Source organism: Vicugna pacos, chromosome 10, assembly GCF_048564905.1.
Source record: "Vicugna pacos chromosome 10, VicPac4, whole genome shotgun sequence".
NCBI classification, from domain to species: domain Eukaryota; kingdom Metazoa; phylum Chordata; class Mammalia; order Artiodactyla; family Camelidae; genus Vicugna; species Vicugna pacos.
In genome coordinates this window covers 68,998,952-69,467,603 of record NC_132996.1, presented here as the reverse complement: position 1 = coordinate 69,467,603, position 468,652 = coordinate 68,998,952, and the positions used below count along the sequence as shown (strand labels likewise).

Genomic DNA, 468,652 nt, shown 5'->3' with positions numbered 1-468,652 from the left:
TCATGTAGCCAGTGCTGGCTCATCAGAGCACTGCCAGGCCTGCCTGCTGCCTTAATCTTCTGGTTTATCTCCTGAAGAGATTCTGATGGGTGAGGGGTCCTGGCCGGGTAAATCAGCACAACCAAAGGTCGTGAGATGGAGACTGGGGCTCCCGGTAGAGCAGGCAATGATAGGCCAGTCTAGGACTGATCTCATTATCCCCATTTTACAGGTGAGGAAACAGGCTTGTTATGAGGCAAAGCACCCAGACCAGATTCCACAGAGCTTTGGGTACTTCAGTCCTCCAAAACAGAAGGACCCGTTTACTCATCCACTCAGCAATAATCTATTGTGTCCGTATAGACCAAGTACCAGCCAGAGGATGACAGGTGGGATCTGGGCAATAACGGTCTACTGTATGCTTGGCTTGTGTACTGCCTCCCACTCCCACCAATCTTGCCTCCCACCTCTGGCCTTCTGGAAGAGGAAGTCAAGGCTCTTAGAGGTGCCATGTCTTACCCAGCGTCCACTGCTCCAGGTCAGGGCTGAAGCCCTGACATTTGGGTCTTTGCAGGAGCAGACAAGTCATTTCCTCACTTGAGAATGTACTTAATCACGTCACAGTAGTTCTATGTGTGTTTGTTTATTGTCTGTCTTCCTCACTAGAAGGCCAGAACCAAGTCAGCCTTGTTCCCTGATAAGTCCTGGGGGTCTAGAACAATGCCTGGCCCAGAACTGACACTTCGGAAGTGTATGTGGAATGACTGACTCAGGAAGACAGCCTAAACCGTTCATCCGAGTTCTTGGGAAGTGGTACTATGTATTCTCCATCAGTGCCACCAGGGGGCGAGTGTGCCTGTTCCCAGTCACTTGCCAGGTTTTCTTCTCTCCTGAGGCCACCTAGGGACCCAGGACTGTCCTGCTAATGGAAGTTGGAAAGGGAATGAGGAAAGGGCCGCTTCCCACTCCAGGGCCCTCTGGCCAGGCAGGCTTAGGAGCCAGGCCTGTAGGGTGGCCTGAGACGAGACCCTGCGAGCGGTAAGGAGGAAGGCCGTCACTGAGACCCACAACAGCATCCTGATCCACCTTCAGCACAAAGCGTTTAACACCCTGCCACGGCCTTGTGACCACGTTCATGCCCACAGCTTAAACACAAACATCCTGACTCATTTACACACAGGGTATGTGATGCCTGGTGTGCCATGGTCAGGCACAGTAACACCTGGCCACCACCACACTTAACAGGAACACCCAGAGTGTGAGGAACACCCTGACACTATTAACCATTCATGCCCTGCGAGAATGGGACATGGTGACACACATGGGCCTCTTTGCCTCCGAGCCACACCCTGAACAGACATCTCTAGATCTGCAAACCCTGAGATACTCCCTCAACACCCTCCCCCTGGAGTTCAGAATGTAACTCCCTGACACACACACGGGGACAGGCCCACCCAGAGATGTGCAGTGACCTGCTACACGAGGACCCTGTGCACGCTGACACCTGCCCATACCAGACTGCCGCGGACACCCCCAGCCCCCGACTTGGTCAGGCTTCCTCCTCCGCACGCTGCACAGACATGGAAGCACAGGCATACTCCCGCACCCACAAAGACATACAGACTTTTTGTATTTTTGATCATGCAGAAGAGGTCCGAACCCTTCTGATGAATCCCAGCCCCAGCCCTAGCCTATCCCTGCTACCACTCTGACACCCCACCCCATGGTGGACCCTGGTGGGGGCTGTGAGTTGCTGAGAAGACCCTCGTTGTCGGGGGTGGGGGGGAGGCGACCCCACAGGCCAGGCAGGAGGCCGAGGCCGGCAGCACTGGGTGGGGAGGCCTGAGCTCATCAGATTCCAGCCTGAGTGATTCACGGGAAGTGCCTGGGGAAGGGGGGGTGAAAGGACTAGTCCAGGGGCAGGGGCTTTGGAGGCACGGGTGGGCTTCAGACCAGAGGGCCTTGGGTCCAGAGTAAGCCTCTCATCTGGGAGGGGGCTTCCTGAGGGGGTGGCCCAGCCTGAAGGGGTATCTGCTGGTTCTGGCTCCTGGGAGGGGCTTAGGACACAGAACTGAGCCTCAGGATGAGACAATAGGCCCCTCCCGCAAATCAGGCCCAGGGCCTGGGCCCCTGACCCCAGGCCTTCCCGGCCCCAACAGCTGGGTGTCTTTAGCAGGGGTTAGGCCAAGGGTGGGGGGCAGGGGTGGGGTGACCTTCATGGCATCATGGCCCCTTAGGCCCTTGGGCAGGCAGCCCGAGTGGCCCCCAGACGCCCTGAGGGGCTGGACCAGCCTGGCCCAGTTGGGGCCGACAGGGTTACAGACCCTTGCTGCCCTGCCAGGCAAGGCCTCTGCCAGAGAACTGAGAACGCGCCTGTCCCAGCGCCAGGGATGTTTTCTCGCTGAGATGGAGCCCTCTGCTCCTGCTCCCCCTGGAGCCCTCTGCCTCCCAGGCCAGGCTGATGATCAGAGGACCCAGCTGCTCCTGCAGGACGACAGGAAGAAAGGATGGGGTTGGGGGCAGGACGGGAGTGCAGGAAGTGCCTTTCTTGGAACTTTGTACCAAAATAGCCCATTCTGTTCCTACTCTGGGTCTCAGTATCCCACGGGGGAGGGGTGTGTCACCAAGGAGACCCTCACCGGGGAGGGGCCCAAGCTGACCTCAATGTGGCTTTTGCTCACCACCCTCCCACCCCTCGGCAGCCCTCACCAGCCCCCCTGCCTTGGGCTCTGCTCCACTTTGAAGTCCCAACATAAATATCATGTCTGCTTGGGTTCCCCTTCCCGGCCCGGTCACAGCCCCCAGACCTGGCTCCCACCCCAGCCAGCCCTAAGGGTGCAAGCCGGGGGAGAGGAGGGAGGCCTAGACCACCCAGGGACCCAGGTTTAGAGACGGGGAGACAGAGGGGGCAAGACTTCAGAGACAGAGAGGGGAGACACAGAAGAGGCAGAGAATGGAGACAGACCCCTGAAACCAACAAGGCAACAATCCTGGTGACAGAAGAGGAGACAGAGGAACCCCAGAGACAGACAGGGGAGCTAGAGACCCCGACAGAGAGGGAAAAGAGAGAAGCAAGGAGGAAGAGACCCTGCAGTCAGAGGGAAGGACAGTGAGACCCAGAGGTCCCTGGGGAGTGGAGGCTGTGAGCGGGCTGGACGAAGAAGACACTGGGCCGGAAGAGAAGGGGAAATTTCCAGCGGGCACTGAGACTAGGGTAGCAGTGAAAAGGATGTGGTGGAAAAGAAGCGTCCCTGGCGACAGGGTGACCAACCATCCTTGTTTTCCCAGGGCTAAGGGAGTCCCAAGGACATGGGACTGGTAGGGCTTAAACCATGAAAGTCCTCAGCAAACCCGGAAGAGTGGGTCACCCTAGGTGGCAGGCCTTTGTCAGACACCAGAGGGGTGAGAGTCCCCTCCCATGGGTACCCCTCACACAGCGTGGAAACCCTGTCCTGAGAAGAGCCAGCCAGGATGTCCCTGGAGCACACAGCCAGGCCAAGCCAGGGCCAGCATCATGGCCTCTCCACGGAGACTCACAGCCAAAGGGCAGCAGATGGAGGACAGGAACAGTGGGGACGGGAGGGCACCTGTCCAGGCCTGGGATCCCCAGGCTTGGGTATAGTCTCCGCTCTGCCTCCACCTGTGTGACCTGGGACAAGCCATGCCCCTCTCTGGGCCGAGTGAACCCCGAGGGGAAAGGCTGGGCCCTTCTAGCTCTGCTGGGGGCTCCAGGATTCCTGGCCTCGTGGGCAGATGTGGCCATATGTTCAGGTCAGGCATCTGCCAGGGGAAGGACTGGGGCTCCAGCTGGACCCAGGTTGGGCAATCCAGGGCAGCCACGTGCTTCTCCCCTCACAGCTGTGGGCACAGGTGCAGGCCCTTGGGGACACATGTCACCCAGCTGTGCACACCCACAGCAATGCCAGGCTTGTGCAAACACACACAGGTGTGCACATGGTCACACACAGGTGTGCACATGGTCACGCACAGACACTGAGGCACCCCCACGAACACACAGTCTCTCTCACAGTCCCTCCAGCTGTCAGACTGCTTTACCCCCAGGGGCCAGGCCTGGACGACTCCCTTTCTTCCTGGGCCCCACCTTCCCCAAGCCTGTCTCTCCTACCCTGTCCATCCCGCACCGCCCCCCTTCCTGTGGGGCTCTCCCATCCAGAAGCACACAGGGTGCGGCACCAGCACGTGGGGCGGGGGAGGGGACAGCCAACCCCCTCCCTCCCAGATTCCCCTCCCTCCCCAATCCTGCCCTGGGACCTCTCCCACCTCCTCTCCTGTGGCTCCCACCCAAGGCCAGGCGCCTCCCGCCCACCCGTTGGCCCTTCCTCCTGAAGCCTGAAGGCTGGGGTGGTTTGGGAAGAATTTAGAAAGGTGGGGGATGGGGACAAAGGAAAAAGGAGGAAAGGAGGTGATTTGTACACAAAACAATGTGCTGGCTCAGCGGCCAGTCGTGCCAAGGCTCTCTAGGATGCCTGCCTGGGGGGCGCCCCCCATCACACTCAGCCCCTCCATCCCGGCTGTTCCACTGGGCCCTCCACAGGCCAGCCCCTCTGCGAGCTGCCCTCACCCCCACCCCCATGGGCCCACACACTGCATCCAAAACCACCATCTGGCTTATCCCATAGCTGGAAGACAATGTTCCTTCTGGGGAAGTGGGCTTCTGTTTTCATACCCCTCCTGAGGTGAGCTCTCCCTATAAGGGCCATTGTCACAGCAGGGAACCCCAGCCTCCTAACCCCCAGTATGAGCCAAACATGGCATCCTGAGCTGTCTCCACTCCAGCCAGGGAGACACATTGGCCCCAGGCCCCAACAGAGAAAACAGGCTATGTGGTAGCAGGGAAAGGTCACACAGGATCCCTACCAGTGGTGGCCCAAGCTGTCCCGTCCTCCTGGGCTGCACTATTGCAGACCATCCATCATGACGGGGGGCTGACTATAAATGAGCACTTCTACCTGAATCTCTGTATCCAACATGCATCTAAACATCTTCTCATCCACACACCCATCCACTTAGCTGTCCATCCATCTACTTATGCATCCCTACATCCATCTATCTATCCTTCTGTCCACCCATCCATCCATCTACCCATTCTCCTCCCTAACTCATCCTTCCACCTACCCATCCACCCACCTATCCTCCAAGCATTTATCGCATCAGTCAGCATCTTCTCCATGCTGTGGAGGAACCAAGATGAGTCAGTCTGAACAGGACTCGTAGGAAGACCCCCAACGAGCTCCTCTCTACTCCCTCACCCCAAGATCCATGATGCTGTGTCTGCTACATCCTGACTAGGGTAGGAAATTCTTAGGCAGCTTCCACCCCATCTCTCTCAACCTGGACTGGGAGCAGGTGAGTGCTAGACATCCACCCAAACTGGGCACCCAGGTGCATCTCCAAGTCTCATTCTCTACCTACAAAACACTTAGTCTTGTTGGGATTGGGGTGCCTCACTCCTCCCTCTCTTCCTGGCTCAGGCTTCCCTTCACTTGCCCAGCAGGCCATCTGGAATTTGGCCTTTGACCCTTCTCCCCTTGCTTTGCTTGCCTGCCCCCCAGTGCCTTGCCCCGACTGCTGCTATAGTCCTGACCTCTCATCTGACCCACCCACTTGCCAGACGGCCTGCAGCCTCCCCTCAGACGCCCCAGCACTGGCTATTGCCCGAATCATGACTGGGCCCACCACACCCTTGGACCAGGCTCTGGCCCGCCCCTAAGGAGCCTCCAGAGGCTGCCTCCCCCAGCCTGCCCCGCCCTGCGGCCTGGCTCTCCAGCCAGCTCCCTCCCCTCTCCCAGACTGTTGCAACAATCTCCTGACTGGTCCCTGGACTCCTGTCCCCTCCTCCACCCACCACACAACAGCCACAGGGTTCTCCCATCAAGCCCCATCCCCAGGGCCCCCATGATGGAGGCCAGCCTTCCAAGCCAGGCCTCTATCCTTTTCTGCTACTTTCCATTTTCACTGTTCCTCTAACCCTTACCCTCCCTCCAGGCCCGGTGGAGCCCTTTGAATCCTCTGAACTATCTTGAGCTCTCCCGGCTCGCTAACTTGTTTAGGCTGTGCCTTCTTCCTGAAGTGCCTCCCTCCCATCCTCCTTTCTTGACTTCACATCCAACTCTTAGACTGCTCCAATGACCCCTCAGGGCGCTGCAGCAAAAAGAACTAGAAAAAGAGTCCAGAGGCTTTGGTTCTTGTCCCAGCCCTGCCACCAACACACTTTTGAGACTCCCTGGGCCTCAGTGTACCCACCCACTTGCTGATTTCCAGGGACCTCCCAGTTGTAGGATGTTAGGACTTCGGGGGAAGGCTGGCTGAGTTTGGGGAGCAGGTGGGCTTTGGCTCCAGGAAGAATCCCAGCACTCCCCCACTGTGTTGCCCGGAGTCTTATCTGAGTCTCATTTACTCATTCATTCATTCTTTCTTTCATTCAGCAAACCCAGCTGAGCAGCATCTGTGGGCCAGGAGGTTTCCAGACTCCAGGGATACAGTAGGAAACAAGACCATGACCCTGACATAGTGGAGCTCTGTCTCCCAGGGCAGGAATTCTCCACTAGAGGCAGTGCTGCCCCCAGGGGACACGATGTGTGACAATGTCTGAAGTCATTTTTGGTTGTTCCAACTGGAGGGATGCTACTGGCATCTAAAGAGAAGCCAGGAATTCTGTTAAACTCCTTACTCTACAAGACATTACCCAGCCCTGGATCTCAATAATGCCAAGCCTGAGAATTCTGATTCTTGGGGAATTCAGGCCAACAAGTAAATATATACCATGTCAGATAGTGGTAAGTGCAAAGGAGAAAAATAGAACAAGACCAGGGGGCCAGGGAGCCCTACGGCATGGTGGAGGAGAAAGGTAGTCTGGGACTCTGATGCTTGAGCTGACACCCAAAGAAAGTAAAGTAGCAAAGCATATGAATCTTGCAGGAAGAGTGCCAGGCAGGGGAACAGCCAAGCCAAAGGCCCTGAGGTCAATGTGTGCCTGGTGAGTTCAAGAAATGTCCACAGGCCAGAGTGGCTGGAGCAGAGGCAGTGAGGGGAAGAGAGTGGGATGAGAAGTTTGGGGGGAGATCACATAGGCCTGGGGGCCAAGCATGGGAAAGACTCTGGTCTTTCTTCGGAGCAAGATGAGGGCTTCGAGGGTTCTGAGTAGGGGAGTGACTGGCTCTGACTTATGCTTTAAAAAGATCCTTCTGGAAGGATGGAGAAGGCAAGAGAGACCAGAGGAGAGGCTGTTGCAAGACTCTAGATGGACCGGTGTGGCATGGACCAGACTTCGGTAGCAACGAAGGTGGTGAGATTCTGGATCTGTTTTGAAGGTGAAGCCAATGGGATTTGCTGAGAGATTGGACATGGGGTGTGGGGGAAAGAGGAGTCAAAGATGATCTCAAGGCTTTGGGTCTGAGCCAGTGGAAGGATGACTTGCCCCATATTGACTTTCCTCTCATGAGAAGGACTAATTCTAGATGCTTTAGGGATGTAAATCATGAAAGAATGGCCTTACTGGCATATAGCAAGCAATTCTAAAGTCCTGGTTCTCAGGGGACTGGCCACGTCTGCAGGGCCAGCCCCCGGCACTGCAAGAAGGTTAGCAAAGCCACCCTGGCCCCACCCCCCACCCAGATTTGCTCGGAAGACTAAGGAACATTTGCCTCATTCTTCGCAGCTGACAAAGCACATCTGCAAACCCTGCATGTTATGATACAATAGCCCTGCTGGGCTGAAAGGCCCCTGTTTTGTAGATAAGAAACCTGGAGACCCAGAGAAGGTCAGTGACTTCCCACAGTCACACAGCAGATGGTGACAGAGGGGGAAGCTGGACCAGGGCAGCACACTGAGGGGCAGAAACTCTCCTCCACGTCCTCACCCCTGGCTCAAGTTTCTGCTAAGAGTGCAGTGGGTATGCAGGGGTTAATCTGACAACCAGCTCCCCAGGGACCATCCTGAATGATGGCCTCAGTACACAAGCCTCCAGAGGCTTCCAGGAGGGGTGGGAAGAGGACCCTGGCCAGGCCTATGTAGCAGGCCCTGGGGGCAGGGAGGGCTCCAGACATGTGATGCCTGTGTCACACATGCACGTGTGTGTCACTGTGCACCCCATGCCCATACAAGGCCTCTCACCAGACCCCTCCCAGCCAGCCCAGCCACCCTCCCCAGCCCCCTCCCACATGCACTCTGCCCTCCAGCAGTAGGAGAAGCATTTCCTGTCTGTGGGCTGCCTCCTCCCCCTCTAAACCCAGGTTCCCAGGGCCCCAGGCTGAGCAGAGGTGAAGGGAGGGCAACACTCAGCCCCTCCCTTCCCACCCCACCCACCCCGCCCCTCACACAGGAGGCTTGAGGGCAGAGGTAGAGGCAGGAGCTCAGTATATAAATGTGGGTTGAGGATGCCCATTCCCGTGTGACCCTAAGGTGGTTCCCACATCCAGGGCTTGCATGCAAACCTCAGGGACTTCATGCGTTAGGGCATATAGAATGCCACACCCCTTTTATATGTACACCTCAGGGGCTTAGCCTGTCAGATGTGCAAATCTGAGACAAAGGGACAGAGCGTGTAGAGAGTGCTCTGGAGTGGGGAGAGAAGCATGCACGTGTGTGTGATGTGAAGGGCGTGAGTCAGAGCACGCTTCCACACGTGTGACAAGCAGCTGTTCACGGGTGTGATGAGGTCGGTGTGTCCCGACTTGGGTCTCTGTGAATCTCTGGGAAGCGACGGCATCCCATTGCCAAGAGCCCCAGACTGCGCTGGAATTTTCTGAGGGTCGTCCAGCCTCCTCTCCTCCTCCCCTCCCCCGCCCTCACCTCCAGCACCCCCAACCCCTGCCCCCCGCCCAAATGCTTCCTGCTCTGGCGGCCCCGGGGAGCGGGAGCAGGGAGCTGGCAGCGGCCCCAGCCCACTCCTTACAAGGCCTCAGCCCGGCCCGGGCCCGCCCCCCGGTCCGCCCTTCGGAGGCCCGGGTCCCTCCCCTTGTCAAGAGCAGCCGCCGGCCGGGCCCGGGCCAGTCGGGGGGCGTCGCGATGCTGCTGCGCCTGCTGCTGGCCTGGGCGGCCGCGGTGCCCACCCTGGGCCAGGCCCCCTGGGCCACGGAGCCGCGCGCCGCCTGCGGCCCGGGCAGCTGTTACGCGCTCTTCCCGCGGCGCCGCACCTTCCTGGAGGCCTGGCTGGCCTGCCGCGAGCTTGGGGGCGACCTGGCCACGCCGCGGACCCCCGAGGAGGCCCAGCGCGTGGACAGCCTGGTGGGCTCCGGCCCGGCCAGCTGGCTGCTGTGGATCGGGCTGCAGCGGCAGGCCCGGCAATGCCAGCCGCAGCGCCCGCTGCGTGGCTTCACATGGACCACGGGGGACCAGGACACAGCCTTCACCAACTGGGCCCAGCCAGCCACGGGCGGGCCCTGCCCTGCCCAGCGCTGTGCGGCCCTTGAGGCAAGTGGCGAGCATCGCTGGCTCGAGGGCTCGTGCACGCTGGCTGTCGATGGCTACCTGTGCCAGTTCGGCTTTGAGGGCTCCTGCCCAGCGCTGCCTGGTGAGGCGGGCCAGGCCGGCCCAGCAGTCTACACCACGCCTTTCCACCTGGTCTCCACCGAGTTTGAGTGGCTGCCCTTCGGCTCCGTTGCTGCCGTGCCGTGCCAGGCTGGCAGAGAAGCCTCCCTGCTCTGTGTGAAGCAGCCTGACGGTGGTGTGGGCTGGTCGCGGGCTGGGCCCTTGTGCCCCGGTACTGGCTGCGGCCCCGACAACGGGGGCTGTGAACACGAGTGTGTGGAGGAGGTGGATGGTCAGGTGTCCTGTCGCTGCACCGAGGGCTTCCGGCTGGCGGTGGATGGGCGCAGCTGCGAGGACCCCTGTGCCCAGGCCCCATGTGAGCAGCAGTGTGAGCCTGGTGGGCCACAGGGCTACAGCTGCCACTGTCGCCTGGGTTTCCGGCCAGCCGAGGATGAGCCACACCGCTGCGTGGACACAGATGAGTGCCAGATCGCAGGCGTGTGCCAGCAGATGTGTGTCAACTACGTCGGTGGCTTTGAGTGCTACTGCAGTGAGGGCCACGAGCTTGAGGCCGATGGCATCAGCTGCAGCCCTGCTGGGGCCATGGGTGCCCGGGCTTCTCAGGACCTTGGGGACGAGTTGCTGGATGACGGGGAGGATGAAGAGGATGAAGATGAGTCCTGGGAGGCCTTTGATGGTGGCTGGACAGAGATGCCTGGGATCCCGTGGATGGAAGCCACGCAGTCATCTGACTTTGGCCTGGCCTATAGACCTAGCTTCCCAGAGGATGGAGAGCCACGGATGCCCTACCTGGATCCCACCTGGCCACCCCCGCTTAGTGCTCCCAGGGTCCCCTACCTCTCCTCAGTGCTCTCTATCACCCGGCCTGTGGTAGTATCTGCCACACGCCCCACACTGCCTTCAGCCCACCAACCCCCTATTATCTCTGCCACACGCCCACCCCTGGCCCCTGCCCCTCAGCCCCCTTTGATCCCTGCCATGCATCCATCTTTGCCCTCTGACCAGCAGTTCCCCATGATTTCAGCCAAATATCCAGATCTGCCTTCAGCCCACCAACCTCCTGTTATCTCTGCCACATACCCAGGACCAACCCCTGCCCACCAGCCCCCAATTATCTCAGCCAAATATCCCGAACTGCCCCCTGCTCACCAGTCCCCCATGTTTCCAGATACCGAGGCCATTGATACCCAGACCACCACTCATTTGCCTCGAATCCCAGCTAACCACACCCTTCTGATCACCACCTCCAGTCCCCATCCACCCAGTGTGACTCCAGATGTCCCAGTCCTCAAAGCCAAGGCCCCCCACTTTCCCATTACTTCTACTGTCCAGCCTTTTCTGACCACTACCTCCAGGTTCCCTGTACCCCCTGCCCATCAAGTCCCTGTGCCTGCTGCCACCCAGCCCCCAGCCTTCCACACTCCTCTGCCTGGTCAGAGCCCCACTAACCAGACCTCACTCACCAGCCCTACACACCCCCATTCCAAAGCCCCACAAGTCCCAAGGGAAGGGGCCCCTGACCCTAGTCTGATCCCATGGCTGCCCTCAGCAGCTCCCACAGCTGCCCCGACAGCCCTGGGGGAGGCCAGTCTAGGAGGCCGCAGTCGGAGGGATGATCGGTGGCTGCTGGTGGCACTCCTAGTGCCCACATGTGTCTTCTTGGTGGTCCTACTCGCACTGGGCATTGTGTACTGTACCCGCTGTGGCCCCCACGCACCCAACAAGAGTGTGACCGACTGCTATCGCTGGGTCACCCACACTGGGAGCAAGGGCCCGACGGAACCTGCGCCCCACCGGGGCAGCCTCACAGGGGTGCAGACCTGCAGAACCAGCGTGTGATGGGGCACAGCACCCCTTCTGCGGGGTGGGGGAAAGAAGCATGTGTTGGACACATGTCTCAGGCTGCACCAGGGACCCATGCAGGCTGCCCAGCTGGACAGAGTGCTTCCTGCTCCCCTGGGCCCAGCCAGACTCCTCTGTCACTCAACCACTAGACTTGACTCAGGAACTCTGTTTCCTGGCCCAGCACTCACGACAGAGGAGATGCTGAGGCCTCCAGGACCTCTGGGGGTGGGTGCTGGGATCTTCTCCAATAAACGAGGTGCCAACCTCACCCAGATCTCCTGACCTCCATTAGTGCCTGAGGGGAGGGTCTGGGAGGACTCAGGAAAAAGAAAAGGACCTTCTTTCAGCTTGCTTGGGCCTGCAAGGAAATAAGGTAAGACCCCTTGAGGGAGTGTATGCACTAGAGATTCTCAGGGAAACAGGAACCCGGAGGGCAGGACCTTGCCCAAGGTCACACAGCGGGCCTAGGAATGGGAGCTTTGGCATGGAGAGAATTCCATATTTGTTCTTCTTTTTACCAAAACTCTAAGAAGGTGGGACTGAATCTGGAGGAGGGTTCTGGAATGAGGGCTTCTGCTGAATTGGAGCCAAACTGGGGCTTAGGAGGTCAAAGGTAAGCTCTAGGCCTGGTGACTCTGGGGAATGAAAGGGGTCTAGTGGGTGAGCTTCTCCTTTCTTCCAGTATTTCCCTTCCTATCCCCAAAGGCTGCCCAGAAATTGGTGGCTGAGGTTCAGGTCACTCAAGGGTACTGCCACCCCTCTGGGTTGTAGGTGCTTATGAGGCACGCCTCCTCTCTGCTCTGGGGAGGAGGTGGGAGTCAGAGCCCAGCAGGCTGGGTTGGGGAGAGCAGGGAACCCAGGAGGGGGATCCCATATTCAGCTCCCTAGGCAGCCTCCTGAGCAAGGCCTTCCCATCTTGGGCCACACTGTGCCCTTCTATGCATGGACGGTGCTGGGACAGGGAGAACCCAGATTGAGTGATGGTTCAGGGAGCTCCAGGCTGAGGTGTCCCATGAACAGGAGGAGAGGCTGGTTAAAAAAATCACAGCCTGGGGATACCCAGCAACCTCCCTCATCCTACACTCACATACTTGGGGAGAGGGAGAGGCGGGACCTGGGAGGGGGAGGCGCCGGTTCCCACCACCTCTGTAATTTTTCAGTTACAGCTTCTAAGGGACCTCTAATTAGGACAGAGCAGAACCACCACGACCACCCAGCAGGCGAGGACGGATGGCCCAGAGCCCCTTTCCCTAAGCAGTACCCTTTGCCACCCCCTGACCCCAGGGGCTAGGCCTGGGCTAGAAGATTGAGCCGGGCCCCAGAGGACGGGGAGAGAAGGGGCGGGAATTAGGGACGATCGCGGGTGCAGGGTAGGGTGCGGTGCAGAGGGGGCGGAGGGAACATTACGCACCGCCCCCCTCCACTCTCACGTTCCTCTAACTCAAACCAGACGCCCCTGCCAGATCCCGCCCAAGCTTTTAACGTCGGAGGTGCAACCAGAGAAGTTCGCTGGATTGGGAGTGGGGGTCGCGAGATGGTCCAGAGCACTGGGACTGAGAAGGTGGGGGCGCAGCTTAGGGGGATGGTGTGACAAAGCCTGCCATGATGGGAAGGACTGGAATTCCCTCCAGTGACCCTGGGCTGGAGATTCATAGCGCCCCGAGGGCAGGAAGGAGTTAAAACCACTGCTGTCAGAGGGCGGGGATGGGAGTGGGGAAGAGCGCCCAGAGCCGGCTCTTTGTCATCCCGTAATGAGCACCAGATGCAGAGCTGCGTGCGGGCCTAAACAGACGGCCTCCCAGGGCAGAGCCCCTACTTGCGCTGAACTGGGGCTCCGCCCAGGCTCAGTACTGCGTTTCAGGCTCCGCCCACTAGCTCAGGCCCCGCCTCTCCAGGCTTTCAGCCTGGTCTCTCTGAGCTACGAGCCACGCCCACCCACTGCTGTCAAGCGTCCCCTCGGGACCTCTCCAGAGGCCAAGCCCACAAAAGCCACAGCCTCGCCTTCTGTCAGCTCAGAGATTCTCGCGGAACGATTGCCCCACCCCTCTGTTCTATCGGCTCCGTCCCAACCAAGGAGGTACCAATGGCACAGACCACCGGGGCCATAAGCCCCGCCTCCTAGGCGCAGTTCTCTCTAGGAAAGTAGCAGAGCTAGTAGTTTCCTCTTCCAGGAGGTATAAACTCCGTCCAGTATACATATTCTCCTCCTTTACAGAGCTGAAGACTCAGTCTACAAGTGCAAGGAATCCCGCAGAAACATTAACTGTGTCTGGGAGGGATGCAAACTCAGCCCTCCAGGAGCTACCGCGTTCCCTTCAAGCACCTCTTCTGGCCACGCCCCCAGCCACAAGCGCCGCCCCCTCACCGCATCCCCAGTCGCAAGGGCGGCCCTAGCCCGGTCTCACAAAAGAAAGAGCTCCGCTCACGTATGGCTAACACACTTTTCCTTAACACTGAAGTAATGGCCCACCTACACAGAGCCTCAGGGCCCTCCCACTAAGAATGCCCAGAAGCCCTGCCCGTGATGGTCCCTAAGCCCCGCCCACCCAGAGCGCTCCTCCTGGGGCTTTGAGCACTAGCTTCAACCACGCAGAGAACATAACCCAACCTCTTCTCTCAGGCTCCGCCTTCTGTTATGTGTAGCCCCGCCCACCCTTAGACCCCACCTTCCCGGGAAGCAAGCCGAGCTCGCTCTGGACCTCAGCTCTCTAGGTTGTTCACTGCCTCTGGGTATGCTCAGACAACTGGGTGCGCACCCCGTTGACCAGGATGCCCCTGAACACGGCCGTGGAGTCCTCTCTCTTCTCTACCCACGATTTCCGTTCAGTTTGACTAGATTGCGGGTTCTCTGGAGGCAGCTCCGAGACGAAGAGCCCCGCGGAAGGCTTCCATGAATGCGCCTTTGGCGCCACCTGCCGTCGGCGCCGTGGCTTGCGGCCACCGGGAAGACGCAGTCCAGCCTCTCTCCCAAGGCACACTAGGGCTCAATGAATAGTTCCACAATTTATTAAATGTTTGTGTTATTCAAATACATGCTGAGTACCCCCTGCCGGCAAAAACACAACAGATATGCTCGCAGGTGCCCTCCGTCGTATTTGGAAGACCCCAAGGGGGCTTCACACAGGCCATCAAGCTGAGGCGGTCCCTGCCAGTCTTTACAGCAGCTGGTGGGACTTTTGCTGAATCTTCCTTTTGAATCCTGTTTCCCAGGGGCAAAAGCACAGCCTGTCACCTGGGGGACAAGAATTGTTAGTGCTGGGTCCTCCCTTCTCCCAGTTGGTGCTCCAAAGTGTGGACGTCTTTCCTAGGGTTGTGTGTTTGGCGGGAGGGAGTGGGTTTGTGTTCAGAGGTCCTCAACTGGAATTTGAAAGTCACAGTTTTTGGAGTCAGATTAATCTCAGGGCTGACCTCCATATCAGCGCTCATCACTACATTTGAGCATATTAGCCTGCTCACTTCCACACTAGACAGGGTCTCCAGGAGACTGTAGTTCAGCACTAGGAACTCAATAAAATGTTCTTCAAACATTACTGGGACAGACTGGGGAGCTAAAGTTAAGGGGGGCAGAACTCACACCTACTGAGCTCAGTTAGGTGCCAGCACTTCAGAGCCACCCCTGACAAACTCGGGCCTGGGGAGTGAGATGTCTCCTCGAGGAGATTCTAGCTCTGGTCCCCTGGCCTCTATGAATGGGAGCAAGGTTTGGTGCCAAATAATAATGAAAATAATAGTAGGTGCTTGCAGAACTTATTATAAGTCTAGTCCAATTCTAAGGGCTTTACATTTAAGAACATTTTAAGAACCATAACATTTAAAGACCATTTAAGAGCAAAACCGTCTCCACGAAGTGCTGTTTTTACCACAATTTATGGATGAGGAAGCTGAAGACACTTGCCTGAGTACCTTGTGTTAAGCTATCTGTCCTATTTGACCAAGTTAGTTAGTGGAGGTTTGAACCCAGGTAGATTCTGTGATCTTTGCCCCTAGAGCAGAGCCAGTCCATAATGATAGCCATGTCTCTGATCAGAAAATGCCCACCTCCCAGGGAACTTGAGTTTAGGGGTGAGGCTGCAAGATGTGGGCTCCCAGGATGATCACACTGTGATTGGGGTGGGGGGGCAGGTGAAGCCTTCCTTATGGTCAGTTGTTGTGGTTTTGGTGGAGGATGATGCTAAGTGAGGCACTGCCTGTAACCTCATGGAATCTAGATAAGGGGCCCAGACCAGAAGTAGTTTTAGGGTCCCTGACAGTGGCCATGCTTTAGCGTGGTTTTAGTGAGTTTGGGGATTTCTCACCAGGAGACCAACTAGCAGTGGTTAAGACCAGGCACCCTGCACTAGACAGCCTTGCTTTGACTCCAGCTCCACTACTTGAAGGCTGGAGACCTTAGGCAGGTTCCCTAACCACTCCTCATTTGAAAAATTGGCAGACTACAATACATTATAGTCAAGATAATCTGTTGGAGAGGGGAAAGGACTCTATAAGGAGAGAAAGGTTTCTAGCTGGAAGCCAATGAAGATCTTCCAGGTGGCTGAATGAACCTGCTTCAGGAAGTGCTGTCTGCTTTAGCCTTGAGGATGGGAGTGCAGAAACTGATCACGGAAGAGCTGAATCTGCAGAAACTCACATGCCACACCCACCAAGTCCTTGTCACAGAGGTTCCCAAACACTGTCAGTTCACCACATCCTGAGTGTCTCAGTGATTTTTTTTCACGGCATCCCTTGGGCAAGAAAAAATTAGCCAACAGTTCAATTTAATACACAGTTAGGTTCAAACAACATAAGAAGTACTTGTGTTTCAATACTTCAGTAGTCATTTGAGAATACATACATTGAAAGACACAAAGATATTTTATTTTATTCTTAAATGACCACAATCACTTGCTCATGGGGTATGTGCATCCCTTCTCAAAACTTGGAATCAGGTTGGACCTCATCACCTTCATTTCCTGTTCCACATTGACTTTCCCTGCGGTACTTGCTTTTTATCATGGTAGGTGCCAAAAATCCAGCTGTGCAAAGATATTACATCATCGAAAGGAAAGCAGTCCAATCCGATATTGAAACTGTGAACTGCCTCAAGCTAGCAGCTTGCCAGTTGTCTGAAATATCCCCAGTATCTCTGTGTTTTTAATATTATCAAAGTTTTATAGTATTTCATGGCGACCCTATGAGTTTGCTGAAGTACATGGAGCCCTACATCAAGGGAAGGAGCTTGTTAGAAGCCAGGCTTCTGATGGAGGATACCTACAGGGACTGGGAAGAAAGTACGAGATTGAGGGGTGCCTATAACCCCTTCCTTCCCCCTTGCTCTACTCCATTGCTAGGTTTGTCCCATGGTAGCTAATGAGAGGTGGAAAATGGAAACAAAATGGGCCAGTATGTGGTGGGCAAAATCAATTTAAGAAGACGATTGCACACCCAAAATGAACGACAGAAGGCTGTGGAGCACAACCAAATCTGGATTTGGGGGCTGCACTACCAGGCAGCAGAAAGTAAATATTTAAGTCTCGATGTGTGGATGGTCTTGGAGGGCCTAAGGGGAGGCTGGATTTTCTTGCTCTAATGCAGGCATCTGGACAGCAGCTTTTTCACAGGGCTCACTCCAGCCCCGAATTGGCACTGGGTCACCCAGGAGGAGTCAGACCTCCTTGGAATAATGCAGAGGAAAGAATTCCAAGGCTTTAGGAGAAAGGAATGGTAAAATCAGTCTATCCCACCTGTTAGCTCCCCAGCCCACAGACTAATGTTTCACCAGTTCCCAGAGATTCTCCATTCTCAGGGGCGACTGGAAATAGGTTGATTAAAGAAGCCCTGGAAGGACTAGTTGAGGTCAATGCTTCACCTGGATCTTCCAGGATACTAATCTCCCCCATTTCAAGGACCTTAACCATAATCACAACCGCAAATCCCCTTTTCCATGTAAGGCAACATACTCACAAGTTCTGGGGATTAAGATGTGGACATACTTGGGGCCATTATTCTGCCAACCACACTTAGGGATGGAAGATGGTTCTAGATTGATGTGAGAAGCAAGCAAACTCTGCAGTGAAGAGCCCAGTAAGACAGATGATAAGATTTTCTTTTTATTGTCGGCTAATAGTTTATTAGTTTATTAGTGAGAGGTTGTCAGCCGCTTTGTGCTGCTATCCGGACAGCTGAGAGAGTTGATGTTGCTGCTGATTATTACACAACAGTCATTCCTGGTCATGTGGCCATGGGGCTAGAGGGGACAGTGTGCTGCCACAGCTGTCACAGCCACTGGAGTGAGGGGCTGGGTCAGGAGGCGTTTCCAGCTTTGGTCCTCATCCAGGAAGCATCCAGACCCTGGTACTGAATCTGTGTCTAGCTTCTACCTCTTGGGGGCCTTTGAGGTTCTTCCCTGACATCTGATCTCAATTCAGGTCCATCTCCAGCCACCTGGGGCTATTTAATCACTTTAAACTCCTAAAGGAGAAGAGGTATCAAGTGTTTGCCTCACAGGGGCTTCTTGGCCTCCAGCCAATTAGCATCTTTCGATGGCAAGCAAAATAAAAGGGAATCTTTGGTAGAACACAGAGCTGTGTGGTTAATGTGGGTTGAAAGTCAGACCTGGAAACAAGCAGACATTGAGGGAGTTTGGGAGGCTGAAGCAGGGACGGGGAGCAGCGTGATCAGGCCACTGCCGGATGCTAGTTCACAGCCACTCTCAGAATATTTGAGACTTTGCCTAAAACTTACATTCTGAGTAAGGATCATCCACTTGGCCTTTGTTGGATCACGGGCCTGCAATTTTGTTGGTTGAAGAGGAGGGGACGGCTCCTGATTACAGACCCATCAGCTGGTTTAAAGCAGCAGGCAACTTCTAAGTGGCTGTTTCTCTCACTAATAAGGATATAATAAAAGAGTAGATTTTATTTTCTTCCTCCACTGCAGAACTTGCGCACAGAGGACCCACCGCGGGCTGTTGTCCTGGTTCCTATGTGTGTAATTTCAGATAGTTCGACACACACACACACAGAGCCCGTATCCCCATGGGAACAAGGGCTCTTACAGGGGGAGGGGTCAAGTGGAACCTCTGACCACTAAAACAACAAACTATTCACTCATTTATTCAGTATTTATCAAGACTCGACTATGCATCGGAGACTCCACAGGAGATCAGGGCTCCAAGAGTAACCAGACAGGGGATTAGCAAAAATACATACAGTAAGGAGTGGGGTGGGAGGGGAGAGAAATAGGCGGGGGAGATTAAGAGGTACAAACCTTCAATTAATGACATAAATGAGTGCTGGGTATGAAATGTACAGTGTGGGGAAAATAGTCAATAGTTATGTAATATTTTTGTATGTGACAGATGACAACTTAGCATGCTAATTATTTTGAAATGTATAGAAATATTGAATCACTATTGTGTATCAGGAAATAACAGAGTGTTGTAGGCCAATTATACTTCACAGACAAACTCAAAAAAGATCAGATTTGTGACTATCAGAGGTGGGGAGTGGGAGGAGGGGGAATTGATGAATGTAGTCAAAAAGTACGAATGTCTAGGTACGAGATAAATAAGTACTAGGATGTAATGTACAACATGACGAAGACAGTTAACCCAGCTGTACATTATAAATGAAAGCTGTTAAGAGAATAAATCCTAAGAGTTCTCATTACAGGGAGAAAATGTTTTGTTTTGTTTTTTAATTTTTTTAATTTTAATTTTTTTACTTATCTCTTTGAGGGGAGGTAATTAGGTTTATTGATTTTTTAAAATTGTTTTTTAAATGGATGTACTGGGGATTGAACCCAGGACCTCATGCATGCTAAGCATGTGCTCTATCATGGAGCTCTACCTTTCCCCAAGAAAAAATTTTTTTCTATTTCTTTAATGTAGTAAGTTCAATCATTATGTCGTACACCTTAAACGTATACAGTGCTGTATGCCAATTATATCCCAATAAAACTAGGGGGGAAAAGGATTACATAAAGTGAGACCACACAGGACCCTGGCCCAGGCTGGAGAGGGTGGTGACCTGGACAAGGCAGAGGCAGAGTTGGGATGGGAGCAGACAGCAAAACTGAGAAGTGGCTGGTGAGTGAGTTTGGATGGGACCCAATGGCCGGCTGAATGTGAGGAAGCGGGGACAGTGGCTGCTGGGTTTGGCTCCCCAGTGATGCCATTCATGGAGGAAGAGACATGGGAGAAGAAGCCACTTTGGGGAGGTGGATGGTATGGTCAGTGTGGGATCCGCTGAGCTTGCCATGTTTGGAGGTCACCCAAGTGGGCTGCTCAAGGAGGCACCTGGATGCCTGAATCCAGAGTTCAAGCCAGAGGCCCAAGTTGAAGATAGAGATTGGAGTTTCCATTCTACCCATGGCTGGGGATCCCAGAAACCACCAGCGCTGCCACCCTCACTGGTTAACCCTTCACGCCCCACTCTTTGCTTTCCCAGCGAGCCTGGGAAACAGACTGAGCAAATCACACCGTGCGCTGGGGGAGTTCTGTCTCCTAACTTCATAAATGTCCATAGTGTCTGAAGTTTTCAATGCTCTTATGTTCATTTTATAAGTTTTTTTTTAGAGATTTGAACTTGATCTTTATTAAAATATTAATCTTTACCTTAATGCAGTCTTTTATAACACACTGTGATTTATAACACAAATTGAAACTCTTCTACTGAAAAAAAATCAGTATTTTTATTTTGGTTAGTTTCATTTTATAAGTTTTAAAACAGCAGCCAAAAAGAAGAACACTACATCTGTTTTTCTGCGTGTAACCACGGGTTATGGAAAACTAGCCGATTGTGGTCTCAGCTGACATTCTGGACAGAAACTCCTCCTTGGAGCAGAGGTAATGCGGCACTCGGTGTGCAGTTATCAATCTGGCCACTCCATTCTTCTTTGTTCCTGCTGAATCTGACTCCCAGGAGCTTTTTGCCTTCACCCAGCAGGGTAGCATCACACCTTCCCCACCCTGACTCAGGGATGTGTTCTTGTCCTTTCCAGCCACCTCAGCAATGACTTCATACTCACGGGCTCTCGAGGACAGAGGGCAGCATGTGTGCCCTAACAGGGAAGATGAAACTCACGAGAAGTGCAGGGGCCTGCCACCCTGGGGAAGCTCTAGGGGCCCAGTAGTCCTGGGTCCAGATCTGCAGAGGAGACTCAAAACCTCATGGGTGGCTCTGGATGGAAGAAGCAGCCGACACTTCCCTGGGTGCCCTTCTCAGCCCATTAATTGTAAAGTGAGGCTGAGTGATGCAAACTCCTTTGGCTGGTCTGGGCCACAGGATAAGGTGGGCCACCAGCCCATCCTCAGGACTTTAGCCCCAGTAACCTCGGAGGTGTTGGTAGGAGTGAGGAATCATTTACTTAACATGTATTCACTGGACAGCTATTGTGTGCCAGGCACCGTGCTTGCTGCCTGCTGGTGTGTGTGTGTGGTATGGAGTGCCTGTTTGTTTATATTTTTATTTAGTTATTTTGTTTTGGCAGGGGGAGTTAATTAGATCTGTTTATTTTTGGAGGAGGTATTGGGGATTGAACCCGGGACCTCATGCATGCTAAGCATGCGCTGTACCACTTGAGCTATATCCTCTCCCCTGGAGTGCCTGTTTATAATTAATAATTGTAATAGTACAAATGATGATGATAGCTAAGTTTACTGAGCACTTACTCACCCTGTTTTAAGCCTGATGGTCTATTATCTTACTTAATCCTTATGACAACCCCTGGAAGTCAGCAGATTCTATTATTATCCACTGTTTTGTAGCTGAGAGGTTAAGTAACTTGCTCCAGGCCACTCGGGTCATAGTGGCAGAGCTGGATCTCTGTCCAACTAAAAGATCTGCACCTGTGACCATTTGCCTCCCAAAGCTTTAGTTCCAATAGGAGAAACAAATAATGACCTCATCTATATATAAATAAAAATAATTGCCACTACAGTGAGTGGCAGAAAGAAAATGCAAAGGGAGCTGAGGTAGGTGAGTGGATGGCTTCAGACAGAGCAGTGCAGGGGCCTCGGGAAGAGTTGGGGAGGAAGAGGGCTCAGGAGGTGGACAGCATCTGCAGAGACCTCGAGTGGGGAGGGGCTTGGCTTGTTGTAGGATCAGGCACTGTGGCTGGGGCCCGAAAGGCAGAGGGAGCTTGGGGACGTTTGCAGACCTCACAGGGGTCTGAGGGCCAGGGCAGGAGTCTGGATTTTACTTGAGGCACTGGTATATTTTAAGTGAGGTGGAGATGCGATTTGGTTTAGATTTTAAGGTGATTCTGCATGGGCTGGAAGGGATGCAAGGAAGTGAGAGTTCAAGGTTGTCACTAGAGGAGGGCCCCCGGGGGCCTGGAGCAAAGTGGTGGCTTGTGGGAAGAGGACTGGGGGTATCTAGAGAGATGTATTGTAGGCAGAATCTTGGGTGTAGATTTCATGTAGGGGTGAAGGAGCTGTTTATGGATCACATGTGACAACTTCTAGATCTTCAAAATACTTCAGCTGGAGAGGTGAGGAGAGGGGGTGAATGGGGGTGAAATAAGGATGGTCTCGGTGGGCGATGGCCACAGTGCTGGGTACTGAAGACAAAGGGCCTCTTTGCACCAATCTCTCTACTTTTGTGGTGTTTGAAGTTGTACATAATATAAAGTTTAAAAAAAATGAAGAGGAGGAAGAAGATGATTGTTCTGTAAGTGCCTGGTTTAAGCAGCAGTGGTGACACTACTGAGGTAGCAAAGACAGAGAGGAGTGGGGTTGGGTGGGGGTGGAAACCAGGCACCCTGTTTCGGCTGTGCTGGGCGGAGCCCTCTCAGGCCTCGGTGGGAGGGCAGGGGCAGAGGCCTCTGGGATTTGGGGACCAGGCTCTGCCCTCTTCCTCAGTCGTTACAATGGAGCAACCTTGTTCTAATAGACACCAAACACGTGAACAAGAGAAAAGGACCAGGAGATGGGAGCTGTTCAGCACACACTGGGGTTTCTGGTTCCACCTGGCTCGAAGACCCAGTGACCCTCCGTCCTGAGGTGGAAGTGGGTTCAGAGCCTTGTAACAGCTCTCCATTGCATGTAACAAACCACTCCAAAACAACAAGGATTTTCTTATTTCTCACCATTCAGTAGGTCAGCAATTCGGGCTTCGGGATCAGCTTGGTGGTTTGTCTGCTAGTCTCACCTGGGGGTCACTCTTGTGGCCACAGTCATCTGTGGCCCCGCTGGGCCTGGCGTGTCCAAGATGGCCTCACTCTGGTACCTGGAAGCTGCTGTTGGCTCTTGGCTGGGGCCTGAGTTCTCGCACATGTGACCTCTCATCTGTCTGGAGGTTAGGCCGGGCACCTTCACAGCATGGTGGTCTTGGGGCTGCGAGAGAGCAGAGGTGGAAACTTCAAGTCCTCCTGTGGCCTGGCTTCCACAGCTGCGCAGCCTCACCTCTACCACGCTTTACGGGTCAAAGCAAGTCACCAAGCCACCCCAGATTTAAAGAGCGGGGAAATAGATTCTGCCTCTTGAGGGGAGGAGCTACAAAGAATTTGTGGTCATATTTAATCTACTATCAGCCTGAGGGCCCCAGTAAATGACCAAAACATGTCATTCTGCCCCTACATGTGACATACCACCAACTTCTTCCCTCAAACAAGCATCATAAAACAGCCGATGTTCATCTTTTTGCAGATGTTGATCGGTTAGGAATGGCATTTGGCTTGTTGCATTTCTGAACATGGCCACTAATGTATCTCCCATCCCACTGTGCTAATCTCACAATGTGATGTTGACAAGCCTCCATCGAGAGGTGGGGTCTTATGTTCCCTCCCCTTGAAACTGGGTGGACCTCTGTAATTGCTTTAACCAACAGGAAGGGGCAGAAGGGATGTATGAGACTTCCAGAGCTAGATCACAAAGGACAAAGCAGCCTCCACCCTCTTGGTACACTTGTCCTTGAAACCTAGACAAGTTGTGAGGAGGCCCAACCCACATGGAGAGGCCCTCTTTGGGGGTTTCAGCCGGTAGCCCTAGTTAGGCCCTCAGCCCTCAGCCAGCGTCAACTGCCAGGCGTGTGAGTGAACGAGCCTTTGGATGATTCCACTCCCGGCTTTCAATTCTTCCAGGAGAGGCCCTGGACATCACAGAGCAGGGATAAACCATCCTCTCTGTGCCATGTCTGAATTCTTGACCCACAGAAAGCAGGAGAGATAATAATGGTTATTGCTGGTTTAAGCCACTAAGTTGTGGGGTAATTTGTTATGCAGCAGTAGATAATAATATAGGCTGCTGGTAACAGAGACAAGAACAAACACTGGCTTAAACAAACTAACAGTTTATTTCTCTTTGTCACTGAGAGAGTCTGGAAATAGGGAACCCAGGGATGATATGGGCACGCCTATGGTGGTGTCATCAGAAGCTCAGGGTCTTTTATCTTGCTGCTCTACTATCCTCAGCACAAGGCAACAATTCTCAAGGTCACCTCCTCATCCAGGGTAGCTACTGGAGTTCCAACCATCACATCTGCATTCCAAGCTGAATGCAAAATGAAGCAGAAAGTACAGAACTAGCCCTCACCAGTATCATTTCTATTTCAAGGAGCATGTTTAGAAATCCCTTCCAACATGTTCTACTCATATCTCATACCTTAAAATTAAGTCACAAAGCCACACCATATGTGCAAGGGAGGCTGGAAATGTTGACTTTGAGCTGGGCTCATCACCACCTAAAATATTGGGATTCTGGTATTGAGGAGGGGAGGAGATGGATAATGGCTGGAGCGGTGATAGAGAAGGACAATGGAAGAGGGAAATCTTCCCCATGGGGAGAACCTGGAGCCATACATTGGCCCCCGCCTGCTGCAGCCTCCTTGAATGTTTGAACACCGTGGAGTTGTCCACCTAAGTTACATCTGAACAAAGGATTTGACTTCACGGCCTGTGAGGCCATGGGCTGGTGCACAGGGAAGGCTCTGGTCTCTAATTCCACCCTCCCTACGTGGCCAGCAGGCTGCTGGACTTTCGCTAAAAATCCTAAGATGCTGCCCTGAGCTTATCACTTCCCCGCTCAACCACCTTCCATGGCTCCAGTTTGCTCCAGGTTCCCCCAGTTGAAGGGCAAATTCTGGGAATTGGTGTTGAAAGCCTCAGCCAACTCTTCTGTAGCTCTTCTTCTGCCTCATTGTCATGCTTTTCTTCATGCCCTGCATCCAAGCCTTGGTGCAGGCAGCGGCTGCTGCACAGAACACCCTCTGTCCTGCCTCTGCTAGGAGGAATCGCACCCATTCTCAACACTCTTCTGGGGCCACTACTGGCCCTTCGGTGCCTCTGCATGGATTAGAAAAGGGTGCTCTTTAGTCAGGTGGGTGGAGCTCTGTGTCACATCTTGAGGAGTGGCCCACTGGTGGGATTCCACCCACCCTAACCCCTTGCACAGTGAACACCCCGCACAGCTGTACATGTGACTATGTCACGTCCAAAGATCTCTCTAGCTCCATCAGTGAGTGAGGCCCTTCCTTTGCCCTCTTCTGTCTTGACCCCATGGCTTGATCTGGGGCTGGCTGTTTTCAGCTTTGAGTCCTCTAAACTGCTCAGTGTCCATTCCCCACCGATCGATGACACCAATAGCCATCAGGGGAACTGAATTTGTGCCACAGACCACACCTCTTTCTTCCCACTCTGGGGACCAACCACACTCCCTTAGCCCTTGGCACACCCAGCAGAAGAATAGAAACCCCTACTGGGCTGGAAGAGGCACCACTGGGACAGTGCCTTAGAAGTGACCCAGATACAAGTCAGTTGGATACCAGTCTGTTGGAAACAGCTGCTCAGAGCAACTCAAACCTGAGTCTCAGAGATCCCAGGCCGGGCAGGGAGGTTCCCCCTCAGCTCACCCTCTCCTGGGTGCAGCCCCACCTGCATCCCCTCCCAGACCCAGCATGGCCCATTGCATTTCTTGTGGCGCCCTTGAACCCACCACCCAGGAATGCACATGAGAAGACCTTCCATTTCATACCTTTTATTTTATCTGCATCCTCTCCCTCCTCCCTCCCCCACCGGCCCCTGAGAGGGGTTGAAGCCCCAGTTGGAAGGGAAGGGACTATTCTCTCCTCCCTAGGGGAGGGATGTTGTCCCCTGGGCCAGGCCCCACCTATGGGGGAAGCTGGGACCTCCATGGAAGAACAAAGGCATCGTCCAAGAGGCTGTGGCTGAGACTGAGGCCCCTCAGATGCCCTGTAGCCCTGAGCCCCGTGGGTCATCAGGAAGGCAAAGAGCAGAGAGGTTGGGGCGGGGTGGGGCAATGAGAGGACATAGCCTGGAGGGTGTGTGCGTGGCTGACAAGAGGCAGACGTGGACTTCAGAGGGCAGAAGCAGAGACCAGAGCATATGGAATTGAGGTGGGGCCATGAGAAGGAACCCTGGGTTACAGGGGTAATTGGATGTGGCAGAGGGTGTACCAGGGGAAACGGTGGGCAGCAGAGAGGGCAAGGCTGTGCTACAAGAACCAGGCTCCCAGTAGAGCAGCTGCGCCACAGGGTCTGATCAGGGACTGGCCCTGAGCAGAGGCCAGAGGGCAGGCCGGGAGGGGCCTGTCAGGGAAGGAGGATGGGGACTTTGGGAGGGTAGTGGGGCTGAGGCCGCGGTGTTGCCATAGCTCTTCAGGTTCGCGGATGCCAGCCAAGCTCGGCACAGCCCCAAACCACCAAGTTGTGCTTCTGGGTTGCCCGAGGGCCCCCAATGTGGCCTCAGCCATTCAGGGAAGAGTCCACAGGCAGCCCTCTGCTGCAGGAAACAGCTGTCCCCAGGACTCCTCCCCCTTCCCAAGCTTTCTGGAAACTTCCTTCCCTGCCCTGCCTGAGAGGCCCCCAAGCTAGATCGTCTGCCATCACAGGGGGTGGAACATGGCGGTGGTGGTGGAGAGGGAGCCATGCTGGGACGGTTCATAGACTCAACTTCGGTGGTGTCCATTTGCCCCCAAAATGACCACGATCACTGCATGTTAGTCTGTTTAAGGGCTCTACCCCCACCCCCACCCATTGTGTGCTGGTCTGTTTTCCCTCCTGTTTTGGACAACAAGTACTCAGGCATCAAAGCCGGTGGTGGGGCGGTGGGGAGAGGGCCACTCAGGGGGCCACGTGGGTCTCAGAGTGCACCCTGCCCATCCCCCTGGCAGCCGCTGTCACCATGGACAATGAGCACCGGGAAGTAAAGGGCGTCCTCATAGCACGGTGGGCTTTCCAGGGGCTCCGTGTCCTCCCCACGGCGCCCCAGTGGCCCCCCGCTCAGGCTCCGGAAGACCCCCGGTGTGGCCCTGCCCCCAGCTCCCAGTGAGAGGCGGCTGCGGCTGAAAGGCAGGCGGGGCCCGCTGGGCCGGGCTGGAGGCAGCGAGTTGCTGCTGACAGAGCGCCGGCAGCGCTGGCAGCCACGGAGGTAGGCGCCCGAGCCAGCGCCCATGACCACAGCCTCTGAGTAGCTGGGTACCAGCTGCCGGTTGGAGCAGATGTGCCACTCGAGCTCGGTGAAGTCCACCGTGGCCACACGCGAGAGCGGGGGCCCGCTGGGCATGGCCCCGGGCGGGGGCGAGCTGGCGCCGAAAAGCTTCTCCACCTGGTAGTGCACGTGGGCCGTGCCGTAGGCCGCCACGACGCGCAGCGGCCAGGACAGCGTGGCCGCCGACACCAGCCAGAAGACCCAGGCGCGCGCGTACCAGGGCGGGCTGTGTGGGTCGGCGAAGACCATGAGGGACTCGCGGAAGTCCACATCTTTCAGATGCATGCCCTCCCGGGCCTCCAGGTAGTCGTCCAGGCCCTCGTTGGCGCTGAAGAAGCGGGCCCTCTGGGTGAGGTACGAAGCCTCGGCCTCGGCGCTGCCGAAGCTGAAGCACTTTGTGAAGCGCAGCCGCGTGGCCGCGTGGTCAGCCAGGCCCACCAGCTCCTTGGAGACATCGCGGACCCCGTGGGCTGAGTAGTCAAACTCGCCACGAGCAGTGCGGCTGTCGGCCCTCTCATGGTAGACCTGCGTGGTGGTGTAGGCGTCGCCGTTGCGGTAGCGGGTAATCTGGCGGGTGCGCCGCACGTAGTGGTAGCTGGTGGCCTTCCACCACACACAGGGTGGTGCCTGCTGCAGCCGGCGGATCAGGGCAAGTACGGTGTTGGCGTCAGTGCGCGGTGCCTGGCATGACCGGACATGACAATGCCAGCATTCGGCCAGGTAGAGGAGGTAGAGGAGGGAGACAAAGGCCAGTGGGATGTACAGGTAGCCATCAGAGCAGGGGCTGGCTGGGTAGGTGGGCGGTGGGCCCCCGGCCCCTCGGGCCAGGGCTGCCTCGGGCCCCAGGACCAGCCGTGGCACTGTGGCCAGGCGACACCAGGCCACCACGGCACCGCAGGCGTGGATGAGCAGCGTGAGGAGCAGGCACTTCCAGTGCGACTCGCGGCACAGGGAGCTTCCCAGGGACTGTTTCAGGGGCCGCTGCTGCAGAGTGAGCAGAGAGATGGGAGGCTTGTGTCAGGACGGGGCCATCACTTGCACCTGACCCTCCGCTGAAGCCCCGTGAAGGAGGTGGTGCTACAATCCCTGCTTTGCAGAAAAGGACACTGAGCCTCTGAGGGACTGAGCAACTTGCTCCAGGCCCCACCATTCTAGCTAACTCACAATAGAGCTGCAGGACCCAAACCCAGGCTTATCTGCCCTGAGCCTGTCCTCTACTGTGCCCTGTCATCTCTCAGTCAAGGGCACATAGGACAAAGTAGAACCATCTCTGCCAAAAGAGGGAAGTACACCCCTCTTACCCCAACAACTGTCCGCTGAGAAAACTGAGTTCTGGTCCTGACTCTGCTCCTGATTTGCTGTGTTATTGTGGCCTTACTTCTGCCCTCTCTGGGCACTGATTCCTGGACCTGGTGGTTTGGGAAGCCAGGGTGGTAGGGGTCCTAGGGATCAAGAGCATGGGCTTTGGAGCCTGACTGCCCAGCATTTGGTGCTGGCTCCACCACTTACTGTATGACTTGGGCAGTTCCCTCATCCTCCCTGGACCTCAATTTCCTCCTCCCGAAACAAGTTGTTGTGAAGATTCAACGAGATCATATGTGTGAAGATCTTAACACAGGGTCTGGCCATGGGAATAAATATTATTACCATTACCCTGCAACTCCCTCTGGTCCCTTGGTTTCACTAGGGACTGCAGGAGACTTGGGAGAGGCTTTTAAGTAAGTAAGAAAGAGGAAGAGAGAGAGGTGTGAGTCTAGGGGAGCAGATGGAGCGCCGGCCTCCACTCCCCATCTGTGCCAAGGGAGGGGGCGGGACACAGCTGCTGGGCAGCAAGGACCACTCCCTGGCCCTGGGGGTTGGGCACACCCTCCCTGGCAGGCTGCCAGCCTGGTCCTCACCTCACCCCCAGGTGCCTTTGGAGAGAGAAGGGGGAAGAGGGAGGGAGGAGTGGAAGGGTGAAAAGGGGGAGAAGGAAGAGGTGGTCTGGAGGAAACAACAGAGGTGGGGTTAAGGGGCCATTTTTTCCTCCCACAGTCGCACTAGGGCTTGAGAGACCCAAGAGGAGAGGAACTACCCCACCCCAGCCCAGGGCAGCCACCCATCACAGGTGCATGCCACCACCCTGACCTGCAGCGTCAGTCAGGTGCACATACCCTCATCCATGACCCCCACCCCCACCTCACCACATGTTCATCAAAGACCCACCGACCAGGAACACGCAGATGCCCGTTTATCCAACACACACCAGCCCCTCACCTGTGCCCAGGGCACGACATCCTCCCCCACTGTAATATGGTGCACAGGTGCGTGCACAGGCTCACACACCCACCCACCACAGGACACACAGGTGCACATACATGTTACATATTCCCTGAAGCCCAGGGATATACCAGCCCCTTATCTACCTCAATGCACATCCCCCACCCCCACCCCGACTGCAACCTGACACCCACACCCTACAGACTCTACAGGGAGAGACCCACCCACAACAGGACGCACTAACATGCACTCACACATTATCACTTCACCCAAGTCAAGGGACCCATCAGACCCTCACCTGACTATAGGGCGCATATGTCCCACTCCAGGTGTGCGGAGCACGTACTGACATTCACACACCCACAAGCAGGCTAAGTTCACCCAAACACACACATAGATCCACTCACCACCTATCACTCCCAGCACCCCAAACTGGGCCCCACACCCCTGCAGATCTTCTTCCCAGCTGGCACTGAGGAGGGGCCATCTGAGGGTCCCAACCGGCAGCACGATGGGGCCTGGGGCCTCACCGCAGGGAGAGGGAGAGGGGGTACCAGAGGCCACCTCCCTTTCTTTTTCCCATTCCCCGCCCCCCAAGTCACTGCTACCGCTGCTGCATTGCAGGCTCCGCCCGGGCACCTCGTGAGCTGCTGGGCCAGGTTGGTGGCCTGACCCTGGGGCTCTGGGGGTGAGGGGCAGCGCTGCAGAAGGGGGATGCGCAGGGGCCAGGTGCTGACGTCATAGGAGGGCAAGGATGGATGAGGGGGCGTCGGGATTGGGAGTCGCCCCCCACATCCCTTCCCAACCACCCCACCCCTACCCCCACGCGGGGCCCTAGGCCCCGGGACCCCTCGCAGGACGCAAGCTACCCCAATGACGTCATTGGCCACAAGGGCTCTGGACTTCCCTTCTCAGCCCTCGCCCCGGATTCGCCCTTCCCTTGCCCCCTCCCCGCCTCCAGTCACGGCTCCGGTCCCCACCGCACAGCGCCGGTACCTCTTCCCTCAGAGGCTCGCCGTCCGGCATGAGCGCTGGCACCTCCCCGCCGTCGCCACCGCCACCCTCCGGCATGGTGTCCTGGCTGCTTGGGCGGCCGCCGCCCGGGCCCGGGGCATGATAGAGGGGAACGCTGAGGGCTGCGGCGCGGCCCCGAAGGGCGTCCGCTCGGCTCAGCGGCCGCGGAGGGAGTGCGCGGAGCTCGAGCCCGAGCGCGGCGGCGGCGGCGGCGGCGGCGGCGTTGGCGGCAGCGGTGCCCGGCGCCCCGCCCTCTGCTGACCCCGCCCCCGCGGCACCCGCGGCTCCACTGGCAGCGCCCGGCACCACGGGCGCTGCCGCCGCCCCCAGAAGCCCTGGCTGGGCGGACGGACGCCTGGGTTCCCCTCCTGCCGCGCTCTAGCTTGCGACCTTGGACGAGTCCTTGCTCTCTGGGGTCTGAGTTATCCCTGCAGTAAAATGAGGAGAGGGAACTCATAGATGGGTAAGGATCCGCGGGGTCTCATCTTTGAGGAGTAAGTCCAGGCCTAAGCCCACCTAGACCCCACCCCTGAAGCCTCCCTTGTGGTAGAGGGGGCAGTTACAGCCCTGAAAGGTATGGTGAGTCTCATCGGCTTGACAGAGGAGCTGGACTCCACATACAGCAGGCAAACAGGAGGCCAGGACACCCGAGCCCTAGGCTTTGTGGCCTTGAGTTGGCACGCTGCCCCCCAAACCTCAGTTTTCCCACCTGAGAAATGGGGATGGAAAAGTGTTGGGTTCAATGCACATTCATCATGCAGGATTTGTCCTGCATGAGAGGACTCCCTCCCAGGTACTGGTGGCCCCAGTGCTGCTCCCTGGTCCTTAGGAGCCTCAGATCATCACATCTGCCCCTGGGTCAGGGCCTAGCCCCCAAGGTAGACAATCAGTGGGTAGGACATAGGCAGCTGCAAAGCTAGGTGGGTTTTGTTTTGTTTCGTGATTTTTTTTCCCCAAAGAGCAACACATAGACAATTTGGTTCAATATCCCTACCCATTTAAAGATGGGGTAACAGAAATGATAGATAGAGGAAAGGACTGACCCAGAGTTTCATCCATTTATTTTTTACTTATTGGTCACAGATGTTTATTGTGTGCCTTCTATATGCAAGTACTGTGTTTGGCATTGTGAAGATAAAGGTAGAAGTGGAGAATGACAAACCACTGTACTGAGAGGAAGCCTAGAATCTGGCCTCCAGCCTCCTCCCCAAGCCGGATCAGGACTCTGTTCCCTTTATCTCTCTAAGAGACACAAGTTGAACTGACTCTTAAAGGATTTATCTAGGTTTTAGATAAGTGGATATGGAGGGGAAGGGCACTTCAGGAGGAGGGAACTTCTGGGCAAAGGCACTGTGATTGGACCACATGGATTGAGTCTGAAGAACAGGTAGGTCACCTGGTGTAATTGGACACTGGGTAGCTAACTAGAGGCAGGTTGCAGAGGACCTGCTCTGTAGAAAGTGGCTGGAGGTCTGTGAGAAGGGAGGCCCCCAAAGACTGTCTTCGGGGAAGGTGGGAATGAGAGAAAGGAGCCCCTGAGATTACGAATGAGGCTTGGGGGTCTCACTTTGAGATGACTGCAGGGCTGGCAATGACTCAGGAGTTTCAACAGCAGCTTCAGGAGAAGAATCAGCACACCTCCACCCACAAATCACCTGGACTACAAGAGAGTTAAAGGGCCGAGACTGGTGCAGGATCCTATCCCAACTATTACCACTCAGTTTCTGGGACTTCAGATCTGAACCTCAGGTTTTCAGTATGTGGCGTGTGTGTGCGTGTGCGTGTGCGTGTGTTCGCGCGCGCGCGCTCGTATCGAGCTCAGCAGCAGGTCCCAGGGTCTGCAGAATGGCAGCAGTGGCGGTAGGGCATTTCAGCACCAAGACAACGGACAGCACCCGAGCCGAATAGAGGGGTGGGAGGCGGGAGGAGGAGTCAGCATCCAGGAACTCGCTTAGCCGCGCTGTGACTGCTCGGCCCGGCCGCCTACCAACACCCGCCCGGATTACCCGAGCTCTGCGCCAGGACTGGGAGAAATATGGAGGGCAGAGAAGGAAAGCTAGCATTAAGAGAGAGGAACAAGAGCCCAGAGGGACAGGGCTTGGTCACAATGGGGCCCCACCACCCCCATTCCCTCCTGGAGTAAGTCCTGCGAGTGACGCTTCCTTCCCGGATTCCAGCCGCCGCCTGTCTCCGCCAGGTCTCTGCCTGCTGTAGTCGTGGCACGGCGAGCGTCAATTGCCCCCACTGCGCAGGCGCGGAAATAATTCTCAACACCCTCCTACCTTAACCCATCTATTGGCTACTCCGGCCGCGAACTAACAACCATTATCCAATCCGAGAGTGCCTCAAATTGCTCCGCCTATTCCGCTGCCCGGAAGTTGACTATTACCGAATCCGCTTCGGCGAGGGCGCGCCAGTAGCCAATTGGGAGAGGGGAGTAGGGAAGCCTGTGCCTCTGAGGAGCCAATGGCAGGCGGTAGAGGATGACGCTACCGACATGGCTGCTGTGGTCCGACAATTCGGGGACGTGTCGGGCTGTTCGGTAACCTCGGTCGGTGCTTAGGAAGCGGAGCAGCTGCCTCACTAGTATTCGTACCCACAAGGCGGCGCAGCGGGCCCTCGGAGACAGCGAGCGTCGGGGCCATGGCTTATCACTCGGGCTACGGAGCCCACGGTGCGTGAGGCGCGGGGTGGGCAGGGCGCGGACCGACCCGCCGAAGGAGGGTCGGCGGCGCGGCCCGCTCACCCCAAGGGAGAGGGGCGACCGCGAGCACTGCCCAAGGCGGCAGATGTCTTTCGGGTTCCTGCCGGGTGAGACTCGGCAACGCGTCCCGGGCTTTGCCCTCTCGGCCCAAATGAGATCAGATCGGGCGGTGACAGCAGTGCTGGGATCCCCGTGCCCGACTCGGGCATGGATGGGGCCTGCCTCCCAAACTTCCTTCCCTGTCATGACTCTGGTAGGATTCTTGACCGCTGCCCAGGGCCTCCGAGTACCCAGCCGTCGCCTTTCCCACATCGTTCATGTGAGGATGCCCTCCCTTCTCTCTTCCACCTAGCAAACTTCTACTCAAGTCTCCAAGGCTCAGTTCAGAGATCATTTCCCTTGAGGAGGCCCCCAGGAACCCTCAGGCGAGGATCACTTCCAGGAGCAGCTGCCTCAGCTCTTTCTTTGCCCACATTTAGCACCACTCCAAAAGGATCCCTCATTAAAGTTCTTCTGGGTTAGCTACCCAGCCCCCCATCCAAGCTAGTTTCCCTCTCTGATTGCTTGGTGCTCCCAGGACCCATACAGTGCTGCCCAGCTTGGGGAAGGGATGGTGGCTTAGACTCATGCTTGATATTTCTGTCACCTACTCTGGTACCTACAAACCCACAGGCTCCAAGCACAGGGTCCGGGCAGCTCCGGATCCCCCTCCCCTCTTCGATGACACAAGCGGTGGTTACTCCAGCCAGCCAGGGGGATACCCAGCCCCAGGAGCTGAAGTGGCCTTCAATGTCAACCACTTGCTTGGGGACCCAGTGGCCAACGTGGCTATGGCCTATGGCAGCTCCATCGCATCCCATGGGAAGGACATGGTGCACAAGGAGGTGTGGCCCACCCCCGGGGCAAGGGTGGCAGGATTTCTGGCCAGGGCTGGGGCATCACGGGATCCCACCTAATCATCACAGCAGCTCTCAGGGAAAGAGCACACAGAGGAGCACCTTGAGGTTTGGGGTGCAGCTTGCCCACAACCTCTTCTCTCCCCTCACAGCTACACCGTTTTGTGTCTGTGAACAAACTGAAGTATTTTTTCGCTGTGGACACAGCCTATGTGGCCAAGAAGCTAGGGCTGCTGGTCTTCCCCTACACACACCAGGTGAGCCACCTACCAGGTGAGCTGGTGGGCCCCCTTGCCTCCCTCATCCTGCCCCACAGTCTGACTGCCAGATCTCAACCCCCTTCTTTCCTCTCTTCTGGTCTTTTCCTCCTAAACTGGCTGCTGCTGCTACCACCAGAACTGGGAAGTGCAGTACAGTCGTGATGTGCCTCTGCCCCCACGGCAAGACCTCAATGCCCCTGACCTCTATATTCCCAGTGAGTCTTTGACCTGGGTTGGGGGGTGTGGAGGGACATGTGCCTTGAGGCACCAGTGAGAAGAGAGAGTCTCACACATTTATTCAGCATCTGCTCTTTGTGCTTTTGTGTGTGGCTTTGGTAGTGTCACTAGACACCAGGCAGACCAGGTAGACAGAGTAGGGTGATCAGTAAGCAGCTTCCTGGCTGTGCCTTCAGTGCCCTCAGGGTCCTCCCTTTTGAGACCTTCCTGCCATTTAGACTTAGACCTTGTCCTTCCCCAGCCTGAAGCCCTGGGTTTAGACCTGGCCTTTCACCTTCCAGCTATGGGACCTCAGGTGGCTACTTTCATGCTTTTGAAAAACCAGAATAACAACAAGTCCTACCACAAAGGATCGTTGTGGAAACTCAGTGAGGTGATGTGTGCTCAGCACAGCACCTGGCACCCAGGAAGCCTGCAGTAAATATTAGCTATTACCATTGTTATGACTTGTCCCCCAAGGACTGCTCCAATGTCCCCTCCTCTGAGGAAGTGGTTACTCCCTTCTGGGTTCCCACAACTGCCTGTTCACATGGCCTGGGTCAGGCTGCCCACCCTGTGCGGTGGCTGGCAGACTCTGCATCTGACTCCTCTGAGTCCTGGGGCCTGCACAAGGCGTGGCCCATGGGGGACACGCTGGATTAGGAGTGAGTGTGCCCAGACCAGCCCTCAGAAGGGTTTCCAGGAGGGCAGCCGGTGGTAGTGAGGGCAGCCAGCCAGCCCACGTGCCCTGGGAGGGACACAAGTTCTTCTTCCTTCCATTCTGTGTCCCTGTCATAGTCACCACATAAGGCAGGAACTGCCATCCCCAGCTTTGACATTGTTGAAGCCAAAGCTCAGATTTGTGTATCTTTGAGGACACACACTCACACACACAACTTATAGGTGGTAGAGCTGGTTTCCTGACTGCCCTCTTGTGGGCACGTCAGTTCTGGTGCTTTCAGGGAGCAGAGGACAGGACTGATGAGTTGAAATTGCTATGAAAGCCCAGTTCTCATCTCAGGTTTTGTGAAAATAGCAGACATAAATGTGGAGCTCTGCATTGGCAGTGTGCCCAGAACTGTAGCCAGTGCCAATGGCCAGGCTTAAAATTCCTGGCTGAGGTGAGGTCATCCCCATGGCCTGGACTCAGGGACAGCACGGGTTGTCTGCTGAGCCTGCATTTCAGTCCTGTAGTCTTGCCTGAGATCACTTTGGCCCCTACCTGTTGGTCTTCGATGAGCAATGACCTTGGCCTGTGATACAATTTCTGAGATACAAAAGGAAACTGGTGAGTTTCCTAGTACAGGGACAGGGAAGGAGGTGGTTTGGTGGTCCTGAGAGAAGGACCAGGTGGCATTTACACAGGAGGAGAGGGCTGAGCTGGGAGAGGCATCCCAGGCAGGGCTGAGTGTGGAGGTTGGGCATGTTGGGATCCACAGGGAAGGAAGTATGGGGGGGAAGTTGGAGGTGTCAGTGGCTCTGAATACCTGGGGTTGGAGGCTCTGGTTGAGGAAACTAGGCTGATGGCATCTCTCTGGTTCTTGGCAGCAATGGCCTTCATCACCTATGTGCTGCTGGCTGGGATGGCACTGGGCATTCAGAAAAGGTTAGTGCCAGCCCCTTCCCCATTCCCACCACTTCCTCACTCCTGACTCCTCACCTCCCTAGGGGATCTGTGCCAGCTCCCAAGTCCACCCCATGCCCCCAGCCTCACACCTGCCACAGGATGCCTGGTTTTAAACTCACCTCACCCCACCCCTACGTGGTCACAGGTTCTCCCCAGAGGTGCTGGGCCTGTGTGCAAGCACAGCGCTGGTGTGGGTCGTGTTGGAGGTACTAGCGCTGCTCCTGGGCATCTACCTGGCCACCGTGCGCAGTGACCTGAGCACCTTCCACCTGCTGGCCTACAGCGGCTACAAATATGTGGGGTGAGCACCTGTGGGCCAAGCGGGAGGCTGATCTGGGTGGGGGGTGCCTGCCACCCTGGGTTGCCGGCCTGCATAGCTGTAGCCTCGAATTGTGACCATGGACACCCTCTGATCCCCTCTGGGCCTCCAGCTCTTCTCCAGTATAGGGCCCATCTGTTTTCAGCACACTCCCCAGGAACTGTGTAGTGCTGTGCAAGGTCAGGGATGTTTATTGAGAGTCACCCTGGGAGCACAGGGGAGAGGGGCCTTGAGCTGGGGTAGTGAAGGAGGTCTCAGATCCAGGTCCTTGGGCTGAGTCCTGCCCTTCCAGATTCATTTTGAGTCTATGTCCCTATAGGGGCAGATTGGGAGTAAAGGGCCCTGGTGATGGTAGGTGGGGTCTAGGCTAGGCCCTAGGGCCTGACAGGTGGTGTCAGTCTCAGGCCTGGACCCTTGAGAGGTCTCCAACTTTCTCTTCCTCCCTCCCCCACCCCACCCCCTGCAGGATGATCCTCAGTGTTCTGACCGGCCTGCTCTTTGGCAGTGATGGCTACTACGTGGCACTGGCCTGGACTTCGTCTGCGCTCATGTACTTCATCGTGAGTCTGGGGTCGGCCCCTCTTCCCCTGGGGTTGGAGCTGGGGACAAGTCCCCCTGTCCTGAGCCAGCTTCAGCTCTCTCCTGTCTTCCAGGTTCGCTCTTTCCGAACAGCAGCCCTGGGCCCTGACAGCATGGGTGGCCCGGCTCCCCGGCAACGTCTCCAGCTCTACCTGACTCTGGGAGCTGCAGCCTTCCAGCCCCTCATCATATACTGGTTGACCTTCCACCTGATCCGGTGACCCCGGGTCCCCACCAGCACTGATTTTTCCATACATTGAAGATTTGATTTCCTTGATTTCATTTGACCCTTGTTTCTGGGGCTTGAGAGGGGAATTGCTACCACCTCTGGACTTTTGCATTGCCCAGGGGACCAGACTTGGGCTTTCTCGGAGCAGTGGGACCCAGGGAGGGCTTTCTGGATGAACTTGATACTGCCTTGGAAGGCAGATGGAAGTATTTCAGCAGAAATAGCTGTTTACCTGTGCCAGGAAAGTGAGGATGGAAAGGGGCAGCTGCTAAGGAGACCCCGAAGGCCTCTGATTCATCTGAGGGGGTCTGTGGACTAGTGGGATGAGCCTAGCTGTGCAGAGGATTTAGCCCAGGGCTGCTCCCTATAGCGTTCCTTTGCCCCCATCTCCTCTTTAAGCCTTTCAGGAGTAGAACCGGGGCCCACATGTTTGCAGGAGTTTATTCATATTTTGTCACAAATGGCCAGGGAAGGGGTGCCGGACTCCTCCAGGCAACATAGAAAACAGGTCCAAGAGAGACAGGGTAGGCTGGGGTTGGGGCAAGTGGGGATAGGGAGGGGTCTGGAGAGAGCCTGGGGGAGGGGAGAGGGCAGACTAGGGGTGGGGCTGCCCCCCTGCTGAGCCTGCTCATTCCCGGTGTGGGTACCCCCCCACCTGCAGGGGGAGCCTCAGGGTGGGGGGTGGAGGGGAGCGGCCCAGAACTTACAGGGTCAAGCCCTACCCCTTGGCAGGGCCTAAGTTCCCCCTGAAGTGGACAAGGCCGGAGGTCCCGCCCCTTCCAGGACTGACTGCCATGCCCACAGGCTGGCAGAGGAGCTCCTGCCCCTATTGAGAGCTCTGCCCAGCCCTAGTCCAAGGGAAGGGGGCTCTGAAGGCGGGAAGTCCCCGCAGCAGCAGTTTGGGGGGTGAAGAGGAGGCTGGGGGCACCAGTGCCCCCTCCCTCCCCAGGGCTGTGGCCTCTGTGGCCCAGGGGAAGGGCTGGGGGTGCACAGGCGTCCGGTCCGTTCTGGGCTTGCTCCCTGGCCGGCTTCCCCCTTAGAAACTCACCAACGTATAAACCATACTGTGGGAAGATGAGGCAGTGAGCCAAGTAATGAGTAGACCGGGCTATTGGCCACCCACCCTGTCACGCCCTAGGTTGCCCTCAGTCTTCAAGGGCAAAGGGCAGAAACTTGGAGCCCAGCCACTCCTGGGATTGGAGGGATGGTGCCTGGAGCATCCCTTCCCAGATTTCTGACTGCCATGGGCAGGGTCTCACCTGTACAGGTAATAGAAGAAGGAGAGCAGGTAGAAGGCGAGTTTGCACCAGGACTCCTTCTGGCAGTAGTTGAGGATGTCGGCATTCATGATGGAGACCGCGTCATACATGACCTCAGAGCCATCCGCAGGGCGGTGGAAGTACCTGGGGTGAGGGAGTGGCCTGAATGCCCACTCTCAAGGCTCACACCCCTGTCCTGCCCCCTAGCCCCCCATCTCACCCTCTGGTGCCAGCTGCTACTCTCACCTCCAGAGGTGGTAGAAGAGGAGGGGGATGTTGAGGCCCAGGGTCACCCACTCTGCTGCACACAGAAACATCAGACAGAAGAGGCCGTGGATGGAGTATTCCGGGACCACCAGCTGGAGAGTGAGGGTGAGAGGTCAGTGGCCAGGGGCTTGGACAGACCCAAGCTTTAAGGGCACATGGGAGGTGCCCACCCCCATGACCTCTGTGAAGTAAAGGGCCTCTAGCCTCCCACTCCTTCCCACATGGGGAAACGAATCAGACGGGCCCCAGAGGAGGAAGGCCCGGCTCTGGGTCCCTGAGAGTGAGGCCGACATGGACTAGGAGCCTCCTGCCCCAAGCCCTGACACTGACCTTCCTCAGGAGGCAGCAGATGCGTTCGATGTTTTTTAAACGCTCGCGCTGTAGGGGGAGGAAAAGACCGCAATGGAAGAGGCAGAGGAGCGGACATTGGGGGCGCCCCCCCAACTCTCCTGCGCCCCCCACCGCCCTGCACGTGGCCGCCAGGGGGCGCCAGAGCAGATTCTGCAGCTTGTCGGCGCGGTAGGGAAGCAGCCGCGCCGTCCCCATGGCAACAGTCACCATGGAGGGATCTTCACCCGCGTCTCCACGGCAACGGCCTAGAGCCTGGCAACGGCCGCCCTGCCAGGAGGAACCCGAGCCCTGAGGCCGCACCAGGTGTTTGCTGGGGGCGGGGACACAAAGAGGAAGGGGTACAGCCGCTGTCCCGCCACCCGTCTTCCTGTCCCCCACCACCCTTCGCCCACGACAGATGGAAAGACAGACAGACGGACACACCTCAGCACAGCACATGTATCACTTACTGCCCGCGCTGGGTTCCCCTGGTCAATGGGGTTCTTGAAGTCGGTCCGCAGCTCGTCAAAGGCTATAATCTGGGGAAGGGGTGTGTGCTTGTCAGGGTTGGGGCAGCAGCTTATGACGCCCCCCATTCCTCTGTGACAGGGTTTCACATATGGGGATCAGATCAGATGGAGCTTGCTGCGAAGGTGGAGAAACTGAGGCCCAGGGAGGGGAGGGGCCTGGCCCAAGGTCACACAACAGTCTGGAATGTAACCCTAGTGTGCTGATGTCCAGTTCAGGACATGCCCACTACACCTCCATCCAAAACATCCCAAGAGATGGTGTCTTCTCTGCTGGGCCCGGTACTGAGCACTGGGGCTCCAGAAGCCTGGGACACAGCCCCTGCCTGAGAGGAACCCCAGGCTTGGGATGAGAACGGTGAACTACACTCTGGGGTGATCAGCGCTGTGGAGTACAAGAAGAACCTGGGATGGGTGCTTGATCCAGCCTGGGGCTCGATGGGGAGTTCAGGCTGGACTTTGAGTAGGTGTTTGGTGAACAAATGGGGGAAGGGCAGTCTGAGCAGCAGGAACAGCAGGTACAAAGGCAGAAGGTTGAAAGAACAAGGAACATTCAGGAAGCTGCAGGTTCCACAGGGCAAGAGTGAAAGTGTGAGGCATGTGAGAAGAGAGAAGGGAATGGTGAAAGACAGGCTGGAGAGGTCAGTGGAGCCAGACGGGGGTGCCTTGTGAGGCTAGAACAGATGTTCAGACTTTAACACAAAAGTAAAAGGGAGCCATTGAGGGATATAAAGTGGCCGAGTGGAGCGGGCAGTTTGATGAATTAGGGTTGACCGAGCAGGGCGTAGAAACTAACAGTCCCAGCCAAGACATACAAGATGCTTCCTCTATGCCAGCAGGCTTTATTAACTCACTTAATGCTCGCAACAACCTGATGACGTAGGTATTGGTGTTACTGTTTTCGTTTCGCAGATGAGTAAACAGATTAAGTGACTTGTCCAAGGCCACATACCTAGTTAGTGGCAAGCCAGGATTCAAACCCAGTTAGACTCCAGAGTTAAAAAATTTAACCACTTTACTATACTCAGGCCAGATCAGTGTAGGCCCCCGCCTGAAGGCTCTAGAGAATAAGCCATGGGCTAAACTGATAAACAAGCTGTGCCTTCAGGCGGGGGTCTACAATCAGTCAGGGGATTGTTGGACTGTTGTGGTGGGGGCGGGGGAGGAGGCGTGGTGATGTGAGTGAGGAGAGTGGCATTGGGGATGGAGAGGTGTGGACGGATTCCAGAGCTATTTAGAAGCCAGACTCGAGAGAGCTTGAAAGGCAGTGATGTGGATGGAGGCAGAGGTGACTTTGGGTGTTGGGGCATTTGGTGGACGGCAGTGTCCTCACTGGGACAGAGAACTCTAAGGTAGGACAGGAGAGGATGGGATGGACCTAGGGGGAGCTGACAAGGGAGGAAGTTTGGTAGATGAGACTTCTGGGGTCCCCTCCCCTCAGCACCAGTGCTAGGATGAGGCAGCGGGCCCACCCCCCCCAAGCATCCCAGGCTCAAAGGGAGAGAACATGGGCTTCCTGGAGGGAGCTGGGGACATCTGGAGCAGCACCCCCCTACACTCCCCATTGACTCTGGGCAGCTGCCTGCCTGCCAGGCACAGCAACAGGGTCCAGCAGGGAGCGGAAGGGTGCCGTCTGTCTGCCCCAGAGCTGGCATCACCAGCAGGCGGCGGGTGTCGCGCCTCCCACCCCCCAGGCTGCCTGGCGCTGATTCAGCCCCATGGAACAAACAATCCCCCACGGTGACAGCTGACACACGTCACTCACCACCAGGGTTGCCTAGTGACCAGGGCCCCGGCTCAGGGTCTGTGGTGGGATCTAGGGTCTTGCCTGTGAAGGTTCTAGTTCTTACCAATTTGCATTGAGGACCACACCGCCTCTCCTCACCTGCACACCCCTTGGCAAGCCTTGCTCAAGGCACTCTGATGTATATACAAACCTACTTCACCAGTAAGGAAACAAACTCAGGACAATAGACTTACTACGATTGTCCAGCTAAACAGCTGAGTGAACACAGTGCCTGACATACAGTAGGTGCTCAATAAATTTTTTTTTTTGAGAAAGCTTGGGCATTTTCTCCCAGGCTGGGAGCCCCACAAGGGCAAAGCCTGAGTCTTATCCATCCTTGATTCCCCCAAACCCATCCAGAGCCTGGTTCTCGGGAGCACTGATTCAGGTGTGTTGGATGGAGAACTGCTCTGAGGATCCCCTGAGGACAAGGAAACCCCCACTAGAGACTGTTGGAGGCCTCTGAGTAGGAAGGGGCCCAGAAAGGGACTTCCTGAATTCCAGGAGGCTTTCTCCCAGGAGCTAGTTAGCTTTGTGTTCCCAGCCTGTGACCCTAAATTCCTTCCAGCTCTCAGGACTCCAGCCCTCATGCCACCACCCCACAGGATTGTCCAAGGCCATGGGATAAGCTAGGAGGCTCAGGGAGATCCAGATGGACCCAGGGGAGATGAAAAGTGGGAAAGAGAAACAGAAGGGAGGAGAGAAAAGAAAAAGCAACTGAGAGAGAGAAAGAGAGAGGCAAAGCCAGGGAGAGAGAGAGCTGGAGATGGGGCGTATGTGCTTGAAGGTACCTGTGGGGCTCACTCCTCACACAGGAGGTGTGCAGTCAGAGTCCAGGGAATCCTGATATAAAAGAAACAGGCAATGGAAGGACATCAGGGGATGACAAAGGGAGAGATTGGTCAAGAGCCAGGAAGGACCACAGAGCAGGCAGTCAGTTGGTCCCAGGAAGAGTGAGAAAGTGGGGAGACCAAGAAAGAAGCAGGTAAGGCAATGGAGAGAAAGAAGTAAGAGGGTATGAAGAGAGCAGGAGGGAGATCATGGGATGATCAGGAAGGTGTGTGCTGGATGTACAAGCAGAGGATGCTGAGCTGAGTGGACCAGGACCAAGATGAACAGGCCATGTGGAGGGGATCGGGGTGGTGGCTGAAACCCCAATATAGAAGAAATGTCAGTAAAGGGGGGCCAAAGGCCCCAAACAATGAGCTGGAGGCTGATGATAGTTCTGTAGTGAACAGAAGAGAGGCAGGCAGGGGGACCACTGAGGAGAGGGCCCCAGAGAATGGGAAAGAGGGACCCTCTCTAAGGGCAGGCAATCAGGATAAGGGATAAATGGATATTTTGAAGAACCAGGTGTGAGACAAGGCCAGAGTGAGGAAACAGAAGACAAAGGGGAAAGTGGGGGCAGGAAGAGGAGGGAAGCTGGTGGGGAGGAAACCTAGTGGGGGGAAGCCCTGACAGGAGGGGGCAGGGAAACCCAAGGTGAACTGGTGGTAGGCTGCTTACAGCCAGTCGCTGATGGGTCGGCGCGCGGGGGGTTGGGGGTGGGGGTTAATGGGCTCTACGATCCGTAGGTCCTGTAAACAGATGCAGTTGCCATAGCAACCGGCTCCATCACTCCGGCTGGAAAAACCCACGGTGGGGGGGGGGGGTGGCGAGCAGACAGACAAACTGCCCGACAGACAAACGGGGGCGATTGGATTCGGGGGGAGTAGCAAGAGGGAAAGAGCAAGGATCCCAGAATTCCTCCCCACACCCCAAGGCTTCATGGGGCAGGGGAAGGGGGTCAGGGACCGACTGACATACCCACAGACAGGCGGGGGCGGTGGAGGAAGGGGGGCCCCCGGGAAGGAAGCCGATGATGGGGGCTGTTGATGGGGCGAACAGAAGGCGACCGATGGGGGATAGCAGAGAGGAGGCTCTTAAGTTTCTCCCGGCCCTGAGACCATCCGTCCGGCCCCCTCCCGCTCTGTGCAACCCCTGCCCCCACCCCGCCCCCAGCCCCAGCCCGGCCTTACGTGCCAGATGACAAAGAAGATGAGGGAGGCGCACAGCACCAGGGTGAGCATGTAGCAGAACGCGGCGAAGGTGAAAGCCATGGCCCCCGCGCCGGGCGGCGGCCCGGGGGGCGCCAGCGCGGGGCCCAGGCGCAAGGGGACGCCCCCCACCCGGCCCGCGCTTAGGGCCGGCCGTGCATGGCCCGCAGGGCTCGGGCGCGGGCTCGGGAGACGCGGGCGGCGCGGCCGGGATCGGGGCCGCGGGGCCGTGGGGCGCGCGGGGCGCGGGCCGGTGGGCTCGGGGGGCGCGACCGCTGCTGGCTGCCCGGGCCCCGATCGCTCATCCTGCGATCCCTCGCCCGCGGCTCTCTCTCTCCAGCCCGCGAAGCCCGCGGGGCGGAGCCGGGGGCGGGGCCGCCGTGCGAGCGGCCTTGGGCGGGGCTGGGTCTCTGTGCGCCCCTCCGCCTGCCGGCCCGGGTGCCACCCCCGCCCCAACCTCAGGGACACGTAAGCATGGACGCATATTCCTGGCATTACCCTCCCCACCCCCGGCCCCTCACCCTCCCACTGCATAACACAACGCACCCATCACAATCACACTCGGTCTACCAAGACGGGCACACACCCCTGCCCTTATACACTGGCTATGGAGGTTGGACCGAGGTCCCACGGGTAAAGCACTTGTCACCACCCAAGGGGGTACAGACACCTGGCTTGAACCCTGAATGAGACCGGGAGAGGTGGCTGAGCCAGGGGGCTGACGGGGATGTGGGCCAGGCACCATGGGCACATTTGCAGCCCCGCGGCGCCTCTAGCCGCGGCCCAACTCCACGTCCTGGGTCTGTGCCGGTGTGGGTGTTTGCGGGGCTCACCAGGTACTTGCTGATGGCGGCCTGCCTTCCTTCCTGCCGGAACCGTGCTGGGCCCGTGGGGACAAACCACAGAAGCACAAGCAGGCAGCTCTCCTGGCTTCAGGAAATGGGTCAAGGATTTCCAACAGCAACCTTAGGACACAGCCCAAGCCAGGACCCCTGTGTAGCCCACCCAGTCCAAGGCTCCAGCCCTCCACTCCTCTCAAGGCGGCTCCCACCACAGACCACACTCAACCACCACAACTTCCTTGCAAAAACCCTCGGCTCACCCGAGGGCCAGTGGAAATTTATTTATTTTTTTGTCCTTTCCATCTCTCCCCAAGTGGCTTTTCCTTGCAAAATGCCTGACACGACACCAGAGGGGATCCTGGGGTTGGGGGGGCACCCCAAGGGGCAGCCCAGGGACTTAAATACAAGCTGGAGGGCAGGGCACGGGTGGGACAGGCAAGAGACAGCACAGGTACATGGCTTCTCAGGTAGAGACCAGAGGTTTGTTTTTCTGCAGGAAGAAGCTGTGTCAGAGGGCAGGGGGCTAGGATCCCAGGTGGGAGGGGGTAAGTGGAGAGGCCCCCCCCAACCCTGGGATGCACCCGCATTCCCAGAGAAGTAGCGACAGGCAATGAGGATCTGCCCTCACAGGCTCCAAGGGACGGAAGGGGGAGAATAAGTCAGATGTGCTGCCTCAGGGACAGGGAAGAGGTGCCGGCAGAGTGAGGGTTAAGGCTGATGCCCAGCCTCTGGCACGGTGGGCCTTCCGCCTCCGCCTGCCTTGGGGACAAAGGGGCATGGTGGGCAGGCAGCACATGGGCCTGGCTCTGGCAGGGCAGGGGGTGGCAGGAGCAGGCTTCCTCTGGGCTCAAGACACAGGCCCAGCACGGCTGCCCACCCACCTGCCCTAGATGTGCTCGGACCCCACCGCAGCTGGACGGCTAGAGGGGTGAGTGTGGGAAGGGTGGGAAGGAGGCAGGGAGGAGAGGAAGTGGGCTGCTGGGCCCCTGTGGCCCCACGCCCGTCCTGAGGTCCAGCCCAGGGCCCTGGATCCCAGGCCCTGGATGCCCTGGTCCCATTCCTGGCCCCATGCACTGACTGCAGCCAGGGGCAGTAGAGGCCAGGGAGGCCCATGGCTCTTGGGGAAGGGGTGTGCAGGGAAGAGAAGGGAGAGGGTAAGGAGAGAAATCCACTGCAGCATACATGGGGGACAGGGGAGGGAGACAGAGGAGCCCTCATCCCAAAGAAAGGTGTGTGGTGGGGTATTGTTTAAAGTCACCTAGAGGCAGCAGCAGAGCAAGCCCACACCCCTACCCCAGCCGCAGGTCCTGGGTGTCCTCCCTTGGGGGTCCTGACAGAACCAGAGCTTAGGGTGGCAGGCAGATGGGCCAGAGGGAGATGGGAAGCCCAGGACACCCCAAAGCCACAGATTCAAATGCCCCAGCATAGGGAGGCACCTCTTGCCCCCCTCTCCAGGGGCATCATCTGGAGAAGGTGCCCCCTCCTGTCCCACCCCACAAGCCCCTCCTAGCAACAGCCGCCACCAGCCTGCTTCACGGGGGTGCTGTCAATCTTGAGGTTGGGCCGCTCACCCCCCGAGGCTGCCCCAGGCCCCATCCGCTTTTTGATCTCAGCAGCCATGGTCATGAACGCCTGCTCGACATTGGTAGCATTCTTGGCACTCGTCTCCAGGAAGGGGATGCCCAGGGAATCTGCAAACTCCTAACAAGGGGAGAGGAGAGAAGAGGAGGGGAGAGGGGTTGAGAGGCAGCAGGCCCCAGCGCACCCAGGGCAGCCTGACTGGGGCCTGCTCACCTTGGCCGTGGTGTTATCCACCACCTTCTTGGTGGTGAGGTCGCTCTTGTTGCCCACCAGGAGCTTATTGACATTCTCGCTGGCATAGCGGTCGATCTCCTGTAGCCACTGCTTTACGTTGGCATAGGATTCCTAGAGCAACCAGGTCAAAAGTTATTTTGCTCCCAACTCCCACCCCACCCTAGGCCTGGAGAACAGGGGCTTTGATGGGAGGGGAAATGTCCTGGACTCCTGAGAGAGGCAGGAGCCCGGGCCTCAGGAAGCCAGAGGAAGCGCCTCCAGGCTTAGCGTGCCTCCCTGCCTTCCTGTCTGAGACCCCAAAAGCCAGGTCCCGTGGAGCCCCGGCTGTCTGCCCACAGCCCCAACACTAAACAGCCTAGGCCAAGGACCAGCCAGCTCTGCTTCCTGCAGCTGCTCATCTCTCCCTAAGACACAGAAAAGGCCTAACCACACAAAGGGAGCAAATGGCATCAGAAGAGAGAGACAAGCTAGAGAGAAGACAGAAACAGAGGGTTAACAGTTTAGCAAGAATGGCAAAGTTCCCACAGTGGCCCTGAAGTCCCTTTAAGGTTTGAACTCTTGGAGCCCCGTGATCGGTGGAGGGTCCTCACAGAGGAGAACCTGGCCTGTGTGAGAGACTGGTATCTTGGGAACAGGGGCTAACATTCGTCCTACTTCTGGCACCAACAGCCTCCTCACTCAGCCTGGCTCTCTCGGCAGCCTGCCACTCCCCACCCCCCATCCCTTGGCACAGAGACAAAGGACAGAACTTTTAGGAACACATTCAAGCTAGAGACACTTTCCCTTCTTAGGAACCCGAGGTCTGGTGATATCACACTGGGTTCAAACATATACCTCCTGCCATGTCCCAGGCTGGCCCTGTGCTGGGCACTGGGGACAAATAATGGAATCATGCCTGGGCCCTGCCCTAAAGCACTCAAGTGGACAGTGGAGGACCAAACTAGGATACACACAATGGCCAGACAGGGTGATCAGGGCTCAGGGATAGATGGCAGGAGCTGGTGGAGCTCCGAGACCATCTCTGCCTGGGAGGATACAGATGACCTATACCTACGGGGATGAACCACCCTTGTGTGGGTACAAGTGGAGGGACGGGGAAAGGTGCAAGAGGAGGAACTGACATACACCAGGTCACAGAAAGGGAGGGGTGTGGTGTCTCTGGGGAGGAGGAGAAGCTCAATGTTGCTGGGATGCAGGCCCTGAGTAAGGAAGGAGAGGGAGAGGAGGCAGGCCCCAGCATGGAGGTGCTCAGCCTGGCTAAATCTTAGACAACCAGGAGCCAGTGGAGGTTTTCTTAGGAAGGGAGCAGCAGGAGCACACCTGTGTTCTGGAAAGATAGTCCTGGCAGGAGTGCAGAGGCCAGATCAGACCAGCAAGATGGAGACCAATTGGGAGGTGGGTGGAATAATCCAGGGAAGAGAAGATGTGCCCTGAACCAGAGAACAAGGTAGGGAAGGGCACAGGATTGAGAGTCAGACCACCCAGGGTGAAGCCCTGCTTCTACCATTTACTGTATGACCTTAGATGGGTCACCTGACCTCTCTGGACCTCAGTTTCCTCACTTCTATAAAACAGTACCTCCCCAGGGGGCTGTTGTGAGCATGAGATAATGAATGCAGGCCTGTCTCATAACAAGTACTTAATTAGCAAAAGCTGCTATTATTCTCATCACTGCTATTATTACGAGGGGATGGATCTGAGAGAGCTGATGTAGGGAGAACAGAGGGGCCCCAGGACTGATAGGATGGGGGAGGGAAGTTTTCTAGGCAGGCTGACAGGGATGCTGTTAACAAAGATGAGGATGTAGGAGCTAGTTCAGGAAGAGATGGTGAGATCAACACCGGACATGCTGGGTCTGCAGATGGTCTGGAGCCTGCAGATGGCCTAGAGGCTATCTAGGGGCAGGAATGGGTACACTGGGAAGTAAAGAACTCTGGGTGCAAACACTGGCTTTGCCTTTCCTGGCTGTGAAATCACAGGCAAGTAACTAAACACATCTCCAAGCATGTTTCCTCATCTGGAAAATGGTGACCCCTCCACTTAGTTCACTGGGTAATACTGTGAAGATGAGAATTAACACAGACATAAAGTGCCAAAAGAATGTAGTACACAGAGGAGACCCATGGTGATAACTGTTTAGACACAGAAATCACAAAACACAAAACAAAAGCTAAACCACAAAGTGGCCAGGGAGTCAGGAGGAGGCTGGGAGCAATAAGAAAGAACAAAATATGGGGCTGTAGGGGTCAGGGGGCAGTACACGACGAACCAGTAAAAAGCCACTGAAAAGAGAATCTAATGCAGCAGGTGGAGGTGGGACAGCTAGAGATAGTAACTTTTTCAAGGAGAGTGAAGAGAACGGAGTTAAAAGCCACGAGAGATCACTCATGCAACAACTGGGATGAGGTCACGGGATCTGGCAGTTAGAGGTCCTTGATGACCTCTGTCTGAGTGGAGCACAGTTCACCCACAGCTTGCTGTCCAGGAGGCATCACCCGTCACTGGTGAGCCGAAGAGCCCAGCTGCCCCTCAGAGAGGGGACTCCTCCTGGCCTGAGCATGACACAAGCATCGCCACGTCCCCAGGGCCTGGGCCCCATTAAGCAACAAGGTTTAAAAAGAACATAGCAGACAGAATCAGTAGACCTCGGCTTTCTGTCTCTGTCACTTAACTAACTGCAGGGCCTCAGTAAGCTCACCCCTCTGACCCAATTCTTCATCTGTAAAATGGGAATATAAAGTAGACCTCTTTAGAGTGTTATGAGCATCAAAAGGCTGTGGCAGAACACGTGAACTACACGGCATGTCAGGACTGTTTCTGGCTGTTGACATCACCACTGCTGCCAATGACAGAAGACTAATGCCTCCAGAGCAGACACAGGGCTCCCAGAACTCTGCTCACACTGGGCCCAGAGCACTGGACTCCCTCACTTTCTTAGGTAAGGCCCTCCAATTGTTTCTCCACAGTGTCTTTACATAGGAGGCTATGGGCCCAGCCCAACAATCGATCAGCTGACTAAACTCCCACAAAACACAGGTGCCTGGAAGGTCGAGAATAAGGTGCCAAATCTGACAAGGAGGTGTGAGGCCTGGTTCTGCTAAGGACCCACATCAGGGCCTGCAGAGCTTCCATTTTTATAGCTAGTTCTCTCCTTACGATATGAGTCTGAGAACAGTCTCCTTTCCAGACAGTATCAGGAAAAGAGGACGGGAATGTTAACAAAGGAGCAAAAGCCAAATACCATGAGGCTGAGGAGGCAAAGCTGGGGATGGTGAGCCCAGGAGTACCTGGTCAGTGACGTCATACACCACGATGATGCCGTGAGCCCCCCGGTAGTAGCTGGAAGTTATGGTTCGGAACCGTTCCTGACCAGCTGTGTCCCACTACAAGACAGCAAGAGAGAGAAGCAGGTCAGCCCTGGGCTCCATGCCCAGAGCCCCTTCCCTCCCAAGGCAGATGCCTCTGCACCAGGGACTTCGGGAGGAGGAACACTCACGATCTGAAGTTTGATGGTTTTGCCATCCAGCTCAATGGTCCGGATCTTGAAGTCCACGCCGATGGTACTGATGTAGCTTTCTGTGTACGTGTCATCCTGGAAGATCAGGGGCCAGTGAAATGGCCTGAGTGAACAGGTCTGAGGCCCATATGGAAAACTCCCTTCAGTTCCTTGCCTCAGATGAGCTCCTAACTGCTGAGACCCAGTTCTCAGCACCCCAACTTGCCAGCCCTGTGCCCTTGTTCAGTTAGACATGTTGCTGGCAGCTCGGGCAACTTCATCCTTGGCCTCCCAGGTCTTGCAACCACTGTGCTCTGGGTTGCCCCCTCTCCCTCCAGCCACCAGCCAGGACCCCAGATGGATGGTATGGGAAGCTTCTTACTCACAGCAAACCGCAAGAGCAGGCATGACTTGCCCACGCCCGAGTCACCAATCAAAAGCAGCTTAAACAGGTAGTCACTGGAGAGAAAGGATGGGAAGGTATGAAGGCAGGCAGGGAGCCCACCTGCCATCATCCTGGAGTCACAACTACAGCATTCTCCCACACCATGAGCTGTGCCTCAGATTAGAGTATTAAGACACTTGTAAGACCCTCCCACAAGTCTTAGGATGGGGAGGGCTGATCACTCTCCATAACACAGCTGGCCCAAAGTGGTGAGTCTGAATTCCCACTTTACAGACAAAGAAACTGAGGCACAGAGAGGAACATGACTTGCAAAGGTACAGAATTGGTTAGGTGACGGAGCTGGGCATCTTACCCTGCCTCCTGATAGACTCCATGGTTCGGGTCCAGTAGGGGCTAGAGAGAAACCCTCCTACACTGCCCTGTGCCATACCTGGCTTGGCAGGAGAGACCTCAGAAGTGGAAGCCAGGGCCCAGCCTAGAACTTCAGTATCTATGTGAAAAGCCTGGTATGAAGCCTCTAAGAAGAGCTGATGAACCAGTGGCAATGATAACAGCAGTTAACATGTATTGATTTCCTCCTTGTGCCTGGCCCTGTACTAAGTACTTCAAATGCATCACTTCACTTAAGGTTCCCAAAAGTCCAATGAACTGTTATTTCCAACTAAGGATGAAACCAGAGGCCAAAGAAGGGAAGCAACTTGCCCTAATCTGTGTAAGTTGTTAACTTTAATACTGGACACCAGGTTCAGACTTTATAAAGTCTCTGTGAGAGCCTGTTGGTTTCCTTCTCTGTTCCCCCTTACAATCCAGTTCAGAGCTTCACCCTTCCCCAAGGAAACCTGAGGTCTGGATCTGGAGAAGAAAAAGGAAGTTGCAGAAGAGGAAGAAGATAACTGACACTTAGGGAAAACTGGCAAGGAGAAGTCGGGGCAGAGATCTGGGCCACCTACCCGTAGGGGGAGTGACCAAGAAGTGAGGAGAGTTTGAGAAACAAACAATCCCACTGGAAGGTAGGAAGCAATGGCCACATTCATCTAAACTTCATCGGCAGCGTGACGGCGAAGGGAAGAGGTGTGACCGTGGCGCTGGGGGCCTGCGCAAAGGTGAGGGGAGGGCGGGAAGGGACTGGCCGCCGGGAGTGGCAGGGCAATTTGACTCAGGCAAGGGGCAAAGCAGCAGCCTGGGAGAGGAGGGGCTGCGGGAGAGCTATCCAGAGCAGCCCCTGGGGCCTCCCGCGTCTGACCAGCCCCTGGGCTAGCCCAGAGGAACCGGATTCCGGGAGAAGAGGAAAACAGAATTTAAGGCCCGACCTAAAGGGCCCGAGTCTAGACCGAGACCAGAAACCAGTGACAGGTTCCAAAATGCCGGGACCGTCGTCAACACTAAGACCGCCACTCTCAGGCAGCAGGTGGGGAAACTGAGGCCTGGAAATACCGGAGCTGCGGGGTCACCTGACCGATAAGGCCTGGTAGTGCCGGTGCCTCGGACTCCAAGTTGTGCCCCTCAGGGTCGCAGTCTCCGGACCCGGCTGCGAGAACTCGGGGTGTCGAGCCGGGGTCCTGGGGCCCTCGGAGGAGGGGCAGGACCCGGATGTGAGGGGGGGGAGGTCAGCGGAAGAGGGACCCGGATGTGGGGGCGCCGCGCAGTCCTGACCCGAGCCAGACAACCCCGGTAAGCGTACAGCCCCGTACTCGGGATCGAGGCTGCGCCGGACGGCGCGGGCGGGGCTCACTCACTATTCGGGGTTCATGGCGGCGGCGGCGGCCCGCTCGGTTGCTCCCAGTCGGCTCTGCTCCGCCTCCCGTTCCAAGATGGTGGCAGCTCCGCCCCAGAGGCCACGCCCGCCACGCGCAGACGCAAACACCGCCGACTGGGGCTTCGTCGCGTTGCTTCTCGGAACTTGTAGTCTCCTTGCATTGTCCGGTTCACCCACCACTGCGCAGGCGTACACCCGAGTGCCTGAGCTGCGGGGCCCACGCCGCATCATCGCCGCGCATTGCCTTCTGGAGCTTGTAGTTCGCTCCCTAGAAATACCTGGGCTTGAGGACCGCGCTCCGGAGCCTGACGGCGTCCCGGACTTGGAAGCTCAGTTTAGTGCTGGGGTTGACACGCTTCACGTCTGTCTGACAGAGGCATTCATACTAACCCTCCCTGCTCCCGGAGTTGTGAGCATTAGTAAAAGTTTATTTATCCAGGGTCCTTGGTGTGCTGGCGCTCCTAACTCCCAGCCGCAACCCCAGGAAGGTGTCAACCACGGTTTATAGACGAAAAGATCGAGTCTCGGTAACTCGCTCAAGGTCAGACAGCTTGGTACGGAGCAAAGCTCAACTAAAGCCTGCGGTCTCTAGAACCTCAGAGATGAGGTTGTTAGAAAAAAACATCCTGACCCTTTGGGCGCCCAAACAATCCCAGGATGGGAGAAGCCCATCTGGGCTCAGCTGCGCGGGACCAGACATGAGCGAGACACACAGAGACACACACACCGCCCCCACTCACTCGCAGCCTCTCCTGACCCCAACCCCAACCTAGAGACCTACAGACGCTAGGAGCCTTCCGCCTCCGTCCCAAAACAAGCCCAGCTCAGAGTCAAACCGTCTTTATTTCTACAGCAACATCTGAAAATAGAGAGCGGCCGCCTCGCCCCCCACCCCTAACTGGGGCAGCCCCTCCTGCTACAGGGGGCCTTCACTGCCCCTCGCAAGTAGCTGCAGGCGTGGGAAGAGACGTGGCAGGACGGCTCTGAGGGCGGTGCCCGGGGCGGGGTCAGGCCGTGCCTGGTGGGAGGGGCAGTGCATAAGGCCGGGCTGTGGGGCAGGGCCCGGAGGTGAGAGGACGGGCAAGGGGCAGGCTCTCCGTCCTGGGGCACAGGGCGATGGCGGGGCAGGGCGCTCAGAGACCGGGAGGAACCCTTTGGGGAGGCGCCGCCCCGGGAAATGTGGAGCCTGGGAGATACCACCGCGCGGAATGGGGGTGATTAAGGCCTGGGCGGTACCACTAGAGAAGGGCGGGGTGAGGGGAGGCCCGGATAGTACCGAGGACTGAGGGGAGGGGTGCGGCCAATAACTTATTTCTCTATATACAGATGCAACGGCCTGGGGAGGGCAGGAGTGCTGAAGGGACCTTAGGTGCTTAGTGTTCTTGGCTCCCGGGTCTGCGGAGGGCGGGCCACTGAGTCTCTACCTGGGAGACACTGGCCAGCCCCTCCTGCTGGCCCTGAACCTATGGAAGAGGGGCCCTGCTGGAAGGAATAAATAAGGGGTAGAACTGGAGCGGGCAGGCCCAGCCTCCAGCGCTCAGGCTGAGATGACAAGGGAGGAGGTTACCCTGAGATTGAACAGAAAAGACAGGGGTCCTTGGGAGACACAAGAGGGGCAAGCAGCAGGCCCATGCGCAGGGCTGGGGTGGGGACAGTGCCCGGTGGAGGCTCTGGTGACGGGCTGCCCTTCAGGATTAGCCCACGAGGGAGCTTCGTCGAGAGAGGTCCATGGAGCTGGAGCTGAGGGTGCGGCTATCAGAGAGGCCTGTACCTCCAGGCTGTGGGTAGAGGGGCAGGTGGCTCAGCCTTGTGCTGCTGCCACTTTGTGCTTCCCTGGCCTGAAGGGGCCTGACTAGCCAGAGTCCGTGGGGCTCTGACATGCCCACCCACCGCCGCAGTTACTATGTTGGCACTGGCTGCTGGCAGGCAGGAGCTGGTCTTCCCTCATTTGTCTCCCCAGTGTCCAGCCCAGAGCCAGGCCTGGGATAGAGACAGGAAGTGTTGCTGGATGAACAGACATGCTTGAGGAGAAGCTCAGCAGGTACACAGGACAGGCAGACCTTGGGCCCTGGGGCCTGGGCCTCAAGCTTCCCAGTGCTGACAACCACCCACTCATACCTGGACTGGCTCTTCCACACTCTTGTTGAGGAAGTTGAGGGAACTGGCTCGCTTCATCCTGAGGGAAAAGGACAGTCAGGATTTGCCCACAGTGGAACTGGAGGAGGATAGGGGAAGGGGTCAGGTTGGGGTGGGGAGGGAGGCTGATGGGAAGGGAACAGATCTGATGGGCGGTAGAGCTTCAGAGGAGGGAGTTCACCCTGGGTCAGGAGCTCAGCTGGGGTTGGCAGGTTGTTGGGTGGGGGCTCACCTGGGGTTGGGGGGCTCCTGGGGGCCACTGCCCTGCAGCTTCTTCACCAGCATCTCACTGCTGCGCCTCAGGGCATCTCGGAGCTTCCCAAAGGAGCCGCTGCGCCGCAAGGCACCACTGCCGTCCTGTGGGGTGGAGAGGCTCATCTCTTCGCCACACCGGCTACACAGCCTCCTGGCCCAATCTAGCCCCTAGACTCACCCCACTCCACTCGGCTGCAGGCCCTGCCTCCTCGAGGTCAGACTCAGACCTAGCTCCAGCACCGCCAGGTGTGTCTCGGCTGCTGCGGCGGTCTCCCCGCCCACCACTGCCATCTTTCAGCAGTTCCACCACCTTGGTCTGGCTTGCAGGGTCCAGGCCCTGAGGGAGGACCGGGTCCATCAGGTGGAGCAGCGGACCCTGACTGAAACACACACCACACAGGGCCACAGCAGGTCCCTGCCCACACGCCTCGTGCCTGAGCCCTACCTGCTTGCGGCTGCGGCTGGCACAGTCCTCCAGTGTGTGTGCAGCTTCTAGCTTGCCCTGGCGCCGGTACAGGGCCCCCAAACTGCGCAGGGTGGTGTTGACCGTGGGGCTGTGGACGGGGAGCAGGAGAGTCTCAAACTCCGTGTGTTCCCTAGAACCAGGGACCATCCTGACACCCAGTCAACACTGGGCCCTGAGGAACCATTCAGCCAACCAAAATCTTGTGTGTTGAGCCCTGTGCTAGGTCCAACTGGATCCACCTATCCTGGGGAATCATCCCAGGGTCCTAAGTGAGATGTTGCCACCAGAACTAAAAGCTGGGAAACCCAGGAGCAAGATAACCAGGCTATCCCAGTACAAAAGGCCTTCTTGGGACATGAAGCCTATGACCTGGGCCTTGAAAGACGAGCTGACAGGGAGGAGGTGTCTGTTTTGGGGCTGAGCAGTATGGAGGTGGAGCCTCACTGGGGCCCCCACCCAGGATGCTATCTTCCTGCTCTCTGCTCTACCAATGGTCGGCCCTGCCCTGCTGTCCTCACCTGTCTACTTTACAGGCCTTGTACCAGCTGCCATATTCCCCATAGGGGGTGCTGTCCCGGCGCTTATCCTAGGGGAAAAAATGGTCAGAGGAGGTGGAGGGAGGCCCTCCCCTCTACACCTCCCTAGCCTCATCCTCCCTGCACAGACACCCGCCCCAGCCCTGCCCCACAGAGCTACCTTGCTCTCCTCCCGTTCCTCTGCGTGCATCCAGATGGGCTTGTTGTCCCCTGCGGGGAGAAAGGGGGCTGTCATCAGCCACCACTAGAGTAGGCCTCTCCTGATTGGGCTGGACACAGGACTGGGGTCTGGGGAGGTCATGGGGAAGGGAACCCCAGGAGGACCAGGGTTGGGCTTCACTGAGTGAATGAATGAACAAGAAACAGACCCAAAACATCACTGACCCTCCTCTGCAACAAAGATGAAGGTGGCACAGGCCTGTTCTAGAGGGGCTTGTGACAGGAGGTTGGGGACTGCAGACCCCACAGCCTGAGATAATGCTTGGCCTGAATGATGGGCTAGGTTGAGGAGTTCCAGAGCAGGAAATGACTGACCACTAGGGGCCAGAAGGTGGCTTCCCAGAGTGGGAGACATCTGGGCTGGGCCCCCATGGAATGCATGAATTGCCCAGTGGAGAAAAGGGAAGATGCTCTGGGCCAAGAGCACGGGGCTGCAAAGGGAGGGTACTGCGTGGGTTCTGCCTCCTGAGAGGCTGCATCAACTGGGTGTGTGTGCTCACGCACACGCAGGAGTGGTGGCCGATCAGCCAGCTAGACCCCAGGCATGAGGCCTGCCCGGCTGAGGTATTTGCCCTGGATACCGATGGCTGACAGGGCCTAAGCTGGGTGAGCTGGGGCACAGGGCAGCTGTGCTCACCATTGACAGAGCCAAACTCCTTCTCGTGAGCACGGGTGAGAATCTCCTTGTACAGGGTCTCTGCATCCTGGTACTTGCCCTGCTTCAGGTAGCAGGAGGCCTGGAGGGGCAGGGACCAGGGGGTGAGCAGGAGGCAAGGAGTCGAGCCTTTTCCTTTCCTCCCTCCACCTCCCCCCAAGCCCAGGACACCAGGTTGTTCTTGGTCTTGGCCACATTGGGGTCGTCAGGCCCAAGGCATGTGGCGTAGATCTCCAGTGCCCGCCGGTAGTAATATTCCACTTCCTCAGCTTTGCCCTGGTTCTGGCACAGCAGGGCCAGGTTGCTCAGCTGCTTGGCCACATCTGGATGGAACTTGCCCAGAACCTAGGACAGGAGCAGAAGCCAGTGGCTGGGCTCAGGGCCAGCTGAGGTCCCCCTGCCTGCCCAGCTCACCTGCCTGCACAGCCCTGCCTGTGCCCACCTTCTCCCGGATCTCCAGGGCCCGCTTGCACAGAGGCTCAGCCTCCTTGTACTTGCCCCGCTTGCCATACAGGACCGCCAGGTTGTTTAGTGTCGCAGCCACCTAGGAGGTGGGAGAATGGAGGCTCCGTGACCCAGGACCCTGCTCGGCAGTGTCTCTGGGACCTGGGAGCTGCAGGGGTTAGGGGAAGCCCCCACTTCCCAGCCACCCTCACTCACAGCTGGGTGGTCCTTGCCCAGTGTCTTCTCTCGGATGGCCAGGGCATCATTGAGCAGGTGGGCAGCCTCCTTGTATTTGTTCTGGTCCCTGGGGGCAGGTGGGAGCAAAATGAAGGTTCTCCTCCTACCCAAGGCCCGCCTCCTGGAGGCCCAAGATCCCTGTGTTCACACTCCTCCCCTATTTACTGATAAGTGAGTGTGTTGGGGTGGAACCCAGTTGTGGGGAGATGTGGTCAGCCCCTGTGCTCCAGGAGCCTGAGGGGGGCTTTGAGCAGGAAGGGCATGCCATGCTGGGGTACAGGCCAGACTCCCCCGATCCCACCCTCCCCACCTGGTGCCCAGTGCCCCCTGTCCTCTATTCACCAGGGCCTTTGCTCATGCTGCTCTTTCTGCCAACCCTCTCGTGTCCTGGGCAAACTCAACTTTCACCAAAGGCCCTCCTTAAGCCCTGGTGCCTGGAGAAGCCCAGCATCCTCATGGGCGCCCCCTCCCTGGTTAATCCAAGCCTTTCTCGTCCCCTAGACCGAGGCTTACTCACATCTGTAGCCCAGGCACCCTGTAGGTTCAGCCCTCTCTGGGGATAAGATCCTCCTCCCGCTGTCACCCAACTGGCTGGTGGAGCCCAAGGCTGGCCCACCATAGTCACTGAAGATTTGTGTCCCAGGGCTGGAGCCTTTGGGCAGAGAGCTCCCATGGATGACCATAACCAGAGGAGCCCTCACCGATAGACCAGCGCCAGGATGTTCAGCATGGTGGCCACGTCAGGGTGGTCATGGCCTGATGTCTTCTCCAGGTCCTCAAGAGCCTGCTTGCAGAGCGGCACAGCCACCTCATAGCGGCCCTGGGAGGCGTACTGGATCACCAGGTTGTGCAGGGTACGGAGCCGTGCCGGGATTTCATAGCCCCCATGCTGGGCAGCTACATCTCCTCCTCCGGGGCTGGGAGCTGCAAAGTCAAGGGCAAGGTGTCAGATGTCCCAACTGGCCCCTCAGCTGGGCTGGCACATGCCAGCCGTACCTTTGACCCACCTGGCAAGTGGTTCTGGGCGAGTCACTAACCCTCTCTTAGTTTCCCCATCTGTAGAGTGGGTCTTGTCACCCCCCAGAAAGCTGTGCATCCCAGAGCAAGTCGCCTAACTTCCGAGCCTCAGCCTCCTCAGCTGCAGAAGGCAGGCTCCAAGATGCACTTGACACGATCAGTAAGGCTAGCGCTGGTCCAACACTCAGCACTGCACACACATCCTCCTTTAACCCTCATGGTATACTCAGAGAGGGAAAGAAACTCTACCAGAGGTCACAGAGCAAACAGTGGCAGAGCAGGGCTCACACCCAGGTTGGGCTGCTCCAAAGCTCTGAGCTGTGATGCCTGCTCCTCGTAAAACTTGAGGGGATGAGAGGCAACGTGTAAAAGCTGCCTTTTAAGCTCTAATGCTGGGATGTTATAATCAGACACAAGGCAGGAAAGAACATGGCAGCCACTCAGACCCCGTTTCTTGTGCCCTCTGGGTCCCAAGGACCAGAAGCTTCCACAGCCCTCCTTTCCCCGCCCCCAGAGCCAGCCAGCTACTCTTCCACACCTGGGTTCTGCTCCTCTTCATTGGGGAAGAGGTCATCCAGAGAGTCTTTGGGGACATCCCCCTTCTCCTCCTGGGGAGGAAGACAGGATGAGCATCAGGGAAGGAGGCAGCCCAGCATCCACCCCCTGCCACCCCTCCCTGCTCCCAGGCCCCCCTGCCCAGTGGCCTAGTAGCAGGGCTCACGCTGGGGGAGGTGTCCTCATCCAGCTTGCGGATCTGGCTCATGAACAGCAAGTGCTGCTTCTCCTCCTCGAGCTGGGCCACAGCCTGCTCGCTGCGCTGCAGCTTCTGCTGTGTCCCCGCCAGCTCCTCTCGCAGCCACTGGTTCTCCTGCACCAGGCGCCGCACCTGAGCCCGCAGCTTCTGCTTCTCCGACTCTACAGCCCCAAGGTGGCTGGACAGTGCCAAGATCACCTGTGGCAGCCAGCCGGACGGAAGGTCAGGGCCCTGTCCACCCTGCAGCCTGCACAGCAGCCTGGGCCTCCTGGGGCACCCGCACCCAGTGAAGAGCCAGGCCCAGCTCTGCCTGTGAGGAGCTGCAGGACTGAGGGCCTCAAAGTTCTCCTCTCATCAAGGGAGTTGTGCCCCAGGGCCCCAAACAGACCATACATAGTCTGAGACCTGAACCCAGGAGGCCTGGTGATCTCCACCTCCCTTCTGGAGTCAGGAGCCCTGGGCTCCCAGGCTGGCTCTGCTAGACTCACAAAAAGTCCATCCCCTTTCCTAGGCCTCCAGCTGGTCTTCTGCATGGACGATCATTCTGATCATGATTAGCACTAGTTGCGGTGCTGCCCCTTCCCCGAGCTGTCTGTTCTCTTTCTATCTCTCCTAGGGGCTGTACTCAAGCCCCTGCAGCCACAGCCACTGCACCACTGCCCCTGGCCCAGGGCTAGCGCTTTCCTAAAGAATCCTGATTGTGGCTAAAGGGCTACCAAAAGGCCCCACCCTGGCTTCTGTCAAGGGTCCAGGGCAGCCCCAGAGCTGCCCTTCTGCAGCTCTCAGAGAGGGAAGAGGTGTGTCCCAAACCCCCAGATTATCTGGGGAACCACAGAGAGAGGTAAGGGGATCCAGAGATCTCAGCCTCAGCCTCTATCCCTCTCCCCAAGCTCCATAACTACTTTTCTGAGCTTCCACGCTCTTCCTGCCTGGAGGCCTTGTACAGGCTCTGCCCTTTCACCATCCTTCATGGTCAGGGTCATTGCTGCAGTGAAGCCTCTTTCCTCTTATGCCCTCTGCCCCAGGAAAGCAGGGCACCTCCTCCTCCCTCCACACCATCCTGTTGTCCATCTGTGCTGGTGCCTGCACACTGGGAGGGGCCCCCATGTGTTCATCTCTGTACCTGGGAGTCAACTGGCAGAGGAGTGAATGACCAGCACATTGCCCTTTCAAGGGGCCAGGCAGTCTGGGACCCTGTGCTTTCCAGTTGATTAGCAAAGGCCTCAGTAACAGGTGTTTTCACAACTACTAGCTTTAAAAAAAAAAAATCCCTCAACAGCCTGGAAGTATATATGACAGATGGCACAATCCTTACTTTAAAGACAAGGAAACCAAGATGATACCACCTGCCCAGGATTCACGGAGCCAGGCAGTGTCTCAGCCAAGATCTGAGTAAGCCAGGCCTCTTTCCCCGAGAGCCTAACTCCATGTCCACCTCAGTGCCTCCTGGACATCTCCACCTCCATCTTGGCAGTCCCACCTTAAGAGGCTGAAACAGAACTCCTGATCCATCCAGTCTCTCTCCTCCCCTTGATTTGTTCAAACCACAAACCTGGGAGTTACCCTGCCCTCCTCTCTCTCCCTTATTCTACCCCCAGGCCCTGCTGGATCTGCCTCCGTAATGTCCAGAACTGGGACCCTCTTCACCACCCTCATGGCCACCCCTTTACTCTAAGCCATTTCTCATTCGAATTCCAACAGTGGCTTCCTAACTACCTGCTACCTGCTTCCACCCTGACCCACAATGGTTCATTCTCCACACCTCAGCCAGAGAGTTTTGAAAATCTAAGTCAGACTGTGTCCCTTAAACCTGCCAAAGGCTTCCTGATTTCCTGAGAATAAAACCCAAATTAAGAAGGCACAGCATAGTCTGGTTTCTGCCTTCTTCACAGGCCTCTTCTGTCCCTCTCTCTTACCCCAGGAAGCTCCAGTCAGGTCTTCTCACAATTCTCCCACCACAACAAGATCTTTTCTTTTTTTTAACAAGATCTTTTCTACCTCAGGACCTTTGCACATGCAGCCTCTCACTTGCCTCCTTTTTCTGGCATGATGCTCAGGTCTTAATTTAAATGCCATTTCCTCAGAAGTCTTGCCTGACCAATAGATAAGACCTCCTACTCTAAGCTGTCACAAGATCTTGCTCTTTTCTTTGGAGAACTTATCATAATATTGAACAAATGTATGTGTGTTTCTGACTCTCTTCCTGCTGGACTAGGGCAGGGCTCTTGTCTGGAGGGGACTCTCGAGCTCCCCCACGCACACAGTCTGCCTTGTTGGACCTGTATCCCTGCACCGGACATATTGCCTAGCACATAGTAGGCACCTGATTGTTTTCTGTTAACAAATGAATAAAAGAATGAATGGGGGTAGGGTGTTTCCTAAGGATTTTTTGTTCTTCTAGGCCTTCAGTCTTTGGTACCTAGTAGAGAAGCCAGGGACAGGTTCCGCCTGGGGGCTAAAGGATGATCAGGCTCTCCTGGGGCCAGGCAGGCTGCATCTCCAAAGCCCATCCATTTTTTCAACATATATTTACTAGGATCCTACCATGGGGCTCCAGGGCACAGGTGCTTCCCTGTTCAGATTCTGTTACTACATTGCCAGGATTCCTCTGAAAGGCTCCATCCCTTCCATGACCTCCCACCTTAGCACCCCAGATCCGCCTACCTGGGCCTCCCCCAGACCCAGCTCAATTGCCTCCAGGGAGCGGCGCAGAAGGACACAGCGCTCCTGTGAGCCGGGCTCTGCCTCACCAGCTTCATGAGCGACCAGGGGAGCAAGAAGGGCACGGTGCTCCCCGCGCAGGGTCTCCAGTCCTTGGATGACGGCCTTGGTGCCCAGCACGATCTCATCCTGGCTCAGCTTCTCCTCCCGAGGAAGCACCATCGTGGCCATGGCCGTGCCGCCTGTGAAGGCGAGAGGACGGGCAGGGGGGTGCCGGGCCTGGGGCCAAGCCGCCGTCTGCCCCGGATTAGGTAAACACTTAGGGTCCCTGGACGCCTGGGTCCCCCGGGTGCCCGGGTCCCCCAGTCAGCAGCCCCCACCGTGCCTGCGCTCGGCCTACAGGGGGCGCGCCCGGCTCATCTCGGCCGGGGAGACGCAATGCGGCGCTACCGGCGAGGCTGGACCCGGATTCGGCCCAGACCACCGGCTTAGGCCGGCTTAGGGGACTCAGTCTCGGGGCTTCCCCGGAGACTCCTTTAGTCAGAGCAGGGCGCGCCTGAGGACGGGTCCTACGAGAATCGTGGGGGAGGAGGTTCACTCTCGTGCAGAGATTCTGATTTCTCTGGGAGATCTGGCCCCAGCCCCCTCGGGCAGACCCCTCCCCAGCAGGCAGGCCGAACCACTGAGCCCCTCCTCCTGGGCAGGCCGACTCTGGGAAGACCCTCCCCCTAAGGAGCTGAGTTCTCCGGTTCTCCATCCTCCCAAGGCCGCGACCACAACGGCCCCTCCCATAGGCTGGCAAGACGCTCTGCGGACCCCTACCCTGAAAGGCCGAGCTCCCGCCCCCGGCCACCCAAGACCGCGCCCCTTCCCCGCGGGTGGGCCTGGCCCTGCCCCAGGCCTCGCCCACGACGACCCCACCCCTAGGCCGACCCAGAGCCCCCTCTTCCCCGCCTGATCGACCTGTGCGGACCTGCGCCTCCTGTTCGGGCCCGCCTCCCGCTTGGGCTCCGGATCCCGCCCCGCTTCACCCAGACCAGCAGCCGTGAGCGGGTCCCGCCGCCTCCATCCCGCCGGCCTTCCCAGCAGTCCCTGCGCTGCCTTAAAGGTGAAGCCACTACCTTGGCGGCGTCGGAGGAGGCGAAACACTTCTCCGCCCGCTGGCTGCCTTAAAGGAGCACGCCGGCTGGGCCTGCTCCAGGCAAGGGGGAAGGATCTGGGGCGTGGTCAAGGTGGTGGGCGTGGTCATCGAGGGCGGGGCGTGGGCTCGCCAGGGTGTAGATTCTCTACCGCTGCCTCCCACGCTTCTGCGGCCTCCGCTGCCTCCGCTGCCTCCGCTGTAACCCTCCCCGAGGACGCAGGGGTGTGGACGCGCTAGGGAGGATGGGCACCCGAACTTACTCTGTACCGCGGCCAGAAAGGACAGCGGGACTAACTGAGGCCGGGGGAGAAGGCTCAGCCCCCTCGGAGTCCAGAGCGGGACATTTGACATTTACTGACATTTTTTGAGATAGTTGCTACTTTCTGAGAGTTTACTATGTGCCAGGCGCTTGGATGCCTGAAGTGCTTTAACTCATTTAATGCTTACAAAGACCGAATAAAGAGGGCACTGCTGTTGTCCGAATCTCCCAGATCAGACCCCAGATTCATTTGCCTCTAGAGACTGGTTATGCCCCACCCAGCTATTTCGGAGCTGTCCTCCTCATGTAGGGGATTCGTGGCATCTTAGGGCTGCTTCTTGGGGAGAAGGGACGGAGGCTTCTGGCCTTAAGGGAGAAAAGGGGGCCAAAGGGCAACCAGGCATAGGCTGAAACAGACCCATGACCCTGTGGGTGAACCACAACGTATACTCTTGGTCGGATGATCAAGACAAGGTGATGATGTTATTTGGAGCTCAGATGAGATGTCTCCCTCAGAGAGCACTTCCTTGATTCCCAGCCCCTATGTAGAGCAGCCCTCCAGCCCATCACATGCACCCATTCAATTCTCTCTGTAGCATTTATTGCTTCTAACATTTTCTTTGTCAGTTTCTTTCTCCTCCCCAGAATGCAGGCCAAGATCTGCCTATCTTGTTCACCTCAGAGTAGCTCCTGGCCAGCCACATAGCAGCACTCAGTAAATGTTGGTTTTTAAAGAAGGCAGAAGGGTGCACCTGCTGGCCCAGGTTTTGATCTGGTGCTCTGCAGCCCTGGGTTGCTGGCTACCCTGGTCCTGCTTCCACTGCTTCCAGGTCAACATCCTAGTGGGTAACAGCAGGATAACCACCCTGAGAGACAAAACCTGCCTGGCACTTGTACCCAAGTATCTGGGGAATTCCTCATGAGTCGGGCTGGGTTCAGACTCAGACTCTACCAGGTTCAGTGTCCTGGTGGATATGAGAATCCTCTCGGTGTCATCTCTGACAGAGAGATGGTCCAGCATCCCCTCAGCTCAAGTACGTCCTGTGACACAGAGCTCACTTCATTCTGCTGTGAGATGGCTCTAAATGTTAGCAAGTTTTTCCTTAGATAGCCCCAAAGTACCTGCCTGCAGTGCTCAACCACACCAAACTGAAGCTGTGTCCCCAGGAAAGATAGTCCACTCCCTTTTGCCAATGAAGATATTTGGAGACAGTGATGGTCCCCTGCCGCTCCCCACCCACCCAGTGTTCCCCCTACCTGGGCTGGCAATCCTGGTCCCTTCACCCACTCCTGTGCGGTTTCCTGACCCTTCCCCCTCCCAATTCCTCTTTTCTGGGTGTGGTTTAGCACGTCAGTCCAGACACTGCCTCAGGATGTGGTGCTCAGTCCAGGGCCCAGGAATTCAGGCAGGGAATGAACGGCACAGATCACAGAGGGACAGTCTTCCCCCCTAAGAAGCACACCACCTGTCCACCGTGAAGCCGAAAGTCAGGCTGACTTTGACAGCCACCACACTGAATATGCACAGGGTAAGCTTGTCAGCTAAAACCCTAGATTGCATGCATCCCAGTTATATCCAGCCAGGTTCTATTCCCTGATCCTATGCTTCTGCCAGTGATTTTTTTCCCAGTGATTTTTAAAGGTAGTTTATACATTCATATGATGCAAAATTCACAAGGCATATGCAAGTTACGGTGAAATGTGGTTCTCTCTCACTGACCGCGGTCCTCAGTCGTGCAGCTCCCCTTCCTGGAAGCACTTGCTGTTACCTATTTCTTGTGTCCATTGATTATGTTGTTTGCATCAGAGCAGAGCTTGTTTTTATCCTTGTCAGTTTCGCTGGGTCAGTTTTCCTCCAGGGCCCTGAAGGTTAGCGTCTTTTGCATTCAGGGTCTGTCATCTAGCCTGCACGTCAGCCCTGTCTCCCAGAGTCACACTGGCTGCAATGTGATAAGCCAGCCTCTGTGCAGAGACTCCATCAGACCATCACTGCACTCCCAGCTCGCTGGCAAGTTCATGGGGAGGAAATGGAGTCTGGAAATCCAGTATTCTTAACAATCTGGGTTTCGGAATCAAGCTCTTGAGAAGGAACTTTGTTAGAAGGCCTCCTGCTAGAGATTGGAATTCAGTGGTGCCAGGGCGGGTCTTGGGCCTCTCTTACTATTTTAAAACTTCCGTGGTGCCTGTGATGTGCACCCTGGGTTGAAAGCCATTGCTTAAATGTCTTTGTTTTCAAGGTAAGGAAAGTGAGGCCCAAAGAGGGGAGGCAGCTGCATGATGTGACCACTGTGTCCTTCTTTAATCTACAGTCCAGGCCATTTTGTCCCAGCATGGAAGGGGAAACTGACCACACAGAGTAGAGGTCACAAGAACCGAGGTCAAGTTGCTTGTTCACAGCCACAGGAAGCCCAGTCCCACACACCCTCAACACACAGCCTCAGAGGCACTGAATGCCTGTGCCACATGCACACCTCCACGTGTGTGGGTTTACAGGCCCATGTACCCAGGTACCACACCTACCCAGGTGCAAACACACCCACACCTGAGTCTTTCTCCTCTTGCACTTTTTCTCCATCTAATAAAGGAGCACATTCCTTTTATCACCTTTTTCTGGGTAAATGGAAAGAACATTTTTCAGTCTCCCTTTGTGACTTTTGCTGGGTTTTTGCTCCAGCCTTTCTGCTAGATCTCTGCAGGCTGCCGTGGTTTCTTTGTGGTTCTCTTTAGGCATCTCGCCCTGCTCCTCCCTGCGTGCCGGGTGGAGGGAAGGCTGGCTTCCCTGCCGGGTTCTCTGGCTCTTATCTTGCTTTCAGTTCATAACCTTGCATGTGTTCAATCTTTGCAGCCACTCAGCTTTTTATCTTGTCTCTGAGGATTATACTGTGCGTTCCCCAAGGAAAGGGACTGTTACTTCGCCCTGCTCTGTTCTGTGCTCCCCTCACCACTGCTGGTCTGGTGCCAGGCTGCCGCTGGGTGCTCAGTTAATGGGGAGGAGAGGAAGGAGTCCATGCCCGATGGTGATTCAGCTCCTTATGCCATCTTCCACAGAGCTCATCAGCTTGCCCCCACCCTCCCCCCAAACCCATGTCTGGGATAGTTGTTCTTGCTACTTTGAATATTGTTCTCTGCCTGAAAATCACTCCCACTGCTCCCACCCCTTTTCCTTGGATCCCCGGATGCACTCATCCCACTGAAATCTGCTTTCTTAAGTGAATCTTTTTCCTTTGGCTAGCTTCATTCCTTTTCTTTGAAGGAGTGGTGGGGGTGCATTTTTGCCAAGCGTATCATTCCCTTTGAAAGGTCAGCGGATTCATCCCGAAGGGCTCAAGTTTGGAGGTTCCTTAAAGACCATGTCTCCCCCACGTGATGGGCAGCTCATCACTTCCTGAGGGGCCTGGTCTCCCGTGGACACCTCTGGTTGACAGTTTTTCTGCCATTGAGCCAAGAATCAAGCTCCCCTGAGAGTCCTGGTTTCTATCCTGGCAGCCACATGGTAAATCTGCACCCTACTTTCCTTGTGGCCTCCCAGCCAGATCAGAGGGGTCCCTGTCCTGCTCAGCTGGAGGCACAAGGGCTTTGAGGGACAGTCTCAGCCAAGTTCAGAGCCATGTTTCTCCATTTGGCAGCTGGGGAGCTTTCTGCATGCACTCTTACTTCCTCCATTTCTTCATCTGTAAAATGAAGTTCCTAATACCTACCTCATTGAGTCCTCGAGAGAATGGAACAAAATAGCAGACTTAAGATCTTAACATTACACCTTGTACATCGCAGACACTCTTACTAGTAGTTATTTATCATCATCATCAAGCTTACTAGTTGACAGACCGGGTGCTAGTGAATGAAGAGCAAAGAAAAAAAACGAAATATAGGGCAGTCTCTGCTTACGGTGTCATTGGAGAGAAAATGCATTCAGAATGAAAGTGAGCAACAAATGAGGAGGCAAAAAGAAAGGTGAGTCTGAATGTAACAGGTGCTAAGATGTTTGGTGCTGGCAATAGGTGCGGCACATGGTCTGGAAAGAGGAAGCTCAGCCTGGCTGGGAGTGATCTCACCCTCTCCCTGGGGTCAGCTCTTCTATAGTTAGGGATGCCCAGCTCCTCATCCAGTCCAGAGAACTGCCCTGAGCTCCATCCAGACCTACATATTCAACTCCAGCTGGACGCCTACCTCTGAAGAGCACACCACCCCCCTTTGCCCTAAACCCACCATCTTCCACCCGGATCTCCTCCAGCGATGCTCCACCATCTGCCCATTCACCCAAGGGGGGCCAGTCCCCACCCTCAACTCTCTCTCCTTCAATCCTGTTTTCTAACCAGTTACCTGCGCCTGTTGATTCTGCCTCTTAAAAAGGACTCAAGTCTCCACTTTCTTCCACCTCTTCTACCCTTAGCCTATGTCTTCATCACATCCTGTCTAAGTTACTGTAACACCCTTTGAACTCTTCTGGTCTTCAAGTCTTATTTCTTCCAGCATGTTGTAGCAAAGTGATCTTTCTAAGTTCCATCGTCTCACCTTTCTACCTGAAACCGTTGATTGGCTCCCATTGCTCTCAGGGTGAAGCACACAGCACGGAGCAGTAGTACTATCTGCAAGCTCCTCAGTGCCCCGACCGCTTCTCTCCTGGCCTGTCACCCACCATTCCACTCGCCATTGTTTTTTAGCCACACCGTAACCACATGTGAGTCTCAGAATAGGCCAGACTCTCTCTTATCTCTAGTTTTCGCTGCTTCCCGTAACAGAACATCCGTCACGTCAGGCATCTTTTGCTCAGACATCATCTCCTTTGAGACATCTTCTTGGACACCCATTCCAGGCTGGATTAGCTGCCCCTCCTGTGTGCTCCCAAGCAAACTTTCATGCCGTGTGGCAATTGTCTATTTGTCTGTCTCCCTGACTAGGCTCAGAGTTTCCATATAGGTAAGGACACAGCCCTGTATTCATCCACGTGTCATCACACCTAGGACAGGAACTGGCCCAGAGCAGGAACTTAATACACTAGGGCGGCTGGATGATTGGGAAGTCGGGATGTGAGTAAGACCTTGAGAGATGGTCTGGAGTCTGATGACCTAAGTTAGAGATTTGGCTCAGTCTGTGTGTGTTGGTCAAGGTTGGGCTCACCCCAGCTCACCCCTTTGTCTAGTCGTTGAGCGTTTGCCATATGCCCACGTGATGGGGGTTGAGGCACAGCCATTAGGCAGCCCCTGTGCCTGCCCTCCTGGAGCTCATACTAACCTGGTAAAGACGTTTCCTGCAGGTGACAGCGGACGTCCCCACTGAAGAAAGGGCTGAGGCAGAGATCACAACAGGGTTGTGGCCAGGGTGGTTGGGAAGACTTCTCTGAGGAGGTGACATGTGGGCTACCCTCCAAAGGAAAGGGAAATGCTCTGTGGGGTGGGAGAGCAGGTAAAGTGGGGCCCCTGTGCGAGGAGGAGGGATCCAGTTACTGAAAGATCAAGTGTGGCCTGAGGGTGGTGAGCCCTGGGAGTGGGGAGGGGAGCAACTTGACGTGAAGATAGAGGGATAGCAAAGAGGTGGGGCGGGCACGCAGGCGACTGACTGGGGATTGGGTGGCTGTGCTCAACGGCATCAGGAAGCCGCTGAAGGACTCTAACCTGGGAGGGAGGTGCTCTGGGCTCACCTCGGGATCCGCGCTGGGGAGGCAGAATGGACAGCAGTTGCTGAGATGACCTGGGATGACTCGTTGGCTTCTGGCTTGAGTAATAGGATGGATGCTGATGCTACTAAGACTGTGGGGGATGGAGGGAAGTCAAGAGTTTTGTTTTGTCTGTATGAGGGTTTGAGATGCCTGGGAGCATTCAACTCAAATAAAGGAATGAGAGTTGGGAGACAAGGCTCTCTGATTTCTGGCTTCCTCCTGGGTAAAAAGGAAGTATCAGCCGAATCGATTTCCTAGAGCTGCTCTAAGGATTCAGTGAAATAAGCCCCGAGAAGCACTCTGAGCGGCCTGGCTTAGAGAAAATGCCCGCAGGTGACCTGAAAGGGCAACCCCCGCCATCCGTGCTTAGACACAGCAGTGGGTGAGGAAAAATGTAGCAGTTGCAAACACCCATCTGAGGTCTGCTGGACACAAGAATTCTGGGTAATGAAGGGAAAACTCCTCACTCCCTAAGGGTGGGCTGTGCCTGGTGACTTCCTTCCGAAGAGCACAGTTTGGAAAGAGGGTGACACTGATATCACTGTCTCAGCCAGGTCATCAAGGCTCACATCGTTGGGGATGTCATGCCCTGACGATGGCATGTACTCTCTATAGGATGCACTGACAAGTCCCGATCTGGGGGCATCCTACAAAATTCCTGACCAGGACTCCTCAAAACTGTCAGTGTCACCAAAACAGGGAAAGTCTAAGAGAATGTCACGGTCCAAAGGACTAGACGGAGTGTGGTGTCTTGGATGGGATTCTGGAATGGAGGAAAGGCATTAGGGAAAAACTAAGGAATCTGAGTCAAATATCGACTTTAGTTAGTCATGATCATTAGACAAACGTGGACACTGATGTAGCACGTTAACAACAGAGGCAAGTGAGTGAGGGGTGAATGGCAACTCCTGGTTCTATATTTGCAACGTTTCTGTGAATCTAAAACTATTCTAAAATAGTTTATTTAAATTAAAGATAGAACCAGGCTGGAGTTGGTGTGTAAGGACAGCTAGGAGTTCTTCCACCTTTGGCATCAAATGCCACCCCTTCGCCTGTAGAGAATGTTTCTGTCTCTGGCAGCTCCACGGGCCGCTCGGCTCTGGTCCGGCCTTCCCCGGCGGTGACTGGCCAAGCTGTCCCCGGGGGACGTCGTCCACCTGAGCTGCCTCGCATTTCAAATCCTGGGAACCTCACCCTTCTCTCTTCTCAGATTAAGAGTCTGCCTTCCTACTCCATGCATATGAGAAAATCCAGGTGTCCTTTGGGCTGAGGCATCAAAGTGTCTGAGAGGCAAGTTGTGAATTAAGGACCTTGTACAGTCCAGCAGCACAAAGGCTTCTCGTTCATTCTGTCAGCAAATATGTACTGTTTACCTAAGATGAGCTAAACGGTCTCCTGGGTGCCAAGGATAGAGCAGAGGAAAAAAAAATTAAGTTCCTGTTTTCTAGGAACTTATATTCTAATGACAATGAGAGACAAAGAATAATTAAATGCCAGGGAGTGGGAAGTGCCAATAAGAAAAATGAAGGGTGAGAGAAAAGCAAGGTGCTATTTTAGACAGGTTGAACAGGGAAGGCTTCTCTGAGGTGACATTTAAGCCAAGACTAGAGTGAGGGAGAAAGCCACGTGGACAGAAGGGCAGGAGCAGGATGGGCAGGGGGGATGGCTTGTGCAAAGGTCCTGAGGCAGGATGTGCCCGGGGTGTCTGGGGAATGTAGAGGAGGCCAGTGAGCAAGGTGCAGAGTGAGAGGAGGTAAGATCAGGCTGCTCCAGGGAGGGCGGATCAGGGAGGCCTTATAGGTTATGAGGAGGGCCTTGGATTATATTCTTAGTGGAATGGGAAGCCATTGGACAGTTTGGATCAGTAATTTAATGCGATCTACTTAACGTTTTAAAAGGCTTTCTCTGGCTATTGTGTGGAGAATAGATTACAGGAAGATGAGGTGGAGGCTATTATACTATCCAGGCGGGAGGGAACAGCGGCAGTAAGAGTGGTGAAGAGCGGCTGGGTTCTGGATCTGCCTTGAAGGGAAAGCCTGCCGATGTGCTGCTGGACTGGATGCTGGGTATGAAAGAGGAGTCACGGATAACTGCAACGTTTTGGGTCTCAGCAGCCAAAGAACGAGGGAAGAAGTCTGTGCACAGGGAGCATCTGCCCCCCAGGGCTGGATGAGGGGCTGGGGGCGCAGAGATGGAGCCCCGAGTTCAGTGTTCTTCCGAGGCAGGGAAGGTAAGGAGGATACGAGGGAGGCCTGGAAAGAGCAGCCAGTGAAGCGGAGGAGAGCAGGGTGCTGTCCTCGGGCTGGACCGAGGGGAGAAGGCCGTGCTAGCAGGGAGTGTGTGCATCAGCTGATCCTGGCCAGTCACACAAGGTCCTCGGTGACGTTGGTAAGGGAACTTCTGATGGGGTTGTGAGGAAGAAAGCCTGAAGCAGTGGGAGGTGGAGACTGGGAGCGGAACAGCCAGCTCTTTTGAACCATTTCGCTGTAAGGGGAACAGAGACATGGAGACAGGGAGCTATTAGTGCATTTGCACGTGGATGGGAAAGATCTGGTAGGAAGGGGGGACCGATGATGCGGGAGAGAGTGGGCAACAGCGGGAGTGCATCCTGGAGGAGGTGGGAGGGACCCTGGGGGTGGGAGCAGGGGCTGCGTTGATGCCATAGGCAGGAGGCTGAGGCTGGGAGTCGACGCTGGTCAGCAGGGAGTTCCTGCGGACTCCTTACTCTCACCCCGCCACCTGTTCCCCTTCTTGGTTCTGAGCTGGGACCCCAGTCTACTTGTCCCACCCCATCCTGCTGGGGACTCCCACCGGCCCCCAGCTCCCCTGGCCCATCCAGCCCGAGCTTCGCAGGTGCTGTGTCTCTGGCTCAGGCAGTGTGCACGTCCTCTCCAGTTCACCCCAGACTCCGTCTGCTTCTTGTGGCATTTCCCTCATCAGCCTGATCGTACACCTTATTCGGTAACTAACATGCAGACGACATTTCTGGGACACCTTCTGATACCTCACTGGATTCTTCCCCTTGGGAAGCAGCCTGAGTTCCATTTTCCCAGCCCAGAGAGCTTGGGGAACCAGTGACAGGCTGCCCCATTTGGCCATCCACGCCTCTGTGGCCGTGTCCTGCGGGGTGGGGATGCCAAGCACCCACCCCCACCCCGATGCAAGCCCCACTTCTGGGCACTTATTCACTAGAGGAGGCTTGGCGTGCAGGCCTCTGTCCTGGGAGCACGTGAAGAGCCAGGCGTCCAGGGAACAGGGCTCCGACTGTTTGCCACCTCCAAGGTGACGGATGGACAGGAAAGCGAACTTGATGATGGACCCCAGCTCACCTTCTCCACCTGGGCCCCAGACTTCTTCACCAAATTCCAGAAACTATAGCAGGATGCCAGCCTAGCAGGGGGAGAGAAGCCAAGTTCTAATCTTCAGTCAGAGTGGACACCACTGCCACTACCTTGGGAGGTGGGATTCGGGGATGGTGGGGCCCAGAGAAGAGTGGGGTTTCAGAGCGGGAATGGCGTTACTTCTGTTCCTGACTTCTGCTTGCTGCAAACTGGGCAACGTACCTCAGGCCTTTGTTTGTACAATCAAGAAAATGGGAATTTGCTTCTTTCCAGCCAGTTCCTAGTTGACTTTGAGTGGAAGTGGCTGCACTGTGTGGTGGGAAGGGAGTGGGACAGAGCCCGCATCACAGTGAGAGGCACAGAAGCCTGAGGCTTGCTCGTTGGTAAGAAATCACCAGTTTATTGAATGAAAAATCCAACATCCACTCAGTCCCTCCCATCCCGCCCCTCTCTCCGGCCAGAGAGCAGCACAGCCCAGGAGACGCTCTGGACAGCAGGGCTGAGCCGGGGGAAGGGCTGGAGGAGTTCGGGGGAGGTATGGAGAATGAGAAAAACACTTTTCAAAATGAAGTTCTGTGCAAAAACTTCTAGAAGGGCTGAGGGGACAACGGCAAAGCTCTGGAGGTGCTGGCGGGACAGAGGGCTGGCAGGAACTCCACCCTCTGTGCTCAGCGCCTCCTGAGAAGGTGGATGGTGGGGCTGAGGAGGGGCTCAGACCCCCGAGGCCGCAGAGAGAGGGAGGCCTGGCTGGGAGGACCACAAGTGAGGAGGGCAGAACAGACCAGGGAAAGGAGACAGATGGACACGTGGGAAGGGGCTGGGAGACACAGACAGTATGCTGTTGGTAGGGATCTGCTTCCCGAGTCCAGAGTTTCAAAGGCAGATCTGTGCTGGGGAGGAAAGGGTGGGAGGCTGGGAAGGAGGGTCACCCACAAGGGGGAGCCCCAGGGACGGGACCGCTGCCCAGGTGAGTCACACGGAACCACCAAGAGACTGGCTGTGCAGAGAACCAAAGAAACGCTCAGGGACACTCGCGGCATCTACAGGGGACCTGGGGGCGGTGAAAGCCGTGCACAAGGGAGGCCACGAAGGCCCCTCCATCCCAGAAACACATGCGTTGTCACAGAAACGCTGTCCTTGGTGTAAGAAAGGGGTAGGAGCTGCCCCTGTGGTTGGGGGCAGGGGTCTGTGCCCCTCTCACCCCACAGCAGTGGAAGTGGCCCCGGGCCCCACTGGACGGGGGGGCAGGCTAAGTAGCGTCTGGCAGGTGAGCTTTAGAAAACGAGACCCTGGAGGCGGTTGGGGGGGAGGGGGAGGCCAGGACTCCAGGTTTCCTATTTCCAGGAGGGGAACCAGTGCCATGTGGGGAGGAAGCTGGAAGTCAGGTGAAGGAAGGCCCAGAGAACTCGATTCCAGGGACCGGGAATGAGCGCCGAAAGGCAAAATCAACATGCCTTGGGCCTGGAGTGGAGGCACAGGACGAAGAGGGGTGGGGAGGGGGCTGCCCAGGGGTGGGACCGAGCAGTGAGCAGGGGAGCAGTGTCCCCAGTGGCAGTGTCCTTCAGGACTGGGCAAGGGAGAGGCAGGCCCCCAGGCCAGGAAAGGGGACACTGGGCCGGGGCCTGCTGGCCTCCCCCTGCCCGCAGGCGGTGAGGCTGATGGCAGTGCCAGAAGGGAAAGTGGCCAGAAGACAAGCGCCCTCAGGTGGCCTTGCTGCCACTGAACAGTCCCACGGGGAAGTGCTTGACGTGGGTGGGCCACTGGGACGCCAGCTGGAAGAACTTGATGTCACTCCACTCGACTCCGTCGATGGACACTGGGGGTGACAGGGGAGGTGAGGGGGTGACCAGGGCTGCCAAGGCCATCCTCCCAGGTTCCCTGCCCCCGCAGCCCCCGCCCGGTGCCCCACGCCCTGCCTCCCCCGCACCTCTCAGCATGGTCTGCTGCTGCTTGGCAGAACAGATGAGGCGGCTGATGCCTTCGATGACCTGGCTCTTAGAATCCACCTCCTTTTCTCGAGGTTTCTTGCTCAGGAAGATGGTGGGAACTGGAAAGCAAGCAGGAACCACCTCTGTCACAGCCCCTGGAAAAGCAGCCACACCCTCTCCCTGCCCACTGCCCCCTCTTCCCGCGGGAAGGGAGGTGATTTGCAGAAAGCCGGTGTTTCCTCCCCTGCTCCCTGGCTCCGGGCTGTGCATCAGGATCTCCAAGCTCCTGCCCAGCCCCTTGCGACTTTAGCTAAGTTTCTGCTCCTTTCCCTGGACCTCGATATCTTCTCTGAATAACAAGGACCTGCGGCCAGGTGGTCTCTGAGTCCCTTCCAGCTTAGAGGCTCCTTGCAGCCAGTAGGGCAGGGGGTCTCCTCCCGGCTCGCTCGCCTGTGCAGGGCCGAGTCTGTGAGGCTGTGTTTGCAATAGCTCTGCCGCGGGACGCCCTAGGCAGGTCTCTGGGTGCAATGGTGCAGCCCTGCGCCCCCAGGGGACTCTGGGAGCAGAGGCACGAACAGAAAGGCTCAGCTGCTTTGGAAGGGCCCAGAAGAGGAAGGAAGGGTCCAGCAGCTAAGATAGCCCCTTCCTGACAGCTGGGGGTGGGGCTGGGAGGGCCCTAGAGTCACCCCGCCCTGCTGCTGCAGGTGCACAGCCAGACGTGCGGGTTTACGACGGGAACTGACTACAGCGAGGGCTGCCCCTGCGTCAGCCGGCTTGTGAGATGCCTGGCTGCCTTTCCCAGCAGGGGCCCCGGGGCCACCCCAACTCCACTGCTGGTGTTGAAGCCGCCCTCTCACCCAGGATGGGCATGATTCCCCTTAATTCTTAAAAATAACTGTGCCCTTTGCTCATGAAAGCTTGCGTGGCCTCCAGGGCTGGGTGTGAACGCTGTGCTCCATGGGGCCAAGGTGCCCACGGGGATGTCCTCCTCTGTCACACAGCCCATCCCTGAGGGCAGTGGCTGGAAAGCCTTCCTTCTTCCCAGCAGCACTAACTGCCTCGGCCCCTCGGGCACTGACACTCAGCAGGCAGCGACCAGTGACCCCCTGAGGACCTTGGTTTCCTCTGTTACAGAAGGAAAGGCCTCGTCCCACAAGGTGAAGCAGGACCCCTGTGGGACCCCAGGACACAGGTGCTGTTTCGCCCTCATCCAAGGTCTCCCAGAAGCAGATTCTGTCCCAGACCCTGAGAGAGGAGACGGGGAGGCCTGGTGGCCCTAACTGTCCCTGGCCCCAGAGGTCACTTACCTTTCTTGTTCTTCTCTTTGGTGACCACGGTCATTGCCATGGTGCCGGAGAGCTGGGCCTCCCCACCATGCGGCAGGCGGGAAACCTGCACTGAGCGGAAGACACTCTTGAGGGTGTTCTTGGAGCTGGCGTCCCTCTTGTCACCTTCCCTCCTCCGCTCCCCAGGGTGGCCCAGCCAGTAGTCCACTTGGAGGCCAATCACATCCCCATATGGGCTGTTGGGGCTCCTGGAGAACGGGTGACAACAGGGAGGAGGCTCTGCCCTCAGTTCCCAACCACAGGGTGATGGGGTGGGGCGGGCACCACGGGGCTCAGGGAGGGGCACCAGGAGGTGCCAGGGAAGTAGCACCAGTCACACAGAAGTGGCTGGTGTGGGAGTGGAGGGTCAGGCTGATCCGAGGACAAAGCCAGGAGAGGATGAACACCTGAGTCTCCATGAGGGAACAGTGTAAAAAGAGGGAAGCAGGAAGGAAGGAAGCTTTACGAAGGAAAAAATCACGTATGCACACACGGACACACACACAGATACGCGCACACACACACATACACACAGACACTCGCATACACCCAGCAAGCAGGGCCAGGGCAAAACCCCACCGGGACGGGGGAGGTTAAGAGGGCAGAGGCGGAAGCACCTTGGCGGCTCTGGAGCAGCCCCGGGAGAGCTGATGGATGCCGGCCTGCGGCTTTCTCTTATTTATGGCACTTCTAGCTCAGGGATAATTTTAGCTCCGAGGGGAAAAAGAGCCGATGTTTCCTTGAAAGGAGGCGTCAGACACAATAGGTACACAGGCTACAAAAGTCATCTGACATTTCTCTTTCTGCCTGGATTCAGTGGTTCTGTTAAAAAACAAGCTTAAACTGGATGGGAAAGGAGGTCGAGGTAAGCTGGTCCCCAGGACCCCAGGACGCCTGGATCGTGAGGTCACAGCCTGACCTGCCGGAGATGGGGACACTTCCTCCTCCTCCTGCGCTTTAGCACGTCAGTGGGAGACCCCGGAGGGAAGTGAGGTGGGAAGCCTGGGCAGGGAGGGTAGGGGTTGGGATTTGGGCTCCACCCCCGAGAACACTTGGTATTCTGCAGGGACCCTGACACTGCCATTGGGGTTCTGGAAAAGCCACTGGCCAGTCCCTCCCTTCCGCTCCTACACGGACCATCACCAGAAGAAGTGAGGGAAGAAGGAAGGGAAGGATGGAGGAAGCAGCCCCAGGCTGCTCTTTCCCACCTCGGAACCTCTCCCCTGGGCCTCTGGGGATTGCCCTGCCCCAGCCTCCCCCAGCCTTCCCCGGCCAGCTCCACAGAGGCCTCCTGACCACCCGACTAAACTGGCTACTTCAGATCCTACAGAAATTCCCTCCCCTCTTCCCGGCCTCCCCAGCTAGAATTTCTCTGTGGCTTTGGCACTGCCAGACCGTAGACCAGGGCTCTGCCCGGCTCGCTGGCCACAACAGCGCTCCAGTGATGGGCAGATTGAGCGCCTGGGGAGGCCAGCCCTCCACGGTCAGGCACCAACACACGTCCTTCTTTCTGCCTCACAACAACACTGACATGGCCATTTGACCTTTACTTTCAGGGAGTCAAAAGGAAGCTTGGCAACTTGTCCAAGTGACAGATTCTTTGCTTGACCACTTTAGTCAGGCTCCTGAACCTTTTCTCAGGCTCATCTGTGCACTTCCTTGTAAAATCCAGGTGTCGCCAGAACCCCCCGCCCTCCATTTCTGGTCCCCCGGTATCTGATCAGACTCCTCCACTGCCCTCAGGAGTGTCTACAGCAAGAGCTGTTTGGTCAGAATCAGAATTCCCCTCACCCCTGTTTCTCCTAGTGATCGTCCAGCCCCTGCCCCTGCCCCTTGGCTTGGCTCTCACTTGCTCAGGCTGGATCTGGGGTTGAGCCCCACCTCTCCCCCCCATTACTGCGGTCCCCATACCTCCGGCGACTGTTCCCACTGTGAAGAAAGTCTCCCTTACTGTGCTTTAACAAGTGCCACTGAATAATAACTTGTTCTTCAACACAAGCCAACACGGTGGACACCACACAAACCACGACTCAAATCCAGATGTGTCTGACTCTCCTGCCCACACTCCTTCTACAAGACACACGCACAGAACTTTACAGGCTACAAAAGGCCTCTCTGCCCTTTCTTTTCTCTTTCTAACAAGGGCACTGGGGATTGAACCCAGGACCTCGTGCTTGCTAAGCACACACTCTACCACTGAGCTCTACCCTCCCTCATCTCTGACCTTTCTCATTCAACCTTGTAACTGTGAGACAGACAGGGCGGATGGTACCTGCACTGCAGAGCTGTCTGGTGACTTGCGTGGCTAGTGGCCCACCTTTACTGTTCTCACCACCCCGTTACTATCCAAGCCCAGAGTGCCGTCACTGTGCTGTAGGCTGCAGGGAAATTTGAGTTTGCTGCCCCGACGGAGGGACGGGGAGAGAGCCTTACCCCATGACGGCGAGGGCGCTGCTCATGGACGGGGAGGAAGGAGGGGTGGCCGTGGCATCTCGGCTCAGGCCCGAGCTGGAGGGCGGTGATGTGGAGGGCACAGTAAGACTGACCACAGGTGAGTCATCTCCATCGCCTGCCAGGGGGACGAACACAGTCGGCCAGAGGAAAATGCCCCTGACCCGCTGGTGGCAGGGAGTCGGGGTGCCCTGCCCATCTCAGCTGCAGCCTGCGCTCCTTCCAGCCTCTGACGCCTCACCACCACCCCGGCCACTGCGTCACCTGGGGAGCGCAAGCTCTAACTTAACCTAGGACACCGGAAGCCTTCGCCTTCTGGCCTGCTGGACCAGAGAGGAGGCCGGGAAGGCACCACCCTCCCCCCACAGAAGCAAAGGGGCTCCAGGCTCACCTGCAGTGGAAGGAGAGTCTTCAACCAGACCCACCTTCACCACCTGGGAGGGACAAGAGGCACTGCATTAGGTCTTCCCACCAAAGCCGGACTCGTCCTGATCCAGCTGGAACGGACGGCGGGCTAACGGCCACGACTGCATGTCATTTGATCACAGGCTTTAAAAATCCTTGCCGATCCAGAGCAGCCCAGACCATTAAGAGGTGTGAAAAAACCCAGTTGCAAATAGTGAGGTGGGGCGCAGGAGACCTCAGCTTTTCTCTGGGGATACGGGCAAGGCCACTTTTAGGACAGGAACCATTTTCGTCTCCTGATTTTACTTTTAAGATCACATGGGCAGGAGGCCATCTTCTCATGTTAGAGAGAGAGAGACGGGAGGACTGAGAAAGCCCAGGCAGACAGGACTGGGTGGTGGGTGGGGCTGCATGCTGCATCAGGCCCAGCGAAGATGCTCGCGTGCTGACAGCAGGTCCCTCCTTTCCAGACTTCCCGGAATCTGGAGGGATACTGATGAGGCGGGGGCCCTGGGTACTGGCCCCCACCCCATGGCAGGGGTGTCGATTTCAGCTTTCCAAACAATTTGCAATTCCTTTTAGAGAATTCTGGGAAGGATAGAGGGGGCCCTCCAGTGGCCAGCAAAGGGCACAGCTAGAAACAGACAATGTCGGGGCTGGGGCCTGAGGTGACAGGTGACTCCTGTGACCTCCCAGGCCCAGGCCCAGCACCGGGCAGAGCCAGGAGGTCACGGAAGCTGGACCCTGGGAGCTGGCATGGAGTGGAGATCACACAGATGGCTCCCTCAAGGCTGATCAGAGCACAGTGCTGCTATTCACTGAAATTTGTCCCAAATTCTCTACACATCCTTATTTTAATTCCCGGAAAGTAACACACTGATACTGTGAACTTTCTGGATACGACTCTCCTCTCTCCTGGCTCCCCTGGTGTTGCACAAGGCTGCCAGCTCCTCTGTTGGTTTGTCTGAATTTTTAATTTTTTCTCTCTCTCTCTTGCTGTGAGGCCGGAATGGCAGAGACCCACAGCTCCACAAAGATGTGGGTCAGACTGCCAGCCCGGCCCAGGCTACAGCCGTGGTCTGGGGGCCTCCGACATGGCTGTGGGAGCAGCCCTAGAGGCCGACAGGGACTAAATGATCAGCCAGACAGGAGGATTTCCAAGGCAGGAGAAGGGGCTAACAAATCCCCCCAGGCTCACGCATCTCCCAAGATCACTCGAGACACCCAGAATCTGGGACAAGCAGAGAACAGGGACAGTGGAAGCTGGGTCCTTCACCTGCACGTGCCCTGTGTCCCCTAGAAGCTGGGAGGGAGCCTCAAGGAGGCTGTAGGAAAAGATACAAGCTGACTTGGAAGAGAAACTCAATTGTTTCATAAATGGAAATCTGAGTTTTCAGCTGTGCTTCCGTGTTGCATTGTGGCCCCAGGAGGGCATCAGCTCTGACCCCTCTGGGGTCCTGCTCTTGGTCGGTTTCTGCCTTGTAGCCCAGCTACAGTCGCATGAAACAAACGCCAGTACCACCTGACACCAAAGACACCCAAGAGGTTTTCCCTTAATTTTCAAAACCCACTCATGTAGAGATTCTCCCTCGACTCAAAAGGGGGGAAGAGGAGCCCCTTTCTCTCAGTGGGCTGCTGGACCTGGGAGACAGAGACACCGATTTCTCAAGCCCTCTCCTCAGAACATGGTCCATCACTGTTCCTGATTTCCCTGGCGCCTGCAGAACCAATGCCCTGGACATTGCTTCCGAGGCCAAGGCACCGAGCTCAGCGCCTGGTGAAATAAACACGAAGTGCCAGTGGAGAGCCGGGGTGGCCCACGGCCCAGGAGCAGACACTCAGAGAACAGCCTAGAACCTGCCTGGCCCAGGGCTTCGCCAGCTCGGCACTCTTGACACTCAGGGCTGTTCTGTGCACTGCACTGAGCCTCCACCCACTAGATGATGCTGGGAGCACCCCCAGCCCTGCCGCTGACAACCAGAAGTGTCTCCAGACACAGCCAGATGTCCCCTGGGAACAAAATCACCTCCAGATGAGAACCACTGTCTAGCTGAGTCGTGTGTGTGCGCGCAGAACAGGGAGGCCAGAAGAACGGTGGGGCACAGAGTTGGGGTCGGTACTCACGCCAATGAAGGGGATAAACTTCTGATACGAGTCTTCATCAGGGCTGTTGGGAGAGACAAGAAACTACGGTTGGTAGGTGAGAGCTGGGGACACAAACTTTCCGTACTTTATTGTGGCTTTAAGGGAGACCAGACACTGCATGACATCTTCCCATCAGGCCTCAGGATGGCAGAAGGAGCCACCTAATAGAGGTAAAAGACCTGAGTCTGCACATCCCACCCCTGCTCTGCACCGAGGGGGCACCCACACAGGTCGGGGGGAGGCCCAGGGCAAGGAGGGGAAGGCCTGGGTGGGAGGCAGTGAAAAACAGCCTTTCACATTCTCTTGGGTTCCTCCACAGGGAAATGGGGTGGGGAGAAGGAAAGTGTCAAAAAGCAAAGAAAACCCAAGATTTAGCTAGCCCCACCACCATTTTTAAGAATCCCCTCAGTCAGACATACAACTTGTGCCTGCAGGTCAGCATGGCTTCGGCCACAGGAAGCTGGTGTGTCACGCCCGCCCCGTTGACATACTGCATCACCCGCCCCACCACGTCCAGTTGCTCTGCAGAAAAGCCAAGAGATGAATGAATGCTGATTCATTTCAGCAGGAAACCCTCTTAGAGAGCCCCCTTCATAAGACTCATCAGAAGACCCTAGGAGCTGAGGCAGAGACAGGGCTCGCGGTTTCCCAGGCTTGCCACGCTCCAGCCTCTGTCTTTGCTCAGAGCAATTTTGGAACCAGTAGCAGCCCCTCCACCCCTTGCCGGTCACTTCCTGCGAGGTCTGGGAAGCATCACCACCTCTCGGCCTTGCAGAGCCCGAGCTGGCTCTCATCCCTGCCGCCCTTACTCTGTATTTCAGGAAGAGACATGGTTGGTGGAGTGTTATTCATTTATCAACAGACACTTAGAAACTATTCTCTGCTTCTTATATTTGATCTCTACAACCAGATATTTCCTGCCACCACCCCCTCACAGCCTCCCTTGTTTCTAGATGTGCAGAGCAAACGGCAGAGACTAAACACAGCCAGAGCGGAAGGGCTGCGCTTAATGGGCCTCCTCTTAATAAATACTGAAAAAATGAGCTTGCAAAGTGACAGGGAGGATGAATCACAGTGGGGAAGAGCAGCATGTGCCCAGGCCTCTGCCTGCAGCCAAGCCCGCTCTCCCTGAATCAGGCCGCCTGCTGTCTCCTTCCCTTAGGAGGGGCGCTTACCTGACACCGGGGGCTCTGAACGACTGAACAGATCTCTCCAGCCAGAATCAAGGAAGGTGCTGCTATATCTACTGTCCACGGAGCCCAAGTATTTTGCCACTGGGTGAGAACCTGGTAGATGGAAAACAGAAAGGCGGGCTAGTTAGGGAGTGGAACGATGCCCCGGCACCACCATCCCGCTTCAGGTGCGGGCTCTGCCGCATCTTTACCGAGGGGAATGATGAGAAAGCGCATGTAGCCCAGCCAGTCAGAGGTCTTGCTGGCCAGCGACTTGACAAAGAACCGGAGGATGGAGCTCAGGTAGCTCTGGCCGCCCACTGCCGCCACCTTCACCGGCTTCGGCATGGAGGAGTTGCAGTTGCAGCTGGGGAGCAAGGGGAAAGGCGGGCTCACGCTCAGGCTGGCCAGCATCCTGCTCAGAAGGATGCCCTAAGCTCAGACTTTACCTGGTCTTCACAGCCCACAGGGGAAAACAGACCAATAAACAAAAAATGCAGAGAGAGGCAATTAACCAGAGTGCTTCTGCAACTAAGACAGAAATCCAGAATCAGAGAGGACAGGGAACTATCTGGAAGGAAGACAGAATTGGCTGAGGCTAAAGGGGAGACAACTTGGCAGTACCCCTGGGGGTTGGCAGGGGACCTGAGCCCAGATACCAGGGATGCCCGCGGCTCTTTTTCCCGCGGGCAGGGACCTGGGGCCCCGGAGGGCCTTGGGAGGGAAAGCCCCAACTCTGGGTAGTCAGAGGGACAGGAGTTAAAAGTCTTTGTAAAGCCTTGAGCTCTCTCTGCCTGGCCTTCCTCCTCGTGGGTTTAAGAAGAGGACGAGACAAGTCAAGGTGTGGCAGGAGACCAGGCAGGGAGGCAGGCGGACATTTTCACCCCGACCCTCTGGGGCCAGCACAGGCGTCGGAGCACCATGGCCTGCCGCTGCCTGACCAGGTACCCACTGCAGATCCATGGTCTGATGAGGCCAGGAAGTCCTGCCACTGCTTGGAAATCGGGGTGGGAGGATGAGGTCAGAGGGAGCCCCAAAGAGCAGGAGAGAAGCCAAGCCCTTACTAGCGCTGGATACGGGTGAGCAGGGCGGACAGCACAGCCTGGACCTCCACCGTGGAGCAGGTGCAGACGACGGGCTTCCGCTGGTCCTGGAGCAGCTCCGCCACATACTGGGGGCCGGGGAGGGAGAGGAGCAGGGACACAGGTGAGGCCAAGCAGGAGGGATACTGCTTCCCTTCAGTGCCAAGAGGGCAGGCAAGGCCCAGAGTGAGCTGCAGGGCCTGGCCTGCTGTCCTTCAGGCCACAGCTGGGCACAGGTCAGGCTTCTGGCTGCCAGTGAGGAGAGGTGGGGCCAGACCCCATGGAGATGGGTGCACTAGGAAATGCAGGGAGACTTAGGAAACAGATTCCACATCGTCTCTGCGGCCCACACTCAGGGGTGGCGGGGCCCCTGGGGGAGAGGGGTTCTGGCCCTGGGACCTAACCAGGTGGACGGTGGGGAGCGGAACAGCCAGGGGGCTGCACTGTTGCTCTGCCCCTTCTGAAGGACCTTCGTGGGAACTGGGGCACCTCTGGCATCTCCCAGCACTTTGTGCTTCTCCAGGTACCTTCCTTCCATCATGCTGCCTGACACGCACGGCCAGGGAGGAAAGTGTGATAAGAAATATTATTGCTTTTTTACAGATAAGGAAACAGGTACAGAAAATTAGTTATTTAAGGTCCCCTAGGCTGGAAAGTGATGGAACTGGGACTAGAGCCCAGAGCTGTGGGCTCAGTTCAGGGGAGGAGGGGTGCGAGACACGGGTGTCACTTCCCATTTCCACACGGCCTGCCTTTCTAATCGCACACCCTGGGGTGTCTCTTGCTCCCCTGAATCTCTCCTCCCCAGCTCTAGGGTCCTCAATGCCTTACCTGGCCCTGCCAATCAGCAGTATTCACAAGGATGACATTTTCTGGGAGGGCTGCATCTGACACCAGGATCTGATTCAGTTGGTCATACACCACCTTTCTTGGAATCTGCAGGGACAAAAGTGTCTGTTGGGCAGTCCCCAGGGAGCCTGAGGGTGAGGCTGGCCAGCAGAAGCTGTGGAGGAGAGCTGGTATCCCACTGGCCAGACTGACTAAGCAGAGAGGGGCCTCAGAGCACAGGCTCAGCACCCCGTTCTGAAGGGCCTGGAGGGTGACGATGCGGAGGGGGCAGGAGAGGAGGAGGGAGGTGACGGTGAGCAGGTGTTCACAGGACTGGAAATGAGGGCAGCCGGGAGAGAAGTAATGAGAGCGGCAATGAGCGCTGTGTGGCAGCCCTCCTGTCCCGGGGAACAAAAGTATTTCAGAAACAGTGATTAACAAGAAGGAAGGACAATGTCTCGCCCCGGGCACCGGGCTATTCTAGTCTCGGGCTCGTTTTCAGCTACATGAGAGCGTCAGCTCAGGGAGCCACGCTGGCACAAACCGTCCTCCCGGGGATGTTTATCAGGGAAACGGACAGGCCTGCTGTTCACTCGAGAAAAGCAGGAGCCGCGTAAGGCCCGTCGGGCGGGAGCGTCCTCCGCTGAGACCCTGCCTTCCCGAGGCCCGGTTCCTTCTGCGCTCCTGTTCCGGCGCACTTTCAGATCTTCCAATCAAAATGCTCTCACACTGTCGAGGTGCCAGCTTGAACCCTTGTAACCGGCCCACAGCAGTACTAAGGGTATCAGGGCTCCGGTCAGACGTCTGGCGAGGTCTGATGGGGCTGTCCCCTAGAACCACTGTCACCACAGTCCCCAGTCAGGTCTGATAGAGGCAGTACCAGCCAGAGGTGTGGACCTGCCACTGCCAGCATCTCCAGCTCCCTCCTCTGCTCCCCGCAATCAGCAGAGGTCGATTCCACACTAGTAGTATGACCAGTACGTCAGACTTCTCTCTTTAGGTCTGTCTTCAAGACCTTAGTCAGAGCAGTTCAAAGCACCCCCCCCCCCGTCCTCTCCCCCTCACCGCCCAAGGAAGAGGACAGAACAGAGCTGAAGTCCAAGGGTGCCCGGGGGTCCAGGGGCTGGGGTACCTGTGTGCTGTGGCCCAGGTCGGGGGACCGCTCGCTGTCAGAGCTGTTGGTCCTCTCACTCAGGGGCTTGGAGAGCTGCCGCTCCTTCAGGGGGGTGCTCCTCTTCTGCCGGGGGGTGTGCACCCCGTCCACTTTGCTGCCAGAGATGTGGAAGGAGGTGGTTAAATAGCCCTCTGACCCGAAGCCAGCAGTTGCCAGCCCCCTTTCCAAGGCCACCCTTGCTGGCCTCAACACCACCCTGCGCTTCAGTCTTCCCCACATGAGCACCTGGGAGAGGCAGAGCCCTGGAGGTCGGTTCTGCTGGACTTCATGGGAGTTTTGACTTTCTCCGGCACAACCAGACTGGCACTCACGTCTCCAAACGTGTCCTGGTCGGTGATCTCCTGCCATGGAAGAAAGGCAGCGGTAAGGGTTTTACTCTGAACGCAGGAGCCACGAGGCCTATTGCCGTCAGGAGGGAGTCAGTCCCTTGGTCCTTGTCAGGAAGCCCGTGGTTCTAAAACTCCCTCACCCGATGAGGACACCATCACCGTCTAGTTTAACTCGGTGCATCCGCCGTGCTGGGCACTGACTCTTGCTACTCAATCCATCCCCTAAATCTATGAACCACCTGTTGGCGGGCAAATCAGGGCTGATGATCTAGCATCTCTGTGGGAAGGAGAGCATTTTACTCAGGCGGTGAAGTGGCTGGAATGCCATTTTGAATTGTCCACTGTGCAGTGCGGACCAAAGTGGGGACAAGAGTGGAAGCTGGGTGACTCGGATTACGGGTAAACTAAAGTAATCTTGAATCCAGCCCAAGGATTTGTCATACACCAGACCCTGAATGCAGCATTATTTACTACAGGAAATGTAAGCCTAAAGCAATTCTTCCTCGGGCCCCATTCGACTAGCAGCTCTCACTGTGAGGTGATGCACTGCATACCACCAGACAACGGCATCCGGTCAAGCTCTATGCTCCCTCCCACCCGCTGGGCGTGGCCTCCACTCCCACTGGATGAACTTCCGCAGAACCTCATTGTCCTCCCCCCATGGAATCGCTCTGTCCTCCTGGGCCTCACAGAGCCTCTGCCCCGGCTGCGCCCCGGCTGGCTGTCCTCCAGAGACCAGCATCACACATGCAGCTGCACAGCCAATGTGTGTGGGGTTTCCACTGTTGTGGCATGGAATCGGCCACTGCACCGATGCATCCTGTGTGCTCCTGAGCAGCAACAGGAGCTCTTAGAGGAAGCAGCTGACTAGTAACCACTTGGAGGTTTAACGCTGGGGGCTGTCTGGCCACTGTAAGAGCAACACTGGAGGAAGGGGCGGTTTTGTAGGGGAAGATACTGGCCATGTTCTCTCAGAAGTAAATGAAGGTGACAGAGAGTGAGAAATTATCCAAATTAGCATTTGACCAGATCTAATTAAAAGGCAGAATGGGGACACTTCTGGGTTGCTGGTCTGGGGAGAAATCTTTATTCCCTGGGTAAGGATTTCAGAAGAGAGTGCAGGACATGCCCAAGTCCACAGAGTCAGGCACAATTTTCAGGGTGGTCCTGAGGGGGTTTTGCCTTTATTTCTAAAGGTACAAAAAACGATTTTAAACAGCTGAAACAGGAGACTGAACCATACATACCAGAGTGTCTGCTTCAGTCAAGCTGTCATCTTGATTTTTAATCCAAGCAGATTTGACTTTTTCTAGAGCAGCCAAATCCATCTGCAAAAATTATAATGATTAGTCATCACCAAATAACTACCACTCTAACTTGTTTTCTATGTCCCTTAGAAGCTTAAAATACTTTCACTTAATCTGAAGACCACATAACATCCTTGGGACTTTCATCTTATAAGCAGTATGTTTTTGTGAAAACTGAGCTTCAGAAGACTGTTATTTTGCCATCATTAAATCAATAATAACACAGTGAGATGCAGAACCCAGAAATTCTGACTCTCACAAGATGTCCCCAGGGGAGAGCAGCTCAAAGTTCAGATGGCTTTGCTGTGCGATCCGTCAGTCTCAATCATGGATTCGGGAAACACCTCGCCCAGGAGGGGCATTGGGGACTCTTCTACTGTCAGGGTTGCTGGGAAGAAGGGGGGATCTCACAGTTCAGGTCTTTGATTTCGAGACTAAAGTCGCCCATAGTAGCCAAATGCTTTTTGCTTGGTAGAAACATCTAGAAAACCCTCAAACAGAATATACTAAGCCATTTAGGTGTGAGATAATTCTCCCTTTGTCCCCAACTCTTATTAGCATTTCTCATAAATATTAAAATTTCACTTTGCAAATACAGATACATAACCAGATTTTTCATACTTGCTAGTACGGCTTCTGGCCGTGCAGATACCAGTATCAAAATCTGAAGCACTTGCGGGTTGTAGGTCTTAGCCGGTGGGAAGGCATGGGCCTCAGTGGGTCTCTCTGGTTCTTGTGGGGAACCAGGGAGTCAGAATAGACCAAGGATATTTTACTTCCTCCCAGTGACTCAAAGCCCTTTCTCTGAGTAAATGCAGAGCCTGGAGAAACGGCAGGCTAATAAGCTCAAGGGGTCACCCGGCAAATTAACGAACAAGGATCGCAAAAGTAGGCCTGTGTCATACGCTAAAAGCACGGTCTCTCCACCTTGGCACCACTGACACCTGGGGTGGCTCCTTCCTGGCCGTGGGGGCATCCTATGCAGGATTTGAGCCGCACCCCCTGCCCCTATTACCCCCGTGGTGAGAACCAAAAATGTCTCCAGTCACCGCCAAACGTTCCCTGTGAGGCAAAACCCCTCCTTGGTTGAGGACCACTGCTCGGAGCTGATTGCGAGATGAACCCAACACATTTTAACCAGACTCTGTGATCCCAGAGTGTGAGATGGTTCGGCTCAGAGCCACACAAAACCGGCTGCCTCCAGATTGCACAACCAGTTCATTTACACGTTGTCGATGTGAATAACCGACATTTAACAGTTCAGAATCATTGAGAACTCTCGGTCAGACTTAAGATTGAAAATGGTTTCACTCAGTTTTGGATCTTAGTGTGACAAATGAATTAAACGCGTTTTAAAAAGAATGAATTGGTGCAATAACGCCCATCGGCTGGAAGGTTTTAGGGTGGCCCTGCCATCAAGCCCTCCGACAACCACAGCATCGTTTCATGGTACAGCTGCGGCCTCTGCTAAGGTCTGTAACTTGGATCGGGGGTGGTGGGCACCTGCTGGCTGCTGACTTCTCCAGGTCCCAGTCAATCCCACTGGGAGCAAACTCCTGATTCTCCAAGTTCCTATTCCTGCTCCTATAAATACTTCAGGCTCTTCTCACCCCAGCAGTGCAGAAGCTGTGTCTGTCTAATTGTGCGGCACCGAGGCAGATGCTGGCAGCCTCACACACTGCGCCCGGGGGGTGCACACGCTCCTGTGTGCAGGGAGCGGGGGCTATCACTTTTATGAAGCACTGGTCTTCAACACCATTTTTTTGCAGTGCTATGGAAATAGCAACTTTAGCAGCAGGCAATCTCGGCTCAAAAGTCCTCATCTGGCCGCCCCAGGTGAAGCGCTGTCAGGAAGAACCAAATTATGTTGCTACTATATGCTCAAGTCTTGGGAAACTCAACAACTGTAATAATTTGTAACAGCAGAAATTCCTTCTGGTTCTAGTGATGAACTGAATCCTCTGAAATTTGGGGAACAAAAAGGAAGATGAAGAAAAATAAATGAGTGACAATGCTAGGAAATCAAGGAAGAGAGGACAAAAGCTGGGCGGCGTGTGCTCGCCTGCCTACGGATGCACCATCTCAGTATGTTTTCCGTGTACGTTCAGAAGTTCTCTGTGTAAGAGCACAGCCTCGCTCTGGAGTTCCCGAAGTGTCTTTCATACTAAAGGATTCCAAAGTTCCACACCCACATCAAGACATATGGGGCTTTTCAAAATAGAAATATCACAGAGAACCAGCAAAGCCTGAAATCTGGCCAAGGGAACCAGAATTTGAAGGACTCACTAAAAAGACATCTAGTCTATTAATTTCGGGAGCCCAGAACTGAAACGGCTGTAAGAGATTATAACACGAATAGCAAAGCACCTTAGGTTTACTGCAGGCCCCCCCCCCGTGGTAAATCCATCCATCCATCAATCAAGCGCCATGATGGGAGGTTTTACCTGCATTCTCCCACGGGACCTTCACACTGCCTTGTAAGGTATGCCCTTTTTACATGCAATTTGTAGATGAGGACATGAGGGCTTGGCAACTGCCCAGAATCATGGAGTCAGTGGAGTGATGGAGTCAAGAATCAAACTCAGAAGTCTGAGTCCAGAGCACATGCTCTCAATCCAGCCCTCCCCTGCCCCAAATAAATGTTTTGCTTAAACAGGGACCCTTAGGCCATCGCATTGTAAAGACTGATACTCAATTGACTTTTGAGCTAACCGGGCTCTTATGCCAGCTCCTTTACCTTTTTACAAATAAGGCACCTGAGGCTCAGAGCATAAAGGTGATTTTTCCTTCTAAATTTTGTAAGCCATGCAAATTGAGATGAGAAGTAGAACCTGCAGACAAATTCTATCAACCCAGAAACAGCTTCATTAGTATAAAATATTTATCTTACTGATTGAATAACAACGATCCCTAACATTTCTCGAGCATTCGCCGTTTGTCAAGCGTGATGCTCAGTGCTTCCAGGGCATTGTCCCAGTTAATAATCAGTTGCACTGTGTTACAGGAAGGTCCTTGTTCTGCATTCCTAGGACACCGCGAGACAGCGCCCCCCGCCCCCTGGCCAGGCCCCAGGTCTCCCTCTAGAAGAGTCATCCCTTACATTTATGTTTAATATGGGATCTGGCTCTAGTGGCCAGTGGTCTGTTCACGTGGGCAGTGGTGACTCAGCAGGGCCACTCAGCAGCCCCTGTGAGAAAGAGCAGCTACAAGCCACATCCTAAACATGACTAGTCAAGTGAGGCTCTTCAGCTCCAGAGCAATGAACCAGGGCTGGGAAGGCTGAGAGTGCAGGGTCAGCAAGCAGCAGGCCTGCGGTTTCTCTGTGGAGGGATTCTCCTCGTGGGCTGCAGTTTTTCGGCCCACGTTTACTCACTAACGCCACGTGGTGCCGGCGCATGGTCTAGGGCCAGACCATGCCTGCAGCGCCTTCAGCATGAAGGATAAGGTAGTCGACAGCCCCACCTGGTGGCAGCAGGCAGTAAGGCAGCCCCTGACCTGATGGTTGGCAGACAACTGGGGACAGGCGGCAGCCCTTCCACATATCGTGCTTTTCAGGGAACGGAGTGCCTCACATGCTTCATATCATTTCCTTACAGTTAATACCTATTTCCAGGGAGAGTTTTGTATTCCCTCTGTTAAAGAAGCAAGAGCAGGGGACTTAAGGGATTCAGTTTCTTTGAGCTACAGAAAAGACAACAGCTTTCCACAGCAAACCGCACACTGCACTAAAACCATGCATACGCCTTCTTGCCTTTTGTCGTAAATGAGGGGAAGGATAACTTCCCAGGACCTGAAGGCTTGCAGCAGCCCAGCTTCTTGCCTCTGCTCCACTGCTGGGGGGAGCCTTCCCACGTTGGGGCAGAGCATGGTCCTGGGGTGGTGCTGGGCTCTTGGGGCGCTGTGGTAGACAGCTCCTTTTCCCTCTGCCTCACCAGGCAAGATGGAAACCAGCCCACCGAATTCTGATTTGCTGCGGGCACTGCCCCTTCTCTGAATAAAGCCCAGTAGTGTCTCCTGAACAGACGGTAGGGACTTCCTGCCCCTTGGCACCCATCCTGTCCCCAGCCTGGATGCAGAATCACCACTGCTGGCTGATGCCACACTCCCAGCTCCCATGCGAGGGGTGGTGAGGGAGAGGTTTGGAGGCACTGTATGTTCTGGGAGATAAGGCTCCAAGCCACAGGAGGAACAGACCAAACAGAACACAACCCAGCCGGAGCAAAGCCCCTGGGGCACTAAGCTCCGGCCAGCACAGCCGAGGCTGGAACAAGATGAGACTGCTCGTAGGTCCCAAATGAGCCAAGAGCAGAGGGCCCAAAGTGTCAAGCCCCAAGTGTCCCCTGGTCCTGCTCCCACCCCAACAGCCACAGGTCTTGCTCACGGGGCTGGTGGTGTCCTTGCCGAGGCTGCCCTTGCTGTTGAGGCTGCCAATCTCTGTCTGTGAGCTGGACTGCGACATCCCCTCGAAGAAGGGCCTGTGGCAAAGAAGCACAGCCAGGGTCAGTGCCGCCAGGGCCCAGAACGGCAGCTCACACAGGGCCGGGTAGAGCTGCTGCTTAAGGCAGATCGACAACCCGGGCTTCAAGGATGCTGGTGAGGAGGGACACAGCAGAGGCTGGACAAGCGGACTTCAGGAGAGTCCTCTCAGGGCTTCTGTCAGCTAGAGGCTCACACAATCATCTTTATCCAGACAGCTGGAGGTTCGACAAGGGTGAGGAACCAAGAGTCCCTGGTAGTGGAGGGGAGGGGAGGGAGGGGGGCTGAGGAGATCGCTGCGGCCTAGCAGGGAGAGGTGCAGGGGGACCACGTGACAGCGGGGGTCCGGGCCTCACTTGAGCTTGGGCTTTGGTGTGCTGAGGATGCTCTCCGTCTCCTCCATCTCGGGGCCACTGTCGCTGGGATTGTACATCTCCAGACTGTCATACAGCTCATCCAAGTCCTCCTCTACCTCTCGTATCTGCTCCCGGGACACATGCTCCAGCCCGAAGCCCACCTATGCGGGAAAACAGAATCTCTGAGTTTGGGGTCCCCCATTAACAATATGGTGGACATGCAACTCCTTCCTCCTGGACAGGTACCACCAGCCTCCCTAACTAGTCCCCTTTGGGGACATACTGCAGCTTCACACTCATCAGGGCAGTCTTGGTGTCCTTTCTGGAACCCAATCCTGGGAGCAGGGATGTGGTGAGGCATCTTCCCCTCTCAGTGTCTCCCCAACACTCCCCATTGGGACTTGGCCTCGGGAAGAGAAGTGGGAGTGCTACTGTATTTCACCAAAGAATGGGCACGAGAAAACCCAGAAGACTGGAACCCTGGCAGGCTAGTGCTACCTTCCTCTACCTCCCACAGAGGGCAAAGAATTCTCTTGACGATTTTTATCTCCAGATGATTTTTATCTCCATCCCCTTTTCAGTCCGCTGAGAAGAGAACCTGTGAAAACTGGCACCGGGCCTGCCAGAGTCTGGGGAAAAGACTGTCTTTCTCGGGGGCCAGTTCTGGGCTTCCACCTCACAGGCTGCTGCTCCTCATGTTCCCCTTGGGACAGGAGGGGCAATTAAACAACAACAACAGTGTTGTGACTGATAGCCCGCACCAGTGGTTGGGTCCAACCATGCATCCTCTGCTCCAAATGCCGTGGAACCTTGGGTGCTGCGTTGTAAATCTTTCTCTTTTCAAGTTGTGTAAAGCCCTCCTTTGGCTACCTTCTCACTTGGGGGTCCCGGAATCTTGACTCCCAGTGGCAACATAGAGTGTGTACCCCAGGAACAAGGCTGAGACACAGGGAATTCCACTCCCCATCAACCTCGGGAATAAGGGGTCGTACCTCATCTGAAACTTTAAACCGCTTCAGGAGGGCCACGAACTTCTGTTTGATGTTAGGTTGCTGTAGGGACAAATTGCACGATAGTTCTCAAATAGCACCCGCTTGTGGACAGCGATCACTTCACATTGGCAGAGTGATCGGGAGCCCACTTGTGTGAAGCACTGTGGGAGGAAAACATGGTGGGGAGAAAGCCCCCCACCCTGCCCCGTGACTCCCCACCAGGCATCTCCAGCTCAGCCCTTCCTCTAGTCCTTTGGAACCATGGTAACCAGGGCCCCGGGCAGCGTTCCCAGAGGCACCTCCAATGCAGCATTTCCCAAACAGAGCTCCTGCTCCTCTCCGTGGATTTCCACTCCTGGCTACCCAGTCACCCGGGTCTGAACCCCGAGTCTCTCCCTTCCCCTCCCCACCAGCCCTGGCTCTCTACCCTCTACCCTCTGGTCCACCTGGAACACCACTTCCTTCCTCCTTGCACCTCCCTGGGGTCACGGCACTGCCTTCAACTAACACCCCCCCCAACTTAGCTTCCAGTCTTGTTCCCTGCAGAATTCACAGGGACCATTCCATGCGCAGATCCAACCATGTTACTCCCCAGAAGAAAGGCCTTCGCTGGTCCCTGCGCCTGGGGAACTTAAGTGTCAGCCCTGTGCTGTGTCTCCTGGGGGCTGCTTCCCCCATCTGGGCCTCGTCCACTGCGCAACCCCACACACATACTGAAGGGGAAACCACTGCTTAAAACTCTGGAGAACTGCACACTGTTCTGCCCCTCTGGGCCTTCACATACGGTAACTTCTGCCTAGAGACCGCACATTCCCCCAAATCCACTGGGTGAAGTTCTCTTTACTCTCAGAAACCCATCTCTCAGCATCTCGCCTGTGAAGCTCTCCTGCTCAGGCCGGTCATTAAGCTCTCCTTAATGCCACTGCTGTCCCTTACCCAGAGCTCCAGCGTCTGGCTCCTGCCCTACTATGTTACGGTCACTTGTGTAGATGTGTCTGTGTCACTGGACGCTGCGAGCTCCCTGAAAGCACAGACCAGACCGGGCCTTCCTTATCTCTAACCAAGGGCACAGTGACAAGCTTGTGGCCATAAGCTCTTCCTGACTCAGCGACAGACTCATCACCTGGGGATGGAAGAGACTAACTTGCAAATAAGATTGAGCTAGGCCTTCAAGAAAGGGCAGGGCTTCCAAAGGTGGAAACGGCCTTCGTAGCAGACACTTCAGAAAACAGCCTAGAACAAAGTGCCTTTGACCAGGAGAGAAAAATGCTTGTGTACAGGAGACGGTTCCTGGAAGCCTAGCTGGTAAATGCCCGCAGTGAACAACACCAACAAGACATCAAAGGAGCACTGAACGCCGGGCAGGTGACCAGGGAAGCTACTGAGGAGACCGTGGGAAGAGGCGAGTTATAAAGCCCCAGAGGCACCCATAGGAAGAAAATGGGGCCTCCTTGTGGTTACAGCACAGGAAAAAGAAAAACTCAGCAGGAGGAGCCAGGACAGAGGGCAACCTCCAGCCTCTCCCATCCTCAGAGCACATGGGGGTGCTTGAGGATGCTGACAGGCCTTCGTGGGCTTTGGAGTGCCAATCAAGGATCGGAATAATCCTTTATGCCACTCCTGAAGGTGATGGGAATCTCTGCCCTTGGCACCCTGGGCAAGCTCTGCACTAGAGTCAGGGGAAGAATGAAACCAAATCTCTTCCAAAGAGCTCCTGGCACTTTTGACTCTCCCACGGTTTGGCACAGGAACTTCAGAACAGGTCACAGTTCAGCCAGAAGTTCAAGTATTAAGCGTCTCGGTCCAGGACTCTAATTCCACTAAAAGTAGTGACTCCTGAAGAAATTGTATGCAGGAGACAAAACCCCAAGGCATTTGGTCTCTAAGGTTATGAATCCATGAAGGCAGGCACTATATCTAACGTTATCAAGCCTCATGCTAGCACTAGCCTATTTCTGGGAAGGTCAACAAATGATCCCAAGTGGAAATATTCCTAGAGAGGGCAGGACTCATCTGTGTAGGAACAGGGTGTCACTGGAAGGAGTCACCTGGACAGGGGAGGGAGGGTGTCTGAGCTGTTCTGCTCCCTGAGGAAGCACCCCCTGGTCCAAAGTCTACAACAAGCTTTCTCAACCTCTCTTCTATCCTAAGATAACCCGGAGCATATAACACGCTCCTATACTGCTTCTCAACAGCAGTGATTCTTAACCAGGTGATGGCAGTGATGGAGGTACAGGGATGCCTCTGAACCCTGAGAGCACGGCCATGTGCAGATGCTAAAGAGCCCCCGGCAAGTCTGAACACACCAAGCCTCCTACCCCCAGCCTGAAAATCTCAGCTAAAACGCCCCCTGGGCCCTCAGAGCTCACCCTTGTGATGGCCGAGGCTGAGGTTAGCTTCCTCCGGGTCTTCTTTACTTTCCGCAGATCCTCATCTTCATAGTACAGGTCCTACGTGGGGAGGGGTGGGAATGAGGCTGGGAAAGCCCAGGAGGGCCAGGATTGCCTCTTGGATGCTTTACGTGAGGAGCCGTTACCTGCCCATGCAGCGGGTCATCACTGCCTTCTTGCTCGGATGAGAAACTCTCCTCCTCTTCCTCAGAATAATTGTCAATATCAGGAGAACGGTCTGGAAACAGGCACCGCAGTAAGATAACCTCACAAGGGGAAGATCTGGCCTAAAAGGCTTTGACCGGCTGGAATCATATGCTCCTAAGGTGGAAACTCCTCCTTCCTAGGAAAGTTCTAGGCTCTCTGGGGATGCAGATTAGGAAATGGGCGCCCTTCTGACCTGCAGGGCTTCCGGACACTGCGCACATCTTACCAGACAGCTTGGACTTGATTCCCTCGTGGTCAATGGGCTGGCTGGACAGGGAGTAGATCTTGATTTCTGCCACAGGCACGGAGACGTCCTTCACATTGCTGTGCAGGCCGAGCACCAGAGCGCCTTCGTTCGGGTGCTGCATCACCTGAGGGCAGAGCAACCAGGGAGACCTTCACCAGGAGAGCGCGACGGAGCTGCCCACGCCCCCACCCCACCCATGTTGGCACGCGAGCCACGGGGAATGGCGTTCTGCTAACACATTTGCTTTCCATCTTCCAGATTCATGCCTACTGTTTTCTTATTGCCTGATTTTAAAACTGTCCCCAGAAGTGCCAGTCACGGGCCAGGTCACGTGCTTAAAGACAAAAATCAAAGCCTGAGGTTGAAAATGACTGTTAAGCTCTAGGACTGCATTCTTTTTTTTTTTGCTACTTAAATAGTTTACTGAGAGTCTGTGGGCAAGGATTATACAAAATTTGTTATGATGAAACTGACTTTATGGCAAATTCTTTTTTTTTTAAATTGAAGTACCGTCAGTTACAGTGTGTCAATTTCTGGTGTACAGCACAGTGTCCCAGTAGGACTGCATTTTGGTTGAAGGCCTTCACAGAGAAACTAGTTCTCCAGGCTGGGAGGGGCCTGCCTGCAGGCGGTGGTCACCTGTGTCTGGCAAGGAGGAAAGGGACCTACAGGAGAAAGCGGACGGGCGTGACACAGCCAGGGAAACGTGGCATCCACACACTTCACCCCCCAGGCCTGATACAAAACGTGGAGAGGACAGAAAGATGGGCTGGGACTGTCTTACACTTTATTATGGCCACAACATTTTTCCTACTTAATGTACTAAAGTGCAAAAGTAAGTTTTAAAGTTGATTTGTGGCCCCTTTCTTCTTCCCCTTCGTCAGGGCTGATATTTGCTGGCGTAGAGGGGAGCCACACAAACGAGCAAACATACTGAGGAGACGGGAATTAGAAACACGGGACGGGGAAAGGCTACATACAGTAAGCCCAACGGTGCGATCAACTGGAATGTGAGCTCACATCCAGCTAGACAGACACAGATACGGGGCTAGAGATGATGTGACTGTAGAGGAGTGCACACGCATGTGCGTATACACACCTCCCAGCTCCACAGGCTGAGAGGGAGCAGAAGCAATGATACCCCAGTGGGGATGAGCACTCCTAGTACTCAGATCTTGGTTTCTAAATACCATTCTCCACTAAAAGGAACCAGGACTCTAGGGAGAATCAGTTCATTCCGATGCTAGGTCAGGGAAAGTACATGATGAGCCTGTAATATTTTGTACCAGAAAGTAAAGCCACATGTAAAGAATGAGGGGACAGATGAAAAAGGATACAGGAACCAGCTTGAAGGGGCTCCCACTGGCCAAATTCAAGATAATAAATAATGATAAAGCAGACTAAACCCCACTGAATTTAAACAAGAATCCACAGGTCCATAAATGACACAAAGAAATGAATCAATCAGTAAAAGGAGAAGAAGGGAAAGCTCTCCCCTGCAGCAGAAAGCCAACTAATAAATACAGGAGGAATGGTGGGACTGGAAATTCACTGTTTGGCGAGCATCGAAGTAACAACTGACTCAGGTAAGAATCATTAATAGAAGCTAAAACTAGTTGGTGAAGATATGAAGAGAAAAGAGATTGTTAAACAGTCTCAAAACATCTCCCTGCACAATGTTTTTCTCATCGGTAAGAACAAAATATGTATTAATTAACTTTATATTGGAAGTCCTGGCACCACCATCCTAAATTAACCATGTGATAAGAGGCAGCCTCACCAGTAACAGAACAAATTGACATCGCGCGCTGCCTGCATCACTGCTGTGGATATGCTGCCCACAACGTGGAAGCTGAATCTCATCTTCAGAAAACATCAGACAAACCCAAACCGAGGAATGTTCAATAAAGTTACCAGCTTGTGCTCTTAAAAAATGTCAAGGGCATGAAAGACAAGGAAAATCTGAGGACAGATCAAGGGAGACTAAAGAGACAAGACAATGAGATGCAGCCTGGAATCCTGGATGAAATCCTGGGCCCATAAAGGACGTCACCGAGACACCTGGCACAACCCGAACAGGGGCTGCGGATGGTAGTCTGTGTCACTGTTAACGTCCTGACCTTTATGGTGGGTGGTGTGCACATGGGAGGGTACTCCTAGTTCTAGAAAATTAACAGGGTGCATGTCAATATGCAATGGGGCGTCACGTCTGCAACCCACTCTCAGTGGTTCAGGTAAAAACAACATGAATAATGTAAACACAGGAGAGAATAATAAGGCAAATACATTAACACTGAAGAATCCGGGTGAAGGGTACATGAGGGTTCTTTATAGTTCTTACAACTTTTCCAAAAGTTTGGACTGTTTAAAAAAAAAAGTTAAGAAAAAACTTCATGAGGGACAAGTACTTGATAAAAAGAGGCATGTCCTGAATTTCTGATAATAGACTAAAACCCCGGCCAGCAGGCTGGGAAAGTCACTGGCGGGGCTGGTGTCCCGCGGGCTCTGAAAGGCCGGCTGTCCAGGGGCCGCGTGCTCTCACCTCTGCCATGTTGATGAGCCCCACGGCCAGGGTCTTATAGCCCAGGATGGTCCGGTTCTTGTAACGCTTTCTCCTCTGCAGCATGATCTGCAGCTTGTTGGCATCTCGCTTCAGGAAGTGAGGGTACTGCCGGGTACAAAACAGAGCCAAGCACAGTTAGCAGGTGACTGGGTCCTTCGTGGGTCCTGGTCCTGCTGGAGGATGCGCACCACTGTCTCCCGTCTGTACAAGGGGGTGATTGGGTGAGGGAAACGCCTGGCTCTGCTCGGTGCCTGGTTTCCACTCTACCGCTCGGTGGTCCACATGCGTTCAGATAACTGTCTCTTTCCTTGCCGGGTGATCAAGTGTCTTCTCTGTGTGCTTCAGTCTGGGCCACTGGGGTTATGATGAGGGACAGACACACCAGGAGGGGTAAGGAGGAGAAGGGAAGGGATGGAAGTTGCAATATGGGGGCAAAAGTAGCCTGAAGGAGCACCCTCCCTGGGGGCGGGGTGCAGTGGATCACAGAGGAGGGATGACGGGGCTGAGTGTGGTGGGAGGTGGGCTCACAGCCCTGACCAAGGCAAGGGGAAAGAAGAAGGGGGCGTGGTGTACTTTTCAGCAGCCTCTCTGGTTCTCGGCATCCTCGCTGAGGCTGCCCCAGTGACTGCTCTGGCCTTCCAGGCCGGCCATTTTAGGTGACTTTAATTCACTGGGCTCTGGCTGCTCTTAGATAAAACAGTCCCCAGACTAAGGGACTATTTGACCAGGCTGAACATGGCATATTAATGACCTAAGACTGAGCAGATTCTCACCTGGAGGGAGAAGGTTAACTGGAGCTCTGTTTCCGCCAGTCCACTTGCTGGAAGGATGATCTCGTTGGAGCGAAGAATCCTTTTTGAACCCTGAAACCAAGAAAAAATAGGTCAATGTTGTATCATCAAAAATCAGACCAAAATACTATGCTTGCTGACAACTTCTAAACTCTACAAATTTATAATCAGTTTCTGTCGTACTCAATTGAAATCAAGCCACTACCATAGATACGGTTTCATATGCATTATGCTGTCCGTTACAAAAGGTTGTCACATAAAAATGATGTTACTGCATTTGAGTTCTCCTCTCCCAACGTTCCTGGGGAAGAGGCAGCAGGTGTCAGCATCCCCAGGCATGCCGGACCTCCCCACGCTCACCTCGGCCTCCCTCTTCCTGTCACTTCAGATCCTCTGTCCTGTTTTGGGGCATTTCCACATGCGTTTCTCTCCTCCCAGATGCTCCTTCATGCTTCTGTACACCGCTGACCAACTCACCTTCCCAGTCTCAGCTTAGACTTAATTTTTCCAGGAACTTCTCCTCCCCTTGCCCCCGGCTAAACCTAACACTGGGTTAGACGGGTTAGACATGCTAGTGTTTTTAGCTCTTAAAGCAAATAAAGTTGGGCTAAACTATTCTTAAATGTAACAAGAGATCGGCAGGAGGGCCTGAGGAATGCCAGTAAGTATGTGTAAATTAGTTTTTTAAAACTGAGGTTTAATTTAACACAGTGAAGTACCCACGTCTCCAGCTCACAGATCGATGAGTTAATAAAAGTACATACCTGTGTAACCCACATCTGTACCAAGATGTAGAACATTTTTATTACTCCATTAAAATGCCAGGTGACCCCTCCCTCCCAGTCAGTCCTGCACCACTGTCTCAGAGGCAAGCACTGTTCTGATTTCCCTCACCACAGGTCAGGTTTCCTGTTCTAAAATTCCACATAATTGGAATCATACATTATGTCTTATTCTCGTCAGGCTCCTTGTCCAGTGTAACGTGTCTGAGGTTCACAGTGTTGTGTGTGTCAGAAGAACATTCCTTTTCATCACTGAGGAGGAGTCTGTCCCATGAACCCACCACACACTGTTTATCCATCCTCCTGTTGCTGAACATTCACGTGTGGGGCTTTTCTAGTTTTTGGCCATTATGGCCAAGGCTGCCATTCGTGTACCAGTCTGCCTGGACATGTTTTCTTTTCCTCAGGTAAACACCTAGGAGAGGAGTTGCTGGGTTGCACGGCAGCCAAGTACGTAGCTTTGTGAGAAACTGCCAGACCGATTCCAAAGCGTTAGCACCACTTTACACCCGTAGCTGCAGCACTGCACCTCCCCACCAGCACTGGGTGTGGTCTGCCCTGGATGCACGGATTGCAACAAGCACGCATTAAGGAACATCACTGTGGCTGCAATTTGCATCTCCTGATGACTTGTAACTTGTAAACTTCTCAGCAGTTTATTGGTCACTTGCAAATCTCCACTTACGAGGTGCCTGATCAAACTTCTCTACCCATGTTGGGTATCTTGTTACTCAGTTCTAAGTTTTTTATTTATACAAGAAATTATCAGATATATGGATTGTAGATATTTTCTTGTATTGTTTGACGGGGAGGTAATTAGGTTTCTTCCTTGATTTCCGCTTAGAGGAGGTACCGGGGATTGAACCTGGGACCTCTTGTGTGCTGAGCACATGCTCTACCACTTGAGCTATACCCTTCCCCCGGATTGTAAATATTTTTTTGCCCACTCATCTTCTTGATGGTATCTGTTGATGAAGTATTTCATTTTGATCTAGTCAACTTTATTAATATTTTTTTCTTTTTATAGTTAATGCATTCTGGGTCCTAGCTAAGAAATCTTTGCCCATTCCAAAGGTTGTGAAGTTATTCTGCTGTACTGGAGGAGATATTCTGCTATGTTTTCCTTTAGAAGTGTAAACATTTTAGTTTTAACTTTAAGATTTCTTACCCATTTCTAATTTTTGCTTTTATAAAATACAGACTTTGTATAATGCAGGAAGGAAAACCTCCTAAATGAAGCATTTCACAAAGTCTTTGTGAAACATTATATACATGCATGACTGGGGACATTGCGCTATACACCAGAAACTGACACATTGTAACTGACTGTACTTCAACAAAAAAAAGAATAGCATTATATTATACCAACTAAAAATAATAAAGGAAACTCTGCCTCATGAGTTAGATAATGGTTACCTCGGTTACAAACAAGAGTCTTGATGAAGTTTTCACCTGTATTTATTTAGGCTCTTTTGATTTAAGAAATCTCTGGAAAATGAATCTCAGAAATGCTAAGAAACCAAGATGTGCTTTATATATAACAGTGGTTTTCAATCAGGGGTAGGAGACATTTGGCGATGTTTAGAGGTATTTTTGGTTGTTACAACAGGGGTGTGTGTGTGTGTGTGTGTGTGTGTGTGTGTGAGAAAGATATTTCTAGAGGGCAGAAGCCAGGGCTGCTGTGAACCAGCCCACGATGCACAGGAGAACCCCCTCAACACTGCTGAGAAACCCTGCACAGCGGAAACCTGATCTCCCCCGAAGACACTGCTTCCTGGGCAGCCCTCAGGCTGCGTTCCTCCCACCACCCACAGGCCACTGGGCTTGGAGGTGGGGCAGTGTCCTCCCTGTTCCTTGTCAGCAGCTGCAGAACGTTCTCCCTTTCACCTCCTCTAAAACGCCCCCTTTGAGTCGACGCAGTTAGTTTACCCTCTGTTCCTTGCTGGTGCTGTCGTCTGTAACTGCCAGCATCCCGGCTCACTTCTGGATCTTAGCTCTTCTCTCGCTGTTCCTCTCCCTGGCACTACTCCCATGGTAATGCTTTAGGATTTCAACACACTCACTTTCCAACACCCAGGCCTCTAGACCCCAGGATTCCCCCTTTCCAGTGACCGTGCCCTCACCCCTGTCTGAGCCACTCACCCACATGACCAAACTCTGACCTCATCATAACCAGTAATGACGACCAATGCCTAATCCAGTTTCACGCATCAGCACTTCCTATCTTTCCAGCTCTGGTTTGTCAACAACAGTAATCCTTCAAACCCACCAGACTACAGACCCAACGATCCTCCCATTGTTTCACTCTTCCTCTTGCCCCTGCTGTCCCCTCTTTCCTCTTGGTTCAGCTGAAATGCCACAGTCGATCTCTGTAAACGCGTCCTTGCACACACCCTTAGCGCCTCTGCCCCGCCACAGTTCGGCCATGCTCATTAGTAAATGACAACCCTGTACAAGTCCGACTGCACCAGCTGAACACGCCCGGGGAGAATCATGTAATCAGGCTAACCATTCTGACGTTATGACCCCAAACGCTCAGTGGGCCTGCAAAGCTGCCCGGCGAGCACACTGTATTCTCCTCGGTCCGTGCACCTGCCCACTTCGTATCTCCTCGTTTCTCCTCTCACCTCCAACGCCTCCTTACCTCCTCCCTCGCTCTAAGCTAATAACCTCGATTTCTACTTTGCTAAGAAAACTGAAGCCATAGGAAGAGACGCTTAGCTGCTTACCACGTCGGCACCCCCACACTCTCCTTACCCCTGTCACACAGAAGAGCTCCCCTGCCCCACCCGATGTTATCCGCTCCACTCGGGCACGAGGTCGCACCCCTTCCCACCTACTCAAAGATGCTGTTCTAGCCACTCTGTCCTCTCCTACACAATCAGCTGTCCTCTCTATTCTGGATCATTTCCATTAGCAAACAGGCTAATGTTATTTCTCTCATTAAAAACAAAAAAACAAAAAACACAAACCCGGTCCTTTCCTCAGATGCCCTGCCAGCTACCGCCCCGCATCTCACCTTCCCTTTATAGCAAACTCAAGAGTTGTCTGTTTTCGGTCTCTTGAAGACTTCTCTCATTTTCTCTTAAGTGCATCCCAGTCAGCCTTCCTCTCTTTACCATTCCACCAAAACTGCTATTGACAAGGTCTTCAGGGACCGCCGCACCGAGGGCTCTCACCGTCCTCGCCCACCCGAGTGCTGACGCAGCCCACCGCCTCTCCCCCAGCAGCACGTTTGTGAATCTCTTTAATGTCTGGCTTAATAGGAGACAACCAGATTCTCATACCTGTTTCTGTATTCTGCCTGTTACAAAATATTGTTTGGGATGAGCATATTAAAAAAAATCCAGATGCAAAGACATATGAAGTTAGAAAAAGAATGAGCATTTTAACAGCCTTTTCAGATAATTGTGGAATATTATTCTTTGATAATATACCAAAACACTGTAAGTGGTAGTCTCTTAAAGGTTAGTTGCAAAGTAGAGTTTGAAACCATATCAATGAGGCTTTTGTACTCTGTTATATATTAAAATCCATTCAATTAACAGAGAAAGGACATCAGTGGAAAAACTGGGAAATGAGAATAAAACCTGTAATTTAGTTAGTAGTGTTGTACCAATGATAATTTCTTCATTTTGATAAATGTATCATGATTAAGAAAGATGTAAACACTGGAAGAAGCTGGGTGATGGTATATGGGAACGCTATGTGTCCATCTCTTCCGTAAATTTAAAATTATTTCAAAACAAAAAGTTAAAAAGAAAATCCAATCCATTGGCCTGTTTTGTTCTTTGAACAGAGCTTTTACCCAGCATAATTCTGTAACCTCACGCATTGGTCATTTGGAAAACACTGGATCACTGAGTTACGCAAATCTTTCAAATGTTACTCATTTCACTACACGATGTAAAAATATCCTGACAGTATCACCACAGATCTCTTTAAGAAAGTCTTTAAGAACTGGGAAGCTGTTGATGGGGAGGGTATAGCTCAGTGGTAGAGCGCATGCTTAGCACGCACGAGGTCCTGGGTTCAGTCCCCAGTACCTCCATTAAAAAAAAAAGAATTGGGGCGTTGTTAAGCTTACAGTGACAGAGATGAGTTTTCCAAAATTCAGATTTTCACCTGAAAGCTCAAATTCTATTTCTGATTGGCCAAAAATATTCTCAGCTGCTTTCTTAGAAGTGACAGGCTCACTCTGCTCATTTTCAAGAACGTATCTTCCAAATGAGTCTGAATAACCCGTTTGTATGCAAGCCCTTCTTCCAAGTAAAAATGGTGTCCCATGAAGAAAGTGGCTATGACTTCACAGCTCAGTGGTTCAGGTCCTTGTCCTCGAGACGACAGCAGCCTTCCCTGTGAAGCACAAGTGCTCCCTGCACATTTCCACTGCGTCACCCAGAAGGTGAAAAAGACGTGCACTCCATGGCTGAGACAAAATCAATTAATTTTTACTGCTTCTTCAAGGGAATTCTTAAGCAAGACTGGCTCCTCCCCTCCTCCTTCCAGTCTATGGCGGTAGGAGATGCAGTGACTGCTGGCATCTGCTGGTGCAACTGTCCTGCTCTGTGCCGAGGGCCAGCTACTCCCCCAATCATCGCTCTTGTACCTTCAGTGCGTCTGCCAACACGGTGGAAAGGGCAAAGCCACAGCATCCTCACGCAGATGGTGCTGACCTCACGTATCCCCTGAGGGGGTCTTAGGGCGCCCAGGGCTGCGGACCTCACTTGGAGAACTGCTGCTCTGCTAGCATGTAAAGGTCCGTAAAGGCAGGGATTTGGGTCGGTCTGGTTCACTCGGGACCCCCTGTGCCCAGAACCACACTTGGTATACAACAGGTGCTCAATACATATTTATTAGATGAATGTATAAGTGAATAAATAAGTGACTGGGTAAATGAATGGGATAACATCTGTAATTACTTTCAGCTGCTTGGAAGTGAAGCAATGAAAAAATTAGGATATTTGTAGTTTTCGGGTATAATTTTAAACTTTACAGAATGTTAAATATTTAATCAGGATATAAAAGAAGTTACTTCTCTTGGCAAAGGGATTTGACTGTGGGGATGGCAAAAAGCAGCAGGGAACTTTCAAAACAGCACCAACAGTGTTTTCACCGGGAAGCAACAGCTTTTAGTGAAGGAAATAATTCCTGAAAACTGGAACACTGCCCGTGACCCAGAAACGGGTGCGAAATCAGGAAAAGAGGAAAAGACACGGAAAGTTTCCATTTGGACATCATTGTTGCATGCTTGTTTTTTCAACCCATAGTGTCTGGAAACGTCCCACAGAATTGGGTGGAATTATGCAGAGGTGAGCAGGGGGTTAAGGGACACACAGGAATCATACAGAGTAATTAAAATGTTTCACGTTTTGAGGACTAAATTAAGATAATGTATTTATCTCAGAAAGAGAACGGAGGACCTCAGTGTATGGTTCACATACTGGGAGTGCGCGCGACGTGGATTTTAATGAATTCAGGATTAGTATAATAAACTGCTGTGCAACAGGTGAGTTACTAATAAAATATTCTGGTTAGTAGGGAGTTACCATGCAGCTCACTATTTTTCCATGACACAGAACTCAACAAATACGCTGCTCTTAAGCTAAAGAATTCCATCATTTAATGGTTCCAGAGGCACTTCAGACTCTCAGTGGGCTCTAGGGACCCGTCATTAAAAAGGACTCTGCCGTAAGGAAGGTCTGGTGTTGGAGTTTAGTGACCACATACATTCCTGGGTCCCTCGTTCTAGTCCCACTTCTGCCACCTGGCAATCACCTGGCAACAGGTAAATTCCTTAACCTTTCTGTACTTGAGTTTTTCCTGAAACTGAAATTCAGGAATGCTTAGAATATGAATGTTTGTGAAACATTCTGGGTCCCTTGGAGATACTGAGGTAAGTTTAAGGAATTAAATGTAGGGATTACTCAGAAGACAAAATATCCCAGTAAACTGTAAACTGCCAAGTCTGAAAATAGTAACATTACACCTCTTCTACCCCACAGAAAACCGCCAAAGTGCTTCCTCAATCCGTGCATCTGCTTGTAGCTGGAAATCCCAGGGATGACCGAAACCTACTTTCACCACCTGAGCAATTTCTGAACTTCCTGATCTTCATGCTAATCCTGACAGGCAGGGAGAACCATTTTTATCCTTCAGACAAAGAAACTAAGGTTTAAAGAAACTGAGTGCTTTAACTAAGAGGTGGACCTGGGGCTCAGTAAGTCTCATGGGCTCAGCTGTCTCTCCACTGCTGCACCTGCTTTGCTGAGTGAGGTAAGATGGGGTGGTCCCCTGCCAGCATCCCAGAAGCCCCAACAGTTGGCACAAGGTATCGAGCTTCCTTGGGTCTCGAACAAACAATCCTGTCCAACTCACCTGCAGCTTCACAGCGATGACCACTGAGTTAAGATCTTTGTCCATTTCTTTTAGCATGACGAGTTTCTTCAGGGTCAAGCTGAACAGCCTAGAAAAATTCAGAGGAAGAAGATCCAGTCAAATGTAAGGAGCTTATGAGAAAAGTGATAGACAATCTGTTGAGGAAATACTGCTTTCCGTAAAGGGAGACAGTCAGGATGCTGTTTACTGAGACCATCATCAGTAAAGGAACGTCCCTCTTACTTAACTTCTGCACTTGACAAGTGTCAAAAAGGTACATTATTCCACGAACCTCTGTGGATGCCCCTTTCCCCAGCCAAAACCAACGTGCCTTTTCACTTCTAATATGTAGGAGCAATGTCTAGGGGTGGAGCAGCGTGGGCAGGGATGGTGATGTTTATTTTGTTTGCCCAGTTCCTCTTCCACCTTGCGTCTAATCACACCTGAAACATTTAGACATAAATCTATAGCAACAGGGAGATAATCTCCACAAACAAAACAGATACCATTTGGGCAGGAAATGCTTTAAATGAGCACAAATTCGATTTCGGCCAAACTTTGCTTCAAATGTACAGAAAACCTTCAGTGCCACAATGAGGAGACTCCCCTTAACTGAAAGAGACAGGATGGTCCCTCACTCACTCTGGAGTCTCAGCAGCTCTGACCTGACTCGACCTTGGCCTCCCAAGGCAGGGCTACCCCGGACCTCCAGGAGGAGCCTGGAGGGAAACTCCAGATGCTGCCTTTCTGCTCTGACTTGAGTGCTTCAAATCCTTAAGGTATCCTCTTCCCAGGAGAGGTTCTGATGGATGGAAGGTCATTTGTGGGGTGTTGCTGACCAGAGTCAGGTCCTGGGAGCTGGGCTCCGTCTCGTGCTCATTCTCGCCCCAGCGCTGAGCTCTCTGGCCCTGCTCTCCAGTCTGCCTTATCTCTCCGCTTCTCCCTCACACCCAAGCTCCAGCTGCACTGAGTTTATCTCAGCTCCTCAGGCGCTCACCAAAGGGCCGGCACAGTATAGTTGCTCAGCAAATATTTGATAAATGAAGTTTAACAACTTCCTAAAATGGCCTCTAGCTAAAACCAAATGAACAAGAATATGTGTTGAAGGAATTCATGTAACTCATGAAAAAAGGGGGATAAATCCAGATCAACAGAACTGAATTCGGATTTTGAATTCAGCCTCCCCTCAAGCACTTTCTAAGATCTGCTAACACAAAGGAAGCAAATCAATCTCTTCCTTTCCTTTGGCTTCAAGTCACAACCAAAATCAACTAAAATACACGAAAGCCTATCAGGTCTTTTCATATATATCATTTCATCCAGACCTCAAAAACATGATTCCGCGTGTATGCAGGTGTGAGTGTGTGTGTGTGTGTGTGGAAGACGTGGGGTGGGATGCTCTACCCACATAACAGAAGAGGAGAGAGATTTTAAACAGAACAGTGACCCACCAAAATGCACAGAGCTAGTAAGTGACAGGGCTGGACTCCGACTCCAACTCCAACTCCCTTGTGATAGGCAAATCACATCTAATCCTTAGAACCTTTTTACACAGCACAAGGGACTTTGCAGATGGGATTAAGTTAAGGACCCTGGATTATCTGGATGAGTCCAGTACAATCACAAGTCTTTATAAGAGTCAGAGGAGATGTGACTACGGAAGCTGGGGTGGGAGTGATGTGACTGCTGACCCTGGGGATGGAGGAAGGGGTCAGGAGCCAAGGAATGCAGGTAGCCTCCAGAGGCTAGAAAAGACAAGATAAGATTCTCCCTGGAGCCTCGGGAAGAAATGCTGCCCTGTCACCACCTTGATTTTAGCCCAGTGAAACCCATTTTGGACTTCCGATCTCCAGAACTGTGAAAACCAATGTGTGTTGTCTTAAGGCACTGGTCATTTGTTGTCTTAAGTCTGTGGTCATTTGTTACAGCAGCCAGGGGAAACTGACACGCTCCTCCTCTAAAGACTTGAGTCCTCTGTTACCTGCTGCCTCCTCAGCCACTGACTGGAGCCCCCTCACCTGTGATCCCACCCACCCCTCATCCCCCCAACCATCAACGACTACCCACAGCATCACTTGTTTCTCCTTTCCCTTCAGAGTAGAAACATGCTGGCCCAAAAGGAACCCTGGTTCTGCCAGTCCCAAAGGGATGATCATATTCCACATAGCTGACTATTAAGAAATGTAACTGACTACACCGTTTAGATGATTTTCAAGCCTTGTAGGAAAGGAAGGGAACATGATTGGGGTGAACAATGAAAAAGACTGGATATGAGCAATTTTGTTCCTCATCCAAGGTTGTTAATTACAAAAGCTTATGGTGGGTTAGGTTTTTGTTTGTTTCCAAAGCAAACATTTTCCACCTTCAGACTGATGCGCAGGTGCTGGGTAAACCCACTGCAAGACAGAAGAGTCACAGGAGCAGATCGAGAATGTGCGTGTTTCTTCCCCTCTGCCTGCGATCCTTTACTCCCGCCCACGTTCCATATGGTCAGTGAACGTCTCTGGCACAGCTGCACTGGGTTCTCTGTGGGAGTTGAGAGGATGTGGTCCATAGCCTCATGGAGATTACACAGTCCAGTCTGGAAGACAAGCAGTGACTTGCATGACACTCCTTGTCCTCAGCTCTTTTATGCCCTATAAAGCTCTGGACCATCCTTCCTCTTACACAACATATAAAACATTGTAGGTAACACAGTGGAATTTTGTTAGGAGGGAAAAACATATCATGGACCAATGAATATTTGGTGGATAAATAAACAAATCTTTATGCCACAGCACCTTATGTCAACAAAGAAGCCAAGAATGATTTAGTATCTTAGGTAAAAAAATGATAGCAAGCCTAGATGTGGTTAGTGTTTGCTTAGAAATCAGACACACCACACAGATTTCCACAGTAGTGGCCATCGGTTCAGCAGGTCTTTTATTTGGTTTTAATGGTATCACTTAAGGGGATGCGGGGACTTAAGTATACTCTAGTTCTTCAAAGCAGAAGAAAATATCTATGACTCATTAAGCACCTGCCACAGGCCAGTTGCCTGAGATACATTTCACTATCTCATGTACGTCTTACAGTAATTCTAACAGGTGAGTATTATGCCCATTTGACAGATAAGGATGTTGAGAAGGATTAAGAAACCTGCCCAGGGTCACACAAGAAAGTGGCTGAGCCAAGATGCAAACTTAGGCCTATCTTAGTTCAGAACCCAATTCAAATTAGTACAAGGCACTTACTTGGAAATTAGAAGAAATTACTTTAATTACCAGTAAATATTTTCAACATATATCTTAATATAATGCAAAAGCTCTAAGTAAGTAAGATACATTTTTCCTCAAATCCACACTCATACACAACTGACTGAAACAGTCCCAGATGTAGTTCTGAGGATGACTGAGTCTGGCAAGATGTTCTGCCTGAAGGTATCTCAGCGACTAAGGGGCTGAGTTAGATGCTGACTCTCAGTTTTTCTGTTACCCTATGTTTTATTGGTTGGATGTTTCTTATGCAGTAAACATAGAGTATCCAAGGCCTGAAAGGAAGAGTCCTTCCCTGGTCACACTCCTGCTTTAATTAGTGTTTCTACAGCAGAAAATAACTTCACACTAATATAAACGCTGGAAATTCAAGTGCTGGTGAAGGTGTGGATTAACCAGAAGACCATATGTGGCTGGTAAGAGTGCAAAATCATGCAAATATTTGAGAAAGCTATCTGGTAGTTCATTAGTAGATGTTAAATATATGCCTATTCCTCTGCCCAGCTCCCAAGAGAACCCAAGAAAAATGAGGGCACAGGCCACAAAAAGACGGAATGTTGAAAGCAGCCCCACTCGTAATAGCCCTAAACTGGAAACAACCTAAGTGTCCGCTAACAGAAGAGACAAAGGAGCTACAGTATACGAAGAACAAACTGCTGATGGGCGGGGTAACAAAGACAAATTTTCGAAACCCCTCTGTTGAGCCAAAAAAGACACAAAAGACTACAAACTACATGATTCCATTCATACGAAGTTCAAGGATAGGTAAGGTCAGTGCCTGGTGATAGAAGCCAGTATAGTCATTGAGGCAGGTGGAGGCACTGACTGGAGGGGACAGAAGGGAACCCTCTGGGGTGACTGACACACCCATGGTGGTGGCCATGTGGGTACACATGGAAAATGCACAGAGCTTCACATCCAAGACCCATGCACCACGCTGTACACAAACTACACATCAAAACGAAACTTTTAAGGCCAGAAGGAAGGCTTTTGAGTCAGACACAACCTGGTTTGAATTAGCTCTGTCATGTTGGTCTTCACCTATCCATCAGCCACACAGCGAGCCAGGCACTGTCCTAGTCACTCATGATACATCAGCACACAAAACTGACATGGAGTTTATATTCTAGAGAAGACAGTCAATGACAATAAACATAATTATTAAGTTACATTGTATGCTAGACTGCATTAAATACAGCCAGGTGAGTGGGTTGTGAGTGTCAGGCAGAGGAGGGCAGGAAGGGCTGTAATCTCAAGTAAGGTGGTCAGGGTGGGCTTCACCGCGAAGTTCTAGATTCAGGGAAAGGAGTGCAAAGGTCTTAGGGGGTAGCACACCTGGTCTGGCTAGAGAAAGGCCCGCAGAGCTGAAGCAGAGTGCGCCAGGCTGAATGAGTGGTGCGGGGGAAGGGCAGGGAGCCAACCAGCCATGCAAGGCTTTGTAAACCTTAGTAAGGACTTGGTTCCTTCCTCTGCAAGAAATGGGGACCCACTGGCTTTAAGTGAGAAGAGACATGACCCGTTCTACATTTTAATAGGATTCTTTTAGCTGTTCTATTAGGACAGGATGAAGGGAAGCGAAAGGGAGAGGGAAGCTGAGAGTTAGAAGGCAATCGCAGCAGTGTAGGCAACAGATGACAGGGTTTGCAGGGTAGGCGCAGTGGAGGCGGTGAAAATGGTCTGAATTCTGGATGTATCACTGAAGATACAGGTCAATGCCTGGGTTTTTGGCCTGAACATCTGGAAAGATGGGGTTGTCATTAACTGAGATGGGGAAAACTCAGGGTAAGGCAGGTTTTGGGAGTTTAAGGTTGTGAGTTCAATTTTGTATATTTTAAATTTGAGGTGTTTATTAGGTCTCTAAGTAGAGATGTTGAGTAGAGAGTTAGATATACACGTCTGCCTCTGGGTTGGGAACATCAATAGGGAAGTGTGGCATGAAGATGGAACTTAAAGTCACAGGCAGGATGAGTTTACCCACGGGGTGAGCGCACAGAGAAGAGGACCAGGATCAAGCCCAAGATTATTTCAACGTTAAAGACAGAGAGATGAAGAGGATAAACTAGCAAAGAATGTGAAGAAGGATTAACCAGTGAGACAGGCGAAAGATCAAATAAATGTGATATTCTAGAAGCCAAGAGAGAATGGTCAGCTGTATCAAACAGTGCTGATGGGCCCAGACGGGCACTGAAAACCCGTCACCGAACGCAGCAGCATGGAAGCCACTGAGGACCTTAACAAGAGCAGTTCCATTGGAACAGTGAGAACAAAAGCCTAATGGGATTAAGTTTAAGAGAAAACGGGAGGAAAGGAACTGGAGACTGCAAACCTATTTCAATCTTAGCTCTATTCCAGTGTCCTAATTGCAAACTTCTTCTCCCAACAGAAATATAGTGCAGGCCACATGTGTAATTTAAATTTTTCCTGGTAGCCATATTTTAAAAAAGTAAAAATAAAGGTGAAATTTATTTTAGTAATATATTTTATTTAACTCAATATAGCCAAAATACTATAAGCAATATATTAAAAATACACATAAAAAGAATAATGCACCTTGACCAAGTAGGTTTTATCTCAGGAATGCAAGGCTAGTATAGTATCAGACAAAAAAAAAAGTGTTCATCATATTAACATACTAAAAAGAAGAAACATAGAATCTTTCAAATAGGAGCAAAAAATTGTTTGAAAAAATCCAGTGTCCATTCTTGATAAAAACTCTCAGCAAACCAGAAATAAATGGAATTTTCTCATCTCATAAAGGGTATCTATGAAAAATCTACTGGTAACAACATATTTAACGGTGAAAAACTGAATGTTTTCCCCCTAAGATGAGGAACAAGGCAATGATGTCCACTTTCACCATTTTTATTCAATACTGTGCTGGAGCTTCTAACTGGCACAAAAAGGCAAGAAAAAGAAACGAAAGGTATCTAAGATTGAAATTTACTTTTACATGATATGATTATCTATATAGAAAATTTGATGTAATCCTCAAAGAATATTAGAATAAGTGAATTTAGAAAAGTTGCAGGAAACAAGATCAATATACAAAATCAATGGTATTTCTATATACTAGCAATAAATAATTAGAGACTGAAACTTTAAAAAATACGATTTACAATCCCACCAAAAAATATGACACACACAGGGATAAATCTGACAAATAATGTACAAAACCTGCACACTGAAAATGATAAAACATTGCTGAGAGAAATTAAAGACCTAAACAGTTATATGTACATTGTTTATGAGTTGGATACCTCATACTCAAAAAAAGGAATTTCAATTTATACCTTAGATTACAGAAATTAATTCAAAATGGATTATAAACCTAAATGTAAAACATAAAATTATAAAACTTCTAAGAAAGAAAAAACAGGAGAAAATATTTGGAACCTTGGGTTGGGCAAAAATTCCTTAGCTATGAGACAAAAGAACAATCCCTAAAAGAGAAAAATGGTAAAACTGGACTTTATCAAAATAAATAAATAACCTCTGTTTTTTGAAAGACGTTATTAAGAGAATGAAAAGACAAGCCACAGAATGGGAGAAAACATTTGCAAATCATCTATTTGTTGATAGATTTGTATCCAGAATATGCAATGAATTCTCAAATTCTTACCTTAGGAAAACAACCATCCCAATGAAAAAATGGGCAAATGTTTTAATTAAACACTTTACCAAAGAACATATACAGAGCATAAACACATGAAAAGTCGCTCAACATTCCTAATCATCAGGAAAATGCAAATTAAAATCACAATGAGATACCACCACACTCCTGTTTGAAAATCTAAATATAAGAGACTGGTCACACTCAGTGCTGGTGAGGATGCAGAGCAACTGAAACTCCCACTGTGGATGGGAATGTAAAATCTACAGTCTCTCCGGAAAACAGTTAAGCAGTTTCTTAAAGAGTTATACATACACCTACCATATGACCCAGCCATTCCACTCCTAGACATTTACCTGAGAGAAAAGGAAATATATTTTCCCATGCAAAGAACTGTACATGAATGTTCACAGCAGCTTTATTTGTAATAGCCCCAAACTAGAAGCAACCCAAATGTTCAAGAACAGATGAATGGGTACACAAACTGGTATATCCACACAATGAATGTTGCTTATCAGTAAAAAAGGAGGCAACCACTGTTGCACTCTACAACATGAATGAACTCAAAATAATTCTGAGCGAAAAAAGCCAAAAAGGAGGTACAAACTGTTCCAGAAAATGTAGTGACAGAAGGCTGGTCTGTGGTTGCCACAGGATGGGGATGAGGTGCTGGTGTGCAGAAAAGAATAAACTAGCAGGCCTGAGACTGCCATTCTTTGAAAGGCCGGCTTGCAAGGTTGTCCCTCGGGTGATGCCTGGTACTAGGACCTTGGGAGGGTTCCCAGAACTGGGAAGAGTGGCCCTATGAGCCTCAACTACTTTTACAAATGATGTGGTTTATGCTGAACACATGCTTTCCTCCTGGGAGTCTGGAATTTTGGTAAGTGCTAGAAAGAGGACACCCAACTGAAAAGTCCCCAATAAAAACCTGGACAGTAGGGCGGTAATGAGCTTCCCTGGTAACAACATATGTGTTATCACAATACAAATTCAAAAAATTCAAAAAATTTCAATTCAAAAAAAATTTTTTTGGTGATTTATAGGAGAGATTTATTTGAAGAAATATTACAACATATAAAAACTACATAAAGTGAATTTCTACTCAATTCAGTGGTAAATTTAATATCATGTATAATAAAAAACTTTCAAAATCCAGAATGCACCAAGTACTGCATAGTTTGATCACTAAGTCAAATTAGTTGATAAGCAAACTCACAGGACAGCCTCATGTCAGCCAAGGCCACAAACACCAGTGTTGGAGGAACTGCGTGTCCTGCATGACTCCAGTGGGCGAGAACCCTTGAAAGCTTGCCTCTGGTTTCCTCCAGACTCCATCCGGGTACTTTTCCTTTTACTAACTTTCCCTTTGTATCCTTTTGCTGAAATAAATCCTAGCTGCAACTACAACTCTATTCTGAGTCCTGTGAGTCCTCCTAAAAATCACTGAAGCTGGCAGTGATCTTGGGGACCCCCAACACGGATGGGGCAGGAAGGAACAACTGCAAAAGGGCACATTTGGGGTGATGGATATGCTCATTATCTTAATTGTGGTGATGGTTTCATAAGTGTATGCATGTGTCAAAACTTGTCAAATTACACACTTTAAGTATGAGCAGTTTACTCTATGTCAATTATACCTCAATAAAGCTGTTTTGTTTCTAAAGGGAGGTTCTACCCAGTGTGCTAGAGCCTGCTAATTGCCTACCCAACATCTATTTCCCCCTTCCTACTTAATAACAGAGCACCAATTTTCAGCTGAATATGCTGCTTCCTAAAATAAAAGACGATGCTTTCCAGCTTCCTTTGCAGCTGGGTGAGAACACATGCCTGAAATCTGGCTAATGTGTAAATGGACGTATTAGGTAGGACTTGCGGGAAGATTCTTTTAAAAAGAGCCCACTCATGTGACAGGAGCCCCTTTTGTCCTTTCTCCTTCCTCTGGTCTGCAATGTAGGCTGATGGCTTGGGCTCCTGCAGCTAACTTGGACCATGAGGAAACCTTGATAATGCAAACCATGTGGCAGGAATGTCAATCAGAGAGGAGCCAGGGTCCTTGATGACACATGAGAACCACTGGATTTTTTTTTTTTAATGTGAGAAAGGAATAAGCTGCTATCTTATGTAAATCTTTTTGTTGTTGTTGTTATATGCAGGTAAACCTATTCTTTTTTAAAATATACTTTATTGTTTCTTAAGATTTCTTTTTAAAAAAAATTTTTGGGCGGGGAGAAGGTAATTAGGTATTTATTTACTTATTTGCTTATTTTTAGTGGTGGCACTGGGGATTGAATCCAGGACCTTGTGCATGGTAGGCATGAACTCTACCACTGAGCCACACCCTCCCCAGCCCCCATGTTTAATAAATGGGAACAGATTCCCAAGGTGTTAGGACTTCAGTCATCAGCTCCCAAATATTTTAAAAAGAACCAGCTGAATTATTCCCAAAGTCCATTTTAAAAGGTGATGTCCTATGAGGAAGTCCTGGCTCTCATCTTTATGGAAGGTAAGGAAGATATCTCAAAAGCTGAAGGGAAAAAAGGTTCTTTCCATGATCCCGGGGAGAGCCAAATCCCTAGTCTTCTGTACTTTGGAGAGCTCACTAGGAATCTCTGAGATACAGAGGGCTGGCAGCTGGTCCCACAGCACCACTTAGAAATACGGGAGCTGAGAAGACTCATCTGAGGATGAGGCAGGAGGGCAGTTCTAGCTAAAAGTCCTTAATCAAAGGGGGTTTCAAACAGAAGGTATGGCTAGGGTCCTCCAGCTAGCCCACCTGGAACCAGTGAAAAGCCAGACAGGGAAAGGTATGCCTCTATGTACTAGAACTCAAAGAAGTCAATGGTTTGCCTGTAAAGTAAAACCAAATGTCACTGAGAGGGCTGGAAACTAGAGGACTTTAAAGGAGGATCCCAGGTTATTCAGCTTAAAGATAATCTTTCCCTCTGCAAAGAAAGGCATATTGAAAATATATTGAATAATAGGAATTGTTTATTGTTATTTTAAAAGACTCCACTTGGAAATCTTAGTCAAGCATATTATTAATAAAACAATAAAACATCGAATCATGGACCCCTGATTACTCAAAGTGGATCTTCCTTCCGCCTCTTGGTCTTTTCCTGATTCCACCCCCTGTTTCCTTGTTGGGTAACCTTGGCGAAATCTTTGCCTCAGCTTTCTCACATAAAATGAAGATAACAGTTCCTAATTAATTACATTGTGATGTGGGTTAACCGAGAGCTGTGGGCAGCACAGGGTCAGGCACAGGGTAAGATGCTGTAAATGCTACACTTAGAACTGTCATCATCTCCATCATCATCCGCATCATCCTTATGTGTTCACTGTTTAAGCCTGTGTTTGGTTTGCTTGTCTTTGGGATAAACTTCCCTCCAGTAAGAGCAGTGAGGCAACTGTCATTCTAAATAGGGAGGGAGCTCCTGTCTCTACCCTCATTCCCTGCACCGAGCTCTTTCTCTTCCACTCCAGCCCTTGGGAAGAATATCCTCACCACCATCGTCCACAGGAAGGATGAAGTCAGGTAACACTAAGGGCATCCAGAACTGGACTGAAGACCTTGCCCTGCAAGGGCATCAACCGTTTCCTGCACATCTTCTCTGAACTTTAGCTCTATGCTAGACGATGTGAGATACATAGTAAAATGAGGCATCATCTCTGCTTCTGAGCATTTTTGAGAGGACAGGAATTAAGCATATCAAACAATTAGCTGACAAATGTAACAGTGCACACATAAATCAAGTACCAAATTACATAAAAAAAAGATTATGAGTAATTGGGCTACAGCTTCAGTGAGGACATATTATTTGAGCCCAAGTGAATTCTCTCAAGAAATTGTTTTCTTTAGATCCCATTAGACTAAATCTGAAAGAATAAAGAATAAAGCTTGATAACCAGGTACAGAGTAGAACAAAACATAATAACAAGAATCTTTTGAAACCTAGATTATTCTAGTTTGTGCTTCGCTGCACAATAAAAGAGAAACAGCCTTGCATGATATCTACAAATGAGCCCCGATCTGCACTGAACAGCTAGAGGGCCTCATCGAGGGAGAAGTGGTCTCATATTCCATCCCCGCTCCCATCTACTTTCTGATAGGATATCAATGAACAGTGAAGTGGTCATATTTTAGACTGAAAAGGGGAAGAAAGGAGAAACAAAGATCTGGATGAAATAAAACACTCAAGAGCCAGTCTCTGAATCAAACCGATGGTCCTTCTGGGACCACAGCAGGTAAATGCTGGACCAGAAGACAAGTGACCTGGATTATTCTTTTGTCCCACCGAGAAATGGCTGTATCATATCAGCAAGCCTCTGTCCCCTGCAGTTCTTCAATCTTAAAATGGGAAGAATAAGCCCTGCCTTCTCCCTACAACAGCGTTTATCAGGATAAAGAGCAAATCAATAGAAAAAAAAATCATGGGGAAGTTTTTCCTTTGGGAGGAAACTCCCATTTCTAAAACTGTTTCCATTTTAACAGGGCACCCGTGGAGCCTGCACGAGCTTCAGTAACAATAACATGAAAGGTAAATTTCCAAGCAGTTTGTTTTACTGCTTACAAAGTTACTTAAATAGGTAGCTATTGAACTTATTATTTCACATGAATAGCACCATGTTGACTGTGAAACAATGAATTCAGGCATTGTTATTTTAAAATGAGTAAGCCTAAGGCACATCTTTAAAAAGTAAAGCAACTAAATTAAACTAAACTGAATCCCCAAAGGACAACTGGGAAGAGATGGGTTGAATGAGATGCAGAGGAAAGTGGATGCTACAATGAATGGATAAGAAGGAAAAAGATTCCCCATCTCTAATCATCTCATAAGAAATCAGATGGTACTAGGCATTGTTCAACTGGGGAAACACCAGACAATGAGAAAAACTCAGATCCAAACAAGCAACAGAACCCAGGAACATGCTTCGCCGTGTTTTATTCCCTAGCCATGGGATGCGACTCTATGAAGCAGAGGAACATAAGGATATAAATAAATCTCTTTCAGCTACTCAGCATATGTTTATCCTTGGGGTATAAATGCCAATTACCTGCACATACCAACAAAATTTATAACATTTTCCTCCTTTCTACAATCTCCTTGATGATAATCCTCTGGATAGGAAAACAGGCATCAAAATGAGGGGTAAGATGGGGAGGGGGCTTGCCTATTAAAAATCAGACATGAAGATCCTCAGGTCTGCAGCTCCTTCAGTAACACAGGAGAGACTTGGGCGTGAGTTTTCTCATCTATAAAACAGAATTGCTGTGTGAACTAATAAATGTGGAAAGAACTTGGCACAGAGCCTGGCATATCAGAAGTGCTCAAAAAGGGTAAGCCTGTTCCTTAATCTGTGCTCAATATGCCGTCGGCACGGGACAAGTCCTAGTCACTTAAATTACAGTCCCTCATTGTGACAACCCCTTAATCCGTATGTTTCAGTGACAGAGGCAGAGGGCATGTGTGGGAAGAACAAAAACCAGCAAACAAAAACCCTCTAGGGTGCAGCCAAAAATAAGTGATCCAAGTCAGGGGCAAGAACCAATAAAATAATATGAAAACAAAAATGTCATACCCAAGGGAGACTCCCAAGGCAAGCACGGTTGAATACTAGGAACTTAATAGTACACGTTACCCCATTAATAAGTTATAAAGGAAAAAAATAGTTATTTTATTAGGTGCTAAAGAGGGATTTGATAAAATTTATAAAATTGAACATACCTTCCTAATTTTTAAAAAAGATCCTTAGGAAAAGAACAATAGAAAAGTATTTCCCTAACATAAACTTTAAAAATATATATACTTCCCATATAGTCAGCATCAGGATGAAAGATGAGAGACCAGAGCATTCCTTCTGAAGACAGGACAGCATATGGGCCCATCTCGGCCACTGATATAAAACTGAGTGAGATAATTAGAAATAAATGGTAGGTTTATTTCTGAAAGGAGACCAAACAATCCCATTTGCAGATGTGTGACTGTATACTAGAACTCAAGAGAATCAACCAAAAAGCTAGTGGAATCATTAAGAAAATATTGAAATAAATATATATAAATTGAAAGTTTCCTTTATGCAAATAATAACCAATAATTGAATATAACTGAAAAGTAGAGATGCATGCTGCAGTACTCAAGGAGGAAATTATTTTATAATTAACGTTAAAATGCTCCATGAAAAATATGCAGGACAAAATTCTAATAGTTGTTCAATGTAGGAGATTAATATATGTGGAGGTTCACTAAACTCTTCTACTTTTTCTGTAAGTTTTAAAAATTTCCTAGTAACCAAAAAAGAAAAGAAAAATGCCAAGAAACTTCTAGGGAAAAAAGGGTAAAGAAAAGGGCTTTACCCAATAGGATATGAACATGTGCTCTGAAGTCAAAGTTATTAAAATACCCTGGTATTGGGAAAAGAATAAACAAAGAGATCAATAGAAGGGAACAGAGTCCAGAATTAGACCCAAGCATAAAGAGGAATTTACTGAATGCAAGAAATAGATGAATTACTCAATTTATAAATAGTACTGGAAAACTGGATAGCTATTTGAGCAAAAACAACAATCAATTTCTATTTCATTCCTTACATCAAAATAAATTTCAGATGGACTAAAGATTTAAGAGAAAAAAGAGAGAAAGCCATAAAAGTAGCACGAGAAAATACGGATAATTTTCAAAATAATCTTCTGGCTGGGAAGGACTTTTTAAGTATCATACCAAATCAGAACCCATACAGGAACTGACTGATACATTTAAGAATCATAATCTTCTATATAGCAAAATAAAACAAATTTAAAATTATCATAAAAAGATGTAAATATTTTAAGAACTAAAATGAAAAATACTATGATATAATAAAATGTCTCATTCTTAACATGGAAAGAGTTATTACAAATTAACAGAGAAAACAAACACCTCAAAATAAAAATTGGCAAAGGATACATACAGGTAATTCACAAAGGAAGAAAAAGGAGTCATAAAAAATATATAAATAGATGTTTAATTTTACTATTAATCAGATAAATACAAATACCAACCAGATTAAAAAAAATGAAAAAGAGTGAGAAGACCCAGGGTTGGTGAGAATATGGGGAAAAAGGCACTCTAATGTGCTATTGGCAGAAATAAAACCTACTAGCAACTTTCATTTTAGAGAGTAGTTTCATAATAGGTATTATAAATTTCTCCACATCCTTGCTAACATTTGTTATTTGTGTTCTTTTTGATGATGGCCATTCTGACAGCTGTGAGATGGTGTCTCGTGATTCTGATTTGTATTTCCATGATATTAGTGATGATGGGCAACTTTTCATGTTCCTGTTGGCCATCTGCATTTCCTCTTTTGGAAAAAATGTCTGTTCAGTTCTTCTGCCCATATTTTAAATGGGTTGTTTGTTTGTTTGTTTGCCTTTTAATTGAAGTACAGTTGATTTAAAATGTTGTATTAGTTTCTGGTGTACAGCATGGATGGACTTGGGCATTATGCTAAGTGCAATAAGTCAGAGAAAGACAAATACTGTAGGATATCATTTCCATGTAGAATCTAAAAAAAATACAACAAATTAGTGAGTATAACAGAAAAGAAACAGACTCACAGATGTAGAGAAGGAACTAGTGGTTGCCAGTGGGGAGAGGGAAAGGGGAGGGGCAAGACGGAGGTGGAGGATTAAGAGGTACAAACTATCAGGTATAAAATAAGCTACAGGGATGTGTTGTACAACATGGGGAGTAGAGCCAATATTTTATAATAACTATAAGTAGAGTATAATCTTTAAAAATTGTGAATCACTATATTGTATATCACTGAAACATAATATTGTACATCAACTATACTTCAATTAAAAAATATGATATTGTAGGGGGAGGGTATAGCTCAGTGGCAGAGTGCTACGCTTAGCATGCATGAGGTCCTGGTTTCAGCCCCCAGCATCTCCACTAAAAATAAATGAATAAATAAACCTACTTACCCCTCTTCCCAAAGAAAACAAAACAAAAAACCAAAAAATATGATAATGTAAAATAAATACATAAAGTTAAAAAAAAAAAAAACCAAAAAACAGAGTCCCAGCTCCTCTTCAAGGGAGAAAGTGCAATCCCACTTTCAGAAATTTATGTAAGAAGGTAAAGAGGGCAGTGCACATAGCAGGCTGATTAATAAATATTTATATAAGAAAAAATTTACAGTTACTATAAGGGATGATGCCGCCACATGCATATTAAACTGAGAAAATGTAATATCATAATTATGGTATGATTCCATTCTTGTTAAATCTCTCACACTCAATTTTCACACAAATGGAAGATTGTTCAAACAAATTGTGATGGTGGTTGTTCCTGGGCACTGGGATTCCATCTTATTTTTATTCTCTTCTTTAAGTTTTTTGGTATTGTTTACATTTTTTAAAAATCTATTTTTCTTACAAAAAATACATTTCCATTTTAGGCGATAGATTTTTTTCTAATGGTGATAATTATTAAAGCGAGCTGGACAGGTGCATGGGGGATCATTATACTATTTTCTCTACTTTTTGAAAATTAGTAAATTAAAAACAAACAATACAAATAAAAGGAACGGGCTGAACAGGACTCAGAGGGCTGTGATAAATCACTAAAGGGCACTTATAGAACAAAGTATTTATGGTTTAAATGAGAAATAAAGATCAATAAAACTAATTCCAAGCCCATAACTCTTCATATAACTGAAGAGAAGGTAAAGGTGAAACAAAGCAGATTAGACCCCCAAAATCCTGGAGCTGAATGCACTATTTCCATTTTACACATGGAAACTGAGGCCCAAAGAGATGGGATATGAAAAATAGAAACCTCTTAAGCCAAATATATTTCCTCCAATTAGAATGGGTACAGATGCTAAATGCTGAATATTACACCAAACCAAACCGAATGTTCCCCCTGCAAAAGTGCTACTTAATGGCTCCTTAAAGAAATCTAGGAGAAGCCTAAATAATGTTTTAAGTCTCAAACATTTTCCTCACATGTTAAAATTACAGCTCAAATAAAAATATGTAATGAGAATGATCAATTTGACTCTGCAATGAGTACTTTAACAAAAAACATTTTCTCTCACTTCACAAGGTAAAATACTAGAAAGGAAAGCAGATAGCTAATAAATATATAAAAAGATGCCCAAACCAATTAGTAATAAGGAAAAATGCAAATTAAAACCACAGTAAGATACTATTTCTCTTCTACCAGAGCAGCAAAAATGATAAATCTGACAATATCAAGCAATGTGATTAGAACAATTAAACACTGCTGGTGGGAGGGCAACTTGGTCCATCTACTTTGGCAAAGATTTTGGCTTTACACAGCAAAGTTGGAGTAGCACACACCCTGTGGCTTAGTCTACGCACAGACCCTGGCGCGGTGGTTTTCTATAGTCTGGGACCCCCATGGGATCCTTTCAGAAGGTGTGTGAGGTCGAAACTACTTTCAAAATAATTCTAAGATGTTATTTCCTATCGCACTCTCATCCTTTCCCAAATATGCAGTGTTTTCCACTCATGAGTAATACTGTAAGAAATTGAATACAGAAGCAGATGTGAGAAATCAGTGGCTTTCTATTAAGACAGTAAAGAGAGCTGAAAAAAATGGAAAGCAATGCCATATTTCTCACTAATTTTTGTTTTGTTTTGGAAACCACAGTTTCTCTTTCAGAAAAATGTTAAATTTTAATTTCTACCTCATTATTTTTATATAAAAATTATTTTAAATAAGTTAATAACATTTTAAACATTCCTTTTTTAATTTGGAGTAAGTATTAACAGATATAACCCACCAAAAGACATGCACAAGAATGTCTTTAGCATGACTATTTGTACGTCCTGCCCCCAAACTCTAAACAAACAAACAAAAAAAGACCATAGAAAAAACTGGTTAACACTACAAATGTCTATTAAAACATACATGCACCCAGAGTAATGCAATGGAATCCCACATACACATCACTGGAAATGAATGAATTATAGATATTCACAACAAGAAGACAGAATACACCCAGTATGATTCTATGTACATGAATCTGAAAGCATGCAACACTAAATGATACACTGTTTAGGAAGACAAATATTCAAGCAAATGATAAAAACAATTACGTATTCAGGATAGCAGTTACCTCTGAGGCGGAGGGAAAAGGATGGGGAAAAAAGGGACGTACAAGGAACTTCTAATGATTAAATTCTTTTCCTTAAACCAGTTGGTAGGTGCTTGGGTGTTTGCTGTAAAATGATTCTTTATACATTTATGTAGTATATCTTTTCTAAATATTCTATATATCTACTCAACATTTAGTAAAATACTCAATATCTAATAAAAAACAACTAGAGATCACACTGGTTCAAGATTCTGGCAAAGAGAAAGCAGATCTACATACTAGAAATGGGCCTAGGTATCTGAGGGCATTCATTTAGTTTTTCTTATGCACCATCATGTAGTACTATGCTAATTTCTGAAGGGCTACAAAGCACAAAAAGCCCCCACGCTCGGGAAGCCTAGAGGAAGAGAAGTTGGACTTCCACTTCACAGACGAGTGGAGAAGCTGCGGCAGATCAGCGCTCCTGCCAACAACAATGAAAAAAGACAAAACACAGGGATGGTCTATTTGAAGTAGTGGAGAGTTTGCAGGCAATGAGAACTGGAGGGGCCAAGAGAGGAGAATCTGAGAAAGGAAGCTGACTTCTGCTGTCAATTATAGATTCTGAATGTGGGCAGGAGGTGGAGAACCTGGGCTTTGGGTTAGATACCAGCAAAATGGCAGCTTCAAGGACACAGCTAGGTTTTCTCTGAGGACTTCTGCTGAATGCTGAGGATGTGTGAGGCAATAAAAAGCTAAGCAAAGATCTCCTGAAAAGCAGTTTTGTTAGACAAAGTATGTGGGCTCTATCAGGGAAAAGGGTCCCAAGAACACACAAGGGTCTTGCTGGAAAACCTGGAGGGCTGGGGAGAACCAGAGGTTGGAAAGTCTGAGCCTCACCAGAGCTGCAAATCCAACTTCCATTTAGCACAGTCTCTGATTAGATTAAGGTGATCAGCCCAGCAGAGGGGAAAATGAGCCCTGTCTGGAGGAACATATCATCACCTGGAGCTCCTCCAATTATTTTTGTGTACAATGCCTGGCATTACGAGACACAGCAAAAGACAGGACAATGTAACTGAAAACTAACAGGAAAAAAAAAGGCTGATAGAGACCCAAGATGATCCAGAGGTTAAGAGTTAGCTGAAGAGCACCTAAAAAGAATAATAATTAATCTGGTTATAAAAAATGTAACCAGAGAAAAAAGGAGATGAAAAGATGGAGACTTTTACAAGAGAATTACAGACCTATACGTAAAGACCTATACACAGACAACTTACAAGTCACATATTTCCTCCAAACATCAGACTTGTATATTCAACTGCTCATCTGCCAGCAGTTCTGCTTTGAAGTATCAATGGCATCTAAAATTCAACATGTCCAAAACCAAACATTTCTCGGTAAACTTAGTCCTTTCCACTGCTCACAGTCCATTCTATTAAGCAAACAGGAAACCTAAGAGTAACCTACAACAGCTCCCTCCCTCACCTCCATATCCAAACCACCATCAAGTGTTGGCGATGATACCTCCTGAAGGGCTCTCAAATCCACTTCCTTCCATTATTACCAATACCAGCCTGGTCTAAGACAAATAACCTACTTCTGCAACAGCCTCCTAATCAATCTGCCTACACTCTTGCTTCTCTTCAGTTTGTTCTTTACCTGTGGTTACAGAGATCTTTTGCAACCAGTGGTCTGATCATATCTGGAACCCCTCAGCCTCAATTAATATGTCTCCCAACTAGGTTCGATGAGGACAGTGACAATGTCTATTTCAGCTTACCGTAGCAGTCCAAGCACCTAACAGAGTGTCCAGCACACAGTAGGCACTCAGTGAAAATACGGTTGAACAAATGAACACACTTTCTGTTTTGCCCTCGAAAACTGAGTGAGAATTTCTATATAAACTACTTAATTATTCCTGGACCCATTTAACCAAGCAGTGTCAATTCCAGGCAAATGAGAAAACAAGGTAAGTATAGTCTCTTAGTGACTGACTTTAGAATAAAGAATGTATTAACTGGCTTTTGATTAAAGGTGTCACAATCAGACAGAAGTATCAGGTTCTTTTATTCAAATAGTTGGTACCAGTGGGGAAAGGGCTAAAAATATTCTTCAGAAAATTGTCCAGTAATAAACTCTACTTTATTATTTTTTTCCACTCCACTTTAAACTTAGGGAGATTAGGCACTAAATGGGAGCTGACACTTGCCTCTGTTTAGTGATATTCTCTAACAAGCACACTCCACCTCCTCTGGCCATTAGGGTTGATGGAGAGTTTATAACTTGGAAGACAGATTTAAGAAATTACACAAAATGTACTGGTGTGGCGATGAAACGGCAAATAGGAAATAAAAGTTAGACCTGGAAAACAGAGAAGTTAGATCTGAAATATTATGAACTTCTAGGAGAAACAGATCAGGGGACATTATTCAAAGAGCTAATGGCAAAGAATTTTCCAAAGCCATTCATTCTCAGATTTAGAAAGTCCAACAAATCCAAAGGAGGGTAAATAAAAGTGAATCCACACACGACATACTGCTGTAAGCCTGTAGAACACACCAAAGACGAGAAGACTTAGAAGCTCCCAGAGAAAAATGGCAAATTAGAAGCAGACTGACAACCGATTTCAAAAAAAAAAAAACTGCCAAATTATTCAGGTTTAATTTACGATATTATACAGTTGACCGATTTTAAGTGCAAAACTTAATGATTTTTAGTAAATTTACCTGATGGTGCAAGTAAAAAACAGTTTTGGACTATTTCTATCAACAAAATGATCCCTTAGTGTCCATTTACATTCAATCCCTGTTCCCACCCCACCCCAGGAAACCAATCCATTCTTGGCCTCTACAGATTTGCCTTCTGGACACTTCATATAAATAGCACCATACAGTATGTGTCTGGCTTCTATAAAACCATATACAAAGGATATATACCTAGCATAATGATTTTGAGGTTTATCCATTTGAAGCATGTATCAGTATTTTATTTATTCATTTTTATTACTGAATGGTCATCTATTATATGTATGTATCACACTTTGTTTTTCCATTCACTGGTTGGTGAGCATCTGGGTTGTTTGCATTTTTTAGTTATTATGAATAATGATGTTATGAACATCCACAGACCAGTCTTTGCGTGGACCAATGTTTTCATTTCTCTTGTGTATATACTGCCAGTGGAATTGCTGGATTATATGGGAAATTTAAGTACAGCTTTTTAATAAACTGCCAAACTATTTTCCAAAGTGGCTGTGCCACTGTACATTCCCACCAGCAATGTTTGAAGCTCCTGATTCTCCACATCCTCTAAAACATTTGCTATTGTCTGCCTTTTTGATTATGGCCATGTTAGTGTGAAGTGGTATCTCACTGCAGTTTTAATTTGCATTTCCTTAACAACTAATCTGCATTGCCCTAATGACTAATTTGCTTTTCCCCAATGCCTAATGATGTTGAACATCTTTTCATGTGCTTATTTACCATATATTCTTCAGTGAAATGTCTATTCAAATCTTTTGCCTCTTTTAAAAATTGGGTTGTTTGTCTTATTATTGAGTGTTACGTTTTTAATATATTCTGGATATGTCTCTTATCTGACAGTAGAAGTCTAACCGCAATAAAGGAATTCAGAAGAGAATGGAAAAATATCTTCAATGTGCTGAGAGAAAATAACTATGAATTTAGAACTGCACACATAGATAAAATACAGTTTAGAAATGAAGGTTAATTAAAACACTTCCAGATAAATAAAACCTGAGAGTTTACTCCCCAAAGACTCTCCTTTACGTGTATTAATTATTTACTGCTGCACATCAATACTGATGGCTTTAGATAATACACATTTTTTATCTCACAGTTTGTGTGTGTCAGAAATTCAGGAGCTGGGTGGCCTGGCTTAAGGTCTCTCAGGAGATGGCAGTCAAGACGTTGGCCAAGGCTGCAACCATCCTGACCTGGACTGTAGGATCTGCTTCCCTCCCACGTGGGTCACTCACAAGCACTGGCTATTGACAGGTGGCCTCAGTTCCTCTCCCAGGGCTGACTGATAACCTCGTGACAGGGCAGCTGGCTTCCTCAGAGTGAGCGTTCCAAGAAACAGCGAGGCAAACGTGCAGTGTATTTTATGATCTAGCCTCAGAAGTCACACTCCATCATTTCCGTGATGCCCTGATGGTTACACAGGTCAGCCTTGTCCAGCATGGGAGGGAACCACATAAGAGTGTGAATCCCAGAGAAGGAGTCATTGGGGCGCCTTAGAGGCTGGCTTGAACATCAATGTACCTTCAAAAGATATACTGTAAAAATAAGAAAATGGTCCTAGAAGACTAAGGATAGAAAAAGGAATGGCAGACAAAGAAAATCGTTAAAATGCAGGTCAATTTAAACAGACTGCTAATATGAAACAAGAATGCCTATGTCTAATTTACCCGCAGTAAATATTTTACCATGAAGTCAGAGAATTCTTATAAGGTCCCTGAACTATTTCAGAAGAAAATGGAAACTAACATCAAACTCTTTAAGTATTCACATTCAAAGTTTGAGAGTAATCACCAAGAAACAAAAAAATGTAATCCCTATCTTTCAAACTGGTAGTTTAAATGGAATGTGAGAAAAAAAAACAAACCCCGCAACCAATTCAAAGGGAAACCAATTCAAAGAGAGAAAAAGGGTTAAAAAAAAAAAAGTCATTCAGAAACACAGGAAAAAGAAATCATAATAGAAATCAAAAAGATATTCAGAACCTAACATCAACTAAAACATTATATATCAAAACTTTGTTATGCCACCAAAGAGGTTCTTAGAGGAAATTTTATCTTATTATTATTTTTAGAGGAAACAATAATCGTAAGTGATTATATTAGAAAAGAAGAAATGCCAAAATTAAGCAGTCATTTAAAAGAAAAAGAAAAAAACCCAACCAAACCAAACAAGAAGAACCAGCCAAAACCCCCAAAAATCTAAAAGTAAGAAAATAATGATAAAGCAAATTTCATAAAATAGACAATAAATATATATGACTTAATAGATTGACAAAATTTAGAAACCTGGAATCATTTTTAGACAAAGCAGAGTACAAGAATACGCCACAAACCATTTTATGCAAATAAAGTTGGAGACGTAGGTGAAAAAAGCAGATTCCTAAAAAATACAATGTCGTAGAAATGACTAAGGAAGCAAGAGAAAAGCTGAATGGCTGTGTAACCGTTAAAGATACTGAGTGGTAATTTTAACTCTTCTGAAAAAGGAAACACCAGGTCCAGATAATTTTTACAGTCTAATACTATCAAACATTCAAGGACAAGATAAAAACCTTACACACATTCTTCCAGAGGATCAAAAAGAGGGAACACTTTCCAATCTACTTCATAACATTTACATATCCTTAGTACCCAAGAAAGAAAAATTAAAGGACAATCTCGTTTACAATCATAAATGCAAAATTTCAAAACAAAATATTAGCAAACTAAATCTAGCAATATATAAAAAAATGCATCACAAGTCATCTATAGAGGAATACAAGCTTGCCTTAACATTAGAAAACCTAATATAATTTTCTTCATTAACAGATTCAAGGCCAAGATAGATGATCATAAAGGACAAAATACATGATTTTATCAATATGATCATATCACAGTAATAAGCATCTGGGGAAAGTAAACGTCCATTCATGATAAATGCTCTTAGCAAAACTGGGATAGAAAAGCCTTCCTTAACATAGGATATATACCCAAAATCTACAGCAAAAACCTTAATGGTGAAGCGTTAGAACTTTCCCTTTAAAACCAAGAATGAGACACAGTGTCCACCGTTTCCACTTTCATTCAAGGTTATACTGTTGTCAAGACCGTAGCCAGCCCAGTGAGAAAACAAACAAACAAACAAACAAATCCCCATAAAAATATAAGGATTAAAACCGAAGAAACAAAAGTCACTATTTGCAGGCTGATATGATAGCCTGTTTGGGAAATTCAAAAGAATTCTCATTATTAGGACTGATGCGAGTTTAACCAGGTTGCTAGATTCCTCAAAATCAACTGCATTTCCAAACAACAGCAACAAAGAAATACAGTGTTTTTTTTTTTAAAAAGATACTATTTGCAAAGCAACAAAAAGTAAGACACTTCAGATAAAACAGACTAACAGCAAGGACTAACAACTACTGAGCATTTGCTGTGTGTATCCTTATGAAATAGAAATTCTTGATTAGCTCTGTTTTACAGATAAGGAAACAGGCACAGAGAGGTTGATTTACCCAACATCACAAAATGAGCAAGAAGCTATGTTAAGACTTAAGCCCAGGCATCTGGTTCTGGAGCCCTGTTCTTAAGCAACACCCTCAGCTGCCTCCCTCTTTGCAAGATGGGCAAGGCCTATTCGGAGTTGCAGGCTATGTTTTACATGTACAAATATTGTTGTGAGACATTAAACAAGAAAAAGAAATGCCATGTTCGTGCACAAGAGAAACTCCAGCATCAAGATCTCCATTCTCCTCCAAACTGATTTACAAAATTAATACAACACTGATCAAAATTCCAACAAGATTTTCTATAGATGCTAATTCTAAAATTGAAAAGGAAGAGGACTAAGAAAAACCATGTCACTCTGGAAGGAGAGAAATGAAGTGGGTAAATTAGCCTTTCAGATATCCAGGTTTATTGTAAAGCAGTATTAGTTGAGGTAGTATGGTATTAGTGAAGGAACAGCAAGAAAGACCAATGGAACAGACCAAAGTGCCCAGAAACAATCCCACAGTTACAAAGAAGTTTGACATAAGAAAAAGAGAGTATTTCAATAACTGGGAAAAGACTAATCTATGAAATGGAAAAAAAATTGGATCCATATCTCACATCATACATGAAAAATGGGATAAAATCCTCCATACTCTGAAGCAAGGATGGATTTCTCAAACAAGACACTGAAACCATTAAGAAATTCAATTATATTAAAATTAGGAATTTCTGTTCATCAGCAGATGCCATAAAGAGAGTTAAAAACACAAGTCATGAACTTAGAGAAGATATTTGAGACTCATAATACTGACAAAGGGTGTAGAATATAAAGAACTCCTACAATTCAACAGGAAAAAGATTGACAAATCAAGAGAAAAGTGGGCAGAAGATATGAACAGATGTTTCATGTTTCCCGAAGAGGAAACACTAATGGCTAATAAATGTACAAAAATATGCTCAACTTCATTATGAATCAGGGAAATGCAAACTGAAATCAAAATATCATTTTACACCCACGAAATTGGCAGAACTGAATGTGGGTGAAGATGCAGGGCGACAGGAACTCATACGCTGCTAGTGGGAGTCTCCACTGGCGCAGTCACTCAGGAAGCAACCGGGCACCATGTCAGGAAGCTGAACGTGTGTGAAACTCACGACCCAGCACTATCACTCCTGGAGAAACTCCCATCAGGGAGCCAGGAAAGGATGGGCTTTCATGAACCCAGGGAAGAAACTGCTGACGGAGATGTGCCCAACTCTGCTGAGAGGCAGAGTGAGCAGAGGAGAGAAAACCCACCGTTGGATCTGGCAAAATGGGGAAGCCTGGTGAGCACAACGTGAGGCACTTCAGGGCAGTAGTGAAAACAAATGCCTGGAGTCTCCTTTCTTCTGAAAAATACAAGTAGTTGTAGATGAAGGGGAGGACAGAGGAGAAGTTTCAAGCTGGAGAAAAAAAGCAACATGGTACAGAAGGAGGACTTGGTCTCCACACTGACCAGCGTGTGAGTCTCACAACTGACATTTTCTAGCATTTCAGCAGCTTGCTAAAATGTTGGGATCAAGTGGTGTCATGTAAGGTCCCCTGTGGTTCTCAGAGTTCCCCTGGAAAAAAGAGAAAAAATTTTATCTGAGAATGTGGGGAAGAGAGGTGACTGGAGACCTGAAATGGAATAAGTCAACCGAACAGAAAAGATTTTTTTTAAAAGTAGCTCTGGTGTCACTCTAGAATCATATACAAGAAAAATGATACAGCATCCAAGGGCCCAGGAAGTTTCCATCGTGCTACCACAGCATTATCCCAGGGTCACTGTACTATTTTTGAAATCACACGGGTGAGGAGCTGATCTGATCTGAATCTCCCCTGTAATGAGATGTGACTGACAAACCGAGTAACACACAAGAAAGACACCTTTAATTCTGTAAAGTTCAAAAGAAGCACAGTAATAGCAAGAGGCTAAACCCGGAGACCGCTGCTCTCATTCCCTGTTGGTGGGGGCCTCACAGCCAAGGGATCCATTATCTTAGCTCCTTCCCTTTCTCATTTGCCTTCTCCTCCCTGTATCCCCTCTCCCAAACATTCAGCGTCTGACGGATTCTTACAATGTTTAAACAAACAAAATAGGAAAACTGTGTAATCTGGATTCAGGATAGCTTTCTCTACAAAGACAATTAACATTTTAAAAGTAGGGCATGGTGGGTGGAGGGAATAACTTGGTGGTAGAGCACATGCATATCATGCATGAGGTCCTGGGTTCAATCCCCACCTCCACCAAAAAAGTAAATAATTAAGTAAACCAAATTACCTCCCCCCTGCAAAAATAAATACATATAAAAAGTAGGTCATGTTGGGGGCTGGAACAGCTTGCCATTTTACCTTTAAATATACAGTTTTACGTATGTAGAACCAGCTGGCTTCTTTTTTTCCAGAGATAATTCCACCTTTCTCTCTTCTCCCTTTGTATCCCACCTCAAGGTGGGACCCACATTTGGCTCCGGAAACAAACAGCTGTTCTTAGAGCAGAGGCAAGAGGCTAACCCTCAGGCATTCTTGATAAAGGACTTCACAGAGAGGAGCTAGTGTCTGAAACTACAGGGCTTCAAATAAGAGTATTCCCACATCAGAGCCATCGATTCAAAGAACTTCCACCTTGAGAAGAAGAATGCTGGGATTTGAAAGAGCATCTTTAAAGTTCACTGCGGGGACCGCAATACCTGAAGCACAGATTGTAGACCTAAGATCAGAACTTAGCTTTACATCAGAAAATGTGAGAGGCAATAAGCTAAAAAATAAAATCCAGTAAGCCTGGTTTCAAAGTAATTGTAAATATTGGGTGGGACTGAGATACTGGGGTAAAAAGAGCATCAGGTCAGGCTCTACCAACAACAATTTTCAAAGGAAGAATTGCAATACATTTATTTGTATTAATAAGAAATAAAACTTACTTGTGAGTATCATTTTTTAGTATTTTTTTTAAGTTATTCTCTAATGGCAAATTTAAGTAATACGCTTATAAGTTGGCCTGATTCATCCTCTTTCTCTCCAACTCTACTAAAGGCTCCAAATATGCCTTTCCAGATTGTTTATATCTAAAGTGGTATCTTTGACTCCTCCCATCCCAAATTTACTGTCTATGAAATTTCAAGATTACTTACTTAGCTTTATATAATAGATGCCCAGCCTTAGAAAATGTACTTTCGTGTGTCTGCATAAAATAATTTTCCCACTGACAACTTCAACTATGCCTTATTTTCATCTGTGACTGTATTAATTTTCCAGGGCTGATGTAAATTACTGCAAACTTGGTGACTTAAAATAACAGAAATCCATTTGTTCATAGTTCTCTTATCCAGAAGTCCAAAACCAAGGTGTCAGTGGAGCTGTATTTCCCCTCAAGTCTAGGGGACAATCCTTCCTTACCTCTTACAGCTCCTGGTGGCTGCTAGCAGTTCCTGGATGCCTTGGCTTGTAGGCACATCACTCCAACCTTTGCCTCTGTTTTCACAAAACTTTCTTCCTTTTGTCTCTCCTTTGTTTCTCTGTGACTCAGATCTCCCTCCCTTTTCGAAGAATACCAGTCATCAGATTTAGGGTCTGTCCTAAATTTAGAATGATCTCATATCAAGATTTTTAACTAAATTACATCTGCAAAGACCCTATTTCCAAATAAGGCCACATTCACGGGAACTGGGGGTTAGCACATTGACCCAGCTTTTCAGGGGCCACTATTCAACCCACTGTATAGATTAATAACAGTTTGGCTGGGCTACTAAAATAAAGTACGTCTGCCTCTCAAGCCACTTGTCATACTCTCCAAGAATCCAACTTGACTCAGGAAAAACTATTACTTATAGGAAGTCAAAAGTGAATCCCTTGATGCTGTGAATACTCACTTCCTAATTTATCTGTTTTTGAAATCCAAATAAGGGTTTTCTTGGTGGGAAAAAAATGTAGCCTATTGAATCTCTATTTTCTTATCTGGTTGAGATTTCAAGTGGGAATTTATCCATTGTCCTAGCGAAATTAGATTAACAGGATCATTTTGTTATCACTATTACTCATAGTATAGACATTCTTATTTTCTACTTGAGTTTAAAAACATGGATTTAGTCACCTTTTTTTTAATCCAATCACCCAGGAAGAAATTATTGTCCAACAGGGAGAAGTAAGATTCCATCTAATCGAGTTATAACCTCCTCTTGGCAAGCTGTACCTACCTTCACTCCCTTTGTCCACTGTGCTGCCTTTTCCTTAGCCATCCTTTCCTCTAGGTCATGCCAACCAAGTACGTGTGTATGTGTGTGTGTGTGTGTGTGTGTGTGTGTGTTTATTTTGTCGTACTTCTTGATTGCCTGCTCCACCACCATTAGTCAACTGACTTCCATTTTCTATTTCAGAGGCTGATAGAATTTCTTTAAATCTTGGCCATAAACACACACAGTGGCTGCACATATGCTTATATAGCACTTATTCTGCCTTGCACCGTTCTAAATGCTTTCTGTATATTAACTTACTTAATCCTCATTCTGTGAACAGTACTATCATCCAAGTTTTACAGATGAGCAACCTGAGAGAGATTAGGAGAGATGAGTAAGCGGTAGGACTAGACTATGAAGCCAGCAGTGGGCTCCAGAGTCCAGGTCCTTAACTACTATGCAAGGCTGTCTCCGGGGCAACGTGCCAAAATGCTACGCTGTTCCACAGTGGGGTGGTTACAGATGAGGATTTAAAGATGCTTTTCTACATATGACACATTTCCTATTATGATTATGCATTAATTTTATAACCAGAAAAATATTCTTTCAAGTAGGAAAAAAGTATCCGTTTGTTAGGGTACAACATAGTAATAAGAACAAGCATACAACTATGACCAGGTACCACAATATGCGATTCACATACATCAATTTTATCCTAAAAACAGTTAACAACCTTCTTTTTATAGAGGAGGACACAGAGGTGCAGAGAAGTTAAACAGCCTGCCCCAGGTCACACAGCTAGCTAGTGGATGGCAGCAGGACTGTCTAGCTTGAGTCTGTGTTCTAAACTAGGTTATGCTGCCTAAATTAGATATAAAACTTTAGTGCTATATTCCAGTCTGACTCTCTGCTAGAGTGCACTAAATGCCGAGAAAATGTGTTCACATCCTGTGACCCAAACCAGAGAAAAAGAATTAAAAAACCCTCCCCTGCCTCTAAATCTCTGGTCTACCGCCGCCGTTCATTATTACAGGGCACCCTACATACCACCTCCCATCCTGATATCCCACCACCTGGGAGCTCCTCCCCTTCTCTGATGCTCACACTGCTTCCACTGCTTAACGCACTTGTCGTCCTCTTCCTTGAGCTACAGTCCTCCTGTACCACGTGCGTCTGAAGGACATGGCTCTGTCTCACTCTTACCTGAACCCCTCCAACTCCTGGCACAGTCATTTGAAAGAAAACAGGAAATGTTCGGCTTGTTTAATTAAACTGTAATCCTTACCATTCAATCAATGTAAATATACTTAAAGAGAAGATTTTAATGAAAGAAAAAAAATTTGTTTCACCGCAGTAAGTATAAAAAAACCCTATGTATTTTCATTCTAATAGACTTCTTAATTGGACAATACTAGCCCAGATTAGAGGGCATTTAAATCATCGCTTTGTAAACAGTGTCACAAATGGAGAATATTTTCTCTCTTTGCCACCGGATGAGCTGGGCATGTTGCCAAATCTTTTTCTAATTAGGTCCTGTGGTTAATTTCTTAATCTTAGCATTTCCTTGCATCTTCTTAAATGTAAAGAAAGTTGGACTTTCTTCCATTGTTTTTGTGAAAGTGGGGAAACCCATGTCAGCCCCAGAGGGGTAGACTCATCATTGCACAACTGCCATCCTTTACCCATCAGATTAGTAAATACCACCCCCACTCCTAAAAAAAGAGATGGACAGACAGACAGACATACCTGTAACACTGTGGGCAAGGGTGTGGGGGAAGTGGGCGCATATCTGTTACTCGTGGGAACCTAAGTCCGTATACAAAGAGTAATTTGGTCATTTCTACCCACCGTGCAAATACATGTATACTCTTTGACTCAGCATTTCTACTCAGGGATTTATTCTACTGATATATGTTGTTTCTAATAGCAGTAGATTGGAAACCTAAAATAACCATCAACAGGGGACTAGTTAAAGAAATTACGGCACATCCCTAGGATGGACAATAAAAAAACAGAGAAACTCTTTCAGGACTGATAAGAAAAATTCTCCAAGATAAACTGTTATGTGAAAAAGGGTACAGAACAGTATATAGCATGTTGGCAATTATGTAAAGCAGGAAGAAAATGAAATATGTATTTATGTTTGCTAGTACACGGATAAAATAACTCTGGGAGAATTAACAAACTAATGATAGTTACGAGAATGTGGTAGGGATATTAAAAAAAAAAAGAATGCAGTAGGGATAAAAGATGGGAAATGCACAGGGATCAGAATTTTAGAGATCATGTAATGATAGCTGTAGAGCAGGCTCATACACCAAATGGTCCAGATTAAGAGGAAAGAGGACTCTAATAAACAATTCCTGGATTAAAAAGGGGACCTCCCTGCAATAAACAGTATAAATGAGAGGCTAGAAAAACCTGACAATATCACAAAGGCATATTATTCTGCCAAGAAGAAAAATGAAAAGCAATGAGAGTTCCTGGGGTTAAAATAAAAAATATCATAAAAGAAATGATCCAAACATGAGATTTAGGTAACTGATAAAATTTATGAAAAAAGAAGCCTTGTGATCTTTATCCTATAAGTACTCCCCTTTGAATAAAGAAAATGCACCTTAGAACTGCAAGTACTTAAACTTGTAGGGGTTCAGTCACAATGTTTATACAATGACAAATGTTATTTACGGGTTTTCAACGTTTAGGTGGGAGGGGGAAAACTAACTAAAAGTACTGCCAAAAGGCAAATAAATTAAAAACTCTGAAAACTTTAACTTCAATTGAAATTATCAGTATGAAATTATGATTATTTTTAAAGGAAAAAAATGTATCCCTTAGTTCTGACCACTGAAAAGGCCTAGAAACAGATCATCTCAGTAGCAATAAGCACCCTTATTACTCAGATCATAGACGCTACCATTTCTCATTAAAAGGAAAGTTAACTGATTCTAAATCTGGGACAGAAAATGCACAAAATGCATATAGAAAATCTTGTGATATGGGAAAGCAAGGAGGATAACATTGGGATCATATCAAAATGACATGGCAGCACCATGAGAGAGACCACAACAGCCAAAGACGTGACAATTTGCTTTTCCCTGATGATTAACAGTGGAAGTATCTTTCCATGTACTCCTGGCCACTAGCATATCTCATATTGTAAAGTATCCTTTCACAATTTGCCCATTAAAAAAAATTAGGTTAACATCTTGTTATTGAATCATAAGACTTCTTTACAGTCCTTGTCAGATACATGGATTGCACGCATTTTCTCCCATACCGTGGTTTACCTTTCTTAACAGTGTTTTCAAAGAGCAACATTTAAAATTTTGACAAAGTCCAATTTAGCATTCATTTATTTTATGGTTTGTGATTTTCATATTGTATTTAGGAAATTTTTCATACACAAAGGTCACAAATATTTTCTCCTGTGTTTTCTTCCAGAGCTTTATAGTTTTAACTCTTACTTTCAGGCCTCTCATCTACTTTGAGTTGTTTTTTGTAAAATAAGGGCTAATGTTCATCTTCTTACATACCGAAATTCAGTTGGTCCTGCACCATTTCTTAAAGAGACTTTCCCTTCCCCATCGAATCGCCTAGACATTGCTGCTGAAAATCAGCTGTTTATATACATGTGGATCTGCATGTGTGGGGGTCTATTTTTGGATTCTATTCTGTCTCATTTATCTACATGTCTATTCTTTTTTTGATAGTTAACATATATTATATACTTTTATATCTGTGTAATATTTTTACAATACCCTGATACACCATCATTAAATACAAGCTACAGTAACATGTAGATGTCATTAGTTAGAGGGGTACTTATTGCTTACGTCAGCAAGCAGCAAATAAGGGCACAGGATCTGAACCGAAGAGAACTACTTTCTATCACCAGTGGCACTGAGATATAACACTGCATTTTACAAATCACAGCTTGTTATCTAGTTTACAGAACCAAGAGCAGCATATATCAGACCAATAACCACTATTTTAGTATGTATTACAGAATTTTAAAGGACTTACCTTACAAATGGTACCTATCTACTACTCTATAAATATGCATGTTGTGAACAAATGAATAGTTTTTTTTTTTTAACAATATTGGCTTATAACTTGACCACACTAGAATTACTTTGCTTTATTTTCTACAGGGCTGCTGGTATGAGGAATGGAGTCCACGCTGCTTATATAGTCACACCTACAAAATTCAGACCCTTAAAGCTGTGATCCGTGTTTGTCCCAACTTCATCCAACCATTTTCTCCCACACTGGAAAAACCTATCACTTGTACCTACTTTCCTTTCACCTTTTTTATTCTGATCAAAATCATTAGCAATAGAGAACTATAGAAAAATCTTAAAAAAGATTTTTTTAACTTAGCTAAGTGCTTTGGACTATAACATAAACCAATATTCTGCCTCTTGTTCTCTTGTTTCCTTAGATAATTTGAATTGAAACTGACTGCACCTAGTGGGCTGTTGACAAGAACTAGGCTTCAGAAAATGACAGACGTGAGTGAGGTCCCTGAAAGAGGGTAAAGCACCAGGATGGTGAAAAGGTTCTGGTGCTACAGCTGGAGTCACGTTTAGTCCCGCCTTTTCAGCCGCATGTCACAAGACTTGAGAAAAGATCTGACTTCAAAGTAAGAGAAAACATACTGAGAATCTCTGCTTACATCCACATTTTGAAAAATAAAACCTGTGGATTAACAACCTGATGGTTGCTAAAGTGAAGCTGTTTTTATTTATTTATTTGATATGGCTACACTGGCAAATACGCTACAGTCCTTTATGGTAAATTTAAAATCCAGGGATTTTAGTCCTCTGTTATGGGTACATGAAGTAACTGTATTAGTTTTATGTAAAAACACGACTGGTCAGAGGCTCTTTCTCAGCCAGGAATGCTCAGTGCCTCCCAGGATGAGGCAGTGAGCCCTGCAGCAGGCAGCCCGGCCCAGCCTGGCTGCTCCCACCCGGCTGCTCCGCGGCTCACGGGGGAGGTCAGCTGTCATGTGGAGACATTCGTGATTCTCAGAGAATCAGGCTGCTTCCCTGAATGAATCTGATTATTAGTTTACTTGCTGCCTCTGATTACAGATTCTAAAGGTTTATTCTTTTGACAGTACCATAACCTAATGGTATTGCTGGCAAGTCAGGCCTCTCACTTTGTTGTTCTTTTAAAAACTGTTTCAAAAAGCCTGTTCTAACACAACACTGTAAACTGACTATACTGCAATTAAAAAAATATATATATATAAACAAAAAAAGGAAAAGTTTAAAAATTATGTAACTTTGCATGCAAAAAAAAAAGAGTATCCTATAAAATTATATAATATCATAACCACTAGGCCAAAGTTTAATATAGTTCATTTTTAATTAGAATTACAATAGGATTTTTAAGTTTGGGATAAATGTCAAAGAGCTAACATCTATCATTTTGTTCCCTAGTGTTAAATAGTGTCTGGTTTACAGTGATTAAAAAGGCAGCTGTTATTTTCAATAAAAATAGCATGGCTAACATTTTCTAATTGTTTAGATATTATATTCTTAAAGTTTGCCAGAATTCCAAGGTAATAATAGAATGTGACACAAATATTTTTATTGGTAGAATCTGACTAAAGTATGAGTGAAAATAATAATAAAGCAAGCAGAAGTATGATAGGTGATTATCTGCCTCTGAACCTGAAAAAAATGACACATGCAGTTTTTCCCTATTTGAACTATTTACCTGGCTCATTAAACTGTTCTCAAAATTAAAAAAAAAAGCCTATTCTAGGTCTTTTGCATTTCTATATACATTTTAGAACTGGCTTGCCAATTTCTATAACAAACAAGAAGTAGGAATTTTTATTGAAATTGTATTAAATCTATAGATCAATTTTTTGAAAATAAATATCTTAATGATGTTAAGATTTTCAATCCAGGAGCCTATTTAGGTCTTTCTTCATTTCTCCCAGAACTGTTTTACACACATTTTGTTAAATTTATCCCTAAGGAGTTCATGATAAGGTAAATGGAAATTTTTCTTTCATTTTCCAACTGTTTGTTGCTAATACATAAACACAAATGATTTGGTTTTGGGTATACTGACCTTATATCCTACAACCTTGCTAGACTCACTTATTAGTCTTGGTAGCTTTTTTGTAATTTCTTCATGAATTTTTACATACATGATCATTTCATCTGCAAACAGCAAACATTTAATCTCTTTATCTTTTACACATCTTAGTTTTTTCCTTCTTTTTCCTGCCTTACTGCATTGATTACAACTTGTAGTGCAATGCTGAATACATGGAGTTAAACCAGACATCTGCGCTTTGCTACCAAATCCTAGGAATGATGCACTGAGGTCGTCATGCAGCTTTTTTTCTCTTTATTATATTAATGTGGTGAATTACACTGATTGATTTTCCGGTGTCTAGCCAACTATGCATTAATGAAGTGAACTTGGTCACAATGTATTACACTTTTGTATATATTTTCAAATTCTATTTGCTAATATTTTGTTATGTGTATTTGCAGCTGTGTTCATGAAGGATATTGGTCGGTGGTTTTCTTTTTTGTACCGTCTTTGCTTGGTTTTGGTATCAAAGTAATACCAACCTCACAAAATGAGATGTGAAATGTTCACTTCTCCTCCCTCTACTAAAGGAGCTCATGTACAACTGGTATTATGTTCAACAGAATAAAAGAGTGAATTCATACAGGCCTGGAGTTTTCTCTGTGAAATGGTTTTAAATCACAGATTCAATTTATTTGGTAGATATAGTGCTATTCACTATTCAAATTTGTTTTGGGGGGATCAGCTTTGGTCATTTGTATTTTTCAAGAAATTTTTTCCTTTTATTTTAATGGACAATTTATTGACATATAATTGTTCATATCACAGATAAACAAGATTGCACTGTGTAGCACAGGGAATATATACAAGATCTTGTGGTGGCTCACAGCGAAAGAGAATGTGACAATGAATGTATATACGTTCATGTATAACTGAAAAATTGTGCTCTACACTGGAATTTGACACAACATTGTAAAATGACTATAACTCAATAAAAAAAAGTTAAAAAAAATTGTTCATATCAGTCCCTTATTATCCTTCTAATGTCCAGAGGATCTGTAGTGGTGCCCCCTCTTTCATTCCTAGTACTTGTAATTTGTGTCCTTTCTTTTTCTTGATCACTCTAATTAGAGGTTTACTGATTTTATTTATCTTTTCTAATAATCAATTTCTGGTTCAAATGGCTTTTTTTCTATATGTTCACATTCTCTTTCAATGAATTGTTTGAATCTTTTAAATCTTTTTTCCTACTCTGTTAGGTTTTTCTTTTTCTAGCATTATAAGGTAAAAGTTTATATAGTTAATTTTAGATCTATCTTCTTTTCTAAGTATCTAAACTTGTGAATTTCACTCCAAGCAGTGCTTTGGCTGCATCCCACAAATTTTGGTATGTTATGTTTTCATTATTATTCAGTTCAAAATATTTTCTAATTTTCTTTGTGATTTCTTCTTTGATCACTAGGTTGTTTTAAAATGAGTTAATTTTCAAGTATTTGGAGGCTTTCTAGATGTCTGTATAATTCATGATTTCTAATCTAATTTTTGGGGGGTCAGAGAATTTATACCCTCTATCATTTTTTTAAGCAATGTCAGCTATCTTGATTGTGGTGGTGGTTTCATAGCTGTATACCTCTACCAAAATTCATCAAATTGTACACCTGAAATATGTGTAGTTTACTGTACAGAAATTATACCACAGTAAAGTTGTGTGAAAAAAAATCACTCTTTAATTCTACTAGGACTTGTTTTATGGCCCAGTATATAGTTAATGTTTTCATTAAGTTTCACATGCATGTAAATATGGAATGCATTCTGTATAGTGCTCCATAAACGACAATTAGGGTTTTGGTTACAGTGTCATTCGATTCTTTTATGTCCTTACTGATTTGCGTTTCATTTTTCAGTCAATAACCAGAAAAGAATGTTAAAATCTCCAATTATGATTGTGGATTTGACTAAGTCTCCCTTTGATTACACCAGTTTTGCTTCAGTATTTTGAAGCTCTGTTATGGGCATACACATTGAAGACTTTTATGTCTCACTGATGTACTGACCCTTTTATCATATGAAATGTCCTTCTGTATTTCTAATAATACTCCTTTTCTTGAAGTCATTTCATCTGATGTTAATATAACCACTTCAGCTTTCTTATGCTGTTTACATAGTGTATCTTTTCCCATACTTTTAGTTTCAACTTAAATGGGCCTTGTAAAGTTTGTCTCTTATAAGCAGATAAAATATAAATAACTTACAGCAGTAAATTTCTACTTAGTGCTCCCCTCCCCCCCAGCGCTGTTCTGTCACAGTTCTACTGCTGTTACTGTGCTTCATCTCTACATACACTGCACACCAGGAACGTGGTGTCCTGTTTACTTTAAAGTCAGTATGTCTTTTAGACACTAGAGAAGGAAAAAACACAGTCTTTTACATTTACCCACGTATTCCCCATTTCTAGTGCCCTTCATCTCTTCTTGTTGATCTGAGTTACCGCCTGTCATTTCCCTTCATTCCAAAAACTTCCTTTAGTGTGCCTGCTGGCAACAAATTTTCTGTTTCCATTTATCTGGAAATGTCTATCCTTCATTTTGGAAGGATAGCTTCTCTGGATATTGAGTTTTGGGTTAATAGTTTTTTCTTTCAGAATTTGAATATATTGTTCCAGTGTCTTCAAGCCTCCATTGTTTCTGGTAAGTTAGCCATATTTGTAACATTGATCCTTTGTATGTAATGTGTCATTTTTCTCCATCTGCTTTTAAGATTTTCTTTAATGTTTGGTTTTAGCCATTTGGCTCTGATGTGCCTACAAGTGCTTTTCTTTGGGTTTATTCTGCTTAGAGTCCATTGAACTTCTTGGATCCATAAATTAATGTTTTCTACCAAATTTGGGGAGTTTGGGGCTGTTATTGTCTTCAAATATTGTTTTCCGCCCATTTTTCTCCTTTCTTTCTGGGATTTCAATTACTGCTGTATCAGATTACTTCATTTTGTTCTACAAGTCTCTGAGGTTCTGTTCTCTTTTCTTAAATATCGTTTCCCCTCTTCTCTGACCTGGGTAATTTCTGTTGCTCTGTTTTCAAGTGCAGATTCTTTCATCTGTAATTTCAAACCTGTTGACTATACCTAGTGAGTTTTTATTTCAGTTACTTTCATTTCAGCCCCCAAATTTCCATTTTTTCAGTTTCCATTTTTTGTTGCAATTTCTCTATCTGTTGACTTAATTTTCCTTTAATTCTCTGATCATATTTTCCTGTAATTCTTTGATCATATATATAATAGCTGCTTTGAAGTCTGCCTGCAAAATCCAGTATGTGTACCTACTTAGGCACTCAGAATCAGTTTCCACTGATTGTTTTTTTCCTAAGTATAAGTTACACTTTCCTGTTTCTTTGTGTATCTAGTAATTGTAGGCTGAAAACCAGACATTGTAGATAAGATGTTGTAGCAATTCTGGACCCTGCTGTGTCCAGAGGATTGTTGTTTTTTCATTCTAGTAGGCAGTTAACTTGTCTAGATTCAAACTACAAACTGGTCTCTCCTGCATTATGCAGCAGTTGATACACCTGGTCAGTTCTTACAGCTTCTAGCTACTAATTTTTCAGCCTGGTTCCCAGGGGTCTCCCCTGCACCTATGTAATGTGGCACAGTCAAAGATCTGGGCAGCCTATACTCACATATGAGGGCTCACACTCTGTGGATTTTTGTGTTTTTGTAATTTCCCTCTAATTTTCTAGCTGCTCTGCCAGTCTTGGGGTCTGTCTTCTGACACTGCAATCTAGTAAGGCTTCAGCTTTCTACTGTCTGAGCTGTGCACAGTTTAGGAATGGACTCAGTTTGAAAAAAAAAAAAAAAAGAGCATCAGACTTACAGATCTCAGCCAGAATAGGTCTGTCTTTCAAGGATTGATTCCTCTCTTATTTCTGCCTGGTTGTCTTTTTATTATCTTGCTGGATCCCTTGGGGTCTCTCCTACACATCTGGAGTTTAACAGCTGTAATGGTTAATTTTATGTGTCAACTTGACTGGGCTAGGGGATGCCCAGATAGCTGCCAAAACATTATTTCTGGGTGTGTCTGTGAGGGTGTTTCTAGAAGAGATTAGCATTTAAATTGGTGAACTGAGTAGAGCAGGTGGCCCTCCCCAGCGTGGGTAGGTATCATCCAATCCATTGAAGGCCTAAATAGAACAAAAAGGTGGAAGAAGGGCAAATGTGCTCTTTCTCTGCTTGAGCTGAACCATCCATCTTCCTCTGCTCTTGGACATCAGCCCTCCTGGTTCTTGAGCTCTTCGACTCAAATTGGAACTTGGCCCATCAGCCCTCTTAACTCTCAGCCCTCTGGACTCAGACTGAGTTACACCACCAGCTGTCCTGGTTCTCCACCTTGCAGACTGCAGAGCTTGGGACTTCTCGGCCTCCATAACCACATGAGCCAATTCCTACAATAAACCTCCTCCTAGAAATCTAGATATATCCCACTGGTTCGGTTTCTCTGGAGAATCCCGACTAACGCAACAGGCGACCGGGGATTTGGGCAGAGTTTTCACTCATATATTGGGTCTCACCCTCTCCACAGTTCTCTCTCGCTTCCAGGATTTCCCCTTGAATTTCCCCTGCTCTTCCACTCCTGACCTCCCTTCTGTGTGGCCCCTCCTTTGTGAGGCTGCAGTCTCCCACTGTCATTTCATCCACTGTAGCTACCGTGGGGACGGAAGCACACCGTTAGGCTAAGACCCCACAAGCTTGCAAGTCTTGTTCCTTCCAATTACAATTTTTTCTCCTCCAGCTTCTGTCCACTTTAGTAGTTTCTTTTATTTTGTCCAGATTCTCTAATTGTTATCTGTGGGAGGGCTTAAGCAACCACTTCACTCTACCTCTTTACTGGAAATCTCCTCTAATCCAACTGAGAATAATTTACAGTTAAGTATACTTTTTATATTTAAAAAAAAACCTTGCCTTTAAGAAGCATAGTGCTATACAAAACATTTATAAGTAATAAAAATTTTAAATAACAAGCAATCTCAATGGTAAAGATGTGATTGTCTTTAGAAATTTAAGTCAAGCAGTCCACGTATTGCATGTAATAAAGTCAAAAATAGAAAAGGCTTGGAACTGTTCTTCCTATTTTAATGAAAAGGAAATAAAATGAAAGAAAAATATTTTATGTCCCAAATTAAAGAAGCTAGAAACCAGAATTCTGATCCTAGAAAATGAATCTTTTTCCTGTCTAGGAGTTACCACAACTCAAGTCTGTTCTACATTTAGTAACTGGAGGACACGGGAAAAATAAAGCACTTTTTTCTTTTGGTTTTGTTTTACTTTGTTTTGATAATCAGTGGTTATTTTGCCACTGAGAGGAGGCAAAAGGGAGAAAGAACTTGGATTGAATAACTGTACAATAGTTTCTGTACTGGATTGCAAATGCTATATGAAATAATCACTATTTTATATGTCTCTAATAAAGTGTAAATTATTTTATTACTTTATTACATATGCTGATGGTCTGCTACATGCAATGCCCTGTATATATAACAGGGACAGAGAAATGGGATGGGACAAAAGTAAATAAATATGAATAAGATCAGTTTTGCTCCCAAAGATTTTTATAATGTACTAAATAGACATGAAAAGAAAAATTGAAAAGGAGAAATATAGGAAGTGGAACAGAGGTAGAAAGTTCAGGGCTGCTTACATTTTACAGACTGAGTACCTGATTTAGTACCTCACAATTCTGAATCCCCGTTAGTGTTATGGTATGAGCTACTATTTAAAAAGCAACTTTGTGTGTGTGTGTGTGTGTGTGTGTGTGTGTGTGTATGTGTGTGTGTGCGTGCGTGTGTGGAAATACATAACAAAGTAAAAGAACCATCCCTACAAACCTCCAGAGAGGATCACTGTTCAAAACCCGGGGGAGAGGCGGGGAATGTGTGTGTCCACCAACCTGAGCATATACCTCTGCGTTTCTCTCTCTCTCTTTAATCAAATGGATCCTATTATTCACATTTCACAACTTATGTTAATTAAGGGGACATCCTTCCGTCTTTAACCTCCCTGGACTTAATGTGCAGACTGTCTTCCTGTGGTGTGCAGCCATGATGCTTCTACTCAGGTGCTTTTCTTCTTTCAATTCTTGTTTCTGTATTTAGACCTGACTTCCTAGGGGTTTCCCTGTGTCTCCACGGTTTAGTGATCAGCCACTGACTGGTAAGAGGTTGTGCTCACACATCTGGAGCCAGCCAGGCCTCCAGCTTCTGCGCTTCCATCTGTGCAGAGTGAGGGGCACACAATTCGGGTCTACCCCAGCTGTGACTTTCTCCCGGGCCCTCTGGCATCTCCTCCACACATTCATTCAGCTTCTCAGCCGACCTGGGCTGTGCGGACAGCTCACCCCTCTAGTCTCACCTACATGTGCGCAAGGCTTCCAGTCAATCGGGAGTGTGTGGAGAGCTTTTCAAGCGTTTGTGGGGCTGTGCTCGAGGACCTCTGCTAAGATTTTGGCTAGTCCCCCAGTTTGTTTTTTGACCCAACTGGGACAGCTATTAGGCCATCAGAGCTGCCTGTTCACTCACCACCGAGGTCATAACTTTCACTGACAATGCCAGTGGGCCTGGGTTCTTCCCCTTCTGCTCTGAATCAGGGGGGCTTCCTCTGGCAGCCAACTGCTAGTTTTTATTGTCTGTTCCCCACGACGGAACTACATAGCGGGGGCTGGGGGGCGGGGAGAGGTCCCAAGCAAAGAGCTTCAAAAACTCCCTTATCTGAAGTTCAGTGGTTTCTTATGGATAAATGCTTCTCAACTTGTCTTTGGCATTTGTTCTATTTCCAGAGTCCTGAAACTGTTGTTTCTGACAACTCTGCCCAGTTTATCGTTGTTTCTGGAGGAGAGATTTGCTGGTCTCCTTGCTCCCCTTACTAAGTCCTGCCTCTGTCCTTAGCTACATTTAAATCTTTCCTCCATCGTCAATGTACCCCTCAGTCACATGACACAAAACTACATTATAAGTCAAATGTGGGCCCATAAAGGAAAGTGAGCGCTCCTCGTGTCCAGCTGTCTTCCTTCCTCCCGTTACACCGTGTACTTCCAGGCCTGGAGAGAGCAAAACATCACTTTTTAAAAGAGAGCTATACAGCTCCTTCCTGGTCTGAAAGTAAACCAAATGCCTGTTTCCTTCAAGTCTTATCTAGGTACCAGGAGCAGATTTCACCTTAATTCTTTCACGGAGGAAAGCTGCTTGGCTACTTTTTGTTTTCCTTCCCTACAGGTCACACATTCCCTCTGCTGGCCAGCATCTGAAGTCACCCAGCTACGGAGAGATGGTTACCCAATCTCCAGTGAAGACAGACGGCCCTGCGAGCCTTCCCGGGATTTATTTTCCCTTGCCTTGAGAAACCTTATTTTCTTCCTCAACGTGGTACAGTTTCTTTCTGTAATAGAAGCCACTCATACAGCGCACCCTACTGAAACTGCCAAGTTTCACGCCGCTTGTTCTGGCCATTCAGTGAACAGGTATTACTGTTACTGTCTGTCAGTCTTCCTGTTCTTCTTCTCAGAACTCAACTCAAGAAAAAGCTAAATACGGCCGCCAGTTATCAGGAAGAGGCAAACAGGAATCAAAGTTCAAGAATTTCTGATTCTCAGTTCTATGATTTTGCACCTCCCAAAATGAAAAGCGTTTTTCAATACTGTTGATATGTTGACACTGTGAATTTGTGAAAAAGCCCTTATTCCACACAACCCATCCTAAATTAATTGCAAATCGCTTCTGAAACCTGAAAATGCTTTTCCCCCTCAAAGTCTTCAACAGCAAATGGCTTCCCAAACTGAGTATTATACATTAAATCAGGGAGAACATCATGACAAATGAAATTTCTCCCTCATGATTTCCCCTGCCTTGGAGGAACAACACGACAGGCCTACGCAAAAGAGCAGAGCAGTAACTGGACTGACTGGATCCCACCAAGCTGAGCACATGGCGAAGGCATCGGCTGTGAAATGACCGAACATCCACTGCTCTTGGGGTAAGAGCTGTCCCAGACCAGCCTAGCCTCGCGAGCGTCTGAGTAAGGAATACGCCACCTGAGGAAGGTGGACATGCCGAAGGTCATTTCTCTTCCAGACAGCAAGCAGTTTTAAATAATCCGCACAGCGTCCCTGGAAGCCAGCAGTCCATTACAAGTAGAGTTAACTGATAAGGTGGGATTGATTACAAGAAGGTAATTCAATTGCAAGACTCCTCACAACACCATAATCTAATACGGCTTGGGAGGGAAATCACTCTTTCTGTTTGGCATTTTCATTAACAGAACCACCTGACTGCAGTTTAAAAAGCTGCCTCAGGAAAAACAGCCTCTTGTACACCGTCTTTTCTAGATGGAATGACCTGACCTATCCATAAGTAACAGAATTTCTAGTCAAGCCATACAGCTGGAGTCAAGGTAGGCCAAAGTCTGGTTTATGAGTCATTCTGTTTTTTTCAGTGATGGCACCCAGATACAAATACCATTTATGGATCTGGGGTTTTCCAGTGAAGGTGGCTACCACGTAAGGGGACAGATGTGAAACCCCGTGTGTCGTTCAAATCAACATGCCATCTCAGGGCTGCTCTGGTGGGATAAGCGCTGTGAGATGGTAGCTTACCTGAACCTCCCCCTGCTCCTTCTTTTCAGGAGTTTCATTCCTACTTGGTTTAAACTAACAGCTCTGAATTATAGAAAGCATCAGGTTTACATCTGACAGAAATTATTTGCTTCCTCTTTTTCCATAAGATGTTGATTCATAACAGATGAACACATTCTATCTGGTTTATAGAAGAAGAACCCCCACCTCTCTAAATATATATTTAAAATCTATTCAATATTAATAACCTTATGGATGAGAAAACACTTACCAAATCAACCAAGAGAGAACTTAAAGATATAAAAATATTATTACAGTAAATACATAAAAAGTTCAAAATAAATTTTAAGGCCTTATAAAATGGAATGATATTGCTGCATAAAAAGACAACAAAATGGATATGTAGATAAAATATATGAATGTGATAAATGTATTCTTTGCAGTATTGTTTGTAATAGCAAGAGAGTGGAAACAATTAAAGCTTCTTTTCTTGTTTCCTGAAGTAAAATCTGTAGAGAACATTTCCAAATATTCTTAACCAAAACTCTCTCATACTTTAGGAAGTTCTTAACTAGAAGTCAAAACCCTCTCTGTTTGTATTCTTAGCTGTAGCTCAGAAGCTTTAGCATCACTTCAGAGCCTGTGAAAAATGCAGAATCCCAGGCCCTACCTTAGCCCCACCAAATCAGAATTTGCATTTTAACAAGATACCCAGGTATATAACCAGAGGGAACTCTAATTCGAAAAGATACATGCACCCCAGTGTTCATAGCAGCACTATATACAATAGCCAAGACATGGAAGCAACCTAAATGTCCATTGACAGATGACTGGATAAAGAAGTTGTGGTATATTTATACAATAGAATACTACTCAGTCATAAAAAACAATAAAATAATGCCATTTGCAGCAACATGGATGGACCTAGAGATCGTCATTGTAAGTGAAGTAACCCAGAAAGAGAAAGAAAAATATTGTATGACATCACTCATATGTGGAAGCTAAAAAAAAAAAAGGACATTATGAACTCATCTACAAAACAGAAACAGACTCGCAGACATAGTAAACAATCTTATGGTTACTGGGGGAAAGGGGGTGGAAAGGGATAAATTTGGGAGTTTGAGATTTACAAATGTTAGCCACTATATATAAAAATAGATTTTAAAAAAGAGCTTTTTCTGTAAAGCACAGGGAACTATGTTCAGTATCTTGCCATGACCTTTAATTAAAAAAAAAAGAAAATGAACATATATATGCATATGCATGACAGGGACATTGTGCTGTGCACCAGAAATTTACACACTGTGATTGACTGTACTTCAATAATAATAATAACAAAAAAGATACCCAGGAGATATGTATACACATTAATGTCTGAGAAGCACCAGCTTATAGCAGTTTCAATTAAGCTTCTAACTACATATACAAGCTTGATTTCAAGTGAAACCCATGTTACAAGAGCCAGCAATACACAGGGGAAGGCTGGTTTTGTCAGGCTCAAGGCGGCGCCCCTCACCTGTGCTTTGGTACTACCTGAGTGCCCACCGGCAGTGTCTGGGGCTCAGTATGTCAAACTATAGGTGAATGGGACCATGATGTTCTTTCTCAAGTTGTAAGCACTAGTGCCACAATAGGATTTACCTAAGAAAGTAATTCTAAAGTCAGAACTTCAACTTTGTCAACTTTGTCAGGGCTTCTCAAACTTCGGCACACCTGAGAATCAGTCACCTGGGAGATTGTTTAAAAAGGAAGACGGCAAGGTCTCACCTCTCAAAAGTCCTTCTACGTTCATCAGTAGTGATTCTAACAATTCTAAGAAACATGCCATCAGGGCTGGGATTAGAAGGCACCCAGGGCACAAAATGTAAGGAAGTACTTACTCTCAGGTTTGCGACTCACCCTGGCCTCATCGGTCCTGTACAGGGTGGTCCAGGGACTGGCAGCACCAGTTTGCTCTGGAGCCGTATTAGAAATATAGAATCTCAGCCCAACTCCAGACCTACTGAATCAGAATCAGCATATTAACAAGATTCTCAGCTTATTTCTGTGTATATTAAAGTTTAAGAAACAGTGAAAATAAGGGATGCCCAAATTAAGTCTTGCAACTGATACTAAAATCCTAGGCTCTTTCAAACACATCATGTTGCACCTCTGGTATTGGAAAGAATGAGCAGTGGCTCTCCACTGATGGTCAAAGGCCAGCCCTACACTGACCAATACTTTTGTCATTCTTTTCATCCATGGCCTGGATAACGACATAAAAGAGACGCTTATTAACCTGCCGGGGGCACAGAGCAAGAGGCTGTTACTGCAAGAAGAAAGTCAGACCATCTTGACAGGCCAGCTGACAGGCTGAACACTGAACTATAATAAATATATTAAAAGTTTCACATTTAAGCTAAAAATTCCAATAAAGAAGGTATAAGATGTGATGCTTTGCTTGGCAGCAAAACATATGAAAAATCCTGGGAATAAGTCCAAAAGTATAGCATGTATCTTATATAATGGCATTTCAAATCAGTGGAAGAAAATGAATAATTTAATGGTGCTGGAGTAACTGGATAGCTAACTGGAAAAAAAAATAAATCTGAACCTCTACCTCACATCTTATATCAAAATAAATTCCAGAAGGATCAAAGATTTAAACACAAATAAAAATCCATTAAAGTATGAGAAGAAAATATGAGGAAAATATTTTTTTAAAAACCTCAAAATGGATGAGGGCTTTCTAAGCTTGAACAAAATCCAAAAGCATATAAAATCCAGAGACTGTTTTAAAAAAGTTGATATATTTTACTACATTAAGAACAATTCTGCATGATAAACACTACTGTAAACAAAGCCTGAAGAAAAATGACAAAATTAGGGGCGGCAGGATTTTAAAACTCCTATCAAAGACAATAGGGCTATTTTCTTTAATGTTCAGAAACTACCAAAATTACTGAGAAAAAAGCCCAACATGTCAAGAAAAGGCGTAGCCTGGAAAGACTAAGGAGGCTGAGAGCTGCCCTCCAATGGCTAAAGGCACTCTCTCTCGTGGAAGAGGGAAAAAACTGAGTCATGTGTTGCTATAAATGGCTGAATCAGGATTGATGGTGGAAATTCCCATGAGTTAAATGTCAGCTGAACATACAGAAAAGCTTTCTAAGAATTACGCCAAGGCTAACCGGCCAACTTCTAGGAAGTTTTTGGAAGGGAGGCCCATGTCAGATGGGAAACTAAGCAACGTGATCTTTGAGGTTCTGTTAAACTCTGAAATTATACAAATCTATCCCAAAGATTACATCACCTCTGGAAAATTAAGGAGCACAAAATCAAATAATGTTAGCCCCTCACAGCTCCAAAAAGATTGGAAAACCATGGTGCTCATCACTCTTGACTTTTCATTATAGGTACAATGTTCTCTGGGGATAGGGGGCTGGCAGGGGCAGGGAGAGGGTATATGATTTGTTGACTCATGACTCGCACTTGGGAGTATTTCAAGGTTTTTGTGACGGGAGGCTGGGCAATCCTGTTTCATTCACATTCCTCCCCTAGGGTCCTTCATTACTAATAGTAAAAGAAGGGTTTTGAAGAGAGTAAATGAGGGTTGGAGAGTTAAGTACAAGGTCTTGTTGTATAAAACCCATAACCCATGAGAGAAACTCAGATATCTATCTTAATCTCACTATGGTCTGATTTTGAGCTAAAGAGCACAAACAAATAAATAGCACAAAAACTCAACTTACAAATGGGCTCTATTCCAGAAGCTAGCCTGCAAGTCAGCTGGGCAGAATTTGAAACAGCACTAAAAATGTGGAGAGCAGAAGAAAAGGAAAGCCAAGAGGCAGTGAGTCCCTTGGCCAGCCTCAGTGCATACATGCTGAATCCACAACGTATCTGAGATACTGAGCAACGGCACTTTTTCCAAGTAGAAAGTACCACTGGAATACTAGTAATTCACAAGGCAAAATAAAATGGAAGAATGGTTTTACTGACTTTGAATTCTAATGCTTAAGACAAAGAAAATTTTAGTTGGAGAAGGCTGAAAAGGTCAACAAAAATCTGTAAAGATTCTGAAGGGAACTCCTTACTCCTTACTTTCTAAAGCTCTAGAAATTGGCAATAGTGAATCTTTTTTGTAGCATCTAATTTCACTTCAAAACCTAGTGCTTTCAATGGAATACTACTCAGCCATTAAAAAGAGTAAGATAATGTCATTTGCAGCAACATGGATGGATCTGGAGATTGTCATTCTAAGTGAAATAAGCCAGAAAGAGAAAGAAAAATACCGTATGGTATCACTAATATGTGGAATCTTTAAAAAAAAGAGAGAGAGAGAGAGAGAGAGAGAGAGAGAGAAAGAAAGAAAGAAAGAAAGAAAGAAAGAAAGAAAGAAAGAAAGAAAGAAAGAAAGAAAGAAAGAAAGAAAGAAAAAGGAAGACAATAATGAACTTATATATAAAACAGAAACAGACTCATAGACATAGTAAACAAATTTACGGTTACAGGGGGAGACAGGGTGGGAAGGGATAAACTGGAGTTGAAGGTTTGCAAACATTAACTACTATATATAAAGTAAATAAAAACAAATTTCTTCTGTACAGCACATGGAACTATATTCAGTATCTTGTAGTAACCTATAACAAAAAAGAATATGAAAATGAATATATGTATGTATATATATGACTGAAACAACATGCTGTACACCAGAAATCAACACACTGTAACTGACTGTACTTCAATTAAAAAAAAAATCGAGTGCTTCCTTTCACCTTAATAAGGAGGTGCCACTAAATACTTTTTAGCTGTGACTGGGGAAAGTTTTTAGTTCAAAAGTATAATGAAAAGAATGAGTGGGGGACAAGAAAAAGATACTTTTGAGGAAGAGAGTAATAAGTAAGAAGCCCAAAGAGATAAGAGGGATCATCTGAAGCATAACTGTCTAAAATGCAAGGAAGGCTAGGGTAGGGAGGGAACCCCTGTGAAGGTGGGAAAAGAGGATGATGACACTGTGACCAAGTTTCCCCACAGGCCATCAGGGGGCACCATCAGCCAGGACAACTCCAGGTCGGAGAGGGACGTCTCTATGGACTTCCATGGTGACAGGACAGTCCCACACCAGGAATGCCCATGAACCACTGGAAATACTTCCATGGGCAAGTAATTGGAGAAAAAAATTAAAACAAACAAAACTAGTTATCTGCCATCTGTTTCTATATCTGCTTATCCAAATCATAAAGGGCAATGATATTTGGTATCCAGAAGGAAGGAATACCAGGGAAAGCTGGAGAAATTTCTCCATGGAGCTCCTGCTGCTCTGAACTCTGGACCATCTAAGGCGGCATGCAGTGTGGCTGAGGCCCCCGAGGCCCAAGCTGCGGTGGAGGGGGAGTAAGTGCCAGGGACTCCAGGCGAGGGCGGAGGTAAGGGACCTGGGGCAATGACAATTTATATACACCTCAAGGATGTATATGTTTTACAGATACGTTAAAGCTAGCCTTTCATATCTTCGAGAAATGAGAATAAACATGGGGTATATACCACAGGCATCTGAAAAGTGGGAGGTTAAATGTCTTGCTCGGTATCACACTCAACCAGGACAAATATTACTGGTATAACTGTTTTATTGGTCCAGTATTTTTTCCATTAAAGTCCACAGATTCACAGAGAGGGGAGAGGCAGAAAGTATTGTTTTAGAGTACATTTGGCAAAGATGTTTGCCAAACATCTGAGCCTGGACAACACGTACATGCAAATCTGCTCCTTCAGGAGCTACTTCGTGTGGCCCTCATTCCTCAAACCTGCTGGCAGGCAAAATCTTTCCAAGATATCTCTTGACCTATATTACGTTATACTATAAACCATGAGGCTTCTTGGTTGTTCCAGTGATCTGTTCTAGGGTTGGCAACACCCTCAGTCGACAGTGAGGCCTCCAGCAGCCACGAGTGAAGCCAAAAAGGAGACAGGAAAGAAGGCTGAGGGGAGGTGCAGAGAGTACGGGGGGGGGGGGTGCGGGGGGGAGAGCAGAAACAGAGAACACACAGAACAGAATGAAAGGGTGAAAACTGGTTCGGTAGTTTGGACTACACAGAGTGTCCCTGAGCTGTCATTAGGTGATGTCCCTGGGTGCTTGCTGCCTTCCCCTGTCCCCTCAGTGAACAGAAATAACTATTCATCTGTGCAATTTTAATAACTTTGGCTTAAAGTTTACATAACGTAACCAAACATGTTAGAATATCGTTTTTACATCAGATGCTTGGTGTTAAGGAAGTGCTGGCCCAGAGGAGGTAATGAGCTTTCAGAACCTGGGGAATGCAGCTTTGCTTTGAGACAGAAGGCGGGGCATGCATTGCCGGGTGCCTGCTAGGTGTTTTCACGTTATTTCATTTATTCCTCACAAAACACCAGTAAGATATGTGTTATCTCTGCTCTATAAACAGCACAGCACAGCTAGGGAAGATAAAGTAGCTCGCCCAAGGCCTCAAAACCAGTCAGCGGCAGAGCCAGATTCTGATGCAAAGCTCTCTGAAATGACAGCTGCCCTCCTCTCTCTCAGAAGCAAAGAGCAGCTCCTCCAACCAGAAGCACACCGGCCACTCACGACTCTCCACGCAGCAAGAGACACTGCCTCCAAAGCCCATTCATTCATTCATTCACTCATTCAAAACAGACTCGCTGACTGCCACCGCAACTGGAACACCGTCCCAAACGCAACACAGCCACGAAGGAGACAGACCCGGCGCCCTGCCGCTCTAAAGCTAGCTGTTAAGAGGGGTGAGGTAGGCACACAATGAATAAACACAAGAGACATAACGTCAGAGAGTGATAATGATGACCAAAACCAAGACAGACAGGAGAGTGGGGCAAGGGTCCTAATTCAGACTGAGAGGTTACAAAAGGCTGCACTGAGAGGGTAACGGGAAGCTGAGACCCGAAAGACGAGAACCAGCCGTGCAAACAGCTCCCAGAGGAGCATTCCAGGTAAGACAATCACACGCAGATGCTCTGAAGAAGAAACAGGCTCAGTGTGAAACAAAATACAGACCTGTTTGGCTGGAGCAGAATAAGAGATGAGGTTAGATGGATATACAAGGATATGTCATGTTGGTCTTGAGGCAAAGGTAAACAGAATTTGCATTTTAGTCTGTGATTGGAAATGATCAGAGGTTTTTTTAAGCAGGGAAGTGACATGCCCTGACTAGAGTTCGTAAAATGTTCACTGCTGCTGGTAATCTGGAGGGAGGCTGGGTGAAAGCAGTGGCGCTGGTGGGGAGGCCACTGCCAGAGTCCAGAGGACAGATGATGGTGACCAGCTTTAGGGCAGTAGCAAGTGGAGGTGAAAAGGCAGGGACAGATCTGAGATCTGTTCTGGAGTTAGAATGTATAGAACTTGCTGGTGGGCTGGATATGGAGAACACGAAAAAGGGAAGAAGCAGAGGACTCTCGTGGGTTGTTGGCTTGAATGGTGGTGCCCATTTACTTAGGAGAATAAAGACTGGGAGAGATTTTTTTAACAGGGAAGTGATAAAACAGAGATCTGTTTTTTAAAATGTTAAGTTTGAGATGTCTATTAGATATTCAGATGGAACTATGACATAGGCAGTGAGTATACAAATTTAGAGATGAACAATCAAACTGGAGACATAAATTTACAAGACACACGTAAACCTAGTAAGTTTCTTCTAATTAGCAGAAAATGTAGAGTAACTTCTTAGTGACCTGAGGATGGGAAAAGACTTCTTAAGATATCGAAAAGCACAGATCTTTGTACTTGGAAAAGCTGAAAGAAATGGCATACTATAATGTAGGATTTCTGCTGAATGAAGGACACCATGAACTAAGTTAACAGATGGGTGAAGGCCAGGAGGTGGCATTTGCAACATTTGGAACTGACTTAGGATTAATATCTAGAACGTGTAAGGAACTTCACTGGAAAAAGGGGAAAAGGATACGACGAGGTGATTGATAAAAGGAAAATCCAAAGACCTGTGAACACAGAGATCCTCACCCTCCCTAGCAATCAGAGAAATAGGCATGAAAGCAAAATAGCACAAAACAACTGGCAAGTCTGAGAGTCGGAGACTTAGTGCTGCACCCTGTGGTGGAAACATAAAGAGAGCAGTCATGCCGTACTTCGTGAAATGACGTTTGTGTGCACTCTGGGCCCTGACAATTAGACTTGTTGGTATCTAGCTAGAGAAACTCTTGTCCAAGTCCCCAAGAAGATATATGTGAAGACTTTCATCAGAACAAAGTAGGTGTCCATCACTAGGGAGAACAGAAAAATAAAATGTGGCCAATACTAGTGATAAAATACAATAAAGGAGCTAAACACGACATATAAACACAACAACATGGAGAGAACTTAAAAACATATTTTTAAATAAAAGAAGGATCAAAATGAGAATTATGATGTAGTATTTATATAAATTAACAAAAAAAATCACACAAGGGTACAAGCATATCCAAGGATAAATATAAAACCCATTAGAGGCATTAAGGGGAATGGGGGGAGGGAATGGGAGAAGAGATGGAAAATGAGAAATAATAAAATGAGTGGGGTCTTGCACTGTCCATACGATGCAGTATGATAAATTCAGCTCTGCGCTTGAGATCTGAAAGGAAATATGACAAATTCACAGCACAAAAGAAATGTTCCTTCTGTTCCAACTGTCTTTCCCAAACTGCCTGATACTCTGTCAGCTGACTCATCTGACTTAACAGGCAAGGAAAGTAGCTTGGGGGTGGGGGAGGAGGGCACCACAGCACAGTGTAAATGGGGCCACCTCTGCACCCTGCACCCACCTTGATCACCATGGCGTTGATCATGCTGCTGAAATCACATGTATCCATGACCACCTTCCCACCCTGAGAGTTATATCACATTCACCCTCATGAATCCAGACCTCAGCACACTGGCTGGTGCATAGAATAAAAATACATTCAATAAATGCTGATTGGCTCATTGGTTTGTTGCTCGGTATATCGGATGAAAAATGAATCAAAACTGGAGCTCAAATGAACTGTTTTCAACTCATGTGTACCCTTAGTTCCTGACATATAATGTTGACAAGTGAATGTTCAACGAATTGTTACTGGAGATGGCTAATGTCCCTCCTAGCATCGTATACTCTAGCATCAAAAGTCATGTCCATTTGGATGACAGACATATGAACATGCACATCACAAAATTCAAGTTGCCTTTATGGCTGCAAGGAAATATCAGAGATGCTACAGTGAAGTCCAAAATGCAAATGATAAAAGTTAATTTTAAGTGGGGTGAAAAAAGAGATTCAGCCCAAGTCAGACAACTCCCGCTGCCTGGCAGTGCTGGGTGGCATCAAATCGCTGAAATTACCACTTGACACTGTGTGTACAACACATGAAAACCCTTCTTACTCATTTTTAATTGATTTTTAAAACAACCTGATTACAGCATAATTTACATACAATAAAATGCACCAATTTTAAATGAACAGTTTAATGAATTTAAATGTAAGCACCCCTGTAACTACCACCACAATTAAGATGCAGAACATTTCCATCACCCCAAAAACTCCCTCAAGCACCTATGCAGTCAGCCCACTATGCCACCTCGGCTCCAGGCAACCACTGACTGTCTTCTGTCAAGATGCCCATCTTTATATTTTTTCGAATATTAAAAAAGGATTACTTTATATTCAGAAAGTTTCACACACACAGTTGGACAGTGTAATGAATATGATTCATCCAACACTCAGCTTCCACCATTTTTAATGCAGGACCAATCCCGTTTCATCTGTACCCCTGCCCATGCCCCTGCCTGGGATTCTTCTGAAGCAAATCCCAGATACTGCTCCTCTTCATGTGTAAATATTTCAATATACAGCTCTAAAGGATATTCTTTTTTCTACTGAAGTACAGTCAGTTATAACACGTCAACTTCTGGTGTACAGCACAATGTCCTAGTCACGCATATACATACATATATTCGTTTTCATATTCTTTTTCATTAAGGTTATTGCAAAATATTGAAAATAGTTCCCTGTGCTATACAGAAGAAACTTTCTTAAAATCTGTTTTTATATATAGTGGCTAACATTCGCAAATCTCAAACTCCTAAATTTATCCTTTCCCATCCCTTTTCTCCCGGTAACCATAAGATTGTTTACTGTATCTGCAAGTTCTAAAGCATATTCTTTTAAAAGCATATCCATTTTCACACTAAAAATAATTAACAATAAGCTTCTCAATACCATAAAATAATCAGTCAGGATCCGCAACTCCCAGCTGGCCTCACGTTTTTTCCCTCATCGTGTTTGTCTGAATCAGATCCATACATTACTATGGGTTCATTCACCTCTAAAGTCGCTTCTTATCTATAAGTGGCCCCCGCTCCATTCCTTTTCCCCCTTTATGATTTATGAAGCACCTAAAGTTTGGAATTGCTGACTGCAACCCCCCAAAACATTTACCATGCTTCTGACCCGTGTCCTCCCTATAAATCTGCAGTAAGATCTAGACGTTTTAACAGATTCAGGTTCTGTTTAGCTGGCAAGGATACTTGACAGGCAACTCTATTAGGAGACACATACCATGTTGCACAGCCTCTGTGTCACTTTCTGAAAAGCAAAGTCTTTTCCTCAACTAATAATTCTAGAAAATAAGTCTAGAAAAGTGTAAAAGTATGGGACATCAGTCCCCATTTCAAAGACTGATTATGGACTATGGTGTCCCTACACAGGAAAAGTCCCTGAGTCACTGTCTAACACATTAGATGGCTCCATCCATCACATCCAAGTTATCACTTGAAAATACACTATCTTGCTTGTCTGTCTGTGCCCGTCTTACCTCCTCGGTTGTATCTTCCACTCACTGAGCAGAGAAAGCCCTGACAGGCCCCGAGCAGGCAGCCGGGCCCACGGGCATCACTCACCAGTGGTGACCGCAGTGCACGTCTCTGCTGAGGAGCGGCCCTTCTCAGTCCTGGAGAAGGGCCAACTTCTTTCATTAGGTCCTCACAACCTTCTTCCAGAGTCAGCAAAGTCTACATTTCACCAGCCAGAAAACGGAGGCACGCAGAGGACAACCAAACAGTGACTCGGTGGAAGGTTACGAGGAGTACGCAAATCACAGGTCATTCAGAGAAACCTGCTGACTTAAGTGTGCTCCACCTTATTATTGCCTCCTCCTTCCCTTCAGGGAGAAATGTGAGTCTGAACAATACGGGTCTTTAAGGGAGAGGGATGTGGACGCTGCCCAGACGAGAAGCGGAGGACCTGGTAAAGTGATCTTCCTGCTGTCGCTGGCAGGACAAGTCCCTGCTTGACAAGAACGAAGTTACCACAAAAGAGAATAAGGATCAGTCCACTTAACGAGATAACTCATGAAATCTTGGATGGGGAAGAAAGGAAAAGCAGTTCACATTCCAACAGCACTGAGGCCTGATGGACAGACAGGTTATCACCAAGGACCCAGAGGAAGTTAGAGTCACCAGCAGAATGACAGGGGCCTCTTTCTCCGCACTTGGATAAAACCCACAGCCACCCGCAGCCCATGTCACATTAATACCTGCAGGGCCCTCTGCAGCCAGCCACCTCCCACTCACCTCCATGCTCGGCTTATTCCGTACAGCCTCCAGAAAGAAGAGTTAGAGTATGGTGACACTTTTTATGCCAGTAACCACTACCTGGTAACAGAAGTTCCAGAAGCACAGGCCTTTGCTTACAAACTGCACAACTCTGAATACTAAAGGGAAGAGCTCTCCATCACCCCAGCCCCCACCTCCGGACAAGCACAGATTAAATAAAGAATTCTCAAAATTCCCAATGGTGTCAAACACATTTAAAGTTGCTGGGTCAAAGATTCATTTCTGCAGCAGACAACCACCAAGGATTTCAGTGTTACACACAGTGGAAATGATTGCGAGAAATTCTAAATATGGACAGACCAGTAATTTAAATTCCTTTTCTAATGGCTAATACTTTCTTTTCAGTTCAATATCTGACTCTAAGTCAGGCTCCAATTAAGGAAAGCAAGACCCAGTTTCCTGCTTCCACTGGGATTTACTTGTTCAGGGATTACCCGTCTGCATTTCGTCAGACGGCTTCCAGTCAGTGCTCTGGAACAAACGTGTTCCAGAAGAAGGAAACACCCTGACTGCTAGGAGTCAAGGGCAAAGTAAAGCTCAAACAAGGAACTCTTGCTCCTGGTCCAGGGCTTCCCCCAACAGGCCACCTCCACTGTCTCAAACCGGCTGCTCTGTGAAGTTGGCAAATCAACCTACCAAGGTTTTGATTTCCTTTCTTGTAGCAGCATTACTCACAACAGCCAAAAGATGGAAACAACCCGAATGCCCATCGATAAAGAGCAAGACAAGGAAAGAAACAGCCCCTCTCCCTCCGCTGGACATTCTGGTGTCTACTTGTAACATCTGGAATTGCAACAGACCACCTGAGACCACGGGGAGCCAGTCCAGACAAGCCAAGGTTCTGAGGACGGCAGGGCAGGAAGATAAGATGAACTTGGGTCCCAAGCTGCTGAATGAACTTGGGTCTAGAGCTCCAGCACTGGAACCACCCTACCTCCAGACTTCTTGTTATTGGAAGTCCTGCCTGTGTGTCAGCTTTTCTTTTTCTTGAACGTGAGAGCATTCCAACCAATAACATTTACTGACCTAAAAGGTATGGCACACAGTGAGCTGCGTGCAGCCATGAAAAGCAGAACTGGATCTCTAAAATTAAAACAAACAAAAATGAAAAACAAAATACCCTGTTCTTGCCATTAAAACATGAGAAAGGCTTTGGGACAGGTAAAGAGCAAGGTTACCAGGAAAAGTACAGTAAGTGGATCTACACGGTTAGCAAGTCAGTAAATAAACGTGGACCCAGAAACTGGCCTGTATGAACTGACTGTGTTTCATTTCAGAAATTTTAATTAGAAGACGATGACTTTAAATACAGTATTTATGCGCACAACAATTCAGTGAGGTGGTCCCACTCTTCCCATTTCACAGATGAGAAAACTGAAGCACAGAGAAGCTAAGTAACTTGCCCAAAGTCACCCCATCCATGCCGTTTTCTCCACATGGAACTCTTCCTTTTTTTCCCTTGGCAAACTCCTACACATCTTCCGGGTTTCAGCTTAAATAAGCATGACCTGCTTAGGAAAAGGCTTCTTTGATGTGTCCAGACAAGGTCCAAAGCTCCTGTTATTCCCCCCTGCACACTGCGCTCTACTGAAGCGCTGTGGATACTTGTGATTATTTAAATGTTTGTCTTCCCCAAAGCACAGGATGTACACACCCTGAGCACAGTTCTGTCTTGTTCACCACCACGTGATATTTCCAAAGCTGAGCAGAACGCCTTGCCCTTAAGAGGCTCACAGTCTGACAGAGAGACTGCAAATAAACACCTCCTTACAATGCCGTGTAGGAGGCAGAGGTGGGTGTGCACAGGGCTCCAGGGAAGCACAAGACCAGGGCAAGGGAAGGCTTCACGGAGATGTCCCCGGAACTGAACCCTGAAGGAAAGTAAGTTAGGAGAAAAAGAAGTGAGGAGAAGGGTGTTTCAGGCAGACAGAGCACAGGGAAGGAGGCCATGGAATTTTAGGGGAACTACTACTAGCTCACTGTGGCTGGAGTCCAACATCAGGTATCAGTAAATGAAGCTTGAGAGATAGGAAGATTCGGTTCTATAGTCCAAGACAGTAGTGCGTTGTAGAGATGCCTAAAATAACCCAGTAACAATGGAAGCACTTACTGTACATCAGGCACCACGCTAAGCACTTCACATATATAATTTCAGTTCATCTGCACAAGCACCCTGAGTATTATTATTCCCACGTGGGAGTAAGATCACACACAGCTAGCAAATAGCAAGGCCAGAACTGCAGCTGTGTGACATGACTCCAAAGCCTGTGCTCTTAACCACAGCCTAATACTTGTCTAGCTTACTGTGCATTGACATGATCTTATACAGTTGTGTGTAATTCAAATAATTACTCAAAATTTTTTTTTAATTTACTCTTTTGGGGGAGGAGGTAATTAGGTTTACTTATTTGTTTATTTTTTTTAGAGGGGGTACCTGGGATTGAACCCAGGACCTTGCATATGCTAAGCATGAGCTCTACCCACCCCACCTCAAATAATTATCTTGATTCTACTAGGAAAGCTGGCTATTTAAGGAATCCCCTATCTTTTTCATTAATCAAGTCATAAACACAATTATTTCATACACTGTGTTTGCTTAAAATAAAGTATATAATTAGTATTCAATAGATGTTTATAAATGAAGATCAAAAGAAAATTATTCAAAGACAGAAAACGCAGTGTCCTGATTAATAATCCAATACTGTCTCTAGAATTTTGTCACCTCTAAATCAGCAAAAACTTTGCGAAAGCCAACATCAGAGCTTCTCAGTCCATCAAAGTCTCCTCATCAACTAACCTTACTAAGGAGAATTAAAACTCTTAATTAAACAACTCAATCAATTACTGAGAATGGGTGGGAAGACAAGAAAGTAGCTAATACAGAGAAAGATATGACACACGCTGTCTCCTTCCCCGCGATCATCTGCTTCAAGCCCAGTAAAAAATGAAATTATCAATGAATGTGTTTACAAGGCGAGACATACGCTCTACGTGTCAATGCAAGTGAAAATAGAAGCAAAAAACTTACCACTTAGGGAAAGTCTTGGTTCAAAGAACTCAGTGTTTTAGGAAGCCCGTTATCAGCAAAAATGCAAATGTCCTAAGTCACAGTTGACGGGCTATTAATAAATCATTAAAACAAACTGCTGGGAGATCTTCTTTGCTTTATAAAATGCTTCTTACAACATAGTTAGAGTTCACAGACTGAGAATAATTATCATAGTTACACTAGATTAAACATTTATTAGTGCCAGGAATTCTAAGAATAAGAGCTCATTTCATTCTTATATAAGGTCATTCTTACAGCCACACCTGCAGAGGAGCTAACTAAGGCACAGAGCTCTTTAGACAAGCTGCTCGAGGTCACCTGGGCAGGCGGTGACAGAGCCAGGATTTGCACACAGGTCTGTCCAGTGCCGCAGTGCACACTCCTTCCACCAAGCAGCAGCATCTCTACTGGGCCGAAAGCTGCCTAGAGATTATCTGGTTTATTCACCAATCAACCCCAGCATTTAGAGAGACTTGTAGGGAGGTTAAAGGACGTCCCTGATGTCCTGTGACTCATTTCCAGCAGAGCTGGAGAGACCCCCAGATTTCCCACTCCTCGGCAAGCACAGTCTGATCATTTTGACTCACAGCAGATAATCTCTTCTTGAGAAATATTAAACATTTCTCCATAACTAAATTTAGCATAGACAAAACAAGAATGAAAGATGTAAATGCCTGGCATGGGGCACTGGGCTGTGTAGGCATCATGGTTTAGTGGGAGACAGGACCTGAGACACCTCAAACATTTCCTGGGCATTACTTGCAACCAGCTAACAGAAGAGAACGGGATTTCATGCTCTCCTTTTGACCACCATCGTTTTTTCAGCCTCCTGCATTTCAGTAGGGCATAAAAAGCATTAAAGCTCAAGTGGGCAAACTTTCTCTGTAAAGGGCCTAAATATCTGAGGCCCTGTGGACTATATATGGTCTCAGTTGCAAATACTCAACTGTATCATGTTAGTGAGAGAAAAAGCAGCCACAGACAATCACAAGTGAGTGGCAATGTTCCAATAAAGGTTAATACATATGGACTCAGAAATCTGAATTTCATATAATTTTCACATGTCATGAAATATTATTATTCTGATTTTTTTCAACTAACTTAAAAAGTTACAGCTTCCGGACTATCAAAAAACAGGTAGTGGGCTAGAGGGCACCGGCTGACCCTGCCTTAAACCAAAGAAGTAAAAGTCAGAAGAAATCAAAGGAAAAGCAGTGAGTGACAAAGCAAGGCTACAGCATTCTTCCTGACTCAGCTCTGGAGCCGCAGATACAGGAGGCTTCTGGAACCGCCCCCTACTCCCGCTTGGGGAGGTGTCCCACTTTTGTGTTCTCACTGAAACTCTACCCCAGCACTTACCACGATCTAGTCAATCACCTGTATATGTTTTTGTTTGTTTTTAAATCTGTATTCCTAGCCAACACAGATGCTCAAAAAGAAAAAAAAAAGAAAATGGGGAAGGGTGAGAGGAAAACAGACAAGGAACAAGCTCAGAAATTCTTTTTTTTTTCTACCCCAATTTTATTAAAAGATACATTTGTGAAAGGCTTGAAAATAAGTCTAACCAATCTCTAAATATTTAAAACTATTTCTCTGGATAAAGTCAATAAAAAAAAAGCTTAGCTGTAAAGTACTTGTTTGACTTCTATAGAACTAGTTTCATTGAACTGTACTTTGTCATTATGCCTCCAGCTTGTATATAACAATCTGCACAATACAAACTTGAATTAGCAGCAAGAATGGGGCTGAGAAAACTGTTCACTGGCAAGCTTCAGAAGTCCCTTTATGAAAAGAAATTCTTACCTTTACAGGGACACTAGATCTTGCACAAGGTCTCGACGGTGGTTGTGTGGCCTGCACCCGAGGAGTTACATCAGTGATTCACCTACTTTCTGCATCTGCTAACAATCTATGTTGTTTACGTCCCACAAATACACACCAACCCCTCAATCTAGTCTCTATACCTACATCTCTGTCAAGCCAGGCCTCTGACTAACTTACTTAGACTAATCTGGATGAAAAAGACCCAAGCATAAATTTAAAACGACCACTGAGCCTCCAGAAAGGCTCCAGGAACACTGGGGTTCTGCAGAACACAAATGGAAGAACCGCCATCCTACCACGTAAGCCTCAAAACCGGCAAGGGCTTCAAATCGTTTACAGAAAGCCTGGAGAGCCACGACTGCCAGATATAATGTGAAAACCAACAAGGAAAAGTTCACCTCATCGTTATCACACAAGGCATGAAAGAGAAACATATCTTTCAGTCACACATGGCTGGACGGACGACCCTCTACCGCCGGCTCATTAACCTCTTCGTGGGGCCCTCGGGCAGTCTGGAGAGTTTTGAACACATAAAATAACATGCATGGTTTTCAAGAGGAAGCCAGTTAAAATAATTAGCCCACACTACCTCCCCTGACACTTCCTGTCTTCTTCCCCTGCTTTATTTCTCTGCTTAGCATTTATCACCGTCTGACACACAACACGTATGTTACTTGTGTTCTCTCATTTAGTACGTCTCCCCAGCTAGAACCTAATTTCTAAGAGGCAGAGTTTATCTACGTTGTTTCCCACTCTATTTCCAAAACCTGCAGAGTGCCTGGTATATAACACGTGCCCAGTAAGTATCTGCCGAATTAGTAAATAAACTTGTCTCCCATGAAGGGAGCTCTAAGACGAATACAGTCTTAGAGTCCTACTAAGGCAGTAGGCAGTCCTACTAAGATCTGTCATCCCTGGGCAAGACAACACGCAAAACTTCGTATTTACAAAACACCTTCTCGGTATCACTGGAAACCTTTCATAAACACAATTTTATGCACCCACAACAAACTTAATATTTACTGACTGAGGGCAAAGGAAGGCTGTGAGGTAGAGAAGTCAAATGCCTTCAGGTTTGTCAGTGAACACCACCCAGGAGCCAGGTCTCCTGCTCATTAACCCTCCCTTCTCTGTGCCCTTTGCCCTCTGAGGCTTTTGCTGCGGTGCCTTCAGGCACAGTCTCCTTCCCACTGAAGAGATCTAGTTGCAGACTGACAATCAGAGACAACTCATTCACAAAAGCCACATGCTCCTTTGCAACGAGGTTCTAGGATTTCCAACTTCTTGCCAAGGTAATTCTTAAACAGAGGAAATGTGTGTGTGTATGTTTTAATTCATCTGATTCACAGTAAATTGAAAGGTTAACTAACCCTCAGACATGACAGGCTGCCTACACTGTTTGTCTCACAAAGTCCTAAGAGGAAGGAAGCTCAGAGGCTAGACAACTCAAAGCTCCAGAGCAATGTGATCATTTCCACCAAGTGTGATGCCTTCACTCTGTTGCGTGATAACAAACTAGAAAGGCAAACCAGAAACCAGAGAAGAAAGGTGGGGAGGGAAGATGAGGTTAACAACGAGGTCAGTTCATGAGAAACTGTGTCCCCAGACTGTTTCCCAACCAAGTAAGCAGTCAAAACGTCACGGGAAGGCAGCTTTGCCCTCGTTGGGTGGCTGCACACGTCAGCCTGCCCTCTGCCCTGACTACTGGCTAAACAGCAGAGCTGAGGAAACGCACCTGTATCAGGAGGGCTCTGAGACACTCAAACCCACCTGCCGAAAACATAACTCTCTAAACCTCTTTAAACATCAGAGTTATCCACGTATGTGTGCATCTTCTTACACACAGGGCAAGAAAATGTGAAGAATCAGGGCTTTTTGTGGGTTTGTTTTCAACATCTCAAGTGCTGAAGAAAGTTCCATGGCAGTGATGTGTATTAACAAGATTAAGGGAGAGAGAAACACTTTCCACATAGGCTTGACTCCAGCTCAGTGGGAAAATATTACTCTAAAGGAACCATTATAACCAGCTGCTGATTTCTTGTATTGTTCTAGTTCTGATCCTTAGAGATGTACCCTTCTTTTGAACTAGCCAGATAAAAACTGTAATATAATTTTGTAACTAATTACAGGGCTGTGGCTTTATAATCATACCTTAAGGGAAAGCCCTGAAGACAATGATAAATAAAGCCCACAATCACAGAGAACTTACATTCAACCTTTTCTTTCAAAATAAAGGTTTCCAAACAGTGCGGTTCCAACTTTACGGTATCAGTGAGATACTTCTCACCCCAATAAGCTTTTTTAGAAAATGTAGTATAGATAATCATATAACTAAATTAAAAAAGAAACAAACCCCCAAAATGCAAATCATTTTTTGACTAATCATTAAAGTGAAAATTAGAAATCAACTAAATGTCCAATTAGTGGGACTAGTTAAATAAACTGTGTTTTGTTAATTTTATGGAATACTACACAGCCCTTAAAAAGAATGAGAAAGACCTCCAAGTACAGAATGGAAAAAATCTCCAAGACACCCTTGTTATATGAAAAGAGCAAACTGAATAACTCACAGTGATTTTACTTATGTAAAATATTTACATGAATCTGTACATATATTGTATTTAAATGCTTAGGAAAAGATCTAGAAGAGTATATGCCAAATTCTTAGTAGTGATATAGTCTGGGGATGAGGAGAGAAGTGGGGGAGTTTGGGGGCATTTTTACAACCATTCATATATCACTTGTATATAAAAGGTCTTAATATAAGGGAAAAGGACTAGATGACTTTATGAACCAGAGAAAGAAAAACAAAAGATGAAAACTTGCCTGATACTAAATAAAGTGTACGAACGTCAGAGCAAGAGTTTAACCATCAGACAGTATTCTATCTGCCACACCTCAAAACAGATAGTTTTTAGTTCCACTACTATGTTGATAGTAACAGGATGAGTCGTAAACATAAAGAACAAGATTTCTCCAGAAGTGGTAAGTCTATACTATGATCAAAGTACACAAGTCATCATAATTAAAAGAAATGAGGGTTTAAAGAGTACACTGCTTATGTCTCCCTGTCAAGCCAGGTGAACTGCAACTTCTTCTCTGGCTGTGATGTGAAACAGCCATACTTCCACTGGGAGCACCTGTCCCTGGGTGGTATTGAAACCCAAGTAGCCTTAATGGCAAGTTCCAACAGCATATCTGAAAATAACCAACAGCACTGCAATTAAAAAGATGCTTTGCCAACCAGAGACAGAGAACAGGAGACCCAAAGGAGGTTGGTACTGATTCATGAACAAGAATGCCATCTTGTCTAGGATGAGTCAGCAGGTGGCTAGGAGATCTTAGAATTTAAAAGTCATCTGCTTAACTACATAAAGAAGATGTGGTGTGTATATATATGTATACACACACTCACATATATACATACACAATGGAATACTACTCAACCATAAAAAAGAATAAAATAATGCCATTTGCAGCAACATGGATGGACCTGGAGATGATCATTCTAAGTGAAGTAAGCCAGAAAGAGAAAGAAAAATACCATATGATATCACTTACATGTGGAATAAAAAAAAAAGGACATAAATGAACTTATCTACAAAAGAGAAGCAGACTCACAGAAACAGAATAAACCTATCGTTACCAGAGGTTAAAGGAGGTGGGAAGGGATAAATTGGGAATTCGAAAATTGCACCTCTTCGGGAGTGATGGAAATGTTAGCTAACTTGACTGTGGTGGTTCCATGGGTGTACACATCTATCAAAATTCATCAAGTTGTACATCTGAAATATCTGTAGTTTACTGTACAGGAACCATACCACAATAAAGGTGTCAAAAAAAATAAAATTACTAAGTTGAATTTTAAAAAAGTCATTTGCCCAAGAAGTAGGGAGGTAAACAAGACAAAAAGAAATCCAAAGTGCTCTTAAATGCAGGCACCAGAGGTTTTTTCCATCAACTTCACTGAGATACAGTCTATATACAATAAAATGGACTCATTTAAATTTTACATTCCAGTAAGTTTTGACAAATTTATACACCTGTGTAATCACCACCATCTTGAAGATAGAAAACACTTCCAAAACCCTAAAGGCTTCCTTGTGTTCCATTCCAGTCACTCCACTCCCACCTCAGGTCCCAGTTAACTACTTTTCTGTCACTCCAGAGTAGATCTGTCTTTTCCAGAATTTCACAGAAATGGAAGGATGAGCAGTGCTTTTTCTTGTCTGGCTTCCTTTCCCTCAGCACAATGTTTTCAAGGTTCATCCATGGTATGCAAGGTATCAATACTTCATTTCTTCTTATGGCTGAATAATATTCCACTGTATGGACCACAATGTGTTTGTTCATTCATCTGCTGAGGGAAATTTGGCTTGTTTCCAGTTTTGAATTATTATGGCTAAAACTGTGACGAATACACATGCACCAGAAGCTTTTCACTGCTTTCATTTTCTAAGTCAGCACTGTCCATATGCAGTCAGTTCACCACAGCTCCGACTCTTACACTGGCCCTAGGGGCAACGGGAAAAGCGATCACTTATTCAACAAACATACAGTAAGGAACTACTGTATGCCAGGGACTGCTCGAGCACCAGGGATACAGTAATGAACAAGAGAGTACAACCTCTCTTCCGTAAAACAATCTTTTTTGAGGAGAGGGGTTGCAGAAGGAGATATATACAAAAATTTTAAAAAGATAATTTCAGATAGGATATGTAACAGAAAAAGTTAAAGGTAACATACTAAGAAAGTGGAGAGAAGCAGGTGAGTCTAACAGACCCGGCAGTCAGGGAAGGCCCGTCTGAGCTGAGGTCTGAACGACAGAGGAGACGGCACGGGGCAGCAGTCAGAGCATCCCAGGCAAAGCCAGCTGCAAGGGCAAAGGCCCTGAGGACACGCTGCTCCAGGCTAGGAGCAGCAAGAAGGCCAGCGTGACAGGAGTGTGCGGTGAACGAGGGCGAGGGAGGAGGCTGCAGAGGCAGACAGAGGCCAAGACAAACAGTCTCAAAGGCCAAGAAGTGTGGGTTGTATTGGAGGCTATTAAGCAGGGGAGTAAAATAATCAGATCTGCATTTTCAAAGCGTCACCCTGGCTGTGGAGAGAAGAATTGTACAGGGGGAGGGCAGAAGCAGGGCAGTTAGTTAGGTGGCTACCGCGGCAATGACCTGGACTCCAGGGAAAGCGAAGAAACGGGAGAGACGGGGATGGGCGCTTGGTATCTTACAAGTAGAATCAATAGCTCTTGCTAATAGGTTAGATGTAGTGGGTATTAAACAGAAGAATCTAGATTAGGTCCTACGTGTCTGGCATGGGCAACGAAGCGGGTGACAGTCCCACTTACTGAGATGGGAAAACTGGAGGAAAAAGAGGCTGGAGCTGTGGGCAGAGGCAAGAGTTGGGTCTAGTATAGTCTCAGATCTACAAGACGTTTTCTTTGCTTTCCCTGTAGTCCAAGCCCTTGCCAGCAGAATGAACGTGTGATGCTGACCAAACATCCAAATGCAGATGGCAAATGGACACGTCGGTATATGAGTTTGAAGTTGAGAGGAAAAGTCAGTGTGGATATCGAGTATTAGGAAACAGTGTCTGAAACTAAGAAGATGATACAATTTCACTTCTAAAAGTAGTAGACATACACCTCCATGCACCAGGAGCTCACGAGATAAATAGGATGCCAAGGACAATTTTACTGAGAATTGGGGATGAGGGGAGAGGGAGGGAAGAATTCTGTATTTGAACACACACGTATAAAGACTAAGATGCTGAATTTACACAATTTTTGATGATTAAACATAAGGTTTCAAAGAAATTCTGCACTTGTAGCAGGCAGTCTTTGGACTATACTACAAGACACCTAGTGATATATTTTCATATGTCTCTCAGAGTATTTCAGGAAAAAAGTTGGAGAAGTATCAGAACATACAATTAACCAGCAAATACTTAACATATGGACTAAACCTCTGGCCCCACAGCTGTGGGGATCACAGTTGTTACGACACGGACTTCAGAGACAAACAGACCTCGGCTCAAACTCCACCTCTGCTGTTTGTTAGCTAAGGAAGCACAGGGTAGCTGTGAGGGTTAAACAGAATATGTGTGATGCACTGAAGCACAGCCCCTGATCAAACACTAACCCCGGTATTTTCTCTCTACACGGGGTCATTTTCTAATAAGACCTACAAGACAAGGATAATAAATTACATATGAAAAATGCTAAATGTGGTTGGTAAGATTGCTCAGGAAAGCACGGAAATCTGGGCTGAATAAGACTGATACAGGAACTCTCATACACTGTTGGTGGGAATGTAAATTGGTGCAGCCACTATGGAAAATGGTATGGGGTTTCCTAAGAAAACTAAAAGTAGAACTACCATATGATCCAGTAATTCCACTTCTGGGTATTTACCCCAAAAATATGAAAAAACTAATTTGAAAAGATATGTGTACCCCATGTTCACTGAAGCATTATTTACAACAGCAAAGATATGGAAACAACTTAACTGGCCATCAATAGATGAATGGATAAAGAAGATGTGGTGTACACACACACACACACACACACACACACACACACACACAGGAATATTACTCAGCCATAAGAAAAGATGAAATCTTGCCATTTAGACAGCACAGATGGACCTTGAGGGCATTATGCTAAGTGAAATAAGTCAGATGGAGAAAGACAAATACCGTATGATTTCATTCATAGATGGAATATAAAAAAAAACCAAACAAAATAAATGAACAAACCAAATCAAACAAAAACAAATACATAGACAGAGAGAACAAAGCAGTAATTACCAGAGGGGAAGGGGTGAGGATGGGGGAGGATGAAATGGGGAAAGGGGGTCAGCCGTAAGGTGACAGAAGGAAACGGAAGTTTTGGTGGTGAGCATGCAGTGGCGTACACAGAAGCAGAAATACAATGCTGTACACATAAAACTTACATAATGTTATAAACCAATGTTACCTCAATTAAAAAAATTGTTTTAAGATACAGAAAGACCAGAAGGCTTTTAGCTTTTCTTTCTTTTTGTTTTTAACTGAGGGGGAACAAAGAAAGGAAAGAAGAGAAAACCAATGTGGAGAGGACAAGAACTACCATTTGGTGTAAATTTACTAAGAACTCGTGCCTGTCAGCTCTTTTTCACAAGAACAACTTTTTGGCACCATAACTCACATGGGCTATATAATTCATCCACTTAAAGCAGGCAATTCAATTGTCAGTGCGCTCACAAGAGTTGTGAGCCAGCACGCCACAGTCCATTTTAGAACATTTTTCCCATCCCCAAAAGAAACCCCATACCCATTAGCAGTCACTCCCCGTTTTCTTTCAACCCTGTAAGCCCTAGGCAACCACTAATGTCCAGAATTTTCCTGTTCTGGACATTCCATATAAATAGAACCATTCAGCATGTGACGGGCTTATTTCACTCAGCATAATGTTTTCAAAGTTCACCCATGCTGTGGTATGACCAGTAGCTCACACTCTTACTGCCAAATGATACTCTACTGCATGGATATACCACATTTTATGTTCCACCCATCAGCTGATGGACAGGCGGCTTGTTTCTATTTTTTAACAATTACGAGCAATGCGGCTATGAACATTCATGTACAAGTTTTTGTACATACGTGTTTTCATTTCTTTTAGGTATAAATCTAGAAGCAGAATTGCTGTGTCTTGTAGTTAAACTCTGTTTAATCTTTTGAGAAACTGCCAAATCCTTAGAGTCAATACAGTTAGCACCAAATATTCCAATCATAGTAACTAATTACCTGACTAACATCTCGGGGTACCTGAAGTTACTGCCACTTCTCATACTTTCAAATTGTTTAATGATTTTTTTTCTACTTGACCATAACTTCTGTATTCAGAAATGACTGTAAACTTAAAACCTAAGATAAAATCTGTACACCATATACTTGAGTGATTCACATCTTAGAAAACAAAGGCAGTCTTTCACTGTTACACATTTAGTGTCTCTGGTGAGTTGAGGAGAGAAACACTGTGAAACTTTGAATTTCTGTACTTTTCTCTTACTGACATTTCTGTATGCTGTGGTGCTCTGAGGCAGTGTTTAATGATTTTTTAAGTTAGTAGTAAAGCATCTGTAGGAAAAACAGATTTAAAGGTCAGAAAAAGAGGACACCACTCCCTTATTTGCTCCTTGAAAATGCTGAAAAGGTTCATGGGACAAACTACATATAAAAACCAAAATTACAGTTATTTATGAGAAATGAAAAAAGAGGTACCTAACATCAATTAAGGGCATCATGTATTGCGAATGAGTGTGTATGGGTGAGAAAGCTGTAGGACCAAGTGAAATGTTTTATCAACTCTTCCATCCTCTTGGAGTAACTGTGGAAAAGACATTCTTCTGCACCTTACATGCTTTCTCACTGTCTCAGAGCAAATAAACATATTGTCTCTTAACCATGTCAGCCAGTAACTCTGAAACATGTTCCAAAATAGCCTTGTCACCAGTCAGAAAATTTGCATTTTATTTATTTATTTATTTTTAAATTGAAGTATAGTCAGTTTACAATACTGTATCAATTTCTGGTGTATAGCACAATACTTCAGTCATATAGGAACATGCATATATTCGTTTTCATATTTTTTTTCACTATAGGTTACAAGATATTGAATATAGTTCCCTGTGCTATACAGTATAAACTTGTTGTTTATCTATTTTATGTATATTAGTTAAAATTTGCATTTTCAACAAATATTGCAGTTGCCTGAGGTAGTAATCCTGCAACAAGACTGTCCTAGAACTGCATGGTTCAATATGGTTATAACCACTGACCACTTGTGGTTACTGAGCACTTAAAATGTAGCTCGTCTGACTAAGAAACTACATTTAAAATTTTTATTTAAGTGAATTTAAATTTAAAAACTGAAACAGTGGAAATTCTTTTGTATTGATCATATTTTAGATGTAGTGGGTTAAATAAAATATATTATTAAAGTCTATTTCATCATTTCTTTTCCCCTTTTTCATATTAGAAAATTTTAAAGTACATGTCTCTGTAAATACACTAAAACCAAGTGGCTTGTACACTTTAAATAAGTGAATTGTATAGTACGTGACGCACATCTCAGTCAAGCTGTTTTTTGAAAAAAATACATGTGCGGCTCACAGTGCATTTCTATTTGACAGTGACAGTTTATCCATTTATGAAGGCAACATGAGTCAGTTACAGTAATAATGAGAAAGAAAAAGAAGAGAAAATCACATTTATTTCCCTGTATAATAGCCTTTGTGACAGACCTATGTGCAAAACAAGGCAAGTAAAAGTCTAAAGCTAACAAAAGAGAAAGGAGAATCATCTACCGAAGAAATTAACTTCACTAATTACAACTGACAGCTCACAGAGTATCAGAAAACATTCCATGTAGGGGTGGAAAAGAAAAATGGGATACGGAGCCAAAAAGAAAAAGTTAAGGCCAGGAATACAGTCAAGAGGACCAAGAAAGTTGCACAACAACTATCAGCTAGTAAATCTTCATAAATGTTAGGTGGAAGCCTGAGAATTTTTGTCTAGTAAATATCAGTACTATCATGTTTAACCTTTACAATTGTGGAGAATAATCCAGAAAACTTAACCCTCATTTGACAGGCTCTTCTAATCACAGACCATGAGGGTACTGACCAAATTTAACTAGCCATTGCACTTACATAACTGTAATCTAAATTACTTGGGTTTATGCTTCTGGGGGCCATTTTGCTCTCGAGATTTTATTTAGGTATCTTGAAGATAGTGTAGAACACAGAGATTAATCATAGTAAACATGAATACTAAATTCAATAAGTATGCCTAATGACCAGGCAGCTGTTTGGCAAATAGTTTGCTGACCCAGCAGACTTAAATCTGCTCCTATTAGAAAAAGAATCTGTCTGATTCTTGTGGCTTTATACTGGTTGTGAAAGAATAACATGTTTTCCTTGTTTAACTAGTAGTTGAATATAGAATTTAGGTATAATAAGTTCTATAATTTTTTCTTTTTGGAATGTTTTGCATCTGAAACTTAATAAAACTTAACATGCCAAAAAAAATGTTAGGTGGAAGAACAGAAAAATGGATGAATGAACAAGCAAATTTGGACAAGAAAGACACAAGGAAAGGATAATAGGAAAGAAAAAAAATTAAAACCTTTCTTAAAAGCCTCTACTACACAATTATAAAAGCTACTGAAAGTAAGGTTAACTTATGTATCAGCAGGTCACCTGTCTGGGGACGTTTACAACCAAAGGACCAGACACATCACACACAAAGACTTGGGAGTACAATCAACAAAAAAGAGGACTACCGCAGGGAACGCCCTTTAGATTTTGAATATTTTGTGGAGTGTTCTGTGAAGAAAAGGCATGCCGTTAAACCAGGAGGTGTTTGGTAGGAGCTCTGGTAGTTTATCAAAGGACCATGAAGCAATAAGGCAACTAATAAAAGCTTTTTTATTATTTCAAGACCATGAAGCACGAATGAGGCTGAGGCAGGATAAGGCTGCTCCCTTGATGTCCATGCTATTAGAGAAATCAGTTACACTCTCGTAAACATACCTGAGCACAGGCAGGAAAGTCAGCTCAGTTTAAAACATAAGGCAACCAAAACAAACTTAATTTAATGTTATGTGCATCTCCCTGAGGAGGAAAAAGAAATACTGGCTTACTATGCATGGAATTCTCTGGAGTCGTAACTTATCAAATCACTTGTGCCATTTATACAGTAGGAACTTCACAAAATGCTGCATCCATAATTGCAACTTTATAAACAGAGTATTAATGTTGGCTGACAACCTCCTTTATCATTTATTATAGGTAAATAGTAGGCTCTGATGGGAACAGTTTTCACTTAACTTCAGGAACTGCCTCTACAGAAGCCGGGAGATGAGCTCAGAAAACTAAATGTTCAACTCGTCAAGAAAAAGAAAGAAGAAAAAAAAAATCAGTTAACTTTCAAAGGAGAATGAGGCGATGTCACTGACTGTTCCAATAACATGGCAAAATGCTGGTGAGAAGGCTGGAGGAACCACAGCTAAAGGGCGAAAGCCTGGGGAAGGAAGACAAGGAAGGGGGTTTGGGCGGGAGCTGGAAGGCATGCCTTCCTGTCCCTGTATGAGTGGATTATAATCATACTATTACATGATGTGCAGTGGTGCTGTAACCACGGATATGTTACTGACAGATCCGCAAGGATATCACACGATCTTCTTAAGGACGCCTTCCCTGACACATATATTCACCTGCTAGGCACTTGTCACCCTTCTCTGTCTCCTCTGCTGACCCATGGGCTTCTTGACAGCAGGGTACAGGAACTCCCTGCACTCAGTGTGGCTAGTTTTCAGTAAACACTGGCTAAAAAACTAGTGAAGGCCATGTCAACGGTGTGACATCTCACCTGAAGCATACTGCTGTTTGTTCCAGTAAAAGAGATGACACAAACTGAACTATCTCCTCTCCCCAACTCCCATCCTCAGCTCATTTGTTGAAGCCCTAACCTCCATTGCGACCACGTTTAGAGACAGGGCCTTTAGGGAAGTAATTAAGGTTAACTGAGGTCATAAAGGTGGGGCCCTAATCCAACAGGGCTGGTGTCCTTATAAGCAGAGTAAGAGATACCAAAGAGCGCTCTCCCTCTGTAAGCGCGCACAGAAGAGAGGCCACATGAGGACACAGAGAGAAGGCGGCTGTCCACAAGTCAGCAAGAGAGGTCTCACCTGAGACCAACCCTGGCAGCACCTTGAACTTGGACTTACAGTCTCCAGACTGTGAGAAAATAAATGTCTTGTTTAAGCCACTCAGGCTGTGGTCTTTCGTTACGGCAGCCGAGCTGACTAACACAACACTAAAACTGGAAGACGAGCGCTCTGCTGGTCTCGCTGACGGCTGTGAAGATGTACAGGGGGGCCCTTCAGTATCAGGTTCTCAGACGGTGCCACGCGCAGGACAGCAGGGCAGGGTCAGCACTAGTCCACTGAAGTTGGAATTAGATTCTCATGAGTGGGCAGGCTAGGCGAGGGCATGCAAGACGCCAGCGCAAGCTAGTCAGCAGTTTCCAGTCATACGCTGTAAGCTAGACTATTACACTTCTTGCATCTTCTGGACTAATTTCTCTATTGTTCTTAGTGCTCAAAACGTTGCCTTGAACTCTCTAGCCTATCTTAGTTCTGCCAGACCAGAACCAAGAAAAGATGTTTTCATCTTTGCCCACTAAAGGGGGAAGAGAATATTCCTGGGGTCAAGGTGGTATGGTAGTAAACAATCACATTAGATTCCAAGTAGAAGGTAAAACTCAGGGTCCCAGCCATTGTAAATATTTGACAAATATTTACCAAACAAACACTTACTATGCTGCTGACCTTAATCCAACCACTGGGGATGCAACAATGAACCAAGCCAGCCAAAATCCTTGCCCTTCTGGAGCTTCCATTCTAGTCGGGAGAGGGGAGGTGGCAGTAAACAATAAACACAACATATAAGGAAATCATATAGTGTGTTAGAGGTTGACAAGTGCTATGGACAAAAAGAAGCAGAGCGATGTCGGGGGCGGGGGGCCCAGGGCAGACCTCCCTGAGAAGGTGACACTTGAGCAAACACTTAGAAGAGCGAGAAGGAACCATGTATCTACCCGGCAGAGCAGCACAATGAGGCAGGTCACGTCTGACACTGTCCAGAAAGAGCAAGAGGCCCAGGTGACAGGAGTGGAGTGACCCATGAGGAAGTGGTGGGTGTGTCATGTAGGCTCTTGGAGACCACTAGAAGGACTCGGGGTTTCACTCTGAATTAAGTGAGAAAAGATACTCCATCATCTTCGCATTTGCTAAACCTGAGAGGTAACAGTCCCTTGAAGAGCAGGCTTCTGAAATCGTGGGATCTTTCTGTATCTTGTTTTGCACTGTGGAATTCCAGCCCTGGCAAGACACTCAGATGGAGCCTAGAGGCAATGGCAGGAACACCAACCATATATAACCTAGAAATGAAGCTGAGTAGAACAAACACAAATGCCTATTGAAACGAAAGGACTGTAAACTCACCACATCCTTGGGAGATGTACAGAGAACAACAATTTTGCACATGGAGAGACTGAAGTACAAGGAAAAGATTTATCCATGTTTTTAAAGGCTGCCTAAAAGTGAAATGGGAAGAAAACCCAATGACTGCTCCAAACGACCACATCCTCGAGAAAACGCTGCCTTCCTCAGGCACCCGTGGAAAAGTGGACAGAAGGTCCATCTCACAATAAGAGGAAGGGGGAATTCTGCTTTGAGAAAACGCGAACCTAAGACATTATCACCCAGACCACTCCTTCCTACCATACTTGTTCATGTTCCATTTCAAAGAAAGGGGATTTTGTCTAAATGTAAGCTTATATGTAAACCCAAATCAGGCTCTAACCAAGAATGCTGACGGGCAAGCTTCCTGCTGGGAAGTACACAGGAGCACGTCACTACTGGATAAAGTGGAACATTCGCCCATAATGTCCACCAACCTTTCCAGTCCTAACTCTCATTTCTGATGATTGTATTATTTGTGACCTAAACTAAAGGTTGTATTTCTGGACATGGTACAGATGTATACGTGTGGGGCATGGAAAAATTACATATTTAAAAAATTATTATCAAAAAAATGAGAAAGCAACAGTATTACAGAAAATTTTGGAAATAAAATTTTAAAGAAATTTAAGAGACGTGTTAAAACAATCACTTCGTTTTTGCATTATCTTCTAGTCTTTGTCCATGTTCGTATATATTTTAGAGGCAGTGTGCATAAGATTTTGACCCATTATAAACACATTCCCACATTGCTACAGTCTTCATAATTACTAGTTTTAGTTGCTGCTTAAGACTCCATTGTATTGATGAAACTATTTTCTAAACCTTGTTGGGGGAAAATTATAATGGATTTACATAATAGCATCATTGTCACTTAAAAATACATCATCTTTGTTCCCCAGGAAGCTCCAAATGCGTCTCATGCAGAAGAGAAGCAAAGACACTATCACGTTCACTTATTTATTCAACAATTATTTACTGAATGCCTGGCGCTAATCCAGGCCCTGGGGATAGAACAGTGAAGAAAACATGCAAAAATCCCTGACTAGTGGGAGAGAAAGGCAATAAACTGGATAACAATCAAATAGGCAGAGAAATTCTTAGAGAAATTCACTTTGTCGAGGAATAGAGTAAATGATAAAGACAGAATGAAGCAAATTCCCAGCCTTCTGCCTCCTGTGTGTCAGCAAACCACGGCTGCGCCTCACCGTTGAGTACACTCAACACGGTCTTCTGACAGCACTAAACCCAGGACCCAGTTTCTTCAGATCAGGGCAGGCAAACTCCATCTATAAAGGGCTGGACAGTAAATATTTGGGGCTTTTCAGGCCACAGGGTGTCTGCAACCACCCAACTCTGCCTCTGCAGGGCGAGAGCAGCCGTCTAGCACGTGTGCATGAATGGACGTGGCTGTGGGCCCAACAACCGTACTTACAAACATGCTGAGAACAGGACGCGGTTTGCCGATCCCGTTCTATACGGCTCGAAACGACCACTCAGACATTGTTAACCAGAAACAGAGGGAAGATATACCTGCTGTCCTCAACTGGACAATTCCACTGAGTTTCCTTCCACAATGTCTCTTATCTGCCATTTCCACTGCCGCAGCCCCACACCAGTCTTACACCACCTGCCACTTACGCACATGTCCCTGCTTTTGCACATGCTGTTCCCTCACCCTGAATTCCTTTCCTCCCACTCACAACCTATGCAGATCTTCTCTTTGTAAAGTCCAGCTCAACTGACTGTAAGCAGATATTAAGGACTTACTGTTAATTATTTTAGGACAGCTAATGGTATAGTTGTTAGGTATTTTTATTTGTTTTTATTTTGTTTTTTATTGAGGGGAGGTAATTAAGTCTATTTATTTAATTATTTTCCTCGAAACCAGGACCTTATGCATGCTAAGCATGTGCTCTACCACTTGAGCTATATGCTCCCACCCTGATTGTTAGGTACTTTTAAAATGTGTCCCTCTCTCTTAGAAATACATATTTAAATTGTTATAGAAGAAATCCTATGTCTGGGATTTGCTTCAAAATAATCTAGGGGTGAAAGTAGGGGGATGAGGTAGGGACATAGGTGAACTAATCCTGAGCTGATAATGAAGCTGGGTAATGAGTTCACAGGAATTCATTATATATTTTCTCTACTTCTGTGTATTTTTGAAATTTCCACTACAAAAAGTTGAAAGCAAAAACTCCAGTTTAAATGCCAGGTTCTACAGAGGAATTAATGCCCTTTTCTCCTGTACCGTCTCAGCAGGTACCTCTACGTGTGACTGACTTTGGTCTGCTCTGTGTAGCTGTCAGTTGTTCACGCCAAGACAGTGAGCTCTTTAAGGACAGGCCTGTATCATACCCATCTCTGTAGCTTTCTCGGCACAGTAACAGGAGGGCCTTTTACTACCCACCCCCATAAAAATTAAATCTGCAGGCCTTTTATCATTTCAGCAGTACCATTTACACAGAGCTTGTGGGCTGTCTCTAGCTTTGAGCTTCAGGAATCCAATCTAAAAGTAGAAAATAACCACCATTCCCCTCAACTTTTCAGGAGCCAGGAGTGAGAACAAGATTTTTGTTCCTAAAAAGGAGATGGCATTACTATTCTCCACCACTGACTTCAGGGCCACCAGGATTTTAAACATCACCACTGTCATCATCCCAATGGAACCAGTATGGCTATCAGCTCAAGAGTTTCAGCAGAATCATGTGTCTGCCCTATTCGTTTTGCTTCCATCATTTAGCAGTGCTACAAATCTTCTCTCTAACATAAAAGGAGAAGAGAAAAACAAAATCTTTCTTCAGCCATTCAATGATGTTAATTACCACATGTAGCCTAGATTGGTTTGATTTGAGAGAAGAGATCAAGGAAGGTCCAATCAGGTAGCTCTGGTTTCAAATTTTAAATGTCTTAAGTGCCTCCAAAATAGCAAACTCATTGTTGTATTTAGCAAAAGGTTTTCTCACCCCATATTACATAAAAGGAAAACAAAAACTCTGTTTCCAAAAAATGGACAGAACTTAATGCATCATGTGTAAATACACAGGCTCCTGGTGTAATGAAGTCTCAGTCATTTTCTGGGTCTATCACTAACAGCATATACTGTTCCTAGTCTTTTGAGGAATCTCCACACTGTTTTCCATAGTGGCTGCGCCAAATTGCATTCCCACCAGCAGTGTAGGAGGGTTCCCCTTTCTCCACAGCCTCTCCAGCATTTGTCACTTGTGGATTTTTAAATGACAGCCATTCTGACTGGTGTGAGGTGATATCTCATTGTAGTTTTGATACCATATGACCCAGGAATCCCACTCCTGGGCTTGTATCCAGAAGGAACCCTACTTCAGGATGACACCTGCACCCCAATGTTCATAGCAGCACTATTTACAATAGCCAAAACATGGAAACAGCCTAAATGTCCATCAACAGGTGACTGGATAAAGAAGATGTGGTATATTTATACAATGGAATACTACTCAGCCATAAAAACTGACAACGTAATGCCATTTGCAGCAACATGGATGCTCCTGGAGAATGTCATTCTAAGCAAAGTAAGCCAGAAAGAGAAAGAAAAATACCATATGAGATCGCTCATATGTGGAATCTAAAAAACAAACAAACAAACAAAAACAAAGCGTAAATACAGGACAGAAATAGACTCATAGAAAGAGAATACAGACTTGTGGTTGCCAGGGGAGTGGAGGGTGGGAAGGGATAGACTGGGATTTCAAAATTGTAGAATAGATAAACAAGATCACAGTGTATAGCACAGGGAAATGTACACAAAATGTTATGATAACTCACAGAGAAAAAATGTGACAATGAGTGTGTATATGTCCATGAATGACTGAAAAACTGTGAACACTGGAATTTGACACAACATTGTAAAATGATTATAAATCAATAAAAAAAAATGTTAAAAAAAAGAAAAAAAAAACAGCATATACTGGCCAAGACACAGCTCTCTCAAGTGACCATCCACCTCATAGCTTTGCCTGTCAGCCCCAACCTTATCCTTGGACTCTTGTGCTTGTCCTGTGTCTTTGGCTGCCTGGTAGGCAATTTCAGCGTACACGAAAATACCCATTGCCTGTTGAAACCAATCAACGCACCTTTCTAATGCATGTTCCCAACCTGTCTCCTTTGATGGCACATCTGGTCTAAGATCCAATAATACTGAGTACTCATCTCTCTCTCTCATTCCCAACTACTTTTTTTTTAAAGCCCGTCCCTCTCTATTCCTGTTTCCTGAGTTCAGTCTCCTATTCCTTCGTGATCAAATAACCAAATCAGAAAACAGAATTTGTGCCACCACTACAAAGAACAAAACAGAACAAAATCTCTTGACTTACAGGGATTTCTACAAGGTGTTCAGTGAGAAAAGATGCAAAAATCAGTTTTATCATGACTCCATTTGTTAACAGATATCCCCAACCCACTCTGTGCATGTTACACGTTTCTATATTGCACAAGTGTGGAGACAAACACGGGAGGATGCAAATACGAGCTCCCCGGAGAAAGTGGAGAGAGAGGGGAAACAAGGCAAGCAAAACAGAGAAACAAGAGTTCGCTAAACAATACATTCACACATGATACAATCTCGCTTATGAATCCATGTAAGAGCATAGATACATCTTTAAACTTTAAAAAAAAAAGAATGAAAACTACTAAACAAATTCAAACTGAATGAAGGAAAAACTCTCCCATCCGTTCAGAAAATACTTTAAAATAGTAAGCTGGCTTTAAAACATGTCTAAAAATTCTTGCCGGTTCTCTCATGAAAAGGTAAAAGCAAACTCCCCTCCCCTTGACTATGGGCTGGGTTTAGTGACTGGCGTTTAATGAAGAGAATGCTGTGGAAGTGACACTATGACTTCCCAGGCCAGGTGGGAAAAGGCAACGCGGCTTCCGCCTGGCTTGCTCTCTCCTGCGATGCTTGCCTTGGGGACCCAGCCACTGAGAGGGGAGGAAGCCAAAGAGCCACACAGAAAAGCCACCTACAGGTGGTCCAGCGCAGATCAGGCTGCCAGATGTGTGAGTGAAAGAGCCTGCAGAAGATTCCAGCCCCTCGCCTTGGAGCCACTCAACTGCCCGCCAGCAGAGCAGAGCATCTCTGCAGAGCTCTGTCGAAACTGCAGTGCGTGTGTCAAATAACACTGTCTACATTTTAAGCGACTGAGTTTTAGAGTGGCTTTTTTTTTACACAAGAGTAAATAACTGGAACAAACACTACTTAAGATTTTACAGAGTAAATCGGGTTCTTTCTCCCGCTCCACCTCTGTTGTCGTCGGGGTCATTGCTAAGTTTTCCACTCGTCTCCCTGTCCTCCTGCTTCCACCTGCCAGTGGTGCCTGGGGCGCAGCGTGCAGGTGTGGCAGAGGGAGGAGAAGGCCGGGGCAGTCGGGAGATCACTTACAATGAGCACATAAGTAAACTAATTGAGTAAATGAGTAAGCAGACTGAAGATAATGAAAGCCAGATTTCTCACTCCTGGAAAAGGTACTAACAAACACAGAAAGGGGGAAGGCGGGAGAGAACCCTGAGGTATTCTCCTGGAATTCAAGATGTTAGTTTCAATTCTTGTTTTTTTACAGTTTAAAAAACTATATAGTTTCTCTACAGAAATAGATATAGAAAGTGATGAGAGTGACAGAGTGTGTGTATATGTGTGTGTTGTGTACTGTAGATACACACTTAGATTTCCCGGCTATGTCTTCAGAGAGAATCTAGGAGCAATGACATCCTGTAACAATGAGCACAACAAACCCCCGAATCTTGGTTTCTAAATACCATCCTCCACTAAAAGAACCAGGACTCCTCAGGGAAACGGCTGACTCCAGGCCCAGGGCAGGGAAAACACAAGATGAGCCTGGAACATCTTGTTCCAGAAAATTAGAGGTGTTCAAAGAATGCCAAGAACATGTAAGAGGGAAAGAGCTTGAAAGAACTCTCCTGGAGTAATCTGAGCATCAAAATAAGTAAATACTAATTATCAATAAATACTTGACACTAATAAATTACAATCCAATGAATACATTACAAATCCATGAGTCCACACTGAAAGGAAGGGAGTGAGGGAGGAAGGGCAGAAGGGAGGGAGCCTCCCCCACAGTAGAACAATTTATAAATGTAGAGGAATAATGGAAATGAAAAAAATCATAATTTGGCAAACACACAGTGGCTGTTGATTTAGGCAGGACACTAATGCTGGTAAGTTTGAAGTTTGATGAGGCACGGGATGTTGGCAAGATCTCAAATTGTTTCCACACAAAATACTCATCAGTTACAAAAAGAAAAACAATGACTTCACAGTGAAGAAAAGTAGAGACACCTGGCAGACACCAACATGACCAACATCCCTGGGGACGGGACTGGTTAACATCATATCCTCCTTGATGTGATGTACTGAGAATACTGCAGCATCATTTCTACAATATTTTTGGCAAGAAATCACAACCTGCGTCTGGTCATGAGGAAATATTAAGGATTCAGCTTGCAGATCACCCTCCTGAACCTACAAATGCTGAGGGCACGAATGACAGGAAAAGACTAAGGGTTATCCCAGATTGGAGGACAACAACTAAATCCAGTGCATGTTCCTCGGGAGGATCCTGGGCCAAAACCAAAAAGGAAGCAATGTTGGGCATCTGGCAAAGTGTGAACAGGGTCTACAGACTGAAGAAAAGGGTTTTATCGACGCTAATTACCTGACCTAGGACAGGGAGTAGTTATTTGGGGGTTCACCTGATAAGGGGAAATATTTAGGGGTGAGAGGGCACTAGGTCTCAAACGGCTCAGAAAAGCTAATTTAGAGAAAGATAGCATAAGAGGATAAATGGGGTAAAATGTAAAGAGTTTGGGAATATGGGTAAGATGAGAGGGATGTGGGAGTTCCTCCCAGTCACAGACTGGAAGAAAATAGTATATCTCTCTCTCTCACACACACACACACACACACACACACACAGAGTCACATACACAGACCTATGTCTGAAAGGACTTGATCTGTAATATATAAAGAACTGCTACAAATAAATTAAAAGACAAACATACCAATTTATAAACCAAGCAAGACCTGAACAGAAGCTTCACAAAAGAAGATACCCAAATGGCCAATCAGCAGGTAGTCCATGTCATCAGTCATTAGGAAAATGCAAATTAAAACCCCAAGTAATGAACAATTCATACTCATTTACATGGCTAAAATTAAAAAGGCAGACAAAATGAAGTGCCGGTAGAAACGTGGAGCAACAAGAACTCTCATCCACTGCCGGTATTAGTTCTCTATTCCTGCACAACAATATCACCACACACTCAGCAGCTCACAACAATACATGTTAATTACCTGACAGTTTCAGTGGGCTGGAAGCCCGGGCACAGCTGAGCTGGGTCCTCCACAAGGTTCCAATCAAGGTGTCAGCTAGGGCTGTGGTCTCACACAAGGCTTGAGTGGGGCAGGATCTGTTTCCAAGGTCACCTGCTTGTTGGCAGCATTCAGTCCTTTGTGGGCTATTGGACTGAGAGCCTCATTTCTTGCTGAGTATGGACTTGAAGCTGCCTTCAGCTTCCTGTCATGTGGCCCTCTACACAGGCAGCTAACAGCATGGTGACTTGTTTCTACAAAGCCAGGAAGGGAGGGAGCCTTCTCACAAGGTGGGCACTACAAACTGATGTAACGTAATCATGTACATCCTGACACCTGTGCCATTTCCCATCAGGAATAAGCAGGTCACAGGTCCCCCCAACACTCAAAGGGAAGGGATTACACTGAAGCACGAATACCAGGGACAGGGTTCATCGGGGCCACCTTAGAATCAGCCACCATAAGTGAGAACAATCAAAACTGACACAACCACTTTTGGTAAACCGGCAGTTTCTTATAAAGATAAACAGAAACCTAAGCTAAGCCCCATCGTTCCACTCCTACATATTTACGCCCAAAGGAATGAAAATGTAAGTCCACAAAAAGACTTGTACAAGAACATTTGTAGCAGCTTTATTCATAAAAGCCCCAAACTGTAAACAACCCATACATCTGTCAGCAGGAGAATGAATAAACAAATTGTAGTATTTGTTTCAAGTGAAATACTACTTAGCAATGAAAAGGAATGAACCACTTATGTGTATGCAATGGAATACTACTCAGTCATAAAAAAGAATGAAATAATGCCATTTGCAACAACGTGGATAGACCCGCAGATTATCACACTAAGTGAAGTAAGTTAAAGAGAGAGAGAGACAAATATCATATAATATCACATATATGTGGAAACTAACATATGACACAACACAAGGTCCTGGGTTCAATCCCCACTACCTTGATTTTAATTAATTAATTATTTAATTGAAGTATAGTCAGTTTACAATGTTGTGTCAATTTCTGGTGTACAGTACAATGCTTCAGTAATACATGAATATACCTATATTCATTTTCACATTCTTTTTTACCATAAGCTACTCCAAGATATCAAATACAGTTCCCTGTGCTATATAGTATAAACTTGTTTATCTATTTTAAATATTTTTTTAAAATGTAACTACCTCCCCTTCCCAAAAAATCTTTTTAAAGACAGTGCTAAAATATGACACAAATGAACTTATTTACAAAACAGAATCAGACTCACAGACATAGATAACAAACTTAAGAGTTACCAAAAACAACAAGGTCCTGCTGTATAGCAAAGGGAACTATATTCAATATCCTGTAATGAACCATAATGGAAAAAACATAAAATATATATATATATATTCATATATATATATATTCAGATATATATATCTGTATATATCTTAATATATATATCTGAATCACTTTGCTGCACAATAGAAACTAACACAACATTGTAAGTCAACTATACCTTAATTTAAAATATACATATTATTATAAAAACTTTTTTTAAAGAATGAACCACTAATGTACACAACATGGATGAATCTGGCAAAAGAAGGTCAACACAACAATACATACTATATGATTCCATTTATATGATGTCCAAGAACAGACAAAACTAATCCATGATGATATAAACCAGAACAGTAACTGCCTGTGAGAGACAGAGACTGACTGGAAGTGATAAAAATGTTCTTGATTAAAGTGCTGGTTACATGAATGGATATTTGTCAAAACTCATCAAACTATAAACTCAAGATCTGTGCATTTCACTGCATTCAGATTTTGCCTCAATTTAAAAAAAATGTTTAAGTACCTATTAATAGAGAATGAAAAGCATTAGCACAGGAATTAAGAGCACAGATTGTGAGGCCAGAAGGCCAGGATCTGAAGTGTGGCAATGCCGCTTTCTTGAGCAAGTTACCTAACCCTTCTGCATACCTCCTCCTATCTGATAATTAAATGAATTAAGACACGGACGGTAATTAGAGAAGCACCTAGTGCATATTATGTACCCAACTGATGTTAAATATCATTAAACATAACTAAAAAGACAATTATTAATGCTTAGAAAAACTAAAAGTTGGTCAGGAAAGGAAAATCATAGTTTGCTATATGACTCAAAAATGACTTGCCTTTCTACGGTCATAATAATAAAAATTCTGAATAATAATTAACCAAAACTACAATTTTATTGAGAGAATGAGGTGATGATGAAAAAGTCAAACAATCTTCCACATTTGGAATTCACCAGGTAATATCCAAAGATTGTTTTTGAAATAAGAATAAAAATCACTTGACTCTAAGATATATGTACAACTTTGACTAGAAGTAAATACAACAAGAAAAAATAACTAGTAAGAGGAAGTTCATTAAAAAATAAGTAAAAGCAGGTTGGAAAATAATCAAATGCCAAAACTTCAAATGAAACCAAAATGCAAATAAAAAGAGCTTCTGTCTGTATAAGAAGCCGCATTCTAGAGGTAACACTAACTACAGAGACTTAAGGTCATGGAGGGGGGTGAGAAGATCACATTGAAATTCGGTATCTTATGAGTATTAAGTATATTTCATATTAAAATTAGAGAGACAGTATCCTTTCTCTCTCACAACTTACATTCCAAAATCTGATCACCTTTTCTTCCAGTAAAAGGCCAGGGATTTCTCAATCCTTTGGCTAGCAGGCTCGGGTTATAATGAATTAAAATGAATGGGAACTTAAATATAATCATGTTATCACCTATATTCATGTGGAAATTTTCAATGAGGAACATAAAATTTGCTTAGATTTTACCATAACCCTCAAAGCATTTCTAAGCTGTAAGATGATGAAGGAAATGGAAAGTGAGTGGTTTGCCTACTTTCATTTTGAAAACCAGAATTAAGACATAGGAATCCCAACAGAGCAGTGCTCTTGTTGCCTTGCTATAAACATACGAGCTTTTAAAAAGCAGACACCACTTTCCATGAATAAGTTATCTCTGCAGCGGCCACACTCAAAGAACCCCAAACTGGGCAGATCCATACTGTTCAGGAGACTTCCTCTTGGTAATTATGCCTACAGCCCCAGCAAAAAACAAACACTTAGCAACCTCGTAATCAACTCAATGGCTTTCTTTAAATAGTCCTCAGAGTTATAAAGCATCTATAAATTGTTTCATCTGTTCTTCCCAACAACCCTGGGTAGTCAGCTGGCTCGACTGTCATTTTTATTTCTTTCCATTCTGAAGGCTCAAAAGGTAACCAATCCCAAATCACAGTTTTTGTTAAAGGAAGGATTTAAATCTTCTGGCTCCAAGCCCAGCGTTCAATCCACTCTATCAGTATATCTGTGCCAAGAGAAGTCTGTGAAGATTAATCACTGGCTAATTTTTAAAGTCGAGATTATGAATGGCACCATCTGAAACTGCTGGCTTACTTTAGGTTACTTCCTAAAACAAACGAGAAGTCAAACACACTGGAGGACTTTTCAAGCACATTTAGATTACAGATTATCAGAACTGTAATGTAATGGTGGGGGTGATGCCTCCAGGGTGTTTTCTGGATGGTCACAGTGACTGGGGACTTCACTGACATTCAGTGGTGGAGAAACCAAGAATGCCAGACATTCCACAACCCACAGTTCCTCCGAGTGCTGCACAATGAAGAAATAACTAGCTTCCTGCACGATTTCCAATATTCATACAAGTGAAAACGTTCTGCCCAGGGGCAGAAGCAGGTCTTGTAGGGCCTAAAGCACACACAAGCTGGAGGGTCCTCTATAAGAAGAGCATACAAAATTATAGTTGCAAAGTTAGGTCTAGGATTTTAAAATATCAAATAGATAAGAACACATCTAAAAAAAGATACACAATACTTCAATGCTAAAAGTGCAAAATCAATTAAAGAAGATCTAAATAAATGGAGGGACATATCACATCCATGGATTGAAAAACTCAGTATTCCAATTCTCTCCAAATTAATCCACAGAGCCAATGTAATCCTACTAAAACTCTCAAAAAAAAACTGTAAAGAAATTGAAAAATTGATTCTAAAATTTCTAAGGAAACAAACTGAAAAGCAAACTAGTCAAGGCCATCATAAAGAAGCACAAAGCTGAAGACTTCCGCCACCAGGTAATGGGCCTATAATAAAGATACAGTAATCGAAGGGGGGAACATTAGTACAAGCATGGACAAACTGACCAACTGTACAGACAGAAAGTCTAAAAACAGACCCCCATGTAAAGTGTCACATGATTTATAATCAAGGTGACATGCAAAACAGTGGGGAAAAGATGATCTTTTAAATACATGGTGCAGGGTTAATTGAAGATCCATGTGGGGGAAATGCATCTTAAGCCTGCACTCCACACACAAATATCAATTCCAGAAGGACTGTAGATCTAAATGTGAAGGAAGACAATACAGCTTGAGAAGCAAATATTAGAGAGTATCTTCATGATCTTGAATTGACTCAGATTTCTTAAATAGGACATAAATGGCACTGAACATGAAAGGGAAAATGAATAAACTGGACTAAATTAAGACCAAGAGTCTGTGTTCATCAAACAACATCATCACTGAAAGAGTAAAAAGGAAACCCACAGAGTATGAGAAGATACCTGTAAGAAAAAGAACTCCTACAAGTCAGTAAGAAACAGACAATCCCACTGAAAAATAGGCAGATAACCTGAACAGACAATTCATGAAAGAGGATATCAGGTGGCTGACAGGCTTATGAAAAGGTACCCAACATCAGGAGGAAAATGCAAATTAAAACCACTAGAGAAACCATTTTACCTCCAACCAGAACAACTAAAACGAAAAAGTCAAAGAATATCGACACTTGGTGACAATGTGGCCCAACTGGAACCCTCATACAATCCAGCAATTCCACTCCGGGCTATATACTCGAGAGAAATGCACTGAAATCGATGAGAGTGCGCATAACCACCAGCAGACCTGTGTAAGAATGTCCACAGCAGCCCTGTTCATAAAACGGTAACTCTCCCATGTGACCACCACAGATTGATTACACTGTGATACATTCACACATGGAGTACCATACACCCAGCAACAAGAACACAGGGACCGCGACTACATGCAACAATGTGGATGAATCACACAAACATCATACTGAGCAAAAGAAGTCAGACACAAGAGTGTACACTGTATGAAGTACAAAAGCAGGCAAAACTCACCTATGCTGTTAGAAGTTAGGGTGCTAGCCATCTCTGGTGGGGGGAGGGGCAGTGACAAGGTAATTTCCTGGAGTGTCCATGATGTTTTGTTTCCTCATATGGGTGCCACTTACTTGGATATGTTCAGTTTGTAAAAACTCATCAACTGTATTTATTATATGTGTACTTTTCTAAGTACTATATGTTATACTTTTCAATAAAGTTTTTTTTTAATTAAGTATAGGACGATGGAGGTAGCCTGTGCACACTAAGGGCCTTGATGCTTAAGTTTCATTAGCTTCATAGTAAATTTGCCTTTGGTCTTGCCAGACATAGATGTATGTAAATAAAAAGCAGTTTATAATTTTCTAAGCCTAGACTTAAGTAGATTTTACACACTTAACCAATTTTTTTCACCACTTAATACACACTGAATTTTCCAGGAATGTAACTAATGTAACTACTGTAAATAAAGACTGTACTTTCTCTTGTGTAGAGCTGGATAAAGATTTATTTGCCATTCTAGAAAACCACATCACCGGTGGCACTGCCCCATACCATGAGTCACCCACACAATACACCTGTATCAGTCTCTATTTATGGGTGTCATATTCATAGAGATAAAGCAGTGTGTACCTGCAAGCACCTGACGGCTATGGTTTTTAACGTGCTGTGAACACTTACGAATGTCTTCTGAGAATTTACATATAGAAATATGTATTGTGTTACAAACAGCTTTCCTTTTATGTTTCCTTTATATTGCAGTTAAGACATTGTAAACATGTTGACAAATCTTATTATGTGGGAGTTTCATTTCAGAATAGGAAAGGGGCCACAAAATCTCATTGTTTCCAGAACCAGTTACAAACCATAAATCTATGAAAAGAACTGTAAAGAGAATTCTAATTCCTGAATTTGGTAACTGGTAGTTTATGCTACTCATGTTATCCAAATCACAAGTAATATACTCATCTAAAATGCAAAAAAAGAAAAAAAAGTAAAGAAGAGAATAGAAAGGAAAAACCCAGCTACAATTTTCAAGAGCAATTATCTAAATGTATCTATCATAAATTTTATCTAGACATGGTGAGCAGAACAAGAGGGAAATAAGAGTCCAAACTACAAGATCTGATGGAGCCCTTCCCCTTTTAAATCAGTAAGATCCAGTCTGGCATTCACAAGCAAAGGGTTCCATTATTTTTCTGTTCTCTTTCAAAAATAGCTCCACCTTCAAGATTACACAAATTAGATCATTCTGCAGCAGGATTCCTCCTTATAGAGCAGCTCCTAGGAAGCACAGACAGGCTGTCTGCTGTAGCAAACCAGTCATTTTAAAAAAAGAAAAAAAACAGATGTTTTTTACTTTTCCATTTTGCTGGGACAGTGACAAAGGACATGTGCTACAGTTGTTAGCAGCCTCGGCAACAGACCTCCCCCACCAAAAACCATCAGATAGGTAAGGATCACAGAGGCAACACCAGACCAAGCAAGTATGACAGCAGAATCATTAGGGATGTTGAGACTCCACTGCTCCAACAGCTTCACCATGGCCTGCAGCATAAAAAAAATTTAATCTAGATTTTTAACACAATCAGTTGCCAACCTATGGGTTATTCCGTCACCCAGTAAATTCCCAAGGAAATTTATTCCCAATTAATTACAAACAGCAGAAGTAGAAACAAACTTCCTCAAGAGCTCTGAAGAGTTGTTGCACAGATCTCATTCTCATATAATGTCACTTAAGACAAAGAGACGACATGGGAATAACCTGAGGGTGTGACTAAGTACTCTTCAACTTGAAATTCAATTGCTCTTACTTGTTCTATTTACACTTTCATTGCTCTTAAGTTGTATTCTTAGCACTTTTCATTTGGACCTTGCAATAAAGCTGTGTGGTGAGGCTGCACAGGTCCTTACAGCCTAGTTTTACAGTTGAGGAAGCTGAGCTCAGGTTAAGTTCTTGGCCTAAGCCCTCAGAGCTGGTAAGTGGCTCTGTGTACTAGACCCCAGATATTCTTGCTCTAAATCTAGTGCCCGCTCTCCGTGCTTATGTACATATTGACAAATACTCATTTATTCAACAAATAAAAACCATGTGCAAAACATGAAAAAAAAAGATACAACGATGATAATCATTATTAATTTTTTGGTAAAAAACAGAAAATTAACACAAGGAAGTTATATGAAATGTTGAAGTCAACCTTGAATCTTTTCTCCTGTCATATCCCAAATGTAATCCACAAGCTAATCCTTTAGGTTTGAAAATACTATACCCAGAATCTGATGACTTCTCATCTCTACCTCCACCTTCCTGGTCCAAGCCAACATCAGCTCCCAGTATATCACCGTAATACTCCTACCTGGAACCCCTTTCACTCTTGCCCTTCTTTGCAGGCTATTCCATACACAGGGGCCAGTGGTTATTTTAACATGGAAGTTATTATCACGCCTCTTCTGTGGCTCGAAACCCCCAATGGCTTCCCATCTCACTCAAGGTCAAAGCCAGAGTTCTACAATGACCTACAAGATCTGGTCCGCCTTCATTTCTCTGACTTTCTCACCCATTACTCTCCACCCCATTCGCCTGGCTCCAGTCCCCTGGCCTTCTGGACATTCCCTCTTACTGTTCCCTCTACTGGCTCCACACGGTCGCTCATCTTCTCTAGGGTCTTCTAAACCACCTTATTTAAAACTATCACACCTTCTGCCTCATTCATCCTGCTTTCCCACTTTAACTTCCGCATCTGACATACCTTATCATTTGCTCACTCACTTGCTTATTGCTGCCCACTCTGCCCCAGAAGGCCTCCAGGAGAGCTGGATTTTGTCTGTTTTATCAAGTGCTCTCTCCTCAGTGTCTAAAATGGTGACTAGGCATAAGACATATGCCTGACGAGTATCTGACAACTAAATGAAGTTACTATTGGGGAGAGGAAGAGTCGCAGAGACTTATCAAAACCCACAAGGTGAGGTAAAGCCAAGACAGAAACCAGATTCTAGAGCCAAAGCATTTTTGGCACATGGTTTTAAAGAGATTTTTAGCAACTTGCTGACTTTTTTCCTCCAGATACATTATAAGAATAGGAGGAAATACCTGAATGAACATCAAACAAAACAAAGCAAAACAAAACAAAACCCAAACAGAGCCATCTTCCCAAACAATCATTTTCCTATAAAGCGTTCTCTTAAATGGACTCCAATCAGACGACACCTCACCACACGGAGACACAGCATGCATTTATCAGTGAAGCTGCCTGAGAACCAGGCCCTCCTGGAACATAAGTAAACACATCACTGGCCTAAGTCCAAAGCACAGCAAACTAATCTTATGCCAAATCTTGGTTTAGATCATGTCCCATTTCCAACCCAAGGTTTTGTTTCCTCAAGGAGATGGTATTTTCCTTTTTCTCCATGGAGAAAAAAGCCAACCAAAAAGATTAACAGGCAATGTTTAATAACATCATAGCTGTTCCCTCCTATAAGTTCTTTTAAAAAAAGGAAAGATAGAAGGGATTATCTACCAGTAATAAAAACAAGCGATAATCACATTACACACAGTTAATGAACAATTCTCCCCACTAAAGATAAGGACATAAACAGTTTATTGCACATCTTGGTGGCAGAGAGGAAATACAATTAAATCCATTAATAGCCACAAGAGTTTTATGTTCCCAGAGGACCCTGGTTTCCAGAGTTGCTTATTCATCTTCTTCCACAGCAAAAATGGTGTACGACAGAGATGACAGAAAGCTGCAGACAACTTTCCATATATTTTAATTTTGAGGAAACAATTTTATTAAACAATAGACTTAAGGTACATTACACTGGCACATTCTATTGGATATGAGCTGAAAGTGCCAAACAAAAACCTACTTGTAAAGACAATGTAAATGATAACTAATGAAAATCAGGTCTACAAATATTATACCATCATAGTCATAGTTTCACTGACATTACCCAAAGATATTAAGGTAATGATTTCTAGGAACACAGCAGCTCAAACATTTCACAAATATTTTGTTTTTCTTCATAACATATCAACAAGGTAAAAAAAGGTATCCCTACTTTTTAAAAAAATCAGGAGAAAAGTGACTTGCCTAGAGGTAGTCAAAACAAATTTAGCTAAGCACTAGACACAGGGCTTTACCTCCTAATTCATAATAGTCCCACCCAAATGCAAAATGTGGCTTGTATCTCTAACTAACTGTATGTATCTTCAACAGGGTTTTAGACTCCCTAAGTCTTTAGATGATTAAACCCGTACCCTAAGCTCACCAGCAGTCCTACCTCTCTAGGGCACAACCTGGACCAATAGGTGAGCAAAACGTTTCTTTCCCGCCTCTAAAACACCCCAGCTGTGAATCTCATGCTCTGAGATTATACTGTTTATCACTCTCAGCCTCATATTCAGAGCGTATTCATTCTTAACACATATGATGATCTGGTTCTTCAGCTCCTGGTATATTAGAAGCAACAAAGCAGACAGAAGACACACTGATAGCAATAGGGAGAAACAACGACAAAAACAAAATGAAAAAAGCAAATACAAGGGTTTTAAAATACTTACACACCATGTACCAGTCTACACTCCTCATTTCCAGCCCTGTTGGTCGCTATGAGGGTCCCATTCATCATGACGGTCCACACTGGACAATAAGTTAATCTGTGTTTTATATATTCTCAAGGAAGACCCAGAAACATGTAAATATACTGGCAGATTTCCAACCAAAATGGGAAAATAAAGACCTGGTGCTTGGTGCTTAAAGGAGGAAATTAACATGTATACAAATGTTTCAAGATAGGCCTTAAATATATTATCAGGTTTCCCCTGTAAAAGCAGAGTACAGTTTTTCTATAAAAAAGGGAAGCTTAAGGAGAACAGGGAAAAAGATCAACTCCATTTAGATCCTCATTTTCCTAGGAGTTGTTCAGCTTTTTACTGGTGATAAACGGCGAGCTGTAAACCGGTTTAGTTGCCCTTCTGGCTGCCAAAGCAGAGCTAAAGAAGTCAGCAGGTAGAATAGGGAAGCTGTCAAGTCAAGTTGGCTCAAAACAAAGCTGCGGTTTGCAGGCGGGGCCTGAACCCATCTCTTCCGTTCATATTAGCTGGCAGGATGTAGAAACAGGATCCCGACCCAGCCACTGCTTCGGAGAACCAGAACAGTTTGCTTTGACTTTCTAGTCTATTAAGCTTGGGATTTGGCAGGATCTATGTCTAAAGTGAACCCAAGACCTTGTAATGGCCCCACTGAGGAAATCAGAATATAAACAAGGTTGCCCTGATTCTAGAAAGAAAGTAGTTTTTGGATGCGTGTCAGGGAGAGACAGAGAAGCTGGACTGGTAATAAAGACAGCAAGGATAATACATAACAGCTAATATTTTTGTTTGTTTGGGAGGGATAATTAGGTTTGTTTGTTTGTTTATTTAATGGAGGCACTAGGGATTGAACCCAGGACCTTGTGCATGCTAGGCATACACTCAACCGCTGAGCTATACTCTCCACCACAGCTAATATTTTTCAAGTGTTTTCCACATGCCACATAAGCATTTAAATTGTATTACTCTCATTTAATCCTCATAATAAATTAATGGTAGGGGCAATTATTATGCCCATTTTACAGATGAGAAAAATGAAGCATTACAGAGGTTAAGTAATTTGCCTAAATCACTCAAACAGTAAACAACAGAGTCAGGGTGAAAATCCTGTGAGGGAATTACAGCTCAGTGGTAGAGAGTGTGCTTAGCATACAAGAGGTCCTGGGTTCAATCCCCAGTACTTCCATTAAAAAAAGAAAATCCTGGCTACCTGGCTCCAGAACTGATACCTACAGCCACTATGCTCTCACTGTCTGTAATTTGGTAACAGATCAGTATTCTGTACTTCCAACATTACAAAGTATAAAGCATTAACTATGAGAACCTAACAGAGCTCAGGGACATCAAGTTTAAACAGAGAAATAGCTCATGAGTCATGAGACAAATCCCAGCTCCACCTACCTCTAGACTGGGTACACCTGCAAAAATGCCTTCACCACACTGGGCCTCAACTTCCCTTCCTGAGAAATTGATGATTAACGGGGGGGCAGCAACGTTCCGTCATCAGGTTCACTCCACCCAGGCATCAACTCCAACAGCGCCTCGGCAGGGGCCTTCTCCAACTACACTATCCAACACTCTCAAGTCCCCATGAGGAACTTTGCATCATGGCACTACTCGCTACCTGGTCATTCATTACAGAGCTCACTATGTGTTTATCACCTGTCTCCCTCCACCAGAATGTTCACTCTAGGAGAGAATAGACTCTGTCAACCTCTTTACTGCTAGTTCCCCAGCACCTGGAGCAGTACTTGGGACATATAAATACTCAATAAATATTTGTTGAATGAAAGAATTGTATATAACAGATTTTCATTCAATAAAAATTACAAATAAATAGGCACTGCTCATTTGCCCAATGTTATTCATTGAGTGTCTATAAAATAACTATGGAAATGAACAGGATTATTCCAGATGATGATAACTGGTTGTGAAGAAGATTTATAAACTCCCAGGGTGGAATGGGCAGGCGAGGGCAGCTTTTCAAGGTTAACAGGTCCACTGAGACCTAAAGGATCCCTGGGAGCCAGCCACTCGATGATCCGGGGACAGAGCATCCCAGGTAGAGGGAACAGCAAGTGTCAGAGCCCGAAGGCAGGTGACCATGCCTGGGCCCAGCTTACCCAGGGCCAGGTGAGCATGAGGAGGGTGGTAAGAGGAGGCGGAATCCACAGGAAGGACCACACCGTGAAGTATCCCCTAAGTCATAAAAAGGCATTTACTCTAAGTATGATGAAAAGCTATTTGACAATATCTCTTATCTTCACCCAGCAGAACATACATTTTATGAGATGAAGGATTTTGTTTGTGGCACATACCAGCTGGTCTATAAGCATCTGCTAAATGAATGAATTGGGAAGGTTATGAAGAGAGGAGTGACATAATCTGGTTTTCACTTTTTAAACATCACTCTGAACGGCTACTAGCGATCACATACTAAGAGGAGACCAGAGTCGCAGAGGATGGACAGAATTACAAACAACAGAGTGTGGTGCATTGTTAAGGCACCGAGAAACAGAGACCTGGGAGGAAAAAGCTACCATCTAACCCCTGAAGCCATTTGGTGTTTTTAAACAAGAGACAGGAAAAGGTCAGTGAAGAGGGATCAAATAAATGACAACTGATGTCCTAGGCCTTTTGTGTTTTTCTGAACTATTAAAAAAAAAAAACTACTACAAAGAATCTCTGTCTCACTTAGAGAAAGAGGAACAAAAGGAAGCTCAAAGACAGACAGACAGACAGACACACACACACACAGAGACACACACTGTTTTGGAGAACAACTATAAAGAAAAATCACCTTCCTATATCTAAGCACAATAACCAGGGACAACTAATATTCCACTCACTACATCCAAAATGTTACCTGGAGGAACTCTTGCTCAGAATATGGTTTTGAGAGGCAGACTGCCACTTGGAGGAGTGACGCAGTCTACAAAGAGAGAAGCAGGTACTGTAATAGGAACCAAGTTTTAAAACATCACTCCTTTCATTTCCACCTCTATCTGGATCAGATCATTAAAAAAGCATACAGGGTGAACCACTCACAGTGTAATTTCTAAGATGCACATCACAGTTCCAAAAAAACTTTTTGCCAAAATAATCTCTGGCTATTACCAAGTGTCTTTGCTGGCAGAACTGAAAGCACTGATGGTGCTGAATGCACGAATGAAACACAGGTCTATTCCGGAGCCATGCGTCGAGGATCATCACTCCCAAAGAGAAAAGACGAAGAATAGTTCTCAGGGCCAGAAAAATAGGTGAAGCCAGAACTAAACTGAGATATTCTGATCTTTAATGTATCTTAAAAACCTTACAGGGGGAGGGTAGAGCTCAGTGGTAGAGTGTCTGCCTAGCATGCGCGAGTCCCTGGGTTCAATCCCCATCACGTCCATTAAATCAACCAACCAACCAATCAATCTAATTACCTCCTCCCCTAAAAAAATAAATCTTTACAGTCTGAAAGAATTTACATGAACATCACATAAACAAATAATGTGCCATCATCAGTGTCACCTCGCCATTCACACACCGTGAGGAGAGCAGTGGTCTAGAGCATTTGCCAGTCACAGCTGTTGATATCAATGAAGACGAACAAGCAACTCTAGAACCAGGAAAGGAAGGTATGGAGTGGAGAGAAACTTCACTTCCCCGTGTCTTCACCTCTCCAACACGTACTTTTTTTTTATAGCTTTATCGTGATACAAAATTTGTAAGATTCACTTCTTTGAGGTATGTATACAACTAGGTAGAGTCATATGTATCTTCAAATACCTATTTTTAAAACAACACTTACTAGTCTTTTCTGTAATACATCTTTATTATAGACAGTTTGGAAATCACCGAAAAAATACAAGGACAAAAATTAGTATCACACTTAATCTGACCATCTAAAAACCATTCTGGAGTTAATGCCTCCAGACAGTTTTTCTCAGTAGATATTGACTGAGATGTAAAATTGTGAGAAGCAAATGGCAGGGAGGCACCAGGAAGCAAATTCCCTGCAGGAGGAAGCGAGCAGACTAGAAGGTAGCAACGTTGAAAGGGCAAAAACTAAAAAAAGAAAACTAATGGGCCCTTGGAATAGCAAAGGAAAGGGACATTTTTAAATAATCCAGAAGAGGACAAAAGTACAAATAAAGAGAAACCATAAATATTAATACTAGAAATGCCATACTTAGGCAATTTCCTCTCTAAAACAGTGTTATCTAATAGACTTTTCTGTGGTCCTCAAAATGTTCTAGATCTGCCCTGTCCAGTATGGAAGCCACCAGCCACAAGTGACCGGTGTGACATGAAATGTGGCCGGTGCAACTGAGGAAGAGAATTTTATATTTTATTCACTTCTAATTAATTTTAATTTAAATAGCCACATGTGGCTAGTGGCTCTACTGTATTAGACAGCTCAGCTTTAAGGATAAAATACCTTATGATCTTAAGACATAATTGAATATCAAATGGAATGTTTTAAGTAATTGTTTTCTAGAAGTCATATAAGCTAAGTGATGGTATGTCATCACTTACTGGCCTTCTCTACTGCGCCACCTGAGGTGGAGGCCAGGTACAGGTCTGCTAAGTGGCTCCCTGAGCTGTGACTACAGCTGTAATAAGGTAAAAGGGAACGCAGGCCCAGCGGGCTTTCTAACCCGACGACTGCCCCGTGAGTGGCAGGGAGAGGGGACACTCTAGAGCTGGTGCCAAGGCACACACCTTGGTTCTCTAAAACCCTCAGAAGCTATGCTGGTTATTCCTCTAACTAGGCCAAGGCAAGGGAGGATTCCGCCAGAGCTTTCCAATCTAGAACCAAACCACCTTGCTCAATTCCAGCCCAATGCATTCTGAAAGACATTTTAAGACCAACTTCAAACTCTGTCTTTTCTCCAGAGCCCTTAATACCACTCCAAACTCACACTGGAAAAAGATCAACTCTTGCAATCATTCTCCCAGCTTCCCTGGATTCCCAGAGTCCTCCCAGAATGTGACGTCACAGATCCAAGCCCAGCCAACTCCAAATTTCAGAGGACCAGCTGAGCCTTCTCGTCCAGGCCCAAACAGGACAAGCCTCCTGGGGTGAAGTAGTGAAAAGACACAGCCCAAACACTCTCTGACTCGCGCCTCCCTCACGCACACAGAGACAGCCCCAACAGGAATAAATAACAGTGGCAGCTTATTGGCTAAAAAACTGGAAATCTAGTTTGAAAAGAAATCACATAACCACTAATGTGTCCAAAAGATCTGTAAATCAATACATGTAAAACGGGCTCTGTGAAAGTCATTCTCTTTCTGACTTAAGGAATCTGAGCTTCCACAGAGACAGTGGATAATATTACCCCGATAGAGAGGATATTCTGTTACAACACTCACAATGTGAAATTCAAATCTTCTAAGGTACAAATATGCTGTTAAGACTTTGAACGCTGGGGAAATAATAGACATTTCACCAGGTCTCCTTTATTTGATCAATTACATTGACTTCCTATCTATCATTTAAGAAGTAACTTTCTCCTGTGGATCTACAGGTCCTACTTTAATATTGATTTCACCCACACCTTGGAATGCATAGTAAGTAAAACTATTCCCAATCAATGGATGAAACGGCTAAGGTGTGGGAGAGTTTGCCCTGGTTCCTGGTTCATAGGAAGAACACAGAGCAATATATCCTGGCTTGTCTAGGGCTTTCAGGGTTTGAGGGCAACTGGCCCCAAGTGCCTTCAAGAAAGGAACACTTCTATGGTGAGCCAGTCATACCAACTTGGCTATGGCCACCTCCTTTTTTTTTTTAATGTGGTCTAAGGAGAGATGTGACTGATAACCACTGAACTCCTTCCCTAAGAACTCGCACAGTACACACATGCAAATGCGCTTTGTGCTCATTTGTACTCAAATGTGATACAGTCTGTGAGGGATACAGCAGAGCATATTTTGTCTCCTTAGAGTCAGTTTTACACCACTGAGGAAATTCTGTACACTTATGAAATTTAATAATTTTTCTGTCTCTCCTACTTAAGCAACTCAAAAAGAGAAAAAGACACCAAGGGAAACGTCATTATAAAATACCAAAGAGAAGGGATTGCTGAGACTCTGAAGCTCTTCCTTTAACATCAAGCATCTTGCCACCTGGTGCCTGTGATGGGGCTACTGTCCTGGCCCTGGACTGCAGACGAGGACACACTACCTGGTACGGAGGGAAAATAGTGCCAGCTTCTAATGCTGTGAATTTTACAAAGGAACCATAACAGACCTACCTGCCGGTAACAGAATCTCAGAAGCCGACTGTATTTCACAGTGATTACCTCTGGGGAGTGAGAACAGACGTAGGACAGGAGCTTTCCTTTACAATTTCCATCTGTCTGTACTGCTTGAATTTCTAATCATGGACATGTATTGATCTTTTTATTTTTAAGAAAATGATGGGAAAAAACAGCAATGAATAGAGCAATTTAATTATTTTAGAGCCAACCATGGGTATGCTCTTCATAAAACGTTAAAAAAAAATACTGTGGATTCTGAGAGAACTTAGTAGCTGTTAAGTAAGAGCAGAGTACATACCTGAGAAACAACAAGGTTACTGAAACATCTAACAAAGGAAAAAGATGTTTTTTCCCAAAAGCAAGGAACATGACCTTCCTAACACTCCACTTTTCAGCTCTCTTTTCTGCACTACTTCGAGGATGACTGTTTCCCCAGACTGAATCCCACGACATTTTATACATGTCTAACCTTAGATCATGATTACATTCCTTAGGTGCGTATACCTCAGACGTCTGTGTCTCACTTCAGTTACACAAGACAAGAATGCTAATCCTGGGTGACGTTCAGAGTGCTGTCTACAGAGTGCACACTGCCCATCTATTCTAAACAATGCCAACGAGTATTCCCAGGAGACCTCAAATTAACTGGATGACTCTAATAATCAGAAGGGCCAATAGCAGGCCATTTTCTCTCCACAGGGTGTTATTTTCCATCCTGCAGCTAAAACAGCATGCTCCACGGAGCACAAGTGTTACACAAGGAGCTGGGAGGCACAAGGGTGATGGCTGAAAAACAAAGTTGGAGTAGGACAGCTGACAAGCCCAAGGACTGGCTAGTAGACATGACGTGACCGCATGCTCCCTACAGATGAAAACGACAGGCCAGCCTAAGCCTCTCACAAGTTAACATAGTAACTACTGATTTGATCAGGATGCTTGGCTCAATCAGTGATTTTCTTTACCCAACTCTGTTGCACAGCAGCTTCCTGCCAGTGGGCTCACGCCTTTTCAAGCTAACAAGCAAGAGAAGGCAGCTGTCCAAATGTCACCAGTCAAACATAGGGATAGATGTGAAGGAAGAACAGGCAAGCATGGACTACTCACACTGGCCCCACGTAGGAAGGGACACAGTGCCTTTGTGTCTGACAGAAGTCGATCAGAACAGTTCAGCTATAGGTGGGCCCATACAGAAAGAAAAGGCGAGGCCTGCTCAGGACCAGGAGAGGAACACCACCAGGTACTAAATTCCCGCTTGAGTTTGGTGTTGTGTTAGGGTGCTGGCGAAACCAAACTAAACTAATGTCGCTCTGATTACCCTAAAGAAAGGACAGAGAAAAAAGAAAGTATCAATCAGTGGAGTGAATGTTCAAACACAAAGGACACTAAGTGGGGGGTGGCTGATGGAAAACAATCTGGCATTATCTAAAAAAGTTCCAGATGGACAGCCTTCGAACAGCAATTCCACCCTTACATGTAAAGACATCCTAAAGAAACTTTAGCAAGGAGCACCAGGAGTTCTGGACAAAAAAATGCACAGCATTACAGTTGGTGTTAACAAACAGGAAACAACCCAAATGTTCATCGAACGGAGAATTATGATACATTCGTACAATGAAATTCTACCCATCAGTGAAGATATTTTAACTAGAGCTACCACATAACATTGATGAGTCTCACAAACTTGATGCTGAGTTAAAGAAAAAAAACACTAAAATAGGCCACAGAACACATACAGTATGATAACATTTATGTAAACTTCCAAAAACATTCAAAACTAAAAAACATTGATTAAAGATGCACATATGCAGTAAAATCAATTTTAAAAGATAGGGAATGATAAACATACAATTCAGAATGTTTACCTTTGTTAGGGGAAGGGGATGTGGTCAGGAAGAGGCACCCTGAGGACTTCAACATAATTGGTAATGCCCTTTCTTAAGCTGAGTCAAGTACAGAGATGTACTTCTTGTCATTTTAAAAATTTTAATATCCTCTCTAGGACATATATACATTTGTATGCATGAAATGATTCAAATAAAAGGGGAGTGGGCAAAAAAATTAAGAACTGAAAATGGGACCAGACAAAGCTCCTTAACCCCCACTTACACATCCATTTGCCCAAGGCAGGGCTAAAAGAGTAAAAAGGGAGCCCCAGACTCCAAGACAAGGGAAGTAACTTAGTTTAGAGGTGACAAAAAAGACCATCACCAGGTTCTTTTCTGGGTTTCCTAGGCGGAACCAGCTTCACAGTATCTACTCAAGGGGTAAACTGTAAAACATTGCACACTGTCCCCAAAGAGTTGGAAGGAGACTGCCTTGCCAATACAGAAACAGAAAATATCCCAAACTCGGGCACATTTTACCAATGCAAGGAAAGTCCCTGGATGGTTCCAACAGAGGAACGGACTGAATTTAGGATCAAGGCAGTTATTTTATGTGCCCTGCAGGGCTAGGAGAGTTTGTGACCAGTTACTCGGGGGTAGGGAGGGGATAAAAAATACATCTGAAGACACACTAAGTAGGACTTTTACAAGACCACAGAGGCCAGGACAGAATGCGTGAAATTTGAAAAACAAATGATCATGTGCCTTGAAGACAAACTAGAAGCCCCAAGGGTTACTATATGGGCTTTACCTGGCAGAAGGTGACTACCGAATTTGGCACATACTGAGTATATTGGGAAATAATAATATCTAAAGAGATCTATACCACATCTTGTAACATATGTACAGCCCACAGGCACTGGCGGGGCAGGGAAGAGTCTGTGACTTCCACGGGGAAACTGACTGTCGGGAAGGCCAGATTCGGTCAGAACAACGAGAGAAGGCCCAGGGCTAAGAGCTCAGAAGGGACCGCTTATGGAGGAGAAGAGGGTGGTCCCGGGCCCAGACAGAGGTGGGGATGCCACGAGAGGGCGGGGTCCCCTCAGGAGGAGTCCCAGGAGGCCGGGCAGGAGCCAGGCCGGGCAGCGAAGCAGCCGAGGGGAATCTAGGGTCGGGGCGCTCCCCTGGGCGATGGGACCGAGAGGAATGGGAAGGCGGGGGCCTGTGAGAGACCCGGCTGGGCGGCCCCCGAGGACCCGTTCCCCCGCCGGCCGCTCACCTGGGCACGCAGCTGGACGAGCTCCGGTCCACCTCCCAGGTGGCATACAGGTTCATCTGCACGGGGGCGGGGGTGCGGCCTGGCCCCGGGCCGCCGGGAGGCGCGGAGCCCGAGGCCACCGCGACGGCCATGGAGGTGGAGGTGGACGAGGACGAGGAGGAGGCGGCCGCCGCTGAGGTGGACGAGGACGACGAGGTGGCCTGGACCAGCTTGGGGGGCGTCGGCTGCTGCGGCGGCGGCTGCTGCTGCGGCGGCGGCTGCGGCGGGGACTGGGCGACCCCAGAGCCCCGCTGGCCGCTGCCTCCCCCGGCGCCTCCGGGACCACCGCCCGCCGCTCCGCGTTCCGCCATGGCCCGGCTGGAGGTGGAGGGGGGCAGGGGTTTCCGAGATCAAGGCGACGCCGAGAGGGCGCCCAGGGTTCTCCTGCGGCGGCGGCGGCGGCGGGGGCTCCACTCGTCGGCTCAGCCCGCCCGCCGGAGCGCGCGAGCAAGAGGCTGCACGCACGCGCGGAGCCTCGCGGCGCGCGGTCCTCGCGCTCGCCCGCGGCTGCCTGTTGCGGCTCGCGCCGCCGAGACACTTGGTGGGCGTGTCCGGGGAGGGGGCGGGGAGCCCTGGGCTGCGCCGGCCCCACCCAGCGTCCAGGGGCGGGGCCGCTCTCGCGCTCGCGCCCCTGGTGGGCCTGTGTGGGTTCGCGCGCCCCTCGCTCTTCTCGGTAAGGGTCGGCGGCTGGCGTCCTCGGCCTTCCCTTTCCTCAAATTTACGGCGCGGCGGCAGCCAGCCAATACCCTCCTTCCCTCCCCCGTCGTCCCTTCGGCGGCGGCAGCGGCGGCAGCTGGGCCAGCGGAAACCCCGCTTTTCCGGGGCGCGGCCCTGGCGGGGAGGGAGCTGACGCGGGAGCGCGCCTCGGCTCCCTTGGGTCTGTGGACCTGATGCTGAACCCGCTGGTCGCCCAAGCCGGCTTTCTGATCGCCCACCTGACCCCCGCCCTGAGGCTCCGGGGTTTCTTCACGACCAGCAAAAGGAGAGGTGGAGACCTAGCGGCTTCCGGGCGCCTAGGGCCGGGCAGTTTCCACCCCAGCTTGCCCCCAGTGTGGGCAGGGGGATCAGGGACCTTGAGTCCAGAAGGCCCCTGGCATGGTGAATTATAATGTATAACCCTGGCCCATCTGGAGCCAACCACTTCTTTTCTGTGCCTAATGCCCACCTCCCCCAAAGAATCATTAGTCCCAAGCCCCCATCTATGCCCTTAATTTCTTCTACCTGTTTTTCTTCATCACTTACTAAATCCTGTTCCTCCCAAGGCCTTGCTCAACTGCCTCATCCTCCCTGGAGTCACCCACAGTCCCCCCTCCAGAAACCATCTTGAAGTCTCCTGCAAGTCAGCACCTCGGCTGGTGCACTTACATCAGCACCAGTGGTGCAACAGCAGTATGTGACTTCTCTTCTCAGCACCTGGCAAATACTGTTGGACACACTGTTGGTTCAACCTAGTCTAGCCTGTTAGAAAGACTTCTCAGGACAAGGGGACTAGAACCTGGAGAAAGCAAGCCTTCCCCACCATCTACCCCAACCCCCAAACCTGGAAACTAGTTGATGAAACCACCTAGGGGCTCACAGGGACACAGGGCAATCTAGATTTTGAGCTGTGTTCTCTCCCAGGTAAGGACTTGGGCTCTTTTGGCCACAAGATCTATTAGGAAGGCCTGACCTGGCCTACTTCCCAAGCCCACTGTACTTCCTCAGCCCAGCCGGGGCTAAGCTGGCTATTTTTAGTCCCCAAGGACACAGCAGTTAAGGTCAAACCAGACCTAGAGGTCCTTCCCCCAGAGCCTTTCAACAAAAGCAGGCAGTGGTAAAGCACAGTCTCAGCGTGGCTTCAGCTTCATGACCAGTCTCAGCTGCAACATCTGATCCAGTGTGTGCCCCCAGTCACTGAGCAAATGGAGGTGGCAGAAAATGGCTGTTTTAGTTCTTTTTGCAGGAGGGCACTAAAAGAAGATGAAGGAGGATCAGGAGTGTTACATATTCATCTCTTTCCTTGGGAAACAGCTTTATTTACAAAACAGGTCTAAAATAAGAACATGAAATGACAAGCCCATGGGAACAGTAGGAGAGCTGGCTCTTGGGGACCCATGTGTGAAGCCCTGGTGTCCAGGCAAAGGGCTTAAAGGAGGGCCAAGTGTGTGAGGGGGACCTAAAATTTGAACTCCTTATATTTCTTGCTGCCCCCACGGCTGTCCTGGGGCTGAGCTTTCCGTTTCTTCTGCTGTAGGAGAGAAAGAGAAACAGGTTACAACAGGTTAAAACGACTGGCTAATCCCCAAAATGTGGGGGGGCAGCCTGACACATGTCTTTGGAGAAGTACTGAACCTGAAATTCTCAGACTTGGATGAGCTCTTTCCCCTCTCTATGCCTCAGTTTCATCATCTTTAAAGAGGGCAGCCCACCGAAGATTTCTAAGGTTTCCAGCACCAAGAAGTGCAGGGCAGCAGGCACTGAGTCCTCTCTCAGTCTCACCACTAGAGGGCACCACTCCACTGAAAAAGGAGGTTCCTGTGTGAGCCCCTACCTTCTGCTTGGCAGCATGTTCAGCCACCATGTCACTGAAGTCTTCTTTCTCCACTTGTGCCTGTTGCTCCCGCACGTGCTCCTCATACTTCTGGGTCATGGCCATGGGATCCAGCTCCAATTCTTCAGGTGCCAGGGCCACTTCCACACCTTGCAGCTCGGGGGCTGGGCCCTTCCGGCTCATAACCTGGAGAAGGAATCAGCCTTGTCATCTCCAAAGACTCAGAAGCCTAGCTTCTGCCCCCTTTCCCAGCCCCTAAAAGCAATGTCCTCCACGTGCTCACCGTGGACATGTCGTAGATGTGGGTTGATCCCATCATGGCCCCCGCAACAGTGGCCGTTCTCTTCTCTGGCAACACAGTGAACAGCTGAGGCGTCTCACTTCTGCAAAGGACAAGGAGGTCAGGCCCCAAGAGGAAGGCACAAAAGGGTCTCCAAAAGGGTAAGCAAAGGAGCAAGGGCAGCACCCCCACCCAGCATCCTGGAGAGAGCCCAAGACCCCTGGGGGCAAATTATGCCCGAGCTGCCTCTACAGAACATGGAGACCCAGGAGAGGAAAAAGTGCCGTCTAATTCAAGAATTGTACTCAAAATACAAGAGCAAATCGAGTATCAACCTAGACCACGGCTTCATCCTCACCTCTCCCCCTGGAAGACATGAAAATCTATTCTCACAAAGCAGCCAGATGCAATGCCTTAAAACAGAATTCAGATCCTGTCACTCCCTTGCTCAAAATCCTCTGAGGCTTCTGATCATTGTTTGAATAAACCCAAATTCCTTGCCATGACCTGAAGCATTCATAATCTGGTCTCTTACTTAATCCCTGCTCACTATATTCTAGCCACAGTACCCTTCTTTTTCTTCCTTGAACATGCAAAACGTAGGACTTCTGCTTCTGGACAAGGAATAACAGGGACAAGATTTACCCTCCCATCTGATGCAATCAAAATCGGGCAAAATATATGAAACAGTGATTTTCAAGTTACTGGACATAAGACAACAAAAGACAGTGATTCCTGAGAGACAGGAAGCCAATGAGGTGCTTCCTTCAATGGCCCAGCCTCCTACTGCACTGAGAGTTTCCAGGCTACAGAATAAGGAAGGGGAGCTCCAGTAGAGCCCAGAGGACGCCAAGAGTGAAAGGGATGAAGCTGAAGTGCAGGGAGACTACGGCGACCACAGGACAGGGTACTGGGAAGAGAAAGCAGCACAGAGACTTGAGAACTCAGAAGACCTACAGAGAACCCCCTCTAGCACTCAGCTGAGTACTGCATGGGAAGAAACCACCAAGGCCAGGGAAAGAACCGCCTGGAAGGATTAGTGGTAATATACATGCCTGCTGCTCACTCAGGGCTGGGAATAGTGCCTAGTCCCACTAGCCAGACTGAAAAACCTCCTGATTCATAGGGTACAGTAGAGGGTCTTGTGCCTCAGTAGTGGAGGACTGAGCACTACTTCAGTCCTGCCTAATGTACCTGAAAAGCAAGACCTTGTAAGAATCAAACTGTTTCCAAGCACCTTAACTGTAACCATGAACAAAGCTAAAGAAGATTTATAGGACTACAAGAGTTTCCCTGGACCCAGTAAGATACATTTCACAAAGTTTGGCAACTAATCAAATGCAAAGAAGCAGGAAAATACAATCCTTGATGAGGAAAACAACCAATCCATTTAAATCAACTCAGAACTGGCACAGATGTTAGTATTAGCAGGCAAGTACATTAAAATGTTATTATAATTGGATTCCGTATGTTCAAAAGTCAAATAAGAGACAAAAGGCAATATAAAGAGACCCAAATCACACTGCTAGAGGTGAAAACTACACTGGGTGGGATTAATGTCAGATTAGAAATAGCAGAAAAAAATATTAGCCAACTTAAAGACATGGGAAAAGAAAATTTCTAAAATGAAATACAAATGAGAAATTTTTTAAATGAACAGAGCATTAGTGAGCAGTAGACACCTTCAAGAAATCTAATAGATGCATAATTTAAGTTCCCAAAGGAGAGGTGAAAAAGAAGGGAATAGAAAAACATTTGGAGAAATAATGTCCAGAATATTTCCAAAATTAATAAAAACTATAAACCCACATTCAAGATACTTAGCAAAGAAAAATGAAAAAAAATCAAAAAAATTATTCTAACACACTGCAGTACACTGCCATCATAAACTGTTCAGAACAGTAATAAAAAGAAAATCCAGAGAAAAATGACGCAAATGCACAGAGGAACAGAAGAAGGATGATGAGATTTCCCATCAGAAACCATGCAAGAAAGACAACACTGGAGCAACATGTTTAAAGTACTGAAAGAAAAATACACTGTCAACCAGAATCCTATCTTTCAAAAAGGAAGGCCACTATATGGTCATTATTTTTGTTTAATTAGTCAATTATCTTTCAGAGAGATTTAAATAATAAGGAACGTGTATTAACAAACATAATTACCATTTCCAGTGTCCTTTCATTTGTACTTACAGATCCTTCTGCCCCAGATCATTCTGTGGCTGGCTTTTTCCTGACATTCGGCTCTCAGCTGAAATACCTCCTCCTCCGTGGACCTTCCCAAAGGCCCCCACCACCCACATCTCTCTACATCCCATCACCCAGCTTCCTTTGCTATTCATCCTATCCACATTAGAAATTATCTTGTTCTCTGATGATTTGTTACCTCGCCTGTCTTTTTCACTGTCGACACCCCAGCACCTAGAGCAGTGTCTGGCAAAGAAGCAGTGCTCAATAATTGTTAAAAGAGGAGGGATGGGGTGGGAGGGAGGGAAAAAAGTCAGCCAGTCAACCTAGGGGCTGACAGAAGAGAAAATCCTCCCTTCTCCACCCTCCTCAGCTCCCTCACCCGTCCATCGCCTCCTCAATCTTCTTCTTCCTCAGCTCAATGAGTTCAGGGGTCTCCATTCCAGCTGGCACTGAAGAGAAGCCTCCGGGAGTGATGAGGCCACTGTGAAGAGAGGAACATGCTCTGGGGTAAAGACAAGGCCTCCAAAGATGGACAGACCACTTCAGAGAGGCAGACTCCCTGCTTCCCCCACCTGTCCGCAGGGGTTATGAATCCCGTCTCGTCTGGCTTGTCTTCATCACTTTCCTCCTCTTCCTCCTCTTCTGAAGACTCTTCATCAGACGGCTCTAGCTCCCCCCAAGGGGTCCTATCAATCTCTTCTTCCTCAGTCTTGGTCTAAAAGAGATCACTCATTCATTCAACAAACGTTTATTACTATATACCTATCATGTGTCAAGCAGTTGTAAACTGAAGGGACATGAGAGTAAACCAACAGACAATAATCCCTACCCACAGAGAGCTCCTCCTATTCTAGTGGAGCTTGCATTACATCTCAGACAAATGTATGCCATTGTCTCAGACTGAAACTTCAGAACACATCTCTCTGATAATGAAGCTATAAACCAACTATCTCTGAATTTCATGACCTTACATATGACCAAGCTTGCCTGCCATGGCCCGTACCTGAAATTCAGCAGCATTGGTTCCAAACACATCCCCATACAGGGGTTTCCCGGTCTCATCTACTGGCGGTTTGCCCCAGCCACCAGCATGGTACCCAAAGGAACAGCTCTGAAAGGCAGGAAATGCAAGTCAGTTCCACTCCTATGCTCCAAAAGAGACACTGAAGCCCTAGAGAAAAGTCATGCTTCTAAGTATAGAACTAACACTTGAGAACTCTGGAAATTATGATTTCAGAGAATTAAACTTTATAAAACATTATAAAAAAAATAGTAAGCAACAAAAATCTGGAAGTAATAAGATGGGGAGACGGGAAGCAGAAAGCGTACTAATAATTTCTGTCTTCATGGTGGAGTCCATGCTGTCTGAAACTGAAATATCTGTAAAAGACATGATGCCAAATTTTACTGACTTTTCCTAACTTTGGCAAGCTTTTAAAATCTATTTCTCTTAAGGGGCAAAAATTCTTATCTGAAGTTTAATACTTACTTCATTTTTACTTTAATGACTTTGTCATCTCTGAATGTTTTTTTGTTTAATGCTTTTTATTTAAAAATAAGTTTAATGCTATTCCTGAGATAAAGTTACTTCTATCTGTCCATCTGTGTACGTTATCAGAAAGATTTCTGAAAACATATTCACCAGGCTTTTGATAATTTTTTTTAATTTGTTTTGGGGGGGATTAGGTTTGTTTGTTTGTTTGTTTATTTGAGGAAGTACTGGGGATTGAACCCAGGACCTCATGCATGCTAAGCATGCGCTCTACCACTTGAGATAGACCATCCCCCAAATTTGGTTATTTCTGAGTGGTGAAATGTGAGTGATGTGTTTTCATCTTTGTACTTGTCAATTCTCAATGACCATTTTACAACAAGCATCTCAGGGGTTTTTTTTAAGCAAAAACCATTACTCCTTAAAAAAAAAAAAAGGACACATAGTAAAGCGAGAAAAGGAAAAAGAAAATTATTCTCTAGCTAGAAGTAGAGCCAGCTAAGAATGAAAGAAAGGACAGGGCTTACCTCGGGGATAGGTGAGTTGAGCCCCGGGATTTTCAGGTTGGGGTACGATGGAGGTGGTCCATATCGCTGCATGGCAATCAGCCACGGCGGGGGGACTTTGTGGGCATTCTGCAGGAGAAAGAGTACAGGATGCCATCTGTCCAACCCTATCCCTTTGTCTCCTTCCTGCCCACATTCCCACCCTCTTCTCTGCTTCCCCAGTCAGATAACTGGCACTTACTGGTCCTACTGGCATCCCCAAGGAAATCCTCAGCTCATCAGACAGATCTCCTGGCTTCTTCTCCTTCAGTCGTGTCTCAAACTCCTTCCCCTGAGGAAAAAGCAGAGCATGCTGGATTGCAGACACCAGACACACACTGGGAGGTCAACTGCAAAAGGACATGAGAACAAAGATGGGAAGCCCCAACCCACATCAGACACAAAATCCTCCTGGGCTGCCTAGTTCCCACTCCGATTCTCATCACTTCATGCATGGGACAGAGTAGGGAAAGGAATAAAGGCCAGGAAGAAGAGAGAAAGGCAAGACTCCCAGTGCAGTCATTAACCCACTATGAGAAATGGCCAAATTTAAGGACAGGCTTTCTCATTTGTTAAATAACGGCATTCAAGAGATGATCTCCAAGGTCCTTCCATCTCAAAAATTCTATCATATCATGGTGATTAATATTTCAAGGATCAGGAAAAAAAAAAACTTTCTCCTACCCCCAATACTAAATGTTTCCTTAAAGCATCTGCCCTTGGCCCCTCTGTTCCTAAAGCATGCACCATAAACAACTGTCACCTGAAACACATGAGCTACATCTCTCCTTCAGAACACCTCCTCATTTCATATTCCATCCCATCCAAGGGGAGTCAACGGACAGCTCTAAGGCCAAGGGGAGGGGCCCTTGTACCACCCTCCAGCTTCCAAAGCCCTTCTGACCAGAGTTACACAGCCATGACCAGAGGCCCAGCTTGCATCTCCGGCCCCCACTCACAGACCTCGTAGTACAGGTCCCCGTGGATGGTCAGCTTTGGCTTGGTCTGCCACTTGAAGAAGGCGTCATGCAGTTTCTGATAATCAATGTCAATCTTCCCCATCTTGGGTCGAACCTTCTCTCGCATTTTTGACTTCATAGTTTTCTGTTCTTCCTGTGGAGAGTGACAGAAGATGCACCATAAAAAGTGTTCACCAAGTTCAACTCTTAATAGACCTAGCTCCCTGCTACCAAAAAAGACAGAGGGAAACTTCATGTAACTCATTCTGAAAGTCACCAAAATCCTTCCTGCTCAAACCCCTCAAAATTACATAATCCATGTTGAACAAAAAAGATATATCACATGAAATCACCCTCAGCCACGTATGTCAAATATTTTTTAAACCATCAGATCAAGAGACTGATCTCAGTTGCCTCTGCAGAAAACTGGGTGACTAGAGTTCACCCAGGAGGCAGTTTTCACCATGTACTTTGGTACCTCCTGAATTTGTACACAACATGCACCTATTACTTAATCAGAGTATTTAATTAAAATTTTTAAATTTAAGAAGTTACACGACCATCATAAATTTCTAGCCACAAGTGCATCAGGTTCACATAGGAGGCAGAGAGCTACAGACCCAGCCAAAAGCAACCTGCAGAGAAAGGAGTCACCATGTGCAGATCAAAGAGAGCTGGCAAAGTGCAGGCAGAGGGGACGAGGAGACAAGGGGAAAACAGAGCCACCCAGAACCAGAAATCTCAGCAGGGGCAGGAGAGCGAACTCTGAACATGGAGGTGAGGTCTGCCTCTCATGTGATGTCCTTCCTCTCCTGCCCTTTCCGCCACATGTATATGCAGTGCTGCCTTCTAAACTGAAGAAGGAATAATCAGAGTTAACATGCAGGTGGGTTGTGGGAACCAGATGCAACTTTGAAGCAGGTTGCTGTTGAGGACATGCATCTCCCGGGGCAGATCTTAACCCCAGTCGGGCCCCTCACCTTCTCCTGCAGCGCCTCCCGCATCTCCTGGATGCCTGTGCGTTTGATGAAGTCTGGCAGCTCAAAGGGGGGCTTCTCAATGCCTCGTTTGCCCTGCAAGTACTTGCGCTTAAAACACCAGTGGCGCGGCACAGGCACAGAATTCCGAGTGGCCTTGAGGTGCACCAAGAGCTTGGGGTCCTGCGCAGTCACATCATGCATCTCCACGACGTCGGGCCGAGCCACAAGCTGGAAAACACAGCAGCATCCTTCTAGGAAGCCTGAACTTCTTAGACCTAAAGCTTGCTTGCTTTTTCTTCCTCAAAGGGTTCAGAGCCATCCTCCCCACCCCCCAGCAAACCCGCTGTGGGATTCCAGGAGCGCATCACGTGCTCTCCAGCCAGGCTCCAGGGCCTGCTGGGGCATCTCTGCTCTCACCTGCTTGAGTTCAGCCACAGTGAAGCGGTTCATTCGGCGCAGCTTCTTCTTGGACAGCTTGGGGGCTTCTGGCTTCTTTTCCTAGAATGGAAGAATCATCTTTTTGGAGCAGGATTCTTAGGTGTGAATCAGACCACTCAGCTTACCCCACAACTTAATCCACCAAAGGGATTCTCTACTGCAAGAGTTCGCCACAGTCCCTCATTGGGTTCATCTCAGCCCCTTGTCCCAAAAGGCCTTGTCTCCCCTACAGGAGGGTGTGGGCCTCACCTGATCCTCATCACTGCTATTATCGTCACTGTCCTTGTGCTCCTCCTCAAAGCCCTTCTTCTTGGGGACTGCAGAGTTCTCCAGTTTGTCAAGTTTCTCTGGCTCCTTCTCTTTCTCCTTCTTCACGTCATCGGTGAGCTGAGAAGGCAGACAGTGTGGAAACCCCAGCCCCAGGCCCCTCCCCAGTTCCTGGACCTGGCACTGAAAAGGTGCTCTCCTTACCCGTCTTGGCCCATCCCTGCCTGTCCCTGCTTAGCTCTGCCCCATCAGAGTGCGCTGCTCCTTGTACCTTGAAAGCCTCAAAAATCCTCTTGAAGAAGATGAAGTTGGGCTCATAAATTTCAGGCTCTTCAGTCACGTACTCAATTTCAACATCGGCCGCCGGGGAGTCAGAGCCACGGGAATGGGCTGGCTCTTTCTCTCGGTCCCCCGAGCTCTCAGATGAGGCCCCCCGCACCCGCTGGGGCTTTTTCTTCTTCTTGCGGTTCCGACGCTTCCGGTTTTTCTGCCAGAACAAGGCCAACCAACTGGGTCAGAGAATCCAAGCACCACATCTGCCTCCCAACCCCTAATCTCCTCACCCAATTTCCCCAAGTGACTGAGAAAACAGGCCTTCACACTACGAAGCTCTGCCCCTCTCAAGCTGTGTGCCTCTGAGTAAATTACTGCAACTCCCAGAACCTCAGTGATTTCAGCTCTAAAATGTAGCCATGCATCATACTCAGAACTTCAAGGCTTTATGCCAATTGAATAAAAAATATCTGTAAGATGCTTTGGACAAGGAACTGACACAAAACAGCAGCTACTATTTACTGAACACTTGGAATAGGAGTTTTTGCAGTTCCCAGACCCCATCTCCAACACTCCCTCCAGATCCGGCTCTATCCCATACCTCTTTCTTGGACACAGACACCGTGTCCTCCTCAGTCTCCGACGCTGACTGGCCCAGGGATGAGCGAGTGTCTGTTTCCATTTCTTCTTCCTCTGTAAGAGAGGAAGGTGGCCCTCAGTCTCTTCACAGTAACTCCTCTTTACCAAGAGCCAAATTCTAAGTTCTCTCTCAGCTCCTCCTTAGGGAAGGGAGGAGGAATGCAGACCCAGCCTGGGCCTCAGCAGGTGCTGTCCCTGAGGCCCTCAAAACATGATGACACGCTCACCCTGTTGAGAGTTCATCTCTTCCTGGCGGCTCTCCTTTAGCTGCAGGATCTTTTCCAAAGCCTGGGGGATCTTGGGGCCCACAGAGGGGTCATCCATCTGTCAGAGACAACCCAGGCAGAGGGGGTAATTACAGGGTCCTTTTTCCTCTGACTTCTACCTCTTGCATTAGAGAGGCTACTGGCCAGGTATTGTGAACAGCAGGTGGTGGGCACCACCAACTGGAGTCAGTCACCGCTCAGCATCCCTCAGAGTGAACCCCAGAAACATCTCCCAGACCTTACTTCCTGCCCTACCCAAGTATGTTTTACGTAAATATGGCTCCCCTGAACCAACTCCACCCTCAGAAGTTCTCCTATCTTCTCTCGAATCCTTCTCTAAAAGTCCAGAAATGGTCCCTTCTAAAATATACTCTCCTATCTTAGGAAGAAATCACCAATCTCACCTCTCTGTTCTCATCTCCAGGAGGTGGGGGAGGACCACGAGGCCGAGGAACAGGGGCCCCCATAGGCAAAACAGTGGGAGTGGGACCCACTGGAGCAGCTACTAAGAGGAGAAAAAAAATCTAATGTCAGAAGAGACAACTCATTTTAAAAATTACCTTCCTTGCTTAAAAATCAGAGTAATGGTTACCCTTGGGAGAGGGGGTGGCTAGAAGGGAGCCTGGAAAGCTTCTGGGGTGCTGGTAGTTTTGGTTCTTAGTCCAGGTGCTAGTTGTGTGGGTGTATTCAGTTTGTGAAAATTCATTGAACTGTATGCTTATAATATGTGCACTTCTTTTCTGTGACACATACTTTAATTTTAAAAATTTAATTATCTTCCTCGCCCTTCCATTTCCAGGGTCTTACCTCGAGGACCTAGAGGAGTGCGAACACCAATCTGGCCCATGTCTTGTGGGGGCCGAGGGACTGGGGTGCCCATCTTGGCAATCTCCTGCTGCCGCTCCTGCTCCAGTAACACAGCTGCCTGCGAGGGAAGAAGGGGTGGAGACACTGCTCTGGAAATCCAGGGGGCAGGCAACCCCTGGCAAGTGCATCCTTTCAGCCAGGTAATAGGCCCAAGGAGAACAATCAGGTACCACTCGAGTTCTGACATCCTCACCAGCCCCACACTTCCAGGCTATTGATCCAAATGAAGGAGCCCGCTCATCACAAATAACACCAAGATAAACCCCGGGAAATTTCTGGTTCCCAACAGAGAGCTTAATATTTAGTAAACACTACCTTCTATTTTTTAACAAGGTTTTTCTTCCCCAAGAGGTTATTTCCAAAGAACAGTGAGATTTTTTTACCCCTCTGGGCAAAGATAGTACTGAGTAAATATTTCCATATTTGCTGTTAATACTTATTTTTTAATACTCCTGAGTAACCTACTGGTTACTCTGCAACTGATATGATGCATCTGTGAGATTAAAAGTCTTAGGTATTACTCTCTAACTTATAGCCATCACATTTACACTAAACCTGATATAAATGACTAAATTAGCCCAGAGTCCTCTCCAAGGTACCTAAAATAACATCACGTAAGATGAGTAGGGATCAGCAAAGTTTTTCTGCAGAAGGCCAGTCAGTAAATATTTTAAGCTTTACAGTCTGTCTGTACAACCGGCTGTCTGTACAGACTCTGTTGTATATTCTTCTTTTTTTTTTTTAAACAATCCTTCAAAAATATAAAAATCACTCTTACCTCACAGGCCACACTAAACCAGGCTGCAGTCCACAGTTTACCAACCCCTGGGCTACATGAAAGATGGAATTATTTGAAAGCTACTGAAACTTTGATGAGGATGAGGTAACCTCCATGGAAAACTTGGTTGGTATTTCTTTTTTGAGACACTAAGCACTAGAAGTGACAGACAATGGACTAGACTATAGGATCAAAGGTTAGGATGAGGGAGGCATTACCCGCTTCTGCTGCTCCAAAAGCTCGTGCTCCTTCAGTGAATGATCTCCCTGCTTAACAAAGAAAACAAGCTAATACCAGCACCAATACCCCACAGGCCAGTCAGCCACAACCCTGCTTCCTGGCATTCCCTTCCAGTCCAGAGCCTAAGTTCTAGACTTCCCAGAAGCCCTGGCCCCAGGATCCGGCTCTCTCTGAGGCTCCGCTCCCTTTTCAGGACCCTAATGAGACCCAGGTTCGGGCTTCTACCTGCCCTACCTGCTTGGCACGCTCCTCTTGCTGCATCAGCAATGCTGCCTGCTGCTGCGCCAGCTTCAGCCTCTCTTCCTCTGACAGCGCCACAGGCTCACCCACCCGCAGTGGAGGAGGGGGCCCCAGGTTTGGTGGGCGGGGTCCAACTGCCATAGGAAAGCCAAGGCCAAGGCCTGGTGGGGGTGGTGGGGGTGGAGGAGGAGGTTGCAGAGGGGGGAGTCCCATGGGTGGTGGTGGCATGGGAATCCCAGAGAGCTGTGGAAAAAATATGACTATTAACGAGGAAGCATTTATTTCCTTCAGACATTTACTGGGGACCTACTATGAGCCAGATACTGAGATTCAAAGTCAAATGACACACAGTTCTTGCATTCAAGAACGAATACTCTACAGCAACGTCAAGTAGAGCGGATGTTAACTTTGAGGCATCAGCTAATGTAAGCTATCGACTCCCTCCCCGCAAAAATATCATGAACATAGATTTTGCATACAATTTCAGGAGATTCAGGGACACCTCTAAAGGCTATCTGAGAATTCCTCATCCCACACACAGAAGTCACAGGACCCCAGGTCAGAACCACTGCTCTAGAGAAAGAGTTAAATCCTGGATCAGAAAGAACATGAAAGGTGAGACAACTTAAGTAAATAGGAGCCAGTGTGCCCCAGTGACTCACTAAATATAGAAGATATGAAATCACATCAGGGAGTAAGCCCTAATTTCTCACTGAATAACCTGGGAACTATACACTGGGAGGGGAAAGAAGAGGGTGATTACTTCGAGCTGGAGGAGAATTAAGTCAGGCTCCCTGATATTTAAGCTGAATCTTAACTGACAGGTAGAATTTGGAGGAGCAGACATTGAGGAATGAGGATCAGGACCAAGGGAGAATCAAACAGTTCCCAACTGTCATCACAGTACCTCCCTGCCCAGTCTGCTAGCTGAATCCCGCCTGTACACTCCGTGTGAGAGGAAGGCTACTCTGAGCAGAAAGGAAACTTACCAAGTGGAGCAACCTCCCTTACCTGTGCTGACATGGGAGGGGGAGCAGCTTTGTCCCCATCTTCACCTCTTAGAACGGGCCGATTCAGGACGATGCCAGTCTGCAAAAGAGAAAAGATTCCAGGTCAGTCCAAGAGGAGCTGTTCCACTAAACAACGTTCGTTCTTGTTCATTCAACAAAATTTACCCAGTGTCTGTCTGCCAGAGCTCGAAGTGGGCTCTGGGGAGAATCAATACGTAGAGGCGCTTACAACACAAGCTAAGGCAAGAAGAGGCAAAAAGAGCAAGACCGCGCTTGCTGTGCCTAGGTACATAAAGAAAGAAGACCAAGTCATGAGGGGTCATGAATGCCTCCTCCAAAAACTCGGCCTACCGTGACGTCCCGCCGCCAACACTTACCTGGCGGGTGTAGGTCTGCAGCCGCTCCACCAGCTCCTCGCGACTCCCTGCTGGGCAAAGCACAGGATCAAACACAGGTAGGTCAGGCCGAGCTAGCCAGCGGGCCCAAGTCAGGCCCCCGCCCCCGGGTCTCCGGGGTAACCGGCTCCGCTTCCCCGTAGGCCTAGGCTTGCTGGCTCTTGACCTCCCGTGCTCCTCACCTTGGATTGGAGCTCCGATCTCTGCCAATTTAGCCTGAAGCTCCTGGGCAGCCCAGGCACCATAGTGTCCAGGAGGTGGCGGCGGTGGCAGCTGCAGCTCTCCTTTGGGAGGCTCGGGATGCTCGGCCGCCATCTTAGCTGCAGGAAGGCGCGCGACCAACCCGGAAGCTCAGGCCACTCTCCGGGTCCACCTCCCGCAACTTCCGGCAGCGCGGTACGCTACGTCCGCTCAAGGGTGGTTTGGCCGTTCCGATTACTGCCCACCCCCTGCCGTTCCCCAATGGTCCCTAGGCGGCCTGGTCGCGCAGCCTTCTGGGAGTTGTAGTGCGCAGGTTACGGTCTCTGCGGGTCCAAAGCCGGGAGGACAGTGGTCGGCCGCCGCACCGGGAACACTAGGGTCTGGAGCCGGGGCGGGGCTGCGGGGAAAGGTGGTCCTGCCGGCAGCGCGTGACAGGCCCGGACACTTACGTTCGCGAGGACTCATTCCCCGGCAGCCGCGTGTTCTGGGCGCCAGCCGGGAGGTTGCAGCCGATGCCTGTGATAAAACAGTGTCTGATTGTCTACCCGCCCACCCCCGGCCGAGGCATGGATGAATGGGCTGAAAGGGGATCGGAGCCGGGAGCTGAGCGGGCCCTCCCGGGCTGAGCTCCAGCTGCCAACCTGGGGGAAGGGCCACACTAAAGCCCCTTTTTCCACCTTCCTGGCCGACTCAAATGTCATCTCCGCTAAGCCGCCTCCCGCCGCTTTTCCTCTCCTGCCCGAGCTCCCATAACACGTTCAAACCTCCACCATTTGTTTTGAAGTCTTTCTTGTCCCTTTGTTCCACTTCCATCCCGACGACATAAGGAGGGACCTGGTGTTTTTACTGTCTCGTAGGACTTGGCGTTAAAGCGCTCAATAAATGATTACTGGGAGGAAAAAAAAAAAGGCAGACGGAAGTCTTTCTGGAGACAGGATTTGCGTCTTTTTTAGCTTGAAAATAAACTCAGGACCTTTCCTCCCCTCGTCCTCACCAGCCTACTGGCGAGGCTGACCCTGCCTGGTGCTCCCCTACCTCCACTAGCAGCCTGGGCCCCTGAGGGAGGGATGGGCAAGTGTCCCTTGCTTGCCCACCTTCTACTTCTCCCTATCCTGACCCATCAATTCATTTTCTCTTCCCACCTCTGCCACTAGCTCTGAGGTCCCTCTGCCATCCTAGCTGTGCCCTCTTGCTGACAGCCAGGCTCCAATCCTGTGTGTGTGTGTGTTGAGTGGGAGAGCCAGAAAACTCAAAGGAAACGGTATCATTTTCCCCACACACCCACACCTTTCAGACCTCTCTCTAGCTCTAGTTCACTGACCACCTCCAACAGAGGAGTAGCTGGGAGCAGGGAAAAAAGAAAAGGATGTCAGGTCCCCAGAAAGTACGGTTTAGAAGAGACAAAGAAAAGGACTGGGCCAGGAAGGTTGTTCATGTCCTAACCCTAGCTAGGCAATTCTCTTTGCTCCCACCCAAACCTTGACCCTTCTCCTTTTCATCACTACCACTGTGCTGGTCTCCTTACACTCCCAGAGAAGAAGCCAAATCCAGAAAGGATGGATTAAAGAACAGCAGTACCTTCCCCTCCAGCTTGTCAACACACTCAGGCAGAAGCATTCCTAACCCAAAGGAAGTCTTTCTGCTCCCCGTAACTGGAGAGCTACTGTCAGGTCATCTGAGGCCATAGGCCCCAAGGCATGTATGTGCTGGGGAAGAGGCTGGCGGTCTCTGAAGCAGGATGAACTAAGGGCTGGTGGATGAGGAGGCAATGTAGCCAGAGCCAGAAAGGGACAGCCCTGGGAAGCACACAGGATAGGACCCCCTCCCTACTTGTGCAGAGGGGAAAACTAAGAGGCAGAGAGAAACTGATGTGCCCAAGGAGTCAAACTGGAGCCACAAGCAGTTCTCTTGACTCTGAGAGTCCCCATTCCCTTCTGCCCCTTAACAAGACCTCTCATATAATACCTATCTGTGTGGGTCCAGAATAGAATCCTGTCCCTTCCAGCCCTAGCTTTGGATGGCTGCCCCAGCTCCATGGTCCTTGCCATACCAGACCAGGAGGGCAGAAGAAAGCAGTTCATGAGAACCACGTAACTAAATGTGGGGCACTTGGTATCTGGTATGATCTTGGGAGGTGCTGCTTGGCTCCCAGGTGGTTGGAGCAAAGGACTAAAATTCAAGACTACCCTCACACATAGTTCACACAGCACCTTCACATAGATCATCTGTGCAGTCTCAGAACAGCTCCCCATTGTAGAACTGGAAGCAACCAGGCCCAGGGGGTTGCCTCTTCACTCTGGAACTTGAGTTCAACCAGGGTTGAACTTGGACTCTCTGATTCCCAGTACAAGGTACCTGGGCAGGGGGTCCCAGGGCCACTAAAGCTCTGGTCAAGAGTGAGTGTATCTGGAGTCCTGGTGAAGAGCAGGAGTGGGTCAGCAGCAGGGGGCTGCCTCAGGGGTACAAGGGAAGGGGTCCCCAGGGGTGTGAGGGTAGATGGGACCAGATCCCCGCCTAAGAGAGGTGTTTGCCTGGAGAGGTGGAAAGAGAAGGGGGTGGGGGGAAGCATGTGGGTACTTGCACATGTACCTGTGTCTCTAACTCCCCCAGGACCCACCCACCCAAGGGTGACCAGTGGGGCCCAGGAATGCCCAGCAGTGCAGGAGAATCCAGATACTTTCCAGGCCTCAGTTTCCCCTTGTGTGTAGATTAAGGGCAAGGAGCTGGCCATCTTGGTGTCCAGACGCTGCAAGGCTGCCCAGAGAAGGTGCCCGCATCCGAAGACGCCACTTAGAGTGTGTTCACGGGTAGCCTTCAAGTCAGGGCTGCCCCCTCCCCTTCCCTTCCCCCTCCCCTGCTTGCCGGCCCCCGCCCCCCGCCCCGCCTCCGCCTCCGGTGTGTGATGGGGGGCGGGCGGCGAGCAGAGCCAAGAGCAGCGGAGCCGCGCCGACGCTGCCACCTGATCCCATCCAGGCACGGAGGCGAGCGACCAGCACTCGGTTCACAGGGTCCCCAGCGCTCTCCGACCCGTGGCGGATTTCGGGGCAAGGGTTGGGAAATAGCGGTGACCACCCTCAACCAGGGTGGGAGGCAGAACCCGCTTGGCGTGAGTACTGCAGTGCCAGCCTGGAGGGGCTGGAGGGGCGGGGGTGGACGGGACAAGGATAGGGGGTGACGGCTGGGCGGGAGAGTGTCTTGGGGGCTCAGTGCCTGAAGAGCATGAGGAGGGGGGGCTCCCTGCCCCCGGGGAGCGGGAGAGGAATAGGTGAGAGAGTGCATCTGGCCTATCCTCTATGGTAACCAGATCCCAGTGACTGGATCCCTGGGGGAGGTTGGGATGAAATTGAGGGAATGGGGGCTGGGAGGGTGGGGAGTAGTGATGGAGAGAGGAGGATGAAGGGAATTCAGAGGCAGGGATGACGTGGGCGTGGATGAAAGGGAGAGAGGACGGGGCAGTGGGGGAACCTAGCGGAGGCTGGGGGGAAGAAAGGAAGGAAAGAGGGAGGTGGAAAGATATTTGATCTCCTGAACCACTAATTTGCAATCTGCTTAGCCCTTGGCCCCTTCCTCATTAGTGCACTGGGCAGTTTCCCTACTCACTGGCCTGTGCCATCCTCAAGTAAGGATAGAGTCTCCAGGTCACCCAACGGTCAGATCCGGGTGGTCCAGGCCAGGGCGCCCTGCTCCTCTAAATGCACCAGTATCAGCCTAGCACTTACGGGGAAGAAGAAAAGGGCTCATATGGGAGGAGGTGGGCACCGAGGCCAGTTTTCAAAGCTTTGGCTAGCTAAACCATTTCTTCTTCGTTCCCTGGAGAAAGGAAAGCAATTTGCAAAACCTGGCAGCAGCCTGAGGTAGACTGTTCTGGCTAAAATTAGCACTGATTTTCTGATGAGGCTGGGCACCTTGACTTGTCTGGGATGGCTGAGGGAAACTCTCCATGGAGAAGACACGGCGAGGCCAGGGAGTAGTTTGAAATGTGAGTGGCAGGAGCCAGGGTCGCTACTCTAAAGCCTAGCCCCAGCAGACTCCCACCCACGTGACACCAACCTGAAGATTATGGAGGGAAATCCAGCCCCAGGTGACCCCCTTCCCAGGTGCCAGGGCCCTGATTCCATCTCCAGAATAGGCATCGTGGAGTGAACTTGCCAAGGGAGGGGAAGCCTGCTCCAGTGTCCAAGCAGCACCCTCTCTCGGGACCTGGAATGTTTAGCCTGGCCGCGCGCCCACCCAGAGGAGATAGGGTTACTGCTTTCAAATACCTGAAGGTCTGTCATGGAGAAAAATGGTCTGTGCAGTCCAGCGGGGCAGCACTAGCAGCCATGCAGAGTGGAAGGTGGAAGGACTAAGGAGGGCACTGCCAGCAGCAGGCTGGTCCTTACTGTTCCAGAAAAAAATGTTTGAACAGCCCAGACTGCTCAGCAATGGATCAGGCTGTATCTCAAGGTGATAAGCATCCAGTCAGTGATGGTATCCAAGCAGAAACTGGTGCCCACCTTGGATGGCTGGTGTCCAGGGAATTCTTGCACTGACAATACCCTGTTGCCAGTGGGCCTCAGATGTGGGGCTGGCGGGCTGGCTCCGCAGTGCTAAGCCATGGCAGGTAGTTGGAGTGGGGTGCCACCAAGCAGACCATCACGCTTCTCTGTTTGGCCTGGTTGAAGCATCTCCCAGGGAAAGTCCCACTGTAGCTCTCTCCAGGCTTCACCTCCTTGATGGAGCCAAAGTCCTCTGAAAAATAAGGTGGTCTCAGCGAGTTCAGCAAAGATGGGAATAGGCTGGTCCTCAACTTTGCCCCCTTGGGAAACTCCCGCCTAGTCACCAAGTCCTTTGGGCAGGATAAGTGACAAAGAGAAGGTATGCATCCTCAGAGGGCCACAGACTCTTGACTTCCTCCCACCACTGCCCCCCAGAGGCCCTCCCAACCTTCCTCTGCCCCAGCAATCCTTTAAGACAGGGAGGCCTTAGGCCTTCTCTGCTATGCCCTTGGTTGCCCTCTGTGGACCGACCCTTCATGCCCCTTGGCTCCAGGAGGATTAAGTCTGTCTGCAGGCTGGTGGAGGAAACCAGGTGATGGGGCCTGGAGAGAAGGGAAAGGCATAACCAGGACATCCTTCCACCCAAACAGGTTTAAATATAATCCAGGATTAATTGGGGGGAGGGGGGCAAAAGAAGAAGGATTGGAAGCCAAGCCCAGGGGCCCAGGGGAAGGTCATGGTCAAAAGAGTTTTCACATTACCTCACCCCTCCTGGGACAGAGGTGTCCTAGTTCCACACACATGCACATGCCCATAAGGATCCAGGCTCCCCCTCCCCTTTGGAGAGGAGTGTATGTGAGGATGGAGCTGAACCCGAACCTGAAGACTGAGGCCCCTGAGACAGAGACCCCACCCTAACTGGGGGACAGGCATTGCTACTGAAGCTGACTTTCCACTGGAGCTGCCAAGAGCTGGGCTACCCTTGAGCTAATACATTCATGTGGGGACAGGTGACTGGCCTGAAACCAGGCCCTTCTCCTGCCTCTCACTCCTGCTGCTCACCAGGGATGGAGCCCACCTGCTCCTGGAAATACTCAATTCTCAGCAGGGCAACAAGCAGGGGCCCTTCTGTATTCCCCACCCCCTCCCAGGCTGCCACTCCCTGCCTAGCCACACACCTCTCACTGCACAGTCAGCTAATGGGATGGCCAGGGTTTCAGGTGTCTAGGGATGGAATCCAGATAGGGTTCCAGGATTTCAAGTCCTTCCTTTCTTTCCCTCAAGGATTTATTGGTCTTGGGCCCTGAGGGCTCAGAAGCATGCAGAATTGCCAGAGTGCAGGGCAGAGATGGGGAAATCAGTTCTCTGCAGAAGCAGCACACATCTGAGGCCATGGACTTTGGAGCCAGAAAGAGCTGGTCTGAACCCAGTTTCTGCTAATACCAGCTGTGTGACCATGGACAAGTGACATAATCTCGTAGAGCCTCAGTCTCCTTGCCTATAAAATGGGAATACCGGTGTTAGGGTTGCAGTGAGGATTAGATGGGCTGAAGTAGGTAGTAGTGTAATATGGACAGTAAGCATGAAGTACTAATCTCATCCTCATGTCAGAGACTCCAGAAGGTGAAGGCCTGGTCAGTATTTCTGACGCCCAGTATCAGGGAGTCAAGACCAACCCTTGGCTGAAGCAATCAGGCAAGGAGTCCTGGAGGAGAGGAAACCCTGAATTGAGACTTCTGTGCTCTGAGCCAAGCCCTGGTGCTAAGGCACGTCGACTGGGGAGACAGATACAAATGGCACAAGACAAAGACGAATTATGGGCAGGCAGAGAAGCAGAGAGAGGGCTCAAGGGAGGGAGTGGCTACAGGCTGAAGGGCTGGCCAGACCCCAGAGCCTGTAATTCCACCCAAGACTAAGTTATCTGGAACAGCGTGGAGATAGGGTCTTGGTAACAGGAGGTAGGAATCTGATCTTCCCTGGCCTCTCTGCTCACCCTACCCTTTGGAGCTCTCCTTTGCAGCAGTCCTGCTGGGGCTCAGAGCCCATCTCTCCTGCCCGCTGTAAACCTGTTTGCCTCCTTCTCCTGCCAGGCCTCACAGGAACACTGGCCCTGCTACCAGAGCCCCAGGAGCCCCCATGAGTGCCGGCGAAGGGAGTCCTGGATAGCAAGGCCCTGGCTGGTCCGGGGGTGGGTACCCCATCATGCCACCCATCCTCCAGCGCCTGCAGCAGGCCACCAAGATGTTGAGCCGCAGGAAAATCCTGCTGCTGGTGTTGGGATGCAGCACCTTAAGCCTCCTCATCCACCAGGGGGCGCAGCTCAGCTGGTAAGGGGGCGGGGCCTCGGCGAGGGGACAGGGCCAGGGAGTTGGGTCCCTCTGGAAGTCAGCAGCCTGGTTAGTGGATGGGAAGCCTGTTTCCTATTCCTTCCACCTGCCAGAAGAGTCCATCTTCTGGCCTTCTTCCTTCCCTCTATTCTGAAAGCACTTTCCATACATTCTCTTTAGATCTACACAACCCTCCTGGGCAGGAAATTCATTTGGAATTGGGCTAATCCAGCCCAAGTCCTTCCCCTGGCATCACCTTCTCAGAGATGTTGAATAATATCCTTCAAACTGAGAAGGAGTTTTAAAATCGACAAATAAAGTGGGTAATTTACACACAGGCAGGAAGAATCCAGTGGATGGTTGATCCACAGACATTCAAAGCTGGGGGTTGGGTAAAGCTCAAGTGGTAGAGAGCATGCTTAGCATGTGTGAAGTCCTGGGTTCAATCCCCAGTACCTCCTCTAAAAATAAATAAATAAACCAAATTACATCCTCCTCCCCCATATGTATATATATGTGTATACACACACACACACACACACACACACACACACACACACACACACACAAAAACAGAGGTGTTTGAAGCTGTGCTCTGGGCCACAAAAGGAGTACGCAGGATTTAAAAGGGCCACAGCTAAAAACAGAATCTGACTACTCTGGAGAAGCACATCTGCACAGATGGGAACCAAGGGTTTTTCCTCCCTCGGGCATCTCATGGCCATTAACCATCTGCATCAACAAAAGGCACTCTCCCAGTTTTCACACTGGATGAAGGCAAGGGTAAAAACTGATAGGGAATTTGTCTGGCTTGAGCACATTCCTTATGAGTAAAGCTAAAGCTTATTCACGCAGAAAGGGGAGGTGGGTAGGGCTGTGGGCCTAAGATGGAGCTAACGGAATGGAATCAGTGTGGTTCAGTCACACACTCCTCAAAGGACTACAAACAAGTTCTCACTACTGTTGTGCTGGGCCAGTCTCCTCACTTCTCTGAGCCTGTTTCCTCAGCTATAAGATGGGAACGATGGTATATGTGACCCAGCCAGACACCCTGATACAGGATACAGCGTGATGACTAATAGGAACCCTGATCCTGCTGCTGGCTCACTGTGTGAACCCAACAAATCCTTGCATCCCTCAGGGCTTCACCTTCCCCATCTGCTACATGCTCTGCCCATAAGAATGGTGTGAATGGACCCAGTACCTCCTGCCAGATGATCTGCTGGTCTTCAGAGCATCCGTGTAGAAAGTAGAACTCAAACCAGCCACACACAGGAAATCTCAGTGGTGTTCTCAAAACTGCTTAGAGTGGCCCTCCTTACATGATGCTTAGGATGGCAGAAAAGAAACAGGAGAGTAAAGTCTGAAGGGAACTTACAGGTAATCCCAAACACCATTGTTTCAGAAATGATGAAACAGAATTGAAATCTTCATGAAGGCTAGGATTATTATCTGCTTTTTTTACACTATCATATTTCTTGAACCTAGAGTGGAGCCTGGCACATAGTAGATGCTAAAAAAAAATACAGGCTGAATGAATGAATGAGGCGCCTAAGGCCCTAATGGAATCATGTATCAAACAGGTTGCTTCAAAGCCCCTGCCACTCATCTACAAGGTGAGGAGTTGGTGGAAAGAGCAAAAATGAAAAAGAAGACAGAGAGCAAGACTTTTGGCGACTTTATCTGAGTTGCCAGACTGATGGAAGTCATTTTCTCCTTCTGCTCCTTTGTACATCTGTAAAGTGGAATTCTTCAAGGATCTCCAAGGGCCTTTGTCCTTGTATTACCTTTTATGTGTAATTAAATCATCTCAAAACTCGGCAGCTCAAAACATCAAACATTCGTTATCTCATTTTGGTAGGTCAGGAATCCAGGTGTGGTTTACCTGGGTACCTCTGGCTCAAGGTCTCTCGTGGAGCTGCAATCAAGCTGTCTGCTGGGAATGCAGTCTCATCTGAAGTTTTGATTGGAAGGGCTCCCCTTACAAGCTCATTCATGTGGTTGTTGGGAGCCTTCAGCTCTTCCAGCAGGCTGACGGCCTGAGGGCCCGTTTCCTAAGGGACTTGCCACCTGGGACCTCCTCACCCCCTGCATGAGTTATCCTAGAGAGAGTGAGAGAAAAATATCAAGATAGAAGCCATAGCCTTTTTATAATGTAATCTCACAAGTGACATCCCACCATTGCTGCCCTGTTCTATTCCTTAGAGGCATCAGTAAGTCCCATTCATATTGAAGAGGAGGAAAATACACAAGAGCCTGAATTTCAGGGGGCCAGCAGGGATCACTGGGGGTCATCTTAGACGCTGCCCACCATTCCCCTCTACTATTCTGTGGGTAAAGCCCAGGATGGGCCGTACGTAGCCCATCCCCACCATCCTCGGGAAGAGGGAGGGTCAGGCTGCAACCTTCTCACACCCTCCTCCCTGCACACCCCCTGGACCCTGCAGGTACCCCAAGCTGTTCCCTCTGAGCTGCCCGCCTCTGCAGGACTCTCCGCCGCGTCCCAAACACATGACAGTGGCCTTCTTGAAGACGCACAAGACTGCGGGTACGACAGTGCAGAACATCCTGTTCCGCTTCGCCGAGCGCCACAACCTGACGGTGGCCCTGCCGCACCCGAGCTGCGAGCACCAGTTCTGCTACCCGCGCAACTTCTCGGCGCACTTCGTGCACCCGGCCACGCGGCCGCCGCACGTGCTGGCCAGCCACCTGCGCTTCGACCGCGCGGAGCTCCAGCGCCTCATGCCGCCCGGCACCGTCTACGTCACCATCCTGCGCGAGCCGGCCGCCATGTTCGAGTCGCTCTTCAGCTACTACAACCAGTACTGCCCCGCCTTCCGGCGCGTGCCCAACGCGTCGCTCGAGGCCTTCCTGCGCGCGCCCGAGGCCTACTATCGTGCGGGCGAGCACTTCGCCATGTTCGCGCACAACACGCTGGCCTACGACCTGGGCGGCGACAACGAGCGCAGCCCGCGCGACGACGCCGCCTACCTGGCGGGCCTCATCCGCCAGGTGGAGGAGGTCTTCTCTCTCGTCATGATCGCCGAGTACTTCGACGAGTCGCTCGTGCTGCTGCGGCGCCTGCTGGCCTGGGACCTGGACGATGTGCTCTACGCCAGGCTCAACTCTCGTGCCGCCAGCTCGCGCCTCGCCGCCATCCCCGCGGCGCTCGCGCGGGCAGCGCGCGCCTGGAACGCGCTCGACGCCGGCCTCTACGACCACTTCAACGCCACTTTCTGGCGCCGCGTGGCGCGCGCCGGCCGCGCATGCGTGGAGCGCGAAGCGCGCGAGCTGCGCGAGGCCCGTGAGCGCCTTCTGCGGCGCTGCTTCGGCGAAGAGCCAGTGCTGCGGCCCGCGGCGCAGATCCGCACCAAGCAGCTGCAGCCATGGCAGCCCAGCCGGAAGGTGGACATCATGGGCTACGACCTGCCCAGCGGCCGCGCCGGCCCGGCCACTGAGGCCTGCCTCAAGCTGGCCATGCCCGAGGTGCAGTACTCGAGCTACCTGCTGCGCAAGCAGAAGCGCCGGGGCGGCGTGCGCATCCGGCCGGAGCCAGTCCTGGACAATCCCCCGCCTCGGCCCATCCGGGCGCTGCCCCGCGGCCACCTGGGCCACTGAGCCCCGGATGGGAGTCTGGACCCTGCCCCACCCACCAGGATCTTGCCTAGGACTGCCTCCAGGTCCCACCTCGTCAGGGCCCTTTCTTCCGAGGGACTGCAGCCCCACGCTGAGCCGTACTTAGGGGCACATCTCTCTGTCCAAGCCCACGTCCCTAGGGTAGGCTGACCCTAGCCTTCTGGGAGGATGCTCTTAGGCCCGATCGAGCCCCGGGCCACCCGCTCCACCTTCCTGACTGGTTGGTGGCTTTGATAAGAGATCTGAGGCCCACCCAGAACTGCCCACCCTGCCTTTTTCTAGGGATCGAGGCCCCCACCTGTCTTTTCCAAGTGGATGAGCCCAGGCCACAGAGAGGAGCTGAGCCCTGGGAAGAGCTGCTCTGCCTTTCAGCCTCCCTGGCTCTTGCTCTTAACTCCCAGGGGTCAGAGATCCCCACACCATCTGTCTTCCAGGTTCCACCCTCCCTACAGACCTAAGCTGCTCCCAGACTCCCAGAACCAAGAGTTCTTGGATTGGGTTTTTTGTTTGGTTGGTTTTTCTTTTTTTTAATAAAATATTTTAAAATGTACAGGTTGTATGTTAATCATTAAAAGCCAGATTCCCCACGTTTGAGGATAAGGCAGGTGCCCAAGAATAGATGTGGTTGTCACCATGAGGATGGGGGCCCAGGCTCAATCAGGCTCCTCCACTGCCCTGTGCAGAGGCTCACAACTCTCATCAACCCCTTGATTGACCATGTGCACCAGACTGGCCACCTCAGCCCCACTCATTTTCCTTTGAGAAAATCTAATTCATTCCTTTTCATTCATTTCAGCACCATTAAGCATCATCTCTGTAACTTGGGGACACAGGTGAACAAGGCAGATAGGACCTTTATCCTCATGGGAAGACCCTGACAACACCTCTCTGGGCAGAGGAGAGGCTGGAAGTGATACAGGAAAAACGAATGTGGGGCGTGAGGAGGGCCGTGTCCCAGGTCTCCGTTGAGCCCCTGGGATGTGCCCCACCAGGTGTGGGTCCTTGGCTTCACGCAGAAAAGAATTCAAGAACGAGCCACAATTGAGTAAAGATCAATTTATTTAGATAGATAGATACAGCATAGAGTGTAGGCTGTTTTGAAAGGCCAGGAGGTGTAGGGGTTGGGTGCTCAGGTTAAAGTGTAAGTAGATACACACTCCATAGACAGAGTGCAGGCAGTCTCCGAAGATGAGGGAGCAAAAGTGATGGCCACGAAATGTCGTTTTGCCAATTTTTATGGGTTGGGTAGCTTCATATGCTAACGAGTGGGAAGACAACTTTAACTACCCTGGGGAAGGGGCTGGAATTCCCAGGAAGTTGGCCACTGCCCACTCTTTGACCTTTTATGGTTAGCCTTGGAGCTGTCATGGCGCCTGTGGGAATACCATTTACCATGTTAATATTGCAATGAGCATATAATGAAGCTCAAGTTCTACTAGAAGTCAAATCTCCTGCCATCTTGAGCCTCAAAGCCTACTGGGAGTTGAATCTTCCACCATTTTGATGTTAATTGCTGTCTTTCCTTGAATGGCTGTGCCCTGCTCCTTTCCCTCCTGTCTCAGAAGGAGGATTATTTCACGTAAGGAGGTGCTTAAGTCAGGATTTTACCTCCCTTTTGAATCACTGACTTCCCTGGCCATCCTTCCCCACAAGAAGACAACATTGACTCAGATGAGGACTATTCCCTGCTTCCAGTGTCCTTTAGCACAGCAAGACACCTAGCACTTTCAAATGACACTTCCCTTAAGACCAGCAGAGAATCAGGACTTTTTCTGTTACTTTCTTCAGAGCTGCATTGACATATCTGGACAAGTAATAAAAATAATAGCTAACATGGTGTACTATGTGCCAGTCACTGTTGAAGGGCTTTACGTGTATTAACTTCTGAAATAGGTACCCTTTTATGGGGAGAGAACGGAAACTTTAAGAAGTGATGCTCAGAGTCACACAGCTAGGGTTTGAACCAGACAGATAGCTTTAGAGTCTGTGATTCTGAGTGCTGTCACACTGCCATTTGAATAAAGAAGTCCTCATGCCCCAGGCTAGGCTGACCCCCAAGACCTTGACTAAGTGAAGAAACCAAGGCATTGCTATCAGCTCCTCCTTATTTTATCTTTCACAGAGACAATCGTTGGCCTGGTTGGGCAATGGAGGTTGCAAGGGTTGGTTGGCAGGTTGTACAACCCTCCTTGAGCTTGAAAAGGGGCTGTTTTTCTAACTCTCCACGTTTTACCAGTAGAGTTCTAGAAAAGGCAGAAGATACTAGAGACATGCAAAGGCATTATTAGATTTCTAGTGATAAGCAGCTTTAAAGAATTGTACTAGACTCAAAGTCTAGTACAAAGACAAACAGAAAAGCATGCTCTGGCCCCCAGGCCTAAGAAGAGTCTGTTTGCCATTGTCCCTGTCCCTGCTCTTCCCAGCCTTAGTATCTAGTCATACCCTTGCCAGGAACATTCTTCACCTTGCTCTGGGTCCTGGAAAACTCAGATACGCCTTAAAGATTTGCCTCAGGTCAGTGGGCCCTCTTTTATAAACCTGGTCCCACTTCAGCAGAGAACACAACTCTAGATTCAGAAAAATCTGGATTCAGGGACTAAATGGAATCATCAGGCCCTGGGAGAGGGTTTCTCTGTTTGATGTGGGAGCAAGGGCAGACCTTAAGCAGGCACCGAATCAAATATTAGACTTCAGGGGCTGAGACTCCTTGGTCCAAACATCTCCAGCTTCAGCCACAACGCAGGGGAACAGGCCCCAGCCCCTGGAACCCTAATGCCCTGCAGAGAGCCTCCTTCCATCAACACGCACACGGTGCCACCCATTCTGCATGTTTCCTGAGCTTTGGCAGCAAGTGAAACGTGCTCCCTGCTTTGAGACGCTCATGCTAAGGTCTGGACAGATATGTAAGCAGCCATTTGGGTGGCAGTGACTTGATAGAAATGATTACCTCCATCAGCGCTTTGCAATTCAAACCCTAACTCTGCCACCTACTGTTTACATGACTTTGGTCTTAGCCTTTTGAACCTCACTTTCCTCACCTGTGAAATGAGCCATTTCCCTCCTGAGCTTTATGGACAGTATTTGAGATAAGGCACTTAGCACAGCGCCGGGCACACAGAGATGTTCCCAAAGTGTCCGCTCTGGTGCCGTCAGGGCCCCTTTGGGACACTCCCCCTGCACGCTGTAGGTGTTCCAGGTTGACATGTCTGTTTCAAGAGTTCTCCTGCAGGTGGGAGAAAGCATTCTGAGGTAAGGGTGCCTTTTCCTGCTTTGCCCAAAGGCACAGTAAGGGCGAGCAGCAGCTTTGATTTGACTGTAGCAGGATGTGCAAAGCAGAGGGGAGGGCAGGAGTGTCTGCCCAAGCTGTCTGGAGAGGCACCCTGGGGAAGGCATGTCCCAGATGAGAACAGACAGGGGAGGGTGCTCCAGGCAGAGGAGAGGCACTGGGCGAGAGGAAGCCTGGGCATCTGGGATCCAGGGAGGGCTGGGCTACCTGGGGTGGGGGGTAGGGGAGAAGCCTGCCAGTGCCTGGTTATAAAAAGCCTTGAATATCATGCTTAGAAGTTCAGATTGTTCTGCATAGGACGCTTGAGTAAATAGAAAGGACAGAGATGACCTGCAGGGGAGGCTGGGCTGTCCCCAGAGAGGAGAGGGTCACTGTCTCAGCTGGTCTGTAGCCCATTCCTGGCACAGCAGCACATCAGGTGGAGACCTCTGTTGTAGATGACTGGGAGCCACTGAAGAAGGTGGGAGAAAGACATTTAATAAACTGCAAATGCCGTTGGGAGAAGGTACATTCAGAAGAACCTCAACACTTGCTAATGTTTATTGAGCACTTGCTGTGTGCTGGGTGCTTTTCTCTGAGCTTTATGCATTTTAACTTATTTACTTCTTACAACAACCCTGTAAGATGGGTGTTATTCTTACACCCCTTTCACACAAGGGGAGCTTGAGGGACAAAAAGATGGAGTGCCCGGGCTTACCCACACACTCAGGGAGAGGCTGAGCTTGGACAGAAGCCAGAGTGCTCGGACACCCAACTGTCTCACCCCTAGCAGTCCCTGCAGGCTTGTTATTAAGGAGCCTCTTTATAAAAGCCCCCTGAGAGAGGGCTTGAGGGGGAGGGAGGGCAGGGAGCCTGAGCTCCCCGGGTGTGGGAGGTGAGGAGGGCTGGGCTCAGAGATAGGAAGCTGGTGATCTACCAGCACCATCGGGCAGCTTCTCAAGCTGTGCTAGGGGAGTGGGGAGGTGACTGCAGGGCAGGAGCGCCTGAGAAGAGGGGCAGCCCCTCAGGCCGTCCGGAAAAAGGGATGGAAGGGAGACCGTGGGAGATGGGGGGCACCTGAGATCAGCTCTTCTGACCCAGCAAGGCTGTAGGAATCTGAGGACCCCAGCTGGCCATCTCTCTCCTCCCCAAGAGCTCCCCCAGCCCCCTCAAGTGGGCTGAGACAGAGCAGGAACCCTCCTCCACCCCTACTCTCGACTCCCACCCCAACTTCATGGGATTTTCACAAAACCCAGGCAAAAAGAACGCAGGAGTCAGACCCTAATACCCCATGACAAATGGGGAGACTGAGTCCCAGAGAGGGGGATGTGGCTTCCAGGTGGCCTAGAGCCAGGGCAGAGATAGGAGTGGGGACACTCCCATGAATGTCCTGCCACTGGACCCACAAGAGGCAGAATCCTAGGTCCTCTTTCCCAACTTTGCCTTCAGAAGAGAGTTCCCCTCCTGAGCTTTCCCAGAATCATCAAACCCACTCTTTTCAAATCCGCACATCTCATCTTCTGCCCAAACCATCTCCTTCTCCAGCGCTCTGAGTTTCAGAGCCTGGTGCCCCAATTCAAGTAGATGCTCAAGCCCCAATTCTTCATGTCCCCTTAATGTGTCCCTCCCCCTTCCCCAGCACCACCTGTCAGTCATTGTGCCCTGGAGACCCAGACTCCCCAGTAACTGGCATCAACACACCTCTCTTTCCCCACATCATAGACTCAGCCGTCAGTTTCTCTGCTGGTTACATCAACCGCTCCCTAACAGATCCACCTGCCTCAGGCTCCCCACAGCAAATTTACCTCTCCTCTTTGTATGCAGCCATCCTTCCTAAAGCCATCAGATCCCATCACTCTCCTGTTTGAAACCACCCCCGATGCGAGCCGAAGAGGCCCAGCCTAGTCTGACCCACCAGATACCTTCCAACTGCACCTCGCATTGCCCCTCCACACCCGCCCCCCCACCCCAATCTAGTTCCAGCCACACTGGATTAACATCATTCCCTGAGTGCAGCGGTGTGCCAGGACTGGCTCTTAACTGGCTCTTGAAAGCTGAATTTTGCCAGCCAATTGTTGAACATAATTAAATTATATTAAAAATTAAATTTAAATTTAAATTATTAAATTGATTACATAAACTTGGTATTAAATAAATTGCATTAAGAATAAAGGTAATAAATACAACTCACTTCTTCCTAGTTTGTTTGCTAGCTTTTACTATTATTTGTGCTCTTAAGGGGATTTATGTCTATTGTATCTGCTTGGCAAAAATCTTATAGAAAGTTCTGCTACTTACTGTCCGCTTAATCCAGCGTTCAGCGATGCTACAATGGCAGCATGCAGCCAGCCATGGGGCAAGTAGTTACACTATAAATCAACAACCACTATAAATCAGATTGATTATTTTTTTGTTGATCATCTAGACCAAGGTAAGCAAACTACAGGCCAAATACGGCCCACCACTTGTTTTTATAAATAAAGTTTAATTGAAACACAGCCACACTTACTCTTTTCCTTATTGTTCTGGAGCTGTTTCTGTATTATAATAGCAGAGTTGAGTAGTTCCAATAGAGACTGGATGACCCTGAAAGCCTAAAACATTCACTTCTTGGTCCTTCAGGGAAAAGTCTATAACTTGTTAACAAAACAAAACAAAAATACCAACCGACATTCACATCAGAACTACACATGGAGAGATGGGTGTTAAACGCTTGCGTGCCGGGCTCATTCACATCTCCATTCTTTGCACATGATCTTCCCTTTTGTCTTATGATCCATCTGTAGAGTTCCTAATCATTCCTCAAAATGTCCCTTCCCCCATGCTCCTGTATTAGTTAGTAATGTCCTGTGTAACAAGCGACCCCAAAACATAATGGCTTTTAAAAATGTATTGCTTCTCATTAGATTATGGGCCATCTGGGTGGTTCTGCTGATCTGGGCTGGGCTTGATTGATCTCAGCTGTGCTCACTCATGTTCACGATCCACTGCAGGGTGGCGGGGGCCTGGCTAGTCTATGATGGCCTCAGCCAAAGTGACTCAGCTATGATACACAGGGTCTCTCTTATCTTTAGCAGAGGAGCCTAAGCTTGTTCTCATCACCCAAGTTGGGGTCCGAGAGAGCAAGGAAAAACAGGCAGGCTGTCTTGAGGCTTTCAAGAGACACTCCATCACTTTTGCCACATTTTATTAGCCAAAATAAGTCACATGGTCAGTTTAAATTTAAGGATGGGGAAATAGATGTTGCAAAGTCACATTTTAAGGGGCATTGTGGATAGAAGCTGGAGCAACCTGGGGTTATTTTTATGATCAGTCTATCACATTACCTTCCCCTCTTTCTTCAAGCAAGGGAGCTTGCTCCCAATTCTGTATTTGTACAGCACTCCTAAGAAGCAGAACAAAACCCACCCTGTCACAATCACTTTGTTAAGACAAGGAAGCTACCAGAGACATTGATTTATTTACCTTTGTGCCCAAAGGGACAAGAGACATGGATGGAACTCTGAGTTTCTTCAGACAAAGAAAATGGCAGTTTGTGTATCTTTTAAAGTTACTATATCAGCCAAGATTTAATCAGGGACACAAAATTACTGGGAGAGTATGAACCGTTATGGTAAAAAGGGCCAACTGGAAACCCCTGGAATTGTTCCCCTACCCCTGCCAAGTTATAAACCAGAAACGATATCACAACCCTGAAGAAATGGCAGAGATTAGTACCACCGTTAAGGGTTTAAGAGATTCAAGGGTGGTGATTCCAACCATATCCCCTTATAATTCATCAGTTTGCAGGCAGAAAAGCAAACTTAGTGATGTGTCAGTGCCAATCACAGCTGCAATTCGAGACTTGAGATCTCTATTGCAGAAAATGAACATAAATCCCAGCAACTGCTATGCAGCTGTTGAACTAGTCAGTGCTTTCTCTTACATCCCCATGAGTGTGGGAAATTCCAGTTTGCATTTGCATAACAAGGATAACAGTATACCTTTACTGTCTTGTCTCTGGATTATGCCATTCTCCTGCAAAAGGCAAGGTTCAGAGGGACTTTGATAGTCTTGACAACACGGAGAATACCATGTTGATACACTCAATTGATGCCATTATGCTAACTGGACACGGTGAGCAGGAAACAGCAAGCACTTTGTGTGCTTTAGACACATGTGCGCCAGACAGCCAGAGATGAACCCTGTGGAAGGTTGAGGTCCTGCCACAACATCAGGAAAGTTCCTAGGGGTCCAGGGGTCTGGGGAATGTTGGATATCCCTTCTAAAGTAAGAGACAAGTTGCTGCCACTTACACCATACACCATGAAGAAAGAGGAGCAATGTATGGTGTGCCTTTTGGATTTTGGAGCCAATGTAGATCATATTTGGGCAAGATGCTTTGACTCATTTACTGGGTAACCTGTAAATCTGATGATGTTTGGTCTGGATCTGAAAAAAGCTCTTCTAAAGTCCAGTGGTGCAAAATTGCCCTACCATCTGGGTATTATGTCTAGTAGATCTGGGCGCCTGACTTAGGTGTCAGCCAAAGATGCCATGTGGCATCTCTGGCAAGCCCCAATAGGCGCATCATAGCTAGGACCCTTGGAATTTTGGTCATGGCTATCCTCTGCCAACAACAATTGTACTTTCTCAAAAACAGCTGACTTCCTCCTGGGCCTTGATAAAGACTGAATGCCTGATTTATGAAACGTGAAGTGATTATCAGACCCAAATGTTCAATCATAAGATTTTTACAGTTGCATCCCACTAGAAATTGAAGTGGCATATGTGATACTGGGCCCAAGCACATACAGAAGACACAAATAAATTCCATGAGGAGGTGGTTCAGACTCCTGTGGTATCTGTTTCTACTGCTTTACCTCCTTTGCCTCAGAGACTTCAAGGTTAAGAGGGAAAAGCACAGGCCCAGTTTATGGAAGGCTTTGCACAGTAAGCCAGCAACAGCCAGAAGTGGACAGCTGCTATATTACAGCCCCTGAAAGACAGTAGTGAAGAAAAACCCTCTCGATGGGCAGAATTTGGGGCAATCCATATGTTATCCACGTTATGTGGGAGGAAAGAGGGCCTAAGGCACAGTTTATTTGGACTCTTGAACAGTATCTGATGGGTTGGTCATTTGCAGAGACTTGGAAAGAACACAGCTGGGTCTAGGAGAGAGGTCCATGGATGGCTTCTTAAAACGCTCACAGAACGAGAAGTTATTCATGTTCCATATAAATGCCCATCAGGGGGCAGTCAGTGGAGGAGTCTTCACTAATTAGGTAAGATGACCCCTCCCTAGATTCAGTCAGCCTCTTTCCCCGCCAGATTGGTGGTTCCCAATGGACCCATGTGCAAAGTGGGGAGCCGCCAGGGTTCTGTATGTCTGAATAAGAGACCTCTGTGCTGTTTGTCCAAGTTGTCACACAGTTGTTTTTTTAATCAATTTTTAAAATTAAGAAGAACTTTATTGTGGCCAAATACACATTAACATAAAATTTACCATTTTAACCATGTTTAAGTGGTCTCTGTGTACATTCACAGTGTTGTGTAACCATCACTACAATTCATCTCCAGAACTTTTCATCATTCCAAACTGAAACTCTGTTTCCATACAACAAAAATTCTCCATCACCCCCTTCCCATAGTCTATAAATATAAATATAAATTTAAATATAAATATAAACATAAATAAATACTGTAACCACTATTTAACCTTCTGTGTCTATGAATGTGCCTATTTGTGCCTATTCTGGGTACCTCATTTAAGTGGCAGCATACCATATTTCTTCTTTTTTGTCTGGCTGATTTCACTTAGCATAGTGTCTTCAGGTTCATCCATGTTGTAATATGTTGTCAGAATTTCCTTCCTTTTTAAAAAATTTTTTTTAATTTTATTTATATTTTTTCAGAATTTCCTTCCTTTTAAGGCTGAATACTATTCCACTGTAGGTATGGACCACATTTTGTTTATCGATCCATCCACCCATGGACATTTGAGTTATTTCCACCTTTTGGCTGTTGTAAATAATGCTACTATGAACCTGGGTGTACAGATACCTATTCGAGTTCCTGCTCTCAATTCTTTTGGTTCATGCCCAGAAGTAGAATTGCTGGATCATGATCACACAGCTTTTTTTGAACACTCTCAAGTGAACTAGTCTTGTTCAGTAAAGTTAACCATTTTTGCAGCATCCTTCATCTCCAAGAGTTTTGACACCAGCACCTCTCTATGAGGAAAGCAGTGTGTGTGACGACATCAAGTTTTTTTTGTTGGGCTTTGGGTCATTTTGGTTTTATTTGCAAGAGAAGTGAAAACTCTAATGGAATAAACTTTTGATGGAAACACCATCTGTCCAAATGCCAAGACAGTTCTTCCAAGACAGCCTTTTTGATTCTAGATATGAAGAAAAAATATATATATATATAGGTGATGAGGTAACTACGTTTACTTATTTGTCATTTTTTTTGTTTAACAGAGGTACTGGGGATAGCACCCACGACCTTATGCATGCTAAGCATGTGCTCTACCACTGAGCTACACCATTCCCCCATAGATACGAAAAAAATATTAACCATATCTTGGCTGTTTGCAGCAGAAAAAAGTCTTGATTATCAGCATCATTTACAAATCTTACAACTGCTACAGCATGGTGTTTATCAGTGAAATCTGTTGACTCATCAGCCTGCATAAAGAATCTGTTGTTTTTCAGTTTATTACCAAAAAACAAAACAAAAAGCTCTTTGGCATCATGTAACATCAATAGGTCAAGTTATCCTTCTCTCTCAGAGTAGAACCTTCTCACTTTTTTGTGGGGCATTTTGCGCTAGCATTTCACTCATCTAATTTTATATACCAGTATTATTAAGTTCTTTTTCTTCTGGACAACAGATTGTGTTACAAATAACTTGCTCTTTGAGCTTTTTTTTATCAAATGTGACCTATAAAATAAAAGCCTTAATCTGTTCGAGACACCATAGATAAAAATTAGCGCATTTGTTTGCCAAATGGCTGGAATTTGCAGTTTTTTTCAATTTTGCTGATGCTATTGCTATGTTTGTAAATTATAATTCTTTACCACTAACCCTACCAGATTTGTCCACAATAAGCAAACAAATTAAGGATATTTGTAAGCATCTCCTCTTTCATTTCACAACTGGTCATAAAATATCACCACATTGAGTAGTTAAACACATTTGTAAAACACAAACGCTAATAAGACATACAATAAATAACTAAACAGGAAACTCGCAAAAAAATACTGAAATCATGCTGAAATTCACTTCTAACCTGCATAGATCGTGTTTTAAAACATGCACATCAACTACAAAGCAGCAAAGGGACTACAGAGTCACAGCACGTAAAAATTATTTCTTTAGGAGAAAATTTTCCTCTGATTTTCTGTCACAGAAAGTGTGTTTGCTCCCATAAGTCAGTCATCAGTCGTAAGGGGAGGTGGGAGGAGGTAACTGAGGAGGGCGAAGCTGATGTCAGCAGTCTACCTCTTCCTCTCGGGGCAATACAGTGCTCACAAATGATCAACAGACTTCTTGATCTCATGCTGAAAACTGAGAAAGGCCTTACCCACTGCGCACTGCAGATGGGGTCAAACAACCTCTAACAAATTTTTTTTTTACATTTTTTATTGATTCATAATCATTTTACAGTGTTGTGTCAAATTCCAGTGTTCAGCACAACTTTTCAGTCATTCGTGGATAACAAATGTTTTCTGAGGCTGCTGAATGACTGTCTATCTTGGAAAGCACTGGCATCACAAAGCATAAAGTTCAAAAACAACACTGGGAATGTTAACCACTATATATAAAAATAGATTAAAAAAACAAATTCTTCTGTATAGTACAGAGAAATATATTCAATACCTTGTAATAACCTTTAATGAAAGAGAATATGAAAATGAATGTATGTGTGTATAAGCTTCTGCTTGCACCCTTCGGCCATGCCTAGATGCAAGGCACCTCAGGAAATGCCATCTCTAGTTGGGAGGCCATATGTCAGGAAGATGAGGAGAATGGATTTGTGGAACGATTAACAGTCCTACCACAAACTCTTTCCTTGTCTGCTGCTGGCAACAGACAGTGAGCCCCTTGAGGGCAGGGGCCCTGTCTCTTTCATCACTGGGAACCCGATACCCCATGCCACTATGGACTTGGCTGTGACCAAGCACTCAGGAAGCAGCTGTAGTCAAAGGAGGGACCTGAAGGCTTCCAGAAGAGCTGCACTGGATATGAATGAATTGCAGTGGATTATAGCATGAAGACAGTCCAGTATGGTGCTGAAGAAGTTTAGAGTTAGTGTTGATTTTAAGTTGCTATTTATTGAGCAACTCATTTATATTCTCTGAGCCACAGGACCTTTTTCTGTAAAGTGGAAAAATGATATTCATCGTGGGGGGTTATTGTGGGATTAAATTAAAAGTGCCTAAAGTAGGTCTTCAATAAATAATGGCTGATAGCTTTAGTGATAATCTGAGTGGGGTTTCCATCACTGTCAATGATCAAGGAGAGAATAATACCAATTAATGCTCATCGTGCCATTAGTATAAGCTTTACATATCTTTTTTGATCCTATGAGGTAGGTGCTATTATTCCCATTTTACAGAGGAAGAAACTGAGGCATACTAAGATTAAGCAACTAGCCCAAAGTCACACACCTACTTTTAAAGAAATTGGGCCATTTGAACCCCAGAGCCAGTTGGTATTAGGTAGAACTGAGGACTGGACCATTTGACCTCTTCAAGTGCTTTCCAATACAGAGCTAAAGCAACTGCTGGGTCTGTGGTAATACCCTGGAATTCCTCGTCCAGCTTTGCCACTGACCTTCCTGGTCACCTTGGACCTGTCCCTTCCCCTTTCTTGACCTTGGTTTCTTCTCTTTATAATGAGGAGGTCAGACGCAGTGATCCTGGATTCTGAACTGCAGCCCAGGAGGAGACTTGGGAGTGAGACCTGGGAAGGGGCCTGCTTGTGACATCATAGACGGGAGAATTCCACGAGAAGCTGGGCTTTCCTAGGAGCCCAGTGCCACAGCCTACGTGAGAAAGGCAATACAGGATGGGGCCTTCAGGGGCCACGTCTTGAGCTTTCCTCATTCCAGCTTTCCCAGCATAGTCATGGAGCAACCTTCGATGGCTGAAAAGGCTCCAAGTGAGACAGACACCAATAACTTGGATGTGTTCCCTCACCCCAGCTTGTCACCGCCGCACCACGGGCCAGGCCATAGTGGAGTCCACCACCATCAAGAGCCCCGTCATGGCAGTGTGTCCCAACTTCATGGCGTATCCAGTCATCTTGGTGGATCTCAGCACCTTGGTGAGTTCCAAGACTTCCGTGACAATGCCTTCTGCTGCCATTCTCCCAACTCCCCCGACTCCCGCCACCCCCTACTCCCCACGCCACGCTGAGGCCCACCATCACAGCGGAGCCCACCACTCCACATCCCTTTCCCTGGCTCCTCCCCATGATGCTGTTCCCTCCCACCATTCCTATGGTGAGGACCACTTTGATGATGAGCCCCACTCTGGTAGCAGAAGACATCATGGGGGCCCCCACCACCATAGGGAGTCCTACCACCATGGTGGGTTTCACCACCACAGTGAGGCTCCCCACCAGAGTGGGCTCCATCCACAAGGTAAACCTCACTACTGTAAAGACTCCCACCACTCTGGTGAACCCCCAACCACAGTGAGGCCTATCACCGTGTTGGGCCTCATCATCGTGAAGCCCACCATCACAGAAGGCCTACTACCATGGGGTCCTATCACCCTGAGCTACCTCACCACCACGGTGAGCACCACCACGGCAAGCACCACCATGGCCACCATGGGCACCATGTGGAGCACCACCACAGTGCACATCCTTACGATCTCCCCCACAGAGAGCACTACCACGGGGAGTACCATCAGGGTAGCTCCCAACTCCTTGGCCCACACACATCCCCCAGCGTGGCCAGAGCCTCCCTCAGCTCTGTCTTTTCTCATCCAATAGTCCTCCAATCTAGCAAGACAAACATACAGAGCTCAGACCGGAACTTGGCTTGTTCCTGTAGCACAGTTCACTCACCTGATTTCCAGACCTCCAACAAAGTCCATCCTCAGGATTCCTCCTTTAACACCTCAGAAAGCTTGCCTAAAGGAGATGAGCAGTTTCAGAAGCGCGGAAGTGAGCCTTTGCTCTCCCCCCTCCCCCCACCCCAGCTGCCTGGCCCGGATGCCAGACCCGAGTCTGGCCCGCACGTCCTTCTGAGGATCATGAGGCTTGTGCTCACCTGCGTGTGCATCCCACTGGCTATTCACTCACCTGACTGTCCATCAGCCAATCTTTTATTCCTGGAATTATGCACCTCCTCAGTCTGCCAGCCATTTGTTCATTCAGTCACTGCTTCTTTTATTCGTGTGTCCACTTCTCAAACGTTTCCTCTTGTCTAGTGTGAAAGCTGGGGGTGGTCACTTACACAACCAAACCCAGACCACCCCCAGTGATAGGGGTCTATCCTCCAGATCGGAACATTCACCACTGTAGGTTCTGTTTGTCCACGTTTCCCCTACTAAACTGTGAGCTTCTTGAGGGCAGAGTTTGGGAACCAGCGCCTGAATGAGGGTCTTGTTTGAGGGCAAGAGGGACTTTGACTGATAACATGCAATCCCCCAAACTTGGCCCCCGGTAGTTCAGTAAACACAGCAACAGCCTCACAAACAGGTAGTGAAGGGCGTGTGTCTAATTGTTTGGGGGTAGAGAGGGCAGTCAAGAGGGGGAGATGTTTCAACAGAATCCTGGAGATAGAGAGTTTACCAGGAGGATGGGGTCTTCCATGTACAAGCTGCCATGTGAGTAAAGAAAAGCATAGAGGTGCAGGAGCATGAGCCCCGTGATGTGCCCAGGCAGACCCCAAATCCCAATCAGGCTGACTTGCCAGGGAACGGCTCAAGCCTGTGGCCCCAATACTAGTGCAAGACTAGCAAGGAGGCACATGGCAGGCAAGCAGGCAGGCTGGAGAGGGTGCCCGGGACCCTCGTGTCCCGTTCCACACAGGCTTGGCTTTCTGGCCCCTTTGCAGCTGGCCCAGCCCAGCGGACCCACAGGAGGCTGCATGCTGTGGACCTCTTCTATTGGTTGCGGGAAAAATTAAGCTTCTTCATTTGGGACATCCGGAGAATGCTCAGGAGACTGACTGAGTCCCTAGCCTTCGAAGGCTTCATCCTCTTCATTGTCTGCCTCAACACCGTCATGCTCGTGGCCCAGACCTTCGCTCAAGTTGAGATCCGGGGCGGTAAGTGCTAGGGAGCCCCGTTCATATGGAAGAGGCCATTGATGTTCCAGGCCTCCTGTGGGCCTGACCAAGTGCCTAGTGACTTATAGAACTTGGGCCATTTGGTCCTCGGAAGTAGGCAGCATCCCATCCTCCACCCCCACCCCCGCTGCGTTAGAGTGAGGCTTAGAGAGTTTTGCTGAAGTCAGCCAGCCAGCCAGAGACAGAAAAGCCCTCTCAACTTGAGGATGTACTGTTCATGACTGCAGCCACCAGGTGGCGCGTCAGCTCTAGGTGCACTGCTTTCCCCAAGAAGGATGCCCAGAACCTAAGAGATGGTGAGAGTGGGAAACCAGGGAAGGAGGCCCCTGAAACCTGGGGAGCAGAGTGAAGGAAAGGACCTGCCACAGGGCACATCAACTAAGGAGAGAAGAAGAAGAGTGACTGGTGTTTCTTGCAAGCTGTTTCAGGCTCCATTCTAAGCCCTTTACTACGTTAAATGCATTTAATGCTCATGGAAACTCTATCAGGAAGACTTATTATCACTATTTGATAGACAACAAAAGTGAGACACAGAGCAGTGAAGACACACAGCCGTTGGGCAGAGCCAGGTTCTCCTTAAATTGCTGTGTGTGTGGTTCCAGTGGGGAGGAGTGAGGGGCTGGGGTCACTGGGGGAGGCCTGGGGTCACTGGGGAGGGCCTTGAGCAAGCCCCCTGTGTCCCCACAGAGTGGCACTTCATGGCTTTGGACTCCATTTTCCTCTGCATCTATGTGGTGGAAGCTGTGCTCAAGATCATTGCTCTGGGTCTCAAGTATTTTTCTGACCCCTGGAACAAACTGGGTGGGTAGGGGTGGAGCCTCTGTGTGTGTGTGCGTGTGCATGTGTGTGTATATGTTTGTGTGGTGGGAAGCAGGGGGTATTGGCACCGGGAGGACTGTGGGTCTGGGCTAGGGGCCCAGGCAGGAGCCTGTGACACCGAGCCGCCCCCCTCCCCTCCCCATGCCCTCAGATTTCTTCATCATGGTCTTAGCTGTGCTGGACTTCATGCTCATGCATCTCAACTCTCCCTCCATCACACACGCCGTCTACAACCAAAACACCTTCCGGATCGTCAAGGTCTTCAAGAGCCTGCGAACATTGCGGGCTATCTGGGTCCTGCGGAGGCTCAGGTCAGCGGGACCACAGCTGCCCACCCTGGTGTGGGGACTCTGAAGGAAGAGGGAACAATGGGCCTGGGCTCCCAAGGAATCTGCTGTGACCTGTTCAAGCGATGAGGGATGGGGAGGCGCAGACTCCAGCCTGCTTTCCTGATAAGCCTCCTGCCATCCACTCGGATCTATCTCTTCAGTTTCCAGAGAGGGGCCAGGACTCTTCCAAGTCACTAACAAATCAGGGACCTCCTGTCTCAGGTCAACTCTGGCTGCCAGGCACAGATCTTCACTTCCACTGATTCAGCCTCCTTCTCAACCTCTGCCCACAGCTTCCTGACCAGCCTCCAGGAAGTGACTGGGACCCTGGCCCGGTCCTTGCCGTCCATCACTGCCATCCTCATCCTCATGTTTACCTGCCTCTGTATCCATGCCACGCGGTCTGGGGTGGGAGCATGAGGTGCTGGGCTGGACGGAGTTGCGGGGAGGGACCAAGAGCTGGCAGGGGGCGGGGAGGGGGAAACTGGGGGAGATGGGGACTCTGTGTGCCAGGTTTGGCCCTGAACAACCAGTCCTCTTCTCTGTGGTGTTCCGGGCGCTATTCCGCCAATCTGATCCGAAGCGCTTCCAGAACATCTTCACCACCATCTTCACACTCTTCACCCTGCTCACCCTGGATGACTGGTCCCTCATCTACATGGACAGCCGGGCCCAGGGTGGGGCAGACCTCAGGCTGAGTGGAGGGCAGGGTCTGGCTGGGTGGGCAGACCCAGAGGGCTCAGTTACCCTATCTGCCAGGTGGGGCTTCTGATGCTTGCTGACACGGGTATGGGGAGTGCTGGCAAAGAACTCACAGCTCAAACAACGCCCTCTCTCCCAGGTGCCTGGTACATCATCCCCATTCTCATGATTTATATCATCATCCAATACTTCATCTTCCTCAAGTGAGGACCCCACCCTTGTGCTCCCCAGCTTTACCCCCACAACACCTAACCCCGGGTCCCACCCCTCCCCTTTCACCATGGTTATACCACAGTGAATCCAGAGGAGGGTGCAGGGCCTTGCCTATGGCCTCCTCCTTGAGAGTGTCCCACTGTCTCCACCCCAGCCTGGTGATTGCTGTCCTGGTGGATAACTTCCAGATGGCCCTGCTCAAAGGCCTGGAGAAAGTGAAGCAGGAGGTACCGAGTTGGGTGGGGCAGGTGGACCAATCAGGAAAACAGGAGGAGGGGCACAGAAGCTGGAGGGAAGGGAGGAGGGTGCTCCAGGGATGAGTAGACATGGGACTCTGGCAGGATTCCGGCCTCTTTCTTCCCAGGAGGCCACCCAGGTCCACGAGAATCTACTGGATGACTCACTGAGGGAGCTCATTGAAGCAGGTACCAGCACCCCCATCCTCCCAGCAGATACAGAGCTCCAGACCCAGCTTTAGAGTCCAAGACTCAGGCGAACTTTCAGAGCTTACAGCTTTGGTCCCAAGGGCACTAAGACAATCCTCCAAAAGCCAATTAAACTGATAGTCAATTCTTGAAAGACCCATTTGCAAAGCAATTAATTAGTCAATTATGATTTGCCAAACATTATTTCTATGAAGAACTTACAAAGATTATAGAGTTGGTCTTATGTGGGGTGGTTTCAGCTGTCTTGAGGGTATTTTCAAGATGCTATCCATGCTTGTCCAGATTCACTCCAACTGGACTGAGGGCCTACAAAATGAAGTTTCCTGTACATGTTCGTTTTTACACATCTGACTTTCCAGGTGAAAAGATTTTGAGCCAATTTCTTTGCCTCCTGCTTAAAGATCTTCAGAACTTTAGAATCTGAGCCCCAGAATGCCACTCTTAGGATCATTAACTCTGGAGACTAAGGGCCTTTAGGGGTCACCTGGCCTCTCTCCCACACTCTCCATCATGGACACTCAGTCCAAAACAATTTAAGCAAAGAACAAAACCACAACTGACTGCTAAACAACCATCGGGAAAAAGACTGGAATCTAGCAAAAAAGATTTCTTCAACTGGAAACATAAAGAGGGCACCACAGCGTGACGGTAGGAGGGGTGTGCTCACGATGTAACTGGGCCCCAGACCTCCGAGTGGACAGCCCACAAGCTGAGGAATAGTTAAGTTGCAGATGCCCTCCCACAGTTGTGAGAGTTCTAAGCCCCACGTCAGGCTCCTCAGCCCAGGGTTCTGGCATTGAGAGGAGGAGGAGACCCCAAGACATCTGGTTTTGAAGGCGAGTAGGGCTTAGCTCCAGGAGCCCCACTGGACTGGGGGAAACGGAGACTTCATTCTCTTCGGAAGTGTATACAGACTCTCACATGAGCCAGGTCCCAGGGCAGAGGCAGTGATTTCATAGAACCTGGACCAGACCTCCCTGCTGGTTTTGGAAGGTCTCCTGGGGAGGTAGGGGATGGATATAGCTCACCCGGGGACATAAAAGCTGATGGAAGACATTCTGGGGGTGTTCACCTACATGAGCTTTCCTGGAGGCTGATATCTTGATTGGATCATTCGCACCAAGACCCAGCCCCACGCAACAGCCTGTAGGGAAGCCTCAGGCCAAACAACATACAGGTTGGGAACACAGCTCCCCCCCCCCATCAGCAGGCTTCCTGAGCCACAGACACCTCTAGACACAGGTGGGCCCTACCCACCAGAGGCCCAGGACCAAGCTTCACGCAGCAGTGGGCAGGCACTGACTCCCCCGCCAGGAACCCTGCATAAACCTCTAGTCCAGCCTCATCCACCAGGGGCAGATATTAGAAATAAGAAAACAACAATCCCAAAGCCTATGGAAGGAGTCCACAAACACAGGCCAGACTCTACCCTGGGACTGGAAGGACCCTGGCTCTTGGGTGACGAGAGAGGAGTGTACTGCTGGGATGTATAGGATGTCTTCCACAGACGGCCACCTCTTCAGTGTCAAGAAACATAATTAAGCTACCTAAAAATACAAGATAAACAATGTGAGGCAGCAGAGGAATATCTCCCAGGCCAAGGCACAAGATAAAATCCCAGAAGAAAAAATAAGTGATGAAGAGATAGGCTGTTTATCTGAGAAAGAATTTAAAGTAATGATGGCGAAGATGCTCAGACAACTCAAGAGGAGTATAGACAGACAGAGTTAGGTTTTTAGCAAAGAGTTGGAAAATATAAAGAATACCCAAACAGAGTTGAAGAATAAAATCACTGAAATGAGCAACACACTAGAAGGAACCAAGAATAGACTAAATGAGGCAGAGGAACGGATCAGTGAACTAGAAGACAGATTAGTGGAAATCACTACTACAGAACAGAAAAAAGAAAAAAGAATGAAAAAAAATGAGGATAGTTTAAGAGAGCTCTGGGACAACATGAAGTACACTAATATTCACATTATAGGGGTCCCAGAAAGAGAAGACAGAAAGGACCTGAGAAAATTTTTGGAGAGATAATAACTGAAAACTTCCCCAACTTGGGAAAGGAAACAGTCACCCAAGTCCAGGAAGCACAGAGAGTTCCTCACAGGATCAGCCCAAAGAGGAACGCACCGAGGCACATAGTCATCAAATGGACAACAATTAAGGATAAGGAGAAAATATTAAAATTAGCAAGAGAAAAGCAACAAATAACATACAAGGGAACTCCCACAAGGTTATCAGCTGATTTTTCAGCAGAAACTCTACAGGCCAGAAGAGAGTGGCACAATATATTTAAATTGATGAAAGGGGAAAAACTTACAACCAAGAATACTCTATCCAGCAAGGCTCTCGTTCAGACTTGATGGAGAAATCAAAAGCTTCACCGATAAACAAAAGCTAAAAGAATTCAGCACCACCAAACCAGCTTTACAACAAATGTTACAGGAACTTTTCTAGTCATCAAACCACAAGAAAGAACAAAAAGAAAGAGAAGAAAAAAAGACCTACAAAGGATTGCTTTGGCAATTGAGGGTCTTTTGTGGTTCTATATAAATTTTGGAATTGTTTGCTCTAGTTCTATGAAAAATATTGTGTTTTGACAGGGGTTACACTGGATCTGTAGAATGCTTTGGTTAGTGTGGCCATTTTGATAATTTTGATTCTTCCAATCCAAGAGCACAAGATGTGTTTCCATTTCTTTGTACCATCTTCAAGTTCCTTCATCAGTGTTCTACAGTTTTCAGAGAATAGGTAACCTCCTTGGTTAAGTTTATTTCTAGGTATTTAGTTGTTTTTGATGCAATGGAAATGTTTATGCCAGTTATAAAATTCTGGTTTTTGCAGTGAAAAAAAAGTTAATGAAGGACTGCAAATGGCAAAATATTATTCTTTTTTATAGGTGAGTTGTATTCCATTACATATGTATGCTGCATCTTCTTCATCCATTCATCTATTGATGTGCACTTAGGATGCTTCCATATCTTGGCAATTATACATAACATTGCTGTTAATAGCAGGGTGTATGTATATTTTTGAATTAATGTTTTTGTTTTTCTCAGATATGTGCTCAGGAATGGAATTGCTGGGCCATATGGTGGTTCCATTTTTAGGTTTTTGAGAACTTTCCATATTGTTTTCCATAGTGGCTGCACCCATTTACATTCCCACCAACAGTGTACAAGGGTTCCATTTTCCCCACATCCTTGCCAACATTTGTTATTTGTGTTCTTTTTGATGATGGCCATTCTGACAGCTGTGAGATGGTGTCTCATTGTGATTCTGATTTGCATTTCCATGATATTAGTGATGTTGAGCAACTTTTCATGTTCCTGTTGGTCATCTGCATTTCCTCGTTTGGAAAAATATCTGTTCAGTTCTTCTGCCTATATTTTAAATGGGTTGATTGTTTGCTTTTTGACTGAAGTACAGTTGATTTAAAATGTTATATTAGTTTCTGGTGTACAGCATGGATGGACTTGGAGGGCATTATGCTAAGTGAAATAAGTCAGACAGAGAAAGACAAATACTGTAGGATATCACTTACATGTGGAATCTAAAAAATACAAGTGAATATAACAGAAAAGAAACAGACTCAGATTAGAGAAGGAACTAGTGGTTACCAGTGGGGAGAGGAAAAGGGGGAGGGGCAAGACTGAGGTGGAGGATGAAGAGGTACAAACTATCAGATATAAAATAAGCTACAGGGATGTATTGTACACCATGGGGAATATAGCCAATATTTTATAATAACTATAAGTGGAATATAATCTTTAAAAATTTGTGAATTACTATATTGTATACCTGTAACATATAATATTGTATATCAACTATACTTCAATTTAAAAATATGATATTGTAAAATAAATACACAAATTTTAAAAAATAAAAAAAAGCTTAAGCAAAAAGAAAAATTGTCTCAAACTACTTAGCAACTTGGGAGTTCATGGGCTTTCAGGAATGGCTGGATCCAGGACCCAATGTTGCTTGAGAGTTGGTCTCCTTCCATTTCTCTGCTCTGTAACTCTCTGGTTTTGTGCTTAGGGTGCTCTTCCCTTGTGGTGGGAATATGACCACCTGCAACTCTAGTCCCAAATTCTCACAGTTTAGCTAAACACAGCTCTCCCAGCAGAGAGGTCCTCTTCTCCCAGCCATTCCAACAAAGTCCCAGAAATGAATCTCTTTGGCTCAGATTAATCACCTGACTATTTCTGAACCAATCACTGTAACCCAAAGGCTAGGCTGTTCTGATTGGCCAGGCTTGAGTCACATGTCCTTAGAGTTGTGGGTGGTCAACCCCAGCTAGACAACAGTCCACCAAAAGGGGTGGGAGTGGGTCCTCAGGAAAATTGGGAGACTTTTACCAGAAGAAGAAGAAATGGATGATGGACCAGTAAACAAACAAAACATACTCCATGCCCAGAGAAGCAATCTCTTTGGGGACATTCTAGACAAAACAAACAAACAAACAAACAGGAAACCCTGACCCCTGTTTGAGTGTCTCCAGGACACAGGGGATTCCCTCCACCCACTCTCAATCCAGGCGTCTCCCTGACCTCCTCCTCCTTTCTCTACATCCAGAGCCAGAAGAGGCGCTGAGTGAACACACTAGACAGAAGCAGCTCATCGAGAAAAAATTTGGAACCATGACTGAGAAGTAAGGAGATATGAAGGGAGGCAAGGCCTCAGGTCTAAGGGGAGTAGTCTGGGGGCCTGACCACTGGGCTGGCAGGGGAAGGGGCACTGCCCACCTCTCTGGAAGCAGAGCACTAAGGCTTATGGGACGTGGTGACCTTGAGTGGCTTCTGCTCACCCTGAGTCATCTTGTGCCATCAAGTGAATCCTCCCAGCAGCACCTAAAGGGCCATGAGAGCCCCTATGAGCCTGACCACCCGGGGCAGGGGCAGTGGCGAGATGCTGGAGGAATGGGAGTTCTGCTCACTTTTTTACTCGAGCAGCATCCCTGATCCTTGCTCTGGGCTAGGTTCTGTGATGACTCCAGAGACCCAAAGAGGACACAATTGGCACCTGCCTGTGAGGGCCCCACCTCTGTAGACTGAGCTGGGCCACGGAGGGCTGGTGGGCTTCAGCTGGGTGGAGGGAAGAGGACGGTGGGTTGGGGATCAGCTTAGGTAAATGCAGGGGAGGCAGATGGTCAGCAGCCCTTCCTGTCAACGTGAGCGGCCGGCTGGGCCAGGACTCCTGGGGATGCGTGGCTGTGCTCATGGCTGGGGGGTCCTTGGCGCAGACTCCTGGCCCCTGCTGTCAGGCCTGGCTCCCCAGAGAGCCTTCTTCCTGAAAGCTGGGCCCACCCCACCGCATCCAGACTGGCTCCAAACCCGACAGCTGGCACCCTCCAGGTTCTGCTCACCCACCAACAGAGCTCAAGCCCCAAGGCCTCCATGATCATGGCAGCTGCTACTACCCCGTCGCATCCTGGTTTTACCCACAGCATCACACATACGTGCCCTTCCTCAGGCCTTTGCCCACACTGTTCTCTCCGCCTGCAATGTTTTCTGGCTGCCGACAGACACCAGGCTCAAGTGATTAAGAGTTAGAAGAGCTGAGTTCCAATCCTGCTTGTTTCACCTCCTGTCCTCCCTCCAGGTTCCAGCTCCTTGGCCCTCAGCCTGGTCTGGATCCTTGGCACCTCTGTGATACCTGCCGTGGGGGTTTCTTGGCCTCTGGTCTCTTCTCCACTGGTCCACCTCCACCTCCACTGAGAGTGTCTTTGGTTTGCTGTGGTTTGGTTTGTTCTCATCTTTTTTTTCCCCTTTCTTTTTCTTTTTATTGACTTAAAGAGTGATCTTTGTTGGAAGAAGTTTTGGCCTTTTCTGCCTTCCCTGCAGGGGCTCCTGCCTCCCTTAGTTTAAGGGTCAGGTGCCTTGCTGTGACCTTCCCTGGATGTCTCCACCTTCAATTCATCCGTTCTCTAAAACCTCCCTCCCTGAGGCCCACCTCAGCCCCCAGATCACTCCCCACTGTTCACAGACCTGGAGCACCAGGAGCCCTGTCTGAGCTCAGCAAACACTCAAAGTCAGCTCAGCGGCACTTCCTCCAGAAACCTTTCCTCACCCCCAGTACTGGGGGAGGCTTCCTCCTCTGGGCCCCTCAGTGCTCCGTGTTCACACTTATCACAGGTGTAAACATGCTTGGTTTGCTTTCCTGGCTCCGCCACAGACTGAGCTTCTCCAGGGCAGGGGCTGTTTCTCGCTCATTTCTACATCCTTGGCACACCTGGCAATGTTCATTGATTTCGGTGTTATCTGATGGACCGATTGATAAGACAAATTGGCAGCAAAGGAGTTAATGAATGGGTAGTCCATGAGGGTGACGTTTAGGTAAGGGGTGGGCGTGTGGGGCCAGGGAAGAGCAGGTGGATGGGAGTATGGATGAGTGAGGGAAAGTGTTGCGTGGTCTGACGGGTGAGTGAATAGCTAAACAGATGGGTGGGTGGGTGGGTAGGTGGCTGAGTGGGTGCATGAGTCAGTAGGGGGTAGCTGAAGGGGCAGCAGGTGGGTGGACTGATGGAGGGTTGGGTGATTGGAAGGTAAACAGTTAATCGTCAGAATCTGCTGTGGTCCAGACAGATGGTGGGGCCAGGGAAGGGCCACACACAGAAACATGGTGGCCGTGGATGGAAAGGAAGCCCTAGGGTAATGTAAGTTGGGAGGAACGGGGCAAGCAAGAAGAACTGTCTGGGGGGCTCTGGGGCTCTGGGGACCAAGATGGCCCAGCCAGGCAGGTCCACCCAGTCAGGGCTCTGCCTCGCTCCCTTCCCAGGCAGCAGGAGCTCCTGTTCCACTTCCTGCAGCTGGCGGCTGGGGTGGAGCATTACCAGCAGAAATTCCGCTCCCAGGCAGCTGTCATTGATGAGATTGTGGACACCGCATTTGAGGTGAACCAGGCACCCGACGGGAGGAGCCAGAGGGAGGGGGAGGACAAAGGAAGGCCAGGCTTCAGGGGCTTGTGCCCAGAAGTGGCCTTGAGTCACAGTCCCGTGGGCATTGGGAAAGGCCGAGGCCTGCGCTGTCCCCATCATCTCCTGCCCCATTTCTGCAGGCTGGCGAAGAGGACTTCAGGAGGTGACCCTGGAAAGGCAGCCGCGTCAGACTTCAGCCCGTGGCAGGCTGCCCAGCCGGTGGGTCGGGACAAGATAGGCTTGAAAGATTGTTGGGCCTGCAGGGATGGGCCCCAACAGAGTTTTAAAACCCCAGGTGGCTCTGCATCCTCACTGGCCGGGCCGAGGCACAGGGCAAGGGGTCTGGGGCGCAGGCAGGCGTGTGCAGACTTGAGTGTGTGTGTGCGCGGGAGTGTTGCAGGTGAAAGGCTCTGTTCTTGGATTCCCCTGATGTCCCGCCAGAGCCTAGCCCGTGCCTCGGCAGCAGCCAGAGGTGTGCCGTGGAAAGGGGGCCAGGCTCAGTGCTGGAGGGAGTGCTGGCCGTCACCCTGCTTTGGGGAAGAAGGCCGGTCTGGCTCAAGAGACAGGAGGAAAAGAACAGGCTGGGACAGCCTACAGTTCTCAGGACTTGGGGGGCCAGGAGGCCCAAAGCCTAGGAACTTAAGACTACTAGCACCCTCAGCAACCAGTATAAAGGTGCCAACTCAATGGTGATGCCCAGAGGTCAGAGGTCAGAGGTCATTGCCATACCTTGCCTGGTCTGGAGCCTCAGTGAGGTGGGAGTGGGGAGGCTGCTCAAGTCCTCCTGGCCTCCAGGTGGCGGCCTGGGTGGGGCGTGTGTGGCATGGAGGTGCCTCTGTTAGAGGGAAGACAGGATGAGGCTGACTGTTGAAGGCTGAGGGGTGACAGACTGTTTTCCCAGCCACCCCTCTGGCCGCCAGTCTGGACCAGACAGTGGTGAAGTCTCCCTGGCCGAGCCGAGGGTGCGGGCTGGCCCAGGGCCTGGGAATAGACTGTGCAAAGGAAATGCCGTCTGGGATTTGGGCACAGACTCCAGGGGTGGAGAGGCCACCTGGCAAAGATCTCCAGGCCTCGCCTCACCCCACCACCTCACACATTCACTCAACAAGCATTTCCTGCCACTTACCCTGTACCAGCCATGCAGGCGGCTCCAGCCTGGTGCCCGTGGGAGCCCTCCCCGCAGCAGCCCCGCCTCAGGCCCCTGGGTTGTCTGCGCAGCCACCTCTGACAGGCTTGAGCAGACGTGTGGCTGGAGGGGTTCCCCTCCATCCCTGACTCCTGGCAAACTCAGCCCCTCGGGCTTCCAAGTGAGAGTCAGTTTATTTTCCACCTCCCCATCCCCATCCTGTATGGCCTCCGAGGGCTCTAGAGGATTGGAGCTGGGGCTGTTCCTCGTTAAGTCGCAGCATTGGGCGGGGAACCAGCCAGGCATGAAGGGAGCATGAGGCCTGGCCCCCTCGGTCTGCCTGCCAGGGCCTGATGCTGTCCACACCTCAGGCTCCCACCGGATCCAGTTACTGCCTTTCCTGTCCCAGGTGTGGGTGTGCGTTTGTGTACCTGCAGGACAGCTCTGGGTGGGGGGATGTGGGTGCCTGGGGCTGTGAGAGGGGGATCTGTGTATACAACTCCAGGTTGTCCCTATGGGCGGGGTTGTTGCTTCTGTGTGTTTGTGTCTGCTTCCGGGTTGCATTATGTGTGTGGTGGTTTTCTGGATGTATGTGTGGTGTCTGGGAGCAATCTGAGTGTGTGTGGTGGGTTTGTGTGTGTGCAGTAAATATTAATTCCAGCCACAAATTCAGGTGCCCAAAAAAATGTTCCAGCTCTGTTTTCTAATTTATTTTTTTTGGTGGGGGAAGAGGGGTAATTAGGTTTATTTATTTTTAATGGAGGTACTAGGGATTGAACCCAGGACCTCATGCATGCTAAGCACACCCTCTGTCACTGAGATCTACCCTTCCCCTCCAGCTCTGTTTTCTTTAAATGACATTAAAGTGCATCTATCCCCTCATCCCTCCTGTGGACAGTGAATTTGACCTCAGTCCTCTTAGGGCTCCCTGCCCACCCCTTCCAGGGTCTTGCACAGGACAAAGCATTGGGGGTCCTTCTGGCATGTGGCCCACTGTGCACTTGAGAGCCACTGTCCCAGCCCTCGTGGTCTCTTGGCCTGCAGGGCCTCTGCCATATCTAGGTCACATGCTGGTGTAAGAATCTCATCAGCTGAGAGCTCGATGTCCTGGGGCCCGGCTGGCTGAACCCCCAACATGCCACTCGGAGTCATCCTGGCAGCTGATGGGGAGCAGAGTTCAAGCACTCTGCAGAGTTTTCGCTGGCTCCTGTCCCTTCCCAGTCAGGGCATCATCCATCCCCTTTGACGTCCTCTCCCCACCCTTAGCTGAGAATTTTGGGAGTCTCTGGAGGTTCATTCCTCTGTGCAGCTGAGGTGTTTGGGGGACTCCAAATTTGGGAAATGAACCTTGCACCCTTAGCACTGTCTGGGCTGGGACAGCAGAGGCTCTGCTGCAGGTGGTTTGGGCACCCTGTCAGCTGGAGGGGTTGCTGAGAGCTGCTGAGAGTGGGACTGGGGGACAGGAGGAGAAGAGGAGTGAAGCACTCAGAAGAGACCAATGCAAGAAGCAATGCTAGCCATTTATTGCAACAGATATGGTCCAGGGACCTGAAGTGCCCTCCACCGATGCGCCCGCTCCTGCCCAGTCCCGCCCACTCCCTCCCTCCCCTAGGCCCACAGAGGTCTCCTACACAGGCACACAGTTGTGCTTCAGAAGGCGGGAGGAGTTCTGCCAGGGAACCATGAGGATCTCAAAGTCACAGCGCAGCTTCTGCAGACAGAGAATGAGGAAAGGAGGGTTAGCCTGGTCCCAGGCCCGCCTCCTCCCAACTGTCAGCCCCGTGCCAGTCACATTTCCCTGTGACGTGCTGGCCCAAGGGACATCGAGTCGGATGGCCAAGACCAGATGCCAAATCTTTCTAGTGAACCCCCTCCCTCCAGGGGAAGCCCCCAGGCTTCTCCTCTTGGTACCCCACCCCAGCATCAGGGGCTGAGTCATCCAGAAGGAAGGGACAGGTCCAGCCAGACCAGTTCAGGACCCAAGTGCTGGCAGGACAGGCTGATGCCTGGCTCAGGGCAGGGCTGTTACCTCCTGCTGTGCTTCTGCAGCCAGAGGGCAGATGGTGAGGTCTATGTGGTCTCCAGCCATTGCGTTCTTCTGGCAGGCTGTGCTTCCCATCTCCACAGTCAGGTAGTACTTGATGCCAGCCACCAGCTGGGACGGAGGGTGGGGACCAGTCAGGGGTGCTGGGAGACAACCCTTGACCTGGACCTCTCCCCTCTCTCCATATCCTTCCATCTCCCCTCATCTTCCCCGGACATAACCAGCACACTGGCCTTGGGATTCAGATCTGGGATGCATGTGGGGACAGGAATGGGTGGGGAGGGATGACAGGGAGTTCTGGTGGGGACCCCTGAGAAGTGGGGAAATCCAGGAGGCTGAGATTCAAGTCCACACAGCGGCCTGTCTCTCATCATTCTCTCCCCAAACCCACCCATCAGAGCAGGGAGGCTAGTGAGGTAGCTGTGCAAATTCAGGGTTGGATCCTATTTGGGATATCTTGTTCATCACGAATTTTTGGCATTAATTGGACTTTCCACAATATATTGTATTAAAATGTCATCCTGATCACTCTCGTGTCGCCCAGACGTTGATCTGGTGCCCCGCTGAGTGCCTCCCTCGCCTCACCCCAGCGCCCCGCCTCCCCTCCTGCCCGGTCCCGCCGGAGGGGCCGCACCTGGCTCTGCGCCCGGAGGATGTTGGTATCGCGGAAGTAGTAGACGCTGTTGCTGCCCATGTTGTAGTTGGCCACGGCCACCTGCACCGCCTTCTGCACCTGCGGGTCGCTGGGCGACAGTTCCTGGCGTTCTCCGACCTTGCGGTCCCCTGGCCGGGCATCGCTGGGCAGCGCCAGGAGGCAGAGCGCGAGCAGGGCCAGCCCCAGCGGCAGCAGGAGGCTCGGACGCGCCATGATCGTCGGTGTCTGGCCTCCGCCTCGGCCCGCGCCGCTTTTACGGGCTCCGGGCTCCGCGGCCCCGCCCGCCGCCCGCCGTGCGCCCCCGCAGCCGGGCAGGGGAGGGACCGCTGGGGCTGGGCAGTCCTCTCGGCGGGGCTGTGCCCTGGCGCCAAGGGCGACAGCGGACAGGCGCAAGCACACCTGGGTACTACGATGCTGCCTGCTCTCCAGGGCACACCTAGTCCGGGGAGGGAAAAGCCAGCGACAGTCCTTAGCAACAAGTGCCCCGACTGGGGCAGTTCACCGAGGCCCATGCAGTATGAAATACCAACAACCACCAGCAGGCTCTTACTGTCGCCATCATCTACTAACCGGGTAACCTTGGAGAAGTTACTAAACTCTCACTACCTCAGTTTCCTTCTCTGTAAAATGGGTTGCTGTGAGGATTCAATAAGTAAAGTGCTTAGGGGAGGCCTGGTGCTCTATAAACAGCAGGCAAGTAGAAGGCATTACTGTGCTGAGCCACTGTTTAACGCCCACCACCAGCATGATGTGGGAATCAGTAAAGCTTCCACTTTACAGAGGCTTAAACAGGACACAAAGTGAACGTTGAGAACTGACCAGAAGGAGGGATGTACATGGTACCAGCTCTGCCATTCACTGCTTGGGGGACTTCAGTGTCCTCATCTGAAGAAAGGACACTATTCTTGTCTTCTAAGGTTATGATGACATATTGGCCCAAGACTGGGTCACTCCTAGGTAAACTGGGCATGTGTTGGAGATACCAGCAAAATAGGGCTATGACTTTTGGGGGGGAGTAGTCTGACAATTAGGATATTAAAAAACAGCATTGAAGTAGTCAACACTGGAAAAGTCTGGATTTTATTGGAATTGTTTAGAATTAGTATTTCAGAGTTCAGGGTAGTCTGCACTTTTAATCACATATTGCTAGGGGAGATGGGGCTTTTTGCTCTTGGGACATGAAGATCTAGTTAGTGGTTAGGGCCTCCAAGGATCTTAACTGGGGCTTGGGAGAGGCTGTGGTTTTCAGTGTTGACGTTTAGCAAGTGGTAGCTATTATTGTGATGAGTATTATGAGTAAGCAGCCAGTATTCCTCCCCCCACCTGCCCCCACACCCACCAATTCTTGGCCTCTCAGAATCCCAGGACCAGGAAAGGCAGTGATTTCTCCCTGGGAGACTGGAACCAGAATGTTGTCACAGCCCAGTCCAGCTGCTACCCCACCCCCTCAGCCCAGCTGGGAAAAACAGTCTGGGGATGCCAAGGAGCAGCCACAAGTTTGTCGCAGGCTCAGGTGTCTGCCTTAAAGGGACAGGCCCATTCGTGCGAAAGCTGGTAAAAGCTTGGCTTGGTGAGAAGGCCAGGGCCAGGCAGGAGCCCGACCTGAGAGAAGCTGGGAGTGGAGAAGAGTAAGAGGTCCAGGGCCGCAGTACTGGGGAGAGGTGGGAGAGGCAGCCCCAAGGGACTGGGAGCCTCCTTGGGTTCTCCGTGTCAGCCCTCCTGTCCGTTGGAACTCAGCTATGGCCACACTTACCTCCAATAGCTCCGTGAGAAATTACCTGAGGCCCAGTCTCCAACTCACCAAGGGCCAGGGGGTCCCCAGATCACTTGCCCCTGCCCTGTCATTCCTTTGTGCTAACACCAATAAATCTTTTGCACACCAACCTAAAAATTTCCAAAGCCTTTTCACCCACTGATCTATTCTCACAAGCATCCTGAGTACTAATCATCATCCTCATTTTGCAGATGAAGAAAGTTAATCAGATAGGTCAGGACACTTGTCTGAGATCACATAACTAGAAGTGGGGTCTTGGTGAGAAAAGAGGGATGGGGAAGGGAAGTTAATTCCTGGGCTCTGATACGTGCCAGGCCTTGTACCAAGGACTCAACATATGTCCTCTCATCCTTATAACAACTCTGTAGAAGCAGTGATTTTATATATATATATATATACACACACACATACATGCACACACACATATATTTTATACACACACACACACGCACTTTTTTTTTTACAAGGAGGAAATGGAGGGTCAAAGGAGAAGGGTAAGTGGTGGGCCAACATCCTAGTGTGTGAGTTCTGGGCTGCCCCACAGGGATATGAGGTCTGCTGTGATGAGGGAGGCTCCCTGGGGGTGGGGGTGCCCTGGGAAAACTGGGTCTTATCTGGAAAAGTCTTAGCCTGGACTCTGTCCATCCTTAGTCTGGACCACTCTGGCTTCCAGAAGTAGGCCTGGGCCAGGTGTGAGCTCAGGTTGGCCATCCTCACTGGCCACCAGGCACAGCCTCCAGTTTTGCCATGGCCCCGCCATCCCAACCTGGTTTCCCATCGCACCCGTCCCCTGCCCGTGGCTGATGGGCCTCGCTGACCAGGGTGGGTCCTTGGCATCCCCTTCACCCTGGGATCTGGTCATCTAGTACTTTCGCTGCTCCCAGGGCCGTCTTCCTTGAAAGTTTGGCTGGGCCACGATATTCCCTCCCCAGGGCTCTGCTCCCCTTTCCCTGTCGGACCACATCCTGGACAGGGAACTGGATGGCAAGGAAAGCTGCGATACAACCGTGAGTCAAGCTGCTCTCTGTGGAGGAGCTCCCCCAGGTGCCAGGGGCTTCACGTTCATTAGCTGGTTGAATCTTCACAAGGCCACACCAGCTGACAGAGGCTCAGGGCAGTGAAACCACTTGCTCAGGGTCACGCAGGGAGGAAAGAAGGAACTGAGAGCAGAAACAGGACTCTTGCAGGCTACTGTCAGTCAAGGCCAGAAATAACAGTAGGAAGAGCCCTGGGTCCCTGCAGGGAGGAGGCAACGTGGAAGGGGCTGATAGTCCTGAACGTGGACTGTGAGCCTTTCACACCCTCTGGGCTGCAACTGGGTTGGGGTGGGGAAGTGAGTCTTCGGCTGGGATTCATCCCGTAGTTTCCCCCTATTTCTTTCCCAGGGGCAGCAGGACCCCTTCAGGACCCCGGAGTGCAGGGGTTGGGTTCACCCCAAGCTTTGGGCCAGATCTGCACACTTGAGAAAGACTGACTCGGGGGTCCAGCTCTGGCTGGGTGCAGCAGAAGTAGGGGGACACTGAGTCAATCTTTACTGACTTCTGGCCCCACCCATGCTTCCAGCCATGCACGTCCTGTTGGGAGGCGTGGGCTGACATCTAGATAACCTGCCTCCTACCCATCCCCACCCAGGTCTGCTTTCTCCAACATTCCAGGCCTTGCTCCCTTTGTCCTGCTGGCCGAGTCACGGCTGGGTCTCTGAGAGGCCACCATCACAATGTACATTCCAGATGCCCTTTGTCTCCTGCTGCTCCAGGAGGCAGATTCAGGAAGTTGATTCAGGAAGTTGTGTGGGAAGCACCAAAGAGCCCGGCCCAAGGGTTCCAGGCCCACCTGTCACAGGTACTGCTGCGCCCAAGGTGGAGGTGGAAAGCAGGCTGCAGCCCCTTCAGAGCCGAAGCCTGCGGGTGTGGCAGAGAAGAGCCCAGAGTAAGGAGAGCAAGCAGCACGTACCACAGAGCTGTGCCGGGCAGGCCCCAGGACCAGAGCCACCAGAGGCAAGACCGGGCAATCTGCATGGGCAGGAGCTCCAGAAAGGGCATCATGGAGGAGCAGGGAGTCTCCATGACCTCGCAGAGTGCCAGCAGCACTCCGGCACTACCACGGCTGAGGGGGGCGGCTGTGGCCCTGCCCAGCCCACACCTAAGCACACCAGGCCTGTGTGACAGCAATCACAGCACAAGGGTCAAGGCTCAGGGGACTCCGAGGTGACCCTGGACCCATCCAGGATAACTTCAGAAACATAGTATGGCCAGAACCTTCAAGGACAGCCCACATGATCAACTAGGCCTGGGCTTCAGATAGGCACCCTCCCAGGAAGCAGCCTGTAACGCAGGCTGGGCCCAGCTCTGGCCATCCTGCGACCTTCGGGGGTGGGGGCACCGCTCACACTTCCCAGAACTTGCATGGAACACTCATCCCTACTAACAACTATCATACTTTCTGACTAATCATCTAATTGCTCTATTTTTATTTTTGGTTTCCCTTTTATCCTTCTACCGTTCTGAGATGTAGCTAATAAACAGAAACGTACCCAGAACAGTCAATGCCTGTATCACCATCACACAGGTCAAGAAATGGAAACTGCCATTCCCAGCCCCAAATGTTCCCACACGGCACACCTGCCTCCCTCCCCAAAGGCAATCACTATCAACTTTTCTTTTTTTCTTTTTAAAAATTTTTGGGGGAGGTAATCATGTTCATTCACTCCTCTTTTTTTTTTTTTAATGGCAGTACCAGGGATTGAACTCAGGACCTCATGCATGCTAAGCACGTGCTCTGCTGCTGAGCTATACCCTCCCTGCTTCTTTTTCTTTACTATTGAATGTTGGCTCAGATGCTGGTGCAGGCGCACGAGTGTCCCCATCACAGCCCCAGGAACAGAATTGCTGGCTCACAGGGTGGGTCTTTAGTTTTACTGGAAAACACCCAACTGTTTTCTCCAACTGTTTACACCAAATAACACTCCCACCAGTCGGGTATCAGTTCTTGTTGATCCATTTTATCATCAGCACTTGGTATTGTGAGACTTCAAAATTTTTGCCAATCTTGTGAGTGTGTAATAGCATGTTTGTGTTTCTGACCACTACTGTGATTGAGCACATTTTGATGTGTTTTCACCACCATCTGGGTGTTCCTCTATGGCTGCCCTTCAGCTCTTTTTTAGCCACTTTCCTGTTGTGCTGTCTTGACTGCAGTTGTGAATATGCTCTGGACACAGCCCTTCGTCATTTACGTGTGCTGCAAATACCCTTCCCCACCTTGGGTCAGTCTCCTTCCTCTCTTTATGGGAGCCTTAGATGAACAAAGTTTCTATAATGAAGTTAAATTTACTAACTTTTTCTTAATTTTTCCTTACTGTGAGATCATGAAAATCTTCTCATCCCAGTTCTAATATTCATCATCCATCATCTCTCTCCTTACCAGACTAGTCCCTCTGAGGAAAATTCTGTAACCAAGTAGGTTTTCAACGATGCTAGCATTGCATCTGATTCTTACAATAACCTCATTTTCCAGGTGGGAAAACTGAGTCTCAGAGAAGCCAACTGACACGACCAAGGAACACAGTACTCTCAGGTACATGTGTTTCCATGTCAAGTTTTTAGAGTCAGTGTGAGTACTTAGTATTAAGTCCATGGTCATGACATTCAGCCTCTCTGAGCCTGTTTCCTCACCGATAAAAGAGAAAACCATTATTTGCTATTGCAGAAAAAAAGAAAAAGCTTGCAAAGATCTTAGCTGTGGGCCTGGTTCATATAGGTGTTTGACAAAGAGCATGACGAAAATGTACCAAATTAAAGGGTAACTCACTCAACACTCCACCCCCAGTTATGACGCCCATGTTCTTCCTGCCTTCCTAAGAAAACAGGGCAGACTGCAAGAGTCCTGCCCACTCCCCCCAGAGGCCAGGAGGTACCTGCCAATGATGACTGACAGGCAAATCCCTACCCACATCCAGTCCACCCTCTTCCTGGTAGCTCTGACTCCCACTGACTTTTCCACCAGGTGCTGCCTAGCCCAGCTGATGACCACACTGACATTTGGAACACCACAGCTCATCTGGATCCCAGGACATGGTCAACCCACATTCTCTCCCACACTATTCAGAGATTGAGACACTCCAAGCACCCGCCTAAGGCCCATGTGGCCAAGGTGGCTGCCCTTTGAGGAGGCTGCCAGTTTCGATCTGCACTGATAAGGAGTGACAAACCTGGTCAGTCCCGGAGAAACAGGCAACTCCCAGCCCACCTGCTTTCCACGCACAAGACCCAGTTATGAAGGCCACTAACTTTATTGATTTAAAAAATTTTACAAGGACAGTGACTGTTCTGCCAAACAGAGGATCAAATGACATAAAACAGACCAGAGGTGAGGGTGGGCGTGAAGGAAGGGGCCAGGAATCCACTCAGAAAAGCTGGTAATTGCTGACATGAAATTGGCAGGGAGAGAAGGGAAATGCATGCAAGAGTGAGAATTACAAAAAAGTTGAAATGGTGAGGGGAGAGAACTCCCAAAAGACCCTGGAGTACATCGGAGGTGTGGACGACAACAGCAATCTTTTCCTTTGTAGAAGACGGAGGAGTAGTCCTCACTTGGCTGCAAACTCTGGAGACTCAAGGCTGGGGCTAGGGATCGGGGTCTCCCCAGAGAGCATCACAAGAAGGCGTCGCACCACTCTCGAAGACACCCGAAGCAGTCCCGAGACTGCTTGGCGTTGGCACCGCATGTGTCCTTCAGCCATTCTCGGAAGAGGTCTTCATCTTTCTTTAGAACCAGAAACTGGCCAAGGACCACGTAGGCCTGCAAAACAGAGTAAAGGACATGCTGCTAAGTGCTCTGTGGGACTAAGAACACAAAGGCCACTTCTGTACTATTCAAAGTACATGCACCTAGGAGGCAGGGCAGGCTCTGGCTAGCTCTTCAGATTACCCATCACTGTCAGCCCCCAAAAGATACACTTACTCTCAAACTGCCAGGAAATATGGTAGTCTGCCACCCCTAGGCCTCCCCAGCTGCATGCAGCCTCCCTGCACCTTGTCAAAGCCTCTTTCCTCCAGCTTCTTGCCCAGGACTTCACCAATCCCGGCCAGGCTTCCCACTGGTTTTTCCCCCATGGGCTCTGCCACGAAGTCTCGGTGCTTCTGGGAGGTTGTCATCTTGATCTGGGAATCCCAAGAAAAAGTAGGTTAGAGCTGAACACCTGGGGACTTTCAAAGGCCCAGTGGCAACTCACAGTAAGAGGAAACTAAACCCGTCATTATGGAGACTTACTCGATTCCCCCCACTTCACAGATGAGAAAACTGAGGACCAGGGAGAGTCTTTTTATTACTCTTCAAGAGAGAAATGTCTCCCACTTCCTGCGGGAGCTGGCTTTTGGCACCGCCCCAAAGAAAAAACTATCTTGCCCTAACAGGTGGCGCACGCGGGGCAATCCCAGGGTTGGTCAATACCCAAGGCCCGCCTTGAAACTGTCACTCCTCTGTGACCTTGGCTGGGCAAAGGCAGCACTGACCCTGCCTGGCACCGCTACCCGGCCTGAAAAGCAAAGGGAGTCTCTCCATCCCATCTGCCCCACAGGCTGCACACGGAGAGAAGGCCCTAAACGCGCACACTCGACGCTCCAGCCCGCGGGGTCCAAGCCTGGGCTCCCGCCGCGCCCCACGCCGCCGGCCCCACCCTCAACACGCCGTACACCGTCCCCGCCCCCTCCCTGCACCGCTGCGCCCCTCCCCGCGGCCAAGCTCTCTCCGAGGGCGCATCTTCTTGCCCGCCGCAGCGCTTGCGGCCCGTCTCCCCCCCTCCTCCCCGCGCCTCCTCTGGACTCCAGCTTAGGCTCCGCTCCGCGGCTCGCGCTCACCCGCAGCTCCGGCTCTCCTAACGGCTTCTCCCGCCACCCGGCTGCTCCCACCGATACCTCAGCCCACTAGAACTTTCTTCCACTTCCGCTTCCGGGTCGCCTCACGAGCCGTTTTAAAAAAAACTACTATGGGCACTTCTAGCCTCATAGAGTCATAGAGATGAGGGGCCCCGGACCTCGTGTGCACCCTTAATAGGCACTCCTTTCCGGGCACTTCGCGGGAAGCCTGACTGCCTTCTGTGGCCTCGTTTCTCGGGAAGCATTTCCGGTCTCAGGGAGCAGAGGCCTGGGAGGTGAAAACATTATTGCTGCGCTGAACGGCATCCGGAACTTAAGGATTTAGCCGTGGCCGACCTGGCGGTGGGAAGAGTTAGAGGAACGGACAACGGGAGAGGCGTGGCCGAGAGGCTTCCGGAAGACCGCCGGAAGTACGCTGCCCGACTCCAGCCGACCCGCGCCGTCCGCATCGCTGTCGGGCTCCTAAGAATTAGGGGGATCCCGAGGTGCCGGAGGCCTGAGTTCCGGCCGACTCCACCGTCGTGACCGCTGCCAAGTCCTTTTTCTGTGCTTTCATTGGCTCAGGTGCGAAGAGAGTCGTGGACGAGCCGCTTGCATCTTCCAGCCTGGAGAACGGCAGCGCCTGTTGGGGTCTAGGGCCAGAGAGTAAGTGTGGGTTTCTCTTTGAGCGTCTTTCCTCCAGGATAGGGAGGAAGGAGGGTACGGGTCGGCAACTAGAGATGAGACTTCTGAGTCGTCTTTGGAAACCATTAGTTTTCTGAGTACGCATCAGTCTTGGTCTTCTCAGTACCCAATTCAGAAACATAGCAGATGCCAAAGACCAAACCGACCTACCCTGACCTTTAATTAACATATTCCCGATTTGGCTCTCCTAATTGGTTTCTGTGTGTGTTGACAGACTGAGCACCTCTGTTGCGTTACACATGGGATGTACAAGCATGTTGAGGAAGAAACGGTTTATCTCCATCAAATAGTTGCCGGAATGACGTATTTTTTCTAGGACATATATTTAGTTTTTATGGTTATGCCTGTTCTTAATGATGACGCGAGTTATTTTTAGGTACCATACAGTGTGCTAAGTGCTTTGCTTAGAATTATTTCCTTCTAATAAGAATGTTCTGAGATGGCTATTTTTCTCTGAAATCTAGAGAAATGAACAGCCAGGAAATAGCCAAGGTAGGATTTCAGAGCCCATGTTCTTAATCAGGACTGTGCCACTTCTCAATAAAAGACCTCTCTTCATCTTTAAAAGTCCTGGGTTCTGAGCCTGCCATCCAAGAAACTCAAGAGGAGGAGTTGACAGACTGCATCCCTCACCACCCTGAGACAGGACCCAACATGTCTCAGGCCACCAAGAGGAAGCACGTGGTGAAGGAGGTGCTGGGGGAGCACATGGTGCCCTCTGACCAGCAGCAGATCGTGAGGGTGAGTGGCATTGGGGACGAGCTTCTCAGCCCCCTACCCACCTTGGGCCTCTGGGGTGGGGGTAGGGTGCAGTACAGCTCAGCAGGTTTTGGAGCTGGCTGACGAGGCTGACTGGTTCTTGTTCTCTCCTGGCCCAGGTACTAAGGACCCCAGGCAACAATTTGCATGAAGTAGAGACAGCCCAGGGGCAGCGCTTCCTGGTGAGCATGCCCTCCAAATACCGGAAGAACATCTGGATCAAGAGAGGTGAGAGAGACAGCCCTTTGGGAAACAGAACTGTTTCCCATGGTCTTGCCTTTCCCCAGCTGCAAGCAGACTGTGCCTTTTCTCCTTTCTACCTGCAGGGGACTTCCTCATTGTTGATCCTATTGAAGAGGGAGAGAAGGTGAAGGCTGAGATCTCCTTTGTGCTCTGCAAAGACCATGTGCGCTCTCTGCAGAAGGAGGGGCTCTGGTAAGGTCATTGGCTGCTTGACTTCAAAGGGGTTTATTTCCTCACTGTGGAATTAGGGGAGGGAGGATCATGGCATCCCAGGCAGGGACAGCTGGAAACAGCTTTTTTGCTGAGAGAGTTCTCTGTCCTTTGTGACCCCAACTCTTCTCTTGGCACAGGCCTGAGGCCTTCTCCCAAGTGGCTGAGAAACACAGCAACAACAGGAGCAGGTGAGGAGCAAGTCATGGGGGAGGGGAGACAGAAAATGGGGCTTCAGGCTTTGGTGTCTTGAGAGGAAGCAGAGCCTTCCTTTCTTCCTACATAGGGTCTCTGGTGAGAGCTTCTAAATATGTGATTATGAGTTGGCTTGAAAGTCAGATCCCCTGGTTTAAAGTTCTGGCTTTGCCAGTTATAACTGAGTGACTTCTAGCAGGTTAATCTCTTAAGCCTGGATTTTATCACCTATAAAATGGGAGTTTTGTGAGGATTAATGTGGCTAATGCTTGTAAAACTGTTTAGTATAGTACCTGGTAAGTAACGGGGGTCCATTAACTGTTAGTTGGTCATAGTAGATTCATTATTTTTAGGATTAGTAGCTCTAGCAAACTTTTGAGATAGAGGTGAGAGCTAGTATTTAGCCTGTTTTTCTTGGCCAAGTTTTCCTGCTGTTTTGCCCTGATTCTCTCCCTGTCTGATTCACTGAGTCCTAACTGCTTGGCCATATGGTTTTCCTTTTTGTGAGGCTCCTTGATTGCAGATCTGATTTTACAGAGGGCATATAGCTAACTCTGCCCTTTTCCCCCATGCAGACAGACTCAGCCAGAACTCCCAGCTGAGCCACAGTCATCAGGAGAAGAGTCTAGCTCTGAAGATGATTCCGACCTTTTTGTTAACACCAACCGTAGACAGTGTCATGAGAGTGAGGAGGAGAGTGAAGAGGAGGAGGCAGCCTGAGACCCCGGGACCCACTTCTGCTCTTTCTCAGAGACTAGTCTGTGGCTCCTCTGAGCTTGGACATTCCCAGGGTGCTCTACCAACCTTTCCCCCTGGATGGGGACAAGGCAGGGCCCCTCTCTGAACTGACTTTGACATAGGAGAATTAAACCCCTGGTGGGAGGTGACTTATGATGGTGTTGGAGTGGCTCTCTGGAAGGAGGAGGGACATGTGATAAAGTTCAAAACTGCTCCTGGGTGGAGACCTCATGGGCAGGTGGGCTGAGTGAGCAGGCAACGGGAAATAACTGGAATCTTTCCTAGGTTCTCCCTCTCTCACTGGGCATTCAGTAAGTGCCAGGCCCTGTGCCATGCCTCTTTGCATGTATTTAGTAACTGGGAGCAGTCCCACTTCATAGCCTGCTTTGCAATTAATACTGATTCAGGCATTCACGACCACAGTGGGTTTTAGTGCCCACCTGCCTCTAAGAGACACTCAGGACGAATTTTGTAGTGCCTCGCACACTGCTTTCCCTGCCTTTCTAGTCACCTGTCACTGCAGGAGTGCCTACCTCCATGCAGCTGTGTACATTCTGGGGTTGGTGGCCTCCTTGTGGCTACTCAGTCTCCTCAGCCCTCTTGGAAATCACATCCCACTTCTCCTGTGAAGCTGGTTATACCTTTGTATGTTCTCCCTTGTCTTTGCTGGCATTGACCTTTTAGTCACTGCTCAGACATTGAAGTTTACCTCCTGGCTCGGAGTCTTCTACCCTGGCTTCCGTCATTGTGTTCTGCATCCCATGAGTGGGCTTGTTCAACACTGTGGGCCCCTAGTTCCTTGATATCCCATCACTAATGCCCTTGTCCTCTATTCCGGGCCTGTTGCCTACATCCCTAGGCACTCCTGGACCTTTGACATCACTAGAAAGTGTAGCACCATTTGAGTTCAAATACCTGCACAGTCACCACCTCCCCTCCTGGCTTTCTTGCTTTCTTGCTCAACTACCTCCTCTGTAAAAACTCTTTTGTCTTCATCCTCCAGCCCTGCCATATTCTCACCACCATTCTCCTATCGTCACTTCCCTTCTGGTGCAGCATTCAGTCCCATGGTCTACACCCCACACTCCCTTTCCCCCTTCATTGTATTCATCTAGGAAAAACCTAGCCCTGGCCAACCCAATCATTCCCCTCTATCTGTTCCCAAGTAACTGTTAGAGAAAACAACTAACCTAGCTCACTAGTTTTACCTTAATTCATAGTTACAAACCTCAGATGGACTCTCAGCACTGCCTAGCAGATCTCCTCTGGGATGTCATATTTGAAAACTGCTGTCTTGTCTCCCAGCTCACCCTTCCCCTGCTGGGTTCTGACCACAGCTCATACTTCATTAAGGAATAGTAGCCATTGGAGGGAACTCTCGCCTCCCAATTACCAGCCCTACAAATGTGCTCATGGGTCTTCCTGTCCTTGTACTGCCCGGGGTAATCCAGGGGGACTGAAGCCTTTCCTCTTGTGCTTTGGAGCCTGTCTCTTTGCTTAAGGACTTTTTGTGAGTTTTGGATTTTTGTCATGCTCTCTGCTGAATGTGATAGCATCAAACAAGCCGTAGAATCTCCCATCTGAAAAACAGAGAAACCTGTCGCTCATCCCACGTCCTTTCCAACTATCACTTAATTTACCTGCTCCTCATTCACTTTTTCTTACGTTTGCTTAGTGTGGTTTTAAATATATACATGTATGTGTATATGTATATGTGTGTATACTCGTGTACAGAGATGTACATGCATACGTATGTGTGCAAAAGTAATCAGATGAAGGGGGAGGGTATAGCTCAGTGCTTAGCATGCACAAGGTCCTGGGTTCAATCTCCGCTAACTCCATTAAATAAATAAATAAACCTAATTATCTCCCACCAAAAAGAGAACAAAAAATACCCCACTAAAAACTTAAAAAAAAAAAGCTGAACTTCTTAAAAAATTAATCAGATGAGGTAAAGATACATATGTGAGTATATCTATCTTGAGCTTGTCTGAAGTTTATTTTTTACGGGAGATGGCTAACATTTTTTTCCTAAAGGGATAGCCTCTTGTCCCTATACCATTTATTGAGTGAATCATTCTTTTGTCACAGATTTTAAATACCTTTTTAAAATAAATGAAATTCCTGCACACATATGGATCTCTTTGGAATCTGGCCCGTTGATCTACTTGCAGATACCATGTTTTATAGCAGGGTTGGTATCTCATTCTCCCTCACCCTTGCCACACTGTTCCTTGAAATTTTCATATTTTCTCTTACATAAGAACTTTAGAATGAACTTGGCAATTTTCAGTTAAGAGTTCTGTTGAGTTTTCCATTGGCATGGTTTTAAACCTCATGGTTTGATTTGGACAGAGGTGGTTAACAGTTTTGAATCTTCCTATGCAGGAATGATTTGCGTGTGTGCTTTTCAAGATGTTGTCTTCATATGGTCTTTCACATTTCTAGCTCAGTGTAGTCTAAGGGTGTTTAGAGTTATTTGTTGCTGTGAATGGGCTCTTTTTTTTTTATGTGTGTGTGTGTATTTTTTTATTATTAACATTTTTTAATGGTAGTACTGGGGATTGAACCCAGGACCTCATGCATGCCAAACATGCACTCTGCCACTGAGCTCTACCCTCCCTGTGAATGGGCTTTTTTGAAATTACATTTCCAACCATCACTGCCATGTAGGAAAGCTGTCCATCTGTGTGTGCTCACCTATTTGATCTGAGTTCTCATTAATTCTAATAGTTCTCTTGGCTTTCTGGATAGCGTCAAATCATATCCTATTGGTTGCAGTTTTATCCTGTCCTTTACATTTATTTTCCTTGTGAATTATGGAGGCCAGGACCTCCAGTATAATGTGAAATGGTACCTGGTTTGTTCCTCTCTTAGAATGATTTTCATGTTTCATCATGAAATAAGATTCTGCTTTAGGTTTCTGGTAGATAAACTTCACTAGGCTGAAGATGTTTCCTTCTATACCCAACTTCATGTTTTTTCCCTTTATTCAACATTGATGAATTTTGACATCTATTGAGATAGTCAAAAGATTTCGTTTGTATTATTGCAGGGTGTTATTTACATTATTAGGTTTCCTGATGTTGAATCATCTTTGCATTCTGACGTAAACTCTGTTTAGTTTTATAGTATACTGTTTATTTCTTTAAGATTTTTATATCTATCCCTGGGCCGATTTCATTTTTTAATGATCTCCCTGTCCCATTTTGACAACAGCATTGTGCTAGCCTTGTAGAATGGGTTTGGCAACATTTAATCTTCCTTTGGACTTGAATAATTTATAGAAAAGGAGTTGTTTCTCAAGTTTTCTATCCTTGAGTCAATTTTGGTAATTCATACTTTTTTAGAGTAATATATTTTACGTATATTTAAGCTTTCTTGGGTAAAACGTGCATAATATATGTATCATTGGGGACTGCCTTACTTAGAAGTGACAGAAGTGTAACTCATACTAGCAGAAGCAAGCAGGGGCTCATTGGCCTGAGGCCTCAGAGCAGGGCCAGCTCGGAGTCGTCAGGGCCCTCGGTGATTTCCTGGATCGTCTCTTCTCCTCTTGGTTGATAGTCCCTCTCTCCCTGTAGGTTCTTCAGGAAGCTCCAGTTCACACTCAGTCCTTACAGATGGGGTTACTCCTTCAAGGATCCATGCATTTCAGGGAGGACAGACTGATCTTACTCAGGTCGCTTGACCTCTCCTGAGTGACTGCTGTGGCCAGGGCTGAGTAGGGGAATATGGGGAGGCAAGATAAGCCACCCTGATCCTTGACATGTGTTCTCCGTAGAATAGAGAGGTTCTTTTACCCAAAAAAGGGGGCATGGGGTGAGAGCAGGTAAAACCAACAAACGTTTGTCCTGTGTTCTGGGCATTTTAGTTTCTTTGAGTAGCTTTGCAATACGTCCACTTTGTTGGCCTTTTCCTTCTGTTTCTTTTGGGTTATTTGCTCATTCTGACTCCTTGGGTTGTATGTTTAGTTAATTTGTCTTGTTTTTTTTTTAATATATTTAGGGCTTAAAATGTTCCTTTAAGTACTCCTTTGTTTGACAGCTTATTGGATGTGTCTGTGTGATTTTGGGGGCATTGTATCTATAAGTTTGGCCTTAGGTTTTTCTTCCCCAGCTCTCTGTGATTTTAATAATCTTTTTTTCTCTCTAAAAACCTTTTAATCTCTACTTCCTCTCATCAGCCATTTAGCTCCTGTGGATCATAGCTAGGAATTCTGATGGTGAAAACTTAAGTAGATAAAATGTGACAGAAAAATTAAAAGGCGGTCAGAGACCTTTCCTTTAAAAGGGAATCAAGCACAGATGTTTTTATAATTAAATTCAATTAAGCCCTGGAGAAACAACTCCTTTTCTAGAAATTATTCAAGCTCAAATAAAAAGATTAAGTGTCTCCGAACCCATTCTACAAGAGTCCTTGTATTCTGCATGCTGTTCCCGTTTGTCATTCTCCAACGTTGAATTCCACCTCTACTCTCCCAGCTTAGTAGTGGAATACAGCTGTATATGATTAGAGCTCCCAGAATGAGCTGTGTTCAAGAGCCCTTTTCCCCCAAAGCCGTGGCCAGTCCATGTGATTGATTGACTCCTACTGCAGTTAGGTTTGAGACTTGTGGCCTGTCAAACTCTGCATCTCCGTCACTTTAGGGCCAACCTTTACAGCCAAGTGGTTTCCACCGGAGCTTTCCCCCTGCAGCCCAGCTCACTTTCCTCCCTTGCCATCTGCCACCCATGGCACTCTGAGCGAGCCACAGGGTTTTTCTCCTTTAATCTGTAAACGTGGTGAGATACCGTGACACAGTTTCTCATGTTAAGACATCCTCGCGTTGCTGGAATCAAATAGTCATGATGTATTTTTCAATATATTGCTGGATTTGGTTTTCTGACGTTTGGGGGGATTTTGGCATCCAGGCTCGTAAGTGAAATGGTTTAAGCTTTTCCTTTCCTGTCTGGTTTTTTGTTTTGCTTTTTGTCAAGGTTATGCTAATCTCATAAAATGAGGTGGAGAATGTTATCTCTCTTTATTTTCATTACAAGTGTCTGTATAAGATTGGAATTTTGCATTTCTAAACCTTTTGGTAAAACTTATAAAACCAGCTGTGCCTGGCATTTTGGCCATGGGTGGGTAGAGTTCTACTTCAGATTTTTATTGATAATAGGTCGCTCAAGTTTCAGTTCTTGAGTCAGTTATATTTTCAAGGATGTATGTATTTTTAAAAATTTTTTAATAGACTTTATTCTTTTAGAGCAGTTTCAGGTTCACAAAAGAATTGAGCAGAAAATACAGAGTTTGCATATAGCCCTCCCAACCCACACATATATACTCCCCTACCCTCAACATCCCTCATCAGTGTGCCATATTTGGTACAATTGATAAACCAACATGGGCACATTATTATCAACCAAAGTCCACAGGTTACATTAGGGTTCACTCTTGATGTACATTCTGTGGGCTTTGACAAATGCATAATGACATATAGCCACCACTATAGTGTCATACAGAATCATTTCATATTTTTTTTACTGCATATATATTTTTAAATTTACGTATATATACTGCTCATTGTCTCTAAGAATGTTTAGAGCTTTAGCTTTTTAAACTTAGTTATCAAAGGAATAAAGCCAACCACAAAATAAGAATTAACTCAAAAAATACATACACCCTGCGATTAACAGCAACATTATTTATAATTGCCAAGATATGGATGGAAGCATCCCAAGTGCACATCGATAGTTGAATAGATAATGGAGATGTAGCATATGTGTATATGTAATGAAATGGAACTCACCCATTAAAAAGAGGGATATTTTGTCATTTGCAGCCCTTCACTTTTTTTTTTTTCACTTCAAAAACTAGAATTTTATAGCTGGCAGAGACATTTCCATTACATCAAAAACAACAAAATGCCTAGAAGTAAACTTAACCAAGGAGGTTACCTATTCTCTGAAAACTGAAATGACACAAAGAAATGGAAAGATTTCTTGTGCTCTTGGATGGAAGAATCAACACTATCAAAATGGCCACACTACCCAAAGCAATCCACAGATCCAGTGCAACCCCTATCGAAATACTCGCAACATTCCTCACAGAACTAGAACAAACAATTCCAAAATTTATAAGGAACCACAAAAGACCCCGAACAGCCAAAGCAACCTTTTGTAGGTCTCTTATTTTCTCTTCTTTTGTTAGCTGTTCTTAAGGTTTGATGACTAGAAAAGTTCCTGTAACATTTGTAGTAAAGCTGGTTTGGTGGTGCTGAAATCTTTTAGGTTTTGTTTATCTGTGAAGCTTTTGATTTCTCCATCAAGTCTGAACGAGAGCCTTGCTGGATAGAGTATTCTCGGTTGTAAGTTTCCCCCTTGCATCACTTTAAATATATCGTGCCACTCCCTTCTGGCCTGTAGAGTTTCTGCTGAAAAATCAGCTGATAACCTTATGGGAGTTCCCTTGTAGGTCATTTGTTGCTTGTCTCTTGCTAATTTTAATATTTTCTCCTTATCCTTAATTGTTGTCAATTTGATGACTATGTGCCTTGATGTGTTCCTCTTCGGGCTGATTCTGTGTGGTACTCTGCGCTTCCAGGACTTGGGTGACTGTTTCCTTCCCCAAGTTGGGGAAGATTATCTCTCCAAAAATTTTCTCAGGTCCTTTCTCTCTCTCCTCTTTCTGGGACCCCTATAATGTGAATATAAGAGTGCTAAGGAAGTATATTTTTATATTTTCTTCATGCATCTATGGCACATAGTTATTTGTAGAATTGCCTGGTGTTTGTAGTCTTGACTGTATTAAAGTTCCATCCCCCTTTATTGTATCTAGTATTTTTCATTTGTGCTTTCTCTTTTTTTATCCTGTAGATCCTGGCCGAAGTTCACTTGTTACTCTCTTCACAGCCGCAGCTTTTTGTTGTCATTCCCCATTTTTAGCTTTCTTCTGTTTCATTAATTTCTGCTCTTACCGTATTTCTCCTTTACTTACACTTCTTTTGGGTTCATTCTGTGTTTTTTTTTCCCTTACTCTTTTTGGTCCATAACTCATTAATTTGCAGCTTTACCTCCTCCCTTACCTCAGACTAGTTAGGGGATTTTCAAATCTGAAGAAAGGGTGAAAGGATTATAAAACAAGTACCTGTATACCCTTCAACAGGGTTGCTCATTTATAACATTTTGCCACATTCTGTTTGTCTGTACACACAACACACATAGTTTTTACACTTAGTTGTTACATCTCTTTGACCTCTTTTAATTTAGAACTTACTCCTTAGCCCTTTTTTGGTTTATTTTTCATAAAATGGACTTTTTAACCAGTTCAGGCCATTATAAAATTATAAAAATGTCCCAAGCTTGGATTTGTGTGATTGTATTTATATGCTTAGATTTGGGTTAAACAGTTCTATCAAAAATAACCTAGAGCTTTAACTGCAAAGATAACCTAGAGCTTTAACTGTGTGGCCAGGTATAGAGCTGATATTCGCTTATTGCAGATCACAGGGCACGTGAGGCAGGATGTCCAGCTATTGGTGATGCTAGTTTTGATCACCTGGTTAAAGGGATGGCTTCTGTATCATTTCCCTATAGAGGGTACATTTTCTCTTTGTAATTAGGTAATCTGTGGAATAGCTTACCTTGTAAGGCTAAAATTTCCCTTTATGCAGCTTTGTGAGTTATTTATATGTAGTTAGTTTTTTAAAATATGTTGAAATACACATAAAATTTACCACCTTAATCATTTGTAAGTGCAGTTCAGTAGTAGTAAGTACATTGACATTCTTGTGCAACCAACTGTCTGGTTTTCATACCTATTAACAACTCCCAATTTGCCCTTCCTTCAGGCCCTTAACAACCATCATTCTACTTTGTTACTATGAGTGTGACTAGATACCTCAGATAAGTGAGCTCATACAATATTTGTCTTTTAGTGACTGGCTTGTTTATTTCACTTTGTATGCTGTTCTCAGAGTTCATCCATGTTGTAGCATATGCCATGAAGTTTCAGGCTGAATAATACTCCATGGTGTGTGTATGCCGCATTTTGTTTATCCATTCGTCTGTTGATGGACTCTTGGACTCCTTCCACCTTTTACCTATTATGACTAATGCTCCTGTGAACATAGGTGTACAGTATCTCTGAGACCTTGCTTTCAGTTCTTTTGGATATATGCCCAGGAGTGGAATTGCTGGATCATACAGTAGTTCTGTTTTTAATTTTTCAGGGAAGCACCACCATACTATTTTCCGTGGTGGCTGCACCAGTATACATTGCCCACCATTGGTGCACAAAGGGTTCCAGTTTCTTCACATCCTTGTCAACACATTATTTTCTGTTTGTTTGATACCCATCCTGATAGATGTGAAGTATCTAGTATTTTAATTATAGTTACTTTCGAGTGTTTTCTAGTTTCCATCATGATGCCTTTTTTGGTCCATAAATTATTGTATTTAAATATTTCATTGGTTATTTTTAATGACAGCACCTTCAAACTCACCACAACAAAACAAAAATGAGGACTTGACAATAACCCAAGCCACCCTCCCATGCTATGTCCCACCTCCCAGTTTCTGTTCTCCCACCCAAGGTAACCGTCTCCTTGAATTCCATATGACCTTGTTTTCCTTTCATATGGTTTTCTTATTATTTTTTTAAATTTATTTAATTTTATTTTAATGGAGTTACTGGGGATTGAACCCAGGACCTCTTGTGTGGTAAGCATGTGCTCTACCACTGAGCTATTTCCCTCCCCCTATAAAGTTATTTTTAATTTTAAGGAAAAGGATAACATGCTGAATGGCATATTTGGGGGCTGACTTATTTAATACTACATTACTATGGTTCTCCTTATTGCTATAGAATGCTTAGTTCATTTGTTCTGACTCTAATATTTCCTGTGAGACTATATCAAATTTATCCATTCACTTTTCTGATGACCTTTGGGTTCTTCCCATACTTCTACTGTTGTGAACATTCTTGTACATGTCTTTGCACATGTGGGAGGGTTTTTTTGAGATGCTTCCTACTCAGAACTTCTGTGTCACAGCTTTAGGCAGCCAACAGATGTTTCCCGAAGTGGTTGCAACAACTGACATTAACCAGCAGTAGATCCTTAAGGTAGATTTAATGAATTCTTCCTGTAGTCTGTCAATTTTTGCTTAATCTGTTTTGAGTTTATGTTACTAAGTGCAACTTGTTTGAAATGGATCTCTTTTTGTGAATGGAACCCTTTGTTAAGGAATGACTAAAAGACATCCCTTTTATCTTAGTTTGTTTCATTTCATGCTGACATAGCTACCCCAGATTTCTTCTGGTTAGTGTTTTGGCCTGATAATTGTCTTCCATTTTTTCTCCAGTTTTATTGAGAAATAATTGACTTCCATCACTGTATAAAGTTTAAGGAGTACAGCACAATCGTTTGATTTACTTATGTTGTGAAGTGATTTCTGCAGTGTTCAGCTAATCTCCATTTTATATAGACACAATAAAAAGAAAAAAAAGAAGAAAAGGGAAAAATTTTTTTCCTAGTGATGAGAACTCTTAGGATTGACTCTCAACACCTTCCCTGAGCATCTGTTGCACGGCAGTTAGCTGTCATCATCCTGTTGTACTGTACACCCCCAGCACCTAGACCTGCGCGTGGGTGCCTTCTGACCATCTTCCTCCAGTTTCCTCTTCTCTGACTCCCCGTCTTACATCCTTTTACTTTCAATCTGTGCAGGTCTTCATGGTTTAGAAGTGTCTCTAGGTGTATCTGGATTATTATTTTTTTAATGAAGGTGCTGGGGATTGAACCCAGGACCCTGTGAATGCTAAGCATACACTGTACCATGAGCTGTACCCACCCCCAACCTCCGTATCTGGATTCTTAAAAATAGAATCACTATTTTTCCTTTAATTGATAATATTTATTAACTCATTGTAATAATTGGTATTTTGGGACCCATCTGTCATAATTTTTTAATTTTAATATATTTTTTTAATATCCAAAATACTATCATTTCAACATATAACATTATTAATTAGATATTTAACATTCTCTTTTTTCATTCTAAGTCACTGAAATATGCTATGTATTTTTTTAACATTTTTTATTGAGTTATAGTCATTTTACCATGTTGTGTCAAATTCCACCATAGAGCACAATTTTTCAGTTATACATGAACATACATATATTCATTGTCACATTTTTTTCCTCTGTGAGCTACCATAAGATCTTGTATATATTTCCCTGTGCTATACAGTATAATCTTGTTTATCTATTCTACATTTTGAAATCCCAGTCTGTCACTTTCCACCCCCCGTTCCCTTGGCAACCACAAGTTTGTATTCTATGTCTATGAGTCTGTTTCTGTTTTGTATTTATGGGGGGTTTTTTGTTTTTTTTTTTTTAGATTCCACATATGAGCAATCTCATATGGTATTTTTCTTTCTCTTTCTGGCTTACTTCACTTACAATGACATTCTCCAGGAGCATCCATGTTGCTGTAAATGGCGTTATGTTGTTGGTTTATATGGCTGAATAGTATTCCATTGTATAAATATACCAAAATATGGTATATATTTTAACTTACAGCATACCTCAATTCAGACACAAAATTTTCATCAGAAATAATTTGATCTATATTTAGATTTCATGAAATTTACAGTTGAAAAATAGATTTACATACCCAAATTATTCTAAACATACCTAGAAGTTTGCTAGCAACTGAATCAAGTACAAAGACTTTTTTCCTTTAAATACTTATATACACATTTATAAAACTGGCTCATCTTTTTTAGAATAATCGATTTGACTTTGAATTAGACATGTCTGCTTGAAAACTATATCCAACTTAAATTCACTAACTCTAATTCAGAAGGGTATTGCAAAATTAAAAAGCCACACTAGATCTATCAATAGCAACAAAAAGTTCTTCAAAATTTTCTTGCAGTTTTTACAGCCAGTTTACATGCACTGTCAATTAAAATCTTCTACATATTGACTTAAATTGTAAAAATGTAAAAAAAATTATAAAAATGTGTAACATCAACATTGATTTATAAAGTTTCCATTTCAATATAAATTGTCATACCTGTTAGCTACCACCTGTCATATTTGAATGACAGTTTCAAATAGATATAAAATTCTAGATTCTAAATTATTTTCCTTATACTTAGAAACTACTACTTCATTGTCTTTTTGCCTCCAGTGTTGCTATTGAAAAATCTGATGTTGGTATGATTCTTGTTCCTTTGTATGTGATAGACTTTTTCTCTGTAAGCTTTATCTCTGATCTTCTTAAAGTTCTATATGATGTATGTAAGCGTGCGTTCTTTCTTTTTTCTCTGTGGCACTCTGGGCTTTTTTGATCCAATGTGCTTCATGTTTGTATTATTCCAGGAAACTTATTGTCCATTATTTCTTGAGATATTTTCTCCCTACATATTTATATTCCTCTCTAGAATTCCTATTATTCACATTAGCACTTTTACTTTTATCTTCCATATCTCAGCTTTTCTTTTACATTTTTTATTTCTTCAGTCCTTCTTAGGTTTTCTCAGTCTGGCCTTCTAACTGACTGATTCCTAAACTGTACCCCTTCAGTTGTATATCCCGTTTAATGTATTCTTTATTTCAGCTCACGCTGAGGTCTCTAGCAGGTTTAAACTACATGGGATCATACTGGACATTCCCTTTGTAGGAAACTCTGGGAACCAGTGTCTAACTCACTCCAGCAATAGCCCCCTAGGGCCAAGGCAGCTGGGGTCCTTTGCCATCAACTCCCACTATCAGTCTTTGGTGGAGGGCTGCTCCTGGGAGTGTTAGCGTCTGACTGCCCACGTGTGTAGACCAGGCTTTAGTGGCCAGGGAAAGTCTTCAGGCAAAGAGCAGCAGGTGTTGGCCATTGAAATCTGGCCAGCACGCACGAGTCTGTTATATGCTCGAGAGGATATGTGTGGGAATCTACAGAGTGTGCACCTCTCAGCAGCAGGAAGAAGGCCATAAATGCAAAAGCCCTGGGGCCAGTGAGGAATATAATTTCCAAAGCTGAGACTAATTCCACGGTGTCTGAAGGCTGTGTGGCTGAGTGTCAGGACTTGGTTTACACCTTCCTGATATTCCTGTTGCAGGACTCCTGAACACTGGTCTCTTGTCTTGTGGCCCAGTACAAAGGCTTTAGTAAAAACATTAAATGTGGAGTATGGTGACTTCAATGTACAAATTGGTGTAGGGCCTCTTGTATTTGGAGAAAAAGGCCAGCAATTTGTCCTTAGTAGTTGCCCAGGTGTCCCCCAAGGAAGTTCCTTGGCTGGCAAGACCCTGGATTTTGTCTTCATTCAAGGTCCAACCATCTCTGCTTACCTCTTTCTGAGGAGCACGCAAGGCAGTGCGGACGATTTCCTCAGCAGGAACCACTGTCAGAGTATCATCGATGGAAAGGAAACTGGGACAGCAGCAGTGCTCATGTGCTGACATGTGATGCATTGATAACATGCTGCGGGAGAATCCAGAATCCCTGTGGGATGTGTAAAGGCACATTGCCTGCCTCGCCTGGTGACGAGGAATAAAGCATTGGCAATGTCCAAGGCTGTCTCCCAAGTGGCAGCAATTTTTTCAGCTATTGTTAGGATAGAATCTGATGACACTACAATATCCACTTCATTACGAACCTTTGCTAGTTCACAATGAGGTGCTAAGCACCAGGAACCTTTTTACCAGCCAGTCCAGGTTGTTAAGCATGGAGGTCGTGCTGGGCATCACTCATCAGTTTTCATTAATTCTTGTATGAGAAGAGTAGTCTTTCTTCTCGGGGTATGCATGCCATATGGGTCAAACTGCATGACCTTGGCCGATGTGAGAGGTGTAATCAGTTCCTGGCTCTGTATTCAGTCAGCATTCACAGGAGCTACCAGCAGGGGTCACAATAAGCATGTCCAACCTATAAGTCAACAATTTGCCCTGGGCTGCAACCATCCACCCAGATTATACAATCCAGTAACACAACAGCCTCAGTCTAACCGAAGGGTCCGAGGGCCCCAGCGGCAAGTGTGACTGATCGGCCACTGGTAACAAGTTCCACAACCCAAGGGAGGATTAACTTACCGAGGTGTTGTCAGTCCCTCAACCCTCCAGCACATACAAACGGGAGTTTGTCCTCGGGAGCACTTGGAGAGTGGTGGGGAGCCTTCTTTCAAAGTACCCAAAGCAGGGCGTGGGGGATCTCACTCCGCAGTGTCTGTGAGCCTGTCTTAGTCCTGTTTACCATCCATGGCCACACATAGCTTTGCAGGAGGGGGCCTCTGCAAGGAGGTCCTCCCCTTTTTTGGTTTCCCCTTCCGCCCAGGGCTGACAAGTCAGACACATTTTGGGCCCCCCCCCCCGCTGTTTGTCCCCTCCCCACCCCTACGAGGGAGCATATATTGACAAAAGAGGATATTTTGCTTCTCCTAGTGTCCCCTAGAGCAGGTGTACAGAGGAGGGAAAGGGCAGGGGTCTGGAGAAAGGCAGGTAATGAGTGTCTGCGCTGGGTAGGGGGAAAATTAAGTCTGGAAGGTATGGGGCCTGGAATGCCAAACAAAGGGATTCTGATGAGAGGTTTTGATGAGATGGGAGAATCTGGTGCGTCAAGAGTGAGAGAAGGGAAGGTGGGTGTTGTGGGAAGGGCCAGGACCCCGCTGGGCGGGAGCGGAGACCCTGAGTGCGGCTGACTCCGACTTCCCAGGGTGTCGGGGCCTCAGGGACATGGCCACGGGGGAGCGACTCTGACTCTCACCATAGCCCTGTCAGCGAGGACAGCCATCTCCATCCCACACCAAGATGAAGACGTTCAGACCAACAGAACGTGGGAGTTTATCACCAACAGACAGAACTTCTAGAAGATGAACTTCCAAAAAATGAAAATGACCCAGAGGAGAGATTTGAGAGGAAGAAAGAACAAGGAACAAGTTCATTAATGATGATGATGTCAAATTTGAGGGTGGTTCTTAAAAAGTTAAGGTCCTGGAGAAGAAAAACTGGCCTCCAGGATATGAACTGAGGGGGCAGGCATCTTAATTCACAGCTTCCCAGCTGGGAAGGGCAGGTTCTGGGTCCCAGGGGGATGAACTGGACCATCAGCTGACAAGAGCCACAAGCTGTGTATGTCTGCTTGCAGGAATTTAGCAGACTGGGCAGGGGTTGGGCACAGCTCAGAGGGACAAAGACTATCTGAGCAAGGAGGGGACCGACCCCTCTTGCCCCTGCTTAGCTTGCAAGCCATGCTTGCTTTGGACAATCCAGCCTTCAGGCTTAGGTTCCTACACCACACCCAGGAGAAAGGGCCTCCTTGGGGACTGGGCAGGAGGAATAAAGTGACAGGGAGTGGAGAAGGGGTCCTGGGTGGGCCCTGGTGCTTTAGTGAAGGTGCTATATGGGCTGGTGGCAGAAAGGCAGAGGTATTGGCTTCTGTAAATTAAAGCTGGGCACCCGGAGCCCTTTTGAAGGCCACGTGTCACATGGAAGGGCATGAGCTGGACTCCTATCCCCTCTGCATATGGCAGTGTCCATGGTCGATGGCTCCTCACCCAACAGACCCTCAGGGACCCAGGCAGCCTGTCTGGCCCTGCTCCTCATCCTCTGGCCCACCACTGCTGATGCTCAGTAAATACTTGTTGAAGAAATGAAAGGATGTTCTCAACTCTGCTTTACCCCAGCCCTGGTCAGAGATCACGTGCTCCATTCTGCAGAGAACACCCAGTCAGTGGTAATCCACCCAAGGTCAGATGCCTTGTAAATGGAAAAGCTGTCCTGATGAGTTAGTGCCCCAGCCGACTCGCCCCCAGGCCCTCACTGGCCCTCACACCAGGTGGTGCCAGGTGTGGAGGCATCATTGCTCCCAGTTCCTGAGGGCCAAAAGAAGTGTTGCTGGTGGGGCCCCACCTCCTCCATGGGTTCTGCCTGCCCTAGGGGCTCAGGCCTCAAAGATTTGGTGGCTCCCAGCCTCTCCCACCTCCTGGGGACTGAACTGACTCTTTGCTCCCTCCCAGCCCTTCAGGTGAGCAAGCACAGCCTGGGAAGGGGGCCAGTGTGCATAAGGGCAGGAAAGGGCAAGCACAGGGCCTAGGGTCAGAGGCCACGGGGATGGGAGAGAAAGCAGTCTGTCAACCAGGGAGGCTTTCTGGAGGAGGCACCTAAGAGTCTCTGGACGCCCCTCCTAGTCCTTGGTTCATCATTTACTATCTTAGTCACAGGACCAGGGAGTTAAGAGGCATCCTGGGCCAATCCTGGTCAGTGTGACCCTGATCCACTGTTGCTTTAGACAAAGTCTTGGTCATTTCTGGCTCTGATGATGGCCGACAGCCTCCTAACAGGCCACAGAGGGTGAGGTGTGAGCTTTGACAAGAGCTCAGCCAGGGCTGGCGCTCCCAGGCCAGGGACACTGGACTGCCTGTCCACAACACCGGACATGCCTTATAGGCTTCCGGGAGAATGTACTGAGATTCCCCAAATCCTAGACACCCCACGGGCACCCTCCCTGAGGACTCTGAGAAAGCAGCTCAGTGTGTGGTGATGGGGCTTGGTGGGTCTGCCATGTAAAAACTGTCAGTAAAAGCAGTCGGTTAAGGCAAACTTGCTTACATTTTTCCCACCCTGAGGTTATTTTAATCCATTCTTTTCATTCTTTTTGTTGTTTCATTTTTTTTTTTAAAGAAATCTGTGAACCATCTGGAGTGCATTCAGGTGAAGGTGGGGGACAGACGCCAGTTCTGTCCGACTCCCGTGGGAGCCCCCTTATCACCTCTCCCTTGATTGAGGGTCTTGCTCGCCCCTCACAGAGTTCGCTCTGAGGAGGATCTCACTTTCCCGGCTGAACTGGACAAGTCTCCTGGGAGGTGCTCCAAGGACCTCCCAGCCTCTCTCTCCACACACACCAAGGTGGTGCAGGAGCGAGGGGCAGGACTGCGCTGACCACAGTCCCTGCCCCGCCTGTCCTGGCACCTGGGAGAGACCAGGGTAACTGAGTCTCTAAAACACCTTCCACTTCTTACCTGAGCCAGCGGGGCAGAGGATAAGATGCGACGTTCCATAGTTGGCCAGGACCAGTGCAACCACACCAGGGGTGGCCGGAAGGCTGCCTTAGAGGATCCAGGCTAGTTCTCTCCCTACATCTCTGTTATTTGTGTCACCTATGACCAGGTCTCTCATGTCAGAGGCCAGACTCTAAATCACCTCTGAGGGGGTCTTACTCACCTTTGAATTCCAGGTGAATGAATGAATGATTGAGCTCATTCAATCTTCACAAGATATCCTATGAAGCAGTGGTATTTTGATCATACAAATAGGAGAACTAAAGTTCAGAGAGGTTCAATGTCTCACCTAAGGTCACACAGCAGACAATGGAGTCTGGCTGAGGGCAGTGTTGCTGATGCTCCTCCTGGCACCCTTCCTACCAGGTCTAACCCTGGAATCTGCACCATGACCAGGGAGGAAAAAATAAGGAGGGAACTTTATTTAATATTAAAGTTGGGGAGGGGATCAGAAGGGAGGTCAGCTTCACTTGGTAATGGTGTTCCTGCGGAGAGAAGAGGGGCATGAGGCTGGAAAGTGAGTGTGGGCCTCCCCCAGCCCCTGCCGTCCCCCACCGCCCCACTCACGCGTTCATGCTCTTGCCGCTGCCGCTGAGCACTATGTATGGCGTCTTCTGGGCCTTTTGCTTCTCCTGGAGCAGAGCCACGGTGCCCAGGGGCGTGTCACTGGAGCTCATCTTCTTCAGAAGCTGCGGGGTTGGGGCCAGTCAGCACGGGCAGGAGCAAGCCCCAGCACCTCAGCCGCCCCCAGCACATTGGAGCCCACCCCCAGGTCCCCTCAGGCACCCACCGCCTCCTCATCCAGCTTCTTCATCCGCCGCTCCGTCTTCATCTTGCCTGAGCCCTTCCCGTGGAAGCGGTGGGACAGCTGCCGGAAAGCCTGCGACACGGGGCAAACTGTCAGAGCTGCCCAAGCCCAAAGGGGCGGGGGGGGGGGGGGCGGCTTACCCCACCCAGTGCCAGCCTGCGGAGGTGTGGTTAGGAAGGGGACAGGAGGCGGCGACCGACCCTGACACCCTCTGGGGTCCCCAGCATGGTCGGGGAGACAGACTGAGTAAGGGCACCTGGGCTGGGGCTGGAAGGAGGCGGGCAGTGGACCCTGGGAGTGTGCGGGGAAAGGCGCTGGTGGGTGGAAGACAGAAAAGGCGAGAGAGCAGGTCGTCAAGTGGGCAGGCGGGCAAAGGAACCAAGGTGCCCGTCTGGCCCTCCCACCAGGCCTGTGAAGGGGACTGCTGGGCCCACCAGAGAGACGGACACCACCCGGCCCTCCAGCCCAGACCCCGTGGCGCAGCTCTGCCTCATGGCCCCACCTCAGAGAGACCCACTCACCTCCTTGGGGGTGAGTTTCCGGCCCGTCTCGTCCACGTACTCGATCTTAACATCGGGCTTGTAGCCGTCCTTCTCCTTGAAGTCCTGGGTGAAGCCGCGGTACTCCTCCCGCCGGCTGTACTTGTCATCGATGGCCCTGGCGCGAGACAGACAGGGCCTCAGTGCGAGCCACCGCCCACCCTGCACGGGCCCCAGGAGGTGCAGCCCCGCCGACAGCAGACCCCCGCCACGCTCACATCTTGTCCTCGATGCAGTACACGGCCGACGGCAGGGACTTGTTGGGCGCCTTCACCCGGGCCACCTTCTGTACCGTCGTCTCCAGCAGTCCTGGGGAGAGGGGACTGTGAGACTCCAGGCTGCCCACCCCTCAGAGAGGCCTGGCCCAGGGCAGGCCTGACCCTCAGCAGCACAGCGGGCACTGTGGGACCCTCGCAGCCGTGCTGTGGGAGTGGACGGACATGCGGCCCACTGTGCAGACAAAGGAAACGGAGACTCAAGAGAAGGCAGGCCCTTGTCAAGAACCACTGGCCAACTAAATGGCAGGGCTGGGGTCCTAATGCCAAGGCCTCTCTGTGCCGCAGCGGGGGCTGTTTCTACTCCCTACGTTTCTCCCTGAAGGACACACCAGGCCTCGAAGGGCTGATACTGCATTGTGGGGTTATACGAGCACCAGCATTGAAAATGGAGCGATGCCGCACGGAAAGGCCAGCCGCTACTGTGACCGCCCCAGAACCAGGGCGCCGGGCAGGGAGCAGCTCACAGAATCAGGAATGAGGAAGAGGCAGCAGAGGGAGCTGCCTCACTGGCCTGGCCTGCCACAGTACCCAGGCTGTGGCAGGGCCCATGGCTGCCCCGAGTCCGTTACCTTTGTTTTGACACAGGAGCAGGGCAGCTGCCAGCCCTCTATTCACGATGGGCTCCTCGTCCAGGATGGTGGTGGAGGAGGCGGAGAACTGAGGGACACACAGTGAAGGGGTGGTAAGTGGGTCAAAGGGGCGCTTTTCACCCCCATTGCCCTCTAGTCTGAGCACCCACCCGTCATTTAATCCTCATGATAACCCTATGACGTTTATATGCCTCATTTACACACAGGGCGACCGAGGCTCTGAGACGTGGAGACCCTACGGCTAGGAAGACACAGAGCTGGGGCTGCTGCCCAAGCAGCAGGGTCTCCTGCTCTCGAATCCTCCAGCTCCATCCCAGGTCCCACTGCCCCTCACATCTTGCTGCTGCTTCTCCTCATCCAGGTTGACCGTGCTCCAGCCAATGTTCTCCTCCCCGTCGGATTCCGAGCCACCATTGGCTGAACGCTCCTCATCCCGCTCGAAGTCCTAGTGGACAGAAGACCAGGCTCAGCCCAGGCAGCCCAGCCCCCAGCCAGCCCACCCCACTGAACACAGAGGCTCGTCCCTGAGGACCGGCCGGGCTGACACTGCTGCCCACAAAGTGTCCCCCGGCAAGAGCAGAGCAGACCAGGGGAGCGTGAGGGGGTGGGCTGCCCGGGGACCCACCATGAGCTCCTCCTGCTCCTCCCGGTTGCCGGCCAGCCCGTAGGTGGGGATCTCCCCCAGGGTGCGGCAGAACTCCGAAGTGGCGTTGAACACGATGGCCCCCTTCCGCTCCGGATCCTCCTCCTCCTCCCAGCCCCGCTGGCGGGACTCCAGCCTCTTCACGATCTCCACCACCTGGGGGAGGGAGCTGCTATGGGCAAACCCAGAAGTCTCTGGGGTGGAGCCAGAGAGACCCAGAAACCAGAGACCCTCCCTGGTGGCAGTAAGATAAGCCATTCCCACTGCTACAGCGCAGCTCCGACCAGTCCCTATTTCCTCCCTGACCCCACTCTGCTCTCCGCTCTGTGCCTGCATTGGTCTCACTGGCTCGCTTCTCTGCTCCAAAGCCATCAAGGGCTCCCTACTGCCCTTTGAATATCCAAAATCCCACACAGCCGTTCATGACCAGGCCTGTGCTGACCCTTCTCCAAAGCCCCTCCTCACTTCCACAGCCTCACACGCCTTCCTCCAGGGCCTGGTGCACAGCAAGACAGTGCCTCTCCCACCACTCCTCTGCCATCCACTGGTCACCACACAAACTCCAGTCTCAGAACTCAGCGTAAACATCCCTTCTCCTGGAACTCCTTCCCTGAGGCTGCAGTCAGCTGTTCTATGGAACTTCTACCTGCTTCCAGCACTGAATCCATCACCCACCCACCCTCTGCCTTCTCTCCCATCACAGCTGATGCCCGGCTTGCTCCTACCTCAGGCCACCCTCCAGTGGGCAAGGCTCCAAGGGCCCTCAAAACTCTGCTCCTGACATTACCCCCGCCTGACTGCACTGTCCCCTCTACTTTGTCACTGCCATCAGCACACAGGGATGAACTAGGATCTCCTCTCTTTTAAAACTCTTTCAACACTGCAGCCCAACCTCTCTCCCCCCGACAGCAAACTCCAGAAAAGTTTTTAGCCACCATGCCCACTTTTAAGCACCCCTTTTCCTTCCATCTTATTATATTACATTTATTTTTTAATGAACGTCATATACATAAGAGGCTTACTTATAACATATGCATACGTTTTAAAAAGTAACCACCACCAAACACTCACGCACACATCACCTGGTTGAGAAACATTATTAACACCCTTTCGGGCCCCAAGTGTCTCCTCCCACATATTTGTGGTCATGATTCACTGGCTTTCCTTTATAGTTTTACCACATACAGAAGTATCCAACAGTCTGTTACTTTGTTGTGTATTTTTTAAACATTATGTAATCTGAACCATTCTGTATGATTCCTCTATGATTTGCTTTTTTTTTAAAAAAAATAGATTTTTAAGATTAATTTTGACATGAGCGGCTATAGTTCATCAGTTCTTCACTACAGAATCATCTTCCGTGACACGACCACACCCCAATCTAGTTTTCTAGTGTACCAAGGATGGACTTTTCCTGTTACCACAAGTAACACAGCTAAAGCAATCTGAGGCCAGATTCCCAGCAAGCGCGGGTGAACATTCCTCTGGGGCAGACTCGGAGAGACAAATATCTTCTCCTTTTGGCCCGTCTTTTTACATTCCTCGTCTTTTTACAAAAAACTTCAGGTTTTAGTTTCTAGGTAGTTCAATGTTCGTTTTCTTCTTCATGGTTTACGTTTTACATTTATAGCCTAAGGAATCTTTTTCTTGAAATAAGCCGGTCACAAAGAGACAGATACTCCATGATCTCACTGATGGGAGGTGCCTAGGGTAGGCAAGGTCACAGAGACAGACAGTGGAAGGGTGGCTGCTAGAGGCTGAGGGAGGGGAGAACGGGGGAGTTAGCGTTCAGTGAGGACAGAGTTTCAGTTTTACAAGATGAAGAGGGTTATGGGGATTGTTGGTGGTGATGGCTGCACAAGATGATATATATTTAATACCACAGAACCACACTTAAAAATGGTTAAGACAGTAAATCTCATGTGTATTTTAACACAATTTAAAAAAAAGAATCTTTCTCTACCACAAAACCATAAACATAGTTTTTTCACTTTGTTCTCAAATATTAAAGTTTTACTTTTAAATTCTATCTGTAAATGAATTTTGCATAAGGTATGAAGTACAAACCCAATTTCACATTTTTCCAAATAGAGAACCAACTGTCCAAATACCACTTACTGCCCTGAGTACTCTTCACACTGGGAGACCACCTGTCCTGCCTCAGGAGTCTGTTTCTGGGTCCCTCTATTTGATCTTGGCCCCATGAGTTCATTCTTATGACAATATCACACCACCTTAATTACAACTTTATAAAAAGACTTTGTAACCGTTACAGCAAATACCACCACCTAATTATTCCAGTGTCTTGGCTATTTTGGGGTCCTTTGATCTTCCAAGTAAATTTTAGAATCACTTTGCCAGGCTTCACAAAAATCCCTCCTGGATTTTTACTGGAATTGCATTTGATCTATAAATTAATTTGAGGAGACGGACATCTTCACAAAATTTCTTATCCATTAACATGGATGTTATGGACTGAATTATATCCTCCCAAAATTCGTATATTGAAGCCTGCTTCTCCAATGTCACTGTATTTGGAGACAGGGCCTTTAAGGAAATATTAAAGGTCAAATGAGGTCATAAGGGTATGTTGGTGTCCTTGTAAGGAGAGACACTAGGGAGTAACACACAAAGGCCATGTGAGGACACAGAGAGAAGGTGGCCATTGCGAGCCAAGAAGAGAGTCCTCAAGAGAAACCAGACCTGCCAACACCTTGATCTTGGACTTCCAGCCTCCAGAACTGTTAGGATAAATTGCTGTTTTTAAGCCACCCAGTCTGCAGGATTTTGCTGTGGTAGCCCTTGATAACTAAAACAATATGTCTTGTTCAATGCCTTTCAAAAATGGGCTATAATTTTCCCCACACAGATCTTGCACATCAATCATTCCTTTTTATATTGTTGCTATACTGATTATTCCTTATTCATATTGCTTTTTATTGCTACTATTTCATTACCCATGTTGCTTTCATAAAGTGTCTTTTTAAAAATGACATTCCTATCTCTATCTTGCTGGTATACACAAACACCATGAACTTTTATCTATTAATCTTGTGTCCAGCAACCTTGTTAAAGCCTAAGTCTGGCCCCCATTTCCCACCTGCCCACAGAGCCCGCGTTAGCTGGGAGCATCAGTGACGTCCACACTGTCCGATCCAAAGGACAGTCCCCGTCTTCCTGTTCTGCAAACTGCCCGGAGCAGGCGTCCCCGCTGCTCTCACCCTCCCCTCCTGACCTGCTTCACACCATCTCCTCTTTACCCTCCTCAATTGCTCTCTGTCTCAGGCTCCTCTCAAAGGCCCCCTCTTCTCTCCTTGATCTACACAAACTCTCCTGATTCCATCCAGTCCTCTGCCTTTGAATCCCATCTACATGCTGACTTCTGTTTCTCTTTCCCCAGAAGTTCAAATCCATACATCCACTGGCTACTCAATATCAATCATTCCAAACAGGAGGGAACTCAAACCCAACTCAAACAAAACCGAACACTTGATTTTCTTCCCCAAACCCAGCCCTCCCCTCGCCTTTCCCATCCCAGTACCTGGCCCGGCCAGCAGGCAGCTTGTTAAGACTCAGAAGTCACCCTTATCTTTGGATCCACCTCCCCCGTGCAAGCACTGTCAATTCCACCCCCAATTATATCCCAACTACAACCATTTCTTCCTGTCTCATGATCACCCGCTCTTGAGTACATGACCATAGCAGCTTCTTCTAACTGATCTCCTTCCTTCCGCCTGTAACCTGTTTACTCTTTCTTTGCACTGTGGCCAAAATGATCTTTGAAAAAAGAACTCAGATCAAAGCCCTCTGATGACTAAATCTTTCCCTCGACAGCAAGGCTCTGCCTTCCCTGGGCTCTGACCGCTGGTGCGTCCTGCCCCCTCTCTCCTCTCACCAGCCCCTCCGCTTCCTCCTGAATGGCTGCTGCCCCAGGGCTCCGGGTGTTCTCTCATCTCTGAGCTGCACCCCAGACACCGCAAGACTCCTTCATTCAGCTCTCAGGTCAGTTATCACCTCCTCTGGTAGGTTTTCCAGCGCCTCAATTTTAAGCAGGAGCGCTCCCTCACCCTACTCCCTCTCCGTCATCCTTCTGTGTTCAACTGCACATTGGTACCGCTATGCGAGTCATGCTCTTATCTCCTCTTGTCTCCACTGGAACAGAAAGAAGTCCCTTGAGGACAGGGACGTCTGTGCCTCTGGGTGCTACAGTGCAGTAGGTACTTAATAAACATCTTAATGAACGAGCGGGGACTCTTCCACTGAGGGGGAGGTACCTTGCTCCCCACCACACCCAGCAGGCACACCTCTTCCTCCTCAGTCCCGTCACTTCCCCACCTCCTCCCCTCTCCCCTTCTCTCACTAGGGATCTCAGCACCAGCCTGCCGTCTTTCTCTCCATTTCCATTCCTGTCTTCATTCCTAGTGACCTCCTGATCTCACCTCTAAGGACCGTTTTCAACTGCTCCCTCCAGGGGTGATACTCCTGCCCTGATGGATCATCGCCCAATGGCCATGGCGCCTTCAAGGCCTCGCCTCCATGCACATGCATTCACACTGTCTGCTCCATCCTGTCTTTCCAGCTCACTTGCTCCATTAACCTCAATCCAATAATTCTTCACCCTCATCGAGGCTTCAGTCCACATCTTCATAGCCTTCCCTCCCCTGAGTATGTTTCTCATAACCAAGTTTGGATTCTACATATCAGCACAGTCCCTCCTTCGCAAACACTAACTGCCTTGCCCCTCTCTCCCTAGAGAACCCAATCTTGATTAACCCCAACTGTCATCTACTAAGTTGACTAGATGGAGCAGCTGAACAGATGAGAGAAATCAGTATTCCATAAAAGTGCTCACCTGACCCACTTTAGAATCATACCCACTTATCATAAATGGGGAGTCCCCACAAATCTGCAGTGAGCAGTCAACACTGCCCAGCAGGCCTCCTCCCCTCCCTTGGTGTGCCTGGTGTCCACTCTCCAAAAATGTCCCACCCCTCCTCAAACCCTACAGCCCTCCCCCAACCACCTGCCACCTCTGCCACCTTCTCGCTGGAAAACAGAAACAGTGAGACAGGAGCTCCACTTGCCAGTTACCTGCACCTGCTATCCCCTCCCCTACCTTCCCTCCTGAAATCAACACCACCAACATGACCTGGTTTCTCTCATAGGCCACCCTCCACTTGTATACCAGGTCCCAACCCCGCTTGCTTCTTGAACATATCTCCTTTCCACCGTGGATTTCTCTCTCTCTTTCTCCTGGATTGACATCAAACATACTCCAGAATCTCTATCACTGAAAAAAAGCTCCTTTGAGAGTGTGCAACTTGATTAGATACTAAGTAAAACAAAATAAAAACTAGAAAGACATTTTGGGGGATAACTGGGAAACTGTTACATGGATGGCTATTTCACAGCATTTAGGGAATTTTTAAAGCCATAAGGGAACGTCCTTATGTTGCGAGATGAAGTACTTAGGGGTGAAGTCATATGTCAGCAACTTACATCCAGCATATCAGGAAAAAAAAGAGAGAAAGACAGAAAGCAATGTGATGAAATATTTACAATTACTGAATCTAAGAGGAGGCATGAAAGTGTTCACTATAATATTCTTTCAGCTTTTCTGCATGTAAATGACGTGGGGTGTGGGGTGTGGGGTACGGTTCAGATATGTGTAAAACTTTCCTGGGTGATGCTAACATGTGGCCAGGCTGAGAACCACTGAGCCACATAACCTTTACAGTCCTTTCAGCCATAAACTCTATGGTTCTCGAATACAATTTTTTAAAAATATTAATGCTATTAATCATTAACTATGAAAAAGAAAAACCTCCCTCAACTTGATCCCCCCTCAGCTATTGCCCCATTTCCCCGTCCTCTTTAGAGTGGGAGGGGGGGGAAACTATAGCCCACCGCCTGCTCTTACAAAGTTTTCTGGAACACAGTCACACCCGTTAGCTACAACAGCAGAGCATCTGGGTAGCTCTGAGACTGTAAGCCTCAAATATTTATTCTCTGGCTCTTTAACAAAAAGTTTGCCTACTCCTGCTCTAAAGAAGTATTCCACCCCCTCCCTTTTTTTTTAAATTGAAGTACAGTCAGTTACACTGTGTCAATTTCTGGTACATAGCAAGTCCCGGCTCTCACTTCCCCAACTCCCATTTCTTTTCAGTCCTCTCCAAGCTACTGTCTCCACCATGGCATGGTCTCTGCCAGGCCAAATCAGCCCTGCCTCTCAGTAGTGTTAGACGCCACCCTCCCTCTCCCTGACGCCCCTCCTTGGCCCTGGAATGCCCCCGGGAGCCTCCTCCTCAGGGGCTGCTCTTCTCTGACTCCTCTGCAGAAGCCCCCGCCTCTACTCTACCCAACACGGTGGGCTCCCCAGGGTCCCTGCCGCAGCCCCTCTCTCCAGCACTACTCTCCCCCTAGTGGGAGGTGAAGGGTTACCAGTGTGGACTCTGGAGTCATGCTGTTCAAATCCCAGCTCTGCCACTTACCAGTCACGTAACCTTGGGCAACTTGCCTAACGCCTCTGTGCCTCAGTTTCCTCATCTGTAAAATGGAGATAACAGAACCTTCCTCATAGGGTGTTGTTGTGAGGATTAAATGAATCAGTATACAAAGCACGTAAGCAGTGCCTGGCACACGTGAGTGCCCTGTGAGGGTCAGTGACGATCATGGCCTCAAGGCCGTACTGACCTCTCCACCTCACCTCACCATCCCCTCACTCTGCTCCAGCCTCCCTGCTCCTCAAACACCCTAACGTCATTTCTCAAAAGACATCTGCTGTCCCCACGACCTGAACATCTGTCTACCTTACCTCCACCCCCGAGTCCGTGCAAGATTAGCTCCTTTGTGTTGCTTCAGTCTCAGCTCAAATGTCACCCCTTGAAAGGTCTTCCCTGAATACCCAATCTAAGAGATCCTCCAGTTACTCTCGCTGGGTTGTCTGTGCAGCTCTAACCACAATCAGAAATTACTCTGTTTGCTTGTGTTCACAAGTTCACTGCTATTTCTGCCCCCATGAAAGGCAGCTCCATGAGCATAGGGCCCCTGGCTGTCATGTTCCCCAGTGACTCCCCAACCCTAGAAATAGTCTCACTCACAGCAGGCACACAACACGTGGTCCAGAAGGAAAGAAGAGAGGGGAAGACCCAACCATTAAAACATCCCCATAAAAACACTGCAGAAACCTAAAAACCTACCAATAACACGATGTGAAACAAAAACAGGAGTGCAAATTGGAATGTGGGTGCTGCCAACAGCAGAGGAACACGTGTTCGTAAGGACAGGTTCCCGCAGACACACCTGTCCCCGAAGGCCACAGCCCCTACCCACGCCTGTGCCCAGCCCCTGGGGTCCCTTACCTTCTCGCCACTGTCCCGCAGCTGCTGTAGCTGCCGCAGCCGGCGCCCCTTCTCCAGCTGCTTCTGCAGCTCCAGCTCTGCCTCGTCCTCCTCCAGCACCTCTGGGGACCCTGATCGTGGTGCTCCGCCCTCCTCTGGTGGAAACACGGGAGACGCCTGCTCAGATGGTCTCCTTGGCCCCTGGGCTCCTGTCCCTGCCCCTTCCGCCCACCCTCAGCTGCCTGGGGCCCCCTCACCCTCATCACTGATGTCCATATTCTCCACTCGGGTGTCATCGGACTGCGGGGGCTGCGGCACGGGTTCCTTCTCCTCCTCTTCCTGGGCCTCCTCGTCAGCCTCAGGCACTCGGCGCCGGCCCCGGCCCCGCAGTCTGGACGAAGAGGCCTCTCTGTGAGCAATGACCCTGGGCCGGGCCAGCCCCACACACCACCCCTGTGTCCAAGCCCACCTGGAGCCGAAGTCCCCATCTTGAGTTTGGTCCCCAAGAGGCAGCAGGTCGTCAGCCCGCACTACCACCTCCTTCTCCTTCTTGCGGATCTTCTTCACCCTCCGCTTGGTCTTTTTAAAGGTCACCTGAAGGGAGGAGAGAGAAGAGACATGGGGGTGGGAAGAGGGGAAGGCGGGCAGCCACAGTCCACGAGCATGAACACTTTAGTGTCTCTCTGTGCCAGCGCCGTCCCAAGTGCTTCACATACGTGAACAAGATGTGAGGCTGAGCAATTATCATCCCACCAGTGTGATGAGGACAACTGAGGCACAGGGCTGTTAAGTTCCTTGTCCAAAGTCACCCAGCTCCTAAACAGGAGAGCTGGGACTGGAATCCCGGGAGTCTGGCTCCAAGTCCTGCTCTTCACCACTTAGCAGGCAACCCCCTGAGCCAGCTGTCCACCCGCATGTTCACAGTCCTCCAAAATGCAACATCCACATATAGCTATAAACTCACCACCTATCAGATAACCACCAATCCTTATAAGAGTCCTCAAGAGGTGGCTCCTGCCACCCCTCTTTCAGATGAAGAACCTCAGGCTCATAGTTAAATGACTCACCCAAGGCACAAGCTGGCTATGTGGCAGAGCCTGGGTGGACCCCAACTCAGGGCCACCTGGCTCACAGTCTCTGTTCTGTCTACACTGACTGCCTCCCCACAGCACATCCCCACCCAGGGCTTTCAACTACTGTTCAATCCCAAGAGCCAAGCACCATGTGATCACTTGACCTCCTCCTTAGCTCATTCAGGTAGCACGTGACCTCTGAGGGGAGGAAGGATCGGGACACCAATCACAGGGCCTCGGGGCTCACCATCTCCTCAGGCGTGAGGTACTCAGAGGCGAGCCGGGGCCCAGCTGTGCTCAGGGACTGAGCCTGCAGCCGCAGCTTGGCCCGGATCTCTTCCAGCTCCCGTTCCCGGAGGCCATCGGCAGTGCCACCCTGCTCCAAACGGAAGGAATGTGGCCGCTCGCCCTCCAGCTCCTCGTCATACTTGGACAGGATAGAGCGAGGTTTTTGCTGCAAGGCAAAAGGTCCATGTTGGGACCCAGCTCAGCTCCTGAAATGCCACAGAGTCGCCCCTCCTCACAGCCCCCCTGCCAACACCCTCTGCTCCGGCGCCCACACTGCCCGGCCTGCCTGCGCCAAGTCGTCCACGCTCTCGTCCTCTGCGTACGGCAAGTAGTCAGGCTTCTTCTTGCGCAGCTCCACATTCTTCTCCGCCCGCTCCTTATCCAGCAGGTTCACGTTCACCAGCACATCCTCCTCCTCCTGCAGCACTCCTAGGGGCAGGGCAGAGGCAGCAGCCGTTCACATTAGCCCTCAACTCCGCAGCACCTGTGCCCTCAACCAGGCTGCCCCGGTTCAACCCACCTTTGTCCTTGAGCGTGAGGATCACAGTCTCCCCCTCTCGGAAGGAGTCAATGGCGTGCTCCACGGTGAGGCCCTGCAGGTCCCGAGCACTGTATAGGTCCTAGAAGGGAGGCAGAAGGTCCAGCCAAGTCAGGAGCCCCACCCACCTGACCCTGGGATCCCAGCACCAAGGACAGAAGCTCCCCAGCTGCTCCAGCTGCCTCACCTGCCGCCTCTGCCCGAACTCCTCCTCCACTAGGGTGCTGACACCAAATTCTTGGTCCATCTCCTCCAGCAGCTTGGCCTATGGGACAGGGAGGGAGGTGATCTATGACGTCAAGCTATCCAAGATCACCAGAAGGCGCGGGGCTTTACCAAGTGGGAATGCAAAAGAACTGGCCTTGCAGGCAAGCTGCTGAGAATACCGCAGAGGCGCCACTGACCACAAGATCCTACCTCTCTTGAGCCCAGTCTTACCTCCCAAGGGTCAGTCTCCTGCCTCACTGGCCAGCCAGGCCACCGGAGGCACTGGGCAACATCCCACCTGCCCAGAACCTCACCCTCTTCTCTGCCAAGTCCTTCTCCTTCTGCAGCTGCCGGCTCCTCTCGATCCAGGCTGCAGTGTCATCCAGCCAAGGGTCATCCTCCCCCAGAGTCTTTATCTTCCTGAAGAGAGAAGAGAGAAGAGAGTGACCTTCTGCAGAATCAGCTCCTGCTCCCCTACCCCATCTCCAGAGTCCCTGGGCACCTCTTTGGGCCCTCCCCTGGGCTGCCCTGCAGGGACCCCTCACCCCAGTTTTTGGTTCAGGAGGCGCTTCTCTTTGGCAGCCGCCAGCTTCTCTCGTAGCTCCTCTCGCTGTCGCAAGGCCATGGGGTTGATGACATCGGCTGTCACGGGCTCCTCCTTGGTGCCCGCCTCTGGAAGGGAGGCCCAGACGTGAGGCTATGCCCGCCCATGGCTGGTGGGGAGAGGAGGGAGCCACTCACACTGCCCTCTTCTGGCTCAGGGAGCCAGAAGGGGCCAGGAGTTGGGGAGAGTCCTTCACCTCCCAATTCCTACATGATCCCACACTCCCATGTCACCCCCACAGCATGACGGGACCCTCCACGCCTTCCAAAGCCCCTCTGATCATACTTAAAAAAAAAAAAACTAACAGCAACCACCTGCACAGCCCAGATCAGTCTACAGCACTGTGCACATCTCTTGTCCCACCTAATGCCACCTCACAGTCAGCGTAAGGAGGCGACGACAACTGTTCAAAGAATGAGTTGAGTCCCGGACCCACATCACAACAGCAAAGAGGGCCCCATGCCTACCAGCCAGCACACGCACACACACGCACACATACACACACACACACACACACACACACACACGACTAACTGGTGCTAAGCCTGCTCTTGAACCTCACTTTCTTCAGAGACCCCTTCAGATGCTCTCCCTCCCCGTATTCGCAGCCCCACACTTACCCTTCTTGACGGCATTGACCTCCAAGGGTTTCAGCCCCAACTTTGCCCGGAGTTTACTGAGAACGAGAGATACAAGTATTAGGAGCTGTAAAAAAAAAAATGGGAGCACCAAATCCATTTTTGGAGAGACCAGGGGTGAAAACAGGATAGGACTAAGTGGTCCCAAGGGTCCCAAACACAGGGCCTGATTCAGGCTGACCAGAACAATGGGAAGGGCACTGGCCTCCATGAGGCCCGGCCTGCCCCAAACCTGTGAAATGCCCTCTTTTCTCTTGAGCCTTTGTGTCCTCTTCTGTAACTCAAATGGTTGGCTGAGATGATTTATATGGCACTTCCAGTTCCAATCAGAACACTTTACCGTGTGAGAGCCTCCCCAGACAGCTGCCCCAGAAGCTGCCCGTCCCAAAAGGAAAAAACAGAAACGTAAAGGAAATAGTACTTACTTGGTTTCCTCGATGCTGAGTGACGAGGCATCTCCTGAGCTAGTTTTGGAGCTGGCAGCTGGAACAAGAAGCAGAGCTCAGGAGCTGAACATAGGACAGAGAAGCCACATCCTTGGCTCCAGCTGTAGTGCCAAAGATGAGGGCCGCTCACATGCACCTAGGCCTGTGGGGACACCAGCCTGCAGCAGGCTTCCCCCACCCCGGAGCTCCCTCTACCCATGCCCCAGTCTCTGAGAATGGCACCTCTACACACCTTTCTTTCCTGATCCACTTTCCTTTTCTGCCACCTCTCCACTTTCGCACATTCTGTTTTCCACCTGCACTGCCCTCTCTGGCTTCACTCTGATTAACAAAACCCTATCCAAATGCAACAATCAAATGCCACTTCCTTCATGGAGTCCTGCTGGAATATTGATCAGAATGAACTGCTCTCCCCTGAACTCCAAAGCATGGTCACAGTCACTCTGGATCTGTTTCTTCTCACAGGGCAGGGATCGTGTCAGCAGCATGGCTGTGTCCTCTGTATAATTCATGCAGTCAAGAAACACACTTATTTGTGCCTGCTTCGTGATGGGTTTTGAAGACACAGAGATATAGGAGCATATGTAACCTCCTCCACTCACCTTACAAATACCAAATAACTTCACTAAACACCACAGACAGCAGCTAGACACAACCAGATGGAGCTCCCCTAGCCAGCTGCCACTATGTACTCTTTCTTCCAGCACACTCACCTCACAAGCTACCTCTCCCCCTTTTATCCCACCTGGACCCTGTATCCCAACTCCTCCAGGCTCTCTCCAAGGTCACCAGCCTCCTTTCTAAATCCAAAGGATACTTTTCAGCTCTGGTTTTGCCTGATCTCCCATGGTGTGTGACCCTGTTGATCATTCCACAGATCCCATGACACAGAGTCAATGGATTTCCTGCTTTGGGGGATATCCTACCTCCTTTTCTGTAGCATCTGGCTCTGCCTACTACTAAAAGATTGTCATTTCTCAGGTTCTACTCCCAACCCTGGCTTCTCACTCCTCACTCTCTCAGGGGACTTCATTTGCCAACTAAATACTCATGACTCCCAAATTCCTCTATCCAGCCCAAATTCTGGGTTTCTCCATGCACATCAAATGCAACAATCTCCCCAAAACTGAATTCATCTCCTTCCCAAAATTTGCTTCTCTTCCAAACGCCTCAATTTCAGTAGACCACAGTACCACCCACCTGGTCACTCAAGCCAAAATTCAAAGAGGCATCCTCTATTCTTCTCCTTCCCACCCTCATCCAAATGCTAAGTTCTGTTACTTCCTCCTCCAAAACACCTCTCCAATCTGTCCGCATCTCTCCATCCCGTTGCTGCTGCATTGGTGCAAGGCCACCATCAGCCCTCACCTCACCTCTAGTGTTGACTGTCCTTGACCCTGTTCTCAACACAGTGATCTTTGCAAAACATGAATATGACCACCTCACTCCCCAACTCAAATTCATGACTCCCCACTATTAGCACAAATAAATTTCTTAACAGGGCCTGCAGGGCCCTTTGTGTTGGATCCCTGCCTATTACAGCCTCCCATCTCTACTATGAACTCTACACAACTTGCCCAATACTGGGTTTCTTCTTGTCTCTGCACATGCTGGTATCACTTCATTCATTCATTCAATGCATTGACTGAGAGCCTATGATACGCCGAGAAAAACAGAGAGTATCTCCATCTTCACGGAACTTTAGCAGAGAAAGACACTCTTTAGTTCCAAATAACCGTAGAAAGACCGTTTAATAAATGCTAATGAAGAGAGCCTAGGGATGCCTCGACCTGGCGAGCTTGGCGTCAGTACCCAGGGCCCACCACCCCGGGACCTCCCGTCGCCACGCCACCCGCACAGGCCCCACCCCTCACCGGCCTCATAGCCGTCATCTCGCTTCTCCCGCTTCACGCGCCGTTCAGAGGGCTCTGTCTGGCTGCGCTCCCGCCCGTGCGTGCCGCTGCGGGCCTCAGCTTCGGTCCCGCGCCGCCCGCCCCCGCGCTCGCCTCCACGCTCCCGGCTTCGCTTCCGTCTTTCGCCGCCACTGCTACCGCCGCCTCCACTCCGGTGCTTGTGTTTTTTGTGCTCCCGGTGCCGAGGTAGCTGCTCAGTGGTGCCCCCGGTGCTGGCCGCTGCCGTAGTCCCGGCCGCCTCCTTCTCCCCGCGGTGCTTCTTTGACGACCCCATGGTGGTCAGTCCACCCTGAGCCCGGCCGCCGCCGAGCCCCGACGACGCAAAATGGGAACACTTCCGGGTCGCCCGGGCTGCGGTCGTATTGCCGGAAACCAAGAGAGGCTGCTTCCGTCGTTTGCCTCGGAGGCGGCCCCAAAGGCTCATGGGAAGGCCGGGATCGGCGCCCGACTGCGCGTTCGCGGCCGCCTCGGGCATGGTGGCCGTCTTTGAGCAGGTGGTCCAATTGCGCATGCGCTTCTCAAGGTTCGCGGCCCCGGTCTGGGAAAGACCGCATGATAAGAACTTTAAGGACCTAGGGGCCACCTAAGCCAGCAACCCCGGAGGTGGAAGCTCCTTCTAGCCTCCCTCCGCCTGCATACCCTCAGCCACCGGAAGCTCGCTGCCTGATAGACTTTGTGTGGGCAGCGCCCACCGCTCCAGTAGGCTTCCTCCTAGTGGACTCCCCGCGGTCCTGGCTTCATCAGGTGTTGGACGACGTAGCATGTTCTTTCCCTGAGACTCCGAGCTCCACATCCCGGCCTCCTCCCAAACCCTACTAGTACTGCCAGCAAACGGTGACTTCCCATGTTTCCCGGATTGGATTTTTTAACCTGCGCTCTGTAAACTGCTAAGGAGCTCCAGCTGAGCTTCTGCATGTCTGTGAACCCCTTGAAATTGAATGTAAAATCTGGCACATCCGTGTGTGTGAGCTGCTTTTTTTTTTCATCCTTGAGGAGACGGGCTCTAACTTGAAATTACTTAACGTTAAAAGCTCAGTTCACCCAATCCCTCCTGACACCCCCACCTCAGAGTTTCTCGATCTGGCAGCCCATCTGTTATAGTGTGATCAGGCACCCATTTAAAGGTCTGTCCCCCTCCCGCACAGGACTGGGAATTCCCAAAGGCAGAAGCCATTCTGTCCTATAAACTTGAATTTCTAGGACCCAGCATTTCTAGAAGGAGTTGCAGCTGTTGCTCTTAGAGATGCCCCCTCTTCAGGAACAGAGGCAGGGTCTTGTGTGCTGGGAGGGGGCAGCCAGAACAGCCAAAGTTCTTGGGGGATGTGGGGACAAGCTAAGAGTGCTGCCTACACACCTGCCACCGCCTACTCCCAACCCGCATCACAGCCTCTTCCCACCACACCAGAAATCCCACACTGTATTTTCCACAAAGCATTTAATTTTTATCTCGGGGACTGGGCTCTGGGTCTGGGCTTGGGGTGGAGTGCCTGTCCGGCTGGCTGCTGGTGGGTTCTGTCTTTAGGGGGCTCTGAGAAGAGTGCACCATTCTTGCCCCCACTGACCCATGGCTCCCTTGAAGATGAAGACACAGATAGAGGCCACTGGGCTATGCAGCTCCCCACCCACCCCTGCCCCCATGCCCAAGGAGACCTGGGCTGTAGGAAGGGAAACACCAACATCACTGACGTCGTGGGTTCAAATCTGGCTCCTATGCTGTGTGACCCTTGGCAAGTGACTTCCTCCTGAGCCTCGTAACCCCTGCTCTGCACCACCATGTGTGAAGTGACTAGTATGGCACCAGCCATGATGGGGGCTTGGTGTGTGGCCGCTCAGGTGGCTGTAGGTTCCCAGAATGGCTCTGCTGCTTATTCATCCTAAGGCCTTGGGCAAGATCCTACCCCTCAGGTCCTTAGTTTCCTCTTTGGAAATAGGGAAAATAACCCCGGCCCAGCCTTCCTTGGGTGGTGGAGGACAGGGCCTGTGGAAGGCCCTGCTGACTGCTAAAGCTAGACAGAGTCCTCTAGGTCAGAGAGTGGACAGGGCAAGCCTGAAGCCCAGATCCAGGTGGATCGATGTGGCTGCCCATGGAGTCTTTCCCAGGACAGCAAGACACCTGGATGAGACCCTGCGGGGCAAAGTGCTGGCGACTCTGCCCTTTCTCCCTACAGATGGGCCTTACCTTAATTTCTTGGGGGTACACTCAGTTTCCCCCTTTCCTGCCTGAGCCAGCAGCTGCTTCTCATCCAGTCCCAGTGCCGACAGCACCTGGGAGAAGCGCCGGGTCACAGTAAGCCGGGCATTGGCCTGAAGAGAGAGAAGAGGGGTTCCCTGCTTCACCAGGGCTGCCCAGGTCACGGTGAGGCTCTGATTACTGCAGGGGTCCCAGGGCTTCCAGGTAGGCAGCAGCCTGGGGACCCCAACTCAGGGGATCCACTCCCACCTCATCTCCCTACCCACTCAGCCAGTGAGAAGCTCTGTCCTCAGGGAGGCCGCATGCTTGCCCAGGTGCTCGCCTCACCTGCATGGCCTGCTGGAACAGGTAGGGCCGGGCCTGCACCCTGTGGCGGATGCCTTGCAGCTCTGCCTGGTACTCAGCAAAGCGCTGTCGCTCCTGGTGCCTACGGGGAGACAGGCCTCTGGGCAGCTAACCATGGACATGAGCCACCCCTCCTGAGCCTACTCAGCCTCACTACCTCCTCCCCGAGCTTTACAAAACCGTTCCCTTCCCATCCTTTGCTAGGACTCCTCTGAGGCCAGGGTGGGGTGGGAATTATTTGCCCCATTTTACCCATGACACACCTGAGGCTCAGGAGGGTGGAGGGGCTTGTTCAAGATTGCACAGCTGGGAAGTGAGGGTCTGAGCCCAAGTCTGCAGGCTGTGCTCCTCCCAAGGGAGCTGGGGATGGGGCAGCACTGGCTTCTGAGCAACAGGACATCTGCTTGCACAGACTCTCCCCTCCCCACGTCCACCCCACACCTGCCTACACTGCGCCCTTGAGGAGGGAGCTGTGGCTGTTGGCTGTGACTCTGGGCAAGGCCCCATTCTGGGCTCTTGGGATCAGTTTTCTTCCCTGTGCTCTAGCTGGGATTGGACAAGCTTGCCAGCATTGTCCGTGGTTCTTATAATCAGATAGCTTAGAAAACGGGACAGAGGAACTAAAGAAATGTGTTGCAAACGAAAGAGCACATCCCAGAAAGATCCAGTTTCCACTGAGGAAGCACAATCCCATTTACAAAAACCCAGGTTGTGCTCTTGTCAGGAATCTCCTCAACAAGCTGCACATCCTTGCAGGGGCCCTCTGGCCACGTCACACACGGGACTGGGCATCCTGTGCAGCACACGAGAGAGGCCAAGGGGTGTGGTGGCAGCACCCCCAGACAGGACAGGAGGGGAGAGGCAGACGAGACTCCGAGACTTGTGCTGGGCACTCTGGCAAGTGTGCTGGGCCCCATGAAAACACACAAGCTTGCTGGGCCAGGCCTCTTATCGATGTGCCAGGGAAGGAACCTTCCTCCATTCCAGAAAAAGATGGCGGTGGTTATAGCTCAGTGGTAGAGCGTGTGCTTAGCAGGCATGAGGTCCTGGGTTCAATCCCCAGTACCTCCATTAAATAAATAAATAAACCTAATTACCTCCCTCAGCCAAAAATTTTTTTTAAATAAAGAAAGAAAAAGATGGACTTGAAAATGAACAGAAGTCACTGCAAAAAGAAGCCTTCACTGTTCCAGAGGGAATTTCCAGCAGATACGAGTAGGAGGAGGAGGAAACATGAGCTGCAGTCAGTCTCTGGCTTGCCGTGAGGTCATGCACATTTTTCCTGCTTGGTTCTAGATGCTATTTCTGTTAGAATTGAGAGGAAGCCCGTGTCTTGGAACCCAGGCGAGAAAGGAAGCAGTATCTGTGGATGTCAGCCTTGTCCATTATCCCTGAATAAAAGGCAGGCACATCGCCTCCCTATCACAGGGCGATCTTTTTTGTGCCCGCCCTCCTGGGCAGGGAAGAGTCTCCAGTGCAGCTCAGACAGAGCAGAGTTCACACGCTGGAAGGGCTGACAGACCCCCGTGGGAAATATCTGCTCCCAAGTAGAAAATGAAAGGAGTGTGTTGGAAACACTCCTCTCACTGACATCTGGAGTCTGACCCTACACCTCCTGCCTTGTGAAAAAAACAATGGACTTGAGATCCAGCAGGGAGAAGGCATCTTTCTGGTCACTGACCTAGGATTCCTTTAAACACACTTGACCTCTCAAACCTTGGTTTCCTCATCTGCAAAGTTGAGGGTGCTAAGGCTGAGCCTCAGAGAGCAGACAATCCGAACCCCACTGAGTCCTCAGTGGCCTCACTGCAGGGCAGGAACCCTCTTGTCTCTTGGCTGCTTTGACCAAGTGCTTCTTTGCAGATGAAAGGGCTGCCTTGGTGCCATCTGCACCCAGTAGGTGCTCAGTGTCCATGGCATCAGTGATCATATTTTATTTACCTGTCTCACTAGCTTGGGGGAAGATGCTGGTGCACTTTATCTGAAGGTTGGGTATCTGAGCACTCTGAGGCAGCATAGCACGGTGGCTGCCTGGCTGCCTGGATTGGAATTCCAGCTTTGCCCCTCACCTGTGACCTTTGACAGATTCTTTAAGTTCTCTAAGCCTGCATTTCCTCATCTATAAAATGGTGGGAGTGGTGATAATACCTAATTCATGCATGCACCTCTTGTGAGTCTATAAAAGATTTGCTTTTAAATATGAGTTTGCTTTTTTTTTAATGATCAAAATATAGGAAGCAAATGAAACTGATGACTCTTCACCTGTCCATGAACGTGGCTGCCTCCAGGAGCGCGATCCCAGGCACTGTTCACACACTCTGTGGACTGTTTCTGTAATATCTGAATTTTTACAGTAAGCACGCCTGGCCTTTGAAATCAGAAAAGTAAGATTTGAAAGTGTGGTAATGCATGTAGAGCATTTTAACCTTAAGCCTTGACAGCTGCAGGGATTGTTACTATTATGAATGACCTTAGCCCTGCCCCTTCTCCTCCGTGCCTCAGTGTCTCCATCTGTAAGGTAGTCTGGCCTGCCTGCCTCTGTGCCGGCAGCACTGTGGGAAGGTGAGGGCGGGGTCTCCTTGGTCCTTCAATCTGACACCTGGCAGTGCCTCCCTGCCCTCTCTCCACCAGGCCCTCTGCAGCCCCAGGCTTCCTACCTCAGCTCCTCCAGCTTGCGCTGGGCAGCCCCCGGCCCCCGGCTCCCTCTGGGTGCGTAGACTGCCAGGCAGCGAGCCACCTGCTGCTGCACCTGCTGCTCCCGGGCCCTCCGCAGCTCGGCCTGCTGCCGCTCCTCCTGCTGCTGCCGCTCCCAGGCCCACAGCAGGCTTCTTGGGTGGGGAGAGGAGAGGAAGAGGGATGGGAGACTTTTGCAGGGTGCAGGAACCTCATGGAGGGCCAGGGGCAGGGAGGGGAATGTGGGAACGTGAAGGGAGGGCTTGCTGCAGCCCCGAGAGCCAGGACCCTGGGGAATGGGGTTTGTCACGGAAGTCAGACAGGATGGGGGCTTCCTCTGGGGACTCAGCCCTCCAGCATACCTCAAGACCTTTCTCTACTCTTCCTGGAAGTCTCCTGCCTACCCCAGGCAGCGGTGTGCCCCAGCTTGGAACATTCTCAGCCTTGTGGAGCTCAGTGCACACATCCAGGACCTCACCTGTATCACCACTTATATCACCTCCTTGAGGGGAGAGGCCAGATCATCTCTGTGACCCCCTTGTCAGGTAGGAGCAAGGATAATGCCTCTTAGTTTGAGGGACAAACAGATGGATAAATGGATAGGCAAGAGAAACAAATGGTCGTGGGATCTACGGGTGGATGAAGGGATGGATGATTGGTGTGGATGGTTGAAGAGACAGCACCTCGATCCACCTGGAACATTCTTCCCCCAAATCTCAAGACCAGCTCCTTCTTGTCCATCAGTCTTTGCTCAAAGGTCAGGGAAAGGGAGACCTCAACACCCCATCTACCTCCCAGGGATTGTCCATCTCTAGCTATCTTGTTCATTTCTTTATTAATTATCCTTCTTCCCAAGTAGAATGTAACCCTCATGAGAGCAGGAAGCCTTGTCTGTCTCCTTCACCACCAATGTATCCCCAGCACCTACAACAGCGCCTGACATAGACAGAAACTCTATATTGGGGAATTCACACATAATTGAATCACGGTTAAAAGATGGACAGATAGACAAAGGGCTAGATGCAGACATTCACTCAGCCTATATTCATTGAGCACCAACTATGTGCTGGGTCCTGTTAGGGCAAGGGGAGGGGCTATGATCAAAAAGATCTACCACCTTCCCTTGGGGAACCCTCAGTCTGTATATAGGGGTGGATATACAGCCCAGCACCCCAGTGCAATACGATCTGGCAGGACCTCTGAGGGAGGTGAGCACAGAGGAGAGCTTCCTGGAGGGGCACTGGATTTGGGAGCTGAAAGACAAATCTGTCAGCTGGGTGAATGGTGGGGGCAGTCCTGGGAGAGTAGGGACAGCCTGGGGCATTCTGGTCACTCTGACCAGCTGGTGTGGGAGACAGGAGCCTCCTGACCAAGGAACCCGGGCTTTGTCCCAAGGCCAGGGAAGCATGGAAAGATCTCAAGCAGGGATGACAGGATAAGGTGCTATCAGAATGCTGAATGCCTTCTCACCTACTACTTCTAACAGGTCACCAAGGTCCACTGAACCAGCCTCTAAATACCTTTTAAATAAATCACCCTCTCTTTACTCACATGGCCACCTGATTCAGGCCATTATAGTCTGTCAGCTGACACTGCCAACAGCCCCCACCCCCAGTCATCTTCCCCCTCTGCTCCCACTGTCTCTTGTTTAAGCCCCAAGCAGAGTAATGATCTAACTCTTCTGCCATCATTGCTGTTTTGCCCATCTGTCATCTTTTCCAGGAGACCTTGAGCTTCTTAGAGCAGAAACCAAGTCTTTTTGCCTTTATATCGTGAGAACCTATGAGCAGATACCTGATACATGTTGCAGTAATCACTTAGCTAATAGATTAATGGATGGATAGAAGATGGGAAATTAATGGAAAGTTGCTTGTGTCAATAAATGGCCAAGCAGATGGACGGATGGATGGACAGATGATTGGATGATCAGAAAGACTGGTGAGTGGACAAAGGAAAGAATGAATGAGAGGACGAAAGACTGAGTCTCTTGGGGAACTAGCTCCTTCTCTACTCCCTGCACTTCATTCCCACCCTCCTTCTCCATCTTACCTGGTGGCCTCCTGTCGTTTGTGGAAGGTGCGGTTAGGAAAGTTGGCAAACAGGAAAGTCTCGTCACCTCTCAAGGCCTGGGCCTTCCTACTGCGGCCAGAGGCCTGAACGACTGCCCCTAAAGCCTTCCAGGGCTGCTTCTCGGTGCCTGTCAGCAGAGGGACGAGTCAGGGCACGCCCTCTCTCCTGGCCCGTTGGGCAGTCCCACCCCGCACCTAGAGCCCCGGCAGCCCTGTCTGAACGCCTGGCCCGGGTCACTGGCTTTGTGGGGAACCCGGGCACGGAGCCCCCCACTCACCACAGTCCAACTCCTGCTGTAACTGCCTCTGCAGCTTCTCCAGGTCCCATGACCTCTCCAGTTCCTTGGCCCTTGACTTCCTTCTCTGCAGCCCCTGCAGGTTGTTGGAGCTGGACCTGCTCCCCTCGCACTGCAGCTCACTCTCATCTGAGGCCATCTCACTGGAATTCTGCCCCTTTCTTCGAGAAGCAGCCCTCTGTCTGTGGGGGGCTCTGGGTTCCCCCTCCTCGGACTCCTCGGTACCTGGGGCTTCTGGCTCAGTGGCCTCCTCAGACCCCAATCCCGAGCCAGACCTCTTCCCGGGCGGCTGCTGGCCACACTCCCCCGGCGGCTCCAGCTCTTGACTCTTCCCTTTGCCAGGAGGGATGGGGATGCAGCTGCAGGCGCTGAACTGTCTCCTCTCCAGGTTTGGCACCTCTGTCTTCCAGCAGAAGCCGTGGGCCTCCGGAAGGTTGGCCATGGACTTCGGCCTGGACTTGTGCTGCTGGACCGCCGGAGGCACAGGCAGTGCCTGGTGGCCAGGGGCCGAGGCGGAGCCAGGCTGAAGCGGAGCCCGGCCATCCATGGTAGCACTCTCCCAGGCCCACTGGAAAGGGAAGGAGGGCTTCCGAGGCGGAGAGGGGAGGAGACTGAGGAGGGAGAAGGCAGGGTAGGGTTAGCTTCCAGTGCCAGCCCCCAGGGGGCCTGACCCCCGCATCCCTCCCATCCCACAGCTGCTTACTCCTCAGCCTCAGCGGAGCCTTGCCCTTTCTTGTTCCGGCTCCTGAGCCTCCGGTCCTTCTTTGCTGTCTCCCCTGCACTCCGAGACCTCTGCTGCTGGCCCTGAATTGCACCATCACTGCTCCCGAGACTGCCCTGGGCAAAGACAGGAGAGAAGGCCCAAGCTCTGAGCAGCCTCCTGGACCACCTCACACCTCCCCCAGGGGATCCTCCTCTTCTGAGCACCCTGGCTGGCCCCTCAGGGCCCTTGTTACCACCAAAACTGACTGATCAACCTGAATTATCAGCATTAGAATAGCAACAGCTGCTATTTACTGAGCACCTCCTGGGTTAACTCATTTCACCTCCCCAGGGACCCTATGCGCTAGTTACTCGCTATCACCTCCATCAGGCGGATGAGAAAACTGGGGCTCAGAGAGGTGAAATCACTTGACTGAGGTCACACAGCCTGTAAGTGGAGCCAGGACCTGAACGCGTTGAGTCTGTCCCAAGAGCCCAGATTTGTCACCATTGCACTGTACTGCTTTTGGGCCCTGGATAGCTCTTTTGAATGCCCCATAGGGCCCTGGACTTGCTAAGCCAAGGTGGGAAAAACTCATTATTTTTCCTGAAACCATGATCCTCCTGCAGTGTTTCCAAAATTGCTCCATTAGAAGCCTGGGACATCCCGGGGCATCTTTATCCTCTATCCTTTAGGCCTCCCTATAGTCCCTGCCCACCTCAGGCCTCCCTGTCGCTCATCTGGGCCTCAGCTCTGGTCTCATGGCTTCTCAAGGGCTTCTCTCAGCCCTGGCCTCCCCTACCCCAGAGAGCCAGCCTGCCTCTGGGCAGTTGGCAGTGTCCTCCCCCAACCCCCAGAACTTCCCTCACCTGCTCAGTTTGCTGGATGCTTGACAGAAGCTTGAGCAGACCTACCGACGTCCCTGGAGCCTGGAGCCGTGTGTCTTGCCCTGGTCTCCCCAATGTGGTCCTGACCAACGGTTGGTGGGTGTTCAGCATATTGGTGTCCTGCCCCATACTCCACCCCCATCTGCCAGCCTTGGAACTGCCCACCCCACCATCTCTATGGCAACCAGTCCTCAGCCAGTCTCAAGGGCTCCAGCAAAAAGCAGGCCAGGAAGATTAGCTGAGGCCAACTTCCTTCGAGGTGGGGGGGGGGGCAGGATGCGGAGGAACAGTCCAGGCCTGGGAGTGCAGAGACCCAGGGCCGAGTCCTGCCTCTGATCCTGACTCACGGGACTCCTGCTGACCTCTGCCCTCTGCCCTCACTCGGCCTGTGTTTCTCCATCTGCCAAAGGGATCTCAGGACTCTCCATCTCAAAGGGTCTTCACATTCTATGAAGATTGCCAGGTGGTGCCTGAGGCTTCCCTCTCCCTCCACCTGCCTCCTGGACACCCATCAGTCTCTTCTGTGGCCAAGGAGGAGTCAAATTGAACTCTCACAAGATCTTGTTCAAACCACTTACACTCCCAGACCTAGACACAGCAGGAAGGGCCAAGAAGTTGAACACTATGCCCAGGAGCAAGACAGCAGGCAAACCAAAGCCTGGAGGAGGTTCTGGAGGAAGTCAGAGTATTCAAATCTTATCTCAAATCTCTAAGCATTGCCAAAAAGCCTTGACCTCATAAATCCGCATGGGATGCCTGGAGCTGACCACTCCGACCAGCATACAGGGACGTGGTGCCAAGTGGAGGCCCTGGAGAGGGAGTAGCCTGGCGTGGCCTGTCACCAGCTCTTTGATATTGGGCAAGTCACTTCCCAAAACTGGAATCACAGTCTCATCCCAGAGGTTTGTCGCAAGGATTAAATGAAATCACAAAGGTAACACAACTTGGTAAATGTTTGTTAAAACTGCTAATGATAACAGACCATCATTGGGAGGCAGCAGAGCACGAAGGTTAAGAGCCCAGAGGAAGCTCTGGGGTTCAAATCCCAGCTCCCCCACTTGTCACGTACCTTCTTGGTGCCTCTGTTTCTTCATGGGCAATGTGGGGAGGGTTATAATAGTGTCTACCTCCTAGGGTAAGGATTAGATCAGTTACTTTACACACACATACCCGGCACATTTCCACAACGGCTGTATGAGTTGTTATTAATTAGCCAACAGTGAGGCCCCAATGAGACCAGTCTTGGAAGTAAATCCCAGGAGATCCCCTAGGGGCACGTTTTTCTCAGCACTCTGTTTCTGTGGACCCTCCTCTGCTCACAGACTCCACCCCACTAGCATCTCCGCCGTGAGCAGTCAGTGTAACAGCCTAAATACTCCAGGTGAAGATCTTTTGCCACTGGAAATAGGTCAACTCCATTCTTTCTGGTCGGCTGCCATCCCCACCCATCCACCTCCTCTGCTGAATGTCACCCAGGGGGCCCCAGGTGGAGGGCACGTGTGTAGGCTGTGCCAGTTTCAGACAGCAAGTCCCCTCCAGACCCCAACCCAGCTGATTTCCTGGACAGACTCTGGGCTGCTTCCTTTCTTGGCAGAGGGCAATTCTGGGTTCTCAGGTCAATATTCTCATGAGGTGCGTACAGACCTTCTCTTCTCCAGTCACACTCACTCTTCCAGTGAGCTCATCCAGTTGGGCAGACTTAAAGGCCATCTGTCACCTTCCAGCTCTGCCCAAGTTTACATATCTCAACCCTGACCTCTCTCACTAAGTCCAGACTCACAGCCAATGGCTCATCGACATTTTCACATGGATGATGAGTAAGCATCTCAATTAATCTGACATGTAGAAAATCAGGCTCGCTGTCTGTCCTGTCAAAGTCAAGGCCATATCCATCCTTACCGCTGCTCAGGCCAAAATGCTGAACCCCCATCTCTCTCATACTCCACACCCCGTGCACTTGCAAACCCTGCTGGTGCCGCTTTTGTGCAGAACCCAGCCACCTCTCCCCTCCCCCACCATTAACAGGCTACCCCAAACCACTATCGCCTCTCATCTGGGTCTCTGCAGAGCCCCTGCACCCATCTTCTGCTCCTGCCCCGATTCTATTCTCTACTCAGCAGCCAGAGTGATCCTCTTACAACCAGAGCCTGTCAGGCCTCTTGAAAACCATCTAGCAGAATCCATCTCTTGAAGAGTAAAAGCTGAAATCCTTACCCTGGCCTACTAGGTCCTGCGTGATCCATCTGCCCCATCTACCCACAGGTCCCACCACTGCCCCCGTCATTCACTCTGATACAGCCACATTGCGCCTTCATTCCCAGTCAGTCCCACCGCAGGGCCCTTGCACTTGCTGTTTCTGCTTCCTGAAATGCTCTCCCCCCAGAATCCAAAGGGCTCACTCTCTCACTTCCTTCAGGTTTTTGCTAAAATGTCACCTGACAAGGCTATCTAAGCAGCAGCATGCCCCTGCTCTATTCCACTTATCAACACTTCACCAATATTCGTTTGTTTATAGCCTGCTCAAGGCCATGGCTCCAGCAATCAACTCCCTCTCTCCTCAGCAAATTTTCACTCTCTTTAGAATCATTTCCAACAGCACAAATGTGCCTTTATTTCTCTCCTGACGCCACTTCTCCTTCCCCAATACCGCCCCATTTCTCTGTTGCCCTTTGCTGCAAAACCTCCTGAAAGAGCTGGCTTTATTTGCCAATGTCAATTTCCCCACCCTGTTCTCCCTTTAACCCGCTCTGTCGGCCAGTTACCCCACCACCCCCTAAACTTGCTCCCGCCCAGATGCCCAATAGCTGCCCCGTTGCTACCTCAGGGTGTAGTGGATCCTCCTGCTCTGGCCCTCCTTCCCCATCTTTGCTGGCTCCTCCTCCCCTTCCAGGAGAAGACTCAGCACGCAGTACTCTTTGTCCACACTCTCTTGGTGGTCTCATCCATGCCTATGTTTTAAATACTGTCTATTCACAGATGAGTCTCAAATTTACCAGGAGCCCAAATATCTCTCTCAAACTTGGAACTTGATTCCTCTCTCCCAAACTCCAGTGATCTGCTCCACAGCTCCACCTGGATGTCTCTCTCATAGGAATCTCAAATGTAACATGTCCAAAACCGAGCTCTTCACCTTCCCCGCAGCCCTGCCCAGCTTGGTAATAGCATGTTAGTAAAGCGATGTGAACTCAAAAGTCTTTCAATGATTGATGAGCATGTCCACTAGCATCTTTTGAAAAATAGAAACACATGCATGGGTATAAAATAAATCTCCGCTGAGAGGGGCTCAGAAAGGGGGGAGGAGCAGAGGGACAGGAAGGGACCTGGGGCCTGGCAGGACCCACGCTGAGACTTTGTCACTGGGGCACTTTATGGGTGCCTCAGAGACCCCTCCGGGAACTTTCAATCCAAGCTCCCTTGACAGCGATGGGAAAAGCCTCTCCTGGGGTGGATCTGATGGCTTCCAACTTCAGCTGCAGCTCCTGGCACTGGGCGCTGCCCTGCACCCAGAACACCTTTCTCTGCACTATTCCTCTCCCTGCCCCCAGGGGCTTGCTTGGAAAAACTTCCTGTCAAGCTGTCCCTGGACTGGCCCCCCGCCCTCAGGCCTTCTGACCCTTGAAGTTGGGGGCTTGCCTCACCCTTGATCCCGTGCAGCCTACTCCCAATGCTGCCCCCTCACCTGGCTCTGTCACCCGGAGGGCAACGGCTGTCCAGGCCTGTCACCTTTCCATTTCCCTGGGCGCAGTCTGACTCTAGCCCTTGGGTCCTTCCAAATTTCCAGGAACAAAGTTCTACTCTGAGCCCCTCTCAAAGTCTGAGCAGACAGGAAAGCCCAGCCCACTGTCACACGCTCCTCTCCCTTGTCCCTCTACCCACGCACTTTCACGCCCTCCTGGTGGCGGGTGCTGGGGTTGACAGCACCCTGTCTCAGTCTCCCTCCTGTTCTGCCTGCAAGGAGGTCTGGCACCTTCTTAGGAACATGGGAGCCCTTGAACTAATGATTTATACTTGGCCTTCAATGCAAAAACTGAGACCTGAAACAGTGGACAATTTTAGTATCTTATGATTTATTTTTTTGATCCACGGCAGGTAACTAGGTTTCTTTCTTTCTTTCTTTTTTAATGGAGGTTTTGGGGATTGAACCCAGGACCTCATGCATGCTAAGTACACCCTCTAACACTGAGTTATACCCTCCCCATTTACTATCTTGTGATTTTGTGTGTAATTTCTCAATAAAAATGAGATTTTTTAAATTAATAATATGTTATGCTTATCTTTCCCTGTCGGTACATGCAGAGCCATGTCAGCCTTCACCATCTTCACCGGGTGTCACAGTACGACTGACATGACCTACAAACCCGTCTCCTCCTGTCCAATGTGCACACAGCTTCTGCTAGCTTCCCTGGGACACTGCAGCAGTGACATCCTTGGAAATGCGCCTTTGCATGTCAGGTATTTCTGCAAGATAAGTTCCTATAAGCAAACTTGCTGGCTCTAAGCCTTTTGCATTTTGATAATGCCCAGTCACTCCCCCGCAAGGCTCAGTCAATATAGATTTCAATCAACAGTGTTTACACCCTCACCAGCAAAGCGTATTATAATTTTTAAAAATCTTTGTTAACCTAACAGGTGAAAAAAATGCCCTTGTTGTTATAACTGGCATTCCCTTCATTATTTCTGAGATTAGTATATTTTCCTATCTTTCTGGGCCATTTGTGCCTCCTCTGTGAATTGCCTATTCACGTCCTTTGCACATTTCTTTTCTGGCGTTTGGACCCAGGGAGTTGATTGGATTCCTTATTTCACAGTGCACAAAAATCATCAGTGGATACAAGGCCACCCTCTTGTTTTGGTTAATTTTTTTCCTCCTTTATCGTTGACCTCCATTCCCATCCTACTTAAATATGAATGAATCTGTGGAATATCTAATCATGTTGAAGCATTTGTGGCTTTAGTATATAGGACTGGTATTCTGCTGTCAGTCTCATTTCAGTTCCTTACTCTTCTGTCTGAATGCTATGTGTTTAGAAGCTATCTGTTGCTTCTGACTGCTGCCTAGCGTTCCATAATTTGCCTCTATTACACTTTCACTAATCCGTTCTGCCGAGGTTAGATGCCAGGTTGCCCCCAACTTCTATTTCCACAGAGGACGCTGCAGTCAATGCCCTTGTATGTGTCTCTCTGGTCATCTGGATAAGAATTTCTTCGGCTTATTTATCACGGATGGAGAGTGCAGGGTCTTGGAACAAATGTATATGTCTTTTCAAATTGCTTGAGAAAGAGGCTCTACCAGTTTTTATGCCTGCCACAGTGATGAAGAGTTCTGTCTGCCCACACCCTCACCAGACGTCTGTATCATTCACCTCATGAATTTTTACTCACCTGATGGTTATAAAATGGTATCTCACTGTAATTTTTTTTTCTGGAAGTTTTAAACTTTTTATTCTTAGATTACATTTGTCCATCAAGTCACATGTTCTCCTCTCTTATCTGTCTCTTCCCCTTCTTGTCTTCCTCTCTTTTTCCCCCTCTTTCACCTCTCATTTCTCTCTCCTTTTCCTCTTTTCTCAGAATGAGTGTCCCCTTCCTCCAAGGGGAGAAAGAAACACATTCTAATTATCTCCTTGAAAGATGATCCTTAGTGACTTCACTTTGTTCACATCTGGATTTGAACTTGAATAATCCTCAAGTTCTCCAGACTAGAAAAACCTTATTTCTCTGTATGCTGCCATGTTGTTAGAACATTTCCTGGCCTTTTGGGGCTGAAAGCTATGACTTGGGATGGCTTGACCCCACTTCCTACACCAGATGTAAACCAGCGTGGAGGAATGTGGCTGTAATATCCATTCGTTCAACAAACCCGTGCTGAGCCCCTGGCGTGTGCCTGGCACTGATGTAGATGCAGGAGCAGCAGCCGTCAACAGGACAGACACAAATCCTTGCCCTCGGGGAGCTGACACGTGTCGCTCATGGGGGAGATGACGTGACACACTGTTGGAGGGAAGCCCTCTCAATGCTGGATGAAGCTGAGAAATCATTTAGAAAAAACACACCTCCTGCTTCAGAACCAAGAAGAAGGTACTCCCAAATATCCACAGTGATCTCAAAGGGCATCGGTCTTGAGTGCAGATTTAGATTCCCAATATCTCACTGTAATTTTAATTGAATTGTGCTGATGACTTCTTTGACCACATTTTCATTATTTTTTTTTTTTTTGCCATTTGGATCAATCCTTACATGAGCTGCTTCTTTCTGTTCATTGCCATTTCTCTGTTGTGCTTCTTGGATTTTCCTTCTTGACTTGCAAGAGCTGTTTATCTACTAGATGACAACCAGCTGTCTGTCAACATTATTTCGGAGGCCCTTTGTGGAACAAAAATCCTTAATTTTGATGTAGTCAGATCCATAAATGTTTTGAATTAGAGTTTGTGTTTTGGATGTCCTATGAGGTCCTTCCCCTACCCCTGTATTTTATTGTATTAGATCATAGTTTCATATCTAGGTTCAGAGTGAAATGCTCTATACTTTCCTTTTCTGATAGTGTCCTTATCTGGTTTGGTAGTCACATGAGGAAATGGGCAGCCTTTTTTCATTCTCTGTTCTGGAATAACTGGTATAAAGACCATCTTTTCCTTGAAAGTCTGGTGGAACTGCCCTATAAAAGCTCTCCATCAGGGTTCTTTTGCATTAGAGTCTTAGGTTATCATTTTCCTTACTGGTTATTGATCTATTTAAATTTATGATACTTTAGTGCCAATTTTGACATTCCATATTTTTTCTGGAAAGGTGTTCACTTTGATTGTTTTTATTTTTACTAACATACAATTATTTATAATATTCTTTGATATTTTGACATTTTAAACTTCTCTGGGATCTGGTGGCCATGGGAGGGACTCGGGATTTGTCCTGAGCATGATGGGAAGTGTGAGAGGATATTAGAAGAACCCGTTTTGCTCTTCTTGAAACCCCTGGTCCACCTCAAGAGTATAAAGGGTTGGAGGGTGGATTCTGAAAGGGGAATTTTGTGTTGAATTTGATTCAGAGTCCCAACACTCCCTTCAGGCTAGGGCTGGAAGGGCTGCCTTCTAACCCCAAATCTGGGGAGAAGTGCTTCAAGGAGGCCGCCTGGAGAGCTTGAGATGGACTCCCCGAAGTCATGGCAGCCCAGTGGGTCAACGGCACGGGAGACTTCCAGAAAGGCTGTGGAGCCCCACAGAGAACTGGCCGGCACTGTGAGGAATTGTGGCAAAGACAGAAAGTCACGACTTCATTTGGGGGCAGAGAGAAGTTTCCTTATGAATTTTAGACAGACATTGGGAGACAGAAATGATCTCTTATTACATCCCACGAGTCTTGTTTGGTCAAAGTCGCCATCACAGTAGAGGATTTTGAGAGGGGGTGTGTGTGAGCTGATTTATGTTTTTAAAAGATCCCTCTGGCTGCGGTGTAGAGATTATACTTGAGGGCCAAGGTGGAAAGAGGGTCTGTTGTCCAGGAGAGGGACTGGAGGACTTGGGCCAGGGAGGCAGAGAAGGGGAAGAAAAGGAGAGGTTTGCAGACTGCGCCTGGGCCTGCCACCATTTAGAGGTCAGGGGAGGACAGGGAGACCCAGCCACAGATACCAGACAAGAAAGGCCAGAGGGGAGGACATGAGCCCAGAGAGTGAGGGCTCCCAGCCAAGTGAAGAAAGTGTTTCAAAGAAGAGGGAGTTGGGAGGGAATAGCTCAAGTGGTAGAGCACATGCTTAGCATGCATGAGGTCCTGGGTTCAATCCCCAGTACCTCTTCCAAAGATAAATAAATAAATAAGTAAATAAATAAATAAATAAACCTAATTACCCACCCCCACAAAGAGGAGGGAGTGACCAGTTTGACAAAAGCCTCTCAGTCAAGGCAAGGCTGACAACTAAATTTGACAGAGCCCCATCTGAAACTTTTCCTTTGGGGCTAAAGTCTAGGAAAAATTTTCTTTCCCCTGAGGAACTTGTAGGCTCTGTTATCGCTGGAGAAAAAAAAAAAAGTGAAGTTACTACAGCTCCCTTTTTGCTTTGGCTGCCAGGAAGCTCAGAGCCAAATTTGATATTCAATTAACAGAACACTTTACAGGCTTTATTTAATAATAGACCTGCATATTTATATCTTTATGCTCTTGTTCCTGATCTTCATGTTCTCTTTTAAATTATATTTTCACATTCTTGAGTCTCCATTTCTATTTAAAGATTTCTATTAAAGATTCATCTTCCTTGTTCTTATTGGAAGCTACCTCATGTGCATTGGGAATGAGGTAGGTATGAGAATTAATTCCATCATTCAGCAGATATATGGAGATGCCTTGTACCAGTTAGGTCCCTTTGGTTTGACAGAAATAAATTAAGCCAAAAAGGATAAAATAAGTAATTGACTTGTTTTACTAAATCATAAAAAGGGTCTGACCTCAATTTTGCCAGGATCAAGGGACTTGAGTCCCTGTGTGTGTGTGTGTGTGTGTGTGTGTGTGTGTCCTACTCTCTTCCTCATTTCATCATTTCTCTCTCTCTGTTGGCTTCATTCTCTTCCATGGGAATGTTGGCTGCAGGCCACATCAGTTTGTTGTCCTTGGACCTTTGTCACCAGAGTAGAGAGAGGATACTTCCTACACATCCAGGTAGCAAAAACCCAGGGAAGGATTCTGACATGTCCTGCCTCGAGTCTCATGGCCATTCCTGGACCAATCACAGGGACCTGGTGGGGAGGGGACTTTGGTCAGCAGTCCTGATGGTACCTCCTGGATGGAATGGAAGGAACAGTTCTCTAAGGACAGAAAATAGTACGGAGGTTCTTCAAAAAATTAAAACTAGAATTACCATATGATCCAACAATTCCACTCCTGGGTATTTATCCAAAGAAAATGAAAACAGTAATTCAAAAAGATATATGCACCGCTATGTTCATTGCAACATTATTTATAATAGCAAGATAAGGAAGCAACCTAGTGCCCATTGACACATGAATGGATAAAGGTGTGAGATGCACACGAGAAACTGACACATTGTAACTGACTATACTTCAGTATGTAAAAAAAAAAAGATGTTTGATGTGTATACACACACACATATATATAATACCTTATTAGTCATAAAAAAATGAAATCTTGCCATTTGTGACAACACAGATGGACCTAGAGGGCATTACACTCAGTGAAATAAGTCAAAGACTGTATGTTTTCACTTATGTGTGAAATCTACAAAACCAAACAAACAAATCTAACAAAACAGAAACAGATTCACAGATACAGAGAACAAACTCGTGGTTGCCGGTGAGGTGGGGGGGTGAGATGGGCAAAATAGGTGAAGGGGATTAAGAGGTACAAACTGCCAGTTATAAAATAAATAAGTCACAGGGATGTAACATACAGCACAGGGAATATAGTCAATAATATCATAATAGCTTCTTATGGTGTATAATCTATAAAAATATCAAATCACTATGTCGCACACTTAAAACTAATATAATATTGTAAGTCAACCATACTTCAATTTTTAAAAGGAGAAATTTTTAATTAATTAAATTAGTTTGAAAAAGGATGGGGATGTGATCTCAGATGTCTTGAAGGAAGAGGGGCAGGGCTGACCAAAACATGCCTGCCACATGCCCACAATGTGCCAGGCACTGTGAGACACCCTGTAGATGCAGCTACAAATAAGATAACCCCCCTGCCCTTGAGATGGTCACAGTCCATTGGGGGAGGTAAAACATGCACACACAATTACAATCCAGATCAGAGCATGGGCAGAACTTTGGAAGAGGGACAGGCAAATTTTGGGGAGTTCAGAGGACAGAGAAAGACTTCTGATTCTGGCCATGAGCAAGTAAGGTGGACTGAAATGATCCTTTTCACATAAACAACTAAGAACCTGGGCAAAGTATAAGAAATAAATACTTTCAGATGTTATAAAATTGGTGGCACTAGAGTGAAGTCTCTGAGAAAAGGGAAGCAAATGATGTGAGCCCTACCATCGCTGGGGTCATCTACATCTGCCATCTGCCTAGAGGCACCTGCCCTACTGCAGTGCAGGGAGGTTCACCAGTCTCATGGAGTTAAGGAGACAGAAACCAGAGCCTGGAGAGGCAAAGGGCAGCTAGAATTTGTGGGGTAGAATAAAAGTAGGAACCAATATACAGAAGGAACCCCAAATGCTGCATAGGGGTCCCCATAAGCTGTAAGAGGAACACCAATCTGTGCCTGACATAGGGTGAAACCCCACAAGGCTGGACCAGAACATCATTCAAGAGAAGAACCATTACTGCAGAGATGTAAGACCAATAATTCCCAAAGCTCACACAGGACTAGAAATCTTGATAAGAAGATTCTGTCTAGTCAGAGTAGAGAAATCTCACTTGAATACACAGAAAATTCAGTAGAGAAACCAGAAGGGGTTCCATGCCTAAGAAGAGGGCTTAAATCAGCCCTTACTGAAGGCTATTCTAGACCCACCATAAAAGAGCTTGTAACAAATCTTGATCAAACTAATCTACAACCAAATTGCCAGGAAAAGTCCAATACTCTTTAAAGGAATTCAATAAAATCCAGACCAGTAACATAAAATTCACAATGTTTGGCATCTAATAAAAAATTAATATACATACAAAGAAGGAGGCAAATCTGGTTAATAACCAGGAGAAAAGATCTGATTTATCTCAATCCTATCAAAATCTCAGCTGCTGAAGTTGACAGGCTGATCCTAAAATTTACGGAGAAAGTCAAGGGACCCAGAACAGCCAAAGAATCTTGAAAAAGAAGAACAAAGATAGACAAGTTACATTTTCTTATTTTAAAACTTAGTACAGAGCTACCATATAATCAAGACTGTGGTACTAGCATTTGGATAGACATAGAGATCAATGGACTAGAATTGAGAATCCAGAAATAGGAGCCCTTACATTTATGGTCAATTGATTTTAGACAAGGGTGCCAAGACCACTCAGTGGGAAGAGTCTTTTCAACAAACGATGCTGAAACAACTGGGTTTCCATACGCAAAAGAAAGAAGTTGGACCCTTATTTCCCACCGTATACAAAAATTAACTCAAAATGAATCAAATTTCAATGTAAGAGCTAAAACTCTTAGAAAAAAAAACCCACAGGAATGACCTTGGATTAGGCAATGATTTATTAGATATGATACCAAAAGCACAAGTAACAAAAGAAAAAAATTAATTAGATTTCATCAAAATTTAAAACTTTTGTGTTTCAAAGGACACCATCAAGAGTGAAAAGACAATTCACAAAATGGGAGAAAACATTTGCAAATCATGCATCTGATACAGGACTTGTAGCCAAAATATCTAAAGAAGTCTTACAGTTCAACAATAAAAAAACAAATAAGCCAATTTAAAAATGGAAAAAGGATTTGAACTGACATTTCTCCAAAGAATATACATATACCAATAGTCAATAAGCACATGAAAAGTCCTCAGTATTCTTAGCGATCAGGAAAATGCAAAAAACAAAACCAAAAGATAACAAGTGTCAGTGAGGATTTGGAGAAATTGGCAACCTTGTGCATCAATTGTGGGAATATAAAATGATGCAGCTGCTTTGAAAGACAGTGGAGTGGTTCCTCAAACACACACACACACACACACACACAGAATTTCCATATGATCCAGCAATTCCACTTCTGCATATATACCCCAAATAATTAAAAGCAGGGACTGGAATAGACATTTGTACACCCATGTTCATAGCAGCATTATTCACAGCAGTCAAAAGGCGGAAACAACCCATATATCCATGGATAGATGAATAGGTAAGTGTGGTATATACATTAATGGAGTATTATTCAACCTTAAAAAGAAAATTCTGACACAGGCTACAACACGAATGAACCTTGAAGACATTATGCTAAGTGAAATAAGCCAAACACATAAGGATAAATATTGTACAATTCCTCTTGTATGAGATGCCTAGAATAGTCAAAGACACAGAAACAGAAAATAGAATGGTGGTTCCCAGGGGCTGTGGGAAGAGGGGAATGGGGAGTTAGCATTCAATGGGAACGGAGTTTCAGATTGAGATGATGAAAAAAAATTCTGGACGTGGAGAAGTCATGGTTGCACAACAGTGTAAAAGCAATTCATGCCCTAACTGTTCACTTAAAACTGGTTAAAATGGTAAATTTTACATGTATTTTTCCACAATAATAAAAAAAAGAAGGGGAGGTATAGTTCAGTGGTAGAGTGCGCGCTTAGCACGCACAAGGTCCTGGGTTCAATCCCCAGTAACTCCAGTAAAAAAATAAATATAGGTAAGTATATAAAAAATAAATAAACCTTAAAAAAAGAAATGTGCTACCTTTAAAAAAAAAAAGAAAAAGGTAAATGGTGTAAACATTCCAATTAAAAGGAAGAAATGATAAGATTGCATTAGAAAAAGCAAGACCCAGTCATATTCTGCCTACAAAAAAAACCCACTCTAAATGTGAAAACATAGATAAGTTTAAATGTAAAAGGATGGAAAAGATAGATCATGTTAACACTAACCCAAGAGCAAAAGGAAAAAGAGGCCACTTTCAGCCAGCCCTCCTGGAGGAAGTGACATTTGAGCTCAGCTTTAAAGACTGTGTAGTATTTGGGACTATGCAGACTGGGAAGGCCTGTGTGGGCAAACTATGCAGACTGGGAAGGCCTGTGTGGGCAAAGGCACTGAGTCAGAAGTGTGTGTGTGTGTGTGTGTGTGTGTGTGTGTGTGTGTGTGAGATTTGGCAGTAGACTCCTTTGGGGAGAGAGGAGGAGTTTTCTGTGTGTGTGTGAGTGAGAGAGAGATTTGGCAGTAGACTCCTTTGGGGAGAAAGGAGTTTTCTGAGTGTGTGTGTGAGATTTGGCAGTAGACTCCTTTGGGGGGAGAGGAGGAGTTTTCCGGTCATGAGAGCAATGGCATTCAATCTCAAGGAGGCAGGAGCAGTCACAAGATTAAATCTGGTTAAGTCAGAGTTCACAGAGATGGACCTGCCCCCACGACGGACAAAGACTCAGCACTGGGGACCCGGAGGCAGCGCAGCCAATAGGAGTCTGTTGGGATAATTCAGGTGAGAGATGACTGTGGCCTGGGAGACAGAATAGCATCACTTACTGAAGGCTTAGGAGCAAGGCACTGCTCCAAGTGGTTTTACAGCTTAATATTAGTCTAGTGGTTCTTAATCCTGGTTAGAACCACCTGGGGAGCCTTTAATGTACATGGGTGCCCAGGCCTCCCATCTAGTTAAATCAGAATCTCTGGAGATGGGCTCTGGGCATCGTTCACCTTCAAAGCTCACCAGTGATTCCAATCCTCGGTCAGAGGTGAGAACTCTGCCCTCATCAAAGGTCAGATACATGGGGCCAGGAACTGAGTTTGTTCACAGCCTAAGGCCAGCCTGGTGTGAAATCAGATTTCTGTAAATATCTCTGTAAACAACAATCCTGTTACAATGCCCATTTTATAATAAGGAAACTGAGGCATGGAGAGGTCAGGTTATCCATTCAAAGCCACGAGGCTGATAAGGGGTGATGTGAGAACTGAAATACACACAAGGAGGATGCCCTGGGCCCAAACCCTTCCTGGGATGCGCTACTCCCTCCAGTGTGATAGGGAGGTGGATCCCGCGGGGAGATGGGACCAGGTAAGTGATAAAGTGGGGCCTCTGGAGGAGGAATGGAGGCCCAGGCCCCGACCTCATCATCAGTCCCCCTCCCAAAACGGACAGGCGTCCCAGACAAAGGTGGTGGGCAGGGGCAGGGAACCCACAGGGCAGAAACAAAACTCAAAGAACTTAGTGGAAGGGGAAAGTGAAACCAACCCTGGCAGGGGGTGGAAGAGACTCTGTGGCTGGAAACAAGGGCAGCACCCCCGCCCCTCACAGGAACAAGTGCGGGGCAGGGCTGAAATGGCCAGGTCCCCCACCCACCCACTGGCCACTGCTTCTACACACTGGCCTCCTTCAAGTTCCCAGAACCTCCGGCACACTGGTGCCCCGTCCCTCTCCCCAACCTTGCTTTCTTTTCCTTTATATTCTTACACCCTGGCATTGGGGGGTTGCTCATTTGTTTATCATCTGCCTGTTACCTGCTCCCCAGATAGAATGGAAGCCCCACAGGGGCAGGTCATCCTTTGCGCTCCTCCCCAGAGCCCAGAAGAGCGCCTGGCAGAGGAGGTGCTCAGGAAATATGTGTTGAGTGGACAAGGACGCTGCAGGGCCACTGTTTACCTGTACTTATAGGACACTATCTAGAGGGCTCAATCCGTTTAGCCCATTTCAAAGACAACTGACAATATTTTTTGGTTTTGCTTTAAACCTGGGTGCATAGACTTAGCAGTCCATCTCTTTGGTTCGGGGCACTCCAGGCATCCTAAAAAGGATGGACAGCAGGGTCCTAAAAAGTCTCCCTTTAAAATGGGCTCTCCCCTTCAGCCCATCCCCAATCCCATCCCTGCTCCCCACAGCGCCCACTCTTATGTCTATAGAATGTCCTTCCACTCTGCTTTCCATGCGTTTATTTCCATACACATCAGTTATAGGAGGTACCATTTATTGGGTGCTTACAATGTGCCAGGCACTGTGCTAAGTATTTTATGTGTCATATCTCATTTAATCATCATGTCCCTGAAGGAGATTCTATTACTGTCCCCACTTTACAGAGGAGGAAACTGAAGCAGAGAGCTTAATTCAATTACCCAAGGTTGCAGAGTAAGTGGCAGAAATATACAGGATTGCTGTGCTTGTCTGTTTTTACTTTCCATAAATACTGCTGTGCTATAGATCTGGCTCTGCATTTTCCTGTTATTCACACGACACAATGAGTTTAAGCTTTGTCCACATTGTTATCTGCCATGCTGTGCCCCAGTCACAGAGAACTTGGCAACCTCCAACTCTTTGCCACTTCAAGCCATACCTAGGACATGTCTATTTGTGAGAGGTTTTACCCAGGAGTGGGACTGCCAGGGGGCACTTAGCTGCCAAATTGCCCTTTCAAACATGCCCACTAGTTTACGCTCCCACCAGAAGCACCAGACTTCTGTGTGCCCATCTCCCTGCCAGCTATCAGTTTTATCTAACTTTCTATTCTTGCCAATCTGATGGGTGTCAATGTGGGAGCTTGTGTTTTCCTTTGTAGCTTTCTTTTTTTGTTTCTACATTTTTTTCTTTTTGTTTTTTCTTTCTTTTTTTACTTTCTCTTTGTAGCTTTTTGATTCCTGGGGTGGGTACAGACATCTTAGCTATTGTTCCATTTCTAAAACTGACATGTGAACACACACAAGCACACAAAATAGGAAGGAGGTGATTTCAGAGTAAAGATAGCTCTGGTAATGGGAGGTGGGGGTCATACGGGTCCTGCCGCGCTCCCCAATTACAAGGAGCCCCTCAGAGAGTCCAGAGCCACCGCCATTCTCACCAAACACTCTGTCCAAAGACAGGAGGGACCACGCCCCAGTGGAGCACCTGAGCCACAGGTGCCATTCTCCCACTGCCATTCCCAAATTTTTATAAGAGAGGGAACTTGGTCCTCTTCATGTCCTGGAGACAAGCTTACCACTTGGGATCTCGAGGCTCCCCAATGGGTAGAGAATAAAAAATGAAAATCATCTGGTCCCCAGACAAAGCTCTGCAGCTGGGGTACTGACAGGCTGCCCCCTCCCAACGCCCAGTGGTAACCACAGTGCAGGGCAGACCCACCTTCCTCAACTCAGGCCAGACCCAACCAGGAGCACTATCTCCCTGGACCTCCTGCCCTCTGACTCAGAAGGGTGCATTCCTAACACTTGTCAAAGGCTGGGTCAGGCCCTTCTCCATGGCCTGTAAGGTTCTGCAGCAGAAACTGGCCAGACCACGTTTCCCAGCCTCCCTTGGGTGGGGCCCTGTGACAGGTCCAAAGGGATATAAACAGAGGCAATGGAGCCACTTCCAGTCCTGGCCCAGAAAAACCTCCTTGGTCTCTGAGATGTCCCCTTCCACAATGACCTTGAAAGCCACGAACGGATGATGAAGGAGCCTGGGCCCTGAAGTCCCTCTTGGAGAAGCACTGTCTACTGATCAGATAAATCCCACTATGAACCTCATGTGGACGAGAAATAAATTTCCATTGTATTTGAACCTATGTTTTGAGTTTGTTACATTAGCCCTCTGCCCTAACTAACAGCTGTAACTAGTATGTATAATATATATAACAGATAATGACTAGCCCCATTTTACAGATGAGAGGAATGAGAGAAGATAGAGAACTTGTTCAATGCTAATAGGTGGAGAAGCGAGGATCTGAATCCGGGGCCTGGTTCTGGAGGTTCCACTCACAAGCACTCGGCCAAGGCTGAGCCAACAGGCTGAGAATGGAGAGGCCCAGGCCAGTGGCTCCTGAGAACCCCACTCCCTGCTGCACCTCCTGGACGAAAGGAGGCTGCTCCCTGGACCCTGGCCTCCTCACCTTTCCCAACTGTCACCCAGGATTGTCACTCTGAACCCTCTCGGTGCAGAATCTCACCTTTTGGATAGATCCCAGCAACAGGCTCCCAGGGGCACCTCCTCTCCCAGCCCGACTCCTCACGCCGCTCAGCAAGCCTTCAGCTCTGCGGACCCCACGTGCCCACCTTCCTTGGGACTGTGCCCAACCTGCTGCTGGAGAAAACTGCTCCCTGTCCAGGGCTGCCGGGGACCACCTCCCATTCACGGTCCTTGCCAGCCAGGGCTCTCTGTCACAAGTGACAGAAACCCAACTGGCTTGGAGGGGGAAAATTTTTTTTATTGGCTCACATGACTAAGAAGTCCAAGGTACACAGGCTTCAGGGTCCAGGTATTCAGATGTCATAAGTCTGTGCCTCTGAGCCTCCTGGCTCTGCTGTGCTGGCTCTGTTCTCAGCAGGATCACCCCGTGGGGTGGGAAGCAGCTTCTAGCAGCCACCAGCCTGCATTCTACCAGCCCTGCTGCCCCACTGTGGCCACCGTCATCCTCAACCTGGACTCCTGAGAGGGTTCCCTGCTGCTGCCAGCGCCACGGGGAAGCCCAAGATCTTGTCAAAACCCTTTCCCAAAGGTACCACCTAAAGCCCCAGGGCTCAGGTGTGTTGGCCCACTGGGGGTCACGACCCCGCTTCCACATGCACTGTGACCAGAGTATGTCTGACTGGCCAGGCTGGTAGTTCCCTCCCCTCAACCCTGGGGAGTGCGGTCAGCTGCACACACCCCAGGCTGAGTAGAGATGGTTCCCTAAAAGAAAGCAGAGGCTTTCTTTTCTCATACTCAGAGCGGGTGCAGATGAGAAGCAGACAGAACCCATGTGCCCCCAGGCTCCAGCTGCCCCGGCCCATCCAGGCCTGCCATCCTGCCTCCTTCTTCCCAGAGAAGTCAGACACTGTCAGATAAAAACCAAATATCTCAATCACCTGCCAAAACCCACTCACAGCCCTTTCCCACCTTCGGTTGGGGTGGGCCTCAGGCAACCCGCCTCACTCCATCAGTTCCCTCCCTTGCTACAAGCTTGCGTTTCTGCCATCTTAAAAATCAAAGCCAGCACCCATTCCTCCGTCCTCACTCAGCCACTGCCCTCTCTCACCTCCACTTCATAGTCCTCAGTGTTGCTCAGCTCCGAGTTTCTCACCTTCAGCTCCCCCTGCCTCGCCAATGACCACCAAGCCACTGAGGCACCGGACAGCTGACATCCCCCTCTCCCAGATGCCCCCTGGTGGGCACCGCATTGGCTCCTGGGGGGCCCTGGGGCTGGCTGCTCTTCAGTCTCCTTTGGTGGTCCGCCCAGATCCCCCTCTCTCCCCTACTCCCAAGGTCATACACCTGTCTTATCTCCCTGCATCCAAGTAAGTGCGCAGCCCACACCTGCCCTCAGTGGCCTCACAGGCACTCCAAATTCGTCACAGCCAAACCCGGGATCTTCCAAATCCTGCTCTTCCTCCTACGTTTCCAGTGCTGAAGAGAACCTCCACTCCATCCCATAGAAACCTGAGAGTCCCTGAGGATCCCCTCCCTCTCAGCCCCACATCCAGTCAGTCATCAGCGCTTGAGACTACGGTCAACCCAGACCTCCAGGCCGCCCCCTCCCGCCCACCTCACCAAGCTGCTGCTCCCTGAAGACACACGTCTGCCTTGTGCACGTTGTAGCTCCAGGGTCTGCTCTGGGTCACTGCCTGGACACAAGCTGCCTTCAAGGCCCTCCACAACCTCACCTACCTCTGCTGTCACTGCCCCTTCCCACATGCCCTTCTAGGCAACTTGCCTAGAAGTTTTGCTCTAGTTTTTCAAGACCTGTTCCCATCACCTGCCCCATCTGTCCCTGTGCAGCAGCCCACAGTGGGCAGAATGGTCTCTGTCAGAGAGAGGAAAAGAAGCCACTTAGAGAAGGATAGGAACCTACCTAGGGTCACATAACACAATGAGACAAGTTGTCTCCCAGTATACCAGCACGTACTAGCTCAGACCCCCCCCAACTCTGCCTACCTTCCTTCTATTAGCACCCCTGGTTCTGCCCTGGCAGAAACATGGCCTCCAACCCCTCCCTCCAGTCAGCTACTGCCCACCCTACTGGTGCTCCTGGCCCCAGCCCAGTGTTGGGAAGGAGGTAGATGGATGAGAAGGAGGCCACAAAGCCCTGGACAGAGGCTGCGATAGGTACTGGCATTTCCTTTTGTTATTATTATTTTTTTAATAAATTTAAGAACAACTTTATCTTCCCTCTTCCCCCCAGAACAACTAAAACCAACTAAAAGGGGGTATGGCCTGGGGGGCAGAGGGCGCTAGGAGTCATAATCCTCTTCATCCTCTGCGTCAGGTGCTGAGGGGCCTGGGGGCGCTGGGGGCAGAGGCAGAGTTGAGGTGAAGGGCATGAACGGTGTCGGGGGGCTGCAGGGTGGAAAAAAGGAAAAGATCAAGCCACTCTCTGGTGCCCATTCCTGCCCACTGAGCCCCACCTGGTTCCACACACAGGCAGCCCTGGAACCCACCACCCTCTGTACCAAGAGGGAGCTAATCCCAGAGCAGGTCACACAGCCCTGCCCAGGGGATGGGGCCTTCTGAGAGCAGTCTCCAGCCTTTAAGCCCTCCTCAGTTCCCCCTCTCCCAGCCCGCAAATCTGCCACAACCAACAGAACCAAGTGGCCAAGGAGGCCAGGCGGGACAAGTCAGCCTTGGGGAGTTGTCTGGCCCCCTCCGGGCGCCACTGAGCTGCCTACCTCTGAAAGTGGGCCGGGGCATGACTGGCCTGGGGTGGGGCCTGTGGTGTCTCCTCTTCCCCATCAGTATCTGTATCCTCAGACTCATCCTGGGAACAAGGCAGGGATCAGAGATGACCAGAACGACATGGACCCAGCACTAGAGTGCAGAGACAGAAGATGGACATTCACGGCCCCAATTTACAGAGAAACCAGTACAAAAAGGTTACAGGTGAGGACAGGACCAGGCCTCCAAACAGCTCAGCCTTGCCTGATGCAAGATTGCCCTCTTCACCCTGCAAGGCAGGACAGAGGGCTAGGGCCTCACTTACCTCCTGCTCCGAGTCTGTCCCCGACAGCTTCTTGTCCTTGCCTTTGCTTCCCATCCCACCATTCTTCCGGCTGCTGCCGCCTGGCTTCCGGCCCCTTCAGGAAGGTACATTCCATCTGTCCAGAGGTCTCCACTGTCCTTCACCACACCCCAGCCACCCCCAGGGGCCTTGGCCTTCTCCACCTGGACACTGGACCCTGGCTCCCCACCTGCGGGCACCCTTGTCCCCATCCATGTGGTTGTCTTCCCCGTCCCCCTGCATGTCAGGCACGGATGCCACCAGATCCTTCAAGAAGTCAAACTGCTGCTCCAGCTCAATGCACTGTTTCCTAAAAGAGGTGGGGAGAGGATGGTACTCAGGTGGGCACAGATGTCTGGGCCCTCAGTAAAGGACAGCAAGGCGCTCTCTGGTTGCCAGGAGAATGGAGCCTGGAAAATTTCCATCCCAACCAGCCCCCTTTGCTAGAACACCCAACCCCTCCTCCCAAGTTCAAACCCACCAGTCTTTGAAGCCTTGATGATCTCCCACCTCCCTCACTATCAGGACAGTCTTCCCTAAGCGTGTGAACTCTTGGAGGAGGACCCCAAGCGGGCCCTCCCAGATCAGAGCCACTCACAGGTGAGATGTGGTCATGGTCTTGGCGTTTCGGGACTGGGTCACTTGGCAGGCCTTCTTCAACAATGACTCCAGGAAAAGCTCGAGCGCCCGAGCTGAGAGGCGTCAAGGAGAACCTGGGATGGAGTGTCCCCAGCCCATACACAAGGCGATCCTGGGCTGCCGGCCTCCCCCACCTCCCTTAAACCGGGCAGCCCCTGACAGGATACAGATGATGACAGGCACAGCCGCCGCCACCTTTCCAATCTCTTCATCCGTCTGCATGATCTTCTTGATCCGTGCCTAGGAAGTGGGCAGAGAGCTCGGACCTCCGTCGAGGAAAGGGTTCTTGAGCGGGGTAGAGAGAGGGAGCATCCCGGGAAAAAGGGGGCGGGGGGCACCAACGCTGGGAGGGCACGGAAGGGGGCGGGGCGTCCGGGGCCCGAACACCGTGTTGCGCCCGCCCTGTCAGCCGGGCCTGGGCCAGAGCCTGCCGAGAGCCCAGCCCGTTCCTCCCGGGCTCGGCCACGTGCTCACCGGCGGGAACCGCGCATTGTACTTCTTCTTCTTGCTCGGCATCTCGTGGCCTCTCTCGCCGCGCCGGGCCCAGCGCCGCCGCCCGCAGCCTCCCGGCCCCGGGGCCTGCTCGTCGCCCGCCCGCCCCGGTTCCCCCGGGTCCTGGTGCCGCCCGCTCCGCCCCCACCGCTCCCCACAGGGTCCTAGCGCCGCTGGTAAGGACGCCGCTCGCAGGGCCCGAGCGCCCTCCCCTTAGAGCCTTCCGGGCGGTGCGCGTATGTCCAGGACAGGACCGCCACTCCCGCCCGTTCCCAAAGCCAGAAGAGCGAACGTTAGCTCCGCCCGCCGCAGGCCCACCCACCCTTGCGTTCCTTGATGGTCCCGCCCCCGGGGTCAGCACCGCCCCTACGGCCCCGCCCCTTCATCGGCTCCGCCCTGTGCTGCGCTTGTCTATAAAGTTGTTGTTGAGGCGGCGGGGCGCTAAGATGGCGGCGGCAGCGGCAGCTGTGGCAGGGGCGGGGAGTGGCGGCGGCGGCGGCGGTGCGGAGTCCCGGCAGGAGCGGAGCCGGGCCCGGAGCTGGGCCGGCGCCGAGCGCAGCGAAGGCCGGAGGTGACGCCGGGGCGGCGGGAGGGGGTGGGGCGGGGACGCAGCTAGGGCTGTGGGCGCTAATGGCGGCGGGCGCGGCTGGGCGGGAGGCTGGCCCTCCCGCAGGCTCTATCAAACCTGAGTTCGAGTCCGGTACTGCCCTATTGGCTTCTGATCGGTCACTCCCCTTTCTGGCCTCAATGTCCTCGTCTTTAAGTGGGCCAGATAACGCCCGTCCGGAGGCCTGGCTCTACTGGGCCTGCCTCGATGCTGCGCGAACGTGCGTTTCTTTGCCTCACTCCATTAAATCCCGGCGTACCAGTCTCCGGCAGGGCCAGGAGGTGTAGTTAGGCCGGCGGCTCTCACATTTCGGCCTTGTCACTCTCTACAGGTGTGACCTTGGGTCAGTCCCTTCTCTCTGAGCTTCAGTTTCCTCGTCTGTAGGTCAGGGAGAGTGGTAATAAAATTGATAACATTTATGTAGCCCTTGTTCCACCTCAAGCATTTAATTTTCTGCAGCTGTTCCAGACAGGAACAGTTGTTATCCATTGTAAAGATGAGGCAACTGAGGCCTAGCGACATTACGTTTTGCCCAAGGCCACACTGTTTAGTTCAGTGCCTGGCATTTGCCAAGGCCCAGCCAGTTGGATCTATCCTGGACCTGCCCTAACTCAGTTCCCTCACAGCAGGATGGAGCCAGGTGAGGAGCTGGAGGACGAAGACTCTCCAGGTGGTCGTGAAGATGGCTTCACTGCTGAGCACCTGGCTGCAGAGGCCATGGCAGCTGACATGGACCCCTGGCTAGTATTTGACGCCCGCACCACACCTGCCAAAGAGCTGGATGCCTGGTTGGCCAAATACCCACCATCCCAAGTTACCCGCTATGGGGACCCTGGCTCGCCCAACTCTGAGCCTGTGGGCTGGATTGCAGCATATGGGCAGGGCTACATCCCCAACTCGGGTGATGTACAGGGCCTACAGGCAGCCTGGGAGGCTCTGCAGACCAGCGGGCGGCCCATCACACCAGGTACCCTGCGCCAGCTGGCCATCACCCACCACGTGCTCTCGGGCAAGTGGCTGATACACCTAGCACCTGGCTTCAAGCTGGACCACGCCTGGGCTGGCATTGCCCGGGCTGTGGTCGAGGGTCGGCTTCAAGTGGCCAAGGTGAGCCCACGGGCCAAGGAGGGCGGGCGCCAGGTTATCTGCGTTTATACAGACGACTTCACGGACCGCTTGGGTGTACTGGAGGCAGATGCAGCCATCCGTGCAGCAGGCATTAAGTGTCTGCTCACCTACAAGCCTGATGTCTACACCTACCTGGGCATCTACCGGGCCAACCGCTGGCACCTCTGCCCCACTCTCTATGAGAGCCGTTTCCAGCTGGGGGGCAGTGCCCGTGGCTCCCGTGTCCTGGACCGTGCCAATAATGTGGAACTGACCTAGTGGGGCCAAGTCGAGGAGACCACCCTTGGCTCCCCCTTCTAGGGATGGATCCTCTCGTCTTCCGACTCCTTGTCCCAAGGAGGTCAAGCCCCCCACCCCCCGAGCTCTGGAGACTAGGTCACTCGGGAACTGCCTGCAACTTCTGTCCCCTTGAACTTCTGCCCTCTGTTCAGGGCTGAGTCACGTCCCTACCAGCTGGAGGCTCTGGCTCTCTGAGGGCCAGACCCTCAGCCTCTCGGCTGCTGCTCCCCTCTCATTCAGGACCACAGGCTAGGTGCAGACACCCAGGAGAAGAGCCTTCCTGGGCCACCCTCATCGCTGACCATACCTCCCCCTCCTCCCACATCCTCCCCTTCTCTTCCTCACAAGAGAGAAGACTTAGTGTTTTCCAGTTTCTCTTCTTGAAGCCTTCAGCAGTCCAGGGGGCAGAGGCCCTGCAGGCTTGGGCATGCCATTTTGTGGGGGTAATTGTTCTCACACAGCCCTGGCAGAGAGAGAGGTTGCCAGGGCCATGGACACAGGGCCTGCCCCTCCCTTCCACCTCATAGCCTGCACCACCATCCCACCTTCCTCCTTTCTTTGGCTGCATTGTCATGTGCCTGCTCCTGGCATTTCAATAAAACCCAGCTTGGGTCTGTGTCTTGCATGTTTTTTGATGGTTACCTGCTTTGGTTGCTGGAGAGAGGCAGGGCCAGGAGGGACTGCCCCTCTGCCCTGATTGGGCTCCCCCAACTTCCCCCAGTAGTAAGATGCACCTCACAGCCAAGGCTCGGACCCTCTCTGAGAGCCTCTGAAAGTCAGCCCTGTTGCCCCTCCACCCCAAGAATCAGAATCAGTTTCTCAGTGATTTCCCATAAATTCAAGGGCTTGGCCCAGCAAATTCTGAGGGGCTACTACTAGTCCACAAGGTGCATTTGTGCCTATTAGAGAAAGGTACCTTCTTGGTTATAGCAGTTGTAAGCTAGGGCACATGGTCTGGTGAGCAGAGACAGGTTGAGCTTCACCTACCTAGGCTAGATTTCCTTGTGCAGTGAACAACCTGCACAACCTTAAGTAGCCCTGGAAGTCCTCCCATTGATACTCACCTCTCCCACCACCCTGACTATCTCAGAGGCCACTGGACTGTTTGCAAAGCATTTCCATATGGATTATTTAATTTTCACAGCCAAACAGAAGGAGATTTTGGCCCAATCAAGAAAATTGAGGCCAAGAGGGGAAGGGAGTTTGCTTGGTCACACAGCGAGTTGGGCAGAATTAGGACTTGCACCCCGAGTCCTCCCTGGGCGGAATGTGGTTCCTGGCCTCACCTTCAGTGAGCAGTTCACAACTCAGCAGGCACATTCACTCACATGATCTCACTGGGCCACACCACTCAGCTGAGGCTGCTATAGCTTCTGGGATCTTGGCTCCACACTCTCCAGCCCCGTCCCTGGCCCTGGCGTTGGTAGGAGGCCAGGTTGACTGGCAGGGAGCCCTTTGGGACGTTGCTCTCGTGCCGGACCGGAGCTGACTCAGCCTCCAGCAGCCTCATCAAATTGGAATTTGGAGCAGGGGAGCGGAGATGCCACTAGGCTGACTGGGTGGAAGTGGGTGAGTCATAAGATGCTGGCTGGGCCCCCTCCCCAGGTCCCTCCCCACCCCGAGCTTCGCCAGAGGTGAGTGCCCCTCAGCCCAGCCCCAGGAAGTCCCCAAAGTTGGGTGGTCAGAGCCTGGTACTGTGCCTCCCATAGATGGTCAGTGCCTTGCACTTGACCAAAGTGGGCCAAGTCTCAGGATCCTGGCCAGGTCCTCATGGGTCCCACAAAGATGCCCACAGGGTATCAACACCACCTGTTCCTCCTGTAATTAAGCATTTCACACACTTACCCGTCTTCTCGATCCTCTCGGCCCTGCTTTAGCCCCTTCCTCAGTCTCTCCCAAAACATCGCAAGTTGCCTTCTTTGCCCCATTCCCCCGTCTGCTCGCCCCTCTGTCCCCCTACAGACAAATGTCCTGCAGAGCAGCCTGTGTCCCTGTGCTGCTCAGAGCCCTTCTGTGATTCACTGCAGCCTGCAACTTAAGAGTCCACTCTCCTGAGCCGGCCATGGCCTAGCCTCCCCAACTGGCCCAGCTTCCCTCAGATGCCCCATTCTGCCCATGCTCTCCTCACTGGAGCCAACTGGCGCTACTTTCACCCCCTGGCACTCAGCCCTGGGCCTCAGGCTCTCCCTTCTGCTTGAACACCTGCCTTGCAGCAAGGGTCGAGTGGTTCCTTAAGTAATCGCTGGATTGATTATCTCTTACTGGCCCCTAAGCCACATGCCCAGGCTGTGTGCTCAGTGAAGGCAGGAACAATATCTAATCTCAGCCCTGTCCCCTGAGAGCCTAGCACAGTGTGTGGCCAGAACAACCTTTTCATACATTATTGAATGAATGAATGAATGAATGACTCAAATCCAGCCCCTGCCAGTCCCTCTAGCCTCACCTCTCCTCCACTCCCTGCTTCACTACTTCTTGTTCCAGAATCACGAGCTGCCTGTGGTTTCCTTGCACACATGCTGGCCTTTGTCACTTTTATGCCTATTATGCTGTTGCCTCTGCCTGGTATGCCTGACCCTCACCTGCTTCCCTGGCTGACTCCAGAGCACAGGCCCATCAGCTCAGGTGTCATGCTCTCGGAGGTTTCTCTTCCAGCATCCGTCTGCACCCTGGGCTTCCACAACGCCTCCCCAGCTGTGGCTCTCATCTGTGTGTCTGGGGCCCCTCAAGGACCATGGCTGCACTTCAGCCCCTAGGGTGTCCTCAGCATCCAGCATAGGACCTGGCCGAGCATAAGTGCCAAATAAACGTGACTGAATAAATGAGTGACTGAATGAAAGTTACCCTCTGTCTCTGGGCCTCAGTGTCCACATTCCATTCATGACAAGAGCCAGGCACTGTGCTGAGTGTTTACCTACATTATCTTATTTAAGCCTCACCTGGCTCTATTATTACTGCTATTTTGCAGAAGAGGAAACTGAGGCCCAGAGAGGTTCAGTAATTGGTTCAAGGTTACAAAGTGGCAAAGCCAAGGTTTGAATCCAGGTCATCCAATTCCAGAGCACCTGACACATTGTTGAGCCTCCACTATATGAAAGTGCTGTGGGTGTGGGGGGAGCTGCAAAAGTAAATAAGACCCAGCAAGGACTTAGGATCTAATTTGTAAAGCACACAGTCTCCTCAAAACCACCTGAGAGAGAGACTGGGCCAAGACTGATTCCCATTTTACTGATGGAGAAACTGAGGCCCAGCAGTTGTAGTGACTAAGCTTACTGAGCAGGAAGAATCTTCTGGGCCTCCAGTGGGGACTCCTCCCCTGCCAGGTCAAGGGCTGTGGAAGACCCACCTCCTCAGGCTGACAGGGGATTGATTCTGCCCTGTTGGGCTGGCCTCTTCCCATAAGGGAGTCAGGAAGGAGCCCAGACCCAGGGTAGGCTAAGCTGGGTAAATCTGGATAAGCCCCTGTGCTCTGCTCCTTTTTGTAAAACCACAGAAGGTTGACTGAGCTGAGAAAAGGAGGATCCCCCCGATGCCACCTAGTCCCTCTCACATGCACTACGAACTCCCATGCCCCAGGGAGGAGGCTCCAGGGAGCTGGCCCTCCAGTGGAGAGGGTCTCTGCTCGACCCCTGAGTCTAGGGGCTGAATCTGGAGGACAGGAAACAGCTGAGTCAAGAGAAAGCTTCAGCCAGAGCTTTGGCGAGGTTTTGGGGATTTTCCCAGCAGAGCAACAGCGCCCCATCCCGCCCACTGGGAGGGGCCTTGGCAGGGACCAGGCTTGGGTCACATAGCTGATTCATCTGAGGAGGGAAACTCCCCGTGACTCGCATCCCCCAGACCCTTAGGTAACCTGAGGGCACCTAGCCCAGAAACCCATCAAACCCATCTTTCCTTGATTACTGGCTTCCCAGCAGAGCTTGAAAACTCCCCAGTCTGGACACAGGGACAGCTGGGCAGGACGGCAGGGCATTGGGGCAGCTTCCTAGGGAATAGCAGCAGAGACTGGAATCAGAGTGACAGCTGAACAAGGGGCACCTCAGGCATCCTCCCCTCACCCACTTTTCAGATGAGAAAACTGAAGCTCAGACAGTAAGAGCAAAGGGCATACCAACCTGCCCTGCTTCAGGCACCACTCTAAGCAGTTTGTATGCACTAACTCATTTTAGTCCTCACAGCCCTCATTTTCTTTTCCTGAGGAGTAAATTGAGCAGAAAGAGGTTAAGTAACTTGGCCACGGTAAAGTCTAGAAATGCTCGGGAGGCTCTCCATAACTCCCAAGAGTGCTTGTACACAGCCTTGTGCAGGGCACTCCATCCCTGGTCCCTGAGCAGCTCTGGCCCCAGAGGGCAGAGGCCTCCCTGGGGTGAAGTCTGAAGTGGTTTCTGGAAATCTTCTACCCTCAGGTCCCACCTCAGCCCCCTGGGAACCGTAGAGAACAGGCAGGTCACCCACTGGGCTCTGGCTCCTCCCAGGCTAAAGGGAGAAAGTTGGTTCCTGCAGAAAAAAATCTGAGAACCCACAGAGGCCAGGAGAGGGCAGCGAAGCATTCCCGCCAAAAGTCTTCCTCTAGAGGACTTTGACTCCTTTCCAAACCCCAATCCTTTCCTCCTCCCTTTCCTGTCTGCCAGCCCCCTTCCCCGACACCACACGCGCACACTCAAACACGCACACACAGGCACACACGTGCACACTGGGAGCCCAGCCTCCAGGCCCCCGCTCCTCAGCCAGCTAGGCCAGGCCCTTCTCCCCCTGTCCTGGGCCAGGGGCGAGCTGGGTGTTGGAGGGGAGCTGAGAACGTGGCTCTGTGGGGTTCAGCCAAGGACCCCACGCAGGCAAGCTCTGTCCTATCTGGCTCCCACTCACAGGCTGAATGACTCACTCCATCGCCCCCCATGACTCAGTTTACACGGGTGCCCAGAGGTCCTCCCAGTGAGGGTGGGGCAGTTTATTAGCCTAGCCCAGGCCCGCCAGCCTTTCATCCCAGGATGAGCCTTTCACCCCCCTCCTGGCCCACAGCAGGAGCTGGCATCCGGGAGTCCAGGGGTGGGGGAAGCCTCAGATCTGGGAGGGTAGGAAGAGCCCAAGAACTGAGTGACAGGTTCCAACTTCTCTGGGCCTGGGTCTGCAGGGAACAAGAGCTCTTCCAAGAAACCTCAGGGGCCAGGCTGAGCGGGCAGAGCCATCCTGGGCACCTACCACAGAACCCTTGATGCCCTCCATTCAGAGGAAATGGTCCATACAGCGCAAAACCTAACAGCAAGAAAACTCTCCCTTCCACGTGTTGATCTCTCACTGCACTGGTCCCATGCTAAGCGCAAGTGCCATCCATGCCTTTTCTCACTTACTCCCCCATCAAGCCCCTGAAGAGCAGATACAATCATTATCATATCTTTTCACAAATGAGGGCATTGAGGCATAAAGAAGTTAAGAGAATGGCCCAGGTCACACAGCCAGGACTTAAACCTAGGCCATCCAACTCCAGAACTCACACATTAACCCCTACTGCCTCCCTGAGCTGTGCTAGTTGGAGCAGGGATGAGGGACCATGGGTCTGCCGTGCCCCTCCTCACAGTGGATCTCCAATGAAACCTCTGGTTTTAGGGATCACAGTGCATAAACTACTATTACCCAGTATGTAATCTGGAAGAAGGGGAAACTGAGGCTCCTGGTGAGAAAAGGACTGGTCTGAGATCCTATACAAATCAGAGATGCAGCCAGAACCTGGACCATGTATTTGACCCTCTCCCCAGTGCCCTGGAATGGAGAGGTGTGGTGGGGGTTCCCCAGGGAAGGAGTGGGAGATGGTAGCCTTGTCCCTGACTCCCTGTAGTGCTTCAGCCCAGTTCCTCTCCCTCTCTGGAGCCTCAGGGTCCTCATCTGCCTTAAAGGGACAGAATTGCCATCACAGCAGGGTGGCATGAGGCTCAAAGGGCAGCAGAGGGACCGGTACTCAGCAGCATCTGGGGAATGAGGAAGGTGAGACCCAGACCATGGAAGCAGCACAGACCAGCCCCCTCTCACCCCGCCCCCTTCCTCAGCCCGGACCCACTAAAGGGCTCTCTCTGACTCCAAGGCCCAGACCTTCCCATCATGGACTCCAATACCCATCTCCCCAGACTCCAGCCTCAGTAAAATGAGAATCAGTTACTTCCTTGTTCAAACACCACTCAAGGTCCCCTTGTCTTCCCCCTCCCCCAATTCAAGCTCCTCACGTGGCATTCAAGGGCCCTGGCTTAGGCCTCACTCAGCCCACCCTTCCAGTCATGGTCCCAACACAGAGTTCACCCTGTGCCCTGGACCACAGGGACCTAGGCCTCACCTCTCCCAACCCCTGGGCCTTTGTACCCACTGACTTCAAACCCAGAAATGCCTCCCCCACCCTCAAATACTCCTCTGCCAGGAAGCTTGCTCCACGTACCCCCACCTCCCCACATCCAGTAGAAAAGAATCCTTCCTTCCTGGGGGCTCCTGTGATGTCCCTGGCGCTCTCCAGCTTCTGGTCCCAGCACTGTCTACCTACCACCAGAGCTGTTTTCCTCAGTGGCTAATCACCTTTCTGTAAAATGGGTATAACATCTTCATCTGTCTCTACAGGGTTGATGTGAGGATTAATGAATCACTTTGAATGGTGCCTGGTTCATAGGAGCTATATGAGTGTGAGCCACTAGTGTTACCCTCTTGGCCCTCCAAGACCCCCAGTCAACATACAACTTAAAAGAACACAGGGTGGGGGAAGGGTAGAGCGCATGCTTAGCATACACAAGGTCCTGGGTTCAATCCCCAGTACCTCCTCTAAAAATAAATAAGTAAACCTAAAAAAAAAAAAAAAAAAAAAAAAAGAACACAGGGTGGATTAAGCATCCTGACCCCACCCCTTCCCAGATCTCAGACCCTCCTGTGTAGCAATATGAAAGGTGCCACAGCTCAGAAAGGTCCAAGTCTGAGAGTAAAATGGTCAGAATTTTTAAAGATTCTTCTGTGAACATTTAAAAAATCCCTCAGGCTACTGTGTGGGAGGTGGAGGGGAGGGAGCTAAGCTGGAGGCTGTGGAGAGTGTCCAGGACAGATAGGATGGGGTCAGAACAAAGGGAAAGAAATCTCTGCTGAAGTGAACTAAATGTCACCTCCAGATATGGGGAAAACTGGAACTCTGAACTATTGCTGGTGGGATGTAAAATGGTACAACCAATTTGGAGAACTGTTGGAGAGAATCAAAGCCAAACATACGGGTACCCTACGACCCACAGTTCCACCCCTGGGCACTTATCCAAAAGAAGTGAGTGCAGGTAGACCGAAAGACGCATCAAAAATGCTCACAGCAGCCTTATTCATAAGAGCCCCAAACTCGGAGAGCACCCAATACCATCAGCAGGAGAAGGGAGGGAGCGATTGTGGGCTATTTGTGCAACGGAATATACACAGTAATAGAAAAGACCAAGCTGCCACTTCACCCAACAATGCAGACAAATCCCTCGGACATGCTGAGTAAAAGAAGTCAGACCCAAGAAAGCACACGCTGTAGGGTTCCATTTATATGAAGTTTAAGAACGGGCAAAACTGATCCTTGATGAAAGAAGTCAGAATAGTGATTACCGGTGGGTGGCAGATGTTGACTGGCAGGAGGCACAAGGAGGTTCCAGAAATATCCTATGCCTTGATCAGGGCGGTAGTTACATGTATTTATGTAATTACATACATGTACAAAATCACTGAGCTAGACATTGGATGAGTGCACTTTACTGTATTTTAAACTTCAGTTTCATCAGCAACCTAAATATAAGAATCAAAATTACAAAACTATTAGAAAAAAGTCATAGAGGTAAATGTTCATGACCTCAAATTTGGTCATGGATTCTTAGATTTGACACTGGAAGCATGAGCAACAAAAGAAAAAAATAGATAAATTGGACTCTATAAAAAGTAAAAAACTTTGTGCATCAAAAAACATTGTGAAGAATGTGAAAAGACAAATGTGAGAGAAAAATTGGCAAATCATGTATCTGATAAATGTTTTGTAGCCAGAATATATAAAGAACTCATGTAATTTGACAGCAACAAGAAGAAACAACCCAGTTAAAAATGGGCGTGAGGAGATGGTATAGCTTAGTGGTAGAGCACATGTTTAGCATGCATGAGGCCCTGGGTTCAATCCCCAGTACCTCCATTAAAAAAAAATGGGCAAAGGACTTGAATAGACATTTGTCCAAAATATATATATACAAATGGCCAACAAGCACATGAAAAGAAGTTCATTGATCATTAAGGAACATGACTGGTGTTAAGGAAATACAAAACAAGACACAATAAGACACCACTTCATACCCTCTAGGTTGTATTTTTTAAATGGAAAATAATAAATGTTAGCAAGGATGTGGAGAAATTAGAACCCTCAGGCACTGCTGGTAGAAATGTAAAATGATAACAACCATTTTGTAAAATAGTCTGACAGTTCCTTACGAAGTTAAACAGAATTACCATGTGACCCAACAATTCTACTCTTAGGTATATAACCAAGATAAATGGAAACATATGTCCACACAAAAACTTGTATGCAAGTTTCCATAGAAGCATTATTCATAATAGCCAAAAAGTAGAAACAAGCCAATGTCCATCAACCGTTGAATAAATAAATTGTGGTATATCCATGCAATAGAATATTACTCAGCCATAAAAAGGAAGGAAGTGTTGATACATGCTACAACACTGATGAGCCTGGAAAACATTACCCTAAATAAAAGAAATCATACGTAAAAGGTCACAAATTGTATAACTCCCTTTATATGAAATGTCCAGATTAGGCAAACCTATAGAGACAGAAAGCAGATTAGTAGTTACCAGGGGATGAGAGGAGGGGGGTTTTGGGAGTGATTACCTAATGGGTCTGAGTGTTTTTCTGGGATGATTAAAAAGTTTTGAATCTAGAGAGAAGTGGTGATTGCCCAACATTGTGAATGCACAAAATTCCACTGAAGTGGACACATTAAAATGGCTAATTGAAATATTTTGTGAATTTCACCTCAATTTTAAAAATAAACTTTAATGTAGAAAGGGAATGGAAACTGGAAAATACAAACGTCACCTCCGAAGCTCTAGGGGAACAAATAGAACCTACTGGATGCAAACAAAGCACATTCACTCATCGCCTCCTTTCACCTCACTGCAGTCCCAGGAGGTGGGGATTCCCTGGGGTTCAGAGACGGAAAGTGATGGAGCCAGACTCACACAGCTGCCTGGGTGTCTCAGACCTCCCAGTCCCAGACTCCCGAAATCATTGTGGCCCCCGAAGATTCTTGCCTGGCCTCCCTGGGTGAGAGCTGGTGAGGTCAGGGGCCAGGAACGTTACTGCAGCCACGAGACAGGATTTAGTGACTGAGGAGCTTGGAATGTGCAGCCTCTGAAAGGACCTCCTTGTGGCTTCACTGACGGTTAGAGCAGGAAGGGACTTTCAGAGTCATGTAATCACACACACACACGCACACACACACTTGAGACCTGAGACCCTTGTCAGTCACTGCCCCAGGCTGCTTGGGGAGCGGGGCAGGGTGGTGTTTCTGGAGCTGGCAGATGGATGCAGTCAAGGCTGACCTGTGTTAGGCCTCACATCTGCCACCAACTGGCTGCCTATGTCACCTTGACCTGTCCTGCTTGGGCTCAGCCAAGGAGAATAGATACCAGCTAGTGTATGTGTGTATACACTTGCGTGCATGTGGACTGCATAAGTGCCTTAGCATGTGATCAGAGCTCCCAAATCTCCCACCCTAGGGTTTTTAACATGTGTATTTATTTTTGCTATTTGTCAAGTTCTTACTATACACTTTAATAAGCATAAGACATTACTTTATATCTATTCTCCAACAGGCCTGAGATGTTATCAATATACAGTTATCATTATGTCTTCATTTTACAGATGAGGCTCTGAGAGATTGTGTGCCTCATCTAGGACACACAGCTGGTGAGCAGCCTAACCAGAATTCAAACTCAGAACCCAGGCTTGCGTGATTCCAGCATCTATGTTCGTTTTCAGAGTCACATTGCCTCAAAAATTTCTCTCTCTTTCGCGCGCGTACACATATACACACTCCCGTATAGCTCTCATTCTGGTTAAACTGTTCGTTTTTTTCCTTTAGAGAATGACAAGCATTGAGTAGAATAAGGGCAAGGGAGAGGCGCCAGGCTGGTAACCGCCTTCTAAGTACACGTCACTTTACAGCTTACAAAGCACTTTCACATTTGTGATCTCATTGATCCCACAGAAGCCCCATGAGGTCAGCAGGAGGCTCAATTGTTCCCACTGGGATTAGGACTCAGAGGGAAGGTGACCCGCCCAGGGTAACAGAGACAGAAAATGGTAGCTCTGGGACTGGAAGCCCAGGGCCAAGCTGGTCTCTTGGCTTGAAGTCCTGAATGCATCCACAGACCCTGACCGCTGTCCCCAAGGAAGGCAGCCCAGGACCTCACCTTCCTGAAATCTTCCTTCCCTAAGGACAAAACTGGAGCTGATCAAATGGAGATACCAAGGAAAGCAGGAGAGCCAAGATCTCTGTCTGTGGTTGTGTGACACTGGCAGCTCCTTACTCTCTCTGGGCCTCAGTTTCCTCATCTGTAGAATGGGAAGAGGTAAAGAAGAAGCTTTAGGGTGGTCCTCTCAGCACTGACATTCTGCATATGTGAAAAAGTATCTGTGAGGCCTTTGAAAATCTTGGCCTGAGCTTGGGCTTGGCGCTCCCATAGTCCTGATTTGGCAACCAGCTTCAGCCACTCGCTTAGTGATCTTAGGCGCTTCATTTCAACATCTCTCAGCCTCAGTTTCCCCATCAGTAAAATGGGGATGATAATGGCACCTACCTCCCAGGGTTGTTGATCTTTGGTTGTTGACATTTGACCCTGACCTCACATTCACACAGACTTCTGACATAATCTACAAACAAGGTTGATGACCACACAGTCCCGGAAGAGCAGCTATAGTCTTTAAAGAAGATGGCATTTATCAGACCATGGGACAACTGTGTCCCAGTCCAGGCTCTCACTGCTTACAGGGGTTCTGAATTGAAAGTTATCATAGCTCCTAAAATTATCCCGTGAGTAGTGCAATTATACTGCATTGTATTTGCAGATAGTTCAAAGCGTGAACTTGTCATCATAAGCATTTAAACTTTACACTAAAATATTCAAAAATAGATAAACAACAAGTTTATACTGTATAGCACAGGGAACTATATTCAATATCTTATAGTAACTTTTGATGAAAAAGAATATGAAAATGAATATATGTATGTTCCTATAAGACTAAAGTATTGTGCTTTACACCAGAAATTGACACAACATTGTAAACTGACTATATTTCAAAAAAAACATTCTAAAAATCAAAAAATATATATATACACACTGTTTTTGTAACCCTAGTTTGTCATTTATTCACTTTTTAGTATACCTGAACCTTACAACAATGCCTGCGGAAGGGCCTTACACGGCGACTTGGATGGCAGTAGCATGGGTCCCGGCATGAAATAAGCACCCATTTGATAACAATATATTATTATCAGTCACATTTATAATCCACTTTACAGTTTCCAGATCCCTTTCACATTCTTCATTCCAGCCTCCCACGTGTGGCAAGGTCACTATGTGATTATTTCGTCCCATTTTATGGATGCAAACACTGAGGCCAGACCAGGCAGTGAGAGGGCTCCCAGCGCCGGTGGCCGGGTATCAGTCAGAGCCCCGGGGCTGAGCCCGACGGGGCGGGGCGGGGCGGGGCGCCCGGCTGCTCACAGGTGCGTAAAGCCGCCGGGGAATCCTTCGCTCCACCTGGGTGCGGCGAGGAAATTGCACCATGTATGGGCAGCTACGTCAGAGGGGGCGGATCTGTCGCCGGGGGACGCCAAGTCCGCCCCTTTTCCCCACCAAAAGGCGGCTACGGGACTATAGGAGGCGACGAAAAGTTCGGGGCGGACTAGCAAAAGGCAGCGCGTCTGAAGAGGTGGAGCCCCGAGGTGACCAGCGCCGCTGAGAAACGCGCCCCCCTCCTCCGTGGAAGTGGTTCAGCCCGCGGACTTTTCATTCATAAAAAGAAAAGAATCCGCGAGGAGCGAGTGAGTCAGAACCGAAGCCGCCGACGCGGACCCCACAGAGCAGCCAGCCCAGGGCATGTTCCGAGACTTCGGGGAACCCGGACCGAGCTCCGGGACCGGTGGTGCGTACGGCGGCCCGGCGCAGCCCCCGGCGACAGGCCAGCAGGTGAGAGGAACCCGACGCCTGTGGTCCATAGGACAGCTCCTGGGATGTGCGGTCCGCTCCAGCACACTCAGGGACTGGGGCCGGGAACAGGAGTGAGGAACGGGCCTCGTGGCCGTGGCAGCGGATCCTGCTTATTCTCCGGGGTCTAGGGGACACTTTCCTTCCCACACGGCCCAGGGGAACGCGCACAGCGGGCTGAACAATCTGCGAACATCCCCTCTCTCGCTCTCCCCCACTCCCCTCTCTGCTGTCTGTCCCTCCGTCTCTGTTACCTTCTTTCCTTCCTCCTGTCCACCGCTAATTTCTTTGTTCCATCTGCGTCAGAAGTGGTCCCTTAGTCCGTGATTAGTCCTAGCCCCGACAGGATCACAGAGGGTCTGATCCATCTTGGACTTAATTTCCGAGATCTGGAATCTGAGCTGCGGCCAAGACGTCCCCACGCACTGGGCACCCGCAGGCCAGCCCCAACATACTGGCAATCCTCGGCAAGCTGTGATCGTCTGTCTGTGTCCGCCCGTTTGTCTGTCCCTGCCTACCCCGTCGCCAAATCCTTATCCCCATCTCGGCGCAGTCGAGCCTGGTGGGTTCCAGGAGACTGTTCGTGACCATTTTAAGGGATGGGGCCGGTAGAGGTCGCGAGGTGCCGGGACGTGCGAAAGCTCGTGTGGTGGGCAACTCCCGCGCCCCCGACTCTCCGCACCGAACGGCGCCCGCTGCCGGCTGGGGGGACCTGGGAGGCTGCAGGTGCCCATTTCCTGTCGAGGGGCCCTGAGCACGTGTCGCTAGGGGAGGGAAGGAGCAGCGTCCGTTCCGCCGAGTCACGGAGGCCGAGTCACGGTGGCTGACTCACCCGGGGCGCCCCTCCCTTCCTGGCCCGGAGCGGCCCGGGCCCGGACAACCTCGGGAGCGGAGATGCCGCCGGCGGTACCTCGGCCCGGAACTTGGGTTACTAGGCCACTGGGCCTGAACTGCTGAGCCGGGGACACTTCTGTCTAAACTTGCCTGGGCATGTGGGGCTCTTCCTGGACTACTGGGTGCCCACACCCAGGGCCCAGCCCCAGGGCTTGAACCCAGTTCTCCTTCTGAACCCTGAGCCCCCATTTCAACTCATTCCTCACATTTATGGCTGAAAGAGAATCGTGGCAGGTAAGACCTGGAGTGCAAACTATGCAGCCTTGCATCAAGCTGGGCAGTTTCCACCTCATTTACCTTATTTCACAGAATCTAAGACCCCACTGATTTTAAAACTCACCATTATTTTGTACCACTAACATTTTTTTAAAGTTGCCAATTAAACTGATTTCAGAGTCACTAAAAGGTACTTCTTAGTGTCACTGAAATGCTGTAATCCTCACCTATGGCAGTATTAAACATGAGGAAGCAGAGGCACACTGAGGTTAAATAACTTGCCCAGACAGCCAGTAAGTGGTTGAGGTAAGATAAAAGCTGGGATAGCCTGAACCCAGAGCAGTGGCTCTTGCCCTCCACAGCCCCTGCATGTTGGGCACCTGCTACTTACCAGGTTCTGTCACACACATTCTGTCACCTGATTCTCAGAGTCACCCTCGAAGTTAGGAGCTGTCATTACCCTCTTTGTGCAGATGGGACTCAGGCAGGGTGCAGGAGAGGGTCTAAGCCCGGCCATTTGAGCCCAAACCCCACTTCCCACTTATTGGCTGTGTGTCCATGGACGACTGTTTTCCTGTCTGAAAATGAAGATACTGTTGTGCAAATTATGTGAGTCAGTATTTGTAAAGTGGTTGGGACAGTGCCTGGAATTCACACTTTATGAGCTCTGCTAGGGGAACTAGAGGCACAAGAAGCTATGTGACTTGCCTAAAGTCACACAGTTCATGAGTAGGGATTTGTCAGCCAGTCAGTCTCTGGCTGCCAAGCTGTGCTCTCTGATCTCTCAGAACCAGCAGCTGCCTTGAGGGTGGACAGCAGTGTGGCTTCTGTCCCCTGGAAGCCCCTCAGTCCACACAGACCTCATCCCTGGTCTTCCATATCTTATCCTTCAGAAGTTCCACCTCGTGCCAAGCATCAACGCTGTGAGTGGCAGCCAGGAGCTGCAGTGGATGGTGCAGCCTCACTTCCTGGAACCCAGCAGCTACCCCAGGCCTCTGGCCTACCCCCAGTACAGCCCCCCACAGCCCCGGCCAGGAGTCATCCGGGCCTTGGGGCCAACTCCAGGAGTGCGTCGCCGGCCCTATGAACAGGTAAGGAGCAGAGGCATTTGCACAGGTTCTTGTGCCCACAGGGGTGCTGAGGTGCAGAAGATGAGTTCTTGTCGAGAAGAACACGGGCTTAGAAGGTGGGTGAGGAGAAGAGGCCTAGTGGTGACTACTTGCCAAGGAAGAAAGTGATAAGAGCCCCTAGGGAGACCTAGAGGGAAAATCGGTCACTTCTGGATCAGGGAAAGCTTCCTGGAGGTGGAGGCATATTAGCCTAGGAGGATGGGTAGGATTTTCATAGAGACAGATGAAGGAAAGGACATTCCAGGTAGAGAGGATGGCAGGAGCAGGAATGGAGGTGGAGATGAAAATGTGTAAGGTGTATATGTGGAAACCTATGTGGACAGCAGAGGGTCTCCACCTGATGACAGGTATGGAGAATGTGGGCTTATGCTGTCTACATAGCTGGGGGAGAGAAAGAAGGGAGAGGGTTCCCTTCAGCTACCCTCTGGGGCTCAGTTTCCCTACCTCATTTAATTCTTGCAAAAAACCCTATTGGGAATGTACTCTGGTTTTCCCCATTTTACAGCCATGGACATGAAAGCACAGAGAGGTAAAGTCACTCGCCCAAGATGACACAAGTAGTGAGTAATGAGACAGGTCTTTCCAATTCTACAGTCAGATCCTAACCACCAAGCCACACTGTCTCACCAGGAGCTAAGAGAAGGCTTGAAGCAAGGTGTGCTGGGAACTCATGCCCCACCACCAACCCAGCCATTCTGCCTGCACACTGCTAATAAAGTCCTAACCAAAATAAACAAACAAGACCTAGAGGGTCTTTAAAGGAGTGGCTCCTCTTTTCTCTCCCTGCAGCATTTTGGTATATGAGACTGGTGGGCTGAGGTCTGCACATTAAAGTGCTTGTTCTGACAGCAGGGCAGAGGATGGGAAGGGAGGTCAGGATCCTGGGAAAGATGTGTGATCAACCATGGGTGGATTTCCCAGAAACAGAATGGCTGGCCTTTGTGACCAACTGGAAGGAGACCTTGGTGTAAGCCTCAGAGGCAGGCTCCTGGACTTCCTTCAGCCCTGTCCTGAGGGTGGCCCTTTGATCCTGGGTACTCCTGCACTGGGGCTGTGAGCTGTGAGCTGTGAGTAGGGTCCTTTTGGGGGAGGTGGTCTCAGTCAGCTGGCCTCTTACTTAATGTTAAATAGAGTGAATGGATTTGTTTCTGCCCTGGAACCACAAAACAAGTTATTTATCCTCCCTGGGTTTCAGTTCCTTACACAGAAAGCTGGGTTAAGAATCTGTGCAGAGCACTTAGCTGGCACATAGTAGATTCCCAATGAATAACTAACTACTTAGCAGCGCTCATTAGTCCCACTTAGTGCTTACAGCCCCTGGGGAAGAGGAGACTTGGTTATCAAGAGACTGAAAAAAAATGGGGGTCCTTTGAAAAAGAGTGTCCTGGCCCCAGAGGCTCAGAGGAGTAAAGGACCCTTCTGGCTGCAGAATAAAAGAAGGCTTCAGGGAGGCGAGGGCATCTTGAGTCCTGGGAGATGAGGAGGGTTAAGATACGTGGAAGGACAGAGGAGGGCATTCCGAGAGGAATCAGGAGGGAAAAGCTGGGAGGAAATTTGACTAAACCAAGCTTACTAAAGCAGGAAACCAGTAGGGGGGCAATGGTCCCTAAAGCGCAGGCTGAGGGCTCCCCTTAGCTGCCATGCCCTCCAGCAGGGTCCTACCACCGGGCCAGCGCACGAGGCAAGGGCCTGGCAGCCAATAGCACAGGGTCCCCCTCTCTGCTCACTCTACTCTCCAGATCAGCCCCGAGGAGGAGGAACGCCGTCGAGTGAGGCGAGAGCGGAACAAGCTGGCCGCGGCCAAGTGCAGGAACCGGAGAAAAGAACTGACCGACTTCCTGCAGGCGGTGAGCACTGGCGAGTGAGGAGGGTGCCCAGGTACCGGCCCACACAACTTCAGAGGGGCCCCAGTTCCCAAGAGCCCGCGGAGCCTAAGGGGGAGCCGGTATATAAAGTCCCCTCCCCCCAGTTCCCTGTCAGAAGAGCACTCCGACAAGGAAGAAGTGATTTAAAATTAGTTGCACGAATCACTCTGAACAGAGCAGATCTGAAGCTGGGCCCGACAATCTCCTTCAGCCCCCGGGTCTGACGGGAGTCGTGCCCATTTTTCTCCCAGGGGCTCATGGGAGTTGTAGTCCAGACCGCAGGAGACTCCCCATTTCCCCCGCCTCCAACAACGTCCCAATCACTACCACTCAGGGAGGCTGCGCGGTATTAGGCTCTCATCTTGACTCCTCTCCTGACCCTCCATAGGAAACCGACAAACTGGAGGATGAGAAATCCGGGCTGCAGCGAGAGATTGAGGAACTACAGAAGCAGAAGGAGCGCCTGGAGCTGGTACTAGAGGCCCACCGCCCCATCTGCAAAATCCCAGAAGGGGCCAAGGAGAGCGACACCAGCGGCACAGGCGCTGCCAGTGGCACCAGCAGCCCACCAGCCCCTTCCCACCCTGTGCCTTGTATCTCCCTTTCCCCAGGGCCTGTGCTTGAACCCGAAGCACTGCACACTCCCACGCTCATGACCACACCCTCCCTGACTCCTTTCACTACCAGTCTTGTCTTCACCTACCCCAGCACCCCAGAGCCCTGTGCTTCAGCCCATCGCAGGAGTAGCAGCAGCAGTGGGGACCCATCTTCTGACCCCCTTGGCTCCCCAACCCTCCTAGCCTTATGAAGCACTCCAGCCCCCCTCCCTGCAGGTGCCACCCTAACCAACATCTCCCCACCCATTGGTCCAGCTGGTCTGGATCATATCCCATGTTCAACCCCAGCAGGTTCTTCTTCTTCCTTCCAGATGAGACTGAGCTTATTTTGCTTCCTGGTAGAGCTAGCTTGGGGGCCAACAAAGCTGCCCACTGTTTCTCTAGAGCCGGACTCTCTAGCACAATTTGCACTAGAACAGAGACAAAATATTTCCCATTTGTGCAAGAAAACTCCTGGCAGCTCCCAAGGGACTTTATAGATCCCCAGAAGTCCTTTGGAGCCCTAAGTCCCTGCAGACCACCCCTCTAGTCTTCATCACCCTCTTCCTGTGATCCACCCAACCCTATCCCTGATAGAAGGTGATACTCTACCAGCCTAGAACACTAACTCACCCAGCCCCACTGCCAGCAGCACCAGGTTATTGAACCAGGACACTCTGCCAGCCCCTCTTAAATGAAACAGCTCAGGAGAGTGCCAGAGGCTTCTGTGATGAGCTGACTTGCAGCCCCCAGCTCTGAGAAGACTTTAGCTCCAAGGAATCCAAGCCTCCACAGCGAAGGCAGCTATTTATTTTCCTAAAGATCGTATTTTTATACAAACCTGCCAAAATGGAATAAAAGGCTTGAAGTTCTGGCCTGCTTTCATTGGACCGAGAGGATAAAGGGAGAACATTTGGAGCCAGAAGCCGTCTCAGCTCCACCAACTCACTATGCAATCTTGGACAATTTATCTGATATTTCTGGACCTCGACTTTCTCATCTGACAAATGAGGCTACATCTGTTCCGCCTCATCTCCAGGATTGAGAGGAGGAAGAGAAGTGCCTTGGGGTGCCAAATCAAGAGGATTATCATCCTCCTCCTGGTGGGGGCCCACAGTGCTCTCGCGTGTGCCACAGAGGGCGCTGTTATGCCCCTTCCAGCCTCAAGGGAGGCAGCTGAGTGGGTTTTAGGCCCCCAACACCTGCTTCCTGCCCCATTGTCTTGGACAGGAAGGAGCCGGGAAGGGAGCTGGAGCCACTTCTGGGGCCGGATCACGGCCTGTCCTGGGGCCAGCCAGATAGGGGGGCCCAGTGGCTTACAATGGTCCCATATCCCGCCCCAGGATTGAAGTAATGGGGGTCTTCCATCTTAGTTCTGCAGTCCCTCCTTATGGGAATGATACTCTGTCTCAACGTCCCCACCCCCGTCTCAACGCCGGCAAGTCCCAAACAGACGCTGCCCAGGCCACGGGCTCTGCTTCCGTCTCAGTTTATTAGACCCCACCCAGCCCCCAGCAAGTCCCTCCGCTCCAGCCTCCAATCCCCCTGCTGCCCCGCCAGCGAGAGCCAGGGGCCCTCCTCAGTTTTAGGGTTTCTAAGTCCATGCCAGCGGCCCCTCGTGCACAAACGGGGCGGCGTCCAGGTCCCGAGGTTCGCCGCAGTCTCGGCGCTTGGGAAGCAATCTGAGCGGGCGTCGGCGCGAAGCTGTGCCCTCAATCATCTGGGGAGCAGGCCAGGGGCAACTGGTCGGGACTGCCCACGCTGCCGGTACTGGAGCTTCCATCGCCCAGGTCACGGGGACCGCAAGGAGGCAAGGCCAGCTCGGGTGTAGGCCCAGTGCCTGAGCCCCCCGAGCCGCCGGGGCCGCCGCGGGGGCCCCACTCCTCGCCCAGAGCCAGGCAGAGCTCCTTAAGCGCCAGGTTCTCCCGCAGCAGCTCCTCCTGGCGGCCCTCCAGCTCGGCCAGCTTCTGCCAACAACCGCCTAGGTCCTCGCGCACAGCTCGGGATGCTTGGGTCCCGAAGAGCTGCCACTGGCGCGCGGCGCGACGCCCGCGCTGCCGCTCCGAGTCCAGGAAGCAGCAGAGGTCGCGCAGCTCGCGGTTCTCGGCCTGTAGGCGCCGGTTCAGCTGCTTGAGCTCGCGGATCTCGCCCAGGTGACCCTGTAGCTGCCGATTCACCTCCTGCATGAGGCGGCCGCGCTGCACCAGAGCCGCCAGGCGCGCCGCCTCCTCCCGCCGCAGGCGCCGCACCAGCTCCTCCTTTCCCAGAGCCGCCATCTCCTCATCCGTCAGCTCCTCCAGGCCGCCCGTCTCGGCCTCCATGGCTGCTCAGGCCTCTGGAGCATCGCCTGCCCGCTGCCGCGGCCCAGGAGCCACACGACGAGCTCCGCGCCGCTTGGGCTCGGGAACCCGGTCCGCGGACAGTCTGTGGTGGAGCTAGCGTAGGCTGCAGCAGCCGCGCGGGGGTGGGCACGCGGCGGTGCGCGCGCCGGGGCGGGACCGCATGACGTTAAGGAAGGACAGCCAATCCTGGCAAGCCTCCTAGGAAAGGGGCGTGGCCTGAGCACCCAGAGAGAGAGACTGTTTGTTCCCTGCCCATTCTGGACAGCGGAGTCTGGTACCGGCATCACCGACCAACGTGCCAGTCAACCCCAAACCTCCTCAAGCTCGAGGATAGACCTCTCGATTCCTTCTGGGAGCCAAGACTCGGGTGTCGGCCCCCGACTCTCCTGCCCACCCTACCGACGGAACTCAGACGGATCGCCTTTCCATCCTTCCTAGCTCAGCTCGAACTCGAGAATCTCCGATAACTGAGCATCTCCCCCAGTCCTCGGTACCCGAAGTCCCAACGTACTGGCTCACCGTTAGCCTACCCTCCCTCTCACGGAGCGTTTGCTGCCCGGTGGGAGGGGCATACAAGGGATTCGTTTGTTAAGTAAACCTTTATTGTGTGTAAGGCCCATGCAGAAATAAACTCTGATCAAGATCCTTGCACTTTCCTCAGAGAGGTCGTAACAAGGCAGAAGAGACAAGCAGTGTTAAACAGGAAGCAAATGGAGGAAGAACTCATTCCGACGGACCGTCCCCCGCCCGTGAAAAGTTTCCCCAAAGAGGTGATATCTGAGGGGCCCTGAAAAATGTGTAAAACTTTGGCAAGTAATGAGAGAGCTATTTCAGGAAGAGGAAAGAGCATGATGAAAGTCGCTGGGTCTGAAAGGGCCTAGCTGCTTTCTGAAGAGTGAGAGTATCTTGATTTTGCTTTGAAAGCAGGTGCATAGAGAAAGTGGTAACAGAGGGAGGGAGGCAACAAAGGTAGTCAGAAGCCAGATTCTAAAGGGCTTTCAAAACCAGACTGGAGCATTTACACAGGCCAGTAAGGATTTAAGGAGGGGAGTAACATTTTAAAATATGCATTTGGGGGTGGGGGTGTATAGCTTAGTGGTAGAGCCGGTACTTGGTGTGCACAAGATCCACAATCTCCAATGCCTCTGTAAAGGGGAAAAAAATTTTTTTAAAGAAACAAAAAAATTTTTTAATTTAAAATATGCATTAAAAAAGTTGTTTGGGCTGCTCTGTGTGGGATGGACCATAGGGAGGGGGTGTAGGCAGAGAGATTATTAAGAACACTGTGTCAATGGGCAAGGAGAGCTATGCAGAAGGACTGGGCTGGGACAGTGCCAGTAGGGGTGGAGAGGACAAAATAGATACTAGAAAAATTCAGGAGGCAAATCAGTAGAACTGAATGTGGGGAGAGAGGTGTCTGGGAGAAAGCCCAGGTTTCTGGTATGAGAACAGGGTGGATGTTGGGGCTGTTACTGAGATAACAATGCAGGAACGAAACAGACTGGGGAGACCAACAGGTCTGTCTGGCTTTTGAGCAGCCTGTGGGGGACGGGTGGAGAGAGTCACAGACTGATAGTCCTCTGGATGAGGACTTCCAGGCAGAGGTCTAAGCTGCAGAATAAGAGAGGTCATTCGTTAGTTTAGGGGAGGAAGTGTTAAAACTATGAGAGCAGTTGCCCCATGCTCAGGAGAGCGGCTCATCCACAGAATGGACTGAGGGGCTCCCAGCAAGGGACCTTGAAGACGAGTGAGACACATTTTTTGCTGAGAAAAGATTTAGGATAGAGCCTTGTGAAGCCCCTAAATTTAGGATACAGGTCAAAGTAAGGAGGTCCCCAAAAGGGCAGAGAAAAACCAGGAGGATCTGAAGGTGGAGGCTGCTAGGGCAGGGGGTACGCGCCGGAGGCCTGGACTCTGGACGTCCTCCAGCAAACCCAGCCTGGGTTAGGGTGGGGTGAGGTGGAGACAGAGAAGCCTGTTGAGTCCCCCTCCGCTGGGAGGAGGGGCTATTCTAGCGCCTCCGCCTCTGCCTGTTTCCTCGCCCCTCCTACCCGAACGCGCTCTGTCCCGGAAGTGGTCCTTCTCTGGCTCCGGGCGCCCGGAGCCGAATATCTACGCTCCCGGAAGTGGCCCGGCGGCGGCGCGCCCGGCCCGGGCACTGCTCGCTCCTGTTGGGGCGCTGCGGCAGCGCCCGGGTTCGGGCATCGCTATGACCAGCGAGCTGGACATCTTCGTGGGGAACACGACCCTCATCGACGAGGACGTGTATCGCCTCTGGCTGGACGGTTACTCGGGTCTGTGGGGTGCCATCTGGGGGAGACAGTCGGGCAGAGCGTTGTTTTGGATGGGAGAGGGGGCAGAGCCAGGACTAGACATCCTAGACGGCAGTGGGCAGAGGCCTGGGAGTACAGGCTACCTAGGGTCGGGGCTGAATCCCTGGAGAGCCTCTGGGGTCAGCGGGGCGGGGCCTGATGCTGGCGCTCACTCCCCAGTGAGCGACGCGGTGGCCCTGAGGGTGCGCTCGGGAATCCTGGAGCAGACCGGCGCCACAGCAGCGGTGCTGCAGAGCGACACCATGGACCATTACCGTACTTTCCACATGCTCGAGCGCCTGCTACACGCACCGCCCAAGCTGCTGCACCAGCTCATCTTCCAGATCCCGCCCTCTCGACAGGCACTGCTTATCGAAAGGTGCTCGCTTGGTGGGATGGTCGGGAAGCCAACCAGTCTGGCCATATACCCATTTTGCGGACTGAAAATGAGACCCAGGGAGGGACCGGACTTACCCAGGCCGGAAGGAACCAAATCCAGGTCCTGCCCGTCCTCCTTTCTCCTCCTTTATGGAAAATCAGCAGTGTTCTCTGACTCCTCACAGGTACTATGCCTTTGACGAGGCCTTTGTGCGGGAGGTCCTAGGCAAGAAGCTGTCCAAGGGCACCAAGAAGGACCTGGATGACATCAGCACCAAAACAGGCATCACCCTCAAGAGCTGCCGGAGACAGGTGGACACGGCATCCATCTGCAGTCTGCCCCTTCACACTATCCCTTTGGTCACTGCCCCAGCTCCAGCCTCCTCCTTCATATCCTCTCTCCTTCCTTCTCTTTTTTGCCCCTTCCAAGCCATCCCCTACTTTTCAGTCAGAGTGAACTTTCAGAAGCCCGGATCTGACCATAGCTTTCCTCTGCTCATAAACTTTCATTGGCTCCTACTCTCTCCTGGATAGCAGCCATGCTCCTTGGCCTTGACCTTCAGACTCTCCTGTCATCCTGTCCCTGCCAGCTTTTCTAGGCTTACATTTCCCCAGCCCCTGGCTTTCTTTTTGAGTTCCTGGAGCTTAGCCAGGAGAGTCATTTCCAGGACGAACTAGTGAAGAACCAGAGGGCATGATGCTAAAATAGGGGTGAATTTAGAGATAAGAGTATGTAAACATTTATCTGAGGCAAGATGATAGAAGCTAGTAAACGCTTGTTGAGTTGATAACAAGTGTTAAGTAATAGTTTGTTGAAGGAACAACAAATGTTAAGTCAGTGTATGTTGCCTGGATAGGTGATAGACTGATGTTCAATAAACAGTTTGTTGGGTGAGCAACCTCTGACCAGTCCTCCCTCCCTCCCCTAACTGCCCTGCAGTTTGACAACTTTAAGCGAGTCTTCAAGGTGGTGGAGGAAATGCGGGGCTCCCTGGTCGATAACATCCAGCAACACTTCCTCCTGTCTGACCGGCTAGCCAGGTGAGGGGCCAGCCGGGGAGCCAGCTGTCTCCCCCTCCTGAACACTCCTTCCTTGCTCCCAAGGTTGGTCCACATTCCCCACAACCCATTTAACCTCCTGGCCGCGCTGCAGGGATGGTTATCCCACTCCTGGTCTGTACTTTGGACCAGACTGGCCTGGGTTCAGATCCCAGCCTGGCCGTTCACCACCTGGGCTGTTGTGAGGTGTCAGTGTAAAGGCCATGATGGCACTGCCCCACTTAGTAAGGACTCAGTAAATGGTAGCCATTACCCTGGCAGTCTCCTGTTGTGTCCTTTAGGAGACCTGGGCTGAAACCTTCTCTGCACTGATGAGGAGGCCTAGAGAGAAGGGACCTGAAACACATCACACAGTGAGTTAGGGTAGAGATAGGCCTGAACCTGGATGCCCAGCCGATGTTGCAGGTGGGAGCTGCTGGCTAAGAAGGAATTTCAAGCCCTGATGGACCCACTCTCCTCTCCCTGTAGGGACTATGCAGCCATCGTCTTCTTTGCCAATAATCGCTTTGAGACAGGGAAGAAAAAACTGCAGTATCTGAGCTTTGGTGACTTTGCCTTCTGTGCTGAGCTCATGATCCAGAACTGGACTCTTGGAGCCGTGGGTGAGGCCCCCACTGACCCAGGTGCCTGGACACCCCCTCACCTTCTCAGGTCCTGGTTCCCCACGAGCAGTTTCTCCTGCAGGCCTCCGTTCCCAGCATCCTTTCTTCTTCAGGGGCCCTCCCCAGCCGCTTCTGCTCACAGTCCAGTGTTCCCACACATACCTTGTGTGCAGACCAAGGGGCCACGGCTTCTCTATGGCTTGGGGCCAGCCAGTCACTCCGCCCCTCTACCACTTCACTTCGCCCCTCTACCACTTCACTTCCTTTTTTGCCTCATGGGGTGTAATGAGATGGTGGGTGAGGAAGGCTTAGGATGTCACAGGAGGGGTTTTTATCTCCTGCCCCAACTCCCTTTGTGGGCCTCACTTAGACTCTCAGGTAGACGACATGGACATGGACTTAGACAAGGAGTTTCTCCAGGACTTGAAGGAGCTTAAGGTGCTTGTGGCTGACAAGGACCTTCTGGACCTGCATAAGAGGTGACTCTAGAGGTCCATGGGGCAGGGCCTGAAGTGGGGGCCCAGGAGGCTCTGGGCTTGACTCTGTCTCCCTACAGCCTGGTGTGCACTGCCCTCCGGGGAAAGCTTGGTGTCTTCTCTGAAATGGAAGCCAACTTCAAGGTCTGTGGCCCAAGCCAGCCTCTCTGTCCTTTGGGGATTTTCAGCCTCCAGAGCACTGTCCACCCGGGCAAGTCTGCTCATGCCTGAGACTGACCGGCAGGTGGCGCTGCTGCTCCCTCTGCCTGTCTGTGAGGGGGGAGCCACGTCTTAAACTTTGGGGAGTTATTTGATTGAGGGAGGTGGATAGATATGGGCTCAGCCCCCAGCCCCTGGGGCAGAAGGCAGAACTCCCAGGCTCCCTGCCCCACAGAACCTGTCCCGGGGGCTGGTGAATGTGGCCGCCAAGCTGACCCACACTAAGGATGTCAGAGACCTGTTTGTGGACCTCGTGGAGAAGGTGAGCTGTCCTGCCCACTGCCCTCTGATCCCCTTCCTGGCCTGTCCCTGGGCTGTACCAGTGCTAGATGTTACCTTTGATCCACAGTTCATAGAACCCTGCCGCTCAGACCACTGGCCGTTGAATGATGTACGGCTCTTCCTGAATCAGTATTCAGCGTCGGTCCACTCCCTGGATGGCTTCCGGTGAGAGACCCCAGGCCTCCTGTCCAGCTTGACCTCACCCCAGCCAGTCTCATGCCAGGGCCTAGCCCTCTTACAGACTCAGAGATGCCTGTTCTGTCACCCTGGGGGTGGAAGTCTCTGTTGACTAGGGTTCAGCTCCACCTCTTAGAAGCTGGGACCTGACCTTGGACAGGTTCCTTAACCTGTCTGTGCCTCAGTTTCCTCATACATAAGCTGGGAGTAATAATGACAGAGATCATAAGAATATTTGAGGAATAAACGAGTGAAGTTGTGTAGAGCACTTAGACAGTGTCATGACATGGTGAGGAGGCAGGAAACAGCCACTACTGTTATTGTTATCATTGCAGGCACCAGGCCCTCTGGGACCGCTACATGGGCACCCTCCGTGGCTGCCTTTTGCGTCTCTATCATGACTGAGGCCCCCTCCCACCCCTCTGCCCACACTGACAATAAAGTTGCCATGACTTTGGAGGAGGTTGTGAGTGGGTGCACATATGGGTCCATGTGTGGGAATGTGTGCAGGTGTGCATGTGTGTGTCTCTTAAGTGTCGCAGTGTGTAAGAATGTGTGTATACGTTGGCCCTGCAGGGACTAGGATGTGTCAGGGAATGGTATCTATGCACTTCCCATCCACTTCCCCACCCAAGCTGAGTCTACTCCAAAGATGGGGGTCTTGTCTTGGTTTATTCAATCTGTAGCAAGAACACCGGGAGAATAAGCCAAACTCCTAGGGGTGGGGTGGGCAAGGGGGTAGTTGGCATAGCAGGAGAGAGCTGAGGGCAGCCAGGTGGGCTCAGGGAGGGCAGGAGACTTTCTGCTTCTTTGCAGGTAGGTCTACTCGGGCAGTGAATGGGTACTTGGTGATGCCGCAGGTATTATTCCCTCGGTACAGCCGGAAATAGCCCTAGGAAGTTAGGGGACATCAGGGCCAGACAATGGGGAGAGGCCTGTCCTGCCCCCCCCCAACAGTCCACACTCACCTCCTCACCCCAGTTGGCCCCCCAGGAGTTCTTCAGGATCCAGTATGGGATAGAGTGGCGAGGACGAGGACGAGGACAAGACTGGGATGAGATCGCCTCTGCCCGTCTGCCCTCTGCTGACTTGGTTTTACCAAAACCCACCAGCAGGACAGAATGATCCACAAGCCGGGGGTCACAGGTGGCAGGTGTGGCTTTGATCACACCCTTCTGGTATTGCTGCAGGGGCAGAGAGGCGGAGTCTGGGGCCACCTCCCCCATGTGCCCCTCCCCCTGCCCCATTCCCTACCCTGCCCCACCTTCAGTAGCTCCATGTTGATGGTCACGGTGATGGGGCCGTGGATGGCCAAGTACCTGGCAATGCCTAGGGATGGAAGGGGCTATCAGGCCCTGCCTGCCCTGTGCCCTCTACTCTTGACTCACAGGTGTCTCTCTTTCTTTTTCCCGCCCCCTTGCCCTGTCCCAGACCCCTACACTGTGTCTGTAGCCCCGTCAGTCCTGGTCTGCCTGTCCCTGTCACTCTCCCCTCTCCCCGAGTGTCCACCCTGCCCGCACTCTGCTCGCAGTTCTGCAGCATGATGAAGTCCTGGATCCAGGCCACCTTCTTGTGCCTCTTGGCCAGGCACCTGTGGGTTCTGACCTTACCCTCGAATGGGTAGTCCTTTTCATCAGCCAGGCCGCCTGGGGATAAGCAAGGCCAGGAAGGAGTCTCAGCTCAGCCCCTGAACACCTCCCACCGCACAGCTGCCCAGAGCAGCAGGCACTCACTGTTGTTGAGGACAGTTATGAACGCATCCCAGACGAAGCCGCCCTCACAGCCATTCCCACAGCGGCCACAGTCCAGCAGCTCTGGTGCAGGAAGGGACATTGTGAGTGCCGAGGCCTCAGGCACACCCCCCCCACTGCCCTAGTCACACAGGTCCCCTCCCCCAGCCATACCCTGTACAGAGACTTCTACAGACTGGTGGGTTTTGATGGCCCACAGGGCCTCGATGTTGCCAGCTGCCGCCATGGCCCAGCAACATTTGCAGGTTTTCTAGTGGTGAGAGGATGGGGGCAGGGTAAGGTGACCAGGCCTTGCCCTCTCCTCCCCCTCCCACCTCCAGGGCTAGATTGGGCCAGGCTGGGTCAGAGCAGATACCTGGTTCCTGATGGGTGAGATGATGCCAGCCTTCTTCCGCCAGTCACAGGTCTGGGGCACTGACCACCCTGACTCCTCAGACCCTACCTTTCTGCCCACACTGGGGTCCTCTCCAGGCACCCTCCGATTCCCATAGAGCTGGCTGAACTCCTCCTCTGGGGGACAAATGGGGCCGCTAAGTTCACAGTTTTTACCCCCTCACCCACATTCTGCCTCCCACTCCAGCTTGCCGCATCCCCAGCTGTTTGTGTCCCCTTAATACCCTGGGAGACAGAAAGGCAAGGATACTGAGGCCTAGAGAGAGGCTGAGATCCTTGCTGTGGTGCACGCCCCTTCACCTGCTGCCTCCCCCTGAGCTGGTCTGGGACACAGGCCTGCAGCGTTCCTGCCCTGGATCTCTATGATTCGGGACAAGCACTCAGGCCTCTGGTCCACCGGGCCTCTCTGAGAAATGAAAGCCACAAGGTTGCCCTGTCCATCTGCCAGTATCTCTGAAGAAGGTTCTGCTTCCCACCTACCAGCTAGGGGCTGGGAGGGGGTCCCAGTACCTGTGAGGTCACTGAATGGAGTCACCCCAAACTCGGCTGTGCCCAAGTCCTCCTCCTGCAGCCGCTGAGCCTTGGCCAGGTTTTGGGCAAAGATGTCCATGCGGCGAGCGTACTCTGGACCAAAAGGAGGTTGCTCTAGTCTGGCTCCCAAGCTCCCAGGGGCAGGAAATAGCCACACTTGCCCAGGTGAGCACTTGCTCCCTTCCTGAGGCCCTTGCAGACCCCACTACAGACACCTGGGCTAAGTGGCTCCCCAGACCACTTGGGATGTTTTCCCAGAAGGCAGGAAGGGGTGTCTGCCCACCAGAGGAAGAAGCCAGGTAAAGGGTCGAGAGGCATAGTAACTCAGGGGAAAGGTGGGTGGTCAGAGACCAGCTTCCTGTCAGGTTATCTCCTCTATCTCTACTTCACACCTCCGACCACAAGTCTGTGGCTGGAACATGGTGGGGGAGGGTGGGGTACAGGTCCATGGCCTGGGCTGAAAAGTGCCTACAGACCACCCCTGGCGGGAGATGAGATCCAGCCCTGCAGGAGCATGGCTGGCAACTCCTGGGGCTAGAGATGGAATCCCCAGCTTGGGGACAAAATGAGTATCCTCAGGTGTTTGCTGAGTGGACTCGTGACTAGCTGGTGGTCTCCTGCCTGCCGCCTGGAGTCACAGGAAAGTGGCTGTGGAAGTAAAGTGTTCTCAGACCAGTCAGACCCCCTACAACTGCCACCTCCCTCCAGGTTAATAGCCAAGAATGATCCTATCCCCACTTGTGCATTGGGGAAACCCGAGCCCTGTCACTGTCCTGCAGAGTGGCTTTGGCCAAGCACATTCCCCACCCTGAGCTTTGATTCCCTCATCTATTAAATGAGAGAAGGGGGTTTGAACTGGAGACATACGTGCCCTGTGATACCTGCTGGGTTTGAATAAGTCCGATTGTATTGGATCTGGAACAACACGAAGACCTCTTTCAGCTCCAGTGGCTGGGGACCTGGGTCCTGGGGAAAAACCAAGGGCAGTGGGTAGGGGTGGGGAGGAGGGGAGGAGTCATGGCTGGGACTGCACCTTAGCACCCAGCCATGCAAGGACTGGGCTGGGGGGCAGCTGGTGAGCCTGCTTTTCTCCCTGTGTGAGCCTGGGCACGCCAGTCACCTCTCCAGCCTCAGTTGCTCCCTCTAAATAGGAACAAGGCATTTTTCCCAAAGGGGTGACCCCCAGGCACGGGGAGGGTATGGGGAGGGGGATGAAGGTACTTACCTGGCCCCTGAGGGAGCTCTTGATGCCTTGGGCCAGGCCTGCCACCAACAGCGCTAGGAGGCAGGAGAGGTGGACAGTTAGTGCCATGATGCCGCAGGCTAGTGTATGGGGCAGGAAGCTGTGCAGACCAAGCTGTAGGGGCTGAGAGGGCGGGGCTGGAAAAGCCACGAGGGGGAAACGAGGCTGGGGAGGTTCCCCAGCACAAGGAGCACAAGAGGCCCTCAGGCTTTTGTCCCTACACAGCCCCCTGCCTGCCTGCTCCCCACACCATGCCTTTATTCAACAGAGGCTCTTTGAATTGAAAAAAAATTTTTTAAGAAAAAAAATGGTAGAAGATATAGCTCAGTGGTAGAGTGCACGCTTAGCATGCACGAGGTCCTGGTTCAATCCCCAATACCTCCATTTAAAAAAAAAAGTTAAAGAATTTAAAAAATTAAAAACAAAATAAAACAGAGTCTCTCCCCACTTCGTTCTGGGCAACTCCACGGGTACTGAGAGGGGTCTATCCTTAATGAGACAGGAGGAGACAGATCCTACATGAGCAGTGACAATATAGGGCCATCAGTGCCTTCAGGGGAAGCCAGGGGGCTATGGAGTGGGGAGCCACAGGCCCCTGAAGACTGAGGAGGATGGAGGGTGGTCAGTGCCCCTCCAGGAAGCACTCTCACTATCCTTCCACAAAGCTTGGTCAGCTCAAGGGTCACCTGCAAGAAGCCTTCCCACTCCCCCAGCCTGTGATGTAACCAGCAGCCCTTCAATTCCCGAGGTGCCTGTGTCTACTTGGCATCTGTGTCCCAACCATACCAGAGTGCTGCACGTGCATCCTCAGCACCCAGAAAGGGGCCCAGCACAGAGCTGGCTCAGTGGGAGTTTGTTGACTGAGTGGTTGGTCATTGTGGGTTTCACACTTTCCTGTGCAGGGTTTGAGGGACAGCAAGTGGCAGCTATTACCTCCTGTTCCTCATTCCTGTCACAGTCTGGGGATGGGGATGAGGGGGCAGAAGAATAACAGGGTCAGCATCTTAGACATTGCAAGACCAGAGGCCAAGGGCTGGGCAGGGGTGTTAACTCCTGTTACTTCTGCCTTGGTTTTAAGTGGATCCTTGGGTTGGGAAGCTCCCACATGGGCCTCAGGCTAGGGACCAGCATCCAAGACCAGAGATGGGTGAGGGAAAAACTGTCTTTCTTTGGGTTCCATGGGGATGGGAGTGGGGGAAGAGAGGGGGGTTCTGATTTGGGATTCATTCACTCATGTGTTCACTACCTCATTCCTTCATTCATTAGGAATCTTCCCAAAACTGTGAATCCCCATTTTGCTGCACCTAAGCTTCCACTACACACACACTGAATATTAAGTCAAGGGACTCCTCTATTTGGAAAAAAGAGCGATGCTTCCTTATTAAAATGCATTAGACAGGCCATCCACAGAGGCGTACCTGGCTGTATGGGTCTAGATCCCGGTCATGTGTCCCAGGCTGAGCTGCTTTTGGCTGCATGTGACCTATGACTAAGGCCCCATGTCAGCTCTCAGAGCTGGAGGTCCCAGTATGGGCACCAAAGGGGATGTCATAAAATGAGTCTCTGGTGGTAGGGATTGTGAAAATTTGGGAGAGTGAGGGGAGGAGGGTCTAGGGATGTTGAGCTGGGTGGCCTTCCTCTTTGATTCTCTCCTTCCCTCCCTTGAATGTGAGTTCCAGGATGCCAGGAGATTTTGGTCTTTTTTGATCAGTGCTGTGTCCCTGGTGCCTAGCACAAAGCCTGGTTAATGGTGGCCACTCTATAACATTTGCTAAATGAATGAATGAATGAATGAACTCTTACTCATTGGCTCTTGACCCGCTCATCCTGCAGCCCAAGACTCGGTAGGAGAGTGCTACTAACCAAGATAAGGCCTTGTGCTCCAGTGCAGAACGGATGAAGGCAGGGAAAGTCATTAGGGTCCCAGAGGCAACTCCAAGCGGCAGGTGCACCCAGGCCTAATTGTGCAAAGATGGGGGTTCATGTCTAAGTTTGAATTGCCAAATTGTTTACCCAGTCATTCCCAACTGGGCCTCAGATCCTCATCACCAAATGGCAGCAATGATTCCTTTAACTGGAATGACACTTTGTGGAACATTGACCACCACGAGTGGCACAGAGTAGGTGTTCAAATGGTGGATCCTTCATGCTCTACTGTGGGGCAAAGAGTCTTGGAGTCAGAGGGACTTGAGTTCAAATCCTGTCCTTACCACTCTGGCTGTGCCTGGACAAATCTCGCCTCTCTCACCTGTGAAATAGGGTAATAATGACACCCCTTCCCTGGCTTGGCAGGAGAATTACATGTGGTGCACATTGGTGCCTGGAATGGTTAGATCTTGTTAATAAAGAACTATATTTTTATTATATTTTTAAATAACAGGTTTATTGAGGCATAATTGACATACCATAAAATTCACCATTTAAAATATACAATTCAGTGGTTTTTCATATATTTACTTAATTGTGCAACTATCACCACTATCTAGTTTCAGAGCACTTTCATCACCCCAAAAGAAACCCATACCCATTAGAAGTCACTCCCCTGTGCCCCTTCCCCTGGCAAACACCGATCTATTTCTCTCAAATTTATTTCCATTTTTTTCTTTTAAACATTTTTTCAATTTTTCTTTTTTTTTTAGTTGTTAAATTTTTTAAAACTCTTTTTTTTTTGTCTTTCAGATTTGCCTGTTCTGGGTGTGTTACGTAAATGGAATATGCGGACTTTTGTGTCTGGCTTCTTTCATCTAGTGTAATATTTTCAAGATTCATCCACGTTATAGCACATGTCAGTTCTTCATTCCTTTTTAATGGCTGAGTAATATTCTACAGTATGAACACTTTTAAAAAATCCATTCATCAATTGATGGGCATTGGGTTGGTTCTATAATTTGGTTCAATGCTATGAACATTGTGTACAGATTTTTTTGTGTGGACATATGTTCAGTTCCCCAGGTATATACCTAGGAGTGAAATCGCTGGGTCATGTGGTAGCATTTTGAGGACCTGCTCGACTTTTCCACAGCGGCTGCTCCATCTGACATTCCCACCCACAGTGTATGAGGGTTTCAATTTCTCCACAACCTCGTCAACACTTGTTATTGTCTGTCTTTTTGCTTTTAAGTAACTATTATTAGCGTCGCCCTAACCTGGCGTGGGGGGAATGGTGGAAGGATTTGGGAGTTGGGGAGGCGCTTTCCAGTTCACCCTGAACCCGGAAGGCTCACTTCAGGACCCACCGGAATGTCCTCTCCTCTGCATACCCCCTACCTCGGCCAGAGGGGCTAAAAGGCGATCGTGAGGATAAACTGGGGTGGGAGAAGGAACTAAGGGCTCTGTAGTTCCCACAAGCTGTTTGCCTCCAGGCAAGGAATCCCTGGACACGCGTCCCTTTCCCGTCTGGCCCCGCCCTGAGACGTGGGCAGGGCGAGACCCCGCCCCTTCCTGGGAGCCAGCTCCGCCCAAACTCCTCCCCTTGAGGCGCTCCCTTGGCCTCGGAGAGGAGGCAGAAACCCGGGGGCAGAGGGATGCGGGGTGTTGAAGGGGTGGGAATGCCGGTGGGAGATGGCCAGGAAGGCGGTGGCACAGGACCCTGGCGTCCTGCACTCCCTAGTTCGGCCCTGCCTGCCTTCTCTGGGGCTTCCATTCATTCTGGGCGAAAAGTGAACTGCCGCCCCCTCCCCAGACTGATGTAGCCTCGCGGACTGAGGGCTCAGAGGAGGCTGTCCTGGAGTGAAGGGACCACCTGGCTGAAGAAAGTCCTGGGGATGGAGGGGAGAATGGGACAGAGATGGACAGAGTGTATAGTCTCAGGGCAAGGGTCTGGGGACCCGGGACGAAGATTTAGTATTTCCAGACTGTCTGAGGGCCCAGAGTAACGTTCCGGAGGGCTCAGAGTGAGGATCTGGAAGTCCCAGGTGGGGTCTGGTTGCCCAGGATGACATTCGGGGAGGCTCAGGAAGAGTCTGGAGGCTCCGGCATTAAGATGTGGGTGCACAGGATGGAATTCTTGGGGCGCAGATTAGATAGGATCTGGGAGCGTAGAATGACATATTGGGATGTGCAAAGTGAGGGCCTAGAGGCTCCCTAGTGAGTCTGGGGTCTGGCATCAGGGCCAGTGCCCCCAGGATCGAGCACTAGGGGACCCTGGCCCTGGGCCGGGAGGCGGCTCCGGGCGGCGCCGCGGGGGACCGGGTGGGGGCCTGCGGCCGGCCGGGGGCGGAGAAGCGGGGGGTCGGGGTCCCTCCCCCTGGCGCGGGCTCAGGAATCCACCGAGGGGCGGGCGGAGGCGCCGGGGTGGGCCGCGCCGCGGCGGGCCGGCGGGCGGGGGGCGCTTCCTGGGGCCGCGCGTCCAGGGAGCTGCGCCGTCCGCCTGTCCGCCTGCCCGCCTGCCGCAGGCACTGCCGGAGCCAGCCGAGCCGCCGGAGCCGCGGGCCGCCGGGCCGTCGCGGGCCCAAGTGAGTGGCCGTCTGCGGGGGGAGCGGGAGAGCCAGAGTCTCGGCCGAGTCGGCGTCAGCAAGGAGCCTAGAGGCCTGTGCTCCTCGGGCCGAGCCGCCGGGGGACCGGGCGGGGGCGGGGCGGCCCCGGGCGAGTGGGCCTCGAACCCCGGCCTGCGTGAGGAGTCGGCCCTCGGCCCTGGGAGGCTCCGGGGCCCCAAGCTTGGTCCTGGGCGGGAGGCGGCTGGGGCCAGGGCTCTGAATGCTGGTACAGGGAATGGGGAGTGCCGTGGCAGAGGCGCCCTGACCCCAGCCTATCACCTCCCAGCCCCAGGATGCTCCCCTTCGCCTCCTGCCTCCCCGGGTCTCTACTGCTCTGGGCGCTGCTGCTGTTGCTCTTGGGGGCAGCGTCTCCCCAGGATTCTGAGGAGCCCGACAGCTACACGGTGGGGACTGTGGGGCCACTGGCCTGGGCTGGACTGGGCAGGGACACAGAAACCAGGATCCTGGGGTGGCTGCTGCTGGGGAAGACTCTCCCCTTCCCTAGTTGGTGGAGCAGCTGGGGCCGTTGTTTGGAGCAGGCTGGGAGGGTGACCAGGCTTGGGCCCTGGTCTTGGCCTGGTCAGCTGTAAGGGACTGGGGGTGACTACTGGCCACTTCTGGTCCCCTTGTAGGAATGCACAGATGGCTATGAGTGGGACCCCGACAGCCAGCACTGCCGGGGTGAGTATGCTTGGACTGACCCACCTCTACGAACCAGGAAGAGGATTGCAACCCCCGCTCCAAGAGCCGTTGCGGGTGCCCAGCGGCCTGTCCCCTGCCCAGCTCTGCCTGGCCCTGGCCAGCTCTGGTTCTCAGGGGGCCAGCTCAGCTAGGGGTGGAGAAGCCAATAGGCCCCTCCCTCTCAGAGAAACCAGGACACCGTGCCAACACCCCCATGCTCCCCACCCCCACCCCAGGAGTCTAGAGACAACAGGGCGCTGCCCAGAGGACTGGATCCTGGACATCTCCTCTAATCACTCTCCCACCTAGCTTTGTCCCATCACCATCTGGGAGGGCAGTGTCTGGGGTGGGTGGGTAAGGAGGCCTGCACATCACTCTTGGGCTGAGTCAGGGTCAGGGCTTTGGGGAGGGATAGAGACCCTTTTGGGGGCAAGGGGGGTGACTGTGCAGACAGCCACCCCACCATCAACCCCTGGCAGGCCCTCAGAAGTGGTCCTGGGCAGCCTTAGCTCGTTGAATAGAGAGGGAAAGCCCTTCCCGGGTCACACAGCTTAGAGAAGGCTGAACTGGGCTCCTGCCTCCCACCCCCACCACGGCCAGCCAAGGAGACTGGCTGTGCCCAGCAGGCCCCTCTCTGCAGATGTCAATGAGTGCCTGACCATCCCTGAGGCCTGCAAGGGGGAAATGAAATGTATCAACCACTATGGGGGCTACTTGTGCCTGCCCCGCTCGGCTGCTGTCATCAATGACCTGCATAGCGAGGGACCACCACCACCAGTGCCCCCTGTTGAACACCCCAACCCCTGCCTACCAGGCTATGAGCCCGACGAGCAAGAGAGCTGTGTGGGTGAGTGAGGGTCACCCTGGCACTGAGGCTGCCAATCCTTCTACAAAGCACCTGTCACTGCATCTTAAACACTCAGACCTCATGTTCCTCCTATGCTCAAAAGCCTCTTCAGGGCCACTGGGATAACATCCATACCCTTGTTCAGATCTTCCTTTGGTGTGGGGCCTGCCACAGGTGGCCCCAGTTACTGTCCCACTGCTCAGCCAACCTCCATGGCCCTCCCCTTGATGGCTGTAGATGCATGCAAAATCTCTTGCCTCTCAGCCTCTGCCCCTGCCCCTTCCTGGTGTGGGTCCCACCCCTGGGTGCCACAGGCCTTGGAGGAAGGCCCTGGAATCGTGCTCCTGGGAGTACAGGCAGGACCTTATTTCCCATGCTTTCCTGGGATGGGGTCTCTCAGGGTAGGGGTGCCTTTCTCATTGGCTCCAGGCTGGTGGACTGTTATTTGTGCTGTTGGGAGGGTCCACATGTTCCTGTTTTGGGGTGTCAGTCACCCACACACCTATGTGAGTGGTACCCGACCTGTGTCCTCCCACATTGAGGTATCTGTCACGTTGGGTGGTACGTGGGCTCCCAGGTCGGGGCTGAGTGGTGTCTCCTGCAGACGTGGATGAGTGCGCCCAGGCCCTGCATGACTGCCGCCCCAGCCAGGATTGCCATAACCTGCCTGGCTCCTACCAATGTACCTGTCCCGACGGCTACCGCAAGATTGGACCCGAATGTGTGGGTGAGTCTCAGGAGTGGATTCTCTAGTCTCTGCTCTGTGCCCCTGGCTTGTCTCTTGCCCTAGCACCTGAGCCCCATTCCAACCTACCCTGAGGCTTCACCCCAGTCCTCTGCCACCTGTGCCTTACTGTCACCAAAGGCCTGTATGCATGCATGTGTGAGTCCTGGCTGACCCAGCCCAGACCAGGCCCCCAGACACAGGCAAGACTATGGGTGGTAAGGCCAGCTTGGGCCTCGCCTGACTTCTGTCCTCTGCGGTCCTTCCCCCGCCTCCATCCCAGATATTGATGAGTGCCGCTACCGCTACTGCCAGCACCGCTGCGTGAACCTGCCTGGCTCCTTTCGCTGCCAGTGCGAACCAGGCTTCCAGCTGGGGCCCAACAACCGTTCCTGTGTGGGTGAGGCTGGGCTGGGCCAGGATCCTGGATCCTGGGCACGGTGAGGTGGGGTGGGGGAGCTCCCTTCCTGACCAGCCCAGATGAAGCAGGACTCTGGGCTGCTCCTCGGCTTTCACCCCTCCCCCGTTTTTCCTGGCACCCCTAGACGTGAACGAATGTGACATGGGGGCTCCCTGTGAGCAGCGCTGCTTCAACTCCTATGGGACCTTCCTGTGTCGCTGCCACCAGGGCTATGAGCTGCACCGGGATGGCTTCTCCTGCAGTGGTGAGAGCTCTGTCTCTGCCCTATGTTCCTCCACTGGTCCCCAAGCCCTTCCACCATGCTGTGCCTCCTGCCACACAGTCGTCCATTTGATGTCTCCGTGGCCCCTCCATTCTGCACCCGTGTGCCTCCTGTGTACTCAGCCCCAGCTGGTTGCAGGGCGGCTGCAGAGCTGCCCACCAGAACTCCCAGCCTGGTGGGGGAGGCACACAGGGGAGCAGTTAGGTCCCCGCTGAAGCACAATAGGGAGACCGAGTGAAGACGTCAGTGCCCCTCTCCCTGGGAGTCAGGCTGACCTGCATTTGAGTCCTGGACTAGGGCAAGTCACTCTTCTCTGTGAGTCCACTTCTTCTGTAAAATGGGTTGTCTTGAGGATTAAGTGGGAAAATGACAACAGACAAGCTTTATTAAGCCCCAAGCAGCAACGCTGTAAAGTGAATTAGCATTTACTGAGAGCCTGCCCTGTGCAGCGTGCGCCCCTTACATACTTGGCTTCATTTAATCTTGCCAACGGTCCTAAGAGGTAAGAATGAGTTTTTCCTCCTCTGCAAATTGACATTAATACCTCCCTCAAGTTTTGTTGGGAGGGTCACAAAATATAAGGTACTTCAGTGAAGAGAGGTTAAGTGACTTGCCCAAGGTCACACACAACACAGTTGACATGACATTCCATATCAACCGGCCACCTACCCCGTTTCTGTTATGCTTCATGCTTTGCTCTGTAGTCTGGCCCTATTGGTACCTGGCTCGGTGCCGGGTATTTTAAGGGGCAGAGAAGAAAACCTGGCTCCCTCCTGTGCTGCTCACAGTTCACAGGAGGTGACTGTGTACTTGGACTGACTGTAGTTGCAGGAATTGGGCAAAATTATTGAAAACCAGAGCAGGCAGGGACACCTTAAGGCACATCCAGTCTAATCCACTCATTTTATTGACAGGAAAATTGAGGTTACCCAAACTCAGTCAGTAGGATTTGCAGCCAAACCTCTAGATTCCCAATGATCTCACTTATATGGTCTTACAGTCCTGGGGCAGAGAGCTGTGAGCTGGGCAGTCTGGGCAGACCTTCCTTGAATCCTCTTTCCCTTACTGAGTTTTGCAGGGCTTGTCTCATGTGGCTCTGTCTTCCTACGTTGAGCCTAATCTGGGGCTGGGCTGTCTCAGTGAGTGTGTGTGGGACTGAACTGGGAGGCCTGCCCGCCAGTCCTCATCCCCACTCACCCTCAGATATTGATGAGTGCAGCTACTCCAGTTACCTCTGCCAGTACCGCTGTGTCAACGAGCCAGGCCGCTTCTCCTGTCACTGCCCACAGGGCTACCAGCTGCTGGCCACGCGCCTGTGCCAAGGTACAGGTTGCCCCCGTGGAGCGGGCAGGGTGGTGTCAGGGGCTGGTGGCCCAATAGCCCGGTTCCAGCCCCTCTCCCCCGGGCAGACATTGACGAGTGTGAGTCGGGTGCGCACCAGTGCTCTGAGGCCCAAACCTGTGTCAACTTCCATGGGGGCTACCGCTGCGTCGACACCAACCGTTGTGTGGAGCCCTACGTCCAGGTGTCCGACAAGTGAGTCAACTCGACGCTAGGCCATGGCAGAAACTATAACTCCCAGAGAGTTCTGCAGCTGGCAGGCGCCTCTTAGGGCTGGCGAGTGTTCCAAGGGTTGATGGGTGTTGTAGTCCTTCATGATTAAACGATGCAAGCTGTTACAGGAAGAGTGGGAGGATCCCTTTGGGATCCCTAATTTTGGGGGTGGGCCAAGTTTGGAAGATGGCTAGGACCTCATTCGTATCCCCATCTTGGGGCCTCCAGTCGCTGCCTCTGTCCAGCCTCCAACCCACTGTGCCGGGAGCAGCCTTCATCCATCGTGCACCGCTACATGAGCATCACCTCGGAGCGGAGTGTACCTGCCGACGTGTTCCAGATCCAAGCAACCTCTGTCTACCCTGGCGCCTACAATGCCTTTCAGATCCGTGCTGGAAACTCACAGGGGGACTTCTACATTAGGGTAAGGCTTTCCCTAACCCCACCCCTCAACTGACATGTAAAATCCCAAACTGAATTCCAGGAAACCTTAAGTAGGTGTCTCAACTATGCCACCATGCCCCACCTCTTCTCTCAAAGCCCTGCCCCTGGGGTGGGCCGAACTTCTGTAGAAAGGTAGGGGTATCCTAAAATCCCTTGGTAGAAACTACAGATGGTTAAATGCAATTCTAGCAAAACACTTGGACACCAGGGTTTGAGTCCCTGTACTGGTCTGTGCATCTGGCTTCAAATGCTTCACCCTTAGAACAAAGGACTAGCATGAGAGGCCTTGGGAGGTAGCAGGTGTCACAGTCTGGGAAGGGTGAGCAAGCAGAGCCGGGTCTTGGAGAGAAACGCAGCAGGGGTTGGTGCAGGGGCCTGGGGCCTGAGAATCCAGCTCTCTGCTGGTAGAGCTGTTAGGAAGGAAGGGTCCAGATGTGACTCACAGTAAGATGGGTGCTAGGGTTTGTCTGGTATCAGTGCTAGTTTTCTATTCCTGAAATCGAGTGCTCTGAATGTGAGCCTGCCTGCTTCAGATTACCAAAGGCCCCACCACTCCCAAGAGCCTCACAATTGGCTTTGAATCATCAGTTGACCATGGTTAGACAATAGAAGAACTAGCTGGAAAGGGTGGGAAGAGCACCAGTGGGATATTTCTGAGGGCAGGAGCCTGGGTGCAGGAGATACTGAGGGAGTCACAGAGCTGGATGAGAGCCTGAGGTCACAGGCCGGCCAGGGCTCTCTCTACTTCACAGCCAACTGGTTGTGGGTACAAGACTTGGGGTGGGGAGGTGATGCTGGGGTGGGGTTCTGGTGCATAGGCTGACACAATCTACATGTCCGCCCCCCGCCCCAACTGTACCCTGCAGCAAATCAACAATGTCAGCGCCATGCTGGTCCTCGCTCGGCCTGTGACGGGCCCCCGGGAGTACGTGCTGGACCTCGAGATGGTCACCATGAACTCCCTCATGAGCTACCGGGCCAGCTCTGTACTGAGACTCACCGTCTTCGTGGGGGCCTACACCTTCTGAGGAGTGGGTGGGGGAGCCCTCAGGGAGGGGGTGGTTCCCTGTAGCCGAGGAGCCTGGGGCTCAGGGATGACTGGGTTCTGCTAAAAGGGAAGATGCTGTTGTGAAGGGTAGGGAGAGAAAGGCAATAAAGGGGACAAAGAAGGAGTCCTGATGGCTGAGGGGGGTGGGTCACACTGCAGTAAACCCCAGGGTGAAGAAAGGCCAGGTTCATGGGAGGTGGCCCAAGTCCACCTAAAGGGGGTTGTCTCCTCCCAGGCTCAGGGGCCCTGTTGACAGGAGCTGGGAGCTGCATCCCCAAGGCTGGGACTGGCCTACATATCATGGGCAACAGAATCACTCGGAAAAGGAGGACATAAGGCTGCAGACTCCAGGCCCCAGCCCAGAAATTCAGGCTTGACCGGTCTGCAGGGGGCCTGAAAAGTCCTGCTCTAGACAGTGCCAGGAGACCCTAGCTTTCAGTCCTAGCTTGGCCTCACACTATCAACTTGGACAAAGCCTAGTAGCTCCTTGAGCCTCAGTCTTCCAATCCATAAAATGGGGCAATTAGACTGTTAGTGCTTTTTAAACTTTTCTTGTCCAAGCTGCAGAACTTCTTATCAAAGGAAATTTTACTTGATCAGGGAACTTTGATAAACTAGATTCAAAGCTGGAACGTCTCGCTGACTCCATCTCCCTGGCAGTCTCAGTGCTCCACCAGGGAACCCCAAAGGTTCTGAGGAGCTCAATTTAAAAGCCACTGGACCAGATGGATTCCCCACTTCCTACCTGGGTATTTTAAAAGATCCCTGGGACCTGGCATCTCCTCTATAACACATAAAGCTGCAAACACTTAGATTTTTATTATAGCCCAAAGATTCCAGTTAAAAGGCTGGCAAGCCTGGGAAGATGGAGGCTGGGGCCTGTTTCGCAGCGAAGCTCAGGTCAGGGGGCCATAGCTGCAGTAGAGCTGTGACAAGGTCCTGCTTAGAGCGGGCCCCAGATTCCTGCACAAAGAGAGAGGCAGGTAAGGGTCAGGCCCTGGGTGATGATAACCCCAGCCCTAGCCACTCCCTCCAGGTCTGTCTGTCACCCTCACCTCTGCAGTGGCCCACACTTGATGGTGCTCAGTAGCATTTCCTGTTCTTTCGGGGTGGCACAGGCATCATAGGCAGCTAGTAGGCTGGAGATGGGGTGAGGAGTTTGAGTTTCTACATCTTGACAATGGCTGACTGCTGGCCCATCCTGAGAGGCTTGGGCCAGCATCACGGGAGACAGGCAGGAAGGGGTCAGCATGGATTAGAGGAGTCAGGACCACTGCCACACTTCCTGAAGCTGGCATTCAAGGCCCTGCTCCGTCCTGCTCCCCCTCCTGTCATGCTCCTGCAAATGTTTCCCAAGTATGGCTCTTCTTGGCCCAGTCTTCATGGCCAAGCCTCCTCTTCCAAGAAGCCCTCTCTGCTGTACCAAGTAGAATGTCCCCTCCCTCCTCCCAACACCTGAGACTCTGACTGTTCCTGGCTGGCTCTGTCTTCCTCACCACCTGACCTCCAATGAATTCTCTAGGTGTCAGCTGGGTCTGCCCAGCCCTCACAGAGCCAGATCACTCCACAAAGCATTGCTTGAATTAAACTCCATGCAGGGAGGGCAGGGGCAGAGGACAGGGGCTCTTCGGGGGCCTACCTGGCAGGGGTACTGTACCGATCCACCAGGGCTGCTGCCTTTTCTCCACTCACTCCACGCACCTGCATCAGCTGCCTGGCAAACACCTCTCGTACAGACTGGGCCTGGGGTTGGGGGAGGACCATGTCAGGAGTGGTCCAAGGCCAGACTCACAAGGAGGAACTGGGCAGAGGCAGTACCTTGTTCTTGATGGCTCCTGCGTTGAAGTCTTCAAAGGTGAGGAGTGAGCAGAGAGGGTTAGGGGAAGGCCCGGTCCTTGATTCAGGATCCCCTGGGGTTCCCCAGGGGCGGCTGCGGAGGGTGTGGCCCTGAGGGAAGAGGGAACTGAGGCCAGGCCAGAGCTGTAGGGAACAACCCCTAGGCAGTCCTTGCCCAATCCTGGGCCTCAGTGGGCCAGCCTTAGAAACAGAGATCTCCCTCACCTCACCTTCCTTGAGGGAGCACAAGCAAGTAGGGACCAGTGCCGGACAGAGGCACCTGCTCACCTGACAAAGTCTCTGCAGGGCCCTCGTCAAGAGGGCGAGGTAGGCAGCTGACTCTTTAATGTCTGCTGTGCGCTTCACAAAGAAGCCATCAATGACCTGGGGAAGACGGCCCGAGAGAGAGGCTCCTGATTGGAGTCACATACCACAGGGCCCCAGCCGCCTGGCCCTGCCCTCCGGGCTCACCTGAGTGTTGGTGACAGCCTGCAGCAGCGTGCTCTCAGGAAGGCTGAGGTTATGCACTGAGCCGTGCTCCTCCACGAGGTATACCCTGTGCCCCAGGCCGCAGCGCTTCAGCCGGAACTGGGGAGGCAGACGTGGAGGGAGGGCAGGGTCAGGCCTGGATGCCCATAAGATAGTTGTCTGTCATGTCACCCTCAAAACTGCCGTGAGACCCTGGTACCACAAGTTCACCTTCTCAACCTTCCCAGTCTCTACCTGCCTCAGAGCAGCCTCCATGCCTTTGCTCACAGGATTACTTTTGCACGGAAAGCCCTGAACGACGCCCATTCTTCAAGCCTCCCTTGGCCTGTTTGTGGCCTGACGGTGGGGTGAGTGGGGTCAGCTCAGCAGCCAACACCAAGATACAACCACTGGAGGTGGAGTGTGAGCCTTGTTCCCCAGGTGGCAGGGGCTTGACTCCCTAGAGACCTTTAATATGCCCCACAGCCCAGCCCAGACACCCTGCACACCTATGCATCTGGTGGGGCCTAAAGAGGTCTGATCTCAGGGCTGCCCTGGAGCAGCTCTAGAGGGGTTGTGGCTGGGGTTGTAGGGACTCTGCCCTGGGGCCACCCAGACATGCCTCTGGGCAGGCAGGGGCAGGGAGTGCGGGGAGGCCAGTGAAGAACCTTCTGCTCCCGGAAGCGGCCATCGATGATGCTGCTACACAGGTCGTCTAGGCGCTTTCGCTCCACAATGTGGTCCAAGACTAGCTCTCCAGGTCGTGCTGCCGAGAGACCAAGATGGGTCCTGTCGGCTCACATCCCCCCACCCACCAGGCCCTGCCCCTGACAGCCACCTGCCTCTCCGTGCTCCTTACCTGGGTCTCTGGGACTGGTCTCTTGTGCCACCCACACAAAGTCCCCAACATGCAGCTTGCGCACCATGTGGGTCACATGCAGCCGCTGTAGCTCTCGGAGCAGCTCTGGCCTGTGGCCCGCCCTGGAATCCCAAGGTGGGAGGCACAAGTCAGGGTAGACCAGGGCTGCCCCCCACGTTCTCTCCCTCACTTCCTCCCACCTCACCCCTTGGTCTCGCCAACATCCACACACAACAGCACCCTGTATTCTCCAGGCCCCAACTCCAAGGGTGGCTGCTGGACGCTCCCCTCATTGGCACCACTACAGGGGAGTAGGAAAGAAGATGGGTGTGTGTGAGGCCAGAACTCTTGTGCCAGGGCCATCTTTCCCCCAACCCGTAGGAGGGGGGCAGCCACAGCTCAGCTATAGACCCCTCCTTCTCCCATTTACCCACTTTCTCCCTCCTCCTTACAGCTCAGCTGAGGCTGCTCCTGGCACTTCGGACTCCTCCCTGGGGGGCTCCTCTGGCCCTATGCCCACACTCAGCAAGCTCAACCCCTCTGACTCAGCCAGCTTCTGGGCCAGATCCAGACCCTCTGGGGTCAGTGAATATCTGGAAGGTGGAGACAGAGAACACAGATCTTCCTTCTTCACTCATACTTGGCAGGCTCTACTACCTACCCCCAGCTACGCTGGCCTCATTAGCCTTGGCGACCCTGCACAAACAAGTCCAGTGGTTCCCAAACCCTCCTCCCACCAGCTGTGTTCTTGCCCTTCACAGCAGCTTCTTCTGGACCTGCCCAGGTCTGCAGCAAGTGCCTCTCAGACCACAGGGTCACGCTCAGCATGTCATGCATACTCCCCTCCTTGCCTCCTGCATCCCATGTAGTCAGCCCCACCTGGCTGGCCGGTGTGTCCTGAGGACCAGGTTCCTGTGGAGGAGGGAGCGGAGGGCTGGCCAAGGCCGAGCACTGCCAGGGGCCACCTGTTCAGAGGGGAGAAGACCCTTGGAGAGTGCCTGGCGCTACCATATGTCCCATACCAAGGCTTGCTCCCAAGAATGGCAGCCTCCAGTGGGCTCAGGGTCAGATCCAGAGCCCCTTGGTTCTGTCCTTCCCCACGTCAGTGCTTACCCTGGGAGCCTTCTGGGCACACCTCTGCAGCAGCTCCTCCTTGGTTAGGAAGCCAGGGCCACTGGGATTCTGGAACCAAGGCAGAAACATAACCTTGGTAGGTTCAGTGCCTGAGCCAGCCTCCTCCAGGAGCCTCACGCCCTACTGTTTCAGTCCCCCTACTCCAGGTGGAGCCAGGCGCTCACCAGCTGTTCCTGGTACAGCAGCAGCAGCACTGCTCGTGCCCCCGAGCGTCGAGCTGGCCAGTAGCTGCCAGAGCCTCCTGCTTTGAGTTGGGCTGAAACCTGAAAGGTACGGGGTCGGGGGCTTTGAACACAAAAGCCAACCAACTGTCACAGACTGAATTCCTGGCAGAGCTGAGGTCCAGGTTCTATCTCAGGTAGCTATGTGGCCCTGGGCAAGTCGCTCGGCTGTCTCTCAAGTTTCTTTATCTGTAAAATGGGCCACGTGATGGAATGATTTCCTGCCAAGTTGAGATGAGCCAGTGGATAGCTTCAGGGCGTAGTGGGTGGGGGGTGTAATCTGCCCAGCCCAGCCTCAGTTCTACCACCCGCTGCAGAACAGAACGGGTAAGGCAGGAAAACTCAATGACAGCATATTCTCCAATTTACTGGGTTTAGCCCTGTGAATAACTTGATCACGGAACTCTCTCAACTGACATGATTATAAATCAATAACCACACCTACAGATGAAAAAACTAAGCATCAGGTAGAATTCATTTGCCCAAGGCCAGGCATCACTGGTGGGGAGATCTGGACCCTGCCCTGCTAAGTCCCCCAGGCCAGAAAATCTTACTCCTGGTACTCTTGCTTTCCCCTCCACTCCCTTGCCCCCTCCTCACTGGCATGGACGAGTCCTGAACTTCAGCAGGTAGCCTTTCCGGGGCTGGACTGTTCGCTCCAGATGAACCTGGAGCATGGTCACCTGTGGGAGCAGAAAAGAGTCAACTCCAGACCCTGGAATCCAGGTAGGATGCTGCCAATACTCATGTGGTTCGTGAGAGCAGTGAGGCTCTGAAAGAATCAGCCATTAGCCCAACGTCAAACAGAAGCTTGGACACGAGTGGGGAGCCTGGAGCCAAGGTATCCCATATGGTTACGGAGGCTGCAACTGGGGGAGGTCCAGGGGACCACCGACCCCTGCTTCCAGGGCTTACCATCTGATGCTCGGTGCTGCTGCAGCCGCTGGTCCAGCATTCGGCAGAGCCCGTCTCCGAAGTGCTGTAGGATCTTAGCTTCCTTGCCGCTGCGCAGGGGCAGTGGGTACCGCCGGAGGGAGCGCAGCGCCTGGCGGGGGTAGGGGATACAGTACCGGTTCAAGGTGGGCCTAGTTCTCTAGCCTCGCCAGCACCTGTCCCTTATCAGGCCTAGCCAGAACCTACCTTCTGAAACACGAATTGCGTGCGACGCCCCCTGCTGGCTGCCTCGTCCCGCCACTCGGTGAGCCAGCGTACGAAGAGCGGGTTGGGGCAAACTGGCAACGGGCGTTTCCGGCCCAGGCGGACGGGCGCTGCCATGAGCACCAGGGCAGGTCCTCGGGCGCCTCACGCCGGCAGGACTGGGACGCCGCCAGTTCTGCACACGGGATTCGAACACCTGCTTCCGGCGGAGGAGGGCGGGACCTCTCTAATCACGTGGTCCTACGCGGGGCACTAACCGGAGGGCTGTCTTCTTTTGCCCTCCCGCCCCTCTACTACTCTAAGTGGTTGGGGCCTATTGCCGTCTCCCGGCCTTTCGCCCTCCCGCCGCTCCCGGCCAGAACCAACCTTTTGGATGCGCCCCACCCAGGCCTTAACCCGCCCCTTCCTCCCACCCCAGATTTGAGAGCGGGGTCCTCTTTGTGCAGGCGAGAGGGAGGACAGCGCCTCCCTATGGCTGGGAGGTCCAGCCGGGGCGGGATTTAACCGAGTAACCTGAGGCTGTCAGTTTCAGTCTCACTCTAGCCGAGGACGCTGGACTGACTGGGCTTGTGTAGAGCCCGAGAGGTGGGGGAACAAATGGGTGCAGGTATATTTCTAGGAGAGACATTAGGAATTAGGTACAGGGGACGAGGGCACAAAGGTAACGCGTGAGAAGCTGAAGGACCCTCCGAGGAAATGGTGATACCGAGCTGGGCCTCCCCCATCCAGGCGGTGGAGGAGTGTCGCGAAGTCGGGGACACGCAGGAAAGACCAAAGCTTGGAGACTGGGGAAAGGGGGACAGAGGACAAGTAGAAGGGGGACAAGTAGGAGGTGCTAGGCATAGCGGCATGTGGAAGGGGCTGAAATGGGCACGTTGTTGGATTCAGGGTAGCAGCCTGGGGGTGAGAAGCCCGGGCAAAGGGGGAACACTTCGCTGTTTCGGGGATTCGTTGGAAGTGGGGAACCCTCAGGGCGGTAAAAATGGGAACAATGCAAAGGGGTCCCAGTTAAGCATGAGAGTCTCACCAGAAAGTTAGAACAGCCCCAAGTTGCTATACCGGAAGTGGCGAGGTGCAGGTCTGGGGCCTTACAGGAGCGGAGGCGGGCACGGTAGCTCCAGGCCCGCCCCGCCAGATTCCACCCTGCCTCGATCCCGCACCCCCCAGTCAGCTCCGCACTCCCGCCCGACGCTGCCTTATAAGGAGCCTCCAGCGGGCTTTCGGGCTGGCCCCGCCCCTTCTAGTCTCATGTCCTAATAAGGACATCTAGGGCATCCCGCAGCTAGGGGCGGGCGGGAGCGCGTCTCCAGGGTAACTGCGAAGTCTCCCTCCCCCTCCTCGTTGCTCTTGGAAACTCCGAAGCTCAAAAAAGGTGTAGCCCGTCTCCTCCAGGGGATGGGTCGTCTGCGGGAGGCGACGGTCGAGCTGCGGCCCCCACCAGGGGCCCCCGGGAGTTTGGTGGTGGGCAATGCAGCGGGATGTCCCCGACTACAACCCCCAGCATGCTCTGCGACATATCCCACTCTCGGGCGTCGCTCCCGGGGTCGTAAAGACCAGGCTTCCAGTTATTCATTTACACTCTTTATTCCGCGTTCAGGATCAGGGCCCCCAGTTCTCGTTTGCGACCCTGTCTTCTCTTCCTGCAGAGTAAGAAGACATAGTCTTCGTTCTAAGCCAACGAAATCTTCCCGGAGTCCCCCACCCAGTTTCTTTTTTTGAAGGTTGTATCTCAATTTCTGCAGGTATTAAATTAACCATATGCTGGTTATCAACTCGAGAGCGAGATTTAAGTCTGGTGTAGTATGTTTTCTTTTTTCATCGTCTAGTAAAAAGGCACATGATCCTTGAATTGAATGCACGAACTCCTGCCCTCGTGAATTTGCCAGACACCTTTAAACAAGTACAAAGACTTCCCTGTAGCCTTTTCCTTCTGTTTTTTTTAATTTACTCTTATTTTATTGAAGTTGCATACAGCCTTTTCTCAGTGGACAAGCGTAGCTTTGCACATGGAGGATGCTTAATGAATGTTTATTGAATTGAAGGCTCCTATATTTGCGATTCTCCTTGCTCTAGGACTGGATTCCAGGCCAATGTATATCTGCTTCAATTCAGAAAAGCAAAATACTAGCTCACTGAAAATTTTCAGACCCAGGGATCTATAAAGTGCCAAGATGGATCTTAGGAAAACCGTTCCGCTACGGGGTAAAAAGCCGCGAAGTCGGGGTTTATTTTCTAGTCATATTACCCAATGCCGGGGTTACGTTCAGTCCAGAGCGTTTCCTGGGAAATTCGACCAACGGGCGCGCTCTCCATACCATAGGCCCGCCCCTCTCAGCTCTCTGGGACTACATGTCCCAATAGGCAACGTGGTGCTGGGAGGCTGTCTGACGAGGATGACTCTGTTACCCAGCGAGCCCGAGGACAGCGCAGGACGCTTGGACTTCATTTCCCGTCGGCCCGCGCGGGGAGCGCCGGAAGCCCGCCCCGCCCCTCATTGTGCGGCTCATACTAAACGGAAGGGGCCGGGAGAGGCCGCGTTCAGTCGGATCCCGGCAGCAGCTGCAGCGGCTCTTGTCTTTTCTGGCTCGCCTTGCTATCTCCTTTTCGTTTCCGGAAACATGGTGAGCGGCAGGCCACGGCGCCGGAGGGGAGGCGGCTGCCAGTCGATCGTCTGCGCGCGCGGGAGGGAACAGGAGAGCGACGTCGGCACCCCCTCCCCCAGCTCCCCGGGCGGGATGAGGGTCTCGTGCTAAGGGGCGGGAGGCGCTGGGACGCGCGTGCGCGCCCGCGGGCGCCGGTGAGGGCCGGCTCGGACGTCGCTCGCGCGCCCCCTGGACTCCCTTCCCTTCCCCCACTGTGGCGCCCGCGCGGACACCGGCCGTGGGGGAGGGGTCCAGGGTACGCGCGCGCCCGCCCTTCGCGGAGCAGCCGGTGGCGCGCGCCGCGGCAGTGTCGAAGCGAGTCAGTTCACGAGGGCGCGCGCTCGACGGGAGCACGCGGCATCCTAACCAGGCCCGGGGGCGGCGAAGGAAAAGCGCGCGAGCGGTCTCGGCGCGCGCGCCCCACCCAAGGGCTGTTCCTGTCTCCGCGTCACCCTCCCTCGCAGACGGGTCTGTCTCGAGAGCAGGTGGCAGGGATGCCCGCGAAGGGCGGGGGCGGCGGCTAGCGGGGATGCGAGGGTGTTCGGGTTCGAGAGCAGGCGTCTGGGATTAGGGGCTTGCACCGTCCAGCACCGAGTGGACACCGCAGAGACCACGGCCGTACTCGGGAGCGAGCGAGCGGTTAAGGCGAGCTGGGTTCTCCACCGAGTACACCCGGGAAAGGCTGGAAAGGCGCTGTCGGCCGGCGCGTGCGCACAAAAGCTCAGGCCTGGCTGCTGGGCCCCAAGCCCTGGACAAGCGGAGCCGTCGGCTTTCCCGGATGGGGCCTGAGGGTGGAGCCGAGTTTAGGGAAGTGACCCAGGCGGACACCGCCCGGAAACCACCCCGCCCCCTGTGTTCGGCTTGACGGCTGCAAGAGCCGAAGATTGTGTAACTTGCCCGGGCCCGCAGCAGAGGGGAGTGATAAGTTGGTCCCTAAAGGTGATTCCTTGGGGTTGAGGCCTTGGAGGTGCTGCTGCCTCTGGGTACGGGTTTTTCTCGGGGAGGCCCTGAGTATAGCCGGTCTCCTTTCCCCGCCTACTCCGGAAGCGGCTCGATCACGTGGCCGGCTTCCTCTGCAGTTCCGGGAGCGGGGGCAGATTTCACTCCTTCTGGCTAGGGTGTCCTCCAACACGACCCACAATGTAAGTTTGAAGAGCCTTCAAGGACTGTGAGCACTTGAATTTCGACTGCTGACTTATATCAGCGACCTTTGGGTCTTGCATTTTTCCCTGTGAACGGGGAGTTGTCAGGTAGGGCCTTAATTAGAGGTTTGTGGTTCCTGCTTTGGTTCAGAAAGATCCCAGTAGAAGAGAGGATACTTTCTGTAATAACAGCACTAAATGGTTCTGATGGACTTGCTGGAACTGTTGAGCACCGTTCGTGTCCCATCCAGGATTGTGGGGTCCTGGTTCTCTCCTAGAGGTGATTGTGATCTGAGTGTCTGGGTTCTCTTCTATTATCTGAAGTTCTGATTCAGCACTTTATGAAGAAGCTGATACTGAATTCCGTGAGTAGGAAACGCGCCAGTAGTCTGGGGTTTTTTTTTTTTAGTTCTGGACTCACATCTTGGCCAAGGCTCTGTTTCTTAAGGCCTTCAATTTCTAGGCTGCAGGATGTTGGGGTGGGGAGGAATGATGTTGAATTATGAGATCAAAGATCTTGTTTGTGCTATTCTGGGGTTGTGTCACATCTGGTCCTTTGACAGTGACTTGGGTGGGGAAATAGTGACAGTCTTGGAAGGGTATTAATGATCTCTTGGGGCTGGGGATTATCCTTGTTGGCATCCAGACAGAACTTCTAAGAAAGCAAAGGAGGAACATCAGGGTAAGTCCCAGAAACCTTTTCCTTATGAGGTACATATGGCTCGCCCTCTAGGCCTCCGGTGTGGCTGTCTCTGATGGCGTCATCAAGGTGTTCAATGACATGAAGGTGCGTAAGTCGTCGACACCAGAGGAGGTGAAGAAGCGCAAGAAGGCCGTGCTCTTCTGCCTGAGTGAGGACAAGAAGAACATCATCTTGGAGGAGGGCAAGGAGATCCTGGTAGGTGATGTGGGCCAGACTGTAGACGACCCCTATGCCACCTTTGTCAAGATGCTGCCAGACAAGGACTGTCGCTACGCCCTCTATGACGCCACCTATGAGACCAAGGAGAGCAAGAAGGAAGACCTGGTGTTTATCTTCTGGTAAGCTCCTCTTGTAGGCACCTTCCCCTGTCACCTGCCCTAGCTCTGTCCCACACCCCCTTCTCAGGACAGGAAGGTCTGTGGCTCCTGGTTAACCCAAAGGTGTGCATTTGGGGAGGACATTGTAACAGAACTCTTGTCAATGAGGAACTTGATAAAAGCTTGAGTGCTAAGGGCCATTTCAGGGGCTTCTGGAAGTCATGTACACTTGAGGGCACTTGCTAGACTTGGAGGAGTGGGCTTTGCTGCCAGTTGTCTCACTCTTTCCCTCTAGGGCCCCTGAGTGTGCACCCCTCAAGAGCAAAATGATCTATGCCAGCTCCAAGGACGCCATCAAGAAGAAGCTGACAGGTAAGGGCCAGCATTGGCGGTGCCCCTCCTTTCTGCTCAGGCGTTGGCTGCAGGCTGCAGTGCATAGCATGATAAAGAAGATCCCTCCCTCTCCTCTCTCCTGCCTGCTGGAGGAGAGCCTAGTCCCTTCCATCTGTTCTGACTGGCTCCTTCCCAGCCACACCTCCCACCCCCAGCCCAGTGCCTCCTCCTTACAGATGCTCTTCCTTCTTCTCCACAGGGATCAAGCATGAATTACAAGCAAACTGCTATGAGGAGGTCAAGGACCGCTGCACCCTAGCTGAGAAGCTGGGGGGCAGCGCTGTCATCTCCCTGGAGGGCAAGCCTTTGTGAGCCCCCTCCAACCCCCTGCCTGGAGCATCTGGCAGCCCCAGACCTGCCCACGGGGGTTATAAGCTGCCCCCTTCCTGCCAGACCGGAGGGGCTGGGGGGAATCCCAGCAGGGGGAGGACAGTCCCTTCACCCCAGTTGCCAAACAGCTCCCTCACCCCCTGGACCTTCTTCCTCCTCCTTCCTCCACCCCTGAAGGTTCTGGCCTTCCCAAACCGCTTTTGATCTTCTGATTCCTCTTGGGTTGATGCAGACCAAGTTCCCCCCAGGCACCCCTGTTTGGGGGGGCCTGTATTTTTTTTAACGACACCCCAATTCCCCACTTGTTCCTCTCCTTTCCCATGCTGCCAATTTCTAACCGCAATAGTGACTCTGTGCTTGTTTGTTTAGTTCTGTGTATAAATGGAATGTTGTGGAGATGACCCCTCCCCACGCCGCCTGATTCCCCTCCCCTTTTCCCCTGGTCACAGCCACTCATGGAAGCAGGACCAGTAAGGGACCTTCAATTAAAAAAAAAAAAAAGAAAAACACACAACAATAAAATGGCTCACTAATGGGATGTTTGTTTCAAGGTTGGGACCCAAGGGACCTTGGTGAGGGGGGGCAGTGGTGGCTGGGAGAATGAGCAGCATCTCTTCTCTGTACCCTACCTCCATCCAGCCCCCACACATTCACTTGGTCCCAGTGACTGGGCCTCCCTTTTGATAGTTTCCACTGTTTGTATTCTGGTGCCCTAGTCGGTGCCAGACTGGCTGTTTAGGAGGTAGCTGAGCCAGGGAGTGTTTGCCGCTGGCTGCAGGGGTTCCTTGAACAGAAGGGCTTAATGCCTGAGCTGCTTCTGTTGCTTTGATCAACGTGGGCACCAGTATAGTGAGGCCCATTCTCTGATTACCTGCTCAGCTTTGCCCAGATGTGGGCTGTGAGACTGCAAGTTACTAGTTGCCTCTTTTTCTCCACTTTCGATATTTCTCTGGTCTTTTCTCTGCCTTCTTTCCTGGATGGCTGACTCGTTTATGAGGGATGAGTCCAGTGGCTACAGTGAGTCAGAAGCAGGTTGAGCCTTTGGCCTTCTGCAGATGTGGCTGGAGTCCAGGGTGGGGCTAGCCAGGTGGAGCCCAGGACTTCAGACCCAGGTGTCTTGGGCCCCACCTTCCCATGTGTAACCAAGAGGGTGTTGGCTGGAGCCCCAAGCCTTTTGCCAGCATCTCTGAGGGCTCTTTCCAGCCTGTACTTTGGGCTTTCACCTGCCTAGCAGATAAAGGATCTTTGCCCTAGGGGTAGTAGCAGGGTTTATACCTCTCCTCCCAGTCAGTCCTAAGAAAGCCTGGAGTTAGAGCTGGTTCCTTAGTTCCTGGGAGCTTGCCAGTATCTGGGAGGGAGGCAGGATGGGGGTAGTTCCATCAGAAAATGGGTGTTGAGGTTTATGTGTGGTCTGTGCCAGGGTTTATGGGAGTGGTGGCACACCTTGAAGACTGCTCCCAGGTTCCAAGTGCTAGGTCTTGTACCTTCCTGTAGAGAGCCTCTGACACTGGAAAATGGCTGAAGACAGAGCTGTAGTGCACCCCCAAGATGGGGTTTCTACCATGGTGCCCCAGTACTGAGGATGTAGCTGGTGGCCCTGGAGCCACAGGAAGTGAGGACAAGCAAGCCTCCTTGCTACAAATCCAGGCTTTTTATTTGTGAACAGGCTGGAAACAGATGGGCCAGAGGTGGGTGGAGGCTGCCCCTCAGCCCCTAGGGAGGGAGGTTTGTGGCTCTGCTTACCTGTGGCCAAACACAGTGCCCAGGTGGCCCTGTTCTCTTACAGGGCCTGGCACCTTGGGGTGGGGTGGGGCTTCCCCTGAGGGGTCATGGGGCATGACTAGTGGCTCCTGGGGTGGGGAGTCGGGGACTTTTGTCCCTAAAGACCCCAGAGCAGGCTCTAAGGCTCCCCCTTGAGGATGACAAAGGTGTTCCGGAGAAGCAGGGTGCTGGCCTGCAAAGGAGACAGGTTCTTGATGTCTCCCATCTGCTGCCATCCTGCTGCTCTTTCCACACCTTCTGTCCCCTCTCCACATCCCTGTCCTCAGCAATAACAGCTAGCATTTAAGGAAGCCTCATACTGATGATAAGGGAAGGGTCTTGGCCCAAGTTGGGGAACCGTGGCCCTGAACAGTTAGGGCTGCTTGTGGCTTACTAACCTCCCCTCAGCACCCTCCTCCCCGCCCTATGCTCCAAGACACTTGATAAGAACCTAGAGACCAAGGTGTGGGAAGCCAGGAAGACAGCAAGAGGGCTCAGCAATGCTGCAGGGCTCACCTTAGCGTGTTTGAGCTCCAGCTCTGCCAGCTCGATGAGGTTCTTGCGGAAGGAGGAGATGCGGCGGGACTTGAAGTCCATGAGCTCTGGAGAGGAGAGGAAGAGGGACCCTGGCAGGGTAGGCAGCCTACAGGCAGGGGCTCCAGGGCTGTGGGGCTTACCCTGCTTGGCTGAGTCAGAGAGATGCTCAAAGCGTTGGCAGCACAGTTGCTGGTGGCTCTCCGCGGTCCGCACCTCCCCGGTTCCTGGTACGTGCCTTGTCTAGTGCCTTGTTGGCATTCTCGTAGTCAGCCAGTGCCCGCAGCCGCCGGTACAGCAAGTCCTGGGGTCAGCAGGGGCGCAGGATCACTGGCCCACAGCCCTCACCTGCCTGCCTGCCCTCCCTGGTGGCTGCAGTCCCACTGGCCTTCAACCCTGAGGTCTGCTCTGGGGCCACCTCTCACCTTGGCTGCCTGTGAGTCTCGCATGTAGTATCTCAGCAAATCCGAAAGCTTCAGGTCCTCATCAGAAGCCGCTCGGCTCTCTAGTTTCTGAACAGGAAGGTGGAAGCTGGGGAGGGAGCTAGCAGAGGGGCAGCTAAGGGCTGGGGTGCTGCTGTTTATCTAAACATCCAGCAGGGTCACTTGACAGCCACTCTAGGTGAAACCTTGACATTCAGGGGAGCAGACTGAGGAAGGCTTCACAAAGGAGGTGGCATCTGATCTGGATCTTGGGGGTTGAGTAGGGATTAGACAACAGCCAAAGGCTTTGCAGGTGTGGCAAGCCCTGATAAGTTTTCAGGGAACCCTAATTGGGGGGCGGGTGGGGGGCACTTGGATGGCAGTGGCCAGAGCGCAAAAGGTCCAAAATGCAAGCTAAGGACTTTGGGCTTTGTGTCTTGGGTAATTTCTGGAAGGGGCAAGGTCACTGAAGGGCCTTGAACAGGGAAGAGGTGGAATCCAACAGACATTTTAGAAAGATTGACACACTCCAGTGACTTTCTTAGAGAAGAGTTTAGGAAGGGTGTGCCTGGGGAAGGATACTGGCAGCACAGCACAGTCTGGCAGAGGCACGTGGCACATCCTTGTGTGTGCCTCACCAGCCCGGCTGCCACCACCTCCTCCTTTACGACACACACTTGAGGCTGGATCCCTGTCTTCACTCCACCTCTTAGTAAACTATCCTGGAGAGTGAGTCAGGGCATCACTAGGCCCAAGTTACCACTGAACATTCAAAAATGAACCTGGAGCTTTCCCCTCTCCTCAGACACTCTTCCCTGCAGTGGATCATTGGGTGGCCTTTCAACACAGAAGGCAGTACTCACCCTTAGCCGTTCAAAGAGCTCTGCCAATTTGAGGAAGCTCCTAGGAGGCAGTGGGCAGGAGTTAGGGCAGGGATCTTAGTGGGGCTTAAAGCCTCTCTTCCTTCAGGCCTCTCTCGGGGAAACCTTTCTTTCCCAAAGCCTAACAGGAGCTTCTGCACCTCCCACCTGGAGCTGATGGTAGGCTTCCACAGAGTGACCCCTCATGGGCAGACACAGTATTACAGGCATAGAAAGAGAGCAGGGTGGGTGAGAAGGAGTCCTCACATCTTTAGCTGGTTGACTTCCTGTGTTCCCAGACTGTTCAGTGCAGCCGAGATAGGGTTAAAACCCTCTGCCAGGCAAGCTGGGGAAAAGCCCTCTATCAGAGTCTGCACGTCAAGCCCCATCCCTGGTGTCTGTGGCCTCAGACAGACACCGGGCATTTCTGTTCTCTTCTCCCCCCAGGGAGTAGGACCACTGGGGAGAGGGGGTGGGAAATCCAGGGCCCCTCAGGCCCTACGTACTCTTGTGAGAGTGTATGACTCGGTCTGCCTGCAGGCAGGCATCCTGGATGCGGATGTGGTACTGCAGCAGGAAGGTCCTCTCATGCTCAAAGAAATCATCCACCTCCTAAGGGAGCCAGACAGGACCCACTTACACCAAGTCACCGGGAACATGTCAACCACAGACACCCAGGGATGGCAAATCTCCGTCTAGGCTAGGCCCCACCAGTGGCTTCCCTCCCACTGCCACCCTGGGCCTCAGTGTTTGCTGTGGACTTGAGGCCCTGGGTTGCATCCAGAGAGGGGCCCTGGGAGTCACCTGAGCCCAGACATGCCAGTGATGAGGGCTTCATCTGCAGACTTCACGATATTCCTCAGAAACCCCCCAAGAAGCTCCTTCCTGTTCTTTCCTCGGACTCTCAGCTGAGGCATGCGTGGGGAGGGTAATGATATGAGGGTGAGCATCTGCACCTCCCGCCCCAGGCACATGCCACTGGCAGAGCTGAAGAGATGGAGGCTTGGGCCCACTTAGAGCCCTGCCCTTTCACCCCCAGGGGTGACCCCAGGTCTCCCGCCTGGCTCACATCCTGGCCGTATTCCAAACAGACAGAGAAGTTGTGGTCTTGTCGCAGGGTGGGGTGGGCTGCCCAGGGACTGCAGAAAGACTTCATGCATTGCAACTGTCTTCTTAAAGATAGCCAGGTACTCCCTGCAGAGAATGGCAGGCTGCTCAAGGGCCCTCCTGGGCTCTGATCACCCTGCTCTCTTCCCCCTCAGCAGCCCTGGGGTGAGGAGCACGGTCTCTAAGCACCCATAGGGGAGAGTCAGGGGCAAAATACTGGGGTTCCCCAGCTGGGGACAGGGCTTTGTCACAAGGAAGGGAAGTGGCACTCACGCTTCCAGCTCCTGCTTCATTTTGGCAAACTCCTCCCGTGTGACAGAGCTGTCCCCCTCACCCGACTTCTGCAGTTTTTCCCTTGAAGCATCAAAGTCTGGCCTTGGAGGGGCTGGGGGTATCTGCTCAAAGGAGGGACAGAGCTGGGAGGCCTCTCATTGTCGAGATGGCCATGACCCGCACCCTGAAGCCTGGACCGACCTTCCTCCTCACCCGAGTGCCCAGTGCCCCTGCCACCCGGCCCACCAGCCCCTCCTCACAATGAGGCCGGCATACTCCTCATTCTCCACGAAGGCATCGTGCAGCCAGATGAACTCCTCGTGCTGCCGCACGACTGAGAACTCGGTCTGGGCGAAGTGAGGGAGGCAGCTCTGAAAGCCGGAAAGCCTGTGTTTAGGTGTCTCTTCTCCCCTCTCCAAAACCTCCACCCCTCAAGCTTCCTGGACACCCACTTTGGGGCCTCCCCAATCCCACATCCCAGGTGAGGCCCAAGTTGGGACTCAAGTGTACATGATTTCCCTCAGGATGGTGGACAGGAGATGGTTAGGATTTGGAGCCTTAGGCAAAGGTTTTCAGAGACTAGACAAGATGCCCACTTTCTCAGAGGGCCAGGGCGCAAGAGCTAGGTTGAGGAACAGGGCCCAAGGCTGTGTTGGCATCTGCCCCCCAGCTGAGCAGAAGCTAAGGGGAGTAGGCTCATCAGGCCCCGGAAGCCTCCACTGGCAGCCATCTGAACCACCCCCTTGCACCCCAAGCAGCCTCACCTTGGTTTGAACAGTGAATTTCACCTTGTCCCGTTCGCTGACCGCATCAGAGATCTCCACCGACAAGGAGCTGTCTCCCTGCAGATCCACTGAGATGGAGGAAGGCTGTGGGGGAAGGGGGCCCCTGACAAGACTGACCACTGCCCCTTTGCCCAACCTCGCCGCAAGCTCTGGTCCTCCTGTGGAGCCCACCTCAGTGGCATCACTTCCACCACACAACTGGGGTCACCATCTGGCTACCCCCAGAGGGATCCTGAGAAGTCACTGCTCATGGCTTTACTGTTACACTTTCTCACCCTTCCATCCTCTGAAGTAGGTAGAATTCTCCCCATTTTATAGACCTGGGCTCTGAGACCACCAGAGAGAGAAAATAACTTGTCCAAGATTATACGGCTGCAAAGTGTCCAGACCAGATCTGAACAGAGTTTCTCTGTTCCAAACCCCAGGCACTTCCTCAGCTACCTGCTCACCCCTTCCTAGGGGGTTACCTCAGGTGCACTTTCACCAGGTGTAAAGTGAGTTGGATGAGATGTTCCCACCTGTTTTGAGGGGGTCCTGAGACCATTCCATTCACTACTTTTAGTGCCAAGAGGCCCTGACTTGTAGGCCAAGCACTCGTATTTCTCTAAGTGAAAAGATCGGTGAGGCACCAAGTTACTAGTTCGTTCTTGCACTGAGCTATTTCCAATTTCAGCCATACCGGTGGAGGTGCGGTGACAGTGCACTGTGGCTTTAACTTGCATTGTGAGGAATGAGGTTGAACATTGTCTTATGTACCTATTGGCCATTTACATATCTTCTTTTTTAAAGTGCCTATTCAAGTCTTTTGCTCCTCCCTGCCGTCCTCTTTATAAAATCTGATCATCTTTCTCTTAGTAATTTGTAGAAACACTTTACATATTCTGGAGACAAGCCCTTCAGCAGTTATATGTGTTGCCAATATCTTCTACTCAGTGGGTTGCCTTTTCACTCTCTTAATGGCTTATAATTTTATAAGTTCAATATATCAGCCTTTTGTGGTTAAGGATTTTTGTGTACTCTTGAAGAACATCCCTACTCCAAGGCCATGAAGATATTCTCTTATTTTTTTCCTTGTAGAAATTAGTTTTAGGTCTGTGATCCATTTTTACATATTAATATTTAGGTCTATGATCCATTTTCAATTCATTTGTATACAGTGTAAAAGGAATGGGTTGTGATTCCTTTTTGTCATCTAAATATCCAGTGATTTTAACACTGTTTAAAAAAGACTATCTTTTCACTATTGATTTGCTTTGGTGCACACTTTAGCAGAAGATCAGTTGATCTAAGTGTGATCAGTTCTGTATTCTCTGTTGCACTGATGTATATGGTCATACTTTTGATAATATCACACTCTCTTGATTACTGTAATTGATAAGCAAACTTGAAATCAGATAGAATCAACTTAGCTTTTTTTCAAAATCATTTTGGCTATTTTAGATCCTTTGCATTTCAACATAAATTTTAGAATCAGTGTGCTAACTTCCACCCGAAAAAAAAACTTGTGGGTATTTGATTGAGATTACATTGGAACTATGGATCAATTTGGGAAGGACAGACATTTTTACGATACTAACTCTTCCAATTCATGGACATGGAATATCTTCCCAATCACTTAGGTCTTCTTTAATTTTTCTGTTAACAGTTTGCAGTTTTCTCTGTAAAGATTTTGCATATCTTTTGTTAGATTTACTCCTAGGTTTGTTTTTTTTTTGCTGTTGTTGATATTTTAAATTATATTTTTTAAATTTCATTTTCTAATTGTTGCTAGAATATAGAAACACACAACTGATTTTTATATATGTACTTTGTGTCCAGGAACCTTGCTAAGTTTACTTACTACTTTTAGTAGTTTGTAGATTCTTTTGAATTTCCTATATATACAATCCTACAATCTAAAATAATGACTTCCTTTCCAAGCTTTTATTCATAGCTTCATAGCTTTTATTTTTTGCCTTACTGTACTTGCTAGGACTTAACAGTACAATGCAAAAGTGGTGATATGGTTATAAAGAAAATTCTTGGCTTGTTCCTGATCTCAGAGGGAATGCATTGAAAATTTAATCCTGAAGATGTTTTTAGATACTCTATCAGGTAAATGAGGCTCCCTTCTATGCTTGGTTTAGTAAGTTTTGAGTTTTATCGATTTTTTTCTTCCTTTATTAGATATCATATAGATTTTCCAGTTATTCTGTGTATGTGCTGAATTTCCATTGATTAATTTTTCAAACATTAAACCACCTTGGATTCCTTAGAGAAGGCCCGTCTCATGACGTACTGTCTTTTTATACGTTGCTTATCAACTTAATATTTTATTTGTGATCTTTGCATCTATGTTCACAAGAGATAGTAACCCATATATTTCCTTTCTTATAATGTTCTTGATGGGTTTGTGTATGTGTGTGTGTTAACATATACATAACATAAAATTTACCATTTTAACCATTGTTAAGTGAACAGTTCAGTGGGATTAAGTAAATTCACAATGTTATGCAACCATCATCATCGTCCATCTTCTCTTAATGGGTTTTGTATCAAGGTTATGTTGTCCTACTAAGATAAGTTGAAATTGTGCCCTCCATTTCTCCTTTTTGGAATAATTTATATAAGAATAATATTAATTTTCCTTTAATGCTTCAAAGAACTCACATGTGAAGTTACCTGGTCTTAGGTATTTTTGGAAAAGTTTTAAATTACAGATTTAGTTTCTATTATAGGCATAGGACTACTCAGTTTTTTTACTTCTAATTTCAGGTTCAGTAAGTTGCATTTTTTAAGGAGTTTATTTTTCATCTAAATTCTCTAAATTGTGGGCATAAGTTTGTTATTAAACACTCTTATTATCTCTTTAATGTCTGAAGCATCTCCAGTGATGTGCCCTTTAGCATTCCTGATATTGGTAATCAATGTTTTCTTCCTTTCACCCTCTTGGTCTCCCTCCTGCTCTTTCTCTCTTTTATCAGTCTTGCTAGAGGCTTATCAATTTTATTAACATTTTCAAAAAATTATTTTTGGCATTATTGATTTTCTCTAATGTAAAGTTATCTTCTATTTATTGATTTCTGCTCTTTTTTCTTTCTTTCCTTCTACTTTCTTGGATTCAATTTGCTCCTCTTTATGTAGCTTCTTGAGATTAAAATTAGATCACTGACTTTTCAACATTGTTTTTCCCCAAAAATATGCATTTGGAGGTATAAATTTCCCTTTAGACACTGCTTTAACTGCATCTCATGAGTTCTGATATGTCATCTTTTCAAAATAATTTCTGTAAAATTTTTCTAATTTCCATAATAATATCTTTGACTTATGAATTACTTAGAGGCATGCTGGTTAATTTTTAAATACTTTAGAATCTAGTTCCTTTTTTTTTTTCTGTATGAATACTTTTATGTAACTGAGGGAAAATAAGCCACATATTTTGAAGACAAATCCATTGAGAAGATAACAGCAAATAAAAAAAGATTTCTATTATCACTGACTCTTCCATTCACATTAAATCACTCATAATTGAAATTTTTATTTTATATACAAGGAATTAGCATTGTTTCTGCATAGGGTAGATGTGCTGGACGATCCATTCAAGGACGTTCACTTAGTCCAACTTGATGAAGCCGATATCCTTCGCGTACTGGCGGAAACACTGGCGGCACATATTGAGGCCGTATTTCCGGATCAGACCGTGCCGGTATGAGCAGACACGGCAAGAGCGAGAACCCTGGCCGAATTTTCTAGGGTGGCTCCAGTACAGCTACTGGTGACCCATCTTGCTTCCTCGGACGCAACGAGGCAAAAGGAAAGAGGTAGCGCACGCATGCGCTCTTCAAATTTTTTCTAGTTCCTTTTTTGTTTTGATTCTTAGCTGATTCTACTGGATCAGAGATCACATTCTTTTCTAGGGGGTAGGGGTGGGGTAATTAGTTTTATTTTTTTTAATGGAGGTACTGGGGATTGAATCCAGGACCTAGTGCATACTAAGCACCCACTCTACCACTGATGTATAACTTCCCCGCCAGAGGTCACATTCCATATGAATTCAGTATTTTAAAATTTGTTGATACTTTCTCTATAGTGCAATGTATTTACCAAAATACATTATATGTTTCATGTACAGTTGAAAAGAATGTGTTTTCTACAGTAGTTGGGTATAGAGTTCTACACATATCAATTATCAAGTTGATTAATAATGTTATTTAAAATTTTCTAAATGTTTACTAATTTTTTTTGTCTGTTGACACTTACTGAAAGTTGTGTTAAACCGCTAAATGTAATTATGAGTTTGTCTATTTCTCCTTTTAATTCTGTAATTTTCTACTTTGCATATTTTGAAGCTATGTTATTAGGTGCAAAAAACTGAGGACTGTTCTATCTTGCTGTTGAATTGATTCTTTAATCATTATAAAATATCCCTCTTTATTTCTAGTAATACTTCTATCTTATCTTAAAGTTGACTTTGTCTGAAATTAATAAAGCCACACCAGCATTCTTTCGGTTAGTTTGCTCATAGTGTTTATTTTTCATTATTTTTTTCAGTATTTCTGTGTCCTTATAAAGCATGTCTTGTTTAACAGGATATAGTTGTCTTTTAAAAATTCAACCTGAAATTATTTTTTAATTGCAGTGTCTGGCCCATTCATCATCATTGTAATTACTGATATAGTAGGCTATAAACGTGCCATCTTGCTTTTTGTTTTCTCTTTGTCCCATCTGTCTTTTGTTTCTTTATCCATTCTTTCTTGACTTCTGTTAGATCAGTCAAGTATTTTATATTATTTCATTTTCTCCTCTACAATATTTTTACTTACATACTCATTTATTATTATTTTCCTTTCTCTATATTTAAAGGAGAATCTTGGAGAAGTCAATGGCTCACTCTAGAGGACAAGGTCTAAGAATGGACTTTCAGACAGCCTGGCACCTATAAAGGTTGGGGGTGCACCCATTAGTTTGACAGCCCAGCACATCCTCAGAATACATAGCATCCCACATGATAACAATAATAATAATATAATAGCTAACATATTTGCTCTTCCTATATGCCAGGCACTGCTCTAAGCATTTCATATGTATCAACTAATTTAACCATGAATATGAACATAAACATTGAAACAGATGCCTTCTGTTCCATACTTTGTGTCTCTCAACCCCTCTCACCTCTCCAAACTCCACTTGAACCCTACTCCTCACTTCTTGGCTTCTCTGACATCCCTAGGGCAGGATCTTCCTCTGTCCAACTGCCCACACCCCACAACACACACACACACGCACACACAAAACACACAGTCTGGCTTTTTGGTGCAGTAGGCCCCAACGCCCCTGTCTGCTTCCAGCTTAGTATCTCTGCTCTGACCTGCACTGCTTGGTAACTGCTTGAAGAAGATGGGACTTCAAAGATGGCCCATAGCTGCTGCATCCTTATCCTCAGTCGCAAGTATATGCCTCCAATCCCTAAAAGTGTGCACCTCTGTATGTCCAGCCCCAATCAGCCTTGGCACAAGGATGCTCAGAAACTATTTGTTAAATGAAGTCAAGAGGAGACAATGAAGAATGAATGGACTTACGATTATATGAATACAGATACACATGTGAAGCCACTAGTGCTGAGGATTCCCCTCACCTTGGGAAAGGAGGAAGGTACTCAAGCCCTTTCTCAATCCCTAACATCCTTCCCTCTTCTTCCCCAACAAATCAGCATGCGTCGATTTTGCGGAGGGAAGGAGTAAGAGTGACAGGTCCTTTTCCATCTGTCAGGTCAAAGGTAAACCCTGCCTCCTTTGGCATCTTCACCAGTCCCCATGCAGATGCCACAGAGGCGCCCAAACCCCCTTCTCAGGTATCTTCTCTCTCTAGCTCACGCGTGAGCGCGAACACACACACACTCACCCCACTCCCTGATTGGGCATCACTGGGTATCATGGAGTGAGGCGGAGGTTGACAAGAGGGGGTTGCATCCTTTCTCTACCTTGCTCTCCTTCCCAGCCTCTTGATGCTCCTCCATCACTCTCCTCCTCGACTACAGCACACAAAGATTCCGCGACAGGTCACACTGCCCGCACGATCCCGCAGCTTGGTCCCCAGTAACTCGCCTCGAAGAACGGACTGGAATGGGGATCCTATCAGCTGATGGAGACACTCTCCCCTCCCTGCCAAAGAGTCACCTGGAGTCGGGCGTGGTTCCCACGCCGGGCCCTCGCAGCGTCGCCTTTTGATTGGATACCAGATTTATGGTGCGGGACACCATTGGCTGTAAGGTCTGTCGTTCGTGTGCCCAGGCCCCACATTTTAAGGGGAAGCACGGAACTAAAAGGGCCAGGAATGGGCTATGGCGTAGGGGCTGGATTCGTGGGGGCTCTAGGGTCGCAGACGTCTCGTGTGCCGTCAGCCCCCGCCCCAGGCTGGCGGAATCCCTCCAGCCGCCGCTCTGGGCCGCACCTTCCAACGGCCTCGCGCGGTCTGCGCGTGCGCACTAGCCCAGTCTCGCGCCCTCCAGGCGGTGGGCGGGGCGATGGGCCAGCGGTCAGGGTGGGAGGGTCGGGTGGGGTGGGAATGGGGAGCCGGGGTAGGGGTGGCGGACTAGGGACGAGGGCAGGAGCTGTCTGTGGACAAGTGGGTTCCGTTTGGATTTCCCTACTGGGACATGATGGAGTGGCGGGGTAAGCCACACAGGGCAGCGAGGGGGCGCGACAAGACCCACGGCCAGGGCGCCCTCAGCCAGGCTGGGGTCCGCGGGCGGTCGCAACTGGAGCCAGGAAGTAGAGGGGCGCAGATTATGCGAGAAAAACTGTGGATGCCTTGGAACGGGCTCATTGTGATTGGGAAGAGAATGGAGCTCCTGGTTAGAAATACGCAAAAGCCAAGGATGTGGGACCCGAAGCCTGAGTCTGAGTACTGGAGACTGGAAGATGTGGGAAAGACAGTCTTGAGAGATACGTTAGGTCGGAGTCACGAGAGGATGGATATGAAACGAGTGCACACTGTAGCAAGTGCATTACAGGCTTCAGCAGGTTTGGGGAAAGACAGCTCAAAGGAGGTGGGGGGAAAGCAAGACGTCAGACACAAAACAGGGGCTGAATCTGAGAATGCAGGGTCTAGGCGAGGGTCTGGGTTTAAAGACAGGTTGAAGTTCACTGGAGTGGAAACCAGTGGAGAGGACTTGAGATCCCGAGGATATAAGCTAGGGCACAATGAAGAGAAGCTGAGGTCAAGTGGAGAGAATCTGAGGTCCAGTGGAGAGAGGCTAAGGCAGAGTGGAGAGAAGCTGGTGTTTAGGGGAGAGAAGAGGGGATCCAGGGGAGAGAAGCTGAGGACTAGTGGGGAGGATTTGAGATCCACTGGAGATAGACGTTGGTCAATTGCAGAGAAGCTGGGATCCAGTAGGGAGAAGCTGGGGACTAGTGGAGGGAAGCTGGAGGGTTTAAGAATGGGGAGCATAAATGAAAAGAAAATTGAAAGAATGGTAGAAGTTACCAGTGATGAAAGATTGATAGAAATTACTGATGCTGAGAAGGCAATTCCTTCTGAAAGGGTAGAGGAGACTGATGAAGAGCTACAAGAGACTGAGAAAGGGGTGGAGGTTGAGGAGGATGTCTTGGATGGAAGGAATGATAATACTGATGAATCTGTTTCTATGGAAGAGAAAGAGATTACAGAGGAAGGTACTGATGAAGGAGGCACATGAAGGATTTAAGCAAAAGAAGGAAAGAGAAGCAGCTAGCGGAAGTATTGCCAAGTCAAAAAGGAGAAATTAGAGCCAAGCAGAACATTATTGACCCAGGAAAGGTAAATATGAGAAAGAAGGGAGAGCATCTGAGCTTAAGAGAATTGTTACTGGGAATGAAGGCAGAGACCAGGACCAAAGGAAGTGAAGAAGAGTGATAAAGAGTGAAATGGAACATTGTGAGAAGAAAGAGAAGATTTATTAGTGTGTTGATAGAGGAAAAGTGGATGTTGGTTTCTTGGAGAAGAGCTGTGACTGAGGAGCTTGTCGAGAAAGGTTTGAGAAATGGATTTAGGATGGGCTAGAAGAATGTAGTTTAACATATGATGGGGTTTATGAGATGTAGGAGAATGCATAGGGAGAAAAATGGGAAGTTACAGCCAGATAAGGATAGAGAATGAAGGTTGTGAAAGAAGATGCAGGCTGGAGTAAATGAAGACAATTTCTGAAAGAGGTCCGAAAGAAAAATGAGGAGCTCCAAAGTGACAAAAGCCAGAGCAGAGATAAGAAAATAAAGAAGTGAAGAAAAAAGTAAGAAGCCAAATCCCATAACAGTGATTATGTTTGTTGGATTTTAAAGTTTTTCCTTCACTGTGTCTGTACCCACTTCTCCCACGTAGCTGATTTTACAATCTAATGGGACGGGCCTCTCACAGGGCCCTGTATATCTGGACCAGGCCTATCCTCACTGCTCTTCCCTCTAACTAGCCCCCAAGTTGTGTCCAGAATCATTGCTGGGCTGCACTGTTTTAATCACTTCACTATGATCACCATTCCTGCAAATTGCCCTTCTCTCCATATCACGTTTGAATTGCTAGGACTTGCTTTGACATTGTCTCAATTATTTTGTATTATTATTATTGCTTTCATCTTTGACTTTTGTTTTTGGTGGGGGTAAGTAATTAGATCTATTTATAATTTTTTTTAAGAGGAGGTAGCGGGGATTGAACTCAGGACCTCATGCATGCTAAGCATGTGCTCTTTCACTTGACTTATACCCTCCCCTGTCATCGTTGACTTTTAATTATTCGTTCTGATCGCATGGACTTTTCCCCTGTGTCTGTCTCCTTTGGGGCTTTCACATGTCATCCATCATCCACTCTCCCCGGGAAGAGAGGGGATTCCCTAAGTACCTACGGTCAAGACATCAGTATCAAGACTTAGGCTCTTAAATCCTGTTTTGTCTCGGGTAGGGATCTAAAAGGTGGTGAAAAGCAGTCATGGATATGTAAGATGAAAGGAATACTTCACCCTTTCTCCTCCACATGCTTTTTAAATTCTCTAAAATTTCTAAAGGGTAGAAACTTCATAATATTGTATCATAACACATTTATAATAGCCTCGTGTTTTTTAATTGTTAGGTTTTCTACACACCCTTTCCTAATATTCCCTAGCCTTCAAAAGGTCAGTAAACCCCATGCTATATTTTTGTTCATATAATCAAATCTAATAGATGTATCAATTCCATTTTTCACGCTGGCAATTTCCTTTTTGGAGCCCTTTGTCCTCTGGGGCTGATGGGAGAGCAGCTGCATTCTAGGCTTGCTCCAGAGTTGCTTTCCTGAGCTTCATAACACTTCTCTGTTTCTCTGTGTTGGATCTCCTACTGCCTGGATCTTAGATCTTCCTTTTCTGTTGTTCTGTAGCCTCATTTTGGTCAGCCACATCATCTAATAGCTTCCAGAGAAAATGACTGTGGGAGGTAAACTTTGTGATACCTTATCTGTCTGAAATATTGATTCTTCTCTCATGTTTGACTGATAGTTTAACTGGGTATGGGATTCTAGGTTGGCAATGTTTTTCCCTTAGAATTTCAAAGACATTTCTCCCACTCTCTGGTAACTTCCAAGTGCTTCTGTGATTGGATATTGGAGCCTGAATTACAGCTTTTAACTTTTTTTCTACTTTTGCCCCTCTATTTTTGTTCTACTCTCTGGATAGAAAACTTTAATTTTATCTTCTTGTCCTTTCTACTGGATTTTCTGTTTTAACTCTCTTGTTTGCTTGATTGCTTCTTTTCTTTTACACATGACATTTCTGTTTTTGTTTCTTATACCTGTTCTCTTAGATCTCTAAGGGATTTTCCTGTTTTTAAGTCTTCACTGTTTTTCACTATTTCCTCTGAATTCCCCTCCTTCCTTTCGGGTGTGTGTATGTGTGTTGTTGTTGGAGGTTTTTCTCAAATGTTTGATCTTTGTCTATTTATATTTAAGAACAGGGTACTAGGCAGAACTAACTGGGAACTCTGTGTGCACAGATGGGGCTTTTTAATTGATGGACTTCATTCTAACATGGAGCAGCAGGGTTTTGGTTTTTGTTTTTTGGTATCTTCAAATGTCAGAATCTGTACATCACACTGCTGGGACTATTCAGTTTCTCCAGAGAAGAATTCTCCAGTCTCTTATCTGGGGAGTATGTGCATGGCCATCAGTGCTGACGTCCTGGCTGCAGGACAGGGGAATAGGGTTGTGGATCCCACACCCAGCAGATATATTTTCACCCAGCCCTTTTGTTTTCAGCTCAGTGCTCACCACTAGTCTCAGCCGTGCCTGGTGTCCCTGAGTCGATGCTTTGCAGATTCAGTTTCTCCAGAGAATAACCCTCTGATACCCCACAAGGGGCCAATGCTAGGCTAATAAGGGTTGGAGAGGGGATTTATGAGTTTAACTGCTTTATATACAGTCTTGTAAACATTTCCCTGTTCTCAGCTCCATGCCTTTCTCCTTTTACCTGAGGTATCTGGCCCATCCACGTCCTGAACTTTGGTGGAGGGACAAGTAGAGTGAGAATATAAACTTTTCTTGTTTATATTCCCCAATTTGAGCATTAAATCCCAGCATCCTGCACTCTGCTAAGGTGGTTCCCCCTCCAACTCCAAAAGTTTGCTCACCCCTCTGATCCACTGTCATCTGCTCTCCTGCCCTCTTTGTTTTTACGGTTTTACACCAAATGTATTCCTTATCTTCATCTTGGTGGTGTTTGGAATTAAACGTATGTATTTGTTCAATCTGCTGCGTTTGACAAAAAGTCTCCTTCCTCCATTACCTTTTCATTGTTCTTAACTGAATGCTCAAAGAATAACCCTAATTTTTTTCCTGAGGGTACTTTGCTATTTTCTTTACGACTTTTCCTGCATTCCAGTCGCTAACACAATGGACAGACAAACTGCTATTGTACTGCTACTGCAGTGTGCCACAAACTGTCCCAAATCAGTTATTGTAGACATGTTGTCACTTCTCTCATCTTAAAACAAACAACCAACCTCTCCTGGCCCCACATTCCCCTCTAGCTATGACCATTTTTCTTCCTCCCTGTGGTAGGCACAAAAGTGGCCCCTCAAAGATACATATTTACTTCCTAATCCCGGGAACCTGGGGATATCACCCACGTGATGTAAGAGTGAATGCTACCTTCTAGAGTGAAAGATGGGCTTAGGTTAAAGATCTTGAGAGGAGGAGTTTATTCTGTATTATCGGAGTGAGCCTGATATGCCACCACAAGTGTCCTTATAAGAGAGAGACAGAAGGAGATCAGACACCCATAGAAGAGGAGGAGGCAGTGTGACCTCGGAGGCAGAAACAGGGGCGGTGCAGCCACAAGTCAAGGAATGTTAATAGCCACCAGAGGTTGGAAGGGCAAAGAACGACTTCTTCCCTAGAACCTCTGCAGGGAGTGTGGCCTCTGCCAATATCTTGATTTGAAGACTTCTGGTTTCCAGAACTGTGAGAGAAGAAATTTCTGTGTTTTTAAGCCATCCAGCTTGTAGTAACTTGTTACAGCATCTCTAGGAAATTAATACACTCCCTTCACAGCAGAATTCCTCCAAAAAATCATCTATGCTTACTTCTTCCCCTTTTCTTTTTATCCAGCTTTTTGTTTTGGATATTTTCATATATACAGAAAAGTTGAAAGATTAGTGCAATAAGCAACTAAATATTCTCTTCTAGGTTCAACAGTTGATACCAGTTTGCCCTATTTGCTTTATCTATTTCAGTACGTAGCTCCTAAGAATAAAGACATTCTCTTACATATCCACAATACCTAAGTAAATTAAAAAATTTTTAATTTAATAAATTAAAAATTAAGAATAATTCCCTAACATCACCTAACTTTCCATCTATATTCAAATGTCCTTCCTTGTCACCAGAATATCTTTTTTAACTTTTTTCCCTTGGCCCAGGATCTAATCAAGGGCTTGTACATTGAATGGGATTGTTAACTCTACATTAATCTCCCTGTTATTTTGTTTTTAACAACTTTGACTTTTTAACGAATCCTGACCTGTTTTCTTCTTGAAGGTCAGCATTCTGGATTTATCTGATTGTGTCCAGATGATGTCATATAACCAGTTCTTCTCTCTCCCGCAGTCCTTGTATACTCAGAATTGGGTCTTTAGGTCCCAGTTCCTTTCTCTGGAACCTTCATCGACCTGTGACTCAGAGTTTCCCTTCTGTCGTTTACTGTCTATCTCTCCTTACTAGAATGTAGGCTGTGTGAGGGATCAGTGTGTGTCTGTTGGGTTACCTGGTCTAGTCCGCTGTCTAACCCACACGTCGTAGACCCTCAGCAGGTATCTGTGGTGTGACTCAGTCCTTCACATTCAATGACTTTACCTGTCTCAATACTATTTAACATCTATTGATAAACGGCGGGAACAATTTACTCTGTTCCTTAGCGTATCTCACATTGTTCGAAGCCTCAAATGCCTGAAAATGCCTTATTCCGCACTTGTCTAAGCTTGTCTAGGTATAGCATTTCCCCAGCAGTCTGCAGGCAGGCCCCTTTGTTATCTCCCTTCCAGCACGGCCATCGAGAGTCTAAATCTATTTCATGCCTGAGCCACTGTACGCGACCAGGTGTTCTGTGCATGTGGCCTGTTTTCTTCCTGTCTCCAATGTTTCGGCTTATTCATCGGTCAGAAGTTTACAGTTTGCTCCCTTCTTCCATTCTCTAGGAACTCCAATCTCATAGTTAAGACAATAAAATAGAGATATTGGGTGTGGGCAGAGTCTTAAAGATAAGCTACAGAAGGCTCAATGCTAGCAGTAGGATCTTTTTAACCAAGGATGATGACTAACGTGTACTGAATTCTTGTAACCATCAGAATAACTTCATGGGCACCATGCTAAGCGCTTTACGTGTCCTCTATCATTTATTCCTTCCAACACCTCTCTGAGATAGGAACTGTTGCTCCATGAGATCTGCCAGGTAGAAACTGCCGGGGCTCTGAGCACAGGCAGTCTGGCCCCAGACCCGCACTGGAAACCGCTCTGCTGAATTGCCTCTGTTCTTACTAGCCAAGCCCCACAACTCGCTTTCCTAGCCTGCCAAAGCGAGGTCTGCCATCAGGCCTGGGGGGCGGGGAGTGAGGCTGTGGAACAACCCTTCCATTCATTCAGTGAACGCTTGTTGAATGTGCGCTTCAGAGGCAAGTTTTCCAGAATGTAAATGCCAAAAAACAGTGATGTTTATTTTCTTTCCCAGATCTCTGCCTTCCTGAGATCATCCACTTCTGGCCTCCTCTGATGATTATCTGAGTACCGAGAAATGGTTGCCTCTCTTATGAGAGGCCCTCACGGGCATGAGGTCAAGACGGGCCGTTTTCGGTGCAGTGGGCCTCTCAGATTGCGCTGCACAGTATATAAATTGTGAACCAAATAATCAGACTTGTTCTTCGGCTGGATTACACTTTCTCCCGGAGTATCAGATGCATTCCACTGAGACCACAGAAAGAAAACACAAAGATCAAGAAACCGTGACACCAGCTTGTAAGTGCAGATATTTTCAATCATCTGGGTAGCTGGAACTTCATATATATATAAAATACCATTTTTTACTAAAATTAACCAGATGTACACATTTTGGGGAATCTAGGGCTCCTGAGTGATTTTAAGTATTTTTATTATTCTTTCTTTGCATATTCCCAAAGATCCCTGTTTCTAACAAGAAGTTATATTAAAAGTGATATTATTGTTTGGCTTTTGTTCAAATGCCCACTTGGTCCCCTGAATTCATTCAGCCGACACTGAACACTCACTCTGTGCTAACTGGGAATGCAACAAATATAAAGCACCTGCTTCTGGCCCTTGGCTTCCTGTCTCCTGTTGAGACAGGTGTCTCAGTGTCAGTTACCATGCATTGTGAGATGGGTTTGAAGGGCCTATGTACTAAGTGTGGTGGGAAATGCAGAGGCGGGAGGGCCCGACTGTGGGGCCTGGTTGGGGCCATGATCAGAGAAGGCTTTGTGGTGGAGATGACCATTTGGGGATGGACTTAGAAGGGTGAGAAGGGGTCGACACTGGGTGAGGACAGGACAAACAAACATTCTAAGCAGAAAGAATAGTGTTGCTAATGAATAAGCCATGTGGCTTATTCAGGAAAAGGCAAGAAAAGTACTTGGGTGTGGCTGGAGCAGGGAGAGGGTTATAGCCACCTTCTGTAGGTAGGGTATGAACTGGAGGAGAGCCTGGGGCCAGCATTGAATGCAGGATTAAGGCAGTTAACCTTTGTTCTGTAGGTGACAGGGAGAATGATGTCATCGGATCTTTGCTTACGTAACTTGCCAAACCAAGAGGTGGAATCAGCTGGGTACAGCATGCGGGTGGGTCAAAGTGGGCACTAAGTAGGTGCTGGGCACAGAGTAGGTGCTCAGTAAGAAGGGGGCTTGTTTATTAGATCACTGTTATGCACAGTTCAGGGCTGAAAGGATGAGGCTATGAACTAAGGCAGAGAAAGTGGGGATGAAAACAGGAGGACAGGTTGGAGAGAGTTTTAGAAAACTTATTTAACAGGATTTGCTGATTAATTGTGAATGGATGGTGAGGAGGGAGGAACCAGGCTTACAGCTGCTAATAGGTGATATCTGTCACCTTACTTTGCAGGCGGGAGCTTTGCCTGCAGTATCTCATTTAATCCCATAAGATCCATGTTAGAGGGGTTGTACTGTTATCTGCATTTTATAGATGAGGAAGTTGGGGCCGAGAGGGGTCAGTCAGAGTGACAGGCACGTACGCTGTGGTAGTAGTTAGGATCCGAACTCAAAGGAGGGAGGTGAAGCGACCACCGTAAGAAGCAGTTAATGAGCGGCAGATTCAGGCTGGAACCCACTGGAACCACCTACTGCTCCCCAGATTCACAAACAGGCTGCCTAAGCACCGCATCCGGCCACAGACGTGCAGCGTTTGGCCCATAGTATATTCTTAAAGCAGTTTTTAAAACTAATTGCTAATGTTTAAAAATCTAGAGTTTATAATAAAACCTGGGTTTCTGGTTTTTCTTGAAAAGTAAGAAGATCTGGTCACACTGGGCCCATACAGTCACCCTTGCTGCCTGTCTGCATCCCCTTCTGCTGGGGCCTGGCTCCCCAGTTGGCCAGAGCCCGCCAGCCTGTCTGGGTCCCTTTGCAGGTGCCTGAGTTTGCCTGTCCAGTCTGATGCCAGGCTGTGCTGGTGCATTTGATCTCATGTGAAGCCCAGGCCTCCGTTGATGGCCAAATACTCTTTTGGAATGTTAGGGAATAAGAGATAAAAACAATCATGTGTTTTGCTTTGTTTGGTTTCTCTCTTTCATGCTGTGGGAATTGAGAATAACGAAATACCCACTGGTGCTTGAAGCCCACAGGGAAGAGGGTTACACAGAGGCGGTGTAGGCCAAGCTGAACGGTCGTAGTTCCTGAAACCCGCACCAGTTACAATGAAATAGTGATTGTACCACGGGAAACAGCGAAAGCAGCGGCCGCTCTACAAATCATGATGTGATTTTTTTTTCTGTTTAATTTGTTTTGTAATTAATAATTTGATTGAATTTTGAACTGTGTACTTTGGACGTAGTACAAGGAAGCTTCTAGAGAAAATATATGTGCGTATATGCTTGTGCATGTGCGTGTGTGCGCGCTAGCATACGTAGCTTGAAATTATCTGCAGAAATTCAGTTTCAGAACTTATTTTTAAAGTCTTATGATTTACTAAAGTTTAAAAACATGGTTTTCATGGTTTCTGTACCATTAGGTTAGAACGTGAAGCCCAGGATGGCAAATAGGTATTTGTCCCTTTTGAGTGTTTTGTTTCATTTAAGATGTGACAGTCCCCGTGGCAGCAGTCAGGTTGGACAAATGATGGATTATATGCTTGTATGAGTTTGTTTGCAATTTGTAAACTGCACTTAGAGACACAGGTTCAAACAGGTGCAAGAAATAGCTGACACCAGAGCTTCAGGAGTTTGACCCCTAATCTGTGTCCTTTGTGCGACCCCAGGCAGTTTCCCACCACACCTGGCTGCCCGATGCAGGACCTGGAGGAAGGGTGCTGCTGCCCATGTGTTTCTCAGAGGCCACTGAGCACTATTCTGGGATGGCCAGTGAGTCTCAGAGGCTCATCATCCACCTCCTAAGGGTCATCCGCCCTACCCTGACCCAGCTCTCAAGAGGCCAGCCCGGTAAGCTCTCCCCGCAGGGCCAGGGCTGATGGCATGTGGTTTGCATTGCAGATCACTTTGGTCTCGGGAGCCATTTTCTACCCAGAGTACTCAGGGCTGGCAAGGCCACACTCTGGTGCTCCTTGGACTCTGACCTCTGCCCAGCGCATTCTCCTTCCTCCTTCTCCTCCTCCTCAGGGGCTCCCCAACCCAGTGTGCACGCCTAGGGTGGGACCCGGATGTGTGTTGTGCCCAGGTCTTCCACCCTCGCCTGTACCTCCCAGTATCCTTGTGTCTTACTGATATCATATAGACAGGTGCCCAATACTAGGTGGTTGGCACTGTGCTGGGAGCCAAGGATACAACAGACAGGTGTCCTGTCCCTGGGGACAAGAGGAGCACTCAGGGACTCATTCATGAACCAGGTGGCACTTTGTTACAGTACTCACACAACTGGTGTTTTATCTCAGTCCCATTGTAATTTCATTCTTGTGGTATGGCCTTTAAAAGCCTTGGCCCCAAAAGATTCAACCAAGTTCATGGTAAAATTCTAATACTTATTCATTCACTTGACAAATATTTATTAAGCACCTGTTATTTGCCAGGCATTATTGCAGAAGTCAGGATTGTAACGGAGAGCAAAACTGACAAATATCCCTGTTCCCTTGGAGCTCACGCTGTTGTGGAAGGAGCCAGAAAAATTGTGCCAATATGTCACATGAGCTAAGAATTTTGTGGGAAAATCCCCAAGCAGGGTAAGGGAGAGAGAATGACAGGGTGGGAAGGCAGGCTGCTCTTTTAGAGAAGGTGGTTGGGGAAGGCCTCTCTGATGAGGGTACTCTCCAAGCAGGACTCAGAGGAGCTGAGAAGCAGCTGTTTGAAAGAAGTCCTTTTCAAGCAGGAAGCTGTGGGGACAGCGCCTCCCAGTGGCGAGTGCACCTGGCCTGTCTGCAGAATAGGAGGTCGCTGACCTGGACATCCAGGCTCCTCAGTTTCCTCCTCTGAAAATCTATGGGCTTGTGGCAAGGAACAAATGAATAATTTATGCCAACCATCAGGCACTGTATCAGAGTCATTCTCTTTGTATTGACTTCATCAAATCTTTGTAGAGTGTCTAAATCATCATGGACCATAATTATTATATTACAATTCTGTCCTTTCATTTTTTTATTATTAAGGTGAAATTCACATAACCTATAATTAACCATTTGAAAGTGTACGATCCAGTGGCATTTCATACATTCACACTGTTGTGCAATCACTACCTCTGTTTAGTCTCAAAACTTTGTCGTCACCCTGCCTTTCGTTTTTAATATTAATCTATGTTACCACTCTTGAAAAAAATTTTCCCCATATCTGTGCCCTTTCTGTTCTGTTTCTGATTGGCCTTCACCAATTCCTATGATTCATCATTTACTCAACAGATATTTATCACGTGTCTGCTGTGCAGTAGGCACTATTCTAGGTAAATACTAGGACACACACATCCCTGCATTTAGGGAACTCATAATCTGGTGGGGGATTTAGAGACTGAACATAAATTATCAGAAAATTAACTTAAATGATAATAAATGCTTTGAAAATTATGTTGAAAACATTTGTGAAAGTATTAAAGCTTCTAGAAGTGAGATGCCACTAGCTATTAAAGCTTAGAATCACATGACTATATTGTTTTTAAAATTGTGCTCTCGGTTCAGAAACGCTCAAGAGAAAGATCACCCCAGGAAAGTGGCCTGGATTATGTCAGAGCAGTGTAGGAAGGCAGGAAAAGGTAGAAAACAGTGGTACTTCACTCATTTCCTCCTGATAACAACCCTTGGAGGTGTGCAAGGACAGATACTGTTACCATCACTCCCATTTTATAGATGTGGAAACTGAGGCTGAGGCTTAGAAGGTCCTGCCTTGCCTAATGCCACCTGACGGGGTTATAGCTAATGTTTCCTTTTGGCCAGCTGTTGGGTAAAGCTGAAAAGCATTTTGCCCTATAGAGGTCAGTCGCGCACTTGATTGGAAGAAGACCTGCCCGTGCTGGGCTGGTCCGTATCCACCCGGCCCAGATGGTGTGCTCCCAGCCTCCCAGGGGAGGGCACTGCTGGGCTGGCCTCAGAGTCACCTCCATGGGCCTCCCCGAGTCCTGTCCTCCTGCCCCCTCCCTGCCCACCCTCCCGCAGAGACTCCTGACCCAGCAAGCTCTCAGCACCCTGGGGCCTTTTCTTACACACTGATGTGTACATCTGTGTTCTCCTAGATGATTGTTTCTTAATCATGCCGCGACATAACAACTCAGGGCCAGCAACTCAAGTCACCTCAAGCGAGGAGCTAGTGATCACCAAAACACTGGGATAGCCCCCGGCGGGAGTCACAAAAAATGCTGGTGTGGTCCTCACGGCTGCGTGGTGCGGCTGTGCCACCGTGGTGCCACCGTGGTGCCTCCATGGCACGTCCATCATGTAGGCACAATTGTCGGCTTTCTTCAGGCAGGATGACCTGGCAGCATTTCCACCCCACCCACAGCTAGTTTCGCTTTCCTAATGTTGTTAAAAAGTGCCTTCTAACTGAAGGAGGGTGGTTGAACAGGCTCCAACATTTTTCTTAATTTTTTCATATGATCATTGAAGATTTCTTCCTCTTAGTGGGTCTTTCCTTTTCTCTCAGAAAGATGCCCAGGACTGTCCTCGTTGGCATTTGTCCAAAGTCCAGGTTTGAATAGCTTTTGGACTGTGGTTTAATTTTAACCGTAAAACCTTCTTTTGGAAGAGTTACTTTTCGATCTGGAAAGAGCCAGTCTGATACAGGGCAGTTAACACCTCTTGCCCAGAATCAGTAAGCGGAGTTATGTTTGCTTACTGCTGACATATCACTTTTTAAAAGGGGAGGCTGATTTGGTGGGAAAAAATGAAAATGAAAATTGTGGATAGGTCGGTTTGGAGGACCGTTTGAACGTCTGCTTTAATCAATGTGATAAACTCTGGTGTCTAAGGAGAGTGGGCAGCAGGAGGGAATTGGAGGGAGATGAAACGCTGGGAGGGGGTTCCCGAGTTCACCTGCTAAGCTGAATGCAACAGAAAAAAGCTTTTTTGAGCTGTCCCGTGGGCAGCCATGTGGCATCGGCTTTCTGGGACAATCTAAGTTTCTGAGACAGAAGACACTGGCCCTTTGCCAGGCCACACATCAGACTGCCACCAAGTCTCAGCTCTGAACATGTGGTCACTGGAGAGCCTGTCAGCAGCAGGCATTATCTCCTAAGGAATGACTTTACCCAGGCGGTGAAGCAGACCCCGATCTCCCGGGCTTCCTGCGCTGGAGGGGGTCTGTCTGATTCCTCCACTTCCCTTATAATGCAAGTCCTTTGGTAATAATTACCTGCATTTGTAGGACCTTAAAGAACTTTTGATACAGCAAGACAAGTTAGTTATCCACCTTTTTCTCAGTTTAGGTGAAAAACCTCTCTGTTGATTTAAAAAAAAAAAGATGAAAAGAAAATGGAACATGCAATGGAGACAAATCCTAGAAAAAAATGATTTGTGCCAGTCCCAGGTGAGGCAGGCAAATTTGGGGAGATTTTCCCTTTTTACAGACATAGTCTTCACTTTAGCAGAGATTTGTGCTTGGACTTATTTAAATATGAAACTCTTCTGGAGCATTAAGTAGGAGGGAGGACAGGAAAACCGGAGGCTAACTACCAAAAGCTGTTACCAGTGGAAGATGAGTCTTCAATGAAAACAAAGGGTCTGATTACCCAGTGAGTCAGTAAGGGCTGAGACTTCCATCTCTGACCTTGTGCAGATTTCAGGGCAGGCGCATAAAGCCAGGTGTAGCCATGCAGGCCTGTTCAGTCTCATGAAAGCTTTTGAAAGCAGAGACTGTGTCTTTCACAGCTCCTCACTGCTGTGGTTCTTTCTTCAAAACATTCAGTGAATGTCAGATCAATGTGGCTTTCGGTTCGATTTGGTGCGCTTAAGGAGAACGTGGCCTAATCTGGCACAGAATCAGAACCCGATGCTTCTCACTTCTCTGGAGGACTCAACAAGAAGAGAGAAAGAAATTTTCACATGCCTGGAGGAATACAGATGAGGGAGAATAATTTAAAAAGAAGGAAAGAGAGAAAGGAAGAAAAGAAAGGAAGGAAGCTGAGTTAATCTGGGAGTCTGATCACCACTAAGAATGCATTTCTGTTTCATCGTTCAGTTTCTAGCTCAGACCCATGCAGCAGCATGTCAGGAAGCTCCTTTATTCTCAGGCCTTGGCCTTGTCCCCCTGGGCACAGTTCCTCCTTTGGACCTGGGCTGCTACTTCCCAGGATGCCCCCTCTTTCCCAAGTCCTCCTGTGAAACTGCCAAAGGCAGAGGGATTGTGGCGGCACTCTCAGGGTGATGCCAGGCTCCCCGAAGGGCACTGTTGCCCTCTAGAAAGGACTTCTACCTGGTAGTGTCTCCGAGGAGCCCTGGGAGGTAACCAGCTGGGCACTGATTCAGTTGAGAGGGAGACAGCACAGATCTTAGATGCCTGTCCGTTCGAGCGAAATTAGCCCAAGGAAGGGCAGGTCTTGTCTCCAACTGGTTTAGAGGTAGGGGAGTAGCACTGGGAACTTTTGCACCAAGAATTTTTAGGATGTTATGAGGTTTCTCCACGATTCCCTTATGTTAAGGTTTTTACCCGTTCAACCAGCGTACACAGAGTTGGAACCTCTCTTTTGTCTTGGTTATATCTCGAGAAGCACAGGAAAAACTCACAATAATGACAGTCTGAAAAACAAAAGCGCACACAGGAGGCCCAGGCTCTCAGGGCAGATACCTGAAGCTGTGGGATATTTGCAGTTGTCTGTGGACTAAAGAGTCCATCTTGGGGCGTGAGGAGAACATTTCTGCGTTATTGATCACTGAGAAGTTCCCTCTAAACACTCTAATCTTAGAAAGGAATGGAACCAATGGCTTATATTGGAGTATATGTAATGGCCCTAGTTATAAGGTCATCTTTCTGTTTAATTAATACAGAGTTCCGTGGTCTGGGACAGCAAGGTCATGTGTAGCCCTGAATATTAGCAATGCTGTCCTGGGGCTCTGAAAAATGCGGTGACCAAGTATTTAGCCGCAGGCTTGTTCCATCTTAGTGTCCAGGCTGGCATGAACCAGAAAGAGAGTAAAATAAGGAAGTGGCACCCCAAGTGTTAGTTCTGCTGAGCAAACCTCCTGGAGAGGGAGAGGATCTTTAGATCCAGCCAGGGCAGCGCAGCCCAGATGAATGACCTCACCGTGTGAGCCTCCCTCACGGGGGGCCCTGCGGCTGTTTTGGGCTTGGAGTCATATGTGGGACAACACTGCTGACAGCGTTGTTTCCTGTCTTAGACTCACCCTGTCAGCAAGACACCGTTTACATTGTTTGCCAAATTGTGGCATTATACACAATATCTTTTAAGTTCAATTAAATTAATGTTTAGAAATACTGTAGACAGAAAAGGCTAGAAAAGCACTAGAGTAAACAATGATTACTGAGATTAGAGTGCTTTGAACTTGAGCATTAGAGAAGCTTGTGGATTTGTAGGAGTTAACCAGGACAAGTACCCGTCTCTCATAGGAAGCAGGTAAGTTCCTACAGGGTATCAGCATTGATTGAGGTTTTTCAGGTAGCTTGGGGCAGACTTAGGAGGGAAGGAAAGACATAAAACACCAGAAAACATCTCTGAATACCTAGAGTTGTTACTCCCTCGGCAAAAACACTGGGGGCTGAATTGTTTGGGTCAGTTACCAGGAAAAAGGATAAACTGAGGAAGCGGACTCGAGGCAGTGTTCAGGGATGAACCTGAAGCAGCCTTTGATTTCAGAGGTGAAATAGTTGAACCCCAGACCTGGCTATAAGATGTGAAGAGTCACTCCAAGTTTATAAGCCCATTAAACTTGTGTTTTTGACTGTCTACACGTCCTGCTTTAGAGAAAACACACACGGTCCTTTCAGCCACACCTCAGACCGCTTGGCTGACAGTTTTTTCTTCTAATGACTCTAGTGAGCGTCTCTGTTATTTACAAAGTTTGGAGAAGGGCGGGGCTAGGGGTGGGGTGGATATTTGTGCTTTGGTACCTTTTCCAGCACAGAGGGTTCAAATTCAGCCCATCTTTTGAAGTCAGTCTGAACTGTCAGATTAGCAGAGACCAGAGTAGAGGACCCCTGGCTCACAGGCACACAAAAGCAATCAGCTGTCTGTCTGACTCGCTGTGGCCGTGGGGCCAGGGTCAGAGTTCTTGAGGTGGTTTGTACTTCTTCATTGACTTTCTAGGTGAACAGTGGCTGGTTCACCCAAAGCTCCCCATCCCCATTCACTTTTATTTCGATGAAATGAGAAGGCTTCTTCTTCCCTTTCCCTGCTTTCTTTCCCTCCTGGGATGTTGATAAGATCAATGAGACAATGATCATAAAGTACTTTGAAGTATTTCAAGGAGGGTGCAGACTGACTCGCTGTTACTCTTGGGACAGTTCACAAATCTCCGTGGCCAAGGGCTTCGGTCTGCAACCCTGGGCTTGGTGCCCAAAAGCAAGGAGGAGATGCTACAACACGGCACCACGTGAAATTATGGCTTGGAGTCGCTCATTCCTGACCTTGGCGTCAGCAGTCTCATCTCCAGGAGGAGGATAAATGGTAGTTTGGGCCCCTGTGTCTCCTCCTCATGCGAGAGCTTGGTTGTCCCCGGCATGGCTTGCCAGGCCGCACAGTTCCAGCCCCTGTTCCAGGAGTTGATATGAGGTAGAATGAACAGATTGCATTTTACAAGATGTCTTCAAAGATGAGGTGGTGGGGAAGTGGTGACTCCTGCTCCCTTGTGCGAGGTGGCATCAGAAATCTGATGGGAGAGCCAGGGAAGGCCCACCTGCTGGGGGACAGCCGGTTAGACAGCCCGGGGTCCGGGAACAGCATGGTGACTTCAGGCCTCGCAAGCTAGATACTGTTGTGCTCCCCGGGCCGACGTGATGATGCTGCGACCTGCTGCAGGTGGGATTGTGGCTGAAGGGCGGCTGTGCTGGTGGGCGGCCCCCTCAACCCCAGCTCTCCTTGGGTCGTGTGCTGTCTGGGACCGTCAAGCTTCTCCTGAACCGCCTTCTTCTGTGGGTGGTGAAGAAGTTGGATTTTTTCCAAGAAGAATGTTAGGTCTGTGTTCCCCGAGGAGGAACCCTTGTGCCTGTGAGGGTTATTCACCCACAGGAGAGCTGCAGGGACACAGGAATCTTCTAGAGATGCGAGGAGGGGTTGTAGAAGTGAGCCCAGAGCCCAGAGCCCAGTGGGAGCTCATTAAATCCTTGCTGAGAGGAGCCTGGCAGTTGTTGGAGTAAGGCAAGGGACACAGAGCTAAGGCTGAGAGAGATCATGGAGATGGAACGTGACGGGAGGAGAAGTTTAACTATGCTGATTAATTAAATTATCTAAAAGGGAATATAACATTCGTTTGGTTGCCAAAGGTGTTCTTAGCGGGAAAAAAATTTGCAAACTCCTGCACTGGGGATTGACAAAGCGTGGTGAACAACATGTTGAAAGGGAGTAGTTGGCTCCCGTGTTCCTGCCACCAGAATGTGTCAATTTGATGTCAAGCAACTCTTGGTGTTGTGTGTGCATGTTTGTGCTGTTAGATTTTTTTTTCTGAGCAATTCCGAGTTTTAAGAAAATGTTGGCAAAATCAATAACTGGCAGTTTTGGGAGACAAGGTTCCGCCCAGGCCTTGCTCAGGGGAAGTGACGTCCTTCCTCCGTGCCACTCACTGTGGGGTACGCCTGTCAGCCTTCTGCCTGGACACTTACGCTTTGTCCAGGAGAGCTGGGCTTATGCCCTGGTTCACGTGTGCGCCCTTGCTGATGGGGGGACTGGAGGGAAGGAGACAGAGTTCTCTCCTCTGTGGTGTGATTGCCACCGGTCAGTTGAAGGCTCTGTGCTGAGCCATGGTGAAGCAAGAGTGACACCAAGTGCCAAGAGCAGGAGCTTGCTGTGGCTTCAGTGTTTTCACGCCTCAAATTATAGGAGCAGAGAAAAAGGCTTAGTTCTGGCCCGCAGCATTCGCCTCAATGAGAGGGTGACGACAGACTCCGGAGGCCGGCCCCATGTCTCTGTTTTGCTCTGCTCACTTGGACGAAGGGACTGGCTCTCTGGACATTAGATGCAGAACTGGAGTTTTGAATGGATTTTTAAAAGTCAAAATGAAATGTCTGGTTGGCTGGAACATGATGCAGAGACCCAGGGTACCATTTCAACCCCAGAATTAGCCTCTGGAGAGTAAGCGTAGCCCGTGGCTGGGACCACAGGCTGACCCTCTTTGCTGGTGACGAGAGGTCTCAGGTTACCAAGGCAGGTAGGGGGTCCCCTCTGTAGGCAGAGAGCAGCCGGTTTTCACTTGTTCAAAAAAAACATTGACCCACTTCTCTGTGTTTTTCTCAAGGCTGCTCGTGACTCAGGGTCTCTGTGGCCAGAAATCCACCCTAGTAAGTCATGGGCAAGGAGCTGAGATTCATATTCCTGTGGAGTGGATCCCTGAGAGGGGCTGAGAATGCCATGGGCTGCCTGGAGATGGCCAGACCCTGCCTCGTCTCCCCTGGGGAGGAACACGGCTGAGTTGGGATCTGCCTTCCAGCCAGTCCTCGTTCTCCGATTGGAGCCTACTTGGCTTCTTCTTTCATGGGAGATAAGGAGAGGATAGATTTGTTTGTCCAGGTGCCACCAGCCCAGTGACAGTTGCGAGCACAGGAGCGTCTTCAGGGCGTAGTATCAGGTCCGGTCCCCTTGACGTCTCCATTCCTGATCTGGGTGCGCTGTAAACAGCAGGTTGATTCAAATCTGGGAGGCGTTGGGAAACCCCTTGGGCAGGAGATTTCGAAATGAGATTCAGATTAGAAAAAACATACTGGGGTGAGTTGCTAAGGAATGAAGCAGACAGAAAAAACTCCCATCCTGGCACTTGGTTGGCTAGCGGGAATAAACGAAAAAGCCCAGAAGAGCCCGGAATGGGAGGGAGGCAGCAGAGACAGCGCAGCTGAGCAGGAGCACATGCCTGTCCTCTTCCCGCTGGGCTGTCAACCGGGAGGCGGGAGGCGCGCTGTGTCTCTCTGTGCATCAGGCGAAACCACAGCTGGAGCGGTGCTTTCAGTCTGGGGCATGTCAGCACCAGCAAGGTGTAGATAAATCAGAGGCTCCTGCAGGAGAGGGAGGGGCCGGTGGAGGCAGGAGAGTGGGGTTGGCAGGAGTATCACAAGAAAAACTTCATTACAGAAAGATTTTAAAGGGCTTGTTGGATAATTGAGGAAGGGACTAGTGAGGAAGTGAGGAGTAACGCTCATAAGCTCAAAGGCTTGGAGGGGGCAGCCCATGCTGCTGATCATCTGTGTGCCCTCATCACACAGTCATCCTCTGTGCTTTAGCTCAGGACACCTAGCATCGGGTGGCTCCGAGTGGCAGCTGCCTGTGACGTGGTGAGCATAGATGAAGATGCTGGCTGAATCCAGAACCAGAGAGAGGTGGGCACAAGGAGGAGGTTAGGGAGACTAAGGAACAAGGAGAGGAAGAGCAATGATCCCGAAGAAGAGAAGAGGGGCAAACGGAAGGAGAGTCATGTTAGATGGAGCCAAGAAGCACGAAAAGAAAAGTGAAGATGAAGCATCTTGTTCAGAAGACTTGGAGGGGTGCAGTCAAGAATGAGTCTCCAAACATGGTCAATATTAGAAAGCTTGTCATCTGATCAATAAAACCCTTTCATCCAGTTGGATGAAGAAAGTGGTACTCTTTGAGGATGTCTGGGGCCATCCTGTGTAAAAGCCATGAATGGTGCTGTAAGAACCAGCTAACCGGTTCTGAACAAGAGGGGCTTATGATTCATGAGCGTGCCTGCCACCTCCGCCCAGAAGCCATGACTTCCCCCATCTCGTGCAGGGTGGGGACCCATCTAACCAGAACCACCACCCAGCCTCTCCCAATAGATGACAAGCTGTGGCATCCTTAGTCCACCCACCTCAGCCCCCAAGCACTTTGCCAAAATATCTGTAAACAACTCTACGTGAAGGGGGTCAGAGACCTTTGGTTATGCGCCATTTTCTCCCCCTTCCCACTGCCCAGTGCATGACTAACCAGGGAGTTCTCATCACTGGCTACATATTCTACCCTCAAAGAGTAGTCAGTGGGTCCCCGAACACTTTCCTCTGAACTCTTTTTATTCTTATTTTATTTTCATTTTTATATTCTATGACTATGGACCAGGAAATCCAAGCGTTTTCCTGAACCACATGGGAACATGCCCCTCACCTCCAGCATTCTTGACAGCCGGCACAGACTTAACTGCGGCAGCTAGCCAGCTCTCTTGCTAAGCCTGAACCGGTGATGAATGTTATTACCTACAACGTCTATCATTTGTTTGGGGCTTTATACCTTGCAAATAATATAATTATCTTATTTAATCCTCACAATAATCCTGTGTTACTGTTACCTCCACTTTATAGACATTGAGTTTCAGAAAGATAAAGTGGCTTCCTCGGTGTCAACTAGTAGACCTGGGATTCACTCACGTCCTCCAACTCCAAATCCTCTGTGCTTTCTCTGCAAGGTCGTGGTCCCCGTGGGGGTTTCAGAGCAACATCAGAGTTGGGATACCTGGATGTCTTTCCTGGCCCTATGTCTGTGCCCCATGTGACCTCAGACCTCCCACCCATTTCCATCCCACCTCACCTCTGTGATCAGCAAGTGGGAGAAGACATTCCACTTCTTGGTAAAGACTGTACATAAAGTAACGATTTTTACATCTCCTCTGCCAAGGACTCTTCAAAGTCACCAAGAAGGTTTCATTACAAAAGCAATATGGGATCATTGTAGAAAAGTACAAAATACAAACAAATGAAAATAAAAATCATAATTCCACCATTGAGGAATAACTTAGTATTGTGAACATTGTGGTATCTATAGTCTTTCAGAACTTTTATGATGTACACGGGGAGGGACTCACTCTTAATTACAAAAATAGAAAATGTGTTTACCCATAACACTGTTTTGGAATCTGCCTTTTTTGTTTTTTTAATTTTTTCTCCTTTTTTCTTTTCTTTCTTTCTTTTTTTCTTTTCTTTTCTTTTTTTTTTTTGTTAATGGAGGTACTGGGGATTGAACCCAGGGCCTTGTGTTAAGTACTAAACATGCACTCTACCACTGAGCTATACCCTTCCCCCTGGAATCTGCTTTTTAAGCTTAATACATTATAAACACTTTCTGTTAGTAAATGCTTTCACAACATCATATTTAATGGATGCGTAATATGTTATTATAATTTTTCATGGTACTCTGCAGGTAAACATTTAGATTGTTCCTACTTTTTCATTATTATAGTTTTATAATAGACTTCTATATCTGATTCTAATATTTGTTTCTTTGATTATGAATGAAGTTTAACTTTTTGTGATTTTTATCATTTGAACCTCTTTCATGAATAGCTCATCCATACTATTTGCCAGTCTTCAATGGTGTATATTTTCTTTTTTAAATTGGTATGTAAGAACTCCTTATATTAAGGCTAAAATTTTGTCTGCCAAAGACTCATTTTGACATTGCATCCTAACACACCAGTTCAAATTTGGGTATATATTCATTTCCCTCAACTGTCCCAACCAGACCATGGATGCTTTGCTCTTTTTCCTCTACTTTCTCTTTAACAAATTCCCCACAAACAAAGCAAACTTTGTAGATGGCTCCTCCTCCAGCGCTCACCTCTAGAAGCACCCTGGTCTCCTTAGGGAATGTCATTCCTCCCTGCCTGGGTGCCAAGCGCCGTAAGTGTGGCTCCCATCCCTTCTACCTCAACCTCCAGGACCTCATTGCCTCCTTAGCGTACACCAGTGCTGCCCGGAGGGGTGGGGTGGACCCCCAGAGGTTCCTGTGTGATAGTTCAGAAAACCCTGATGTGACCTTCTCAGAACCCCTGGGAGGATGGATGGTGGAGGAGACTGTGCAGAGGGTATTAGTGTTACAGGGAATTGTCTTGTTGGATAGGAGGGTCTGTCACGGCAGGAACAAGAGGACCCCACTCTCCAACTGCCCCTCTTCCTTCTGAGCAAGGCCCTAATGGCAGGGATGCTGACAGCCAGCCTGCCCTCCTCTTCCTCAGTCTTAGGCTGGTCCGCTCCTTTGCCCTGTTATTACTGCTGGCAGGTTCCAGGTTCCTTTGTGCCTCCGGCAAAAGGAACACAAGTCCTACCAGTTCTCCTGGCCTCCTTCAACTCACCGCTGCGTGTGGGGAGGGGGAGGCGCCCGGGCCTGTTACCTGGAGTCACCCCCCTCCCTGTGGCGGGGGAGGCCTGGAGGGGCCGGGCAGGAGATGGCTGGACTGGCCAGGCCGAGGTGGTGAAGACAGGATGAGTTTCTTACTGGCCAAGATCACTACCTCGGAAAACTGGGACTGTAGGGAGGAGGTCAGGGTATGCACAGGGGCGGTGTTGGGAGTTCACTCAGAGCTGCTGTGGGTTTGGAACATCCTGACCCACAGTCCATCCCCTGAGCCTCCCCGCTCACCCTGTCTCCATTTCAAAGATGGCTGTGGCTGTGACTTTAATAGGAACAAACATTTCTGTGGCAGGATCTAGACCTGGACACCCCTGGCCCCTTTGGTCTCTCGCCAAGGACTTGTTGGCTTAGGAGTTTCCAGAACTCTCTCTTATATTCCCACACATTTCCTGGGAAGACAGTGGGTTGCCCATCAGCGAGAGCCTGGGGGCTTCAGCCAGGTGCCTGCGTAGTGGTCACTCTGCCAGGCAGCCGTGGTGACCTTGGCCGCTCGTTAACCTTTTCAGGCTTCCCTTTCCTCGTCTGGGGAGACAGTACGAGTCCAGACCTCAGGGCTAGCACACAAGCCAGCAGGCAGACGGCGGCGGCGGGGGGGGGCTCATCCATCAGGGCTTCTCCCTCCTTTCCCTTTTCTCAGTTCTGCTGACGAGGGGACATTTGGGGGCTTCAGAGAGCTCTGCTCAAGGGCAGAGCCCAGGGCACCTGGCCCCCTTCCTGCTTCCTCTGCTCTCCCCCTCCATGGACTGGGCCATGTGGGCTTCCCCCACCGGAAGTGAACCCCGGAGCTCAGGGACCTTATTCGTCTTTGCATCAGCACAGCACTCGGCGCAGAGTAGATGCTCAGCGCCCATAAATGGAGACCTGCAAGGAAAGGCTCTCCCATCTCATAATCATGGTGAGACGAGTGTCCAGCCTGAGAGCCCAGCGGGCCTCAGACCGGAGCCTGGCTTCCTCACTTACTGATCATATGACCTTGAGCAAGACATTTAATCTCCCTGAGCCTCAATTTCTTTGTCCAAAAATAGGAACTATAATAGCTACCTCTCAGAGTTGTTGTGGGGGTGAGTGATGATGTCAGAGAGAAGCGTAGCTCAGTGCCTGCTGCGCATAGTAGGAGCTCAATAAATGCGAGCAGTGATTAGCTGCTATTAAGGGACTGGTGACGTGGCTCCAAGAGCTCGGGGCTTAGCTGTGAGCAATACCGCTGTGGCCCTGCAGCCTGGACACAGAGCACTGGCTCTGTGGCACTCCCTTGCTGCCTGCCAGGGGCGGCTCTGCCCAGGTTTCCTCCCTGTGGGGGTGGGAAGGTGGGAGTGGGGGCATGCTAGCTGCCCCCAAGTCTGAAGTCAGAGGTGAAGTCTGAGGACCGGCAGGTGCACCCGTCTGAGATTAGTCAGGTTACACAGGGTTGCTTCTCCCCACCCCTCACATCTCTGAGCACGTTTTTAGATACCTGATTTGTGTTTTCTTCTACTTTGAAAGCTTGATGATGTAGAAGTATTCTCATCCATTTTACGTACAGAGCGAATGAGGATCAGAAGACATCGGTCACTTGATACCTGGCTCTCACATTCAGGAAACAGAACCTGGAAGATCTCATTCTCAGTGTACCACCCTTGCCCAGAATCTCCACCCCAGACTCAGCTCCCCTGCAGTGCTAGAGCTGGACTTGAGCCCCTGCGAGTCAGTGAGCCTGCCACCAGGAGGAGAGCCGCCAGGCAAGGAGGGCCATCCCAGAGGGAGAATTGATGGAGTTACTGATGGGTTCCAGGGACTCAAAAGCTAGGAGGTGTTAGCCTGGAGGGTGAGGGATGGAGTATCAGAACAGACTCGAAACTTGGGAAGGGGGCTAGCGTGAGGAGTGAAGGAAGCAGATTGGTCTTGACATGAAGAGGGCGGGACATCCTGGGTCAGATGGTTGCCATCGCCTGAGGGAGTTGACTCATCCTTGGTGGCCCCAGAGGATGGGCCAGGGCCAGCAGCAGTGAGAGGGAAGCCCTTCCCTCAGCAAGTCCAGGTCTTCACCACCCGAGCGCGGCCTCCCAACAGGTCCCTGGCTTCCAGTGTTTTCTTTTCCATTCCGTTCTCTTCACTGGCATTTTCACTCTGGCTCTTCTTGGGAATGGTGATTAGGTCTGGAAGTCAGACCACTGCTCAGCCTTTTAGAATATCGTGGGTGGAAAGCCTAGAAGATTATTTTGTCCAGTGTTCAGTGCCACCCCTGAGTCCCTGTAGAAATTCCTAACCAATGGCTTCCCAGCCCGGGCCAGCAGCCCCTCAGTGACGGTGCCCAGGGTTCCTCCCATCCAAGCAGCTGCTCCAAGTTCGGCAGTGCCAGGGCTCCCTGCAGTGGGGTCTTCTCCCCACTAACGCTCACCTCTCCATCCAGGTTCTGCCCAGCAGATCCACTGGAATCCTGTGGATTGATCGGATCCCCTTGCTTCAAGCCAGCAGCCAAGCTGTTGCTCTTCCCAGCTCACAGAGCAGCTTTCTCAGCCTTCAGCGCCCCCGCATCTCAGCTGCAGTTTGTCAGTGAGTGTCTTCAAGGGTTTTATTGAGAGGGGGGCCTAGAGACACGAAGTTATGACAGAAAGGGACGCTTGAACTTGGGAACCCACCTCATTTTATAGATGAGGAAACTGTGAGAAGTTAGGTCGCTTGCTCAAGGCCACACAGCCAGAGACAGGGCTGGGCCTCAAACCCCACCCCCGCTCTTTCCCTGCAAACTGAGGCCAGCCCAGGGTGGGGGTTGGGGGGCGGGTATTGGTATTGGCTGCTGACATCACTCTTCCCAAATCATCCAGGTCACACTAGCTCTTCTTTGGACAGCCCTGTCCCCTGGTGACATGTTGAACTTCCCGTCGACTAAAACCCCTGATTGTTTTATAACTTAATTTTCTTCTGATTGTAAAAATAGTATGTTCTCATTGTAAAAAAATTAGAAAATACATAAAAATACAAAGTATAAGCCTTCACAGCACTTCTGGTTGCTGTAAATGTCCCCCCACCCTACACTTGGCCATTTGGTTTTTAGCTGTAAAAATAGGACTCTCCCTTCATCCTCCATAAGGCCCAGCTCTCCCTTCTCTCAGAATCTTGTTTTGTTATGAGTTCTTTTTGGCACCTGGGCAGGGCTCAGAAAACACCCGGTGTGGCCCCAAATGAATGACGGCATGCAGATCAGTGATATGGGGAGGCCCTCTGCCGGCCCCAGAGCCTGCACCTCCTGTCTTCTGGGTCTGGTCCCACTCTTTCCCTCCCTGAAACACCTTCCTTCCTCTTTTGTTCTTTTCGGGACCCTCAGTTGTTTCCCCAGCCCAGCTGGACCCCACCTCTTCCTAGAAGTCTTTATTCTTTCAGATGCAAAAACCTTTTTGAGTTCCACCACATTTGTAGCCTGGCCACACCATTTACCCTTAGTTACACATTGACTTGCATTAATCTCTTCTCTTGGCCTGGCTGCGGCCTATTTCCCAGTGTGCGGAGGGCCCTACACGGCTTTTGTCCCCCTCAAGGCATCCATCCTGCACAGCCCATAGCTCATTATGGGCCCTTGAAATATGACTGTCTGGCCCGACCCTTCTAGGGAAGGGCTTGTCTGCGTAGTCCCCCCACCTCGAGGTCTTCTGAGGAGTGGGGGAGAGCAGACTCAGAGGGAGTCAGGAACCCGCCCCCCACCCCCATCCCTGGCTTCCTGGAAACCTGCTTCTCCTAAAGTTTACATAGCGGTTAATCATCGGTTCCCAACAATGGGCCCTGCTCATCTCAGGACATGTAAAAATGGGATTTGGTTGGCCTTTCAAAATTGGGAGGCTTCTAGAGATAAAGAGAAATCCCCTGTGCCTGGCTACTTAGAGACAAAAGGAGGGTTAGGGGCCCTTTCCAATCCTCTGTGCTTCACACAGGGAGCCTTAGAGGTCAGATCAATGTTTTCCTTTCTCCTCATGGCACCAGGACTACCAACCCTCCTCACACCTCCTGAACATACATACACCAAGGGCCCAGGCCTGGCAGACCCTCCTCCATCCCTGGCAGGAGGGTGATGGAAGAACACTGAACTGGGACTCGGGGGCCAGGGTCCCCCCAGCGATCCTGGGTAGATGATGGGGACAGACAGGTAATCTCTAAGTTTCCTTTGACTTTGAATTGCCTAGAGGTGCCAAGCTGCCTGCCGGTCTCTCCACCGGCTGTGTGTGCGGTGCTCCAAGCGCAGACCCTGAGCTGGGCTGTCTGGTTTCTATCCCAGCTCCCCTACTAGTTAGTCATGAGACTTTGGGCCAGCTGCCCAACTTCTCTCTGCCAGGTGGGGATAACAGCCTCTATCTTGGAGGGTGGCTGGAAGATCAAATGAGCTAATATGCATGAAACACGAGTGCACCTGACCCAGAACAAGTGCTGCGCAGGTGTGATCATCCCTACAGCTAGGTGTCTGACCCAGCAGTGATGTGAACTTTGTGCCCTGCTGCTTGGGAATGGGGCTTTTACTCCTGTGGTCCTGGCGGGGTGCAGGGAAGAGAAGCCAAGACAGGACCTGGAGTGGCCGCACCCATCGGAGGAGAGCCATGAGTCAGTCAGGATGCAGGAGCCCGAGGGAGGCCCCACTGCCACTGCAGAGAGCAGAACACATGGCCCAGGGGTCAGCGGGCACTCGCAGCCCAGACCAGGGGCAGGTCACTTAACCTATCAGGTTTTTGTCTTGACTTGAGGCCCATTGCTAACTCTTAAAGGGTAAAGCTTTGTATTGAATGCACCAACTGTTTTAATTAATTTCCCTGCAGGTGGAAAAAGAGGCCTGTAAAAACAAAAAAGCAGAAACACAGAAAATGATAGTTCTTTTATTCTGTTAGGGGGAAAGTTATAAAATAAAACAGACAACACAGAGCTTTGTGACTCCCTCAGATAGGCAATGAACACAGGGCTACAGAAATGTAAACCAGACAGAGCTTCCAGATAATGTCCTTTTATACTACACAACTTCCAGAATACAGCAGCTCCCACATACTCTAAAGCAAAATAAAAGGAGAGTCTTCTAAAAGAATCCGTACACACTGAGGGAAGTCAGGGAAGACTTGTTCCCTGCACCCCGGGGCTGTGCAGACACTGCTCTTTCCCAGCAGAAGAGGCCAAGGCTGGTTCTACCTGGGGTTTGGCTCCACCAACTGTGATCTGTGTTCTCATTCGAATTTGCCTTCTCATTCTTCAGCAGGCTGGTGCAAACCCCTACCCCTCTCTCCCTTTGGACCCACACCCCTTTCATGTTACTAGCAGGAAATCCAGCCAAGCCAAGGGAGCCTGGCCGAATCCCTCAGATGGAGCCAACTGGCACAGGGATGGCTCCTTCCTTAGGTGCTCAAGACCCAGCCCGGCCATTTGAACAAAGGCTACAAATACAGTTTGTTAACCATCTAATACTGTCCTCCCTCTATAGGGGTTTCTGATGGGTCTGGTGACTATTCTGTCCCAATTTGTTGCTGCTGTCTTAGGGTTTTCGCAGCCTCTTATTGGTACTTCAGGCAGTGGATGCTGGGCTCATCAAAGACTCATCATCCCACCTGACTTACCCTGACAACCGCAGTTGGACAAACCCTTGACCTCCAGAATGGTGAGTTGTTCCACAGAAGGTCTGTTATCAGGAGACTAGGAGGCTCTCGGCTACCCCCAGGCTTGCCTTGAAAGGATGTGGGAGGGAGGTAGAGTCACGGGAAGGGAAGAGCAGATGTGATGTGCTGTCCTGGCAGACAAGGAGAACAGAGAGTGCAGTACGTCCTCCAGGCAGGGCTGGAGGAGAGTCTTGCGTTAAATATCTCAGGAGGATGAAGGATGGAGGTGGGTCAGGGCAGCCAGCCCAGAGCCCAGGCACAGAGGAGGTGTGAAATGTCCAGGATAAATAGAACCACGTGGGGAGGAGAAAAGCCAGCTCCATCCTCTCTCAAAAATATTTGCCAATGGCACCAAAAATATATTAATATCTATACATTTGTCATCTTAAAAAAAAAAAGGAAATAAAACCTCCTTGGCACCTTGTAGTTGATTTCTTAAAAATGAGGTGATGTGTGACCAGGCCTGCCGTGTGTGCATGCACACGCCTACAGCTGTGCACACGCGGGCACCTCTCTGCGGAAGAGCAGAGAAGTGAGATGCGCTGGGCGGGCGTCCCAGCTCCTCCACCGCTGTTGTTTGCAGGGGTGCTCTTTGCCAGTGCTCCCGACTCTGCTGTCCACAGAGGGCCAGCAGCCCTGGCCTCACCCCACCCCATACTTACACAGGCTCAGAACGGCCTCTGCCCAAAAGACAAAAATGCAAATCCAAGCAGAGTCAGTGCAGGGCCAGAGCAAGCACGCTCGCCTGGGAGCTCGAGTCTTGATCACAGGTGTTCCAGCAAAAGACCACAGTGGGTAGACTGGCCAGACAGCAGGGGGGTGACCCTCGCCCTCTTGGGGGCCCGCCCAGGCTGGGGCACCTCCGCTCAGAGGTGGTGGTTGCCCTGCAGCAGAGAGGTGACGGTGTTCTGCAGGGCCACGGCCACCTTCTTGGAGGTCTTGCGTAGCAGCGGGCTGTCAGGGTGGTGCTCCTTCAGGTGCAGGACGTGGCCCTCCTGGCTCTCAGACGTGCAGCCACACTCCTCACACACGTACAGCTTGGCCCGCCGCTCTTTGTACGCGTACTTCTGCTGCACGCCATGGATCTTCTTGAGATGCGACTCCAGGGAGCAGCGCTGCGTGAAGGCCTTGTCACACAGGCTGCATTTGTAGGGCCGCACGCCTGTAGGGAGGACACGGTCTGGCATCAGGGACCTGACTCGGGAAGAGGAACAGACAGAGGCCTGCCCAACTCCAGCTCCCCCAGTGACCTAACTGGTGAGCCACAGAGGATGTCTACTCTGAGACCCCAGGCCACTTGTGACCCAAGACGGCAGCGCTCACCGCAGTGGCCTCCGTGGGGCGGCCGGGGCTCCTCTTACCAGTGTGGGTGCGCACGTGCCTCTTCAGGTCGAAAGTGTCGTTGAAGCCCTTCCCACAGTAGGTGCAGAGGTGCCTCTTGACATCATTGTGACACTTCATGTGGCGATTTAGCATGCGCTGATAGGTGAAGGCCTTCTGGCAGATGTGGCAGGTGAAGAGGTCTCCACTGGGACTGTCCCCCAGGGTCACCTGTGGCAAGGATAGTGTTTGTGGTGGATGCCCAGGAGCTGGGGCTGCAGGTGGCAGACTGGGAGGACACATACACCAGCCCCCTCGAGGGGAGCAGTGCCCACCCCAGAGGCCACAGCTCTGTGCAGTAGGCTCATGGAGATGGGGTGGCAGGGCTAGAAGAAACCCTTGGGTCCATGGGCAGCCTCCTGCATGGTCCTGAGTCCCTTTCAAGGCTGCCATCCAGCCCCTTCTTTACCATCTCTAGAAATGGGTGGCCAACTCTCTACAGAAACAGCCTGATTCAGCAACTTTATCTTTTAGAAAGTCCTCCCTCCCCTGAGCCCAAATCTTTCTCTGTAGCTCTCTGTTCTCATTCTTTTTTAAATAATATTTATTTTTAAAATTTATTTTTTATTTTTATGGGGGAGATAGTTAGGTTTATTTATTTATTTTGGTGGAGGCACTAGGGATTGAACCCAGGACCTTGGGCATGCTAGGCATGTGCTCCACCACTGAGCTATACCCTCCCTTCCCCCACTGCCGCCTCTCTGTTCTCATTCTGCGCCTTAGGATAGGGGAAAGGGTCCACAGCGTGGCCTCTGCAGCCTTTCCAGGCTGAGGCCACCGCTGGGAGCCCAGAGTCCCCTCACAGGCCAGCCCAGCCCCTGGTCTTACTTGAGCCAGGTCTGGCATGGTATGATATGAGTTCCTTTGCCACCCTGATGACTGTCTTGTTTATAAACATTTTTCATTTTTTTGGTAATTACGGAACATCTCAAATCTGTTCAGAAGTGGAGACGTGGTCCCAGTGCTCTACCTCTGGGAATGTTTGGAGGTTACTTGTGCTTTGTGGTGGCCCTGTCGCTGGCCACTTCCCCCGAGCTCCCCGGGGCACCAGATGCACCCATCACCCTCCTGGCCTGCACTGTCAAGCCCTTTTGGGTCAGGACTCACTGCTCTGGCACATCTGCTGTCCTGTGCCCTCTGCTTTCTCTCCCCACACCCTCCCTACCCACTGGGGTTCAAGGGGTGGGGAGAAGGACCCTCAGGGGACCAGGGGTGCTGTGCTGACTCTCCGGCCAACCACCCAGCACTTATCTTAGCGGTTTCTCTCTCATTACAACAAACATTTGGCCTCTGCAGGTGAGAGAGGCAGGAACAGCATTCCACTGCCAGTTTTCTTCAGTCTTGGCACTTATGATAGCTCTCCGAGCCTTTTCACTAGATCACTGCTGGCGGGTGCTTCCAGATCCCAAAGCTTTCAGGAATGCAGACCCAGCCAGAGACAGCCCAGCTGTTCGCCTGCTCCTCGAAAGCAGGGGCACTTCCTTTCCGCTGCCGCCTGGGCTCCTTACTGCCTCTGCCGCTGAGCAGTGCATGCTCACCAGGCCCGCCCCAGATGTAAGGCTCTGCTGACAGGGTTGGAAGCACACATGGGTGAGGTGGAGACTGTCAGGCATATGCCGCAGGGGACAGTTAAGAACCGAACAGGCTCCGGCCATCACTCTTGATGCAGCACAGACGTGGGCCAGGCCCAGGTGCAAAGCTAGGCTCACTTTTCCTAGGACTTCTGTGTAAAGAGGTGTCTCCCCTTTAGGCCAGAAATGAAACTGAACAACCCCTAGAATGGACTCCAAAGGGTTAAATGTCTTTGGAATCCCACTGCCTCTTCCCACCGTGTGACATTCCACTTTAGACCCACTGCTCTTCCTTCCCACCCAACCTATGCCCAGTGAGGTTCACTTCCCTGCAGAAACCTGGACCCAGATCCAAAGCCAATCTCTGCTTAGATTTCATTTGTGCCACATCTTGTGGGCTGGACATGGGTGTACACAGGCACCCCTGATCCTCATAGACAGTGTGAAGATCAGTACCTTCATCTTGGTGCGCAGGAAGCCATGGTCTCTGCTCTGGGGGTCTGCCAAGCGGCTCACGTCTTCAGAGGGCAGCTGGGCCACCACGCAGGGCCCGGGGGCCACACTGTAGGTGGAGTCCCGAAGGCTCATGTCCAAAGCCAGAGGGCAAGAAGGGGGTTCGGCAACCGATGGCTCTGGCTCCTGGTACGGCTGTGGTGGGCAGAAGCCCAGGCTGACTGGGAGGAGAACAGCCAGGTGAGGGGCTTGGTGGAAAACAGAGGATTCAGAGGGATTTCAGGAAGGTTCCCTGGCAATGAGCTGGCTGGAACCTGGAACCTCTGTCCCACCCCTTGCAGGCATGTAGCAGAGCAGGGCTACCCACAGCCCACTGCATGCTGCACCTCCCTCCCGCCCCATTAAGGTAATTACAGGTGACGCCAGCCAAGCACCACAGCCCACAGGCCTGCCCGCTGAGTAATTTGTGTCTTAGCGGAACTGGGAGGACCGAACCTGCCCTGCCAATTATTCCTCCCGAGTTGTCTGCCTGCCCCACCTGGGCCTGTCCCTCTGGATTCCAGGCCTCAGCCACTCTCCTCAGGGACAAAGGGCACCATTGGAGGCCCTGGGCCCCAGGGACTCATCCCTGCCCCAGAAGAATCCTGGTGGTCTGGGCCACTCTGGGCCTCTCCTCCAGGCAGATTTAACTGCTGGCCTTGGGAAACTGAGTGGTCCTAACCTCTTCCTCCTCCAGGCTGGCCAGTCCCTGCTGTTGCAGCTCATCAGGGCCCCAGGCTCCCCACTCCCACTGGCCCAGCCTGGCAGGCAAACAGGCCAGGTTGGGTGGAGCAGGGAGGAGGTCAGGGAGCAGCAGGTGGATGCGGCCTAACAGTCTCCTGGGCAGCCTGCCCGGCTGTTACGCAACCCTCCCCCACAGCAGGGACCGCTCACTGTGGCACTTTGAGGGCCAGGTTCCCGCCCTCCACAAGGTGCAGGGATACCTGGCAGCCCTCTAACGTGCTGCTCCACACAGCAGACCCCCTCATGCCCTGGTCCTGATAGAGAAGAGGGAGAGTTCTCCCGAGTGGCAGAGGAGACAAGTCTCAAAGCCCACGGGGCTGAGGCAAATGATGTCGTGTTTCAATTTAGTTAGTATTTTTCTCCCAAAAAGGTTTAGCTGTATATTTAAAACCCATAAGCTAGGAAAATTTTCCAAGCCTCAGAAGGAAAAATCAACAGGGGTACAGGAAGGAAAGGATGAATGAACTTCAGGGTGAGGGCCTTAGGAGGTTGAGTTAGGGTCTCAGAATCATGACCAAGGCCCCCTGCGCCCACCGCCCGTAGCTGGTGAGACAGTGGACCAGGCCCAGGGAGGGGTGACCCCTTGCCTCCTCTCCCAGGACCCAGTGAGCAAGGCTGGAGGCAGAGGGACAGGACGTGGGGGAGGCAGAGGAACACATTAATGGAGGAAGGGTGAATATGAAGGCACCGAAGTTTCGGGAGAGGCCCCAGCTCTCGCCCCCTCAAAACACAACAAAGGTCTGACTAGGGAAGAATGCGCCTGCCCGCCACCCAAACCCGTTCTGCTGGCACTGGCGCCGTCTGTCTGTCCGTCCAAGGACTCTAATGAGCCACCTCATTCCGAGAGTTGATTCACCAGAGGCTGGCCCTGGCCTGGCCTCTCTAAGCCCTGGATGGCTGGTGTCAGGCCGGAACTCTTGGGGTCCCTCCTATCTTCCCACAGCGACAGCCCTGCGTACATGGGCTGGGGGCCGCAGGAGGGTGGGCGTGGCAGAGCGTTGGCAGCTTCTGAGGCCAGATTACCCGCAATTGGCTGAGAATTCAAAGCTGAATGACAATTTCAATTTCTCAACCCAGGTAGAAACAAACAGGAACCTCTACCCTCTTCTGTCTTTCAGTATTGGATGGCGTGAGTGTGGCTCCCAAAAGCTGGAGCCCGGCCATACCACCTGCACACGGAGCAGCAGAGGGAGGAGAGACTGCAGGTGAGGGTTAATCACTCTTGCTCCACTAGAGGGGGGTCCATGGCTAGGGTTCCAAGGATCTACGCTGGTTTAGGAGAACTGTTTCCTGTGCCTGCCTCTCTCATTCCACAGAAACCTCGAAGTGATGGTGCTGAGGAACCGGGGTCAGGGCGGGGCCTGCCTGGTCTGCCTCGTGCGGCTTCCACCCCGAGCGAGCAAGGGGCCGGTGAGGCTGGATCAGCAGCCGCATGGCTGCCAGGGTGGGGCTGTTTGCCTCATCCCACCTGCCCCGCCAAACCTGTCACCCTGCCACCCCCGTGAGCGTGCCCTGCTGTGGCCGCACGCACAGGGAGTGCTCCCGGCCGCCGCTCCTGTCACTGGGTGTTGCCGCGTGGCAGGAAGCAGAACTGGTTGGGCCCTGCTTATGCTGCTCTCTGTCCCCTAATTAGATGTTTCCGGCAAGGTAGCAGCCGCTTTGGCTACTCATTGCCCGCCCACAGCCAAAGAGTGTGGCAAGGCCAAACTGGCCAGGCCCTCTCCCTGCACCCTCGGGGGTTCCAGGGTTCCCTTCTGGTGGCCCAACTTGCCTCCACCTGGATGACGTGGCGGGCACGGGCCCAGAGCAGCTTCCCACCTGAGGGCCTTCTCTTCCCTCACCTCAGCAGACCTCCCCTTCTCTCCTGGGTTGAAAGCTCCTGGCCCAAATACTAGACAGAGTGGCAGGTCCTACTCCATCCAAGGCTTCAGGCCAGGGCTGGGCACGAGGCCTGGTGCCAGCCTCTCTGGAGAAAGCAGGTGAAGCAGATGTGAGGACACCAAGCCTCTGATACACAGGGGCTGGTGCTGACCTGGTGGGGAGGGGTTGGGGGTAACTCAGCTCTGAATCAGGGTCGGGGGAGCCCAGTGTGTTTGCCCAGCCCAGCCCAGGCCGGCATTAGGGGACTGTGCGCCCTTATCAGGAAGGGCAGGGGTCCCCCGTGCCCGTCTCCTCCCACCCCAGCAGGTCAGCTAGTAATGCCTGAAAGGAAACCAGTGCCGCCAACTGGCAGAACTGTGCAGCCCTGCAAACACAATGGGCCCATCTCTTGACCTGCCAGTTTCCATTCTGTTAGCGCCAAGTTTTCTCTCAGGCAGTATCTTTCCCCTCTTTCCCAACCGCTTTTCATATTGTGTCCGTAATGAAGTTAAAACTGTGCACCTCAGCCCTCACACCAGGGTGGCCGCCGTAACCACCACAACTAGGCTTCTGAGCAGCCAGGGGCTCCACATCCCTGAGGGACCTCATACAACACTCATGGAAAGTGAACCGCGTTAAAAAGGAACCCTGACATCAATAATGGCCACGCTTTGCTCCTGTCCTCCCTGTGCCCAGAGGACTCGTCCTCACCTGCTCTCTTTCTGGGACAAATCGTCAGGCAGGATTCTGCCTCGGGTCACCCAAGCTAGGGAGTGAGAGCTCGGCAGCTTGGGTGGCAGCACCCGGGAGACACTATGAATCCCATCTACTCACTGCCCAGCTACACTGTCCCCATCTGTGGCCTGGCTGTCTACTGTCCCAGCCTTGCTCCCTGGAGGGCACCAAGACTCGTCCTTTACTGCCAACACTTCCCCGGAATTATAAGAATAATCATCAACAGAGGCATAATCTCTCCTCTGTGCCACTCCCTCCCGCCCCCCACACATGCACTCTGGGGCCCAAAGCTGAAAGAGAGCTGCCTGGGTTCCCACACTACCTAGTCAGAGCCAGACTGAGGGAACTCCAGTCTCCGGCACCTCAGCCTGGCTGCCTCCCTGGGGTGGGCACGTGCTGATGAACTGGCAGAACACACTGCAGAGGCTCTGTCTGAAACAGGGGAGCAGGTGGTTGGGGGCCTGGAAGAGGCCCTGGGATGCTCATGGCTGGGAGCATATCATTCAGCTTCCAGGCCTTGTCTACCCTCAAGTGCCTTCCTGGCCTTTCCTCAAGCTTCCTCTTCAGTCCGGGAGATGGAATTTAACTCCTGGATACAGATGCCTGGGTTCATTCTCAAGAAACCAGCATTACTCTACTCCCTGCACTCCAAAGTCAATACTGGCAAAACAAAGCAGAAACACCAGGGGAAATGTGGCGGGGGGCCTCAGGTGTGGGCTCTTGGACCTTGAGGGCCCAAATAGGTGGCATCTTAAACATGACCCCTTTCAATGCTCCCAGCATGAGTAGAGCCATCTTCCACCCTTGCAGCCTTCCAGCCCCTGTGCCCACTTCTGGGCTTTTCCCTCAGCTTTGGGAGGAGAGTGAGGCCCAGGGGACTGAGGATAGGAAACCTCTAGAACTGTGCCTCAGGGAGAGAGGCTGGAGTGCTGGTCAGACTGGGGCCCAGGGCTCTAAGTCAGTAAATGCTTTCTTTCCGGGCACTCTCTGCCACTTTAAGGGTCTCAGAGGGCCCTGGTGGGAAGGTCAGACCTTAAATGCTTTGCTCCCCAGCCCTCCCGGTGCCTCTCCCAGTGGGACCGGACGGAGTCAATGCTTAGCTGGTCACAACGTGCTGAGTGTGTGAGGTGGGGTGAAGGAAACGTGCCCAGCCGGCTCCTGGGGTCACGGTCGGCTGGTGATGGAATGGCCCAGCCAGGGGACAGGCCACCACGAAACACACTCCCCACTCTCCAGCCATCTGAGGCACCCGAGCGTGGCCTGATAACATTCCCCTTCTCATTTCCAAAAGCTGTGGGAAAACTCTCCAGTGAGCCACTTGGCTTTTAAAGGCAAAAGCAAGTTCTTTGACTTCTCCTCTTTGCTGGACCCCCACAGGACTCTCTCTGGCAAATTCTCACCTGCACCTCCAGGTCAGACCCCACCCAACATCAAGGATGATTCTGCAGAGTGAGCAGCTCCCCTCACCTGGACAGCAACAGCAGGTGCACAGACCACCCAGACACCCGCCTCCTCACCTGAGGGGTCAGCCCCTGGGGTACAGGTCACCCCCACCACTCCCACTTTGGCCACCAGAACTGTGGTGGGGAAAATCACTAGGACGCAAGGAAGTCAATGATTTGAACAAGCGGAATTTCTTTGTCCTTTGTAAAAGTCACCACATGATCTGTTACTGATTGGGATGTGAAATAAAACTAAAAATAACAGCACATTGAATCTCAGGCAAGGCTCTGCTCACCTTTAACACAGTCCAAGTTCAGTTTATCAGATCCCAAGGAGCAGCTAAGCAGCAGGTCAAACTCAAGTGAGGGAGGAGGCAGGAGCAAGGAAGGGGGACGGCGTCCCTCACCCCTCACAGGGCTCTTGTGGAGGTGCACCACCAGTCAACTCCCCAGGGAACTTGGAGGAGCAAGAAACTATACACAGAATCTGGGGCCCACACCGTGATCCACCTCAGGTGAGGAAACAGCTCACTTCCGTTTTTGTCAGTTTCTCTACTGGAGTTATCAGGACTTCTGGCACATTCCCTTGTTTTAAGGAGGCTGCCGAAAGGGGCCTAGGCGCCTGAGATAAAGTTAAGCTGTGAAACCTCCCGCCAGGGCCATAGGCCATAGGATGCTGACATGTCAGGCCACAAAGACCTCACCACTCCAGCCACTGTCTCCAACAATTTATTCAGGAGAGAAACTGAGGCAAGAGCCCTCACAGGGCCCCTACCGCCCTCATTTCACCACTTTCCTTCAAGGCCTGGGGCGGTGCCGGGGAGCCTGCAGATCAAGGGTCAAAGTCGGTTGGTTAATTACAACCTCTCCCCCATTGGAGGCGCTGGGTAGGGTGTTCAGCGCACCCCGGCCCCACCCGCAAGGCCTGGGGAGGGGGAGTCCGAAGGAACTGGCTAGCTCCTGACGGAAGATTCTGTTGGGGGTCGGGGAGGACAGAAGGAGCAGAAGAGTTCTCGGGACTAATGAGGAATATGACCCTGTAGAAAGAAACAACTGGGGTTACTTATTCAAAATTGACTCGGACGCCGTCAAGGCGTCTTCCGCAAAGAAACGGTGCAACCCGCTTCCCTGGGGCCTGGTTCCCTGGCTGTGGGGTGGGCTCCTTAAAACCACTTTCAGCTCAACGGTGTCCTCTGCAAGATTGAAGGAAGTGCGTTTCTAATCGAGATAAGACATGATTCCACCTTTGTCTTCAGGGCTAGTGGGGTGCAGCCGGGCGCCGTCCCCAGAGCCTCTGCGCTCCCCACATCTGGGAGCTCCCCGCCGGCCGGATCCTCACCGCGACCTTCTGGCCACCAGTATGGTGTGTGAGAGGGAGAGTCAACGAAGGTAGCTTAAACTTTGGGTCTTATCTTACATTTTTTTTAAAACACATATCAGCCGAAACTCCAGCTCCCTGCCCCCAAAGTGGCATCGCTCCAGTGCCCTTCTTCGGCCTCATAAAAGTCCCGGCTTTCTAGATTTACGACGCGAGAGTGGAGGGTCGCCTGAGCGGTGACACACCCCGTTGCCTCCCCTGCGCCGCGGCTTGGGTCGGCGGAGAGGAGGGCGGCACCGCGCGGGCTCGCGCGCCTCAGAACCGCCTGTCCCCCGCCCCGCCGCGGGGCCTGGGAACGGCGGTTGCCCCCACCTAACGGCCCCCGCCCCCACCTGCCGGCTCCTTCCGCCGGCCCTGCCCTCCCCTCCCCCCGCGCCCGGGGTCGGCCGCGCCGCGGGCTAACGGGGCCGCGGCCGCTTAAACATTAAATCGGGCGCCCCAACTGCGCCGGCCGCCCGGCTCCGCGCCACTGAGCCCCGCGCGCCCGCCGCCTCGACGAGGCCCCGCCGCCTGCTCGTTCGGGCCGGGCGCCTCACCTGGCACGTAGATTTCGCCGCGCTCCTCGTCGGGGAGTTCGCTCCAATTCCTCTTGCACGTGGAGACGCACGGCTTCTTCACCAGAAACGCGCGGGGCATTTTCGAATCCTTCTCGCCCGGCACCGTCCGCTTCCGTAACTAGAGCCGGAGCCGTCCCACCTTTCCCGGGCCGGGCTGGAGACGGGCTGGGGGAGGAGGGCAGGTCGGGGACGAAGTCGCCGAAGCGCCCGACGTTCCGCCGAGAGGCCGTGTCCGGGACTGCGCGCGCCCGTTTCAACTACGCGGAGCTGTCGCCGTCCTCCGTTCGAATGAGGTCGCTTGCAGCCAGGTGCACCCGGCGGCTGGGGAAGCGGCAGGTAAGCGTCTCCCGGCGCGACTGGCGTCCCCCGCGGCCGCTCGGGAAGTCTTAAAGTGCGAGCCGGCCGGACGGGTTCACGCTTTATTGGCTCGCGGCGGCGTGTGTTGGTGGCTGGGGCGGGGAGGGGGTGATCTGAACTAATTAGCTTGGAGTGGCCCGGGGAGCGAAGGCGCATGCGTTGGGAAATAACGGTGACAACCCACCTATTTGTTACCTGTCGAACCGGTTTCCATTCCGCTGCCGGTGAGGTGGCCTCGCGGCCTGGGCGGGGTGGCCGGGCGGGGGCGGGGGCCGCCGCCCTTCGGGTACCTCCCAGCGGGAATGCTAGCGTTCGCCAACTGGAGTTTCGGAGTTTCGGAGGGAGCAGAGGAGAGGAGGGAGGGGAAGGGGCAACGTTATTTGGCGCTTACACGCTCTGCGGGTGATGAAGTGAAACTCGCCCGACTGGGCCCAGCCGGGTCGGCGCGCCCCGGGCGCCTGGGGAGGCGCGAAGCCGTCGGGCGGAATGGGCGGCCCGGCCCACACTTGTTGAACCGGGCCTGGACCCAGGCGGCCCCGGGTCTTAAAGGCCTGGCTGAGCAATTCGTGGTTCAGCCCAGAGGTATTTGCTGGTGGCTGGCTCCGTGCGGGAAGGCACGCGGCGACGTAGGAGCGCGCAGGCCAGAACGCACCAGGCTTCAGCCCAAAGCAGGGAGCACCCTGCCGGCCTGGGCGCGGAGACCTGCCCAGAGCCCTCCTTTTGGCCAGGGAAGTGTGGAAGGCTTCGTGGAGGAAGGGACGTTTAAACCGCTCTGAGTCCGCCATGATCCCGAAAGACCCCAGCGCCTTAGTTATTGGGGCTTACATTCCCCTCGCCCCAGAGACCTCGTCTTTGTCCCAAATGGCCGGATTTCAGGTGCAGCAAAAGTGGAGGTTAGCCGAGGGCAGAGGCTGCAGGCTTAATCTGCTTTGCCCGGCTGCAGCCACAGCAGGCAGAGAGCTCGTGTCTTACCCTCATCGCGTACCCTCGGCTGAGGTTCAGCCTGGGACCCTCCCTCCAACCATTCATCGTGCTCTGCCCAGTCCCCAGGCCCAGCCTCCTGGAGTGAGGCCCCACCTTCCTAGGAAGCTGAGGAGCACTTGGTGGCTTCCATGAGGCACAGTAATTTAACTGTGAGCGACCCTTTGGCCACTGGGCTTCTCTTACCAGATGACCTAGTAAGGGCAGAGATGGGACCCTTTCCTCTTTTTAGCTCTCCCCCTTCCCCCTTGTAAAATAAACTAATATTTCAGAGTCCCTACCACACACACCTTTCTCACATATTGAATGTTTGCTGGAACAGATTAGGAGGAAATGAATCTGATAAATGAATTCACATAGTTCAAAAGTCAGGAGTCAAAAGAGAAGCAGCCTGCTTATGGTGGACTTCCAGGCATCCTAGTGGAAGAGGATAGTTTTTCAAGGGGGAGGGAGGCTTCCAGGGGCCCTTTCCAACTTTCCCCATCCCCCACAGTAAGTCTGTGGCGCACCCCCTGGGTGGGTGGGGAAAGCGTGGGCTTTGAGGGCAGATGGGCCTCCTCCTGTATTCCTTTTTGGAACCTGTGAGTTTGGCCAAGGGGCTTTCCTTCCAGCTTATATCCTTGTCTGTCGCCTGAGAATCCTATCAACTACTTCCCGGGGCCACCATGAGAGTGCTGTGAGCTCTGGCAGGGGTCCTAATGTTTGCCACATTCCTTCCTTTCCCAGGGCTCTGCCTCCTGTAGCCAGCACTTCCCTTGTCAGCCCTCCACTCTTACCCTGGACCTTTTCATCCAGTTGGCCTTAAGTGAGCACCTACTCCTTGCTTATCTTTTGAATAAATCCTGGGGAAATAAGATAGACCATTTAGGAGAAAGGTAAATTTAGTTCGTTCCTTTAACAAATATTTATTGGGCATTTTGGTTGTACCAGACCAGTCAGGGATTAGTACATAGTAGGTGCTTACTGGAAACTGATGTAGTCTTCATGGATGATGGCAGACACAGAGGCAGCCTTTCTCATTGGGGGAGTAACTCAAATGTCTCCCCTTGTGGAAAGAAAGTCACACAGTGTATGGATTGAGGCCCCAGGAGGGAGGGATATTCGTCCATGCTGTCCACTGCTGTGCCTCCGGCATCTACAACCCTGCCTGCCACTGAGGGGGTTGGCAATAAGTATTTGTTAAATGAATGAATATCCTGTTTCTTGACTCATGTGACTCATTCAGCCTTTCATGCTCCAACTTTTGCTAGAAGCATAAATATAAAGCAAATGTCTTTATTCTAAGGAAAACTATAGTGCAAACTCAGTGATAAGGGGCAACTGTCAGGGGGAGACAGGGGAGTGGAGGGACCATGGAGACTGTGCCTATGGAAGGAACCAGTGAGAAGTATGTCATTCGAGCACAGAAACCAACATTGCCACATTCATCCATTTCCCAAGAGAAGCTGGAAATCCAGATTTGTATGTGAAATCTACCAATTTTTAAATGTTAACTCAACCTTTTCTAAAACATGGAATGAGTCACATAAAATACGTGAGGCAGATTTGACCGCTAGGCTGCTGGTGTGGTTCACAGGTAGCTCAAGAACCAGACAATTTGTGAAGCTGGGTAAACATGGAGCTGAACTATGAGCCCCATAAGGACAGGCGCCTTCTGCTCTGTTCACAGAGTGCAGGTTCGATACCATTCCTTCCTTCCTTAATTCAGTTGACAAACATTTATTGAATACCTACTGTATGCTAGCACTGGGTGTTCTGTGGTGCAAGGCAAGCAAAGAAATAAGGCAACTATTAGTGTGATGCGGGACATTTAACTGGTGATGGGATGGTGACAGTTGAGGGGTGCTGAGATCTGAATGAGGGGTAGGAGCCAGCTGTGCAGAGCAGGGAAGAGCCTGACCCATTCCTGGGACAGAAGGCACAAAGGCCCCAGAGTAGGAGTGAGCCATGTGTGTGATGAACTAAAAGGCGAGGTAGGTGGCTGCACTGGGAGAAGAGGGGTGGGGAGGCTGTAGGAACTGAGGTTGGAGAGGCAGATTGGCCATATCATGTGAGGCTCAGTGTGGTGGGAAGCCTGGGGGTCTGCTGTGGGGAGAGTGGAGTGTGCTAGCACCCTGATCCAAGCCCCTGTTGCACCTCACCTGGCCCGTGTAACAGCTGCTTGATCAGCCTCCCAGACTCCAACCCCCATCCAGCCAGCTGTCTCCGCTCAGCACAAACCCTCCAGTGGCTCCCATCCCAAATGAATAAAGTCCTTGGGGCCTGGCGTGCTCTGGGCCCTGCTGGCCTCTGACCCCATGCCTCTTCCCGCTGCTCATTCCCCGAAGCCACACTGCTCGCCCTCTGTCCACTGAGCAGGACAAAGCCTGTTCCCAGCGCAGGCCTCTCCGCTGCTCCTTCTGCCCGGAACACTTTTCCTACTTGATGACTGGCTCTCTCTCGTCCCTCAGGTTTCAGCCGTATGTGCCCCCTTCCAAGAGGGCTCTCTGCCCACCCTGGCAAAATCCTGTCCCCCGTCACCTCTATCCCTTTACCCTATTTTATTGGGGGTTTTTTTTTTGGCAGCATCTTTTATTCCAGGAAATTTTGATTTGTTTTATTTGTCTATTCCTGTCTCCCCCAGTGTAAGTTCTGTACGTGAGGGACATCGTTTAACGCCATTTTAAGTAGCTTTATTTGGGTACCATTCACATACCATAAACTTCACCCTTTAAAAGTACACAGTTCAGTGGTTTTTAGTATCTTCACAGAGCTGTGCAGCAACCATCATCATTGTCTTCCAGAACATCTCATAACCCAGAAGAAACCCCCTACCCATTAGCAGTCACCCTCCATTCCTCCCAACATCTAGCCCTTGATACCCACTACTCTGCTCTCTATGGATCTGTGTATTGATGTGTTCTTTTTAAAGCATCCCTGTATCCCCAGTGTGCAGTGCTATGAGGATGAGTTATCTCCCATTTTACAGATGAGAAAACTGAGACTCAGGACCCCTTTGGGAAACTGACTTGCCCTTTTACAAGCCTTGTGACTAGTGTCTCCCCAGAACTAGGCTGCACTGAGGAGGATGGAAACTCAGCACAAAGAGAAGGAATGAGTTGTGGGCATTGAGTGAGGAGTTCCCTGCTCAGCCGCCTGGCTACAGCCCATACCTGGGCCCTCTTGGCTGGGAAGTCACTCTTAGGGGTGGGTTTGCTGGCTGCAGATTCAGGGAACACTCATGTCCTCAGTGTTGGTGGGCTGAGCTCAATTTTATAATTTTATTGCCTGGCCTGTGCTGGGGACAGACCAGCACTCCCCCTGCCCTCAGGGGAGCAGACATCTGGGCAGGCAGGTGAAGGCTGAGGGCAGCTGGTATGAGCCACAAGTCAGGAGTAGCAAGGAGCTGAAGTCCAGGCTGCACCCTTTAGGGGCTCTGCGACTTTGGGCAAGTGACTGCACCTTTCTAGGACTCCCTTTCCTTATCTGTGAATGGTATCCATCCTCGGGTACCTCAGAGTGCTATGAGCCTCAGTGGATCCACATGGATGCTCCCACCACAGCACTGGGAACTACACCTGGGTTCCCTCCCTCCAGACCCTGGGCCCCAAGAAGCCAAGGCTCAGAAAGGCTGGCGGCTGTCAGAGGCTGAGCTGGGGCCAGAGCCAGCATCATATTTCCTGACCCTTTGAAGCCTGTCCCCTCAATTGTAAAAGGGGTTTAATAACCATTCCTCCCTCCCTGTAAGTGGAAAGGGCTGGGGATGTGCAGTTATCAGCACCCTCTGGGCCTCAGACAGGGAAACCAGACAGGCTCCTTGTTACCCCCAAGCTGCCTTCCCTCCCAGGGCTGCTGTCATCCTGCTCTCTTTCATCTTAGGTTTAATTAGCCAGGCAGCCCCACCCCACAGCCTCTCAGGCAGGAGTCATCACTCCCATTTTATAGGTGGGGAAACTGAGGCACCTAGAGGGAAGTAGTTTGGGGCTGCCGCCTGTGAGTCAACTGTGGAGCCAGGGCCCAGTGGAGCTGGGACTGGGTTTTCTAGCTGGACTTGTCCCTCAGGGTGGTTTCCTGTCTCCATCTCCTTGGCGCCCTGGGCACCCAGAGAGCCTCTATTCCAGCTCTCTCTACTCCACCATTCCCTACCACCTCCCATCTGGAGGGTAGCAGGATGGGGTAGGGAGGGGCCTGCCAAGCCTAGTTGGCAGTGGCTAGCATGGTGGCTCAGGCCTGTTTCATCTTCAGAGCCACCTAATTAGAGCCAGAGGCAGTACTCAGACCAGCGGCCTGTGGGTGTGGGGTCTGGACGCCCAGGGTTCTGTGCCCTGGAAATGGGTGGTCAGTGGGGCATCTGCAGCCTGGATCCCAGGCCCAAGAGAGGCTGCTAGGTGAGCCCCAGGTCCAGCCCGCTGAGTGCCCCCAAAGAGCCCTAATCCAGCCCTCTGTAAGTCAAGAGCACTGTGACGGGCGGGCAATGCTTGGCCCTTGATCTCGTTTCCCAGTCCGTGCTAGGCATACTGTGGGCCCTGTGACTGGTTAGGCCCTGCCAGTCCGCACGTCTGCATCCCATTGTTTTCCGGCTTCATCGCGGCTTGTGGCCTGGCCCCGCCAGCTTTACCCTGGCCTGGATGCGGCGACCCTAGCCGACCGTCGGCGCGGCCTCCGGCAAAGGTCAGCAGCTTCCGCCTGCCATGGCCTCAGCGCCGGCCCCGCGCCCCGAAGCCGGGCAGGTGGGGGGCCTGGATTGGCGTCGGAGAAGCGAAGCCAAGCCCTGCGGCGCCCGCCCGACCGGTTCAGCCAGGCCCGCGGCGCGCAGTGCCTGCGGGCACCCGGGGCTGCACCCTGAACACCCCCCAGCGGCCACACTGGGAGCCCCAAGTACTCTCAAACCGCGTCATCCCCGGGGCCGCTGGCTGCTGGCGCGCTGGTTGTCACCCTCAGCAACCTGGTGGGCGTGGGCCGGGCCGGGGCCGCTGAACACCGGAGGGCCCTGGGACTGCAGCCCGCGCGCGGAGGGGACCCCGGCATTCGGGAGCTCGGGCCCACCCAACTCCACTGCCTCTGCCCCGGCCTGCGGCGGTTTCGGGCGAGGGGGGCCCGAGCGCAGCGGGACAGTTACTCAGCCCCAGCGAAACCGGCGAGTCGGCACCTGCCTGCCGGGAGGGCGGGTGAGGCGGCGGCCCCGTTACGGCCCCGCCCCCGGAGCCCGCCCCGTCTCCACCGCCCACGCGCCGTGCGCCCCGCCCCGCCCCACCCCGCGCCGCCCGCCCGGAAGGAGCCGGCCGGCCTGCCTGAGCGCCAGAGGCCGCTGAGTCAGGCGGGGTGAGAGCGGCCGACCCGTTACCGTGGGCGCCGGGGGCCGGGGCGGCGCTGTGGTTTCGGTGCTGGCTGCGGTTGGGCAGACTAATGTGCTCTCCGCACGCATCCCCGTTCAAGCGGCCCGCCCAGCCCCTCCCCGAGCTCCTCCCCTGCGGGGACCCTGGCGGTCTGCCCCAGCGTCATCCCCGAAGGCTTTCGGTTTCATCTTGGGACCCGGGTGCGGGGTCCCCGCTGGCGTCTGCGCGTGGCCGACGGCGTCTAGGGTCGGCTTGGCGGCCCTGGCGTGATGGTGGCTCCTTCGGGGTTGAAGCAGGGACTCGCGCGCCCTCTTGCGGCCTTGGGTCCCCGCGCATCTCGAGGCCGCGGGTCTGATCCTCCCTCCTCCTCTCTGTAAGGACCTGCGTGCCTGACGATGGGGCCCCTGAGCCGGGAAAACTGGGCCCAGCGCGTGGCTACCTTCCGGGCCAGCCCGTCCGCCTTCATGGCAGGTCCCGAGGGTGAGGATCTGGGTCGTGACCTGCTGAGCGACTTGAGGAGTGAGAAGCTGAGCGAACAGACTAAGGTAGGCCCCATATGTGACCCCTGCCTTGGCCCATGTGGTCACCGCAGCCTATCGTGCCCTAAATCTCAACTCCATGATTCCCACCCAGATCCCTCCATCCCCAGGTTTCTTTGCTGTCTCTGAGCTTGGAGTACCCAGCCCAGCTGTGGCCGGACGCCCCTGCCGCCGAAGCAGCCGCCACCTCCCTGTTGGATACCCTGGTTCTTCTACACCCGCGGCCCTCGGCTCTGCGGCGGCCCCTGCTGCTGGCGGCCACCACAGCCTTGGCGGCAGGAGGTGCGCTGGGCCCCACCTCGGGAGCCTCCCGCCGGCTCTTGCCCCTGCTGCTTGGCTTGGCCGCGGGCCGCGACCTGGGGCGAGGTTTTGGCCCGGCCTCGGAACAGCGCCCCCTGCAAGCCACAGCGTGCGAGTGCCTGCGGGAGCTGGAGAGCTGCAAGCCTGGGCTGCTAGGGGGCTGCCTGGGGTTGCTGCGGGGCCTGATGGGGCAAGAGGGCCCCATCCAGCCACTCAGCCTGCTGCTGGCACTTGCTCTGCGAAACACCTTGGTGATAAAAGCCAAGGCCAGGGCCGGCCTGCAGGGCCTGCTCGTGGCTGGCAACTCTCCCACTGAGGGTAGTCCCTGGAACTGGACACTGGCTGAGGAGGGTGATGCCCACATTCAGCCCCACGCCCCCAGTTGGTCAGCAGCTGAGGAGGGGGAGTGTGGTCTTGCTGTTCTAGAGCCCAGTCCTGAGGAGGCCCGGGAGCTGCGGGCTGCTGTGGCCCAACTTCTGGACACCTCCTACCTGCTCACTCCTGCAGCCCAGGCCCAGCTTCTGTGGCTGCTGGGCTGGGCCGTGAGGGGTCTTCGGGGACAGCCACCAGTGCTCTTCAAACCACAGCTGGTACGGCTGCTGGGCACAGCACAGCTGACGCTGCTGCATGCCGTTCTGGCTCTCAAGGCGGCCTTTGGTGAGGCGCTGTTCACGGCCCAGGATGAGGCCTTGCTGCTTCGCCGGCTCACCCTGGCTGCCCAGCACCCAGCCCTGCCCCTGCCCGCCCATCTCTTCTACCTGCACTGCCTCTTGAGCTTCCCTGAGAACTGGCCACTGGGCCCCACAGGAGAGGAGGCTGTTCCATTGCTGCTGGGGTCCCAGTTGTGCCGTGGCCTCCTGCCCAGTCTCCTGCATGACCCGATGGCCCTCCTGGCCCGCCTGCATCTGCTGTGCCTGCTCTGTGTGGAAGACGAAGAAAAGGAGGAGAAAGGCCAAGATCAGAGCCTCCGGTGCTACCTGGAGGAGCTACTGGCTGGCCTGCGGCAGAGGGCAGCCCTGAATGGGGGCCCCCGGGCCTTGGCCATTCTCTGCTTCCAGGCCTCATATCTAGTTGTTTGCTGCCTGGCTGGGCAGCCTATAGTCCTGACACCCTTGACCCACGGACTGGCCCAGCTGTACCGAGCCCAGCCCGCACTGGCTCCCCATTTTGTAGATCTCTTGGATCGGGTGGGCCCTGAGCTGGGGGAGCCCTTGAGGGTGGCCTTGCGGCAGGAGGTGGTGTCCAGGCCAGGCAAGGATGAGGTCCTTCGTTGGCACCTGCAGATGCTGGCAAAGGTGGCAGATGAGGATGCCCAGAGTGCCACCCTCAGCTTCCTGCAGGCTGCGGCTGCCCACTGCTTGGACTGGGGCCTTCAGCAGGCCCTACTACAGGTCTGCCGGGCCCTGCTGCGGGCAGGTGTCGGGGGAGGCCTGGCTGACTTGCTGCAGGTGCTGGCCAGGCAGCTGGAGGACCCTGACGGGCGGGACCATGCTCGCCTTTACTACATCCTCCTGGCCCACCTGTCAGGGCCCAAGCTGGGGATGGCCTTGGGTCCCTCACTTGCTGCACCTGCACTGGCCTCTTCACTCGTAGCTGAGAACCAGGGCTTTGCTGCGGCATTGATGGTGCAGGAGGCCCCAGCCCCAATTCGGCTAAGCATAGGTCCCCGCAGAGCTGAGGGACCGGTCCCAGTGCTACAGCTCCAGGTGGAGGTGCTGGAGCCAGTGTATTCGCTGGAGCTGCGCTTCCATGTGGAAAGACAGCTCTATGCACCTGTAGGGGCTGTCCACGTGCCCTGCCTATGCCCTGGCCGCCCCACCAGCCCTCTCCTGCTGCCTCTGCAGCCCCGACGCCCAGCTCCCACAAGGCTGGATGTGCGCGCCCTGTACACCACACCCACTGGCCTCACCTGCCATGCTCACCTGCCACCCCTGCCTGTGAACTTTGCTGATCTCTTTCTGCCTTTCCCCCAGCCTCCTGAGGGGGCTAAGGTGGGCTTCTTTGAGGAGCTTTGGGACTCCTGCCTTCCAGAGGGCACCGAAAGCCAGTTGTGGTGCCCTCTTGGGCCGCATGGGCTGGAGGCCTTGGTGTCCTGCCACCTGGAGCCCTTTGTGGTGGTGGCTCAGGCCCCTACTAGCTACTGCATAGCTATCCGTCTGCCCCCAGACTCAAGGTTGCTGCTGCGGCTGGAGGCAGCCCACGCGGACGGAGTGCCTGTGGCCCTGCGGACTGATGACTGGGCTGTGCTGCCCCTGGTGGGAGCCTATCTCCGTGGGCTGTCAGCTGCTGTCTGAGCCCTGGGGGCAGGCCAGGTGGGAGCAAGACTGGCCTTTGCAGGCTCTTGCCCAAGAAGGGCTGCTGAGAGCCAGGATACAGTCCTGTAGCTCCTTTCTTTAAAAAAACTTATATTTGCTAATGACCCTCACTGGCTTGTTTTCTTTTGGGCGCTGGTTGGGGACAGGCACACTGGGTGGGGGTTAGAGGCTCCAGGAAAGCTTCCAGACTAGGAGCCCCCAGACTGCAGGGCATGCAACTTCCTTCCTTCCCAGCTAAAGTAGGGGATTCTCTAGAATCCCTGCCCAGAAGGCAGGAGCAAAGATATCCAAGTCTCTGCTTCCCAGAAAGGGTCTGGCTTTGCCCAAAACCACCCAGCAATTTAGGAGTGAGGCTGAAGCTGGACTTCAGCCTTCTGACCTGTGAGCCAGTGCTTCACAACTCCAGAGATCTGCAGGGTCTCTGCATAGGGTGCTCAGGCCAGATAGGACGATGGGCCAGTGGGCAGAAACAGGCAGCTGCAGTGGCCTGATGTCCCGTTCCCTAGAGAGGGGGCCTCCCCAGGCTGTGTTGCTTGGCACCAGCTCTAGAAAGGGCCTGCTACTATGGTTTGGGGGCTGAAGGAGGGGGCCCCATGATCTGGGCTAACAGTCAGCTGACTTTTCCTCACCCTAGCCCCTAGGAAACCCAGTCTGTTGACCTAGGAATCTTCCCAGGTGAGGAGAACTAGTTCCCTTAGTTCTTTCTCAAATATGAGTTACTTAGGGTTCAGATGTATTGAGGCCAACTCTGCTGCCAGGCACCGAGCTGTTTTTCACATCCATTGCTTCATTTCATCCTTGCAACAGCTCAGCAGGGCCCCACAGATGAGGAAATCTGTAGGCTAGAGGAGTTGAGTGATTGGCCTGCAGTCACCCAGCTGGTTGGTAATCATGTTTTGTCATCCTAGAGCAGGTTTCCATTGCCACATTGTCAGAGCAGGGATCTGCACAGGTCTTAGGGCCACAGTCCCCACCCCTCTCTGTCCTGGGCCGCCCCCCCTGGAGGCTGCAGAAGCAACAGTCAGCAGTGCAGGGTGGAGAATGACCACCGGCTCGGGCCTTACTGCCCTGGGGAAAGGGCCTCTTCTGTGGTCCCTGTCTCTTGGGCTCCTACTCTTAACCTTCTGATTGGGGTGGGCCAGGGAAAGAAAGAAGGGCCCGGGATAAGTGGGGCTGATGCAGATCAGGTGGAGAGGTCTGTCCCAAGCTGGAGCTTTTGTGATCTGGATATGCCGTTGCCCAATTGGTAAGGTTTCGGTTCCAGGAAACAGAAACTAAGTCTGCAAATGTTAACAAGTGTCTGGAGTAGGTCTGAGCTTGGACTCGAGGGAAGGGATTTTAAAGTATCTGGAACTTGAAGGGGCAGCCTTTGAAACACATAGATTCAGGGGATCAAAAAGGTAGAAAGGAAGGGAGAAGTGCCCTTTAGCATTTGGGTATAAAAGGGGAAGCAAAGGGAGAAATTTCACGGTTCTGCAAGACAAAAGAGAACAAAATTAGGACCCACACCCCTCCCCCACTCTCAAAACAAACCCTTTGAAGTATCTGGACTTTTCAGTGTTGACAGAAGAGGGCGCATTAAACTAGGGATCTTAGAAAAAACACCCAACGTCACAGAAACAAATAAGAAAAAAGTGAGCAGGTTCATACAGGGTTACTGTAAAATACCAGACAATTAATTTCTCTGCATATCAACCGAGGCAAATTCACACACATTCCTGAAAAAACAGCCATGAAGCAGAAGAAAGTACAACACTAAATTGAACTAAATGTACTCCAAACAAGCATTTGAAGATATGCAAAACTGTCTTAGGAGAGAAATTTAAAAAGAACTGAAATAGGAAAAAATGAAAAGAGAGTTGACTGAACTTGTTGCAGGAAAGTGGGATGCAAGAGGATGACTGTGGCCCAGGTCTTGGGCGAGTCCCTGGGACGAGTTCCATCAAGTGCGGGTCCTTGGCTTTGTGCAGGAAAGAATTCAAGAGGGAGCTGAAGTACAGTGAAAGATTTACTCAGGAAGTTACACACTCAGAGTGCAGGCCATCTCAAGGCCAGAGAGGCCTCAAGGTGTAGGGGTGTTTAGTTTACACTTTTGTATCTACTTTTGATACACACTCCATAGACAGAGTGTGGGCAGTCTCAAAAGGCAAGAGGCAACCCCAGAGCGTGGGGTCCTCTAGGAAAGTGAGATCAGCCACGAAATGTGAGGGTATTTACTTTTTGTGGGCTGGGTAATTTCATATGCTAACAAGTAGGAAGATTATTTCAACTACTTTAGGGAAGGGGCAAGATTTCCCAGGAATTGGGTTACCGCCCACTTTTTGGTCTTTTATGTCCAACCTTGGAATTGTTATGGCAACTGTGCGTGTGTCATTTAGTATGCTAATACATTACAATGAGCATATAATGAAACTCAAGGTCTAGTGGAAATCAAATCTTCTGCCAGCTTGGTTCTAACCAGTTTATGTCCTATCCTCAATTGCTGTGTCATTCCTTTAGTGTTTGTGCCCTGTCCCTTTCCTTCCTCTCTCAAACTCAAGAAAGACATGGAAGAAACAGAAAAAAATTGTCTAGAAATAAAGATTACATATGCCCAAGGGAGAATAGGCTCAAATAAAAATATAATAAGGGGCTTTGAAGAAAGAAAAACAATCAAGATAATGAAAGTGAGATCAAGACAAAGAAGGGGTCAGAAAAAAGTAGTGAAAACAGAAGATAGTCAAAGAAGGAATCAATCAGATTTGTATTATTGGAGTCTCTGAAGAAAAACTAAACAATGAACCAGAACTGATGTTTAATACTATAATCTAAGAAAACTTTCCAGGAGAAAAAAACTGCATATTCAAAGGGCCCACTGAAAAGCTTGGAAAATTAATCCAGAATGATCAACTTTGAGACATATCTTCACAAAACAATTAAATTTTGAAGATTTTCTCCCCAAACAATCCTCAAGATCTCCAGGCAGAAAGATGGAATAACTTATAAAGGCAAAAGAATTAGGATGGCATCAGACTTTTAAAACCAACATACAAAGCAATCCAACAATGGAACAGCATTTTAAAACATTTTTAAAGTGTCAACCAAGGATTTTATACTCAAACAAGCTGTCCTCCAAATATCAGGGCTATATTAATTTCAGACAAGCAGACTTCAAAAAAGGAAATTATCAGGGATAAAGAGGGGCATTATATAATGATAAAGGGGTCAATTTTCCAAGAAGACATAATAATCCTTAACATATATGCACTTAACAACAAAGTGTTAAAAACTTGACAGAACTGCAAGGAGAAATAAACAAATGCAGTATTTGGGGGACACTTCAACACCCTTTTATCAGTAATTGACAGGTCAAACAGGCAGAAAAATCAGTTAAGTATGTAGTTGAACTGAGCAGCATCATCAATCAACTGGATTTAATTATAGAATACTAATAATAGATTAAAGAATACAGATTATAAAATATCTATTGATTATATACTATTGTATCCAACAAGAGCAGAATACATGTTCTTCTCAAGTGCATGTGGAAAATTCACTGAGACAGACCGCATTTGGGACCATAAATCACAACAAATTTAAAAGAATCGAAATCTGTTCTTGGACCACAATGGAATTAAACTAGAAATCAATGACAGAATGATAGCTGGGAAATTCCCAAATATCTGAAGATTTACCAACACACTTCTAAATAACACATGGGTCAAGGACGCCTCAGAGAAAATCTAAAATATCTTGAACTAAGCAAAAATGAAAATACAACTTGTCAAAATCTATGGGATTCAGTGAAAGCAATATTAGAGTGAGGTTTATGGCAGTAAATACATATATTAGAAAAAAAGAAAGATCTAAAAATCAATTATCTAGCCTTTGCCTTAGGAAACTAGAGAAAGAAGAGTAATGTAAGTCTAAAATAAGTAGAGGGAAATAAATAAAAAAAGTTGGAGCAGAAACCAATGAAATTGAAAGCAGGAAGCCAACAGAGAAAATCAATGAAACCAAAAGCTGGTTCTATGAAAAGATCAGTAAAATTGATAGGCCTATAGCCAGGCTAACTAAGAAAAAAAGAAGACATAAATCACTAATACCAGAAGTGAAAGAGGGGTCATTACTACTGGTCCCATGGACGTTAAAAAGATAAAAAAGAAATATTGTGAACAACTCTATGCCCACAGTCTGATAACTTCAAGGAAATGGACCAATTTCTTGAATGGCACAATATAACAAAACTTAGGCAAGGGAAAAAAGATAATCTGAATAGAGCTACATCTAGAGAAAGTGAATCAATAATTGTTATATAGTATATAATAGTTAAATATATTGTTATATATAGTATATTCATAATATAATAATAAATATGTGAGGTGATGAATGTGTTAAGCTAGATGGGAGGAATCCTTTCACAATGTATACACATATTAAATCACAATGTACACTTTAAATAACTTACAGTTTTGTTTGTTAATTATACCTCAGTAAAGCTGAAAAAAACTCCCTTAAAATGAATAACAACAAAAAATAATTTAAACTTAATAAAGAAAGCATCAGGCCCAGATGGTACACTGGTGAATTTTACCGGTGAAAAAAAAAATTTGAGAAAGAACAATGACATTTCTTTACAATCTCTTCCAGAAAATAGAAGCAGAGAGAACACTTCCTAACTTACTCTATGAGATCAGCATTACCCTGATACCAAAACCAGATGAAGACATCACAAGAAAGGAAAATTACAGACCAATATCGCTCATGAACGTAGGTGCAAAAATCCTCAGCAAAATACTAGGAAATTGAATTCAATATACATAAATGTATGCTAATATTTTTAAAGAGTAAACAACGGAAAAATAAACTAAAATATTTTAAAGGTTATTTAGGGCAGGAGATAACAGGTTGGAGGGAATGGGATAGACACTACGTTTCCTTAAATATGTCTTATTTTGTAGATTTGACTTTGGAAACATGTTAATAATCACATAAAGCAAAAGTAAATTTTAAAAAAGCTATCTTGAAAAGCCAAAAGGGAAATGAAACAAATGATCCTAACTAACTGGCGGCAATAACCATAGAACTTAACTAAAAACAGTAAATTGATTGTACATCCTAGGGAATATAACTTAAGGACCAAAAGAACTACAAAAATAAAATTTTAAACTGTTTAGTAATCATACTGTTAGTTATAGTCTTGTTATTTTTATTCTGAGATTGTTGTGTATGTAGTAGAACCAAGTTGCTGAGGACTGAGATGTTTCAGTGTAGGAGAAAAGGATACAAACGTAAGAGCAATGAGGTTAGTATAAAAAAAAAGTAGTCCTAGAAGTAACGGTATGAACTCATGATGTATTACTCTGTCTTTAAAATAGAAAAATACTTATTTACTAGCTTTGTCCACTGAAATTATCTAGAAACAATCTAGCAGCAATGAGTGTATCTAGTGTCAGACTGAATTAGTAAATATCACTTCTTAGCAAAAGGAACTAGGGATCTTTGGAGGATTCCAAGTCTGGGGCAGGAACTGATCAAGATGACCCAGGAATATCTCTGGTTTCAGAACAAGGAAACCTATAAAAGACTACTAGGGTCACATCAAAAGACTCAGGAGCTAACTTGAAGAGGTTCTCACTAGCAAAAGATGGGACGATTTTAGAATCAGTAAGAATAACAAACACAGGGGGAGGTACAGCTCAGTGGTAGAGTGTGTGCCTAGCATGCATAAGATCCTGGGTTCAATCCCCAGCACCTCCATTAAAAATAAATAAATAAATAAATAAATACCTAATTACCTCTTCCCTCCAAAAAATACATTAAAAATTAAAATAAATAAATTTATTTTTTAAAAAAGAATAACAAACACAATTAACTGAAATATATTTAAAAATCCATTGTTTAATACTGATACTTTTTTTTTTAAAGGTTACCTTTGGAGCATGCCAGGGAAGCAAGTTTTTCAAAAACTGGGAAATACAAGGAAAATATCGAGCAATTATTTTGCTTTTCTTCTATTCACTGTACCAACGGGCAACCAAATAGTTGATGAAGGGACATTTTCCTTATAGAAGTATTCTAGTAAATGAAGACGAAATGGTGGGCTTAGAATATCAGTGAATTGAAAGATCTAGGCAATAATCATCCATGGGTGCTAACTTCACAAAAAAAGGGAAGCATTGAGGTATTACGTCCCTCATAATGGAAAACACACAACTCCCCTTGAATCAGTCTTGCTCCCCATCCCCCAAAAGACTGATGAAACATCTAGATCTAATTACTCATTCCCAGGAAATACAGGACAGATGAACACAACACTACAGGAATGCAATCACTAAAATCCAGACTATGGGATACGTACAGAACCAAAAAGGAAAAAATAAATCAAACATCTGCTCCTGAGTTAAAAACCCTTAATAGTACGGCTTTAATGGAATGTGTAACAAATGGAAAGGCAGCTTCATGATTTTGGTGAAATAGCAAAAGCATCCTGATGTAAGTTTCAGGAAAAAGAAAAAGATGTCTGTTGATACCAGTAATATTTGAGATTGTTCTGAATGTGCTAGAAAAGAAAACAAATTACATGAGGTAATGAGGAGGTGAAATTATCATTTTTTGAAAGTGAGATGACTACTTCTGGGAGACCCAGGAAGTAAAACAAAAACTATTAGAATAATAAAAGAATTCTGTAGTTATCTGGTTAAAAATTAGTAAGAAGTGCGAATCAACAGCTTTCCTGAAAACTATGGCCTACAGGCCAAATTCAGCCAACTATCTGTTTTTGCAAATAAAGTTTTATTGGAACACGGGCATACTTACTCATTTATTTATTGTCAATGGCTGTTTTTTATGCAACAATGACAAAGTTGAGTAATTGTGTCAGCGACCAAATGTGAGGTTTCCCAACCTCTGCTATAGATAAATAATAATCAGAAAGTAAAATTAAAAAAAAAATCTTGTTTGTAGTAGAAACAAATATAAGCTATCTAGAAATAAGCTTTAAAATATGTATAAAAGAAGAAAACTTCACAATTGTACAGATAAGATATAAAAGGAGACATGAATAAGTGGTATTATCTTATTCTTGGTAGAAAACTAAAGCAAGATACTAAATGTGTCAATACCCTCCTGCCAAAAACCACCAGGAACACATCTGTAGTTATTACTTTTGCACTGTGGGGTATCTCAAGAGGAGGGTGTTAGGACGGATTTCTAGGATTGGAGCTTGTTTAGGGGATTTGGGGGAGGGTTTAAGGAAGTGGGACTTTTCTCAGGATGGATGCCGTCAGGAAGTGAGAGTATTTCTATGATAGGATGATCTGTTAACAAATTTTAACTATATGGAGGCTAAAGCTATAACTGGTAAAATAGCAACAGTCACTTATCCAATGTAGAAGGGTGGTTCATTATGTTTGTATTTTGGACAATATTTGTGTCTTTGTATTCACATGATTGCATCCCTCGTATCACACAATGACCTTGTCTGATGTCGATGTTCTGTGAAATTCATGTTCAACAGAACACCAAGGCCAGCTCTGGATGTTCAGGGATGTTTTTTCTCTTTCTCAAATCTATAAATTATATGCAGTTTTAATCATAATTACCAGTTTTGTGTGGGTTCATTTTATGACAGTACTTGTCAAAACATAGCTAAGTTGGATATCTGAACAAATAAACGATAGAGAAGCGTTCAAAAACCAAAAAAGAAGAGTATTGCCAAAACTAAAAGACATTTATAAAGAAAAGGCTGATAAAATTGACTACAAAAATAAGTCTTCTGTGTAATAAAAATCACGTATACACAGGTTTGGAAGACAAACTGAAAACTCGGATAAAATACCTTCAACATACCTGAGGAAGGGTTGTTAACCCTTAATTAAACACACACACACAACCAAAAAAAAAAAAACCTCTCTACCAATCAATATAAAGAGTGTACTTTAGAAATCGTTTTCATATTTTATAATAGTAATGTACCATTGAAAAAACAATTTCAAGAAAAAAGATCAGGGACTTGAACTCACGGAGGCGGGATTGCCGAGGAGCCTCAGAGAGGGACTATGCTTCCCAGGAGGCTCTGCGCGGACGGTCCCCGGCCTCCCGACAGGCTCTGCGCGCTTTACGCGCCAGCTTTGGCCACAGCCAGCGAGCGACGGAATCGCTGTGGACGATGGAGAGCAGCGACGAGGAAGCCGTCGAGGAGCACCCCGTCCAGTTGCGCTCCGTTACGCTGCACCTTCTGCCCTGCGATGTCCCGGTGAACCGGCCCGCCCCCGTGGGGCGCTTTTTCACTCCGGCCATCCGCCAGAGTCCCGACGGTGAGCGCTGGCCGCCAGACTACGGCTCCCGGCAGCCCCCGCGCCGGCGCCGCGCTCTCCTCTGCGAGGAGCGGCGCGAGGGCTCCCGGGGATCGTGGTCCATCGGAGGTGGCGGGAGGGTTGGTACCGGGCTTGCCCCGTAAGGCCCGGATCAGGCCCTCACTGAAGCCCTGCGCCTGCCTCCCCCAGGACTGGAAGTGTCGTTTCGGGGCCGCAGTCTGCGCGGCGAGGAGATGGTGGTGCCGCCCGGCCTGGTGGGATACGTGACGGTGACAGAAGAGAAGGGAGAGGTATTAGTGGGAAAGCTGGACTTCTCGGAGGGTTCGGACAATGACGAGGAGCCAGAGGAGCAAGAGCTGGTGGACCCCCAGAGGCGCTAGGGCGGGATTTCGTGAGCACGGGGGAATAGGGTTGGGAGTGCGGGCGGGAGCGCGGCCCCGATGCTGAGCCGGCCCCTTCCCCAGGACCGCTTTATCCAAGCCACATCCAGCTTCAACAGTTTCACCCTGTGGGGCCTGGAAACCATCCCTGGTCCGGATGCCAAAGTGCGTGGGGCCTTAACCTGGCCCAGTCTCGCTGCAGCGGTGAGTAGATGGACGGGCCCTCTCCCTCCCAGGCCCGGTCCAACCCCCTCCTCCCCGCTTCACGGTTATTTCCTGGGTTGTCAGAATCTTGTCCCGGAGTGGATTTGGGGCTTTGGGGCTGGGGAAAAAATGGGGCAGATGGATCCTGGGTCTGACTAGGGGATTAGCCTGGGTGGGGGCAGCTTGGCTTCCCCAACATTCTCTGGCCTGTCTAGAAGGGCTATGATTCTGAGCAGCTGGGTCTCTCCTGGAGTGTCTGGACCACCCAGTCACTATATTGCAGAAATTCAATAGTAGAGGTGATTCCTGTTGCAGATTCACGCAAAGGTACTGGAGGACTGAGAACGAGAGCTTGAAAATTGAAAGCCACCAATCCCTTCACCCCAGTAAACCTGTTTTTCACTTTGGAGCCTGTGATTTCATCACCTCAATAAAGGAGCTTTTCATGGAACCTGTGAGTTTGCCAGCACCTTGGAGCCCCTAAGCCAGCACTACCCCTTTCCCAAAAGCAGCTTTCATGGCTCTGGCCTATAGAAACAATTTATTGCCAAGGCAGTGGGGGCAAGAGAGGCCAGAATTTTGCAACCAATACCCACCCACCCCCAATTCCTACTTTACAAAAGAAATTTGTACAGCCACCAGTCCTCTGTACAGAGCACCCCCATCTCACTGTACACAGCTGCCTGGCTCCCTCTGATCCCTGGTTCATAGCAGCCCTGGGCCTGCAGCCAGCTGACCTGGGAGTTGACCTGAGCCCTGAGCTCGCCTTGGTGCTAAGCACCAACAGGCCTTTACTAGGCCTGTCCTCTTCTTGTGGAGCTGTCTTCAGCCCTGTCTCCCTTGGTGTGCCTGTTGGAGACCCCAGTGGGGGTGGGATGGGCTGTTAGCCCCAGTTCTGCTGGCTATGCTGAGACTGCGATGGGCAGTGCCTGGTCACCACTTTCCCCTCTTGCTCCAGTCCTTGGGAGTGAAGTGCAGACACTTGGAGTCAATCCGAAGAAGCCTCTTGAGCATAGCCCGTTCATGACCATCCACGATGTCCTCCGACAGTGTGAGAATATACTGGCCCTGGACAGGAGATTGGGCCAGGCAGGTCAGCCCATGTAGGGCCTGCTCTCTGCACCCCGACACACACCTGCCCCCTTGCCTGTCCCCCTACCTTGTAGTAGTTGATGAGGTTGAGGTATTGCAGAGTGGAGATGACATCCTCCTTCTTGATGCTGGTGATTTCACTGATCTCACTGTGGGAGGGCAGAGATGAGGTCTCCTGGGGGCCTTCATCTCTGCCCCAAGCCCCCAGAAGCCCGAGGAATGAGAAAGCCCAGGAACAGACAGGTCATGCCATGCACCCCGGGGTAGGCAGGGCCAGGCTCACTTGATGGTAATCTGCGGCCTCTCCCCGCTCTCTGACTTCAGCCCCATCAAGATTTCCAGAATGGTCTGGGACCAGTAGCTTCGGTAGGATAGGAGGCCAAGATCCGAGAGGGGCTTCTCAGGGGTCCCCGTTTTCCCTTCCACTTTGGAGAGTTCATAGCCTAAAGCAATGGAGGAGGGGGTGGGTGAGCAATCACAGCATTACGCAACGGTCGTTTAAGAGCACAGGCTGCAGGGGCAGATTGCCTGGCTCCCATCTTGGGCCCCACCGTGTGGTTTCTGTGACCTAGGATATGTAGTTTATCTGCTCTGTGCCTCAGTTTCTTCATAAAGGACTAGTGAGCATGTTCTGCACCTGTGTGCTCAGAGCACTGAGAGGAGTGGCTGCAATCAACCTGGAGGGCCGTGCAGGAGACAGTGAGGGATTACAGGTGGGACTGGCGGGGGGGGAGTGCAAAGAAAATGGCTTACATAAAGGAAGTGCCTCCAATTTTACTGTCACACCAGATTCTGTGCCTGGCTATGTGAGGAGACAGGTCGGGGAGACCACACCTCCACTCCAGGCCTAAGGATGCTTGGATTCTCAAGTCAGATCAGTCCCCCAGCTGTGACCTGAGAAGCATCAGCTGCTCTAAGATGAGGCTGGCCTGAATGCCTGACATGGTGGTTGTTAAGGAAGCAAGGAGAGGAGGCCAAGGCCCTTCCCAAGTAAGACAGGCCTTTCCTCAGCAAGTAACTACCTCTCCAGCGGCCCTTTGCCTCCCGCTTGGCCTGCTCTGCCCTCCCCTATCCTGTGGACTACTGGGCACTGGCAGGCAATTCCTGGTGAGACCCTCAGGCCCTGCAAAGACCCCGAGTGGCTCCACATCTCTTCATCAGAGTCTTCATTTTCCCAATCAGGGGCCTAGGATGTCTCCACTACTTATAGAAGCCCTTCTTCACCCTCATAAATAGCCTTGTGTTGGACCAGAACCCTTTCTGCTTCCTCCCACCCCCTGATAAATCTTTAACAGCCAGTCTGACCCTCTTGCCCAACCTCCTGTGACTGCCACCAGGCAGCCCAGTGGGGACAGAGAAGCCATGCTTTGGAGAAAGGAAGCATGGAGAGGAAAGGGGCACACTTGAGTTCTTACTCAGCTTCACGGGCGTGCATGCACCCTCCAGACAGAGTAACTGGAGGCCACACCTGCCTCAGCTGCAGGGAACTCCTGGCCCCTCCCCAGTGAACACCCACCCACCCATCCTCTGGAGCTGCCTGGAATGGTGCCGGGCAGAACTGGGCACATCTCCGTGGTGGCCCTGCCCACATCCCATCTCCACTGAGGTTTGAACTCCAAGGCTTAGACTGAGTTTCTTCAAGCATCCGCCTGCTCTACCAAGCAGACGGCTTCCTGAGGATGTGACCCCCATCTTGGCATCTTTCTACCAAAAAATTTCTCAAACAGACAATGAGCATGATCAAATCAAGCCTCAAAGTCTACCAGACAGCTAAGGCTCCCTCCTCATCTCCCAGGTCAGAGCTTGGTTATCCCAAGGGTTCAGTGAGTGAGTCGAATGGAATGGGGGGTAAGAGGCTGGGAAGTGGGGGGGTTTAGGGGGACAGTGAAGAGTTCACGTATGATGAGGGGCAGAGAACATATCCCTGCATGTCAGTGCTCATGTCTATTTGCTGAGTTCACAGCACTCTGATGTCTACTGTCCACAAGGCTCAGGGGACAAGTGGGGAAATGAACAGCAGGTCCTTGCCTGGGAGCACGTATGACACACAGGACCAGACAGTTGAGCAAGAGTGGCTCACTCGGCTTCTGCTCATGGCCCTGGAGTAGCTGAGTCAGATTTGGGAAAAGCTGAGTGGTGCTTAGAACCTTGGCCACAGAACTGTGAGAGGCTGAGAACCTCGTCCAGACGAGCAGGGCAGTCACCCTGGAAAGGAGAGAACCTTGGGGGAGTCTCATCTTTATTTCTGGCCAGTCGCCCTGGTGACTGGGCTGTAGAGCCAGGGCCGAGAATCACAGCAACCCGACAGGTCTGCGTGCGCAGCACTGACAGGGCCTGGGCCTGCCAGCACCCCCAGCCAGTCCCCGGCCAGCAGCACAGGTACTCACTGAACTCGATCAGCAGCTTGCCGTAGCCCCGGCGCTGGTAGGGAGGCAGGGTCAGGATGCAGGCCACATTGTAGTCTTCCGTGGATTCCTTTTCCTGGAAAAGAGGGGCGAGTGAGTGTGAGGGAAGGAACCTAGCACAGGGCAGAACTAAGAACAGCCTGGATAAGCACTCACCTTGGAGAAGTAGCCCACAATGTGGAAGCCTTTGCAGTCATACTCCGTCATGACGTAGAAGAGGAAAGGGTCTGTGTCATAGTACAACGTCTTGTGGTCAAGGAAACATTTGGCCAGAAGACACAGGTTCTGAGAGTAACTCTGCAAAGAAAAAGGTCTGTCACTAATCTGGGTACCCCACCTTGAGCGGGGCCATTGGGTTAGAGTCAGCCCGGAGCTTCCTTGTCCCCAGGATGATAAGTGATGAGCCTTCCTTCCCGGGGCCTGACCCAGTCCACCAGACAGGCCATCCCTGTGCACAGGCCCTTCTTAGAGTTGAGAAACCCATGTACCAGCTCTGGATGGTGTTCAACCACTCGCCTCCCAGAAGAGCTGGGCAGGTTTACCACCCTTGCTTCCCACACCTCTATCCAGCACTGGCCTTTGCTACAATTAACAACAGTCAACAAACTAGTGTGTCCCCAGGGAGACTGACTGAGGCTTATGAGAGGAGCTCTGCCTGTGTGATAAGTCTCAGCAGTCTGGCTATCAAAAACCACAGCACTCTCCCACCTACAGTCACACCTCTGAGAAATGATCTGCCACTCCACACCAGGAGTAAGGAATTCTAAATTTGACAAAATGACAGCCTTAATGGCTGCCCTAGCAAAATCATTAACTTTGCTACTTCTGTTTCCATAATTCTCCTGCATTTCAGACATGGATTTTAACCACCTGCTGGGCACGCCATTTGATGCCCAAGTAAGAAAACGTATGGGGCCCAGGGTAGAGAGACAGAGTTAAGTGCATGGATTTGGGCTGTGATTTAATTCAGAACAGTTAATACAGAACAGTATTTTAAAGCAGCATCTTCCTCTCAAGCTCCCCCAGCACCCAAGCCAGAGCTCTCCTCTGCTGGTCAAGGTGACTGTCTCTCCCTCCCTGCCCTCTAGGTACCAGGAATGGAGAAGTCTCACTCTTAAGGGTCCCTCCAGGTTGCTCCCTCCTTCCTCCCCACAGCCAGACTGAGGCAGGTTTGAAGCCCCAAACCTGTAGTGTCCCCACTCCCTCCCCAACTGACCTCATTCCCACCATCTGAGCTCTGTCCTTAGTAACAGCCTTGCCTCCTCCTGCCTGCCCTCCAGCCAGAGGATTCGCCTTTCATGCTGTCTCTGCACAGGCATACTCCATTGTATTATTTCACAGATGGGGCATTTTGCTTTTTTTTTTTTTTTTACAATTGAAGGTTTGTGACAACCCCACATTGAGCACATCTGTAGGCACCACAGCAGTGTTGGCACACTTCAGGTCTTTGTGTCATCAGTGATCCTTGACGTTACTATTGTAATTATTTCTATGTTCTGAATTTTAAATTAAGGTATGTGCCTTGTTTTTTTAGACACAATGCTATTACACGCTTAACAGGCTACAACATAACGTAAATACAACTTTAATGTGCTCTGGGAAACCAAAATAATTCATGTGACTGCTTTATTGTGATATTCACTTTCTTGCGGTGGTCTGGAACTGAACCTGCAGTACCTCCGAGGTCTGCCTATACATCCATTCCTGCCCTTCAGATCCCACTGCTTGGGATTCCTGTACCCACCTTATCCTTTGTGTCAAGGCTCAAAGAAAGGTTACCTCCTCTGTGAAGCTTTGCTGATCACCTTCTCTGGATCCTGATAACAACTTATACTTTGTTTCACGACACTTATTGTAAGCAGCAACTGGCGTGTCTGTTTTCCCCCGTGAGCTCTCAAGGAACGGAGATTTTGTCTAATTGCTAGTCACTATCTCCCAGCACCTGCCCTACAGCAGGAATGTGATAAATGAATTGAACAGATCTGTTAGCCATCAAGCTCAGTGTTTTCCCCAACTGGGAGAAGCTGCTCATCTGACTTCCCCTAGACTCCCAGCATCAAGGACTCCCCACTGCTCCTCAGCCACTGACCTTGTTCTTACGTCCATCAATCTCAAAGAAGGAAATGGTGCCTTTTCGGTAAATCTCATTGCCTGGAGGATGTCGCAGGTCGCACTTGGTCTGAGTAAGAGAGGAGAATCGGGTGAGGGTGGGGTGGGAGTAGGGCTAGGAGGGTGGCCTCCTGGGACCCCTCATACCAAGTGACGCTGCAGACACTTGAGGCTCCGGCCATACTTGAGGCAGAACTCGCAGAGGTAGAGGACAGGCAGCGTGGTGAGCTCCTGTGGGTACGGGGAGAAGTACCACGGCTTCAGGCGGTGCCGGCCCAGCTCGATGCACTCAATGTTCTTCATCCGGGTGACGATGTCGTCGTGGCTGCGGTCAGACACCAAGCTCCCAGTCATGCGAGGAGCCGACGGTATTCCATCTGAGCTGTCCTGGGAGTCCTGCCCAGGGCCAGTGGAAGACACCGGGTTACAGAAGACAACTCAAGCAGGACACTTCACAGCTCACATAGCCCTTCCACAGGGTTCCCTGTTTAAGCCTAAGAGCAACCCCATTGGGTGAAGTAAGGGGTAATATAATCCCCACTTTCCCGTTAGAGAAACCAAGACTTGGAAAAGATCACTAAATGCCTGATCTGAACCGGCTCTGCCTCACTCCTAAACCCACCAATACCATCTCTGCCCAGCACCCCTTGTTCATTTTTAAATTAGTCACTAAACTCTCTGCTCTGCTTATGTCCCCTCCTTTTCACCCAGCTTCCCTCTTCCCCAGACCTACCTCATCAGTGCCCAAGCAATTTGATTTTCGCTTCCGCCCTGGCTGAGCTGCCACTGCCCTACGGGCAGATCCATTCTGCAGGTGAGATGGTAGAAATAGAGGGGGTGGCTGTGAGATGAGCCCAAAAGGGCTACCAGAGGATAAGAGAAGGGACAGGAAGAAGAGATGGTTTGGGGGACTCACCTGGGGGAAAACTGAGGTCGGAGCTGTCTCGCTGGGCACTGGCGTTGCTGGTGAAACCACCTCCACCTTCCGTTTCTGCAGAGAGAAACCAAGAAAGGTGGGTCAGAAGGTAGAGAAGGTGGGACCTGAGAGGAAAGCAAGGTCCCTGGAATTGCTGAGGGTACCGTTGAGCGGTGGTTGGGTTGCAGGCAGGAGCTGGAGGAGAGCGGCTGGTCGGGCTCGCCACCGGGAATGGCCTCCCGCTCCTTGGGCAGGTTGAAGCGGAGTGTGATCTGGACCGGGATTGGCAAGGTCTTCCCGCTGGCCTGGGCGGAGGCCGGCTGTAGAGATAGGTCCAGGGTCTTCCTCTGGGGTGGGGATGGTGTGGGATGGGGAAGGGAAGTAGGGGCCCCTCAGCATGGAGTAATCAAACCCCGCCCTCTGCCCTCTCAAGGACACAGGGTAGCCACTGAACTATGGAAGCTACATTTGCAATTTGGCCCCCATCATTTGCAAGCTGAAGCCAGGGAGGGAGGGTACACCCTCCTGCCCATCCGGGAGCCACTGAGGCCAAGAGATGAGAAAAATAGGAGGCAGGAGAGAAGAGGTGAAGCAGGGGACCTACTCACCACCTCTCTCTCTGGAGAGCCGGGGCGGGACCCAGGAAGTCCGTTCTTGGTGGGGGTCTTGGCCTCTTTCTTGGGAAACTGGATCTTCTTTAGGTCCAGCCGCTCATGGGTCACCCATTCATCCAGGCGTTTGTTGACTGCAGCAGTGGGGATGGCTTAGAAAGGAGTGCCAGAGGCTGCCCCCCCCCAACCCTGCAGCCCCACCTCATCCCGGCCTAGAACTCACAGTCAATGTAATGGACATAGAAAAGCTTCCGGCCACTGATGTCCTTCACGCTCAGGATCTCGGCCAGGGCTGTGGGAACCGCACAGGCAAGGGCCTTAGACCGTCCAGGCCATGAGGCTCCACCCTCCTACGACCTGAACTCCACCCCCAGGCCGGATCCCAAACCCCAGCACTTGGAAGCTCTCGCCCAAGCCCCCGTTAGTCACCAAGTGTCGTCCCCTCTCCAAGTCCCGCCCTGTCCATCTCAAGCGGCTAAAAGCCACGCCCCTCCTTAGTATCTGCGCCCCACCCGCTCCAGGATTCTAGAAGCCCCTCCCCCTTCTAGGGGTTCCGTTGACTCCCCCCCGCCCCTCTCACTCAGGTTCCTTAGCCCCGCCCCCCGACGTCACTCACGCCACTCATCTTCGTTGTCCTGGTTCCGCCGCAGCACGGGCAGGCGGCAGCCCTCGATTATCTCCCCCTGGGGAGACAGCGCGGCGCCAGGGTCGGCTACTGGGGGGCCTCGGGCTCTACCCACCTCCCCTGGCTCCCTCCGCCCCGCCCCGGGCACCGGACTCACCACCTCCGCCATCTTCCCTCCCTCCACTGCCACTTCCGGCCCCTCTGGGAGACGTCACTTCCGGGACCGAGCACGGTGGAGGCCCGGGCCTCCCTGAGTCGCTTTACGAGAGGACTCTTGAGAGACACTGCAGCTCAGCTTGCTGACGGAGGCGGCCCTTTTGGCTGGCGGGAGAATGGAGCGTTTTAAGTCCCAGGCCAAGTCGAGTGTGGAATCTCCATAACGTGCACAACGATTGGCGGAAACCTGAGTCCGTCACGTGACGCTCACCGGGTGCGACGCCGGTCACGTGTGACGGGTGTTTGTGCTTTGCGGGCGGCCGGGCTTGGGCATCTCCTAGTGGCGGCAGTATGCGTCGCTGGGAGTAAACTGCGTGTGCTCGAACGGGGTTGGAGGGGGTGGTCTGGAAGGTTTGGAGGCTGGAGAAATGGGCGGGACTGGGAAGGACTTCAAAACCTCGCCAAGTTTGTAGACTTCATTCTCTAGGGTTGGTGACTCGGACGATTTCTAGGTTTGTTGTTTCGTATATTACGTTGCTACTTATAAGAGTAACACAACATTATTCATTCATACAGTAAAGAAATATTTAGCAATCCCCTACCATGTGCCAAGCACTATTCTATTCTAGGTTTTTACTGTGAGTGAATAAAATAAAGAACACCCTCCTCATGGAGCTTACGTTCTTGGAGGTTGGGAGAAAAACGGGGGTATAGGTAACAAACAGTAAATATAGTTTTAAAATAAATGATCTAGCCAATTAAAAAGTGATAAATGTTTAGGGAAACAAACAAAAAAGTGCACAAGGTAAAGGAGATGGGCAGGTAGGCAAACTATGGCCTGCAGGTCAAATCCAACCCTCCGCTAGTTTTCCTGCAGCCAATGGGCTAGAATTTTTTTTAATATATGTATATATCTAATTTTTAAAGGTTTGGGAATATCAAAATAATAATTACACATGAAAATTATGAAATGCAAATGTCAGGGTATATAAATAATGTTTTATTGGAACATAGCCATACTCATTCACAGACATTTTGTCTATGACTCCTTCTACTTTAAAACGGAATAATTTCCTGAGATACACCCACAAAGCCTAAAATATTTACGGTCTGTCCATTTACAGAAAGTGTTTGACAAACCCTACTTTATAGACTATTGTGCTATCTATTTAATACAAAAAAAGGTTTTTACTGTGTGTGCTGGTCTGTGACCAGCTTGTTCACTTCATAACATAAATTGAACACTTGTCACTAGTATTTTATAGAACTATTTTAATGCCTACATAGTGTTCTGTTGTTTACATGTAATTTATCTGCATAACCAATTTCCTGTTGTTGAATATTCAAGTTATTTCCAATTTTGCCCTATTATAAGGAGGTAAGACCAGACAGGACCAATCGGCAGGCTGTTGAAATCAGCCATTGCACTGATAACTGTCAATAAATGTTTATGCAGGGACTGCTGCATGTCGCAGTTAGCACAATTTCAGTCACTACCCCCTTGTCAAAGTCACCAGTGACCCCCCCCCCATTCCTTATCTAATGGCCACTTCTCAGTCCTCTTATCGGTGGCATTTTGGCATGGTTGGTTACTCCTTTATTTTTTTTTCTTGCAGTGGGTAGGTAATTAGGTTTATTTATTTGTTTATTTTTCCTCAAGAAAGAGGCACTGGGGATTGAACCTAGGACTTTGTGCATGCTAAGTATGCAGTCTACCACTTGAGCTATACCCTTTCCCCCTGGTTATTCCGTCTACCTTGATACACTGTTTTCCTGGCTTCCAGGATACCAGACCCTCCTGGTTGCCTTTTAACTTCCCCACCTGTTCCTTATCTCCTTTACTTACTGCTGTTCCTGTCCGTGACCTCTAAACACTCACAGTCCCCATGTTCAGTACCAGGCTTCATCTCAGTATCCACAGTCACTCCCTTCATGAGGCCCTAGAGGCTTATGGTTCTAAGTATCATTCACATGCTGAGGTTTCTCATATTTGTGTCTTCAGCCCATCCCTCTCCCCTGAACTCAGCTCTCACTGCCCACCAGCATCTCCACTTGGATGTCTAGAGGGCATGTCCAGGACCAAACTCCTGATCTTTATTCCCAACCTTCTCCTCCCGCCTTCTTTCTGGTCTCTGTCAATGACGACTTCATCCAGTTTCTCAAACTAAAAACCTCAAAGTCATCCAACTTCTCTGCTTCTCTCACATTCAGCCCATCAGCACACACGCTAGGATCTACCCCTGTGCTCTCATCCCAACTTGTTCATTACCTTCTAGTCACACTGGCCTTTCGGTGTTTCCAGGACACAGCAGGCATATTCCTCTTTCTGGGCCTGTGCTGAACGTTTCTGCAGCGTTTTCTCTCCATTTATCCACTTGGCTCGCTCCCTCACCTCATTCAAGTTTCTACTTGAATGTCACCTTCCCTGTGAGGCCACCTCTGACCTCCCAGATTAAATCTGCCCATCCTGCCACCTCATCTCCCTCCTCCTCTGCTTTGTCTTCTTTTTCCTTATTCACTTTTAGTGTCTTTCCCTCTCTAGAATGTGAGATCTACGAATGCAGTATTTGTATTGTTTTTCTGAGGCTGTTTTCCCAGCTTCCATAGTGCCTGACTCAGAGTAGGCATTCAGTTAAAAATCATCAAATGGATGAAGCACATGGCCTCACTGGAGAGCCAGAGGTGTGAACTGACATTTACTGCAGAGAGTGATCAGTCTTGTAAGATGGGAAGGAAACCAAGGCCAGAGATCCAGATAGGGGTCAGATAGGAGTCTCAGAGCACCCGGTATCTGACCTACAGTTTAGAGGATGAGTAGGTGTTGGCCAGAAAAGGGGGTTGGGGGCATTCCAGAGGGTGAGGACAACAACAGTAAAGAGAAAAGGAGGAGAAAAGAAACAGCTGCTGAACAGGGCATCAGTCATTCAACTGTATTAACTGGGCACCAACTGTGTGCCACCCCTTGCAGGAGCAGCTTGAGCAAAAACAGGCGAGGCCCCTGCTCTAGTGGGTCAGATGTGAACAGTTAGCAAAGTGTTTCAGGACAATCGGGCAAGAGAGGATGGTCCAGGTCCTGGACGAATCCCTGAGACACTCCCTGCCAAGTGAAGGTCCTTGGCTTCATGCAGGAAAGAATTCAAGAGCGAGCCGTAGCAAAGTGAAAGCAAGTTTATTCAGGGAGATACTCATTCCATAGATGGAGTGCAGGATGTCTCAGAAGGCAAGAAAGGTGGCCCCAGAGCATGGGGTCAATCTGGGAAAGTGAGAACGATTTAGGAAGTACACATTCCTTAGGCAGAATTTGGGCCATCTCAAAAGGTGAGAGATGAGAGGCCTTGAGGTGTGGGGGTGTTTAGTTTGAAGTAAAAGTAGATACGCACTCTGTAGACAGAATGCAGTCCTTCTCAAAAGGCAAGAGAGAGGCTGAGAGGTGCAGGGTTGTTAGTTTTTATGGGTTTGGTAATTTCATATGCTAATGAGTGGGAGGATTATCCCAACTGTTTTGGGGAAGGGGCGGGGGTTTCTAGGAATTGGGCCCCGCCTACTTATTGACCTTTTATGGTGAGCCTTGGAACTGTCATGGTGCCTGTGGGCGTGTCATTTAGCATGCTAATGTATTACAATGAGCATATAATGAGACTCAATGCCCATTGGAAGTCAAATCGTCCACCATCTTGGACTCAATTGGTTCTAATCAGTTCTTGTTTCTTCTCTGTAGCTGCTTCCTGAAAGTTAGATAAGAGTAATTGGTTTCTAGTTGAGGGAGGGGCAGGGGTATGATCCTGGGGGCAACAGCCTTGGTAACAAAAAGGAAAGTTGCTTTTAAGCAAAGTGCCTGCAAACTGATAGACCCAGCATCCTCCCCCCTACAAAAGCCATCTCCAAAGATTCTGTGCAGCCATGAAAGTTTTAAAGGGAAATGAAGGAATAATCTCAGTTACTTGTTGAGATAGGTGATCAGAGTTGCACCATTCCCAATGCCTGCAGGCTTGTCCTAATCAACTGCTTGAGCCTGCTCTTCTATGACTCAGTGAGCCCTGGGAGACTTCAGCTTATCTATAACTAAGAGGCAGTGCTTGGGGAAGCCCACAGGATCCTTTGTCTTTTCTTGTCCAAGGCCATGTCTAAGGAGAAAATCTCTTCCCTAGCTGTGGAAGGAAAGGCCTGGGCTTCCGGATTGAACTATGTTAGGGCATGTGCCTTTGCCTCAGTCAGTCCCTGTGGCGGAGGGGATAGAATTCCACTGGTTTAGGCAAACCAGGGCCCTTGGTGGGAGGTGGGGGTAGAGGCGCAGTTCAGTGTATTCCAGGAGAGGGAAGCCCATTTTCGGGGGGAGTGGGAGTGATGAGCCAGGAATCAGCCAGCCAGTAGGGCCCAGTCACTGCCTTTTATGGCACTTTTGTAAGGAAGTGTGGCTTTGCTTTAAGTGCAATGGGAAGCCAATGGGGAATTCAGAGCAAGAAAAGAACGTATTTGATTAAAGCTTTAAAAGATGACTGAGGGCGATATTGTTGGGGACGCAACCTGAGTAGCAGCCTGAGTGTAGCTAGAAGGTTCTTGCTGCTATGGAGGCCAGGACTGAAGGTGGCTGGAGACTGAGGTGTGACCAAAAGCGTGATGAGAAAGAAAGGCCTGGCAGGAAGAAGCAGACGGACCAGCAGTTCATTTGGGCCCCAGCTCCCTGGGGGCTTCGGATCCTGTAGAATGAGAATCCTTATTCCAAGAACTCATTGTCTCTTCAGAAGAAATGAACATGGACTTCTGTTTTCCAAATGCATGTGCTGTGGTTGTGCTTGATAAAATCCAGATCCACTGAAATGCTGGCTGAATTCAAAGTGGGAGTGAAGGCTACTTGGCAGAGGGTCTTAGTCTGCAGCCCGGATCTGGGAATCCTCAAAGTGGATGGCAGCGAGGGTAGGCAAATACTGGCTGGGCAAGTAGCTGGGTGGTCATCACAGACTTCAGGGGGCACTCTTTGCAGAGGTGGGGGTGGGAGAAAGTCAGACTGTGTAGGGGTCGAGGAGACAGAAGCAGCACAGATACACAGTTCTTTAAGGGAGTTTGAGTTTGCCTGAAAAGTTAGAGAAGTTTAAATGAAAGAAAAAAGGTTTAACTATAGGGTTTGTTGTTGTTGTTGTTGTTGTTTGTTTGTTTTGCTTTGCTTTAAAAAGGAAGGTGATTGGAGGGGAACCAGAATAGGCTGGAAGGATAAGTAAGGGGGTTTCTTTAAGATGTGCAACAGCTGGACACTCTTGGTTATAAATAACAGAAAACCAAGAATAAACTGGAGTTCTTACCTCCCTGGAGCTGGAGCAGCTCCAAGGCTGGTGGACCCAGGGCTCTAAGGTGGCACCATCACCCTCTGAGTTTTCTTCTCTCTCTTCCTGCCACCAACTCAGTGGGTTGGCTTCATTTTCAAGGAGGCTCCCCATAGGATGGCGAGATGCCTGCTGCAGCCACTGGGCCACGTGCTTCTGCTTTCACACCTCTATGTGGGATTTCCTTTTTGGCATTTCTCAGCAATTCTGTGTTTTGCTAAATCCAGAGCAGGGCTGATTTCATGAGTGTAAGATCAGGGCAATTGCTCAGAGCCCAGAGCTTAGAAGGGTACTGCACTTAGCTTCATGTTCTGTTGTTGACATCTTGAAAATTCTTAATCATTTTTGAACAAAGGACTCCTCAGTTTCATTTTGCAGCAGGCCTCATAAATTTTGTGGCTGCTCTTGGTCCTAAAAAGGTCAGTCAAAAAACCAGGGAAAAGAAGTATTCTAATTCTCCTGCAAGAGTTAAGGCTTAGCAATCCACAGGAGACATTACTGCTTCAAAAGAACCCACTGATGTCAGGATGTCAGGTTAAAAGCAAAAGCAGAAATAGGACTACGTAGGTGAGAAGCCATCATGATGGAATCGGTCTCACTTCTAATAGTGGTGACCACGTTGTAAGTGTGGGTTTGTGGCCCTGTCTCTGATAACAGTGAGTCATTCTTTTTATTTTTTAACGTGATAAAATACACATAGCATAAAATTTACCATCTTAACCAGTTTTGAGCATACAGTTCAGTGGCATTAAGTACATTCACATTGTTGAGCAATCATCTCCACTATCCATCTCCAAATCTTTTCATCATCCCTGACATAAACTCTGTCCCCATCAGACACTAACTCCCCATGCCTCCCTCTTCCCAGCCCCTGGTAGCCACTATTCTACTTTCTTTAAGAATTTCACTGCTTTAGTTACCTCATATAAGTGGGATCCTATACTATCTCTCCTTTTGCACATGGCTTATTTCATTTAGAAAAATGTTTTTAAGGTTTATCCATGTTGTAGCATGTATCAGAATTTCATTCTCTTTTAAGGTTGAATAATATTCCATTGCAGGATTATTTCACATCAATGAGTCATTCTGGCAACTAAAATAAAAATGAATGTTTATATGCTAGTCTTCTTTATATAAATCTTGTGAGTGGGGTTCAAGAAACAACACCTTTGGAAGTAAAATAAGTAAATAAATTGGTCATTTCACCAAGAGATTCTGTGTAGTACTGCTAATCTTTTTTTTTTAATCACCAATGTCATTGTCATAGTTGATATTTGTTGTTTCTTTGTTCGTTTTTTGCATTTTGGGGGAGTGAGAGGTAATAAATGTTTTTTTCTTTTTCTAATGGAGGCACTTGGTATTGAACTCAGGACCTCGTGCATGCTAAGCATGTAGTCTACCACTGAGCTCTGCCCTCCCCCTAGTACTGCTAATTTTGCCAGAAGATCCATATGTTACATTATTCAAATACCACCCCATAATGTTCACTGGAATATTCCACTATTTAAATATTCACTGAAGTCTACAGTTCTTTTGAATATTTAAGAGGAGAAATGAAAAAAGAAGATGTGAATGTTATGAAATACTCCAGCAGGAAACCAGAAACTGATCTGAAATCTGAATTAACAGTATTGGTTTCAACAGCAAAACCAAAATCAGGACTAGCAGATAAAATATTTTGCTCATTAAGAGAAAGAAATGAGTGTCTACAAAGGAACATGTACGCCCATGTGAAGATGCTTGTGGAGGCTCTTTAACAATTTGACCAATGTCAATGCAAAGTGAAAGAAAGGCTTTTACATCTGGGATATTTGTTATGAAACAATCAAGACTATCAGATGGGGAAACTGATGCTTCATATGTTTTACATTTCATTTTTAAAATAGTAACTTCTAAATAGTAAATATTTCTAATACTGTTTCTCAATAATTGGCCTTTAATTGGCATTTAATATGTGCTCATTTCCCTTCTTTTAATCTTTTCCATCATCAGATGCTGGAATCAGGTAGAGATTATTTTTTACTTCTCATTGACATATATAGTCTTGTGATATATTGGTCTATAATAATAAACTTTCAATTATTATTATATCTTGGTTTTTTTACAGAAACCTTTGAAACTTGTTTAGTACAAGTCTATTCAGTGTTTATGTTCAGTTATTTTTATTTAAAAACATAAAGTGTTGTGAAAAATACAAAATAACTTATGGTTTTGGCAGGATCATTCATGGCATTTGGGGGGAGAGAGATGGGGAGAGATAGAGACAGAGAGAGGGAGGGAGAGACGCCCCCTAGAGGCTGGAGACAGGCAAGGACTGATGCCTCTCAAACCAGGTCCAGGACGCATTCCCTTCCCTCATCAAACCTTCTCTCTGGCGGCTCACTGCTCTTCCTGACTGCCCCCCCTCAATAATGCTTTCTTAACTCAGATGGCTCTTCCTCCAGGAAGGCCTCTGGACCACTCTATGGGCCAGGGGCAGTTTCTGCATCATCCATCACGATTTCCCCAGCGCTAGCATGGTGTCTGCACAAAAGAGGCTTTCGGTGAACATTTGCTGGAGGAATGAATCTGACCCCACAGTCACCCTGTGAATGGGCTAGGTGCTGTACCCATTTGACAGGTGAACCACGAAGGCTCAGAAATTTGGGGATTTAACCAAGCCGGGTATTAGGAGAGACATCAGTCTAACACAGACCCTTCTTCCCAATCCACTATCCAACCCCCTGTCAGCCCTGCTCCAGAAACCCAGAGCAGGTGGGGTGGGGACCCTTGGAGCACAGACCCCACCTCAGCAGAGAGACTGGGAGTGCGGTCTGAGTGCAACAGCAGCAGCTTCCAAGCAGGAGCTCCTGTAAGAACTGTGTGTCATCATAAAGCTTACGTGAAATTTCCTTATTCTCCTTCCCAAGAGTGGACTTCCATTGTTGTTATGAGGTTGCATTAATTGGTTCTCCATTTGTCCTAATGAACACACTTTTACAGGTCATGTGGTCGTCTGAGCTGTAGGGTTCACTTGAGCTCTGCCTAGAACCATCCTGAAGATGGAGGGCTCGTGAAGGCTTTTCAAAATTTTTATTTCACCCCAAATATACTGTTTTGCTTAAAATATTTCTATGCTCTGATTACACATAACCATTATAAAAGTCCATCTCCTGCAGTGTCACCATCCTCATCAGCCACATACAATGTGGCTAGCAGAGAAAGAAGCCAGGGCTCCCTTTCTATATCAGCTCCAAGGATTTGGACTTGAAGGATGTTGAAAAAGTGTTTGCGAAGGGAAATGGGCCTCTGGTTATGCTGAGCAATTTCCTTTGAGGTGGCACCTGCCTTCCATTCTCCATGTCACCAGCACAGAGGACCCCATCTCCATTGCACCTCTTTTAGAAGAGTTTCTGTGCTGAAGCCATGGAGACTGGTTGCACACAGGGACAATAAGATAACGCCCGCGGATGATGTGTGTGCAGGTCAGGCACAGTATTCAGGACATGATGAGTGTCCAAAAAGGAACAGGTCTTCTAACCACAAATAGCGTGGTTAAGTGTTTCGATATCCCACTTACGCCTTGTGTTGCAAAAATGCCACATATCCGGATCAGATGCTACTGTGCCCCTCCGTCCCGCCTCTCCACATTTGTCTGTACACGGAGAGGGTCTCTCACAGATGTCTGGAGTTCTGACTGAGGTTTCCTCTGACCATGGGAGCCTATCCAGCCCAGCACAGGGAATACTGGAAATTTGGGAAATGAACACCTTCAGAAGCAACCCTCAGCCAACGCCTGATGGCAGTGGGAGGGTAAACCCTTGCCTCTAGGGTGAGATGGCTCCAACGGAGGGCAGACTTTTTAATTTGAAATGTTTTTTAGATGTATAGCTTATATATAAGTTTACATAAATGAATATATGGTCTATGATGGTTAATTTTATTTTCTACTTTTTAAAATGTCCCATCATACTTTATTTATTTATTTTTTAGTCTTTTTTTATTGAGGTATGGTCAGTTTACAATGTTGTGTCAATTTCTGGTATACAGCATAATGTTTTAGTCATACATATACATATATATATTTGTTTTCATGTTCTTTTTCATTATAGGTATTGAATACATACAAGATATTGAATATAGTTCCCTGTGCTATATGGTATAAACTTGTTTATCTATTTTATATATAGTAATTAGTATCTGCAAATCTCAAACTCCCAATTTATCCCTTCCCACGAGTTTGTTTTCTATGTCTGTGAATCTCTTTCTGTTTTGTAAATAAGTTCATTTGTGTCTTTTTCTTAGATTGCACATATAAGTGATATAATATGGTATTTTTCTTTCTCTTTCTGGCTCACTTCGATTAGAATGACAATCTCCAGGTCCATCCAGGTTGCAGCAAATGGCATTATTTTATTCTTTTTCATGGCTGAGTAGTATTCCATTGTATATATACCACAACTTCTTCATCCAGTCATCTGTTGATGGAGATTTTAGGTTGCTTCCATGTCATGGCTATTGTAAAAAGTGCTGCTATGAACAATGGGGTGCATGTATCTTTTTGAATTAGAGTTCTCTCCAAATATATGCCCAGAAGTGGGATTACTGGATCATATGGTAAGTTTATTTTATTTTTAGTTTTTTTAGGAAATCTCCATAGTGTTTTCTATAATGGCTGCACTAAAGTATATTCCCACCAGGAGTGTAGGAGGGTTCCCTTTTCTCCAAACCCTCTCCACATTTATTGTTCATTGACTTTTGAATGATGGCCATTCTGACTGGTGTGAGGTTATGATGGCTAATTTTCTGTATCACCTTGATTGGATCACAGGGTGCCTAGATATTTGATTAAACATTATTTATGGGTGTGTCTATGAGGGTGTGTCTGGATGAGATTAGCATTTGAATCAACAGAACAAGTAAAGAAGCGGGCTCTTCCCACTGTGAGTGGGCATCATTCAATCTGTTGGGCCAGAATAGAACAAAAAGGCAGAGGAGGAGAACTTGCTCTCTGCCTGACTGTATAAGCTGGGATATCAGTCTTCTGCCTCGGACTGGAACTTACACCACTGGCTCTTCTGGTTCTCAGACCTTCAGACTTGGACTGGAACTATACGACCGGCTTTTTTGGGCCTCCAGCTTGCAGATGGCAGTTCGTGGGACTTCCTGACCACTGTAATCATATAAGCCAACTCCTTATGAGAGGGACAGAAATATACATATATATATGTAAGATACAATAAATCTTTATAAGTAAATGTATATTAAAATGTAAATATATATACCCTATTGGTTCTGTTTCTCTGGAGCAATTGATGAATACATGGTCATAATACAGGATTTTTATGCAGTCTATTTTTCCTTTGTCCTTTTTGCTTGCTTTCTCCCCCCCTTCATCCATACTTCCCACCGACCCCCTCTGTGACCCAGATTAAAACCCTGATAGATATCCTCCCCTATTTTACCAATACTCTCACAATCAAGAATAAACCAATGTAATTGTAAAAATGTGCCAATGTACATACACAGGATGTGGTTTTCGTTTGATTTTTTAGTCTCTGTAAGTGTTGGTACTAAATGCACTTTTCTTTTCTCATTTAGCAATACCTTGTGGAAATCTCTTCAAGTCAATTGTTATAGCTCTAATTCACTCTTTTTCAATGGCTATAATGTTCCACAAGTGGAACTCAGCGATGTGTGGGTATTTGCTTTGGTCTCAGTTGTATGCCAACATGAATATTGCTACAATAAATCTGTCATAGATCTAAGAGATGGAGTCTGATGAGTGGGATGGCTTGGAAGAAAAATATAAGAATTTTCTATTTTTCTAAATATTAGCTAAGTGGCCTTTTTTTTTAAGTAACATATCTCATTTCCACAAAAAAGATGTGAAAATTCTTGTTTTCCCATGTCTTCTTCAGCCAATAGGTGCTAAAGCCTTTTAAATTTTTTCCCAGACTGATGGGGAAGTGGTATAGCAGTATAACTTTGATCTGTGTTTCCCAACATTTCAGTCAAAGCATCTTTTCCTTTATTGGTTGCCCATCGGAGTTTTCCTCTGTGAATTGCCTCTTTATACAGTTAGCTCATTTTTCTGTTGTGTTGTTTGTCCCAGGGTGATTTGCAGAGAAGTGTTAAGCTGCTATTGTTTTCTGCATTGCAAATATTTTTCCTCAATCTATTCTTTGTCTCTTTGTTTTGTCTCTAGCATCTCTTGGCATACATCCATTTAAATTTTTTATATAGTCAAATATGCTTTATCCTTCCTGTTGTAACTTCTGGGTTTCCAGTCTTGGTTAAAAAGCTCTTGTCAGCTTTTAAATTCTCTTACAAGATTTTAAAATTATGTTATTGGTTACATTTAAGACTTTGATCCTTCTGGGATTTTATTTTGGAGGCTGGTGTAAGAGACGGGCCAATTTTATTTTCCTCCAAATGGGTAGCGAGCTGTGTGCTGGCACCTCTTAGTACACAATACGACTCTTTCCTGCTGAATTGACGACATACCACATGTGTCATATATTAAATCCTAAAATGGGTTGGGACCCAGTTCTATATTCTGAAATTGGCTCCATGACTCTATCTTATTCTTTGCCAATACCATATTGATTTGATTACAGTGTCCTTATAATGGCCCCTTTCTTGGAAGAGAAGGCTCCCTTACTATTCTTTTTCATATATTTTGACTATTCCTAGACATGCATTCTTTGAGATAGGCATTAGGATCATTTAAACCAATCA

The 468,652-nt window shown here is 49.5% G+C and overlaps 30 protein-coding genes, 6 long non-coding RNA genes and 1 pseudogene across 77 annotated transcripts; 16 read left to right on the top strand and 21 right to left on the bottom strand.

The window, feature by feature from the left end:
- Positions 1–8,974: 8,974 nt before the first annotated feature.
- CD248 (CD248 molecule) lies at positions 8,975–11,608 on the top strand. The gene has a single exon (XM_006210746.4). The coding sequence runs from the start codon at positions 9,007–9,009 to the stop codon at positions 11,326–11,328; it is 2,322 nt and encodes a 773-aa protein (XP_006210808.3). The 5' UTR covers positions 8,975–9,006; the 3' UTR covers positions 11,329–11,608.
- Positions 11,609–14,324: 2,716 nt separating this feature from the next.
- On the bottom strand, positions 14,325–17,453 carry LOC140699077 (uncharacterized). The gene is made up of 3 exons (XR_012077095.1): positions 17,275–17,453; positions 15,962–16,055; positions 14,325–14,566 (listed from the first exon to the last, which is right to left on the bottom strand). It is a non-coding gene; the product is annotated as an uncharacterized lncRNA (long non-coding RNA).
- Positions 17,454–25,269: 7,816 nt separating this feature from the next.
- TMEM151A (transmembrane protein 151A) lies at positions 25,270–30,225 on the bottom strand. 2 transcript variants are annotated; one of them, XM_072970863.1, is made up of 3 exons: positions 30,013–30,116; positions 28,059–28,199; positions 25,270–27,741 (listed from the first exon to the last, which is right to left on the bottom strand). In XM_072970863.1, the coding sequence occupies exons 1-3, from the start codon at positions 30,085–30,087 to the stop codon at positions 26,410–26,412; spliced, it is 1,548 nt and encodes a 515-aa protein (XP_072826964.1). In that variant the 5' UTR covers positions 30,088–30,116; the 3' UTR covers positions 25,270–26,409. The 2 variants fall into 2 exon arrangements, with proteins under 2 accessions (XP_072826964.1, XP_072826965.1); XM_072970864.1 differs by lacking the exon at positions 28,059–28,199 and having other exon boundaries at positions 30,013–30,225.
- A 2,226-nt stretch (positions 30,226–32,451) lies between these two features.
- Positions 32,452–36,908, top strand: YIF1A (Yip1 interacting factor homolog A, membrane trafficking protein). Its single transcript, XM_006210658.4, has 8 exons — positions 32,452–32,704; positions 33,407–33,618; positions 33,783–33,887; positions 34,027–34,105; positions 35,655–35,712; positions 35,879–36,034; positions 36,519–36,612; positions 36,706–36,908. The coding sequence occupies exons 1-8, from the start codon at positions 32,674–32,676 to the stop codon at positions 36,850–36,852; spliced, it is 882 nt and encodes a 293-aa protein (XP_006210720.2). The 5' UTR covers positions 32,452–32,673; the 3' UTR covers positions 36,853–36,908.
- Positions 36,909–37,287: 379 nt separating this feature from the next.
- On the bottom strand, positions 37,288–43,850 carry CNIH2 (cornichon family AMPA receptor auxiliary protein 2). The gene is made up of 6 exons (XM_006210657.3): positions 43,048–43,850; positions 39,187–39,255; positions 38,717–38,764; positions 38,366–38,478; positions 38,120–38,263; positions 37,288–37,924 (listed from the first exon to the last, which is right to left on the bottom strand). The coding sequence occupies exons 1-6, from the start codon at positions 43,597–43,599 to the stop codon at positions 37,897–37,899; spliced, it is 954 nt and encodes a 317-aa protein (XP_006210719.2). The 5' UTR covers positions 43,600–43,850; the 3' UTR covers positions 37,288–37,896.
- A 292-nt stretch (positions 43,851–44,142) lies between these two features.
- RAB1B (RAB1B, member RAS oncogene family) lies at positions 44,143–51,508 on the bottom strand. 2 transcript variants are annotated; one of them, XM_006210655.4, is made up of 6 exons: positions 51,361–51,508; positions 49,605–49,677; positions 49,219–49,314; positions 49,010–49,105; positions 45,702–45,833; positions 44,143–45,608 (listed from the first exon to the last, which is right to left on the bottom strand). In XM_006210655.4, exons 1-6 carry the CDS (start codon positions 51,372–51,374, stop codon positions 45,414–45,416), a joined length of 606 nt encoding a protein of 201 aa, XP_006210717.1. In that variant the 5' UTR covers positions 51,375–51,508; the 3' UTR covers positions 44,143–45,413. The 2 variants fall into 2 exon arrangements, with proteins under 2 accessions (XP_006210717.1, XP_015100275.1); XM_015244789.3 differs by lacking the exon at positions 51,361–51,508 and adding an exon at positions 50,575–50,986.
- A 696-nt stretch (positions 51,509–52,204) lies between these two features.
- KLC2 (kinesin light chain 2) lies at positions 52,205–61,948 on the bottom strand. Of its 6 annotated transcripts, none has more exons than XM_072970357.1 (16): positions 61,882–61,948; positions 60,764–61,002; positions 58,067–58,297; positions 57,884–57,953; positions 57,030–57,252; positions 56,308–56,395; positions 56,090–56,191; positions 55,819–55,992; positions 55,630–55,729; positions 54,934–54,983; positions 54,756–54,823; positions 54,217–54,325; positions 53,950–54,108; positions 53,749–53,873; positions 53,499–53,556; positions 52,205–53,158 (listed from the first exon to the last, which is right to left on the bottom strand). In XM_072970357.1, exons 2-16 carry the CDS (start codon positions 60,989–60,991, stop codon positions 53,075–53,077), a joined length of 1,869 nt encoding a protein of 622 aa, XP_072826458.1. In that variant the 5' UTR covers positions 60,992–61,002; positions 61,882–61,948; the 3' UTR covers positions 52,205–53,074. The 6 variants fall into 6 exon arrangements, with proteins under 6 accessions (XP_072826458.1, XP_072826456.1, XP_072826454.1 ...); XM_072970355.1 differs by having other exon boundaries at positions 60,764–61,039; positions 61,734–61,909; XM_072970353.1 differs by having other exon boundaries at positions 61,734–61,909.
- A 9,987-nt stretch (positions 61,949–71,935) lies between these two features.
- Positions 71,936–203,168, bottom strand: PACS1 (phosphofurin acidic cluster sorting protein 1). The gene is made up of 24 exons (XM_072970339.1): positions 202,593–203,168; positions 104,486–104,573; positions 97,308–97,397; positions 96,514–96,639; positions 93,951–94,095; positions 93,664–93,755; positions 93,497–93,577; positions 91,128–91,187; positions 90,136–90,296; positions 89,685–89,778; positions 85,244–85,324; positions 83,893–84,008; positions 83,626–83,761; positions 82,497–82,601; positions 81,648–81,754; positions 80,796–80,950; positions 80,587–80,697; positions 79,831–79,933; positions 79,391–79,433; positions 77,253–77,295; positions 76,844–76,979; positions 74,393–74,619; positions 73,085–73,204; positions 71,936–72,973 (listed from the first exon to the last, which is right to left on the bottom strand). The coding sequence occupies exons 1-24, from the start codon at positions 202,940–202,942 to the stop codon at positions 72,858–72,860; spliced, it is 2,886 nt and encodes a 961-aa protein (XP_072826440.1). The 5' UTR covers positions 202,943–203,168; the 3' UTR covers positions 71,936–72,857.
- An 89-nt stretch (positions 203,169–203,257) lies between these two features.
- LOC140698833 (uncharacterized) lies at positions 203,258–207,602 on the top strand. The gene is made up of 2 exons (XR_012076820.1): positions 203,258–203,304; positions 203,894–207,602. It is a non-coding gene; the product is annotated as an uncharacterized lncRNA (long non-coding RNA).
- Positions 204,618–217,654, bottom strand: SF3B2 (splicing factor 3b subunit 2). Of its 6 annotated transcripts, none has more exons than XM_072970340.1 (22): positions 217,205–217,654; positions 217,005–217,054; positions 216,629–216,706; positions 215,612–215,860; positions 215,356–215,406; positions 214,300–214,417; positions 213,897–213,997; positions 213,454–213,550; positions 213,189–213,280; positions 212,586–212,801; positions 212,297–212,434; positions 212,027–212,107; positions 211,610–211,837; positions 210,634–210,783; positions 209,873–209,962; positions 209,653–209,760; positions 208,637–208,744; positions 208,206–208,348; positions 208,013–208,114; positions 205,445–205,544; positions 205,162–205,347; positions 204,618–204,858 (listed from the first exon to the last, which is right to left on the bottom strand). In XM_072970340.1, exons 1-22 carry the CDS (start codon positions 217,335–217,337, stop codon positions 204,787–204,789), a joined length of 2,691 nt encoding a protein of 896 aa, XP_072826441.1. In that variant the 5' UTR covers positions 217,338–217,654; the 3' UTR covers positions 204,618–204,786. The 6 variants fall into 6 exon arrangements, with proteins under 6 accessions (XP_072826441.1, XP_072826446.1, XP_072826445.1 ...); XM_072970345.1 differs by having other exon boundaries at positions 213,897–213,994; positions 215,356–215,403; positions 217,205–217,653; XM_072970344.1 differs by having other exon boundaries at positions 213,897–213,994; positions 217,205–217,652.
- Positions 214,407–215,651, top strand: LOC140698832 (uncharacterized). Its single transcript, XR_012076819.1, has 3 exons — positions 214,407–214,499; positions 215,145–215,242; positions 215,571–215,651. It is a non-coding gene; the product is annotated as an uncharacterized lncRNA (long non-coding RNA).
- On the top strand, positions 216,736–228,214 carry GAL3ST3 (galactose-3-O-sulfotransferase 3). Of its 3 annotated transcripts, none has more exons than XM_072970349.1 (3): positions 216,736–217,081; positions 223,792–224,028; positions 226,476–228,214. In XM_072970349.1, the coding sequence occupies exons 2-3, from the start codon at positions 223,904–223,906 to the stop codon at positions 227,644–227,646; spliced, it is 1,296 nt and encodes a 431-aa protein (XP_072826450.1). In that variant the 5' UTR covers positions 216,736–217,081; positions 223,792–223,903; the 3' UTR covers positions 227,647–228,214. The 3 variants fall into 3 exon arrangements, with proteins under 3 accessions (XP_072826450.1, XP_072826451.1, XP_072826449.1); XM_072970348.1 differs by lacking the exon at positions 216,736–217,081 and adding an exon at positions 220,196–220,329; XM_072970350.1 differs by lacking the exon at positions 223,792–224,028.
- On the bottom strand, positions 217,951–227,278 carry LOC140698831 (uncharacterized). The gene is made up of 5 exons (XR_012076818.1): positions 227,020–227,278; positions 225,914–226,130; positions 225,233–225,356; positions 221,486–221,954; positions 217,951–218,112 (listed from the first exon to the last, which is right to left on the bottom strand). It is a non-coding gene; the product is annotated as an uncharacterized lncRNA (long non-coding RNA).
- An 11,714-nt stretch (positions 228,215–239,928) lies between the features above and the next one.
- Positions 239,929–251,944, top strand: CATSPER1 (cation channel sperm associated 1). 2 transcript variants are annotated; one of them, XM_072970861.1, is made up of 12 exons: positions 239,929–240,241; positions 241,986–242,198; positions 242,907–243,020; positions 243,190–243,349; positions 243,661–243,752; positions 243,901–244,044; positions 244,209–244,272; positions 244,437–244,509; positions 244,647–244,707; positions 249,310–249,385; positions 251,512–251,626; positions 251,791–251,944. In XM_072970861.1, the coding sequence occupies exons 1-12, from the start codon at positions 240,043–240,045 to the stop codon at positions 251,815–251,817; spliced, it is 1,338 nt and encodes a 445-aa protein (XP_072826962.1). In that variant the 5' UTR covers positions 239,929–240,042; the 3' UTR covers positions 251,818–251,944. The 2 variants fall into 2 exon arrangements, with proteins under 2 accessions (XP_072826962.1, XP_072826963.1); XM_072970862.1 differs by lacking the exon at positions 242,907–243,020.
- A 2,331-nt stretch (positions 251,945–254,275) lies between these two features.
- Positions 254,276–255,732, bottom strand: CST6 (cystatin E/M). The gene is made up of 3 exons (XM_031690917.2): positions 255,455–255,732; positions 254,806–254,931; positions 254,276–254,487 (listed from the first exon to the last, which is right to left on the bottom strand). Exons 1-3 carry the CDS (start codon positions 255,686–255,688, stop codon positions 254,404–254,406), a joined length of 444 nt encoding a protein of 147 aa, XP_031546777.2. The 5' UTR covers positions 255,689–255,732; the 3' UTR covers positions 254,276–254,403.
- A 5,789-nt stretch (positions 255,733–261,521) lies between these two features.
- BANF1 (barrier to autointegration nuclear assembly factor 1) lies at positions 261,522–263,302 on the bottom strand. 2 transcript variants are annotated; one of them, XM_031690916.2, is made up of 3 exons: positions 263,284–263,302; positions 262,283–262,411; positions 261,522–262,049 (listed from the first exon to the last, which is right to left on the bottom strand). In XM_031690916.2, exons 2-3 carry the CDS (start codon positions 262,403–262,405, stop codon positions 261,903–261,905), a joined length of 270 nt encoding a protein of 89 aa, XP_031546776.1. In that variant the 5' UTR covers positions 262,406–262,411; positions 263,284–263,302; the 3' UTR covers positions 261,522–261,902. The 2 variants fall into 2 exon arrangements, 1 of the variants encoding a protein (XP_031546776.1); XR_012076817.1 differs by lacking the exon at positions 263,284–263,302 and adding an exon at positions 263,108–263,262 and having other exon boundaries at positions 262,040–262,049.
- Positions 263,303–263,415: 113 nt separating this feature from the next.
- EIF1AD (eukaryotic translation initiation factor 1A domain containing) lies at positions 263,416–266,107 on the top strand. 2 transcript variants are annotated; one of them, XM_006210649.4, is made up of 6 exons: positions 263,416–263,770; positions 264,378–264,550; positions 264,688–264,796; positions 264,895–265,003; positions 265,162–265,212; positions 265,792–266,107. In XM_006210649.4, exons 2-6 carry the CDS (start codon positions 264,464–264,466, stop codon positions 265,934–265,936), a joined length of 501 nt encoding a protein of 166 aa, XP_006210711.2. In that variant the 5' UTR covers positions 263,416–263,770; positions 264,378–264,463; the 3' UTR covers positions 265,937–266,107. The 2 variants fall into 2 exon arrangements, with proteins under 2 accessions (XP_006210711.2, XP_031546775.2); XM_031690915.2 differs by having other exon boundaries at positions 264,274–264,550.
- Positions 266,108–282,392: 16,285 nt separating this feature from the next.
- Positions 282,393–298,249, bottom strand: SART1 (spliceosome associated factor 1, recruiter of U4/U6.U5 tri-snRNP). Its single transcript, XM_006216726.4, has 20 exons — positions 297,859–298,249; positions 295,964–296,021; positions 295,521–295,576; positions 294,842–294,968; positions 294,611–294,716; positions 294,277–294,354; positions 294,072–294,171; positions 293,838–293,980; positions 293,511–293,717; positions 292,660–292,784; positions 292,448–292,581; positions 292,212–292,345; positions 284,833–285,006; positions 284,542–284,652; positions 284,187–284,274; positions 283,558–283,648; positions 283,322–283,457; positions 282,783–282,872; positions 282,560–282,681; positions 282,393–282,477 (listed from the first exon to the last, which is right to left on the bottom strand). The coding sequence occupies exons 1-20, from the start codon at positions 298,169–298,171 to the stop codon at positions 282,459–282,461; spliced, it is 2,412 nt and encodes an 803-aa protein (XP_006216788.1). The 5' UTR covers positions 298,172–298,249; the 3' UTR covers positions 282,393–282,458.
- Positions 298,199–307,398, bottom strand: TSGA10IP (testis specific 10 interacting protein). Of its 7 annotated transcripts, none has more exons than XM_072970334.1 (8): positions 307,044–307,396; positions 306,175–306,308; positions 305,454–306,082; positions 305,156–305,303; positions 303,091–303,261; positions 300,416–300,515; positions 300,077–300,201; positions 298,199–298,435 (listed from the first exon to the last, which is right to left on the bottom strand). In XM_072970334.1, the coding sequence occupies exons 1-8, from the start codon at positions 307,188–307,190 to the stop codon at positions 298,318–298,320; spliced, it is 1,572 nt and encodes a 523-aa protein (XP_072826435.1). In that variant the 5' UTR covers positions 307,191–307,396; the 3' UTR covers positions 298,199–298,317. The 7 variants fall into 7 exon arrangements, with proteins under 7 accessions (XP_072826435.1, XP_072826432.1, XP_072826436.1 ...); XM_072970331.1 differs by lacking the exon at positions 298,199–298,435 and adding an exon at positions 299,316–299,469 and having other exon boundaries at positions 303,091–303,258; positions 307,044–307,398; XM_072970335.1 differs by lacking the exon at positions 298,199–298,435 and adding an exon at positions 299,316–299,469 and having other exon boundaries at positions 307,089–307,398.
- On the top strand, positions 307,276–311,717 carry LOC140698830 (uncharacterized). Its single transcript, XR_012076816.1, has 2 exons — positions 307,276–307,995; positions 311,358–311,717. It is a non-coding gene; the product is annotated as an uncharacterized lncRNA (long non-coding RNA).
- Positions 311,718–325,697: 13,980 nt separating this feature from the next.
- On the bottom strand, positions 325,698–327,906 carry DRAP1 (DR1 associated protein 1). The gene is made up of 7 exons (XM_006216747.3): positions 327,691–327,906; positions 327,384–327,456; positions 327,176–327,269; positions 326,768–326,887; positions 326,560–326,653; positions 326,249–326,337; positions 325,698–325,919 (listed from the first exon to the last, which is right to left on the bottom strand). The coding sequence occupies exons 1-7, from the start codon at positions 327,730–327,732 to the stop codon at positions 325,814–325,816; spliced, it is 618 nt and encodes a 205-aa protein (XP_006216809.2). The 5' UTR covers positions 327,733–327,906; the 3' UTR covers positions 325,698–325,813.
- C10H11orf68 (chromosome 10 C11orf68 homolog) lies at positions 327,865–330,347 on the top strand. Of its 3 annotated transcripts, none has more exons than XM_072970329.1 (2): positions 327,865–327,884; positions 328,942–329,851. In XM_072970329.1, exon 2 carries the CDS (start codon positions 328,946–328,948, stop codon positions 329,699–329,701), a length of 756 nt encoding a protein of 251 aa, XP_072826430.1. In that variant the 5' UTR covers positions 327,865–327,884; positions 328,942–328,945; the 3' UTR covers positions 329,702–329,851. The 3 variants fall into 3 exon arrangements, with proteins under 3 accessions (XP_072826430.1, XP_072826431.1, XP_072826429.1); XM_072970330.1 differs by lacking the exon at positions 327,865–327,884 and adding an exon at positions 328,096–328,279; XM_072970328.1 differs by lacking the exon at positions 327,865–327,884 and adding an exon at positions 328,115–328,279 and having other exon boundaries at positions 328,945–330,347.
- A 10,990-nt stretch (positions 330,348–341,337) lies between these two features.
- Positions 341,338–347,547, top strand: FOSL1 (FOS like 1, AP-1 transcription factor subunit). Its single transcript, XM_006216724.4, has 4 exons — positions 341,338–341,956; positions 343,978–344,175; positions 345,954–346,061; positions 346,468–347,547. The coding sequence occupies exons 1-4, from the start codon at positions 341,867–341,869 to the stop codon at positions 346,885–346,887; spliced, it is 816 nt and encodes a 271-aa protein (XP_006216786.1). The 5' UTR covers positions 341,338–341,866; the 3' UTR covers positions 346,888–347,547.
- A 601-nt stretch (positions 347,548–348,148) lies between these two features.
- Positions 348,149–349,463, bottom strand: CCDC85B (coiled-coil domain containing 85B). The gene has a single exon (XM_006216723.4). It carries the CDS (start codon positions 348,994–348,996, stop codon positions 348,388–348,390), a length of 609 nt encoding a protein of 202 aa, XP_006216785.1. The 5' UTR covers positions 348,997–349,463; the 3' UTR covers positions 348,149–348,387.
- A 1,659-nt stretch (positions 349,464–351,122) lies between these two features.
- On the top strand, positions 351,123–361,538 carry FIBP (FGF1 intracellular binding protein). 3 transcript variants are annotated; one of them, XM_015249901.3, is made up of 10 exons: positions 351,123–351,311; positions 351,510–351,708; positions 351,893–352,019; positions 352,648–352,748; positions 353,235–353,389; positions 353,739–353,847; positions 353,925–353,988; positions 354,239–354,325; positions 354,413–354,510; positions 361,120–361,538. In XM_015249901.3, the coding sequence occupies exons 1-10, from the start codon at positions 351,227–351,229 to the stop codon at positions 361,145–361,147; spliced, it is 1,053 nt and encodes a 350-aa protein (XP_015105387.1). In that variant the 5' UTR covers positions 351,123–351,226; the 3' UTR covers positions 361,148–361,538. The 3 variants fall into 3 exon arrangements, with proteins under 3 accessions (XP_015105387.1, XP_006216784.1, XP_006216783.1); XM_006216722.4 differs by lacking the exon at positions 361,120–361,538 and adding an exon at positions 354,858–354,981 and having other exon boundaries at positions 353,235–353,368; XM_006216721.4 differs by lacking the exon at positions 361,120–361,538 and adding an exon at positions 354,858–354,981.
- Positions 355,176–358,849, bottom strand: CTSW (cathepsin W). Its single transcript, XM_006216720.4, has 10 exons — positions 358,423–358,849; positions 358,079–358,163; positions 357,177–357,290; positions 356,629–356,783; positions 356,427–356,523; positions 356,256–356,336; positions 356,043–356,168; positions 355,787–355,851; positions 355,491–355,706; positions 355,176–355,414 (listed from the first exon to the last, which is right to left on the bottom strand). The coding sequence occupies exons 1-10, from the start codon at positions 358,507–358,509 to the stop codon at positions 355,304–355,306; spliced, it is 1,137 nt and encodes a 378-aa protein (XP_006216782.1). The 5' UTR covers positions 358,510–358,849; the 3' UTR covers positions 355,176–355,303.
- Positions 361,539–362,695: 1,157 nt separating the features above from the next.
- On the top strand, positions 362,696–369,022 carry EFEMP2 (EGF containing fibulin extracellular matrix protein 2). Its single transcript, XM_072970326.1, has 11 exons — positions 362,696–362,894; positions 363,202–363,319; positions 363,548–363,596; positions 364,237–364,443; positions 365,048–365,170; positions 365,451–365,567; positions 365,713–365,832; positions 367,054–367,173; positions 367,260–367,386; positions 367,633–367,828; positions 368,715–369,022. Exons 2-11 carry the CDS (start codon positions 363,209–363,211, stop codon positions 368,874–368,876), a joined length of 1,332 nt encoding a protein of 443 aa, XP_072826427.1. The 5' UTR covers positions 362,696–362,894; positions 363,202–363,208; the 3' UTR covers positions 368,877–369,022.
- Positions 369,023–369,696: 674 nt separating this feature from the next.
- MUS81 (MUS81 structure-specific endonuclease subunit) lies at positions 369,697–375,756 on the bottom strand. Of its 5 annotated transcripts, none has more exons than XM_031690902.2 (16): positions 375,600–375,756; positions 374,555–374,768; positions 374,330–374,459; positions 374,015–374,097; positions 373,358–373,456; positions 373,173–373,241; positions 372,939–373,024; positions 372,512–372,652; positions 372,265–372,360; positions 372,060–372,181; positions 371,869–371,966; positions 371,204–371,320; positions 370,715–371,116; positions 370,536–370,639; positions 369,952–370,035; positions 369,697–369,859 (listed from the first exon to the last, which is right to left on the bottom strand). In XM_031690902.2, the coding sequence occupies exons 2-16, from the start codon at positions 374,687–374,689 to the stop codon at positions 369,793–369,795; spliced, it is 1,833 nt and encodes a 610-aa protein (XP_031546762.1). In that variant the 5' UTR covers positions 374,690–374,768; positions 375,600–375,756; the 3' UTR covers positions 369,697–369,792. The 5 variants fall into 5 exon arrangements, with proteins under 5 accessions (XP_031546762.1, XP_072826425.1, XP_072826426.1 ...); XM_072970324.1 differs by having other exon boundaries at positions 374,555–375,357; positions 375,600–375,755; XM_072970325.1 differs by having other exon boundaries at positions 374,555–375,187; positions 375,600–375,755.
- A 388-nt stretch (positions 375,757–376,144) lies between these two features.
- Positions 376,145–377,904, bottom strand: LOC140698829 (uncharacterized). 2 transcript variants are annotated; one of them, XR_012076815.1, is made up of 2 exons: positions 376,818–377,904; positions 376,145–376,212 (listed from the first exon to the last, which is right to left on the bottom strand). It is a non-coding gene; the product is annotated as an uncharacterized lncRNA (long non-coding RNA). The 2 variants fall into 2 exon arrangements; XR_012076814.1 differs by lacking the exon at positions 376,145–376,212 and adding an exon at positions 376,492–376,673.
- Positions 376,646–380,606, top strand: CFL1 (cofilin 1). Its single transcript, XM_006216716.4, has 4 exons — positions 376,646–377,193; positions 379,090–379,397; positions 379,672–379,748; positions 379,969–380,606. The coding sequence occupies exons 1-4, from the start codon at positions 376,744–376,746 to the stop codon at positions 380,079–380,081; spliced, it is 948 nt and encodes a 315-aa protein (XP_006216778.1). The 5' UTR covers positions 376,646–376,743; the 3' UTR covers positions 380,082–380,606.
- A 1,310-nt stretch (positions 380,607–381,916) lies between these two features.
- On the bottom strand, positions 381,917–392,118 carry SNX32 (sorting nexin 32). Its single transcript, XM_072970860.1, is given in 16 exon segments — positions 381,917–382,053; positions 382,377–382,462; positions 382,538–382,613; positions 382,615–382,698; positions 382,820–382,906; positions 383,680–383,719; positions 383,944–384,022; positions 384,183–384,288; position 384,412; positions 384,481–384,584; positions 384,746–384,808; positions 384,810–384,870; positions 385,057–385,178; positions 385,317–385,427; positions 385,821–385,925; positions 391,801–392,118. Coding segments are annotated over 16 exon segments (1,215 nt in total). The 5' UTR covers positions 391,837–392,118; the 3' UTR covers positions 381,917–381,999.
- LOC116285488 (small ribosomal subunit protein uS14-like) lies at positions 389,339–389,639 on the bottom strand (annotated as a pseudogene).
- A 279-nt stretch (positions 392,119–392,397) lies between the features above and the next one.
- Positions 392,398–428,344, top strand: LOC107034800 (uncharacterized). Of its 4 annotated transcripts, none has more exons than XR_012076812.1 (7): positions 392,398–394,086; positions 399,040–399,323; positions 415,776–415,971; positions 416,643–416,785; positions 419,737–419,855; positions 425,159–425,245; positions 428,013–428,344. XR_012076812.1 is itself a non-coding variant. In XM_072970322.1 (6 exons), exons 1-6 carry the CDS (start codon positions 401,868–401,870, stop codon positions 428,309–428,311), a joined length of 978 nt encoding a protein of 325 aa, XP_072826423.1. In that variant the 5' UTR covers positions 401,847–401,867; the 3' UTR covers positions 428,312–428,344. The 4 variants fall into 4 exon arrangements, 1 of the variants encoding a protein (XP_072826423.1); XR_012076811.1 differs by having other exon boundaries at positions 419,737–421,110; XM_072970322.1 differs by lacking the exons at positions 392,398–394,086; positions 399,040–399,323; positions 419,737–419,855 and adding exons at positions 401,847–401,988; positions 425,319–425,450.
- OVOL1 (ovo like transcriptional repressor 1) lies at positions 419,069–430,448 on the bottom strand. 2 transcript variants are annotated; one of them, XM_031690899.2, is made up of 4 exons: positions 429,992–430,448; positions 423,261–423,474; positions 421,215–421,404; positions 419,069–421,015 (listed from the first exon to the last, which is right to left on the bottom strand). In XM_031690899.2, exons 2-4 carry the CDS (start codon positions 423,390–423,392, stop codon positions 420,720–420,722), a joined length of 618 nt encoding a protein of 205 aa, XP_031546759.1. In that variant the 5' UTR covers positions 423,393–423,474; positions 429,992–430,448; the 3' UTR covers positions 419,069–420,719. The 2 variants fall into 2 exon arrangements, with proteins under 2 accessions (XP_031546759.1, XP_006216777.1); XM_006216715.4 differs by having other exon boundaries at positions 423,261–423,478; positions 429,992–430,443.
- A 6,126-nt stretch (positions 430,449–436,574) lies between these two features.
- AP5B1 (adaptor related protein complex 5 subunit beta 1) lies at positions 436,575–439,924 on the top strand. Its single transcript, XM_072970317.1, has 3 exons — positions 436,575–436,651; positions 437,044–437,210; positions 437,315–439,924. The coding sequence occupies exons 2-3, from the start codon at positions 437,061–437,063 to the stop codon at positions 439,796–439,798; spliced, it is 2,634 nt and encodes an 877-aa protein (XP_072826418.1). The 5' UTR covers positions 436,575–436,651; positions 437,044–437,060; the 3' UTR covers positions 439,799–439,924.
- Positions 439,925–447,880: 7,956 nt separating this feature from the next.
- Positions 447,881–449,151, top strand: RNASEH2C (ribonuclease H2 subunit C). The gene is made up of 4 exons (XM_015249890.3): positions 447,881–448,116; positions 448,306–448,406; positions 448,581–448,700; positions 449,016–449,151. Exons 1-4 carry the CDS (start codon positions 447,969–447,971, stop codon positions 449,040–449,042), a joined length of 396 nt encoding a protein of 131 aa, XP_015105376.2. The 5' UTR covers positions 447,881–447,968; the 3' UTR covers positions 449,043–449,151.
- Positions 449,152–449,224: 73 nt separating this feature from the next.
- KAT5 (lysine acetyltransferase 5) lies at positions 449,225–456,868 on the bottom strand. 6 transcript variants are annotated; one of them, XM_006216711.3, is made up of 14 exons: positions 456,616–456,868; positions 456,450–456,516; positions 456,057–456,125; positions 455,831–455,967; positions 455,387–455,542; positions 455,223–455,297; positions 455,040–455,114; positions 454,454–454,702; positions 454,287–454,376; positions 452,354–452,494; positions 452,180–452,273; positions 450,076–450,235; positions 449,860–449,941; positions 449,225–449,768 (listed from the first exon to the last, which is right to left on the bottom strand). In XM_006216711.3, the coding sequence occupies exons 1-14, from the start codon at positions 456,625–456,627 to the stop codon at positions 449,634–449,636; spliced, it is 1,542 nt and encodes a 513-aa protein (XP_006216773.2). In that variant the 5' UTR covers positions 456,628–456,868; the 3' UTR covers positions 449,225–449,633. The 6 variants fall into 6 exon arrangements, with proteins under 6 accessions (XP_006216773.2, XP_015105375.2, XP_006216774.2 ...); XM_015249889.3 differs by having other exon boundaries at positions 455,387–455,569; positions 456,616–456,794; XM_006216712.3 differs by lacking the exon at positions 455,387–455,542 and having other exon boundaries at positions 456,616–456,841.
- Positions 456,869–468,652: the final 11,784 nt, after the last annotated feature.

Coding starts and splice junctions, on each gene's coding strand:
- CD248 (XM_006210746.4), top strand. CDS start 9,007: ATGCTGCTGCGCCTGCTGCTGGCCTGGGCGGCCGCGGTGCCCACCCTG.
- TMEM151A (XM_072970863.1), bottom strand. CDS start 30,087: ATGCCGGAGGGTGGCGGTGGCGACGGCGGGGAGGTGCCAGCGCTCATG. Junction 28,200..30,012: donor GCGAGCCTCTGAGGGAAGAG/GTACCGGCGCTG, acceptor CTTGATCCCTAG/GACCCCTACCACCCTGGCTT. Junction 27,742..28,058: donor CTCAGCGGACAGTTGTTGGG/GTAAGAGGGGTG, acceptor CTCACTCTGCAG/CAGCGGCCCCTGAAACAGTC.
- YIF1A (XM_006210658.4), top strand. CDS start 32,674: ATGGCTTATCACTCGGGCTACGGAGCCCACG. Junction 32,705..33,406: donor CTCGGGCTACGGAGCCCACG/GTGCGTGAGGCG, acceptor ACAAACCCACAG/GCTCCAAGCACAGGGTCCGG. Junction 35,713..35,878: donor GCACTGGGCATTCAGAAAAG/GTTAGTGCCAGC, acceptor ACGTGGTCACAG/GTTCTCCCCAGAGGTGCTGG.
- CNIH2 (XM_006210657.3), bottom strand. CDS start 43,599: ATGCAGTGGGAGGGTGAGGGGCCGGGGGTGGGGAGGGTAATGCCAGGA. Junction 38,765..39,186: donor AGGGGAACCCAGCGCGGGCA/GTAAGTGATACA, acceptor CTCCCCCTACAG/CGCGAGCGTTTAAAAAACAT. Junction 37,925..38,119: donor TTCTTCTATTACCTGTACAG/GTGAGACCCTGC, acceptor ATCTTCCCACAG/TATGGTTTATACGTTGGTGA.
- RAB1B (XM_015244789.3), bottom strand. CDS start 50,654: ATGTGGCCATTGCTTCCTACCTTCCAGTGGGATTGTTTGTTTCTCAAA. Junction 45,834..49,009: donor TGTATGACGTCACTGACCAG/GTACTCCTGGGC, acceptor TGGTTGCTCTAG/GAATCCTATGCCAACGTAAA. Junction 45,609..45,701: donor TGGATAACACCACGGCCAAG/GTGAGCAGGCCC, acceptor TCCCCTTGTTAG/GAGTTTGCAGATTCCCTGGG.
- KLC2 (XM_072970357.1), bottom strand. CDS start 60,991: ATGGCCACGATGGTGCTTCCTCGGGAGGAGAAGCTGAGCCAGGATGAG. Junction 58,298..60,763: donor TGGGTCTGGGGGAGGCCCAG/GTAGGCGGATCT, acceptor TGGCTGCCACAG/GTGATCTTGGCACTGTCCAG. Junction 54,109..54,216: donor CCAGCCGCAGCCGCAAGCAG/GTAGGGCTCAGG, acceptor GTCCTCCCTCAG/GGCCTGGACCCTGCAAGCCA.
- PACS1 (XM_072970339.1), bottom strand. CDS start 202,942: ATGGCGGAACGCGGAGCGGCGGGCGGTGGTCCCGGAGGCGCCGGGGGA. Junction 83,762..83,892: donor CAGGGCTCTGCCTCTCCCAG/GTGCTCATGTGG, acceptor CATCTCTGGCAG/CAAAGTGGACGGGGTGCACA. Junction 79,934..80,586: donor TTCAGAGCCCCCGGTGTCAG/GTAAGCGCCCCT, acceptor GCTTTTCTGCAG/AGCAACTGGACGTGGTGGGG.
- SF3B2 (XM_072970340.1), bottom strand. CDS start 217,337: ATGGCGGCCGAGCATCCCGAGCCTCCCAAAGGAGAGCTGCAGCTGCCA. Junction 216,707..217,004: donor TGCAGACCTACACCCGCCAG/GTAAGTGTTGGC, acceptor TCTCTTTTGCAG/ACTGGCATCGTCCTGAATCG. Junction 208,745..209,652: donor TCAACTCACCTATCCCCGAG/GTAAGCCCTGTC, acceptor CCTGCCTTTCAG/AGCTGTTCCTTTGGGTACCA.
- GAL3ST3 (XM_072970349.1), top strand. CDS start 223,904: ATGCCACCCATCCTCCAGCGCCTGCAGCAGGCCACCAAGATGTTGAGC. Junction 224,029..226,475: donor CAGGGGGCGCAGCTCAGCTG/GTAAGGGGGCGG, acceptor TGGACCCTGCAG/GTACCCCAAGCTGTTCCCTC.
- CATSPER1 (XM_072970861.1), top strand. CDS start 240,043: ATGGAGCAACCTTCGATGGCTGAAAAGGCTCCAAGTGAGACAGACACC. Junction 243,021..243,189: donor TGACCCCTGGAACAAACTGG/GTGGGTAGGGGT, acceptor CCATGCCCTCAG/ATTTCTTCATCATGGTCTTA. Junction 244,045..244,208: donor CATGGACAGCCGGGCCCAGG/GTGGGGCAGACC, acceptor CCTCTCTCCCAG/GTGCCTGGTACATCATCCCC.
- CST6 (XM_031690917.2), bottom strand. CDS start 255,688: ATGGCGCGTCCGAGCCTCCTGCTGCCGCTGGGGCTGGCCCTGCTCGCG. Junction 254,932..255,454: donor TCCTCCGGGCGCAGAGCCAG/GTGCGGCCCCTC, acceptor CCTCCGTCCCAG/CTGGTGGCTGGCATCAAGTA. Junction 254,488..254,805: donor CTGCAGAAGCACAGCAGGAG/GTAACAGCCCTG, acceptor CTCTGTCTGCAG/AAGCTGCGCTGTGACTTTGA.
- BANF1 (XM_031690916.2), bottom strand. CDS start 262,405: ATGACAACCTCCCAGAAGCACCGAGACTTCGTGGCAGAGCCCATGGGG. Junction 262,050..262,282: donor AGGAAAGAGGCTTTGACAAG/GTGCAGGGAGGC, acceptor TCTGTTTTGCAG/GCCTACGTGGTCCTTGGCCA.
- EIF1AD (XM_006210649.4), top strand. CDS start 264,464: ATGTCTCAGGCCACCAAGAGGAAGCACGTGGTGAAGGAGGTGCTGGGG. Junction 264,797..264,894: donor GAACATCTGGATCAAGAGAG/GTGAGAGAGACA, acceptor TTCTACCTGCAG/GGGACTTCCTCATTGTTGAT. Junction 265,213..265,791: donor CACAGCAACAACAGGAGCAG/GTGAGGAGCAAG, acceptor TCCCCCATGCAG/ACAGACTCAGCCAGAACTCC.
- SART1 (XM_006216726.4), bottom strand. CDS start 298,171: ATGGGGTCGTCAAAGAAGCACCGCGGGGAGAAGGAGGCGGCCGGGACT. Junction 293,981..294,071: donor CCTCACGCTCAAGGACAAAG/GTGGGTTGAACC, acceptor CCCTGCCCCTAG/GAGTGCTGCAGGAGGAGGAG. Junction 285,007..292,211: donor TGCGGGACAGTGGCGAGAAG/GTAAGGGACCCC, acceptor TCCCTCCCCCAG/GTGGTGGAGATCGTGAAGAG.
- TSGA10IP (XM_072970337.1), bottom strand. CDS start 307,190: ATGGGGCAGGACACCAATATGCTGAACACCCACCAACCGTTGGTCAGG. Junction 300,202..300,415: donor TGTTCCAGCAGGCCATGCAG/GTGAGGCGAGCA, acceptor CTCTCTCTTCAG/GCCAATGCCCGGCTTACTGT. Junction 299,466..300,076: donor TGTACCCCCAAGAAATTAAG/GTAAGGCCCATC, acceptor TCTTCAAGGGAG/CCATGGGTCAGTGGGGGCAA.
- DRAP1 (XM_006216747.3), bottom strand. CDS start 327,732: ATGCCGAGCAAGAAGAAGAAGTACAATGCGCGGTTCCCGCCG. Junction 326,888..327,175: donor ACCATGACCACATCTCACCT/GTGAGTGGCTCT, acceptor CACCTCTTTTAG/GAAACAGTGCATTGAGCTGG. Junction 326,654..326,767: donor GGGGACAAGGGTGCCCGCAG/GTGGGGAGCCAG, acceptor ACCTTCCTGAAG/GGGCCGGAAGCCAGGCGGCA.
- C10H11orf68 (XM_072970330.1), top strand. CDS start 328,155: ATGGCGGCGGCAGCGGCAGCTGTGGCAGGGGCGGGGAGTGGCGGCGGC. Junction 328,280..328,941: donor GAGCGCAGCGAAGGCCGGAG/GTGACGCCGGGG, acceptor GTTCCCTCACAG/CAGGATGGAGCCAGGTGAGG.
- FOSL1 (XM_006216724.4), top strand. CDS start 341,867: ATGTTCCGAGACTTCGGGGAACCCGGACCGAGCTCCGGGACCGGTGGT. Junction 341,957..343,977: donor CCCCGGCGACAGGCCAGCAG/GTGAGAGGAACC, acceptor CTTATCCTTCAG/AAGTTCCACCTCGTGCCAAG. Junction 344,176..345,953: donor GTCGCCGGCCCTATGAACAG/GTAAGGAGCAGA, acceptor TCTACTCTCCAG/ATCAGCCCCGAGGAGGAGGA.
- CCDC85B (XM_006216723.4), bottom strand. CDS start 348,996: ATGGAGGCCGAGACGGGCGGCCTGGAGGAGCTGACGGATGAGGAGATG.
- FIBP (XM_006216721.4), top strand. CDS start 351,227: ATGACCAGCGAGCTGGACATCTTCGTGGGGAACACGACCCTCATCGAC. Junction 352,020..352,647: donor TCAAGAGCTGCCGGAGACAG/GTGGACACGGCA, acceptor ACTGCCCTGCAG/TTTGACAACTTTAAGCGAGT. Junction 353,390..353,738: donor TGAGGCCCCCACTGACCCAG/GTGCCTGGACAC, acceptor GGCCTCACTTAG/ACTCTCAGGTAGACGACATG.
- CTSW (XM_006216720.4), bottom strand. CDS start 358,509: ATGGCACTAACTGTCCACCTCTCCTGCCTCCTAGCGCTGTTGGTGGCA. Junction 357,291..358,078: donor GACTTATTCAAACCCAGCAG/GTATCACAGGGC, acceptor CTTTTGGTCCAG/AGTACGCTCGCCGCATGGAC. Junction 356,337..356,426: donor TGTAGAAGTCTCTGTACAGG/GTATGGCTGGGG, acceptor TTCCTGCACCAG/AGCTGCTGGACTGTGGCCGC.
- EFEMP2 (XM_072970326.1), top strand. CDS start 363,209: ATGCTCCCCTTCGCCTCCTGCCTCCCCGGGTCTCTACTGCTCTGGGCG. Junction 363,320..363,547: donor AGGAGCCCGACAGCTACACG/GTGGGGACTGTG, acceptor GTCCCCTTGTAG/GAATGCACAGATGGCTATGA. Junction 367,829..368,714: donor AGGGGGACTTCTACATTAGG/GTAAGGCTTTCC, acceptor TGTACCCTGCAG/CAAATCAACAATGTCAGCGC.
- MUS81 (XM_031690902.2), bottom strand. CDS start 374,689: ATGGCAGCGCCCGTCCGCCTGGGCCGGAAACGCCCGTTGCCAGTTTGC. Junction 373,242..373,357: donor TGCTGTACCAGGAACAGCTG/GTGAGCGCCTGG, acceptor CCTTGGTTCCAG/AATCCCAGTGGCCCTGGCTT. Junction 371,321..371,868: donor GCCGCTTCCGGGAGCAGAAG/GTTCTTCACTGG, acceptor CTGCCTCCCCAG/TTCCGGCTGAAGCGCTGCGG.
- CFL1 (XM_006216716.4), top strand. CDS start 376,744: ATGGATCTTAGGAAAACCGTTCCGCTACGGGGTAAAAAGCCGCGAAGT. Junction 377,194..379,089: donor TTTTCGTTTCCGGAAACATG/GTGAGCGGCAGG, acceptor CTCGCCCTCTAG/GCCTCCGGTGTGGCTGTCTC. Junction 379,398..379,671: donor GACCTGGTGTTTATCTTCTG/GTAAGCTCCTCT, acceptor CTTTCCCTCTAG/GGCCCCTGAGTGTGCACCCC.
- LOC107034800 (XM_072970322.1), top strand. CDS start 401,868: ATGTGTTTCTCAGAGGCCACTGAGCACTATTCTGGGATGGCCAGTGAG. Junction 425,246..425,318: donor AGAGGGAGGAGAGACTGCAG/GTGAGGGTTAAT, acceptor ACGCTGGTTTAG/GAGAACTGTTTCCTGTGCCT. Junction 425,451..428,012: donor CCCGAGCGAGCAAGGGGCCG/GTGAGGCTGGAT, acceptor GGACCCCCACAG/GACTCTCTCTGGCAAATTCT.
- OVOL1 (XM_006216715.4), bottom strand. CDS start 430,091: ATGCCCCGCGCGTTTCTGGTGAAGAAGCCGTGCGTCTCCACGTGCAAG. Junction 421,405..423,260: donor TCCTGCGCACCAAGATGAAG/GTACTGATCTTC, acceptor TCCTTGCCACAG/GTGACCCTGGGGGACAGTCC. Junction 421,016..421,214: donor GCACGTGCGCACCCACACTG/GTAAGAGGAGCC, acceptor TCCTCCCTACAG/GCGTGCGGCCCTACAAATGC.
- AP5B1 (XM_072970317.1), top strand. CDS start 437,061: ATGGGGCCCCTGAGCCGGGAAAACTGGGCCCAGCGCGTGGCTACCTTC. Junction 437,211..437,314: donor AGCTGAGCGAACAGACTAAG/GTAGGCCCCATA, acceptor CTCCATCCCCAG/GTTTCTTTGCTGTCTCTGAG.
- RNASEH2C (XM_015249890.3), top strand. CDS start 447,969: ATGGAGAGCAGCGACGAGGAAGCCGTCGAGGAGCACCCCGTCCAGTTG. Junction 448,407..448,580: donor TGACAGAAGAGAAGGGAGAG/GTATTAGTGGGA, acceptor CCCCTTCCCCAG/GACCGCTTTATCCAAGCCAC. Junction 448,701..449,015: donor GGCCCAGTCTCGCTGCAGCG/GTGAGTAGATGG, acceptor TTCCTGTTGCAG/ATTCACGCAAAGGTACTGGA.
- KAT5 (XM_072970318.1), bottom strand. CDS start 456,627: ATGGCGGAGGTGGTGAGTCCGGTGCCCGGGGCGGGGCGGAGGGAGCCA. Junction 455,570..455,830: donor GCTCTCCAGAGAGAGAGGTG/GTGAGTAGGTCC, acceptor TCCCCACCCCAG/AGGAAGACCCTGGACCTATC. Junction 452,495..454,286: donor TTGATGGACGTAAGAACAAG/GTCAGTGGCTGA, acceptor TTTTCTTTGCAG/AGTTACTCTCAGAACCTGTG.